Source organism: Petromyzon marinus, chromosome 11 (assembly GCF_048934315.1).
Source record: "Petromyzon marinus isolate PM22_M1 ecotype Great Lakes invasive population chromosome 11, UKy_Petmar_22M1.pri1.0, whole genome shotgun sequence".
Taxonomy (NCBI): Eukaryota; Metazoa; Chordata; class Hyperoartia; order Petromyzontiformes; family Petromyzontidae; genus Petromyzon; species Petromyzon marinus.
The window spans coordinates 135,785-662,930 of NC_133677.1; the positions used below are offsets into that span (position 1 = coordinate 135,785).

Consider the following 527,146-nt stretch of genomic DNA (forward strand, 5'->3'; position numbering starts at 1 on the left):
TTTCAAAGAATTTTTTTTTTTCAAGACAATATATACAACATCACTCACGGTCACTGATCCATGAACTTTGCGATTGTGGAGAGCTGTATGTTGGAGGTTCCTTCGTAAATGGTGCCTAATAAGGAGGTGGAATGGGGAGAGACAAGTCGCAGGAGGCGAGACATTGTGTGCTTATTCCTGGATGATGGTGATGATAGTGCGGATGGTGATGATGATGATCCTGCTTTTGATGAGTAGATGATGTGGATGATGTAGATGATGTGTGGGACCGTACCGACTTTGCAGTCCCTGTAGTACTTCTCGATGGGGTAGCTGGTAGTGAACCCCACTCCTCCCATCCACTCCATGCACTTTGACGTCGTCAAAGATGCCACCTACGCGGAGACAAAGATCCCCCGTATAACCTTTGCTGTTAACGAGCACCTATAAAAGCCGACACACCATGCCCTACCGCCTTTATCTCCCCAATCTTGATGTTTACACACTGCATCGTGTACTGATTTAAGGCTGAGTCGACCTTGGGGAGGTCCTGGACCGGTTAAAATATTCACCATCGTTGGTCGTGAGCAGGATTCGACCTCGGGTCACCGGGCTCGTAGCACAGTGCGGTTACCATTTGTTGGCACCAGTTCTGCCATCAACGAGCAATTGAGGCGCCGTGTCGGCCTTCACGGTGCTCCCTAAACAGCACTGTCCCCCGTGCAGCCTGCGTGGGCCACATGGGGGACTCTCTTGCTTTGTGTGTACATGGTTCTTGTGTGTGCAAGTGTGTGTGTGGTGCTTGTATGTGCAAGTGTGTGTTTGTGTGTGCAAGTGTGTGTCCCAACAGGCAGTTAAAGGTTATATGGGGGACCACTGTATGTCTTTGTGTGCACCTCAGAGGTGAAGTACTTGGCCATGCAGGCCTGTGTGAGGAAGGGCAGGCCGGCCTCGCGCAACCGCGCCGCGTTGTACGTGAGCAGCCGTGCCGCCTCGATCTGTGTCGCCACGTGGGCGATCTGGTGCTGCATGCCCTGGGGGGGAGGGGGGACGGATACGTACTCATCACTCTCGTCCACTCAACCTCACGCACAAGAACAACAGCATGCACACAGAAACACACAATCACTTACACACGCACTCATATTTACACGTGGTAAAGACACAGAACCCCCGTACAGCCTGAACAGCCTGCTGGACCAAGTGCTGTTTGTGAGTAGCGCTATGAAGGTCGGCACGGCAGACGAGGGAGTGGGTGGCCAACACCACATCTGACCGCCGTTGTCTCCCCAGTGGTGATGTTTACACATCACACCAGGTACTCATTTGAGGCTGAGTCGACCTAAGGGAGGCCCATGACTAAACTCAGGATGCCTTATTCGTAGTGCAGCGAGCTAACCGCACACTCACATACACACAACAACAACTGCCATTCGCCACTAATTGGTGGTGACGTCACCACGACGCTTGTGCGAGGCTATGTGTACCTTGAGGCCACGTGAAGTGTCGAACGCCCGCTGGCAGGAGGTCACGGGGCAGACCCAGGTGCCACGGGTCAACTGACTTGAGATGAGTGGCTGATGCACCACCTGTGCCCCCCTACTGTGCCAACTTGCTGTGCTTTAGCCACCCGGCGCTCCGCTCGTTGTTGTGAGCGTCGCTCCTCCGCTCTCCGTTGTTGTTGGAGGGCGACTGCCTCCAACTGCCCAGTAGCGTCCTTCACGAGCCTCCTCCACAGAGGCCGATCTTGACACCGCTGGTACCAGTTATCAGCAAGTCCACTCAGCTCCACATCTTCCTGTACCACATCACTCCATCTCTTCTCTAGCCCATGCCGCGCCCTTTTAGCCCCCTCGATCCGGCCGAATAAAAGCTGTTTAGGCATGCGGTGACTGGGCATGCAGGCTACATGGCCCAGCCAACGCAGCCTTGCCTGCCGGAGGAGCTCACCGATGGGACTTTGTCCAGATCTTTCAAATACACACATGCACTAGAGCACACGCGTGTACCACGCTCAGCCAGGGAGCGAACCTGGAAGTCGTAGATGCGCTGGCCGAACTGCTTGCGCTGCTTGGTGTAGGCGACGGCGTGGTCGAAGCAGCCCTGGGAGAGCCCCACCATCTGCGGGAAGGCACACCCGCATGTGTTAGTGTGCAGCGACACACGCGTGTCCACGCACGGCGTTCACGCGAGTTGGTGCCATGACCCCCTCACCTGCGCAGCGATGCCGATGCGGCCCTCATTAAGCATACCGATGGCGTACTTGTACCCGTGTCCCTCCTGGCCCAGCACGGCGCTCAGCGGAACCTGGGTCGCATCGCAACGGGCAGAGAGACGGACGGCGGGGTACAGGAGTTATCATCCTCTCGTACGTGTCATGGGATTTCTCCCATTTCCTCAAATAGGAAGCAGCGGTCAAAACAACAGTGCAGCAGTTGCCGGTGTGAAACACGTTCATCTTGCAGACACGCTCACCAACAAACACACACTCATTCACACACACACACAAAGACAACAACAAACACAGTTGCTGGCCACAGGCCCAAGGGTCCAAAACGCCAAACGGCCAGCAAAAAGCAGGAGCGGACCTTGACGTTTTCGAAGTGCACAGGGCAGGTGGAGGAGGCGCGGATGCCCAGCTTGTCCTCCTTCTTGCCGACCTGCAGGCCCGGCGTGTCACGCTCCACCACAAAGCACGTGATGCCCTTATAGCCCTAGTGGCGGTCATACAAACGTACAAACACAAACAACACCACACACATACACAACAACAACAACCGACGATGTTTAAATACACACATGAACACGCGCATACACAAATATACACGCAAATATGTGTAGGGCATTCACAAAAATACACGTCACCAGGGTAGCTGATGTATAAACATTGCCATTAGGGAGATAAACGTGGCCGGGTGTTGTGCTGGCCACCTACCTCCTCGCCGACACAAGCATTCACTTACAGCACTTGGCCCAAGTCTGTTAATTGTCATATGGGGGATCTTTGTCTTTGTTGTATGTGGGTGCGTGTGTGTGCGTGTGTGTGCGTGCGTGTTTGTGTGTGTGTCTTTGTTTTTGCATCGAACCCTCTCTGGCGCGGCGTTGGCCATGACGAGGAAGACCCCCGCGTGCTCCGCGTTGCTGATCCACATCTTGGTTCCGTTGAGGAGGAAGTGATCTCCGCGTTTCTCCGCCCGCATCTTCATCGCAAATGCATCGCTGCCCGAGCCCTCCTCTGACAGGCAGAAGCTCCCAACCTGCAAGCCGAGTTGAGGAGTTCTCACGCGCGCTCTCGCTGACCATGTCGCTCTCACTCACCGCGTCTCACAATCGCGCGCTCGCTCATAGCGTCACCCTCTCTCTCACCGTGTCGCTGGCGAGCCGGGGGAGGTAGTGTCCCTGCTGCTCGGCGGTCCCCAGCTTGCGCACCATGGTGTTGATGAGCGTGTTCTGGATGTCGCACAGCACGGCGACCGAGGGGTCGACCCTCGCCAGCTCCTCCACGGCCAGCACCGACGCAAAGAACGTTGAGCCCGCGCCACCCAGCGCCACGTCGATCTCAATACCCATCAGCTAAGAGCCACGCACACGCAAGAAACACGTGTGGGTAAGTGTGCATGGGGAGCAGTGTGAGGGAAGAAGCAGAAATAGAAGCGTTGTGACCTGCAGCGTGGTGGTTGAACACGGTATGGATGAGTGCGTATCCCGTTTGTGTACGTGTATTCCCCGTGTGTGTACCCCCGAGTGCGAATGTGTGAGCCATACCCCCTGCTCAAAGAGGCCGTCGATGACCCCCTGGTGCATGACAGACGCGCGATCCATCTCCGCCACGATGGGCGCCAACTTATCCCGAGCAAACTTGGCAACTGGGGAGACATGGGACATATGCGAGTGGGTGAGCGTGTGGGCGAGTGAGCCGGCGAGCAAGTGGTAGGATTGCCCTATCTCCAGGTAAAACCTGGACCGGTGGCAACCCTACCACAAAGGATCCCCACGATGGGTCCGTGAGCTCGGGAGGTGAAATAGAACCCTGGATGATGTCTGCGGGGTCTCACCGGCATCTCTCATCATGGCCTCCTCCTCGTTTAGGCTCTGCAGCGGGCCCTGCACAAGTGTGGCCGCGCCGTCATGGTGCGGGTGTGGTGCTCCAGACGATAGGGCCCTGCAGCAGTGGAGACCGGCGCCGCCACTCCGCCACACTGCTGCCCTGCCCATCCACCCCACGCACGCCTACACCACCGCGGGAGAGATTTACGATGGGTAGACACGTGTTCATTAATTGATTAAAAACACTTTCTGTGCGCAATTAACTAATTACACGTTAGTGTACAGATGAATTACGGCTCAGTCTATTTGAGTTTAACGATGCGTGCGATTCGATGGGTATCCGTATGAGTCGATGGGTTTCAAACGAGTCAAGTGACCGGGCTGATACCATCAACGTGCTACACTTGAGATCCTGGATTAATCCCAGTTCCGTGTGAGTCTATGGGTAGTTCGCCAGCATATGTTTAAGCAAATCTTACTATGCTGTCAAAACCCATCCAAAGTTGTCCTGTTGAACCAAAGCTGCTGAAATTATGCACTTCAATCGGATGTGTGGCTGATGGGGTGTACGAAATACTTTTGTGTCGAGCAACATTGGATGTTGGAGGTGGATTGTCTGCTTATGTATGGTGTCAGACTGAGATCGCAGCTTTGGGCCGGTTCACAAATGAGAGGTCGGGAGTGGAACCCGAAGGGGCCCGGGAGGGAAATACAAACTCAGTGCTGCTGGGATTCGTTCTGGACAAAGGCGCGATGGATCGCAGCCATTGGCGAGAAGTGCGATTCATCGTCGAGAATGTTTTTTGAGTTGCGACACAGAGGTCGTTGTTGCTGTTAGCTGTTGTGGTGTGAATCACAGTGTAGGAGGGAGCACGTTAGTGTGGCCCGCGGGGTTGATATTTTGGACAATTAAAATATTTCACCTGGAAAACCCCTTAAGATGCAAACATATAATGCAATACACTTTCATAATAATTAATAATGCAATACACTTTATTTTCGTTCATTACGCAGACCCTCCCGCTCACTTTTTACAACAGCACAGCCAAGAAAGGACCAGCGAAGCAGACAAAACAGCGGCAACACGGCGGAAGGTTGCAAGTTCTCAGCCCATCCCTCTAGGGCCTATAAAATTAGTACCACTTTGTGAAGTGGTACTATTGTCCTATGGATAGACTCGCCCCTGCCAGAGGAATGTGGAACTTCCACCGCTGGCTCTGGCTGCAAACATGACATGAGTACCGTAGCATCGCCCAGTTGAGCAAGAAATTCCACATTCCCATGGCAGTCAATATAGTAGCTAGCTACACAACCAGACCGCTAGCAAAGTGCTAAATTGCAGCCGTAGTCGATCCACTGCTGGATGATGGCCTCCTCTTCCGGCCGTCAGTCTCTCGCGCTCTCGCTCACGAAGTGTGGTAGCGACGTAACGAGAGCGCCGTACGGGGCGCTCCCGAACGTGACCTCACGGTCAGCTTCTATTAATTAAACTCTCACGGCTGCAATTAAACGCGTTCTGTGATCACACGCTCACGGAGGGAAACCTGAGAATCTTAACCGTCACCTCCGTGACGCGTATGACGTCAGCAAACAAACACAAATGTGTTTTTTTTATGTCACCTCCTTCAAATTAAAGGCAATGGTGAGATAAATAACTGTGCGTGTGTGAGTTTAATGGAAGCGAGAGAAACGCCGCGATGGGAGAGGTAGCAGACTCGCCTTGGCTATCAAACCCACTGCTGCAGCCGCCATGTCGGGGTCGTCACCGCCAGCTCGCTCCTGATTGGCCCAGACGGCAACACCCCCACGTCTCAATCACGTGACCGCTCTCAGCCAATAGCTAAATCACTGACTTCGTCCCGCACTGGATGACGAGCGTGCACCTAGCCTGGCACAATCGCTGCGGGGACGTCACCGCCACTTCTTCATTGAGCATAAACAGAGGCACAGTGGGTAATAAGATTTGGAAGCTGCAATCATTCACACTATGCGACCTTATTATAATCACATAAAAACGTGTTTTTTTGATGACTGGTTTCACGTCTGTGAAAAAGAACTTTATAGCTCATCGGATTCCAGTCGTAAATTTGAGGCACTTGGCCACCGTTCAGTTTTTATTCTCTCTTTAGCGACTCGTCCTGCCAAGCCCGATTATTTTTCAGAATGAATACATTAAACTCCGTGCTCGCGAACTCGACTCAGGGAGTTGTTGATAGCGTGACGTCAACCCGACATAAGTTTAGTTTAGTTTTTTTGTTTATTTATTTTGGTATAGCCCTGTGAGCCATTCGGCTCTTGAATCGGGTGCAACCGCAACAAACAAAAAACATGAACAAAAAAACATCTTAAAGTGACTATGTGACTGTGCAAACAGAAAATCCATGAAAAAAACAAAATATTCCTGAAAAAAGCACCGTACACCAACGCTGTGTGCAAAAAATCCCAGTGGGATTCAAGTCAAACAACAACCACAAGAAAACTTGGATTAAGGCCATCAGTCTAACTCCGTACTACAACAAACAAAAACATGGCCAAACCAAAAAACTTTTCGAAATAAAAAAATAAAGCCATAATTGCAACGTAACAGTGATCACAGGGACTGTGACCGAATTTTTACAATAAACTACATAAATAACATGTAACACCAAATCCTAGAGCCATAGCTGGCTGCATGAGTTACTCCACAACAACAGAAGCATCAGTTGGAGTATCACATTTTTCAATGAACCTTTAAGATCAGCACGCTAAATCAAAACACAGATAATACTTTGCAGCGTCATCTGGAGCGAAACATTTTATTTTACGCCAATGAATAGCAGTGGCAGCTAGGGGTGTACAACTCCTCTAGAGCAGTTTTGAGAGAATATCTCATTGGTAGCGTTTCAAGTTGCAGTTTATTGGCAATAGCATTCCAGACCCTGGGGGCATCAATAGCAAAGGCCCTTCCTCCAGTTTTTGTACGGCAATAGGGAATGTGAAGCTGGTAAATGAGCAAAGACCTGAGGTCAAATTTGTTCTTTGAAACAGAGAGGAGATCCAGCAGGTAGTCTGCGGATTTTTTTGTAAGTAGATCGTGAATAAATAAGATCTGGTGCACAAGCCGTCGAACATTAAGAGACGTTGAGTTTGACCCAATGTAGATATCACAGTGGTGAGTCCTATATGGGCAGTTCAATGTAAATCTTAAGGCCGAGTGATAGATGGAATCAAGCTTCTTCAGTACAGTACTTGGGGCTGGTTTATACACGATGTCACAGTAGTCAAGTAGAGGCAGTATGGTAGCTTTTATCAATTCCAAACGGAACATTGGGGGGAAGCAGTGCTTGTGTCGATACAGAAAACCAATTTTTATTTGTCTCTTTACCAATATAATCAATGTTATCTTCAAAAGTCAGTTTTGAATCCAGGATGACCCCAAGATACTTATAGATCTTGACTTGCTCTATTTGATAATTATTTAAGGAATGTAATTGGGGAAAAATAACTTCCTGCTTTAGTCCTGGTGAGAAGCATAGCACCTTGGTTTTGGAGGTATTCAGAACTAGTTTAAGAGCAACTAGCTGATGTTGTAGTTTGTTTAAATCACCCTGTACCTTAGCAATCACATCATCCGGAGAGCGGCCAGCAGTAATCAGTATCGTGTCATCTGCAAAAAAATACCCTGGAATGATCCAGGTCAGTGCCCAAGTCATTGACATAAAGAGAGAGGGGGCCGAGGATGGAACCCTGTGGAACCTCTTTTGTTATCTTAACACTGTTTGACATCCAACCATCTGTGAATACAGTTTGGGTGCGAGAAAAGAGGTAATTTTGTAACCATTTTACTGCGTTTTCGGAAAAACCGAGGCAACTCAGTTTACTAAGCAGAGTGTTGTGGTCTACTGTATCAAAAGCTTTGGACAGGTCTAGAAAAAGACAGGCAGAGTACTGCTTATTATCAAGGCTACTGTAAATGTGATTCAGAGAGTCTAATGCAGCAGATGTGGTGCTGTATTTTTTTCAGAACCCAGATTGTTTTAGATGTAGTAGATTGTTGGTGGACAGGAAACTAATTTGGTAGGTCAAAAATTTTCATCAACGGGGACAAAATTGAGATAGGTCGGTAGTTATTTGGATCATCTTTAGGGCCCCCTTTATGTTGTAGACGGACATAGGAATGTTTCCATTCTAGAGAAACTGATGCTTCTTTAATGGACAGGTTGAAAATATGGGCTATAGGTTTGTATATTAGGTGACCAACAGTTAGTAGTGCAAAGACAGGAATACAATCTGCTCCGGTAGAGGAGGACCCTTTGAGGTAGGACAGTTGTTTCAGAACATTACTTTCGTGGATTGGCTGGAAACTAAATTCGTTTAATGTTTGGACAGGGGTGTAGGAATTTGCATGAGCAGGGGTGACTCCCAATACATTATCAAAAAGATTACCAGCTTCAGAAAAATGAAGGTTAAAATTGTCAACTATTTTTTGGGGATCTGAAAAATATTCCCCATTTCGGTTAAGCTCAACGGGCAGATTGTCTGTTTTGGACGCCTTTTCGATAAATTTGATTGTTTTACATAAAATCCTGGCATTTCCATGTGATTCCAGGAGAGTGGAGGAAAAGTAGGCATTTTTTGCATGCCGCATTTTTTTGACGCATCTATTCCTTAAAATCCTGTATTCTTGCCAGTCATTGACCAAATTACTTTTCTGAGTGCATGCCCAAGCCTTGTCCCTAGTTTTCATGAGCTTTGTAATCAAAGGATCAAACCATGGTGGGCAGTTGCCTTTAGTTTTAAATCTAACCAACGGAGCATGTTTGTTAAGAATTTGGAGAAACGTGTACCTGAAGGTATCCCAAGCCGTAGTCAGGTTGGGGATATCACAGACCTTGTCAATATCCGAGTGAAGCACATAATTAGTAAATGCCTGAGTGCTGAAGTGCCTCATAGAGTGCTTCTCAACCAATTTAGGGGGGGCTTTGGGTCTGGCTGATGATCTCACCCCAAAAATGATCACTAAGGTTATTACCCAGAACACCAGTCAGTGTCAAATTGCGAGGAGCATTTGTCAATAGGACGTCAAGCAGAGATGACTGTCCCGGATTTTTTAGGTTGGGTCTTGTGGGGACATTTATTAATTGAAACATTAAATTCATCTGCAAAATTTGTGGCCACAGCTGGCGGGTTTAGCCAATTCCAATTTAGATCACCCACTAAAACTATTTCACCTTTAGGGAGGCCCCCAAAAACTCTCTCAGTGCAGATGCAGCTTCAACATCCTTCCCACTAAGTGTTCGATAGCAGCACACTACAAATATCTGTTGATTATTTGGGAGAGTTATTTTGAGAGCCAGACCTTCAAAGCAACATTTTTTAAACAAGGAGGGAGCTAGTGAACATGCAATCGTATTACGAACATAGATGGCAATTCCACCTCCTTTAGATCCTCGGTCAAGCCGAAAAAGGTTGTAGTTGTCAATCGCAATCTGCAAGTCATTGAGGGCAGGAGTGAGAAATGTTTCTGTTAGGCAAAAAATGTCCAGGTCAAGATTTGCCACTTCTAGATTTAGTTGACTTAATTTAATCACAAGCCCTCTGATGTTGACATGTAGAACACCAACATCTTTCCTGCCAGAAAAATCTACAGAATTATACGAGTTCTTTTCATTTGGGCCAGGATGAAGCTCAATACCACCCAGAAATAAGAAAAGTAGAATTAATAGTTTGCACAAGTATTTTCTGTGAAAGGATGAAGAGCGGTGAACCTTGGACGAATAGCAGTAGCTCGCAGATGGTGCTATTTTTAAGAGCAGAATGAAGTTTGGAAGGAGTGCTGGTGAAGTAATGGGACAAAGATTGGGTTTAAAAGGATACAATGATTGAGTGTAGAAGTGTCTATGAGCTGTTTCATTAGCAGGTGTAGTGGCAAATCGAGCAACAAGTATGGACGCAAAGTAACGAGGGTAGCTGTTTGTAGAGTTGAGTGTGGCACTAGACATGGCCGGGAGGGACAGCAGTAGGATACACAGCAGGAGAATTGCCATCTCTAAAATATCCGGGGTAAACACAGATCAACACACAAGCAGAAAAGAAAAAATATATACTTGTAGGCCGAGCGCGAGAAAACGTCTTGCCGCACTCGTCACACATGCACGGCTTCTCGCCCATGTGCTAGGGTTGAACAGCGCCCCCCCCCCCAGACAGGGACAGCAGATTTTTGGCTGTTGTGGGCTCGGCTGAACCGCTTGCACCACCTCCTTTCCCCGCCGCAGGATGGTGCTCGAGCTAGCCCTCCTTGAGCTCAGCCCATGACTGGAATGTCGTTTCTTGGCCTCTCGTGTCTCTGCTGCCCGACCAGACGGCCCCACTGAAGCCCACACAGGGGACTCTTCATTCACGACCCTTGGCCGTCTTGACGATCTTCATGAAGTTTCCAGGAACATAGCTTGGGGTCCGTCGCAATGTTGCCTTGGCAGGAACACAGCTTGGGGTCCGTCGCAATAGTGCCTTGGCAGGAACACAGCTATGGGGTCCGTGGCAATGTTGCCTTGGCGGGAACACAGCTTGGGGTCCGTAGCAATGTTGCGTTGGCAGGAACACAGCTTGGAGTCCGTGGAAATGTTGCCTTGGCAGGAACACAGCTTGGGGTCCGTGGCAATGCCGCCTTGACAGGAACACAGCTTGTGGTCCGTCGCACTATTAACTAGGCCTCACTCAGGCTGCGCCATGGGCGCGATCAACCAGGCCTCACTCAGGCTGCGCCAGGTGCACGATTTACTAGGCCTCACTCAGGCTGCGCCAGGTGCACGATCCACCAGGCCTCACCCAGGCAGTGTCATGTGCACAACCAGGCCTCACTCAGGCCGCGCCACGTGTATGACCAACTAAGCCTCACTCAGGATGCGCCTTGTGCATTATTTACTAGGCCTACTCAGGCTGCGCCAGGTGCACAATTAGCTAGACCTCACTCAGGCAGAGTCACGTGCACAATTTATTAGGCCTCACTCAGGCTGCGCCATGTGCGTGATTAACTAGGCCTCAGGCTGCACCAAATGTATGATTAACTAGGCCTCACTGAGGCTGCGCCAGGTGCGCGACCAACCAGGCCTCACTCAGGCTGCGCCGCATGCGCGACCAACCAGGCCTCACTCAGGCTGTGCCAGGTACACACACGAGCGCACATCACCACGCCATCACACACACACGAGTGTACACCATGACATCATCACACACACACAGAGTGCACATCACCACACCATCACACACAGAGTGCACATCAACAACAACCGCCATTCGCCACTAAGTGGCGGTGACGTCACCACGACGCTTGTGCCAGGCCATGTGCACCTTGAGGCCACGTGAAGTGTCGAACGCCCGCTGGCAGGTCACGGGGCAGACCCAGGTGCCACGGGTCGACTGACTGAGATGACTGGCTGATGTACCACCTGTGCCCCCTACTATGCCAACCTGCTGTGCTTTAGCCACCCGGCACTCCGCTCGTTGTTGTGAGCGTCGCTCCTCCGCCCTCCGTTGTTGTTGGAGGGCGACTGTCTCCAACTGCCCAGTAGCGTCCTTCACGAGCCTCCTCCACAGAGGCCGATCTTGACACCGCTGGTACCAGTCATCGGCAAGTCCACTCAGCTCCACGTCCTCCTGTACCACATCACTCCATCTCTTCTCTAGCCTGTGCTGCGCCCGTTTAGCCCCCTCGATCCGGTCGAACAAAAGCTGTTTCGGCATGCGGTGGCTGGGCATGCGGGCTACATGACCAAGCCAACGCAGCCTTGCCTGCCGGAGGAGCGCACCGATGGGACCTTGCCCAGATCTTTCAAAGATTTGTGAGCTCCTCACACAATCCAGCCTGGTTAAACCCAGGATGAATCGTAGGCAGGCCAGCCTAAATGTTGCTAACCGGCGAAGATGTTTCATTTGGGGGGTCCACGTTTCGCAAGCGTAGAGAAGGGAGAGAATGACCGTGGCCGAGAAGACCTGAAGCTTAGTGCGGAGTGACAGACCAGGTAGCTTCCACACAGCGTTACACAACCGATGAAAAGATATTGCCATTCGACTGATTCGGAGTGAGACCTCTGCTGTTAAACTGGAGCCGGTCATAAGCACACTTCCCAGGTATGGGAAACTCTCCACTCTCTCCACAACTGCCCCATCAGCGATTTGGAGTTGTGGGGGTGGAGTGTCCGATGGTACAAAATACCCAGGCAGGTGCTTAGTTTTGGTGGGGCTGATGGTAAGGCCCCATCTCTTAGTGGCACACTCCAGTCTCAGCAGCAGCGTCTCCAACTCCTCCTCTGAATGAGCAGCTATTACCAAATCATCGGCATACATAACGTGGTTGAGCAATAGGGAGCCATCCCTTGACCGCACCCGGGCATCGATCAGCCTCCCATTATAGCTGTACCAAATGGAGATTCCCCCAGTACAGCTATTGAAGGCTTCACGAACTACGTGGTCAAAATAGATGTTAAATAATGTGGGAGCCAGAGGACATCCCTGTCGCACCCCAAGGTGTACAGGGAATGGCTCTGACTCCCGGCCACGTAGTTTTACCCGGGCCCGTTCACCATCATGAAGGTCCTTAATGATCGTGAGCAGAGGGTCAGGGACTCCAAAAGCACGAAGAACAACCCAGAGCCCAGGCCTACTGATGGTATCATAGGCCTTGGCCAGGTCAATAAAGCAGAGATGTAGGTCTTGCTGGAATTCCCTATACCTCTGCTGTAGCAGACGGACAGAAAATATGGCATCTGTGCAGGACCGCCCTTTCCTGAAACCGCACTGGGGCTCCGCAAGCCTCTCCTTAGCGTGCCTGGCAAGGCGATGTTGAATAATCCTTGCCAGGACCTTTCCCTGTACACTAAGGAGTGAGATGCCCCTGTAGTTGTTACAGTCTGTGCGGTCCCCCTTCTTAAAGAGGGGGACCACCAGGCCATCCTTCCAATCCTGCGGAACCCGTCCAGTGGTCCAGACTGTTGTTATGGTGTCATTTAGGGCAGTCTGTGCACAAACGCCACCCTCCCTCAGCATTTCACTTGGGAGATCATCTCTGCCCGGTGCCTTTCCTGTTCTCAGACTCCGGATGGCCTTTAGTACTTCCTCAACAGATGGCACCTCAGCCAGCCACTCACAGGGGGTGACTTCTTCCAATATTTGAGGCACTGCAGCCTCAGCAGGGTCATCCCCACTTTGTGCCACGATGTTTTCCTGGCTGAGGGATTTCCCCTCCCCCAGGACCTCACAGAAATGCTCAGCAAATTTGCAAACCTGTTCCTGGGGGTCGGAGATTGGTTCACCGTTTTTTCCCATAATGATGGTAATAGGTGTGGCGCTGCAGGTTACTTTTTTGGAGTAAAATAGAGATTTGTGATCGCGGGCAACTGAGGCAGGCTCCATCTCTTCAGCAACCCGTGACCACCACCCATCCTTGCAGCGCCTCACGGCTCTCCGAACCTCTGAGCGAAGGCTGCGGTAAGCCTCCTCATTCTCTGACGTGGGATTCTGTAGCCGATGACAGTGGGCCTGTCGCTTTTTCTCAACCATCCTGAACACCTCCTCTGTCAGCCAGGGTCTCTGGGGAGTTCTGGACCGCGTACCAAAAGCAGCCATTGCAGCTGCATGAGTCACAGTCCTAAACCTCGCCATTTACCCTCGACATCAGGAGGAGTGGGGGACGATGCCAACCCCAGCCGCAAGCGATGATGAAATTCTCGCTTGCAACTTTCATCAGATAACTGAGACCAGGCCACTTTAGGTTGGAATGGGGTCCTGGGTGTACACCCACCACCGGAGTGGAAAAATGGCAGGCGCATCTTACAGATGACAAGTCGATGGTCAGTGGGCAGATCAGCTCCACGATAGGTCCTGGTGTCAAGGACATGGGCTCGCATCCGCTGGTCCGTCACTACGTAGTCCAGCAGATGTTCTTGCTTGGACCCGGCATGCATCCATGATTTTGTGTGGATGCGCCGATGCCGGAACAGCGTGTTGGTAAATACAAGCCCATGGGCTGCACAAAAATCTAGCAGCCTCCTACCGTTGTTATTGAGCTGATCTGGCCCATGCCCTCCAATCACTCCAAACCAGGTGCCAGCATCATGACCAACTCGGGCATTGAAGTCACCCAACAAGATGACTCTATCCCGAGGGGCCACTTTAGCCAGCACCTGTGACAGGAGGTCATAGAAGGCATCTGACTCATCGGCTTTGCCAAACATGCACATCACCACACCATCACACACGAACGCAGAAGTCCCTCTCGTCACGGCCACTCTCACACGGCTCACTCACACACACAGCTCACTCACACGCAGCTCACACACAGCTCATTCTCACTTCACAGTTTCACACTCACGCACAGTTTACACTCACGCAAAACAACTCACAAAAACAACTCACACGCTGCTACACACGCCGCCATCTCGTGGTGTTGCGATTGAAACGTCGTGCTACTTTGTATTGTTTTACTGTTTTTATTTCTTACACCTGCGTCACTTTACCGAAACACCCAAACAATGTGAACTCCTGCAGCTCACTCTGGACTGGTTTCGACATTCAGTGTCTCATCAGCAGAGCCAGGATTGCATTGGCCAGTGAACGACCCAAACTTGTATTGCTCATGTGGAGGAACAGTTAGGGGAAGGAAGTGTGTTGTCTGTTCATTAATTTGGCACTTACACTCTCCACGACGACGATAATTATTGTATCTTGATTTGAAGCTTTCGTGACTGCAGGAATCCATACTCTTTGGTTCTTTCGGTAAAGTCACGTAGGTATAAAATAAAATAAATCACGACGTTTCGGGCGCAACACAAGTATCTTGGGGTCATCCTGGATTCAAAACTTAGTTTTCAAGATCACATTGATTATATTGGTAAAAAGACAAAAATAAACATTGGTTTTCTGGATCGACACAAGCACTGCTTCCCCACAATGTTCCGTTTGGAATTGATAAAAGCTACCATACTGCCTCTACTTGACTACTGTGACATCGTTTATAAATCAGCCCCAAGTACTGTACTGAAGAAGCTTGATTCCATCTATCACTCGGCCTTAAGATTTGCATTGAACTGCCCATATAGGACTCACCACTGTGATCTCTACATTGGGTCAAATTTAACATCTCTTAATGTTCGACGGCTTGTGCACCAGATCTTATTTATTCACGATCTACTTACAAAAAATTCCGCAGACTACCTACTGGATCTCCTCTCTGTTTCAAAGAAGAAATTTGACCTCAGGTCTTCGCTCATTTACCAGCTTCACATTCCCTATTGCCGTACAAAAACTGGAGGAAGGGCCTTTGCTATTGATGCCCCCAGGGTCTGGAATGCTATTGCCAATAAACTGCAACTTGGATCACTACCTATGAGATCTTCACTCAAAACTGCTCTAGAGGAGTTGTACAACCCTAGCTGCCACTGCTATTCAGTGGCCTACAATATGGCTCTAGATTTTGGTGTTATAATTTATTTATGTAGTTTATTGTTAAAAATTCGGTCACAGTCCCAATGATCACTGTTACATTGGATTTATGGCTTTTATTTTGGTGATTTCGAAAAGTTTTTTTTTGTTTTGGCCATGTTTTTGTTTATTGTAGTACGGAGTTAGACTGATGGCCTTAATCTTAGTTGTCTTGTGGTTGTTGTTGTTATTTGACTCCCATCCCACTGGGATTTTTGCACACAGCGTTGGTGTACGGTGCTATTTCAGGAATATTTTGATATTTTTTCCTGTATTTTCTGTTTGCACAGTCACAAAATCACTTTAATATGTTTTTTTGTTCATGTTTTTTTGTTTGTTGCGGTTGCACCCGATTCAAGAGCCGAATGGCTCACAGGGCTATACCAAATAAATTAACTATGAACTATAAAATAGCAAACGGAAATAAAAGATTTGACGTCATCTGTGCTTACGTTTTACCTCACTACGGATGACGTCGTGTCACTACTCCGCGCGGTGACGTCATCACTCTCGCCCGACGTAATCGCCTTTTGGTGACATCACGATCTCCCTTTCGGCCGCCATCGCTGAGCGGTAAGTGACCGTGGTTCTTGGGCGCCGTGAGCAATCCGTGAACATCGACCCCATGAGGCATTCCCACTCTCGTTGGGGGCCCTTGGAGTGCGGGGGGATATAGCGCCGGTCTCATCGAGGGGATTTGGTGGCGCTGGGGCGGGAGGTTGAGGCTCCTGAGCGGGCGGCGGTCCATCGCGATGTTAGACTCGATGGCCGCTAAGCGCGGTGAAAGTGTTTCATGCTGCTGTTACTGTTGAAGGGGTTGTTTAGCGCGGGAAATCACCGTGGGGATGGAACCATGGAGGGATTTAGGTAGTTACGGGAGTGAGATGCGTGGTCGGAGAACGGGATGGCGACTGCATGGGTATGCCTTCATCCAGCAGTGGATCAAGCATGGGTGATGATGCTGTTATAATTGAGTAGTGGCAATAGGTTGCATTTAAATGCTGCGGTGGCGTAATTTTTATAGACCAGCACTATTGTGCGCGGATGGCATGACCCCATCATTAATGTGAAATGTCTCCCATCGGTAGCTGAGTGGGTGAACTAGGCCCCGTCTCAGAATGTGAAATTTCCACCACTTAGGCTGAACGTTTAAAAGACGAGTGCCGCCACATTTGTCCATCGTGTATAGAAGCATTGGCTCGTGTGTGTATGACCCGGTTCTTGGCATGGGAATGTGGACATGCATGATTATAGTGAGGACTTGAGTGAGGCCTTGCTACCGCCACTTACCATACATCGCGCGCTGCCTGATGATTGCTAAACTCGTCCCAGTTTTCTCATTGGAACGGCGCTTTCTCCTTAACGTGGGGCATGGTTATCCACCATCAGGCCCTTGCCGCGTGTAACCATGTGTATTCGTGCCGTCGTGTATATTTTATACACGTGGTAAGTTCAATTAAACACAAGTCGAATTTGACGACGCGGAGGTAAAAGTCCAAGGCACAGCCTTGCTCACCCCACTGCTGGCGGAAGGAGCGTCCAGAGAAGCCTTCCCCTCGAGGCTGTTTGGTCGACTCTTCCGACTCGCGGGTCAGATGTCTTGGAAGACCTAGTACCCACATTTGACTCCACACGCCACCTGCTGATTGACAAACTGTAGTGTACCCATTTATATACCGTGATGTTTTGCTTTGTGGTGGATGCATTCATCACATGCTTACTGGGTAGGTAACTTGTCCAGCACTTTGTCACTAAGCTGCTGGATGAGAGCGTCCCCATGCCTGGGAGGGGTATTTAACCATATTTCACGCTCGTTTGTGGGTTGGAGAAGCCTGAAATTGTAGAAATACAATCCTGCAGCAAATTGTTCTTAAAACCAACTAACAATGTGTTCTCCCTGTTTTCTCCTCTCCATCCTTTCTGCTCTCCACAACTACACCAAACAACGACGCTACAACCACCACCTCCCAATCGTATCTCTACCTCTCCCACAACCACCATCCCACCTGCCACTCCTTTCCCACGACAAACTACCACCTCCCTGCCTGACACTCGTCTCTCACCACTAACAACCACGCATCACCAACAACACAACCACCACCTCCCCACTCGCACCTCTCCCTTCTCCACAACGACCAACGGAACAACACTACGAACACAATCTCCAGCAGCACCAGCAGCCGCCATGAAGCTGAACAAGTTAGTGACGTCGTCGCGGCGCAAGAACCGCAAGCGGCACTTCAACGCGCCGTCGCACGTGCGCAGGAAGATCATGTCGTCCCCGCTCTCCAAGGAGCTGCGGCAGAAGTACAGCGTGCGCTCCATGCCCATCCGCAAGGATGACGAGGTCCAGGTGCGTGCGACCCCAACGCGACAATGACAATAGGTTGCGTGTATCAAGCTTTAAGGTATCGTCATGACCAACCCGATGATGATTCCACCACCTCCCTCTGCTTGTCACTCGTCTCCACTATGAGCATGGCAGATGCGATCGTTGTGGCTTTTGTCTGGAGGGGAGAAGAGTGGCAGGAGGGGTGATGGTGGTTGTGTTGGTGTAGTTGTTGAGGTGGGGAGGAGGTGGTTGTTGACGAAGAAGAGAGAAGTGGCCACCAAAGCCTTTCACCTCAGCCAAATCCAGCAGCTACTGCTGCTACACAGGAGAATGGCAGAGGCCCTGGCAGTCTCCAACCACTCTTCTTTGACTCGCATAGAGATCCATATATTCACAAATAGATCCATAGATCTGCCCTTACAATATCCCACCATCTGGCCATTAGTCGCCAGACTTGTGGAGATCACTTTAATGCCCATCTCTGTAACCGGCCATCTTCCGTCCCTCACACACGTCCTACCCAGCGCTGCCGTTTTTGCCAAATCACTTTTTAACACTTTGCTGGTATGTTTATCTTCTGGACTTAATGGATTGTAAAAGAGATCTATAACATGTTTATTGTAGGATGTTCAGGTGTCTGTTAACAGCCCTGAGCCAGTGGTGCAATTCCACATTCATTTGGTGTGGGCGAATCTTACCATAGGACAACCACTGTTGACTCCTCCATAAAGTGGCACTTTTTTTGTCGACCGATTTGAGGGATGATTGGCTGAGTGAACCCCAACGCAGGATTTGAACTCGCAACTCTGATTGCGAGCCACTCGCTCTGCAGCTGAGCCACCTGGTCTCATGTATAAGGTGCTTGAATGCTTCCGCATCTTAAAAAGTACCTTGTATCTCATCTCAAACATTCAAAGGAGACCCCCCCCCAATGGCAGCTGCCCCTGTGTGGCACAAGGTGGTCCAGTGTGCAAGTGGGTGTTAGTGTGCCAGTAGGGGGCAATTATTGTGATGTCTAATCCTGTGTAGCTGTTGCGATGTGTAAAAAAAATTCTGTGGAGGGACAGATATGTGGTGAGGCATATTGTCTTATTTGTCTTGTTGTCACAAAGACGAGAGGCCATAAGTGATCCCTGTCACGTGTGTGTGCACGGCTGTGGGCAGGTGGTGCGCGGTCACTACAAGGGCCAGCAGGTGGGTAAGGTGGTGCAGGTGTACAGGAAGAAGTACATCATCTTCATCGAGCGCATCCAGAGGGAGAAGGCCAACGGCGCCAGCGTGCACGTGGGAATCCATCCCAGCAAGGTGGGCGCGAGGGTGCAGGCGTTCTTGCTGAAACTGCCTTCATTGCCGAGTCGTCATCATCAGTCGTCACTTCCCACTTGTCATTATCATCACCATATTTTATAAGCTGCCACCACCACCATGGTTATTGTTATATCATCATCACTGTGACTGACATTTTCATCACGACTGGCATCCTTGTCATTGCTCCTGCCACCACCACAAGCATCGGTGACTTCTACTGCTGCATTACCCTTTTTTCATCGATGTGTTGGTCATCCTTAACTGCTGCCATCGTCATTGTCATCCCTAAAGCCACCACCATCAGAATCACTCCTATCATAACCAAAGACAAAGGTCCCCCGTATAGCCTTTACCACATTGTGTTGTTAGATATGAAGGTCGGCACGGCACACGAGGGCGTGGGTGGCCAGCACCACGCCGACTCCCTTTGAATCCCGAGAGACAATGTTAACATCACACTAGGTACTTAAATGAGACTCAATTGACATAGGGGCGGCCCAGGACTGGTTCAGATAATCGTCACTGGTGTTTGCTGTGAAGAGAATCAAACTTTGTGCCACTCGGTTCGTAGCAGAGTGCGCTAACTGCTTCGCTACTGCTCCACACATCAGCATGACCGCTACTGACACTGCCATTGTCACAGCTGCTACATCATTAACTCGATTTCCAACTTCACGACCTGACGAAGTAGCTGAAAGCGGTTTGATTGAAACATCCTACGTTGATGTTGAATTTGGCCACCATAAGTCTTAAGCCACTGGTGCGAGGAGGGTGCCTTATTAGTCAGAATTAGATCAATACATTTTCTACGTATGAATTGCATGTAAACGTGACCATGTTGTTGGATGGTAGAGAGTGAATGGCAATTTTTGCATAAAATTACCACCACCACATGACCCAACCCAACACTAATACAGATCGTTGTTGCAACCTTTGTCATTGCTACGGCCACCATAATCATCAATGGCATCTCTTCTGTCGTGGTGGTAACATCGTTATTGTCGATGTAATGAATGCCACGGTCATCCAGCATCGCTCGCGCAGGTTATTGTTGCCACGTGCTTTTAGTCGATTGGTCGACTAATCGTGCCGGTTGTGGTTGTCATGAGGACTAATATCATGGTGGTGACGCTTCCTCGGCTTGCAGGTGGTGATCACGAAGCTGAAGCTTGACAAAGACCGCAAGAAGATCCTGGAGAAGAAAGGCAAGTCCAGGCAGCAGGGCCAGGACAAGGGGAAGTACAAGGAGGAGACGATCGAGAAGATGCAGGAGTGAGGACAAACAACCTCGTCCACCTCTTCCTCCTCCCCCCACTTGCCCGCCTGCCCCGGCAATTACAATAAAAACATCGTTGTTTCACAAGAACGCTCTGTGTTGGTTGTGTGGATGTGTTGGGTGGTGGAGTGTTTGAACAACTCGACTGTTGGTTGCTGAGTATTTAGGCCAAAAACGTGAGGAGGCAGCAACAAACAGGACTGTTAAAACATTTTTATTACTAACAGGAATATTTAATTAATCAAGCTGAGTTATAAGAGCTTGGGAAAATAGACGATGGGAGAGAGTTCTAAAGTACGTAGAAGGAAGCAGAATTATTGTGACCTGCAATGTGTTGGTTGAACACTCAGCTAAGATGGTCTAGTAGACGCTAGTTACTCTTTGGTTCTTTCGGTAAAGTCAAGTAGGTATAAATTAAATCACGACGTTTTGGCCGCAACACAAGCGTCCGTCATCAGGTGGGACAACCACAGCAAGAAACAATTGCTGTGGTTGTCCCACCTGATGACGGCAAGAAACAATTTCTGTGGTTTTCCCACCTGATGATGGACGCTTGTGTTGTGCCCGAAACGTTATTTTCCCTACGTGACTTTACCGAAAGAACCATAGCGTATGGATCCCTGCAGTCACGAAAACTTCAAATATAGATTAGACGCTAGTTGTCAACGTGGGTGGACAAAGAGAAGTTTCCAGCAACAGTCACCATGGTGCTAACGATAGAAGAGTGATAGTCAATTAGCAAACACTGCTTCGTTATTTATCCAGGCTGCTTCACTTTGAAGTCGATCGGACGCAGTGAGAGAACTGGGTGCTCACCCCTTCGGGAAGTTTGTACTTTGGAGATTAATTTGGAATGTGGTGAGCATTTACATTATGTTCCTAAAGAGCGAAACAGCATCTGAGTAATTTACAAAACCAGCGATTTGGAGAGGATTGTTCGGCCACAAACGTCGGGTATTGAGCATTGCACTCCTGATCGCACACGAGGGCGTACCAGCCGTCGAGAACCCATGCACTGTATGCAGAACTCCTTTCACACCGTACGTAGCTAACCTTGCTAATCGGGGGTGTGGGGTGAGGCCAACAAACAACTCAAAGCAGTTCTAAAGAAATACGTTTTCAATTTAGACCAACGAGAGAGTTGAGTAACAAGGAACACGTCCACACAAGTGACATACAAAATAATCGGCGTCGTGTGGAATAGCAATTTGCCTTTCATTTGTCCCTGCAAAATGTGTACACATCCCAACGACCTGGGAGTGCATACTTGCATCAGAATTGCAAGCAAACCGGGCCGGTTTTAACTTCCAGCGTCTCATCAGCAGAGTAGCTTGCTGAAGATCTGCCACATGGCACACTCGTACGAAAACAGATCCGTCACATAGACTCGGAGCACGTGTTAGCGAGCAGCTATTAAGACCGATACGGCGCACGAGGGGGTTCTGTGGCTAGCACCACCGCGCAGTTCACGTCAGTCAATCGGCAAAACGAAATGTAGAGTAGACTCAGCACCCTCTAGAGCTGTCTATAGCGGAGCATTCTTCTGCCAGCAGTGGCGTGGGTAAGCAATTGCGGGGCTGCGCCTGTACATGACTTGAGATGCAGTACGACGATCAGCTGAGCAGGGGTGTTTAACGTGGCTCTAATTCCATATACTGGATAGGCAGCCACGCCCCCGTGCCAATCCACGCTGGGAAATGTAGAGCACGTGCGTGCATCACGTGACACGGAGCGATCTTTTCTCGCGGGTCGTTCTCGCTGCGCCGCGGTTCGCTTCTCCGTCGTCTCGCCAGCATGGGGTACCACGGCCTCACCATCCCCATCATCGTTATGACGGTCTTCTGGGGCATCATCGGCTTCGTCGTGCCCTGGTTCATCCCCAAGGGGCCCAACAGAGGGTGAGTTATCGGCAAACCCTTTGCGGGTCGTCACGTCGCTTCGGCCAGGAAGGAGGCGGAGTGGTTTCCGCCCCGGCCGCTTATAGGCAAGAGCGTAGGCTACGCATGGGACAGTTGAGGCCTATTGGGCAAATATGTTCTGTACATAAAATCTTAAATGTAAATACCAATTGTTTGATATACGTTAATAGTGAAAGCTTATACTAGTAGTCATTAGTACAAATGAAAACTATATTTTTAGTATCAGTATCGCACGTCTCATTCGAGTTGGGTATGTGGTGCGGTGTGAACATGAGCATTGGGGATACAAAGGCGGTCGGACGTTGGACTGGTCACCTTGCCGTAAACAGCTCTGCTCGCTAACAGCACCTTGTCCCGGCAGTCTGTAACCCTGCACGGGACATTAGCTACGGCATTCACCTCCTTCCCATATCACCTCCATAAAATTATGATTTACACATCTTAACAGCCTTCAAAGAGTCCATATTAGCAGCAGCCGCAGCATTGATTTAACGCAAGCAAAACGCTGGAACGGTTTCAATATTCATCCTTTCATCAGTAGAGAGTGTTTAATCAGCTCGCTTGCTCCAATACGTTGTGTTTTCGGCATTTGTATGGCGTATAATTCTTAGACCAGCAGTGGCGAAAATTATTCTAGCGATAACCTATTAAAACCGACTAGAATGTGTTGTCAAATACGATCAGCACGCCTGGCAACGTATAGTGCGCACGAAGTTTAACATATAATGCCGAGTGTTGGTCCGGGTCATGTTCAATTACCACTTGTAACTAATGTTACCCATGGCTGGGAGTCAAACTCAAGTGAATTGCGGTGGTTCTTGCATCAAATCCTGACTCCAAAATAATATTTATGGTCGTTGTGGAGAAGAATAACTAAATATATAAAAGTGTGTGTGTTTTTCATTTAGAAGGACAGATATGAGAGGCGGATTGCTTCATTATTTAGTTTCTTATATTCTCAACAACGAATCTGAGAGTTGTTGGTGTTGATTGTTATCGAGCTTTATGTTGAACTCACACCCATAACGAACAGAGGAGGGTCCTTGCATTTTAACATCTGGCGTTCAGCATTGGTTCAAGCAAAGCCACACTGCTGATGAGACAATTCATGTTAAAAGTGGTACAGTTTTCTTGCATTTAACCGATTGTGCTGAAATTCTATGCTGCCAGAACCCGGGTTGCTGATGGGATGTGTAAAAAACATAGGGTTTTTTTTATACATGGAGAGACAAATATACATTTGTGTGCTTATGATTATTCCTGACTCCGTTCTTCTTTCCAGAGTTATCAACACCATGCTGGTGACATGTGCCGTTTGCTGCTACCTCTTGTGAGTTCCACAGCACTCTACACTCACCACTCCACACAGATGGATTTACTAATCCATTGCTATACTGCCACCTCGTGGCCACCTTGCAGTCCGAGCCTACAACACCGATCTCCAGGCACTTGATAAGATCAGGCACGTTGAGCGTGGTGGTTGGTGTGTGTCATTGACTTGCATATTTACACGTAGATAGTGAAGGGTGTGTTCATTAAACACTGCTATCGTAAAGGGATGTATGCAAGTAATGGCTGTAAGTGGGTAATGGCCAGTGGACGAGACTTGTGGTGGAATAACGGCCAAGGGATTGAGCACGCATGAGAGCATGACCATTGCTAAACAACGCTATGAGGTCAGTAGCTATGCAGGACCGGGATGGATTGTGGCATCACATGGTCATGAGGAATGGCGATAGCATGGGCACGCCTTCATCCAGCAGTGGATAGTCCATAATTCATGATGGTGAAGAGGGCCTACTTAAAATCCAAAATCCACGTGTTATTTTCTGGTTGAGGGTCAATTCAGCCCATGATCCATTCGGGGTACTTACAATTACTACCAGGCACTGCAGAAGTACACAATAATTATATGGTAAGACTAGTCCACACTGTATGAATATGGAGTGGTTAGTAATAGTTTCCTGCTGCATGAGGTGCTACAGTATGATACATTTTTACACCGCATGCATAAATCATTTGCCAGCGCTGTGCTGGACTTTTAACACAATCTCCGCGGAGGTGTTTTGTGAACGCTGCAGTAAAAACGACGTGGTCACCGAGCGATGGAACATTCACAACGCGGGAAAGCAACTCGCGGTGATGTTGAGTTAGGGGCGGCAGAGCTCCTAAGTGGTGGATAGCGGTTCCTGGGTGACGAGCTGGGTGACTAGCTGAGAGGCTAAGTCGTTCATTGGATGTGTGTTTCTGGTTGTGTAACTTTGAGGCTGACTGGTTGACTAGATGGCTTACTTCTGGTTGGATACAGTTGGTGTCTTAGTGACTGGCCTTTAAGACCAGTAAGTATTGTGTGTTGTTGTGTGTAATGTTGGTAATGTTTGGCGTATTGCCGGCTGGCTGAGAGGCTGGCTGGGTGGGTGCGTTAGTTGTGTTCGCTAAACACCGCTCTCTAGCCGGACCTGTCCAGTCTCCCCTCGCCTGTGTCGCCAAACCTGGACCCCGCCGCTCTGGGGCGGCAGCAGAGGACAAAGAGACGGAGTCAGGAAACGATGGTGCTCGCTCAGCCGACCTCTGCAACACACAAATCACTCATTCATTCACTAGTTATATTTGGGTTAGGCCATGCATTGATCTGACCTGTTTCATTAATACCCTCCACCACCCGACACAGATAAAGTAAATTGCCTTGTGTTTGGCTCAAAGGTGAGCTGAAGAAGAATCTTCACAAGCACTTTTAGCCTCATTGATAGCTGAACACCTCCGATTAGTACGGTTGGCTACGTACAGTGCGAATAAAGTTAAATATACACACACAGATACGCACATCATCCTCGTAGACCAATCAAGTCCATACTGCACTTGAAGGAAGACGCCACATTATTTATGTTGTATTAGTTTCATTTGCAGCCTCGTTTACTCACTTGGTCTACGTATAATTGTGCAAATTGTGTAAATCACTAGTAATTATTATCCTTTTACTTCAAACTTTCCCGCCTGTCCTCTCTTCCTGATGACGACTGCTTGTGTTGCGATAGAAACGTAATTTTTTATTTTTTATTTTCTATCTACGTGACTTTACCGAAAGAACCAAAGAATATGAATTGTTATCATGCACGAATCAAAGGATGTATGGTAGTGATCATAATTAATTTAAATCTACGGGTCGTTCGAAGCCTGCCAATGTTTTGTGATCATTGAGCCGAGTTCTGTAGCAACAGCAGCCGGGCGGCTCACAGGCAGAGGGGAGCGAGTTCCAGTCCTGTTTGAGACCGACTCGGCCCATCATCGTTTCCTCCGGGGGCCAAATGAATGAGTACTACTGTGTGGGGAAGTCAAAGAGTGGTTGTATATACTTGCCCCCGCCATAGAAATGTTGGATTTGCACCACTGGCTCTGAAAAGCCTTATAAACAGAAGATGAGCAGAAATGCCCATTCGAACAGCAGGAAGTCACTTGTGTTGTACCGGAGTTTCGCCACCGGGTGGCGCCCAAAGGCCGGGAATCGGGGCATAGATTCACCCAGGAAACTCGCGGTCGGTCTGCAGGGCCTTCCCGAGTTTTGTGGTCGTGTTTTCGAGAATTGGCCAAATCTCTTTTCATGAGTATTTGGCTTAATGTGGGAGAACCGGAGAAAACCATGCGTACGGCTGCAGCAACCAGCAATATCGACATTCTTATCGCATTTGTTTATGCAGGAATGCTCCAAACTGATAACATTTATCTGAGTCTCAGCAGGGTGTGGCCTTCTTAAACCGCTGAGAGATTTGCTTGGTGTTATAGGCAGTTTTATACTAACGCTACGGAGTGCATTCAATGCAGTACAGCAACTTTGTGCAAGATTATTAAGTAACAACAGCACGAGCTGTGTCTCCACTAGGGTTGGTAACCGGTAACCATTTTCAGAATAAATCAGCGGTTCCAAAAGTCAGAGACTGGTAACGTATTCCAGTGGAGTGTAACAAACGCGCTGACTGGCATGCGTGGACGTACAAACCGCATGGCGGGAGGCTTGAGGGTAAATAATCTATGGGCAAGTAAAAGGTAAAGATGCAGCCCTGCAATTGCCAGAGCACATCACTGCTGAACGGAAAGCGCCTCCACTCGAGTCAGCTCTAGATTTGGCCTACTCTTCCATTGTCGACTCAACTGCTGTGCGGGGAGATGGAATCGAACCCGCAGCCTGTGTGTTCACCATTCCACCACACCTGGTGGCAGCTTCCTTCGTTCCTCAGTTCAGAAGCTCAACACGTCCGGTTTGTTGCTCTAGACGTTCCTACGTGTGGCAAACCGGTAACCGGGGTTTTACCGGTTAACTCATGCAGTTTACCAGTCGGTTTACATGCGTGCTCCCTGTCCTGTTGCGGTGCCGAGCACAAACATGGTTGATCGTGCTCGGGATTCTCCGCTGATAAACCCAAATATCTGGGTTAATGGCCTGGGGGTTGTTTAGTCTGGCGCGAGTCCCCTGCTCGTGGCCTGTCACCGTGATGCCCTCCGTCTTGTCCTCCTTCCTCTGTCCTCATCATCATGACCCCCGTGGCCCCGTGTCTCGCCCCTATCACCCTCCGCTAATGGAAGCAGAATTGAGACAAAAACATACAACCCCTGTATGAAAAACAACAACAGAGAGAGACGTTCCATCCTCCAGCGTTTGGGTGGTGGTGACATTCGTTTAGCAGGGAGTGGATTACAGTTGGAGGAAGAGAATGTGGGGAGTGGGTGTGTGAGAGAGAAACGGATTTCAGAGCAGTGTAGAGTTGCGGTGAGTAGATATTTGATGGTCTTTGCCTATAAACATTTGCCAATTCATCATGGTTTTGACTGCTGATGAGACTGTAAATATTGAAACTGAACCAATGCTGGTGAAATTATCCACTACCATGTAGGCCGTGCGGCTGATGGGATGTGTAAAAAAACCTTTTAAACCGGGTTCTCAAGTGTAGCGAATTGAGAACCCGGCATGATCACCTCTGGGCCGCCACGCCGCCCGGTACACGCCAGACCTGCCAGGCTTTGGCCGGTGGTTGGGTGTGGAGGATCGCTCACGGGGACGCTGTTTGTTTTGGGTCGTTAAAACAACAACAAACGGAGGCACCAGATCTACATCGCCACCGCCCGCTCCGCCCCCTACTACCGCCCCTGGGTACGAGAGGAGGACCAGGGAAGTGGAGACTCCATTGAGACCGCCACGGTTCAGTTTGGAGATTGTCGTTCTTTTTTATTTAATACGGGGGGGGGGCTCAGCGGAAGAGTGCACGGCCCGTAGTCGGAAGGTTGTGCGTTCTGACTTTGGCAGCGGTAGGGGGGGGGGGGGGAGTTTACCAGGTGACCCAGCTCATCATTCCTCCCCTCCGGGATGAATGAGAACCACTGTGGGGAAGATCAACAGTGAATGTCCTCTACATTTACTTAACCTCTGTGAGTCATAGGAATGTTCAATTAATACCACTGGTGCAGGGCTGTTAATGGGCGATGAAAACCAATGCCTCTGCTCATTTGATCTCAGAGAATGCCACTAAACGTCTCAAGCCAGGGTCATGTGCGGTTAATCTGTGTTGTATTGTTCGTGACGCCAATGCCACTCTTCCCCCCCCCTCTCCACTTCTTCCCCTATTTCTATCCACTCTCCCCCACTCTTTCCCCTCATCTCCACTTTGTCTCTCGCTCCTCCACTCTCTCCTATCTCCCCCCCCACCTCACTCCCTTATCTCTCTCCTTCCTTTCTCTCCCACCTTTTTTCCCCTCTCGGCCCACCCTCCCGTCTCCCCCTCTAGCTGGCTCATCGCTATCCTGGCTCAGTTGAACCCGCTGTTTGGGCCGCAGCTCTCCAATGAAACCATCTGGTACCTCAAGTACCAGTGGCCGTGAGGAGCGATAGCACCGGTACGTGGCTCCGTGGACACTCGCACGCGCGCGGGTACACGTGGGTTCAGGTGTGGCTGGGGTGGTGTAAACACCATAGACGCTCCATGCCGTCTGCTTCGGTGGACGTCAAGATCCCTTGCTCCAAAATGTGGAGTTCATTGTGTGCCAGAACCACGGTCCACATGTTTTAAAGTCAAATATTACAACACTCAATTGGGATTTCACATGGAACCAGTTATCGCCCCCGATCGGCAAACGGCCGCTCACTGCCAGGTGCTGAGTGGCCCTGTGCCATACAGGGACAGCAGGAGGATGGCTCTTTCAGAAAGATCACTGCTGCTCCTGCAACGACACAAAGCCCATCTCCACATAACTGTAAATGTCCTCACCCCCTGCGTTCTTGTTTCTCAGGAATCCAGTGACACCGCCTACTGAAGACGGGGTTCCACCAACGCCCTGGTTTCCCGGATCCGGTGAAAAATGTGAATTGAATCTTTGGTGTAATTTGAGATTTCGTCCTCCCATGCTCTCCTGCTGTCCAACCCCCACCCCCACGTGTGACTGGTGTACATTTTAATGCTGCCCCGCCCCCCCCCCCCCCTACTGTGCACCCATAATTGTGTGGACACGCATGTGGGCGCCCTCGCTCACTTCCGATCACCGTTGCGCAGAGTAACGAAGCAGACGCCGCCACCTCGCGTCCGTCCGTCTGCGTAAATGATGCGTTCTTTACGCGTCTCATCGACCACCACATGGCCTCGTGGGCATGCAGCCTTCTTAAAATAGCCGTGCATCGAACGAGCACCTCTAATTGAGAGGGCCCTTGCCTGTAAACATCAAGCAGTTCACTAGCATTGGTTTCAAGCAAGCCAGACTCCCTTGCTGCTGATGAGACACTGAATATCAAAACCCCTCTAGCTTTGCTCGTATGGAACCAATGCTATCACAATACGCACTCTCAGCAGGCTATTTGGCTGATGGGATGCGTAAATTTTGACAGTGTTTATGCGGAGAGACGAGGTGTATAAGCAGTCTGCCCAATTGTGTTCTACATGATGCTACTGGTGGGTCTGGTATGGGGTGGCCTGCGTCCATTCTGTCTCACCGCGTTGCATTTCTGCACCATTCCCAATGACGGTTCGATTTTTTTTAAATAATTTTTTCTGTGGAAATGCTTTTCTCATCTCGTTTGTCTCATCCCGTGCGGTCTGATTCAAACCATTGGCTGCAGAGCAACATTACCATAAACCTTAAAACACTCCGTTCCTGCGTGTTGGATCTTCCCAAGTCGTTGACCGATTCTGCCAGCCTGGCAAGTACTTGGTCGGATACCTGGGAACACCATGTGTAGCAGGATAAGTATTTCTGCATGTGGGAGGAAATTAGCAGTTCTCAAATACCATTCATCAATGTTAGGGCAGTCTTAAGAGCAGCTTGTGGCATGTCGTGGTTTGTTGCTGCACATCTCCTGTGAGGTGCAATGGAGGTGGAAGGAATTGGTGGCATCAACAACCGGGGCCATGGTCGATGTTTAAACGCACGCTGCTGCTAACTGGGCAGCAGCACAGTGGTTAATGCCCGTGCCTCGCTGCAAGCAGAGCCTGGGTTTGACTTTAGACTTCGGACACCTTTGAGTTTATTGTATGTTCTCCTTTTGTTATGCATGGGTTTCCTCCAAATTTTTAATTAAAAATACAGTAATTGATATTGGTCAAACATCCTAATGCTGACACTCCCTGAAAATCACTCAATTGGGGTAACACACAGCAGCATCACCCCCTACTCCAAAAACTTGGCAGGATCTTCCTAAAGTTATGAGACTCGGTGAGGCTTCCCCAGAGTGAACACGCTAAATCAAAATTGCCCAGCGCTGAACGTGAATAAGAAGCAGACTTGCCAACGCGTCCCAAGTTCTTCAGTGGTGTGGAATATTTGTTTGTGCTGTGCCTCGGCTAGCATCGTGTTTGAGTAGCTGCCACTTCATGGTGTAAATGTTGTTGGGTGTTGTGAACCACCCAGAGGGCACTGCTGGTTGGGAGGATGTGCGCTTTATTCCATCCACAAGATTCACGCTCGCACGCTCATTCACCACTCAGTAAACGTCAGGGAGCCAACCCCACACCACCCTGGTCGCTTCCACTTGTGTCTGTGCACGTGGGCGGAACGGTGGCGCAGCAGTTAGCACGCTGCACTGCGAACCCTGCTGTGTAAACATCACCACTAGGGAGACAAAGGCGGCCAGACGTGGTATTGTCCATCCACCCCCTTGTGCTGTGCCGACCTTCATAGGTACTACTCGCTCACAGCACTTGCCCCTACAGTCTAAGGCTATACGGGGGAACTGTGTCTGTGCACCTATCAAGACTTGTGCAACACATGAGGGGCACGAGTTACCAGCACTGATGAGACACTGAATGTCTTGGTGTTGAAATGAGTTGCCTGGCCGCCTTTGTTTCCAATGCTGTTTACACACTGCACCAGATATGTATTTGAGGCTGAGTCGACCTCGGGGAGGCAGATGGATTAAGATAATGTCACCGGTGTTGGCGTCGAGCTGGAAGCGAACTTGGGTTGCCGGGATAGTAGCACAATGCATTACCCGCTACGCACGCACACACACACACACAATGGGAAGTACGTACAATCAGACGTGCAGAAATTATCTGCAGCATTCATTTCACGCGAGCAAATATACACACACATCACCGTGATAAATTATACAAGCAGCACACTTCCAAGCATTGGGATGATTGCTTTCTATATATAGATCTTTCTCCAGCCATCTCTCGCTACCCCAACGGTACCACTAGAATGTACATCCAACGTTGCTGTTAATGAGTGCACAGGCGGTGCAACTGCACCAGCTCTGCAGTGGGTGCCAGATGCCTGGTTACAAGATTCTGAGGGGAGAAGTTAATTAGACAGGGTTGGTTGTGGGGGGCCCGTCCGTGGGAATAGTGGTCTGGGTCCTGCACCGCACACGGTGGTCAACGTCAATCGGCCGTCGGCGAACCAGCTTCGATGTCCTCACGACGGCGACCTCCAACGATACTCTACGATCCCGAACACCGGCTAACGTCGTGGCGAGCGTCGCGCTCGGCGCAACCGCCGCCACCTTCCTGCCGCCACAACTCCGACCTCCCGACCCCCTGGGGCTGGACACCCCGAGAAGCCCCCTCGCTCCTACTCAGGGGGCACCGCCCTCTTCCATCCACAGTAGCGCAGAGGAGGCGGACGAGGCAGGGGAGCTGGCCGCCAGGCGGCGGTGGATGCGACGCAGACGGAGGAGGTACAGCAAGATGGCGAGAGCGACGACGAGGAAGCAGGCAGAGAAGAGGTGGGGGTTGTAGAAGAAGGAGGAGTAGCGGCGCCATGGGGAGCGGGGCCCACGCGGACCCTCCCCCACTCCCTGCTGCTGATTCATGTCCCTGTGGGGTGGTGAGCAACGATGATGATTACGCGTTTATAAAAACCTTCAACGCACAGGCTCTGCACTGCACCCAGTTCCATGTGCCCCGTGCTCTCCGCGGGTCCGTACCGCACAGTCGGCTATGTACAGTGCGAAAAAAGTTCATACATACCTGAGTGGTAAGAAGCGTGTGCGGTAGAGGATGGCTCCCAGCGTCCACTGCACCTCCTTGTCGTACACGAGCTGTGCGGTGCGGAGCCCAGCGTAGCTCTCGGGGAAGCCCAGGCCGGAGTGCAGCATCTCATAAACCCACGCCGACTTGAAGCACTGGTACCTGCGTCGCGCCGGGGCGGTGATTACAACGCTCTGCCGATAGGAACGCCCGATTACTTTTATACTTTGCCATCGTAGCGCCCCTAGTGGACACGGCTGTCAACGCCAGTTAATTAGTCTACACATCACTGTTGTCGGTCATGACCAATCCACTGCTGGATCAAGGCCTCTCCAAGGCATAACCATCCCTCTGAATCCTGCGTCTCCACGGAGGCATCCGGCCCATGCCCACACGCCGTGTGTGACGGTCAATGTCACGGTGACGTCTCTAGCCTGCACGCGTTCCTGCGTCTAGCATGGGGGATTAATTCACAGCGTGCGTCTCTCCTTGTTCCTTTGTGCACTGTTGGTGTACCCTCGTGCGTGGGGAGCACAGCTCCCTGCGTGCGTGCGTCAGGAGCACAGCTCCCTGCGTGCGTGCGGAGCACAGCTCCCTGCGTGCGTACGTGGGGAGCACAGCTCCCTGCCACTCACTTGAGGCGGTGCGTGTCGGCGTGCGGCGAGTAGAGTTTGCGCTCAAAGCGCTCCACCAGCGTGCCCCAGCGCGTCGCACAGTATTCCTGCCAGCAGAGTACACGCACCACGCAGTTTTCAGCTTGCAGAGCACACAATGCGTAGCATTCGATCCGCAGGCTGCGGTGCGCAGGAAATAGCACAGCACGAAACACTCAGGTGTACAGCATAAAGCGTGCACAGTACATAGCGCGGAGAGCACAGTTATACATAGCACATGCATAGCATACAAGATTTGGCCATGAGGCAGCCCCACCAAAAAAATCAATGACGAATCAAAATACCGGTGACAAAAACCCATAGCTGACTCACGAATAGAATATATAACACAGGGCATAGCACAAGCATGAGACCAGACGATTGAATCATTACATCACCACAAGCCAAATGACTATCACTGACAAACTTGTGAGACCCGGCGAGCTGTCGCGGTGCGGGTCCTCACCGCCGCGGCCTTGGCGTATCTGCGGGCGTCGTAGGCCCCGCCGATCCTCAGTACGTCCTCGGTGCAGTAGTAGAACTCTGAGAAGCCGTAGAACTCCCCGGCGCCGGCGAGGGCCGGCAGGTCCAGGGGCGGCCGCAACGCACCGGTTAAGAAGGGCCGCACGGCCGCCCGGCACCCATCAAAGTCTCCGGCGCCACGCAGGAGCAGTCGGCGAGGGGGGGTGCCCCCCTCGGTGCCCCCCTCTGCACCGCCTCGCCGCTCCACCGTGTCCGCCGCCTCCGCCGGGAGGCAGGGGTCGTCCACGAGGGGGGGGGCCGGGGCGCCTCCCACCGCAGGGACGAGCGCCACGGACGGAGACGCCCGCGCAGCGGAGGCGCTGGGACGCCACACGGCACGACGGGTGGACGAGTTAATGAGTGGGTGGGTGGGTTGATGAGTGACGTAGTGAGTGGCGGGGCGTGTTGTGAGCTGCAGTATGGTTGTTGAACACAGTCCGGCAGACCAAATCTTTGCCACGGGCAGAGGAATCAATGAGTGGTGTTCATAGGAACGTTCACAATGGCAGTAGTCACTATAAAAGAGGCAAACTGACCGCCAGTGAGCGAGTGAATCGGTACCAGACCATTGATCACCCAGACTGCTGCCTCATTGAACGCTTCCCAGTGCAATGTGACAGCAACTGGGTGCTGCGCCACCCCACGCTCCCTGAAGGGGGGCCACACCTTCCCTTGACCAAGCCAAACCGGAATCCCTCACTTGGGATTCCGGTTTGGCCCTACGGGGAGGACGTGCTGTGCAAGACCGGTTCACTCAAGACAAAAAAGCCCGTGTTTAAACACCCGGTCACGCGTGTCAGGAATGAGCGCGAGCATCTTGCACACTCGTACACCTGCTGGTGCTCACTCGCTCAGACGCGCAGCGTAGACTTGATCACGTTTAGATCTACTCGGTCACACTCTGCACAATCACTTGCTCGGACACTCGCGACGCCACCTTGCTCACCGCGCGGTTCCGTTGTCGCCGTTCACTGCCGTGGCCGCGGCAGCGTCGGTCACGTTGAGCAGCGCCTGTTCGTAGCGCTGGCGCACGGCGTTGGCACCCGAGCCCAGGAAGGTGGTGACGAACACGCGGTAGATGTGCTGCGTGTGGTGTTCGTCGCAGCCCAGGTTGAACTCGGCCAGAGACGACTTCGCGATCTCCTCCTGAGACACGCGCAGACAAAGGTGCCCCCCCCACCCGTGTAGCCTTCACAATCCTGCAGGGGAAAGTGCCGTTGGGGGGCAGCGCCTACAACAACTGGCACGGCGCACCCACGAGGAGGAGGAGGGGGGGCGGTGGGGCCGACACCGCTCCTGGCCACCGTTGTCAAAGTACTCAATGTCGACATTCAGCCCAGGAACCACTTCGGATATTCGTCACCGCAGTTGGCCGTGAGCGGGAATCCAACTCGGGTGACCGAGTTGGCTGCAAGCACCACCGCTCCCTAATCGTAGGGCCATGCGCAGCAAGCAGGCGACTGTGCGGCCACGTGAGACCGGATGGTCGTGGCCGCGTGCAGTTGGGGTTACTCGCGAGCGAGTTGTTTGCGCAGCAATTTACGCAACGGGGGCAACTATAAGGAGGGAGGAGGAGGAAGAGGGAAGAGTGCTCGGTAGGCCTCCGCTAAACGCCGTGGCACGCAAGCGGAGAGGCAGCGCGTGCAAGTGGCCGGTAAGCGATGGGATGGGCGGGGGGTAGGGTCGCCACCTGCCCGGGTTTGACCAACTGGACACTCCAGGAATTGGCGTCTGTGTTGGGGTGGCGGCAGGAACCCATTTGTACCGAGATCCGGTGCCTGCGTTGCCGTGGACTTTATTCCAAAAGACCGCACGGTGTCGATGATAGCCCCAGGCCAAGAAACATGTCTGGGTTTGGTCATCGGAAAAGGTAGCGACCCTTAGGGTAGGTGAGTAAGTGGTTAGGGGAGGGTGGTAAGCAGTTAGGGGAGAGTGTGTTTGTGCAAGTGGTGATGCGTGGGTGCGTGTGTGCGGAGGGGAGAGGCGCACGTGTGAGCATGTGTGGTGGGGGAGAGAGAAGGAAAGGAAGAGGAGGGCTAGTGACCTGTGCGGCGCTGCTGCTGAAGCTTACGCTCTTGGGAACCTCGTACGCGATCTGCGTGGACGCTCCGCCCATGTCCAAGATCCCCACGGTGCGCTTCCTCCCCCCGCCCGCGTGGGGAGCCCCCCCGTCGGGTCCCACCGCCTCCTCCCCCTCGTCTGGGCCATTCGCAGGTCACAATGAGAGGAACGGAGGTGAGAGGACACAACAAGGCACAGAGACCTATAGACAGATTCCTAGAGACCCATAGACTAAAACGGAGACCCAAAGACAAGGATTTGCACATATAGGGCACTTGAAGGCTTTAGCATCTCAACGCTTCTTAGATCTCGTCTCAACCATTCCATTTCCCTGGAGCAGTCTAGTCTAGAGGACCCCCAGTGGCAGCTATCCCAACTTGACATAAATTGTACGCAGCACTGGCCTGCAAGTGGGAATCTGGCAGGCATTTAGCTCCCTAACACCTTGCCATACGCAAGAACAAAATAGTCTATTTGGGGGAAATGTTGTCGAGTGTTTTTATTCCAATTCAAATAATTTGCGGTGTAATTTTTAAAATGTGGTCAATTTTAACCAGGATGCCAGTGCACATCGTGGTTCGGATCACATAACGGGATCTGTAACATCTATTGTGAAGCAGACAGCGCACAGCAATTATACGGTTAATACTGCAGTGTTAACCAGGGCGGCTTGCCACAGCCTCACCGCAAACCTCCGCAACGAGCGGCGAGCACGCCACCACCGGGCCGCGTCACCTACGAAGAACTGACGATGATTCCGGTGTTGGTAAAGAATGTTAGGAATGACGACGATGGCCGATAGTGATGGCGCAAGGCAAATCCTCACCCTCCTCTTCCTCCACGTGATTGAAGCGATCCAGAACAAAGTTGATGCCAATCCACGCGTACACACCTGGGACGCACACGTGCACAGACATACCACAATAACTCACGCACATTCAACCAACTAGGTTGGCACCACTGCATGAGATGCGTGAGCCAGTGACCTCACCCTCCTGCTTGCCCGAGATGACCTCGACGTGCGAGTCGGAGAAGAGGAAGTCAAACTCGAGCGGGATGTCGGTGCGCAGGTCCTCCAGGATTGCCTCCTGCAGACTGCAGAGATGGACAGTGAGACAATGGTATGGTCCACCACACTATTCATGGCACAGTCCACTCCACTGGGAATGGTACGGTCCCCTCAACTCCAATAAAGGTACACTGCTATTCACTCATGGTACAGTCCACTCTTCTAGTAATGGAATAGTCTAATCTTGATTTGAAGCTTTCATGACTGCAGGAATCCATACTCTTTGGTTATTTCGGTAAAGTCACCTAGCCCGGTACAAGTGCTGTGGTGAATAGTCTACTTTGAATGGCATTGGAAACACCACTCACAATCCCGAAGACATGGTCGAGTGTGCATGTACAAGAGACACGTACACACATGTACACACAAACTAAAATAACAGCCGCCATTCACCACTAAGTGGTGGTGACGTCACCACAGCACTTGTACCGGGCTAGGTGCATTTTGAGGCCCTTGAGTGAAGCGTCAAAGGCTCGCTACTGCCAGTGAGTCGATGTTGGGCATGAATGGAACTCGGGTTCATCGCGCAGTTCGCGAACCACCTTGCCTCCCGCTCCCCACACACAAGACACAGACACGCAGACACGCACGCCGCAGTAGCAGCAGCAGGCATCACCTGTCGGGCAGCAACCTCATGCCGGCAGTGCACAGGATGTAGAGCGGCGTCTCCCTGTGCTTGCCCAGGGGGATGTGCGACGCCGCAAAGCTGAGCAGCGGCCGGATGTAGTCGCTCGCCTTCTCGGGGCTAGGAGCCAGCGTGGAGATCCCTACCACAGGACGGCACGACAGCACGACATAGCACACAGCAAGGCACAATGCAGCACAATACGAGTAGCCCACGCAGACCGGTGGGGCGAGCGCTGAATATGAAAGAGGACAATGAACGGACTGCGCCGATGCCGACAATGACCCAAACGCGGCCAACCCGGTGCTGCCGGGCGCTCACCGGGCTTGATCTTCTTCACCACGGGGTTGCGACTGCGGTCTCGCATCTGCCGGATGTCGAGGAGGTCGTGCGGGTTGCCATTGTGCGGCGGCCACACGTACACGAAGACACGCGTGCCGCTGCTACCGCAGTCCACCACCACGCCGTACGACAGCGCCGCATCCAGCGTGTCCGTGGCCTCCGCCTGCAGCATGTGCTCCAGGAACCTGCACGCACCACCGTGACCGTCACCACCGTGACCGTCACCACCGTGACCGTCACCACCGTGACCGTCACCACCGTGACCGTCACCACCGGTGACCGTCACCACCGGTGACCGTCACCACCGGTGACCGTCACCACCGGTGACCGTCACCACCGGTGACCGTCACCACCGGTGACCGTCACCACCGGTGACCGTCACCACCGGTGACCGTCACCACCGGTGACCGTCACCACCGGTGACCGTCACCACCGGTGACCGTCACCACCGGTGACCGTCACCACCGGTGACCGTCACCACCGGTGACCGTCACCACCGGTGACCGTCACCACCGGTGACCGTCACCACCGGTGACCGTCACCACCGGTGACCGTCACCACCGGTGACCGTCACCACCGGTGACCGTCACCACCGGTGACCGTCACCACCGGTGACCGTCACCACCGGTGACCGTCACCACCGGTGACCGTCACCACCGGTGACCGTCACCACCGGTGACCGTCACCACCGGTGACCGTCACCACCGGTGACCGTCACCACCGGTGACCGTCACCACCGGTGACCGTCACCACCGGTGACCGTCACCACCGGTGACCGTCACCACCGGTGACCGTCACCACCGGTGACCGTCACCACCGGTGACCGTCACCACCGGTGACCGTCACCACCGGTGACCGTCACCACCGGTGACCGTCACCACCGGTGACCGTCACCACCGGTGACCGTCACCACCGGTGACCGTCACCACCGGTGACCGTCACCACCGGTGACCGTCACCACCGGTGACCGTCACCACCGGTGACCGTCACCACCGGTGACCGTCACCACCGGTGACCGTCACCACCGGTGACCGTCACCACCGGTGACCGTCACCACCGGTGACCGTCACCACCGGTGACCGTCACCACCGGTGACCGTCACCACCGGTGACCGTCACCACCGGTGACCGTCACCACCGGTGACCGTCACCACCGGTGACCGTCACCACCGGTGACCGTCACCACCGGTGACCGTCACCACCGGTGACCGTCACCACCGGTGACCGTCACCACCGGTGACCGTCACCACCGGTGACCGTCACCACCGGTGACCGTCACCACCGGTGACCGTCACCACCGGTGACCGTCACCACCGGTGACCGTCACCACCGGTGACCGTCACCACCGGTGACCGTCACCACCGGTGACCGCCACCACCGGTGACCGCCACCACCGGTGACCGCCACCACCGGTGACCGCCACCACCGGTGACCGCCACCACCGGTGACCGCCACCACCGGTGACCGCCACCACCGGTGACCGCCACCACCGGTGACCGCCACCACCGGTGACCGCCACCACCGGTGACCGCCACCACCGGTGACCGCCACCACCGGTGACCGCCACCACCGGTGACCGCCACCACCGGTGACCGCCACCACCGTCATCACTTTCACCACCGGCGGCGTCTCCATAACCATAACCACTACCTCCAACATCACCACCACTGTCAACGTTACCACCACCACCACTGTCAACGTAACCACCACATCCCATCAGCCACATGGCGTCCCTTCTGGGAGTGCACCTTAGCAGCACTGGTTCAACACAACCAAATTCTGGACTGGTTTCCACATTGAGTACCTCATCAATGCTCGTGATCCTAATAGTTCATTTTCCATTACTTCACGGCACACACCCTCCCCAGACCCTCCAATAATTGTATTACCGCAATCTCCGCCGCTTCCTCTTTAATATTTCACAAACGCTTTTACTGCCCGGGCGGAGAGCCACTGCGAGCGCCGCGCCAAATTCCGCACGGCGACGTGGCACTGGCAGCAGCTGCCACGTCACACAACGGCAACTCCACTCGCCCAGCCACTCGCGAGACCGCTCAAGCAGCCACTCACCCACCACTCGTACCGCCAGCCACTCCAGCGAGCGCTCGAGTGGCCGGGTGCCGGTTGCCGTTAATACGACAGTGCGTGTGTCGCGGTGCTGTTCAGACAGCCGGCGGCCATTCAGCCGGCTACTCAAGCGCAGCACGCTCACAGCACGAACTCTGGTACCGCGTATGCCCGGTGATCCCTCCCCCCTCCCTCCCCACGGCTCCCACCTCTCAAGGGCACGACTCTCCGGGCGCCGCGCGCCGGCCGAGTGCGCCGCCCCCAGCACGTAGAGGCCGCACAGCAGCACCAAAGCGGCCAGCGCCAGCAGCAGCGCCAGCAGCCTGCGTGGTGCGGGGGGCGCCCCGCCTGCCCCCCCCGCTCCCAGGCAGCACGAGGAGGCGGCGGCGGTGGCGCCCGGGGGCGCGCGCGGAATGGCGGCGACGGCGGCGCACGCGGCGCAGCTGAAGTGCCACGAGGCCGGCAGCCGGCACCGTGAGAAGAGCCTGAGGGAGCGACAAGGTGGAGGAATGAGGAGTGGGAGCAGTGAAGAGAGGAGGGGGGATGAGTGTGGATGGCGTGAGGAGGGAGACGTGAGGAAGGAGGAGTGAGGTTGCGAGTTAAAATCCTGCTTCGGGGTGGGGGGGTGTGTATAATTAGTTGTGCACGTGACAGGTTTTGTATCATTTTGATGTGTGCATATATAATGAGTTGTGTGATGTGTTGTATGTATGTGTACACTGTGTTGTGTTCACTGTGTACAAGTGCGTGCGTCCACGCGTACCAGCACCTGGCCATAAGCATCAATCAGCTGCTCCCCAGCAACACTCGCCGTGTAGCCTGTGCCTCATCACTCCGCACCGCCTGGGCCTCCCCACGGCATCGCCACCGCGTCTGAGTACAGCCCAACATCATCACCATCAGCATTACTCACCCCGGGTGTTACCATCATCACCAGCAGCCTTATTCTTATCACCATGTTTTCTATCACTACCATCAGTACAATCCGGTCATCACTCGTCACATCATATCCATCTCCCAGATAACACCATTATCACTAAAGTCTTGCAGGAGCAGGCTATGGGGTGGATGTCGTGCAGGATATATGTAATCGCTGTTGTAATGTCTTTGACAGCATCATAATCATCATTACGAACAACATAGCCAACAAGATCAATTAACATAACTAGAACCATATTGAAAATATTACCACTACTAGCATCAATTAAAGTCATAACTGTCATGATTAACGTCACCCTCATGAATGACATCACAAAAACATCATCACAATATCAGCATTAATAACATCATCAGCATCCTCCCTAGCGTCACCAATATTGTGACACTAACTTCACCAATAAATCCACCAGCCAGCATCACACCTCTCGACAGCGTCACAACTCTAAAGACCACCACACCTTGAACAACATCACAGCCACGCGTCGCCGCGCGAACAGACTCCGCTCCTCCACCTGGCCGATTTCCCACCGCGTCACTCAATTACATCGCTGAGTAAACAGCACCGCACACAAGGGAAAGGTCCCCCGTGTAGGCTACGCGGACGATCGAGGGCAAGTGTTTTTTTAGCGAGCGCATATTAACGCACAAAGAGGTGGTATGGCCAGCACCAATATCCTGGCTGGCCGCCTTTGTCTCCCCAGTGCTGATGTTTGCTACATCGCGCGCTGGGTATTCATTTAAAGATACAGTACACGCACACATTGCATCGTACTGTACTTGGCTACACGTGTAACCAAGTACAGTGTGTACAGTGTACACACGAGTACAAATCACCGACTATACCACGCGTATAGTCGACCCATGATCGCCGATACCAGGACATGAACACCTCTCGCCCCGCGGCTGGGTCAGTACGGAAGAGGAGACCAAGCATCGCCAGAGCTCAGTCGAGCAGTGCGGGCCCGACCGCCAACAGTGGCGTCGAGCGGACTATTGCAGGGTTGCGCCGTTCACTTTCGAGCTGGTCTACTGTGCATACACACGCGATGTCCACATGGCACGGGGGCTACACACATCCGTAACACACGAGACGCGTTCGGAAAGTAACCCGAGTGTACGCACACAGGCGGTAACGTGCACACGCGAGTGCGTACAACTGCACACACACGCAGCCGCGTACAGTACGCGTACTGTATACATACTGCACAGACGCCTACAGTATATGTCCAGTACCGAAGTGCGCAGGCGAGCAACTCCGCTTATTTATCCTCTGCCTCCGAGGTGGTACTGACGGGCGGCCCGCCCGGTCACGAGCCGCTTAGGTGATTACCCCGGTTCGCCACGGCCCTCAGTCGACACTCACCACGGCCCTCAGTCGACACTCACCACGGCCCTCAGCCGACACTCACCACGCCAGCGGCGCAGCTCCACCGCCTCCTCGCCGCCGCTTGCCGCACGCACAGGCGACGGCCACTGACCAACACGACGCTGACCGGCGGCGTCGTTAAGGAGCAGGAAGAGGAGCAGGTGGAGGAAGAGGAGCAGCAGGAGGAAGAGGAGCAGGAGGAGGTCGAAGAAACGAGGAATCCGCCTCCTCCACCTCCTCTTAGCCGGGATGCCGTAAAGGAGCTCACAGTGCTCACGTACGACCACTTCGCGACACTTCACGACCGTGTGGACACGTGTCGCTGGGAACACTGGGAGGCGACCGGGCTGCAATGGGGAAACTCGCTTCCCTGCTGCACCAATGCCGTACTTAACATCTATTAAATAAAAAAAACTCCTTTAAAAAGTTGTTTTAACAACGGTTTTATTAAGTACGTCAATGATGCGGCGCCTGCTCCCACATCAACGCTGACTTGAATTCATTAATTACAGTACTTCCGGAAGTCGTTGACACGGAGCGTGCGCGCCTGAGACACGTGGCGCCGCCTGCTTCTTGGGCGAGGCGATTCGAGAGTTTAGGGACTGCGGCATTTTTGACCTACACAAATATATAATAAGGCGTCCATACAAAATGTTAATTGCTTTAAAAGAGCCAATTAATTGATTAATTGATGGCGATTTTAATACAGGCATGCATTGTCACCTGATCTGAGTACGAGTGCAAAATTTGGAATTCATTTGACAACAGGAAGTAGACAAAATTTTGATTGCAAGATTTGACCACGACACACATAGAAGTAAAGTTAATTAAAACCGTTGAAATAAGCCCGACGTTCCGTTTGTCTGCCAACAATTATTATTAGAGCCTTTCAGAAGGCCTGAACCAAAAAGTTATAGAAAGTGGATCCCCTCCCCTAGATGTGGGGGTAAAAATTTCATCCAACAGTTCCCCAAAAATTGTCGACCACTCCCGCAAAAATAAATGTATTTTGTAGGCAAATATACCTACACACCCTATATAATATATACATACACACCCTATATAATATAAACATACACACCCTATATAATATATACATACAACAAAGAAAACAGATCAAAGATCCCCCGTATAGCCTTAACAGACTGTAGGGGCAAGTGCTGTTAGCGAGCACCTATGAAGGCCAGAACGGTACACGAGGGGGTGGGTGGCCAGCACCACGCCCGACCGCCTTTGTCTCCCTAGTGGCAATGTTTACACACCGCACCAGGTACTCATTTGAGGCTGAGTCGACCTAGGGGAGGCCCGGGACCGGTTCAGATAATCGTCACTGGTGTTGGCCGTGAGCGAGAATCGAACCCGTGTCGCCGGGTTCATAGCGCAGCGCGCTAACCGCTACACTATCGCTCCCCACCATATACATACACACCCTATATGATATACACCTACACACCCTATATGATATATACATACACACCCTATATGATATATACCTACACACCCTATATGATATATACATACACACCCTATATGATATATACATACACACCCTATATAATATATACATACACACCCTATATAATATACACATACACACCCTATATAATATATACACCTACACACCCTATATAATATATACACCTACACACCCTATATAATATATACACCTACACACCCTATATAATATATACACCTACACACCCTCTATAATATATACCTACGCACCCTATATAATATATACCTACGCACCCTATATAATATATACCTACGCACCCTATATAATATATACCTACACACCCTATATAATATATACCTACACACCCTATATAATATATACCTACACACCCTATATAATATATACCTACACACCCTATATAATATACACATACACTCCCTATATAATATACACATACACACCCTATATAATATACACATACACACCCTATATAATATACACATACACACCCTATATAATATACACATACACACCCTATATAATATACACATACACACCCTATATAATATACACATACACACCCTATATAATATACACCTACAAACCCTATATAATATACACATACACACCCTATATAATATACACATACACACCCTATATAATATATACATACACCCCCTATATAATATATACATACACCCCCTATATAATATATACATACACACCCTATATAATACATACCTACACACCCTATATAATATACACCTACACACCCTATATAATATACACCTACACACCCTATATAATATACACATACACACCCTATATAATATACACATACACACCCTATATAATATACACATACACACCCTATATAATATACACATACACACCCTATATAATATACACATACACACCCTATATAATATACACATACACACCCTATATAATATACACATACACACCCTATATAATATACACATACACACCCTATATAATATATACCTACACACCCTATATAATATACACATACACACCCTATATAATATATACATACACACCCTATATAATATATACATACACACCCTATATAATATACACACCCTATATAATATATACATACACACCCTATATAATATATACATACACACCCTATATAATATACACCTACACACCCTATATAATATACACCTACACACCCTATATAATATATACATACACACCCTATATAATATACACCTACACACCCTATATAATATATACATACACCCCTATATAATATATACATACACACCCTATATAATATATACATACACACCCTATATAATATATACCTACACACCCTATATAATATATACCTACACACCCTATATAATATACACATACACACCCTATATAATATACACATACACACCCTATATAATATACACATACACACCCTATATAATATACACATACACACCCTATATAATATACACATACACACCCTATATAATATACACCTACACACCCTATATAATATACACATACACACCCTATATAATATATACATACACACCCTATATAATATATACATACACCCCCTATATAATATATACATACACACCCTATATAATACACACCTACACACCCTATATAATATACACCTACACACCCTATATAATATACACATACACACCCTATATAATATACACATACACACCCTATATAATATACACATACACACCCTATATAATATACACATACACACCCTATATAATATACACATACACACCCTATATAATATACACATACACACCCTATATAATATACACATACACACCCTATATAATATATACCTACACACCCTATATAATATACACATACACACCCTATATAATATATACATACACACCCTATATAATATATACATACACACCCTATATAATATATACATACACACCCTATATAATATACACACCCTATATAATATATACATACACACCCTATATAATATATACATACACACCCTATATAATATACACCTACACACCCTATATAATATATACATACACACCCTATATAATATATACATACACACCCTATATAAAATACACATACACACCCTATATAATATATACATACACACCCTATATAATATATACATACACACCCTATATTATATATACATACACACCCTATATAATATACACACCCTATATAATATATACATACACACCCTATATAATATATACATACACACCCTATATAATATACACCTACACACCCTATATAATATATACATACACACCCTATATAATATATACATACACACCCTATATAAAATACACATGCACACCCTATATAATATATACATACACACCCTATATAATATATACATACACACCCTATATAATATATACATACACACCCTATATAATATACACACCCTATATAATATATACATACACACCCTATATAATATATACAAACAACAACAACCGCCATTCGCCACTAAGTGGCGGTGACGTCACCACGACGCTTGTGCCAGGCTATGTGCACCGTGAGGCCACGTGAAGTGTCGAACGCCCGCTGGCAGGAGGTCACTGGGCAGACCCAGGTGCCACGGGTCGACTGACTGAGATGACTGGCTGATGCACCACCTGTGCCCCCTACTGTGCCAACCTGCTGTGCTTTAGCCACCCGGCGCTCCGCTCGTTGTTGTGAGCGTTGCTCCTCCGCCCTCCGTTGTTGTTGGAGGGCGACTGCCTCCAACTGCCCAGTAGCATCCTTCACGAGCCTCCTCCACAGAGGCCGATCTTGACACCGCTGGTACCAGTCATCGGCAAGTCCACTCAGCTCCACGTCCTCCTGTACCACATCACTCCATCTCTTCTCTAGCCCGTGCCGCGCCCGCTTAGCCCCCTCAATCCGGCCAAACAAAAGCTGTTTCGGCATGCGGTGGCTGGGCATGCGGGCTACATGACCCAGCCATCGCAGCCTTGCCTGCCAGAGGAGCTCAGCGATGGGACCCTGCCCAGATCTTTCAAGGATTTGTGAGCTCCTCACACAATCCAGTCTGGTTAAACCCAGGATGGATCGTAGGCAGGCCAGCCTAAATGTTTCTAACCGGCGAAGATGTTCCATTAGGGGGGTCCACGTTTCGCAAGCGTAGAGAAGGGAGGGAATGACCGTGGCCGAGAAGACCTGAAGCTTAGTGCGGAGCGACAGACCAGGTAGCTTCCACACAGCGTTACGCAACCGATGAAAAGATTTTGCCGCTCGACTGATTCGGAGTGAGACCTCTGCTGTTAAACTGGAGCCAGTCATAAGCACACTGCCCAGGTATGGGAAACTCTCCACTCTCTCCACAACTGCCCCATCACCGATTGGGAGTTGTGGGGGTGGAGTGTCCGATGGTACAAAATACCCAGGCAGGTGCTTAGTTTTGGTGGGGCTGATGGTAAGGCCCCACCTCTTAGTGGCACGCTCCAGTCTCAGCAGCAGCGTCTCCAACTCCTCCTCTGACTGAGCAGCTATTACCAAATCATCAGCATACATAACGTGGTTGAGCAATAGGGAGCCATCCCTTGACCGCACCCGGGCATCGATTAGCCTCCCATTATATCTATACCATATGGAGATTCCCCCGGTACAGCTATTGAAGGCTTCACGAACTACGTGGTCAAAATAGATGTTAAATAATGTGGGAGCCAGAGGACATCCCTGTCGCACCCCAAGGTGTACAGGGAATGGCTCTGACTCCCGGCCACGTAGTTTTACCCGGGCCCGCTCACCATCATGAAGGTCCTTAATGATCGTGAGCAGAGGGTCAGGTACTCCAAAAGCACGAAGAACGACCCAGAGCCCAGGCCTACTGATGGTATCATAGGCCTTGACCAGGTCAATAAAGCAGAGATGTAGGTCTTGTTGGAATTCCCTACACCTCTGCTGTAGCAGACGGACAGAAAATATGGCATCTGTGCAGGACCGCCCTTTCCTGAAACCGCATTGGGGCTCCGCAAGCCTCTCCTCAGCGTGCCTGGCAAGGCGATGCTGAATAATCCTTGCCAGGACCTTTCCCGGCACACTTAGGAGTGAGATGCCCCTGTAGTTGTTAGTCTGTGCGGTCCCCCTTCTTAAAAAGGGGGATCACCAGGGCATCCTTCCAATCCTTCGGAACCCGTCCAGTGGTCCAGACTGTTGTTATGATGTCATATAGGGCAGTCTGTGCACAAACGCCACCCTCCCTCAGCATTTCGCTTGGGAGATCATCTCTGCCCGCTGCCTTTCCTGGTCTCAGACTCCGGATCGCCTTCAATACTTCCTCAGCAGATGGCACCTCAGCCAGCCACTCACAGGGGGTGACTTCTTCCAATATTTGAGGCACCGCAGCCTCAGCAGGGTCATCCTCACTTTGTGCCACGATGTTTTCCTGGCTGAGGGATTTTCCCTCCCCCAGGACCTCACAGAAATGCTCAGCAAATCTGCGAACTTGTTCCTGGGGGTCGGAGATTGGATCACCGTTTTTTTTCCCCTAATGATGGTAATAGGTGTGGCGCTGCAGGTTACTTTTTTGATGGAGTTAAATAGAGATTTGTGATCACGGGCCACTGAGGCAGACTCCATCTCCTCAGCAACCCGCGACCACCACCCATCCTTGCAGCGCCTCACGGCTCTCCGAACCTCCGAGCGAAGGCTGCGGTAAGCCTCCTCATTCTCTGACGTGGAATTCTGTAGCCGATGACAGTGGGCCTGTCGCTTTTTCTCAACCATCCTGAACACCTCCTCTGTCAGCCAGGGTCTCTGGGGAGGTCTGGACCGCGTACCAAAAGCAGCCATTGCAGCTGCATGAGTCACAGTCCTAAACCTCGCCCATTTACCCTCGACATCAGGAGGAGTCGGGGACGATGCCAATCCCAGCCGCACGCGATGATGAAATTCTCGCTTGCAACTTTCATCAGATAACTGAGACCAGGCCACTTTATGTTGGAATAGGGTCCTGGGTGTACAATCACCACCGGAGTGGAAGAATGGCAGGCGCATCCTACAGATGACTAGTCGATGGTCAGAGGGCAGATCAGCTCCACGGTAGGTCCTGGTGTCAAGGACATGGGCTCGCATTCGCTGGTCCGTCACTATGTAGTCCAGCAGATGTTCTTGCTTGGACCCGGCATGCATCCATGATGTTGTGTGGATGCGCCGATGCCGGAACAGCGTGTTGGTAATTACAAGCCCATGGGCTGCACAAAAATCTAGCAGCCTCCTACCGTTGTTATTGAGCTGATCTGGCCCATGCCCTCCAATCACTCCAGACCAGGTGCCAGTATGATGACCAACTCGGGCATTGAAGTCACCCAACATGATGACTCTATCCCGAGGGGCCACTTTAGCCAGCACCTGTGACAGGAGGTCATAGAAGGCATCTGACTCATCGGCTTTGCCTGCATCCCTCCACGGATGTTCATCTTCGGTGGGGGCATAAGTAACCACGACCACCATTCCTCGCCTCCGGTTGATGGGAAGGCGAGCCCAAAGTAGCCTGGGGCTTACAGCTTCCCACACCTCACCGCCACGCTCCCACGCCCCCTTCATTCTTTTCTTCAAAAGAAGACCCACACCCTGTTGTTTGGCAGTCTGCTGCCCCGAGTAGAGGACTGTCCACCCCTCATGGTGGCAGGAGCCAGAGCCGGTCCACCGGACCTCCTGAATGCCGCATAGATCCAGGCGGTACCGGTCCAGCTCCCGACAGAGGAGTGGCAGCCTCTCCTCTGCAGTGAGCGTTCGAACATTCCACGTGGCCACCCGTAGTGGCTTTTCGTTGTTTCTGGAGTAGCCCCGAGGGTAGGTATTCAATCTCCTGGCTCCGCCAATTGGGGTTTGGCCAGGAGACGTCATAGACGCCTGGCCCCCCTGGGCCTCCGGCACAAGCTTATTAGTTACATATTTCAGTTTAATTCGTGGTTTCGTGGTAATTAATTGAAGGTGGAGGGGTTACCAGCCCCTCGCACCCGTCCAGAGCCCCCGTTTAGCCCCTGTGGTGGACATATATGCCATGAGGGGAGGAGCCAATCAAAATTGGATCTCCCCCCACAGCACTGTCCATGACAGAGTTGCCCGTCCGGCACCGCGAGGAGGTAGGGGGTTGTTTTGCCGGACTATATATATTATATAGGGTGTGTATATACATACACACCCTATATAATATACACATCCTATATTATATATACATACACACCCTATATAATGTACACACCCTATATAATATACACACCCTATATAATATAAATGTAGTGCCTTGGATTCACTCGGACGACAATCGCCTTTCTTCCACCGTCACTTTTATTTCCATCGTTCCACACACACACACTATATAATTTCACACACACACACTATATAATTTCACACACACACACACTATATAATTTCACACACACACACTATATAATTTCACACACACACACACTATATAATTTCACACACACACACACTATATAATTTCACACACACACACTATATAATTTCACACACACACACTATATAATTTCACACACACACACTATATAATTTCACACACACACACTATATAATTTCACACACACACACTATATAATTTCACACACACACACTATATAATTTCACACACACACACTATATAATTTCACACACACACACTATATAATTTCACACACACACACTATATAATTTCACACACACACACTATATAATTTCACACACACACTATATAATTTCACACACACACTATATAATTTCACACACACACTATATAATTTCACACACACACACTATATAATTTCACACACACACACTATATAATTTCACACACACACACTATATAATTTCACACACACACACTATATAATTTCACACACACACACTATATAATTTCACACACACACACTATATAATTTCACACACACACACTATATAATTTCACACACACACACTATATAATTTCACACACACACTATATAATTTCACACACACACTATATAATTTCACACACACACTCTATATAATGTCACACACACACTATATAATTTCACACACACACTATATAATTTCACACACACACACTATATAATTTCACACACACACACTATATAATTTCACACACACACACTATATAATTTCACACACACACACTATATAATTTCACACACACACACTATATAATTTCACACACACACTATATAATTTCACACACACACTATATAATTTCACACACACACTCTATATAATGTCACACACACACACTATATAATTTCACACACACACTATATAATTTCACAAACACACACTATATAATTTCACACACACACTATATATTATTTCACACACACACTATATATAATTTCACACACACACTATATAATTTCACACACACACACACTATATAATTTCACACACACTATATATAATTTCACACACACACACTATATATAATTTCACACACACACTATATATATATAATTTCTCCTCTCTGCGCTCCGCCAACTCGAACACTCGAATTCCCCTCAGCACCGTCCGCTCATACTCCTTGTCTCTCCACACAGTCTGTTCTTCTCTCCCCGCACACACAGTGGTTCTCTCTATATCTCTTCACACACAGTGACTCGTCTATCTCTTCACACAAAGTGGCTCTGTCTATCTCCTCACACACAGTGACTCGTCTATCTCTTCACACAAAGTGGCTCGTCTATCTCTTCACACACAGTGACTTGTCTATCTCTTCACACACAGTGACTTGTCTATCTCTTCACACACAGTGACTTGTCTATCTCTTCACACACAGTGACTTGTCTATCTCTTCACACACAGTGACTCTGTCTATCTCTTCACACACAGTGACTTGTCTATCTCTTCACACACAGTGACTTATCTGTCTATTCACACACAGTGACTTGTCTATCTCTTCACACACAGTCACTTGTCTATCTCTTCACACACAGTGACTTGTCTATCTCTTCACACACAGTGACTTGTCTATCTCTTCACACACAGTGACTTGTCTATCTCTTCACACACAGTGACTTGTCTATCTCTTCACACACAGTGACTTGTCTATCTCTTCACACACAGTGACTCTGTCTATCTCTTCACACACAGTGACTTGTCTATCTCTTCACACACAGTGACTTATCTGTCTATTCACACACAGTGACTTGTCTATCTCTTCACACACAGTCACTTGTCTATCTCTTCACACACAGTGACTTGTCTATCTCTTCACACACAGTGACTTGTCTATCTCTTCACACACAGTGACTTGTCTATCTCTTCACACACAGTGACTTGTCTATCTCTTCACACACAGTGACTCTGTCTATCTCTTCACACACAGTGACTCGTCTATCTCTTCACACAAAGTGGCTCTGTCTATCTCCTCACACACAGTGACTCGTCTATCTCTTCACACAAAGTGGCTTGTCTATCTCTTCACACACAGTGACTTGTCTATCTCTTCACACACAGTGACTTGTCTATCTCTTCACACACAGTGACTTGTCTATCTCTTCACACACAGTGACTCTGTCTATCTCTTCACACACAGTGACTTGTCTATCTCTTCACACACAGTGACTTATCTGTCTATTCACACACAGTGACTTGTCTATCTCTTCACACACAGTCACTTGTCTATCTCTTCACACACAGTGACTTGTCTATCTCTTCACACACAGTGACTTGTCTATCTCTTCACACACAGTGACTTGTCTATCTCTTCACACACAGTGACTTGTCTATCTCTTCACACACAGTGACTTGTCTATCTCTTCACACACAGTGACTTGTCTATCTCTTCACACACAGTGACTTGTCTATCTCTTCACACACAGTGACTCTGTCTATCTCTTCACACACAGTGACTTGTCTATCTCTTCACACACAGTGACTTATCTATCGCTAACTCTCCCTGTACCTACCTATACCGTAATCTCCACTCTGCTCACGCTAACTCTCGCTATCGCTATTTATTGTCCTCTGGGTTCGGCTCTCAATCTATTTCCCACTAACACTTGCCGGCTCCCCTCTTCGCATCTCTCTCTACCCGCTGCTGTCTCCACTTCTCGCTAACAACTCCCCTCGCCGTCCAAATCACCTAGCGTTTTTATCCCCTTTCCAATCAGCCTTAATTAATTGCCACGTGCCTCGCTGGCATTTTCCCGCCAGCTCCGCACCTGTCCAACGGCCCAGACTCCGTGACGCTGCCACTTAACGCTAACAGCCTCTCGACCAATCACAGCCCTCGTCCCTTGACTCCCTTAATTACTTTGGCTTGCTTATGCCACCCGTGACTTCATCACCTGCCTGACCTTACATGACCCACATTGTTTTTTATGTACTGTGTATGGCCAATTTACCCATGTGTATCTTCTACTCCACTACATATACATACACAACCTATATAATAGTATCTGCACACATGAGGGGGGCAGAAGAGGACATCTGTGGGGGCGAATAAAAGTTAGAATTTCGGCCTTAGTGCAGCTTGGAAGCGAATCATCAAATAAGACATTAATTAAATGCATGCCTACAAAGGGCAGCGTACTTCAATAGGGATTACCGTTGGTAGGGCTATTTTAACAAACACAATGGACAGGAAGGACAAGTTCAAAGGGCTCGCATAATGCACATGCATCATGTACGTTGCCTCAGTAATCCCCCCCCCCCCCCCCCACGTGGCGCAAGAGCGCAGAAGCGTGGTCACCACATCTACGCCTCTAAGGAACGAAACAGGTGGACTTACAAATCTGGCTGTTGCCTGATGAAGCAAGTTGTAATTATTGGCGAAACGTCGTACTCAGATTCTAAATGTTGTGGCTTGGCTCTCCAACACACCGGTTAGTGCTGTACTAGTGTAGAGGTGTTACGGGAGGGTGACACGTGGTTGTGTAACGGTGGCCACAAACACGTCCGCCACGGCCACCACCCTGGGGTCTGTGGGGGATGCGGTGATCCCTCCCAGCCCCGCCCCTCAGTGAGGGACAGTATAAAAGGTGGGACCCGGGGAGCTGAGAGGCAGTTCGACGCAAGCAAGATGAAGAGCCAGTGAAGAAAGAAGAGCGACTAGCTAGACCCTGGAACTCCTTTGGCTCGTTGTCCTTTTGAGGGCCGGGCAAAGCAAACCAGGGTGCGACACCAGAGCCGCGAGGCCCGATGTCCTTCTGAGGGCCGGACTCGTGTGGCTGGTGATCGGGACCTACGCCGAAGCTGGGCCAGGTCAGATAGCCTCCTGAGAGAGGACCAGGATAGAGGGAACCAGGGAGCTAGCGTGGGCTAAAGCTCGGGAAACGTTCCCTCTATAGAGTACGGGTGAAGAGGCCGTTACCTCTTCAATTATCAGATTCGCCACTGTAATTGAAGCGTCTGTAATAAATACGTGTTGCCTCAAATGAACAGTCTCTGACATCAATAAGGCCACTACACTAGTGACGAATTGGCACGTTCTGTTTACGTGACAACCCTTACTAGTTGGCTGTGTCGGGTGGTGGTGGGTTTTACCGACATATATTTACGCGATATAACCCAAAAAACCCTTTATTATGCACGAAATTATGATTTACACATCTCATCGACCGCACGGCTTTCCGTTTGGATGTGAACATTTTTTGTTAATCGGAGTTGAACCAATGATGGGGCCCTCCCAGATGTTTATAAAGGCGATGACCAACTGCCTTGTGTTGACGCAATGCTGCTGGGGGTAATGCACTCCCAGAAGGAAGGCCGTGGTGCTAATGGGATGTGTAAAACATACCATTATACATGTTTGTAGAGGGACAGCTGTGGAAAGGACGACGCGAGTTGTCTGCTTATTTGCGGTGTTATCCCACTGGCTTGCAACCTGACCGGTGCATTGTGTGGTTTGTTCAAGTCAGGGAAGTTGTCATTCGCCCCAAATGCGCCCAGTCTCGTCTGATCTGGGCAGCTCAGCTTGGATGGGAGGCTGTATGGAAATACCAGGTGTTTTAGGCTTGTGCTGTGAGATGGCCAGAGATTGTGGCGGTGCAGCAATGAATGTTAAATATATCTGTGTGGAGCTCTGAGTGCTGCGCGTGACCTCTGGGTTCTTCGGGTCTGCCCCTACATGCACATTAATGAATGAGTGTGCGTCTCACTGTGTACTATGCTTTGTGTATCTTTGTGTCGGTGTGTGTCTGTCAGTTTCTTTGTGTCTCTGTGTCTGTATACGTGTGGTGTGTTTGTCTCTTGTCTTTGTGTCTATGTGTGTATCTTTGTTTCCGTAATATGTATTTGTGTGCGCTTGTGTGTGTGTGTCTACCAGTCGCCTTATGCGTCTGTCGGTCACACCCGGTGGGGTGGGTAAATATCAGCGCTGGGGAGACAAAGACGGACGGCGTGGTGGTGTGTATTGTGTGCGTGCTCGCTCACGACACTTGCCTCAACGGATGTGTGAAGGCGACACCGAAAGACCCAGGAATATAAATTCCTGCAGTCACGAAAGCTTTAAGCCAAGACACAGGGAGTGTTTGTCTCTCTGTGAGCGTGTCCGTGTGCCTATGGCGTCGCTAGGCGGCGCAGTTGAGGAGCGCACCACGCGGTTTGTGAGCAGAGCTCAAGCGACGGGAAGCGGAGGGAGAACTCACATGGACGGGAGGACTCACGTGGACGGGGGGACTCACGTGGACGGGGGGACTCACGTGGACGGGGGGACTCACGTGGACGAGGGGACTCACGTGGACGAGGGGACTCACGTGGACGGGGGGACTCACGTGGACGGGGGGACTCACGTGGACGAGGGGACTCACGTGGACGAGGGGACTCACGTGGACGGGGGGACTCACGTGGACGGGGGGACTCACGTGGACGGGAGGACTCACGCAGCAGGGCAGTGTCACGATCATCCACCCCCACCCGCTGGGAGACGCGAGCGGGGCCCGGGCAGCAGCACTCGTCACGGCCACTAGGGACGACGATGGCTGGCGGGCGAAACGAACGACGGAGCGGCGGTGGAGGATCGGATCGCGTTCGAGATACGGAACGGCCACCCTGGTGGAGATGGAGCGATTCAAATGGAGAGGGGTTACTGGGTGGATTGTTACGTCGCAGGATCATGAGAGGTGGCAGCGGCTTGGGGAGGCCTTCATCCAGAAGTAAATAGACTATGGCTGATGACTATGATGCACCGCAGTGGCGCAAGAGAAAAGTCTCCTGGCATAGTGACCAATAATCGTTCCCTGATAACCGGTTTGTCCGGATAATTGGCGACCGATTATGCAAAATCACATTTAACAACCCTAGTTCTGTGCAGGTCCGATTTGGGGGGCTTAAGTCACGGGAGAGCCGATTGAGAACTAAGGGGCCGTCCATAAATGACGTCATGCACCTGGGGAGGGGGGGTTAGACATTTGTGACGATGTGTGACGAAGGGGGAGGGGTTAGAAATGTGACGTCACATCAAAATGTGCTACTTTAAATAAATATAGACAACACGTTCTACTTCATAATAATAGGGGTTTCCCCCTTTTTTATGGCAACAAAACTGAAACCTTTTTACAAGGATTCATGTCTGTAAAAAGGTTTAATGCAGACATGCATCCTTGTAAAAAGGTTTCAGTTTTGTTGCCAGAAAAAAGGGGGAAAACCCTATTATATTTTGGTACTGGCAAAGGAGGTCTAATGATGTAGACGTTCTACTTCATTAAATAGACTTTTTAATAAATGTTTTCTCCTACAACATCAGAGTGCAGCGCCACATTAAACACGCACTACAATGACAATAGTTTAAAGCGATTTGAAGCATGTTTTATTTTGGGGGGGGGGGGGGGCAGAGCTTTGTGACGTCATATTTGAGGGGGGTCTGACTTTTTGTGACGCCGTGATGACGGGGGGGGGTCAAAAATCGTCCAAAATCGCGTGACATCATTTATGGACGGCCCCTAAACCTGTACCCCCCCCCCCCACACACACACTTATGGAGAGCCCCCTAAAAAAGAGTGATTGTTTTATCCGTGTACGGTGTTTGTGTTTCTGTGTCCTGCATTGCGTCTTCTCTGTGTCTGTCTCTATCCGTCTCTCTCCACGTCTGCGTGTCCCGTCTCTCCATCTCTCTGTTCAAGTGGCTCTGTGTCTCCATGTCCGTGTGTCTGTGTGTCACTTCACTGACTCTCTCATTCCTGTGTCTCTGTCTCTCTCGCCAATGTCTCTGTCACCCTCTCGCTCGTGTCTCTTTGGCGGTCAAGAAAGAACCACGTGCCGCTGGTGTATGTATGTTGAACTTCTTTCGCACCGTACGTAGCCAACGACAACAAACTAAACACAAAAAGAAATTTAAAAAAAATGAGTTTTCAATCTAGGAAATTCGTTTTCAAACTGCTCTCTGCTCTGCTTATCGCGGATAAGGCATCGCCACCTTGCCCAATTGTGGCACCACTCTGCATCTCGGTTTCTTCATCACGAGAGAGAGGAGATCTGGGGGCACAAATCGCCGACACATCCAGTTCACGTCCTTGCACAATTCCTCCATCCCTCCGCGAGCCACCAACCCGGCAACTCTAAACACAACAGAGGGACAGATAAGGGAATCAGGGTGTTTATTGTGTGCTGTGTTATGTTGTTCATATGTTACACTTCCCATCGTTCTGGGAGAGCAGAATGTTAGCAGAGTTGGTTCAATATGGCAAGGAGTCGAATTGTCTGCTTCAATCTTGTTGCTCATTCTCGACAATCACGCGACTGATGATTCTGTGTTGTGTGTTGTATCGAGTTTCTCGTCAAACTCGACCAATATCTCGCAGAGAGGGTCCGTGCCAATGAACATCTGGAAACTTGATTTGGTGCTTTCGTGACTGCAAGAAATAATCTTTGGTTCTTTCGGTAAAGTCACGTAGAAATAGAAAATAATAATTATATAATATAATACGACGTTTCGACTGCAACGCAAGCAATCATCATCAGGTATAAATGAAAGAGAAACAAACCTAGCAAACTTAGAAATATAATGCCATAAGCTCAGATAGTCGGCTAACATAACAGTCAACATCTTACCTGGTTGATTACACTCTTCTAAAGATTGCTAAATTTAAGAGAGAGATAAAACACAGAACCGAAGACACATATATAGACACATAGCAGAGAGAGTTAACACAGACACAGAGAGAGACACAGAGAAACAACGCCTCTGTGTCGTGGCCTTAAATAGGTAGAGAGGGGGGAGAGAGAGGGGGGGGGTAGATAAATGAGCATGTCAATGAGAGATCTGGTGCCACTGCTGGAAGAACAAATCCTGGGGAGACAGAAAAAAGAAAAGGAAAAGCAAAATTCAGCAAAATTTTGAAATGCAATGCAACACAGAAAGTCGGTCAAAACACAATCAACACATGGTCTGGTTGATTACGCTATTCCAAAGATTGCTCAAACTAGAAGTTAAGTGTGAAATTTGAGAGAGAGACAAGACACAGACACGGAGACACAAAGACAGACACAAGTAGAGAGAGACAAAACAACCAGACGCAGAGAGAGGAAACAAACTTAAAACCTCCCCGTAGAGGTGGTTCAAACTTTGTTTGGTGCTTCCGTGACTGCAAGAAATAATCTTTGGTTCTTTCGGTAAAGTCACGTAGAAATAGAAAATAATAACTATATAATATATCTCTCTTTAATTTAGCAATCTTTAGAAGAGTGTAATCAACCAGGTAGGGTGTTGACTGTTATGTTAGCCGACTATCTGAGCTTATTGCATTATATTTCTAAGTTTGCTAGGTTTGTTTCTTTTTCATTTATACCTGATGATGATTGCTTGCGTTGCAGTCGAAACGTCGTATGATATTATAGAATTATTATTTTCTATGTCTACGTGACTTTACCGAAAGAACCAAAGATAACATCTGTAAGTTCACCAGCATTACTTCAGACAAGCCTGACTCTGCTGATGAGATACTGAATGTCGAGACCGGTCTGGAGTTTCGAACCAATACTGCTGATAAGATGCACTCGCAGAATAAAAGCCGTGTGGCTGATGAGATGTGTAAAAAAACATGCTCGTCTATATTTGACATGGAGGTCCAGAGGTGGAGAGACGGAGGCGTCTGGTTTGCCTGTTTAATTCGCATCCCTGTCATATTTTGACAGCGTTTCGTCACGACGTAAATTCCACTGACGCCACCGCTCCCGACCTCTCCATCGGCGAGTCTCGCCTCGACTCCCGGGGGGCCCCGTGCGAGGCGGCTCTGGAACGCGCGCGCCACCCCACGTGCGCGCATGGCCCTCCGTTCGCGGCCTGCGATGGTGTTTGAGAAACCCGAGCAGCAGCCAAGGCGCGCTGTCTGCCGAGCCCGGCCTTGCGGCAGTTCGCGTTCAATACAATAAACCTCTGGAGCAGTGTGAAGCAAAGCCGTACTCTGCCATTGAGGCACCGTATGTCGGAACAGGTCCAGAGCTTTGCTTGTGTTGAACCAATGCTGCGAATAACATGTATTCTCAGAAGGCCGTGTGGCCGATATGTGTGATAAAAGAGTTGTATTTTTATTTTAAGTGGAAAGATGGATATGCAAAGGAGGCTAATTATACACTACGTAACACAATTTGTGTTCCTGGGTCGTAAGTGTTATTTTGTAATTGCTTATGCCTAAAAAGTATAGAAAATGGCTATTATTCCCCATAAACTTTGCTTTTGTGACCAGGACAGTGATATTTGGAAATTGATCTATTTGCAATGGGAAAACTGGCGAATTTGTGCCTTTTCGTTCACATAAAGTCAGAAAAAACAACATATGAATAAAAAAATGACTACAAAAGATTTAGAAGTAAGTAGTTTTTCGAGATTTACGATTATACTGTAAATCACTTTCACAAATCAGCCCCCATCATATTCTCGTTATACTGTCCTTGGTAGCGGCGTTCAAAGTCCAGTATATCCTGGATGGAAGCACACGCCTTGCTCCTCCGAGTACGCTCCCATGTTCTCCTTGAATTGATCAAGATGAGCATCAAGAAAATGGACTTTGAGGGACATCCTACAGCCCATTGTGCCGTAGTTCTTCACCAGTCTCAACCAGCTCCACGTAGTTTTCGACCTTGTGATTGCCTAGGAAGCCACGAACCACTGCGACAAAGCTGCCCCAAGCCGCTTTCTTCTTACTAGTGATCTTCTTGGGGAATTCATTGCACTCCAGGATCTTCTTCATCTGTGGTCTGATGAAGACACCGGCTTTGACCTTTGCCTCAGACAGCTTCGGGAAGAAGTCTTGAAGGTACTTGAAGGCTGCCGACTCCTTAGCTACAGCTCTGACAAATGTTTCACAAGGCCCAATTGATGTGCAGTGCTGGCATCAGCACCTTCCAGGGGTCCACCAGTGGCTCCCACTTGACGTTGTTCATCCCCACGGAGAACTCGGTCCGCTGTGGCCAGTCCCGCACTGTGGTCATGCGCCTTGGTGTCCCTGCTGTCCCAAAGGCAAAGAGAGCAGGGAAACTTGTTAAAACCACCTTGCAGAAGCAGAGCCCAACTTGATGGGTGAAGAAGCTACAAAAAGGTTGGTGACGCTTCCTCTGATCTGCAACTTGCACACTTTCATCCAACAAGTTCCACTGCTTGAGCCTAAACGTCAAAAGCTCGGCATTGGACTTGGTGAGACCAAGATCTCTGATCAAGCCGTTGAGGTCTTTTTGGTTTTGGTAGTATGGGTTTCTCTCCTAGCTCCACCTCTGAAATTGTCATCTGGATCGACAACGTCTTCCTCGCTCTCTGACTTGCTGCTCTCTTCTAAAGATGGCGGCTCTCTCTCCGGAGGAGTGGGTACGGGGAGCTCATGGCGATGGATGAAGGAAGGTCCGGATACGTGATAGCAGGTGCATTCTTGCCAGCCCGACGTTTGGAAGGGTCCACCATGCAGAAGTAGCAGTTGCTTGAGTGGTCAGTGGGTTCCCGCCAAATTCTTTGGATAGCGAACTTCATGGCTCTTTTCCCTTCTGTACCATCCTACAAAAATACATTTATTTCACCCATGACTAATGTGTAAGCGATTTTCGCAACATTTTTCATATATGATATATATTTTTTCAATAACAATGAAAATTGTAAAAATTTCAAAATTAAAAACTTTACAATTTTTAACAAATTTTCCATCATACCTTCCAGAGTTGTTTTGCATTGCTCGCAGGTGAAATTAGGTGCCCAAGGTTTGTCTTGATCCCTAATAGGCATGCCGAAATATGCCCTGGAGGCTTCACACATCTTCGCAGATGCTTCCACAGAGTACTTATTCACTCTTGTCTTGATAAATTGGCCAGACATAGCAAAATGCGTCTGCCAGATGCTTGCAGCTTCTTGATGCCATCTCAGAGAAATGCAGATATGTATCCACTTAGGCAGCTGGAACTAAACTGAACTGGTGGGCTTAAAGGCCCCTGTATTTATACTATTTATATTACTGGAAAGTTCTGGAATGTTCTAGAAGTTACTCCAAGTCTACTCAGCACTGAATCTATCTGGAATGTTCTGGAAAATAGGTAAATTTCAAAATATCACTGTCCTGGACACATAAGCAAAGTTTGTGGGGAATAATAGCTATTTTCTGTACTTTTGAGGCATAAGCAATTAGTAAATAACACTTACTACCCAGGAAAAAAAAGTTACACAGATAATGATCTGCTTATTTTGCCTCTATCGGTTGGCCTTCTGGGAGTAAACAACATTTTCAGTAGTACTGTATTGGTTTAATACTAGCAAATGCTGGACTGGTTTTGACATCCAGTGTCTCATCAGCAGAAACCGGGTGGGATTTTTGTTTGTATCAATGCAATGCTGCATTAGGATGTGTAAAAGAATACGTTGCATTTTTTTACGTGGAGAGGCAGATGTGTAAAGGAGGTGGCATGTTGTCCGATTATTTATTAATGACAATGTCCACTGTTGACGCTAATGGTTGCCTTGTATTTTGTACGCTTTAGTAGTGTGGCCTTGTTGGAGCCCCGCAAGCAGATAACAGTTCCATAAATCAATCATTTTGAAGAAAACAGGACAAGGTGCTCGTGTATAAACCCGCCTCAACACGGCCCTGCTGACCAGATCAAACCCCACCACATGTCGTCTCGCACTTTGCCTGATGTAATCCCCACCGCAACGACCGGGGACGCCTCGAACACCTCTCCATCCCAGTAGGGCGGCTGCCTTCTCGCCGCACCAACACGAGATTGAGGAAATAAATCGCGCGCTCCTCCACCTCTGTCTTGTCCCCGCGCTGCGTGCCACCCCGCTCCTCCACTGCGTCCATCTCACGAGTCCTCCCGCACTCACCGGGCGGTTCAAATCTCCCGCTCACCTCGTGCTCTTACTCCCCTTTCCCCGTCGGTCGCGCCAAACTCCTCCGCCGCGTATCCCTCCCTGTCCCCTCCACCCCATCATTCTGCTTCACACCGCTCCCCCAGGACACCCTCCTTCACCTTCGGTCCCATCTCGTGCTATTCGGTCACCCCAGCCAGGGGTCGGCAAACCGCAGCTCTGGAGCCGCATGCGGCGCTTGAAGGACTGCTTCGTGGCGTTATTTATGAAGGACCGCCGTTTCGTATTCAAACGCATTGTGGCTCTTTATTTTTTTTTTATAAAAAAAATACTTTGTTATAGTGGTTTCCTAACTTGTGGCCTAGCCTCATGATACCACCAGCAGGGCACCATCGGTGATCACTGCAGTAGAAATAGTTTGACATACATCCTTTAAAATGTTGTTTACATAACAGTGCAATAATCACTCAAAATAAATTTTGATATTTCTCGAACTTAATGTTACCATGCTAAAAAAAAAAGTAATTTTACATTGCCAATTTGTTGCTGGAATTGTACTTTAGTATTAATGTCGGTTTCTGTCACGCGGTTGTTTTTACTTCAATTTCCATTTGCTACATTGTTGTACAGTCCTTGGTTTTTATTATTTTGCGTTTTTCATTTCGGTGACCCAGGTCAGTGTCAGTGCCGGATTATGCTAGTGCAGGGCCTGTAGCATGATGTTATAAAGGGGCCATAAATAAAACACACACCTAAAAATTAAAACACAAAATTTGTACTTGCATAGTAAAGTAATTGTATTTTTTCATTTGCTATACAGCCAGATAATACGACAAATCGCTAACCTTAAACACCCAGTCGTTAATAAAAGTTGAAGGCAGTATAGTACTATAGTAATAGAGCATGCAGAATCACTGAGCCAGAATTGATAGCTTGAAAGCATTTAGCATTTATGGCACCTGGGATGAGCAATTGGTCGCATTGCACGAGAGCCACGTAGCTCTCGCCACGCACCAGGAAGTGAGCGCACGGCCACGTCGCACTCGCCCCGCCCCTTGGGCTGCACGCGTGACGTGGTCACGCAGGTCAGCAACCACCCGCGTGACGTGGTCACGCAGGTGAACACCACCCGGGTGACGTGGTGAACACTACCTAGACAAGTGTTCTCCTGCATGCAAAACCACATACATGCCGGCCGAGTTGTTAACACAGAATGCAAACTTGGGCAAGGCAGAAAACAACAGTCCCAGACCACACCAATTCAACAACAACAGTCACAGACCACACCAAGACAACACATAGTCCCTCGATTACATTGCGCATTAAAATTGAACTATCGATACACGGGTAAGGTCAAAATTACAAATCACATTAAAAAATGTGGCTGCATCTGGCACTAATCTGCTTCAGAATATTTTTGAAGGAAGATTTACGATATTCTTAGTTTTTTCGGTAAAGTCACGTTGAAGAGAAACAACAAAATAACAAAATATATAAAACAATAAAAAATTCTCACGACGTTTCGACCATAACTCAAACGGTCGAAACGTCGTGAGAATTTTTTTATTGTTTTATATATTTTGTTATTTTGTTGTTTCTCTTCAACGTGACTTTACCGAAAAAACTAAGAATATGAATTACTGCAGTCACGAAAGCTTTAAATCAAAAAAAGATTTACGATGTTAAGGGAGGAAACAAGTTGTTTCAAAACTTGGTGCTGCAAAGGAAAATGCGTCGCCACCTATTCCAAATCTTGTTCTATGGATATTTAAAAGGAAATTAGTTGTACGCCTTAGGTTTCTTGGATTTGACAATGTGGTTAATCAGTGAGCTAAGTATAGGGAAGATTTGTCAAGATAATTTTATGGATGAACAGGGCCCAATGCCGATTTCTTCTTGATGTGAGATTGCATTTTAAGTAGAGGTCACAATAGTGCAGAATGATAAAGCGGGTTTAGTGATTCGTTGGTAGCTGATCTGGAAGCAGCATCACCGTAGTCAAACAGTTGTAGAATGGTTGCTTCAACAATTTGCAGGCGTAATAGAACATGAAAACAGTGTTTATTTATATATGATAATAATCTGCACTGCCCTTGAATTTGATTGGTCCACACCCGAGACAGCTTTTCTTAGAGTCTAGTCTCCACTGGTGTTGGACCAGAAGACGCCAAAAGTCGTGTTATCAGAGTTGTCTCTTTTGTTTGCATTTTGACTGCTTGTGTTGTGGTTATTGCAAACATGATGCCTTGAATAAAGGTGTCAGTTTTTGTGCCAGTTAAAAGGGTAAAACCTATTACTACATCTTGTTACTGGCAAAGGAGGTCTCATAATGTAAAAGATTCTGAGTGATTTAGGTGTAGTGTCTGCAACCATTACTGTCGGGTTTTTGACTTTATTCACGAATCGATTGTTTTATATCGGCAAACGCTATGATCAATCCACTGCCGGATGAAGGCCCACTCAAGCTGTCGCCATCTCTCACGAATTTGCGATACAACGATCCGCTCGGCTCCTGCACACGAGCTGATTCAATCGCTCCATCTCTGCGTGAACGTACCCTCAGTATCGTTCCTTGACGTAGCTGCTAGTCCGTTTTCAGCCTCGACCTCGTCCCATTCTGGACGTGCCCATGACGGGGTGGGTCATTCTGAAATCGAAGATTGAAAGGAGCTAAGCGTGGGTGACCACTCTCAAGTGGGCGAAACTAAGTAAACGTGACCACTAGGGGGGATTCTTTCAATGAAATACACCACAGTCGTATTACCAAACATTGTCTTCTTTGGTTCTTTCGGTAAAGTCACGTAGAATGAGAATAAAATAATAAATTGATAAAATAAAATAACACAATTATTATTTTTAAAATAATAAATTGATAAAATAAAAGAACACAATTATTTTATCAATTTATTATTTTATTATCATTCTACGTGACTTTACCGAAAGAACCAAAGAAGATGAATCCTTGCAGTCACGAAAGCTTTAAATCGATACCAAACATTGGTTGTGCAAAGCCAAGTTGGCGGGGGGTTTAAAGTTCGGACGTGAGCTAAAGCGGGCGTGGCCAGGGCGGTAGGCGTGGCCTGAGCCCCAGAGGAGGCGGGGCGAGTGGAAGTCGGCGCCGCGCGCAGGAGACGCGCGCGCATCCCGAGTGAGCGCCGCGCGGAGGGACAGCGGCACCGGGGGGAGGAAGGGAGGCGGGCAGAGGACGACGGCCAAGGAACGATGGAGGAAGAAAAGAACTCCGCCGCCGTCGCCGCCGCGGATGGCGAGATCGAGTACGAGGCGCTGCCGCCGAGCGTGTCTATGGGCACGCACATGGTGGCGGGCGCGCTGGCCGGGGTGATGGAGCACTGCGTGATGTACCCCGTGGACTGCGTCAAGGTGTGAGGCACTCACTCGGCGAACTCGCTAACTCCGGCTATCAACTCAAGAGTTACCCCGAGTTACCCCGAGTCATCGACAAAGAGATGTTGCTGATGACTCGAGTTACCCCGAGTTACCCCGAGTCACCCCGAGTCCGGGGTAACTCTGCAGGGAATTCGGGGAACTCGGAGGTTATGAATACTCGGGGGAAGTAAAGGGAGCCGGGGTAACTGCGAGTCCATGCGTCTCTGGGGACAACTCGGAGTTCACCTTGGGTCGCCTTGGGAGCCGCGGAGCCTTCTTACAATTCCAAGTTCAGATAAACAGGCGAGCTCCCCCTAGCGTGGTGTTGATTGGCGGAGCGTGTTCACGTGCTGTTGCGAGGCGGACACGCTATTGGCTGATAGCGCAACCGTGTTTGTAAATATAAAAGGTTCTGGGAGATAACTTATGTGTAAGGGGAGGGGGGTCGAGGTTGGTCAGGAGGGGTCACGTGGGATCGGATTGCCAGGGGTCACGGAGCGGAGGGGTCACGGAGCGAAGGGGCCACGTGCGCGACGTCTCCCACGTGGGTTCAGACAGTGAGTACAGTGTATCAGTACTGTACAGCTGTGTGTGCCTCTCACTGTGTGTATGTCACCTTGTATCTTTCACTGTGTATCTGTCACTGTGTGTATCTGTCACTGTGTGTATCTTGTCACTGTCTATATATGTCACTGTATGTCACTGTGTGTGTATGTGTGTATGTCACTGTGTGTATCTGTCACTGTGTGCATCTCTCACTGTGTGTATCTGTCACTGTGTGTATCTGTCACTGTGTGTATCTGTCACTGTGTGTATCTGTCACTGTGTGTATCTGTCACTGTGTGCATCTGTCACTGCGTGTATCTGTCACTGCGTGTATCTGTCACTGTGTTTATCTGTCACTGTGTGTATCTGTCACTGTGTGTATCTGTCACTGTGTGCATCTGTCACTGTGTGTATGTCACTGTGTGCATCTGTCACTGTGTATCTGTCACTGTGTGTATCTGTCACTGTGTGTATCTGTCACTGTGTGTATCTGTAACTGTGTGTATGTCACTGTGTGTATGTCACTGTGTGTATCTGTCACTGTGTGTATCTGTCACTGTGTGTCACTGTACAGTTACCACTGTGTGTAGCCGTCCTTGTGCGTGTGCCCCTGTGTGTGTTTATCTGTCCTTGTGTGATATCTTTTGCTGTGTGGAAAGATCTGTCTCTGTTCGTGTATACAGTGAGGGAAAAAAGTATTTGATCCCCAGCTGATTTTGTACGTTTGCCCACTGACAAAGAAATGATCAGTCTATAATTTTAATGGTAGGTTTATTTGAACAGTGAGAGAGAATAACAACAAAAAAATCCAGAAAAACGCATGTCAAAAATGTTATAAATTGATTTGCATTTTAATAAAGGAAATAAGTATTTGACCCCTCTGCAAAACATGACTTAGTACTTGGTGGCAAACCCTTGTTTTCAATCACAGAGGTCAGACGTTTCTTGTAGTTGGCCACCAGGTTTGCACACATCTCAGGAGGGATTTTGTCATTGAGGTTTCGAGGCTGACGTTTGGCAACTCGAACCTTCAGCTCCCTCCACAGATTTTCTATGGGATTAAGGTCTGGAGACTGGCTAGGCCACTCCAGGACCTTAATGTGCTTCTTCTTGAGCCACTCCTTTGTTGCCGTTGGCCGTGTGTTTTGGGTCATTGTAATGCTGGAACACCCATCCACGACCCATTTTCAATGCCCTGGCTGAAGGAAAGAGGTTCTCACCCAAGATTTGATGGTACATGGCCCCGTCCATCGTCCCTTTGATGCGGTGAAATTGTCCTGTCCCCTTAGCAGAAAAAAACACCCCCAAAGCATAATGTTTCCACCTCCATGTTTGACGGTGGGGATGGTGCTCTTGGGGTCATAGGCAGCATTCCTCCTCCTCCAAACACGGCGGGTTTAGTTGATGCCAAAGAACTCCATTTTGGTCTCATCTGACCACAACACTTTCACCCAGTTGTCCTCTGAATCATTCAGATGTTCATTGACAAACTTCAGACGGGCATATATATGTGCTTTCTTGAGTAGGGGGACCTTGTGGGCGCTGCGGGATTTCAGTACTTCACGGCGTCGTGTGTTACCAATTGTTTTCTTGGTGACTATGGTCCCAGCTGCCTTGAGATCATTTGCAAGATCCTCCCGTGTAGTTCTGGGCGGATTCCTCACCGTTTTCATGATCATTGCAACTCCACGAGGTGAGATCTTGCATGGAGCCCCAGGCCGAAGGAAATTGACAGTTATTTTGTGTTTCATCCATTTGCGAATAATCGCACCAACTGTTGTCACCTTCTCACCAAGCTGCTTGGCAATGGTCTTGTAGCCCATTCCAGCCTTGTGTATGTCTACAATCTTGTCCCTGACATCCTTGGAGAGCTCTTTGGTCTTGGCCATGGTGGAGAGTTTGGAATCTGATTGATTGATTGCTTCTGTGGACAGGTGTCTTTTAAACACGTAATAAGCTGAGATTAGGAGCACTCCCTTTAAGAGTGTGCTCCTAATTTCAGCTTGTTGCCTGTATAAAAGACACCTGGGAGCCAGAAATATTTCTGATTGAGAGGGGGTCAAATACGTATTTCCCTCATTAAAATGCAAATCAATTTATAACATTTTTGACATGCGTTTTTCTGGATTTTTTTGTTGTTATTCTGTCTCTCACTGTTCAAACAAACGTACCATTAAATTATAGACTGATCATTTCTTTGTCAGTGGGCAAACGTACAAAATCAGCAGGGGATCAAATACTTTTTTTCCCTCACTGTACATGTCTTTGTAAGTGGAGCGGTAGTGCCATGGTTAGCATGCTGCGCTACAGACCCAGTGGTCTGAGTTCGATTCCCGCTCTCTGTCCACACCAGTGGCAATTACCTGAACCGGTCCTGGGCCTCCTCAAGAGCGACTCGGCCTCAAATGAGTACCTGGAGCGATATGTAAACATCACCCACATGGAGGCAAAGGCTCCTGTGTGTGTCAGTGTAGCTGTGCTGCTGCTACTGTAGGCACTGTGTAGCTGTGCTGCTGCTACTGTAGGCACTGTGTAGCTGTGCTGCTGCTGCTGTAGGCACTGTGTAGCTGTGCTGCTGCTGTAGGCACTGTGTAGCTGTGCTGCTGCTACTGTAGGCACTGTGTAGCTGTGCTGCTGCTACTGTTCGGCTAGGGTGGTCAAAGGTGACGATCAGTGGACCTTGTCAACAGGGGTGTGCCTGTGGGGGGTAGGTGGGGAGTGGTGGTGGTTGCGATCGTTTTAGTGGTGGTTGCTGTGAAGGTGGTGGTTGTGGTGGTTGCACCCTCTCGCCGTATAGAAAAGCTAAACGATTATATCCTCAAATAAGCATTGCGGCCGTGATCATCTCCTCTTTACAGCCCTGAGCCAGTGGCAAAAATTCCACGTTTCTATGACGGGAGTGAGTCTATCCATAGGGCAAGAACCACCGTTGACAAAGTGATGCTCATTTACAGACCGCGAAGGGAGTGATTATGGGTTGAGTCAACCCCTCCAAGCTCTACCACACCTGGCCGGTTATTGTTGTTGTTAGTGGTGGTTATGAATATTACGCAAATACAAACCGTACAAGATCATCAAAGTTTATTTTTATTATTATTATCAAAGATAATTCTAACGTACGCACAATCCATGCATAACATCCAGACCGGCTGTTTTGTCTAACCCACACTGTATCCAACCACTGCACTGTAGGTCACAACAACTCAATCAATCTTTAATTTATGTGCCAATATCGCCCTCGATAAACTAGGCATCAGTGCACATTACAACGGAAAGGGAATGGTATCGGGGCATGGAGCAACAGGAATGAATAAAGAAACCCGTCATGACCTCAGCGGCTAACACCGACTGAGCAAAGTAAATTGCCACCACAGCGACTGTGACCATAAGTGGCGGTGACGTAATGACGGTGCTTGTGCCAGGCTAGGTGGACAAAGACATGTTCACCCAATCGCGAAGCCACTTGGTAAGTAAGCCACTCACCACACCACAGGTCTCTCTGCTTCGGCCCTCCACTCTGGAATCCAATCCCATCATCGTCTCTTTCCCCCAAGCTCGTACAATAATAACCCTGCTCAGTTCAAGAGACGCGTTACACTCTCATCCATTTTAACTTTAACAGTGCCATTTGTTGCTGGTCGCTTAACATTTCAGAATCCAAATCTTTCTGAATACTTGAAGAGGAATCCGATGAGCTATGAAGCCCTTTTTCACAGATGTCCAGTGGGGGCTGTACAACGAAATATGCCAACAAGCAATACAAAAGACAATACGACTGCATAATCGAGAAAATGTCACCAAGTCACAAAATAAGTCAATAAAAGAAAGTATAGAAGTACAAAGTGCATAACTACAAACATTCCTGCTAATTTGTTAACACCAAATGCAAACTTGGGGCAAGCCAGCAAAACAACAACAGTCCCAGATCATACAAAGACAGCAACGTGCCAGACGACACCTTCAATTACAGTGCACGTAATAATTTAACTATGGATACACGGGTAAGGTAAAAGTTATGCATCGAATTTTAAACTGAGGCTGTATCCCGCACTAATCTTCTGCTCCAGAATATTTTTAAGGAAGATTTACGATGTTTATTGAGGAAACAAGGTCGTTCCAAAACGTTTGTCTTGTTTGCAATGGCAAAGGCTTTGTCACCTTTTCCAGTTCTTGTTCTTAGGATAGTCAAAAGCCAAATAGATGGATGTCTTGGGTTAAATGGGATTGACAATAGGGTGAATGTATTAGATAAAAATAGGGAAGATTTGCCAATCAGGATGTTATGGACAAAAAGGGCCTTATGTAGATTTATTCTAGCATCAAATTACGTGATTTTTAGTGGATGTCAAAATTCTGGGTCTGGTATGGTATATCCAGTGCTGTAAGCAGCTTCACAATACTCAAAAAGTGGTAGAATGATAGTTTCAATAATTTGCAGGTGTAATCAAATCTGAAAACAGTGTTAGTTTCTGTATAAAAAAAAATTTGATTAGATTTTCTTTGAGATGCAATCAATGTGGAGTCGTAAGTTTTGAATCAATCAGTAATCCCAAGCATTTGAAGCACTTCATTTGTTCAATGATATTGTTTCTGATATCTGTAATAAGTGAAGGAAATGAAACTGGATTTTTTTTAAAGAAAAGAGTATGATCTTGGTTTTTGGGAGATTTAAGAGCAATTTTAGTGATGAAAATAGATTTTTGATTGATATTGAATCATTTTAGAGATTCTGTTTAACTTTGTAGATGTATCCGACACTAGCATGACAGTGTCATCAGCAAAGAGATTGGGGCCTTTGAGTCTGTGCTCAGCAAATGCGTTTAAAAACGCAAAACCTAACAATGATTTACCATGAGCGGGGGGATGCTATGCCAGTGCCACCTCTCTGTGGCTAAGCGAGCCAACCGGGCCACTGCTCGTGGGGAGACCCACGGGGACTGGCGATGGCGCCAGCTCGTGCAAGGCGCCTCTCGCTTGTCGGGGCTCGGCCTTCACGGCAGCTCCTAGGCTGCCAGTGGCAACACTCGCGCCTCACAGCAAGAAGAGCCTGAGTTCAGTTTACGACTTGGGCTCTGTTCTGTGTTGAGTTTTGTGAGCGAGCGAGTGTGTGGACTTGGTATGTTTTCCCCCTGTTTTGCATGAGTTTCCAACGGGAGATCTGAGCCATTTTGTTATGTAATAGAGTGCAATGCACAAGTTCTTACATTCTCCATCCATCTCTGATCTTTGCCCTCCTCTTAATGTCCACAAACACTCCTTCCTTCAGCTCCTCCACCACCCCAATCCTCGGCCTCCCTCACGTTCTCATCCCTTCCGTTCCTCCGTATCGTCCTCGTTCATCAACCTGTGTCCTCGCAGAGCGCGTCCAGTCCACTTTCTCGTCTTTTTCTGGTGACTTCGACTGCCGTTCTTTCTTTTGTTGATGTCATTCAAGATTCTTCATCGGTCTGCTCTGTCCAGCTTATGCTCCACCTCCTTCCATGTCCCCGTCCCGAGCGCTTCCAGCCATTTCCCTCTGTCCCTTCTGTTCGTGTCCGCGTCTCCGCCGCGTGCCGAGCTCCAACGTCCCGACTCTCCTCTTCGCCGCTGCTTCACTCACCGCTCTGGTCCACAGCTCACTCCCGTTGCTGAATCAAGGTCTCTTTTTCCATACACATTTGATTTTGCTCTGATTATTTTTTGCTTCATTGGTGAATTTTATGTTTTTGTTGTAATTTTGGTGACCCAGGTCACTCTTGCGAATGATGCTCCTCTATATTGTTCTCTCTATCGTCATTCTAAAGAAATAAATCTTAAAATATCGGAAAGAAGAGCGTTCCAGACGGCCACATAAGCGCATCTGAAAGTGCGCGATGCAGTGACCGTCTTTGTTCGATGTCCTACGCGTGTTCTCTAATCCACATATGACACTTTGTGTCTGTTAATGTAACTCAGCGCGTGCACCTCTCCATGCTTTCATCATCGCCATCATGGCCTATCCACTGCTGGATAAATATCAGCCTGACGATGTATCTCGCCTGCGTGTGTTCTCCACGTGCTACTCCCTCTCCTCGCGTGCGTCCCAGCACGCTTCTCTGCAACCCTCCAGACCATGTGTTTTCTGCGATTCCTCAACGAATAAGAACGACTGCGCCCGCGTGTTCGTGCGACACTGCGGTCGAATGCTCGTCGCCCAAATGCGCTCCCAGATCCGCGTTCCATCCCTGCGGCGGCGCCAACTTCACTCGGGCTGAGCCTCTAATTGCTTTTTGCGAGCGAGCGAACGAGCGAGGTGTTGAAGTGGGACTTGATGCCCGAGGCGTGAACTTTCATGGAAATATTAAACTTCTCGAGTGATGTATCTCTCAAGCAAGCATTGGGGGAGGTATTGTTGCCCACCCTTTTACGGCTTTGAGTCAGTGGTAGAAATGCCACATTCCTCTGGCACGCGGGTGGCAAGTCTATCCATAGAACGATGGCTGGGGACTTTACCGAGAAAGTGGCGGTTGTTTTATCGACCCTAGAAGGAGGAACGATGAGCAGAGTCGATCCCCACCCATGATCAGGATGTGAACTTGCAACCTTCCGATCGTGAGCCACTCGCTCTGCCGCTGAACCACCCGGGCGGGTGTGAGATTGTATCTCAGGGACACTGAGATACAATCTCCCATATGGCTGTTGGTGGCTAACCTTTACGTACGGACAGAAAGAGGCGCACGCGTGAGTTAGAGAACAAATGTAGGCCGTGCCATGATTGGGCTGCGGGGGGGAAGTCACGGCCGGAAGGGACGATGATGGGCGACGGGCTAGACTAATGACGGAGCGAGGAACAGAACGCGTCCGAGACCCGAGACGTCCATCGCAAAGGAGATAGAGCGATGAGATTGGCTCCTCGTGCGCAGGCACTGGTCATTTTGTTGTTGTACACCACGGCAGCATTCCGATGGAGCCAGAAGCCTCTTGAAAATCAGTCTCAAGTCTTCCTTGCAAAAATAATAAAAATAATTATTATTTACTTTTGAACTGCCCCTTTGGTGTGGTGGTCAGCAGCGCACTGGACTCCCCCCCCCCCCCACCACCACTGCCTTGTCCACCCAGCAGTCGCGTGAATACGTTCAGCACAGCCAGGACCGGCTCCGATATCGCTCGCCACTGATGACAGCCGTGCCCAGGAAGCGAACCTCGGAGTCACACGGTTAACAGCAATGGACTGCATTGGTGCGACCGCCGTGGATGGCGGTGCTCGCTCTGCCAAATGACGGCTCTAAACCCACCACCGCTTTGTTTGAAGTCGGTAGTTTTTAGTCGTACGGATGGGCTAGCCTCCGTACTGGGAATGTGAATTTTCCACCACTGGCTGAGGGTCAGTAGTGAAGATCGGTACCGCCCTTTACACGATTAACCATTGAGCTTTGTTGGGTCAACCCTTACTTTCATCATTATCATCAACGCCGTGATTCATGGTCAACAATGCTCCGAGCTCTTGCTCTACACGCCATGAGCATGATTTCCCCGTTGCGTCTCCGCGGTGGCCCGCCTCTCCTCTAGAGGCATCTTTCCACGCTTAACTGATTTTGTTCCACCGCCGCACGGCGAGTGTGGGCGTCCTGCCCGGTCAGCCTGCCCGAAGATTGGAGGATAAGCTTTGCGCAGAAGCACCCTGGTGTTTGCCCATCTTCCGGCATCTTTGCACAACGCATAGAGTCGCGATACGTGGGCTTCTCTTGAACTCTGGATGAAGGCCTCCTCCCTCCCCAATCCGTCATTCCTCGCGACCCTGCGACCTAACGATCGCCCCAGCGGCTTCCTCTCCGCGGTGGCCGTCATCGCACCGCACGGCTGCGTTCCCATTCCCTGGCCGCCGCTCCGCTGTGGGCCCCGCTTGCCGGGACGCGTCCTCGACCCGAGTGACGACGCGGCTCCACGCGCGTGAAGTCGTGCGGAGGCTCCGGAGTGCCGTGTGCGGCGTGGGGCGCGGGACGGGCGAGGAGCCGGGCAGCGAGGCGGTTGACGTAGAACGGCGACGGAGGGGCCCCGTTCACACGACGGGCCCATTCGCCGTGTTGGGTCGCTACATCGCGGCGCCGGCGTCGTCCGTGAAAATTACGTCTCTCGCAAGCGCGCGGAGGGGCCGCACGCAGGGGCCCTGCTGCCAGTAGTTTCTCAGCACTGGGGATCTTTGGCCAATACCGGTTAAATTGTATGGTGTCTTTTAGCTATGGGAGGCGACCGGAGAACCCGGAGACTACCCGAGCAGAAAAAGGGGAGAACACCCGAGTTGGGAATCGAATCCTAGCACTGCTTGCCATGAGGCGGCACGGGCGTGTCCACTACTCCGTCCTGCCGCCCTCATCATGGCTCTTGAGTGTGATTAGTGGTGAGTGTGATTGGGGGCGAGTGTGGTTAGTGGCGAGCGAGAGTGTCGAGGATTGGCGTCGCTCGTTAGCGAGACGCTACGGCGGCGCCGTTTCACCGCACGCGCTGCCAGAGCGCTCCACGCTCGCTCCGTCATCCCACGTGACGCGGTTAAAATCACTGCCAACACAAGCGCGGTCACGGCCGCTGCCTCGCGCAGAGTGGCGCCGCACTCCCGGTTGTTTTTGCTGCGAGCGTCGATTTGGTGAGAGGGCCCTCCGGCGCGCCGACGCGTTACCGTGCCACGGCCTCGCGCTCCCCCGTCCGCTCGGTGCGGCGGCTCGCAGTCGGGGTAGGGGGCAGAGCCCATCGTGGGTTTGCGCTGAGAGGCAAGAAGGAACCACGTGGACTAGAGGGACACACTCGTGGCAGAGACGTAACGATCGTCCTCCCCGCTGGGAGACGCGTGTCAGACTCGGGCAGCGGGATGCATCACGGCCACAAGGGGCGAGACTCAAGACGGAGTAGCAGCCGAGGAACGGGTCACGTTTAAAATACGGATCAACCACCGTGGTGGAGATGGAGCGATGAAATCAGTTGGTGTGCAAGAACTGGGTGGATTGTGACATCGCAGGATCGTGAGAGGTGGGGGAAGCCTTTATCCACCAGTGGATTGACCATGGCTGCTGATGATGATGACGGTGCGTTCTGCTGGCTGCGTGCGTGACGTGTTGCGCAATAACCTTCGATGCGCGCGCAACGCTGAACCGTTGGGGCCACCCTTACGACACGACACCGATGTGAAATTAAATTCCCACGAACGCACACGCACGCAATCCACGCAGCAGTTGCCCTACGCACGAGCTGATTTTGTTATCGCTCCATCTCCGCGGTATCCATTCTCATCTAGAGGCATCTTTCTGTCCTTCCCCCGCACCTCCGAATAGTACGATTGGCAATGTACGGTGCGAAAGAAGTTCAACACACATGTACATTATTCTCGCCCAGCGCCTATCGCTGTCCCTTGTGGCATTGAAGCGTCCTGCACCCCCAGCCGCACTCCTCGTCATGTGGATGATCTCATTCGCCCGCTTGTGCTCTGTCTTCAGTTTGTCGGTAAAATGAATGAGTGGGAAGTCAACAGCGGCTGTTTTATGGATAAACTTTCCCCCGTCATGGGAATGTGGCATTTCCAACACGAATGCCTCAATGCTCGTATGAGCCGCAGGAAACCACGGATTGTTGGCCAAGGGCTCCATGACCACTTTTATCTGTGGAGGCGATGCCTTCATCCTCGTTCCGCCATCGCACCCACATATGTTGAACTTCTTTCTCACCGTACGTAGCCAACCATGCTAATCGGAGGTGCATTGTGACACCCTGAGCAGTGGTGCAGCGGTTAGCACGCCGCGTCACGAACCCGGCGATCCACGTACGATTCTTGCTCATGGCCAACACAATTTTCTGAACCAACCACACACATACATGCATATACAAAGATCACACGTATAGCCTTTACAGAATGTTGGGGCAAGTGCTGTTAGCGACTAGCACATATGTAAGCTGGAACTGCACACCTAACGGGGGTGGTGTGGCCAGCGTGATGACGTCACACTCAGAACAAACACTGTGATACATGCACGGTTTGTGTTTATACAGTGACCAAAACCAGACAGTGTCTCAACATGAGGGACATTTCTACCTGCCGTTTATACTGACGAGTTAGCTGCTGGTTCCACTGACGAGGCAGCTGCTGGTTCCACCGACGAGTTAGCTGCTGGTTCCACCGACGAGTCAGCTGCTGGTTCCACCGACGAGTCAGCTGCTGGTTCCACCGACGAGTCAGCTGCTGGTTCCACCGACGAGTCAGCTGCTGGTTCCACTGACGAGTCAGCTGCTGGTTCCACTGACGAGCCAGCTGATGGTTCCACTGACGAGCCAGCTGCTCGTTCCACTGACGAGCCAGCTGCTGGTTCCAATGACGAGCCAGCTGCTCGTTCCACTGACGAGCTAGCTGCTGGTTCCACTGACGAGACAGCTGCTGGTTCCACTGACGAGCCAGCTGCAGGTTCCACTGACGAGCCAGCTGCTGGTTCCACTGACGAGCAAGCTGCTGGTTCCACTGACGAGCCAGCTGCAGGTTCCACTGACGAGCCAGCTGCTGGTTCCACTGATGAGCAAGCTGCTGGTTCCACTGACGAGCCAGCTACTCGTTAAACTCGCCTGTACCCCCCTCGCCCCCCCGTGTAAGTGGCTGTGTGGAGCAGAGTGGGGAGGCCGCTTCTCGTTGTGTACACTTTGCAGTGCCGAGTCACGCGGGGTGCGTGTGGGGAATGCGCCACGTCATGGATGATGATCGCTCCCCTGAGAACCTGCTCGGTGTGGGCCACTAAAGTCCAGAGATCCCCTCCACTATAGACCCGTTTCGTTGTAGATCCACTCCACTATAGACCCGTTCCGTTGTAGATCCACTCCGTTGTAGATCCACTCCACTATAGACCCGTTCCGCTGTAGATCCACTCCACTATAGACCCGTTCCGTTGCAGATCCACTCCACTATAGACCCGTTCCGCTGTAGATCCACTCCACTATAGACCCGTTCCGCTGTAGATCCACTCCACTATAGACCCGTTCGGCTGTAGATCCACTCCACTATAGACCCGTTCCACTGTAGATCCACTCCACTATAGACCCGTTCCGTTGTAGATCCACTCCACTATAGACCCGTTCAGCTGTAGATCCACTCCACTATAGACCCGTTCCACTGTAGATCCACACCACTATAGACCCGTTCCACTGTAGATCCACACCACTACAGACCCGTTCTGCTGTAGATCCACTCCACTATAGACCCGTTCCGTTGTAGATCCACTCCACTATACATCCGCTCCAATGTGGATCCGACAAACACCACTTTGTCAAAACCATGACTACATTTCAGGATAAATCGGTGAGGCCTGTTTATGGGCAATGGTAGCTCGACCTGTCGTGCCTGTGACTGGGGGGGCGTGCAATGGGAACTTCGAAAGTTTCCCCAGCACCCGGGACCCCTGAGAGATGAGTGGAGGAAGGAAGCTTCACACCCACCACCTCTTCCTCCTCGCTTATTTTCCCCTGCTCTGGCCTTCCTGCTCCCCACCGTTAAGCCGGCACCTCCTAGTCATGAGCGTCTGGGTTCGAATCCACCCCAGGGTCAAGTCCAGACGTCGTCCATCCACAGCGACGTGGCACAGCTGTGGCATGCTCGCCGCTCAGTTCACAGACTCACGGTTCAAATCTGCCTGTCCGTTTTTTGTAAGGATGCATGCTGAGGATTGGTTGCTTGGATTCAGGTGATCATAAATCCTGGAATTCCAGAAAAGAAGCCGCTGTAGATTTGTCCATAGTGAGACCGATGAACAGGCTACACGGGGAGGATCTTTGTGTGCGAGTGTGCGCGTAGCAGTTTGAGCACTGCGCTATGATTCCAGGAACCCGGGTCTCCCCATGCCTCACTTCTCCCCGTGTCGTCTCTGCGAGCGTGCAGACGCGCATGCAGTCCCTGTTCCCGGACCCGCGCGCCGCCTACCGGAACGTGTTCCACGCGCTGCGCACCATCGTGCGCACCGAGGGAGCGTGGCGCCCCGTGCGCGGCGTCAACGCCATGGCGGCGGGAGCGGGCCCGGCCCACGCCCTCTACTTCGCCTGCTACGAGCACGTCAAGGCCTCGCTCAGCGGGGGGCGCAACTCGCACCTCGCCAACGGTGAGGAGCACGAGGGGGAGGAGCGGGAGGAGGGGGAGGAGCGGGAGGAGGGGAAGGGGGAGGAGGGGAAGGAGGAGGGGGAGGAGGAGGAGGGGAAGGGGGAGCGGGAGAAGAAGCAGCAGGAGGGGGGAGGAGCGGGAGGAGGAGAGGGAGCAGGAGGAGGAGCGGGGGGAGGAAGAGCGGGGGGAGGAGGGGAAGGAGGAGCGGGAGGAGGGGGGAAGGAGCGGGAGGAGAGGGAGGAGGAGCGGGGGGAGGAGGGGAAGGAGGAGCGGGAGGGGGAGCGGGAGGAGGGGGGGGCAGGAGTGGGAGGAGCAGGAGGAGGAGAAGCAGGAGGAGGCCGCCCCATCGGGAGGTCGCGCGCCACCGTGCCCATTCCCGCCAAAAAGCAGTTGCATCTCCGTCCGCCAGGGCCACTAACCAGTGTCAATGGTTTACTGGTAAACCGGTAACCGCTCTAAACTACTAACCAGTGTATACCGCTAAACCGGTGTGAACCGGTGTGAAGCAGTTACGGTGTTGAGAATCGGTGGCCGGTTGTACTCTCTGGGTTGAAGTTCGCCGCTGCCCCGCATTGCTGCCCCGGGGTGCTGCCCACGGTGCGGTGCTTTCTATGGCTATGGAAAAACTCAAGACAAGCTACAACTGCGCTCCGTGTCAATATCAGCACCGCGTGCGTGGCCTTTAACGCAGTACAGTGATAGGCGACGTTTGTGGCAAGGGGCCTTGCCCACAACGTTGCCTTTTGATTTGTCTTGCTTATAAGTCCCCACACACACAGCGGTGTTGCTACTGACACGGATCGCGTTGAGTCGTTGGCTGTGCTCGTGCACCAACACTGCCAACTGCGGTACACTGCGGAGCGCTGGCGCAGTCGCAATGAGCCAGCGGACGAGTTGCAGGCACGAGAGCGGTGGGGGTGGCCACGAGGGGTCGCTGTGGCCCCGCGCTGCGGGCCGGGTCCCCACTCGGCCTTGAGCGGCGCGATCCTCGCCTCCCCGTGTCGGCGGCGCCTGTGTTGGGCTGCGGTGTTCACTCTCGAGGCGTGTGCTGTGTGCGATATACAACGTGCGTGGGCGGGTGCGTGGGCGGGTGCGTGGGCGGGTGCGTGGGCGGGTGCGTGGGCGGGTGCGTGGGCGGGTGCGTGGGCGGGTGCGTGGGCGTGGGCGGGTGCGTGGGCGGGTGCGTGGGCGGGTGCGTGGGCGGGTGCGTGGGCGGGTGCGTGGGCGGGTGCGTGGGCGGGTGCGTGGGCGGGTGCGTGGGCGGGTGCGTGGGCGGGTGCGTGGGCGGGTGCGTGGGCGGGTGCGTGGGCGGGTGCGTGGGCAGCGGTTAGCACGCCGCGCTATGAACTTGGCAAACCGAGTTCGATTCCCGCTCACGGTCGAGACCAGTGACAATTATCTGAACTGGTCCTGGGCCTTCCCTAGGTCGACTCGGCCTCAAATGAGTACCTGGTGCGGTGAGTAAACATCGCCACTAGGGAGACAAAGGCGGCCGGGCGTGGTGCTTGGCCACCCATCTCCTCGCGTTCCGTACCGGCCTTCATAGGTGCTACTCCGCTAACAGCACTTGCCCCAAAAGTCTGTTAAGGCTACACGGGGGATCTTTGTTGTTGTATTTGCGTGGCTGTATTTTGCCTATGAATGTTTCTCTTTGTGTGCGTGTGTGAGTGTGTCGATCCGCGTGTGTCTCTGCGTGTCTGTGCCTCTGTGTGTGTTTGTGTTCGTTTCTGCTGCACGCTGGCAATTAAACCTGGTGCCCTCTGCCCCTTGACCCTTGACCCTGGCAGGTCTGGCAGGCTGTGCCGCGACGCTGCTGCACGATGCCACCATGAACCCAGCCGAAGGTAACGCAGCCGCACAGAGATTTATTGACTTGCATAGAGACACATCGACTTGCATAGAGACCCACTGAGTTATCTCTGCCGGCACGCACCTCACCACTCCCGCACGTTGACGTGTCCATCGGCGGGCTTTGTTGGTTTTCTTGTCCGAGCGTCCGAGCTGTGCGATCGACAGGACCCCCGCGAGCCCTGCTATGGTCACCTTCACCACCGTCACCACCACCTTCACCGCCACCACCAACTCCAACATCACCACCACCGTCAACACCACCTTCACCGCCACCACCAACTCCAACATCACCACCACCGTCACCAAAACCATCACCATTACCATCACCACCACCACCTTCACCGCCACCACCAACTCCAACATCACCACCACCGTCACCAAAACCATTACCATCACCACCACCTTCACCGCCACCACCAACTCCAACATCACCACCACCGTTACCACCACCTTCACTGCCACCACCAACTCCAACATCACCACCACCGTCACCAAAACCATTACCATCACCACCACCACCACCGTCACCACCACCTTCACCGCCACCACCAACTCCAACATCACCACCACCGTCACCAAAACCATTACCATCACCACCGTCACGACCACCATTACCATCACCACCACCATCACCACCACCTTCACCGCCACCACCAACTCCAACATCACCATCACCAAAACCATTACCATCACCACCACCACCGTCACGACCACCATCACCACCACCACCACCACCGTCACCACCACCTTCACCGCCACCACCAACTCCAACATCACCACCACCGTCACCAAAACCATTACTATCACCATTACCATCACCACCATCACCACCACCTTCACCGCCACCACCAACTCCAACATCACCGTCACCAAAACCATTACCATCACCACCACCACCACCGTCACGACCACCATCACCACCACCACCGTCACCACCACCTTCACCGTCACCACCAACTCCAACATCACCACCACCGTCACCAAAACCATTACCATCACCACCACCACCGTCACCACCACCTTCACCGCCACCACCAACTCCAACATCACCACCACCGTCACCAAAACCATTACCATCACCATTACCATCACCACCATCACCACCACCTTCACCGCCACCACCAACTCCAACATCACCACCACCGTCACCAAAACCATTACCATCACCACCGTCACGACCACCATTACCATCACTACCACCATCACCACCACCTTCACCGCCACCACCAACTCCAACATCACCGTCACGACCACCATCACCACCACCACCGTCACCACCACCTTCACCGCCACCACCAACTCCAACATCACCACCACCGTCACCAAAACCATCACCATTACCATCACCACCACCACCGTCACGACCACCATTACCATCACCACCACCACCGTCACCACCACCATTACCATCAACACCACCGTCACCACCACCGTCACCACCACCGCCGTATTCACCACCCCCACCGCTACCGCCGCGGTGATTGAGTCATCACGTCTCACGCTGTCGCTCCGCTCTCGTTTCACAACACGGCCTCCCCAGCTTCCTCCTCCTCCCTCCCTCTCATCAGATTCCTTATTTATTTATTTAAGTAAACACGGTCGCCAGGCATTGGGCGACATGTCCACAACGGCAAATGGCCAGAAACAAACAGCACTGTCAAAGGTGTTGATGATATAATAGTCAATGCGTCAATTGCATTGAGCAAGGTTGTTGTTACAAAAGCTTGGAAGGAAAAGAGAAGGCGATGATGATGGGAGGGGGGAATTCCAGAGTGGAACAGTGTGAGGGAATAATCAGAGAGAGAAGTGAGGTGATCTGCAATGTGGTGAGTGAGCGGGTGAGTGAGCAGGTGAGTTGTTGTGCCCTGCAATGTGGTGGTGATGGTGGTGGCGCTGGTGGTGGTGCTGGTGGTTGATGAGCGTGATGAGTCCGGTCGGCCGAGTCGTCGGCTCAAGTGGAGGAGGAGTCCGTGAGTGAAGTTCTTGGGCTCCACGGCGTCGCCCGCCAGCATCGCGCTCGGTGCTGGCGGGCGACGTCGCGGAGAGATGGAACGTTTCCGCTCCTTCACCATTCTTTCATCTTCCCCATCGGCAGCGGAGACAGCTGGCCGGCGCGGCGGAGAGTTCATCAAACAACCGAGAAGAAAAATAGCGACGCGTTAAGTAGCGCTCGTGTCGTGGGGCGGGGGGGGGTCAGGCAGCTGAGTGGCGAGCTCGTTAGCGTGACCCGTTGGCAAGGTCAAGGCCGCGCCGGTCGTTAGGCTCCGTCTGGCCTCGTCATCTTTGAATCGTCGTCACCGCCGTCACTGCCGTCTGTCGTAATTTGGCTCCGTGCGGTGTCCTTGCGGAGTTGTGAGGAACGGCCTGCCGTTCGGCTGGGAAACCTTCGCTGCCGTTGCGCGTTGTGGAACGCGTTGTTGTTACGGTAGCGTGCCGGTTCATGCTGCCTGCGATTGGACGGAATCTGTCACGTGTGTCTTATTTGACAGTGACTTCCTAACTGTACACGTCGGTTTTGGTGGCCATTGTTACGATGCGTAATTGATTGTTGGGATTTGTGGATTCTCGTCGCTAATTCTGGCGGTGAGAATTGTTCCTCAACTCTACCGGTAAGTGAGCTGCAACAGTCGGCGTGATAACACCCCGTGACATCATCGTTTGCTTGGCTGTCGGGTGGTGGAGGGTTACATGACACAAATGTGGTCACATCATTATATGGCCAGACCCAAACATCAGTTATGAGTTGGTAACTTCCTGGTCACAGCCGTCTGTGATTGGATAGAATCTGGCACGTGTGGCTTATTTAAATTAAAGTCCACATATGCCTGCCCAGCTTGCGGGGAGGGGAGGACCCTCTCCATTTATGGAACCAATTATCTGCGAAACAATTACTCGTATGAAGAGACCTCATTTGAGGGAGCGATTGAAGAGATGGATAAAAGTAGTGAGGCGGGGGGGGAGCGAATGAGTTGGATGAGTTAGGGAGGGGGTGAGCTATTGAATGAGTCACTAAAAGGGTCGGTGGGTGAGGGAGTGGGAGGGTGGGTGAGTTTGTCATCCCTCGCTGGTGGAGTGAAGTGTTTGGCGTATGTTGTTGCGCGCGTGTTTGAGCGTGAATGCGTGCACACGTGCGTGGTGTGTGTGCGGGTATTTGTCTGAGTTCGTTGTTTGTGTTTGCGCTGCCCGTGTTTGTATCTTGTGTGGGTCTGGGGTTGCGCATGTGCATGTGTGTGAGCGTGTGTGTGCGCGTGTGGGTGTGTGTGCGCGTGATAATACGCACGTGTATGTGCATGTGTACGTATTTGTGCAACCGATCTGCCCACTCACCATCGGCTTGTCATCTGCAAGACGCGCTTGCCATTCTTCCCCTACGGTGATAAGCGTCCACCTAGGACCCCATTCAAGCCCAAAAACCGCCTGGTCTCTGTTAGCTAATAGAAGATGCAAGCGAGAATATCATCATAGTTTGCAGCTGGGGTTGGCATCGTCTCCCTCTCCTCCCGATTCCAAAGGGAAATGGGCCATGTTCATGACCGTGACTCATGCAGCTGCAAGGGCTGCTTTGGGTGCGCAGTCCAGACCTCCCCAGAGACCGTGGCTGATGGAGGAGGTGTTCCGGCGAGCTGAGAGAAAGTGACAGGTCCGCTCTCACCCTCTACAGCATCCCACGCCCGAGAATGAGGGAAGATTACTGTCGCCTTCGCTCAGAGGTTGAGATGGAAACTGCCTCAGTCGCACGCAATCACAAATTACTCTTTAATTCTATAAAAAAAACTTGCAGCACCACAGTTATCACTGTGCCTCCATATATTGAAGGAAGTAGCCGCTCCCAGTGAGTGGTTGGTTGATGTGCCATCTGTTTAGAAAGTGCAAAAGACGATGCGCCAGGCAGAGATGACCTCTCAAGCAAACTGCTGAAAGAGGATGGTGATTGTGTGCAGGCTGCCCTGCATGACAGAATTACAATTGGCTGCTCTACAGGATTGAAAGGATGCCATTGCGGTCCACATTTTTAAGAAGGGGGTCGTCTCTGATTGCAACAACTACTCCTCAGTCTAAGGCCGGGAAAGGTCCTGGTAAGGATTATTCAACATCTCCTTGCCAGGCACGCTGAGTGGAGGCTTGCAGAGCGCCCAATGTGGTTTTAGAATGAGACGAACGCCATATTCTCTGTCTGTCTGCGACACCTACATCTCTGCTTTATTGACCTGGTCAAGGCCTATCATACCATCAGGAGGCCAGGGCTCGGGGCTGTTCTTCATGTGTCTGTACGTACACACGTCTGTGGGCACAATCACAACTATGTGCGTGTGCGTGCGTCGGCGTATGCGTCTCTCGTCCGTTGTTTTGCTTCTCACTTCCTCCTCCTCTTCGCTCCTCTCTCCAGGTTTCATCGCGCGTCACAAAAACAATCATCTTTGTCGCCCCCCCCATCGCCCACCTCCTCCTCTCCCACCATCCCACAAATTCCCATCCTCTCCCTCTCTCCCCCACCCTCTCTCTCCCTCTCTCTCCCGTCTGTTTAACTCGCCCACAGCCGCACACATCTGCCCCCCGTCCCGCCCCCACCCCGATCACCCCCCCCCCCCGTGGCCCCCTCCTCGTCTCGGAGCGGTGATGGTGAATGCTCCGTGAGCGAGTGTTTTGAAACGCTCGGACGATGCCTCACAGTGTACCCGCTCGCTCGTTCTCTCTCTCTCGCTTGCCCAGCTCGTTAGCGTTAGCGGAGGGGGGGAGGGGACCAGGTGCCCGTGCCGAGGTGTGGGAGAGGGCACAGGGGTCACGTGGAGTGGCGGGGGCTGTGCCGGCATTGCCCATTGTGTGCCGGCTTTGTGTGGGGTGGCTGCTGCTGCCGTCCCCACCTCCTCCTCCTCACCCCCTTTGTGTCGTGGCCACGCCGCACGTTATTGTGCAGAGGTGCGCGAGTGTGCGTGTCATTGTGTCATAGGTCGACTCGGCCTCAAATGAGTACCTGGTGCAGTGTTTAAACATCCACACTGGGGAGACAAAGGCGGCTGGTTTGGTGCAGGCCACCCCCTCGCGCTTGCTAACAGCACCTGCCCCAATGTCTGTTGAGGCTTTTCGGGTGGTCTTCGTGTGTGAGTGTGGAAGCGTGTCATTGTGTTCCCATGTCAGAGAGATAATATATTAAAGCAACTGTTTGTGTGTCTTTGTGAGTGTGTACGCGTGCGTGCCTATCTGTGTGTCCACATCTCCGTGTGTGTCTGTGGGAGAATGTGTCAGTCGAGATTGGTGGCGCAGTGGTTAGTGCACCGCGCTATGAACCTAACGACCCGAGTTTGATTCCCGCTTATGGCCAATATCGCTGATGATTATCGAAACCGATCCTGGTGCGGTGTGTAAACATCGCCACTTGAGAGACAAAGGCGGCCGGGAATAATACTGGCCACCCATCCCCTCATGTGCCGTGCCGGCCTTCATAGGTTGCTCGCTAACAGCACTTGCCCCAACAGTCTGTTAAGGCTACACACTGGATCTTTGTCTTTGTGGGAGAATGTGTCACGGTGGCTGCCTCCGCTGCCTGGCAGGCCTGGCTTGACTCCTCTCCGTGCCCTCTGCACTCAATGAAATGTCGACTCGTGAATTCAATTCCATTTATTGTATTTATTATCAAGCCTGGGGTGGATGTAGTTTCAAAATGCGACTACGTAAACCACCTCGGCTCCCATAACGCTGCGTGCCAACCCCCCGTGCCTGTGCCCCCCCCCCCGCGGCCCCCCAGTGGTGAAGCAGCGCCTGCAGATGTACAACTCCCCCTACGGCGGCGCCCTGGAGTGCGCGCGCCGCGTACTGCGCTCCGAGGGCCTGGCGGCCTTCTACCGCAGCTACCCCACGCAGCTGGCGCTCAACCTCCCCTTCCAGAGCCTGCACTTCGTGGCCTACGAGGCATGCCAGGAGCGCCTGAACCCACGGCGCGACTACAGCCCCGGCTCGCACGTCGCGTCGGGGGCCGTGGCGGGCGGCCTGGCCGCGGCGCTCACCACGCCGCTCGACGTCTGCAAGACGCTGCTCAACACGCAGGAGATGGCGCTCGTGGAGATGGGCGTGGCCGGAGCCGGGGCCTGCGCCGGCCTCTCGTCGGCCGCCAGCGCCGCCGAGGGCTGCCGCGCCGCCGCGTATGGCGCGGCGGCCGCGGCCGGGAAGTGGCAGCTGCAGCAGTCGGCGGCCGCCGGGCCGAGCCGCCAGCCACTCGCGACGCTGGCGGCGAGGACTACGGCCGCCGCGGCCGCCGCGGCCGCCGCCCCGGCCGGAGGTCCGGCGCCGGCCGTCCCGGCGGCTCCGCCGGGAGGCGCCGGGCTGAGCGCCCTGCTGGGCGTAGGCGCTGGACACCTGCAGCAGCAGGCGACGCAAGCAGCGCCGCTCCGCGCCTACCGCTCTGGAGAGCGCCCGGCGCCACAGCCGGCGAGAGCTCCCGGTACCGGATCCGCGGGGGGTGCGACGTTGCGCGCCGGGAGCGCGGCGCGGCAGCAGCAGCAGCAGCAGCACTGCCGCCCGCCGCGCTACCTCACCGGGCTGGCCATGGCGTTTCGCACGGTGTACCGGCACGGGGGGCTGCCTGCGTTCTTCCGTGGCATGCAGGCGCGCGTGCTCTACCAGATGCCGTCCACCGCCATCGCGTGGTCAGTCTACGAGTTCTTCAAGCACTCCCTCAGCGAGCACTGAGCGGCGCAGGCGACGAAGAGTCGCCGGGCCAGACCGGTTCTCCGTGCCGCCTGCGGTCGGTGCCAGAGGCTGCGATCACCGCGTCGCGCGTGGCCCGGTCTGGGTGACTTTGCGGGCGGTTGTGGCTGTGGTAGCGGTGGTTCTGGTGGTTGTGACGGGTGTGCGATGTTTGTCACCGTCTCCTTGCTATTGTCTGTTCCGTCTTCGTTTGTAACAGCTGGGGGTGGTGGAGCGGTGGTACAGCGGTTAACATGTAGCACTACGAGCCCGTGGACCAGAGTTCGATTCCCAGCCCACTGCTCACGACAGTGGCGACTGGTTTATATGAACCTCCCTCCCGCTCCTTCACCAACCCACGCCGACCAACCTGGTGAAGTACGCTCACGGCGTCGGGAGGCCTTAGCCCGGCAGTGGATTGAGACGGAGGGGCCCTGTGGCTGTGCTCGTGGGGCTGCCGTGGGGCGCCTCCTGGGTGCGTCGCTGCAAGAGCTGGCTGCTTTCGGATCGTGCCTCCAAAACTTACAACTTTAAGACTGCATTTTATTATTTGTTTTGCGTAAGTTGAAAAAGCTCAAATATCTTAGCCAATGTTACGAATCGTAATTGAGTTTTGGCTGAGGCCACGCAACGATTTGGCCAGATTTGTGTGGTGAGACCCTTGATCGCCTGACACTGATTAGCAAAGTTGCTTGGTGCGCGAGCGCTCACGTCGCTGGCGTGCGAGCCGGTGACCGGCACGCCGTGACAGCGCTCGGGCACGCGACACTCCCATTTGTTTGGCTGTCGGGTGGTGGAGCGTCTTACGACACAAATGTGACCAGATAATTAAGTGGTGGCCTAACCCAACATCAATTATAACTCGTATGTTTATTCACAATGAAACACATGTACTACTACTACGTAACTACCACTACTATAACCCTGTAGTGATGATAGTCATGGAGCTGTACTCAAGGATGATGTCGTTATTGTTTGGGGTGATTTCCTAAACTCATTTAATGTGCGCACATGGTGAACACAACGTACACAACAACTTACATAACACATAACGTACAAGACTTACACAACGTACAAAAAGTACACAGCAACATACACAACAAGCAAAATATACTCAAACACAAAAACCACAACAATGTACACAACAAACACAACCACAACAATGTACACAACGTACACAGTAAACACAACAACCACAATGTACACAACAACGCACAAACTGAGCCTAACCTGAAATGTTATCCTAAATCCTGCTCAGACAGGAGCAGGCCTGACCCTAACCCCAACCCTCATCAAAACTTAACCCTCACCCCTAACTCTCGCCCAACTCCTAGAGTAACCCGAATGCTCACGCCAACTGTAGCCGACACATGAACTCTGATTACAGCCATGAGTCAAACCTGACCCTGACTCCACGCCCTAACCCCTGACTGATGCTGACCCATGCTTTAACCATGGCTCGACCCGTATCATGACTTTAACTCTGACCCCTAACCCTGGCCCCTAACCCTGGCCATGACTTCTAACCCTGCTGGGGTCGGGGACGCAGAACCACAAATGTGGAGGGAGGGAGGGAGGGGGGCACTCAGATTGCTGAACTGAGCTGTAACGCGCACAACCGCGAGGGCGTTTTAACGACGCACTCAGCGTTTTAAGTCGATGTTTTTGGAGCATTTTGTTTGAATATGTAAGATTTGACACCTTAGCCCCTGTGTGTGCCAGTGTATGTGTATCTGTGTGCGTCTCTGTGTACGTCCTTTGTGTAGGGAGTGGTAGTCTGGCGGTTAGCGCGCTGTGCTACGAACCCAACAACCCGAGTTCGAATCCTGCTCACGTCCAACACCAGTGACAATTATCTGAACTGGTTCTGGGCCTCCCCAGGTAGACTCGGCCATAAATTAGTAGTATTTGGTGCGGTGTGTCAACATCAGCACTGGAGAGACAAAGGCAGCCGGGCGTGGTGTTGGCCACCCACCCCCGAGTCCACCGTGCCATCCTTCATAGGCACTGCTCGCTAACAGCACTTGCCCCAACAGCCTGTTAAGGCTACAGGGTGGATCTTTGTATTGGTGTGAGCCTTCATGGTGGCCTTGTCTGGTGATTGCGTCTGGAGAGACGCGGGGTGCCACAGATGTTGCCGTGGCCACCGCTCGGCTCGGTGTGACCGCTGTCCTGAGCTGTGGCCGCTGTCCCGAGCTGTGACCGCTGTCCCGAGCTGTGGCCGCTGTCCCGAGCTGTGGCCGCTGTCCCGAGCTGTAGCGCCCCCTCCCCACTCTCCGACCGCCGCCCGCGACTTGAATTTTTTTTTTCGAAACCAAATATCCACAAGCAGACGTGACCCTCCTTATCAGGGGTCCTGAGACAACTTACAAAGGACTCCACACCTTCGTTTTGGCAGAGCGATGTTACTACGTTGCTCATTGTATTGACGAAGTGGTAATGGATTTTAGAGGGAGAGGCTGGTCGTGAGAATAGTTCGGGGATCCCCGCGCTGAGCGTCCTTGCGAGCGGTAGTTCGGTTCGTGTGGCCGTGCCAGGTTGGGGAGGGACCTGTGGCAGAGACGTGGCTCGGCCCAATAAATGGATTAAGACTCGGAGGGTGATCGTGTGAATGGCTGCGCGCTCATCGGAGAGAGGGAGGGAGGAAGGATCCGCGGTTCGTCTTGCGGCGTCGCCCGGCGGAGCACTTTGAGTTCGTGAAGTCCGCAGGGCGAGTTCCGCATTGCTCGGCTGTCACCAGCAAGGCGTGGAATTGGTGTTCACCGTGGGCTCGTGAGCGTTCGATGTCACTGGGACTCGTCAGCAGTGTCGGGCGCGTGTGCCGTGTTGCGTCGCGATGATGCTCAGGAGCGTGGCTCGCCGAGGGCGCGGTGGCCGCTGGACAAGCACGCGGCCTTGGTCTGCGATGAAGTCTCGGTGGGGGGTGGCGGCGACTTCGTCCAGCAGCGGATCGAGCGGGCGGCTGAATGCAGCAAGTTGGCACAGACAGGGACACAGGTGGTGCATCTGCCAGCCATCTCATTCAACCAATGGCACCTGGGTCTGTCCCGTGAACTGCCAGGGAGCCTTCGACGCTTCGCGTGGCCTCGGAGTGCACCTAGCATGGCACAACCGCCGTGGTGACGTCACCACCACTTGGCGGCTGCGGTGGTGTACTTGTGTTCACGTCTGTGTGTGTGTCTATACGTGAGTGTGTGGACGTGTCTGTGTATTTGGCTGATCGCCACGTGCTGATGCTGCTGCTGTTGTTGATGCAGGCCTCGTCACTCGCTCTCGTCTCGCGCTGACGCCTTCAGCCTAAACACTCGCATCACTCACTCACTCGCGCTCGAACAAACACAACGATCCCCACCCCCCGTGTCGCCTTTAACAAACAGTCCGGGCAAATGGTGGTGATGTGGCTGGTGGTGCTGATGACGGTGATGACGGCGATATTGATTATGCTGATGTGTTGATCGTGTTGGTAGTGATGTTGGTGATGGTAGTGATGTTGGTGATGGTAGTGATGTTGAGTCTGAAGGTATCCCGATGGATGAAGCCTCGCGCCACGCTCAGCCGCGAAGTCTGAAGATTGGGGCCCAATTTTGGGAGCAGCCCCTCCCCCACTTCCCAGGGGGTGGGGGCTTGAGGGATGAACGCAGCTCGATTCACCGCGCGCCTCGCCGGGTTGGTTCGTGACCGATTCCCATGGAGCCCAGCATCCCAAAGTGGCAGGACCCTCACGATAAAGAGTCTCCAGACTCGGTGAGGCTTTCCCGGGAAAATAAAACCATTATGATTATTCCCATTGTGGTGATAATATTTATCATCCAGCAGTCATGGTCAAACCGCAGCCAGATGAAGGCCGGCCTCCGCCCCCCAAAACCGCCGCCACCTCTCCCGATCTTGCGACGCTACGATGCGCTGACCCCGGGGTATGGCGAATCGGTACGGACGCCCTGGGCCCCGCTCCTTCGAGGCAGGGGGGGGCGCGCTTTGGCGTCACGGTGTTTGATATCAGGCGCTGGGGGGCCCCACACCCCCCTCCCCATGAAGGGTTCTGCCTCCTGGACGCGTTCCGTCCCTTGGCTGCCGCTCCGTGGCTGTGCTCGGCCATCGTCCCGGAGTCCGGTCAAGGTGATGTCATTAAGGCTGCGTGTGAACGCCGTCGTCGCAGGATTATACAACACGGTATGCTCACCATCTTGCCAATAAACACCTGGGATACAAATCTTGACTTAAAGCTTTCGTGACTGCAGGAATTCATATTCTTTGGGTCTTTCGGTAAAGCCACGTAGATAGAAACATAAGAAAACAAAAATACAAATCTACGTGGCTTTACCGAAAGGCCCAAATAATATCTGGGATACATAGGTTTTTGGGTTAGATAGCGTAAATATGAATGTCTCGTTATAACCCGCCACCACTTGACACGGCCAATTCGTAAGGTTTGTCACATAAACAAAACATACCAATTCGTTAATAATTCGGCACACTGGTATGTTGGATGGTAAACCCACATTTATAATTGAAAATTAAACAAACATCTGGTGTTTCCCCAGCATGGGTTCCAGCGAGCCTGACTTTTGATGAGACAATTGGACGCACACTGCGGATGAAGATGCACTCCCAGGAGGCCGCGTGGCTCGTTGTGTACGCGCATTGTTGCGAGTGGAGAGACAGCTGTGGTGGCGGCAGGGCGAAGATGAGGGTTGATCGCTGCGGTCACGTGGGGTGATCACGGCTCTCCGATTATCCGCCGCTTAAGTAAAGAACCTGGCTCTGAATTCGTCAAAGCAAACACCGCAAGACAAAGATCCCCCGTGTAGCCTTAACAGCCTGTTGGGACATGTGCTGTTAGCGAGCACCTATGATGGCCGGCACGGCACACGAGGGGGTGGGTGGCTAGTACCACGCCTGGTCGCCTTTGTCTCCCGCGTGGTGATGTTTACACACCGCACCAGGTACTCATTTGAGACTTAATCGACCTAGGGGAGGCCCAGGACCGATAATCGTCACTGGTGTTGGCCGTGGGCATCCAGCGAGCTCCTCGCTACACTACTGCTCACACGCAAATACAGAAACACAGACAAATACGGTCTCAGCGCCATTCTGGATAAACCCCTCGCCTCATTAGCCCGAGTGGATTTACCTGGGAGGGGACAGGTGTGACAAAGAGGGTGTGTGTATAGGTGCATGCGTGTGTGAGAGTGTGGGGAACGGTCGTGCAGTGGTTAATGAGAACTACGCTACCAACCCGGCAACTCAAGTTAGATTCCCGCTCACGGCCAATATTAGTGACCGGTCCTGGGCCTCCCCTAGGTCGACCTGGTGCGGTGTGTAATACTTCAGCACTCGGGAGTTAAAGGCGGCCCGGCCGTCGTTCTGGCAAATTCAGGTGCTATTCCCTAACAGCACTTGCCCCAATAGCCTGTGTCGGCTACATGGGGGATCTTTGTCTGTGTGTATATATCTCCAGCCGAGTGCGAATCCCATCGTCACCGCGAGGCTTTTAACGTCCGTCCACTCCATTCATCCGCATCACCATCATCACCATCCGCTGTGTAAGCGCCTTTCAAGTCCGCGTGGAGATTGAGACTCCAGCGAGGCAGTAACCCCCCACCCCCCCGCCACATCGACCCACGACCCCGCAGCATCACGAGAATCAACAACACTTATCCTCTATACTCTTGTATTGTATATTTGTCTGCGAGTGGAAATGTCCATAATACAGTGATTTTTGGGTTAGATCGCCCAAACCCCCCCCAAAAAAACCTGTATTATGGATGATGTTGGTCGCGAAAACCTACGTGTTAAACTGAGTGTAAATGTGTTCGCCTGTGTATGAACGCATGCTGTATGAATGTGTACGATGTATGCGTAAATGTGTGTGCATTTGTACGTTAATATATTCGTGTGTGCACGTGGTTGTAGTTGTAATGTTGTATGTGTGTGTAAATGTGTATGTGTGCAATTGTGTACATGTAATTGTGTACGTATGTGTAATTCAGTTTAACACGTCGGCTTTCGCGACCAATATCCATAAGAGGGGTTTTCTTGGGTTAGATCGCGTAAACATGTGTCGTTAAAACCCGCTGTACTAGTGACGAATTGGCATGTTCTGTTTACGTGCCAGCCTTTACTAGTTGGCTGTGTCGGGTGGTGGCGGGTTTTAACGACACATTTATATACTTACGCGATCTAACACAAAAAAACCTCTAATATGGGTGTGTAATTGTTTATGTAATTATATATCTGTGTAATTGTGTATCTGTGTAATTGTGCGAGTGGACATTAAATCCCTTGGGCATTTCGTTTCATGAATAAAACAAGTCCATTGTCTTTTATTATTTGAATGCGAAACTATAAGATATATACACATGTGTGTTAGCTGTTGACATAAACTCGAGTACGCAGACACACGTGTGTACACACACAGACACGCGCGTGTACACGCGACTCTGCCCAGTAAGCGATCCGATTCATCGCCGTTCCGTGGAGATTCTCACGCCCACCCACAACTCCCCCGTGGAACCGCGCGAGTTCCCATCGACTGCTCTCTCCTGGCACCCGCACACTGCGTGCCACGAGGGGCGCTAAGCGAACCCTACAGCCACTCGGGGCGCGACGATCGTGGTACCACGGTGTCGAACCAGAGGGGTCCGATATGCAATTCGGTTGCACGCAACCGAATCGTGCGCACTATACGTTGACGTCTATGCGACCAGTTGCACAACCGGTTGTTTAAGAGTACAGTCACCCGCAACTCGGGTGCAGGAAACCGAATTGCCCGTGTGTCGACGTTATTGCAAGCAGTTGCAGGCGACCTCGGAAGCGACGGGGTCCCTCGTGCGCTGCCAAGCTGCGTCCTCCCTGCCAACGCCCCACTCAGCCCATCATACTCGCTCAGGGTCTGTAAACCTCGTACTGCCTTGCCAGCGCTCCAGCGGTGACGGTCCCGTGGATTATACTGGTCCTTCCCATTGGAATGTGGAATTATGACCCCGGAGCTTCTAATTTTTGGTCCTAGCCCATGGACTGCGGCGACACGCCGGGAGGGAGGGGATCTGGGTGCCTGGCCCAGCCAGGCAGAGTGAGCGCTCGGTGGCATGACGAGGTGGGTGAGAGCACCGTGGGGAGGCCTTCATCCAGCAGTGGATAGACCGTGATTTTGCGTTATGTAATATAGAAATCTCTCGGCCAGGTTGTGTAGTTTATTTTATATACGTTCACTGCTGGTGCCGAGCGTTCAGCTGCCTCGCACGGTAAATCTCACGACCAGAAACCCGACACCCAACTCGGCGTGGTGACAGAATCAAGAACCCTGATCACATCCCTACAACGCGAGCATTACTAGAACACTATCAATGTGGAAAAATCATATTCATAACCACGGGCGATCAGAATCCCGAATGGTCACGGTGCCACCACCTTGAAGGCGCCGGCTGGGGGGTGCTGCGCTGCCGGCTGAGACCCCCACCAAATTTGTGCCCGGTGTCAATAAAGTTACACAGAGCTGGTTACAAAGACAAAGATCCTCCGTTTGGTTTTAACAGACTGTTGGGGCAAGTGCCTTTATCGAGCGCCTACGAAGGCTGGCACAGCACATGAGGGTGCGGGGTGTGGTCTGCACTACGCCCAGCCGCCTTTGTCTCCCCGATGCTGATGTGCACGCACGGCCCACCTACTGGGGTATAAGATGGACCTCCAACTTTTGAAGGACGAGGGGCGAATGTGAGATGTGTTACCATCCGGAGAATACGCTGCGGCTACGACTGAATCTCTCTCTCTTCACCCGCGGAGATTGGTGGGGGGAAGGGGCGGTGCTATGGCCGTGTCTTAGTCGCGGCTCAGGCTCAGCTCACGGGACAGAATCAAGAACCCTGATCACATCCCTACAACGCGAGCATTACTACGGGAATCGCGGTGCGAATCCGGCAGGCTGCCCCAGCTATTACTGCGGTGGTGGTGCGCTTTAACCATACAATACTACATGCCGTCTGCTTCACAGATGACATTTACAGATCCCGTGACGTCGTTGGTAAGAGTGGGCTATTGTTTGCCTGCGCCATGGACTACATTTACAAATTACTCAATCGGGATAACACAGCAGCAGCATCACCCCCCTGCTGTGGAACCAGCACAAGCTGTTCCTCGCGTGAAACACAGCGGCGCCTTCCTGTGCTATGATCGGTGCGTGCCATGAGAACGATAGCGCCCGTAGGAAATCAACTCAATTAACTGGCTCTAGCAATCTCAGTCACCCCAGCCACATGGCCAGCCAGCATGAGGGAGACTCATTGAGACAACTCTTGCTCAGGAAGGCCCTGCCAAATTTCGAAAGTAGGGGGGCGATGTTGCTACTGTGTGTCATCCCAATTGAGTAATTTGCCGGTAGTTCTTCAGCATTGGCCAATGCCGATTACACTGTATGGGTTTTATTCGTCATGGGATGAAGCTGGTCGTAACTCAACTCTACTCCCACCAATCCTACCGATGCACCCCCCCCCCCCGTTTGGCGTAGTGGTAGAGTCTAGTGGATGGCGCACACGGAGCTCTTGGGCTGGCTCACGGCCCGCACGGGGGAGTCCTGAGTGCTTTTGATGATGTCGGCTTTCACCACTCGCTGTGAACAAACAGAAAAACAGTGTTAAGAATTCTTCACCGTCATAATTGTCATTATTGTCACAATTATGAACATCGTCATGATCATTGCCATAAAATCATTATCATGACATCATCTTAATCACCAGTCTTCATCATTGTTGTCATAATCATTATCACAATCGTCACCCCCATCATCATCAATGTCATTGTCGCCTCATCTTCATAATAATCACGGACATTATCATTATCATCACAATCATCGTCACGACCACCATCACTGTCATCGTCACTACCACCACCATCATGCGATTAGCATGGTTGGCTACGTACGGTGCGAATGAAGTTCAACATACATACATACAGACACACATCATCGTTGCTGCAATAGCAGCAGTTGTAGTGTGCGCGTGTGGGTGTGTGGCCCCATACGTGAGCGAGTGAGCGAGCGAGTTAGTTCGTTTGTCACTGCACACTGCACACGGAGCTCTTGTCGCAGCGCGCCGCCGCCGCCGCCGCGCGGTACTCGCGCAGCCCCGACGCCTCCCGGTAGTCGACCAATTCGGCTTTCAGTACACCCTGGGGGGCCGGGGGGGGGCCGGGGGGGGCCGGGTAGGGGCCGGGGAGGACGATGGGATGTGGGGGGCGTGGGGCCGGGTGGTTAATGTGGTTGATGGTGACGAGCGGGTGAGGTGTGGTCGGGATGGGAGTGGCAGTTTTCAAGCCAGGCGCCATGCGTTTGGGTTGGGGTCACGGTAAGGAAGAGAGTGAGAGTTATAGTGAGGGACATGTTATGGCGCGGGTGAGATCGACAGACGCGGAATAGCGGTTATGTTGGCGAGGTGAGCAGCAGGCGGCTGCGTGTGAATGAGAGGAGCAGGTGGAGAAGTTTGGTGAAAGGTGGAGTGCAGTTTAGGTCGACCCGTTGCGGCTCGAGCGGTGGAATGGGGAATGGGTGCAGGATCCACGCAGCGAGGAGGGAAGCGCGTCGTCACGAGCAGCAAGCGTGTGTGGCAGAGAGCAGAGCGCAGCAGAGATGAAGGGTGGCAGGGTTGCAATGGAACGAGGAGAGAGAGGAGGTTGAAATGAAAGAGGGCAGCAGAGACAGATGGGGAGGGGCGGCCAGGAATGAGTTGAGAAATTTAATCTCAAGAACAAAACCGACGAGCATCACAGTGGGCGAACAAAACGGCTCGCAAAGCGGGCCGTTTAATGCGTGAGTGGGTAAAAGGGTTTGCGAGTGGGTGAGCGAGTGAGTGGGTAAGTGCGTGAGTGAGTGGGGAGTGCGTGAATGATTGGGCGCTTAAGTAAACGAGCGAGTGTGTGAGTGAGGAGTTGAGTGCGTGAGCCGGTAAGTGCATGAGTGGGTGAGTGATTGGGTGAGTGTGTGAGTGGGTGAGTGAGCGGGTGAGTGCGTGAGTGGGTGAGTGTGTGAGTGAGTGAGCGGGTGAGTGCATGAGCTAGTGCATGAGCGGGTGAGTGCTTGAGCGGGTGAGTGCGTGAGTGGGTAATGGTGAGTGTGTGAGTGCGTGAGCGGGTGAGTGCGTGAGTGCGTAAGCGAGTGTGGCAGTTCCGACTATGATGATCATGTGACTTCCCTTCCTCTTCTCTCAGTGGTGCGATGAACCATCGCGATTGAAGGTCATGATTCAATCCAGGATTTTATTTTACTTGCATTGTTTCTCATTTGCTGTCTAATTCGTACAGTTTCATTCAAACGCAATGTCGCATATAATTGTAACGTAATTTGCATAACTTGAAAAATAATGAGTGCGATTTTTACAATCGCTAGCAATGATTGGTCGCCACGCACACAGTAACGAGCGCGGAGCGATCGGTGACCGGCTCGATTAAGGTCGCGTGAGTTCACAAGGTGGTCTGAAGGTCGGGCTAAGTCAAATGGTCGGGGTCACACAGGGTCGTACGGGGTCACCTGAGATTGTTCCATCTCCGCTTTGTTGAGTTTGATGCCGAGAGTGTCGGCCGCTACTCTCTGGAAACACACGGCCACCTGCAACCACAACCACATCGACCACGATGCATCAACTGCACTGGCACAACCAAAATACCACAACCACTTACACTCGCACCACCACAACAGCACCGCCACAACCAGACCACCACAACCATGCCACCACAATCACAGCATCTTAACCACACCAGGCAACCGCTTCACACCACCAAAGCCGCCTCACTGCCCCACGGAACACAACAGCCACTGCCGTTCACCATTAAGCGGTGACGACATTACTGCTGCGCTTGTGCCAGGCTGGGTGCACCTTGAAGCCACGTGAAGTGTGGAAGGCTCACGGACAGGAGCTCATAGGACAGACCCAGGTGTCGTGGGCTGACTGAGATGTCTGGCAGATGCACCACCTGTGCTCACCACTGTGCTACCTCACTCTATTTTATCCGCCCGTCATGCCGCTCGTTGTTGTGAGCGTCGCTCCTCCGCTCTCCATTGTTGTTGGAGGGCGACTGTCTCCAGCTGCCCAGCAGCATCCTTCACGAGCCACCTCCCACGAAATGCACACACACACATGCGCGTATACGCACACACGCACGTACACACACACACACGAGCGAGCGAGCGAGACTCACCGAGTCCCCGGTTTTGGCCGACACGAAGTGACTGCTCAGGCCGTTCTCCTGGCAGAAGCGCGAGTGTTTGTCAGCCTTCACCGTGCGCATGTGTTCCAGGTCGACTGGGGGGGGGGGGCAGAGGGCACGGGGTGGGAGGACAGGGCATGAGACGGCGTTGCGTCATGATGTTAATCGTCGTCTGCGCTCTGCCGAGTTGTTAATTGATGAGTGCATCTCTCAATCGGCCAATCATGCGATGTTGACAGACGCTCCTTCGTGAGAATGAGGTGATCGTCTCAATGAAGGGGTCTACTGGGAGAAACACTTCTGGTTAAGTTGATTAAAACAAAGTCAGAGTGAGTTCCTGCTGCTCAAATGAGCATCGAGACATTGGTGCTCATCTCCTGTTTACAGCCCTTCAGAGCCAGAGGAGGAAATGTATGGATGTTTAACTTCTTTCACGCCATACGTAGCCAACCTATGGCCGGGGCAAGTCTATCCATAGGGTAACCACTTTTGATTTCTCCACAAAGTAGTACAAAGAACGTTTTGACGACGTTCCGGTCCATGGAGCGATGCCGGTGACGTGGGCTCACGTGCAGACGTCGAGCTGGGTCGTCGCATCGCATAATTGCGAGCGATGGCGGCGGTGTGGGGAGGCCTTCATCCAGCAGTGGATTGACCATGGCTGCTGATGACGATGAAGTTATAAGATGTTATTCCTATGGAAGGGTTCACATTGAGGATGGGATGAGAGGGTGGGTGCCACTGCCTGCCAAGCTTCCACTGGTTAGGCCTCTGCTCGTTCGTCGAGGTTGGCGTTAATAGCCCAGCGAGGGATGAGTATGGCAGCGATTATTCATCGGATGTCGCCCATGATGATGGTGATGATGACGATATTGATCACTTTGGTAAAACTTCTGCGGTTAGAAAGAAACATAATTGAACTGTTGTCCTTCCTTGGAGTGCCGAGTGGACGGGCCCAGGCTGGTCCCCATTAGAGACTCGCATGGAAACTCATGACGGCGGTTACAATGGTGGTGGTGATGATGATGAAAATGCGATGTGCCTGTGCATGTGTGTGCTTGTGCAGTGTATGTGTGTGCATGCGATCGTGTATTTGCCATTATGTCCACCAGCCTGCATGTGTCAGCCTGCATGTGTCTGCCTGTCATTTGTGTGTATGAATGTGAGTATTTGTCCATGTGTGCATGTGCCTCCGAGTGTTAATGTGGGTGCACACCCGTGTATGCGTGCGTGTTCTCTAAACCCTTGAGCTCAGGGTGGTGCTAAGTGGGTGACATAAATAAATAAGTGCGACTGTTTACGTGAACTCTGAACCCCGGCAAGTTTAAGGATAATCTCTCCGGGGCGGGGTAGGTGGGTGGGGGGGTTAGCGGGGAGGGGAGTGGGTGCCCTGACGGTCCTCGGGGGTTGAACGGGGGTCGTGGGGGTCCCCTCCAGACATCCGTCCCCCCTGCGTCCGATAAACCTTTCTCATCCCCACGGCTCACCGCTAACCCAAGCGCCGCCCACCGCCCGGACGCAGCTTAGCACCCTGCTCCGTGCCTACGCCGTGTCAGGGTGGCCCCGTGGCTTAGGGGTCAGAGACGCCGAGCCAGCACTGAGCCAGCACTGAGCCAGAACTGAGCCGGCAGCGCCAAGGTCGTGGGTTCAAGCCCTGGGTCGGCGCGTCTGTCTGTCTCTATCGGGGGGTTCATAATGGTCGTTTCAGAGACACTGAGCCGCCACCGCTGATATCCATGGGTGAGGATCTACCTGGGTTGTAGCTGATAAAACGGGGTTCACAGATGTGGCGAGTCGGTGGTCTCGGTGTACCGAGACGTGTATGCCTGTAGGCATCTTACTCGTACGAATCGCGTTAATAGGGGGTGTGGTTATGTTTCCCACGTTTCTGAGAGCGCATGGGCCACGTCGCGGAGTGGACGACAGAGTGTCTTTAGTAAAAGAGTTTCACTGTTACAGACCATCCCTTGCGTTATCACCTTCGACTATACAAGTTAGTAAGGTGTTGCGTAGGAAGATAGACAATGCTTCTGGTATCATTCTCAGTGTACACTACTGTCCTTTCTGTAACCCTCTTAGCGGGCAAGCCGGCACGGCGACACGAGGGGGTGGCGTGGTCAACAGAGCGGCCAGCCACTGTTGACTCCCCAGTGGCGAAGTGTACACACTCTACCGTGCCCTCAGTTTCGAGGCTGAATCAACCTCGGGGAGGCCGAGGATCAGTTCAGATAATCACCACTGCGCTGGTCACGAAGCGGAAGTCGAACTCAGGTCGACGGGTTCGTGGCTCGGCGCGTCGCTCCCACGGGCGCTCGGAGCCTCGGTGCGGGGCTGCGGGTAACGCTCCCCTCGCCCGTGGGCAAATTACGGGCGGCGCGCTGCAGAACAGAGCCCACACGTGCCGCCGCGCCGGCCAGGTGGCCCCGGCAAGAATTTTAATTTCTCCCTCGCCGCCAACGCCGCCGCCGCCTCCACCCCATGCGCACGGGGAATGCGTTTGGGGTAAAACAGGCGCAACGGCCAGGCTGTGTTGAGCCGCGCGATTTTCCTCTTTGGCACAAATCGTCAAATCGCCCTTGTTCTGGCAAATTGCTCAACAGCCGTTCCGAGACCGCCTGCCCGACAGACATGGACTGAATAGGCTGCACTATTCACCAGCACATACACCGTGGGGCCCTGGTAGCATACAGCGCTGTGTGTGCGGGACAGCATTCGTGATGGGGAAAAAGTTAGGCTCAATCCCTTTTAATTATCTCCAGCCCGGGCGGCAGACTCTTGCGAGGGAGGCCTGGGGCGCAAAGGGGATCTGTGCCAATGTGTTTGTAAATTATTATATTATAATCATAAAATGATGACCTCGACTGATAAAACGCCACCGCACAGCATTTGAAGAGGAACCACAGACGAGTGGGAAAGTCGGTGACCAAGCGGTGAGCCGGTACCAAATTCATATCTCCCTGAGCTCTGTGATCCTCTGTCTATTAAGGTGTTATCGACCAATTCATGAGAAGTGTTTTTTTATATTTTAAACGCATTTACTGAGCACAGGCCAAACACATCAAGCGGCCAGCAGCAAACAGCATGGTCAAAGTTGTAATCGAACAGAGTTAACACATTCCTTGAACAGAACGAGGTTATTATGAGAGCTCAGGAAAGGAGACGGTGGGAGGAGGGAACTGCAAAGTGGAGCGGTGCGAGGGAAGAAGCACAAAGAGAAGTGAGGTGACCTGCAGTGTGGTGAGTGGGTGGGTGTGGGTGAGCAGGCGGGTGGGTGAGAGGGTCTGTGGGTGGGTGAGTGTCAGAGTAAGTTAGTGAATGACTGAGTGAGTGAGTGGGGGGTTAGTGTGTTATTGTGACCTGCAGTGTGGTGGTTGGACACAGAGTGGATGAGGTTAAACAGTCAGTGTCTGGTAGACCGAGTCCTCAGCATGGGTGGAGGAATGGACGAGCAACGTTCACAGGAAGCAGTAAGCATGGTAGTAGTAGTAGCCACGATAGTAGAATGATAAGGGGGCGACTGACCGCGGAAGGTGAGCGAGTGACTCGAGTGAATTGGTGAGTGCTGGATCGTGAATCACCATGACCGCTGCTTCACTCCAAGTTCTATCCGGTGCAGAAGCGAGATCAGGACTAAGCGCTCCACCCTCGAGACGACGTGACAATAATACCGAATAAAAATGGAGTAAACCCGTGCAAAGTGCTCATGGACATGTTGCCAAATCCGTGCCGCGTCTGTTTTCTGTGGGCGTCTCTGCACGGGAGAGGCAGACCACTTGCGCATTTCATAAAACTGCCACGTGGGATATTTTTTGCGCAAAAAAATTACATTAAGGGATTACGTGGAGAGACGCGGTCCGTCGGGCAAGGGACAGCTGTAATAATGTCGCAAATGCCGGGAGAGAAGATTGCCATGGTTTACGCTTAACCGGGCCACCGTGTGCACAAAGACGCACACATGCACCGTGGGGCCAGGCAAACAAGGCACCTTAACGACGCTGCCTCCCAGGTGAACGCTCTTAAACTGACACTCGCTCCCAGCGATCCACGAGTAGAGGTTTAGAAACAGACAAGCCAATTCAAGAGTCAGAAACGTAAGTGCGTAATCTGGGGTGGGTGGGTGAGCTGTCGGTGAAGGTGAGTGACCTGTTGGAGAGGGTGGGTGAGAGTGGGTTATGGGGGGTGAGCTAATAGTGAGCGAGCAGGCAAGCGAACAAGTCACCCATCGCACACCCTGAAACAGCTTGTTACAATTTGGATCAGAACCTCTTTGCCAAAGTGGCGGCAGCGGCGTCGGAGGAGGAGGAGGCGGTGGAGGAAGCCGTGAGTGGCGGAGGAGGTGGGGGAAGCAGTGAAGACAGAGAAACTCCGGTTTCTTTCTCTCCTCGTCCGACGATCAAAGCCAAATGTTTCTTGTATATTTTTTTTCTCTCGTCTTATTAAAGTTATTTCATATCCACTCCAGCCACCCCCTCCCCCACAGCGGTCCCCCCGCCGCAGGTGATTAAAGACGCGGCTGCGTCTGTGGCATCGGCGATTGTTTGAAGGTGCTTTAAGGGATCACCCCAACAAGTACCCACACCTGTACTATTTGGGGCGCATGTCTGGACAGGGAGGAAGAGGAAGGTGGGGGGGGGGGGGGGTGAGGGTTGGTGGATCATGCACCGACGCGCCGCACATGAGGTGCGGTATGATGACGACGATGACGAGGTGGCACAGGGGTGGTGGGGCGTCCCGATGTCCCGGCGGGAGCGCGCTCGACGCTCGTGGCAAAGGTTTCGAGGTTCATATCCGGCAGGCCGCCCTAGTTATTACTGTGGTGGTGTGGTGTTAACTGTAAAATACTGTGCGCCGTCCACTGTGCTCAGAGTGGGTAACGCTCATTCTAATCGAGTTGGTCATTGTGCGCCGACTGCACGGTCCCATTTTTCAAATGTGAACAATTACACCGCACACTACCCAACTGGGATTGCTGACTCACCTTATGCCGCACAGGGACAGCTACCACTGGGGGTGCTCTTTGTGATGTTGGAGATTAGATGCGACGATGTAAGATGCTTATCACGTTTAAAGGTTTAAAGAGCGCTCCGAGTCACCGCGGCGTGAAGGAGGAGGGCGGCAGAAACAACTCCCTCTCGCTATCAGCAGATTTAGAATGAACGGAGCGATAAACCTTCTCATAATTTAATATTTTACTCTTGTTGCAAGGTCTCACGTTCGTATAAACGATATTGTTACTCTTTCTGCGATGATGATGATCATGATTAAGTCGTTAACGATTGAGGCGTTGAAATAAAACAAATATTTAAACTTGGCCCGCTACCAAATTAGCACGGCGGCAATTCAGATGGAAAGAGAGCGGGAGGGGGAATATAAATAAACGAGCTGGAGAGAGCGAGGGAGAGCAAGGGAGAGCTAGGGAGAGCGCGGTGGCGAGACGCTAAGTGGAGGTGACGGTAAACGGAGCTAAAGCCACGGCTCTGCGCGCCCTCTCGCTGTGACGATGAGCAGGGCGCCGGGCCTAAGTGGACGCGCTCTAAATCGGCAATCGTGCCACGAAACTCCGGCTCCCCAGGGCCACCCGTCTCTCACCGGCGGCGGCACACGAGCCAGGAACTCACCACCGCTGTCATCATCGTCATCGTCGTTGTCGTCTCTTTGATCGCGTCATCGCCCGATCCGTATTGCACAAACACAACCCACTTCCTCCTCCTGGCCCGACTCCACCAACAACCACTACCACAACCACCACCCACTCCTCTCCACCGCACTCCCTCTCCTCCTCCTGCTCCTTCACCACCAACCACTACCATTCCTACCAGCACCACCAAATTCCACACTATCAGCACCACCATAACCCCCATCACAATCACCAATATCCCGACACCACCACCACCGTAACACCCACCACCACCATCAGCACCACCACCACCATCCACCATTCAAACTCTCTCCTCCACCACCATTACTACCACTGGTTATTTCACCACCAGCACCGCAACGGCCGCTTTCCCAGAAAAGCTTCCAGGGAGAGTTAACGCCTCGGCGTGGTCGGTGGTGGGAGGACGGGAGGGAGTGGAGGAAGCAAACTCCCCCATCCCGACGTGACCCCGCGCGGCCCCCTTACAGCACCCCCCCTCCACCCCCTGGGGATGGGTGGGATTCTGGAGAGTGTCAGGGACTCGAAGGAGGGGAGGGGGTGGTAGGGAGAGAGGAGAGGACGGGAAATGATGGGTGGCGGCGGCGGCGCGAAGTTTACGGGAAAATGCCGCGTGCCGTCCCAATTAATCGTCTACAAACGCATGGCCATGGAGACGCCTGCCCGGGGTTGTAGCACAGGCGGTAGGATGCTGTTGCTATCCACCACAGGCAGTGTCCACCACGGGCAGTGTCTACCACGGTGTCGTTCACTGTGGGCAAAAAGCTTGTATTTTCCAAACCGATATTCTATATTAAACATACCACGATACCCTAATTAATTGACATGTTTATTTTATAAACAGCTATTACGCCGACTTTGCTATCGTACATATTCGTCATCTGGAGGTTAAATGCTTCAAGAAAATCACTGATGGCATTTGTCCCCCTGGGTGGTACCGAACAAGAACATTTTGGGACCAATGGCTTAAGGAATAATGGAGTTGGATGGTCCCAAAGTGGCCATAATGACACCTGGCCAGTACCACCGCCGGGGACACGACGGGACCTGGGAAACCAATGGGGGGCGGTGGCACAGAGGTTAGCGCACTGCGCTGTGCAACTGGCAACCCGAGTTTAATTCCCGTTCATGGCCAGCATTGGTGGAGAATATCTGAATCCGTCCAGAGCCTCCCCTAGGTCGACTCAGCCTAAAATGAGTACCAGGTGCGGGAGATGAAGTTAGCCGGGCGTGCTGCTGGCCACGCTGCACTGTTATAGGTGAGTCGTGCTGACCTTAATAGGTGATGGACAACAGCACTTGTCCCACCAGTCTGTACAGGCTATAGGGAGATCTTTGTCTTTCTTTTGTAGGAGTCATTGTGACCAGCATTGTCTTATTTGTCATGCCTGAGTGGCTCATTGACTCTCTCCTCGTCCTCTCAATTATTACTCTTGGTGCGAGTATTCACCGATGCGAGCCTCACTGAGTCTCAAAACTCTTGTTCAGGAGGGCCCTGCCAAATATTAGCGATCGAGTGTGTAATTTTCAGAGAATTTTTCATCATTAACAAGATGTGGCTTGGCCAATGCCGGCTACATTGCATGGTGATTGTTTAGTTATGGGAGGAGGACCCGGAGGAACCAAAGCAGAACAGGGGAGATCATACAAGCCGCACGCAGAGAGGCGCCCCAGTCGGGAATCGCTTCCGTGCGCTCGTGGGTCCCGTTGCGACCGCTCCCTCTCCTCGCCCCGGGGTGAGGGACACAACCACAGGAGAGGCGGCGGGGGCAGCACCTGTCTAAGTGTTACGGCGATCGCGTTCGTGCCGCGCACGCCCGCGCACGTAATTAAAGTTTACCCTCCATTGTTGGCGAGCCTCACTTGAGCCTCACTTGAGATCCTCCTAATTGCCGCGGCGGGCCGCTCGCCGTGTTTGCGCTGCGCACGCGGCACTCGGCGCGGCACGGAAGACGCGAACGCAAACCCGCTCCGCCATTGTCCCATTCTGGTGTCGTTTTTATTCGTTATTGTGATTATTTTGTCCACGCCGCCTCTCTCGTTTGTTTTTTTCGTCCGCGTGCGGCTCGACTTACACGCGTGATGCTAGAGGGGAGGGAGGATGGCGGTTATTGTGACCCGCACGGAGGTAACATTTTGCTGCAGGGGATTGGCAGTCGCGCCCCGCGGTGTCGGCGCGACAGTGACGCCCGGCGCTGCACTCTGCTGCGTTGTTAATTGATGAGTCCATCTCTCAATCGGCCAATCACGCGATGTTGACAAACGCTCACTTGGCTCGTGGGACCAAGGTGATCCTCTGAGAGAAACGCTTCTGGTTACGTTGATTAAAACAATGTCAGAGTGAATTCCTGATGCTCAAATGAGCATCGAGACATTGGTGCTCATCTCCTGTATAAAACTCTGCAGAGCCAGAGGTGGAAATTCCATGTTTATATGACAGGGACATCGAAGCATGGAATAGGACAGGCAATATTGGTTTTCCCACAAGGTGGTACTCAATTTATCGACCCCGAAAGGACAATCAGCTGAATTAAACTTCTCCCCCAACCAGGATATGAACTCGCAACCTTCCGATTGTGAGCCGCTCGCTCTACCGCTGAGGCGTCCATCTATATCCCGCGTACTGTGGTATAGTAGACGAGAGCGTGCGGGTGTTAGTTACAGTCAGTCACCATCATTATGGGGGGCGTGGGCCCCCCCCCTAAATGGCCACTGTTTACCGAAACCACCGTCTGACTGGTATTCCGTTGAGGCCTTCATTCGGCACGAAGCCTCGAGTGGCCAGGCTGCGCTTAATTGGGCCGCGATGACCACCGCTAAATTAGCTCAGCACTTTAGCGGAAAGCAAAAAATACGGTGCCGCAAACGTGTCTCGACATTGGCTCCCAGAGATTGTAAATGAGTGAGCGAGTGGCAGGCGGGTGGGCAAGTGAGCGGGTGGGTGAACGGGCACGCGAGTGAATGAGTGGGTGAGTGAATGAGCTGGCGAAGGCAAATGCGGGCGAGCGAACGAGCGATGGAACGGGCAGGTGGGCGAGTGGAGGGGTGAGTGGATGGGGGGGCGAGCGGGTGGGCGAGCAAACGGTCGACGCTGTCGGTCGCTTGCTAACAGCTGGGCGTGTGGAATTAGCGCGAGCGCGCGTGGGTTGGGTTACAGTGGCCGTCTTCACCGAGCAGTAGAGAATTCACACCCAACGCGCCGCCAGTCCTTACAGGAAATCCCTCTCATTAACTAATTACCAAAAGAAATAACTCCACAGCTCTTATCTTGTCACATATTCATGCATTGATACATACAGTAATGGAAAAAAGTATTTGATCCCCTGCTGATTTTGTACTTTTGCCCACTGACAAAGAAATTATCAGTCTATAATTTTAATGATATAGGTTTATTTGAACAGTGAGAGACAGAATAACAGCAACAAAATCCCGAAAAACGCATGCCAAAAATGTTATAAACTGATTTGCATTTTAATGAGGGAAATAAGTATATGACCCCTCTGCAAAACATGACTTAGTACTTGGTGGCAAAACCCTTGTTGGCAATCACAGAGGTCAGACGTTTCTTGTAGTTGGCCACCAGGTTTGCACACATCTCAGGAGGGATTTTGTCCCACTCCTCTTTGCAGATCTTCTCCAAGTCATTAAGGTTTCGAGGCTGACGTTTGACAACTCGAACCTTCAGCTCCCTCCACAGATTTTCTATGGGATTAAGGTCTGGAGACTGGCTAGGCCACTCCAGGACCTTAATGTGCTTCTTCTTGAGCCACTCCTTTGTTGCCTTGGCCGTGTGTTTTGGGTCATTGTCATGCTGGAATACCCATCCACGACCCATTTTCAATGCCCTGGCTGAGGGAAGGAGGTTCTCACCCAAGATTTGACAGTACATGGCCCCGTCCATCGTCCGTTTGATGCGGTGAAGTTGTCCTGTCCCCTTAGCAGAAAAACACCCCCAAAACATAATGTTTCCACCTCCATGTTTGACGGTGGGGATGGTGGTCTTGGGGTCATAGGCAGCATTCCTCCTCCTCCAAACACGGCGAGTTGAGTTGATGCCAAAGAGCTCCATTTTGGTCTCATCTGACCACAACACTTTCACCCAGTTGTCCTCTGAATCATTGAGATGTTCATTGGCAAACTTCAGACGGGCATGTATATGTGCTTTCTTGAGCAGGGGGACCTTGCGGGCGCTGCAGGATTTCAGTCCTTTACGGCGTAGTGTGTTACCAATTGTTTTCTTGGTGACTATGGTCCCAGCTGCCTTGAGATCATTGACAAGATCCTCCCGTGTAGTTCTGGGCTGATTCCTCACCGTTCTCATGAGCATTGCAACTCCACGAGGTGAGATCTTGCATGGAGCCCCAGGCCGAGGGAGATTGACAGTTCATTTGTGTTTCTTCCATTTGCGAATAATCGCACCAACTGTTGTCACCTTCTCACCAAGCTGCTTGGCAATGGTCTTGTAGCCCATTCCAGCCTTGTGTAGGTCTACAATCTTGTCCCTGACATCCTTGGAGAGCTCTTTGGTCTTGGCCATGGTTGAGAGTTTGGAATCTGATTGATTGATTGCTTCTGTGGACAGGTCTCCTTTATACAGGTAACAAGCTGAGATTAGGAGCACTCCCTTTAACAGTGTGCTCCTAATCTCAGCTCGTTACCTGTATAAAAGACACCTGGGAGCCAGAAATCTTTCTGATTGAGAGGGGGTCAAATACTTATTTCCCTCATTTTTGACATGCGTTTTTCTGGATTTTCTTGTTGTTATTCTGTCTCTCACTGTTTAAATAAACCTACCATTAAAATTATAGACTGATCATTTCTTTGTCAGTGGGCAAACATACAAAATCAGCAGGGGATCAAATACTTTTTTCCCTCACTGTACCTAGATACACATATCTAGATATACATACCGAGATACACATACCAAGCTCTGTCCAACACACGTTTGAAGTTTAGGCAAATAACTTTAAATGGACTTTTAAGAGCGTTCTAGTGACATCACTGTGGCATGCATGAATGCTGCACCTTTCAAAACATCATCACCTAATTACCCAAGAAAGCCTCACCGAGTCTCAAGACCCTTTTTGTCAGGAGGGTGCTGCTACACTGGGATGATAAGCTCCACTTTTAGAATGAGAGTTCAGCTTCGTGTGGGAGGAAACTGAAGAACCCTGAGAAAATGCAACATGCATACAAGGAACAATTCAATTCTCCGTACGGATGGATTCAATAATCTAGTGCTGTACTAATCTCTAGCCACCTCGGAGCTCAAGCCTACAACACCTGGTATTCCCAGGTGGTATTCCCAGGTGGTATTCCCAGGTAGTCTCCCATCCTAGTACTCACCACACTGAATCCTGCTGAGCTCCCAAAATCAGACATCTGGCAATATTCTTGGTGATTTTAATGTAGACAGTGAATATATTATGAACAGTGATGCACAGTCTTAATGTCCTCTTGTTGAACACTCACGCATTAAACAGATAACGAAACAAGCAGAAAATTCGCCCCCATATCAGTCTCTGCATATAAAACTTTAAGTATTTATTTACACATCCCATGAGCCACTCGGCCTACATTCTGGATGTGCATAATTTCAGCAGCATTGGTTCCACGCAAGCAAACCTGTGGACCTTTTTCGACATGAGTTAAACACGTAGGTTTACATTGTCTGATCAGCAGGCAGACTTGAACCAACGCTGGTGAACTGCTAGATGTTTGTAGGCAAGGACCCTCTCTCTGTTTGATACGGGTGCTTGGTTCACGCAAACCTCTTTACAATAAAACGCAAACTAATCAGCAGCGCGGTTGGCAAGAACATACGCAACAAGATAAATAAGCAGACAATGCGCCTCTTTGCCATGAACACAGGTGTGGGACCTACTTGCTGTTTTATAATGTCCACTGGATATGTCAATCTCTGCTGGCAATGATTTATCAGCCAGCCTCCAGCAGCAAAGGGCAGGCGCTGGCGACCACGCTGCACGTGACCTGAACCCGGAACTCTGGAGGCAGCGAGAGTGGGTAGATCACGCACACGACCGCAAGACTCCCTCCCCGCTCGTGGGCATCCAAGTCACAATCTTCTGGATTATGCTCAGAGTACGATAGAAGTACAGCAAGTGGGTTAATCTCCATTTATTTACTCAGCTGTTCTTCCACAAAGTTGCCCAAACATCCCAATATAGAACCAGCCTCCCGCGTGCCTGCGGTCTCCTTTGCACGAGTTAAGATGTCGACAGCGTTTTGATCGAAAATCTATAATCTGCTAGAATAATGCTGCCATATTAAAAATAAATAGAGAATTTCTGACTTCCTAGTGATTTAAATCCCGGCCAAAACAGCAATCGTTTCTCTTGAGACTACAAAGGAATCGACACTCCTGCTGCACGGGGGAAACAGCGTCCCTGCTGCAAAGGCAGGCGGGATGAGTCCCCGTGGCTCCAGGCCTCCACAGGTGCGCGCGTCTGTGTACGCGACACAAAACAGACATCCTCAACGCCCTCCTGGGCCGTCGCCAAGCGAGACGAGCCCCCCACCCCCAACAGGCCCCCCCCCCCTTGCCTGCCCCAGCTCAGAGGAGCCATAAGGCCCCGCCCCTCCCTCTCCTTGACTCGTTGTTGTCCTGACAGCTGGGTTGGGTGCACCGAGTCCTGTCCTCCGAGCCGCTCCTACGAGCAGTAACCCCTTGTGCAAAGTGCTGGCCTTAATAGGTGTTTGCTTATAGCACTTGCCCCAATCGTATGTTAAGGCTATAGGGGGTATTTTTATCTTCATGTTGAGTAGTGTATATAGTGGTTAGCGCACTGTATGAGGAAATCGGCAGCCTGAGTTCAATTCCTCCTCACGGCCAACATCAGTGGCGATTATTTTAACCGAAGCTGGTTTGGGAGTTTCGCAAATCTTTGTGCGATGCACCAACCCTCGCCTCCAACGCGTCAGATCACAGTGCATAGTGGGGACAGCGGTTGCGCAGTAGGTTATCTCACTGAGAAATGCACCTGGCCACGTGAGTTCAGTTCCCGGCCATGGCTAACATCAGTGGCCATTATTTAAACAGATCTCGGGAGGGTCCGGCCAGACAAATGTGTGACCAATCATAACCACACGTCTAATTTTCCATGTTTTCCATGCTCTCAAGTTTAATTTTTTTCCCTGATCTCCGATCCATATGGAACAGCTTGTGTGCATCACTCGCTCTCCCTCGCTGTCTGTCTGCCGTGGATTGGAGAAATCTCATTAAGGGATTTTGAGCCTGGCCCTTGGGCACGGTCTCACCACGCTCCGTCCGACGCGGCCCGCGATCAGCCCTGTCGGCCACGAGGCAACCTCCCCCGCTAACTGGGGCGGTGACACGGCCCAGCGGTAGTAAAGACGCTCGTGACGGTAACTAAGGTGTTCGCTCGGTGCAGGCACCATCGTGCTCATAGCGCGAGCCATCGACGTAGTCTGCAGGAGTTTCACAGTCGGGGCAATGTTGCTGCCTTGCGTGCGATCCCAATTGAGTGAATTGCGGTGTAAGTTTACAATCTGGCGAATTTGGACAGTGATGCTGGGACACAATGGCCTGCTCTTGCTCACGACATCACGGGACCTCTAATTGTCCACTGTAAAGTGTTGCACTGTAAAGTCAGTACACACTGCCAAAGTAACCAGGACGGCCTGCCGAACCTCTACGATAAGCGGCGCGCGCACCACCGTTGGACCGCATCGCCGCCCCAATTGCAGAGGTTCGCAGTTCGAATCTAGCAGGCTGCCTTAATTAATACTGCGGTGCCTATTGACCATAAAATACTATGGACGAGCCATCCACTTCTCTCACGGTGGCCAGTAAAGACCCCGTGACGTCAATTGAAATGAGTAGGCCGTCATGTGCCGGCGCCGCGGGCAAAAAAATTGCCAAATTATAAAAAATTAGCACCGCAAATGACTAAGCGGTGGCGTTGGGGGCAGGAGTGACCATGACGATGGAGGAGCAGGAGTGGAACATCCGAGAGCGTTGGGGGTGTTGCGACCGCCGCACGGCTTCCCACGCCCTCCCCACACGCGGCACGACCTCGGCGTGCGGGACAATGTAGCTGCTTGCTCACCCGCCAGCCTACACCTGGCAAGGCCAGCACGGCCACGCCGCGAGGCCGTTCCCCTGGGGAGGCGTGGGATTGTTGTGGTGACGGTGGCTATGCCGCACACCTGCAACCGGGCACTGTGTAGGTGAGGGTTGGTGGATCGCCAAGACGTTTGTGAAACTCCCAAAATGGGGTTGATCAAGATAATCGCTGCATGATGTTAGCCGTGGTTGGGTTCATAGCGCAGAGCTCTCACCACTACCAAACTGCTACGCACGATTCATGCTCGCACACAAATACAAAGCTCGCCTGTGTAGCCTACAAAGGATGTGAGGGTAAGTGCTGTTAGTGAGCAGCTGTTGAGGCCGGTACGAAGCGCGAGGAGCTGGTGTGGCCGGCACCGCACCTGGACACCTTTGTCTCTCTCCCCACCTGCGGGCATCGAGGTTGTCATCCCCTGGCTTGTGGCCCAAATAAGGCAGTAGAGCAAGTGGGCACATTTCCCTCTGTTTCCATCTGGACAGAGACTGAGCGTAACGCTCCTCTCTTGGACGCTTAGTATTGGGACCTCCCCTCGGTCAACTCAGCCTTAAATAAGTAGCTAGTGCGGTCTATAGACATCGGCACAGAGGAGACAAAGATTGGCTGGACGTGTTGGCCATGCCACACTCTCGTGTGCCGGCCTTCATAGGCGCTCGCTACAACACTCATCTCGTCAAGGCTGCAATGGGAATCTGCGTGTGTGTTGCGTGTGTATGCGTGTATGGACGTGGGAAGCAATGGTGCAGAGGTGATCTACACAGATAGGAGTAACTTGACCTTGGGCAGGATTAGAACTCATGTCACTACTGGGAGCTCTGCCATCCTCTTTATACACAAACACAACATACAAAGATTCCCCCTATTTCCTTAACAGACTGCAGGGGTCAGTGCTGTTAGCAAGCACCTATTAAAGCCGACATGGCACACAATGGGGTGCTGTGGCTATCATCACGTCAGCTCTGCTGCCTTTGTCTTCCAGGTGTTACTGTTTACACACCACGCCAGGTACTCATTCAAGGCTGAGTCGACCTACATGAAGCTCGGATGATTCGTCACCAATGTAGACCGCGAGCGGAAATCGAACTCTAGTCAGCGGGTTCCCAGTGCACTAACCACTGCGTCACCGCTCCCCACATGTGATCCACCAACCCTTGCCTACACACATCCGGTGTTCTTCACACACACACACGTGCATAGGAATTTAATTAAAACACAAGGCAACAGATACGAATGCTGTGAGTCTGGCATCCTGTGAGCCAATGTCACCATCGTGGTGCCACGTTCGTGGGGGGGGGGCGTTTGGAGCCAACGCAAGACCCACCCCCACCCCAGCTCCTCCTCCCCCTCTTCCCCCTCCCCTACCACGGGGCTCCCAGCTGTCCGCTCGGCTCCCCAACCCGAGCACCAAGTCAACGGCGGCAGCGTCACTCACGCCGTTCTAAGTCGGGACAAGAAGCCAACGGGGTGATCGGCCCAACGAGGCCCATCAGGCGGCACGGCTTCTGCCCAGGGGCCACACGGCCGGTGGCCACAGCGGGGCCTGGGAGACGGCCCAGGAATGGCACGCTCTGACAGGAGACACGCGGGTCAACCCACGCAACCCCACGCAACTCTCACATGACTCCACGCGACCCCACGCAATCCCGCGTAACCCCATGCAACCAACCCCAATGTGACCGACCCCAATGCAACCCTCTCTCAATCCCAATGCAACCTGCACAAAACCCTAACGCAAACCCAATGCAACTTCCACACAACCCCTCTATCTACATCCGCTCACCCTCTCCCGACTCCACATTCCCTCTCTCATCTCCATCTCCCTAATCTCCTCTCTCCACTCATCCTTCTGTCCCTCTATCCTCCACCAGCGTGGTCTTGATAACATACACGCGGCCATGGAGCCCAGGCTAGCCAGGTCCCTCCCCCCATCCCCCCCAACCTCCCACCTCCCGCCCCTCGCGGACAGGCGACCGCGTCCTCACTCTTGTTGGCGACCAGGGCGACGTTAGGCTGCCGCTCAGCCTCCTCGTTCACCTTGCGCACCATGCCCAGCCAGTCCTCCAGGTCCTCGAAGCTCTGGTAGTTGGTGATGTCGTACACGAGCAGCACGCCCTGTGACACAGTCATGTTGGCAGGTGACTGTTGTTATTATTATTGTTGCTGTTTTGTAGCGGTTTACCCTGGAAAGTCTCACCGAGTCTCAGGACTTTCAGGAGGGTCCTGCCAAGCTTCCGTAGTTAGGTGGTGATGTTAGTGCTGCTGTGTGCTGTGTGTGATCCCAATTTAGCAATTTTGAGCAGTTAACTTTTAGCAATGGGATGTTTTGGAAAATGCAAGTTACAATCTATGTGTATTTTTTGCGATGGGAGGAATCCAGAGAATCCAGAGGAAACCCATGCAGAACAAGGGGAGACCATACAAAATTCACACACTCACTCACGCATTCACACTCTGCAGAACAGGAGGAAAACATTCAAACTCCACTCAAAAAGCGGCACCCGGGTCAGGAATTGAATCCAGGCCCTTGTGCTGTGAAGCGCGAGTGTTACCAGTCCGCTGCCGCCCTGATGGCTGCAATGGTCAGCGAGGGAATGACGGGAACGCTGGCGTCACATCAAAATTCTGACATCGACACACTCCACCAACCCGCATTGACCAGCGTGGTGAAGTATATGGAAATATTTCTCGATTTAAAGCTTTCGTGACTGCAGGGATTCATCTTCTTGGTTCTTTCGGTCATGCATAATGGCAATAAAATAATAATTAAAAAAATAAAACAGAATTAAAAAAAATCTTACGACGTTTCGGCCACAACACAAGTAGCCTTCTTCAGGTGAAGGAACAGAACTGTCGGGACGACAGCGCTTCAATGACCACTGCTAAGCTTGGCAGCGTCTTTTAAGCTGGGTGGGAGGAGCAGAGCGCCTTTACAAAGGCGTTTACATATCAACAGAAGAATTTAGCATTGAAGTAGCTGTGTTAATGTGTTGGATTAGCAGGGTGTTAAAGTCAGAAATTAGCATGTAACTGGGAGATTAGCATGATGTTAGTGTGAGGGATTAGTATGTAACTGGTCATGGAAGTAGCTATGTTAAAGTCAGAGTTTACATATCAACAGAGGCATTTAGTATATTGACGCTAAAGAACTGCAACTACCCAACTATCATACAATAAGCCGATGTGAAAGAACTAAGTATAAACTACATCAATATAATAAATATACTCAATATATTCTTCAATAAGTTGGGCTATTAACATAAAGTAACTGGGTATACACTACACTATATAATGAATACCATATAGTAAACTGATAAAAAACTAAAATATAACCTACATCAGTGTTATCAATAAACTCAATATACTCTCCAATCAGCTGAGCTACTAACAATAAGTCGTTAAACATTACAATTCTACGTCGAAAAAAGTGGCGGTTTATATTTTTTTCAACGTTAGCACCACGGAAAGCGACGAGCTTTGTTCAGACGGACGAGTCCATCTATGCTCGGAACGGAGGAGGGGGGAGAGAGAGAAACAGCCACGATGCGCTGCACTGTCCTGTGTTGCGTTACAACTATGCTATAAACTAGACTACTATACATTACAATGTTATACCTTCCAATCTAATCTACATTGTAAAATATCGTATACACAGCCCAATGTAAGCTCTAACATTATGCATTATATTGATATGTCTCCAACTAAACTTTTTCTACATTACACGACTATACACCGTAATATACACTGCCATAGACAGACCCCACCCTTGAATTATACAATGCGTTACTATACACTACCCTCTACTTTACACTATTAAATATTAGACTTGTAATATTACACTATGTATTATTCTACCAACCCTATTATATACCACACTGCTGTATATTCACTATACAATTACGATAATATATTGCCTTATGAATTTTGGTAAACATTACACTATTATACTATTTATTATTATACAACATGCTATAAACCATACCATTGACCGTCGTGTGAAAGGTATTAAGAGGCAGTGCCAGCTAATGGACTGCGGTCTGAAAGTCACCGTAAAATACAATCAATCAAGAACCGAAATGGTTTATAACGTCTTTCCAATGGTTACTAAACCAGAATCCTCTTGAGGAGCCATTCAAAACCATCACCTTACCCTCCTACATTGCAGGGGTCACAAAAAAGATCTCCAAAATCCTGAATAAACACAAAATCCAGGTCCGATTCAACACAGTACATAAACTCCGTGATCTGGTTCCGTCTGTAAAAGATATGGTTCCAGACATACAGTACCCGGGCGTCTACAAACTAAGTTGCCTCTGTGGTAGCAGCCACATTGGAGAAACCAAACGACACATCTCGGACCGCATCCGTGAACATAAAGCAGACTTGAAACACGGTAGGACGAACACCTCAGCCGTGGCAGATCACTGTTATAAATTCAGTGGGCTCACATGACATTGACTTCTCCAAGACGGAGGTTCTCTGCAAGCCTTCCGGCTACCATGAGAGATTCGTTCATGAGGCCATCCACATATAGAAACACAGAGACAATTTCAACCGAGAAGATGGATTTTGTCTTAGTAACCATTGGAAAGACGTTATAAACCATTTCGGTTCTTGATTGATTGTATTTTATGGTGACTTTCAGACCGCAGTCCATTCGCAGGCACTGCCTCTTAATACCTTTCACACGACAATCAATGGTATGGTTAATAGCATGTTGTATGTATTGTATAATTCAAGGATGGGGTTTGTCTATGGCAGTGTATATTACGGTGTATAGTCGTGTAATGTAGAAAAAAGTTTAGTTGGAGACATATCAATATAATGCATAATGTTAGAGCTTACATTGGGCTGTGTATACGATATTATACAATGTAGTTTAGATTGGAAGGTATAACATTGTAATGTATAGTAGTCTAGTTTATAGCATAGTTGTAACGCAACACAGGACAGAGCAGCGCATCGTGGCAGTTTCTCTCTCTCCCCCCTCCTCCGTTCCGAGCATACATGGACTCGTCCGTCTGAACAAAGCTCGTCGCTTTCCGTGGTGCTAACGTTGAAAAGAAAAAATAAACCGCCACTTTTTTCGACATAGAATTGTAGTATTGTAATGTATAACGACGTATTGTTAGTAGCTCAGCTGATTGGAGAGTATATTGAGTTTATTGATAACACTGATGTAGTTTATATTTTAGTTTTTTTATCAGTTTACTATATGGTATTCATTATATAGTGTAGTGTATACCCAGTTACTTTATGTTAATAGCTCAACTTATTGAAGAATATATTAAGTATATTTATTATATTGATGTAATTTATGCTTAGTTCTTTCACACCGGCTTATTGTATGATAGTTGGGTTGTTGCAGTTCTTTAGCGTCAATATACTAAATAACATAGCTACTTCCGTGACCAGTTACATGCTAATCCCTCACACTACCATCATGCTAATCTCCAAGTTACATGCTAATTTCTGACTTTAACACCCTACTAATCCAACACATTAACACAGCTACTTCAATGCTAAATTATTCTGTTGATATGTAAACTCCTTTGTCAAGGTGTCTGCTCCTCCCACCCAGCTTAAAAGATGCTGCCAAGCTTAGCAGTGGTCATTGAAGCGCTGCCGTCCCGACAGTTCTGTTCCTTCACCTGAAGAAGGCTACTTGTGTTGTGGCCGAAACGTCGTGAGAATTTTATTTTATGTTTTATTTTTATTATTTTATTTCCATTCTACGTGACTTATGAGGAAATAATTACCGTGACTCACATGGCCTTAAGAGATAGACACATGTTACACTGTCAGTATTTAGGGCTGGGTTGGCCTAAGGGAGGCCCAGGGCAGGTTTGGATGTTAGCCAGGTTTGGGAATCTAACCCAGGTGGATGGATTCTTAGTGCAGAGCGGGAATAACTATGCCATTATGCACAGGCACACTCGTTTATGCACACACTCAGACACTCACACATTCGCATACACACTGGCACACGCTCACATGCGCGCACACTCTCAAACACACACCCTGTTACAAACTCACCTTTCATACGTGCACACACACACACACTCACTCGTATACACATTCTTGCACACACTCTCTCAAACACATACTCTTGCACACATAAACGCACGCACCCTCGCCTCCACACCTACTCACACACACCCACATGGGCCCCAGCCAGCATACAACAACCCGTTCTGGTCTGCCACCGCCAAACCCGGGTCGCTGCGCGGTTACCACTCACACAAAGACAAAGATCCCCCAATGTAGCCTTAACAGGCCGTTGGGACAAGTGCTGTTAATGAGCACCTCGGAAAGCTGGCGTGGCACACGAGATGGGGTGGGTGTCCGACACCACACCAGGGCGCCTTTGTCTTCCCAGTGTTGATGTTTACACACCACACCAAGTACTCATTTAAGGCTGTTGAACTACGGACGACCCAGGACCGATTTCAATACTGATCATGAATGTTGGCTGTGAGCAGGAATCGAACTCGGGCCGCTGGCTTTGTAGCACAATGTGCTTAACTACTTTTCCACCGATCTCCACCACACAAAAATGCTTACACACTCTTACACACTGATACTCTCACAACCCCTCCCTCACCCATTCTCACTTGCACATACACCTACTTACATTCACTCCTATTCACACAATCACAATCACAAACACCGACTCACATTCACTCTCAATCGCACACTCACACGCACTCACAAAGCTCCTTCTCACAATAACTCACATACAGAAACAAACACACACCCAATCAAACGCAAACCTACACACGCTCACACACACGCTCTCTCGCTCACATGCTCAAACAAAGACAAAGACACACTCTCTCGCTCGTGCACCTACACACTCCCTCGCACGCGCACCCACTCTGGCACACACTCTGGCACACACTCTGGCACACGCACGCCCCCTCCCTCACTGTGCTCTGCCCCCCTCTATGCCACGACACCGCTGCCAGCGGAGGTGTCGGGACGTTGACGCGTGGCGCGTCCCGTAGTCACACGCGCGATGACAACTACCAGCAGAGGACGATCACTCACCCCAGCGGCGGGGTTTCTTTGTCTTTGCACATCTAGGTGTTCGTGCGTAAATTTGTGTGTGTAGCTGTGTTTGCACGTGTATATGTGCGTATGTGTACCCACGCATGTGTACATGTGTACAACAGGGGTGCGGAAGTGGTGAGCATGCTGTGCTATGAACCCGGCCACCCGAGTTCGATTCCTGCTCACGACCAATAATAGTGGAGAATATTTGAATTGGTCCTGCGCCTCCCCTAGGTGGACTCAGTCTTAAATGAGTTCCTGGTGAAGTGTGTAAACATCAGCACTGGGGAGACAAAGACGGCCGGGCATGGTACAGCGTGGTGCTGTGCTGGCCTTCATAGGTGCTCGCTAACAGCCCTCGCTCCAACAGTGCGTTAAGGCTACACGGGCCATATTTGTCTCTGCTGTACGTACGTGCGCTCCATAGATGTACTTGTCGAGCATCTTGCCCCCCAGAGTCTGCCCCCCGATGTCCCACACCTGCAGCGTAACGCTCACGTTCCCTAGGGGAGCCCAGGGTGGTGCGGGGTTGGGGGGGGGGCAAGAAAGGGGTGAGAGACGAAGGGAAGACAAGTGTGAGCAAGGAGCGGTGCTTCCACGCATCACAGTGAAATCCTCCTGTACGCAACTCAAATTAAGCGCAACTTCTATTAAATCCACAACATCTCTGATGTCCATCACTTTTTCCGAGTTACAGGAGTCGTGTTGGGAATGTGGGAATATTTTCTGAATTCGACTGCAGAAAAAGTGGGTTTTTAATCCGTCTGTGTCGCTCGCTATGACGAACGGATCGGACACGTGAACAGCGACAAAGAGACGATGGAACAAAATCTGAAAAGTGTGCAAAGAAATTGGAGCAAAATTGGGCCTTCATCTAGCAGTGGATAGACCATGGCTGGTGATGACGATTCGTGGAAGTGGTCATCGCAGGAGCTAAATTGTCCGTGGTTTAGTGTTGATAATGAGATTAATTGTGCCGGAAAGGAGAATCATCCCATGATCTGTGTTGTCTGCAACTGGGAGCAGTTACCATGGGCATAAAATGAATCCTGTTATCCGCACGTGTTCATGGCTAGGAGGAAGTCGCCTAGCAGAACTGCGGCAAATTAATTTGATTATCCGAGTTTACCAGGGATGTATATTGGATTAAACATATTCCGATGTGTGATCTCTCAGGACAATTTCAAATATTTTTCAGATCTTCAAGTCATGAGCATCACGAAGTAGTGGAATGCGTCTCCGACCCAACGAGCGTGACGACACCGGGTGCCACGTAATGCCGCTCCCCACTGAGCCTCGCACTTTCCGAACGAACTCAAACAAATCAACTTTCTCAAATTATATTGCAGAGTACTCAATTGGGATTACACACTCAGTAGAAATCATTGTCCCCTGCTGGCAGACTAATGCCCGCTCGCAGGCTGGTGACCGACTCACATTATGCCATACTGGGACAGCTGCCACTGGGGGTGCCCTATCTGATTTAGGAGACGAGATGCGACGACGTGAGTCGCTTATCGTGCTTGAAGTGCCCCGAGACGCCCCGGCGTGAAGGAGGAGGGCGACTCTATCAGAGACAACTCCATCTCGCTAACGAAATTATCACGGAAATTCGCAGATAAAGGGATCTGCCGTTTTAGCGCCGCCAACTTGCCGGCGGATATGAGGAGCGCCCTCGCACTGGGACCTGTCGCCGCGGAATGCGTTTGAAGCGACACGGCAAGGCGCTGAGTTTACATTCCTGCCCGGCCGCTTCGCTGAGCATCTCCATCTGAGTGGAACCCGCTACAGATGAGCACGCGATTAAATTCATGGGAAATACATTCGGAGGTGTTCCTTTAGCAAACATGTTTACAGCACTGCCTCCTTCTGTACCTCCTCCCCTTCATCATCAACCTCCTCATCTTTCTACATCCTCATCTTCCTCCTTCCTGAGTCTCCCTCATCGTCTACCTCATTCTCCCTCTCCTCTACCTCCGCCTTCTTCTTCTCCTCTGCCACCACCTCCTTCTCCTCCATTGAGTTCCAACAAAAAGGCTTCTCTCAAATCTGCACTGTTGATTGAAGGTTACCATGTGTCTGTATATGTGTGGGGAGCGGTGGTGTGGTGGTTAGCACACTGCAATGGCAAATATCTGAACCAGTCCTGGGCCTTCCCCTAGGTAGACTCAGTCTAAAATAAGTGCCTGTTGTGGAATGCAAGCATCAGAATTGGGGAGACAAAGGCGACCGGGCGTGGCGCTGCCCAGGACACCCCTCTATAGGTGCTCGCTAATAGCACTTGCCCTCACAGCCTGTTAAGGCTATCGGAAGAATCTGTGTCGCCTAGTTACACGTGAGTTGCTGCTGAGGCCGGTGGGAAGGGTTAGGGACACTGCTGTCGAGGAACTTCCTCTGCTTCATAAATGTCGTTGATTTCTCTCCCACCTCAATCACAACTTGATGGTAGGCTGTCGATTATTTATAACTTCACTTGCAATTGCTGTAAACTTCATATATCCTTGTTTATTTACATGTTAGTACAAGTCACCCATATCTCTTTAATGTTTCTATGGCTTGGTTTTGTGATTTGCGCTGTGGACCTGATCTTCCTGAGTCGATTTGCACTGCAGGAAATGTCATATTTACTGTTGATTGACTTTGATTCATGTTTTGCAAAAGATTGTATTCCTCGTTTGACAGTGTTTTTGTTCCTATTGCTTTACTGCATTGCTGTACACTTTGTTTTTTATTCTGTCGTGTTGGTGACCCAGGTCACTCTTGCAAACGAGACTCTATGCCGGTCTCTTGAGTTCTCACCCTGATCACACAAAATAAACTTGAAACTTCCTACAACAACCTCCACACGCCTCGCTAACACTGACTCGGTGACCGTAAGATACTATGTGCTGTCTGATTCACTGCGGATATTAAACATCCCGTGACATCATAAGCAAGAGCAGGCCATTGTGTGGCTGGTTTTGCGGTCCAAATGTGAAAATGACCTGCAAATTACTGAATGGGAATTACACAGAGCAACATCTACCCCTACTGTGAAACTACTGGACACTAGGTCTGCAAAACACAGCGCCTTCCTCTTACAAACACAAAGACAAAAATCCCCTGTATAGCCTTAACAAGACTGTTGGGGTAAGTGCTGTTGGGGTAAGTGCTGTTGGCGAGCGCCTTTTAGAGGCTGACACGGCACACACATACACTCACTCGCACTTGCAGAAAAGGGGGAGAACATGCAAACTCCACAAAGAGAGGGGCATCCGAGTCGGGAGTCGAACCCTGGTTCTTCTTGCTGGGAGGCACGAGTGTCACCACTGCGCCGCCCCCTGCGGCCCTGCATAGTATTCTCAGACTGGCTTGTGCCCTCCAGGCAGCGTGCGTGTGCGCGTGTGAGTATCAGTTTCACGATTGCAATCGTAATCCACTTGCGATCGTAAGCATTGTTACAGACGGCACTCGAAGCACGGAATGCCCTGGTAAATATCGCGTTTTGTGCGTCTCTCTCCCTCTCTCGCGGCCGCATTGTGAAGCACCTGTCCACTTCAGGCACTAAAGAAATATTTTCTTACAATATTAAACAAACCAAAACAAACCTCCCCCCCCCCACCACCACCACCAAGCTCAACCCCTACTCCTACCGCCTCAACTCCCACCTCCTTCACTCAGCCCGCGCCAAGTGTTTGCTCAGTGTTTGGCTCTGTATCTTTCACGCTCACCCATTGTTGCGCGCGGTAAAACAGAACAGTGCTGCCATTGTGTGCTGTTACGTTCCAATTACAGCACCTCCTCCCCCGCCCCAGCCCTCCTCCCCCCCACCGAGACTACCGAGACCACCGGCCACGCACTGGCCGCACCTGGCAGGCCGCCACGGTGTGGGCGCCGTGTCCACGACGCGCGCGAGTTTAAACAGAAACGCCCAGCAAGAACGTCGAGGTGGCGTTGGCGGCGTGTGGTGCCGGGCAGGGTCCCGGCCTCACCAGGCAGGGTGATGCGCTTCAGGAAGAAGTCGAGCCCCACCGTCTGCTTGTACTGCTTGCCAAACGCCTCCTGGGCGAAGCGCGTCGCCAGAGACGTCTGCGAGTGCACGTGGAGGGGAGCGGTGGCGCAGTGGTTAGCGCACCGCACTGTGAACCCGGCGACCCGAAGTTCAATTTCGCCTCATGGTCAACATGAGTGATGCTCCAGGGCCTCCCCTAAGTCGACTCAGCCTTAAATCAGTAGCTGGCACAGTGTATAAACATCACCATTGGGGAGACAAAAGCGGCTGGGCGTGTGGTTGGCACTCCCCCCCCGCCCCCCGTGTGCCGTGGTGACCTGAATAGGTGGTCGCTAACAGCACTTACTAAAAATACAAATACCACAACACATTCCAATCTGATGCAGTTTTATTACACCTCATCCCTCCACCTCCCAGCGTGGCAATTGAACCAATGCGGGAAAATTCTTAAATCCCCCGCCTCTGTCCACCCAGTGGCACAAAGTCCAGGTACCACTGCAGTTAGTCTCTGCTCGGCAGGGCGCGCGGGGTGGGGCAAAGTGTGGGTACTCCCACCTTTTCCGAGACGTGTTGGCCAGCTTGGAAGCTGAGGATTAATAACCTCTTCTAAAGGGCGCTCTCTAGAGCTTCTACTAGTGGAGGCGCTACTGCCAGCAGTGACAAGAACAGGCAATTTCAGGGTTGCACCTTTACCTTTGTGTTTAATTCATGCGCAAAATTTACTCTGTCCGAGTTTTATTAAACACGTTTCCGTCTGCACCTGCCAGGGACACTGCAGCTCAATCCCAGAGCTCATCTTCAGTCAAATTCCACCCTTAATTCCAGTAACCGTCGTGCGCTTAAGTGAATTGCTCCCAATTTCATTTGATCGTACGCAAAGTGGATCAAGATCAATAACTGCGTCTCTTCACATGTGGTTTGGCACAGCTGGGCAGCAGGGTTCCCTACCGCCACCGCCGCCACTCATCGCCAGTGCCAATTAAGCCACAACCGAGAAACTACAAAGTCCCTCCTCGTTAGAGCTACTCACCCAGAACTCAATTAGGCTTTGCTGACGGGCGAACGGTGGCGGTGGAGGGGGTGCTAGTGGGTGGGGTGACTGATGGGAGATTTGGCTGTCTAATCAGCTGCACACTATTTGCTTCAGATAGTCAGCTTCATAACATCAACTTCACAGTGACATATTCACACTCAACTTCATGCCATCAACTTCAGACCATGAAATGAATACCATGAACATCACACACATCAACTTCATCAACTTCACCAACTTCACACCATCAACTCCACAGCTTTACTCGTGGTGTGCTATGAATCTGGCTACACACCCAAGGTGTTGTGTAACTCTGCAATGCTGCTTTCAATATCATTGGACCCCAAAGGCCTTGGACAGCTGTATAAAACAGCTTAAGTGAAAGATTGCCTTACTTTAGGGTACAGTGACTGAGATGGGACGCAAGGGGAAATTCACTTAAATTGTTTCACTCAACTTTGCACGTGGGACTTTTATTCTGACACAATATCTGCAGTGCTGAGGCAATGATCCCCAATGTCTCTATTCCAACTCCTTTGTGCCTCGGATTTCTATTATAAAGCGGCTCCTGTTTATATAACATTTCCTGAAACTTGTATCTGAGCCCAGAAGGGAACATTAGTGCTTTAGACTGTGAACAAATTATTATTGTATACATTTGACATTCGCAGTATTCTTATAGCACAATGCTATCACAAAGGCGCTGTGTTGCACAGGCACAGTCTGCAGTAGTTTCACAGTAGGGGGCGATGTTGCTGAGTGCAATCCCAATTCAGTTATTTGGGATGTCATTTTTTTCAAATTTGGACCATGGCGCCGGCACGTAACGGTCTCCTCTCTTCAAATGACTTCACAGGATCTTTAACGTCCACTGGGAAGCAGACGGTGCATATTATGTCATTGTTAATACACCACCACAGTGATAACCAGGGCTGCCTGTCGGATTCTAATTGCGAACCTCTGCAACAAGCAGTGAACGCACTACCGCTGGTCGTGTCACCATCAAGCACATTTATGCATATCACGTTCTGCTATGTTAAAGACAAACCACAGGAGTGCGATTGTGGCCATGCAAGCCAGACTATGGACCATATAGTAAACCACTTTCATCTGCGCTCCTTCAACGGAGGAGGAACAGCAAAGCGACACGAACCCTCTCTGCTGAATCCCTCTCGTCGTGGCACGCACACCTCCACATTGGCATTGAGCTTCTGGACACAGCCATCATGAACAAGAATAGACTAGTGTGTGCTATGATAAATTAATGTTTACTGCGATATTGCGCTGGCAGTGATGCATGCGCACAAGGCCAGTCATAAAAACTCAACACACGCGGGCAATGACCTTTCTTCGTTGCACGTGTCTGCACTCTGAAGGGCCGCGAGGTTCAAACAACACACAAACTGCACATTGCTTCTGTGCAAAATCTGCCTTACATATTTCTGTGTTGTTTTTGACTTCTGGTTTTGCGGCCTGCACAATTACTCTGTTATAATAGGTTTTCTCATCATTTTAATTTTAACCATGAAGGGCAATTGCCCGAAACGTCGCGTCCTGTGAATTTCCTGTTATTGACAAATGTGAGTTCTGCTACGATATGAGCACTTGATTATACTGTACTCTCATCCCGTATCTAACTGTAGTGAGCTACACCCACGAGACTTACATAACGTATACTTAAACACATGTATTGGTGATACCGCGTTGGCAGTGGCGCACAAGCAAACATTAAGTATTGTTGTTGACACATTGGTTGCTTAGGTGCATCGAGCATGGGGGAGGGGGCGGGAGTTGTTAACCATACTTCACCACGGTGTTAAATTCATTACGGTGGTCATTGCGAGGAGATGGAACGAAGAACTCAGATCGTGTGCAGCTGCTGGTTGGATTAAGTCGTAGGATCGTGAGAGGCAGCGGCTGTGGGAGGCCTTCATCCAGCAGTGGATTGACCATGGTTGATGATAATTTGGTGTTAAGTTTAATAAGAGTAATGATGAGCGTTAAAGTCCGCCTGTGAAGTGTTGCGAACGTACAGAATTAACCATACGTAGCACAGTATCGCTATTTTGTAATTGACTCCTGTGAAACGAATACAATCGTCGTATTTACCTCAAACTCTTCTATTACCACGATATCTGCAGTATATTAATTCGTCACAAAGCTAACATTAATGATACACCAAACATACATTTGACCACGCATAGGCCTGTAGCGCACTTGGGAGCGCTCGGCTAGATTATTCCCCGGGCTACTCGCACCCTCCCCGGGAAGCCTTCTATCCTAGCAGAGCCTATCCCGTAAGAGCCCGGGGGAAGGCGTTTCCTCGGTCAGGATCGAGTGGCGGGTGAGAGCCGGCGGAGCGGGGGGGGTCATACTTCACCTTTCCAGAGGCGCCGTCTCCCAAGATGACGATCTTGAGCTGCTTGTCCTGCGTCTCCTCCTCGGAGTCGGACATGTCTCGGTTCGAGTCGTCCCCCGGCGGCTTCGCGCGGCGCGGCCCCGACTTGCTAGAGCCGGGCCCTTAGCAACCGCAGCGCTGAGGCGACTCCGACCGCGAGCGGCCTCACGGACACAACGGGGACGCTTTACAAGTGTGCGGGGCTCGTGGATCTCTCTCTCGTCTATGTGTGGTTGTCGTTGCTGTTTGTTCCACGTTGTGTTTTGGTTGAGGGCGCGGGCCGCGAGCTCGGCGCGTGGCGCGGCTGTTGCCGGGGCGTTCGGCGCGAGGGGAGCCGCTGCCTCTGCCCGGGTCGCCATGGCAACATATCGTGATGGCGGTTGCCAGGCGACGGCGGCGCTCAGGAAGCCCGCGACGCACGGCCCTGGTCCGCAAGCAAAGCGACTCGGTCGGTTAGTCGACGAAGGGTCGACCCCTTCTTGCTGGGCGGGCCTCCTCTCCGGAGCCCCTCTCCCCTCGGGGTATCTTGGCCTACTCTTCCACGCCTTGTAAATGGTTGGGAGTGCCCACACTTTCCCCCACCACAAGGCGACCTGCCGATCGGCCGGCTGGCTGTCGTAGTGAGCCAGTGTAGAGACGAACTCCTCTTATCCGCGGTAGTGTGGGGGTCGCGGACTCCGTTATCCGCGGGGTAAACACGCAGAATGAACTTAACGCGCGATGTTCGGCTGCTGTTCCACGAGGACTCATGGGGAATGCGCCGATAATCGCGGGTAATTTCTTGAGAACTGCTTTATTTTGATTGGTTTGTTGTCCTTCCCCGCACGTACGATTATCACAGTTGGCGACGTACGGTGCGAAGGAAGTTCAACATACATATGCTACGTAATATGCAGGAGAGGGTCGCACATACGATGAGTTCTTATGTATGCTACTGCTGGGAGGACAGAGGTGGTAGTGGGGGGGAAGATAATAATCACGTGTATTGGGCTGCGAAGTTGTTAATGTTTTTACGAAGTGACAATAAAGAATGTTAGCTGTGGCCGTGGTTTAGGTGCCCTGTTGAACTTCTTTCGCACCGTACGTAGCCAACCGTGCTAATCGGAGGTGTGTTTCGGGTGGATGTTTGTGTTCCAGTTGGTGTATTTTGTATTGCAGTTTCTGTATGTTGTGCTAAAGTTGTGTTCAAGTTGTTGTGTTTGTGCTAAGTTTTGTGTTAACAACCAAGTTATGTGTTAACGCCGTCCTATAACTATGGTTACTTTTGAAAACACAACTAATTATCTTCACTGATATCAACACAATAATTTATGTATGTACTAGCTTTACTACCCGGCTTCGCCCGGGACTTGGATTCACGACGCCCGGCCGCCTTTGTCTCCCCAGTGGCGATGTTCACACACCACACCAGTTACTCGTTTGAGGCTGAGTTGACCTAGGGGAGGCCCAGAACCGGTTAAAATAATCGTCACCGGTGGTGGCCGTGAGCCGAACTCGGATCGCCGGGTTCGTAGCGCGGCGCGCTAACCACTACACAACAATGCGTTACGCTTCCACGTGCGCGGGTCACGTGACAGATTTGACGTCACAGTTCACTTGCCGTGCAAATATAATATGCATTATTGAGCTCCCCCCCCCCCCCCCAAAAGTGTATTTTAATAATGTTTGCATGGTGTACTGTCTGGAAAGTACCCACATGGCAAATTTAAAGTTTGTTGCATGTCGGGAAGTACGCTAAACATTTTGAACAGACGCACATAATCACAACATTGCCTTTTATATATATGGAGATCATGCGATTTCAGTCTTTAACATATTTTTCCCATGAAAACATTACGCAATTATATATCTGTACACTGCATTGCATACTCTATAAAGATCGATTGTAGGTCTGTGTGAGTCCATGGGTCTCTATGATTCTATGGAGCTCCACGTGAGTCTAAGAGCAGTTAATAATGTGAATAGTGATGCTGTCAACTCGTAACGCGCCGCCACCACCTGCGGTGTTCGCTTGCTCTTGTCGAGAGGCGGCAGGAGGAGGAACCACAGACGAGCGGGAAGGCAGCAGCAGCAGCCACGCTCTGCGATCCTCCCTTTATAAGGATGGTGGGAGACGGTCAGGGCAGCTCGTGAAGCCCGCTGTGTGTCTCCCGTGCAGCATTTGCCGGATCTGACCGAGGTGAAAGACGATGGTGGCGTGGATGAGTGGTGCTCGTGGTATAAGATGCTTTGGCTACAATTTTTCGGGGTTTTTTTGGACAATACTATTTTCATTGTGTGTGCGTTCATTTGTTTAGACCGGAGAACCTGGAAGAAACCCGTGCAGAACAGGGGCAGAACACAGACACTTCACACAGAGAGATTAACAGAGTCCCTCTTGGTTACACAGCGAGGCGCCGCGGGGCCGCGCGTCGCGTTGCAGGGTTCCGTCCGCGGGGTAATTACCTTGCACGCTCGTAACGACGTCGTTAACTGGTTTTGCTGGAAGATAAATAATCTCACCGAGTTGTTTATTTTCTTAGATAATGACTCCTTTGTGTGGACACGTGCCTGCGTGCGTGCTGCGGACGTGTGTGCGTGCTCCCTGCCTGCGAGCCCGCCAGCGTGTGTGCTTGCCTGCCTGTGCGTGCTGTGTGTGAGTGTCTGTCTGTATGTGTATGTGCGTGCTGTGTGTGTGTCTGTATGTGTATGTGCGTGCTGTGTGTGAGTGTGTGTCTGAATGTGTATGTGCGTGCTGTGTGTGAGTGTGTCTGTATGTGTATGTGCGTGCTGTGTGTGAGTGTGTGTCTGTATGTGTATGTGCGTGCTGTGTGTGAGTGTCTGTCTGAATGTGTATGTGCGTGCTGTGTGTGAGTGTGTCTGTATGTGTATGTGCGTGCTGTGTGTGAGTGTGTCTGTATGTGTATGTGCGTGCTGTGTGTGAGTGTGTGTCTGCCTGTATGTGTATGTGCGTGCTGTGTGTGTGAGTGTCTGCCTGCGTGTGTATGTGCGTGCTGTGTGTGTGAGTGTCTGCCTGCGTGTGTATGTGCGTGCTGTGTGTGAGTGTGTGTCTGTCTGAATGTGTATGTGCGTGCTGTGTGTGTGTGTCTGCCTGTATGTGTATGTGCGTGCTGTGTGTGTGTCTGCCTGTATGTGTATGTGCGTGCTGTGTGTGTGAGTGTGTGTGTGCCTGCATGTGTATGTGCGTGCTGTGTGTGAGTGTGTGTCTGTCTGAATGTGTATGTGCGTGCTGTGTGTGTGTCTGCCTGTATGTGTATGTGCGTGCTGTGTGTGAGTGTGTGTCTGCCTGCATGTGTATGTGCGTGCTGTGTGTGTGAGTGTGTGTCTGCCTGCATGTGTATGTGCGTGCTGTGTGTGAGTGTGTGTCTGCCTGCATGTGTATGTGCGTGCTGTGTGTGTGAGTGTGTCTGCCTGCATGTGTATGTGCGTGCTGTGTGTGAGTGTGTCTGCCTGCATGTGTATGTGCGTGCTGTGTGTGTGAGTGTGTGTCTGCCTGCATGTGTATGTGCGTGCTGTGTGTGAGTGTGTGTCTGCCTGCATGTGTATGTGCGTGCTGTGTGTGTGAGTGTGTCTGCCTGCATGTGTATGTGCGTGCTGTGTGTGTGAGTGTGTCTGCCTGCATGTGTATGTGCGTGCTGTGTGTGTGAGTGTGTGTCTGCCTGCATGTGTATGTGCGTGCTGTGTGTGTGAGTGTGTGTCTGCCTGAATGTGTATGTGCGTGCTGTGTGTGTGAGTGTGTCTGCCTGAATGTGTATGTGCGTGCTGTGTGTGTGAGTGTGTGTCTGCCTGCATGTGTATGTGCGTGCTGTGTGTGTGAGTGTGTGTCTGCCTGAATGTGTATGTGCGTGCTGTGTGTGTGAGTGTGTGTCTGTCTGCATTTGTATGTGCGTGCTGTGTGTGTGTCTGCCTGCATGTGTATGTGCATGCTGTGTGTGAGTGTGTGTCTGCCTGCATGTGTATGTGCATGCTGTGTGCGTGAGTGTATCTGCCTGCATGTGTATGTGCATGCTGTGTGCGTGAGTGTGTCTGCCTGCATGTGTATGTGCATGCTGTGTGTGTGTCTGCCTGAATGTGTATGTGCGTGCTGTGTGTGTGTGTGTGTCTGCCTGCATGTGTATGTGCGTGCTGTGTGTGAGTGTGTGTCTGCCTGCATGTGTATGTGCGTGCTGTGTGCGTGAGTGTGTCTGCCTGCATGTGTATGTGCATGCTGTGTGTGTGAGTGTGTGTCTGCCTGAATGTGTATGTGCATGCTGTGTGTGTGAGTGTGTGTCTGCCTGAACGTGTATGTGCGTGCTGTGTGCGTGAGTGTGTGTCTGCCTGCATGTGTATGTGCGTGCTGTGTGTGTGAGTGTGTCTGCCTGAATGTGTATGTGCATGCTGTGTGTGTGAGTGTGTCTGCCTGCATGTGTATGTGCATGCTGTGTGTGTGTGTGTGCCTGAATGTGTATGTGCGTGCTGTGTGTGTGAGTGTGTGTCTGCCTGAATGTGTATGTGCGTGCTGTGTGTGTGAGTGTGTGTCTGTCTGAATGTGTATGTGCGTGCTGCGTGTGTGAGTATGTGTCTGCCTGAATGTGTATGTGCCTGCCTGAATGTGTATGTGCGTGCTGTGTGTGTGAGTGTGTGTCTGCCTGCATGTGTATGTGCGTGCTGTGTGTGTGTGTCTGCCTGAATGTGTATGTGCGTGCTGTGTGCGTGAGTGTGTCTGCCTGCATGTGTATGTGCGTGCTGTGTGTGTGAGTGTGTCTGCCTGCATGTGTATGTGCGTGCTGTGTGCGTGAGTGTCTGCCTGCATGTGTATGTGCGTACTGTGTGTGCGTCTCCCTGCATGTGTATGTGGGTACTGTGTATGTCTCCCTGCATGTGTATGTGCATGCTGTGTGTGTGTGTCTCCTGCATGTGTATGTGCGTGTCTGCCTGCATGTGTATGTGCGTGCTGTGTGCGTGTACAGCTGCGTGATTGGGCGTTATGAATGAATCGACCATTGGCTCTTCTATCCCTGCGCTCAGCAATCTGGGTCACGAGCTCAGCACCAATGTCGGGGTCTGCTCGTGGCCACACGAGAGGCCTTCCGGAGAGAGTTCTTGTCGCTTCGTTGCTCCTCATCCTTCGTCGCAGGAGCGCAGTCCTCAGTGGTTTACAGTGTGGCCCATAGTCTGCCGTACATGGCTACAATCTGTGGATTGCTTTTAATGTTAATGTGAGATTTTATCTGCCTCTTGTGTCTTTAATTCTCCACTTAGGACGATGTGCGCATTGACCGGATTCTGTTGCGTTGCGGCTGATGGTTCCACACGAGTGTACCCATTCAACGGATCGAGTTCTATCAGTTAAGCACTAAATTATTGTTGACGATGAAAAATACATCCAGTGTTCAATTAGTGGTGTGGTTACAATTTTATCTTTTGCATTACCGGTATTCGCATGAAAAACCGGTTACCGATTTGCCGCGCACGTAGAAACATCGAGCGCAATAAACGCAACTCCGAAGCGCCGGCACGTTGTCTCGTTCCGATATGTGCGTTCGTTTCTCGCGTTGCGCTGGAAATGACTACCGGCTCCTGACTATCGATTCTGAAGACAGTTACCGGCTTACTGTCGATGGTTTAAAAATCATGTGTGCAGTACAGTATAATCCTTTGTATTTGCATCTCCTTTGCGAAGTAGAATCGGCTATCAATGGGATCACACCCGTGTCCTATCGCGATTGTTCATCCAGAAAAGCCTCACTGAGTCCCAAGACTCTGATTATTCGCGAGGGTTCTGCCACGTTCTCACAGTAGGGAGGCGATGTTGCTGCTGCGTCTGATCCAAATTGAGTGACGTTTTGCAGTTAAGTTTTCAGCATTGGGATGTGTTGGCGAACGCCCGTTACATTGCGTGTAGATTTGATGTTGTTATTGGGGGAGAAACCCCACGTAGATAAGGGGGAGAACATACAATCATAACAAATACAAAGATCCCCGTATATCCTTAACATACATCTGGGGCTAGTGCTGATAGCGAGTACCTATGAAGGCCGGTACGGCACACGAGGGAGGTGGGTGGCCAGTATCACGCCCTGCCGCCTTTGTCTCCCTAGTGGCAACGTTAACATACCACACCAGGTACTAATTTAAGTCTGAGTCGACCTAGGGGAGGCCCACGACTGGTCCAGATGTTCGTCACCGATGTTGGCCGTGAGCGGTCGCCGGGTTGGTAGCGCTTCGCACTCACCGCTCGTGTATCGGGCACCCACCCATTACACTCCTCTCGCTCACGCCAGGAAAGGAGACGGATCCCCCCGTACAGCCTGAACAGACCTTTGGGGCCAGTGCTGTTGGCGAGCACCTCTGAAGGGCGGTGTGTCTCTGTGTGTGTGTCTCTGTGTGTGCGTCTCTGTGTGTGTCTCTCTGTGTGTGTGTCTCTGTGTGTGTTTCTGAGCGGTAGTGTAGCGGTTAGCGCGCTGCGCTATGAACCTGGCGACCCGGGTTCGATTCCCGCGCACGGCCAACACCAGTGACGATTATCTGAACCGGTCCTGGGCCTCCCCTAGGTCGACTCAGCCTCAAATGAGTACCTGGTGCGGTGTGTAGTAAACATTGCCACTAGGGAGACAAAGGCGGTCGGGCGTGGTGCTGGCCACCCCACCCCCTCGTGTACCGTTCCGGCCTTCATAGGTGCTCGCTAACAGCACTTGCCCCTACAGTCTGTTAAGGCTATATGGGGGATCTTTGTTTTTTTTGTTTCTGTGTGTGTGTCTCTGTGTAGCGGTAGTGCAGCGGTTAGCGCACAGAGACACCGTGACAAGTATCTGGACCAGTTATGGGCCTCCCCTAGGTCGACTCAGCCTCAAATGAGTACCTGGCGCGATGTGTAAACATCGCCACTAGAGAGACAAAGGCGGTCGGTCGTGGTGTTGGCCACCCACCCCCTCGTGTGCCTCGCTATCAGCAATTGTCCCTCGAGTCTGGTAAGGCGATAATAGGGGGACCTTTGCCTTGGTATATAGAGATATATATAGCCGTGTGTGTATATGTGTGTGTGTCTGTGCTATTAACATGACGGAACGCCACACGGGTTTATGTAAAGCTGACAGTTTGTCACAATAACCTGCCTTATAGCGCGATCACACACCTACACACACATCCAGAGTATATTTGTGTGTGTACGTGCGCGTACACACCCACAAACACACGTGCGTGGAGTCGTCGGGCGTTACAGGCCCTCCTTCCTCAATCCACTGCTGCATGAAGGGCTACCCACGCCGTGTGGCTCGTGGCGGGGAGGGTTTGACGACCAAACTCCACCAGATGAGGGGCCAGGGCCGCCTCACATCGCACTCACCACGGATGTTGGCATGAGTGGCTAGGAATTGAAGTCGGTGCACCGGGTATGCAGCACAACACGAGCCCGCTCTACCGCACATTACATGTGTGTGTGTGTCTTTGTATATACACACACACGTGTGGTTTCGCTAGCTTTCTATCGGCTGTAGCCTCACACTCCACGGGAGGCGAATTACTCGGTTCACCAATGTGTGTGTTTGTGTTTAGCGCGAAGAGCAATGAAGCCACTCCGCGTCCTTGCGCTTCTCGAACACCACGAGACTTCGCATCACCCACGAGGCGCTCTCGCCCTTCGAGACTCAACATCACGCGTTCAGAGTATTTGGCTGCTATACATGTACATATTATAAACCTCTTCGTTGAGATATCATTTGTAGCTCAGTGGGCCTTACCCGGTAAAATGTTTTTAAAAATATTTAATTTAGAATATCACGAGAATTCACGCCGGTCACTCACGCAAGTCCTCTATGGTCATCTCCGTATGTCAGATCTCGTTACATCGACTCACACACATATATAAAGTATTTACAAAACCAGTAAATACACATTAGCTTTCACACTGTGTATATATGTAATTTTAGCACTCAAAATGCAACAATGTTTACAGAAATGACACACATGCATTTGAAACAAGCCTGAACTCTGCTGATGAGACACTGGATGTCGGAGCCGGTCCAGAGTTGTTGTTTGTGTTGAACCAATACTGCTGATGAGATGCACTTCCAGAAGGAAGGGCCATACGGCTGATGGGATGTATAAAATAATCACGTATATGTGCGGAGGAGGAGGCGTGGAGTCTGTTTGGTTATCTTTTAGATTGTTCACGATGGCACTTGCGATGTTGTGTTGCTGTATGGGTGATGTGTTGCTGTATGGTTGATGTTGTGTTGCTGTATTACTGATGTTGTGTTACTGTATGGTTGATGCTGTGTTGCTGTAAGGTTGATGTTGTGTTGCTGTAAGGTTGATGTTGTGTTGCTGTATTACTGATGTTGTGTTGCTGTAAGGTTGATGTTGTGTTGCTGTAAGGTTGATGTTGTGTTGCTGTAAGGCTGATGTTGTGTTGCTGTAAGGTTGATGTTGTGTTGCTGTAAGGTTGATGTTGTGTTGCTGTATGGTTGATGTTGTGTTGCTGTATGGTTGATGTTGTGTTGCTGTAAGGTTGATGTTGTGTTGCTGTATGACTGATGTTGTGTTGCTGTAAGGTTGATGTTGTGTAGCTGTATGGTTGATGTTGTGTTGCTGTAAGGTTGATGTTGTGTTGCTGTATGGTTGATGTTGTGTTGCTGTATGACTGATGTGTTGCTGTATTACTGATGCTGTGTAGCTGTAAGGTTGATGGTGTGTTGCTGTAAGGTTGATGTTGTGTTGCTGTATGGTTGATGATGTGTTGCTGTAAGGTTGATGATGTGTTGCTGTATGGTTGATGTTGTGTTGCTGTAAGGTTGATGTTGTGTTGCTGTAAGGTTGATGTTGTGTTGCTGTAAGGTTGATGTTGTGTTGCTGTAAGGTTGATATTGTGTTGCTGTAAGGTTGATATTGTGTTGCTGTAAGGTTGATGTTGTGTTGCTGTATGGTTGATGTTGTGTTGCTGCATGGTTGATGTGTTGCTGTAAGGTTGATGTTGTGTAGCTGTATGTGTTCATGTGTAATCACGCCCACAGGTATTGAGTGTAAATTAGAGTGGTTGTCTCAATGATCGCTGAGTTATAATGAGCAGCAGCAAGAGAATCGGCAGCCTTCACGAACGCGTGTACTGTATATACATATACCGTATTGTCATTGAACAGCGCACGCATTTTATGAGACGGATATAACTTATAAGACGAATATAACTTAGGGGTCAGACGTTCTACCGAAACGTAATGCGACTGAGATTAGTTTCCCTCGAGTTTACGCAGTTATTTACCGCATTCTCCTGATTATAAGACGCTCCGGAAAGTAAGACGCACTCCAAACTTGTTCCCGGCGTCACTAACGTTCACGAATCAGGTCACACCTACCGGAGTATAAGACGCATCCTTAATCGAATTATAAATCAGCTGGGGAACGAAGTGCATCTTATAATCCGGTATGATTGTAATAAATTAACCGCACAACCACGCCGAGTTTGGATGGACGAATATGCATGTAAAAGGACTGTACACAAAGACCCCCGTATAGCCTTGACAGACGTTTGGGGACAAGTGCTATTTGTGAGCACCTATTAAGGCCGGCACGAGTTCTTTCGTCAGAACCACTCTCCGCCGCCTTTGTCTCTCTAGCGCGTGATGATGCTTTACACACCACACCACAACACTCATTTAAGGCTGAGTTGACCTAGTTGGTGGGGAATCGAACCTAGTTCGCCGGGTTCGTAGTGCAATGCGCTAAAAGCTGCTCCACCGCTCCCACTCCGCCCACATAGGCATATACTACAGTACACACACTATATATACAGGGTGTACACACACACATAGACATATACTAGACATAGACACACCATATATACAGGGTGTACAAATAGACATAGTTACTAGGCACACATACACGTTCGTACATTGTATATATTATACAAGCGTTCGTTGTCCAATGATCATGTGGTTGGAGTAAGTGGCGTTCGTTCTGACTGACCGTGATGGGATGGATCAGGGGTATTCGTCCATCCTTAAAACGATTCCTTCTCTCGGACAGGACAAATCAAAATCAGCTCTTTAATCCTTGATGCACACGTGATTTTCGGGTAAGGCCACGTCATGATCTGGCCACGTTTGTGTCGTCAAGACCTTGCACCACCCGACACAGCACGCACGTGTGCGAGCAGTTTAACGACGGGCCGAGCATTCTCCGCTCACTCGAGTCGGGGAACAACGCTCACTGCCGAATTCAGAAATGAGATTTAAACAAAAAATCGTAAATAAAGTCGCTTTCGGGACGCAGCGATTGAGTTGTAAGTGGAATTTTCAAAGGGAAATTCACCCCCTTTGTAGGACGGGCTGTCCTCAAAAATATTAATCCACACGTGACCGATTTCATCCTATGACGAAATGTTATAATCGGGACGTTACGGTGAAAAATGTACGGGTTTTAAACAATAACCGGTTCGGAATGTGTATGAACCGTAGCGATTGGTAAGTTATTTTCCAACGTGCAACCCGCACGGCGGCCTGTGACAGTCACTCAGCTGATCCGAACACATCCGATCGACATGCGTGTCTAAGTACCGATACAAATCCCCCCCCGTACAACCTTCAACGGACTTGACACAGATATTCTGCTGTGACTATTCCACCTGAAGACGGAAGCTTGTGTTGCCTCCGAAACGTCGTGATTTAATTGAGTTGTTTTCTTTTCTTTTACCTACGTGACTTTACCGAAAAAAAAACAAAGAATATATACTTCAACGGACTGTTTGAGCAAGTGCTGTTAGCGAATCTATGAAGGCGGTAGGGTGCACACTCAGGGTTGATGTCGCCACGCCCGGCCGCCTTGCTGTCCCCAGTGCGAATGTTCACACCGCACCAGGTACTTTACTCATTTCAGGTTGAGTCGACCTAGCGGATCCCTCGGACCAATTACTGGTCGTGTGTGGGAATCGAACTCGGATCGCCGGGTTCGTAGTGCAGCGCGCTAATCACCGTGCCACCGCTCCGCCCTAGACACACACATATATAAATATATATGTAATATATATAAATATATAATAGACCCGACTCTTCTGACGAGCCCAGACAGCCGAAATCCAGAGTGTTGCGTGTGGAAGCCCGATAAGTTGATGTGCTAAATCTAAATATATTTTATTTATCTGTAAGAAAGCCCGAGGTGGAGTTATTTATTTGTTTGTTTTTTCAGATTTTTTCGCACAAACGCTCCACTACGGGTATCGGGCACTCGGGGTGAAATCACGCATCGACTAACAGCATCGACTAATAGCATCGTTTATTTAAAATCAAGATAAATAACATCAAATCATCAGCATCTGTGGTGTGGGCGCTATCCTTTATGTAGCTGTTGTGTGCTGATGTGTACTACTGTGTATGCTGCTGTATGTGCTGTGTGTACTGCTGCTGTGTGTACTGCTGCTGTGTGTACTGATACTGTGTGTACTGATACTGTGTGTATTGCTGTGTGTGCTGCTGTGTGTGCGGCTGTGTGCACTGCTTTGTGTACTAATGCTGTGTACTGATCCCGATTGAGTGATTAATTTACAGTGTCATGTTTCACTATTCGGACCGTGACGCCGTTTCGTCACTGGATCTTAAATGTTAAATTGTGAAGCCATCATCTTACGTGCGATGAAGAGGGTCTACTTTCCGAAACGTCGCCTATTGTATGTATATATGTGTGTTGAATTTCTGTACAGTTAAGCATATTTTATTGTTAATACATAGACCGCAGTATTAATCAGGGCGGCCTGATTAATACTGCTGCCCGGAGTCGAACCGCGAAGCTCTGCACCAAGCGGGCAGCGAACGCCCCCACGAAGCGTGCCGGGGAGACTGCGCGCGCGGTCAGAGTCCTCGTGGCGAGGGTCGCACGCCGCTCGTTCACGCCGCTCATTCACGGCCACTCGAGGCCGCTGTCCGCTCACCACAGCGGCGACTTCCTTCGCGCCCTTAGCAGGAATTGAACTCGACGATTGTAAAAGTGTGCATCACGGGTCGAGTCCCGATCATCCACCGGACCCCAGCGGGGAGCGTCATCGCACGCGTACTTGACAAAAGCACAAAAATACAAAGATCCTCCGTGTAGCCTCTACAGACTGTCGGGACAAGTGCCATGAGTAGTGAACGCCTATTAAGGCATAAAGCCACACGCACGTGTGCAGGGACCTCCCGTTTATTAGTGCGGTCCACGGGGACCGTGCTGTTAGCGAGCACCCATGAAGATAACCAACACTGCACAACCACACAATACAAATATCCCCCTGTGTAGCCATGCAGACTGCTAGGGCAAGTGCTGTTAGCGAGCACCTATTATGGCCGGCACTGCACACGTACACGCACGCCGGATTCACACTGGGGAGTCGACAACGCGGACTGAGTGTGTGCGTGGGACTCTTTCCAGGAGCGTCGAGGAATTCACCGGCCTACATTTAACATGGCCTGGTTCTGCTGATGAGAGCCAGAATGTCGAAACGGTTCAGCGTTTGCTCTCTTTAAAACACACAAAGCCAGAGTGATTCCATGCTGTTCAAATAAGCATCGAGACATTGGCGCTAATCTATTTAAAGCCCTGAAGAGCCAGTGGTGGGATTTCCACATTCATGTGATGGGGGCGAGTCATTCCATAGGACAACCACTGTTGACTTTCCCCACAAAGTGTAACTCATTTTATTGGCCCCCGGCGTGAAGGAGGGATGATGATGGGCTGAGTCAGCCTCCCACCCCGACCAGGTTGTGAACTCGCGACACCGCTTGCTGCTGGCCACGTGTCTTTTGGAGAGGCTGCTGCTGGTGGTGGTGGTGGTGCTGGTGGTGGTGGCCCGGCGTGGTGTCCGGTCTACCCGGAGGGGGAGACTCGGGGGTGCTGCGGACTCCTCATTAAGTCTACGACGAACGAGGGTGGACGATCTCCCCCCTCCGCGGTTTTTCACCTCCCACACCGCCGGGGCCGTCCTCACCGCTTCTGCTGGAAGGGAGCCGTGAACGCGTGGCTCGGCTGCTGGACCTGGAGAAGCGAGGGCCCCGCAGGCCCGGGCCTCCAATACGCGGGCAGCTGTAGCAGTGCTGCAGCCAGCGGAAAGGCTTGCTGATGATACTGCTGCTGATGATGGTGAATGGGTGCCAAGGAGGCGAGGTCGCGCTGCAGCGATCGCGCGGCTCCGGGTATCGGGAGCAGCGCGCGAAGGTCCCCGAGCCCCGGGGCTCCAGCGAGAGCTCCGCACAGGGGTCCGTATTGGGGTCCAGATGGGAGGCCAGCGAAGGCTCCGGCCGTGTTGGCCGGGCGGCCTTCGGGGGGGTCCCCACAGACCCCCTGCGTTTCCTGCACGAGGACGCGCACAGCCACCCTGCGCGCCGCGGGTACGGACAGCTGCTGCACCACCTGCTGCTGCTGATGATGATGATGATGACGTTGCTGCAATTGCTGCTGCAGCTGTAGCCGGTAGTGCTGCAGGGCGTGGAAGTGGTGGTTGCCGCTGCGGTTGAGATGTTGGTGGTGGTGTTGCTCCAGCGCGCACAGGGTCGCCTGTTGCTGCTGCTGCTGCTGGAGGTGGTGGTGGTGCTGGAGGTGGTGATGGTGCAGTGCACTCCCTGCCGCCGCCGCCGCTGCTGCTGCTGCCGCCGCTGCTGCCGCTGCCGCCACGTGTCGCCGCTTGGTCTTGTAGCGCCGGTTCTGGAACCAGATCTTGACCTGGGTCTCCGTGAGGCCGAGCGTGGCGGCCACGTCGGCGCGCTCGGGACCCGAGAGGTAGCGCTGCTGGCTGAAGCGACGCTCCAGCTCGAACACCTGGTGCGCCCACAGCGACAACCACAACAACGACAACAGTGAGAGTGGAGTGGTAGTGGGGGGCAGCTGAGCGTGAGTGGAGGGGTAGTGGGGGGCACCTGAGCGTGAGTGGAGGGGTAGTGGGGGGCACCTGAGCGTGAGTGGAGTGGTAGTGGGGAGCACCTGAGCGTGAGTGGAGTGGTAGTGGGGGGCACCTGAGCGTGAGTGGAGTGGTAGTGGGGGGCACCTGAGCGTGAGTGGAGGGGTAGTGGGGGGCACCTGAGCGTGAGTGGAGTGGTAGTGGGGGGCACCTGAGCGTGAGTGTAGTGGGGGGCACCTGAGCGTGAGTGGAAGGGTAGTGGGGGGCACCTGAGCGTGAGTGGAGGGGTAGTGGGGGGCACCTGAGCGTGAGTGGAGTGGTAGTGGGGGGCACCTGAGCGTGAGTGGAGGGGTAGTGGGGGGCACCTGAGCGTGAGTGGAGGGGTAGTGGGGGGCACCTGAGCGTGAGTGGAGTGGTAGTGGGGGGCACCTGAGCGTGAGTGAAGGCCGCTCGGGACCGCTTCTTCCGAGGGAGGGGGTCCCCCCCGCGCGGGGTCTCGACCACTCTCGATGGGCTGCTGCTGATGCTGCTGCTGCTGCTGATGCTGCTGCTGCTCCTGCTGTTGATGCTGTTGCTGCTGCTGCTGATGCTGCTGGTGTTGGCGATCCCACCGCTGTTCCTGATGCTGCTGCTGCTGCTGCTCCTGCTGTTGCTGCTGCTGCTGATGCTGCTGGTGTTGGCGATCCCACCGCTGTTCCTGATGCTGCTGATGATGCTGCTGCTGTTGCTGCTGATGACGCTGCCGATGATGCTGCTGATGCTGCTGGTGTTGATGCTGCTGCTGTTGACGCCGTTGCTGCTGATTATGCTATTTGTGATTTTGCTGTTGGTGATGCTGCTGATGATGATGCTGCTGATGCTGCTGCTGATGCTGGGTACTCGTGAATTCACGGTGGAGGAAGTCGCGTGTCCTGTACGCGCACACGCACGCAACCATTTTATGCAGGTGAGAGTCCAAGAGAGCAGAACAGAATCGCATTGCAAGAGTGAGTGGGTGAGTGAGGGGTGAGTTGGTGAGTGAGCGGGTGAGTGGGTTAGTGAGCGGGTGAGTGGGTGAGTGAGCGGGTGAGTGGATGAACGAGCCGGTGAGTGAGTGGATGAGTGAGATGATGGGTGAGATGGCGGGAAAGTGGGTAAATGATTGAGGGAGATGAAGAGTGAGTGACTGAGTGAGCGGGTGAGTGAACGGGTGAGTGGACGGGTGAGTGAACCGGTGAGTGAGCGGTGTGATGGTTGAGATGGTGCGTGAGGGAAGACGGTGAGTGAGTGAGTGAGTGTGTTGAGGTTTCAAGGTGACTCTGTGTGTATTCAGGGTGAGAACTCAGGAGACCAGGATACGGAGTGGCCTGGCTCACCACTGCCGCAAAATCACAAAGCGAAATCAGAACAAACCCAAAATCGACTACCACGTGGGAAACCACAAATAGCGCACAGACGAAATGAATCGTTGTGAAATCAAATCTGAGCGCGGCCACAATAATAACAACCACTAAGTGGCGGTGACATCACAACGGCGCTTGTGCCAGGCTCGGTGCAATATGAGGCCACGTGAAGTGTCGAAGGCCCACTGGCAGGTCACGGAACAGACCCAGGTGCCCAGAGTTGACTGACCGAGACGACTGGCAGATTCACCACCGGTGCTCCCCACTGTGCCAACTTTCTGCGTTTTAGCTGCCCGGCCCTCTGCTCGTTGTTGTGAGCGTCGCTCCTAGGGCCACTATCGATCCCCCGTATAGCCTGAACAGACTGTTGGAGCAAGTGCTGTTAGCGAGCACCTATGAAGGCCGGCACGGCACACGAGGGGGTGGATGTGCAGCATCACGCTCGGCCGCCTTTGTGTCCCTAGTAACGATGTTTACACACCGCACCTGGCACTCATTTAAGGCTGAGTCGACCTAGGGGAAGCCCAGGGCCGGTTCAGTTAATTGTCACCGGTGCTGACCGTGAGCGGGATTCGAACCCGGGTGATTGGGATTGTAGCGCGGCGAAGCGCTAACCACTAACCCACCGCTCTACTTTAATAAATTAAAATAACATCGCGAGTAACGTTCGTTGTTATTATGGTAATAGTAATATCCTCTATACCACTGGATTTTATCTTCGATCTCTGCTGTGTTCTCCCCCGCACCCATGCACGTGTTGTTTCGTCTCTCTCTTGTCTCTCTCTTGTCTCTTGTCTCTCTCTCTCCACCACCACCACGTGCCTTTTCCTTCGTGTTGTGCGCGGTGCTTTTAGCGCCACAGCGCGTGGATTTGTAGCGTTTATTTTCATTTGTTTGCTGGTGACTGTGTAATTCACATCGAAATCGCCACCAGTGCTGTTGCTGCTGGCGGTAATAAAGTTGTTTTAAAAGTCTCTGTCGTCTCTCTCTTGTGTCTCGTACCATTTGTGGCGTTGGTGTGGTTTGCGATGTTCAGCGGTTTATAATAAATGTTACATGAATGACGATGTGTATATGTATATATGTCAAAATGTGTGTGTGTGCGTATATGCGTGGTGAGAAGTTGTGCAGCGGAGAGTGCGCTGCACGAGGAACTCGGCAATCAGAGGACGAGTCCCGCTCACGGTCAACATCGGTTATAAATGATCTGAAACGGTCCTGGACCTCCCCTAGGTTGATTCAGCCTCAAATTCATTCCTGATGCGGTGTGTAAGCATCGTCATTATGAAGACAAAGGCGGCCAGGCGTGGTGGTGGTCACCCACCCCCTCGTGTGCCGTGCCGGTCTTCATCGGTGCTCGCTAACAGCGCTTTCCCCAAAGGTCTGTTAAGACTTTACGGGGGGTTTGTCTGTACGCGTATATATATACACAGTTCTTGTGATCGTGCTGTGTGTGTGGGCCTCACGCTGTGGTTCGGTTGCCGTGAGAGCTCCCTCGCGTCTGTTGGGAATGTCACTGAGCGACGCGGAGAGGAACGCGTGGATCAGGGAACGCACCGGGTCGGGATTCACAATCAATGTGTTTGGGTAAAATCGCCGCGTAAGTAAAATGTGTGTGGTAAACCCTCCTCCACCCGACAGCCAATCAACAATGTTGTCACGTGATGAATATTCGTGCCTACACATTACCGTGTCAGCACCACCACCGAAAGCCACCGCGTTCGTGAGTTATAATAATTATCAGTGGAGGAACGTGTCCTGTCCACCGCTGTGCGTGTGGTGCTGTGAACAGGACACGGGCACACGGAGACTCCTCGACGCACCATGCAGCAGCAACTCGCCGTGACGAGTGTCGCTCTCCGTGTGGATGGCTCTGTAGGTATTCGTGTATTTTAGGGAGTACTCTCGGTATCTGCTGTGTAATTTAGAGTGACCGGTTGTGCGTTTGGTAAGCGGGTACATTTGGTGAGGAACGGTGGCGCAGTGGTTAGCGCGGTGAGCTACGTACTTGGCGACCCGAGTTCGATTCCCGCGCAAGCGCAGCACCAGCAACGATTATCTAAATGAATGCCTGGTGCGGTGTGTGAACATCGCCACTCGGGAGACTAATGCGGCCGGTGGTGGTGCTGGTCACCCAGCCCCTCGTCACCCAGCCCCTCGTGTGCCATGCCGGGTGCTCGCTAACAGCAGTTGCCCCAACAGCCAGTTAAGGATTTGTGTGTGTATCTTATATACATACACAAGTGCCTGGTAGCGTGGGCTTTCACGCTTTCCATCGGCTGTAGCGTCTTTCTCCACGGGAGGCGAATTACTCGGTTCACAGATGATGATAATGGTGGTGATGCTGCTGGTGTTGAGTGGGGGGCTCTCTCAGCTGCCCCCCCCCCGGGCTGAACCCGCTCAGCTTCTGCGCACTCAGCGCGCTGCGGCCCAAACTCGGAGTGAAAACGGCGCTCGCAATTGTCACAACCACGACCATCACACACACACAAACACACACACAAACACACACGAGTCTACACACACATACACACAAACAAACACACACAAATACACACACACGAGTGTACACACACATACACATACATACACACATACACACAAACACACACACACGAGTGTACACACACATACACACAAACACACACACGAGTGTACACACACATACACACATACATACACACATACACACACACACGTGTGTACACACACATACACACAAACACACATACACACAAACACACACACAAGTGTACACACAAACACACACATACACACACAAACACACACACGAGTGTATACGCACACAAACACATACACGAGTGTATACACACACATACACACACGAGTGTATACACACACATACACACAAACGCACACACACATACACACACATACACACAAACACACACACACGAGTGTATACACACACACGTGTACACACACACAAACACACACACATACACACAAACACACACATACACACAAACACACACACACGAGTATACACACACACACAGACACACACAGACACTCACACAGACACACACACACAGGCACACACAGACACACACAGACACTCACACACACAGACACACACACACACGCGGGTGCGGGCAGCAGAGAAGCCACACAGTTACCGTGAAGCAGTTAAACTCTCTAGTTCCACTGGAACATCACCACAATACACATCACCAGCCAGTTACGACCACTACCCCTATACCGTGTGTGTGTGTGTGACGTGTACGTTTGACCTGTGTGTGTGACGAGTGTGTGCAATGTGTACATATAACGAGTGTGTGTGTAATGTGTACATATAACGAGTGTGTGTGTAATGTGTACATATAACGTGTGTGTGTAACGAGTGCGTGTAGTGTAACGAGTGTTTGTAACGAGTGTGTGTGTAATGTGTACATGTAACGAGTGTGTGTGTGTGTAACGAGTGTGTGTGTAACGAGTGTGTGTGTGTGTGTAACGAGTGTGTGTGTGTGTAACGAGTGTGTGTGTAACGAGTGTGTGTGCGTAATGTGTACATGAAAAGAGTGTGTGTGTGTAACGAGTGTGTGTGTGTGTAACGAGTGTGTGTGTGTGTAACGGGTGAGTGTGTGTGTAACGAGTGTGTGTGTAACGAGTGTGTTTGTGTAACGTGTATGTATGACGTGTGTGTGTAACTAGTGTGTATGTAAGGAGTGTGTGTGTGTGTCACGTTAGCACAATGTTCGTCTTTGTGTGTAACTGTGTCACGTTCGTGTGAGTGCTAAACGTGCGCCGTGTGCGCGTGCGCGATTCTTCACTGGAATCGTCTCTCGGCAGCGGGGTTCACGTCCCACTGTGGGAACCTGCATGTCAGATTTCGTTCCGATTTTCGGTCAGAATAGCGTCCGATTTTGGTAGAGTGTTGGTAAGTTTCGGGGAAAGTTTGTTGTCCGAGTGAGGTGAATAACAAATAAAATGATCAAGACACCGATGTCAGGTTAGCGTCGGACACGTCCAAAGTTTGCTCCGCTTTTCTCTCTCCTCGTCCGAATTCTCGCGCCACTTTCACCTCGGCAATGTCCGATTGCGTCCCAGTTTCGGTCGACGTCGGCGATGGAAGCCGTTCGGTGCTGTGTGGTGGATGTCAGCGTTGATGCAGCTGCGTTGGGAGTGTGTATCGCAGTCGGGTCCCAGTGATGGTCACATGGCATGTCTGGTGAGATGTTAGTCAGAGATGTCCGAATTTGGTCTCGTTCTGGTCAGAACAATGCCAGGCTCTTGTCCGATTACACAAATTGTGTTCACGCCGCCGCTGCTGCTGCGTTGACAGTCGCGCACAGTCAACAACAATAACCACCACCAACAACAAACACCACAACCACCACCAACTACAAACACCACAACCAACAACTAACACCACAACAACCACAACCAACAACAACCTCAACACCAGCAGCTCCACGCGTTTCGTGTCAACAACAACGACATCTTTGTGGGTGGCCTCCATACCCAACAGATACATGAATAATAGGCTATGTTTCGGGCAACAGCTCTTCTGCAAAGTAACCTTATTTATTTATTGCATGCTGATTTAACGTGGAATAAAGAAGGGCCATTTCCCGAAACGTCGACTATCATGTTTCCGTAACGGCCCCCAGACGACGCCGTGACAGCACAGAGCGCGTCCCAACTCCAGCCCTGGACAGCCCCGCTGCAGAATATAGTGATGGAAATTCCACGTTCCTATGTCGGGGCGAGTCTATCTATAGAACCAGTTTTGATTTTACCAACAAAGTAGTCGCTATTTTATCGACCGTAGGAGTATAATGGGTTGAGTAAACCCCCAGGTGTGCTTTTTAAACAGGTGTCATAGTAACACAGGTATGAGGGTAAGACACAGGTGAGCTAATAAGACACAGGTGAGATAGTTAACACAGGTGAGATAGTTACACACAGGTGAGATAGTAACACAGGTGAAACAGTTACACAGGTGAGATAGTAGCACAGGTGAGATAGTTACACACAGGTGAGATAGTTACACACAGGTGAGATAGTAACACAGGTGAGATAGTAACACAGGTAAGATAGTAATACACAGATGAAATAGAAACACAGGTGAGATAGTAATACACAGGTGAGATAGTTACAAACAGGTGATATAGTAACACAGGTGAGCTAGTTACACACAGGTCAGATCGTAACACAGGTGAGATAGTAACACAGGTGAGCTAGTTACACACAGGTGAGATAGTAACACAGGTGAGATAATTACACACAGGTGAGATAGTAACACAGGTGAGATATTTACACACAGGTGATATATTAACACACAGGTGAGATAGTAATACAGGTGAGATAGTAACACACAGGTGAGATAGTAACGCACAGGTGTGATAGTAACACAGGTGAGATAGTAACACAGGTGAACTAGTTACACACAGGTGAGATAGTAACACAGGTGAGATAGTAACACAGGTAAGATAGTAACACACAGGTGAGATAGTAACACAGGTGAACTAGTTACACACAGGTGAGATAGTAACACAGGTGAGCTAGTTACACACAGGTGAGATAGTAACACAGGTGAGATAGTAACACAAGTGAAACAGTTACACAGGTGAGATAGTAGCACAGGTGAGATAGTTACACACAGGTGAGATAGTTACACACAGGTGAGATAGTAACAGGTGAGATAGTAACACAGTTGAAACAGTTACACAGGTGAGATAGTAGCACAGGTGAGATAGTAACACACAGGTGAGATAGTTACACAGGTGAGATAGTAACACAGGTGAGCTAGTTACACACAGGTGAGATCGTAACACAGGTTAGATAGTAACACACAGGTGAGATAGTTACACAGGTGAGATAGTAACACAGGTGAGCTAGTTACACACAGGTGAGATCGTAACACAGGTTAGATAGTAACACAGGTGAGATAGTTACACACAGGTGAGATAGTAACACAGGTGAGCTAGTTACACACAGGTGAGATCGTAACACAGGTTAGATAGTAACACAGGTGAGATAGTTACACACAGGTGAGATAGTAACACAGGTGAGCTAGTTACACACAGGTGAGATAGTAACACAGGTGAGATAGTTACACATAGGTGAGATAGTAACACAGGTGAGATAGTACCGCACAGGTGAGATAGTAACGCACAGGTGTGATAGTAACACAGGTGAGATAGTAACACAGGTGAGCTAGTAAGACACAAGTGAGATAGTAACACAGGTGAGACGGTAACACATAGGTGTAATAGTAACCCACAGGTGAGATAGTAACACAGGTGAGCTAGTTACACACAGGTGTGATAGTAACACAGGTGAGATAGTAACACAGGTGAGATAGTTACATACAGGTGTGATAGTAACACAGGTGAGATAGTAACGCACAGGTGAGATAGTTACACACAGGTGAAATAGTAACACAGGTGAGCTAGTAAGACACAGGTGAGATAGTAACACAGGTGAGACGGTAACACATAGGTGTAATAGTAACCCACAGGTGAGATAGTTACACACAGGTGTAGCTAGCACCCATGTGTGGTGGTAATGATGATGGGGATTTGCAATCAATGATGCTGCCGATGCTGCTACTGATGATGGTGAGGCTGCAGTACGCACCATCACGCGATCTCGCCGAGTCCAATCCCACCGGCTCCTCCTCAAAATCCTCGTCTTCCTTTTTCTGAACCTCCTCCACCTCTTCATCATCATCGTCGTCATCATCCCCCTCGTCGCTGGGGTCACGGTGGCATTCGCAGAGGTCCTTCTCGGGGTCCCCGGCTAAAGGGAGCCCCCGAATTGAGTGACGTGGGGGGTAGAACGTATCGTCATCGTCATCATCATCTCCTCCTCCTCCTCCTCGATCTCTGTCCTCCTCTTCCTCCTCGTCGCTGGAGTCGTCCCCAGGCCCGCAGTGAGAGCCGTCCAAGATGTAGCGGATCGAGAAGGGAGTCAGCGTCACCCCCTCACGACCGGCCATCGCTCAGCGAAGCACACAGAGTCACGATGCCACCACCACCAACCACCACAACTGACCACAAACACCAACAACACAACTAACACCACAACCAAACACCACGACCAATCACCATCAACACAACCACGACCAACTACCACCACCAAAATCACCACCACCAGCACCACGTCCACAAACCTCGAACTTGACCCCAGCACCACCAACCACTAACCACCACTAACCACCACCACTAACAACCACCACTAACCACCACCACCAACCACTACCACTAACCACCACCACTAACAACCACCACTAACCACCACCAACCACTACCACTAACCACTACCACTAACCACTACCACTAACAACCACCACTAACCACTACCAACAACAACCACCATTAACCACCACCACTAACAACCACCACTAACCACCACCACTACCAACAACAACCACCATTAACCACCACCACTAACAACCACCACTAACCACCACCACTACCAACAACAACCACCATTAACCACCACCACTAACAACCACCACTAACCACCACTAACCACCACCACTACCAACAACAACCACCATTAACCACCACCACTAACAACCACCATTAACCACCACCAACAACAACCACCGCCAGCAGCGCCGAGTTTCCCGCTGTGGCGCTCCCTGCCTCGACTCTCTCACCCCTTACTCTCTCACCCTTACTCTCTCACCCTTACTCTCTCACTCCTTACCCTCTCACTCCTTATCTCTCACTCTCTCACTCCTTACCCTCTCACCCTTACTCTCTCACTCCTTACTATCACACTCTCTCACCCTTACTCTCTCACTCCTTACTCTCTCACTCCTTACCCTCTCACTCTCTCACCCCTTACTCTCTCACCCCTTACTCTCTCACCCCTTACTCTCTCACTCCTCACTCTCTCACCCCTTACTCTCTCACTCCTTACCCTCTCACTCTCTCACTCCTCACTCTCTCACTCTCTCACCCCTTACCCTCTCACTCCTTACTCTCTCACCCTTACTCTCTCACTCCTTACCCTCTCACCCCTTACTCTCTCACCCCTTACTCTCACACTCCTTACCCTCTCACTCTCTCACTCCTTACTATCACACTCTCAAACTCTCTCACCCCTTACTCTCTCACTCCTTACTCTCTCACCCCTTACTCTCTCACTCCTTACTCTCTCACCCTTACTCTCTCACTCCTTACCCTCTCACTCTCTCACCCCTTACTCTCTCACTCCTTACTCTCTCACCCTTACTATCACACTCTCAGTCTCTCACCCGTACTCTCTCACCCCTTACTCTCTCACTCCTTACACTCTCACTCCTTACCCTCTCACTATCTCACTCCTTACTATCACACTCTCTTACCCTTACTCTCTCACTCCTTACTCTCTCAGTCCTTACCCTCTCACTCTCTCACCCTTACTCTCTCACCGTTACTCGCTCACCTTTACTCGCTCACCCTTACTCTCTCACTCTCTCTCACTCTCTCACTATCTACCACCCACTCTCACTCTCTCTCTCTCTCTCACTCTCTCTCACTCTCTCCCACCCACTCTCTCACTCTCTCTCTCTTTCACTATCTCACTCTCTCACTCTCTCCCACCCACTCTCACTCTCTCTTTCACTATCTCACTCTCTCCCACCCACTCTCTCTCTCTCGATCTCCCGACCGCGCCAGATTTGAGCGCTGCTCTCCAGAGGAACTCTTCCCGTGCGATCTCTCCCCCGTCTCTCCCCGAGTGGCAGAGAGCGATGGAGACCCCGGACTCTCCCTCCACCGCTCCGCGCAGAGAGATGGACACAGGAGGAGAGGGGGAGGGAGCGTTACGGGGGGCGGGAAGAGAGGAGGGAGAGGGGGGATGAGCGAGACTCTCTCTCTGTCTCACTCCGCCCACACTCACCTTGCATAACGAGAGAGAGAGCGAGGAGAGAGTTCAAGGGTGAGAGAGTGTGAGCGAGATACGGAGCAGAGTGAAAGTGAAAGAGAGAGGGGGAGACGTGGAGTCAAGAGTTAGAAAGTGCGAGAGAGTGGGGATGAGCGAGAGAGGGTTTGAGAGAAGGGAGATGGAGACAGAGAGGGTGGGGAGAGCAGAAGGATAGAGAGAGGCGAGCTGGGCTGGGATAAATAGGGGAGATGGGGGAGAGAGAGGGGAGATGGAAAAGAGGGGAGATGGGGGAGAGAGAGGGGAGATGGGGGAGAGAGAGGGGAGATGGATAAGAGAGAGAAGGAGATGGGGGAGAGAGGGAGCGTGCTACGGGAGGGAGAGGTGGAGCTAATGGGGTGAGAAGTGGGGAGCGTGAGAGAGATGGGGGCTGCCCGGGTGTGAGGAATGGAGAGAGAGCGGGGAGAGAGGGAGCGCGCGGGGGATAGCTGAGAGAGAGAGAGGAGAGAGAGGGGAGAGGAGGGAGAGGAGAGAAGAGATCGCCACGAGGCGGCGGCGATTGGGGTAACGGGGTGGTGGTGGTGGTGGTGATTGTGGTGGTTGATGGTCGTGGTGATTGTGGTGGTGATTGTGGTGTGTGGGGTGGTATGTGGGGAGCGGCGGTGTAGCGGTTTGCGCTATGCTGCGCTACGAACCCGGCGACCTCTAGGTGGACTCAGCCTCAAATGAATACCTGGTGCAATTTGTAAACATCGCCACTAGGGAGACAAAGGCGGCCGGCCGTTGTGCTGGCCACCCACCCCCTCGTGTGCCGTGCCGGCCTTAATCGGTGATCGCTTACAGCACTTGTGCCAACAGTCTGTTCAGGCTAAACGGGTGATCTTTCTCTTTGGTGGTGATTGTGGTGGTGGTGATTGTGGTGGTGATTGTGGTGGTGGTGGTTGTGGTGATCCTGGTGGTGGTTGTAGTGGTGGTTGATGGTCCAGGTGGTTGTGGTGGTTGTGGATGGTCCTGGTGGGTGCCCACGCGTCACAACTCAAGCGAAGCACCTGGCCCAGGTGAGAGTCACGTGACGGCACTGACACCACCACCACCAGCACCACCGGAGCGGCCCTGGTGGTTGCTGCCGTTGTTGTACTCGTTTTATATGTGGTTGTAGTTTAGTGGTTGTAGTCGTGTGGTTTTTGTGTGGTTGTGGTTGTTGTAATGGTTGGAGTTGTGTGGATGTAGTTGTGGTTGCTGTATTGGTTGTATTATGATAGTTGTGTGTTTGTATTCTGGTGGTTGTGGTTGTTGTATTGGTTGTATTTGTGTGGTTGTATTTGTGTGGTTTTAATTGTTGTATTAGTTGTGGTTGTAGATGTGGTTGTAGTCGGGTGGTTGTGATTGTTGTATTGATTATAGTTGTGGTTGTAGTTGTGGTTGTTGTATTGCTTGTGGTTGTCGTTGTGGTTGTGACTGTTGTATTGGTTTCAGTTGTGGTTGTGATTGTTGTATTGGTTGTAGTAGTGGTTATAGTTGTGGCTGTTGTATTGGTTGTAGTTGTGGTTGTAGTCGGGTAGTTGTGGTTGTTGTATTGGTTGTGGTTGTAGTTGTGGTTGTGATTGTTGTATTCGTTGTAGTTGTGGTTATAGTTGTGGCTCTTGTATTGGTTGTAGTTGTGGTTGTTGTATTGGTTGTGGTTGTAGTTGTGCGCACGCCTGGTCTCGCACGTCGCTTCGCGTGAGGTCGCAGTGCACGGCTCGGCCAGACGCCCCGGGCGCTTCCCGCAGCAGCGCTGTGAACGAGCAGTCACGGGGCTGCGCCTTTACATTTTAACGCAGAAACGAGGGCGGATTATCAACCACGCGGTGACTTCGCCCGCTGTGCGGTTTGTACGCCCGCGCGTGCCGACCGGGGCGTTCGCTATCCCAGTGGAATGTTACCGGTTCGTGACTGTTGGAACACTATTGCCGATTTGTTGGTTACCGTTTAACAACCCAAGTCGTCACAATGCCGGCACTCGTTTACGTCTCACACTTCACCTGTGGGATGTGCGGAACGCACGCGCGAACGTACAAACCGCACGGCGGCAGGCCCGAGGGTAAATCATCTATTGGCACTGCTGGATGGATGTCAGTGTGATGATGATGAAGATGCCTGTCCCCTGCGTGAGTCCTCCAATCCATGCATTGCTCTCTCTGTCTCAGTGTAATTCCTATCATCATAGTCTATCCACTGCTGGATGGATGTCAGTGTGATGATGATGAAGATGTCTGTTCTCTGTGTGAGTTCTCCAATCCACGCGTTTCTCTCGTAGTGTCATTCCAAACACGCGTCTCTCCATGCTTCTGTGCACTCTTCGCATGCGTGTGTGCTATAGGGGTGAGTGTGTGTTATAGGGGTGAGTGTGTGTTATAGGGGTGAGTGTGTGTTATAGGGGTGAGTGTGTGCTATAGGGGTGAGTGTGTGTTATAGGGGTGAGTGTGTGCTATAGGGGTGAGTGTGTGCTATAGGGGTGTGTGTGTGTTACAGGGGTGTGTGCTATGGGGGTGAGTGTGTGTTATAGTGGTGTGTGCTATAGGGGTGAGTGTGTGCTAGAGGGGTGTGTGTGTGTGTTACAGGGGTGTGTGCTATGGGGGTGAGTGTGTGTTATAGGGGTGTGTGCTATTGGAGTGAGTGTGTGTTATAGGGGTGTGTGCTTTTGGAGTGAGTGTGTGCTATAGGAGTGAGTGTTAAAGTGGTGTGTGCTATAGGAGGGAGCGAGTGTTATAGGGGTGTGTGCTATAGGGGTGAGTGTGTGTTATAGGGGTGAGTGTGTGTTATAGGGGTGAGTGTGTGTTATAGGGGTGTGTGCTATCGGGGTGAGTGTCTGCTACAGGGGTGAGTGTGTGCTATAGGAGTGAGTGTGTGTTATAGGGGTGAGTGTGTGTTATAGGGGTGAGTGTGTGCTATAGGGGTGAGTGTGTGTTATAGGGGTGTGTGCTATGGGGGTGAGTGTGTGTTATAGTGGTGTGTGCTATAGGGGTTAGTGTGTGCTAGAGGGGTGTGTGTGTGTGTTACAGGGGTGTGTGCTATGGGGGTGAGTGTGTGTTATACGGGTGTGTGCTATAGGAGTGAGTGTGTGCTATAGGGGTGAGTGTGTGCTATAGGGGTGTGTGCTATGGGGGTGAGTGTGTGTTATAGGGGTGTGTGCTATGGGGGTGAGTGTGTGCTATAGGGGTGAGTGTGTGCTATAGGGGTGAGTGTGTGCTATAGGAGTGAGTGTGTGTTATAAGGGTGTGTGCTATAGGGGTGAGTGTGTGCTATAGGGGTGAGTGTGTGCTATAGGGGTGAGTGTGTGCTATAGCGGTGAGTGTGTGTTATAGGGGTGTGTGCTATAGGGGTGAGTGTGTGCTATAGGGGTGAATGTGTGTTATAGGGGTGAGTGTGTGCTATAGGAGTGAGTGTGTGCTATAGGGTGAGTGTGTGCTATAGGAGTGAGTGTGTATTAAAGGGGTGAGTGTGTGTTATAGGGGTGTGTGTGTGCTATAGGGGTGAGTGTGTGCTATAGGAGTGAGTGTGTGTTATAGGGGTGTGTGCTATTAGGGTGAGTGTGTGCTATAGGGGTGAGTGTGTGCTATAGGAGTGAGTGTGTGTTACAGGGGTGAGTGTGTGCTATAGGGGTGAGTGTGTGCTATAGGGGTGAGTGTGTCCTATAGGGTTGTGTGCTATAGGAGTGAGTGTGTGTTATCGGGGTGAGTGTGTGCTATAGCGGTGAGTGTGTGCTATAGGGGTGAGTGTGTGCTATAAGGTGAGTGTGTGCTATAGGAGTGAGTGTGTGTTATAGGGGTGAGTGTGTGCTATAGGGGTGAGTGTGTGCTATAGGGTGAGTGTGTGCTATAGGAGTGAGTGTGTATTAAAGGGGTGAGTGTGTGCTATAGGGGTGAGTGTGTGCTATAGGAGTGAGTGTGTCCTATAGGAGTGAGTGTGTGTTATAGGTGTGTGTTATATAGGGGTGAGTGTGTGCTATAGGGGTGAGTGTGTGCTATAGGGGTGAGTGTGTGCTATAGGAGTGAGTGTGCGTTATAGGGGTGTGTGTTATAGGGGTGAGTGTGTGCTATAGGGGTGAGTGTGTGTTATAGGGGTGTGTGCTATAGGGGTGTGTGCTATAGGGGTGAGTGTCTGCTATAGGAGTGAGTGTGTGCTCTAGGGGTGTGTGCTATAGGAGTGAGTGTGTGGTATAGGGGTGTGTGCTATTGGAGTGAGTGTGTGTTATAGGGGTGTGTGCTATTGGAGTGAGTGTGTGCTATAGGAGTGAGTGTTAAAGGGGTGTGTGCTATAGGAGGGAGCGAGTGTTATAGGGGTGTGTGCTATAGGGGTGAGTGTGTGCTATAGGGGTGAGTGTGTGTTATAGGGGTGAGTGTGTGTTATAGGGGTAAGTGTGTGCTATAGGGGTGAGTGTGTGCTATAGGGGTGAGTGTGTGTTATAGGGGTGTGTGTTATAGGGGGTGTGCTATAGGAGTGAGTGTGTGTTATAGGGGTGTGTGCTATAGGAGTGAGTGTGTGCTATAGGAGTGAGTGTGTGCTATAGGGGTGAGTGTGTGCTATAGGGGTGTGTGCTATAGGAGTGAGTGTGTGTTATAGGGGTGTGTGCTATAGGAGTGAGTGTGTGCTATAGGAGTGAGTGTGTGCTATCGGAGTGAGTGTGTGTTATCGGGGTGAGTGTGTGCTATAGGGGTGAGTGTGTTATAGGAGTGAGTGTTTTATTGCTATAGGGGTGAGTGTGTGCTATAGGAGTGAGTGTGTCCTATAGGGGTGAGTGTTTGCTATAGGGGTGAGTGTGTGCTATAGGAGTGAGTGTGTGTTATAGGGGTGAGTGTGTGCTATAGGAGTGAGTGTGTTCTATAGGAGTGAGTGTGTGTTATAGGGGTGTGTGCTATAGGGGCGTGTGCTATAGGGGTGAGTGTGTGTTATAGGGGTGAGTGTGTGCTATAGCGGTGAGTGTGTGCTATAAGAGTGAGTGTGTGTTATAGGCGTGTGTGCTATAGGGGTGAGTGTGTGCTATAGGAGTGAGTGTGTGCTATAGGGGTGAGTGTGTGCTATAAGGGTGAGTGTGTGTTATAGGGGTGAGTGTGTGCTATAGGGGTGAGTGTGTGCTATAGGGGTGAGTGTGTGTTATAAGGGTGTGTGCTATAGGGGTGAGTGTGTGCTATAGGGGTGAGTGTGTGCTATAGGAGTGAGTGTGTGTTATAGGGGTGTGTGCTATAGGGGTGAGTGTGTGCTATAAAGGGAGTGTGTGCTATAGGGGTGAGTGTGTGCTATAGGGGTGAGTGTGTGCTATAGGGGTGAGTGTGTGCTATAGGGGTGAGTGTGTGTTATAGGGGTGTGTGCTATAGGGGTGAGTGTGTGCTATAGGGGTGAGTGTGTGCTATAGGAGTGAGTGTGTCTTATAGGGGTGTGTGCTATAGGGGTGAGTGTGTGCTATAGGGGTGAGTGTGTGCTATAGGGGTGAGTGTGTGCTATAGGGGTGAGTGTGTGCTATAGGGGTGAGTGTGTGCTATAGGGGTGAGTGTGTGCTATAAGGGTGAGTGTGTGTTATAGGGGTGAGTGTGTGCTATAAGGGTGAGTGTGTGCTATAGGGGTGAGTGTGTGCTATAGGGGTGAGTGTGTGCTGTAGGGGTGAGTGTGTGCTATCGGAGTGAGTGTGTGCTATAGGGGTGAGTGTGTGCTATAGGGGTTAGTGTGTGTTATAGGGGTGAGTGTGTGCTATAGGAGTGAGTGTGTTCTATATGAGTGAGTGTGTGTTATAGAGGTGTGTGCTATAGGGGCGTGTGCTATAGGGGTGAGTGTGTGTTATAGGGGTGAGTGTGTGCTATAGGGGTGAGTGTGTGCTATAAGAGTGAGTGTGGGTTATAGGCGTGTGTGTTATAGGGGTGAGTGTGTGCTATAGGGGTGAGTGTGTGTTATAGGGGTGTGTGCTATAGGGGCGTGTGCTATAGGGGTGAGTGTGTGCTATAGGGGTGAGTGTGTGTTATAGGGGTGAGTGTGTGCTATAGGGGTGAGTGTGTGTTATAGGGGTGTGTGCTATAGGGGTGAGTGTGTGCTATAGGGGTGAGTGTGTGCTATAGAAGTGAGTGTGTGTTATAGGGGTGTGTGCTATAGGGGTGAGTGTGTGCTATAGGGGTGAGTGTGTGATATAGGGGTGAGTGTGTGCTATAGGGGTGAGTGTGTGCTATAGGGGTGAGTGTGTGCTATAGGGGTGAGTGTGTGCTATAGGGGTGAGTGTGTGCTGTAGGGGTGAGTGTGTGCTATAGGAGAAAGTGTGTGTTATAGGAGTAAGTGTGTGCTATAGGAGAGAGTGTGTGCTATAGGGGTGAGTTTGTGTTATAGGGGTGAGTGTGTGTTATAGGGGTGTGTGATATAGGGGTGAGTGTGTTATAGGGGGTGTGCTATATGAGTGAGTGTTTGTTATAGGGGTGTTTGTGTGCCATAGGGGTGAGTGTCTGCTATAGGGGTGTGTGCTTAGGAGTGAGTGTGTGCTATAGGGGTGTGTGCTATAGGGGTGTGTGTGTGCTCTAGGGGTGAGTGTGTGCTATAGGGGTGTGTGCTATAGGGGCGTGTGCTATAGGGGTGAGTGTGTGTTATAGGGGTATGTGTGTGCTATGGGGGTGATTGTGTGTTATAGGGGTGAGTGTGTGCTATAGGGGTGAGTGTGTGTTATAGGGGTGAGTGTGTGCTATAGGGGTGAGTGTGTGCAATAGAGGTGAGTGTGTGTTATAGGGGTGAGTGTGTGCTATAGGGGTGAGTGTGTGTTATAGGGGTGTGTGCTATAGGGGTGAGTGTGTGCTATAGGGCTGAGTGTGTGCTATAGGAGTGAGTGTGTGTTATAGGGGTGTGTGCTATAGGGGTGAGTGTGTGCTATAGGGGTGAGTGTGTGCTATATGAGAAAGTGTGTGTTATAGGAGTAAGTGTGTGCTATAGGAGAGAGTGTGTGCTATAGGGGTGAGTGTGTGTTATAGGGGTGAGTGCGTGTTATAGGGGTGTGTGATATAGGGGTGAGTGTGTTATAGGGGGTGTGCTATAGGAGTGAGTGTGTGTTATAGGGGTGTTTGTGTGCTATAGAGGTGAGTGTCTGCTATAGGGGTGTGTGCTTAGGAGTGAGTGTGTGCTATAGGGGTGTGTGCTATAGGGGTGTGTGCTATAGGGGTGTGTGTGTGCTCTAGGGGTGAGTGTGTGCTATAGGGGTTAGTGTGTGCTATAGAGGTGAGTGTGTGTTATAGGGGTGAGTGTGTGCTATAGGGGTGAGTGTGTGTTATAGGGGTGTGTGCTATAGGGGTGAGTGTGTGCTATAGGGCTGAGTGTGTGCTATAGGAGTGAGTGTGTGTTATAGGGGTGTGTGCTATAGGGGTGAGTGTGTGCTATAGGGGTGAGTGTGTGCTATAGGAGAAAGTGTGTGTTATAGGAGTAAGTGTGTGCTATAGGAGAGAGTGTGTGCTATAGGGGTGAGTGTGTGTTATAGGGGTGAGTGCGTGTTATAGGGGTGTGTGATATAGGGGTGAGTGTGTTATAGGGGGTGTGCTATAGGAGTGAGTGTGTGTTATAGGGGTGTTTGTGTGCTATAGAGGTGAGTGTCTGCTATAGGGGTGTGTGCTTAGGAGTGAGTGTGTGCTATAGGGGTGTGTGCTATAGGGGTGTGTGCTATAGGGGTGTGTGTGTGCTCTAGGGGTGAGTGTGTGCTATAGGGGTGTGTGCTATAGGGGTGAGTGTGTGTTATAGGGGTGTGTGCTATTGGAGTGAGTGTGTGCTATAGGAGTGAGTGTTAAAGGGGTGTGTGCTATAGGAGGGAGCGAGTGTTATAGGGGTGTGTGCTATAGGGGTGAGTGTGTGGTATAGGGGTGAGTGTGTGTTATAGGGGTGTGTGTTATAGGGGTGTGTGCTATAGGGGTGTGTGCTATCGGGGTGTGTCTGCTACAGGGGTGAGTGTGTGCTATAGGAGTGAGTGTGTGTTATCGGGGTGAGTGTGTGTTATAGGGGTGAGTGTGTGCTATAGGGGTGAGTGTGTGCTATAGGGGTGAGTGTGTGTTATAGGGGTGAGTGTGTGTTATAGGGGTGTGTGCTATAGGAGTGAGTGTGTGTTATAGGAGTGTGTGCTATAGTAGTGAGTGTGTGCTATAGGAGTGAGTGTGTGCTATAGGGGTGAGTGTGTGCTATAGGGGTGTGTGCTATAGGAGTGAGTGTGTGTTATAGGGGTGTGTGCTATAGGAGTGAGTGTGTGCTATAGGGGTGAGTGTGTGCTATCGGAGTGAGTGTGTGTTATCGGGGTGAGTGTGTGCTATAGGGGTGAGTGTGTTATAGGGGTGCGTGTTTTATTGCTATGGGGGTGAGTGTGTGCTGTAGGAGTGAGTGTGTGCTATAGGGGTGAGTGTGTGCTATAGGGGTGAGTGTGTGCTATAGGAGTGAGTGTGTGTTATAGGGGTGAGTGTGTGCTATAGGGGTGAGTGTGTGCTATAGAAGTGAGTGTGTGTTATAGGGGTGTGTGCTATAGGGGTGAGTGTGTGCTATAGGGGTGAGTGTGTGATATAGGGGTGAGTGTGTGCTATAGGGGTGAGTGTGTGCTATAGGGGTGAGTGTGTGCTATAGGGGTGAGTGTGTGCTATAGGGGTGAGTGTGTGCTATAGGGGTGAGTGTGTGCTGTAGGGGTGAGTGTGTGCTATAGGGGTGAGTGTGTGCTGTAGGGGTGAGTGTGTGCTATAGGAGTGAGTGTGTGTTATAGGGGTGAGTGTGTGCTATAGGAGTGAGTGTGTTCTATAGGAGTGAGTGTGTGTTATAGGGGTGTGTGCTATAGGGGCGTGTGCTATAGGGGTGAGTGTGTGTTATAGGGGTGAGTGTGTGCTATAGGGGTGAGTGTGTGCTATAAGAGTGAGTGTGTGTTATAGGGGTGTGTGCTATAGGGGCGTGTGCTATAGGGGTGAGTGTGTGTTATAGGGGTATGTGTGTGCTATGGGGGTGATTGTGTGTTATAGGGGGAGTGTGTGCTATAGAGGTGAGTGTGTGTTATAGGGGTGAGTGTGTGCTATAGGGGTGAGTGTGTGCTATAGAGGTGAGTGTGTGTTATAGGGGTGTGTGCTATAGGGATGTGTGTGCTATAGGGGTGTGTGTGTGCTATAGGGGTGAGTGTGTGCTATAGGGGTGAGTGTGTGCTATAGGGGTGAGTGTGTGCTATAAGGGTGAGTGTGTGTTATAGGGGTGAGTGTGTGCTATAGGGGTGAGTGTGTGCTATAGGGGTGAGTGTGTGCTATAAGGGTGAGTGTGTGTTATAGAGGTTAGTTTGCATTATAGGGGTGAGTGTGGGCTATAAGGGTGAGTGTGTGCTATAGGAGTGAGTGTGTGCTATAGGGGTGAGTGTGTGCTATAGGGGTAGTGTGTTTTATAGGGGTATGTGATTGCTATAGGGGTGAATGTGTGCTCTAGGAGTGAGTGTGTGCTATAGGGATGAGTGTGTGCTATAGGAGAGAGTGTGTGCTATAGGGGTGAGTGTGTGTTATAGGGGTGAGTGTGTGTTATAGGGGTGTGTGATATAGGGGTGAGTGTGTTATAGGGGGTGTGCTATAGGAGTGAGTGTGTGCTATAGGGGTGTTTGTGTGCTATAGGGGTGAGTGTCTGCTATAGGGGTGTGTGCTATCGGGGTGAGTGTGTGTCATAGGGGTGTGTGCTTAGGAGTGAGCGTGTGCTATAGGGGTGTGTGCTATAGGGGTGAGTGTGTGCTATAGGGGTGTGTGCTATAGGGGTGTGTGTGTGCTCTAGGGGTGAGTGTGTGCTATAGGGGTGTGTGCTATAGGGGTGAGTGTGTGCTATAGGGGTGTGTGTGTGTGCTATAGGGGTGAGTGTGTGCTATAGGGGTGACTGTGTGCTATAGGGGTGTGTGATGTAGGAGTGAGTGTGTGCTATAGGGGTGAGTGTGTGCTATAGGGGTGAGTGTGTGCTATAGGGGTGAGTGTGTGTTATAGGGGTGTGTGCTATAGGGGTGTGTGTGCTATAGGGGTGTGTGTGTGCTATAGGGGTGAGTGTGTGCTATAGGGGTGAGTGTGTGCTATAGGGGTGAGTGTGTGCTGTAGGGGTGAGTGTGTGTTATAGGGGTGTGTGCTGTAGGGGTGAGTGTGTGTTATAGGGGTGTGTGCTATAGGAGTGCATGTGTGCTATAGGGGTGAGTGTTTGTTATAGGGTGTGTGCTATAGGAGTGAGTGTGTGCTATAGGGGTGAGTTTGTGCTATAGGAGTGTGTGTTATAGGGGTGTTTGTGTGCTATAGGGGCGAGTGTCTGCTATAGGGGTGTGTGCTATAGGAGTGAGTGTGTGTTATAGGGGTGTGTGCTGTAGGGGTGAGTGTGTGCTATAGGAGTGAGTGTGTGCTATAGGAGTGAGTGTGTGCTATAGGGGTGAGTGTGTGCTCTAGGGGTGTGTCCTATAGGGGTGTGTGCTATAGGGGTGAGTGTGTCTTTTGGGGTGTGTGCTATAGGGGTGAGCGTGTGCTATAGGGGTGAGTGTGTGCTATAGGGGTGAGTGTGTGCTGTAGGGGTGATTGCGTGCTGTAGGGGAGAGTGGGTGCTATAGGGGAGAGTGTGTGCTATAGGAGTGAGTGCTTCCGGGGTGGGTGTGTGCTATTGTGGGGAGTGTGGTGTGTCTGCTATTGGGATGAGCATGGCACCTGGGTATGTCCCATGACCTCCTGCCAGCGAGTGGATGAGTTAGTGGGTGAGTGAGGGGATGGGTGGGTGGGTAGGTGAGTCACGTGAGTGAATGAGTAAGGATTGAATCGGTGATTGAATGCTTGTGTGAGTGAGTGATTGGGTGAGTTGGTGGGTGGTTGAGTGGGTGGGTGAGTGGGAGTGTGAACGTGCGAGTAAGTGGGTGAGCTTTTGTGAGTGGATGAGCGTGTGAGTGGGTGAGTGAGTGGGTGAGTGGTTGAGTGAGTGGGTGAGCGTGTGAGTGGGTGGGTGAGTGAGAGTGTGAACGTGCGAGTACGTGGGTGAGCTTGAGTGGGTGGGTGAGTGTGTGAGTGGGTGTAGCACTCAAACCCCATACAGATGGAAACAGATTAAGATTAACCCACTTGTTGCACTGCCATCATCCTCTTGGCATAAGCCAGGTGATGGCGACTCCCGGGTGGGGAGTCTCACGGATGTGTGCGTGATCCACCAACCCTTACTGCCTGCACAGTGCCGAGTAACAGACCCTCCGATCTGTCTCTCCAGATACAAACACAAGCAGTTTGTTTAACACATTCCATCAGCCGCACGACTGATATCAGCAGCATTAGCTCCACAGAGACACAACAGTGCATCGGTTTTGATATCCAGTGTCTCATCGGCAGTGCTGGAGAACTGCCAGGCAGTCATCCTCCCTTTCTGGTAGAAAGTAAGCGTCCTAGTCAGTCGCATTGCTCCCTTGTTAACTTAGTCAGCAGTGGATAGAGCATGGCTGATGATGGAATGCAAAAGAGAATGAGGGCTGACGCGTTCTGTCCTACTTTCTGCTTTAGCTCGCACCGCTGTGCACATTCATTAATTGTACGAATGTTGCATCATTAACGATTCGGAATGTGGGAGAGGGGCCCTGAGCCTTCGGTCGGGCAGGGCGGGGGGGGCTAGCCCCCTCCAGCCGTCACGGCTCACCAACCCTCAGTGACCTGCGTGGTGAAGTATGGGGAAACCCGAGATGTTGAGATATTTAAATCGACTCTGTACCTTCGCTGAAACCTCGCGATATCGACAGCCGCACATCTCTACGTCATGTCGATAGGGGGCGGTTAGTGCGATATGGTCTGGCCTCGGGGGCCCCCAGTGTCAGCTGTCCCTGTGCGGCGCAGGGCTGCTGCTGCTGCCCCAGATCTCTCTCGGACTCGCGAGTGGACGTCTGCAACCACAGTCGGCCGCACACGTGCGATCTAGTTGCATGCAACCGAGTGTGTGTGTGTACATAGGGGAGCGGTAGTGCAGTGGTTAGCGCGCTGCTCTACGAATCCGGCGACCCGAGTTGCGCTTCAGCCTTTAATGAGTCTCTGGAGCGGGGTTGTAAACATCAACACTGGGAAGACAAAGGCGGCCGGCCATGGTGCTGGCCACCCAGGCCTTCATAGGTGCTCGCGCTAACGGCACTTGTCCCAACAGCCTGCCAACCCCGCCAGGGGGACCTTTGTCTGTGTTTGTGTTTTTGCTCGTTTCGCCACAAACTGTCAAAGCGGCTTCCATCGCGCGGAACTGAAGTGGGGCGGGGGGAAGGGAGGGGTGGGAGGGGGTGGGGGGAAGGGAGGGATGGGAGGGAGTGGGGGGAAGGGAGGGGTGGGAGGGGGTGGGGGGAAGGGAGGGGTGGGAGGGGGTGGGGGAAGGGAGGGGTGGGAGGGAGTGGGGGGAAGGGAGGGGTGGGAGGGGGTGGGGGGAAGGGAGGGGTGGGAGGGGGTGGGGGAAGGGAGGGGTGGGAGTGGGTGGGGGGAAGGGAGGGGTGGGAGGGGGTGGGGGAAGGGAGGGTTGGGAGGGGGTGGGGGAAGGGAGGGGAGGGAGGGGGTGGGGGGAAGGGAGGGGGGATAGGGGGTGGGGGGAAGGGAGGGGTGGGAGGGGGGGAAGGGAGGGGTGGGAGGGGTTGGGGGGAAGGGAGGGATGGGAGGGGGGGAAGGGAGGGGTGGGAGGGGGGATAGGGGGTGGGGGCGAGGCGTCATCTCCCTCCTCGTGGGTGGTCCCCCCCCCCCCCGTGTTGTGATCCCGCGCGCTCCGCGGCGCTGCACGGCACCTGCTGCAGTGCAGCCCCACGGAGACGTGGGGGGTGGGGGGGGGGCGGTGCCTGCTCTGAGCATGATTATCGTGATTAGCTTGATTATCATGATTGTCATTGTTATCGTGATTATCATTGTTATCATGATTGTCATTGTTATCATTATTGTCATTGTTATCGTGATTATCATTGTTATCATTAATATCGTGATTGTCATTGTTATCGCTCGCGTTGTCCCCAGCCTCCCCCGCGACGCACGTGCTGATTCGGGGTTGTGCTGCAGACTTGGAGTCGAGCCCAGGTCCCACAACCTCACAGGGAAGGGCCCTTGCCCGTACACATCGAGGAGTTCACCTGCATCGGTTCAAGCAAAGCCTGGCTCTGCTGCTGATGAGACACTGAATGTCGACACCGGTCCAGATTTGTTGCTTGAGTTGAACCAATGCTGCTGATGCGATGATGTTGGGGTGAATCCCGTGTGGCTGATGGGGTGTGTGAAGCGAGGAGCTGCTGTGTGTGTGTGTGGAGGGAATGCTGAGGGTTGTGAAGGGTAACAGCGGCCCCTGGTGGCTGCAGCTGACTGCATCCCTTGACCCTCGAGGGCGGCTTCGAGTGATTGAATCGCCTCGCCTCCTGCTGCTTCACACACCCGTGCGTCCACACACAAAACATCACATTCATTTTCGACACATCCCGCCAGGCACACCCCATACTCGCCTATACAGTTCACGTGAATGCGCACTTTCAGCTGTAGTGCCTTAATACGAGCAAAGTTCTGTAAACGGTTTTGACTTTCTGGGTTTTATCAGCAGGGTCGGGACGGGTAAACTCGACTCGGGAAGCCTCGCGCGCGTCTCCGGACTATCTCTCTCTCGCGGGATGTTTGGCCTACTCTTCCACGCTGAGCAGACCTCTTGGAAGAGGGGGTCAAGTACCCAGAGGTGACCCCACCGCCACACGCGCCCTGCTGATCATAGACTCACTGTGGTGGAACCCGCGCGCGTCTTCTGCGTCTCTGGCCGCCGTGTTTCTGCAGAAGACGCGGCTCGTGATGAAGAGGAGGATGGAGGATGAAGAAGCAAAGGAGGAGGAGTGAAGGAGGAGCGAAGGAGGAGGATGGAGGAGGAAGAGGAGAGAGGAGGAGGAGGAGGTGGGGAGAGGAGCGCCTGGGATGTCGGTGAGTCGGAGATGAGAGCGCGAGTGGACATTGAGTCACGTGAGCGGCGCTCGTTGCGGACCGAGTGGTCGCTCGGTTTACGAAAGCTGAAGAGGGCGCAGGGAAGCGTGCGGAGAGACGCGCGTCGGGAATGACTGAACCGAGGAGCAGAGGGCGACCCCAACCACGCGGCCCCCCGCAGTTCCCGCTCGCTCGCTCTGCCGCGAGTTGCCGCAGGGCGTTGTGGGTGCGCGCCTTAGTCGCCACGTACACTCCACACGCTGCTGACGAGACACTGAATGTCGAAACCCTTTACACAGTTTGTGTTGGGCTAATGCTAACGATGAGATGCACTCCCAGGGGGCATTGTGACTTTGCAGACCAACTCCGTAATGATTTGATTCATCATTGGTTTTGTTGGTTGAGGCCGCGTCATGTGTCGCAAGACCCTCCACCACCGGACACAGCCAAACATTATCGCGGTTGGCTAGGTGCGGTGCGAAAGAAGTTCAACATACTGTACATACAAACACGTGGCAGTTAGAGCAGCGGTCCCCAACCTATTTTTCACCAGGGACCGGTTTCCAGCGACGTTTGTTTTTACTCATTGTGGCTACTCGGGGTCAGCTTGTGGGCTTACCAACACCACGTGACTGGGACAAGTGCGCAGTGCGGGAAAGAGGCGCGGACGGAAGTGGTCAATAATAAAGTAATGGGGGCGGGCCACGCGCGGACTCACCGCTCTCACCTCCTGCTGCTGCTGTGCGGCCCGGGGTTTGTGACCCCTGGTGTAGACGACATCTGGTGGGAGGTGGTCTCGATGGCCGTCTGTGTGCAGAGCCATGCACCAGCAGGGGGCGCCATTGCCCCCCGCTTGGACACTCGGGATGGTTTCGGCCGAGGCGACGAATATTTTAACCGCTCCTGGGCCTCCCTGAGGTCGACTCAGCCTTAAATGAGTACCTGGTGCGGTGTGTAAACTTCAGCACTGGGGATACAACGGCGGCCGGGGCTTGGTGTTGGCCACCCATCCCCTCGTGTATCGTGCTGATCTTTATAGGTGCTACTCGCGAACGGCACTTTCCCCAATAGTCTGTTCGAGGCTATATGGGGCATCTTTGTCTGTGTGTGTGGGTTTCCAACAAGCATCAGTAGATGCAATGGTTGTCGCAATGCGCCACGAACCTGGCGACCTAAATTTCGATTCCCGGCCACGGCTCACATCAGGGGCGAGTGATATGAGAACCGGCTTTCCCATCACCCTCCTTCCCCCGCCTCTACCTTCACCGACGTCCACTGATCATCGTGGTGAAGTATGGTCAAATCCCCCCTGGTCGGATATTGCGTGTGGAGGAGGCCTTCATCCAACCATGGATTTATTGATATACGAGCTCCCGGCATGGGAACGGCCTGCGGCACGTGGCGGGGAGTGGGGGCGGAGGGAGGGAATGTCGGCACGTGATTAATGACTTCCGTTTAGATTAACAACCCTCCGCCACCATCTCACTCCCCCCCACCTCTCCCATCTCTCTGCCGCTCTCCAAACGCTCACGTACAACACACACGGACACACAGACAAATATCCTCTGTATCGTCTTAACAGACTGTTGGGGTAAGCGCTGTTAGCGAGTAGCACCTATAAATGCCGGCACGGCACACGAGGGGGTGGAAGGCCAGCACCACGCCCGGCCGACTTTGTCTCCCTGGTGGCGATGTTTACACACCGCACCAGATACTAATTTGAGGCTGAGTCGACCTACACACTCTCACGACACACACACATGCAAGGCGCGCATTGGCGTGGTCGTGTTGGTGGGCACATGGAGACTTTACCGGACACCTGTCACATTGAGCTTCATAGCTCATCGGATTCCTCCAGGAGAAATAAAGATGCCGAGTTCCCTCTCCATCCCCTTCCTCCCCTCGACTCCCACCCCTCCCCCCGCCGCCCCTCCCCTCGCGCCGTTAAATCACCGCTCTAATCCGCGCCTTCCTGCCGCTGGTAAATAGAGGCGGCGGGGCGCTCTGACAAGTGACACTGACCACTGGGCCCCGCTGACAGCGGCAGGGGGTGAGGGGGGGGGGCTCTGTCCGCAGGGGTCGGAGGGCGGGGGGTGGGAGGGGGTCGGGGGCTTTCGCGGACCCCGGAAACGGGGGGCTCCTGGACTTTGTCTCCCGGCGGCGGCGGCGGCGGCGCCCGGGACTCAGGTGTCGGGGTGGTGTCTGTGTCTTTGTTTTGTCTCTGCGGTGCGTGGGGAGCGATGGCGCAGCGGTTGACGCGCTGCGCTACGACCCCCGAGTTCGATTCCCGCTTAGGGCCACCACCAACCCCGGTGACGAATGATTTGAGCCGGTTCTGGACCTCCCCTAGGTCGACTCAGCTTCACACGAACACCTGGAGTCGCGATGTGTGAGCGTCGCCGCGGGAGACGAACACGCGGGAGACGAACACGCGAGAGACGAACACGCGAGAGACGAACACACGGGAGACGAACACGCGGGAGACGAACACGCGAGAGACGAACACGCGAGAGACAAACACGCGAGAGACGAACACGTGGGTGACGAACACACGGGAGACGAACACGCGAGAGACGAACACGCGGGAGACGAACACGCGAGAGACGAACACGCGGGAGACGAACACGCGGGAGACGAACACGTGGGTGACGAACACACGGGAGACGAACACGTGGGTGACAAACACACGGGAGACGAACACGTGGGTGACGAACACGCGAGAGACGAACACGTGGGTGACGAACACACGGGAGACGAACACGTGGGTGACGAACACACGGGAGACGAACACGCGAGAGACGAACACGTGGGTGACGAACACGCGAGAGACGAACACGTGGGTGACAAACACGCGAGAGACGAACACGTGGGTGACGAACACACGGGAGACGAACACGTGGGAGACGAACACGTGGGTGACGAACACACGGGAGACGAACACGTGGGTGACGAACACACGGGAGACGAACACGCGGGTGACGAACACACGGGAGACGAACACGTGGGTGACGAACACACGGGAGACGAACACGTGGGTGACGAACACGTGGGTGACGAACACGTGGGTGACGAACACGTGGGTGACGAACACGTGGGTGACGAACACGTGGGTGACGAACACGTGGGTGACGAACACGTGGGTGACGAACACGTGGGTGACGAACACGCGAGAGACGAACACGTGGGTGACGAACACGCGAGAGACGAACACGTGGGTGACGAACACACGGGAGACGAACACGTGGGTGACGAACACGTGGGTGACGAACACGTGGGTGACGAACACGCGAGAGACGAACACGTGGGTGACGAACACGTGGGTGACGAACACGTGGGTGACGAACACGTGGGTGACGAACACGTGGGTGACGAACACGCGAGAGACGAACACGTGGGTGACGAACACGTGGGTGACGAACACGTGGGTGACGAACACGTGGGTGACGAACACGTGGGTGCTCGCGTGCCGGTCGGCGTAAGTCCCTGCTGCTGCTGCTCGCGACAAGCACTCGGCCCAGCAGCGCTCCCGTGAGCTGCACACGGCGAGGTCTCTCCGCGAGTCCGTGCACGGCCCGGCGTGAGTGCGCACGGGCGGGAGAGACAAACACGGCCGGGGTCGCCTGAAATTCCGCTCACCACTCGCCGCCCCTTGCCGCCACGCGTCCCGGGCTCTAATCAATAGGCGCTCGCTAACAGCTCCCGGTAAGCCGCATCCGTCATCGTGATTCCTGCCCTGGGGCTGCTGCTGTTTGTGTGAGGTTTGGTAGGGGGGGAGGGGCAGTTCACCTGCTCTGGTTCAAGCGAAGCCTGACTGCTGATGAGACACTGAATGGCGAAACCGCTCCAGTTTCGTTTGTGTTGAACCAATGCTGCTGGCATTGTGGCACTTTCGCAGTGGTGGCTGATGGGATATGTAAATAGTTTTATTTAATTTTGAAATGTCAAGGGAAGCATTTAGGGAGGAAGAGGAGCTGGCGCCAAATCCCTCCCCCAAGCTCTGCGAGCCTCTACATATGAAGGCGTTATCGGCCAATTCACGATGAGTGTTACACGAGTGGGAGGAAAATGCAGCGCTCGGGGATAATCCCATGGGTTTCTGCCGAAGCGCACCTGGGTGCAGGCCGCGCCAGTGACAGCCAAATTGAGTCGTCTCTGCGGGGCTTAGCGCGGTGAGCGGGGGTGGCGCAGATAGCAGGAGGAGGAGTGATTAGGAAGATTTGTGCAAACGTTTGATATGAGTGAGTGTGTTTAAGATCGTGGGGAGCGGTGGCGCAGTGGTTATCGCATTGAACTACGAATTCGGTGACCCGGGTTAGATTACTGCTCGCGACCAATAACAGTGTGGAATATCTTGCCCGGCCCTGTGACGTCCCTAGGTCGACTCAGCCTTAAATAATACATACCTGGTGCAGTGTGTAAACATCGCATCATCCCTGGACATCTGTGACAAAGAGCTGTACAGTTAATCGGATTTCTCCTGCAGTATAAATACAGATTCCGATTCTAATAAGCATTGGGTGAGTGAGGGGGTGTGTGAGAGTGAGTGTGTGTCTGAGTGTGAGAGTGAGTGTGTGTGAGAGTGAGTGTGTGTGTGAGAGAGAGAATGTGTGAATGTGTGTGAGTGAGTGTGTGTGTGTGAGAGTGAGAGTGTGTATGTGAGAGTGTGTGTGTGAGAGTGTGTGTGTGAGAGTGAGTGAGAGTGAGTGAGTGTGAGAGTGTGTGTGTGAGAGTGTGAGTGAGTGTGTGAGATGGAGTGAGTGAGAGTGAGTGAGTGTGTGTGTGTGTGTGAGTGTGTGTGTGAGAGTGAGTGAGTGTGTGTGAGAGTGAGTGAGTGAGAGTGAGTATGTGTGTGTGTGAGAGAGTGTGTGTGTGAGAGTGTGAGAGTGAGTGTGTGTGTGAGTGTGTATGTGAGAGTGAGTGTGTGTGAGTGTGTGTGTGAGAGTGTGTGTGTGAGAGTGAGTGAGTGTGTGTGAGAGTGTGCGTGTGAGCGTGAGTGTGTGTGTGAGAGTGAGTGTGTGTGAGAGTGAGTGTGTGTGTGTGAGAGTGTGTGTGTGAGAGTGTGTGTGTTTGTGTGAGAGTGAGTGTGTGTGTGAGAGTGTGAGAGTGAGTGTGTGTGTGAGTGTGTATGTAAGTGTGTGTGTGAGTGTGTGTGTGAGAGTGTGTGTGTGAGAGTGAGTGAGTGTGTGAGTCTGTGTGTGAGAGTGTGCGTGTGAGAGTGAGTGTGTGTGTGAGTGTGTGTGTGAGTGTGTGTGTGAGAGTGAGTGTGTGTGTGTGTGAGTGTGTGTGTGAGAGTGAGTGTGTGTGTGTGGGTGAGAGTGAGTGTGTGTGTGTGGGTGAGAGTGAGTGTGTGTGGGTGAGAGTGAGTGTGTGTGGGTGAGAGTGAGTGTGTGTGGGTGAGAGTGAATGTGTGTGTGTGAGTGAGTGTGAGAGTGAGTGAGTGTGTGTGTGTGAGAGTGTGTGTGTGTGTGGGTGAGAGTGAGTGTGTGTGGGTGAGAGTGAATGTGTGTGTGTGAGAGTGAGTGAGTGTGAGAGTGAGTGTGTGTGTGTGTGAGAGTGTGTGTGTGAGATTTAGTGTGTGTGTGGGTGAGAGTGTGTGTGTGTGAGAGTGAGTGAGTGAGTGTGTGAGGTGAGTGAGTATGTGTGTGAGGGTGAGTGTGTGTGTGAGAGTGTGTGTGTGAGAGTGTGTGTGTGTGTGAGAGTGTGTGTGTGTGTGAGAGTGAGTGTGTGTGTGAGAGTCAGTGGCGCGGCCTGCACCTAGGTGCGCTTCGGCAGAAACCCGTGGGAATACCCCCGGGCGCTCCGTTTTCCTCCCACACGTGTAACACTCATCGTGAATTGACCCGCTCACGGCCAACACGGGTGACGATTATCTGAACCGGTTATGGGCCTCCCCTATATCGACTCAGCCTCAATTGAGTACCTGGTGCAGTGTGGAAACATTGCCACTAAGGAGACAAATGGGGCCGGGCGTGGTGCTGGCCACCCACCCCCCATGTGCCGTGCCGACCTTCATAGGTGCTCGCTAACACCACTTGCCCCAACAGTCTGTTAAGGCTATATGGGGGATCTTTGTTTTTGTTTAGTGTGTAAGTGAGTGCGTGCTTTGCTACGTCACAATTGCTGTATCCGCGTGTTAGGGTGTGAGTGTGTTAGTGTGTAGTTGTGTCATTGTGTACGCGTGTTAGGGTGTGAGTGTGTTAGTGTGTAGTTGTGTCTTTGTGTACGCGTGTTAGGGTGTGAGTGTGTGTGTGTAGTTGTGTCTTTGTGTACACGTGTTAGGGTGTGTGTAGTTGTGTCTTTGTGTACACGTGTTAGGGTATGAGTGTGTTAGTGTGTAGTTGTGTCTTTGTGTACACGTGTTAGGGTGTGAGTGTGTTAGGGTGTAGTTGTGTCTTTGTGTACGCGTGTTAGGGTGTGAGTGTGTTAGTGTGTAGTTGTGTCTTTGTGTACGCGTGTTAGGGTGTGAGTATGTTAGTGTGTAGTTGTGTCTTTGTGTACGCGTGTCAGGGGTTGAGTGTGTTAGTGTGTAGTTGTGTCTTTGTGTACGCGTGTTAGGGTGTGAGTGTGTCAGCGTGAGTTGTGGCTGTGAAATCTCACGTCGACTCACTACGCGTGCAAAGATTACGGGAAATAAAATATTAAATAAAAATATAAACCCACCACCACCACGGGGACCTCTCCTCCCGGCACCCCGCGCGCAATAAGTTGAACATACAACACAGTACATGCGTGTCATACACCCCATCAGAACATCACCATCATCATCACCATCACCATGAACATCACCATGAACACCATCACCATGAACATCACCATCACCATGAACATCATCACCATGAACATCATCATCACCATGAACATCACCATGAACATCATCATCACCATGAACATCATCACCATGAACATCATCATGAACATCATCATCACCATGAACATCATCATGAACATCATCATCACCATGAACATCACCATGAACATCAACATCATCATGAACATCATCATCACCATGAGCATCACCATGAACATCAACATCACCATGAACATCATCATCACCATGAACATCATGAACATCATCACCATGAACATCATCATCACCATGAACATCACCATGAACATTATCATGAACATCATCACCATGAACATCATCATCACCATGAACATCATCATCACCATGAACATCATCACCATGAACATCAACATCACCATGAACATCATCATCACCATGAACATCATCACCATGAACATCATCATCACCATGAACATCATCATCACCATGAACATTATCATGAACATCATCACCATGAACATCACCATGAACATTATCATGAACATCATCACCATGAACATCAACATCGCCATGAACATCAACATCGCCATGAACATCATCATCACCATGAACATCAACATCACCATGAACATCATCACCATGAACATCATCACCATGAACATCATCATCACCATGAACATCATCATCACCATGAACATCATCATCACCATGAACATCATCATCACCATGAACATTATCATGAACATCATCACCATGAACATCATCATCACCATGAACATCATCATCACCATGAACATTATCATGAACATCATCATCACCATGAACATCATCATCACCATGAACATCATCATCACCATGAACATCATCATCACCATGAACATCATCATCACCATGAACATTATCATGAACATCATCACCATGAACATCATCATCACCATGAACATCACCATGAACATTATCATGAACATCATCACCATGAACATCATCATCACCATGAACATCACCATGAACATCAACATCACCATGAACATCATCATCACCATGAACATCATGAACATCATCAGCATGAACATCATCATCACCATGAACATCACCATGAACATTATCATGAACATCATCACCATGAACATCATCATCACCGTGAACATCATCATGAACATCATCACCATGAACATCATCATCACCATGAACATCATCATCACCATGAACATTATCATGAACATCATCACCATGAACATCATCATCACCATGAACATCATCATCACCATAAACATCATCATCACCATGAACATCATCATCACCATGAACATCATCATGAACATCATCATCACCATGAACATTATCATGAACATCATCACCATGAACATCATCATCACCATGAACATCATCACCATGAACATCATCACCATGAACATCATCATCACCATGAACATCATCATCACCATGAACATCATCATCACCATGAACATCATCAACATCATCACCATGATCATCATCATCATCACCATGAACATCAACATCACCATGAACATCATCATCACCATGAACATCATCATCACCATGAACATCATCATCACCATGAACATCATCATCACCATCAACATCACCATGAACATCATCATCACCATGAACATCATCATCACCATGAACATCATCATCACCATCAACATCACCATGAACATCAACATCACCATGAACATCATCATCACCATGAACATCACCATGAACATCATCATCACCATGAACATCACCATGAAAATCATCATCACCATGAACATCAACATCACCATGAACATCATCATCACCATGAACATCACCATGAACATTATCATGAACATCATCACCATGAACATCATCATCACCATGAACATCATCATCACCATGAACATCATCATCACCATGAACATCATCATCACCATGAACATCAACATCACCATGAACATCAACATCACCATGAACATCATCATCACCATGAACATCATGAACATCATCACCATGAACATCAACATCGCCATGAACATCAACATCACCATGAACATCACCATGAACATTATCATGAACATCATCACCATGAACATCATCATCACCATGAACATCATCATCACCATGAACATCATCACCATGAACATCATCATCACCATGAACATCATGAACATCATCACCATGAACATCATCATCACCATGAACATCATCATCACCATGAACATTATCATGAACATCATCACCATGAACATCATCATCACCATGAACATCATCATCACCATGAACATTATCATGAACATCATCACCATGAACATCATCATCACCATGAACATCAACATCGCCATGAACATCAACATCACCATGAACATCACCATGAACATTATCATGAACATCATCACCATGAACATCAACATCGCCATGAACATCAACATCGCCATGAACATCATCATCACCATGAACATCAACATCACCATGAACATCATCACCATGAACATCATCACCATGAACATCATCATCACCATGAACATCATCATCACCATGAACATCATCATCACCATGAACATCATCATCACCATGAACATTATCATGAACATCATCACCATGAACATCATCATCACCATGAACATCATCATCACCATGAACATTATCATGAACATCATCATCACCATGAACATCATCATCACCATGAACATCATCATCACCATGAACATCATCATCACCATGAACATCATCATCACCATGAACATTATCATGAACATCATCACCATGAACATCATCATCACCATGAACATCACCATGAACATTATCATGAACATCATCACCATGAACATCATCATCACCATGAACATCACCATGAACATCAACATCACCATGAACATCATCATCACCATGAACATCATGAACATCATCAGCATGAACATCATCATCACCATGAACATCACCATGAACATTATCATGAACATCATCACCATGAACATCATCATCACCGTGAACATCATCATGAACATCATCACCATGAACATCATCATCACCATGAACATCATCATCACCATGAACATTATCATGAACATCATCACCATGAACATCATCATCACCATGAACATCATCATCACCATAAACATCATCATCACCATGAACATCATCATCACCATGAACATCATCATGAACATCATCATCACCATGAACATTATCATGAACATCATCACCATGAACATCATCATCACCATGAACATCATCACCATGAACATCATCACCATGAACATCATCATCACCATGAACATCATCATCACCATGAACATCATCATCACCATGAACATCATCAACATCATCACCATGATCATCATCATCATCACCATGAACATCAACATCACCATGAACATCATCATCACCATGAACATCATCATCACCATGAACATCATCATCACCATGAACATCATCATCACCATCAACATCACCATGAACATCATCATCACCATGAACATCATCATCACCATGAACATCATCATCACCATCAACATCACCATGAACATCAACATCACCATGAACATCATCATCACCATGAACATCACCATGAACATCATCATCACCATGAACATCACCATGAAAATCATCATCACCATGAACATCAACATCACCATGAACATCATCATCACCATGAACATCACCATGAACATTATCATGAACATCATCACCATGAACATCATCATCACCATGAACATCATCATCACCATGAACATCATCATCACCATGAACATCATCATCACCATGAACATCAACATCACCATGAACATCAACATCACCATGAACATCATCATCACCATGAACATCATCATCACCATGAACATCAACATCGCCATGAACATCAACATCACCATGAACATCACCATGAACATTATCATGAACATCATCACCATGAACATCATCATCACCATGAACATCATCATCACCATGAACATCATCACCATGAACATCATCATCACCATGAACATCATGAACATCATCACCATGAACATCATCATCACCATGAACATCATCATCACCATGAACATTATCATGAACATCATCACCATGAACATCATCATCACCATGAACATCATCATCACCATGAACATTATCATGAACATCATCACCATGAACATCATCATCACCATGAACATCAACATCGCCATGAACATCAACATCACCATGAACATCACCATGAACATTATCATGAACATCATCACCATGAACATCATCATCACCATGAACATCATCATCACCATGAACATCATCATCACCATGAACATCATCATCACTATGAACATCATCATCACCATGAACATCACCATAAACATCATCACCATGAACATCATCATCACCATGAACATCATCATCACCATGAACATCATCATCACCATGAACATCATCACCATGAACATCATCACCATGAACATCATCATCACCATGAACATCATCACCATGAACATCACCATGAACATCATCACCATGAACATCAACATCGCCATGAACATCAACATCGCCATGAACATCATCATCACCATGAACATCAACATCACCATGAACATCATCACCATGAACATCATCACCATGAACATCATCATCACCATGAACATCATCATCACCATGAACATCATCATCACCATGAACATCATCATCACCATGAACATTATCATGAACATCATCACCATGAACATCATCATCACCATGAACATCATCATCACCATGAACATTATCATGAACATCATCACCATGAACATCATCATCACCATGAACATCATCATCACCATGAACATCATCATCACCATGAACATCATCATCACCATGAACATCATCATCACCATGAACATTATCATGAACATCATCACCATGAACATCATCATCACCATGAACATCACCATGAACATTATCATGAACATCATCACCATGAACATCATCATCACCATGAACATCACCATGAACATCAACATCACCATGAACATCATCATCACCATGAACATCATGAACATCATCACCATGAACATCATCATCACCATGAACATCACCATGAACATTATCATGAACATCATCACCATGAACATCATCATCACCATGAACATCATCATGAACATCATCACCATGAACATCATCATCACCATGAACATCATCATCACCATGAACATTATCATGAACATCATCACCATGAACATCATCATCACCATGAACATCATCATCACCATGAACATCATCATCACCATGAACATCATCATCACCATGAACATCATCATGAACATCATCATCACCATGAACATCATCATCACCATGAACATTATCATGAACATCATCACCATGAACATCATCATCACCATGAACATCATCACCATGAACATCATCACCATGAACATCATCATCACCATGAACATCATCATCACCATGAACATCATCATCACCATGAACATCATCATCACCATGAACATCATCAACATCATCACCATGATCATCATCATCATCACCATGAACATCAACATCACCATGAACATCATCATCACCATGAACATCATCATCACCATGAACATCATCATCACCATGAACATCATCATCACCATCAACATCACCATGAACATCATCATCACCATGAACATCATCATCACCATGAACATCATCATCACCATCAACATCACCATGAACATCACCATCACCATCAACATCACCATGAACATCATCATCACCATGAACATCACCATGAACATCATCATCACCATGAACATCAACATCACCATGAACATCATCATCACCATGAACATCACCATGAACATTATCATGAACATCATCACCATGAACATCATCATCACCATGAACATCATCATCACCATGAACATCATCATCACCATGAACATCATCATCACCATGAACATCATCATCACCATGAACATCAACATCACCATGAACATCAACATCACCATGAACATCATCATCACCATGAACATCATGAACATCATCACCATGAACATCAACATCGCCATGAACATCAACATCACCATGAACATCACCATGAACATTATCATGAACATCATCACCATGAACATCATCATCACCATGAACATCATCATCACCATGAACATCATCACCATGAACATCATCATCACCATGAACATCATCATCACCATGAACATCATGAACATCATCACCATGAACATCATCATCACCATGAACATCATCATCACCATGAACATTATCATGAACATCATCACCATGAACATCATCATCACCATGAACATCATCACCATGAACATTATCATGAACATCATCACCATGAACATCATCATCACCATGAACATCAACATCGCCATGAACATCAACATCACCATGAACATCACCATGAACATTATCATGAACATCATCACCATGAACATCATCATCACCATGAACATCATCATCACCATGAACATCATCATCACCATGAGCATCATCATCACCATGAACATCATCATCACCATGAACATCACCATGAACATCATCACCATGAACATCATCACCATGAACATCATCATCACCATGAACATCATCATCACCATGAACATCATCACCATGAACATCATCATCACCATGAACATCATCATCACCATGAACATCATCATCACCATGAACATCAACATCACCATGAACAACATCATCACCATGAACATCACCATGAACATTATCATGAACATCATCACCATGAACATCGTCATCACCATGAACATCATCACCATGAACATCATCATCACCATGAACATCATCATCACCATGAACATTATCATGAACATCATCACCATGAACATCATCATCACCATGAACATCATCACCATGAACATCATCATCACCATGAACATCATCATCACCATGAACATCATCATCACCATGAACATCATCATCACCATGAACATCACCATCACCATGAACATCATCCCCATGAACATCATCATCACCATGAACATCATCACCATGAACATCATCATCACCATGAACATCATCACCATGAACATCATCACCATGAACATCATCATCACCATGAACATCATCACCATGAACATCACCATGAACATCATCACCATGAACATCACCATGAACATCATCATCACCATGAACATCATCACCATGAACATCATCATGAACATCACCATGAACATCACCATGAACATCATCACCATGAACATCACCATGAACATCATCACCATGAACATCATCACCATGAACATCATCATCACCATGAACATCATCATCACCATGAACATCATCATCACCATGAACATTATCATGAACATCATCACCATGAACATCACCATGAACATCATCACCATGAACATCATCATCACCATGAACAACATCACCATGAACATCATCACCATGAACATCATCATCACCATGAACATTATCATGAACATCATCATGAACATCATCATCACCATGAACATTATCATGAACATCATCACCATGAACATCATCATCACCATGAACATCATCACCATGAATATCATCACCATGAACATCATCATCACCATGAACATCATCATCACCATGAACATCATCACCATGAACATCACCATGAACATCATCATCACCATGAACATCATCATCACCATGAACATCATCATCACCATGAACATCATCATCACCATGAACATCATCACCATGAACATCACCATGAACATCATCATCACCATGAACATCATCATCACCATGAACATCATCATCACCATGAACATCATCATCACCATGAACATCATCACCACCATGAACATCATCATCACCATGAACATCATCATCACCATGAACATCATCATCACCATGAACATCACCATGAACATCATCACCATGAACATCATCATCACCATGAACATCACCATGAACATCATCACCATGAACATCATCATCACCATGAACATCATCACCATGAACATCATCACCATGAACATCATCACCATGAACATCACCATGAACATCATCACCATGAACATCATCATCACCATGAACATCACCATGAACATCATCATCACCATGAACATCACCATGAACATCACCATGAACATCATCACCATGAACATCATCAATGCTCACGTGAGCATTGAGGCAACAGTGTCCACCCGCTGCTTGACAGCGCCCTGCTGCAGAGACAGTGGCGGACCATCCCACATGCCTATGACGGGGACGAGCACACCCATCGGACAACCACAGCTGACTTCGCCACAAAGCGATACGAATTGTATCTACCCCGCAGAGAGTCGGTGTTGATGATGGGCCGAGTTAACCCACGACACCGCGACGGGGATGTCAACTCGCGACGAGTCGCTGGCCCCGCCCCTCGGGGTCGTTGGCCCCGCCCCTCGGGGTCGCTCGCCCCGCCCTTCGGGGTTGCTCGCCCCGCCTCTCGGGGTTTGTGAATTCTCACCGCGCAGGGAGGAATGAGGAGGTCATTGCTGCACTGTTGAGGTCTGCGGTGGGCTGTGCCGCGATCTGGCCAGGTGTGTGTGTGTCGTGTGACCCTCCACCACCCGACCTAGCCATAGAAATGACATTTTGACGTGTGCAAGTTTGGCCAGATGATTGCTTACAAGTGACCTAACCCAGAAATGAATAACGAAATGTGATGGCCCAGGTTGCTAAACACGCACGTGATAATGATCGTCCTCTTCACCACCATCGCCATTACCATAGGGAAGAGACATCACGAGAGTGAACGTCGCGAACGTCGCGAACGTCGTGAACGTCGCGAGAGTTAACGTCGCGAGAGTGAACGTCACGAACGTCGCGAGAGTGAACGTCGCGAGAGTGAACGTCGCGAGAGTGGACGTCGCGAGAGTGAACGTCGCGAGAGTGAACGTCGCGAGAGTGAACGTCACGAACGTCGCGAGAGTGAACGTCGCGAGAGTGAACGTCGCGAGAGTGAACGTCGCGAGAGTGAACGTCGCGAGAGTGAACGTCGCGAGAGTGAACGTCGCGAGAGTGAACGTCACGAACGTCGCGAGAGTGAACGTCACGAACGTCGCGAGAGTGAACGTCACGAACGTCGCGAGAGTGAACGTCACGAACGTCGCGAGAGTGAACGTCACGAACGTCGCGAGAGTGAACGTCACGAACGTCGCGAGAGTGGACGTCACGAACGTCGCGAGAGTGGATGTCGCGAGAGTGAACGTCCGTCACGAACGTCGCGAACGTCGCGAACGTCGCGAACGTCGCGACAATCGGAGCGAGTGGAGAACCCACGGCTCTGCTTCGATGTTCGCTCTCCGCTCACGGCCCCTGCACTCGCAGCGCCAACAGCGATCTGCCTTCTTATTTAATTATAATAATAATACGATAGCAAGATAACATGCATTCTGAGATTAGTTTTTATATTGTCGAGGATTTTAAGAATATTCGGGCGAAAGAATCACATTGATAATGGGAGAACAATAAAAACTTGTAGCGATATTAAATGAGCCGTGGCCAGTCTTCTGTATTCGTTACTCCCACCTCTTCAAGGCCGTTGTTGTTTAACGTCTTCCGAACGTATTCTTCCGACGTTTCAACTCCACTCAATGTTTATTTGTTAGACACAAAATTCCGTGTAGCCACTTACCCAGCCAGCTTCAGAGGCAACGGCCCGCAGCAGCCACCACGAATGTAGTTACTGCTGGGGTGGGGAGGAGCCCAGCCAGCAGCCAGCCAGGAAAGCCGAGGCATAGATTATTTGTATTACTCGCAATTCCGTCATCATCACCCATGCGCTTCTGCGGTCGATACACTCTTCTCCGCCATCTAATTACAGCACTAGTTCGTGAAACGGTGTGAAGCGCTGGATGTCGCCCGGTGGAGAGAAGCGTGAGTGAAATCATTTTGGAAGTTGAGATCCCCCGGGCCCACGTTGCCCCCGCTCCCCCGAGTGAATATCCCATTCATGTGGTGCCGCATTAATCCACGCGTCGCCTCTTTCATCTCCGCGGACAAAAGCAGCGACTCACCCGCGCCGCGGAGTGAGAGTGACGCGCGTAATTGCCCCCTTTCTACCCCCCCGCCCCGTAGCTGTCAGATTACCACACACCTTGCCGACACCTGTACAGAGCCCCCAGCCCCCACCCCCTCGTGCCCCCAATAGCCCCTCCCCTGCCACCCCTCCTCCCCCACCAGAAAATGCCGATAGATGAAAGGTGGGCGGCTGTAGTAGGATGGGAGTTATAGGATCATCATTATTACAAATATAGCTGATACACACACACACTGAGTGACTGATCTCAATTCCAGCGATGTTCTAGAAGGGCTAAAGAGCTAAAACGTTTGGCGCCAAATATACAGGTGTCAAGTCCACGCTGGTCCATGCCAAGCAATGGAACGCATCCGGAATGAGAATTACCACCGAGGCGGAGATGGAACGGTGGAATTAGTTCCCGTGCGTGCGTGGGGTAGGTGCTGGGCGAACTGAGAGGTGGAATGTGTGTACTGTATGTATCATATATGTTGAACTTCTTTCGCACCGTACGTAGCCAACCGTGTTCATCGTAGGTACGCAGGTGGCGACGGCTTGGTGAGGCATTCATCCAGCAGTGGATTGACCATGGCTCACGTCTGTTATGCTTCTTCTGTTTCCTCCCACGGGTATAATAAACACTCGTTCATGGAGTTGGCCGAAACAGCCCAACAATATAGGTCGGTGGAGCTCGGGCAATTTTTGGCTCCGATTCCGGCTGACTTGCCGCTTGGCTGTGGATTTCTGCGGCAGGGAATCGTTCTCTCTCCCTCTCTCTGAGGGGCACCGCAAACCGGCAATGGGCATGGACGCTCGCTAATTATGAGCTGGCCAATATAGGACAGCAGAGCTTGGGAAATTATTGGTCGCGCCCGTTGTGGCTGCCCTCATTCCCTCTCGCGCCGTTCCAGATTGTATCTCCACCTTGCCCGGACGACGATGTTCTATGCAACGTTTGCACGTACTATGGCGTGCAACAACAACGACACTCACACTTCCATTCACAATAATCTATACCTCGAGTTTGCTGGCTGGCTGCTGGCTGGGCTCCGCTCAACCCCAACAGTAGCTCTGTTAGTGGCTGCGGGCTGTTGGCACCGAAGCTAGCTGGGTAACTGGCTACACGGGATTTTCCGTGTAACAAAAAACACCATTGAGTTGAGTTGAAACGGGGAAGAAGACGTTCGGAAGACGTTAGATAAAAATAAAAATACTGTCGATAGCGACACTGCAGAGGTGGGAGTAGCGAATACAGAAGACTGATGCTACTAATTTATATTACTCATCGATAACCACGTTAAATGATAACCACGCACATTGATAACCACGTCCATTGAGAGCGATTGGATTGCATGGGGGGGGGGGGGGGTCGTGTAGGGAGGGGGAGGAGGAGCGGGGTGCTAATTGAGAGAGAGCCCGGGAGAAATGGCCCCTCTTGTTCAATCGATGGTGTTTGGCCTCTCAGAGTCGCGCGATGCCCAACACCGACTCACAGCCCCGAACTCGCAGGGGAGATGCGTGTGGGAGAGAGAGACGGGGGGGGTGGGGAGATGGGGGAGAGAGAGGAGAGCACTGATTGATCGAATCATTGAATTTCTATTTTCATTCCTAAATTGCGTCTGGGATGGATGGTGTCGTATGGCTTCGCGTGTGTGTGTGTGTTGACGTGTGTGTGTGTGTTGACGTGTGTGTGTGTGTGTTGACACGTGTGTGTGACAGCCTCAACACGAGTATCTGGTGTGGTGTATAAACATCGCCACTTAGGGAGACAAAGGCGGTCGGGCGTGGTACTGGCCACGTACCCCCTCGTATGCCATTCCTGCCTTCAAAGGTGCTACTCGCTAACAGCACTTTCCTCAACAGTCTATTTAAGGCTATACGGGGGATCTTTGTCTTTTTGTTGACGTGCGTGTCGATGTCTGTGTGTGTGGGTTTCTCGTTTCTACTAAATATGTTACAATCGGTTGTTTTTTTTGCATTACGGGTAACCGCATGAATAAACCGGTTGAACCCCGGTGGTTACCGGTTTTGCCGCAAATACCGAGCAATAAACACAACGCGTCTCGGAACCGAACGGCAGCTGCCACTGCGGGGCAGCGGCGGCGCTGCTGCGTCTCGCAACCCAAAAGCCGTCGGTTCGATCCTATCACCCGGCGCGGCAGCTGGGATTGTGGAGCAAGTTCCCCCCCCCCCCCACCCCGGCCATGCCGTCTCTGTGCCACTCGGCATGGCACATGGGTCCACCAGCTGTCTCTAGTCGGCCGTGTGCGGTGGGGTGACGTGTGGGTGCGCCCGCCTCTCTTCCAGCGCGTCTGCCAAGCACCACTCGAGCGGGAGGCATCTTCCGCCAGCAGTGACGTGAGCGTGCAATTGTAGAGCTGCGCCTTTATCCCGTTCGACTGAGAGACCACGCGGTGACTTAGACCGCCGTGCCGTTCGTGCGTTCGTGCGCGCGCGCCAAATCGATGCATTCGTTCGTGACCTTTCGCTGCAATAAAAAAAACGGTTCTTGACTTTCAAAACCGGGAGTCGATTCTGGAAACCGGTTACCGTTTAACGCTGCCCCGTGCTCGCACAGACTCCGTGCAGCCCCGCGTTTTCCACGTCAACAACCCCGTGCGGGTGATGCCTTCAAAAGTAAACACACAATAGGCGACGTTTCAGGCAATTCACCTACTTCATAGCACATACAGAGCGCATGGGCGTTCACGATGGCCACTTGTCCCAACAATGTGTAAAGCCTTTGTGTACAAAGTGTCTGTGTGTGTTTGTTGTATGTATATCTAGGTCGACTCAGCCTCAAATGAGTACCAGGTGCGGTGTGTAAACATCGCCACTGGGGAGACAAAAGGCGGTCCGGCGTGGTACTGGCCACCCACCCCCTCGCGTACGGTTCCGGACTTCATAGGTGCTCGCTAACAGCACTTGCCCCAACAGTCTGGTAAGGCTATACGGGGGATCTTTTTGTCTTTGTGTACACGTGTTGGTGTGTATGTGTCTTTTCCTTTGTGTGGTGTTGTACGATGTATTAGTGCGTGCACACACACAACACACACGCTCCTTCAGCCACACTAACCACACCGCCACAACAATCATTATCATGACAATAATCACCGTACCAATTTCATATTAATATGAATCATCGTAACGATAACAATCATAACACACATCGTCACCATCATCATCATCACCGTCGCTATCGTCACCATCGTTAGCACCATCATTACCATCATCATCATTACCATCATCATCATCACCACCACCATCACCACCGTCACCCCGAGCGCCTCCTCCTCGTGGCGGCCCAGCGGTGGCGCGTTCGACGCTTTAGTATCGATACTCACGGATCGAATCCAGCAGCCGCCCTGGTTAATCCTGCAGTTGGTTGCGATCCTCGTGAACGCACGACTACGCGCCGTATGCTCCACTCGCGATGGACGGAAAAGATCCCCGTGACGTAATTCGCAAGAGTAGAGTAGCAGTCGTCTCTCCTGCGTCAGGGTCCAAATTCAACAATTACACAGCGAATGTCTCACCTGGACACACAGAACCACCTGGACACCTGGACACACAGAACCACCTGGACACACAGAACCACCTGGACACACAGAACCACCTGGACACCTGGACACAAAGAACCACCTGGACACACATAACCACCTTGACACCTGGACACATAGAACCACCTGGACACCTGGACACACAGAACCACCTGGACACCTGGACACACAGAACCACCTGGACACCTGGATACACAGAACCACCTGGACACCTGGACACACAGAACCACCTGGACACACAGAACCACCTTGACACCTGGACACACAGAACCACCTGAACACCTGGACACACAGAACCACCTGGACACCTGGACACACAGAACCACCTGGACACACAGAACCACCTGGACACCTGGACACACAGAACCACCTGGACACACAGAACCACCTGCACACCTGGACACACAGAACCACCTGGACACCTGGACACACAGAACCACCTGGACACACAGAACCACCTGGACACACAGAACCACCTGTACACCTGGACACACAGAACCACCTGGACACACAGAACCACCTGGACACACAGAACCACCTGGACACCTGGACACACAGAACCACCTGGACACCTGGACACACAGAACCACCTGGACACACAGAACCACCTGTACACCTGGACACACAGAACCACCTGGACACACAGAACCACCTGGATACACAGAACCACCTTGACACCTGGACACACAGAACTACCTGGACACACAGAACCACCTGGACACCTGGACACACAGAACCACCTGGACACCTGGACACACAGAACCACCTGGACACACAGAAACACCTGTACACCTGGACACACAGAACCACCTGGACACATAGAACCACCTGGACACACAGAACCACCTGGACACACAGAACCACCTGGACACACAGAACCACCTGGACACCTGGACACACAGAACCACCTGGACACACAGAACCACCTGGACACACAGAACCACTTGGACACCTGGACACACAGAACCACCTGGACACACAGAACCACCTGGACACCTGGACACACAGAACCACCTGGACACACAAAACCACCTGGACACCTGGACACATAGAACCACCTGGACACACAGAACCACCTGGACACCTGGACACATAGAACCACCTGGACACACAGAACCACCTGGACACACAGAACCACCTGGACACCTGGACACACAGAACCACCTGGACACACAGAACCACCTGGACACCTGGACACACAGAACCACCTGGACACCTGGATACACAGAACCACCTGGACACACAGAACCACCTGTACACCTGGACACACAGAACCACCTGGACACCTGGACACACAGAACCACCTGGACACCTGGACACACAGAACCACCTGGACACACAGAACCACCTGGACACACAGAACCACCTGGACACCTGGACACACAAAACCACCTGGACACACAGAACCACCTGGACACAGGCCACGCGACCACGGCGTCAACACCCCCAACGCTGCTTTCTGTAACGCAACTCGAGTGCCCCATGGCGGCCTCTGTGTGAAAGACATTAACTCAGCGGGTTCGACGTTTTGGATAATGGGCTTTCTACATAGCAGAAGAAGGACCATGGTATGTGTAACGATATTAGTGTGTGGTGCTGGTGGGGGGTTAGCGCAATGCGCTACGAACCCGGCGATCCAAGTTCGATTCCCGGCTCATAATGGCGAACATTTCTCTGAACCGGTCCTGGGCCTCCCCTAGGTCGACCCAGCATTAAATGAGAGGTACCTGTAAGCAGAACGTCAACACCATCTTCGGGTAGACAAATGCGGCCGGGCGTGCTGTGAGCCACACCACCACCCTTGTGCGCCATCCCGGCCTTCGTATAGGTGGCTCGCTAACAGCACTTGCCCCAACAATCTGGTGATGCATATACGGGGCATATTTGTCTCTGTACGTGCGGGAGGGGTGCGGGCTAATTCTGTCCGGAGTAAACAAAGGCTTTGTGGAAGGAGGGGCTGGGACTGGAACCGTGAAGTTTCACTGGCTCTATGCGCGCTGCAGAGACGGAATCACTCCGCACGCAGCTCGCGGATTCGACATTCAATGTCTCATCAGCGGAGGCCGGCTCGCTGGGGCCACCACTGGTTGAAGGGCCCCGCGTGTGGTGTTGGCGAGGGAGCTCCCCGTGACTCGAGGCTCCCCGTGACTCGAGGCTCCTCGTGACTCGAGGCTCCCCGTGACTCCCCGTGACCCGAGGCTCCCCGTGACCCGAGGCTCCCCGTGACTCGAGGCTCCCCGTGACACGAGGCTCCCCGTGACTCCCCGTGACTCGAGGCTCCCCGTGACCCGAGGCTCCCCGTGACCCGAGGCTCCCCGTGACCCGAGGCTCCCCGTGACCCGAGGCTCCCCGTGACCCGAGGCTCCCCGTGACTCGAGGCTCCCCGTGACTCGAGGCTCCCCGTGACTCCCCGTGACTCGAGGCTCCCCGTGACCCGAGGCTCCCCGTGACCCGAGGCTCCCCGTGACTCGAGGCTCCCCATGACTCGAGGCTCCCCGTGACTCCCCGTGACTCGAGGTTCCCCGTGACCCGAGGCTCCCCGTGACCCGAGGCTCCCCGTGAACCGAGGCTCCCCGTGACCCGAGGCTCCCCGTGACCCGAGGCTCCCGGTGACTCGAGGCTCCCCGTGACTCGAGGCTCCCCGTGACCCGAGGCTCCCCGTGACCCGAGGCTCCCTGTGACCCGAGGCTCCCCGTGACCCGAGGCTCCCCGTGACCCGAGGCTCCCCGTGACCCGAGGCTCCCCGTGACTCGAGGCTCCCCGTGACCCGAGGCTCCCCGTGACCCGAGGCTCCCCGTGACTCGAGGCTCCCCGTGACTCGAGGCTCCTCGTGACTCCCCGTGACTCGAGGCTCCCCGTGACTCGAGGCTCCCCGTGACTCGAGGCTCCCCGTGACTCGAGGCTCCCCGTGACTCCCCGTGACTCGAGGCTCCCCGTGACCCGAGGCTCCCCGTGACTCGAGGCTCCCCGTGACTCCCCGTGACTCGAGGCTCCCCGTGACTCGAGGCTCCCCGTGACTCGAGGCTCCCCGTGACCCGAGGCTCCCCGTGACTCGAGGCTCCCCGTGACTCGAGGCTCCCCGTGACTCCCCGTGACTCCCCGTGACTCGAGGCTCCCCGTGACTCGAGGCTCCCCGTGACTCCCCGTGACTCCCCGTGACTCGAGGCTCCCCGTGACCCGAGGCTCCCCGTGACCCGAGGCTCCCCGTGACTCCCCGTGACTCCCCGTGACCCGAGGCTCCCCGTGACCCGAGGCTCCCCGTGACCCGAGGCTCCCCGTGACCCGAGGCTCCCCGTGACTCGAGGCTCCCCGTGACTCGAGGCTCCCCGTGACTCCCCGTGACTCCCCGTGACTCGAGGCTCCAAGGGACTCGAGGCTCCCCGTGACTCCCCGTGACTCCCCGTGACTCGAGGCTCCCCGTGACCCGAGGCTCCCCGTGACCCGAGGCTCCCCGTGACCCGAGGTTCCCCGTGACTCCCCGTGACTCCCCGTGACCCGAGGCTCCCCGTGACCCGAGGCTCCCCGTGACCCGAGGCTCCCCGTGACCCGAGGCTCCCCGTGACTCGAGGCTCCCCGTGACTCGAGGCTCCCCGTGACTCCCCGTGACTCCCCGAGGCTCCCCGTGACCCGAGGCTCCCCGAGCCTCCTCCAAAAGCGTGTGGAACCCTCGCGCGTAAACATCGCGGCTACGCGATTCATGGGTCGCGACAACGTTCAGTAATTCACGACTGTTTACAGCGCGAATGCGTGCGTGAGTTTGTGAGTGTGTGAGTGAGTGTGTGAGAGTGAGTGTGAGTTTGTGAGTTTGTGAGTGTGTGAGAGTGAGTGTGTGTGTGAGATGGAGTGAGTGAGTGAGAGTGAGTGAGTGTGTGTGTGTGTGAGAGTGAGTGTGTGTGTGTGTGAGAGTGAGTGAGTGTGTGTGAGAGTGAGTGTGTGTGAGAGTGAGTGAGTGAGAGTGAGTATGTGTGTGTGTGAGAGTGAGAGAGTGTGTGTGTGAGAGTGAGTGAGTGTGTGAGAGTGTGTGAGAGTGAGAGAGTGTATGTGTGAGAGTGCGAAAGTGTGTGTGTGTGAGCGTGTGTGTGTGTGTGTTTGAGAGTGGGGAGTGGTCGTGTAGCGGTTAACGTGCTCCGCTATGACCTCTGCGACTCGAGTTCGATTCCCGCTCACGGCCAACACCAGTGACGATTATTTGAACCGGTCATGGGCCTCCCCTAGATCGACTCAGCCTCAATTGAGAACGTGGTGCGATATGTAAACATCGCCGCTAGAGAGACAAAGGCGGTCGGGCGTGGTGCTGGCCACCCACTACCCCCGTGTGCCGTGTCGGCCTTCATAGGTTCTCGCTAACAGCACTTGCCCCAACAGTCTGTTAAGGCTAGACGGGGTGTCTTTGTCTTTGTGTGTGTGTGGGAAATGAATTGTGGTAAATGTTGCTGGTTTAAGCACAAACCTCTGACGCCGGGAATAGTCAAGACGAATGTTTGTTATTGTGAGTGTCGTGCATTTTTATCGCCAATAAATAACATTCATTCTCAAATAGCAGTCTCTCGCCAAGTGTGCGTGTGGGTATTTCTGTGTGTCCGCTGGGGAGCGGTGGCGCAGTGGTTAGCGCGCTTCGCTACGAACCCAGCGACCCGAGATCGATTCTCGCTCACGGCCATTAACAGTGTCGAATATTTTATACCGGTGCTGGGCCTCCCCTAGGTCGACTCAGCATTAAGTGAGTATCAAATGCGGTGTGTAAACATCGCCACGAGGGAGACAAAGGCGGCCATGCGTGGTGCTGGCCACCCACCCCCGCGTCTGCCGTGGCGGCCCTCCTCGGTGCTGGCGAACAGCACTTGCCCCAACAGTCTGCTAAGGCTACACGGGGCATCTTTGTAGTTGTCTTTGTATACGTGTACACGCGTGTGTATGTTTTAGAGGAAAAATGTAAAATAAAATAAATAAAAGTCACATTTGACATTTCTGCTAATACGGACAGAAATCGTGTTTATTATGATTTACTTAACACGGGGAGCATGAATAGTTTAGGGCCCGGTGCGGAGGGGAGGGGTGGGGGGGGGTATGGGGGTGAGTGAAGGATGGAGGGGAGGGACAAGGTAAGTGTCGTTGTGGGAACCATCACCACGCTGAGAGATGCGCACTCATCTCAGACTTACCACTCAACCGCCACATCCACCAACCACAATTCAACAACCACCAACCGCTACGAACAAACAGCCACAACCCAATAATCATAACCCGCCAAGCACTCACCTCACACGACCACCCACACCACCACCTACCAACTGATCCACCCACAACCCCGCCCGCAAGCACAACCACGACCGCCACCAACCAACGCGCAACCTCTAAACCACCCACAATGCGACACCACCACCACCACCACCACGGACAACCACCACCCCATGACCAACCACTCCGCCACCGCTCCTCCCCTTCCTCTCCCGCTCCCTCCCTCTATTTTCATCCCTCTATCTCCCTCCCGCTATCTCCCTCCCACTCTCTCCCTCGACGCGTATCCCGAGTGATGTGTCCTGTCTCAGCCCCTGTGTATGTGTGTGTCTCTGTGTGTGTCTCTGTGTGTGTCTCTGTGTGTGTCTCTGTGTGTGTCTCTGTGTGTGTCTCTGTGTGTGTCTGTGTGTGTGTGTGTCTGTGTGTGTGTGTCTCTCTGGCGAGGGCCCCGGGCCTCGCGCTCGCCCCGCGGCCGCATTAAAGGCTTAGGGAGGCGCCCCCCGCGAGGTAACGCGACCCTAATCAGAGTCTGGGGCCTCCTCATCCCCCATCGCCCCTCCCTGCCGCATCCACGCACATCCCAGGCGTCCCTCTGCCCTCCATCCCCCCTCCTCCTCCTCCCCTGCCAACCCCTCCTCCCGCCCCTCCCCTCTCCATCGCCTCTCCCTCCATCTTCCTCCCCTGTCCCTCCCTACACAGCCACTCAGCACAGGTAAACACACACACACGCACACATGTAAACACACACACACAAAGACAAATATCCCCCTATAGCCTTTAACAGACGTTTGGCGCAAGGGCTGTTAGCGCTCGAGGGGGTGGGTGCCCAGCACCACGCTCCGCCTCTCTCGGCTCACCATTGCCGACGTTCACGCGCCGTACCAGGTACTCATCTAAGGCTGAGTCGATCGAGGGGAGGCCCAGGATCTGTTCTGTTGTCACTCGACACTGATGTTAGCCGTGGCTGGGAATTAAACCCAGGTGACCGGTAACATAATGCGCTCACCACTGCGCCACCACTCCTCTACACAGCTACACGAACGCTCACACATGCACACTTGTACACAAGTAGACAGCCATTACATCGAAAGGTACACGTACTCAGGTACACACACGGCGACAGACACCGATACGGGGACCCATACTTACACGTCGAACGCACCGACAAACACACAGGTATACACACACAGGTACAAAGACCCCAGCGTGTAGCCTCCTTAACAGACCTCTGGGGAAAATACTGTTAGCGAGCACCTATTAAGCCCGGCAAGGGGGTGGGTGGCCAGACGTTTTTGTCTCCCTAGTGGCGATGTTTACACACCGAACCAGGTACTCATTTGAGGCCGAGTCGACCTAGGGGAAGCCCAGAACCGGTTAAGATAATCGTGACTGGTGTTGGTCGTGAGTGGGAGTAGAACTCGGGTGGGCGAGTTCGTAGCGCAGCGCACTAACCACTATACTACCGCTCCCCACAGGGATACACACAGGCACACACACACAGGTACACACGCAGAAGCACACACAGCTACATCGATGGGCACACAAAGCACGCACGTATACACGCAAGTACAGACACATACACACACGTGTACACACGTACACACACGTACACGTGTCGACTACGTACACACAGCAGGGGTACACCCCACGTGTGTACGTGCTGTGTAAATAAACACGTGCACGTCTAAGAGCGGTGTATAACTTCTTAAACGTTTGTTTTTACCTGTTCGCATATAACCACAAGTTGACAAATAATATAAATGTTTGCGTTTATGTAATAACTGCTGTATGTATAACACATTATTTGGGTGATGTTACTGCTGCTGCTGTTGGCAGTGGTGGTGGTGCACAGCCAACAACACCGACTCAGCACCGCGTGGGTTCCAAGACCCTGGGCCGTGTGGCTTTACAGGAACGAAGACGTACTTGGCGACGTTTCGGACAATCGGCCATTATGTGTGCGCTATGATGTGTGGCAATTATTTGCCCGAAACGCCGCCTCTTACCGTAACTCTCGCTGTGTACGATCTCCTTTCAAGGCGCCACTCGCGGGGCGCTGCTCCTGCTGCTGCTGTTGTTGACAGGCAGCGTGCCGGGTTTGTTTGTTTGCGTTTGTGTGTTTGTTTGTTTGTGTCTACACACGCGGGGTCACCGACCGCGTCACCGACACTCGCGCCCCCAGTCGCGCGCTCTGTGCGCCCTGCCACCCGTGCGCCGTGAGTCCGGTCGTGAGTTCGTGGAGTTTATAAACTCCCAACTCGTATGACCTACATTGTGTCGCGAGTGGGCAGTACTCGTACATTGCAAGCTCTGTTATTATACAGTGCTCTCTTGCTTTGTCGACTGAACTTGTTCGATGTTTGCGAAGAGTATCGAACATCGTGCAGCGGGAGTGAGTTCCAGGCCAATGGGCCGCTGAGTGGGTGAGTGGGTAGGTGAGTGAGTCGGTGGGTGGGTAGGTAAGTAGGTGAGTGAGTGGGTGGGAAGTGGGTGTTTGAAGGAGTGTGGGAGTGGGTGGGTGAGTATGTGAGTGAGTCAGTAGGTGGATGGTTTGGTGTGTGGATGGTTGGGTGGGTGGGTGGATGGGTGAGTGGGTGGGTCGGTGGATGAGTGGGTGAGTCGGTGGATGAGTGGGTGAGTCGGTGGGTGGGTGGGTGAGTGGGTGGTTGAGTGGGTGGGTGAGTGAGTGGGTGGGTGGGTGGGTGAGTGAGTGGGTGGGTGAGTGAGAGTGGGTGGGTGGGTGAGTGAGAGTGGGTGGGTGGGTGAGTGAGAGTGGGTGGGTGGGTGAGTGAGTGGGTGGGTGGGTGAGTGGGTGGGTGGGTTGGTGAGTGGGTGGGTGGGTGGGTTGGTGAATGGGTGGGTGGGTGGGTTGGTGAGTGGGTGGGTTGGTGAGTGAGTGGGTGAGTGGGTGGGTGAGTGGGTGAGTGGGTGGGTGAGTGGGTGGGTGGGTGAGTGGGTGGGTGGGTTGGTGAGTGGGTGGCTGGGTGGGTTGGTGAGTGGGTGGGTGGGTTGGTGAGTGGGTGGGTGGGTTGGTGAGTGGGTGGGTGAGTGGGTGGGTGGGTGGGTAGGTAGATGGGTGGGTGGGTAGATGGGTGGGTGGGTGGATGGGTGGGTGGATGGGTGGGTGGGTGGGTGGGTGGGTGGATGGGTGGGTGGATGGGTGGGTGGGTGAGTGGGTGGGTGGGTGGATGGGTGGGTGAGTGGGTGGGTGGGTGGATGGGTGAGTGGGTGGGTGGGTGGTTGGGTGGGTGAGTGGTTGGGTGGGTGGGTGAGTGAGTGGGTGGGTGGGTGAATGGGTGGGTGGGTGAGTGAGTGAGTGGGTGGGTGGGTGAGTGAGTGAGTGGGTGGGTGGGTGGGTGAGTGGGTGGGTGAGTGAGTGGGTAGGAAAGTGAGTAAGTAAGTCGGTGAGTGAGTGGTAGGGTGGTTGGGTGGGTGAGTGGTTGGGTGAGTGGTTGGGTGAGTGGTTGGGTGAGTGGTTGGGTGAGTGGTTGGGTGAGTGGGTGGGTGAGTGAGTGGGTGAGTGGGTGGGTGGGTGAGTGGGTGAGTGAGTGGTAGGGTGGTTGGGTGAGTGAGTGGTTGGATTAGTGGGTGGTTGGGTGAGTGGTTGGGTGGGTGAGTGGTTGGGTGGGTGAGTGGGTGGGTGGGTGAGTGGGTGGGTGGGTGAGTGGGTGGGTGGGTGAGTGGGTGGGTGGGTGAGTGGGTGGGTGAGTGAGTGAGTGAGTGGGTGAGTGAGTGAGTGAGTGGGTGGGTGGGTGCGTGAGTGGGTGGGTGGGTGGGTGAGTGAGTGAGTGGGTGGGTGAGTGAGTGGGTGAGTGAGTGAGTGGGTGAGTGAGTGGGTGGGTGAGTGAGTGGGTGGGTGGGTGGGTGAGTGAGTGAGTGGGTGGGTGGGTGAGTGAGTGAGTGAGTGGGTGAGTGAGTGAGTGGGTGGGTGGGTGAGTGAGTGGGTGGGTGAGTGAGTGAGTGGGTGGGTGAGTGAGTGAGTGAGTGGGTGGGTGAGTGAGTGAGTGAGTGGGTGAGTGAGTGAGTGAGTGGGTGGGTGGGTGAATGGGTGGGTGAGTGAGTGAGTGAGTGGGTGGGTGGGTGAGTGAGTGAGTGAGTGGGTGGGTGGGTGAGTGGGTGGGTGGGTGAGTGAGTGGGTAGGAAAGTGAGTGAGTCGGTGAGTGAGTGGTAGGGTGGTTGGGTGGGTGAGTGGTTGGATTAGTGGGTGGGTGGGTGAGTGGGTGGGTGGGTGAGTGGTTGGGTGGGTGAGTGGTTGGGTGGGTGAGTGGGTGGGTGGGTGAGTGGGTGGGTGGATGAGTGGGTGGGTGGGTGAGTGGGTGGGTGGGTGAGTGGGTGGGTGGGTGGGAGGGTGAGTGGGTGGGTGGGTGAGTGGGTGGGTGGGTGGGTGAGTGGGTGGGTGGGTGGGTGAGTGGGTGGGTGGGTGAGTGGGTGGGTGGGTGAGTGGGTGGGTGGGTGAGTGGGTGGGTGGGTGGGTGAGTGGGTGGGTGGGTGAGTGGGTGGGTGGGTGAGTGGGTGGGTGGGTGAGTGAGTGGGTGGGTGGGTGAGTGAGTGGGTGGGTGAGTGAGTGGGTGGGTGAGTGAGTGGGTGGGTGAGTGAGTGGGTGGGTGAGTGAGTGGGTGGGTGAGTGAGTGGGTGGGTGAGTGAGTGGGTGGGTGAGTGAGTGAGTGGGTGAGTGAGTGAGTGGGTGAGTGAGTTCCGGGCCGATGGACCGCTGACCACGAAGCAGCGATATCCAAATCTCGCTTTCCGAGTGTCGGGTTGGTAGGGTCGGGTACAGAGTGCACGTGAAACAGAGGACTATCTCTCCACCGCCACCTCCTGCTCGTGGTGCCAGGGAGCATATCTCAACAGCACAAGCAACGCCACACACAATTACACAGGAGTGGCAGCTCGTATCGCGACAATCGTTACGTAGTCGTTATATTTGACAATTCGAGTGAATTTGCTCCGGGCGTGATCGTCCTCATAGCGCAGGAAGGCGCCGCTGAGTTTCACGCGAGGCGCGACCTGCGGTGGTGTGGGGGCGATGTTGCTGCTGCTGCTGCTGTGGCCTATCAGCCTAGGGGCACCCCCCCCCCCCCCCCACTGGAACGGTCCCTGTGGGCTCAAGGCGAGCATCACGCAGGACGGCTCCACTCGGTTTCACGCGAGGCACAGCCTGTGCTGCTGTATGTGTGTGCTGCTGCTGTGTGTGTGTGCTGTGTGTGTGTGTGCTGTGTGTGTGTGTGTGCTGTGTGTGTGTGCTGTGTGTGTGTGGTGCTGCTGCTGTGTGTGTGTTGTGTGTGCTGTGTGTGCGTGCTGTGTGTGCGTGCTGTGTGTGCGTGCTGTGTGTGCGTGCTGTGTGTGCGTGCTGTGTGTGCGTGCTGTGTGTGCGTGCTGTGTGTGCGTGCTGTGTGTGCGTGCTGTGTGTGCGTGCTGTGTGTGCGTGCTGTGTGTGCGTGCTGTGTGTGCGTGCTGTGTGTGCGTGCTGTGTGTGCGTGCTGTGTGTGCGTGCTGTGTGTGCGTGCTGTGTGTGCGTGCTGTGTGTGATATGTGTGTGTGCTGTGTGTGATATGTGTGTGCTGTGTGTGATATGTGTGTGCTGTGTGTGCGTGCTGTGTGTGCGTGCTATGTGTGCGTGCTGTGTGTGTGCCTGCTGTGTGTGCGTGATCCCGATTGCGTGGTTCAGTCGCGGTGTAATTTTTCGTTGTTCAAATCTTGTATAAATGTGGATCCGTGACGCGGACGCGCCGTGCCCGACTCCTGCGCAGTGGGGTCTCCTTGGTGGTGGGCGGAGTGGGACGGTGGTGACGGTGGTGGTGGTGGTGGCGATGGTGGTGGCGATGATGGTGGTGGTGGCGATGATGGTGGTGGTGGCGATGGTTGTGGTGGCGGCGATGGTTGTGGTGGCGATGGTTGTGGTGGCGGCGATGGTGGTGGTGGCGACGATGGTGGTGGTGGCGATAGTTGTGGTGGCGATGATGATGGTGGTGGCGATGGTTGTGGTGGCGATGGTTGTGGTGGTGGTGGCGATGGTGGTGGTGGCGGCGATGGTTGTGGTGGTGGCGATGGTGGTGGTGGTGGCGGCGATGATGGTGGTTGTGGTTGTGCCACCGGCACTGATCGTCAGCGCCTCTCGTATCACAACACGATCTGATCACAACACGAGCTGATCACAACACGAGCTGATCACAACACGAGCTGATCACAACGCCATCGCTCATTTGATGTACAACTCCTTGTCATTGGGAGGCATTGATCCAGCAGTGGATCGACAATGCTTAATGATGATTTCAGCTAGGATGATGTTGGTGGAGATAATGAAAGTGATAATATAGTTGTAAACACATAAGCATGAGAATTAGTACAATACAATATAATACTTTATATTACAATTGTTATACACAACGTTAGCATTTTGTGCAATTCATTAAATTATATTTCTGTAGAATACAAAATATTGCAATTGCATTCCACAACATTTTTTATAATATATAGTGCATGCCATCACAATTCTAATAGATAATGTTACAATTGTGTATAATACACATCTCATAATACAGCATCTATATATATAGTAACGAATAGTTCACTCCGTAGCGTGAGGGTAAGTTACACACAAAGACAAAGATCCCTCGTGTGGCCTTCACAAACTTTTCGGGCAAGTGCTGTTAGCGCGCAGCACCGATGAAGGCCGGAACGGCACACAGAGAGGGGGTGGGTGGCCAGCACCACGCCCGGCCAGCACCACGCCCGGCCGCCTTTGTCTCCAGAGTGACAATGCTTACAATTTGCACGGGGTACTGAAAGGTATGCATGTTGAACTTATTTCGCACCGTACGTAGCCAACCGCACTAATCGGAGGTGCGGGGGAAGGGCAACTAAACACAAAACGCAGTTCTAAATAAATTAGTTTTCATTTGAGGCGAAATCGACCTACGGGAGGCCCAGGACAGGTTTATTTAATCATCGTTACTGGTGTTGGCCGTGAGCGGGAATAGAACTCGGGTGCCTGGGTTCGTAAGGCAGGGCGCTAACCATTGCGCCACCGCTCCCCAAGACAGATCCCCGTGGAGCCTCTAACAGAGTGTTGCCGAGTCGCCCCCTGTGAAAAACGTCGCTGTGGCACACACGAGGGTAGGGGGTGAAACGTCGTCCTTCGTTTGTGGCCGAGGCCACCGCATCCGCAGGTCCTACAGAGCGACGACCCCAACACCGCCCCCCCATCTCCCTCTCTCCGCATCTCCCTCTCTCCGCATCTCCCTCTCTCCGCATCTCCCTCTCTCCGCATCTCCCTCTCTCCGCATCTCCCTCTCTCCGCATCTCCCTCTCTCCGCATCTCCCTCTCTCCGCATCTCCCTCTCTCCGCATCTCGCTCTCTCCGCATCTCCCTCTCTCCGCATATTCCCTCTCTCCGCATCTCCCTCTCTCCGCATCTCCCTCTCTCCGCATCTCCCCTCTCTCCGCATCTCCCCTCTCTCCGCATCTCCCTCTCTCCGCATCTCCCTCTCTCCGCATCTCCCTCTCTCCGCATCTCCCTCTCTCCGCATCTCCCTCTCTCCGCATCTCCCTCTCTCCGCATCTCCCCTCCGCATCTCCCCTCCGCATCTCCCTCTCTCCGCATCTCCCTCTCTCCGCATCTCCCTCTCTCCGCATCTCCCTCTCTCCGCATCTCCCTCTCTCCGCATCTCCCTCTCTCCGCATCTCCCTCTCTCCGCATCTCCCTCTCTCCGCATCTCCCCTCTCTCCGCATCTCCCTCTCTCCGCATCTCCCCTCTCTCCGCATCTCTCCATCGCCATCGTCGTCGTCACTTTTCTGCCAAACCTCTTCCAACAAACGACCTCGCTCAATCCTTTCTTTGACAACTTTTAACAGCGCTGCTTGTTGCTGACCGCTTGGCTTTAGAATTCGGGACTGCTTTTTGCGATGCTTGTCCTCGGCATCGGTGATTTATAAAAAAAAATAGTTCGCAAGAACAACTTATTGTCGGGGTTGTATTTAAAAGAGTGTGACGACAAAGCCGGTAAAGAGCGCCAGTAGGGTGATCCACGTGCAGATGCCCCACTCGCTCCGAGCGAAAGCCCCGCTCGGCGCCTCCACGTCCCCCCCACAGCAGCCGCGGCGCCTCCTCGTCCCACGTAGGAGCCCAGATTCGCTGCCGCATTCTCATGCGATCATAAACCACGCGCAATTGTCTCCTCTCCCCCTCCCCAGATGTTCACACCAAAAGTTTTGGGGGGGAGGGGGGGGGGGTACGTCTTATAATAAACGATTCAACACTAAACTACGTTTTATTTTAACAGGTGAGGCCCACCGAGCGATGTAGCTCTTTTCCAGAAGCGACCTGGTCGGAAATGACAGCCCAGCGAAGTGGCTCGTCGCGTGGACATTCACAGCTGCCAAATACCCTGAAGGAGTGACGTTGAGTTTACACGTGGAGGGAAGAAGCGTGGGACCCGGAGAACACTCCGCGTGACCACGGGGAGAGAGACACGCAAACTCCAAACATGCAGCAGGCGTCAGGGTGTACCAGGCGAGGTAGCAACATCTCGCCACCGCAGCATGAATCCGGCAGTTGAGCGTGCGTCGTATTATTCGGTAGATTCGCGCGCGTGTGTGTTTGTGTGTCAGCACTTGACCCAGCTGTATGTTAAGGCTATACGGGGGATCTCTATCTTTGTCTTTGTTCTGGGCTTTCTCTTGTTTCACCCAGTCTTAAATGAGGAGCTGGTGCGGTGTGTGGGAAGTGGGTGACAAAGGCGGCCCGGCGTGGTGCCAGCCACGCCACCCCTTCAAAGATGCGCCGTGCCGGTTTCCATTGTCGCTGCTCGCTAACAGCACTTGCCCCAAGGGTCTCTTGAAGCCTACTCAGGGGATCTTTGTTTTTGTAGCCAGATCTCGATACAACCGCATTGACACCGGGCACCAGTTTGGAGTGTGTCTCTGAGTCGATATGCCTCTATGTATGTTTAGGTGTCATGCACGTTAGCGTCATCAGCCGTGGTCAATCCACTGCTGGATGAAGGCTGATGGTGGTGGTGATGGTGGTGGTGATGATGGTGATGATGGTGGTGGTGGTGATGATGGTGGTAGTGGTGATGATGATGGTGCAGTGTCGGGCATTCGGCCGTTGCCGCCGCTACGATCGCCCCGGGCCATAATATCACCACAATTAAATTGTCTACAAATGTCATAGAATACCACCATTGAACAATTTGTAAAGAAATAGCAAAGTAAATATACGCTACGATATAGATCTACTTTGCGTATATACCCTAAAGAGTAGATCGGCCTCTACCCTCGAGGGATATTCGGCCAGGCGGCTCTGGCCGGGAGCAGCGATCGGGGATCTCGAGTTCGAGCCCCGGTTGGGGTGGAACGGTTAACTCGGCCCATCGCAATCATCATCCCCCCTTGCTTCCCTTGCGTGGTCGATAAAGTGACTGCCACTGGGCGTGTAGCTCCCTCTGTGATTTCCCGCCAATGGCGACCCGGCTCGGCGGATGCGCCCTTCTCGCTCAACTCCCGCTCTGCGGCTCTGCTAGCGAAGTTGATAGCCGTTGTTCTCTGGATAGATCCGCGTCCACTCGTCATAGGAACGTGGAATTTCCACGACTGGCTCTGCAGCAGGGCTGTGGACAGGAGGTGAGCATCGATGGCTCGACGCCGGTTCGAATGATTTGACCGCTGGGAATAAATCCTCCCGTTCAGACATTCACGGTAAATCAAATGGCCGCGTAAACTTAATAACGAGGAGGGAGAATGTCAACCAGCGGTGGATAGATCGTGGCTGTTTTCTGCTCCTGCGGCCGATGCTGCTGCTGATGGTGACATGAACCGAGTGTAGCAAGAGTCAGAGAGACATCGCGGAGCGCTGTCTGGACAGGTGTCTGGACAGGTGTCGGGACACGTGTCGGGACAGGTGTCTGGACAGGTGTCTGGACAGGTGTCGGGACACGTGTCGGGACAGGTGTCTGGACAGGTGTCTGGACAGGTATCTGGACAGGTGTCTGAACAGGTGACGGGACAGGTGTCTGGACAGCTGTCTGGACAGGTGTCTGGACAGGTGACGCGACAGGTATCTGGACAGGTGTCTGGACAGGTGTCTGGACAGGTGTCTGGACAGGTATCTGGACAGGTGTCTGGACAGGTGACGGGACAGGTGTCTGGACAGGTGTCTGGACAGGTATCTGGACACGTGTCGGGACAGGTGTCTGGACAGGTGACGGTACAGGTGTCTGGACAGATGTCTGGACAGGTGTCTGGACAGGTGTCTGGACAGGTGTCTGGACAGGTGACGGGACAGGTGTCTGGACAGGTGTCTGGACAGGTATCTGGACACGTGTCGGGACAGGTGTCTGGACAGGTGACGGTACAGGTGTCTGGACAGGTGTCTGGACAGGTGTCTGGACAGGTGTCTGGACAGGTGTCGGGACAGGTGTCTGGACAGGTGTCTGGACAGGTGACGGTACAGGTGTCTGGACAGGTGTCTGGACAGGTGTCTGGACAGGTGTTTGGACAGGTGTCTGGACAGGTGTCTGGACACGTGTCGGGCAGGTGTCTGGACAGGTCTCTGGACAGGTATCTGGACAGGTATCTGGACAGGTGTCGGGACAGGTATCTGGACAGGTGTCTGGACAGGTGACGGGACAGGTGTCTGGACAGGTGTCTGGACAGGTGTCTGGACAGGTGACGGGACAGGTGTCGGGACACGTGTCGGGACAGGTGTCTGGACACGTGTCGGGGCAGGTGTCTGGACAGGTGTCTGGACAGGTATCTGGACAGGTGTCGGGACAGGTATCTGGACAGGTGTCTGGACAGGTGAAGGGACAGGTGTCTGGACAGATGTCTGGACAGGTATCTGGACAGGTGTCTGGACAGGTGACGGGACAGGTGTCTGGACCGGTGTCTGGACCAGTGTCTGGACAGGTGTCTGGACAGGTATCTGGACAGGTGTCTGGACAGGTGACGGGACAGGTGTAAGGACACGTTTCGGGACAGGTGTCTGGACAGGTGTCTGGACAGGTGTCTGGACAGGTGTTATCAGGCGGGCGTTAGTACCGGCGTGACTCTACGGGTATCAGTACAGGTATCGCTACAGATGGCAAGTACAAGTATCAGGAAACTACTATTAGTACTCCACAGGTTATTCGTACAGAGTGCAGACAGGTGTTTGTATACATATCAGTACAGATCCCAGGTATCAGTACAGATCCCAGGTATCAGTGCAGGTATCAGGATGCGCGTCCCGAGGGTAACAGAAGGAACGAGCAGACACGGCGCCTCCTGCCAGTATTTATCTCTGCACGTACAGAACAAATATTGTTCTACACATCCCGTCAGCCACGCGCCCTTCCTGCTCGGAGAGTTTCGTTCACGCGCGCGTCGCCTTAATCCTCGCGATGAACAGCGGAACGAACACGACGCGATGCCAGTGAACCGAGTAATTCGCCTCGCGCGGAGTGTGACGCTCCAGCCGATAGAAAGCGAGTCCCCTGCTGGTCCCTGGTACTCAGTTCTCTGCGTACTGTCGACAGCACGCGCGTGCGGTGTGGAGCGGTGGGCCAGCGGTTAGCGCGCTGCGCTCAACCAGCCGGGATCCCGCTCACAGCCGCGACTTCGGTGACGAATATCTCTGTACGGTCCTGGGCGGGGTGTGTCTAAAGCAGCATTACTGGGGAGACAAAGGCGTCCGGGTTTAGTGGTGTTGGCCACTCCACTCCCTCGTGTGCCGTTGCCAACGTTCATACGATACTCGCTAACATGTCTTGCCGCAACAGTCTGTTAAAGACTACCTGGGGGGTCTTTGTGTGTGTGTGCAATTATACTTAGACGGGGCATGCGTGAATTATTAAAATATAAACCCAACACGCGTGGTTTTGTTTGAATGTTTAAGTTCAACGAGTCCTCAATAGAATTTTAACAATTGAATTTAAAAACGATCACATGTGCATTGAATTTAAAATGTAATATAGACCGTGCCGTGCCCTGAGGGAACGCCGTTCATTCGTGAAAATACCTGCGTAATTAATATTAATATTTACAGATCTTCATCAATCCACTGCTGGATGAGTGAAGGCCTGTCTCTATACTATACACATACTGTATATACCGTATTTATACTATACACATACTGTATATACCGTATATATACTCTACACATACTGTATATACCGTATTTATACTATACACATACTGTATATACCGTATTTATACTATACACATACTGTATATACCGTATATATACTATACACATACTGTATATACCGTATTTATACTATACACATACTGTATATACCGTATTCATACTATACACATACTGTATATACCGTATTTATACTATACACATACTGTATATACCGTATTTATACTATACACATACTGTATATACCGTATTTATACTATACACATACTGTATATACCGTATTTATACTATACGCATACTGTATATACCGTATTCATACTATACACATACCGTATATACCGTATTTATGCTATACGTATACCGTATATATACTCTACATATACTGCACAAATCTGGCTGTCGCCTGATTATGCTGTTTGTCATTAATTACTGGCGAAACGTCGTGCTCGGCATTGTAAATGTTGTCGATTCACTCTCCAACACTACCGGTGTGCTATGCTCGTAACGGATCGCCACGTTCTGTTTACTTGACAAACCTTGCTACTAATTGCCTGTGTCGGGTGGTGGCGGGTTTAACGACACATTACATTTACGCGATCTAACCCAAAAAACATTTTATGACTGTGTATACACTACATAATATATAGACCATATATAATAATAAATAGACCATATAAAGACCATATATAATATATGCACTGCGCCACGATTCGGCGGCCAGAGTTCCGCTCACGGTCACCAACAATTATCTGGGCCTCTCTTAAGTCGACTCAGCCTCAAATGAGTACCTGGTGCGATGTGTAAAAATCGCCACGAGGGAGACAAAGGCGGCCGTGCGCGGTGCTGGCCACCCACCCCCTCGTGTGTGCCGTGTTGAACTTCACAGGTGCCACTCGCTAACACCATTTGCCCCAACAGTCTATTAAGGCGATACGGGGGGGAACTTTGTGTGTATACTGTTTTGCTTAGCAGATAAACGCACGAATATTTTGTCGAGCAAGTATAATAATAATAATTTATAGTTGTATTTATAAAAACGAGAGACCAGCTCGTGGCGAGTAGAGAGGCCGGCAACGAGCGGATCGCTACGGCGCACGTTCGAGACTGGTGACGCAACGGCGGGTGGCCGAGGGACGCCTTCATCCAGCAGTGGATTGACCAAGGCTGCTGCTGAATACAAATAATTAATCGTATTTGTTTTGTAAACACCTACAATATATTTTTTTAAATCGCCGTTTCGCCCCCGCGGCCTTCTCTCTCTCTCGTCGCGAGCGTCGTTCTTTCTCGAGCCTCGTCTCGCACGACGATGACTCTAAAGTTGTACAGATCTGGCTAGACACACGCACACACGTTGCAGGGCCTAAGACGCACCACGACTGTTGCATTGAAATAGCAAGCAGGGGTGCGTCTTATAATACAGAAAATATTATACAATTCTGACTCCACTGAGAGTCATAATAATATAATAAAAGTATATTACATAAATATTAGGAGTGGCGATCGTTAGTCTCTTGCTGTGTTTTCCAAATACACCGAATCACAAATATACATCTCATTAACACCGTGTCGGTCAATTACTCTTGCAGACAAAACCAGTGGAAATGATAGTGATTACCACCATCACATCATCACCACCATCAATACCGTCGTCACCATCGCCATCATCACTACCATCATCATTACCATCATCATCACAACCATCACCGCCACAGCTTTCGTAATGATGACACGTGATTACGCTCACACTCCCCATTAACGATGATTGCTCCCCCCTCCATCGCCCCCCACTCCACCGCTCCCCCTCCACCGCCCCCCACTCCACCGTCTCCCACTCCACCGCTCCCCCTCCACCGCCCCCCACTCCACCGCCCCCCACTCCACCGCTCCCCCTCTACCGCCCCCCACTCCACCGCCCCCTACTCCCACCCTTCCATCTCTCCCTTTCCCTCCTACCCCTCCCCCACTCTCCCCCATGACCCCCTGCACGCACCAAATATATCGGTTAGACTCCTGGTCCTGCTCGGAAAATCTTGGCCCATGACGAGGCCGAGAGTGAAACAGTGGAACACGCGACCCGAGCCAGACCCGACCCAGATCCAGACCCGAGCCAGATTGGAACAGATCCGACCCAGACAGACCTAGATTGCAATACACCCGAGCCAGATTGGACCGGACCCGAATTCCAATCCAGGTCCGGATTCAGATCCGTTCCGGTTTGTAAGCGGCCTCGGCGGAAACGAGGATGAGCGAGGAGGTGAGAAGAGAGAGTGAAGAGAGAGAGCGAGGGGAGAGTGGAGAGTCTTGACGGCGTGCAGAGAGGTGAGTGGGTGGGTGAGGAGCTGAGTGATTGAGTTGCTGAGTGATTGAGTTGGTGAGTGAATGGTTGAGAAGAGCGAGTGAGAGAGAGAGTGGGTGAGTGAGTATAAATATGCGTGGTTGAATGATTAAATTCATACTCTTTGGTTCTTTCGGTAAAGTCACGTAGGTATAAAATAAATTAAATCACGACGTTTCGGGCGCAACACAAGCGCCCATCATCAAGTGGGACAACCACAGCAAGAAACACCGTTTTTTCTTGCTGTGGTTGCGCCCGAAACGTCGTGTTTGAATTTAATTTAAACCCACGTGATGACTTTACCGAAAGCACCAAAGAGTATGGATTCCTGCAGTCACGAAAACTTGGAGTCTATTCAGTTGTGCTCGTGTCATTGTTTGCGGGTGAGTGTGGGGGTGAGTGTGGGGGTGAGTGAGGGGGTGAGTGTGGGGGTGAGTGTGGGGGTGAGTGTGGGGGTGAGTGGGTGTGCTCGTAAGGGTGGGCCTGAGTTTATCGGGGTTGGTGTGAGTGAGTGAATGAACGAGTGAGTGGCCGTGCGAGTGAATGCGTGAATGGGAGTGCGAGTGAATGAGTTTACGAGGGCGGGTTTAGATTCGTGCGTGAGTGTGAACAATATCGTGGTCCTGTGCGCGTGTTCGCGCGCGTGAGTGCGCGTGAGTGTCTGTGAATGAGATCGTCAAGTTGAGTGCGAGTGTGAGTGCGTGTGTGTGCGCGCGTGTGTGCGCGTGTGTGTGCGCGCGTGTGTGCGCGTGTGTGTGCGCGTGTGTGTGCGTGTGTGTGCGCGCGTGTGTGCGCGTGTGTGCGCGTGTGTGTGTGTTCGCGTGTGTTCGCGCGTGTGTGTGAGAGTGCTCGACCCCCCTCGCCCGCTCCCCCTGCCCTCGTCCCTCCCTAACGGCTTTCTCGACACGCGCCGCGTGGCTTCCTGTGAGCTCCTCCAACGGAAAAAATCAAAACTCGGACAGCCACCCTCGCCCCCCACCCCGCACCCCCCAGCCCTCACCCCCCAGCCCCCCCCCCACCCCTCACCCCCCAGCCCTCACCCCCCAGCCCCCCCCACCCCTCACCCCCCCCAGCCCCCACCCCTCACTCCAACCCCTCACCCCCACCCCTCACTCCCACCCCTCACCCCCCCCCAGCCCTCACCCCCCCCCCCAGCCCTCACCCCCCACCCCTCACCCCCCCCAGCCCTCACCCCTCACCCCTCGCCCCCCAGCCCTCACCCCTCACCCCCACCCCTCACCCCCACCCCTCACCCCCCAGCCCTCACCCCCCCCCCCCCCAGCCCTCACCCCACAGCCCTCACCCCCCCCCCCAGCCCTCACCCCTCACCCCTCGCCCCCCAGCCCTCACCCCCACCCCTCACCCCCAGCCCTCACCCCCCAGCCCTCACCCCCCCAGCCCTCACCCCCACCCCCCACCCCTCTCTCCTCACCCCCCCAGCACTCACTCCCCACCCCTCACTCCCCCAGCCCTCGCCACCCCCACCCCGCACCCCCCAGCCCTCCCCATCCCTCACCCCTCCAGCACCCCCCCCCCCAGCCCTCACCCCCAGGCCTCACCCCCACCCCTCACCCTCCCACCCCTCACCCCACCCCGACTTCCAGCCCCGCCCCCTACATTCCCTCTGCCCCCATCTCCCCCTACACCCAACGTTGGGCTGCCCTCACCCCTCCACCCCGCCCCCCTCCACTCACCGCTCACTGCGGACCCCCCCCCCCGCCCGCGATCTTCTTACCGAGCACGCGCTCAGCCCCATTGGACCCCTCGCTGCGGGTAGGCGAGGGGGTAGCGATCGTGGGGACTCGGGATGGTTGGGATAGGGGCGAGGTTCAGAGTTGAGGGGTAGGGATTGGGGCTCGGGGTAGGAATGGGGTTGGGGATTGGGGCTCGGGGTAGGAATGGGGTTGGGGATTGGGGCTCAGGGTAGGAATGGGGTTGGGGAATGGGATTGGGGCTCGGGGTAGGAATGGGGTTGGGGATTGGGGCTCGGGGTAGGAATGGGGTTGGGGAATGGGATTGGTGCTCGGGGTAGGAATGGGGTTGGGGATTGGGGCTCGGGGTAGGAATGGGGTTGGGGAATGGGATTGGTGCTCGGGGTAGGAATGGGGTTGGGGAATGGGATTGGTGCTCGGGGTAGGAATGGGGTTGGGGAATGGGATTGGTGCTCGGGGTAGGAATGGGGTTGGGGATTGGGGCTCGGGGTAGGAATGGGGTTGGGGAATGGGATTGGTGCTCGGGGTAGGAATGGGGTTGGGGATTGGGGCTCAGGGTAGGAATGGGGTTGGAGAATGGGATTGGTGCTCGGGGTAGGAATGGGGTTGGGGATTGGGGCTCGGGGTAGGAATGGGGTTGGGGAATGGGATTGGTGCTCGGGGTAGGAATGGGGTTGGGGAATGGGATTGGTGCTCGGGGTAGGAATGGGGTTGGGGATTGGGGCTCGGGGTAGGAATGGGGTTGGGGAATGGGATTGGTGCTCGGGGTAGGAATGGGGTTGGGGAATGGGATTGGGGCTCGGGGTAGGGTGAGGGACAGAGGTTGGGGCTACGGTTAAGGGCTAAGGGTTAAGGGATCGAAGTATAGATTGAGATAGGGTTAGGGGCTTGGGATAGAGCTGTAGGGTTAGGGGCTAGAGATAGAGCTGTAGGGTTAGGGGCTTGGGATAGAGCTGTAGGGTTAGGGGCTTGGGATAGAGCTATAGGGTTAAGGGCTAGGGATAGAGCTATAGGGTTAGGGGCTTGGGATAGAGCTGTAGGGTTAGGAGCTAGAGATAGAGCTGTAGGGTTAGGGGCTTGGGATAGAGCTGTAGGGTTAGGGGCTTGGGATAGAGCTATAGGGTTAGGGGCTAGGGATAGAGCTATAGGGTTAGGGGCTTGGGATAGAGCTGTAGGGTTAGGAGCTAGAGATAGAGCTGTAGGGTTAGGGGCTTGGGATAGAGCTGTAGGGTTAGGGGCTTGGGATAGAGCTATAGGGTTAGGGGCTAGGGATAGAGCTATAGGGTTAGGGGCTAGCGATAGAGTTGTAGGGTTAGGGGCTTGGAATAGAGCTATAGGGTTAGGGGCTTGGGATAGAGCTATAGGGTTAGGGGCTTGGCATAGAGTTGTAGGGTTAGGGCCTTGGGAGAGAGATATAGGGTTTGGGGCTAGGGATACAGCTGTAGGGTTAGGGGCGTGGGATAGAGCTATAGGGTTAGGGGCTAGGGATAGAGCTATAGGGTTAGGGGCTTGGGATAGAGCTGTAGGGTTCGGGGTTAGGGATAGAGCTATAGGGTTAGGGGCTAGGGATAGAGCTATAAGGTTAATGGTTATGGATAGAGCTATAGGGGCTTGGGATATAGCTATAGGATTATAGGCGTGGGATGGAGCTGTAGGGTTCGGGGTTAGGGATAGAGCTATAGGGTTAGGGGCTTGGGATAGAGCTATAGGGTTAGGGGCTTGGGATAGAGCTGTAGGGTTAGGGGCTTGGGATAGAGCTGTAGGGTTAGGGGCTAGGGATAGAGCTATAGGGTTAGGGGTTAGGGATAGAGCTGTAGGGTTAGGGGCTAGGGATAGAGCTATAGGGTTAGGGGCTTGGGATAGAGCTGTAGGGTTAGGGGCTTGGGATAGAGCTGTAGGGTTAGGGGCTAGGGATAGAGCTATAGGGCTAGGGATAAAGCTATAGGATTAAGGGTTAGGGATAGAGCTGTAGGGTTAGGGGCTAGGGATAGGGCTGTAGGGTTAGGGGCTTGGGATAGAGCTGTAGGGTTAGGGGCTAGAGCTGTAGGGTTAGGGGCTAGAGCTATAGGGTTAGGGGCTTGGGATAGAACTATAGGGTTAGGGGCTAGAGCTATAGGGTTAGGGGCGAGAGCTATAGGGTTAGGGGCGAGAGTTGGAGTCAGCAGCTCGGGTCTGGCGACCCGGGTCTGAGCGCGGCTGGAGCAGCGCGAGGTCTCCGTGCCTGGGGCGAGGCTGACCGCGAGGGTGCGGAGCCTGAGTCGGGGTCAGGGCTGATTGGGGGGCGATGGAGGGAGTTGGGGGCGAGTGTTGTGGATGTGGGGTGCGAGGGGAGGGGGAGTGTAAGGTAACACTCTCCGCGCGGCTGCTACTGGATTTCTCTATCGCATTCCCCTCTCTCCTCCCGTCTCCCTCCATCTCCCCGTCTCCCCCCATCTCCCCGTCTCCCCCCATCTCCCCGTCTCCCCCCATCTCCCCGTCTCCCTCCATCTCCCCGTCTCCCTCCATCTCCCCGTCTCCCTCCATCTCCCCGTATCTCCCCGTCTCCCCCCATCTCCCCGTCTCCCTCCATTTCCCCGTCTCCCCCCCATCTCCCCGTCTCCCTCGCCTGTCTGAGCCCAGAGCGCCGCAAAGACTCTTGGCCCCTCCCCGCGTGTGTGTACGTGTGTGTGTGTGTACGTGTGTGTGTGTACGTGTGTGTGTAGCGGTTAGCGCGCTGCGCTATGAACCTGGCGACCCGGGTTCGATTCCCGCTCACGGGCAACACCAGTGACGATTATCTGAACCGGTCCCGGGCCTCCCCTAGGTCGACTCAGCCTCAAATGAGTACCTGGTGCGGTGTGTAAACATTGCCACTAGGGAGACAAAGGCGGTCGGGCGTGGTGCTGGCCACCCACCCCCTCGTGTACCGTTCCGGCCTTCATAGGTGCTCGCTAACAGCACTTGCCCCTACAGTCTGTTAAGGCTATACGGGGGATCTTTTTGTCTTTTGTGTACGTGTGTGTGTGTACGTGTGTGTGTGTGTACGCGTGTGTTTACGTGTGTGTGCGCGTGGGTGTGTGCGCGTGTATGTACGAGTATCATTGGCCTCCCCTAGCTCTACTCAGCCTTAAATGAGTATAGTGTGCCATGTGTTAAACGTCAGCACTGGAGATACAAAGGCGGTTGAGGCATGGTGCTAGCCACACCAACCCCTCGTGTGTCGTGTTGGCCTTTTTAGGTGCTCACTGAGAGCACTTTACCCCACCACCCACCGGCTTCAGGGGGATCTTTGTCTCTTGTGTGTTGGGGGGAGCGGTGGCGCAGTGGTTAGCGAGCTGCCGCTACCAACCCAGCGACCCCAGCTGGATTCTCGCTCTCGGCTACCAAGGTTGGGATATATTTGAACCGGTCCTGGGTCTCCTCTGGGTGCTCTGGTGCCCTCTGGTCTTAATAGGCGCTCGCTAACTACCGGTACTTGCTTCAACAGCAGGCGTAGGTTGGTTGTGTGTGTGGATAGTGCACGTGTACCACTGTGTGTGTGGATAGTGCACGTGTACCACTGTGTGTGTAGATAGTGCACGTGTACCACTGTGTGTGTGGATAGTGCACGTGTACCACTGTGTGTGCGTGTGTATGTGAGGAGCGGTGGCGCACTGGTTAGCGCGATTCACCACGGCTTTCAAATCCCATCCGCGATGCGCGACTGTCTCGTGGTTCATGATTGCCAGCTCGAGTAATCAAACAACATCAGACAAGACCTGTGTTGTTTATGTGGAGGGCCTGGTGCGTGAACGAGGAGACGCGTCGTCTGATCACCAAGCGCCTTGTTTGTAATCTCCCTCGCGACGCGCGCGGCGACTCGGAGTTGTGCTGGAGAGCTTGGCGTCGAACCCGGGTCCCACAGCTCACAGGGAGGGCCTTGCCCATACACATCGAGACGTTCTTGGTACAAGCAAAGCCTGGCTGTGCTGAATGTCTACACCGGTCCAGGATTTTGCTTGTGTCGAACCATTGGTTCTGAAATTACGCACCCCCATATAGGAAAGGCCGTGCGGCTGATGGAATGTGTAAAACATGCGCTTTAGATGCGTAGTGAGGGGCACGTGAAGGAGGAGTTGTGGGCTCATTCGCTGCCCCCCCCCCCCGTGTTAAACTTCGCCTGCTGCGTGGTTCACTTTGGCCAAGTCGCGTGGCCCTGCCCGTTGATTCACAATGGCGAACGAGGCGAGGCCTCGCGGAGCTCCGGTGTGGCGCCACGTGGGTTCGCATGGGCGGTGAACGGGGTCCCATAGTGAGTACGGAGTTCCCGGGGTCTCATAGTGAGTACGGAGTGCTCGGGGTCTCATAGTGAGTACGGAGTGCCCGGGGTCCCATAGTGAGTACGGAGTTCCCGGGGTCTCATAGTGAGTACGGAGTGCTCGGGGTCTCATAGTGAGTACGGAGTGCTCGGGGTCTCATAGTGAGTACGGAGTGCCCGGGGTCCCATAGTGAGTACGGAGTTCCCGGGGTCTCATAGTGAGTACGGAGTGCTCGGGGTCTCATAGTGAGTACGGAGTGCTCGGGGTCCCATAGTGAGTACGGAGTTCCCGGGGTCTCATAGTGAGTACGGAGTGCTCGGGGTCTCATAGTGAGTACGGAGTGCTCGGGGTCTCATAGTGAGTACGGAATGCCCGGGGTCTCATAGTGAGTACGGAGTTCCCGGGGTCCCATAGTGAGTACGGAGTTCCCGGGGTCTCATAGTGAGTACGGAGTGCTCGGGGTCCCATAGTGAGTACGGAGCCTCCTGTTCAATGTCATCGGCGGTAGTGAGCCAACAGCTTCCTCCATACTCTTTGGTTCTATTGGGTAAAGTCACGTAGGTAAAAAATAAAATAACAAAAATCACGACGTTTCGGCCACGACACAAGCGGCCTTCATCAGGTGAAGGGACGAGACTGTCTGGAGGACAGCGCTTCCTCCATCTCGCCTGGAGGAAGCTTCTCAGCCCGGGGTGGTTCCATCTCGGGACATTTCCACCCCCAAGCACGCCTGGCCCTGCCGATGAGACACCGAAGGGTGAAACTGGTCCAGAGTTTTGCTTGCTGCTACTGCTGGTCCGCAAAGACAAACATGGGCCGAGTGGACGCAGGCGATGCTACTAATATATTCGCGCAGAGACGTAAATGCGCCCTGCTTGCTTCTGGCTCCACTTGCACGGCAGTGTTCATCACGACCAGCGCCAGCTCCCACAGTGGCGGTGTAGCGGGCAGCAGGGCGCTGGACTGGCGATTCAGAACTCGCCGGTTCGATTCCATCTCCCTGCGCGGGGTAGTTGAAACTATGGTGGCAAAGAGTGGACGCAGAAGAGCCGAGCAAACACAATCCGCTTGCCTACGCGACTCTTCCCACAGCTGTCCCGCACCATAGAACAGCAATTAGATTTTTTACACATTCCATCAGCCATAAGACAGCCTTCCGAGAGAAAATTATTTCGTGCAGCCGCATTGGTTCAAATCAAGCAAAACTCTCTACCGGTTTCGCCCGTAAGCGTCTCATCATCAGTGACGCTTTCCCGGATGACCACCGATTGGCAAGGACCCTCCGTGTCGGATGACCAGCTCCCCGTGGTGGCGGAGGCCTCTTCCGCCAGCAGCGGCGGTGACCGAGCAGTTGCAGGGGCCGCCCCTCTTCCCGGTCCCGATCCGTGATGGCCAGGCCGTGGTGGTCGCGTCTCGTGTCGCCTCCCCCCCCCTCCGCCCCCGATCCCGCGGTGGCGCCAGCTCCGTGTCGTGGCCGCCGGGCCGCGTCTCTGCGCCGCTTTGTGCCGCCGTTGTTTGTCTCCCCATTAACGATCGCCGCTCCTCACCCCGACTCCAACCACAAACAAACAAACACGGCGGCAACCCGAGACCAGACACCCCCCCCCCCCTACTCTCACCCTCCCACGGTCGCTCCCGTCACTCCGAGTCTCACTCGTTCACTCGTTTAGAGAAGAACACCCCTGGGTTTGATCTGCCGCGAAGCTCACGGTCCACCCTGGAACGGCCATCCACTGCACAAACCATGGCAGCAGATGCAGATATACTTGTTGAAGCACAAATGAAACATTGAAAAACTCTCCAGTAGTGTGCGACTGTGGTCATCCAGAACAGACGGGTACACAGTGTCACGACGGGCCGATCCACAAATACGAAGGAGACATCACAGCGATGATACACTGCTCCGCTACTGCTCCTGACACGGAGTAATCGGGCTTGACCACCTCAATGTGAAATTGTAGCTGTTGCTCTGCATCTACATCAGCAGCCATACGAAAGAAAATGTATTAATGTGTTGATTCTCTCACTCCCTCAAGCTCCCCTGACTCCCCTCCTCGCTGACTCCCGTCTTCACTCCGGGTCTCACTCACTCGCTCATTCGTTCCCTTCGTCACCAGTTTACCTCCACCTCCTGTGACTCACCCATCTCACCCAATCACCCTCTCACTCATACCGGGGTCTCGCCTACTCATTCCCTCACTCACTCATTCACTCACCTTCTCACTCTCTCCCACTATCACTCCGGGTCTCACTCACTCCCGCGTCCTACAGACGTTGTTTTAACGAACGTGAGTCTCGGCCAGAGTAACGGCTAAAGTGCGAATCGAATGACTGCGGGGAAACCGCCGCTGGGCGGTCGCTCGCTCGCTCTGTGGGTCGGTCGGGAGATTGAGGCGAGGCGACAATAACGGGGATTGTCATGATTCAGGACAGTCGTACACAGTCGCAAACGCAGCTGTTTCATCTCGAGGGATTATCCAGGTTAAATAATTGAACACATGAATTATAACGTGTGTGTGTGTATATATACACACACTGTGCATACAACGTGTATCTCTATGTCGCCGTGGTGGTGTCTGTGAGCGAGTGCGCGTGAACAATGCTCGTTGTGGTGACGCTGATTTCCTGGAGGGATGCTGGAGCTCTGCAAGAACGCGCTCTCAAAATGCAGCGCTGCAGTTTGATATCAACAGTGATCCGTAAGGCCTCGAGCGTGCTGGCTGGCTGCTGGTTGGGTTCCTCTCCACCCCAACAGTCACGACATTGTTAATGGCGACACGCTAGCGAGATGTTAACTACGACGCCTGGTAAACAGGTGGTCGTGGGTTCCATCCCGACCGTGACGCCTGCTGTATATTTGGAGTTTGCGGTGTCTCTCTTTCCGTGGTCGCCTGGATTTTTCTCTTGTTCCTCCGAGTTTTTCTCTCCACATTTAGAAACGTGCGTTTAGAGTATTTGGCTGCTATACATTTCCACGTGATAGGCCACTTCGTTGAGTTGTCATTTGTGGCCAGGTCGCTTCTGAAAAATAGCTATATAGCTCAGGGGGCCTTACCTGATAAAATAAAAATAGTTAATCGTTAAATAGGGGCTGCGGGCCGTTGCCACATAAACTCTGGCTGGGTAATTGGCTACACGGGATTTGTTTGTCTAACAAATAAACATTGAGTGGAGTTGAAACGGCGGAAGAAGACGTTCGGAATACGTTTAACATCAACAATAAGAATATTGTCGATAGCGACACTGAAGAGGTGGTAGTAGCGAATACAGAAGACTGGCCACGGCTCATTTAACATCGCTACAATTTTTTAAAATGTATATGATTATCAATGTGATTCTTTCGCTAGAACATTCTTTAAATCTGAGATAATATATCGATCTAGACATGTGTATAAAACAAATCTCAGAATGCATATTATCTTGCTATAGTATTACGAGTATAATAATGATTAAATAATAAGGTAGATCGCTGTTGGCACGGCCGCGGCTTCTCTACTCGCTCCGATCATCGTTTTAGTCGTTGATGAATATGACGATTATTAAAATTATTAATATCTAAATGAAGTGATTTTGAAGATGCAATTTCCGACAAATTACATTTGGTGTCGGTGTAGAAGTTGCAGATTCCACGCGCTCCTGGTGAGCTGAGTAATTCGCCTCCACGTGTTTTAGTATGTGGCCTGGTGTTGATTACATGCCGCACGAGATATTCATTTAGAACGGCTGAGTCGGCACAGACGAGGCCCAGGGAGCGGTTCAGATTTCGATATTCGTCACCGATGTTGGCCGTAAGCGGGAATCGAACTTTTATTGCATCCCCCGCCGGGTTGGTAGGAAGCGCGGTTCGCTACCAAGCACCGCTCCACAGAGTGTCAATACCGAGGACGCAGAGGTGGCACAACGGCCGTGTCGCGTCGACAGACACGGGTGGCGTTACCACCACCACCGGCACCACCCGCTGAGCGGTGCCAGCGTTGGCGCCTCCCGCGTGAGTGCTGCTGCCGCTGCTGCTGCCGGTGCCGCTGCTGCCGGTGCCGCTGCTGCCGGTGCTGCTGGTGCCGGTGCTGCTGCCGGTGCTGGTGCTGCTGCCGGTGCTGGTGCCGCGTTGGCAGTGGTGGAGGTGCACAGGCACAGTCAACAACAAGAACAACGGCACACTCGTCAACAACACCATCACCGCGTGTGGCCTTAACAACTAATTATCTCGTCGGCGAAGTTTCGGGCAATGGCCCTTGATTTGCTATGAAGAAGGTCCATAGCCCGAAACATCGCATATTGTATATTTATTTTTAAGGCCACACACTGTTGTTGTTGTTGTTTAGTTTCATGTGCGTTACAAAACCTAAGTTCGATTCCCGCTCACGGCCAACACCAGCGACGATTATTTGAACCGGTTGTGGGCCTTCCCTAAGTCGACTTAGCCCCAAATTAGTACCTGGCATGATGTGTAAACATCGCCACTGGACAGTCGGGCGTGATGCTGGGCCACCCCACCCCTCGTGTCGCACACCGGCCTTCATAGGTGTTCGCTTAACAGCACTTGCCCCAACAGTCTGTTAAGGCTATTCGGGGGATCTGTGTCTTTACTTGATTTTAGAGCGCACAGAAACCCGACGTGGACGAATGACCGCGCTCTGTTCACGCTGAGTCTCAAGAGCCGTTGCCAAGAGGAAAGGAACTCCGCAGAATGTTGTACAAGTCGTCACCTGTACATCTATCTTCATTTATTTGTGTCTATTTGATAAATTTAGATTTGAAGCTTTCGTGACTGCAAGGATTCATCTACTTTGGTTCTTTCGGTAAAGTCACGTAGAATGAGAATAAAATAATACATTGATAAAATAAAATAACACAATAATATTCTCACGACGTTTCGGCCACAACACAAGCGGCCTTCATCAGGTGAAGGGACGAGACTGTCTGGTAGGACAGCGCTGTCTGGTAGGACAGCGCTGAAGGTCGCTTGTGTTGTGGCCGAAACGTCGTGAGAATATTATTGTGTTATTTTATTTTTTCAATCTATTTGATAAGTTTGGGCCATTACGCCGGCACACAAAGGCGTTATCTTTTGAATGGTACCGTGGAGTATTTTGTTAAATGACTTGTAAAGCGATCTCGTGATGGGTTTAACTGCGAGTTGACATTCGTCTGTGTTCAGCTCGGCCTCCAACCTGGCGCGACGCGTAAGCATCGCCAATGGGGAGACAAAGGCGGGTGGGCGAGGTGCCGGACACCTACCCCCTCGTGTGCCGTGCCAGTCTTGAATGTATGTTGAACTTCTTTCGCACCGTACGTGCTAAACAGAGGTGCGGGGGAAGGACAACAAACTAAACACAAAAATCAGTTCTAAAGGAATGAGTGTTCAAGCCAGAGTCTATCTACTGCTGGATGAAGCTCCCGCCCCTCCCGCGACGCCATCATCATCTATCGCGCTCCCGCAAAGCAACAAACCGATTTCGCTCCTGAATCCGTCGTTCCGTTTCCGCACGGGTGACCGTGCTCTGGTACGCGTCCCCTCCTTTGGATGTAATCCTGTCAACAGTTGGGTAAAATATCTATATCAAGCACGTGGAAATAATGATGATCATCGTGAAACACAAACTAATCCCACAATTCGCTTCCTTCCCATCCACATCGGTCTCCTGGGAGCAGCCGAGGTGCGACACGAGCAAAACTCTCGATCGGTTTCAACATTCAGTGTCTCATCAGCAGAGTGAGGCTCGCGTGAACCGAAGAGGGTGGAGGCGCCGGCATGCCCACTGCTCTCTCGAGACGAATATCCACCTGGGGATAAATCCACGTCGGATCTTCCACAAGTAAATTAATAATAATTAAATCACTACGAATCCATTTAAATAAATACCTTCATCTGTATGTATATATTTTGCATGGATGTCTAAACACCTCGAGGGTACTTCCCGACGAGGTAGAAAGGTGACATTCGGTACGTAGGTAGCTTTTAGGACACAAAAAAACATGAAACATCTGAAAATCCGAGCTTTGTCATTTTAAGGCCCCCAAATCTCGATTATTAGTGCCCTGTGAAGATGTTTGTGCGTGGTGTCATTCAGAAACCGTTCAAGACTGTGTTTTTTATTTGGATGGAGCGTTTAACGGCAAATAAAATTAAAGCGATAACCATTCAGTCTTTTTATTGTTTTTAAGACACTTCGGATTCAAGTGGTTTTGAACGAAAAAAATCCACATTTTATGATGTTCGAATCTGAATAATTCTAAAATGGTAAACGATAGGAGCTTGCCATCACGGAGTACAAAGTTCATTCATTGTTGTTCTTCCTAATAAACAAAAGAACGGAATTTTTGAAATGGAGCGTTTTCCGATGGGTACGTCTTTAAATATAAGAAGTTTAATCTAGTCGTACATTTTTGTGTTTTTTTGCGGAAAAATACTAAAATTTTGGGTAGTTGTTAACGTCTGGCAGTAGATAAAATGGTAATATATCATATCAGGTTAATTATTATATTTATTTAACACTTTTGCCTGGTGACGACAGGCTTCATGAACTAGTGCATTGTGGGGATCAATAATTACACACCGAGGTGTGCAGCATTGCGTGTTCAAAAGCTCTCGGCCTTATCCAGACCACCAGCTCACGAGGAACTGAACGTGTGGCCACGTTGTCGATTCGGAACACCGACTCCTAGAGTGGAAAACACGTGACCGTCCACAACAACGGGCGGCAGGGAGACGGAGACACAGCCGGAGATCGGTTTCACCCTCCCCAGGACTCATCAGCGTGGCTCTCAGGGCACCGTGGTGGGATTTTAATTTGAAGCCACGGGGCGTCGGCAGGGCCCGAGTGATGATACGAGGGGCCTAAGGCTCGTCAGAAGGAAGGGCCTCAACAATTAAATAAAGGAACATTTACTTATTTACCGATGTAAAATGTACTAATTGATTCTACTCAAGGTGAATTCATCAAACATAAATCACTCCCTACACTCATGTATTTGAACAAACAACATTTTGTGTTCCTAGCTTTAGCTGCTGTGGCAAAGTCGCAAAGATTAACACGTAGGCCAGATTTGATGTGGCTGTCGCCTGATGAAGCTAATTGTAATTACTGGCGAAACGTCGTACTCAGATTGTTAATCTTGTGGATTTGCTCTCCAACATACCGGTGTGCTGTACTAGTGACGAACTGTTATGTTCTGTTTACGTGACAAACCTTACTAATTGGCTGTGACAGGTGGTGGCGAGTTTAACGACACATTGATATTTACGCGATTTAAACAAACAAAAAAACTATCTTATGGATTCTGGCATCGTCGTTCAAAGAAGAAAAATAAAAAGTTCCGATGTCCGCGCTCGCGTCGCTCAGCGGTCACCCCAACGTTGACCGGAGGGGCCGGAAGGAGCGCCCACAACTCACGAGGGCCTCGGGGTGAAGCCCGCCCGTGCGTCGGTGGGCTCGGGCAGGACACGCGACGAGACCGGTCACGGAGTGGCAGCTCAAGGAGGGAACTCGCCCCAGAGACAACGTCGCCCCGTGGAGATGGAGCGATGATGACATCGGCTCCTCGTGTGCACGGGCGAGCAGTGGATAGATCTCGGCTCTTGATGAGGAGTCGAGTGCAGACTGTGACGTGTTACGCAACGGATCGTGCGAGTCAGAACGGAGTTTGTCACCGATGTGAATCTCCCCAATGCAGTGCAGGAGACGGACAACACAGACGAGTCGGAGGGAGTCGACGATTGCGGCGCCATCGTGACCGACGGAATCCGATTCTGCTCGACCCGTACCGAGTGCGACCCGAAACGTTGCGGTGCCTCTGTAGAGGACACGGGAGTGGCTCGCGTGGACTCAGCCCGTGGGCTCACGCGGTGGGGAGGGGCGGGGGGAGTTTGGGGGACCTGCCCCCCCCCCTCCCTGCCACTCCCCACTCTGACCTACACATCCCTCACTCTAATTGAGATTAAACCCCTAATATTTCTCGAGTGTGCATGTATACACAATGTTGTTAAACCGGTAACCGATTCGTATTATCGTTTACCGGTTCCAAACATTGGGAACCGCTGACTGCGTCCCGTGCGATGTTCCGAACGGCTGCACCACCCGTGCGGGACGCCCGCCGCTCTGATGGGTCCCGTGCGCAGAGCCTCCCCGAGCGCGAGGTTACCAGACACAGGCGCAGCCCTGCAACTGCTCCCTCGTGCCACTGCTACTCAAGTGATGTTTGGGCTACTCGCGCTGATCAGACGTGTTGGAAGAGATGGGAGTTATACCCACATTTTACCCCAGAAAACGCGACTTGCCGATCATAGGCCAACTTTAGTGTGCACACGTGTGTAAACGTACACACGTGTGCACATAAGGGTGTGCAGGTCGAACCTGCCGCTGATGGGAGGGAGATGTGGGCAGCGTTCGTGCAATGGTTGGCGCGCTATGCTACGAACCCGGCGGGCAAAGTTCGATTCCCGCTCACGGCCACCAACACCAGCGACGAATATCTGAACCCGTCCTGGGCCTCCCCTGGGTTGGCTCGGCCTGAAATGACTACCTGGTACGGTGTGTAGTAAACATCAGCACTAGGGAGACAAAAGCGATCCGACGTGGTGCTGCTGGCAACCCACCCACTTGTGTGCCGTGCGACTGGCAAACAGCGCTCGCCCCAACAGTCTGTTCAAGGTTCTACGGGAGATCTTTGTGTCGTGTGTTTGTGTCTTTGTCGTACACACGAGGTAATGGGGTCGCGGGATTGAGATCTTCAAATCCCCCCCCACCTCTCCCGAAGTCTCCATTTGGAGACCACGGATGAATCTCCATGTCGACGGATGTGGCTGCGCGAGTGAGCTCAGAGAGAGAGCTGAGAGAGAGAGAGCTGTGAGAGAGAGCTGTGAGAGGGGGGAGAGAGGGGAAGGGAGAGTGGAGTGAAAGAAGAGTGGAGAGAGAGAGGGCCTGGAGAGTGACGATAGTGGAAAGAGGGGCATAGGGGAGAGTGGAGAGGAGCGAGTGAATAGAGGAAGGGAGAGAGAGGGAGCACGACCACCATCTCCTCGTGTCTACGTCACAGTCACCGCGTGTATTTGTTACTGGAGAGAGAGACGGGAGAGAGACGGGAGAGAGACGGGAGAGATAAAGAGGAGAGATAAAGAGGAGAGATAAAGAGGAGAGATAAAGAGGAGAGATCGGAGATAACAGACAGAGCAGAGCGAGTGGAGAGTGCAGGGAGAGGAAAGTGGATAGAGAGGAGATTTAAAATAGGGAAAACAGAGAGGGAGGGAGAAGGGGAGAGACGCCGAAAATAGAAATAGGAGACGTGGAGAATAAAGAGCAGAGCAAAGCAGAGCGGGGAGGGAGGGAGGGGAGATCGGGGGGGGGATTTCAGAGACGAGAGTTAAACAGTGGAGAGATAGGGGCCGCGGGAGAGTGAGGACAGATATTGGAGGGAGAGTTGTGAGAGAGGGCGGAGAAGGGAGACAGAGTTGGGAGAGAGTGAGAGTTAAGAGAGAGAGACGGAAGAGAGAGCGAGGAGAGAGTGAACCTCGTCTCGTCCCGACTGTGAGTAATACCTCGTCCGCTCCCCGTCACCCCCTTCACCTACCTCATCGCCAGCCATGATCAATCCACTGCTGGATGTGGATAGAGCATCGTTGCGATGTAAAATTACAGGAATGACGAGGTTAGCATTGATCACGTGTGGCACAAACCGGCAAATCGAGAACAGTCGAAAGAGTCGCGCTCCCGTCACGTGTCTCCTGCCTCCCTACCACCACCGGCCGTGATCAGTCCACTGCTGGATGGAGGCCTCTCTCCATCCCCAAGCCGCCACCGTCACCGCCACCATCAGCACCATCATCATCACCATCACACCATCATCATCATCACAATCACACCATCATCATGATCACCACCATCACCATCACACTATCATCATCACCATCACCATCACACCATCATCATGATCACCACCATCACCATCACACTATCATCATCACCATCACACCATCATCACGATCACCATCACACCATCATCATGATCACCACCATCACACTATCATCATCACCATCACACCATCATCACGATCACCATCACACCATCACACTATCATCATCACCATCATCACGATCACCACCATCACCGCGAGGAGGGCGCGCGAGTTTGCCCCGCTCTGAGTTGGTTCCACGCGGACTCCGCAGCCGTCGTCCCAGAGAGTCCGAGACTCCGCGAATCCACATTAATTATTTATCTTCTCCGTCGCGAAAACGTGGCGGAGAATCCCCTCCGCCTGCCGCCTGATGCCCGCGTGGGGACGCGCGGTGGTGAGAGCGGCGACGTTTGGCCAGCCCGAGCAGTCGAGCGCGCCGCCTCTCCGCCACACCGCCACTCCGCCACCCCGCCACTCCACCACACCGCCACCAGCCACACCGCCTCTCCGTCACACCGCCTCTCCGCCACACCGCCTCTCCGCAACACCGCCTCTCCGCCACACCGCCTCTCCGCCACACCGCCTCTCCGCCACACCGCAACCCAGCCACACCGCCACTACGCCACTCCGCCACACCGGCAATCCCGCCACACCGCTACACCGGCACTACGCCACACCGCAACTCCGCCACACCGCCACACCGGCACCACGCCACACCGCCACTCCACCACACCGCCACACCGGCACGACGCCACACCGCTACACCGCCACTCCACCGCCACTCCACCGCCACTCCACCGCCACACCGCTACACCGCCACTCCACCGCCACACCGCTACACCGCCACTCCACCACACCGGCACCACCGCGACGACATCGCGGGCTCACGCTCAGCATGGGGCACAACTCGTACCATGGGCCGCGACGGTTCCGTGGATTGCAACAACAGCAACAACGAAATCTCAACACACTCGTCAACAACACTGTGCCCTTAAAATGAATGTGTGTGTGTCTAATCAGCGACGTTTCGACCAATGACCCTTCTTCATTGCACTATTGCAAACGCAGCATCACCAAATACATCGTGAATTATTTAGTGACATTTGTCATTATTATTATTTTTGACCGATTACTTTGGCGATAAACCGGTTCCATATAATTATCGGATAAATATATAGGGTCCAATAATATTATAGGATTATTATGATAGACAGGCGTACATTGTACTCTTCGTATGTATGGTTGAACATCTTTCACACCGTACGTATCCAACCGTGCTTATCGGAAGTGCGGAGGAAGGACAACAAACTAAGCGAAAGAGATTGTAGATAAATGAGTTTAGTGGCAGTGTCTGACGCCTATAGTCCCTGACACAAGCCCGACAAGCTCGCTCGCAGCGCTGCGGTGGACATCGCGTGAAGACCACGTGGGGTGGACGGTTCTTGCATCTCGGTCGTCGTGAGAGGTGGTGGCTGTGACTGGGGTTAGGGAGGCAGGGAGGCCTTCATCCAGCAGTGGGTAGACCACGGCTGATTATACTGATGGGGCGTGTGTTCGTCTCATACCACTCATAGCCGTTCTGTCAGCGGCCCTGAAAATCAGTGGTGGGAAAAAATCCACATTGGCATGGCAGGAAGGAAAAACATGAATCTGGTGCATTCGATGCTGACGGCCTGATTTGTATGGGCCACTGAAGAAGAAAGGAGCTGAGCCGATCGTCGACGGTTCGGACTGTGCCCCTGGAGCGAGCGAGAGACATCGAGGTCCGATCGGTTGAATCGTTTGCTCAACTTTGATCGGCAGCGATGATTTGAATGCAACACCCAGTTGCACCGTATCGCGCACGCACGCACGCACGGAGCCACAGAGATCCCGGACTACCAGGCCATCAGCATCGTCAGCAGCCGTGCTCAGTCGACTGCTGGATGACCACATCCCTCCCCGAGCTTGCGATGTTAACGTGACGAGGTGTCGGCGCTTACGGCGACCTGTACTTCGCCCAGCTCCATCTCTCCACAGGCGCTGATCTCATCGCTTCGTCTCCCCGCGGGTGGCGTTCCGCTTCTCTCGCGGAATGTTGATCCCGGAGAGCCACGCTCGGAACATCGCCACGCGGTGGCAGGACCCTCCTGACAATCCGGTCTTGAGACTCGGACAGGCACCGCTGGGAGGAAACGTTTATCTACATAACGATCCGTAGAGGAATAATATTTACGATATCATTGTGCAACATGACGCAACAAGGCTGGTGGGATGTGTAAAAATAATATCACGTGCGTGCATTTGTATATAGCACGCGCAGGGACATTTATGCGAGCAAGACGTTTTGTCGGATTATTAGGGGATATGTAGTCGTGGAAAGTTCTCACGGTATATGTAACATAGGCAACGTGCAGTGTGCTCTTTGTGTAAATACGGTGTACATATACGTATCTAAGTATGTTGAACTTCTTTCGCACCGTACGTAGCCAACCGTGCTAATCGGAGGTGTTACGTGTGTGTTCTTGTGTATGTCGAGAGGGTGGAACAGTGGTTTGCGCGCTCTGCTACGACCCCGGCGATCCTAGTTCCATTCTCGCTCACTAGTACCGGGTGTGGTGTTTAAACATCAGCATTGGGGAGACAAAGGCGGCCGGACGTGGTTTCTGCCACACCACCACCTCGTATACCATGCCGGCCTTCATACTTACTCGCTAACAGCACTTGCCTCAACAGTCTGTTAAAGCCTATACAGGGGATCTTTGTGTGCACGGTATTCCTATCTATATGCTAAGTATACGCTTGTATACACTTACGTGTGTAAACTATACCTTTCGAATATTATTGTGTTATTTTATTTGATCAATTTATTATTTTATTCTCATTCTACGTGACTTTACCGAAAGAACCAAAGAAGATAAACTATACCTTGTGTATGTGTGTGTGTACGGCTGGGGAGCGGTAGTGTAGCGGTTAACGAGCTGCTCTAAGAACCCCAGCGACCCGAGGTTCCGATTCCCGCTCACGGCCAACACGAGTGACGATCATCTGAACTGGTCCTGGGCCTCACCTATGTTGACTCAGCCTCAAATGAGTACCTGGTGATGTGTGTACACATCGCCACTGGGGAGACAAAGGCGGACGAGCGTGGTGCTGGCCACCCACCCCCTCGTGTGCCGTGCCGGCCTCCATAGGTGCTCGCTAACAGCACTTTCCCCAACAGTCTGTTCAGGCTCTACGGGGGATCTCTGTCTTTGTATACGGGTGTGTACGTGTGTGTGTATACGGGTGTGTACGTGTGTGTGTATACGGGTGTGTACGTGTGTGTATATATACGGGTGCTATTCAGGAATCCCGTGACTAACTCCGATTACAACTTTGAGCAAACTTGCTTGTTACTGGCCGCTTTGTGTTTCTGCTCTTTTGGGCTGTGCTAACTCAGCCCTTCTAATTAAAGATAAAATAAAATTAGATCCACGCGACTATTAAACAGTGACCTCTGATGCCGCGAGTTTCCTGGCTGGCTACTGGCTGGGCTCCTCTCCACCCCAACAATAACTACATTGGTAGTTGTGGCTGCATTTAGTTGCCACAGACATTATAGCTGAGTAACTGGCTACACGAGATTTTCGGTGTGAACAAATAAACATGAAGTAGAGTTGAAACGGCAGAAGAAGACGTTCGGAAGCCGTTTAACAACAACACAAATAATAATACTCTCGATGGCGACGGTGAAGAGGTGGGAGGAGCGAATACAGAAGGTTGAGCACGGCTCATTTAATATCGCTACAATTTTTATATTTTTCCTGTTATCAATGCGATTATTTCGCTAGAATATTCTTTAAATCCGAGAGAATATATCGAAATAGACATGTGTATAAAACAAATCTCAGAATGCATATTATCTTGCTATAGTATTATAATAATAATTAAATAAGAAGGCATATCGCTGCGGGTGCAGGGGCCGTGAGCGGAGAGCGAACCACACGAAGCAGGGCCGCGGGTTCTCCACTCGCTCCGATCGTCGCTGATTTGTGGCCGTTGACCTCTAATCGGCGAATGTGGAGGTGGCTCTCGCGAGCTGCTGGGCCTGGGGACATCCGTGCGCGAGTCGCTCTCTCGCTGCCTCTCTCCAATCCGGAATTTCCGAACGACTTCTCGAAGCGGTGTGTGTGGTCACAGTCGGTGGGATTCACGCCCAACACGAGTGACGATTTTATGAACCGGGCCTGGGCTTCCCTTCGGTCGACTCAGCCTCAAATGAGCACCTTGTGCGGTGAGTAAAACATCGCCACTAGGGAGACAAAGGCGGCCGGACATGGTGCTGACCACCCAGCCACTCGTGTCCCGTGCCGGCCTACATAGATGCTACTCGATACGAGCACTTGCTGATACAGTCTGTTCAGGCTATACGGGGAATCTTGTCCTGAGAAGAGACCATCTGTAACACAGGGTAGGCTTGAAAGGAAAACAACAAAGTACATCTTGAGAGGCGACGTTTCTGGCCGTGGCCCTTCTTCATGGCGTATAAATAGAGACTGACAGCACTTCCCCCAACAGTCTGGTAAGGCTATACGGGTGATCTCTGTCTTTGTTGCACGATCTACTTTCTCTGTGTATATTTATTTTGATCGTAATGTGGGGAATGTAAACGCTCTCTTGTCAGGGCACACACACACACACACGCGTGCGCGCAGCGCGTTAATTGCCCAGCGCGTCACGATGGGACGCGCTGAGCAATCAGCAGGCGCGTGCAGCGCGTGCAGCGCGTGCGGCGACTCCGGCTGAGCACGCGGACGAAGTCGCGGGCAGGCGGCGTGGAGTGACGGTGGTGGCTGGCGACGTCTCGGACGGCTGAGAGTTATCGCGTGCTGTGAGCGTCTTTGTGTCTGTACGCGTGTGTGTTTGTGTCTGTACGCGTGTGTGTGTGTGTTTGTGTGTGTGTTTGTGTCTGTATGCGTGTGTGTATATTTGTGTTTGTGTGTGTCTGTACGCGTGTGTGTGTTTGTACGTGTGTGTGTTTGTTTGTGTCTGTACGTGTGTGTCTGTACGTGTGTGTACGCGTGTGTGTGTTTGTTTGTGTCTGTATGCGTGTGTGTATTTGTTTGTGTGTCTGTACGCGTGTGTGTGTATATTTGTGTCTGTATGCGTGTGTGTGTATATATTTTTGTCTGTGTGTCTGTACGCGTGTGTATTTTTGTGTCTGTGTGTCTGTACGCGTGTGTGTGTGTTTGTGTATATTCGTGTTTGTGTCTGTACGCGTGTGTGTGTATATTTGTGTGTGTGTATGCGTGTGTGTGTATATATTTCTGTTTGTGTCTATACGCGTGTGTATTTGTGTTTGTGTGTGTCTGTACGCGTGTGTGTATATTTGTGTGTGTGTCTGTATGCGTGTGTGTATATTTGTGTGTGTCTGTACGCGTGTGTGTGTATATTTGTGTGTGTGTCTGTATGCGTGTGTGTGTATATATTTTTGTCTGTGTGTGTCTGTACGCGTGTGTATATTCGTGTCTGTGTGTCTGTACGCGTGTGTGTGTATTTGTGTTTGTGTATGTACGCGTGTGTGTGTATATTTGTGTGTCTGTCTGTATGCGTGTGTGTATATATTTGTGTTTGTGTGTCTATACACGTGTGTATATTTGTGTTTGTGTGTCTGTACGCTTGTGTGTATATATTTGTGTGTGTCTGTATGCGTGTTTGTGTATATTTGTGTGTGTATGTCTGTACGCGTGTGTATATTTGTGTTTGTATGTCTGTATGTATGCGTGTGTGTATATGTGTGTGTCTGTGCGTGTGTGTGTCTGTATGTGTGTGTATATTTGTGTCTGTACGCGTGTGTGTGTGTATATTTGTGTTTGTGTGTATTTGTACGCGTGTGTGTATATGTGTCTGTATGCGTGTGTATATTTGTGTTTGTGTGTGTCTGTACGCGTGTGTGTGTGTATTTGTGTTTGTGGGTCTGTACGTGTGTGTATATTTCTGTGTCTGTACGTTTGTGTACATTTGTGTCTGTGTGTGTCTGTACGCGTGTGTGTATGTCTTTGTGTGTGCGTATTTGTGCGCGTGTATATTTGTGTTTGTCTGTACGCGTGTGTGTGTGTATTTGTGTGTGCGTATTTGTGCGTGTGTATTTGTGTGTGTATTTGTGTGTATTTGTACGCGCGTGTGTGTATTTGTGTGTGTATTTGTGCGTGTGTGTATTTGTGCGTGTGTGTATTTGTGTGTGTATTTGTGCGCGTGTGTGTATTTGCGTGTGTATTTGTGCGCGTGTGTGTATTTATGTGTGTGTATTTGTGCGCTTGTGTGTGTGTATTTGTGCGCGTGTGTATTTTTTGCGCGTGTGTATTTGTGCGCGTGTGTGTATGTGCGTGTATTTGTGGGCGCGTGTGTGTATTTGTGTGTATTTGTGCACGTGTGTTTATTTGTGTATGTAGTGATGGCTCGCTAACAGCACGTGTCGTGTGTATGCACTATTGTGTGTATGCGTACGCGTATGTATTGTGTATATTTGTACGGCTGTGTAGCGTGTGCGTGTATTTGTGTGTGTATATGTAGGTTTGTGTCTGTGTAGTATATGTATGTTTGCGTATTTGTGCGTGCTTTTGTAGTGTGGATGTATTTGTGTAGTATGTGAATGTGTGTGCGCGTATATGTGTGTATTGGTGTAGGCTGCAAATGTGTGTACTGTTTTCAGTTTTCAGTTTGTTTGTGTGTAGGCTGTGTATATGGGTATCTGTGCGTATTTGCACGTGTGGTATGTATGTCTGTCCGCTGTATGTGTAGACTTCAGCATGCGCGTAATTGTCTCTGTGTGTAGCCTGCATTTAATCTGCGGGTTGCGAGTGAAGACTATTTATGCGTGTAGGCTGCATGTATGTTTGTGTACGTCTGAACTGGTTCTGGGTCTCCCCTGGGTCGACTCGGACTAAAATAAGTACCTGGTGCGGTGTGTAAACATCGCCACTAGGGAGACAAAGGCGGGCGGGCGTGCTGGTGCTTGCCACCCCCTCGTGTGCCACAGTGCCGGCCTTCAGAGGTGCCCGCTGGCAGCAGCAGCAGCAGCACGTGCCCCGAAAGTCAGTTAAGGCTATGCGGGGGCTGTACGTGTGATGTATGTATGCTGTGTGTGGGCTATCTATGTACACGTGTGTGTATGGGCTGTCTATGTACACGTGTGTGTGTCATCTATGTACACGTGTGTGTGTGTGATCTATGTACACGTGTGTGTGGGCTATGTACACGTGCGTGTGTGTGATCTGTCTATGTACACGTGTGTGTGTGATCTATGTACACGTGTGTGTGTGGGCTATGTACACGTGTGTGTGTGTGATCTGTCTTTGTACACGTGTGTGTGTGTATGGGTGTGTATGTACACGTGTGTGTGATCTGTCTATGTACACGTGTGTGTGTGTGGGCTATGTACACGTGTGTGTGTGTGATCTATGTACACGTGTGTGTGCATGGGTGTGTATGTGGGAGCGGTAGTGTAGCGATTAGCGCGCTGCGCTACGAACCCAGTTTCCTGAGTTCGATTCCCGCTCACGGCCAACACCGGTGACGAATATCCGACCCGTTCCTGGGCCTCTCATAGGTCAACTCAGACTTAAATGAGTGCCTGGCACGGTGTGTCCTCCTTGAGGAGACAAAGGCGGTCGGGCGTGGTTGCTGTCCACAAAACCGACCCCCCTCTTCGATGCGTGCCGTGCCGCCGTTCGTCGGTGCTGCTGGCGAACAGCAGCAGAAGTGTGCGGGGTGGGGGATTGCATCATTGGTGGTGATGATGGTGGTGATGATGGTGGTGATGGTGGATTTAACTGAGCTCTATCGTGAAGGAGTTTCACCGGGGTCATCTCGAGGGATGGATGGTCTCGTTTGCAAGGGTGTCCAGGCGAGATCGAGTTCACGCGTCAAGTTGATGTTGCGTGTCCCGCCGAGAACCCTCGAGACCACGAGTCTCATCTGCACGAGTGAGCTGGGTCAGTAACATGATTGTGGTCGTGATCATGATTGGGGTGATTGTGCTGGTGATGGTGTCGGTGATGATGATCGTAGTGATGAATAAGTATGTGGGGGGAGGGGCTGCCGGAGGGTTGGCGGCGCACCCGCTGATGGGCGCCTGTGATAAGGAGGAGGGGGTGGGTAGGGGGGGATAAGGGGCGGGGCTCGCGATGTTTTAACGAAAATCCCCGAAAGCTCCTGGCCACACAAACTCACTCGCTCCCCTTCATCCTCCCCACCCCCCATCCACCACCACCACTAAACACAACAACCGCAGACGATTGCCACTAAGTGGCGGTGACATCACCGCAACACTTGTGCCAGACTAGGTGCACGTTGAGGCCACGTGGGGCCGCGTGGAACTCGACCCGTGTCGTTCACGCACAGTTGCCACCACCGCCATCAGCCATGGCCAATCCACTGCTGGATGAAGGCCTCCCTCCACTGGTTGTGGCAATCGCTCACACCCCTAACAGGAGAGCTGTTGCTGCTGCTGGTGGTTTTGGTGGTGGTGTTGGTGGTGTCCCCTCGTGCACGGCGTGGGGTTGTCCTCCGGGTGCTCCACTGTCCTTCTCCCACGTGGATAATCGTCAACACAACTCGTAATCGTTAATTGTCTGAAAACATCTTACAAATAAACACCCAATGTAGCAGCAGCAGCAGGACCCTTCTGCGTGGCTCTCCGGTATACATAACTAAATAATACAAAATTATTTGTATTATTATCCTGCGTGTATGTCCAACTTCTTTCGCAGCGTACGTAGCCAACCGTGCTAATCCGAAGTGCGTGATGTATAACCATCTGCCCGACTGATTTCACCATCGCTCCATCTCCGTCGGCGGACGTTTCCCCTCGGGCGCGTTCCCCGTCGGCGCCTTGCCGCTCCCTCCTGAGGCTCCACCATCGCCGCCACGACGCTGTCTCGAGGTCGGCCCCACGGAGGCCCTCGTTGCTTAGCGCGTGGCCTCCGGTCCGTGTCTCCCTCTCACTGCTTCTCAGTGTCGCCAACGTCAATCATCAATTTGTCATCTCTCTTAAGTGTTTCAAAAATAAATCCCAGCGTTTCCCATCAGTGTTAGTACCTGCGGTCTATCATTAACATAATCGCAACCATAATCATAATCGTCATCACAACAACCATCATCATCACCACCACCACCACCATGGTGACATTAACGCCGTGTGGCTGATGGGATGTGTAATTATAATTATGTAAATTGTCTCGTGCAAGGACAGCGATGGGAAGGAGAGGAGGCGCTCTGTCTGGTCTATCTGTCGCGTTGTTTATAATCTCCCCCGCGAGGCGCGTGGTGACTCGGAGTGGTGTGGTCAAGATTGGTGTCGAACCCAGCGACCACAACCTCACAGAGAGGGCCTCGCCCATACACATCCGGCAAGTTCATCAGGATTGGGTCAGGCAAAGCCTGGCTCTGCTGCTGCTGCTGCCGATGAGACACTGAATGTGGAAACTGATCTAGAATTTTGCTTGAATTGGACCAATACTCCTGACAAGATGCACTCCCAGAAGGAAGGCCGTGCGGCTGATGTGATGAGTAAAACACACTTTGATGCTGTGTACATATTGCTCAGGGTGCAGAGAGAGGCGTTCGGGAAGGGGCCGATTTGTTAATCAGTGTCCCGAGCGCGCCAAGGCCTCTGTAGCTCCCCGTTGTGCACCTCACGTCGGACCGCCGCGCGTTGTCCAGCAGGATGTCCGACGTTTCGCTCCACGTGCCGGGAACTTCTCCATGTGTTCTGGGGGAACCAGGTTCTTGAGGAGATAATTGTTGTTTTGTGATTTGATCACGTTTCTCGAAACGTCGCCGATTATACATACGTCATATGGATGTATAACTTCTTTCACACCGTACATAGCCAACCGTGTTAATCGGAGGTGCGGACATTTCATGTTAAGATCACACAAAAAGTCAAAGATCCCCCGTATAGCCTTAACAGACGTTTAGGGCAGGTCCTGTTAGCGAGCGCTTATGAAGGCCGGCACGACACACGAGGGGGTGGGTGGCCAGCACCACGCCCGGCCGCCTTTGTCTCCCCAGTGACGATATTTACACACCGCACCAGGTACTCATTTGAAGCCGAGTCGACCTAGGGGAGGTCTAGGACCGGTTCACATAATCATCATTGGTGATTCCCGTGAGCGAAAATCGAACTCGAGTCGCCGGCTTTGTACACAATGCGCTAACCACTGCGCCACCACTCCCCATCTACAAAGACAAAGATGTCCCTACAGCTCTGAGCAGACTTTTGCGGCAAGTGCTGGTAGCTTCACGCAGAGACAATATCCCGCGTGCCTTGCCGGTGACATCCCTCATATCAGATCGTGGCCACGTGACCGCCGGCCCCACGGCGCATTCTGGGTAGTGCATTCCATCAGCAAGCATTGGTTCAACACAAGCGGCGACTCTTGACCGGGTTTGACACTCGGGGTCTCATCAGCAGTATGGGAGCCAGGCTCGCGTGGAAGCCATTGCTGTTGGAGCTGTCCGATGTCGTCCGCGCGTCCCGTGTTCGTGTCGCGCGGATCGGGTGTCACGCGCCTGCACGCCGCGTTGCACCACGAGGCGCCGCGTGCAGTGCGCGTGAACGTCTCCCGCGCCGCTCCTTTCATCTGCAGCCAGAATTTACCCTCGCCCAGATTCTCTCGGCTCCCTCCACTTCCACAGATCCACATCTCGACCGAAACGGCCCAAACCAACACACACGCTGCTCTCCTCTCTCTCTCTTCCTCTCTCGAATCTTCTGTCCCGATGGCTCTCTCGCTCCCTCTTCTCTCTCGTGTCTACATCATCACAACACAGCCTCAGCGTCGTAACGATGGGAGGAGGGCGTACCAAAGTGGGTCAGTGCGAGGGAAGAATCAAGAAGTGAAGTGACGTGATCTGCAGTGTGGTGAGTGGGTGGGTGAGTGAGTGAACACGTTCATTGTAACCTGCCTCAGGTGGTTGGAACAGAGCGTGGTGGATGAGGCCACGCGGTCGGTGTCTGGAAGATCCGAATCCTCGGCACGGGTGGAGGAATCGACCCGGTTGGCCACCCGCGGTATTAACTGGGGCGGCCGGCTGGACGGAAACCGCGAAGCTCTGCAACAAGCACGCTGGGCCGCGTCACAGCCCCCGCCCTGTGGTTGTTTACGGAGGGGGGGGGGCAGATGGGGGAAGATGGGGGGGGGGGAGATGGGGGGAGATGGGGGGGAGATGAGATGATGACGATGTTCATAGTAACGAGAAACGTGGTTTTTAATGAGTCCCGCGGGGTTCATTGGCCCGTGATTGGTCTAGAATGGTCCCGTGAGGAGGGGAGGGGAGTTCATTGGGAATTCTGGGAAACTTAAAATCTTGACACTTCGTCGTGACGTCACTTGCTGATGAGGTTGAGCGTCGGTGGTGATCACGATCACAGATCACCACCAACATCACCACCAACATCACCATCACACCACGACCACATACAGTGAGGGAAAAAAGTATTTGATCCCCTGATGATTTTGTACATTTGCCCACTGACAATGAAATGATCAGTCTATAATTTTAGTGGTAGGTTTATTTGAACAGTGAGAGACAGAATAACAATTGAAAAAATCCAGAAAAACGCATGTCAAAAATGTTATAAATTGATTTGCTTTTTAACGAGGGAAATAAGTATTTGACCCCCTCTCAATCAGAAAGATTTCTGGCTCCCAGGTGTCTTTTATACAGGTCACGAGCTGAGATTAGGAGCACACTCTTAAAGGGAGTGCTCCTAATCTCAGCTTGTTACCTGTATAAAAGACACCTGTCCACAGAAGCAATCAATCAGATTACAAACTCTCCACCATGGCCAAGACCAAAGAGCTCCCCAAGGATGTCAGGGACAAGATTGTAGACCTACACAAGGCTGGAATGGGCTACAAGACCATTGCCAAGCAGCTTGGTGAGAAGGTGACAACAGTTGGTGCGAGTATTCGCAAATGGAAGAAACACAAAAGAACTGTCAATCTCCCTCGGCCTGGGGCTCCATGCAAGATCTCACCTCGTGGAGTTGCAATGATCATGAGAACGGTGAGGAATCAGCACAGAACTACACGGGAGGACCTTGTCAATGATCTCAAGGCAGCTGGGACCATAGTCACCAAGAAAACAATTGGTAACACACTACGCCGTGAAGGACTGAAATCCTGCAGCGCCCGCAAGGTCCCCCTGCTCAAGAAAGCACATATGCATGCCCGTCTGAAGTTTGCCAATGAACATCTGAATAATTCACATGACAACTGGGTGAAAGTGTTGTGGTCAGATGAGACCAAAATGGAGCTCTTTGGCATCAACTCAACTCGCCGTGTTTGGAGGAGGAGGAATGCTGCCTATGACCCCAAGAACACCATCCCCACCGTCAAACATGGAGGTGGAAACATTATGCTTTGGGGCTGTTTTTCTAAGGGGACAGGACAACTTCACCGTATCAAAGGGACGATGGACGGGGCCATGTACCATCAAATCTTGAGTGAGAACCTCCTTCCCTCAGCCAAGGCATTGAAAATGGGTCGTGGATGGGTATTCCAGCATGACAATGACCCAAAACACACGGCCAAGGCAACAAAGGAGTGGCTCAAGAAGAAGCACATTAAGGTCCTAGTGTGGCCTAGCCAGTCTCCAGACCTTAATCCCATAGAACATCTGTGGAGGGAGCTGAAGTTTCGAGTTGCCAAACGTCAGCCTAGAAACCTTAATGACTTGGAGAAGATCTGCAAAGAGGAGTGGGACAAACTCCCTCCTGAGATGTGTGCAAACCTGGTGGCCAACTACAAGAAACGTCTGACCTCTGTGATTGCCAACAAGGGTTTTGCCACCAAGTACTAAGTCATGTTTTGCAGAGGGGTCAAATACTTATTTCCTTCATTAAAATGCAAATCAATTTATGACATTTTTGACATGCGTTTTTCTAGATTTTGTTGTTATTCTCTCACTGTTCAAATAAACCTACCATTAAAATTATAGACTGATCATTTCTTTGTCAGTGGGCAAACGTACAAAATCAGCAGGGGATCAAATACTTTTTTCCCTCACTGTAATCGCAACTGATCGCTGGCAGCATTGGTTCAACACAAGCAAAACTCTTTGAACGAGGTTTCGACATTTAGTTTCTCATCAGCAGTCAGGCGTATATATACACACACTGTACGTGTATAGTTGGCGAGACGGAATTGAGTTCTGCTAATAAGCCAATTGACTTTACCCTTAGTGCTCTACACGGAACCACAGTGCGCGTGTAGAGTGAATCCTGTATAGAGTGAATCCTCTGTAGAGTGAATCGTGTGTGAATGTGTATAGTGAATTGTGATTGTGTATATTGAATCTCGTGTGAGTGTGTAGAGTGAATCGTGTGTGAGTATGTAGAGTGAATCGTGTGTGTGAGTATGTAGAGTGAATCGTGTGTGTGAGTGTGCAGAGTGACTCGTGTGTGAGTGTGCAGAGTGAATCATGTGTCAGTGTGCAGAGTGAATCTTGTGTGAGTGTGCAGAGTGAATCGTGTGTGAGTATGTAGAGTGAATCTTGTGTGTGAGTGTGCAGAGTGAATCGTGTGTGAGTGTAGAGTGAATCTTGTGTCAGTGTGCAGAGTGAATCGTGTGTGTGAGTGTGTAGAGTGAATCGTGTGTGAGTATGTAGAGTGAATCGTGTGTGAGTATGTAGAGCGAATCTTGTGTGTAGAGTGAATCTTGTGTGTGAGTGTGGAGAGTGAATCGTGTGTGTGAGTGTGTAGAGTGAATCTTGTGTGTGAGTGTGCAGAGTGAATCTTGTGTGTGAGTGTGCAGAGTGAATCTTGTGCGTGTATAGTGAATCGTGTGTGTGTAGAGTGAATCTTGTGTGTGAGTGTGCAGCGTGAATCGTGTGTGTGAGTGTGCAGAGTGAATCGTGTGTGTGTGAGTGAGAACAGTGAATTGACTGTTGGGGCAGTGCTGTTCGCGAGTTGTGATTGGAGCCGGCATGGCCACCACTCAGGCCACAACAACAACAACAGCCGCCATTTGCCAGAGAGCGATGGTGAGGTCACCGCATTGCTTGTACCAGCCTAGGTGCACTTCGCGGCCGTCGCACGTGCAGTGTCGAATCGATCACTCCCACGACGAATTCGTGATCGTCTCCCGATGACGCACGGGAGGAGGGGGCGAGGAGCTGAGCGGGCCCCGGGGGCGGTAGTGGCTCTCTGCGTCTCTTATCTTAATGGAAGGCGTCCTCGTGACGCCACGAGGCCTCGGCGTGACGGGGAGGTGATGAGGTGTGGGGACGTGCGAGGCAAGCGCGGTATGTGTGTGTGTGATTCTATGTGTCTGTGTGTGTGATTCTATGTGTCTGTGTGTGTGTGATTCTATGTGTCTGTGTGTGTGATTCTATGTGTCTGTGTGTGTGATTCTATGTGTCTGTGTGTGTGTGATTCTATGTGTCTGTGTGTGTGTGATTCTATGTGTCTGTGTGTGTGATTCTATGTGTCTGTGTGTGTGTGATTCTATGTGTCTGTGTGTGTGATTCTTTGTGTCTGTGTGTGTGATTCTATGTGTGTGTGTGATTCTATGTGTCTGTGATTCGATGTGTGTGTGATTCTATGTGTCTGTGTGTGTGTGATTCTATGTGTCTGTGTGTGTGATTCTATGTCTCTGTGTGATTCTATGTGTCTGTGTGTGATTCTATGTGTCTGTGTGTGTGTGATTCTATGTGTCTGTGTGTGATTCTATGTGTCTGTGTGTGTGTAATTCTATGTGTCTGTGTGTGTGATTCTATGTGTCTGTGTGTGTGTGATTCTATGTGTCTGTGTGTGTGTGTGATTCTATGTGTCTGTGTGATTCTATGTGTGTGTGTGATTCCATGTGTCTGTGATTCTATGTGTGTGTGATTCTATGTGTCTGTGTGTGTGATTCTATGTGTCTGTGTGTGTGATTCTATGTCTCTGTGTGTGTTTTTCTATGTGTCTGTGTGTGATTCTATGTCTGTGTGTGATTCTATGTGTCTGTGTGATTCTATGTGTCTGTGTGTGTGTGATTCTATGTGTCTGTGTGTGTGATTCTATGTGTCTGTGTGATTCTATGTGTCTGTGTGTGTGATTCTATGTGTCTGTGTGTGATTCTATGTGTCTGTGTGATTCTATGTGTCTGTGTGTGTGATTCTATGTGTGTGTGTGATTCTATGTGTCTGTGTGTGTGTAATTCTATGTGTCTGTGTGTGATTCTATGTGTCTGTGTGTGTGATTCTATGTCTGTGTCTGTGATTCTATGTGTCTGTGTGAGAGAATGGCAGTGTGTGCGTGATGTGTCTGTGTGAGAGAATGGCAGTGGGTGTGTGTGAGTATAACAGCGAGAGAGGACGTGTCTGTGAGAGAAGGCAGTCTGTGGGGCTATCGGTCTGTGTGTGCGTGTGGAGGAGGAGGCTCGTGAAGGACGCGCCTGAGCAGTTGGAGGCAGTCGCCCTCCAACGAACGCGGAGGGCGGAGGAGCGACGCTCAAAACAACGAGCGGGGCGCAGGGCGGATAAACACAACAAGTTGGCACAGTTGGGAGCACAGGTGGTGGTGCATCTGCCAGTCATTTGAGTAAGTCAGCCCATGCCACCTGAGTCTGGCCCGTGACCTCCTGCTATCAGCCAGCCTTAGACACTTCACGAGGCCACAAGGTGCACCTTGCCTGGTACAAGCGCTGTGGTGACGTCACCGTCACTTTGTGACGAACAGCGACTGTTGTTTCCGCGTTTTATCCACCCGGCGCTTCGCTCGTTGTTGTGAGCGCAAGATGTGTACACATCTTACGCTGTTCGTGATTCTGGCCTCCCACCCTCGCGTTCCGTGCCTGCATTCATAGGCGCCACTCGCGAACAGCACTTGCCCCAACAGTCTGTTCAAGGCTATAGGGGTATCTTTGTCTTTGGCGTGAGTTTTGTCTGAAGGTGTGTGCGTGTGTGTGAATGTGTGTATTATACGATGATGTGTGTCGTGTGTGTGGTGTGTGCGTTAGGTGGAGCGGTGGCGCAGTGGTTAGCGCGGCGCCGCGCATATTTGTAACCGCGTCTCGGGTCATTAGCGGGCGGAATTCATTGCAGAGAGCACGCGGTTTCTCTCGTTTCTTGTCAGAAGGCTCTCGGCTCTGGTTTCCGCCAGATCCATCGCCTGTCGAGTCACGTGAAGCGACACAAACACACACCGCGCGCTGTGGACTCTTTATGTACCAATTCTGTAGGCGAAATGCCAAATGTGGACCTGTGCAGTCCATCTCCAGGAGCGGCAGTCGAGGAGGTGGGGGTCCTGACCGCACCCCCTGACTCGCCCTTGGCACCGCCGCCTCTGTCCACCCAGAACTTCCAGATGGGGGCAACCGCAGTGCACATGCAGGTGGTTACGTGTGGCGGTGGCGGTGGTGGTGTAAAATGTGGCGGGTACCCCCACCACCTTCCAAGCCGCGTGGCGAGCCCCTCTGCTTGCGCCAGCAGTGGCGGCAGTGCGAGCGAGCGAGCCGTTGCAGGGCTGCGCTTCGAGCGCACTCTGATAGGGACATTGCATGAGGATCTTACAACTCGGGAGAAAGAACGAGTCGGATCAACACGAACGAGACGAACAACACGAACGAAACGAAACAACACGGACAAGACGAACAACACGAACCAGACGGAACAACACGAACGAGACGAACAACACGAACGGGACGAACAACACGAACGAGACGGAACAAACGAACGAGATGAACAACACGAACCAGACGGAACAACACGAACGAGATTAACGAAACGAACAACACGAACGAGACGAACAACACGAACCAGACGGAACAAGACGAACGAGACGAACAACACCAACTCGACGGACAACACGAACGAAACGAAACAACACGAACGAAACGAAACGAAACAACACGAACGAAACGAAACAACACGAACGAGATGGAACAACACGAACCGGACGAAACAACCCGAACGAGATGAAACAACACGAACCAGACGAACAACACGAACCGGACGGAACAACACGAACGAGAGAACAACACGAACGGGACGGAACAACACGAACCGGACGGAACAACACGAACGAGACGAACATCACAAACCAGACGAATAACCCGAACGAGATGAAACAACACGAACCAGACGAACAACACGAACCAGACAGAACAACACGAACGAGAGAACAACACGAACCGGACGGAACAACACGAACCGGACGGAACAACACGAACGAGACGGACAACACGAACCAGACGGAACAACACGAACGAGAGAACAACACGAACCGGACGGAACAACACGAACGAAACAATACGAACGGAACAACACGAACGAGACGGAACAACATGAACGAGACAGCCGCAAGGGACGACAATATCCGACGGTCGAGACTCGCGACGGAGCGGCAGCCAAGGGACGGATCGCTTCCAGGGCACGGGAGGAGCACGCGGAGGAGATGGAGCGGCGGCGGCGGCGGCGACGGCGCCAGCTGGTGGGGAAGTAGAGCAGCAGCTGCTGCGTGGATCGTCGCCGTGAGCGGCGGGGGCTGCGGCTCGGGGGAGGGAGGCCTTCATCCAGCAGTCGATTGACCATGTCCAGGGACCAGTAACCAGAGTAAGAAGGGGAGCCATCATTTTCGAAATCCGAAAATAAATACCCCAGCAACGTCACGACGTAGGGCCTCGAGGAGCCGCAGGTTGCTGCCGGCCCCTGCCCATGGCTCACGTGACGACGAGGACGCCTCGGGCTGCCCGCCCGGGGCGCGGGGCGGGGGAGCGACGTCAGCGCGACGTCACCGCCGCCGTGCACTTGCCCTCCCGCCTGCCAGCCAGCCAGCAAAACTTGGATTTACAATCGAGTGAGATGGGCCACCCACCCCGTGTTCTACAGCGTCATTGCGCACAGCTCCCTCGGGGTGGGGGGGGGGGTCGACGACTCCGCCTATCGTTACCGTCATCACTCTCTCGCATCGGGGTCGATAAAATAGGTACCGCCACAAATACGATTGTAGTTTTATTGATGCCCTCGCCCCCGCGCGCCACAGGAATGAGGAATTTCCACCGCTGGCTCAGCAGGGCTGTGAACGGGAGATCAGCACGGATACCCTCGATGCTCGTTTGAGTTTTTCGCTGACGGACTGCGGTGCGCTCAGTGACACCACCACCATCATCATCACCCTAGATCGTCAGCCATGTGCCGATTGCGATTCCAGCTGCCTTCAACCAGCCGTGGATTGCCGCATTGCTGGGTGGCCCTGCATGGTGAACACGCGATCTGCCGCAGTGCCTCGGGGACCCCGAGTGGAAACTTCGCCCATCTGTGCTACCAACGCCGCTGTGACTGTCCCGCACGAGGAGGTCCACCAGCTCCACTGTTGTTCGTGGGGGGCTCGGGTGTTCTACCCCCCCCCCACTCCCGGTTATGTGAGGGGTATAGCCCCCCCCCTCCAATACCCCTCCCCCCATGCCCCCGCCCCCCCCACTGTGGCGCCGCCCAGGGCGGGGCCGCGTCTCGCCCTGGGGGGTTTTGTTTGAGGGGGTGGAGAGAGGGGGGGAGAGGGGGGGTGTTGGAGGGGGGGGGTAATGCGCGCCCTCTTTGTCTCTCCGCTTGTTTGTTTTCTAGGAGTCCTCGCCACAGCGCGCAGGGCGCGGCGCACGAGTGCATGAGTGTGTGTGAGTGTGTGTATGTGAGTGTATGTGTGAGTGTGTGTATGTGAGTGTATGTGTGAGTGTGTGTGAGTGTGTGTATGTGAGTGTGTGTGAGTGTGTGTATGTGTGAGTGTGTGTATGTGTGAGTGTGTGTGAGAGAGAGCGTGTGAGTGTGTGTGAGTGTGTGTATGTGTATGTGAGTGTGTGTGAGTGTGTGTATGTGTGAGTGTGTGTATGTGAGTGTATGTGTGAGTGTGTGTGAGTGTGTGTATGTGAGTGTGTGTATGTGAGTGTATGTGTGAGTGTGTGTATGTGAGTGTATGTGTATGTGAGTGTGTGTGAGTGTGTGTATGTGTGAGTGTGTGTATGTGAGTGTATGTGTGAGTGTGTGTGAGTGTGTGTATGTGAGTGTATTTGAGTGTATGTGAGTGTATGTGTGAGTGTGTGTATGTGAGTGTATGTGTGAGTGTGTGTGAGTGTATGTGTGAGCGTGTGTATGTGAGTGTATGTGTGAGTGTGTGTCTGAGTGTGTGTGTGAGTGTGTGTGAGAGAGAGCGTGTGAGTGTGTGTATGTGTAAGTGTGTGCGAGTGTATGTGAGTGTATGTGTGAGTGTGTGTGAGTGTGTGTATGTGAGTGTATGTGTGTGAGTGTATGTGAGTGTGTGTGAGTGTGTGTATGTGAGTGTATGTGTGAGCGTGTGTGAGTGTGTGTATGTGTGTGTGAGTGTGTGTATGTGAGTGTATGTGTGTGTGAGTGTGTGTGAGAGAGAGCGTGTGAGTGTGTGTGAGTGTGTGTGAGTGTGTGTATGTGAGTGTATGTGTGAGTGTGTGTGAGTGTATGTGTGAGTGTGTGTGAGTGTGTGTATGTGAGTGTATGTGTGAGTGTGTGTGAGTGTGTGTGAGTGTGTGTATGTGAGTGTGTGTGAGAGTGTGTGTGAGTGTGTGTGAGTGTGTGTGAAAGAGAGCGTGTGTGTGAGTGTGTGTGTGAGTGTGTGTGTGAGAGTGTGTGTGAATGTGTGTGTGAATGTGTGTGAGTGTGTGTGTGAGAGTGTGTGTGAATGTGTGTGTGAATGTGTGTGAGTGTGTGTGTGAGAGTGTGTGTGAGTGTGTGTGAGAGAGAGTGTGAGTGTGTGTGAGAGAGAGTGTGAGTGTGTGTGAGTGTGTGAGTGTGTGTGAGTGTGTGTGAGTGTGTGAGTGTGTGTGTTAGAGAGTGTATGTGAGTGTGTGTGAGTGTGTGTGAGTGTGTGTGTGAGTGTGTGTGAGTGTGTGTGGGAGAGAGTGTGAGTGAGTGTGTGAGTGTGTGTGAGTGTGTGAGTGTGTGTGTTAGAGAGTGTGTGTGTGTGTGAGTGTGTGTGAGTGTGTGAGTGTGCGAGTGTGTGTGTGAGAGAGAGCGTGTGTGAGTGTGTGTGTGGGAGCGATAGTGTAGCGGTTAGCGCGCTGCGCTATGAACCTGGCGACCCGGGTTCGATTCCCGCTCACGGCCAACACCAGTGACGATTATCTGAACCGGTCCCGGGCCTCCCCTAGGTCGACTCGGCCTCAAATGAGTACTAGGGAGACAAAGGCGGTCGGGCGTGGTGCTGGCCACCCACCCCCTCGTGTACCGTTCCGGCCTTCATAGGTGCTCGCTAACAGCACTTTCCCCTACAGTCTGTTAAGGCTATATGGGGGATCTTTCTGTGTGTGTGTGTGTGGGAGTGTGTGTGTTGAAGTGTGTGTTATAGAGAGTGTGTGTTAGACTGTTAAGACTATGCGGGGGACCTTGTTCTTTGTGTGGGAGAGAGTGAGAATGTGTGTTGGCTTTTATAGTTGCTCGCTAACAGCACTTGCCCCAACAGCCTGTCAAGGCTACATGGGGGATATTTATTTATACACGATATGTGTATCTATGTGTGTTGTGTACGTGTGTGTCTGGCCGTGTATGCGCGCGTCTCTGTATCGGGGCCTCGCTTATTATTGTGGCTTGGTGGCGGGGTGGTAAGCCCCCACCCTTACCCCCCTATTTTAACCCCCCCCCCCCACATTATCCCCCCTCCTTTACCCCCCCTTACTCCCCCCTCCTTTACCCCCCACCATTATCCCCCCCTCCTTTAACCCCCCCACTCTTACCCACCTGCTTTACCCCCCCCACCCTTACCCCCCTCCTTTACCCCCCCACTCTTACCCCCCCTCCTTTACCCCTCCACCCTTACCCCCCCTCCCCCGCGCCGTCGCCCGTGATAGCGCGGAATGTTAATTGAGGCGAGTGTCGCGAAGCGAGCGCGATAAGAGTCGCGATTGCCTCGTCCGCGAGACGAGGCGCTCAGACACCGGGGGGGTGCTGGGGGACGTGGCGGCGGGGGGGGGGCACCGCTACCCCTTTCACCAGCCCCCACCCCTGCCTCCCACTCGTCTGTCTCCCTTCCTCGTCTGATGCTGGCACACAGCATGCGCGGCCATCGCGTTGTGTACGATAATAGATTTGAGATCATACACTTCCCAGGAGGCTTCATGGTTGATGGGATGTGTCAAAACAGTCGCCTTGTATATCGATGCAAAGTGCCAGGTGCGTGAACGAGGAGACGCGTCGTCTGATCAAAAGGCGCCCTGTTTGTAATCTCTCTCGCGACGCGCGCGGCGACTCGGAGTTGTGCTGCAGAGCTTGGCGTCGAACCCGGGTCCCACAGCTCACAGGGAGGGCCTTGCCCATACACATCGAGACGTTCACCGGCCTTGGTACAAGCAAAGCCTGGCTGTGCTGAATGTCTACACCGGTCCAGGATTTTTTTGCTTTTTTTGAACCAAGCTGTTGGCATTCTCCATTCCCAATGGGATGTGTACTACATGCTTTAATAGTGTTTGTATGTGGATGTACATCTCGATATATAAGTTTATTCATGATGCGTGAAAGAGACGAGTGGTGTGTGCACGCTACCACCCAGGGTGCGAGTGGCCGGGTGGTGGCGCGCGTGATTCTGTGCCAAGTATCGCCATTCGTGAGTGACGCTCAAACCATAACCCTCTAACCATAACCCTCTAACCATAACCCTCTAACCATAACCCTTTAACCCTAACCCTCTAACCATAACCCTCTAACCCTAGCCCTCTAACCATAACCCTCTAACCATAGCCCTCTAACCATAACCCTCTAACCATAACCCTCTAACCATAACCCTATAACCATAACCCTCTAACCCTAACCCTTTAACCATAACCCTCTAACCATAACCCTCTAACCATAACCCTCTAACCCTAGCCCTCTAACCATAACCCTCTAACCATAACCCTCTAACCCTAGCCCTCTAACCATGACCCTCTAACCATAACCCTCTAACCCTAGCCCTCTAACCATAACCCTCTAACCCTAGCCCTCTAACCATAACTCTCTAACCATAACCCTCTAACCCTAGCCCTCTAACCCTAGCCCTCTAACCCTAACCCTCTAACCCTAGCCCTCTAACCATAACCCTCTAACCCTAGCCCTCTAACCCTAGCCCTCTAACCATAACCCTCTAACCCTAACCCTCTAACCATAACCCTCTAACCATAACCCTCTAACCATAACCCTCTAACCCTAGCCCTCTAACCATAACCCTCTAACCATAACCCTCTAACCCTAGCCCTCTAACCATAGCCCTCTAACCATAACCCTCTAACCATAACCCTCTAACCCTAGCCCTCTAACCATAACCCTCTAACCCTAGCCCTCTAACCCTAGCCCTCTAACCCTAGACCTCTAACCATAACCCTCTAACCCTAACACTCTAACCATAACCCTCTAACCATAACCCTCTAACCCTAACCCTCTAACCATAACCCTCTAACCATAACCCTCTAACCCTAGTCCTCTAACCATAACCCTCTAACCATAACCCTCTAACCATAACCCTCTAATCCTCAAGCCCTAAACCGCGGCGAAGTGAAATGAGACAATCACCATCGGCACGTCGCCAAACGCGTGCACACCACGTGACAATCGCTTCGACTGCGTCGGGGTGGTGGAGGGTCTCACGACGCAGGTCTGGGCCGCGTCATCACAGCATCCTCACGCCGCGCGTGCCGGCTGCGAGCCGGGCGAGCACGTAACGCGTTCGTCTGTCGCGACAGGTTCGCGACGTTTGGTTCGCGATAATAATTAGTGTCGCGATACTAATTGACGCAATATATACACATCATTTTCGCGATAATAATTATCGCGACACTAATCGGAAGGTGAGCATAAGAAGGGGACGTTACATCGCAGGCTGCAGTTCTAAACGAGAGACGCGACGATTCGAATCACAACGGAGATAATGGCATTTAAACAAAGTTAAATTGGCCAAACATCCGAATGTAGCAGGACCCTCCTGTAGGGAGTCGTTCGTGAGAGGACACTGAGTGATTTTTCCCGACACGTGTGCGGTCTGGGGTTTGTGGTAGCCTGGCGCTAAGTAAATTGCGCGGATGCAAAACGCGCTAATGGTTTGATAATTAGATGTGTACACGATATGTCTTCGTCTTTGTGTGTATATGTGTGTGCATGCATATACGGGGAGCGGTGGCGCAGCGGTTAGCGCACTTCGCTACGAACCCGGCGATCCGAGTTCGATTCCCTCTCACGGCCAGTGACGATTATTTGAACCGGTCCTCGACCTCCCCTAGGTCGATTCAGCCTGAAATGAGTACCCAGTGCGGTGTGTAAACATCGCCATCGGGGAGACAAAGGCGGCCGACTCGTGTGCCGTGCCGGCCTTCTTAGGTGTTCGTTAACAGCACTTTCCCCAACAGTCTGTCAAGGCTACACGGGGGATCTTTGTCTGCGTGTGTGTGCCACCAACGCAATCAACCATCCACACGCGGGGACATCCCCTTCTTCCTCCCTCCTCCCCCCGTCCGCCCCCTCGCCTTATCTCGCTCGTATCGCTGATAAGGGTAATCGGCCGGTAATGGGTCCAAATGGTCTCGACAGAAATCCCTCTCGGGGCTGAGAGGCGTCACAGAGGAGACCCCCAGACCCCGTCTCGCGCCGCTCCTTCATCGCTCAGTCCGAAGGGGCGGGCGGGGGGGGGGCCGGCTCGATTGAGTTAAAGTGGCAGAGGGAGAGGGTGAATGTTGTAATCGATTAAGCGATGTCGCCAATAACCACGTAAGTTATATAATCGGAGGCGACCTTTTGGGAAATGACCCTACTTCTGAAAAATGAATGAATGCCTCAGTGGGCTTTGCCTGCTAGGATGGGGATGGTTTAGTGTTGTGTTTGTATGTCCAAACGTCGTGTTTTAAAAACATAATAATTTTGAACCTATCTACGTGACTTTACCGAATGTATTCGTGTGTGTTTGGGTGATTGTTTACCTTTCTTGTACTTGGCACTACTATCGTATTTTCATTATATTGCGTTGTTGTTGTTGCAACCTTCTTACCCGCCCCTACTGGACAAATGTGTAAAAGATTAAGATTTTGATTGTCACATCGAGAGAGAGAGAGAAAGAGGCCTTCAGAGAGGTCGTCCGTGGAGGAAGTCGCTCCATGGGCCACGTGACGCTCCACGTGACGCTCCACGGGTCTTGGGTGTACTGGCGAAACGTCGTAGCGTGGCTCTCCAACACACAACCGGTGACGAATTGGCACGTTCTGTTTATGTGACAACCCTTACTAGTTAGCTGTGTCGGGTGGTGGCGGGGTTTAACGACACATATTTACGCGATCTAACCCAGAAAACCTCTCTCTGGGCCTCGTCAACAGTGAGGGAATTGAACCAGCCCCCCACTTTAGTAGGACTCCTGCAAACGAGCCTTGCGATTCAGTGAGAATGGGCCTGTTGGTGGTGGTTGTGATGATTGTGGGTTGTGATTGTTATGATGGATGTGTTGATGGTGATACTGATGATGATGAGTGCGCTGAAGCTGATGGTGGCGGTGATGGTGAGAGTAGCGGACACGCGCGCGTTTCACTGTCACAGGTGCTCATCAGCGAGCCACGCCTGTATCTGCTGACACCCCTGAGCGGTCATCATCTCGATGTCGTTTCCGATTTAAATTTTTAAAAATCAACATCCGCGGCTCCTGCACGGCGCCTCTCGATGTCCCCTCTCTCTCTCGATGTCCCCTCTCTCTCTCGATGTCCCCTCTCTCTCGATGTCCCCTCTCTCGATGTCCCCTCTCTCTCGATGTCCCCTCTCTCTCGTCTCTCCCGTCTCCGCGTCTCTCTCAGCACCGATCCATCGTCTCCACGTCTCCGTCTCCCTCCACTTGACGCGCTTCCCCTGCTCCCTCTGTCCCGTGTCTGCCTCTCCGCTCCTCTCCCACCTCTCCTCTGCATCAGCCCGACGCGTCTCCCTTATCTCTCTCGTCTCTCCGCCCTCCTGCATCTCTCCTCTTCTTTAACTCTCCTGTCTCTCCTTCTCCTCCCCACGTGTCTCAATCTCTCCTGTCTCTCCAATTTATTTGACCAGGTAAGGTCCACTGAGCTGTATAGCTCGCTTTGAGAAGCGACCTGGCCATCACAATTGATAGCTCAACGAAGCAGCCAAAGACTCTAAGCGCGTGGTGATGTTGATTCTAAATGTGGAGGGAAAGCCCGGAGGACCCACAAAAAATCCATGTGACCACGGGGAGAGACAGAGACACGCAAACTCCAAATATACAGCAGCAGCAAGCGACAGGGTCGGGATCGAACCCACGACCTCCAGGCGAGGCAATTAACATCTCGCCACATCTCTCATTGTCTCCCCCTTCTCTGCCGTCTCTCAACATTTCGTTTCTCTCCGCCCTCTCGATCTCTCCGTCCGACATCAGTGACGACTCTCAGAATTTAGACAACGTGCGAACACAACCACACACAGACGTTATCACACACACTAACAACCGCCATTCGCCACTAAGTGACGGTGACGTCACCACGGCGCTTGTGCCATGCTAGGTGCACTTTGAGGTCACGTGAAGTGTTGAAGGCCCGCTTGGAAGGAGGTCACAGAACAGACCCAGGTGCCATGGGTTGACTGACCGAGATGACTGGCAGACGCACCAACCGTCCTCTCCTCTGTGCCAACTTTTTGCGTTTTAGCCGCCCGGCGCTCCGTTCGTTATTGTGAGCGTCGCTCCTCTGCCTCCCACTGCCCTACAGCGTCCTTCACGAACTTCCTCAAGAGAGGCCGATCTGGGCACCGCTGGTGCTTGCCATCTGCAAGTCCAATGAGCTCCACATCCTTTTATACCACATCACTCCATCCCGTGCAGCGCCTAATTATTCCCCTCTCTCTGACCGGTGGCTAGGGCCATTCGGACTACGTGACTCAGCCAACGCAGCCTCGGCTGCCGGATAAGCTCACTGATGGGACTGCGTCCAGATCTTGCAGGGATCCGTGAGCTCCTCACACACTGAAGTTCGCCGTGACAGGGAATCGGAACTCGTATTCGCTTGCTTCACAGCACAGTACCCTAACCACTGCGCCACCACTCGGCTCGTGATTAATTGATGATTTCTAGAATTACTCTTTAAATATAAATCCTAACGACAATACCTTACATGAATACAGAGTCGGTCTACACACAACGACAAAGATACACCATGTAGCCTGTATGGGCTCGTTGGGCACGTGCGGGTCTTGTCCACTGATGGATGATGACCCCCCCTCCTCCGTCCTTCACGACGTCTCGATCATGGTTCTTTGACCATACTTCACCACGCTGGTCAATGGGGGTTAGTGAAATGGGGGAAGGCGGTGGACTAAGTCCGGATGTCACTGATGTTGGCCGTGAGTTGAGGGAATCGAACTCATTCAGCCAGGGTCCGTAGTGCAGTGCGCTAACCACTGCGCCACCACTCACCTCCCGTACAGTACATAACTCACACACACGTGCAAGGTGTCTCTAAGTAATGCGGGTAAAATGTTCTTAAAAATCATTATCGGCTCTCTCTCTAAACCCAAACACTGCAATACTGACTAGAGAGAGACCAGGAGTTGTGTGTCTGTGTGTGTGCCTGTATGTGTGCCTGTGTGTGTGTCTGTATCTGTGTGTGTCTGTGTGTATGTTTGTGCCTGTGTGTGTGCCTGTGTGTGTGCCTGTATCTCTGTGGGTGTCTGTGTGTGTTTGTGTCTGTGTGTGTGCCTGTGTGTGTGCCTGTATCTCTGTGTGTGTTTGTGTCTGTGTGTGTGTCTGTGTGTATGTTTGTGTCTGTGTGTGTGCCTGTGTGTGTGTCTGTGTGTGCCTGTATCTGTGTGTGTGTTCCTGTGTGTGTTTGTGTCTGTATGTGTGCCTGTGTGTGTGCCTGTATCTCTGTGTGTGTCTGCGTGTGTGTTTGTGTCTATGTGTGTGTCTATGTATGTCTGTGTGGGGAGCGGTGGCGCAGCCGTTAGCAATGCACCGTGCTACGAACCTGGCAGCCCAATTTCGAATCCTGCTCACGAACCAACATCGGTGACGAATATGTGAACAGGTCCTGGGCCTCCCTTAGGTCGACTCAACCTTAAATAAGTACCTGGTGCGGTATGTGAATGTCAGCACTGGGGAGACAAAGACGGCCGATCGTGATGCTGGCCACACCACCTACTCGTGCGCGGCGTTGTCGTTAACAGGTGTTCGCTCACAGCACTTGCCCTCAGTCGTGCGGTAAGGCTACACGGGGGTCTTTGCGGTAGCGTGAGTGGAGAGAGATGATGCCGCCTCTGGGGTAACGGGGCTTGCGAGGTCTTCCGCAGATTAAACTGGCAGGGTTAATGACTGCCGTCGTTAGTTCAATTACATTTATTCGAGTTCGAGTTGCTATTTTTGTTGCAGTGATTTTTATTTTTAATAATAGATGTGTGGGTGAGGCTGCGTGAATGATCTGGCCCAATTGTTGCCGTGTAACCCTCTACCACCCGACAAAGCCGGACGATGACATTAACCCAGCACGCGACGTGCACGTGGCGCCACCGCCGACTGTGATTGTTGGAGCTCGCTCCGTGGCGAGTGTGTCATGCGGCCCGCCACCACCCAACAATCCTCAGCCGAATTCAGCAGCGATCGGACAACGCGACGCTTCGCGTGCAGCTGCCTCGAGCGTCTTCAGGACGAGATCCGGGAGTGGGAATCAAATCCAGGAAGTCTTCGTGTCGAGTCTTCGTGTCGAGTCTTTGTGTCGAGTCCTCGTGTCGAGTCCACGTGTCGAGACTTCGTGTCGAGTCTTTGTGTCGAGTCCACGTGTGGAGACTTCGTGTCGAGTCCTCGTGTCGAGTCTACTGTTATTGTGATCACCGCTGCACGTTGTATGTATGATGTGTCACGTATGGTTTTTGTCTTTCGTGCGTGTTAGCGGTGGCGCAGTGGGTCGCACACTGAGGTGAGCGCACTGGGGTGAGTAGACTGGGGTGAGTAGACTGCGGTGAGTGTACTGGGGTGAGTAGACTGGGGTGAGTGCACTGGGGTGAGTGTACTGGGGTGAGTGTACTGGGGTGAGTAGACTGGGGTGAGTAGACTGGGGTGAGTAGACTGGGGTGAGTAGACTGGGGTGAGTAGACTGGGGTGAGTGTACTGGGGTGAGTAGGCTGGGGTGAGTAGACTAGGGTGAGTAGACTGGGGTGAGTAGACTGGGGTGAGTGTACTGGGGTGAGTGCACTGGGGTGAGTAGACTGGGGTGAGTGTACTGGGGTGAGTAGACTGGGGTGAGCGCACTGGGGTGAGTAGGCTGGGGTGAGTAGACTGGGGTGAGTAGACTGGGGTGAGCGCACTGGGGTGAGTAGGCTGGGGTGAGTAGACTAGGGTGAGTAGACTGGGGTGAGTAGACTGGGGTGAGTAGACTGGGGTGAGTAGACTGGGGTGAGTGTACTGGGGTGAGTAGACTGGGGTGAGTAGACTGGGGTGAGTAGACTGGGGTGAGTAGACTGGGGTGAGCGCACTGGGGTGAGTGTACTGGGGTGAGTAGACTGGGGTGAGTAGACTGGGGTGAGTAGACTGGGGTGAGTAGACTGGGGTGAGCGCACTGGGGTGAGTAGACTGGGGTGAGTGTACTGGGGTGAGTGCACTGGGGTGAGTGTACTGGGGTGAGTAGACTGGGGTGAGTGTACTGGGGTGAGTGTACTGGGGTGAGTGTACTGGGGTGAGTAGACTGGGGTGAGTGTACTGGGGTGAGTGCACTGGGGTGAGTGTACTGGGGTGAGTGTACTGGGGTGAGTGCACTGGGGTGAGTGTACTGGGGTGAGTAGACTGGGGTGAGTGTACTGGGGTGAGTAGACTGGGGTGAGTGTACTGGGGTGAGTGCACTGGGGTGAGTGCACTGGGGTGAGTAGACTGGGGTGAGTGTACTGGGGTGAGTAGACTGGGGTGAGTAGACTGGGGTGAGTGTACTGGGGTGAGTAGACTGGGGTGAGTAGACTGGGGTGAGTGTACTGAGGTGAGTGTACTGGGGTGAGTAGACTGGGGTGAGTGTACTGGGGTGAGTAGGCTGGGGTGAGTAGACTGGGGTGAGTAGACTGGGGTGAGTGTACTGAGGTGAGTGTACTGGGGTGAGTGTACTGGGGTGAGTAGACTGGGGTGAGTAGACTGGGGTGAGTGCACTGGGGTGAGTGTACTGGGGTGAGTGCACTGGGGTGAGTGTACTGGGGTGAGTAGACTGGGGTGAGTGTACTGGGGTGAGTGTACTGGGGTCAGTAGACTGGGGTGAGTAGACTGGGGTGAGTAGACTGCGGTGAGTGTACTGGGGTGAGTGTACTGGGGTGAGTGTACTGGGGTGAGTAGACTGGGGTGAGTGCACTGGGGTGAGTGTACTGGGGTGAGTGTACTGGGGTGAGTGTACTGCGTTGAGTGCACTGCGCTACGAACCGGTTTAGAATCCCGTTCACGGCACAAGATCGGTAATGAATATCTGAACCGGTCCTGGGCCTCTTCTAGGTCAACGCAGCATTAAATGAGTACCTGGTGCGGTGTGTAAAAACATCAGCAATGGGGGAGACAAAGGCGGCTCGGCGTGGTGCTGGCCACCCATCCCCTCGTGTGCCGTTCCCGCCTTCATAGGCGCTCGCTAACAGCACTTTCCCCAGCAGTCCGTTGCGGCTACACGGGGGATCTTATTTATGAGTGTTAGTAAATGTGTCACGTGTTGGGGGTATTGTGTATCCGGCGTGTGATTCTCGTCGTATGCGTGCCTCGGTATATGTAGGCGCGATGCGTGCGTTTGTCCTGTGTCAAATGTGTCTCTGTGTATGTGAATATGTATCAGTGTGTATGTCTCCGTGTATATGTGTGTTAGTGTGCCTCCGTGTATATGTACTCGTGTATATGTACTCGTGTGTATGTACACGTGTCTCTGTGTATGGGTATGTGTGTTCGTGTGTAACTGTGTATATATGTGTATGTACACGTCTCTGTGTATGTATATATGTGTATGTACACATGTCTCTGTGTATGTGTATATGTGTGTGTTCGTGTGTATCTGTGTATATATGTGTATGTACACGTGTCTCTGTGTATGTGTATATGTGTATGTATACGTGTCTCTGTGTATGTGTTTACGTGTTTATATTTACGTGTTTGTTTTGCTCGCTAACATTTTTCCCAACAGTCTGTTCAAGGCTGAACATGTATGTGTTTTTATATACGTATGGGTATGTATTTGTATGTATGTATGTGTGTATGTGTATGTTTACAAATGTGTTTGTGTATATATGTGTTTGTACGTTTGTGCATTTATATGGATGCGTGAGTATGTGTATTCGTTTGTGTATGTGTTGTGTGTATGTTGTGTATGTGCTGTGTATATGTTGTGTATGTGTTGTGTATGTGCTGTGTGGATGTTGTGTATGTGATGTGTGTATGTTGTGTATGTGCTGTGTATATGTTGTGTATGTTGTGTATGTGCTGTGTGTATGTTGTGTATGTGTTGTGTATGTGCTGTGTGTATGTTGTGTATGTGTTGTGTGTATGTTGTGTATGTGCTGTGTATGTGTTGTGTGTATGGTGTGTATGTGTGTGTGTGCTGTGTATGTGTTGTGTGTATGTTGTGTATGGGCTGTGCATGTGTTGTGTGTATGTTGTGTATGTGTTGTGATGTGTTGTGTATGTTGTGTATGTGTTGTGTGTATGTTGTGTATGTGCTGTGTGTATGTTGTGTATGTGATGTGTGTATGTTGTGTATGTGATGTGTGCATTTTGTGTATGTGCTGTGTATGTGTTGTGTGTATGTTGTGTATGTGTTGTGTGTGTGCTGTGTATGTGTTGTGTGTATGTTGTGTATGGGCTGTGCATGTGTTGTGTGTATGTTGTGTATGTGTTGTGTATGTGTTGTGTATGTTGTGTATGTGTTGTGTGTATGTTGTGTATGTGCTGTGTGTATGTTGTGTATGTGATGTGTGCATTTTGTGTATGTGCTGTGTGTATGTTGTGTGTATGTTGTGTATGTGTTGTGTATGTATTGTGTATGCTGTGTGCATGTGTTGTGTTATGTGTATGTTGTGTATGTGTTGTGTATGTGTTGTGTGTATGTTGTGTGTATGTTGTGTGTGTGTTGTGTATGTTGTCTATGTGTTGTGTGTATGTTGTGTATGTGTTGTGTGTATGTGCTGTGTATGTGTTGTGTGTATGTTGTGTATGTGTTGTGTGTATGTTGTGTATGTGTTGTGTATGTGTTATGTGTGTGGTGTATGTGTGTCTGTGCCAGCCTTAATATGTGCTCCCATACAGCACTTGCCCCAACAGTTTGTGAAGGCTACACGGGGGTCTTTGTCTATATGTGTATCTTTATGTGTGTGTTCGTTTATGTACCTGTGTGTATATGGGTTATGCGCGTGTGTGTGTGTTTTGTAGACATCTCCGATCAGCACGGTTGGCTACGTACGGTGCGAAAGAAGTTCAATATACGTGTGTGCATGTGTGTGTGCACGTGTGTGCGTGCGTGTGTGTGTGCATGCGTGTGTTCGCGTGTCTGGGTGCGTGCGTGCGCGTGCGTGTGTGTGCGGGCGTGTGCGCGTGTGTGCGCGTGCGTGTGTGTGTGCGTGTGTGTCTGTGTGCATGTGTGTGCGTGCATGCGCGTGTGTGCGTGTCTGTGCGTGTGTGCATGCGTGCGTGTGTGCGTGTGTGCGCGTGCGTGTGCGTGCGTGTACGTGCGTGTGTGTGCGTGTGTGTGTGCGTGTGTGTGTGCGTGCGTGTGTGTGTGTGCGTGCGTGTGCGTGCGTGTGTGTGTGTGCGTGCGTGTGCGCGTGTGTGTGCGTGCGTGCGTGTGTGTGCGTGTGTGTCTGTGTGCATGTGTGTGCGTGCGTGCGCGTGTGTGCGTGCGTGTGTGTGTGCGTGCGTGTGCGTGCGTGTGTGTGCGTGTGTATGTGCGTGCGTGTGTTTGTGCGTGTGCGTGCGTGTGTGTACATGTGTGTGTGTGCGCGTGTGCGTGTATGTGTGTATGTGTGCGTGTATGTTTGTGTGTATGTGTGTGTATGTGTGTTTGCGTGTGTGTGTGTGCGTGTGTCGGTGGCGAGCGCACTGAGCTCCGAACACGACTCGGCCTCCAGTGAGTGGCTGTCGCGAACTGTGAACAAACGTCAGCAATGGGGAAACAAAGGCGGCCGGGCGTGGTTGTAGCCACATCATTCCGCCGTGTGTCGTGTTGACCCTCATAGGTGCTCGCTAACAGCACTTGCCCCAACAGTCTGTGTAGACTATCCGGAGTGGGTGTCTTTATAAATGCTTGAGAGTGTGTATCTATGTGTGTATGCTATTGTGTATATGTGTGTGTAGGTAAATGTCCTAGTGTATGTGTGTTGTATGTACAAATGTATGAGTTGGTACGTATGTGGTAGGTGTGAGCTTGGTATCTATGTGTATGAGTCTACCGTGAATGTGCTATCTAAGTGTGTGTGTGTGGTATCTATGTGTGAGTCTACCGTTAATGTGGTATCTAAGTGTGTGTGTGTGGTATCTATGTGTGTGTGTGTGCGTGGTATCTATGTGTGTGAGTCTACCGTGAATGTGGTATCTAAGTGTGTGTGTGACATCTAAGTGTGTGTGTGTGGTATCTATGTGTGTGTGTGTGTGCGTGGTATCTAAGTGTGTGAGTCCACCGTGAATGTGGTATCTAAGTGTGTGTGTGTGTGGTATCTATGTGTGTGAGTCTACCGTGAATGTGGTATGTTAAGTGTGTGTGTGCGTGGTATCTATGTGTGTGAGTGTTGGTGTGAATGTAGCAGCTATGTGCGTGAGTGGCATTCAATGTGAGCCTGTGCGTGGTGTGTATGTGCGTGTGTGTCTGTGTGTGTCTTTGTGTGTCTGTGTGTGGCTTTGTGTGTGTGGTGAGCGGTGGTTAGCGGCGCTGCTCAACGATTCCGGTGACCCGAGTTCGATTCCCGCTCACGACCAATACCGGTGACGATTATCTGACCGCACCTGGGCCTCCCCTAGGTCGACTCAGCCTCAAATTAATTCCTGGTTGCGGTGTGTAAACATCGCTACTAAAAAGACAAAGGCGGCCGGGCGTGGTGCTGGCCACCCGCATGTGTACCGTGTCGGTCTTCATAGGTGCTCGCTAACCGCACTTGCCCCAACAGTTTGTTAAGGCTATAGGGGGAATTTTTGTCTTTGTGTGTATATCCTTTAAGAGCGTGTTTGTTGTTTTAAAGTTGTTTTCAAGAACTTGTTTGCTTCGTGAGTTCCTACCGAACCCGCTTCTGGGGAGAGAGGGGAGAGAGAGGAGAGAGGGGAGAGAGAGGGGAGAGCGAGGGGAGAGAGAGGGGAGAGCGAGGGGTTCGCGTGTTGAGGTGCAGGCCCCTCTCTTCATTGACGCCTCCCCCCGCCCCCATCCCCCTATCCCCCTCCCCTCTGCCCCCATCCCCCTATCCCCCCCCTCTGCCCCCTCTCTCTGCCCCCTCTATCTCTCCCTATCCTATCTCACCCCTCATTCTCTCCACCATTATCCCAGTTTCCTCTCTCTCGCTCCTATCTCCTCCCTCTCCCTCCACCCTCTCTCTCCCCGCCTCCCCACCCCTCCCCTGAGAGGGAGCGTCCCTCGCTATCCTGGGGGGAGGGGGAGGAGGAGGGGGTGGAGGAGGAGGGGCCGAGCGTGCCCAGCCCAGCCCAGGGATGCGAGGGGTGGAGAGGGGGGAGGGAGACGCCAACCCCAGCGCCTCCCTCCCCTCGCCCCCCGACGCGAGGCGGTGACAGGCGAGAGCGAGCAAAGGGGTCGGAGAGCGAGGGAGAGAGAGAGAGGGACAGGGGGAGAGCGAGGGACAGAGAGGGGGAGTGAGAGATCAACACAGACGGGGAGAGGGAGAGAGAGAGAGGGACACGGGGAGAACGAGTGAGAGAGAGGGGGAGTGAGAGATCAACACAGACGGGGAGGGTAAGGGAGAGGGACACGGGGAGAGAGAGGGAGAGAGAGGAGAGGCACGGAGAGAGGGAGAGGGACACGGGGAGAGGCACGGGGAGAGAGAGAGAGGGACACGGGGAGGGAGAGGGAGAGAGAGGAGGAGAGGCACGGGGAGGCGATCGGAGGCGCGCGTCGCGCCTGGCGGCTCCGCGTCCTCTCTGCCCTCCGAGTTGCGCTCGGACTCACGCCGCGCTCGTGTCACGCGTGTAACGCGCACACACACGTGTACACACGTACACACACACGTACACACACACGTACACACACGTACACACACACGTGTACACACACACGTGTACACACACACGTGTACACACACACGTGTACACACACACGTACACACACACACGTACACACACGTACACACACACACGTACACACACACACACACGTACACACACACACGTACACACACACGTGTACACACACACGTACACACACACGTACACACACACGTACACACACACACACGTATACACACACACGTACACACATACGTACACACACACACGTACACACACGTGTACACACACACGTACACACACACGTACACACACGTACACACATACATACGTACACACATACGTACACACATACATACGTACACACACGTACACACACACGTACACACACGTACACACATACATACGTACACACACGTACACACACACGTACACACACACGTGTACACACGTGTACACACACACGTACACACACACGTGAGTGTCACACGCACCTACAGCGAGAGAGACACCGCTGCGAGCATGAGCTGGGACTCGCACGCGGCCGCAGTCGGCGGGGACCCGGGGCCCCATCCCGGAGTAGAACCCTCGAATCGCTAAGCAGGACGAGAGAGACTCAGTCGAGAGAGACTCAGACGAGAGAGACTCAGTCGAGAGAGACGCAGTCGAGACGCAGACGAGCTTAGCGAAGCACCACGGACATTGTTTCCCGCGACAGCGGCGCGGAGCCAGGGAGCTGCATGGGCGACGCGGAGCGGGATCGGTAACCCGGGTCGCGCTGTCTGACCAGGTCAGAACTCGTCTCTGATTTTATTTTATTTGGTAAACAAACATGTACGCACTGTATGTAACACATAGACATGTACGCACTGTATGTAACACATAGACATGTACGCACTGTCTGTAACACATAGACATGTACGCACTGTATGTAACACATAGACATGTACGCACTGTCTGTAACACATAGACATGGAGTGTAGCTCTGTATCGTAGTGTTCTACTAAGAATGTGTTCGATGTTTGCGCTCTGCTTCGAGAGGAGAGTGGAACACAGTGGAGATGTAACGTGGAGTGGCGGTGTTGGTGGTGTTAGTGGGGTTGGTGGTGGTGATGTTGGTGGTGGTGGTGATTGTGTTAGTGGTTATTAGTTGTGTTAGTGTTGGTGGTTGTGTTGGTTGTGTTGGTGATATTTAGTTGTGTTGGTGGTGGTGTTGGTGGTGGTTGTTGGTTGTGTTGGTGGTTATTAGTTGTGTTGGTGGTTGTGTTGGTGGTTATTAGTTGTGTTAGTGTTGGTGGTTATTAGTTGTGTTAGTGTTGGTGGTTATTAGTTGTGTTAGTGTTGGTGGTTATTTGGTTGTGTTAGTGTTGGTGGTGGTGTTGGTGGTTATTGGTTGTGTTAGTGGTGGTGGTTGCGTTTCCCGATGTCCGAGTGAGGAGCTGGTCTTCCCACAGACCGCCGATGATGATGCTGCCCTGCCCGGCAACTTCCACCCCGTTCTCGGTGAAAGACATCCTCAACCTCGAACATCAACATCAGCAACATCACCATCAGCAGCAACAACAACAACATCACCATCAGCAGCCGTTCAACCTCGCTCCATCATCGTGCATGATGATGCTCCACCATCAGCAACAACAACAACAGCAGCAGCAGCAGCATCATCAACATCATCATCAGCAACAGCCAAGGTCCATTCACGTTCTGCACCCAGACGATGAGGTGGAGGATGAGGAGGAGCAGGAAGACGAGGACGACGATGAGGACGATGAGGACGATGATGACGATGACGCCGCTGCCGCGGTGCTGATGATGACGGCGGCGGCGGCGGCGCGGGGCCGCGGCGAGGAGGCGGCCGCGCTGCCCCCGGCCCGGCGCGCGGCCTGCGGCGGCCTCAACGCGGCCGCTGCCTCGGCCGGGGGGGCCGGGGGGGTCGCCGGGTTCGAGTCCGGGTCGCGGTGCGGCGCGGAGAGCGCGGCGGAGGCGACCGAAGGTGAGCGACGCAGCCTTGCCCCGTCTCGTCACGTGTCGGCCCTGTCGTGTTTGACCCTGCCGTGCCCTTGTCTGACCTGCCGTGCCCAGCCTTGCTCCGACTCGCCATGACCACTACTGCTATCGCCCTGCTCTGCGGTGCCCGTCTTGCTCCGTCTTGCTCCGTCTCGCCCTTCTTGTGGTCCAAGGCGGCGCACGCTGCGCCCCGTGTCTCGTTCTGCGTTCGTTCTCCAGTGTGGTTCTCTACACGGCCTTGCCCCTTTTGTATGAAACCTCCCTGCCCGTGTCTTGTCCTTGCGATGCCGTGACCTGTCTCACGGCACCTGCCCTAACTGTGTTCCACCTTGCTCCGTCTTCAGTGGTGCCCTTGCCTTGCCCTTCCCTCTCCCCTGCCTGCCTTGCCCTTCGCTCGCCCGTCTCGGGAGGTCCCCGCGCGGTGTTTGACGCGGTCCGGATGCATGCACGGACGTGAGTTGAACTTCGGTCGCGCCGTACGTAGCCAGCCGTGCTCACCGGATGTGGTGGGGGAAGCCTCCGAGATGACTCAGGGATAGAGACGTCACGTGTGTGCGTGTACACACACACACGTGTACTACACACACACACGTGTACTACACACACGTGTACTACACACACACGTGTGTACTAATACTACACACGTGTGTGTGTGCACTACCCGGGTGTGTGTGTACCACTACCTGTGTGTGTACCACTACCTGTGTGTGTACCACTACCTGTGTGTGTACCACTACCTGTGTGTGTACCACTGCCTGTGTGTGTACCACTGCCTGTGTGTGTACCACTACCTGTGTGTGTGTGTACCACTAGCTGTGTGTGTACTGCCCAGGTGTGTGTGTACCACTACCTGTGTGTGTCCATTCACTGAATGTGGGGAGCGGTGGTGTCGTGATGAGCGTGCTGCGAGTTCGATTCCCGCTCATCACCAACTCCGGTAACGGATATCTGAACCTGGGTCTCCCCTATGTCGGCTCAGCCTCAAATGAGTGCCCGCTGTGCAAACATCGGCATCTAGGAGACGAAGCGAGCGGGCGGGCGTAGCACTGGCGACCCGTTCCCTCGTGTGCCGCGTCGGCTTTACAGCACTTGCCTCAACATGACGGCAGGCTATACGGGAGATCTATGTCTTTGTATCTATCATACTCCATGCGTGTGTGTGGACATGTGTATGCACGCGTGTGTATACTGTTTATACTCATGTATACATATATGAGCATATTACATCAAGTGCCTTACATTGTAGTTCTGTATATTGCGCGTATTTTACTTTCGTGCTGTATGTACCCCATACAATGGCTTAAATCGTCGCGTGTATGTGTACAGAATATTAATACCTGTGTGTGTGTGTACACACGTGCATGCGTTCAATGCACAACGCGTATTGCATTATATACCGCACCTCCGATTAGCACGGTTGGCTACGTACGGTGCGAAAGAAGTTCATACATATAAAGTCACATAGAGGTATATATGTGTGTGTATATATACATCGTCATTAGGGAGACAAAGGCGGCCGGGCGAGGTGCTGACCACCCACCCCGGCCGTGTGCCCGTGCCGACCTTCATAGGCGCTACTTGTTGACAGCACTTGCCCCAACAGTCTGTCCCGGCTATATGGGGGATCTTTGCCTTTGTGTGTTTATACTTTCCCTCGCACTGTTACGCTTTGGAATTCCCTCCCTTAATCATCATCACCACCACCATCATTATCGTCGTCTCTACCCCCAGGCTTTTGGAATTAAATAACCTCGCTCGATCCAAGACACGCCTCAATACCTGCTGTTACATCTTACAATACCTACTGTTACATCTTACAATACCTGCTGTTACATCTTACAATACCTGCTGTTACATCTTACAATGCCTGTTACATCTTACAATACCTGCTGTTACATCTTACAATACCTGCTGTTACATCTTACAATGCCTGCTGCTACATCTTACAATGCCTGTTACATCTTACAATACTTGTTACATCTTAACGTTTACATCTTACAACGGTGGTGGAGGTGCTGCCTATTGCTGGCCGTTTGGCGTTTCGAGACCGCTTGGGTCCGTGATGCAGCAACTGAGTTCAACTCATCTTTGTGCGTGTGTCCCTACCCACGTGTTCAATACATACACATTCATACGATTACACTACATTGCGTTAGTGTGTAACTATGTCTATATGTTTGTGTGCACGCACGCGTACATCTCTTATGTATTATCCCACTTTGATAGTGCTGTCAGTTGCTGGCCGCTTTTACGTGTTGGGCCTGTGTTACAAACCCCGTTATTCAAATAGGGTTTGTGTGTGTGGATCGGTGAGTTCGCGTCATCGATGTGACGTATCCTCCGCACACGTTGAAAATGTCTACACAGGATATTGAAGCACGGGCGGGATTCGTAATGTACAGCTTCTGTACACTGCACAGTCTTTACAAACGTGGCCACGTTCGCTGGGCGCATCGTCCACTTGCCCGTCTCGGAGCGGTGGTGCAGTGGTTAGCGCACTGCGATTCGACACACGGCGACCCGAGCTCGATTTCCGCTCACGCCCAACGTCGGTGACGATTGTCTGAACCGGTTATGGGCTACCATTACGTCAACTCAGCCTTAAATAGTACCTGGTACAGTGGGTAAACATAAGTATTGAGGAGACAAAGGCGACCCACCCCCTCGTGTGCCGTGCCGGCCTTCATAGGCGCAGCTCGCTAACAGCACTTGCCCCAACAGTCTGTTGAAGGCTATACGGGGGGCTTTTGTCTTTGTATGCACACACACATTATTGAGTATATCTATATTTATTGAGTATATCTATGTTTATTGAGTATATCAATGTTTGTTGAGTATATATCTATATTTTTTTAGTATATCTATGTTTATTGAGTATATATCTATATTTATTGAGTATATATCTATATTTATTGAGTATATATCTATATTTATTGAGTATATATATTTATAACTCAGTGACTTCGCTAGCTGTGCTGTGTACCTTGTCTCCGTGTGGTGGCGGCCGGTCGCCCTTCTGGTTACACAACTCGACACGCCCGTCCACTGACACTGTGTGTGGCCTTCTATATGCATGTTGGGCGACGTTTCGGGAAATAGCCCTTCTTCAAATCAGGTAGGTTGAGACCAGAGAGGCAAGCTTAGCTGAGTTGTAGAATAAATAGTGACGTGTTTTTGCGCACACACACATATATATAATTGTGTATAATTGTGTATATATATTCACTCCTATACCACTGCACACAAATCCCCCGCGTTGCATCGAGTTCACGTATAAATGTGTTAACACACACTGTGTGTGTTAACACTTTAACACACTGTGTGTTAAACATCATAAATTACAGATCCCCTTTCTCAATCCCCTGCTGGATGAAGGCCTCCCCCATTCCGGCTCGCTCATTAGGGGGTAGTTTGACCATACTTCACCACGCTGGTCAGTTGAAGGGAGGAGGATCGATGCGGATATTGATCACTGCCGCCACTGATGTGAGCCGCGGCCGCGGGGATTGGAACTCGCCGTAGCGCGCAGTGCGCTGACCACGAGGCCCGTGTGAGCGTGCACGTGGCGTGTGAGCGTGCACGTGTTTGTGTGCATCGTGTACTGTGTTGTGGACTGCAGTGTGTCCTGTATTGTGTACTCTTATGTGTACTGTACGTATGGAGATGGAGTAAATATTAGTTTAACAAGTAGTATTTCGCGACAATATTTATGCGATCTGACCCAGGAAACCTCTATCATGGATTAAATGTTACCGCCTCTGCCCCAGTCAGAATTCACCCACAAATCCATGACACGCGCGCAAAACGGTATATCTATTTATATATTTAATAAGTGATCTTTTGTAAATAATTTATAAATATCAAATATAAATTATTTACGCAAATGTATCACATTACACATTTCAGTGCCTTTTAAGATACAAGATTGTTTTAATGTATTTGCTAAGTGCTATATCGCACATGGATGATGATGGTGGTGATGAGTGTGTTCGTTCAGTTGTTAGTCTCTGCCTGCCCTGTGCACTCATCACAACCCACTCCAGAATAACAACACTTTCTTAAAATATATATTTATAAAACCATATATAAAGTGGCGACGTTTCGGGCAGTGGCCCTTCACAGACTCTTGGTGGTAACACAGCGGCACCGCGAGCATCTTAATAGAGACCCAGACAACACAAATCTCACACAACTATCGCTCGACATTAGAAAATGATTCAAGTACCTGTCGGTATGTTTTTTGTGCTACACATCCCATCAGACTCGCTTGAACCGCTATTGGTGAACTGCTGCCGCATGTGTGTAGGCAATGGCATTATAATACACACCTCACAGAGGAGATATTGCTTATCTATTTAGCTATTTAGTTTCTCCACAAAGCCCCCTAATGTGTATCGCTGGGTCACTATATACAGTAATAAAGTATACGAGTTTGTAAATGTATGTATGTCGTTTTAAAGTCTGAGTCTATATGTATAAAAGTCTATGGGTGTCTGTATAATTATATTACTGTCTGTGGAAGTCTGTGCCTGGCTGTGTAAGTCTGTGGGTCTTCATATCAATATTTATATATGGATGTTTATGCTAATCTATGGGTCTCTGTGTAAATCCGTAAGTCTATATGCAAGTCTGTATGGATGGCTGTGTCAGGGTATTTATCAGTTTCTCTGTAAAATCTTTGACACGCGTACACACGCACACACGCACAAAGACAAAAAACCCTCAGTATAGCCTTTACAGACTGTCGGGGCAAGTGCTGTTAGCGAGCACCTATGACGGCCGGCACGCAGGGGGGTCGGTAGCCAACACCACACCCGGCTGCCTTTGTCTCCCTATTGGTGAAGTTTACACATCACACAAGGTACTCATTTGAGGCTGAGTCGACCTATGGGAAGCCCAGGACCGGTTCTGATAATTGTCACTGGTGTGGGCCGTGATCGGGAATCGAAATCGCATCGACGGGTTCATCAAACAGCGGGCTAACAGCTACACTTCCGCTCCCCACACGCACATGCACGCACGCACACACACACGCACGCACACGCACACACACGCACACGCACGCACGCTGCTCTTGGTGCACAATTATAATTAGCAATAACACTGCGTGTCAACAACACTGCCAGGCCTTCAGCTGACCTAATAAAATCCGCGACGTTTCGGGCAATGGCCCTTCAGAGCACATACGCCACTTAACTTGGCATACAATTCCCCTCCTCATATCTGTTCCTCTCACATAGGATATTCAAAGTGTTTGTTAACACAACCCATCAGCCGAACAGCCTTCCTGCTGGGAACGCATCATTTCAACAACATTGATTCTACAACACAAACGAAACTCGAGACCGGTTTCGACATTCAGTGTCTCATCAGCAGAGTCGGGATCGCTTGAACACGACTTGTTACCACCAGCACCACCACCAGCACTACCACCACTAGCACCACCAGCACCACCAGCAGCACCACCACCACCAGCACCACCACCACCAGCACCACCACCAGCACCACCACCACCACCAGCACCACCACCACCAGCACCACCAAAGCCTCGCGTTGGCCCCGGGACGCGGACTCCGCAGCACCTGATGCATGTCCGTGTGTGCGGTGCATCAGTGTATGGTACATCAGTGTATGGTACATCAGTGTATGGTACATCAGTGTGCGGTGCATCAGTGTATGGTACATCAGTGTGCGGTGCATCAGTGTATGGTACATCAGTGTATGGTACATCAGTGTATGGTACATCAGTGTGCGGTGCATCAGTGTGCGGTGCATCAGTGTGCGGTGCATCAGTGTGCGGTGCATCAGTGTGCGGTGCATTAGTGTATGGTACATCAGTGTATGGTACATCAGTGTACGGTGCATCAGTGTGCGGTGCATCAGTGTATGGTACATCAGTGTGCGGTACATCAGTGTATGGTACATCAGTGTGCGGTACATCAGTGTGCGGTGCATCAGTGTATGGTACATCAGTGTGCGGTGCATCAGTGTATGGTACATCAGTGTACGGTACATTACCGTATGGTACATCAGTGTACGGTACATCAGTGTACGGTACATTACCGTACAGTACATTACCGTATCGTACATTAGTGTACGGTACATTACTGTAACAGAAATGGATCAGCACAAGCAAAATCTGCATGAACCACTATCACAGCATTGAGAGTGTCTCATGATGTGTGTGTATTGTGTGTATTGTATATATTGTGTATATTGTGTGTTGTGTGTATTGTGTATATTGTGTGTATTGTGTGTGTTGTACGTATTGCGCATATTATGTGTACTGTGTGTATTGTGTGTAGTATGTATATTGTGTGTATTGTGTATATTGTGTATCGTGTGTATTGTGTGTACTGTGTATATTGCGCATATTATATATTGTGCGTATTGTGTATATTATATGTATTCTGTGTATTGTGTATATTGTATGTGTTGTGTGTATTATGTGTATTATGTATATTGCACATTGTGTGTTTGTGTATAGTGTGTGTATTGTGTATACTGTGTCTATTGCGTATATTGTGTATATATTGTGTGTATTGTGTATATTGTGTGTATGTGTATGCAGGGTGGGCCATAAGTAACTACCTTATTTGTTTTGCCTATAACTTTTGAAAACTAAATAAAAAAACACACAAACTCTAAATGATATAATATTATTTAATTCATGGAGATTCGATATAATTGCGTACGAAAAATAATATCCTGCAAATGACCGCCTGCATTGGTGAATCCGTGATCTTTTTACGTCATGTTCCATCACTCTCCGTGCCAATGAGAGCGCACGAGTACTCGAGGCGGCTCTGATGGTCTCTGGGCTGCAGTTCTTGTGCCGGCTGAATCTTGCGTGGAAAAAGTTGCAAGTCCTGAACCAAAGATTCTCCGCAGCCACCGTCGTGTGCTCCCCAATCGAGCGGTGCAGCGTCTCCTCCTCCTCTTCCTCCTCGTCGTCGTCGATGTTTCGGGGTTCTCAATGAAACTCTCCCTTACCTTGCTCAATAAAAGTCGGAGATCGACCGCTTCGAGGTCTGCCAACACGACGCTGTGTGACTACTCCCGTTGTTCCTGATGCCCCAAATCGGGAAATGAACGCCCGAATGCGGCGCGGGGTCGGAGCCGTCCGCACGCTGCTGCGGTGTCGACTGGTGGTGGTTCATCGGCAACTCCCAGGCTTCGACTTTATTAGTTCTGCCAAAAAATGTTTTTTACACAAAATACCGCTAGTTAAAAATCAGGTAGTTACTTATGGCCCACCCTGTATATAAAATGTAAACATATGTATAAGACAAGAAAAATATCCCTCGTAAAACCTTGAACATACTGTTTGGGAAAGTGCTGTTAGCGAGCACCTATTAAGGCCGGCACGGCACACAAGAGGGTGAGTGGGTGGCCAACAGGCACGCCCGACCGTCTTTGTCTCCCCAATGCTGATGTTTAAATATCGCACCAGGTACTCGTCTAAGGCTGAGTCGACCTGGGGAGTCCAATGATCGGTTCAGACATTCGTAATCGGTGTTGTTAGCCATAAGCGGGAATTGAACTCGGGAAACCGGGTTTGTAGCGCAGTGCGCTAACCGCTGCGCCACCACTCCCACAACATACGCACACACACAAATACATATTAAACAAATACACATACCCCATATATTTAGTATATATACGCACACAAAGTATATGGAGTGTGTGTATGTGCTTGTTGTGTGTATATGTTTACATGTGCGTGAATATTTTGACACTGTAATGAGACACTGAATGTCGAAACTGGTCCATGTGTACACACACACACTGATGAAACACTGAATGTCGAAACTGGTTCATGTACACACACACTGATGAAACACTGAATATCGAAACCGAACGTGTGTTACCGCTCCTGTGTACGTTTGTGTTGTATCGACACAAGAACTCTTACACACAACGTGAGGTTTGGATAAACGGTATACACAACACGTGTTCAGATCATATATATACTCTATACATGGGCACAGACACATGTGCACGTACACAGACACGTATATACATAATGTATAATATATTAGCATACATATACAGACTAAAATACACAGATACCGCTATACATACATAATTAGCGTACAGATACACGCAGACCCAACTCTCCATTCGCATACACACGTACACACGTGCAGACATCCGTAACTTTCATAAATACACACGCACACACATATACGTAAATACACACGCACACATACATAATGGTACTCACACACACATACCATACATGTACACAAAGATAGACATATATAACAAAGACAAATGTCCTCCGCATAGCCTTTAATAAACGACTTTGGGGCAAGTGCTGTTAGCGAGTAGCACCCATGTAGGCCGGCACACGAAGGAGTGGGTGCCCAACACCATTCCCGGCTGCCTTTGTCTCTCCAGTGCTCATGTTTTACACACACCACACCTACTACTCATTTGAGGCTGAGTCGACCTAGCGGAGACCGGTTCAGATAATTGTTGGCCGTGAGTGGGAATCGAACGCAGGTGGCCGAGTTTTGTAGCGCGCTTTGCTCACCACTGCACCACCGCTCCTTATCATACATTTAAACATGAACACACACACGTACACACACGCGCACAAACGCTGGTAAAATAATTACATCTTTAGTCAAATGTATATGAAGCGGATTAAGTTCGGTGTTTGTGTGATCGCTCACGGCCGTGGTGCTGGCCACCCACCCCCTCGTGTGTCGTGTCGACCTTCATCGGTGCTGCTACTCGCCAACAGCACTTGCCCCTACAGTCTAAGGCTGCACGGGGGATCTTTGTCTTTGGTGTATTCCTGAGCCGCAAGTCAAGTCGCCATCGAGCTGTGAGTGCGACGCTGCCATCTAGACACGCTCAGGGCCAACACCTGTGACACGTACCTGGGTCTCCGTTAGGCCGACTCAGCCTTACATGGGTAGGTACTTAAATGAGCGCCTGATGTGGTGTGTAAACATCAGCAGCGGGGAGAGACGAAGACGGTCTGGCGTGCCGGCCTTCGTTGGTGCGGCTCGCTCACAGCGCAGGCCCCAACAAGTCTCTAAGAGACGTCACGGCGGGGTGAGTCGGTAACCCGTGAATTATTCTAACTCTATGTACTGTATCTATTATTACACCTTTGTCGTGCTGTTTGTTGCTAGCCGCTTTGGCGGTCTGGGCCTTTTGAGGCTGTGCTCAAATAACCATTATTTAACACACATATATAAATAATAATAGTATTAAACAACCCGGTTATATCACGAGAGGAGGGTGGCGGTGGTCGGCGGCTCTGCCTGCCGCCTCGCGTGACGCCAGTTTGTCGTCTCCACGTGGAGTCCGTAGATATCCGAACGTCAGGACGACGTTGCGTCTGTATTGTGTCGCCTGCGCTGAGTTATTGTGTCGAGGGAGATGTTGTACACGTGTGTGTGTATACTGCTGTGTGCCGTGCCGGTCTTCGTAGGTGCTCGCTAACAACACTTGCCCCAACAGTCTGTTAAGGCTCTACGGGGGATCTTGGTCTTTGTTGTTGTTGGTGGTGGTGGTTGACCACGGCGTGGTGCATGAGGTGCCACAGTCACTCCCGGAAGGACGCCCTGTGACTGATTGGGGGTGGCTGTAGACATGAACCAGCCATGCATTACGCGTGCAGCTGAACACGCGTGATTAATCAATCACATGCGCCTGTTAAGTAAATGTTGACAGACGTTATTAGCAAGAAAACAGTCCGCAAGCATCTGTCTATCATTATTATTATAAATTAATGTTGTGCAAGAATAAGCTGACGTCAGTCCACTCAGATGATTATTAAAGGTATCGGCCATCTGTCGTCGAGGTCGTTATTTAGGTCTGAATAGTGACGCACACGCGTGTGCGTGTGTGCGCGCGTCTGCACACACGTGTGTGGGGAGCGGTGGCGCAGCGGTTAGCGCGCCGCGCTACGAACCCAGCGACCCGAGTCTGATTCCCGCTTACGGCTACCAGTGACTATTATCTGACCTGCTCCTGCCCCCCCCCCCCCCCTTAGATCGACTCGGCCTCAAGTGAGTACCTGGTGTAGTGAGTAAACATCGCCGCTGGCATTCACAGGTGCTCCTCGTGAACAGAACTTGCCCGGACAGTCTGTTGAAGGCGACAGAGGATTCTTCGTCTCTGGGATTGTGTCCGCGCGTCGATATTGTGCGATGCGTGTGTGAGTGCCTCTATGTGGGGAGCGGTGGTGTAGTGGTTAGCGCACTGCCCTGGACTACGAAACCGGCGACCCTACGTTCGATTACCGTCCACGGTCAACATCAGTGGCTCGTGATATCTAAACCGGTCCTGGGTCTCCTCTATGTCGACTCAGCCTTAAGAATGTAATTAGAGGGCCGTGTAATACATCAGCGTCAGGGAGACAATGGCGGCCGGGCGTGTGGGCCTTAATAGGCGCTCGCTAACAGCACTTGCGTCACCAGTCCGGGTGGCACCCCCCCCCCCCCCCAGGGTGTGGGATTGGATTTCTTGAATCCTTGGCTTTGGAGTTGGATTCTATCGGTGTGAGTCTGCGCGACACAAGAGGCTCTGCGTTCGGTGCAGCGCCTTGTGACCTCCGGCTGAGAGGCGCTCTCGAAGTGTAAATCATCATCATCATGATCATTGTGATTGTTTTATTATTATAGAGGTGGCCGGGCGTGGGGGAGCTGGTGACACCTCCCCCTCTTGCTCACTAACGCCACTTGCGTTGACTACACGAGGGCGGGGGGGTCGTGGTGGTGGTGGTTGTTGTTGTTGTGGTTGTTACTATAGTATTGAATCTCGGTGAAGCTTTCCCGAGTTGACACGGTCCGTCTGTGAGGCGCGTCTCACGTGACGGTGCTGCCGGAGTGCACGCGGTTCACGCGGACACTCGCGGGGCAGTGGCACCTCGTCACCATCATCACCATCATCACCATCATCATCACCATCATCATCACCACCAATCATCGTCACCATAATCATCACCATCATCACCACCAATCACCATCATCACCACCAATCATCGTTACCATCATCACCACCAATCATCGTCACCATCATCACCACCAATCACCATCATCACCACCAATCACCATAGTCACCATCATCACCACCAATCATCACCATCATCACCACCAATCACCATCATCACCATCATCACCACCAATCATCGTCACCATCATCACCACCAATCATCACCATCATCACCACCAATCATCGTTACCATCATCACCACCAATCATCATCATCACCATCATCACCATCATCATCACCACCAATCACCATTATCACCACCAATCATCACTACCAATCATCATCATCACCATCATCACCACCAATCATCGTTACCATCATCACCACCAATCATCATCACCATCATCATCACCATCATCACCACCAATCACCATCATCACCAATCATCACCACCAATCATCATCATCACCACCAATCACCATCATCACCACCAATCACCATCATCACAATCATCACAATCATCACCACCAATCATCACCATCATCACCAACCATCATCACCATCATCACCAACCATCATCACCAACCATCATCACCATCATCACCAACCATCATCACCATCATCACCACCAATCATCGTCACCATCATCACCACCAATCATCGTCACCATCATCGTCGTCATCGTCACCATCATCGTCGTCTCCGCCATTAATCGCCCACTTGCTGCGCCATTGCGGGCAACTGAAGCTATGACAACGGAGAACCCGTCTGGTGGTGACTACCTGGTGGTGTGTAGTGAACGTCTGGTGGTGACTACCTGGTGGTGTGTAGTGAACGTCTGGTGGTGACTACCTGGTGGTGTGTAGTGAACGTCTGGTGGTGACTACCTGGCGGTGTGTAGTGAACGTCTGGTGGTGACTACCTGGTGGTGTGTAGTGAACGTCTGGTGGTGACTACCTGGTGGTGTGTAGTGAACGTCTGGTGGTGACTACCTGGTGGTGTGTAGTGAACGTCTGGTGGTGACTACCTGGTGGTGTGTAGTGAACGTCTGGTGGTGACTACCTGGTGGTGACTACCTGGTAGTGTGTAGTGAACGTCTGGTGGTGACTACCTGGTGGTGTGTAGTGAACGTCTGGTGGTGACTACCTGGTGGTGTGTAGTGAACGTCTGGTGGTGACTACCTGGTGTGGTGTGTAGTGAACGTCTGGTGGTGACTACCTGGTGGTGTGTAGTGAACGTCGCCACTGGGGAGACAAAGGCGGCCGTGGGCCACCCACCCCCTCGTGTGCCACAGTAGCGGCCTTCATAGGTGCCGCTCGCTAATAGCACTGTCCCAAACCGTCTGTAGGAGTCGATAAGGGGGATCTTTGTCTTTATCTGTGTTTGCGCTCCCTCTCCTCTACAGTGTGTGTGTGCTCCCCCTCCTCTAGAGAGTGTGTGTGTGCTCCCCCTGTTCTACAGTGTGTGTGTGTGCTCCCCCTGTTCTACAGAGTGTGTGTGTGTGCTCCCTCTCCTCTACAGAGTGTGTGTGTGTGCTCCCCCTGCTCTACAGAGTGTGTGTGTGCTCCCCCTGCTCTAGAGAGTGAGTGTGTGTGTGCACCCCCTGTTCTACAGAGTACGTGTGTGTATCGTCACTTCTTTCGCGACATACGTAGCCACCCGCGCTCATGGGAGGTGCAGGATTAGAATCGCCGGATAAGAGTGGCAGCAAGAAGCGCGTCCACTCGCTCGCGTGGAGCGACTCTCTCCTCCGTCCCGCGAGCGCGACACGAAGCCGTGCAGAACGCCGCTTTGAGATGATCGTCGCCTGGTGTGTGTGTCGTCACATCGCGAGTATCATTGCCTGGTGTGTGTCGTCACATCGCGAGTATCATTGCCTGGTGTGTGTAGTCACATCGCGAGTAGCATTGCCTGGGGTGTGTAGTCACATCGCGAGCATCATTGCCTGGTGTGTGTCGACACATCGCGAGCATCATTGCCTGGTGTGTGTGTCGTCACATCGCGAGTGTCATTGCCTGGTGTGTGTCGTCACATCGCGAGTGTCATTGCCTGGTGTGTGTCGTCACATCGCGAGTGTCATTGCCTGGGGTGTGTCGTCACATCGCGAGTGTCATTGCCTGGTGTGTGTCGACACATCGCGAGTATCATTGCCTGGGGTGTGTCGTCACATCGCGAGTATCATCGCCTGGGGTGTGTATCGTCACATCGCGAGTATCATCGCCTGGTGTGTGTGTAGTCACATCGCGAGTGTCATTGCCTGGTGTGTGTGTCGTCACATCGCGAGTGTCATTGCCTGGTGTGTGCGGTTGCATTCCCTTAGAGGATTCTCGGCACGTAACGCGCGCGGCCAGCAACAAACAGCACGAGCAATGGCTGTAATCGCCCGGAGCGAAACGCAGGGTACATGGTTATCATGTATCGACAGTAATTATCACTGCAGCTATTTACCCATTCAATTAGCACTCTGCTGAATGTGTTCCCGGAGTCGTGGTTGCGAGTACGGTATTTGACATTATTCTGATTCTGTGTTGGTAGGGCAAGGCAGTTTTTATTCAGCTAATGCTTATTAAGTCATTATCCCGCGATGCTATTGCTGTGTTGGCAGTGAAACACAAACAGCAACAACCACGACAACAACCTAACGCCTCTCTGTGTCAACAACAGAACACCGCGCAGTGGCTATAAATAAGGGCCACTGCCCGAAACGTCGACTGTTGTATTCCCCTGAAGGCCGCACGCAGTGGCGATGTAAGGGATGTTCAGTAAACCCTCGCTAGACGCCACAGGAGCCGTCGATGCGTTCATGAAAAGTGCCGCGTTAAGCGAGAACTCGTGAAGCGAGGCGTTGCCGGGCACTCTTAGCAGCTGCACCTGCACAATGCACCGTGCAGGTGCACTGTGCAGGTGCTCTCTGCAGCTGCACCTTGCAGGTGCACCGTGCAGGTGCACTCTGCAGCTGCACCTTGCAGGTGCACCGTGGAGGTGCACCGAGCAGCTGCACCTTGCAGGTGCACTGTGCAGCTGCACCGTGCAGGTGTACTGAGCAGCTGCACCCTGCAGGTGCACTTTGCAGCTGCACCTTGCAGGTGCACCGTGCAGCTGCACCGTGCAGGTGCACCGAGCAGCTGCACTGTGCAGGTGCACCGAACAGGTGCACTAAGCAAGTGCACTAAGCAGGTGCACCGAGCAGGTGTACCTGCTTAGTGCACCGAGCAGGTACACCTGCTTAGTGCACCGAGCAGGTACACCTGCTTAGTGCACCGAGCAGGTACACCTGCTTAGTGCACTGAGTAGGTACACCTGCTTAGTGCACCGAGCAGGTACACCTGCTTAGTGCACCGAGCAGGTACACCTGCTTAGTGCACTGAGTAGGTACACCTGCTTAGTGCACCGAGCAGGTACACCTGCTTAGTGCACCGAGCAGGTACACCTGCTTAGTGCACCGAGCAGGTACACCTGCTTAGTGCACCGAGCAGGTACACCTGCTTAGTGCACTGAGTAGGTACACCTGCTTAGTGCACCGTGCAGGTACACCTGCTTAGTGCACCGTGCAGGTACACCTGCTTAGTGCACCGTGCAGGTACACCTGCTTAGTGCACCGTGCAGGTACACCTGCTTAGTGCACTGAGTAGGTACACCTGCTTAGTGCACCGTGCTGTTGCTGCTGTTGCTACTGTCGCTGCGCTCGCCCTGTTTGGCCGCTGTGCCGTGAGTCGGGGGCTCGGGGTGGCCGTGTCGAGTGCGCTGCCAAGGTTGCAAGTACTGCCAAGGGACTGAGTCGGGGGAGTACAGCAAATCGCACAAATTATACAACAGCAAAACATTGACCAATACAGTACAACAACCACGAAGTGAAGGGGCAGCTGATATCGCGATAATCGTCTCATCGTGACATGCCATTATATCGAGGAATCCGTGCTGGTCTCCCGTGCACAGCCCTGCCTTGCCAGTGGTGGGAATTCCACATTCCTATGGTGAGGGCGGCGAGTCTATGCATAGGACAACAACCACTCTTGATCTGCCCCACAAAGTGGTTATTGTGTACAATACTCTTATACACACCCACGCGTGTACACACACACGTGTACACACACACACCCGTGTACACACACATACTCTTTTACACATACGTGTACACAAAGATCCCCCGTATAGCTTTTAGAGCCTTAACAGACTGTAGGGGCAAGTGCTGTTAGCGAGCACCTATGAAGGCCGGAACGGTACACGAGGGGGTGGGTGGCCAGCACCATGCCCGACCGCCTTTGTCTCCCCAGTGGCGATGTTTACACACCGCACCAGGTACTCATTTGAGGCTGAGTCGACCTAGGAGAGGCCCAGAACCGGTGTGGTGTGGAAATCGAACCCGGGTCGCCGGGTTCATAGCGCAGCGCGCTAACCGCTACACCACCGCACACACACACATAGACAGACACGCGCACTCTACACACACACATGCACAGACACGCGCACTCTACACACACACATGCACAGACACGCGCACACACACATACATGCACAGACATGCGCACTCTACACACACACATGCACAGACACGCGCACATGCACAGACACGCGCACTCTACAACAACAACCGCCATTCGCCACTAAGTGGCGGTGACGTCACCACGACGCTTGTGCCAGGCTATGTGCACCCTGAGGCCACGTGAAGTGTCGAACGCCCGCTGGCAGGAGGTCACGGGGCAGACCCAGGTGCCACGGGTCGACTGACTGAGATGACTGGCTGATGCACCACCTGTGCCCCCTACTGTGCCAACCTGCTGTGCTTTAGCCACCCGGCGCTCCGCTCGCTGTTGTGAGCGTCGCTCCTCCGCCCTCCGTTGTTGTTGGAGGGCGACTGCCTCCAACTGCCCAGTAGCATCATTCACGAGCCTCCTCCACAGAGGCCGATCTTGACACCGCTGGTACCAGTCATCGGCAAGTCCACTCAGCTCCACGTCCTCCTGTACCACATCACTCCATCTCTTCTCTAGCCCGTGCCGCGCCCGCTTAGCCCCCTCAATCCGGCCAAACAAAAGCTGTTTCGGCATGCGGTGGCTGGGCATGCGGGCTACATGACCCAGCCATCGCAGCCTTGCCTGCCGGAGGAGCTCACCGATGGGACCCTGCCCAGATCTTTCAAGGATTTGTGAGCTCCTCACACAATCCAGTCTGGTTAAACCCAGGATGGATCGTAGGCAGGTCAGCCTAAATGTTTCTAACCGGCGAAGATGTTCCATTAGGGGGGTCCACGTTTCGCAAGCGTAGAGAAGGGAGGGAATGACCGTGGCCGAGAAGACCTGAAGCTTAGTGCGGAGCGACAGACCAGGTAGCTTCCACACAGCGTTACGCAACTGATGAAAAGATATTGCCGCTCGACTGATTCGGAGTGAGACCTCTGCTGTTAAACTGGAGCCAGTCATAAGCACACTGCCCAGGTATGGGAAACTCTCCACTCTCTCCACAACTGCCCCATCACCGATTGGGAGTTGTGGGGGTGGAGTGTCCGATGGTACAAAATACCCAGGCAGGTGCTTAGTTTTGGTGGGGCTGATGGTAAGGCCCCACCTCTTAGTGGCACGCTCCAGTCTCAGCAGCAGCGTCTCCAACTCCTCCTCTGACTGAGCAGCTATTACCAAGTCATCAGCATACATAACGTGGTTGAGCAATAGGGAGCCATCCCTTGACCGCACCCGGGCATCGATTAGCCTCCCATTATATCTGTACCATATGGAGATTCCCCCGGTACAGCTATTGAAGGCTTCACGAACTACGTGGTCAAAATAGATGTAAAAAAATGTGGGAGCCAGAGGACATCCCTGTCGCACCCCAAGGTGTACAGGGAATGGCTCTGACTCCCGGCCACGTAGTTTTACCCAGGCCCGCTCACCATCATGAAGGTCCTTAATGATCGTGAGCAGAGGGTCAGGTACTCCAAAAGCACGAAGAACGACCCAGAGCCCAGGCCTACTGATGGTATCATAGGCCTTGACCAGGTCAATAAAGCAGAGATGTAGGTCTTGTTGGAATTCCCTACACCTCTGCTGTAGCAGACGGACAGAAAATATGGCATCTGTGCAGGACCGCCCTTTCCTGAAACCGCATTGGGGCTCCGCAAGCCTCTCCTCAGCGTGCCTGGCAAGGCGATGCTGAATAATCTTTGCCAGGACCTTTCCCGGCACACTGAGGAGTGAGATGCCCCTGTAGTTGTTACAGTCTGTGCGGTCCCCCTTCTTAAAAAGGGGGACCACCAGGGCATCCTTCCAATCCTGCGGAACCCGTCCAGTGGTCCAGACTGTTGTTATGATGTCATATAGGGCAGTCTGTGCACAAACGCCACCCTCCCTCAGCATTTCGCTTGGGAGATCATCTCTGCCCGCTGCCTTTCCTGGTCTCAGACTCCGGATCGCCTTCAATACTTCCTCAGCAGATGGCACCTCAGCCAGCCACTCACAGGGGGTGACTTCATCCAATATTTGAGGCACCGCAGCCTCAGCAGGGTGATCCTCACTTTGTGCCACGATGTTTTCCTGGCTGAGGGATTTTCCCTCCCCCAGGACCTCACAGAAATGCTCAGCAAATCTGCGAACCTGTTCCTGGGGGTCGGAAATTGGATCACCGTTTTTTCCCCTAATGATGGTAATAGGTGTGGCGCTGCAGGTTACTTTTTTGATGGAGTTAAATAGCGATTTGTGATCACGGGCCACTGAGGCAGACTCCATCTCCTCAGCAACCCGCGACCACCACCCATCCTTGCAGCGCCTCACGGCTCTCCGAACCTCCGAGCGAAGGCTGCGGTAAGCCTCCTCATTCTCTGACGTGGGATTCTGTAGCCGATGACAGTGGGCCTGTCGTTTTTTCTCAACCATCCTGAACAACTCCTCTGTCATCCAGGGTGTCTGGGGAGGTCTGGACCGCGTACCCAAAGCAGCCATTGCAGCTGCATGAGTCACAGTCCTAAACCTCGCCCATTTACCCTCGACATCAGGAGGAGTCGGGGACGATGCCAATCCCAGCCGCAAGCGATGATGAAATTCTCGCTTGCAACTTTCTTCAGATAACTGAGACCAGGCCACTTTAGGTTGGAATGGGGTCCTGGGTGTACACCCACCACCGGAGTGGAAGAATGGCAGGCGCATCTTACAGATGACTAGTCGATGGTCAGAGGGCAGATCAGCTCCACGGTAGGTCCTGGTGTCAAGGACATGGGCTCGCATTCGCTGGTCCGTCACTATGTAGTCCAGCAGATGTTCTTGCTTGGACCCGGCATGCATCCATGATGTTGTGTGGATGCGCCGATGCCGGAACAGCGTGTTGGTAATTACAAGCCCATGGGCTGCACAAAAATCTAGCAGCCTCCTACCGTTGTTATTGAGCTGATCTGGCCCATGCCCTCCAATCACTCCAGACCAGGTGCCAGTATCATGACCAACTCGGGCATTGAAGTCACCCAACATGATGACTCTATCCCGAGGGGCCACTTTAGCCAGCACCTGTGACAGGAGGTCATAGAAGGCATCTGACTCATCGGCTTTGCCTGCATCCCTCCACGGATGTTCATCTTCGGTGGGGGCATAAGTAACCACGACCACCATTCCTCGCCTCCGGTTGATGGGAAGGCGAGCCCAAAGTAGCCTGGGGCTTACAGCTTCCCACACCTCACCGCCACGCTCCCACGCCCCCTTCATTCTTTTGTTCAAAAGAAGACCCACATCCTGTTGTTTGGCAGTCTGCTGCCCCGAGTAGAGGACTGTCCACCCCTCATGGTGGCAGGAGCCAGAGCCGGTCCACCGGACCTCCTGAATGCCGCATAGATCCAGGCGGTACCGGTCCAGCTCCCGACAGAGGAGTGGCAGCCTCTCCTCTGCAGTGAGCGTTCGAACATTCCACGTGGCCACCCGTAGTGGCTTTTCGTTGTTTCTGGAGTAGCCCCGAGGGTAGGTATTCAATCTCCTGGCTCCGCCAATTGGGGTTTGGCCAAGAGACGTCATAGACGCCTGGCCCCCCGGGCCTCCGGCACAAGCTTAGTTGTTACATATTTCAGTTTAATTCGTGGTTTTGTGGTAATTAATTGAAGGTGGAGGGGTTACCAGCCCCTCGCACCCGTCCAGAGCCCCCGTTTAGCCCCTGTGGTGGACACATATGCCATGAGGGGAGGAGCCAATCAAAATTGGAACTCCCCCTACAGCACTGTCCACGACAGAGTTGCCCGTCCGGCACCGCGAGGAGGTAGTGGGTTGTTTTGCCGCACTCTACACACACACATGCACAGACACGCACTCTACACACACATGCACAGACACGCGCACACTACACACACACATGCACAGACACGCGCACTCTACACCCACACAGACACGCGCACTCTACACACATGCACAGACACGCGCACACACACACACATGCACAGACACGCGCACACACACACACATGCACAGACACGCGCACACACATGCACAGACACGCGCACTCTACACACATGCACAGACACGCGCACTCTACACACATGCACAGACACGCGCACTCTACACACACACATGCACAGACACGCGCACTCTACACACACACATGCACAGACACGCGCACACTACACACACACATGCACAGACACACACACATGCACAGACACGCGCACTCTACACACACACATGCACAGACACGCACACACACACACATGCACAGACACGCGCACTCTACACATGCACAGACACGCGCACACACACACACATGCACAGACACGCGCACTCTACACACATGCACAGACACGCGCACCCTAAACACACACATGCACAGACACGCGCACACTACACACACACATGCACAGACACGCGCACACTACACACACACGCACAGACACGCGCACACTACACACACACATGCACAGACACGCGCACACTACACACACACATGCACAGACACGCGCACACACACACATGCACAGACACGCGCACTCTACACACACACACATGCACAGACACGCGCACACTACACACACACATGCACAGACACGCGCACTCTACACACACACATGCACAGACACGCGCACACTACACACACACATGCACCGACACGCACACACTACACACACACACATGCACAGACACGCGCACACTACACACACACACATGCACAGACACGCGCACACTACACACACACACATGCACAGACACGCGCACACTACACACACACACATGCACAGACACGCGCACACTACACACACACACATGCACAGACACGCGCACTCTACACACACACATGCACAGACACGCGCACTCTAATGCCCTAAGCGATGTGCGGGGTCGCCCTTGTCACGACGCGAGATTTTCTCGTCTGCCCCCCCTCCCACCGGCACCCTGACCCCCCTCCCCGTGTTTATTTGACTTCACGTTCGCGCCTCACGAGGTCGGATCAACACGGAGCTACGTGTCCGTGTGTGAGTGTGTATGTTGAGTAACTGGTGTGGTGTATAAACATCGCCACTGGGGAGACAAAGGCGGTCGCGCGTGGTGCTGGCCACCCACCCCCTCGTGTGCCGTGCCGGCCTTCATAGGTGCTCGCTAACAGCACTTGCCCCAGCAGTCTGTTAAGGCTACACGGGGGATCTTTGTCTTTTGGAGCGGTAGTGCAGCAGTTAGTGCATCTCACTACGAGCCCGGCGACCCAAATTCGATTCCCACTCCCAGTGAACACCGGTGATGAACACCGGTGATGATTATCTGAACCGGTCCTGGGTTTCCCCTAGGTCGACTCAAATGTCTCCCCCCCGTGTGTGCCCAGTGACCCCCTGCGCGCTAGTGGACCCCGTCTCCGCCAGCCTCGCGAAGCCCCCCGCGGGGGGGGCGCGGAGTCCCTGCGCCGAGTCGGGGGTGGGGGCGCGTGAGCCGGCCACCGCCGCCACCCTCGGCACGACCGCGACCAACAACAACACCGCCACCGCAGCGGCCACCGCCACCTCGTCGTCCTCCTCCTCGTCATCCGCCTCGTCGCTGGGAGCGCGACCGCGTCAGCGCCGCAAGCCGCGGGTGCTCTTCTCGCAGGCGCAGGTGTTCGAGCTGGAGCGGCGCTTCAAGCAGCAGCGCTACCTCTCGGCGCCCGAGCGCGAGCACCTCGCCTCACTCCTCAAGCTCACCTCCACGCAGGTGAGCGGGGGGGGTAAGGGAGGGATTCACCTCCACGCAGGTGAGCGGGGGGGGTAAGGGAGGGATTCACCTCCACGCAGGTGAGCGGGGGGGGGGGGTAAGGGAGGGATTCACCTCCACGCAGGTGAGCGGGGGGGGGGGGGTGAGGGAGGGATTCACCTCCACGCAGGTGAGCGGGGGGGGTAAGGGAGGGATTCACCTCCACGCAGGTGAGCGGGGGGGGGGGGGGGTGAGGGAGGGATTCACCTCCACGCAGGTGAGCGGGGGGGGTAAGGGAGGGATTCACCTCCACGCAGGTGAGCGGGGGGGGGGGGGGGGTGAGGGAGGGATTCACCTCCACGCAGGTGAGCGGGGGGGGTAAGGGAGGGATTCACCTCCACGCAGGTGAGCGGGGGGGGGGTGAGGGAGGGATTCACCTCCACGCAGGTGAGGGGGGGGGGATTCACCTCCACGCAGGTGAGCGGGGCAAGGAGCGGGGCCTAAACAGGAAGAGGCGGGGTTTAATCAGGAAGGGGTGGGGCCTATAGAAGTTCAACTTCCGTGTTGAGTTAAGGTCATAGAAGCATAGAATGGACGCGTGCCACGGATGCAGCCACAGGAGTCCTCAGCGGTTCGCGATTGCGTCACCTCTCCACACACGGTGGTCGTACAATCCCCTTGGTCACCCAATTAACCCACCCACTCACCCACCCGTGTATGTCTCCCCCCCCCCCCCCCCCTCCAGGTGAAGATCTGGTTTCAGAATCGACGCTACAAGTGCAAGCGCCAGAGGCAGGACCGCAGCCTGGAGCTGCACCAGTGCGGGCCGTTGCCCCCGCGCCGCGTGGCCGTGCCTGTGCTTGTGAGGGACGGGAGGCCCTGCCTGCCCGCGGGGGGGTCTCAGCACGGGGGGGCGGCCGCCGCGGCCGCGGCCGCGGCGGCCGCCGCCGCCGCCGCGGCCGCCGCGTACAACGTGACCTCCGTGTCGTCCCCCCCCTACGGGGCCTACCACACCTCCTACAGCGGCTTCTCCTGTGGGGGCTTCTCCCCGGGGCCGGCCCCCCACCACGGGGGGTACGGGGGGGCCGGGGTCGCGGCGGCCTACGGGACCCCTTCCGCCATGAACACGGCCGCGTTCATGAACATGAACTTGCAGAGCCTCATGAACGGCGGCGGGGGGGCGGCCGCGGCGGCCGCGGGGGTCGCCGGGGCCACGGGGGTGGTCGGAGGGGTGGGGGGGGTGGGGGGGATGGGGGCGGGCGGGGGCGGGGCGGCGGTGGGGGCTCAGTCCCCCGGGCTGCAGGGCGCCCTGCACGGAATCCGCGCGTGGTGATGGTGACGATGATGGGAGCGGTGAATGAAGAACGAACTCGAGATCGATCGAACGATCGAGCGGACGGACGGACGGTCTTTACGGACTAACTTGCGGCGCAGGGGGGCGCTGGCGTCATCTCCACGCTCGATCCGCTGCTGGCTGGAGTGCGGGACCCCACTCGTGGAACCCGTGGTCTGCGGTCGATGAGTTCGGCGCGCGCGGTGGGCGGGAGACGAGGTGGTGAGAGGGAGACGAGGTGGTGAGAGGGAGACGAGGTGGTGAGAGGGAGACGAGGTGGTGAGAGGGAGACGAGGTGGGGAGGGGGAGACGAGGTGGTGAGCGGGAGACGAGGTGGTGAGAGGGAGACGAGGTGGTGAGGGGGAGACGAGGTGGTGAGGGGGAGACGAGGTGGTGAGAGGGAGACAAGGTGGTGAGCGGGAGACGAGGTGGTGAGAGGGAGACGAGGTGGTGAGGGGGAGACGAGGTGGTGAGCGGGAGACGAGGTGGTGAGCGGGAGACGAGGTGGTGAGCGGGAGACGAGGTGGGGAGCGGGAGACGAGGTGGTGAGAGGGAGACGAGGTGGTGAGCGGGAGACGAGGTGGTGAGCGGGAGACGAGGTGGGGAGCGGGAGACGAGGTGGGGAGCGGGAGACGAGGTGGTGAGCGAGTCCCCTGGAGCCAGGGACTGCACCCATCTACTTAGAACGGCACCTGTGTTGTTGTTGCTGTGTTGTTGTTGTTATAATTATTATATTAATATTGTTTGTTGTTGCTGTTGTTATCATATGATGGCGACATACACAGTCGCTATCATTTTATATATGCATTATATATACACAGTACATAAGCGCGTGTGGGTGTGTGTAGCCTTGACAGAAGGGCGACTCCTGTGTTCGTGTCGCCCGCTGTGGGGGTGGAGGGGCTCGCGTAGTCCACCTCACGACCTTTGGGGGGGGGGCTCGCGTAGTCCACCTCACGACCTTTGGGGGGGGGGGCGGGGCTGGCGTGGGGTGCATCGTATCAGAATGTATCAGTTCTCTTTATTTTAAAAATTAACAAACTTTCTTCCTGTTTATGTCGTTAATTCAATCAAAGTGTAGTGTATGTAACTGAGGCACACCATGCAAGAGTGGTGGCGATGTTGGTGGAGGTGATGTTGGTGGTGATGTTGGTGGTTGTGGTGGTGATGATCTTGGTGGAGGTGATGTTGGAGGTGATGTTGGTGGTGGTGGTGGTGATGGTGCAGGTGATGTTGGTCGTGATGTTGGTGGTGGTGATGTTGGTGGTGATGGTGCAGGTGATGTTGGTAGTGATGTTGGTGGTGATGGTGCAGGTGATGTTGGTAGTGGAGGTGATGTTGGTAGTGGTGGTGATGTTGGTGGTGGTGATGAGACGCTCTTTCCGCCACCTCAGCCCTCTGCTGAGCAGCAGCAACAACCCTGGCAAGCCACTGCGTTGAGGAAGCCTCTCTCCGCAACACTCGAACACGGAGCAGAGTTACTCCCATCAATCTCCCTTCACCAGGCTCCACCACAACCCCACCAGGGGTTGTGGTGGAGCCTGGTGTGTGGCGTGTGTCCTGTGTCCTGTGTGTACTGTGTACTTTTTGTGTGTACTCTGTGGTGTGTAGTCTATGTGTGTCCTGTGTGTGTGTTGTGTACTCTGTGTACTGCATGTGGTGTGTACTATATTTGTGTACTGTGCATGTGAACACAAAAGACAAAGATTCCCCATGTAGCCCACACAGGCTGTTTTGGGCAAGCACAGTGAACAAACAGCAACTGTGGCCAGCACCACGCTCAGCCGCCTTTGTCTCCCCATTGCTGATATTACTGTACATACAGTACACATACACACGGCACAAAGCTCGGTCCACGTGGGACCTGTTCAGATATTACTCGCCACTCATGTTGGCGGTGATTAGCGCATTGCTCTGCGTTTGTGTAGCGCAGTGCGATAACCACTACGCCACCGCTCCCCACATTAGAGAACAGAACGCACGTACAATAACGAGTGTGCAATCAATGTCCTCGGATGTTTAACGATTACGTGTTATCTTTAATTAACAGAGCGTCATTCCCTTGCAATGCAGTGCGTGGTGGAGTTCCTCCCACGCAGAGTCAAACTCTCATCCCTCATGGGGACTCACGGCCAAACATCCCAAAGTAGCAGCAGCGCCCTTCTCAATACGAGTACTATTAGATACCCATCACGACCGTCATCATCACCACCAAAGGTCCCCCGGGTAGCCCGAACAGACTGTAGGGGCAAGTGCTGTTAGCGAGCACCTCTGCAGGTCGGCACGGCGCCCGAAGTATGGGGGTAGGAGGGTGGGTGTGGGCTGGGTGTGGACAGGACTACACCCAGCCGTCTTTGTCTCACCACCACCATCATCACCACGACGATGGCGATGATGATGGTGGTGGTGCTGATGGCGATAGACGAGAGGCTGTAACGGGGCTCTCCGCGGCCTCCTCGCTCACCGGGGAGCGGCGCCGCCTTTGAAGCGCGCCCCGAGCCTCGCGTAAATCACCGGAGCCGGGGCGGATGTCATTAATTACTGGGGGGCGGGGGGGGGGCTGCTCCACTCGCAACGCAATAATTATCAGGGTCGTTAAAATCAGGGGTTAGAGGATTAAAAAAAAACGTTTTTTGCATTACCGGTAACCGCATGGAAAAACCGGTTCGCGGCTCAAGTCGAAATGTCTCTGGGCGCGCTGACGACGACCGGTTTGGTGCCGCGGCGAGGGAGGCGGCGATCGCGAAGTGTCCGCCGCTTCGATTCGACCTCCCGGCGCGGCAGACGAAGCGGCGACGCTCGTGCGAGTTTCCCTTCGCGACTCGCCGCAGGGGCCGCGCGCGGTGGGGTCACGTGTGGGCACGTGACCCGGCTTCTCGGCGTGGAGTAGCAGGCCAAGTACAACCTCGACAGCTCGCCTATATAGGGGGCTGTGTGATATACTGCACACAGACTTATGTACATAGCACAGCGCAGGGCAGACAAAGGCGGTGGGGCGAAGTGATAGACACATCACTCCATCGTGGATTGCTCGGTGACAGCACTTGCCCCAACAATCTGAGTAGGCTACCTGGGGGCGTTTGTGAATTCACGACCTCGTCTCCCGCGGGCTTTTCTGCCGCTCGGCTGGTAGACTGGAGTTGGTGACACGTGACTCGTAACCCACAGCCATAGAGAAATGTGGACTGGATGTGGTGTGCCGGGATCGCCGACCCGGAAAGGCCCTGCTGAAATGAAGTCCTGCACGCGTGTGTCTGTGTGTGTTTCTGTCTGTGTGTGTGTGTGTCTGTGTGTGTGTCATCTCAGTCAGTCGACCCGTGGCACCTGGGTCTGCCCCGTGACCTCCTGCCAGCGGGCGTTCGACACTTCACGTGGCCTCAGGGTGCACATAGCCTGGCACAAGCGTCGTGGTGACGTCACCGCCACTTAGTGGCGAATGGCGGTTGTTGTTGTTGTTATCTGTCTGTGTGTGTCTCTATGTGTTTCTGTGTGTTTCTGTCTGTGTGTGTGTCTGTGTGTGTATCTGTCTGTGTTTCTGTGTGTGTATCTGTCTGTGTGTGTCTGTCTGTGTGTGTCTGTATGTGTTTCTGTGTGTATCTGTGTGTTTCTGTCTGTATGTGTGTCTGTGTGTGTATCTGTCTGTGTGTTTCTGTCTGTGTGTGTTTGTGTGTTTCTGTGTGTGTTTCTGTGTGTGTGTCTGTGTGTGTATCTGTCTGTGTGTTTGTATCGTGACCCCGTATCGCTGACGAATGTTCACACGGGTCCTGGACCTCCCCTTCGTCGACTTAGCTTGTAATGAGTAGCTGGTGTAATAGAAAGGCTTGCCCCAAAAGTCGCTTACGGCTATACGGGGGATATTTGTATTATTCTATATATGACCGTATGTTTGAAGATACCACTGTGAATGAGTGTTTATATGAGTGTGTGTATCTGTGTGATTTGTGACTGTGAGTGTGTGAAAGCTGCCTACCCCTATTCACGCATTGACCCACATATGGAAATGTGGCGGTTAGCGCGTTGCGCTATTAACCCGGCGACCCGGGTTTGATTCCCGTTCACGGCCACGATCATGCAGTGACGACTATCTGAGCTGGTCCTCCCCTAGGCCGACTCAGCCTCAAATGAGTACCCGGTGCGGTGTGTAAACATCGCCACTGGGGAGACAAAGGCGGTCGGGCGTGGTGCTGGCCACCCACCCCCTCGTGTACCGTTCCGGCCTTCATAGGTGCTCTCTAACAGCACTTGCCCCTACAGTCTGTTAAGGCTACACGGAGGATATTTGTCACTGATAGAACCGCGTACACATCAACTTTTCCCGTGTGGTGGGATTAAGTTTGGCTACTCCCACCGCTTCCAAGACGCCTGGGCAGCGGGGAAGAGTCGGCCGAATATCTCTCCTCGAGGCGCTCTCTAGAGCCCCTCCCCAGAAGGGGCTCCCTCCAGTGGAGGTCCCTTCCGCTAGCAGTGTCGTGTGCTGGAAATTGCAGGGCTGCGCCTCTCGCAGTGCATCAATATTGACTCTCTTATGCGCAAGCGACGCAGGCGCGACCGTAGAGACGCGCTCAGTTCGCGACAACGCGCGCGCGTGTGTCCGTGTTTATATCCACGTGTGTGTCTGTATCTGTGTGTCCGTGTGCACACATCCACGTGTGTGTCTGTATCTGTGTGTCCGTGTGTATATATCCACGTGTGTGTCTGTATCTGTGTGTCCGTGTGTATATATCCACGTGTGTGTCTGTATCTGTGTGTCCGTGTGTATATATCCACGTGTGTGTCTGTATCTGTGTGTCCGTGTGTATATATCCACGTGTGTGTCTGTATCTGTGTGTCCGTGTGTACATATCCACGTGTGTCTGTGTATGTTTCTGTGTATGCCTATGTGTGTGTGTATATTTATGTATCTGTGTGTGCATCTATACATACGGGTGTGTGTACCTGCTTCGGGCACTGGCGGAGTCAGTGGGAGGTCGGGGGGTGGAGTGGCACGTGCCCCCCCCCCCCCAATGATCCGATCGAAATCCTTAATTTCGATCGGATCATTGGGGTTTATTAGTAATAAATCGCCATTTTGCGACCCCCACTGCCACTGTGTAGCATATTATTATGTGCCAGGGACTCTATGAGATGATAGGGTCCATAATTTGCAATCAGTAACGGCAAAGCAGTAATAAGTGACTCAGAATTGTGCGTAGTTGCGTATACAGGACACGACTTCCCTGAAGGCATCGACACCTTCAGCGAGCGCGATGCCGATCACACAACGCGGTTTGAATCCGATCCTCGATCGATGGCTGTGCCATCGCCGCACAAGCGTCGAATAAAAAGCAAGAGACAAGTCCTTACTAACAACTCCTTACCAACAACTCCTTGCTTACTAACAAGTCCTTACTTACCAACAACTCCTTCCTTACTGACAACTCCTTGCTTACTGAAAAGTCCTTGCTTGCTAACAACTCCTTGTTTACTAACAACTCCTTACTTACTAACAACTCCTTACTTACTAACAACTTCTTACTCGCTAACCCTTACTTACTAAGAACTCCTTACTCACTAACAACTCCTTGGTTACTGACAACTCCTTACTTACTAGCAACCCCTTACTAACGACTCCTTACTCGCTAGCAACTCCTTGCTCACTAACAACTCCTTACTAACAACTCCTTGCTTACTATCAACTCCTCACCCGCTGACAACTCCTTACTTACTAACAACTCCTTGCTTACTAACGGCTCCTTGCTCGCTAGCGGCTCCTTGCTCATTGGCAACTCCTTACTAACAACTCCTTACTTACTAACAACTCCTCACTCACTAACAACTTCTTACTTACTAGCAACTCCTTGCTTACTAACAACTCCTTACTTACTAACAACTCCTTACTCACTAACAACTTCTTACTTACTAACAACTCCTCTATCATTTTTAATTGCTGGAGGGGTTGCCCCCCTACCTGAAAATCCTGGCTCCGCCATTGGTTTCGGGGAGTGTTTGTGTGTATGTATATGAGTGTTTGTGTGTATGTTTGTGTGTGTGAGTGTTTGTGTGTATGTTTGTGAGTATGTATATGAGTGTTTGTGTGTATATTTGTGTGTGTATATGAGTGTTTGTGTGTATGTTTGTGTATGTATATGAGTGTTTGTGTGTATGTTTGTGTGTATGTATATGAGTGTTTGTGTGTATGTTTGTGTGTGTGTATATATGAGTGTTTGTGTGTATGTTTGTGTGTGTGTGTATATATGAGTGTTTGTGTGTATGTTTGTGTGTGTATGAGTGTTTGTGTGTATGTTTGTGTGTGTATGAGTGTTTGTGTGTATGTTTGTGTGTATGTATATGAGTGTTTGTGTGTATGTTTGTGTGTATGTATATGAGTGTTTGTGTGTATGTTTGTGTGTATGAGTGTTTGTGTGTATGTTTGTGTGTATGTATATGAGTGTTTGTGTGTATGTTTGTGTGTATGTATACGAGTGTTTGTGTGTATTTTGGGTGTATGTATATGAGTGTTTGTGTGTATGTTTGTGTGTATGTATATGTGTCTCTGTGTTGTTCTAGATTTGTGTTCTGTGTTCTTGTGTACTTTGTATGTGGGGAGCGGTTAGCGCGTTGCGCTACGAACCCGGCGACCCGAGTTCGATTCCCCCTCACGGCCCCCACTAGTGACGACTATCTGAACCAGTTATGGGCCTCTGCTAGGTCGACTCAGCCTTCAATGAGTACTTGGCGCGACGTGTAAACATCGCCACTGAGGAGACAAAGGCGGGCGGGCGTGGTGCTGGCCACCCACCCCCTCGTGTGCCGTGCCAGCCTTGTATGTTAATATGTATGTTGAACTTCTTTCGCACCGTACGTAGCTAACCGTTCTAATCGGAAATGCCTTCACATGTGCTCCCTAACAGCACTTGCCCCAACAGTCTGTTAAGGCTATTCGGGGGATCTTTGTCTTTATGTGTCTTGTGTCTTTGTCTATGTGTGTGTCTATGCGTGTCTCTGTGTGTGCTCGATACAATGGGGTTGCTAGTATACATACTTATATACTGTCTCTCTGTGTGTGTACTGTGGACTGTGCTGCGAGTATAAATATTTACACGGCGTCTCGGAGCGAACGCCGCCACCACCGCCGTGTAAACGCGCCGGCCCCCCCCCTCGCGTAAACCGCCCCCCCTCCCCGCCGAGTCCCCCGTGTAATGATAATTAATTAGTGTTGCCATTAAAGTGCTCTTCTACAATTACACGCGTGTCGCGCCTGTTTGAACGGCTGTGGCACTCACTCGCTCCTCACTCGCCCGCTCCTCACTCATCGCCCACTCCTCGCTCCTCACCCACTCCTCACTCGCTCCTCACTCGCTCGCTCCTCACTCGCTCGCTCCTCACTCGCCCGCTCCTCACTCGCCCGCTCCTCACTCCTCACTCGTCACTCGCTCACTCCTCACTCGCTCACTCCTCGCCCACTCCTCGCCCACTCCTCACTCACTCATTCGCCCACTCCTCACTCCTCACTCGCTCACTCCTCACTCCTCGCTCACTCCTCACTCGCCCACTCCTCACTCGCTCACTCGCCCACTCCTCACTTGCCCACTCCTCACTCGCCCACTCCTCCACTCGCTCACTCCTCCACTCGCCCACTCGCTCACTCTTCACTCGCTCACTCCTCACTCGCTCACTCCTCACTCGCCCACTCCTCACTCGCTCGCTCACTCGCTCGCTCGCTCCTCACTCCCCCGCTCCTCACTCGCTCGCTCCTCACTCGCTCGCTCCTCACTCGCCCGCCCGCTCCTCACTCGCTCACTCGCCCACTCGCTCACTCCTCACTCCTCGCTCACTCCTCACTCGCTCGCTCCTCACTCGCCCGCTCCACACTTGCCCACTCCTCACTCGCCCACTCCTCACTCCTCACTCCGCACTCGCTCACTCGTCACTCCTCGCCCACTCCTCACTCGCTCACTCCTCACTCGCTCGCTCCTCACTCGCTCGCTCCTCACTCGCTCGCTCCTCACTCGCTCGCTCACTCACTCACTCGCCCACTCCTCACTCGCTCACTCATCGCTCACTCCTCACTCCCCCGCTCCTCACTCGCTCGCTCCTCACTCGCTCACTCCTCACTCGCTCACTCCTCACTCGCTCGCCCCTCACTCGCTCGCTCTATCACTCGCCCGCTCCTCACTCGCCCACTCCTCCTCGCTCCTCGCCCACTCCTCGCTCGCTCACTCCTCACTCCTCGCTCCTCGCCCGCTCCTCACTCGCCCACTCCTCCTCGCTCCTCGCTCACTCCTCACTCGCCCACTCCTCACTCCTCGCTCCTCGCTCACTCCTCACTCGCCCGCTCCTCACTTGCTCACTCGTCGCCCACTCCTCACCCACTCCTCACTCGCTCACTCCTCACTCGCCCACTCCTCATTCGCTCACTCGCTCACTCCTCACTCCTCGCTCACTCCTCGCTCACGCCTCACTCGCTCGCTCACTCCTCACTCGCTCGCTCCTCACTCGCTCGCTCCTCACTCGCCCGCTCCACACTTGCCCACTCCTCACTCGCCCACTCCTCACTCGCTCACTCGTCACTCCTCGCCCACTCCTCACTCGCTCACTCCTCACTCGCTCACTCCTCACTCGCCCACTCCTCACTCGCCCACTCCTCACTCGTCACTCGCCCACTCGCTCACTCCTCGCCCACTCCTCGCCCACTCCTCGCCCACTCCTCGCTCGCCCACTCCTCGCTCGCTCACTCCTCACTCCTCGCTCCTCGCTCACTCCTCACTCGTCACTCGCTCACTCCTCACTCGCCCACTCCTCACTCCTCACTCGCCCACTCCTCACTCGCTCACTCCTCACTCGCTCACTCCTCACTCGCTCACTCGCCCACTCCTCACTCGCCCACTCCTCACTCGCCCACTCCTCACTCGCTCACTCCTCACTCGCCCACTCGCTCACTCGCCCACTCCTCCACTCCCCACTCCTCCACTCGCCCACTCGCTCACTCTTCACTCGCTCGCTCCTCACTCGCTCACTCCTCACTCCTCGCCGACTCCTCGCTCGCTCACTCCTCACTCGCCCACTCCTCACTCGCCCACTCCTCACTCGCTCACTCCTTACTCGCTCACTCCTCACTCGCTCACTCGCCCACTTCTCACTCGCCCACTCGCCCACTCCTCACTCGCCCACTCCTCACTCGCCCACTCCTCACTCGCCCACTCCTCACTCGCCCACTCGCTCACTCGCCCACTCCTCCACTCGCTCACTCCTCACTCGCCCACTCCTCACTCGCCCACTCCTCACTCGCCCACTCCTCACTCGCCCACTCGTCACTCGCCCACACCTCATTCGCCCACTCGTCACTCGCCCACTCGTCACTCGCCCACTCGTCACTCGCCCACTCGTCATTCGCCCACTCGTCACTCGCCCACTCGTCACTCCTCACTCCTCACTCGCCCACTCCTCACTCGCCCACTCCTCGCTCACTCCTCGCTCACTCGCCCACTCGCTCACTCCTCACTCCTCACTCGCCCACTCCTCACTCGCTCACTCCTCACTCGCCCACTCGCCCACTCGCTCACTCGCTCACTCGCTCACTCGCTCACTCGCCCACTCGCCACTCGCTCACCCAGCCGTGTGGTCACATCCGCACAGACTCATTCACTGCTCGGTTGAGCCACACTGACGCATTGGGTGCTCAGAGTCACACTCATGCTGAGCCAGTGGTGGAAATCCCACATTTCCATGGCGGGGGTCGAGTCTATCCATGGGGCTTCCACACAAAGTGGTTCTCGTTTTATCGACCCGCCACGTAATTCCTCTCCGATTGCTGCGAGTCGTTCGCCCCAATTTGGGACCTCCTCCGCGATCAACGCCTTCCCGCTCATCCCCAGTCGGCGCGCCGCGGTGACCCCACGCAGATCCCAGGTGGTGGACGAGACGCGAGACGGAGCCGTCGTCGGGACCCGAGGCCACCGCTCGCGTCCTGCGCCTATCGGGCTGCGTGTCTCAGCGCTCGAGCGGGGCGGGCGAGAAGGTCGCGAGTTCAAATCCCGGTCGACTCGGCTCATCATCCCCTCCTCCTCACACGCTGGGTGGTCGATAAAATTGAGTACATACTCCTTAATACTCCACGACGGTTGTCATCTGGGATAGCCTCGCCATAGCAATGTGGAATCTCCTTCACTGGCACTGCAGGGCTGTGAACAGAAACACAATCCCCGGTGTCTGAATGCTCATCTGAGCCGCAGGCCATCGCGCCGACTTCCCGACTGTAATTCTCGAGCTGCCAGCCACACGCGCGCCCCGTGCCGGACCCCAACCGGCGCCGCGATCTCTCGCGCAGCAGCGGCAGCGACGTCGCCCCTCCTGGGAGGCGAACAGCGCTCGGCAGGGCCCCGCGACTCGCAGAGGCGCCCCCTGCGCCAACGCGTGGAGTCGTGGCCACGACCACGACGCGCCTGTACGCAGGATAAATACAACCCATCATGGGGATGTTTCCTGTCACTCGAAGGAACGGGGCATCTCGACGTTTCGGCTGACTGGCCTTCTGCAGGGAATACTGGAGTTAACAGATGGAGGGAGAGAGTCTCAAGCAGTTTTACGAGATGGGTGGGTTTGGGTCACGATGTATGTATTGCTGAACTTCTTTCACACCGTACGTAGCCGAGCGTGCTAATCAGGGGTGCGGCGGAAGGACAACGAGAAATGATGTTCGTGACTCGGCCTCACCATTCCCACGGTGGGGCCCAGTCCACTCTGTGATGAAAGCGTGGCACGCCGCGTGATTTAGCGTGGGGCCGAGCGAGCCGAGGGAAGTGAGGAAATCGCTTCGCCTACAGCCCGGCGCGAGACGCTGAACAGGCGGAGGAGGCTGTCGGGGCGTGGGGGCGAGGTGGAGGGGGGAGGGGGCGAGGTGGAGTGGGGAGGGGGCGAGGTGGAGGGGGGAGGGGGCGAGGTGGAGTGGGGAGGGGGCGAGGTGGAGGGGGGAGGGGGCGAGGTGGAGGGGGCGAGGTGGAGGGGGCGAGGTGGAGGGGGGAGGGGGCGTGGTGGAGGGGGGAGGGGGCGAGGTGGAGGGGTCGAGGTGGAGGGGGGAGGGGGCGAGGTGGAGGGGGGAGGGGGCGAGGTGGAGGGGGGAGGGGGCGAGGTGGAGGGGGGAGGGGGCGAGGTGGAGGGGGCGAGGTGGAGGGGGGAGGGGGCGAGGTGGAGGGGGGAGGGGGCGTGGTGGAGGGGGGAGGGGGCGAGGTGGAGGGGGCGAGGTGGAGGGGGGAGGGGGCGAGGTGGAGGGGGGAGGGGGCGAGGTGGAGGGGGGAGGGGGCGAGGTGGAGGGGGGAGGGGGCGTGGTGGAGGGGGGAGGGGGCGAGGTGGAGGGGGCGTGGTGGAGGGGGGAGGGGGCGAGGTGGAGGGGGGAGGGGGCCAGGTGGAGGGGGGAGGGGGCGAGGTGGAGGGGGCGAGGTGGAGGGGGGAGGGGGCGAGGTGGAGGGGGGAGGGAGCGAGGTGGAGGGGGGAGGGGTGAGGTGGAGGGGGGAGGGGGCGAGGTGGAGGGGGGAGGGGGCGAGGTGGAGGGGGGAGGGAGCGAGGTGGAGGGGGGAGGGGGTGAGGTGGAGGGGGAGGGGGGAGGGGGCGAGGTGGAGGGGGGAGGGGGCGAGGTGGAGGGGAGCGGCGTCGCTCCGAGACCGACGCGCGAGGCGCCGCCCTTCCACAGCAGCGGCCCTCTCGCCCCCTCACTCGCGCGCGTCTCTTCTCTGATGTCGGCCGATCGGTTTCAAAGACGATGCATCGTACATTTTGATTTAAAGCTTTCGTGACTGCAGGGATTCATATTCTTGGTTCTTTCGGTAAAGTCACGTAGAAGGGAAACAATAAAATAATAAAATCTATTTTATTATTTTATTGTTTCACGTCGAAGGGAAACAAGAATACGATGCATCATATTATCATATTATCTTATTATCTTATTATTATCTTATTATCATATTATTATCTTATTATTATCATATTATTATCTTATTATCATAGTATTATATTATCATTTTATTATCATCATCATCAGAGAATTGTGTTTGCATGTTTTTCCACAAGTATGTGCGGTGAATGCAGACTTGACACCTTGCAAGAGCGTTGCCTATTTGCTGTTTGAACATCTTCACATAATTCCTGTTTTGTTGCCAGAAAGGATAACGCCTGTTCTTGTTTTTGTTTAACTTATGGGGTTTCTCTATGTAAGTCTATGGGGTCGCTATGTAAGTTTATGGATCTGTGTTCGGATTGTATATGGTTGTATGTGCGAGTCTCCAATTGTATATGTAAGCCGAAACGTCTTTGCATAATTCTCTGAGTCTCTAAATAACGTTAAAGTTCTCTACACGAGGCTATGTGTGTCTATACGAGTCTGCGGGTCTCTGTGTAAGTCTATGCGTCTCTTTGTGAGTCTATAGGTCTCTATGCACCTCGTATGGTTCTCTATAGTATACGAGTATATGAGTGTGCGTTTATGGCTCTCGATGTAAGTCTGTAGGACTCACTGTAAGTTTGTACATGCATCTCTGTGTCAATCTCCGTGTGTCTATGTAAGCCTTTGGCTCTCTATGCAAGTCCATGGCTCTGCGTGTGAGTCGATGAAAGTCGATGATATTCCACAGGACTCCCCTCTCGCCCCCCGCTAGACGAGAGGGGAGGAGGAGGAGGGGGCGAAGAGTTATGAAGCTGCTACCTTCCTTGTTTGGAAAGATCGCGTCCCACTTTTTTTAAACACACATTCTCTTCCTACGCGTTCCTGTTTGTCTCAGCTGTCGGCAATGACTGGGAGGAGGAGGAGGTGGAAGAGGGGGGGGGGTGAGAACACGAGGAGCTAAAAACCGGATGCGAGAAAATCCTGAAAGATGGAATAACCCAAGGAGTGAGCGAGAGAAAGAGGCGAAGGCGTGGGGATTAGAGGGCGATGCCCGCACGCCTCGCACGGACTGCGAATGAAGGGAGGGGGGGGCGCTGTGGGCACCTCGGATGCGTGGTGGAGAGCGGGTGACGGAATGGCAGCTAAAGAGGCGGAACACGCATGGGAAGACGAGGGCGGAGGGTTGGATGGCTCGCAACACTCCGGGCCGCATTTGTCTCCCTAGTGGCGATATTTACACACCGCCTGAGTCGACTTAAGGGAGACACAGAACCGGTTCAGATAATCGTTGCTGGTGTTGGTGGTCGCGAGCGGGAATCGAACCCTGGTCGCCAGGTTCGTATCGCAACGCGCTAACCGCTACACTACCGCTCCCCACTAACACACAGTCACCCATACATTGACACACACGCACAATGGCACACACAGAAGACAAAGACACAAGCACAGAGACACACGTCACTGTAGCTGTCAGTGGGAAGCGTGAAGGAGCATGAACTTGGGATTTGTGTTTCAAGTTTCCAGGGTTAATCCGCCCTGCCCCCCACCCCGCCCCCACCCCTCCTCACCCTCCCCACATGGAGTTTCTGTGAGCTTCAAGACGCAGAGGGGGGCGCGGGCAGAGCGAAGAGGAAGGGAGAGGAAGAAGATAGTTCTCTGTGTCACTGTGAGTTCAGCACTTCTGCAATTAACTCTCTGACCAACCCAGACCCCAGCACCATTCCTCACCTTGACGCTGGCCTAACCCTAACACGACTGGACATCTGTGAAGAAGAGCTTCATAGCTCATCGAATTCCTCCAGGATACATAAAGATTATTATACCGAGCAGCCTACCCTGACATTAGTTGAACTCTAACCCGAGGCTAACCCTAACGCTCTCCCGAAACACCAACCCCAACACGAGACGGAGCGCGCGCACGGCAGGGGAGTGCCGTGCGCGCGTTCGAGAATTGCTGCAGTGGAACGGGGCAGCCCCAGAGAGCCCTCCTCGTGGGTGCAGCTACGAGAGAAGAGCTGAGGGGTGGGGGGGGGGGTCGCCTCCTCTCACCCCCCGCGCCCCACTCACAACTCGCCCCCACCCCCCACCCCTCCCACCCCCGACCACGTGGTCCGCGCGCGCACGAGGCGAGATGAGAGCCACGATATCGACCCCGGCGCGCGCCGGGGACAACCAGGAGCGGTCACGTGCCTGTGTGAGTGTGTCTGTGTGTGAGCATCTATGTGTGTGTGTGTGAGTGTCTGTGTGTGAGCATCTATGTGTGTGTGTGAGTGTCTGTGTGTAAGTGTCTGCGTGTGTGAGTGTCTGTGTGTAAGTGTGTGTGAGTGTCTGTGTGTGTGTGTGAGGTGCTCGCTAACAGCACTTGCCCCTACAGTCTGTTAAGGCTATACGGGGGATCTTTGTTTATCTTTGTGAGTGTCTGTGTGTGCGCATCAGGCGTGGTGTTGGCCACCCACCCCCTAGCGTGCCGTGCCGGCCTTCATAGGTGCTCGCTAACAGCACTTGCCCCAACAGTCTGTAAAGGCGATACGGGGTCTGTATCTGTGTGTGAATGCGCCTGTGTGTGGGTGTCTGCGCTACAAACCCAGCGACCTGAGTTCAATCCTCGACCACGGCTAACATAATTGGCGAATATCTGGACCCGTCTTGTGCCTCCCCGAGATCGACTCATCCTCAAAGTAGTACCTGGTGCGGTTTGAACATCACCACTGGGAAGACAAAGGCGGCCGGTCGTGGTGCTGACCACCCATCCACCCCCTCGTGAGCCGTGCGCTCCTTCGTAGACGCCCGCTAACAGCACTTGTCCCTCCGCTCTCCAAGGTTATACGGGAGGGATATTTCACTATCTTTGTGTCTCCCTGTGTGAGGGGGGCGGGGGGGGCGGGGCTCGTCTATTGACTAAAGCCCAGCAGGAAGCCCTCGGGACCTAATGACGGGGGGGGGGGGGCTGTTGGGGGTGGGGTACGCGACTCGTTAAGGGAAATGTTAATTGCCCCGTAGAGTTGTCATTAAGTTCCGCGGTGTCGTCTCTCATCGCAGAAGAAGAAAAGCCTTTTGAGAGTTCGTGCCGGCGAGGTGCGGCGCTAGGACGGGGGGCTGAGGGGGGCATCACCCATCACCATCCCCCACTCACCCCCACCGCCTCCCCCCCTCTCTCTTTCCCCACTCCCTCTCTGCCTGTCTTTCAAAAATAAAGAGCCTCCTAATTAATGAGACGGGAGCGCTTGGCAGCTCGTGATGGGACGGGAGGGGAGCTGAGCGGGGGCTCGAGAGGGGTCCTTTGTCCGCGGTGATGGGCGATCAAGTGGGTCCCCTTCGCCTGCCCCCTCCACGTACCCCCTCATTTGCTCCCCGGCTATGAGTGATTGCTGACCCGAGAGGCGCCAATTAGCGAGGCCGCGAGGCTGCGGGGTCGTGGCGACGCGGCCTCCACCCCCCCCCCGCCTCCTCCTCGTGCCTGCTCGCACGTGGCCGTGCGGGGGGGGGGGGTTAGGGAGCGTTCGGGAGTGTGAGAGAGTGCGAGTGTGAGAGAGTGCGAGTGTGAGAGAGTGCGAGTGTGAGAGAGTGCGAGTGTGAGAGAGTGTAAGTGAGAGTGGTGCGGAGCGGTGGTGCAACTGTTAGCGCGCTGCGCTACCAACCCGGCGACTCGAGTTCGATTCCCGCTCACGTCCAACACCGGTGACGATTATCTGAACCGGTCCTGGGCCTATCCTAGGTCGACTCAGCCTTCAATGAGTACCTGGTGCGGGGTGTAAACATCGCCACTAGGGAGACAGAGGCGGCCGGGCGTGATGCCGTGCCCATCTTCATAGGTGCTCGCTAACAGCACTTGCCCCAAACGACTAAGGCTATAGAGGGGATGTTTGTCTTTGTTGGTGAGAGTGACTCCGCTTTAAGAGAGTGCCTGGTGCGGAGTGTGTAGACTGCGGCCGCGGTGTCCGTGTGACTCCAAGGTGCCCCGCGTGTCAACACGGGGCACCTTGGAGTGCGCCCGACACCCGAGCCGCTTTAAGCGATACAACTCTGGACTGGGTTTCGCCCGGATGGGTCTCATCAGCAGAGCCGGGCCTGTTAAACGAACGCTACCGGGGTTGCCACGCGCCACTGGTGAGAGCACTCGGTGTAGACGACACGTGTCTCTCGCTCAGCGCAGCGAGCACCGATGAGCTTGTATTGAATACCGGGGTCTGGGTGAATGTTGAGGAACGTCGCGAGTTCAAATCCCTATAGGAGTGTGGGGGTTGACTAAGTCCATCATCATCATCCCTCTGGCTTGGGGCCGATAAAACGAGTACCGCTTTGTAGGGAGAAGATCAACAGTGTTGTGCTATAGACGGATTGACTTTGTGAATGAATTGCTATATAAATGAATGATTGACTATATGGCTGAGTGACGACTGTACATGGGTGACTTTTGGTGTCGTCGCGGGGTCGATTCGCGACTCCGCTCTGAGAGTCTCTGCGCTTGGTGGGGCGATAAGGGGCGGGGGGCGACTCCCCGCCCCCTGCCCACCCCTCACCCCCTCCCCCCTGGTCACCCCTCCCCTCAGTGAAATTCTCGTGAGAAACTCCGCGCGTGGCACAATGAGTCCCGCGTGGAGTGAACATCTCGGGCTTGGAAGGGAGGGGCCCGGTGACGGATCACGTGGGACCTCCTGCTGCTGCTGCTGTCCGTGTGTCCTCCTGGGTAGCAGCGCCACGTACAGCGACACGGCCACGTACAGCGACACGGCCACGTACAGCGACACCGATAATGCCGTGAATACATCGACAGTCTCCTACCCGCCTCTCCACATCCCATCAGCCCCACGCACTGCCTCTTGGGAGTCCATCATTTCAAGCAGCATTGGTTCTGCGCAAGCAACATTGTGGACCGCATTTCGACACTAAGTGTTCCATCAGCACAGTAAAGCTGTGAAGAAGGTACATTTCCGAAACGTCGATCAATTACTTTTTTTTCATTTAAGGCCACAGTGTTGTTGGTGGGTCGGTTGCACAGAGGAGTCAAACTCTGCTGGGACCAATGCTGACGAACTGCCAGATGCTTCGAGGCAAGGACTGGTCTCAACATTCAGTGTCTCATCAGCAGAGTGAGACTTACGAAAACGTATATAATAGGCGACGTTTCTGGCAATGGTCCTTCTTCACAGCAATAAGGGAGGCAACTATATACCTTTCACAGCAAACAGAGAGGTCACTCCATCTCTCCGCCCCCCTCTATGTGCTGTGAAGAAGGACCGTTGCCTGAAACGTCGCCTATTGTTTAGAGTACTCGTTCCCTTGAAGGCGACGCTGTGCTGTTGACGAATGTCTCCGGGAGTGGAGGTCAGCGCCCCCACCCCACGTGAGTTAATTAGTTGTTTAACATTTCAGTTGTTAGCGCATCCAATGAACGCTGCCAGTGACCTTCCTGACCGATGGAGAGGCGAAGTCGCGCGATCATGGGACGGAGCCGTCCGTCTGGCGCGTCGTGCTGGTGTCGATGGTGGTGGTGGTGATAGTGGTGGTGACGATGATGATGGTGGTAGTGATGGTGACGACGGTGGTGGTAATGGTGGTGGTGGTGGTGGTGACGACGATGATGGTGGTGGTGACGATAGTAGTAAAGGTGGTGATGGTAGTGGCGGTGACGGTGGTGGTAGTGATGGTGGTGACCGTGATGGTGGTGGTGATGGTGCTGGTGACCGTGATGGTGGTGGTGACGATAGTAGTAAAGGTGGTGATGGTGGTGGTGACGATGATGATGGTGGTAGTGATGGTGGTGGTAATGGTGGTGGTGGTGGTGGTGACGACGATGATGGTGGTGGTGACGATGGTAGTAAAGGTGGTGATGGTAGTGGCGGTGATGGTGGTGGTAGTGATGGTGGTGGTGATGGTGCTGGTGTCGACGGTGATGGTGGTGGTGACGATGGTAGTAAAGGTGGTGATGGTAGTAATGGTGGTGGTTATGTTTGTTGTCCTTTCTCCGTACCTCCTATTTGCACGGTCGACCACGTACGGTGCGAAAGAAGTTCAACGCGCACGCGGGTTGGTGGCGTGGTCAGTGGCGGGGCGGTGGGGGCCTCCCTCGTGCGGGGCGGGGCAGGGGCGGCCTTTGAGAATCTGGGCTAGAGGGGGGGGGCTGTGAGGGGGATGGCGGGGGGGGGGGCTAGGGGGGTTGGGGGTGCGAGGGGGATGGCGGGGGGGGCTAGGGGGGTTGGGGTGCGAGGGGGATGGCGGGGGGGGTTAGGGGGGCTGGGAGGGGGATGGCGGGGGGGCTAGGGGGACTGGGGTGGGTGTGAGGGGTTGGCGGGGGGGGCTAGGGGGACTGGGGTGGGTGTGAGGGGTTGGCGGGGGGGGGGGGCTAGGAGGGGCTGGGGTGGGTGTGAGGGGTTGGCGGGGGGGGCTAGGAGGGGCTGGGGTGGGTGTGAGGGGTTGGCGGGGGGGGCTAGGGGGACTGGGGTGGGTGTGAGGGGTTGGCGGGGGGGGGCTAGGAGGGGCTGGGGTGGGTGTGAGTGGTTGGCGGGGGGGGGGGCTAGGAGGGGCTGGGGGGGTATTTTGGCGACGGGGAGTCGGGGTCCGAGCGATGCATCACCGCGGAGTCTGTTTCACATCAACCAGACGCGACCCCTCCCCCTGACCCCCCCCCCCTCGCGCCCTTAACTCCTCCTCCTCTGACCCCTCCCCCCCGGGCCCGAGACTCCTTTCCCCCCACCCGTCCCCGGATGTCTCTCGTCAGCACCATCATCAGCAGCATCATCAGCAGCATCCCTCCTCTCCGTCCGTCTTTGTCTCCCCCCCTCTCTGTGTATACGCGCCAGTAGCACGTGACCAAAGTGTTGCTTTTAGAGGTTTTTGTGGTGGCGGTGGTAGTGGTGGTGATGATGGTGGTGGTAGTGATGATGACGATAGTGGTAATAGTGATGATGGTGGTGATGGTGGTGATTGTGGTGATGGTGGTGATGGTGGTGGTAGTGGTGGTAGTGATTATGATGGTGATAATAACGATGGTGATGATGGTGGTGATTGTGGTGATGTTGGTGATGGTGGTGATGATGATGGTATAAATGATGGTGTTGATGATGGTAGTGATGTCATCTCTCCTCGTCTCAACTCGCTGACCCCTCTCGTCTCTGTTTGTCTCTCTTTCCTCTCGTTTCCCGTTATAAATAACACTAACTAATAATACTAACTAATAATACTAACTAATAAATAATACAAATAATACTAATAAATAAAACTAACTCATAAATAATACAAACTAATAAATATTACTAATAAATAATACAAACGAATACATAATACAAACTCATAATACTAACTAATACATAATACTAATTAATAATACTAACTAATAAATAATACAAACTAATAAATAATACTAAGTCATAATACTAACTAATAAATAATACTAACTAATAATGCTAACTAATAATACTAACTAATAAATAATACAAACTAAAAAATGCTAAGTCATAATACTAACTAATAAATAATACTAACTAATAGTACTAACGAATAATACTAACTAATAATACTAACGCATAATACTAACTAATAAATACTACCTAACCAATAATATTAACTAGTAATACGAACTAATAATACTAATAAATAATACTAACTAATAGTACTAACGAATAATACTAACTAATAATACTAACGAATAATACTAACTAATAAATAATACTACCTAACTAATAATACTAACTAGTAATACGAACTAATACTGCTAATAAATAATACTAACTCATAATATGAACACAAATCGTCCGTCTCACCCCCTCGCCGTCACCTTTCTCTCCTCTCTCTCGCCTCCACTCTCCCCACTCTCTCCCCTCCACTCTCCCCACTCTCTCCCCTCCACTCTCCCCACTCTCTCCTCTCTCTCCCCTCCACTCTCCCCACTCTCTCCTCTCTCTCCCCTCCACTCTCCCCACTCTCTCCCCTCCACTCTCTCCACTCTCCCTATATCCCTTTCCCTCTCTCTCTCTCTTTTACGATCACAGGAAACAAGAAGATGCTCGGTGTAGCCGGCACTTTGCTTCGTTCATCATTTAGTTTTTTTATGCTTTGCGTTATGTTAACCCCCCTCCCCCCCTTTTTAATGAAATATTTCTCTCTCTCATGACTCTCGACTCTCCCTCTCCTCTGCCTCTCTCTCTCTCTCCCTCTCTCTCTCATTACTCACATCAACCAGACACGACCCCTCCCCTGACCACCCCCCTCGCGCCCTTAACTCCTCCTCCTCTGACCCCTCCCCCCGGGCCCGAGACTCCTTCCCCCCCACCCGTCCCCGGATGTCTCTCGTCAGCACCATCACCATCATCAGCAGCATCCCTCCTCTCCGTCCGCCTTTGTCTTCCCCCCCCCCCCCCTCTCTGTGTATACGCGCCAGTAGCACGTGACCAAAGTGTTGCTTTTCGAGGTTTTTGTGGTGGCGGTGGTAGTGGTGGTGATGATGGTGGTGGTAGTGATGATGATGATAGTGGTAATCGTGATGATGGTGGTGATTGTGGTGATGGTGGTGATGGTGGTAGTGATGATGATGATGATAGTGGTAATCGTGGTGATGGTGGTGATGGTGGTGATGGTGGTAGTGATGATGATGGTATAAATGGTGTTAATGATGGTAGTGATGTCATCTCTCCTCGTCTCTTTTTGTTTACACGATCAGAGGAAACAAGAAGATGATCGGTGTAGTCGGAACTTTGCTCCGTTCATCATTTCGTTTTTATGCTTTGCGTTATGTTAACCCCCCCCCCCCCCCTTTTTAATGAAAGATTTCTCTCTCTCATGACTCTCGACCCTCCCTCTCCTCTGCCTCTCTCTCTCTCTCTCCCTCCCTACTCTCTCCTCTTTACTCTCCCTCCCCCCCTACTCTCTCCTCTTTACTCTCTCCTCTTTACTCTCTCCCTCCCTACTCTCTCCTCTTTACTCTCTCCTCTCTTTACTCACTCTCCCTCCCTACTCTCTCCTCTTTACTCTCTCCTATCTTTACTCTCTCCCTCCCTACTCTCTCCTCTTTACTCTCTCCTCTTTACTCTCTCTCCCTCCCTACTCTATCCTCTTTACTCTCTCTTTACTCTCTCCCTCCCTACTCTCTCCTCTTTACTCTCTCCTCTTTACTCTCTCTCCCTCCCTACTCTATCCTCTTTACTCTCTCTTTACTCTCTCCCTCCCTACTCTATCCTCTTTACTCTCTCTTTACTCTCTCCCTCCCTACTCTCTCCTCTTTACTCTCTCCTCTCTTTACTCTCTCTCCCTCCCTACTCGCTCCTCTTTACTCACTCTCCCCCCCCCTACTCTCTCCTCTTTACTGTCTCCTCTTTACTCACTCTCCCTCCCTACTCTCTCCTCTCTTTACTCTCTCTTTACTCTCTCCTCTCTCTCCTCTCTCTTTACTCTCTCCTCTCTTTACTCTCTCTTTACTCTCTCTACTCTCTTTACTCTCTCCTCTCTTTACTCTCTCTTTACTCTCTCCTCTCTTTACTCTCTCTTTACTCTCTCTCCTCTCTCTTTACTCTCTCCTCTCTCTTTACTCTCTCTCCTCTCTCTTTATTCTCTCTTTACTCTCCCCCCTCTCTTTACTCTCTCTTTACTCTCTCTTTACTCTCTCCTCTCTCTTTACTCTCTCCCCCTCCCTGCCCCCCCCCCCTCTCTCTCTCTCTGCACCTCTTCCCCCCAATCCTTCCCCCACTTTTCTATCCCATCGTGTTTCTGTTCCCGCTCTCAACCCCTCTCTCTGTCTCCTCCCTCCCGGGCGTGGTGTGCGCAAGAGAGAGAGAAAAACAGTGAGTGTGAGAGAGAGTGTGTGAGAGAGAGGGAGAGAGCGTGAGATAGTGTGAGAGAGAGTTTGTGAGAAAGAGAGTGTGAGAGAGAGAGAGTGTGTGTGAGTCCGGCAAAAACAACCCCCTACCTCCCCGTGGTGCCGGACGGCAACGCTGGGGTGGGCAGTACCTTTCCCTTCATGGCGTTTGTAACCACCACAGCGGCCAAATGGGGGCTCTGGACGGGTGCGAGGGGCTGGTAACCCCTCCACCTTCAATTAACTACCACTAAACTACGATGCAAAAAAACGTATTAAGCTTGTGCCAGAGGCCCCGGTGAGACAGGCGTCTATGACGTCTCCTGGCCAAACCCAATTTGGCGGAGCCAGAAGACTGAATCCTTACCCTCGGGGTTCCTCCAGAAACAACAAAAAGCCACTTTGGATGACCACGTGGAATATTCGAATGCTCACTGCGGAGGAGAGGCTGCTACTCATCTGTCGGGAGCTGGATCGGTACCGCCTGGGTCTCTGTGGCATTCAGGAGGTCCGGTGGACCGGCTCTGGCTCCTGCCACCATAAGGGGTGGACTGTCCTCTACTCGGGGAAGGAGACTGCCAAACAACAGGGAGTGGCTCTTCTTCTGAACAAAAGAATGAAGGGGGCATGGGAGCGTGGCGGTGAGGTGTGGGAAGCTGTAAGCCCCAGGCTACTTTGGGCTCCTTCCAATCAACCAGAGGCAAGGAGTGGTGGTCGTGGTTACTTATGCCCCCACCGAAGACGAACATCCGTGGAGGGATGCAGGCAAGGCCGATGAGTCAGATGCCTTCTATGACCTCCTATCACAGGTGCTGGCTAAAGTGGCCCCTCGGGATAGAGTCATCTTGTTGGGTGACTTCAATGCCCGAGTTGGTCATGACGCTAGCACCTGGTCTGGAGTGATTGGAAGACATGGGCCACATCAGCTCAATAACAACAGTAGGAGGCTGCTAGATTTGTGTGCAGCACATGGGCTTGTAATTACCAACACGCTGTTCCGGCATCGGCGCATCCACTCACCATCATGGATGCATGCCGGGTCCAAGCAAGAACATATGCTGGACTACATAGTGATGGAACAGCGGATACGGGCCCATGACCTTGACACCAGGACCTACCGTGGAGCTGATCTGCCCACACCATCGACTTGTAATCTGTAAGATACGCCTGCCTTCCTTCCACTCCAGTGGTGGGTGTACACCCAGGACCCCATTCAAACCCATAGCGGCATGGTCTCAGCTAGCTGATGAAAGTTGCAAGCGATAATTTCATCATCGCTTGCGGCTGGGGTTGGCATCGTCCCCCACGTCTCTTGATGTGGAGGGGAAATGGGCGAGGTTTAGGACTGTGGCTCATGCAGCTGCAATGGCTGCTTTGGGTACACGGTCCAGACCTCCTCAGAGACCCTGGTTGACGGAGGAGGTGTTCAGGCTGGCTGAGAAAATGCGACAGGCCCACTCTCATTGTCTACAGCATCCCACGTCAGAGAATGAGGAGGCTTACCGCAGCCTTCGCTCGGAACAGGTTTGCAGATTTGCTGAGCATTTCTGTGAAGTCCTGGGGGAGGGAACATCCCTCAGCCTGGAAAACATCGTGGGACAAAGTGGGGATGACCCTGCTGAGGCTGCGGTGCCTCAAATATTGGAAGAAGTCACCCCCTGTGAGTGGATGGCTGAGGTGCCAACTGTTGAGGAAGTACTGAAGGCGATCCAGAACCTGAGACCAAGAAAGGCACCGGGCAGAGATGATCTCCCAAGCGAAATGCTGAGGGAGGGTGGCGTTGGTGCACAGACTGCCCTACATGACATTATAACAACAGTCTGGACCACTGGACAGGTTCCGCAGGATTGGAAGGATGCCCTGGTGGTCCCCCTCTTTAAGAAGGGGGACCGCACAGACTGTAATAACTAAAGGGGCATCTCACTCCTCAGTGTGCCGGGAAAGGTCCTGGCAAAGATTATTTAACATCGCCTTGCTAGGCACGCTGAGGAGAGGCTTGCGGAGCCCCAATCTGGTTTCGGGAAAGGGCGGTCCTGCACAGATGCCACCCATCACTCACACCACACACATCACTCACTCACATCACTCACTCACATCACTCACACCACTCACATCACTCATACCACACACATCACTCACACCACACCCATCACTCACACCACACCCATCACTCACACCACACACACCACTCACACCACTCACACCACACACATCACTTACACACCACACACATCGCTCGCATCACTCACATCACTCACACTACACTCATCACTCACACCACTCACATCACTTACTCTCGACAACTGAAAGCAGACGTAATGGCGTCCCAGGTTCGTCAGAACTACAGCCAGGAGGTGGAGGCGGCCATCAACCGCCAGGTCAATCCTCATCACTCACCCCACACACATCACTCACACCACACACATCACTCACACCACAAGGCCATGAGACAGATAACGTTCCACTGCCAATGACGGGGAAATTAAGCGCAAAGCCGCTCGACTCAGTTGATAGTAGAGATGGTAAGAGCAGAGATGAGCCACTGAACACTCCACAACCGATCCATGGCCACTGCTTTGTCCTCATGCGAGCGAGCAGGGATCAGAGAGGCGGCGCGTTCAGGGTTCCTAGCGGCCTCTCGCAGCCGCCTGAGTGGCGTCACGTGTCGCGAAACGAGTCGCTGCAAATCTCCGAGCGGATCGCCGATCGCCAGTCCGCCTCAACCGAGAGCAGCGACCAGTTGCGTGCAACTCCGAGCAACTGGTTACGCCGATACGTCCGCGTGGAAGCGACGCAGTCGCGTGCAACCGAGCTGCGGGTACGCGGCCGCTGCAGTGAGAGGGGTCACCGTGCCCAGTGGAGAGTTACAGCCGCAAGAGTCCGCGGAAGGTGATCTCGCAGAACTAGTCCCGGTTAGCCAGCTCCGTGGTGCACGACAAAAGCAAAACGACAGCGCCCTTGAGGAGCATTGCACAGCGAACCAGCGAGGCGATTCAACAGCCGTGCAGGAGACACGCCAATCAAAACAGACCAGTGCAAATGTATCACAGAAGAGAAGGCCAATTGCCCGAAACGTCGCCTATTATGTGTACAGTGCATACACACATACACGTGTTGCCTTGTGCGGCCACAGTGTAATGGGTGACCGTGTCGAGGTTGTTGTTGTTGTCTCCATGCACGTCTCTGTGTAGAAGTAGTAAGTCTCTGTGTAGTAGTAGTAAGTCTCTGTGTAGTAGTAGTAAGTCTGTGTAGTAGTAGTAAGTCTGTGTAGTAGTAAGTCTCTGTGTAGTAGTAAGTCTGTGTAGTAGTAAGTCTCTGTGTAGTATTAAGTCTCTGTGTAGTAGTGAGTCTCTGTGTAGTAGTAAGTCTATGTGTAGTAGTAAGTCTCTGTGTAGTAGTGAGTCTCTGTGTAGTAGTAAGTCTCTATAGTAGTAGTAAGTCTCTGTGTAGTAGTAAGTCTCTATAGTAGTAGTAAGTCTCTGTGTAGTAGTAAGTCTCTGTGTAGTAGTAAGTCTGTGTAGTAGTAAGTCTTTGTGTAGTAGTAGTAAATCTCTGTGTAGTAGTAAGTCTCTGTGTAGAAGTAGTAAGTCTCTATAGTAGTAGTAAGTCTCTGTGTAGTAGTACATCTGTGTAGTAGTAAATCTGTGTAGTAGTAAGTCTCTATAGTAGTAAGTCTCTGTGTATTAGTAAGTCTCTGTGTAATAGTAGTAAGTCTCTGTGTAGTAGTAAGTCTCTATAGTAGTAAGTCTCTGTGTAGTAGTAAGTATCTATAGTAGTAGTAAGTCTCTGTGTGGTAGTAAGTCTCTGTAGTAGTAAGTCTCTGTAGTAGTAAGTCTCTGTGTAGTAGTAAGTCTCTGTGTAGTAGTAAGTCTCTGTGTAGAAGTAGTAAGTCTCTATAGTAGTAGTAAGTCTCTGTGTAATAGTAAGTCTCTATAGTAGTAGTAAGTCTCTGTGTAGTAGTAACTCTCTGTGTAGTAGTAGTAAGTCTGTGTAGTAGTAAGTCTCTGTGTAGTAGTAAGTCTGTGTAGTAGTAAGTCTCTGTGTAGTAGTAAGTCTCTGTGTAGTAGTAAGTCTCTATAGTAGTAAGTCTCTGTTTAGTAATAAGTATCTATGGTAGTAGTAAGTCTCTGTGTAGTAGTAAGTCTCTGTGTAGTAGTAAGTCTCTGTAGTAGTAAGTCTCTGTGTAGTAGTAGTAAGTCTCTGTGTAGAAGTAGTAAGTCTCTATAGTAGTAGTAAGTCTCTGTGTAATAGTAAGTCTCTATAGTAGTAAGTCTCTGTGTAGTAGTAACTCTCTGTGTAGTAGTAGTAAGTCTGTGTAGTAGTAAGTCTCTGTGTAGTAGTAAGTCTGTGTAGTAGTAAGTCTCTGTGTAGTAGTAAGTCTCTGTGTAGTAGTAAGTCTATGTGTAGTAGTAAGTCTCTGTGTAGTAGTGAGTCTCTGTGTAGTAGTAAGCCTCTGTGTAGTAGTAAGTCTATGTAGTAGTAAGTCTCTGTGTAGTAGTAAGTCTCTGTGTAGTAGTAAGTCTGTGTAGTAGTAAGTCTCTGTGTAGTAGTAGTAAATCTCTGTGTAGTAGTAAGTCTCTGTGTAGAAGTAGTAAGTCTCTATAGTAGTAGTAAGTCTCTGTGTAGTAGTAAATCTGTGTAGTAGTAAATCTGTGTAGTAGTAAGTCTCTGTGTATTAGTAAGTCTCTGTGTAATAGTAGTAAGTCTCTGTGTAGTAGTGAGTCTCTGTGTAGTAGTAAGTCTCTATAGTAGTAAGTCTCTGTGTAGTAGTAAGTATCTATAGTAGTAGTAAGTCTCTGTGTAGTAGTACGCCTATGTAGTAGTAAGTCTCTGTGTAGTAGTAGTAAGTCTCTGTGTAGTAGTAAGTCTCTGTGTAGAAGTAGTAAGTCTCTATAGTAGTAGTAAGTCTCTGTGTAGTAGTAAGTCTCTATAGTAGTAAGTCTCTGTGTAGTAGTAAGTCTCTGTGTAGTAGTAAGTCTCTATAGTAGTAAGTCTCTGTGTAGTAGTAAGTCTGTGTAGTAGTAGTAAGTCTCTGTGTAGTAGTAGTAAGTCTCTGTGTAGTGGTAGTAAATCTGTGTAGTAGTAAGTCTCTGTGTATTAGTAAGTCTCTGTGTAGTAGTAATAAGTCTCTGTGTAGTAGTAAGTCTCTGTGTAGTAGCGAGTCTCTGTGTAGTAGTAGTAAGTCTCTGTGTTGTAGTAAGTCTCTGTGTAGTAGTAAGTATCTGTGTAGTAGTAAGTCTCTGTGTAGTAGTGGTAAGTCTCTGTGTAGTAGTAAGTCTCTGTGTAGTGGTAGTAAGTCTCTGTGTAGTAGTAGGTCTCTGTGTAGTAGTAAGTCTCTGTGTAGTAGTAAGTATCTGTGTAGTAGTAAGTCTCTGTGCAGTAGTAAGTCTCTATAGTAGTAGTAAGTCTCTGTGTAGTAGCAAGTCTCTGTGTAGTAGTAAGTCTCTATAGTAGTAGTAAGTCTCTGTGTAGTAGTAAGTCTCTGTGTAGCGGTAGTAAGTCTGTGTAGTAGTAAGTCTCTGTGTAGTAGTAAGTCTCTGTGTAGTAGTAAGTCTCTGTGTAGTAGTGAGTCTCTGTGTAGTAGTAAGTCTCTGTGTAGAAGTAAGTCTTTGTGTAGTAGTAAGTCTCCATGTAGTAGTAAGTCTCTGTGTAGTGGTGGTAAGTCTGTGTAGTGGTAAGTCTCTGTGTAGTAGTAAGTCTCTGTGTAGTAGTAAGTCTCTGTGTAGAAGTAAGTCTTTGTGTAGTAGTAAGTCTCCATGTAGTAGTAAGTCTCTGTGTATTAGTAAGTCTCTGTGTAGTAGTAGTAAGTCTCTGTGTAGTAGTAAGTCTCTGTGTGGTAAGTCTCTGTGTTGTAGTAAGTCTGTGTCATGGTAGGAAATCTGTGTAGTAGTGAGTCTCTGTGTAGTAGTAAGTCTCTGTGTGGTAAGTCTCTGTGTATTAGTAAGTCTCTGTGTAGTGGTAGTAAATCTGTATAGTAGTAAGTCTCTGTGTAGTGGTAGTAAATCTGTGTAGTAGTGAGTCTCTGTGTAGTAGTAAGTCTGTGTTGTGGTAGTAAATATGTGTAGTAGTGAGTCTCTGTGTAGTAGTGAGTTTCTGTGTAGTAGTAGTAAGTCTCTGTGTAGTAGTGAGTCTCTGTGTAGTAGTGAGTCTGTGTAGTGGTAATAAATCTGTGTAGTAGTGAGTCTCTGTGTAGTAGTAAGTCTCTGTGTAGTAGTGAGTCTCTGTGTAGTAATAGTAAGTCTCTGTGTAGTAGTAAGTCTCTGTGTAGTAGTAAGTCTGTGTAGTGGTAGTAAATCTGTGTAGTAGTGAGTCTCTGTGTAGTAATGCGTCTCTGTGTAGTAGTAGTAAGTCCCTGTGTAGTAGTAAATCTGCGTAGTATTAAGTCTGTGTAGTAGTAAGTCTCCGTGTAGTGGTAGTAAATATGTGTAGTAGTGAGTCTGTGTAGTGGTAGTAAATCTGTGTAGTAGTGAGTCTCTGTGTAGTAGTGAGTCTCTGTGTAGTAGTAGTAAGTCTCTGTGTAGTAGTGAGTCTCTGTGTAGTAGTGAGTCTGTGTAGTGGTAAGTCTCTGTGTAGTAGTAAGTCTCTGTGTAGTAGTAAGTCTCTGTGTAGTAGTAAGTCTGTGTCGTGGTAGTAAATCTGTGTAGTAGTGAGTCTCTGTGTAGTAGTAAGTCTCTGTGTGGTAAGTCTCTGTGTATTAGTAAGTCTCTGTGTAGTGGTAGTAAATCTGTATAGTAGTAAGTCTCTGTGTAGTGGTAGTAAATCTGTGTAGTAGTGAGTCTCTGTGTAGTGGTAAGTCTGTGTCGTGGTAGTAAATCTGTGAAGTAGTGAGTCTCTGTGTAGTAGTGAGTCTCTGTGTAGTAGTAGTAAGTCTCTGTGTAGTAGTGAGTCTCTGTGTAGTAGTGAGTCTGTGTAGTGGTAGTAAATCTGTGTAGTAGTGAGTCTCTGTGTAGTAGTAAGTCTCTGTGTAGTAGTGAGTCTCTGTGTAGTAGTAGTAAGTCTCTGTGTAGTAGTAAGTCTCTGTGTAGTAGTAAGTCTGTGTAGTGGTAGTAAATCTGTGTAGTAGTGAGTCTCTGTGTAGTAATGCGTCTCTGTGTAGTAGTAAGTCCCTGTGTAGTAGTAAATCTGTGTAGTATTAAGTCTGTGTAGTAGTAAGTATCCGTGTAGTGGTAGTAAATATGTGTAGTAGTGAGTCTGTGTAGTGGTAGTAAATCTGTGTAGTAGTGAGTCTCTGTGTAGTAGTGAGTCTCTGTGTAGTAGTAGTAAGTCTCTGTGTAGTAGTGAGTCTCTGTGTAGTAGTGAGTCTGTGTAGTGGTAGTAAATCTGTGTAGTAGTGAGTCTCTGTGTAGTAGTAAGTCTCTGTGTAGTAGTAAGTCTCTGTGTAGTAGTGAGTCTCTGTGTGGTAAATCTCTGTGTAGTAGTAAGTCTGTGTAGTGGTAGTAAATCTGTGTAGTAGTAAGTCCCTGTGTAGTAGTAGTAAGTCTCTGTGTAGTAGTAAGTCTCTGTGTAGTAAGTCTCTGTGTGTTAAATCTCTGTGTAGTAGTATGTCTGTGTAGTGGTAGTAAATCTGTGTAGTAGTAAGTCCCTGGGTCTCACGATCATCGCGGTTGGCCATTGGCCGAGTGGACAAACTTGGAGTCGAATCCAGGGGGAGGTCAAAGCGCCTCTGACCTCTGGCCCAGCGCCCACCATTTATTTTTTTATTTATTAACTCTCGGCCTGGGACCGGTTAGGCAGGTGAGGCGGTGACGTCACCGCGGTGCCCAGGTGAGGCGGTGACGTCACCGCGGTGCCCAGGTGAGGCCTCGTGGCGGGGTGAGGCACGAGACGAGCAGCCGGAGAGCCGCGCAGGGCCCCAGCCGCTCTCCCCGCCTCGCCAGCTCGATGGTGATGATGGTGGTGTCGATGATGAAGGCGGTGATGGTGGTGGTGATGGTGGTGGTGTGTGCGAGAGGCGCAGGTGAGTCGGGGTGGCTTGCCTAGCCCACACAGGTACACACACACATACAGTACATACACAGGTACACACACATACAGTACATACACACATACACAGGTACACACATACAGTGCATACACACATACACAGGTACAAACACATACAGTACATACACAGGTACACACACATACAGTGCATACACACATACTTAGGTACACACACATAGAGTACATACACTGGTACAAACACATACAGTACATACACACATACACAGGTACACACACATACAGTGCATACACACACACTCAGGTACACACACATACAGTGCATACACGCACAGGTACACACACATACAACAACCGCCATTCGCCACTAAGTGGCGGTGACGTCACCACGACGCTTGTGCCAGGCTATGTGCACCTTGAGGCCACGTGGAGTGTCGAACGGCCGCTTGCAGGAGGTCACGGGGCAGACCCAGGTTCCACGGGTCGATTGACTGAGATGACTGGCTGATGCACCACCTGTGCCCCCTACTGTGCCAACCTGCTGTGCTTTAGCCACCCGGCGCTCCGCTCGTTGTTGTGAGCGTCGCTCCTCCACCCTCCGTTGTTGTTGGAGGGCGACTGCCTCCAACTGCCCAGTAGCATCCTTCACGAGCCTCCTCCACAGAGGCAGATCTTGACACCGCTGGTACCAGTCATCGGCAAGTCCACTCAGCTCCACGTCCTCCTGTACCACATCACTCCCTCTCTTCTCTAGCCCGTGCCGCGCCCGTTTAGCCCCCTCGATCTGGCCGAACAAAAGCTGTTTCGGCATGCGGTGGCTGGGCATGCGGGCTACATGACCCAGCCATCGCAGCCTTGCCCGCCGGAGGAGCTCACCGATGGGACCTTGCCCAGCTCTTTCAAGGATTTGTGAGCTCCTCACACAATCCAGTTAAACCCAGGATGGATCGTAGGCAGGCTAGCCTAAATGTTGCTAACCGGCGAAGATGTTTCATTTGGGGGGTCCAGGTTTCGCAAGCGTAGAGAAGGGAGGGAATGACCGTGGCCGAGAAGACCTGAAGCTTAGTGCGGAGCGACAGACCAGGTAGCTTCCACACAGCGTTACACAACCGATGAAAAGATATTTCCGCTCGATTGATTCGGAGTGAAACCTCTGCTGTTAAACAGGAGCCGGTCATAAGCACACTGCCCAGGTATGGGAAACTCTCCACTCTCTCCACACATACAGTACATACACACATACACAGGTACACACACACATACAGTACATACACACATACACAGGTACACACACATACAGTACATACACAGGTACACACACAGGTACACACACATACAGTACGTACACACAGGTACACATACAGTACATACACACACAGGTACACACATACAGTACATACACAGGTACACATACAGTACATACACACATACACAGGTACACATCAATACAGTACATACACATATACACAGGTACACATACACATACAGTACATACACACATACACAGGTACACACACATACGCGTACATTTAACACGGGTACATACACAAAGACAAAGAACCCCCCGTATAGGATTAACAGACTGTTGGGGCAAGTGCCATTCGCGAATATCACCTGTGGAGACCAACACGACACACGAGCGTCTAGTTGGCCAGCACCGCATCCGGCCGCCTTTGTCTCCTTTGTCACGATGATAACCCACCGCACGAGGTACTCATCTGAGGCTGAGTCTACCTAGGGGAAGCCCAAACCAGTTCGCGTACTTGCCACCGATGTTGCTCGTGAGCGGGAATGGGAATTGGATCGCAGGGTTTGCAGCACAGCGCGCTAACCACGACACTACCGCTATCCACAGGTACACACACACAGGTACACACACAGGTACACACACAGGTACACACACAGGTACACACACACAGGTACACACAGGCACACACACACAGGTACACACACAGGTACGCACAGTTACACACACACAGGTACACACACACAGGTACACACAGGTACACACACACAAGTACACACACACAGGTACACACAGGTACACACACACAGGTACACACACACACAGGTACACACAGGTACACACACACGCACACAGGTACACACACACAGGTACACACACACAAGTACACACACACACAGGTACACACACATAGGTACACACACAGGTACACAGGTACACACAGGTACACACATACACAGGTACACACATACACAGGTACACACAGGTACACATACACAGGTACACACAGGTACACACACACAGGTACATACACACAGGTATATAGGTATACAGGTACACAGGTATACAGGTACACAGCTATACAGGTACACAGGTATACAGGTATACAGATACACAGGTATACAGGTACACAGGTACACAGCTATACAGGTATACAGCTACACAGGTACACATCTATACAGGTACGCAGGTATACAGGTATACAGATACACAGCTATACAGCTACACAGATATACAGGTACACAGCTATACAGGTACGCAGGTGCACAGCTATACAGGTACACAGCTATAAAGGTACGCAGCTATACAGGTGCACAGATACACAGCTATACAGATACACAGCTATACAGGTACACAGCTATACAGGTACACAGGTACACAGCTGTACAGTGACAGGTACACAGGTACACAGCTATACAGGTACACAGCTATACAATGACAGGTACACAGGTACACAGCTATACAGGTACACAGGTATACAGCTATACAGGTACATAGCTATACAGGTACGCAGCTATACAGGTACGCATGTATATAGGTACACAGGTACACAGCTATACAGGTACACAGCTATACAGGTACGCAGCTATACAGGTACGCAGGTACACAAGTACACAGCTATACAGTGACACAGGTACACAGGTATACAGGCATGCATGTATATAGGTACACAGCTATACAGGTATACAGCTACACAGGTATACAGGTACACAGGTACACAGCTATACATATATACAGGTACACAGCTACACAGCTATACAGGTACACAGGTATACAGCTACACAGGTATACAGGTACACAGTTACACAGGTGCACAGCTATACAGTTACACAGGTATACAGCTACACAGGTACACAGGTATACAGGTACACAGCTACACAGGTATACAGCTACACAGGTACACAGGTATACAGGTACACAGCTACACAGGTACACAGCTATACAGGTACACAGCTACACAGGTACACAGGTACACAGCTATACAGGTACACAGGTATACAGGTACACAGCTACACAGGTACACAGGAATACAGCTACACAGGTACACAGGTATACAGGTACACTGCTACACAGGTACACAGCTATACAGGTACACAGCTATATAGGTACACAGGTACACAGCTATACAGGTATACAAGTACACAGCTACACAGGTACACAGGTATACAGCTACACAGGTACACAGCTATACAGGTACACAGCTATACAGGTACACAGCTATACAGGTATACAGGTACACAGCTACACAGGTACACAGGTATACAGCTACACAGGTACACAGGTACACAGGTACACAGCTACACAGGTACACAGCTATACAGGTACACAGCTACACAGGTACACAGCTACACAGGTACACAGCTATACAGGTACACAGGTACACAGCTACACAGGCACACAGGTATACAGGTATACAGCTACACAGGTACACAGGTATACAGCTACACAGGTACACAGCTACACAGGTACACAGCTATACAGGTACACAGCTACACAATTACACAGCTATACAGGTACACAGCTACACAGGTACACAGCTATACAGGTACACAGCTACACAGGTACACAGCTATACAGGTACACAGCTACACAGGTACACAGCTATACAGGTACACAGCTACACAGGTACACGCGGCACAATACGCGTGACGCGAGTCCCAGCGCTCACACCGCTGGCCAGGGGGGCGGTGTTCTGCCCCCCCCCCCCCCCCACCGTGTGGCTGATTAAACCTCTCAAACCACAAAGCAAACACAACGACATCTCATAAACAACGCGTTATCAAAATAATGTAGTGAACCAAAACGATTATCTCTGTCCAGAAACTCCGCTCCAGTCGGCCGGAGCTCGCTCCGCGTGTTAAATTAACAACACCGCGACCCCCCCCCCAACCCAGGCCGCCTGCCCCCCCCCCCGTGAGTGACCGAGAGAGTTCCTCTCCTCTCTCCCGGAGCTGTCGTACAGCTGCCCCCACCCCCAGACGCCCATGATTGATTGCTGTTTGTGCTGCACCATATTTGCTTCTCACTGCGATCGCGTGTTCTCTTAATTGTATCTGCCCCCTCCCCTCGTCTCCCTATTATCTCTTAGTGCCCCCCTCTCCTTCCGACTGAACTCTCTCTAGGCCCCACCTGCCCCCCCCCCCCCCGCAGGTGACGTTGTTTAATTGCGTGGCAGTGAGTGACTGCGTCACCCGCGCCTCATCCATCACTGCCGTCTCTGTGATGAGGGGCCCACGACCCGTGATGATGATGATGGTGGTGGTTTTATTCTTGCATATGGCAGCAGTTAGCGCTACGCTGCACTACGTACCCCGGACAGCCGGGTTCGATTCCCGCTCACGGCCAACACCGGTGACGATTCTCTGAACCGGTCCTAAATCTCCCCTAGGTCAACTCGGCCTCAAACGAGTACCTGGTGCGGTGTGTAATCGCCACCGTTGTTCGTTGTCGTGTTCGCTAACTGCACTTTCCCCAACAGTCTGTTAAGGCTATAATGGGAGGAGTGTCTTTGTAGTGTGTGTGATTGTGATGTCATCACACACATCACTCTTAGTTTCGTAACACCGCACCGCGCACGTCTCCGTTTACACGCCCCCCCGTGCCCCCCCAGGGTTTATAATCCCAGCAACATGATTCGTAACAATCGCCTCTGACCACCCCCACCCCCCCGGGAGTGCGGGCAGCTCCCCCGTGAGACTCAACCATGGCCTGCCGCCCCCTTCTCCTCGCGGTGCAGGAGCGAGCGGGGGAGACGCGGGGACAGCGAGGCCCAAGGGGGTCACGGGAGGAGGGGTCACGGGACGAGGGGTCACGGGGCCCGGAGGTGGAGGAGGGGTCACGGGAGGAGGGGTCACGGGAGGAGGGGTCACGGGGCCCCGAGGTGGAGGAGGGGTCACGGGAGGAGGGGTCACGGGCCCCGTGACTGCCGCCCGCCGCGTGAGGCTGGTGGGCGCAGGGGAGCCCTGCGAGGGTCTGGTGCAGATGCGGCACGGGGAGCGGTGGGACGCGGTGAGGCCCCGACACTGACCCCGACGTTGGACCAACCTTGATCCTAACACTGGCCCCGACCTTTACCCCAAACATCAACTTTGACCTCAATTTAATCCTAACACTGACCGCCATCTCTCACTTTTACCAAGATGTTGATCCCAGAATTGCCCCTGAACCTGACCTCAACAGCAAACAAAACGCCAGTCTGGATGCCAACCCAGATGTAAGTGTATACGAGTGAGTGTACAGGGGAGTGCAGAGGTGAGTGAGTGTACAGGTGAGTGAGTGTAGAGGTGAGTGAGTGTAGAGGTGAGTGAGTGTAGAGGTGAGTGAGTGTAGAGGTGAGTGAGTGTAGAGGTGAGTGTACAGGTGAGTGAGTGTAGAGGTGAGTGAGTGTAGAGGTGAGTGAGTGTAGAGGTGAGTGTACAGGTGAGTGAGTGTAGAGGTGAGTGTAGAGGTGAGTGAGTGTAGAGGTGAGTGAGTGTAGAGGTGAGTGAGTGTAGAGGTGAGTGAGTGTAGAGGTGAGTGAGTGTACAGGTGAGTGAGTGTAGAGGTGAGTGTACAGGTGAGTGAGTGTAGAGGTGAGTGTAGAAGTGAGTGAGTGTAGAGGTAAGTGAGTGTAGAGGTGAGTGAGTGTAGAGGTAAGTGAGTGTAGAGGTGAGTGTAGAGGTGAGTGTACAGGTGAGTGTAGAGGTGAGTGAGTGTAGAGGTGAGTGTACAGGTGAGTGAGTGTACAGGTGAGTGAGTGTAGAGGTGAGTATACAGGTGAGTGTACAGGTGAGTGAGTGTAGAGGTGAGTGAGTGTACAGGCGAGTGAGTCGCTGTAGAGGTGAGTGAGTTTACAGGCGAGTGAGTCGCTGTAGAGGTGAGTGAGTGTACAGGTAAATGAGTTGGCAGGTGAGTGAGTGTACAGGTGAGTGAGTGCAGAGGTGAGTCGGTGTAGAGGTGAGTAAGTGAGTGTACAAGTAAATGAGTGGACAGGTGATGAGCGTCAAGGTGAGTGTATAGGTGAGTGAGTGAGTGTACAGGTGAGTGCGTGTACAGGTGAGTGAGTGAGTGTACAGGTGAGTGAGTGTACAGGTGAGTGAGTGTACAGGTGAGTGAGTGAGTGTACAGGTGAGTGAGTGTACAGGTGAGTGAGTGTACAGGTGAGTGTATCAGTGTACAGGTGAGTGAGTGAGTGTACAGGTGAGTGAGTGAGTGTACAGGTGAGTGAGTGAGTGTACAGGTGAGTGAGTGAGTGTACAGGTGAGTGAGTGAGTGTACAGGTGAGTGAGTGAGTGTACAGGTGAGTGAGTGTACAGGTGAGTGAGTGTACAGGTGAGTGAGTGTACAGGTGAGTGAGTGAGTGTACAGGTGAGTGTGTATCTCCGCAGCTCTGTGTGAGTGGATGGAACGCGTCGGGGCGCCTTGCGGAGGAGCTGTGCCAAGGTGCGGGGTGCGGCCCCCCCAAGAGGGACGCGGGGTCCCTGAGCCCCCAGCTCTACGGGGGGGACCTCCTCTACCCCAGCGTGCGCTGTCTCGGTGGGGTCCCTCGCTCCACTCCCTCCCACCTCCCTCCTACTCCTCAATCTCCCATCGCTTCCTCCTGCCCCACATATCCACACACTCAGCTCTCTCTTTCCCCCTTACTCATGCGAAGACAAAGATCCCCCGTATCAACTTAACAGACTGTTGGGGCAAGTGCTGTTCGCGAGTAACACCAATGAACAACAACCGCTATTTACCACGTGAAGTGTGGAAGGCTCGCTGGCAGTTCACGGAACAGACCCAGGTGCCATGGGCTGACTGAGTTGACTCGCAGATCCAACACCTGTGCCAGCTTTCTGCACGTTAGCCACCTGGCACTCGACTCGTGAGCGGAGGGCTGGGCACACACACACGCTCGCCCTCACACACTCTCACTCTCTCTCTCTCACACACACTCTCACTCGCTCTCACACACCCGCTCTCACACCCTCACACTCACTCGGTCTTACACTCTCTCTCACTCCATCACACTCTCTCTCGCTCTCTCACACTCTCACACACTCTCACTCGCTCTCTCTCACACTCTCTCACACACTCTCACACTCACTCGGTCTTACACTCTCTCTCACACTCTCACTCCATCACACTCTCCCTCTCGCTCTCTCACACTCTCACTCGCTCTCTCTCACACTCGCTCTCACTCTCTCACACACTCTCACTCACTCACTCTCACTCGCTCTCACACACTCTCACTCACTCACACTCTCTCACACACTCTCTCTCACACACTCTCACTCACTCGCTCTCACACACTCTCTCTCTCACACTCACACAGTCTCATTTTCTCACACACTCACTCTCTCTCTCTCACAGTCTCACTCTCTCTCGGTCCTCACTCTTAGCCTCACTCACACTCTCTCTCTCACACACTCACACTCTCTCACTCACACAGTCTCGTTCTCACACTCTCTCTCACACTCACACAGTCTCGCTCTCACACTCTCTCTCTCTCACTCACACAGTCTCGCTCTCACACACTCACACTCTCTCTCGGTCCTCACTCTTAGCCTCACTCACACTCTCTCTGTGCTCCCCTCTACTCCACCCAGGGGAGTTCGTGTCCCGGTGCGCTGCGTGTCCCGTGCTGCGCTGCTCGTGGGAGAGCACGGCCACCCTGGCGTGCGAACCCGGCCCGGCCACTACCACCGGTAAACAACAACAACAACAACTCCACAACGGTCTCAGTATGACGTCCCGAACGTGTGTTGTCTAATCCACGTGGTGCGCTGTCTCTGAGCACGAGGGCACACCTCTCTGTGCTTCGTTGCACACTTTGCACATTTTGTTCCACATGTATAGCACGACGACAACAACAACAACCAGGATAGTCACAACGACTACTCGCTCACCTATCCAGCCAGCCACCCACCTACCTCGTCACTCACCTCACCCCATCAATCGCCCACCTGGTTGCTCTCTCACCCCATCACTCACTAATCCAACGACAGTGGTACTAATAACGACTCTAGTCACAACAACTACCACCATAACAACCACTCACCCACGCACACACTCATCACGAACTCTCTCCACCACTCACCACGTCACTCGCTCACCCATTCACTCCACAACTCGCTTATCTACCCACCTCGATTTGTCTGTGTGCGCGTGTGTCTGTGTGTGTGTCTGTGTGTGCGTCTGTGTGTGTGTGTCTGTGAGTGTGTTGTGGGGAGCGGTAGTGTAGCGGTTAGCGCCCTGCGCTATGAACCTAGCGACCCGGGTTCGATTCCCGCTCACAGCAAACACAAGTGACGATTATCTGAACCGGTCCTGGGCCTCCCCTAGGTCGACTCAGCCTGAAATGAGTACCTGGTGTGGTGTGTAAACATCGCCACTGGGGAGACAAAGGCGGTCGGGCGTGGTGTTGGCCACCCACCCCCTCGTGTACCGTTCCGGCCTTCATAGGTACTTGCTAGCAGCACTTGCCCCTACAGTCTGTTAAGGCTATACAGCAGATCTTTGTGTGTCTGTGTGTGTGTGTCTGTGTGTGTGTCTGTGTATGGGGAGCGATAGTGTAGTGGTTAGCGCGCTGCGCTATGAACCTGGCGACCCGGGTTCGATTCCCGCTCACGGCCAACACCAGTGACGATGATCTGAACCGGTCCCGGGCCTCCCCTAGGTCGACTCTGCCTCAAATGAGTACCTGGTGCGGTGTGTAAACATTGCCACTAGGGAGACAAAGGCGGTGGGGCGTGGTGCTGGCCACCCACCCCCTCGTGTACCGTTCCGGCCTTCATAGGTGCTCCTACAGTCTGTTAAGGCTATATGGGGGATCTTTGTGTGTCTGTGTGAGTGTGGGGAGTGGTAGCGCAGCGGTTAGCACGCTGTGCTATGAACCCGGCAACCCGAGTTCTATTCCTGCTCACGGCCAACATCAGTGGCGATTATTTGAACCGGTCCTGGGTCTCCCCTGGGTGCGGTGTGTAAACATCGCCACTGGTTTATGGTGCTGGCCTTGATAGGAGCTCGCTACCAGCACTTGCCCCACCAGCCTCTGTTGTCTTTGTGTGGTGTTAGTGGGAGGGGGGGTGTGTGAGGTGATTCCCATTATTTAAAAATGTAGTCATAATCATCAGTTCGTCTTTCATGATCTCAGCAATCACTATCGTCATCATGAAGATCATCATCACGTCAATCATCATCAGCTCATCTTGTTGTGTAGTCGGGTGTGGTAACGCACTGCCGTTCCCCGCACACATTATACATTCTCCTGCACAGTACCCATGCCGCAGCCTGTGTGCCCCGCTACAAGAGGCATGACCACCCCCCTTCCCCCCCCCCCCCAGATGAGGTCACGTGGCCGCGGGTGCGGGTGTTGGGGGGGTGGGGCCCGTGCCAGGGCCACTTGGAAGCGCTGCATGCTGGGAGCTGGAGGGGAGTGTGCGCCCAGGCACTGGACGCCTCGCTCGCCTGCGCACAGGTGAGGGAGGCACCCCCCTCCCCCCTCCCACAGGGAGGAGGCAGCTCCACCTACAGCGAGGAAGTCCCTGGGTTCGATTCCAGACTCGGGAGCACCTTTCTGCATTGTATATTTCTGTATGGTATTTGTACGAGTGTGAGTGAGTGAGAGTGGGTGAGCGAGTGAGGGAGTTTGAGAGTGAGCGAGTGAGAGAGTTTGAGAGTGAGGGAGTTTGAGAGTGAGCGAGTGAGGGAGTTTGAGAGTGAGTGAGTGTGAGGTGCGTGTATCTCTGGAGTCTGCATGATCTCCCCTGTTCTACATGGGGTTTTTCGGTTTACTCCTCCCATAGACACAACAAACCACACACACAGTGACTATGGTATTGATCGTAAGCATCCCAATGCTGGGCAATTACCTCGGAATCAATCGATGTGGATCACACAGCAGCGATATGTTAACTACCTCGCCTGGTATTCAGGATACGTGGGTTCGATCCCGACCCTGACGTCTATCGTATATTTACGCGATCCAACCCCAAAAAACTGTTTTATGGATGATATTGGTCCTGAAAGCCTACGTGTTAAACTGTATATTTGGATATTCTTAGGGTCTTTCGGTAAAGTCACGTAGATGGGTTCAAATTAATTTTAAAAATATACTGAAATACCCAAAGAATATCCAAATTAATAAAAATAAAATAAACATTTCATTTTTATTAATTTGAACCTATCTACGTGACTTTACCAAAAGACCCAAAGAATATGAATTCCTGCAGTCACGAAAGCTTTAAGTCAAGATATGTTGCTCGTGGTCACGTGGATTTTTCTCCAGGTCCTCCGGGTTTTCCCTACACATTTAGAAACACGTGTTTAGAATATTTGGCTGCAATACATTTCCACGTGATAAGCCACTTCGTTGAGCTATCATTTGTGGCCAGGTGGCTTCAGAAAAACAGCTATACAGTGGCTCAGCGTGCCTCACCTGGTAAAATAAAAAATAGTTTCATTAAAATAGTTTAGGACCCTCCCAAAATAACCTTCATTTTGAAATTCAGTGTCACAGTGAGGACCCACATTTCACACAGGGAAGGGGTCCTTGCCATTACTCTTCTAGAAGTTCATCAGCAATAGCTCAAGCAAAGCTCAACTGCTGATGAGACGTTGAAAGTTGAAACCAGTCCAGAGTTCTGATTGCGTTGAACCAATGCTGCTGTGAGCACTCATAGGAGGGAGGCCATTCGGCTGATGGGATGTGTAAAAATAAAAGAACTGCGTTGTGTGGAGAGCCAAAGACGGGCAGGAGGAGTTTGTGATTCCACGAATCGACCCCCTCCCTGCTGCTCGTGTGACCCTCGCCCCCCAGCTGCAGTGTCCCACGGACGAGGTGAAGGTCACGGAGAGGGAGATCGACCCCACGGGCCTTGACCTCGACCCCTACCACTGGGTGGCTCAGGCACCCTGCACGGGGGAGCGGGGGGAGCGGGGGGAGCGGGGAGAGCAGGCCACCCACAAATGCAGGGACCTCCTGACGTGGAGCGATGTCTCCACGTGTCCTGGGAACCGCAGCGCCTTCATCTCGTGCCGTGAGAGGAGGTGAGGGGGGTGGGGTGATGACGGTGTTGATGATGTGGGGAGCGGTAGTTCAGCTGTTAGCGTGCTGCGCTACGAACCCGGCAACCTTGGTTTGTTACTAATAGGGCTTTTCCTCTTTTTTTTGGCAACAAAACTGACACCTTTTGCAAGGAATCATGTTAACATTAACCACAATACTTGCAGTCAAATGCAAAAACAATACATGCATTGTCCTTAACTCATTGGTCCACACCAGAGACAGCTTTTCTTAGAGCCGAGTCTCATGCGGTGTTCGCCCAGATGACGCCAAAAGGCGAACAGTTCAAAGACAACGCACTGTCAGAGTAATGAGAGCTCGGGGTAAGCATCTACATCATGAGGCCTCCTTTGCCAGTACCAAAATATACTAATAGGGCTTTTTTGTATTTGACTGCAAGTATTGTGGTTAATGTTAACATGATTCCTTGCAAAAGGTGTCAGTTTTGTTTGCCAGAAAAAAGGGGCATAGCCCTATTAGTATATTTTGGTACTTGCAAAGGAGGCCTCATGATGTAGAACCTTGGTTTGCTTCCCGCTCACGGTCAACACCAATGACGATTAGTATCTTAGCCGTTCCTGGGCTTCCCCTAGGTAGACTCAGCCTCAGATGAGTACCTGGTGCGGTGGGTAATCATCGCCACAATGGAGGCAAAGGCGGCCGGGCATGGTGCTGGCCAACTACCACCTCGTGTGCCGTGTCGGCCTTCATAGGTGCTACTCGCGAACGGAACTTGTTCCTCCTACAGTTTGTGCAGGCTATACGGCTGATCTTTGGTGTCGATTATGATATTGAGATTGAAAATGATGATGGTACCGTTGATCTACTGATGATTATTAATCGATGAGGATGATGCTATTGTTGTGTTTCTGCTGCTGCTGTTGATGAGACTTGCTGATTGAGACATTTTTTTAATGCTGATGAGGATAATCATGCCAGTGCTGCTGCTACTTTTATTGTTGCTGATGGTGATGCTGCCGAGGGTGATTACTTCACTCTGTTTGACCCTCCTCCTCCTCACTCCCTCCCTCTCCTGCCAGTGGTCCCATGCTGGTAGTGAGCTGGCTCATCGTGAGCACAGCCATCGTGAGCCTGCTCGCCCTGCTCGCCCTGCGGCTCGTGGAGTGGCGCCCTGGCCTCCTCTCCTCCGTCAAGGGGGGCCTCTCCGCCACCCGCGACCGCCTTTGTCTCTCCCGTTCCCGGCCCAGAGACCGCTACTCGCACCCCAACCCCGCGAGGTGGCGCGGCTCGCTCGATTACGAGGCCCCTGGCGGAGCTCACAGCGAGGCTCATGGTGGAGCTCACAGCGGGGCCCACGGTGGAGCTCACAGCGAGGCCCATGGCAAGGCTCAATGGGAGGCCCACGGTGCAGCTGAGAGTGGGCCCCAAGGTGGAGCTCACAGCGGGACCCATGGTGGAGCTCACAGCGGGGCCCACGGTGGAGCTCACAGCGAGGCCCATGGCAAGGCTCAATGGGAGGCCCACGGTGCAGCTGAGAGAGGGCCCCAAGGTGGAGCTCACAGTGGGGTCCCTGGTGGAGCGGCTCCTGGTGGAGGGACCCCTGCAGGAACCCCGAGCCAAGTTGACCGCTACAGCGTGACCCCCGTGGAGGAGAAGGAGCGACTCGACTCCGGGTCCTCGATGCTGTGCGACCTCGCAGGTAGCGGCGATCTCCTTAACTAATTCATTCATTCATGTATTCATTCACCCTCTCCTGAATTATCCGTGCTCCTCCCTCGTTCTGTTACCTGTGCACCTGGCAGTGTTGTGCCGATCTCCTGGCCCAGGCCAGAGCGCAGTGACTCTGCCACAGCAGAGATCAGTGGGAAAGCTTCATTCACCCATTCACTCATTCACCAATTCACTCATTCACCCATTCACTCATTCACCCATTCACCCATTCACTCATTCACCCATTCACTCATTCACTTATTCACCAATTCACCCATTCACCCATTCATTCACCCGCAAGTAAATTCATTCGTACTCATTCACTTACTCTTTCACTCCCATTCGTTCAATCAATAATTTGTGAATTACATTCAACGTTTATTTATTGGCTAATGTCATTACATAAATACATCGCTCTACATCCGTGTTTTCGTTCGTTCAGTTTAAGATACTCTTTAGTTCGTTATTTCATTCACACGGTAAATTTCAACATTCAATCCATTTCTTCGTTTATTCATTCCTTAAACAATTGCTTCATTTATTAACTCATTCACAACTCCATTAAGTCACGTTTCACTATTTAATCCGTCCATGCAAGTCTCGCACAAATCAGTCATTCACTAATCGCTCCTCTACGCATTTTTTAGAGGAGAAGTTATATAGTGTGTGTAGTGTGTTACCGTGTGTGTGTAGTGTGTGTTACTGTGTGTGTAGTGTGCGTAGTGTGTGTTACCGTGTGTGTGTAGTGTGTGTTACTGTGTGTGTTAGTGTGTGTGTAGTGTGTGTCACTGTGTGTGTGTTACTGTGTGTGTGTTACTGTGTGTTACTGTGTGTGTAGTGTGTGTAGTGTGTGTGTTACTGTGTGTGTGTAGTCGAGCGGCAATATCTTTTCATCGGTTGCGTAACGCTGTGTGGAAGCTACCTGGTCTGTCGCTCCGCACTAAGCTCCAGGTCTTCTCGGCCACGGTCATTCCCTCCTCTACGCTTGCGAAACGTGGACCCCCTTAATGGAGCATCTTCGCCGGTTGGAAACATTTAGGCTGGCCTGCCTACGATCCATCCTGGGTTTAACCAGGCTGGATTGTGTGAGGAGCTCACAAATACTTTAAAGATCTGGGCAAGGTCCCATCGGTGAGCTCCTGCGGCAGGCAAGGCTGTGTTGGCTGGGTCATGTAGCCCGCATGCCCAGCCACCGCATGCCGAAACAGCTTTTGTTCGGCCGGATCGAGGGGGCTAAACGGGCGCAGCACGGGCTAGAGAAGAGAGATGGAGTGATGTGGTACAGGAGGACGTGGAGCTGAGTGCACTTGCCGATGACTGGTACCAGCGGTGTCAATATCGGCCTCTGTGGAGGAGGCTCGTGAAGGACGCTATTGGGCAGTTGGAGGCAGTCGCCCTCCAACAACAACGGAGGGCGTAGGAGCGACGCTCACAACAACGAGCGGAGCGCCGGGTGGCTAAAGCACAGCAGGTGGGCAAAGTAGGGGGCACAGGTGGTGCACCAGCCAGTCATCTCAGTCAATCGACCCGTGGCACCTGGGTCTGCCCCGTGACCTCCTGCCAGCGGGCGTTCGACACTTCACGTGGCCTCAGGGTGCACATAGCCTGGCACAAGCGTCGTGGTGACGTCACCGCCACTTAGCGGTGAATGGCGGTTGTTGTTGTTGTGTTACTGTGTGAGTGTGTAGTGTGTTACTGTGTGTTACTGTGTTGAACTGCTTTCTCACCATACCTCGCCAACCCAGCTCATCGGAGGTGCGGGGGAAGGAAGCTCTTTGATCACCCCCCGCTCCTCCCCCATCCTCCCTCCCCTATCCCCCTCCCTCCTCGAACTCCCTCCCTTAACCCCCTCCCTCCCCCGCCCCCTCTCCGCGCGTGCCCCCCAGAGCTGAACGGGCTTCTCTCGACCCACGGCTACCGGCTGGACAGCTCCCTCACCCCGCCCCCCGGCTACCTGCAGGCGCTGCGCACCCTCACCAGGCCTCACCCCCCGGGGCTCACCCCGCCGCCCTCCTATCTCCAGGTGAGGCAGCCGCACCTTCTCCCGATCAGCAGCTCGGATCGTTAGGCGAAAGCCGGTGAACGTGTCCACAAGGACAATGCATACATCATTATTGTTTTAATTCGTTTCGGTTTCAAGGCGGGTTTGTTTGCATGTTTTACCACGAGCATGGTGTGTGGTGAATGCAGGCGTGATGATGCCTTGTCGTGGTGATAATCGGTGTGTCTGTTTGGTGTTTGAACACCTTAACACATCCTGTAGTCTTGCCGGAAAGGGTATGAAGCCCATTATGCATGTTGTATCGTCATCTTGACAGGACCGGTCAGAGAGTGGCCGCGTGAACTCACCCGCGCGCCGTGCACGTGCTGGGGTGGTGCCCAGGCGTCGTTATACAGCCGGGAGAGTCTCGCAGAGTCTCCCTCTCTCCCTCTGTCCCCCTCTCCCTGGCCCAGGCGCTTCGCATCCTCTCTCGCCCCATGCTGGTCCCCCTCGCCACGCACGACCCCGACCAGCGGCAGGACGAGGAGGAGGAGGAGGCCGAGGGGGGCAACGACGAGGGGCAGGGGTTGCTGGCTCGCCCCGTGATCGTGCACTCCGCTCAGCCCGGCAGGGAGTCGCTCCTGTAGCCTCGCGCGGTCGCCCTCTGCCTTGTAACTCCAAATCACTCAATCTTCACTCGGTGACAACGACGTCACCACGGTGCTTATGCCAGGCTACGTGCACTCGCACTCACACACAACAGCAGCGGCATCGCCCCACCCTGCTGTGAAACCAGCGTAGGCTGTGCCTCGCGTGAAGCACAGCGACGCTTTGCTGCGCTATGATCGCCGCGTGCTTTGACAACGATAGATCCCGTAGGCAATAAACTCAATTGTTCATTTCTAACGGAACAGTCCGAAAAGGTGATGATGGTGGTGATGTGACTGGGGAGCAGTGGCACAGCGGTTAGCGCGCTGTGCTACGAACACGACGACCCGAGTTTGATTCCCGCTCCCTGTCGACGCCAATGACGAGTTATCTGAACCGGTCTTGGATCTCCCCTAGGTCGACTCAGCCTCAATTAAGTACCTGGTGCGGTGTGTAAACAGTCACCACTAGAGAGACAAATGCGGCCGGGCGTGGTGCTGCCCACCCACCTCCTCGTTTGTTTTCAATGGTGCTGCTCGCTAACAGCACTTGCCCCAACAGTCCGTTTAAGGTTACACGGGGGATCTTTGTCTTTGGCAAGATTGGCTTGAGTTGCTGCTTTCAAAGATGCATGAGCGGCGGCTCTGCTGTGGCTCGGGCTCGGCTCGGGCTGGCAGAAGGAAGGGAGCGATGGCGAGGCGGGGTGGCACCACTGGCATTGCCCGTGATGCCCTCTTGACTCTGTGTGTGTGTGCTTGCTACACAGCACTTGCCCCAACATTATATTAAAGGCTATACGGGGGGGGGGGGGGTCTTTGTATCTGAACCAAGGTCATCACGCTGCTTTGGTGTGTGCTGCATCAATGGGTGAATTAGGCGAGAGACATACAGGGACAGAGACGAACACTTAGGGGGAGACGGACTGACCCAAGACAGAGACTCGGAGACTAAGACACAGACATAGGGGAGAGACCGAGACCCACACATCGACGTCGGGGACACGGAGACAACGAGACAGAGAGACGAACGGTGTTCCAGGGAAGCACACAAACACGGTAGACGGGGAGACAGGAAGACCGGTAGACGCAGAGACAGACCGTATCCAGTGTGACAGGAGGACCGGTAGACGGGGAGACAAGTCGTGTGCAGGGAGACAGGGAGACAGGAAGACGGGGAGACCGGTAGACAGGGAGACAGGAAGACGGGTAGACGGGTAGATGGGGAGACAAGTCGTGTGCAGGGAGACAGGGAGACAGGAAGACGGGTAGATGGGGAGAAGTCGTGTGCAGGGAGACAGGGAGACAGGGAGACAGGAAGACGGGTGGACGGGTAGACGGGGAGACAAGTCGTGTGCAGGGAGACAGGAAGACGGGTAGACGGGGAGACGGGTAGACGGGGAGACAAGTCGTGTGCAGGGAGACAGGAAGACGGGTAGACAGGGAGACGGGGAGACCGGTAGACAGGGACACAGGTCGTGTCCAGGAGACGGGCCCCTGGGATGTTGTGTCTCTGGCCACGTGAAGACGGTGCCGCGAGGCCCCGGGCTCCGCGCGAGGAGGAGGAGGGGGGGGGGGAATTCCTGCTCCTCGCGACCGTGGTGTGTGGGGGGGGGGCTACTCGCAGAATCTCCACGCCACTCATGGAGGGGTCCTGCAAGGCGGGGATGACGACGTTTGTCTGATGATGTCAACGATGGTAATGAAAATGGTGGTTGGTGATGATGATGAAGAAGCAGCTGCTAGAGCTGATTCCACTGATAATGATGATGACCACAATGATTTTGTTCCGCCCTGCACGTGTCAGGCCGCCACGTGGCCCTGGGCTAGTCCTCACCTTTCCCCGTATGCAGCCGCCCCCGCGCTCTTAATGACATCTCCAGGCGCGGCAGCCACTGATGGAATAATTGTCTAAGGTAGGGAGGGAAGGGATGAGGAGTTGGCGATGATGATGATGGTGGTGGTGAAGGCGTTAATCGTAATTAAATCGGACCTATTCGCCAGTCCGCCATCTCTCACATTCCTCAACCACCTCCTCCCCAAAGTTTGTAGGGAGCCGCCTGTACGTGTCCGCGGGGTGGAGTGCGTGGTGGTGGGGGGGAGTGGGTGTTACCTGGTCGGCAACGGCGGACATACCTGATTGACCGATTGATTGATTGATTATGGGAGGGCGTCAAAACACTCGGCCAATTAAGGCGTCTCGCTGAGCCTTTGATGGTTGGAGTGAGCAATTTGAGGGTTTACTCTGCCTCGCTGCTTGTCGCGCCGGGGACCTCCCGTTGCTATGCTCGGGGTTTGTGTTTCTGGGTTTGTGGATTTGACTTTGGGGTTCTTTCTGCACGTGGGCGGCGTGGCGGCTCGCCTGCACCGCCCAAGCACGGACCTCGCGTTCGCAACTTGCGATCAAACTTAGGATGCATTTGTGTTTTAACTTGAGATCAATTTGTGTAGTGAATTCATTTTCATTGGTCAACACCTACATTTGGATATTAATTTCATTTTTAAACATGTATGGAGGAAATGTTTTAACCATCGGTTGTGAAAGCCGGCTACGTGCAGAGTGAATGTCATGGTGGTCACGCTTTAAGATGCATTCTAATTTGCAAAAAGTCCGTCAAGAGAATCGTTCATTTTAATCGTAAAACAATGAAACCGTGTAACCGTGAGGAATCCCCGCGTCGGTGTTCGCGGTTGTGCTGCTGCTGCTGCCTTGCTGTCCGCGATGGCGTCGTTCGGCACAATGTCCGACGTTTCGCTGCCTCGCGCCGGGAGCTCCTTCGGGAGTTGAAGTCGCTCTGAAATTGTTGGCAGGAGATTGCGGAAGCACGAGGCTCCGTGCGCGAGAGCCGCGTTCTACGTGCGCGAGAGTCGCGTTCTACGTGAGCGAGAGCCGCGTTCTACGTGCGCGAGAGCCGCGTTCTCCGTGCGCGAGGGCCGCGTTCTACGTGCGCGAGAGCCGCGTTCTCCGTGCGCGAGAGCCGCGTTCTCCGTGCGCGAGAGCCGCGTTCTACGTGCGCGAGAGCCGCGTTCTACGTGCGCGAGAGCCGCGTTCTCCGTGCGCACGACCACGCATTTTGGAACCCGTAGGCAGATCGTTCGTCACTCTTTGGTGTCACGTCTCTCGTCTAACAACACTTCTCTGTGTAACCTTGCGCCTAACACTTTGTAGAGATGTCTATAAGAAGCAAATAAAACTGGCGGATCGCCTATCCGAGAGTCGCAGCGGTGCTAAGGGAGCACAGCCCTGGGGTCAAACCCATTCCGAACACCGCGCGTGAATGGTGAGAGGCGAGTCCGCGTGGTGGTGGTGGTGTGTGTGCTTTGATGTAAGTTTGAGGTTGAACTCATTAATCAATCGGCCAGGATCTATCCACTGCTTGATGAAGGCTTTCCCATGTAGTCTGAATTTTGACTTACAACTTTCGTGACTGAGAGAAAACAATATATCTTAAATAGATTGAAATAAAAATACAAATTATTAATTCTTTCGATAAACTCGCGTAGAGAGAAAAAAATATATCCTAAGAAATAGATTGAAATAAAAATACAAATTATTAAAAGTATAAATAATACATTGAAAATAATCAAAGCAAAAACAATACAAATTGTAAAATAGAATTGAAAATATCATTTTCATTAAAATGTTATTTACATTTTTTTTATCAACGTGACTTTACCGAAAGAACCAGGAACATGTAGTCTGAATCTTTGTGGAGTCTCAGTCGCGATTCCCTCCGTTGGCTGCCACGCCGTCGTTCGTCTCGGCCATCTGCCCTCGTCCCTTGTCACCCTGACGCGTCCCGCCCTGGCCACGCTCACGTCCCTAAACAGTCAACGTGACCTGTAACTAACTTGCGTATCTTCTTTATCATGTCTCCTCAGTGCAATCATCATATATCCACTGCTAGATGGAGATCGATGTGATGTCTCTAACTTGCGTGTGTTCTCTCATCCACGTGTTCTCTTGTTCAGGTCTCTCGGCCTAACTGAACGCGTGCGCTTCTGCATGATTCTCTGCCAGTCGATTGCCCACTGCAGTGGGGCACCGCTCGTCTCCGTGTCTGGCTGTTGAGCCATTCGTGAGACTTTCTAATGGGAGGGGGTTCGGTGCATCCAGCTGCCGCCCGCTGTGACGATGGCATATCCTCGCAACACGGAGGACGCGTGTCACTATCATCAGGCGCGTGCAGCGTGTGCGCATTTAATCCGTATTTGAACGAATTCGGATTGGTAAACGTGCATATACGTGCTATGGTGGCTCGCGGTGGCATTATGTATATATATTTATATAAAACCCGTGTTCGTGGTGATGAAAGCGCTGCCCGTGCTGGAGGCGCCGCTGGGGTCTCGGTGAACTTCACAGACTCGAGTCCCCCCTCACTTCTCCCGATCGGGCGCGGAGTGCTGGAGGGCGGGCTGGTGTCTTGATCTCAGGTGCAACGACTTCACAAGAGGGGGAAACCTCTCAGTCGGTGGCCTCGGGGCGGCCGGGGACAGAACAAAAAAATGCAACGATGCCGTGACCTTGAGCCCTGAAAATGCTTCACGAAATCTCAGCTCCCAACCCCCACGGCGCCCAGGGCGGGTGGCCGCTGAGATGAGACGATGGGTTCGGAACGGGGTCGCGCGAAAGCGCCGCGGGGACGTGGCCGAGGCGGCGGCGCAGTCGGGGATCCGCCTCGTCATTTATCATCATTTACAGCCGCACTGTCAGTCCACTGCTGGATGAAGGCCTCCGTGTCAGTCACGGCCCTTTGAGCACGTGTGTGTGTGTGACGTAGGGCACACGCGCGCGGAAGAGTAGTTGTGGGGAGCGGTAGTGTAGTGGTTATCGCGCACCGTGCTAAGAACCCGGAGACCCGAGTTTGTTTCCCGCTCACGGCCAACATCGTTAACGACTATCTGAACCGGTCATGGGCCTCCCCTAAGTCGACTCAGCCTTAAAAACAAAGTACAGAAACGAAGTAAAGAGCAAACGGAACTAAAACACTATCAAGTTCAGTGAAGTTCGTTAAATTTGACAACATAAATCAACGTGAACTAGTGATCTGCGATTTGCAGGGCCACACGTTTCTCCGAACCTCTGAGCGAAGGCGACAGTAATCTTCCCTCATTTTCGGGCGTGGGATGCTGAAGAGGGTGAGAGCGGACCTGTCACTTTCAGCTCGCCGGAACACCTCCTCCATCAGCCACGGTCTCTGGGGAGGTCTGGACTGCGCACCCAAAGCAGCCCTTGCAGCTGCATGAGTCACGGTCATGAACATGGCCCATTTCCCTTCGGCATCGGGAGGAGAGGGAGAAGATTCTCGCTTGCAACTTCCATTAGCTAACAGAGACCAGGCGGTTTTTGGGTTTGAATGGGGTCCTAGGTGGAAGCTCATCATCGCAGGGGACGAATAGCAGGCGCGTCTTGCAGATTACAAGCCGATGGTGAGTGGGCAGATCGATTCCACGGTAGGTCCTGGTGTCAACGACACAGCCCGCATTCGCTGTTCGGTCGCTGTATAAGTCAGCAGATGTTCTCGCATGAATGCAGCATACATCCACCCACGGTGTTGTGTGGAAGTCCCTCTGATGGAACAGCGTGCATCGCAGCATTCACTTATTTTTCTTGAGCTGCTCTGGCCCATGCCTTTCAATCGTTCCACCAAACTGCTGACGACATAACTCAAGTGCCCAATAATATGACTCTCTGGAGGGGCTGCTTTAGCCAACACCTGGGAGAGGAGGTCATAAAAGGCGTCTGACTCATCAGCCTTTTTGCATCCATCAAAGGATGTTCATGTTCTCGTTTGCCACCATCACCATTCGTCCCCTGTTATTGCCTTAGACTCGTTGCCTCTCGCACCACGTGCTACCCTGTGGCCGACAACGGCTGTTGGGTTAAGTGCACTTAGCGAGCACCTAGGAAGGAAGGCACGGATCGCGAGGGGGTGGGTGACCATCCGCCTGTCTGCCGAGTGCTTAAACACTGCACCAGATACTCAATTAAGGCTGAAGCTGAATTGACCTAGGGGAGGCCCAGGACCGATTCCGATATTCGCCACTGGTGTTGGCCCAGGACTGTGAACGGGAATTGAATTCGGTCGCCGGGTTCGTAGCGCAGTGCGCTAACCACATTTCCGTGACACATTTTGACATGCTCTTATTCACCGACACTTGAACAAACACGCACACACACACACAATCCTAACCTTTACACGCACACACTGGGTTCCTTCAAACACTCCCTGCTCCTCACGCAGTCATTCACAAACGATCCCCAGTGGAGCCTGGAACAGAATGTCGGTGCGAGTTTTGTTAGCGAGCACTTATGAAGCCCGGCACGCCACACGGGGGGATGGGTAGCCAACACCACGCCCGGCCGCCTTTGTCTCTCCAATACTTATGTTTACACACCACACGAGGTATTTGAGGCTGAATCGACCTAGGAGGGGCCCATGACCGGTTGGCCGTGAGCGGGAATCGAACTTGGTTTTCTGGGTTCTTGACGCAGTGCGTTAACCACTGCGCCACCTGCTGTCATTCTCACACACATGCACATACTACAAAGACACGTGCATAACACACTGATACACCTTCTCACACACACACCCTCAACACCCACGCATAGACCACACCTTCAACACACAAGACACAAACACTGCATACAATGTAATGTGTATTGGTCAAACATCCCAAGGCTGACATTTTTACCCGCAAATTACTCAATTGGAGTAATACATAGCAACGTGAACCCCATACATTGATTTATCGAGATATACAGACTCGTAGACATACGTACAGACTCATAGATTAATAGACACCCATGGAGTCGAGATACATTAAAGACGGTGCTGCGATTGTGGCCACGATGGAGCGCAGAGTAAACCGCTGCAGCCTGTGCAGTACAGAAAGTAGGTTCGTGACATTCGCACCTAGCCGGCACAGGTAGCCGCCAAGACCAAGACGAGGTGAAAGCTACTCCGCAAAGTTGGCAAGCACCAGCTGTGGAGCATCATCAGTGGCACGGACGTCGACGATGGCTCCCGTGTCCTCTGCAAGCCGAGCACTGTGCACCAATGGTGCCCCAGAAGTGGGGACCACTCCACTTGTTGATGTGCAACTGAAGAGCGCAATGGAGGGAGGGGTGTTACCACTGGAGCCCGCATGGCGACCCCACCACCCTGGCTGCCCGTGCTGTCCCCACGTCTCTCCGCCCCACTGCTGCAACTCTCCGGGAAAGTCCCCCGCGGACCGAGGGAAAGGGTCGCCCTCAGATTCACCAGGACATCGATGACGGCCATCGCTCCGAATCACGCAGAGCCCTTCTAGACCCACACGATTCGCCTTCAGCAACCCCCGATGAAGCTTGGATAGCTGAATGGAGTTCAAAATAACTCACAAATAATCGCCGCCTTGTTGTGAAAGACCCAACGCAGAAGATCCCTGGGTTTGACTTTCCGCGAAGCTAACGGCCCACCCTAGAACCGCCATCCACTGCACAACCATGGCAGCAGAGGCACAAATGGAACATTAAAAACTCTCCAGTAGTGTGCGACTGTGGTCATCCAGAAGGGACCGAAGGAGACTTAACAGCGATACAGCCCGTGGCTTAACCACCTCAGTGTCACTTTGCAGTCGCTGTTGCTGCTCTGCGTTGGCATCAGACAGACACAGAGAGAGACAGAGAGAGAGAGGCAGAGAGAGAGAGAGACGGAGAGACACAGACACTTTTGACTTTTAAACAACCTTTATTGCTCCAGCAGCAGAAAAGCTCTGGGGCGATTTCAGTGTTTTGGTTGTGCAACTCACCGGCAAGAAACAGGGCCGTGCGCGTCATCGCGCGCACGACCAACGACACAAAAGAGACACACAAAAAAACCGCTTCATAACGCAGATAAAGCGGAAAAAACCCACCAGATCCTCCGCACGTCCCCGCGCGCACAAGCAACAACCGTTTCAAGTCTATGCATGCCGCACGTCGCCGAGAAAGAAAAAAAACACGAAGCGCACGCCGTGCAGGGGGGCACCACGAGCCCAGGGTCGGCCGCTCAAAATGTAAAAGTCAGCGTGCCGTCCGTGATGGTGCACAGGGCCTGGCCAGCCCCCCACCGCTCGAGGAAGCCGGCCTGCGTGTCCCCGGAGGAGGCGTGATGGTATTCGTACTCCAGCCGAATGCGCGCTTTGAGAAGGCCCCGCAGCATTGCCACCGCCGAGCAGTTCTCGTCGGCGTCACCCTGCAATTTCTTTTCCGGGTCTTGTAGATGGCCATTTTTGCTTGCGCGATGACAAAGTTCGCCAGGTGGTGCCGCCTGCTCGTCAGGTAGGGCACCCCGCAGACAAAGCGGCTCCTGTGGAAGGGAACCCCCAGTTTTCTGAAAACCGTCCGCAGCAGCTGAAACAGTGGGCCGAGTCGCGGGCACCCCAGATACTGGTGAGCCGGGTCCTCGACCGCGTCACTTAACTCGATGCCCCGGGGGCGATCTTGCTTAGCCACGCGGCAGAGGGCAGCGTCCAGTGCACGAGCCTCCATTGGAGATCCCCGCAGCGCTTCGCCACGGGGGACTTGTAAAAAGCACTCCCACTGGGGGTGGGCCTCGGTCAGGGTGGGGAAGAGGGCCCTCCATTTGGTGTCCGGGAGGTTCGCCAGCTCCGTGCGGTGGAGCACCTTCACACAGCGCTCGTACAGCACTTTCTTTGGGGCGCTCTCCAGAGCCACGTCCTTGCAATTGTCGAGCCGTAGCGGCTTCCCCGCGTCGCAGCACCCGGGGGGTTGCGCGCAGGAGTCGAGCAGCCACGGAAAGGGGGGGGGGCTGCGCGGCACCACCGTCTTCCGGCGCGTCCAGCGTCAAGCGCAGCTCCCGCATCGTCTCGAGCGCCTCCCGCAGCAGCTTTTCCCCCGTGAGCGCGGTGCGGAGCCCCGCGCTGACTTCCGCTGCGGATTTCCATGTAGGGCGGTGGTCGTGGCTCCTCACGAGGTCGCCGACCCTCCGCACCCCTGCCGCGGTGAAGCGGAGGGCCGGCGTCCTCTCCTCCCTGATCCCTTCGAGGAGTCTGTTAAAGAACATGGGCTCGCGCAGGAACTGCGCGAGGTCGCCTCACGCAGGAACTGCGCGAGGTCGCCTCGCGGGCTCGCTCTGTCCCACGCGAGACTCCGGCATGCGTCCAGTAGGCTCCGGTGGTACTCTGGCAGCCCCGTGTAGTCAATGAGGCTCAGGTCCAGCAGGAGTAGCTCGCTCCCATACCCCAGGTGCCCGCCCGCACCTCTCATCAGGCTGAGGGCCGGCGCCGTCCAGGGGAGCTCCCCCCGTTCGTATAACAGGCGCCTCGCGGCCTGGAGCCTAAAATACATGACCTTGGCGGTGACGTCAACCAGGCCCTGACCGCCCTCGCGCACTGGCAGGTGGAGGACCCCTGGCTTCATCCAGTGCTTGCCGCCTCAGACGAAGTGGACGAGCGAGCGGTTCGTCCCCCGGAGCAGCCAGTCGAGGGGCTGGAGGACCTTAGCCCTGTGCCATAAAATCGATGCCGCCAGGTTGTTACCCAGCAGCACTCGCCCCCTGAACGACATCGGCAGGGCTAGCCGCATCCACGCCGCCAATATGGCCTCGAACACGTCCCTCAGTTCCGTCCAGTTTGTCTGGATCGCTCGAGGCAATCCGAGGTGAACCCCCAGATATTTCACTCCCTCGTCCTGCCACGCGACTCCCCCCGGGAGGAGCACGGAGCACACGGCACCCCGCGACCCCAGGCAGAGGGCCTCGCACTTCTGCCAGTTGACTTTAGCGCCGGACGCTTGCTCGAAGGTCGCCACCGTCCGGCAGAGTGCTGAGAGGTCTTGTGCGTCGTTAACCGCGCCGCACACGTCGTCTGCATAAGCAGACACCTTGACGGCTACGTTTCCCGGGCCTGGGATCGCGAACCCGGGCAGAGCGTTCTTCAGCCGGCGTTTCAGCGGCTCAATGCTCAGAGCATAGAGGAGCCCCGAGAGAGGGCACCCCTGCCTGACTCCCCCCGTCACGGGGAAGGGGGAGCCAAGCCGCTGGTTAATTTTTACCAGGCCGGACATTCCCGTATACAGGAGCTTTATGTACGCCCGAAAGTTCTGTCCGAAACCTAGAGAGGCGAGCAGCCTCCCCAGGTACGCGCGGTTGACTCTATCAAAAGCCTTCTCCCAATCCATGAAGAGGAGGCCCGATTCTGCATCATGGGTTTCGGCGATGGAGATTGCATCCCTGAGCATGCCAATGTTGTCGTAAATGCACCGGCCAGGGATGCAATATGTCTGCTCGGGGCTAACTAGCTGCCCCACGACCGTCTTAAGCCGGTTTGCCACAACCTTGGCAAAGATTTTATAGTCTGCACACAAGAGGGAGACGGGCCGCCAGTTCTCGATTTGTCGCAAATCCCCCCTCTTGGGCAGCAGGGTGATTACTGCCCTCCTGCAGCTCTGTGGGAGCTCTCCCTCCCGCAGGCTCTCCGTTAGTACCTCGAGCAGGCGGGGGGCAATCTCGTCCCAAAAGGCCGTGTAGAATTCCGCTGGCAGGCCATCTAACCCAGGGGCCCTACCAGCTGCGAGGCCGCTCACAGCGGTGCGGAGTTCGGCCAGGGTGACGGAGCCGTCCAGGCGCTCGCCGTCGGAGTCCCCGAGGGTGGGGCCCCCGTCCAGCAGGTCCCGGACAGCCTCATCGTGTATCTCGACCGCCCTAAAGAGTTCAACGTAATAGCCCCTCGCGACCCTGGCGATCTCGTCCTCGTCCGTGGCTACCTCCCCCTTCGGGGTTCTTAGGCCCAGAATGCTCCTGCTAATCGGGACGATCGCGTTCCTCCTCGTCAACTTCTCCAGCCGGGCGTGCTGCGCCATGATGGCGGCCGGCGGCAGCACGCCTGTGCACGTGGTCGCTGTTGTTGCTGTTGTAAACCCACGAGCCGCTCGAGGTGGATCACGCTCGAGAGGCTCGGTGTGCGGAAAATAAAGAAAATAAAGTAAAGAAGGGAAATAAAATCGAATGAGGGAGGGGATGAGGGGAGTTACGATGTTTAAATCTTCTTTTGAAGCCTCTCTCGGGCTTGGCCTAATTGATGGGAAAGACTAGGCCTCTATTGCGCCAAGTCGGAACCCGGGAGCTCCACCTGGACGCAGCCACCTCCGCGCATGCGCAGAGAGAGAGAGACACACAGAGACAGAGAGAGACAGAGAGAGAGACACAGAGACAGAGAGACAGAGAGAGAGACAGAGAGACACAGAGACAGAGAGTCACAGAGACAGAGAGACAGACAGAGACAGAGAGACACAGAAAAACAGACAGACAGAGACAGAGAGACACAGAGACAGAGAGAGACAGAGAGACACAGACAGAGGCACAGAGAGACACAGAGAGACAGACAGAGACAGAGAGACACAGAGACAGAGAGAGACAGAGACAGAGAGACACAGAGAGACACAGAGAGACAGACAGAGACAGAGAGACACAGAGACAGAGACACAGCGAGACAGAGAGAGACAGAGAAAGAGACACAGAGACAGAGAGAGACAGAGACACAGAGAGACACAGAGATACAGACAGAGAGAGACACAGAGACAGAGAGACACAGAGACACAGAGACAGACAGAGAGACAGACAGAGACACAGAGAGACAGACAGAGAGACAGAGAGAGACAGAGAGAGACACAGAGACAGAGAGACACAGAGAGACAGACAGAGAGACACAGAGACAGAGAGACAGAGACAGAGAGACAGACACGCACAGAGAGACACAGACAGAGACAGAAACACAGAGAGACATAGAGAGACAGAGAGACACAGAGAGACACAGAGACAGAGAGACACAGACAGAGACGCAGAGACACAGAGACACAGAGACACAGAGACACAGAGACAGAGAGACACAGAGACACACAGAGACAGAGAGACAGAGAGACACACAGAGACACAGAGACACAGAGACAGAGAGACAGAGAGAGACAGAGAGACACAGAGACAGAGAGACACAGAGAGACAGAGACAGACAGAGAGACAGAGACAGACAGAGACAGAGAGACAGACACAGAGACAGACAGAGACACAGACAGAGACACAGAGACAGAGAGACACAGAGAGACACAGAGACACAGAGACAGAGAGACAGACACGCGAGACGAGTGGAGCGGAGTGTGGCCACAGGGCGGCGCGGTGTGGAGGGCGGGCAGAGGTTGCAAATGTTTCGAGTGTTTTTGCAAATAAATTTGCAATAACTTTGATTTTGCAATGTCAATTATAACTGCCCCCCTCCCCGTGACTGTTAGAGGTATATGCCTTGTAATGATCTTCCCTAATAGAGCGAGGTGGCTCAAAAACCCGCTCGTTTTCCACTCCAATGTGGAACATTTATTTCTTGGTATTGTGACCGGGAAATTTGGACAAAATGTTTTCATTTCATGAAGTAGTTACTCTGATTGTCGAGGCATTTATGCGACAAAAAGTTTGGAAATTGGCGCGTATTTTCTGAGGTAAATATCACGCGCGGTTTCCCTCAGACGTTGGTGAAGTCGCCAAATCCGAGGAGGAACTGAGGCGCGTTTACTCTAGAAATGTGACCGATTGTTCCCACTTTTTTTCGCGAAATCAAACAAAGTCATTATCATATTCTTAGTTTTTTCGGTAAAGTCACGTTGAAGAGAAACAACAAAATAACAAAATATATATAAAACAATAAAAATTCTCACGACGTTTCGACCATAACTCAAACGGTCATCATCAGTTGTGTCGGTTTGCATAAATTTATTTTGAAAACGGCATATTTATTTATTTATATAAAAATAACGTTTGCGTCACGCGCAACGATTGGCTGTTTGCCAGGACTAGTCCATCTATTTTTTGAAAAGAGGAGGGGGGAGACGAAATTTGTTTTTATGTATGCTGTCTGAAAGCCACTGTAAGCATGAACAATCAATCAAGAACTGAAATGATTTATCAAATCTTTCCAATGATTGCTAAGATAGAATCCATCTTCTCGGTTGAAATTGTCTCTGTGTTTGTATATGTGGATAGCCTCATGAACGAATCTCTCATGGAAGCCAGATGGCTTACAAAGAACCTCCGTCTTGGAAAAGTCAATGGCATGTGAGCCTACTGAATTAGAACAATGATCTGCTACGGCCGAGGTGTTGGTCCTACCGTGTTTAAGGTCTGCTTTATGTTCACGAATGCGGTCCGAGATATGGCGTTTGGTTTCTCCAATGTAACTACTACCACAGAGGCAACTTAGTTTGTAGACACCAGGGTATTGTATGTCCGGAATCACATCTTTTACAGACGGAACCAGATCACGGATTTTATGTAATGTGTTGAAACGGACCTGGATCTTGTGTTTATTCAAGATTTTGGAGATCTTTTTTGTGATCCCAGCAATGTAGGGTAAAGTGATGGTTTTGAAAGGCTCCTCAAGAGGGTTCTTCTTCATGGTTTGAGTAATAGCTTTGCGGATTGTATAGTCGGAGTAACCATTAGCCCTAAGAGCTTGGTGTACGTGCTTGAGTTCACTGCTTATGTGTTCCTGGTCGGATATGCATTGGGCTCTATGATACAGAGTCTTGATGAGAGAATTCTTCTGTGATGGATGGTGGTGGGAATCCGGTTTCAGATAAGCATCCGTATGGGTAGCTTTCCTGTAGACAGAGTGGCTCATTGAACCATCAGGTCTCTTTTTAATTAGGACATCCAAAAAAAGGTATCTTGCCATCTATTTCGACTTCCATGGTAAATCTGATGGCTGGGTGTATGGAATTGATGTGGTCGAAGAATTGGTCTAGAGCAGGCCGGCCATGTGGCCAGATGACAAAAGTGTCATCCACGTACCTCTTCCATAAGGTTGGGCGCAGAGTGGCAGTCTGGATGGCGTCAGTCTCAAATTTCTCCATGAAAATGTTAGCTATAACTGGAGAAAGGGGGGAGCCCATTGGGGTGCCCTCAGTTTGTTTGTAGAAAGTTCCATTCCAAGTGAAGTATGTATTGGTTAAACAGTGTCTCACCAGGGGGGGTACCTCAGTGTTTAGTCCTTGATGAACCAAGTCTTCAATGATTGCAATGGTGTCAGGTACAGGAACCTTGGTGAATAAGGAAACTACATCAAAACTGACAAGCAGGTCGTCTGGGGACAGGGAAATACCCTTGATTGTTGATACCAGGTGAGTAGAATTTTGTACCGCAGAGGTGGTCTTTCCAGTGAAAGGACGCAGGATTTCAGACAAAAAACGAGCTAGTTTGTAGGTGGGGGAGCTGATAGTAGAGACTATGGGACGAAGAGGTGTATCAACTTTATGTATTTTTGGTAAGCCGTATAATCTTGGTGGCCTGGCAGCAGAAGGTTTCAATAAAAACTGTTTAGATTGATCAATTAATGCGGTTGAATCAGAAATTATTTTGTTGGTTTGTGTGACGAGGCTGTTGGTGGGATCTCTTTTTATTTTTGTATAACTACCATCGTCGAGTAATTCTTTAATTTTGTTGTTGTATTCTATTTTATCCATGATAACAGTAGCATTGCCTTTGTCAGCTGAGAGAACTACAATATCATTCCTCTTTTTTAATTTATATAATTCAAAACGCTCATTTTTGCTGAGGTTGCTAGCTGGCATCTTAGCGTTTTTGAGGGTTGCAGCGATTTCAGATCTTGCTACGTCTGCAGCGATGTGACCCAGGCCCCTGAGAGCAACGTCTACTTGGGCAATTATATCATTAACTGGTATGTGTTTAGGTGTGACTGCAAAGTTTAGACCTTTAGCTAAAACGGATTTCAGACCATCGGAAATAGAACTGTTACTGCGATTAATTACGACTTTATTAACGTCTAACTTTTTGGTGTGTGGGTCCGGTCTTTTGTTGAATAGGAGGTTAAATTTGGAAATCAGGTTTTCCTTACATTTGGTCGACATAGTAGCAGCTGAAGAGGCAGTCATATTGTCTACATGTTCCCAATCCGATGTGGACATTATTGCCGTCAATGATAAGTGTGATTTGTAGAGTGTCTTGTCTAACTGATCTAGTTCTGTGCGTATAAGTCTGATTTTTTCTGAGATAAGAGCTAAGCTAGTTTTGAAAAGAATTCGTTTCGCATTAGAAGAAGTTACAGTAGCAGAGGTGAGTGTAAATGCGATTGGTATTACCCCAGAGTCGCGGCATCTCTTCAGGAAGGTGAGAGACTCGATCATCTGAGCTTTCTTATCCCGGAGTTTGTTGAAAGATCTTAAAGTTATGTGAAAACCCTCCCCGTAGAGGCGATTAAATTTTGATTTAAAGCTTTCGTGACTGCAGTAATTCATATTCTTAGTTTTTTCGGTAAAGTCACGTTGAAGAGAAACAACAAAATAACAAAATATATATAAAACAATAAAAATTCTCACGACGTTTCGACCATAACTCAAACGGTCATCATCAGGTGTGTCGGTTTGCATAAATTTATTTTGAAAACGGCATATTTATTTATTTATATAAAAATAACGTTTGCGTCACGCGCAACGATTGGCTGTTTGCCAGGACTAGTCCATCTATTTTTTGAAAAGAGGAGGGGGGAGACGAAATTTGTTTTTATGTATGCTGTCTGAAAGCCACTGTAAGCATGAACAATCAATCAAGAACTGAAATGATTTATCAAATCTTTCCAATGATTGCTAAGATAGAATCCATCTTCTCGGTTGAAATTGTCTCTGTGTTTGTATATGTGGATAGCCTCATGTCTACAAACTAAGTTGCCTCTGTGGTAGTAGTTACATTGGAGAATAATAGCCTCATGAACGAATCTCTCATGGAAGCCAGATGGCTTACAAAGAACCTCCGTCTTGGAAAAGTCAATGGCATGTGAGCCTACTGAATTAGAACAATGATCTGCTACGGCCGAGGTGTTGGTCCTACCGTGTTTAAGGTCTGCTTTATGTTCACGAATGCGGTCCGAGATATGGCGTTTGGTTTCTCCAATGTAACTACTACCACAGAGGCAACTTAGTTTGTAGACATGAGGCTATCCACATATACAAACACAGAGACAATTTCAACCGAGAAGATGGATTCTATCTTAGCAATCATTGGAAAGATTTGATAAATCATTTCAGTTCTTGATTGATTGTTCATGCTTACAGTGGCTTTCAGACAGCATACATAAAAACAAATTTCGTCTCCCCCCTCCTCTTTTCAAAAAATAGATGGACTAGTCCTGGCAAACAGCCAATCGTTGCGCGTGACGCAAACGTTATTTTTATATAAATAAATAAATATGCCGTTTTCAAAATAAATTTATGCAAACCGACACACCTGATGATGACCGTTTGAGTTATGGTCGAAACGTCGTGAGAATTTTTATTGTTTTATATATATTTTGTTATTTTGTTGTTTCTCTTCAACGTGACTTTACCGAAAAAACTAAGAATATGAATTACTGCAGTCACGAAAGCTTTAAATCAAAATTTAATCGCCTCTACGGGGAGGGTTTTCACATAACTTTAAGATCTTTCAACAAACTCCGGGATAAGAAAGCTCAGATGATCGAGTCTCTCACCTTCCTGAAGAGATGCCGCGACTCTGGGGTAATACCAATCGCATTTACACTCACCTCTGCTACTGTAACTTCTTCTAATGCGAAACGAATTCTTTTCAAAACTAGCTTAGCTCTTATCTCAGAAAAAATCAGACTTATACGCACAGAACTAGATCAGTTAGACAAGACACTCTACAAATCACACTTATCATTGACGGCAATAATGTCCACATCGGATTGGGAACATGTAGACAATATGACTGCCTCTTCAGCTGCTACTATGTCGACCAAATGTAAGGAAAACCTGATTTCCAAATTTAACCTCCTATTCAACAAAAGACCGGACCCACACACCAAAAAGTTAGACGTTAATAAAGTCGTAATTAATCGCAGTAACAGTTCTATTTCCGATGGTCTGAAATCCGTTTTAGCTAAAGGTCTAAACTTTGCAGTCACACCTAAACACATACCAGTTAATGATATAATTGCCCAAGTAGACGTTGCTCTCAGGGGCCTGGGTCACATCGCTGCAGACGTAGCAAGATCTGAAATCGCTGCAACCCTCAAAAACGCTAAGATGCCAGCTAGCAACCTCAGCAAAAATGAGCGTTTTGAATTATATAAATTAAAAAAGAGGAATGATATTGTAGTTCTCTCAGCTGACAAAGGCAATGCTACTGTTATCATGGATAAAATAGAATACAACAACAAAATTAAAGAATTACTCGACGATGGTAGTTATACAAAAATAAAAAGAGATCCCACCAACAGCCTCGTCACACAAACCAACAAAATAATTTCTGATTCAACCGCATTAATTGATCAATCTAAACAGTTTTTATTGAAACCTTCTGCTGCCAGGCCACCAAGATTATACGGCTTACCAAAAATACATAAAGTTGATACACCTCTTCGTCCCATAGTCTCTACTATCAGCTCCCCCACCTACAAACTAGCTCGTTTTTTGTCTGAAATCCTGCGTCCTTTCACTGGAAAGACCACCTCTGCGGTACAAAATTCTACTCACCTGGTATCAACAATCAAGGGTATTTCCCTGTCCCCAGACGACCTGCTTGTCAGTTTTGATGTAGTTTCCTTATTCACCAAGGTTCCTGTACCTGACACCATTGCAATCATTGAAGACTTGGTTCATCAAGGACTAAACACTGAGGTACCCCCCCTGGTGAGACACTGTTTAACCAATACATACTTCACTTGGAATGGAACTTTCTACAAACAAACTGAGGGCACCCCAATGGGCTCCCCCCTTTCTCCAGTTATAGCTAACATTTTCATGGAGAAATTTGAGACTGACGCCATCCAGACTGCCACTCTGCGCCCAACCTTATGGAAGAGGTACGTGGATGACACTTTTGTCATCTGGCCACATGGCCGGCCTGCTCTAGACCAATTCTTCGACCACATCAATTCCATACACCCAGCCATCAGATTTACCATGGAAGTCGAAATAGATGGCAAGATACCTTTTTTTGGATGTCCTAATTAAAAAGAGACCTGATGGTTCAATGAGCCACTCTGTCTACAGGAAAGCTACCCATACGGATGCTTATCTGAAACCGGATTCCCACCACCATCCATCACAGAAGAATTCTCTCATCAAGACTCTGTATCATAGAGCCCAATGCATATCCGACCAGGAACACATAAGCAGTGAACTCAAGCACGTACACCAAGCTCTTAGGGCTAATGGTTACTCCGACTATACAATCCGCAAAGCTATTACTCAAACCATGAAGAAGAACCCTCTTGAGGAGCCTTTCAAAACCATCACTTTACCCTACATTGCTGGGATCACAAAAAAGATCTCCAAAATCTTGAATAAACACAAGATCCAGGTCCGTTTCAACACATTACATAAAATCCGTGATCTGGTTCCGTCTGTAAAAGATGTGATTCCGGACATACAATACCCTGGTGTCTACAAACTAAGTTGCCTCTGTGGTAGTAGTTACATTGGAGAAACCAAACGCCATATCTCGGACCGCATTCGTGAACATAAAGCAGACCTTAAACACGGTAGGACCAACACCTCGGCCGTAGCAGATCATTGTTCTAATTCAGTAGGCTCACATGCCATTGACTTTTCCAAGACGGAGGTTCTTTGTAAGCCATCTGGCTTCCATGAGAGATTCGTTCATGAGGCTATCCACATATACAAACACAGAGACAATTTCAACCGAGAAGATGGATTCTATCTTAGCAATCATTGGAAAGATTTGATAAATCATTTCAGTTCTTGATTGATTGTTCATGCTTACAGTGGCTTTCAGACAGCATACATAAAAACAAATTTCGTCTCCCCCCTCCTCTTTTCAAAAAATAGATGGACTAGTCCTGGCAAACAGCCAATCGTTGCGCGTGACGCAAACGTTATTTTTATATAAATAAATAAATATGCCGTTTTCAAAATAAATTTATGCAAACCGACACACCTGATGATGACCGTTTGAGTTATGGTCGAAACGTCGTGAGAATTTTTATTGTTTTATATATATTTTGTTATTTTGTTGTTTCTCTTCAACGTGACTTTACCGAAAAAACTAAGAATATGAATTACTGCAGTCACGAAAGCTTTAAATCAAAATTTAACCACTAACCTGTTCTCCACAGCGACACTTAAGTCGTGGTTGTAAAATGTTATCATTATTTTGAGTTTGTATTTACGCCCCCCATCACGGTCGCGTTCCCGCCACCCGGCAGCCAATCAGCGGCGCCGTTGCTGCCGCGCGCGGCTCGCCTCAGGCAATCGCGGGCCGTGGCAGAGCGTCCCGTGTCCTGCTGCTACAGGGCGGGGGGTGACCGGCACCATTCCGTTCGGCCCTGTCGTCATCTCTGTAGAGAGAGAGAGACGAGGAGACGAGGTGGACGAGGAGGAGGTGGAGGTGGAAGACGACAGAAGAGCGAGGAGGTGGAAGACAAGAGCGAGGAGGAGGTGGACGAGGTGAGGAATTGCGGTAGCATCGGGGCGGGAGGCCGGGGCCTAGGTGAGGCCTTGCGTCTTAAACTCAAATATTAGTTTAGTTTAAACTAAAACTCAAATATAAAACCTGAGAGACCAAATAACAACAACAACGCATCTTGGTGCTGTTAGCGAGCACCTATGAAGGCTGGACGACCGACAGGGATGGATTGCCAACACACGCGCGGACACCTTTGTATCCCCAGTGCTGATGCCCACACCGTACCAGGTACTCATGCAGAGTCGACCTAGGGGAGACCCAGGACCGGTTCAAATATTCGCCACTGTTGGTGAGCGGGAATTGAACTCGAGTCGCTGGGTTTCATAACGCAGTGCTCTAATCACTACACTACCAACAACAACAACCGCCGTTCACTAAGTGGAGGTCACATCGCCACGGCGCTTGTGCCATGCTAGGTGCACTGAGGCCACGTGGATTGTCGAAGGCCCACTGGCAGGTCACGTTGACTCCCTGAGATGACCGGCAGATGCACCAACTGTGCTTCCTGCTGTGCCCATTCTGCGTTTTAGCCACCCAGCTCACCGCTCTTTGTTACGAGTGTCGCTCTTCTGCCCTCATTTGTTGCTGGAGGGCGACTGCCTCCCAACAGTCCAGTAGCGTCCTTCACGATCCTCCTCCATAGAGGCCGATCTTGAAACTGCTGGTACCAGCCGTCGGCAAGTCCACTCAGCTCCACATCTTTCTGCACCACATCAATCTCTTCTCTAGCTCGTGCCGCGCCTGTTTAGTCCCCTCTAACCTGCCGAACATAAAGAAGCTGCTCGGGCGTGCGGTGCCTGGGCATGCGGGCGACATGACCCAGTCAACTTAGCCTCGTTTGCCGGAAGAGTTCACTGATGAGACTGTCCAGATCTTTGTGAACTCCTCACAATCCAGTCTGGTTAAACCCAGGATGGATCGTAGGCAGACCAGCATGTTTCATGATAAAGTTTTTTTGGTCAGATCGCGTAAGTATAAATGTGTCGAAACCCTCCACCACCCGACAATTAGTTACTGCTTCAGCCTGCAGGTGTTTGAGAATAAATCCACAACATTTACAATTTGAATAAAACGTTTCGCTGGTAATTACATCCAACATAATCGGGGTATTTGCCAGAATAATGAAGCCATCCACCTGCTTCTGGTCTTAGAGCAAGAGGACGTCGTCACTGAACCCATCAGGTGCAGAAATCGTAGGCGGAGAAGGGGGGTTATTGTACTTGTATAATAGATTAGTATTAATTTAATTATTATGTGTTCCCTCTATAAGTTTAACATACATAGATGTAGAATCTAAAGTGCCGTGGATCTGTAGAATCTATAGCTATATGGGTTCTGTAGATTCTATAATTAATGAACTATAGTATCTACATGGTGCAAATGTAGAATCTATAGTGATGTAAATTTATAGAATCCATAGCATTATGAATTTTATAAATATATAGCGGCACAACAATAGACTATACATTGGTGTGAATGCACAATATAAAGTGTGATTATAGAATTTACAATTATGTAATGTTGTAGAATCTATATCAATATAAAACTATAGGCTATGATTTTTTATAAACATAAACTATTTTTATTCTTAGTCGTAGACGTTGATTCGTGTATTGTGCTCCATGCTGTGTCTTTTGGAAATCAGTCAGTCATTTTATTTAATCAGCTGGACTTTTATGAAGATGAACTGACAAAATTTCCACCAATTTGTCTCTCAAATATTGCCTATCACTGTGAGTATTTACAGCAAATTGAACATTGCTGGGGTTTTTTCGAAGAAAGAATAAAAAATATCCTGTTTGTGGATGACCAGTGCTGTTTTCATTTTGATGAATGGTTTTCGATGGACAAATGGAAGGTAAGCCTGACCGTTTCTCTGTTACCGTATTCCGTTCATACCATTGCTCGCTCTGTTCTGATTTGCAGCCTCTTAGCACCGCGCCCCGCAGTGGCACACAGGAGCCACTGCCCAAGGCACGAGTGGAAACGGCAGCACAGGTCCCGCCTAAGCCAAACCATTAATCTAAACACGTTGCCTGGCCCAGCGCTAAGACTCTAGGACTCGCTTTCTTCCCGATTCTGCGAATCGCTGTGACCAACCGTACCACCACCATGCACCGGCCACCAAAGCTAGCCACTTTTGGCAATGTGCGCCGCCCGCCGTCACATATGGCGCCGGGCGGACCATCATCGTGGGGCCACCCCTCTCAGCGGCCCTGCCCAGGTGGGTTCCGGCGCTCTGGGTCCCCACCGTGGAAGATGGCACGCGTGGAGGAAGAGCCACACGCGATGCACCGGCGTTACGAGCAGGGAGAGCCATACGGAGCACCGGACCCGTACGCGCGCCAGTCCCACCACCACGAGCACGAAAACTATGGCATCCACGAAGGTCAGTACCATACCGACGAGCTTTACCAGAGCGAGGAAGGCTACAGGGAGGAAGAAGAGGAGGAAGCCTATGAGATGGAGGCCCCCTATGTTAGGGAGCCGCTGGACAGGTTTCCAGGCCCGGATAAGGCTAGCACGCGGAATGAAGCATTCTCGGAGAGGTGGAGAATTGCGCCAAGGGACGACCCCCACTACGACGACCCCTACAAACACGATGGCTACCCCGACGTGCCCGAACCGCCACGCTTGTACGAGCGAGTGCTCGGCAGACGCCCACCCATGGAGGCCTGTGACCAGCATTCCCCAGTCCGGCCAGGTTTCTCCGAAGCAGACAGGCAGGAGCAGGACGACCGCGAGACGGCCACCGACCTGCTCGTTAACTTTGGCGGATACTCGGGCCCGCACCGGCGCCCATCCAGCGCGCCCAACCGTAAGCAACGACTGGCGGCGCTGCTCACCAGCCTGGGCCTCACGCTGGACGACCTCCAGGACCTGGACACGTTCGGCGAGGAGGAGCTGACGCCTGGCCGCTCGCTCGAGATCCTCAGAGACATCAGCAATCGCAAGCTGATGAACGTCGCGTGCACCGTGATGGGAAGCAGCGAGGCGGCGGCCGCCGTCTCCGCTATCACCGCCACCACCACCGCCACCTCCCCCAGGAAGTCAGCGACGACAGCGACGGCGATTGTGGAGGAAAAACGGCCGAAGGTGTGGGACTACACGCATGGAGGAAAGGACACGTACTCTGGCTGCCCCTCCCCTCAGCAAAAGAACGACTACTTTGGGCGCCGACCGCCAAAGTTCCCGCACACCTGCTGCATTTGCAACAAACCCCTGAGCGGGATCCGGGTAAGTGTTTTGCATGTCGAGCTAATCCCTTGAGCTGCGACGCAGCGTGTTTTGCCAAACTTTGCTGCCTCCCCCCGTTGCAATTTGTTTGGGTTAAGCTGGGGGATTTTTTTTTGTCTCCCAAGTTATATCCGTCTTGCGTTGTGCTCGGCATCATATGATCATTAGATGATGAAGTTTGTATTTTAAGCGCTTTCAGTAGAGCAATCCACTTGCCTTATGTCAGAAAATGGCTCCAGGAGATGACGTCGGAGCTGCTTCTGAAGTAATTTCAGTTGCCACTTCAACCGTGCGAGCTGGTGTGCCTCTTCTATGCCCTGCAAAGAACGTACGTCACGTTCCAATAGAACCAAGATACAGGCGGTCCCCACTTTTACGACAATGCATTTCTGGAAACCCCGTCATAAATTGGATCGTCGTAAATCGGGACCATATTTTTTCCCAACGACAGTCGAAAACATTAGAAACATAACTTTGCAATGTATTTTTCTTCAGCCCATTTTAACAGGGTTTAATAGGTAAAAATCCACAAAAATACTTGAGAATAACAAAAGCTCCACACCAAGTCATATCGGAAACTAGACTGACTCTTCAATTGTGTTCGGAGTCATGTCGGAAGATGATTCGTAAATCAAGTTTCTGTGTCGTAAAGCGATAAATGATGGCATATAAACGTTGTAAATGTGGATCTTAGTAAATTCGACCGTTGTAAGCCGGAGACCACCTGCATTTGGTAATTTAAGCAGGAATTTGTCGATTTAAGTGACAATACAAACTTAAACTAACGAAGCGCACAATATGCCCCTTCATTTATCTGTTCCGCCACAAAAAACTTTTTTTTATTCATCCCATCAGTCATACGGCCTTGTGGCAGTGCATAATTTCAGCACCATCAGTTCAACACAAGTATAACTCTGGACTGGTATTGGCATTCAGTCAGGGTTGCTTGAACAAATGCTGGCTAACTGCCAAAGATAACACAAAAAATTTTCTGCGTGCATTGGATAACACCATTAAGTCACTGCACTTGAAAACCCGTTATAATAATGGGTGAACGAAACCCTGTTATGAAGCCAGGCTCCCAACAGTATCAGGCTCCCAACAGTATCAGGCTCCAGAGTCATCTGGCCACCTCCTGGTTAAACATTTAGGATTGCCCTGTAGAGGATGAATGTTGAGCAGGGCAAAAGTAAGTCAGTCAGTATCATTTATTTAACCAAGAGATTAAATTAGCCCATTTACTTCACGTGTAGGTTTTTGTAGCCAATCTTATGATTATTTTATGGGTTAAATGTCCACATTATTATTAGACAAACTTTCTTTTGTTTAGACCCTGCACCACCTGAACAGCCAAACAAGTTATATTGTCACATGTGCAAGTGATTAATATGCCACTTATTGTTTCAACTCACTGGTAGGTTGAACAGTTCTCACAACCAAATTAGTCTATATTTAGCTCATGACTAAATTTGATTTTGAGAACCGTTTTTCAACAATAATTTTCGGATTAAACACGTGCACACATAACGCATTTTTTTGGTTCTGTCGGGTGGTGGAGAGTCTTAATGACACAAATTTGGTCAGATCATTTTGTGGCCAAACGCTAAAAATAATTATGAATCATAAACCCATTGAAACACTTTAAACATTTCCTTAAGAATAACCTTCTGAACACATGGAGTATGTGTGAGTGCTCCAAGAGGTAAGTGCATCAGGTAGGTGTAAAATTTATTTTTGTACAATTCAATGTACACATGTGTAAAACGCACAGGGATACACACCCGTGTCCATGTATACAAGAGGCCGCGTGCTGTTACAAAGTGCGCCTGCGGTGGCAAGTGTGCACGTGCACACCCGCCCACCCGCTTACACTTTCATACACAACATGAACAGACGCCATACGCACGCACCTGCTCAGCCGACAGCCCTCGCAAAACGCGCGCCAGAAATCCTAATCTGTGTTTATTTGCCGCGAAAAAATCCCCGAGGATGTAATATTCAACTCCGCAGGTAAGTGTCGGGATTTTAAAACGTTTTTTTCCTTTGTGATTCTGTACAATGGCTCTCTGGCTTGCTGCTTAGCACCTCTACGCGATTAAATCCCCGTGTGTTTAGGGGAGATTCTTAAGTCTCCACTTAGTGTGTGAGCCTCTCACCTGACACCTGCTTTACGTACACATGCTCCTCCACAATCACTTTGTTATTGTTTGTGTGAGCACTTGGACTTATTTTACGCCCACTTATTTAAAAACTCTTGTCTTTCATAAAGTTTTGCTTTTTCTCCGTACTTTGTCTTGACATTCAAAAACCTATATATGTATGAAATACTTTTTTAACCTGTTTATTTTAAACATTTCAAAAATGGAAAGATTATCAAGTTGTCATCAAAGGTAGGTGTTTTCTCTGAAGCAGTTTCAACATTTGGTAGCTTTCGTGACTAGTAAACTTGATGAGGTGGTTTTCCACTGGCTATTCACTGGGCCGAGCCAGAACCAAGCCATGCTAAGCTGACCAAACAACGCATCTGAATCTGACTCGCATCAAAGCGATGTTACGAGTGAGGCTAGTGAAGTGTATGTTGCGTGCGACATCGGTACATGGCGAGGACACAGCATTACCGCATCATCTACGTGCTTCTTGACGTCGAGAATTGCGTGTGGGAGCACGGTTCGGTTTGTGCAGTGGAAAAGGACCTGCGTCACACCGACTCGTGATGCGGCATGGCCCCAACACAGCTTGGATGTTCCAGTGGAAAAGAGGCATTGGATACAGTTGAACTTATCGCAGTTACTTGGCATGGAATATTTTTCCCTGTTGGCTTTTGGGGCCCTTTATAGGTGACCTTGGCTAACGACCGCCCCCCTCGCCATGTGCCTGCGCAGGACTGGACAAAGCACATTACTGGACGCATTCACCAGGCCTCTTGCGAGTTCATCAAGGAAAAGTGAGTGCACAAACTTGTTTGTCTCATCCAACAGTGGGTTCACCATCCAGCAGTGGATCACCAAATTTAACTCACCAATGTGGTGAAGTATGTTAAAACAAAAAAACATGATCGACATGGTGTGTTGGAGACTTTCAACCAGCAATGGATTGGCAAAGGGCTCATTTATTTTTCATTGATAATCGCCAACTCGTCTTTAGACTACAGTCTAGTCGTTGTGTTTGTGAGGATTATGACCTGCGGCACAATAACTGTGTGCAGTGTGAAGCCGTGTGATTTGTTGAATGACAGCCACACCCTCGCTCACAATGTGCACTAATACAACCACCCCACAACACTTGAGGCCTGCTTCCACCTTTTGAGTGCATCCATTTGCTTTAATTAGCAGCACATTATTTTATTTGCGTGAAGGGTTTTTTTCCCAAAACTTCACCTTGAAGCAGGCCATAAGACACACGGTCAAAGTCAAAAGTGGTTTTCTTCTCTATTGAAAATTGAGGCATCGGTACCCATTTCCCGTTTACAGTCCTGCATAGCCATTGTTGGAAATTCTTTATTCCTATGGTGGAGCTAAGTCTTTCCATAACATAACCACTGTTTGACTTCCCCCCCACAAAGTGGTATTAATTTTATCGACCCCAGAGAGGAGTGATGATGGGCAAGAGGGCAACCCCTTAAGCAAGATTTGAACACTCAACCTTCCAATTGCGAGCTTTACTGCTGAGCTACCCTGGCCGGTTAAAAGCCGCATGGATGCAGGGAGGGGAGGATTAATCAAAAAGTAAAAGCACGGAACTGTTATAGCTAAGACAAATTGGTGTTTGTGAAGAAGGATAATTGCCCACAATATCAACTCCTTATCTTTCCATTATAAGGCAGTGTAAATGACGAATGTGGCCAGCGTTTTATGATGGCATTGTGCTTATATTGAAGTATATGTGCAAAAAAGGAATTGCTGTACCGTTTTGAGTTATTTCTTTAACAACAGTGCCTAAGTTCGATTATTGCTATGTTTGTAATTTTTTTTTTAGATATCCATTGTGGAAGCCGGAGAACTGGTACGAAAAGAGGTGAGTGAAGAAATGGCGAGTTTTCCCATAGTTTCTCTTTGCAATGGACTTTCATAGCTCAGTAGACCCATACACAACCTCCTGCTGCTCACGATAGAAGCAGTAACACTTATGATGATGATGATGATAATAATGATGTTTAGTTTAATGTAGCGTCATCATTCAAACTGTATCTCAGAATCGCAAAGGAACCACAGACAATCTGGAGGGAAGCAGGCAGGTAATCGGCCGGCGCTATCAACAATTTCCCAAGTTCTGCAGTCCCTCAAGCAATTATATTTCATTCTTGTTTGTATATTAAGAACAATTCTAACAATTACATTTAGTATATTTTTATTATTAGTTTTATTATTACACTTGTATACCCAGGAAAGTCTCATAGGGTCTTAAGACTTTTTGAGGAAGGGTCATGCCAAGTGATCACAGTAGTGGGGCGATTTTGCTTTGTGTAATCCCAGTTGAGTCATTTTCAGATAATATTTTAGCACGAGGATGTTTTGTGACTTTCTGACTAGCCCCTACTGCACATCTGTGAAAAAAGAGCTTCATAGCTCATCGGATTCCTCGAGGATAAATAAAGATTATGATTTGCCCAATATCAGTTACATTGTGAGGGTTTGTAGAGCTTTGGGAGGAAACAGGAGAACCCAGAGGAAACCCATACAGAACAGGGGGAGAGCAAACAAACTCGACACAGAATGGCACCAGTGTCGGAAATCACACGCAGGCTAAATTTAGTTGTCAGGCACAAGTGTAACTGCTCTGTCACCCCTGTTTAATTTCTAAATTTGGTTGAGAAAATTGTTCTTCACCTTACCGGTGTGAACTGACGTAATAATACTTGTCACATTAAAGGCTTGTACACACGTGCCGATTTAATATGTTAGGCTTTATTGGGTGGTGGAGGGTTGTGCAGCAAAAATTGGTTTCGGTCGTTACGTGGCCTAAACCAAACATCGATTATGAATCATAGCATTGGCTGTGAAAACCCGCTATGTGTTGAAATAACCAAATTGTTTGATTATTTTATGGATCTCTTTACCTGGACTCCAATCCTAACTTTTGTTCACCTCCTCCTTCTGATGTATTTTTTAAAAAGCAAAAGCAGCGAACAGAAAAACAACAACAGCAAAGAGAAGGCAGAAAATGCTGACGGCACCAGTGAACCCGCGGTCAACACCGCCGTGGTGGAGATGGAGCTGGAAAGCGATACGGAAGAGGATAGCACCGCGACCTCTGCCAAAGTTGATGTCGGTGTGAGCGGTGTGGCCGGAATGTCCAGTGGGGCCAACATATCCGGTGGAGCCGTAACAGCTGATACGGACAAGATAGCTGGTGGGCCCAGGATGACCAGTGGGGCTGGGATGTCCAGTGGGCCCAGGATGACCAGTGGGGCCAGGATGTCAGGTGGGGCTGGGATGACCACTGGGGCTGGGGTGTCTGGTGGGGCCAGAATGTCAGGTGGGTCCGGGATGACCGGTGGGGCTGGGATGTCAGGTGGGTCCGGGATGACCGGTGGGGCTGGGATGTCAGGTGGGGCCAGGATGACCGGTGGGGCTGGGATGACCAGTGGGGCCAGGATTACCAGTGGGTCCGGGATGTTTGGTGGGGCCAGAATGTCTGGTGGGACCAGAATGTTAGGTGGGGCTGGGGTGACCCGTGGGGCTGGGATGTCCGATGGTTCTGGATTATCTGGTAGGGCCATCATGTCTGGTGGGCCTGACGGTTCTGATAGACCTATCATGTATGGTGGTAGTGATGACATGCCTGGTAGCGCCAGGATGTATGGTGGTACCGGGAACATCCCTGATAGGGCTGGATCATCTGGTCGTGGCGAAATGCACAGTGATGGCAGTATATCCGATAGAACCGGCAAGTCTGGTGGGACCGACGTTCATGATAGGTTCAGCATGTATGCCAGCGCCAGAATGTCTGGTGGTGGTGACACATCTGGTATGGTCAGGATGCCTGGTGGTACTGGTGTTAGTGACCGTTCCGGCATGTACGGTGGTTCCAGTGTGTCTGGTAGGTCTGGTATGTCACCTCGTGGTACTGACATATTTGGTCAGACTGGGATGTCCGGTAGGGCTGGGATGTCTGGTAGGGATGGAATGTCCGGTAGGGGTGACATGGTTGGTATGACCAGGGTGTCTGGTAGTGGTGCCAGAATGTATGGTGGTGGCAATGACATGCCCGGTAGTGACATGCATGGTGGTGGAGAAGCATACTGTGATGACACTGCATACAGCAGTGACCGTAGTGGAGCCGGTATCGGTGCGTACGGTGGATACGACAGAGGCCGAAATTACAGTGGATCCGAACCAGCCAGTAGCAGCAACGCCGATGAGTTTGGTAGCAGGGCCAGCAGGTACTCTGTAGCCAAGTCGTACCGCGGTGATAATGTGTACGAGTACAGCCAAACTGATGATTACGGTGGAGTCAGCGGCAAAGGTTATGTAGCCGACACATACGGTAAAAGTGACGGTGTGTACAGGAGAGCCGGTGGGGGCAGGGTGGATGGGTTCGGCAGTGAAACTGACCTGTATGGTGGTGGTGATGATGATTCTGGTGGTGGTACATACTTGGGGGAGAGAGTCTCTCTCAGCTCTTTCAGTGGATCGCAGACATCTGCCGGTGCCGACATTTCCGGTGTAGCACGACTGTCCTATGGATCAGACGGTGTGTCTGGTCCTCGAGGCATGTCTGGCTCTGCCAAGATGTCTGGCCTCGATAGTATGTCTGGTCCTTCTCGTACTTCTGGAGGAAACAGATTTGCTAGGGCCACCGATCATGCCAGCATTGGCGCCCCATTCCTGCCAAAATCTCACGACATGGTGAGCTGCACATCGCACGCTCCGTGGGAAACCGAGGAGCACGACGGTGGCGATGACGGCGGCGGCGGCAACGGCAGCAGCGCCAGAGCTGGTTTCGTTACCGGTGCTGAACCTGGTCCTGGCTACGAACGATGGTGCTTCTCTCCGCCGCAGCAGAGCCACAGGGTGGCGCTACCGCCACCCCCGGAGCGGCACGGCATGATGACGGGCAGGAAGCGCTGTCTTTTGGAGGAGAAGAGCGAAGACTGCGACAAGTGGGGCAGTGTAAGTCTCCTACCCCACTCTGGCCATTGTGGAAAGTGTCAATATCCATGTAGCGGTTAAGAAGCCGTGTCGCAATTAAGAAGCGATGTCAGGAGACGCGGTTATTCTGACTTCCTGGATTCCATCCCTAAGTTGGTTTGCGTAGTTGCAAAGGAAATGTCATGTATCTCATTGCTAACTTTGGTTCTGAGAAATTATTCTTCAACTTACTGGTGGGAGCTGAAACAATAATCAGTGCATTAAACTCTTGTACCCGTGAACATTTAACTTATTTGGCTGTGTTAGACTGTCTCCCAGACACTGTTTCCTTGTTTCCTCTCATCCACACTGCATTCAACAACTACACACTTAACCACACTGCAGGCCAAAACACTTTTCTTTCTGCTTCTTCCCTCGTGCTAGATTTTGGAATAATCAATTTTCCCAAGTTCTTGTAACCTTGCTCGATTCAGGAAACGTGTTAACTACTATATTTAAAGTTTGATGTGTTGTTTGCTGTTGGCTGTTTGACGTTTTGGGACATTGGACATGTGCTTAGCAATTGTGAGGGGTAAAAAAAATCACCATTTTCAAGATGTCGAGGGGTGCATTCCTCTACAAATATCTCAACCTTTTCCAGTCCTACCGTCTAGTGCAGTGGTTTCCAACCTGTAAACCACAGACCACAGGTGGTCTGCAAGGCCATGGGAAATTTTCTGCGGAACTGTCCCAGGTACACTTTTTTTCGTCTAATTTATATATATTTTTTAATATACTGCTTGGTGGAAATCTTGGATGGCATCAACAACAGGAGAATGAAGAAGTCATCAGAAGGTGAAAGAAGAACTGTTTTGGACACATTCTGTGACGATGTAGTTTGATGAAAGACATTACAGAAAGAGGAACGGAAGGAAAAATAATGAGAGAAAGGCCAAGAATGGGGAGGAAGAAAGGGGTCATTTGTGGAAATGAAGAAGATGGAGAGCAGAATAGGATTGAGAATAGGATGGAGAATATGGCAGCCAAGGACCTGCTGTTGAGACAGAGCACCAAATGATAAGGTTGTAAGTTAATCTTTTTATTTGAGGATCGACAGTGGACCGTGAGTCCGAAAGTATTTTGGAACCACCGCTCGAAAGTATCCCCCAGCAAGCCCTAACCTCTTACGATATTTCCTATCCAGTTCTGTTGCCTTCTTTGAACGGTTGCCATCGGGTTTCTACCCAGATGATACTCGAATGTAAACCCAGGATCTTGGCGATGCCGGTCTGTCAGACGTAACATGACACAGCTGTGCCGGGAGATTGCCGGCGAGGCGGTGAGCGTTTGAGCCGTGTTCTGATCCCTGTGTGTCCATCTTCTCTGTCCTCTTCGCTCTGACAGGACATCCCAGCGAGTGGCGACCGCCACAGTGGTGAGAGGGCGCGACTCGGCCCGTATCGCAGCACCATGCTCGCCTGGAAAGACGAATACAACAGCAGCGGTGGCGGTTGGCGCGCTGATGCACGCTAACTATTTGTGTAATGATTCGCCCGCACATAGGTGGCAGGGTGACGCGGTGGTAACCGCTCGTGCCTCGCAGCAAGAATGGCCTGGATTCGATTCCCGACTCGCACACCTTTCTGCGTGGAGTTTGTACGTTCTCTCACCCCCTGTTCTGCATGGGTTTTCTCTGGGTTCTCCAGTTTCCTCCCATTGCTAAAAACTGTACAATTTAACTGGTGTTGGCCAACCATCCCAGTATAAAATAAATACCTACACCTTACTCAATTGAGATCACACAGCACCAACATAACCCTCTCCTGCAAAAACTTGGCATGACCCTTCTGAATAAGTGTGTTGAGACTCAGTGAGGCTTTTCCTGGGTAGATAAGTGAACTCATATGTACACTCACCCACGATTAGTCATGATTGGGAGCCGCGATTCCATTCCAGGATCAAGTGATTTATTTCGGTTATTACTGCCTTGTTACCGTTGCTCATTTGTTCCACCATGTTTGTACAGTCTCATTCGTTTCAGTATACTGAATGTAACACAAACGTGTAATCTGCACAAATTGTAAATAAATAATTCCCCATGCATAATGTTATGCATGTATCAAATGCATAAACATTTTTCTGATAATTGTTTCCTATTTAACAACGACCATACCCACTGAGAGCTATGCTGGAAATGCATTCCCCAAACAGATTTGTACACCCCTCCCCTGCCAAGTACAGATTCACTTTTATAGTCTCTCTGTGATGCATTCAGTGCAGTAATATATGTGTTACAGAGATGTCAATAAATCAATTGGTGCTCTTGGCTGAATTGGGACATTGGTAAACCAGTAAATCAGCAGCCACTCCTGTCGGACCACTAGTGTCAACATTATTTCCAATGGCGAGCACATTTCATTGCTCACAGGTCACCCGCTGCAAGATCTCGCACAGTGCAGCAGCCTTTCTCCAGCAGTGGGCAGAGTACGAGGTGTCGCACGGCCCGCATCTCGCTACAGCAGTTGCAGCAGCTCTCTGGTTTTGTAGAGCACCACAACGTGGCCAGGTTGAACCTTGAGCTAATTACTTGTGTGCTAAATCAGTTTAGAGTTTTTCCACGCGGTCCGCCCCACGATTGCCCCGTGAGGAGTTGTCCCCTCGCCTCGATTTTCACGCTGATCTCGGCACCAACTGGTCCGAGTTGATCCCGCGACGTCTCCTCGCGGTAATGTCGTCCAGTGCCCGTGCTGTTGTGAGGAAGCTCCAGCGTGACTCCAGGCATTTGACTGCAGCGGCGCGGTTGTGTAGAGGGTGTCCGCTGTCTTCAATTTGCCGCCTCGCCGTTTGACTCGCCATAGTTCTCCAGATGTCTGCTGGTACTATTCCAGTGAACGTGTAAAAATTTTGGCGAGGATGTGTTTGACAGAGGAGAGGACCTCGACGTTGGTAGCTACAACTGTCAGTGCTGGCCCTAAGAGGGATCAGTCTTACAGTGAGGGAAAAAAGTATTTGATCCCCTGCTGATTTTGTACGTTTGCCGACTGACAAAGAAATGATGAGTCTATAATTTTAATGGTAGGTTTATTTGAACAGTGAGAGACAGAATAACAATAAAAAAATCCAGAAAAATGCATGTCAAAAATTGTATAAATTGATTTGCATTTTAATGAGGGAAATAAGTATTTGACCCCCTCTCAATCAGAAAGATTTCTGACTCCCAGGTGTCTTTTATACAGGTAACGAGCTGAGATTAGGAGCACACTCTTAAAGGGAGTGCTCCTCGTCTATGCTTGTTACCTGTATAAAAGACACCTGTCCACAGAAGCAATCAATCAGATTCCAAACTCTCCACCATGGCCAAGACCAAAGAGCTCTCCAAGGATGTCAGGGACAAGATTGTAGACCTACACAAGGCTGGAATGGGCTACAAGACCATTGCCAAGCAGCTTGGTGAGAAAGTGGTCCGATGAGACCAAAATGGAGCTCTTTGGCATCAACTCAACTCGCCGTGTTTGGAGGAGTAGGAATTCTGCCTATGACCCCAAGAACACCATCCCCACCGTCAAATATGGAGATGTAAACATGCTTTGGGGGTGTTTGTCTGCTAAGGGGACAGGACAACTTCACCGCATCAGAGGGACGATGGACGGGGCCATGTACCGTCAAATCTTGGGTGAGAACCTTCCCTCAGCCAGGGCATTGAAAATGGGTCGTGGATGGGTATTCCAGCATGACAATGACCCAAAACACGGCCAAGGCAACAAAGGAGTGGCTCAAGAAGAAGCACATTAAGGTCTTGGAGTGGCCTAGCCAGTCTCCAGACTTTAATCCCATAGAAAATCTGTGGAGGGAGCTTAAGGTTCGAGTTGCCAAACGTCAGCCTCGAAACCTAAATGACTTGGAGAAGATCTGCAAAGAGGAGTGGGACAAAATCCCTCCTGAGATGTGTGCAAACCTGGTGGCCAACTACAAGAGACGTCTGACCTCTGTGATTGCCAACAAGGGTTTTGCCACCAAGTACTAAGTCATGTTTTGCAGAGGTGTCAAATACTTATTTCCCTCATTAAAATGCAAATCAATTTATAACATTTTTGACATGCGTTTTTCTGGATTTTTTTGTTATTCTATCTCTCACTGTTCAAATAAACCTACCATTTAAATTATAGACTGATCATTTCTTTGTCAGTGGGCAAACGTACAAAATCAGCAGGGGATCAGATACTTTTTTCCCTCATTGTAGGTCATTGGTAGTTTTTTCTTGGTGACCAGTGTTGGTAGGACTAACTGCGACATGGACACTTGAACTGTGACCTCTATGGTTATATTCCAGTGATTCTATTCCATAAGCCCATTCATTCCAATCCTGATTTCAACATCAGCATGTTTGGTTTTATGCCCAACATGGTTAATTAACTTTGTTTTGCTATAAGTGTTTAATGTGCCAATTGTTGTTTCAGATCACTGGTAAGAATAATTCTCACAATCAAATTTAGTCAGAAAAAAATGTGATTTGTAATCTAATTTTGAAATGTGATTGTGAGAATTGTTATTCACCTTACTGGTCAGCTGAAACGATAATTCGCTCTGTCGGGTGGTGAAGGGTTTTAACGACACAAATGTGGCCAAATCATTAATTACACGATTACTTGGAAACAAAACTGAAAGCGTAAATACTGTCGTGTAAATAAATCGGTAAAATTATTGCTAAGACTTTGAAGGGAGATGAATGTGAGCAGCTGTGGCGAAAAGGGGAAACTGTGATTACAAGTAAACAATGCGACTTGAGAATAAAATGTTCCTCTTTGCAAATGGCAACAGGGCAAGCTGGCCAAAACAGAATATTCCTCACATCCCCTCCCAAAAGTCGTAGCCCAGCTCGAAAGTTTACTGTATCGATGGAACCGCATTCAAGAAGCCTGTACTGTGCAGGTGTGTCATTCTTCGCGTGTTATTCTGCATTCAGACGTTTGTTATATGGGTTATTTACAAATTCAAGTTATTGTTGCGTGTAACGAGTTGCGTTGTACAAGGTGTGTTGGGATATATGATTTTGTGTGGTGGGCATGTGAGCGCTGTGATTGGCTGTTCGTGCTCATGGCAAGGTTGCCCCTCCCCCGTGACGATCCGACACGACCACTCATCCCGTGGTCAGCGTTTTGTGAATTACGTACTTGCGAGTGCAGTGGCGGTGCAGTGGTTAGCACAGTGTACTACTGTTAACCCTTTTACCTAAGTTTCTAATCCCTAGCCACAACTCGTGTCAGCGATAAGACATATCTGAACCAGTCCTGTGAACATTGTGAAACTTGATAAATTGTGGTTTCATTGAATTGTTGGTGTGGAATTAAAAGTGTGTGTATATATTGTAATAGGTTTTTACCATTTTATCTGGCACCAAAACTGACACCTTTATACAAGGGATCATGTTTGCAATAACCACAACACAAGCCGTCAAAATGCAAACAAAAAGAGACAACTCTGATAATGATATGCATTGTCCTTGAAATTGATTGGTCCACACCCGAGACGGCTTTTCTTAGAGCCTAGTCTCCACTGGTGTTCGACTAGATGGACCAGATGGTCACCAGTGGAGACTCAGCTCTAAGAAAAGCCGTCTCGGGTGTGGACCAATCAATTTCAAGGACAGTGCATATCATCAGAGTTGTAAACTTTTTGTTTGCATTTTGACTGCTTGTGTTGTGGTTATTGCAAACATGATCCCTTGTATAAAGGTGTCAGTTTTGGTACCAGATAAAATGGTAAAAACCTATTACTATATCTTGCTACTGGCAAAGGAGGTCTCATAATGTGTGTATATTCCTTACATCGAGTTTTAGTAATTAATGTGCAGTGACTTTGATGCTGCATTCTATATCGAGCAGTGATCAAGTTCTTTATTTTTCGGTTGTCCCTGTAATCATCTGTCAAAATGTGTCGTAAGACCCTTCACCAAACATAGCGAAACAAATTAAATTGTCAAGTGTACAAGCGTTTAACTTGACACTGAGCCGTGCAGAAGTGGCTCACCCCTCCAATAAAGTACTGTGGAGGCAGCGAGGGTTTGTGGATCGCACAGATGTGAAACTCCCTTCACGTGGGCGTTGAGGGGGAGCCATACCCTTGCTCGCCAAGAGAATTCGGTACAGCAAATATCGACCCCACCAATTCCATCTGTATAGGATAGAGTGTTGCCCCTTGGGTTAGTGCTCGGTTCAGTGACAGGGCGAGTTCGGGTCGGTAACAGAGGGAGTGTCTGGTGGGGTTGGGGATGCTGCTCGCAGGCCTGGAGTGCCGTCCTTAAAGCCGCGTTTCCTTTTCGCGGCGCTAGGTGGCACGCACGTGTGTGAGCCAGTGCGTGGGAGGCAATTCATCCTAATACTGTACTCCTTCACATGCTGACCCTCCACATACAACTTTTTTTTACAGATCCCATCAGCGGCACGACCCTCTAGGCAGTACAGAACGTCGGCCGCATTGGTTCAACATAAGCAAAATTTAACCGATTTCGACATTCAGTATCTCATCAACAGAGTCGGACTTGCATGAACCTTTGGTTCAGCACTAGCAAACCTTCGGACGGGTTTTCACATTCAGGGCCTCATCAGCAGTCAGGCATTCTTGCACCAATACTGGTGAACTGCCAAATGTTTATGGGCAAGGACTCCCTCTCTGTGAGATATGAGCCCTAGTTTGACGCACAACTCTACAATACACAACAATAACCATTCGCGTCGTTGAGAATATAATCAACGAAACGACTTTGGTTTGTTTTGGATATTTTCCACAACAACGCGAAGGATGCATTAGGAGGCAAGTTTTGGTGAACGAGATGTGAAACTCGCACACGCTGGCTGTATGATGGAGGTGACCTGTAGATGGCAGTACAGCAAGTTGAGTCGCTTAACCCCCCCCCCATCTCATTCCCTGCGTGTTCTCCAGGCACTCAAGTATTTAATTCACATGCAAATTGCAAAACATTCGGATATACAAATTCAGGGTGGCAGCACAGTTGTAACACTCGTTCCTCAGCAATAAATTCCTAGGTTCAATTTCCGACCCGGACGCCACCATTCTGTAGAGAGGTTGATGTTCTCCACCCGTTCTGCATGGGTTTTCCTCCTGGTTCTTCGTTTTCTTCGCATAGCTAAACACACGAAATGCAATTGGCATTGACCGTAAACATCCAAATGCTGAAAATTACCTGCAAATTACTTAATTGGGATCACAGAGGTAGCAACATCGCTGTCGATAACAAAAAACTTGTAGAACCCTCCTGAGAGTCGTCTCAGTGAGGTTGCCTGGGTGAGCCAGAGTTATAATACGAATTGCAGGACCCTCCTGAAGGAGATTCTTGAGACTCTCCTGTAGACGTAATAAGTGACTCGATTCAGCTTTGAGCAGGGGAGGTGTCTGGCCGGGAAGTGTTCTCAGACTAAAGCACAGCTGTGCCTGGCGAGGTGGCCTTGGGTATGAATGAGGAGGGGGTGCTGCTGCTCGTGTTCTTTGTGGTCGTGGGGAGGGGTGGCACAGTGGTTAGCGCGCTGCGCTACGAACCCGGCCACCCGAGTTCGAAACCAACTCACGACCAATAGTGGCGAATATTAGAACCGGTCCTGAGCCTTCGCCAGATCGACTTCAATGAGTGCCTGGTGCAGTGTATAAAATCGCCACTCGGGAGACAAAACCGGCCGGCCGTGGTGTCGGCCACCCACTCCCCTGTGTGTAGTCCCGGCCTTCATCGATACTCGTTAACAGCATTTTCCCCTTTAAGAGTCTGTTAAAGGCTACACGGGGGATCTCTGTTGAGGTTATTGTGGTAGTGTTGCTGGTGGTGGTCATTGTCTTTACGGTGTTTTTTTATGGTGGTGGTGGTCGTAGTGATGGTTGTTGGTGGTTGAGGTTGCTGGCTGGGCTTGTGGTTGTTGTGGCTATGGCCACGTGTCGAAGCGGTTGCTGTCTGCACTTCCACGGTGGGAGGTGCGGAGTCCGCCTGAGACGACCCCTGGGGTTAAAACAACACGAGTAGAAATCCGCAGAATCTCTTGCCCAGCTGCAGCCCGACTGACGCAACTACTGCATCTGACAGTCAGGCCCTATCATGGCCGTAAGGGGCCGTCCATAAATGACGTCACGCACCTAGGGTGGGGGGGTCAGACATTTGTGACGAGGGGGGGTGATAAATGTGACGTCACATCAAAATGCGCAACTTTAAATACATATAAACACGTTCTACTTAATTAAATATACTTTTTATGTTTTCTCCTACAACATCAGAGTGCAGCGGCACATTAAATACGCACTACAATGACAATAGTTTAAAGCGATTTGGGGGGGGCAGAGCTTTGTGACGTAATATTTGAGGGGGGTCTGACTTTTTGTGGCGCCGTGTGACGAGGGGGGGGGTCAAAAATCGTCCAAAATCGCGTGACGTCATTTATGGATGGCCCCTAAACCCTAAAATCACGCCCCTTACAAACACCGCCTACGCGAAGCGAGAGCAAGATTGCATTTTGGCTTGGTTCTTTAAATATTATTACCTTCAAACATTGCTCTCATAGACCGTTGTTGGGGTAAAATGTGGGTACTCCTTACTCGCCATTTCTGAGATGTTGACTAACGTGGAAGAGTAGGCCAAATATTCTGTAGTCGAGAGGGGCTATCTAGAGCTTCCACAAGTGAAGGTCAGCCGTGATGTGCGCAGGCAGTTGCAGGGCTGCGCTTGTTTTACCTTTCCTCAACGCGCAATGCCGTCTGTTACTTTGAGGGCGGCTCTCGTAGATGTTGTAGCTTCCGCGGATTTCCACGGCACGTGTGAATCTCGGGCCGGTGTGGTGGTGGTGGTGAATGTGTCGCGGGACTGGCGAGACCACCGCGCGCCCACGTGGCGCGTAACCCGGGCGGCTGTCACGTGGCTTCTATGCACTCGTGGGTCTGGAGCTGCTGAGCCACACGCGCGTTTGCTTTTGAGTATTCTGAACGTGTTGGGTAACTTTGGCCACGCACCTGGCCGCGAGTCTCAAGTCGACAACCACTCCCTGCTCACATGCGAATATGTCAATTCCACATTCCGGTGGACGAGAGCGGTCCGTCCACGAGGAGCGCCATACAGGTGGATGGAGCGGCACCCCGGTGCACTCGAGCCTCGGGTATCTGCCACGCACTGTTGATCTGCTTGTGCAAACGTTTACTCAGCGATGGGGTCTTGCAAACTGCAAGCAGAGCAACTGTGACCGCCCGTGGTGGTAACCAGGGCTTAAGTTTTCACTGAATATTTGTCCAGAGTCGCTGCTGGACTTGAATAGCTACGTGGCGATGTATCCACACACCCGTGCTGAGAGGTATACTGGACGCAATGTGCCGGATGCGGAACGTGGTTTTTCCGGGTCACTGACCCGGACAGACCTGGCTGAAATTAATCCCTGGTTGTAATTAATCGTAACACTATAATACTATGTCTTTACCAGTTAAGGCCCACTGAGCGATATCGCTCTTTTTCATAAACGACCTGGCCACAAATGATGGCGGAACGAAGTGGCTTATCATGTGGGAATTTATAGCAGCCCCGAATACTCGAGAGACGCGTGTTTCTAAATGCGGAGGGGAAAACCGGAGGAGCACGGTGAGAACATGTAAATTCCAAATACACGGCAGGCGTCAGGGTCGGGATCGAACCCACGACCTTTGTACGAGGCGATGCAGTTAACATCTCGCAACCGTGGCGCGTTGACGATGTTTTATATCTGGTTGCATTGACTCCGGGCGTTATCGTTCTCATAGCGCGCGGCGCTCACAGTGCAGGGAGGCGACGTGTTTCACGCGAGCCACAGCCTGCGATGGTTTCACAGCAGGGGGGCGATGCTGCTGCTGCTGTGTGCGCTGTGTTGTTGCTGCTGCTGTGTGCGCTGTGTTGTTGCTGCTGCTGTGTTGCTGCTGCTGTGTGCGCTGTGTTGCTGCTGTGTGCGCTGTGTTGCTGCTGTGTGCGCTGTGTTGTTGCTGCTGCTGTGTGCGCTGTGTTGCTGCTGCTGTGTGCGCTGTGTTGCTGCTGCTGCTGTGTGCGCTGTGTTGCTGCTGCTGCTGTGTGCGCTGTGTTGCTGCTGCTGTGTGCGCTGTGTTGCTGCTGCTGCTGTGTGCGCTGTGTTGTTGCTGCTGTGTGCGCTGTGTTGCTGCTGCTGCTGCTGTGTGGTCCATCCTGGGGGCACCCCCCGTGCCACTGTGCCCCCAGTGCGGCACAAGGCGAGCATCACGCAGGAAGACGCCGCTGTGTTTCACGCGACGCACAGCCTGCGCTGCTGTGTTGCGTGCGGCTGTGTGGGCGTGCTTCCGATTTGGTGATTCATTTGCGGTGTCATTTTTATAATAGTAGTGGAGTCCCGAATTAATGCGGTTAATTATTGGTTACCAACTTCTTATTGGGTCAAAGTGATTTGTATACCACACCGTTGTTCCTAAACACAGTGTTCATTGAGTGTGAAAACAGAGATAGTTGCATGATTCAAATTACAATGACGGAGAGAAAGAAGAGGACGTGGATTAGAGATCATACGCAGGTTAATGACACCGTCACAGTGACTGCTAAGAGAAGCGAGAGGTCGCTTGCGCGGGACGCGTCACGGCCAGAAGGGACGGCGGTCGATGGGTTGAGACTCAGGACGGGGGTGTCAACCAAGGAATGGAAACGCGCCCCAGAGCGCCTCGCCACCTCGGAGATGGAGCGATGAAATGAGCTCGTGTGCAGGCGCCGGGTGGATTGTTACCGGGTTTGCTCTGCTGATAAACCCCAGATTAATCGATACCGGTCCAGAGTTTGGCCGATTAAACAAACACGTGCTGCAATAAAAACATGGGCCCCCGAGGCTGTAGATGTCTCGTTATTGTACTCCCACAATACACCAGGACAGCGCGTAACACGTTACCACGGCAAGGACAATCATGTGACAAGCCATACCTGCCCGTTGTCAAGGGAATTCTCGAGCGAGTCTCTAGACTCTCTTGATATTTGGCCAATTTCAATGCCCGGGTTTGGTCTACAGTGGAAAAGGTGGAACCCCTCAGGACTATTGCCCTACACGTCGCCTTCTATGTATTTTAAGGGCAGTAATTGGTGAATGTCTTGTGATTACACAGCATTCTCAACGCAGTACAGTATTACAGAATGTTATTCAATCGTCTGCCTTGATCAAGCCTCTGCTGAAGGCCTCCCATATCCGTGGCAACCCTCACGATCCTGCCACGCCATACTTCACCTCCCTGGCCACGTGGTCATGCGGTCGAACGTGCGACTCGCGAAACCAAATTCTGGTTGGGGTTGTATGTTTATTAAACTACTGTATGTTAAACTTCTTTCGCACCGTACGTAGCCAATCGTGCTCATCGGGGAGTGCGGGGGAAGGCCAACAAACTAAATACAATAAGTAATATTTTACAAAAATTGTTTTAATAACACGCTTTTATGAAATGTGCTAGTAATGGAAGAACTCCACGACTCTAGGAAGTGGCCCCGAAGCTTTCCATAACGTAAGGGACCGTGGCCAATTACAGCCAACGTGAGTTGAGCGTGGACAATTAGACTAAAGCCGAAACATAACATAAAAATGTTTAAAAATATTTTTTTGTTAGAATATGGTAGTCATCAGTATAACATAAGTATACCAAGTTTCCAGTCGATACCACAACCACATTGGGAAGTGGGTTAAAATTGAGTTACAAGATTTGAGGATACAACAACAGTGAGTTAAAGCGTGTAAAAAGAAGTTCGCCTTTTGGCGTTCTCTGGTCTAACACTGGTGAGACAAGGCCATCAAGAAGCCTGCCTGTGGTATAGGCCAGTTTCAAAGACAATGCGTCTACAGTATTATGTCAGAGCATGTTTATTGGCACGTTGTGCCACAACTGTGTGGCTCATGCCATGCTATAGCTTCATCTATTTGGTGTTTGAACATCTTCACACCTATACTCGTTGGTTCTTTCGGTAAAGTCACGTCGGTATAAAGTAAAACAAAACCTACTACGTCACGAAAGCTTCAAATCAAGATCTTCACACCTGCCTTATTGTTCTAAATGAATGCGTTTACAATCTAAAAGATGAATACAGCAGTTGGGTTGTCCTTTGGACGTACTCGCCCCCCACCATCGGAATGTGGAATTTCCACCAGAGTCTGGACTGCAGAGCTGAGCCACAAACCCCACGCTACCCTACAGCTGCTGCCGCTGTTGTTATGGGCGAGAGGTGACGTCAGCCTTCTGCCATTGGTTCCCCGCGGGACACGCCTCCCCCACCGCGGCTCCCGCTCAGCCAATAGCCGCGCGGTGTCTCCGATCACGTGGGCCCCCTTCAATGGGGTGTTTCATCGCGCGCTGTCGCTAGTCACGTGGTTAAGGTCGCAGGGAGGGGGGGTAGCGCCCAGGGTGGAGAAGGGGGGAGGGGTGCGGGGGATTTGAGTGGGCGCGCGCTGCCTCCGGTCACGTGGGGCAGGGGGGGAGGACAGACAAGAGCCCCCGTATATTCTAGATTTAAAGCTTTCGAGACTGCAAGGATCCATACTCTTTGTTTCTATTCGGTAAAGTCACGTAGGTAAAAAATAAAACAACAAAAATCACGACGTTTCGGCCACAACACAAGCGGCTGGTACCTTCACCTGATGAAGGCCGCTTGTGTTGTGGCCGAAACGTCGTGATTTTTGTTTTATTTTTTACCTACGTGACTTTACCGAATAGAACCAAAGAGTAAGCCCCCGTATAGCCTCAGTTTCAGTGTTCAATTTCATTTCTTTGGTATAGCCCTGTGAGCCATTCGGCTCTTGAATCGGGTGCAACCGCAACAAACAAAAAACATGAACCAAAAAAACATCTTAAAGTGACTATGTGACTGTGCAAACAGAAAATCCCAGAGAAAACAGCAAAATATTCCTGAAAAAGCACCGTACACCAACGCTGTGTGCAAAAAATCCCAGTGGGATTCAAGTCAAACAACAACCACAAGAAAACTTGGATTAAGGCCATCAGTCTAACTCCGTACTACAACAAACAAAAACATGGCCAAACCAAAAAACGTTTCGAAATCACCAAAATAAAGCCATAAAAGCAATGTAACAGTGATCATAGGGACTGTGACCGAATTTTTTACAATAAACTACATAAATAACATGTAACACCAAACCCTGCAGCCATAGTTGGCTTCATGAGTCACTCCACAAACAACAGGAGCATCAGTCGGAGTATCACATTTTGCAATGCACCTTTAAGATCAGCACGCTAAATCAAAATACAGATAATACTTTGCAGCGGTCATCCGGAGCGAAACATTTTATTTTAGCAGCTGACTGCAGGGGCAAGTGCTGTTAGCGAGTAGCAGCACCTAAGAAGGCCGGAAGGGCACACGAGGGGGTGGGTGGCCAGCACCACGCCCGGCCGCCTTTGTCTCCCCAGTGGCGACTTTTACAAATCGTACCAGGCGCTCGTTTTAGGCCGAGTCGTAGTAGGGGAGTCTCAGGACCGATTCAGATCATCGTCATTGGTGTTGGCCGTCCTGGTTCGCAGCCCGTTCAAGCCACGAACAAAAATGGATTCTAACGATTACAATTCAAACGATTTGTGAGTCGATTCCATTCTGCTGCGTCGCATGCAAAGTTTATTCACATCAATAACATCGCTCTGGTTTTTGTGAATCTCTGGTAAGTATTGAAGGCGGACCGGGATCTAAGTAATGAGTACAGGGACGAGCGAGCTGCGGGTGGAGTCATTTGGAAAACTGTAACGAAACATAGCCACGTGAGGGATATTTAACTCCGTGCGTATGACCTACTTGTGACACGTTAGATGAAGAGACATGGGCATTGACTATGCACATGAAGCACAATCTGAAAAGTACGCAAAGAATCACGGAGAGTGGCATAGCTTCCCATTACGCTGAGATGGAAAGAGGAACGCATGGATGAGAGAACGCACGCAGGTTTGCAGACGCGAGCGGTGGGCTCGGGCAGGGCACGTGGCGGCTATAAGGAACGATGGTCGAGACTGGTAACGGAGTGGCAGCTAAAGCAAGGCAATGCGACCGAGAAGGCGTCCATCGCAGAGATGGAGCCGGTAGAGTTCGCTCGTGTGCTGGGTGGATTATGACGTCGCTCGCAGGATCGTGAGAGATAGCGGCGGGGGATGGGGGTGGCTTCGTCCAGCAATGGATTAACCCTATGGCTGCTGATTCCAAAGTACATTGAATACAGCGCCATAAATCTTTATGTGCAAAACAATGGTAAACATCTACAGCGATCCATTGGTGGAATTCGTTATCGCGAATCGTTGCAATTGGATCGATTCTACGATCGTTTGGTATCCCTCTGCCCGGTAACTGTGACGCGAGGGGGCGGGGCTCACGTGCCAATCACGCCCCGCCTCCTCACCCACGCCCCGCCTCCTCACCCACGCCCCTCCCCCCCGCTATATAAAAGGCGCCCCCGCGTACGAGCCGCACAGTCCCTGGTTCCGCTTAGTTGTAGTTACTTTACCTCACAATCAACATTAAACTAACAAAACACAACATAACAAAACATCAAACTCACTATTTTTTTCGCTTTACGCTGTCGTTAATTGCAATCGAATCGTTGTAGATTCGAAATCTCGAACGTTTTTAAAAAATAATTATTTGTATTATCAACCTCTTCTTGCTGCTGCTATTGTTCCGAGGCGATTGAATAGGAAAAAAAAGAGGCGCTCGCCACTGTAAGTTACTGAGGAAAACTTGGGGGCAATTAAAGTGCAATTTATGCAATCACAATTAGTTGTGGTGGGGCCGTGGAGGAGTGGTGTTAATTGTGGTGGTGGCTGACGCTGCTGTGGTTTTGGTTTCCAGAAACTTCGTCTCCGTCGGTGCGAGGGGCATCGCCGCCAAGCCGAGCCATGGCCGCCGAGACCGTGGAGGCCCGGCCCGCGGGCAGACTCGCCCCGGGAGGTGGGGGTCAAACACAATAACACAACAACAACACAAAGTGTCATACACAATGAGCGACACGAGAATAAACAACCCGGACGCGTAGTGCATCATCGTCATAGAGGGGAGAGCCCGAGGGTGACTGGCACCCCAAAAACAATCGACATAAAGCAACACAAGATGTGACACAGTCGTATAACGACTGTGTCACATCTTGTGTTGCACTCGACCCACACAGTCGCCCCGGAAGATGGGCTGCTTTATGCATAAAAACACAACAATACATGAACAAAACAACAACGTACTTGTATAAACATAACGCCACACTGCCATGCTGTATATCGGTATACTATGGAGACGGACTCGCCCTAGGAATTGTGTACACAACAGTAACACGCCAAGTAGCGTAATAGCACAATTACAAAAAACACAACAAAGTAACAATGTGACGATATAGTGAACTTACCCGCGGACGTGCTCGCTTCGGGAGACGGAGGAGTGCGTTTTGCACGACACGAGAACACAATCGAGCAAGGATAGACTGAGCGAGTGCAGTACACAAGTCACACACAACACACACATTACAATAACAACAGAGTACACACGAGCAGTAGCGGTGACGTAAACACCAACACCACAGCGCCACACATCCTCAACACTGCGTAACAAACAACACTACAGCATGCACACAGCACTGCACAGTAAACAACACTACAGCATACAACAACAAACCACTTCAGCATGCACACAACAACACTACAGCATACATACAACGACACTGCACCATATACGCAACAATGCACACTCCATAGTAAACAACACAATAGCGTATACATAACGCCACGCCATTCCACTGCACAGTAAACAACACTACGCAGCACTGCACAACAATCGACACAACGCGAACCACCACAACCCCAAACCATACATCAGTGTATAGTAACACAGGCAAAGCACATCAAGGGAACGGTACGGAGGAGCCGCACGGACACAATGGGACTCTTTTGCGACGCAGTGATGTCATGCTACAGCATACGCGCTGGACACAACGAGGACACAACGGGGACACGCGGGGACACAACGAGGACACAACGGGGACACAACGGGGACACAAACGCCGCACGGGGTAACACAGTGCGGGCGGAGACTTGCCGAGGTGAACAGCTCGGCACAATAGCAGCCCTGTGACATAGCAAGCACGCAACAGCCTCACGTGAACGCGACTCGGTCACACCGTGCAATACGACGGCTTGAGACATATGCAGGGCGATCAGCCGTAGCACTGCGTTGACGCGAATCTGTGACGATAACGCAATGGGACACGGTAACAATGCACTGAGGCACCGGCAGACACAAAACCAATGCTGCAGAAACACTACGTCTCCGTAACCAAATGAGATGGAGTTGCAATGCAACAACAGCAACACGACGCCCGGATAGCACTGCATTATTATACGACTCGGTAGCACAATTAGACACGGTAACACAATGCACCTAAACGCCAATATAATATTAAAACTATCTGCTGTGAATTTGACGTTGCTTAACCGCCGTGACCCCCTTTGCAAGTGGGGAAAGAGAACCCCCTTGATAGTAATCTATTAAGAATCGTTAAAAATGGTAAAGTACCGTATGTACAGTATTCTCTTAATACGCATTTTAACGCAAATCCTTTTTTTAAGATGCATTAAAACTACATCAGGATTGTTTGGGTATAACTTTCGAAGGCAATTTAACATTTTAACCGAGTAGTTTAGCATTGGGGGTGAGTTGAATGCGGCTTGAGTCGTCACCACGACTGAGGGCCGCGTCTCGCGATGTGCGCACTTTGGTGTCATCACGGCTCGCTTCGTCCGAACTTGTGTTACGATTTCGCTCGTCTTTGTGATACGTTTGCATGCCTTTACAGTTGTTGCCTGTGTGTGTGTATATATTAGCTACTGTGTATTTGAGTTGCTTAGCCTGTGTGGATTGCTCGGACCGGTTCACCGAGGTCTCCCTTGTTATGCTGTACAAACGCAACGTCTCAACCTGGTCCCATAGTCCAGCTGTATTTTTGTCACGTACAAAGGCCGAGCAAGCTGCTTAGTCAACGCGTAATTACTGTACTGTATTTGTGAAGCATAATTCTGTTCACGGGTCCCTTTATTTAACCACAGGAGAGACACATTGATACCTTAAGACTTCACTTGTAGCTGAGTGCAACATTTCAGCCCGGTTCTGGAACTCAATGGGATCTGTTTGTTTGGCCAGGATGTGTGGAAACTAACTCATCAGTTTAAATTTCAAGCGAGTTCCTGCTCAAATAATAATCGAGGTGGTGCTCATTTCCTATTCCTAGCCCTATTCATAGCCCTGGTGAAAATGCCCTATTATGTGGGAGGGCGAGTCTATGCACAGGACAACCCACTGTTGACTCCGCACAAAGTGGTACTATTCTATCGACCCCGGAGGAAAGGATGATGGGCTGAGTCCAATCTCCTCACCCCAACCAGGATTTGACCTCGCAACCTTAGATGTCTGCGAGCTTTGTCGCAGGAGGCAGCAAGCCCCGGGGTAACCAACCTGAGAGTCAGAGGGTGCAGAGGACGTGTGGGGTGTGCAGTGCAACACAACAACAACAACAAAGGAGCCGTGCCTGACGCAAGGCCTGGCTCCCTCGCGGCCCAGTTTACGGGATACGTCACTCACCCGCCCCTCGGTGGGGGAGGGGAGGGGGTGCAGCTGCGTAGGCATGGGGCCCAGCGTGCCAGAGCGCGGGGTCTGTTGACAATGACACTTATTTACTTATACCCAGGATAGCCCGCCGCCCGAGCCTTCAGGCGCCTGTTGAGGAGCAGAGTCAATTGGGGGTGCTGCTGTACTGTGTGAGGCAGCAGTGTTTGCTTGGTGTGGGTAGGCGGAAACCGGGACACCAATCGGTGTACGAGTGGATAGCTCGCCAACGTCTGCACCGTGGGTTCGCCAACACTGGCGTGCAGTCGTGCAAAAATAGCGTTGCACTCAAATCAGTCGCCCAGAGCCTCACCCCCACCTCTAATCCTATCCCCGACTACACCCATAATATCCTGTAACCCCCTCACCTAGTATTTAACCCTCTAAATATGTTTATAACTCTATCCTCTAACTCTCTAACCTCGTCCCTTAACCCGATTTCTTACCTACTCTCTAACATTATCCCCTAACTCCCTAACCTTGTCCCGAAACTATCCCCAACCCTAACCACATATCCCAAACACAAACCCCATCCCCTTTTATCCACTAAATCTAACCCAGTCTGTCCCTTTGTGCCCTCACACGTGTTTATATCCACGCATGAACACACACGCACAGTCAGTTGAATCCGGTTTGAGTCGCTGTGCGTGAGTTGCTCGCTTCTAACGAGCACGGTGATTACATTGCCCTATTTACAAACAATGTGAATACCACCCTGAGGAGGGATAGTTGGTATGCTTTTGAGAAGAACAGTTTTAAATGTGGTTATATACGTGCAGAAGTTACTACTTAAATCATATTGACCTAACAACCGCTTCACCGTATCTCTATCAGCATAACAAAACATGTTTGTCGTTCTGCTTACAGCCCTGGAACCAAAAGCAGAACTTCGAGCAAATGACAATAAAATAGCTGTACACTCCCCCCCCCCCTCTCAGAAACTCGAGTTCGTTGTTTGTAAGGTGCATAACCTTGACCTCAAGATGGGGGTGATCTTGCCTGAGACAGCAGCTGACAGACGGCTTTTTTCACGTAAATTCTAACAACACGCTTATTGTTTTGTTGAAAGATGTTTGTCTTTGTCACTGTAATTGTCATCATAATTGTAAGATTGATGCATTTAGAGATGTATTTATTATCATACTACTGCTACGCCAGGTCACTTGCATAAACGTGAAACCCAGAATGCACCTGAGCTAGTTAGATCTCGACAGCTAATCAGAGTTGAGCCTGCACAGCGTTTAACTGAACAGCAACCATTCATTAAGAACACGCCACAGGCTGCTGTTGCTGCAGGACTAAATGTAAGCAACCAGATACATTGTTGCGCTGTACTTCTATGCTCTCGTGTCTCTGCTTCCTGCTTTCAACCCATGCTGACCAGCGTGGTGAAGTATGGCCATCCTCATGGCATGGGGTTTAGCCCCCAGGCAGCAGTTGATTTTCAATACAGCTCTTCATGGATACGTGCCACTGTTGTATATAAATATGTTTATCATACTCGATTATTGATACAATGAAAGGTGCATTATCATGCTATTGATCTGTCAAAGATGTTCATTATTAATTCCACTTGCAACTAGATAACTAAACGTAGTACTGTGACGTGTCCTTGTGCACACAGCGACCTTGCTGTGTGCACGGCGGTGGTCGCGAGACGGCACCACAGGCGACGCGGAGGCCGTTTCCTTTTGGAATAAGAAATGCCTGCAATGGTGATTGCCCGAATGTTGGACGTGTCGAGACGTCTCTCTGGTGCCATTGTTGGGTTTTGTGGGCTGCCCATGGCCCCCGCCACGCAAAGAACTTGAGATCACTGGGCCCTGCAGGAGCCCCTGTCGCTCGAGATAACAGGGATTGGTTTGAGCGTAACAGTTCTGAGTAGCTGGCAAATCGGCTGACGTGGGTGGGAGCGGGGCGCACGACGCCCGCTGCACCAATAGGATGGGCTCGTTGCCCTCGCGTGGAAGCTCCTTTGAGCGATGTTTACCAGCCCGCTGACGAGTCGAAGAGGAATCGATTCCCGAAGTCAAACAAGCTTGGATTCCTGAATCGATTCTTGTTTGTATTATTTTATTACTGTCTTACGTCAATTGTACTTTTTGTGTTGTTTTTTTTTTCCGCAATCGACCGTCTTGTGCTGTATGAATAGTCTTCACCGTTTGTCTTAAACGCTTAGTCTCATTTGTACTGTTTTTTTGTTTATACCCTCTGTACTGTTACATTTTATAAGGTCTTGTCTGAACTCTGTGCATTGCCCTGCTAGCCTCTTTACCTCGTTGGTGCTTTGTGACGTCTTAATACTTACACCTCTTGTGTGTAGTGTCATCTCCAGCACCTTGCCTGCAACGTCTTCCTCGTTTGTACCATCTGATTAAATCTTTGTGCCCATTAGCCTAAGGAAACATTTGAAAAACAGTCAAACCTCACACCAAATTTAATGCATGAGTCCAGACTCGCCCATTGTTTAAAATGCCCGTGTGGTGCCTGTACGGCCTCCGTGCTGCGTGGTGAGGGAAGGGTGTGGAGCCTGATGCTTGTGGAATCCTCCACAAAAAAACACTGCTTCGTCTAAGGGGGGTGGAGCAGTCGACAGGCTTTGTATCCCCTACCGTTCACGTTTTTACCAGAATTATTATTACCCATTGCGAGGTTCTGCGGTGAATAATGGTGTAATTGTCCCAATCCTGCAGTGGTTGGTTGTGACGAGTTTTACTACTTGCACAGGTTCGCTGTGTGGTTGCGCAATGTTGATGTAAACAATATTGGGCGTAGCATTGGCATGCACCATAGAAACCCAGCAATGCTGAAGTAGCCGTATTGGTAATTATCAACAACTACTTAATGGTACTCTCTGGTTCTTTCGGTAAAGTCACGTAGATAGAAAAATAATAAAAGAAAACACGACGTTTCGGTCGCAACACAAGCGGTCATCACCTGTTTCATATCGGTCATCACCTGAAGACGGCCGCTTGTTTTGCGACCGAAACGTCGCGTTTTCTTTTATTATTTTTTTTATCTACGTGACCTTACCGAAAGAACCAGAAAGTATGGATTCCTGCAGTCACGAAAGCTTCAAATCAAGATACTTAATGGTAGTTAGTAATGGTGTAGTTTGTTTACTCAGGAAATCCTAACTGAATCATTCAGACTTTTCTCAGGAGGGTACTGCTACATTATGATGTTTTGCCACTTCCATTAACGGTAACGTTTTGGCTTTCGAGTGTGAGTTATTGGTTTGACTTGGTTATCGACTGATTGATTATATCTTCTTTGGTTCTTTCGGTAAAGTCACGTAGAATGAGAATAAAATAATAAATTGATAAAATAAAATAACACAATAATATTCTCACGACGTTTCGGCCGCTTGTGTTGTGGCCGAAACGTCGTGAGAATATTGTGTTATTTTATTTTATCAATTTATTATTTTATTCTCATTCTACGTGACTTTACCGAAAGAACCAAAGAAGATGAATCCTTGCAGTCACGAAAGCTTTAAATCGAAATTTGATTGATTATATTTGATATCGCCATAGACAAAATCACATCCTGATTAAGAGTGTAGAAAACGTCAGTCATGTGGCTCGAGAGCTACAAAAGATGGCATGCTCACATCGGGTTTGAAGTTTACCTGAGCTGACCTGATCATAAGGGGACACATTTTTGTGATATTAAGCTGGCAGTGGTGCATATGCACAAACAACAACAAAAACTCAACATGTCTGTCAATACCACTTCCCTATATAGAAAATCAACGTGCCATATGCCCCGTTTCATATTGGAGGAAATTATCATAAGTGGTTTTGCTTCTTCGAGGCCAAAAGTTCCATTATTACTTGGGGTCAGCTGCTTGGATTTTCTTTCCACGTTCCTCTGTTCTTTGCTTTGTCTCTCGTCACATCTGCTCTGCTCATCTCCCACCACATCCTTAGCTGGATCTTCTTGAGCCAGTTAAAGATAAAGCCCTGCCAAAGTCCTGGGTCTGATGCCTCAGTGTCATGAATAGTGGAAAAAACAGCCTTGGGACAGCACCGAAGCGCAGGTCCATGTGTCCATTTCCACACACCATCTCCCTGCCTCCGCGTGCCCCCCCCAGGTTACTGAGACTACGATACATAAAAATAATATGTCCACACCTCCCTTCAACCACGATGTCAGGCATTTTTTTTCATGTTGGATATCAGTGTTTTGTGTGAGTCAGGTATGTGTTTCATGTGTATTTTATCAACGCAACGTGGCCGAACTGTAACCGTGTAGCAGCCTGCGGGCACCCCCCCCCCCCACCATTGTATTGAGAACCATTGCCCTAACCACTAATCCCATCTTCCCTTGCTCTTTGTAGTTGGTGGTGTTGGGGGTCAAAAAGTGATCTTTAAAAGTTACTTTTGAACATAGTTTAATATCTACATGAGTTAAGTTGACTAATCAAATTTAAGAGTGTTTTGTAGTTTTCCATCGTCTGTTTTAAACACTGATGGAGCGGTGGCGCAGTGGTTTGGCACACTGCGTTATGAACTCAGCCGCCTGAGTTTGATTACTAGCTATGCCGAACAACAGTGGCGAGTAATACGTTAATCTGTCCCTGCACCCTACCCCATATTTCTCTCCTCATGTTGATGTATGGCCAACGTAATCAAGAATACATTATTTTCTATTGAACTGTGGCCCAGAATTGTTATGAATTGTCAAAATAGTGACATGACAGACCGTTACTTGGCCTGCATGTACAATACAAATTAAATAAATGAGTAAATTCTTCCATCGAATTATGACCTTGAATTGTGATCATGTATCGAATCGGTAAAGTGAATTGTTACAAGTCTGCAAACGGTACAGGTGAAACAAATAGGAGTCGTTTATTTTTGGATTGAGTCCTAATTATAGGCACATCGTTATGTGGCCTGCAATAAATATAAATAAGACGAAAAGCAATTGTAAAATCAAATCTTGAATCATGATAAATGGGTGTGGTTTTCAATGTTCAGCTTTGTAAAATGCAATTTACATGAATGACTCTTACAGAAATTAAATAATAATTACCAAATTATGATGGCGGAGTGTGATTCTTCAGACTCTTCAGCTTCACCTCTTAGCTGCCGCTGCTGACTCTACCCCCACCCCTCGTTGCGCACAGCGGAGTTTGTGGATGCCTATGACTACGACGACGTGGATGACTCGGAGGGCTTCGGCGAGGAGATGAACGGGAACTGGTCACCGCAGGAGAAGGCTCTGCACGAGGCGAGGATCCGCGCACGTGAGAAGCGCCGCCTCCGCAAGAGCTCGTCGCGCGACTCGGGACGTGAGTCGCTGTCCGAGGAGTCACGGGGTGACGGAGTGCGCGGGCCCGGTGGGGCTGGCACGCTCTCAGTGAGCCCCACCAGTCCCCGTGGCAAGGCTCCACCGCTGCTCGACCGGCGCTCGCGCTCCAACAAGGGCCGAGGCCTACCCAAGAAAGGTGCGTTGTTGCTGGCACTGTTGTACAGCTTGCACTGCCCACCCGCCTCCCTTGGGTCACCGGTCCCATCTGTTAGGGGAGCTGTGTGCTGCGCATTGAGGTCTGCATGATGAATGGGTTTTTGGCGTCGTGTGTAAACGTTACCCTCCTGGTAATGAACTAAACCCCACCGTACGCCGTTTCCTGTCCATGGGGGGTAGTGGATTATGCCTGCTTCTTTTTAGCAGCCCCCTGTGGGTTACTGCAGCTGTGTACATTGTAGATGCTCATCCTGTTCCCCCTTTGGTGGATTTACTCAAGCAAGTGGTGGCGGTGTTATGATGTGTCCGTCTGGGAAATTATGAAATCAAAGACACAGTACGGGGGTATTGAGATCCTCATTAGGTTGTGCCATTGTTCAGCACGGGTTGTGCAGCCTCACACTTACACCACTTGAAATGCGAAAGAATGTTCAGCGATTCGGTCGATAATATATTCTCATGATAAAATTGGACCCTGCAAAGCCATTAAAAATGGCTCGGGGCGCACGGACATTAAATGGGGATATGGCGAGATGTGGACTGCGTTTTTTTATTCACTGCTTTATTTTTTGTGTCATTGTGGAACAACCACCCCAGGTATTACGTAACAGTGAGGCAGAGAACTTTGGTGTAGGGTATTGGCCAATGCTGTAATTTATCAAGGGAGGCGGCACCTCAGTGGACTCAATGCAGGGAATTGACGAAAAAGGAGCTTTGTTTTGTGGGTACACATGCTGGAATAAGACGCTAAGGATGTGATAAACGATCTGTGATGTTCCACAAAGCCATGCAATTATTAATTTTCGAATTTATTATTACGTAAATAATATACATGCATTGAACCGTGTGATGCTGCCCTAGTGTTAAATGGTTAGTACACTGGACTTGAAATCCAGATGTTGCCAGTTTGATCTCCCGGAACTGCAGTTGAAATAATGGTTTAAGTTTATTAAATGTTCCCCCAACCGCCTCTGTTCACCCCGCAGTATACACCACAGACAATCGACAGGTGGTGAATGGTGGGCTAAAGTACATAGCATGAAATCACAACAAACTTTTAAATCCATATTTAAAACAAGCCAAGGATACAGCATTGAAATTGCCTGCTCACAACACTGCTCTAGAGAGCAGCTGTGTAGAGCTCCCTATTGCATAGGCTCCTCCACCAGCAGTGGTGTGGTCGATCTTTGCAGGGCTCCACCTTTATTTAGAAACTAAAGTTCTTTAGCCTAATTAAACAAAACCATACAATACCAGATGGTCTAAAGGAGGAAAAAAAAGATTTAACTGTCAAGTCAGTGAATGGCCGGAGGGAAGAGGGGAGCCGGGAGGTTACATATCTATCTTCCATGACACAGAAATTCCCATTGCTGTAATGTTGTTGTTGTTGGTGTGTCATGATGCTGTTGTGGCAGGTGGGGCTGGAGGGAAAGGTGTCTGGGGCGTTCCCGGGCAAATTTACGACGACATCAATGTTGATGCTCGGGACCCGAACTACGACGACGCGCAGGTGCGGTGACAGCAGCTTGCGCCTCCTCAGCTTTAGCGGCTTTTTTTAAAGGGGCACATAGGATACTCATTACTTTGCCTGCTAGATATTATAACAACGACAACACTGCATTTATGTAGTATCTAATTGCAATCACATCTCCAGACTCCTTACAAAAAACATATGCTAGTGTAGACAGAGGCTGGGTTGGAGAGTCAGGATGGAATTATGGGCAACAGCAGGAGGTTAAGCAACCCCGTGTCACAGGCCAGGAAAAAGCAACAGGGGCCCAGCACCAACATCAACAACAACAATAGCAACAGCTAAAAACAATGAAAGTGGTATTGGCCAAACATCCGAATGCTGAAAATTTACCTTTAAACGACTCATTGGGGATCACACACAGCAGCAACATTGCCCCCTACTCTGAAGGCCAGGCAGGACCTTCCTGAAAAACAGTCTTCAGCCTCTGTACGGCGTGTGCAGGAGAACTGCGTGTACGAGACGGTGGTCCCGGAGCTGGAGGACGGCAACTTTGAGAAGACGGTGACCCCCATTGTACAGGAGTACTTTGAGCATGGAGACACCAACGAGGTCATGGTGAGTGCCGCCCCCGCCACAAGCATCTTAGTGGTTGGCAACACCGCACCAATTAGTTGGTGGGCGTTGCGCCTCCGTGCCGCATGTCGGCTAACCGTGAAGTTTCCAAAGACGAAACGTCAAGTACGCTTCCCAGTACAGTAAAACCTTGGATTGCGAGTAACTTGGTCTGCGAGTGTTTTGCAAGACGAGCAAAAGTTTTAAATAAATATTAATTTGATAAACGAGCGAGGTCTTGCAATACGAGTAGTACGTATACGCTTCGTCTGCCGAGCGTCACGTGATCACAACTGATATACGAGTACTTTGGATTACAAACACGTTTGCGGAACGAATTATTCTCGCAATCCAAGGTTTTGCATAAAAGTAAGACTGCTTGAACAGATCTCAGAAGTATTTGTACGCTATTTGTAACCCTAACACTTTTTACAACTCCATCCTACTCAAACCAAACCAGACAATTATGTTGCATCAATGAACCAACTATCTTTCAATCCAATCTCTGAAACATGGCATGTGGGAACGTGCAGCATGTTGATCTGAAGTAACGTGAAGATTTATCAGTAGTTCTGTGATATCTTCCATTAGCCGCTCTGGCACATGGCGTTGCATTAATCTGTGAGAGTTCTGAATGGACACCTCAACTCGTAATTTTATGCTGTTTGCACAATTAGAATTGCATTTGGATAAAATACAAAAGGATATTTAAAAAATATACCCACGTTTTTGACACTGCCTGTGTAGAATAAGCAAATGCATAGAATTCATTTGCTTATCCTAAAAAGAGTATATTGTATTTTTATTATTTGGGACTGCTTCATTAACTCTAAAATTGTTTAAACAAGTTTTCAGTAGGCTTTGCCTCTCCCTCCTCGTGCATACGGTTTGTACCCGCATAGACACATTGGTAATGAGAGGTTCTCTTGAGCAGTATACCTTGAACACCAATCAAGTCGATGCATTTTAACCTCATTCTCCCCTCTGCCATTACGCGGTCTGCACACATGTGCTCTCGTGCACACGCTTGTTAGCGCGTGTCCGCGAGTGTCGCATCGCCAGTTGGGCGTGCTGTCCTCACGACAAAGTAGGTTGCGGTGGATCGAGTGTGCGCGCGTGTGGGGAGCGGTAGTGTAACGGATAGCGCGCTGTGCTAAGAACCTGGCGACCCAGGTGCGATTCCCGCTCACGGCCAACACCAGTGACGATTATCTGAACCGATCCTGGGCCTCCCCTAGGTCGACTTAGCCTCAAATGAGTACCTTTTGCGATGTGTTAACATCACCACTAGGGAGACAACGGCGGCTGGGTGTGGTGTTGGCCACCCACCCCCTCGTGTGCCGTGCCGACCTTTATAGACACTACAGTCTGTTAAGGCTATACAGGGGATCTTTTTTTTATCTTTGAGCGCGCGTGTGTGTGCGTTTGCCACATTATTTGCAGGAAAACAGGCTTGGGCAAGTCGCCCCAATGAACCGTGCTACCATGCATCTCAAAGAGAACCCGACAGTGATAGACGTTACTGGCTTAAGTGCATGCAGGCTGTGCGCGTGGGGTGCTTGCGTAACCTGGTGAAGGTGCACCCAGCCTTGGCCTTGAGCTCACAAGCGCTGGCGCTGGGTAAACACGATGGCGCAGGCTGTAAAGCTCGCTCGGCTTGCGCGTGAGAGGAGAGCGCCACGGTGCATGGGACACGGGGCAGGTGCGCTGGGAAAAACAACGGCTGTGCGACCCCTATGTGTGTGTGTACGGGGAGCAGTGGCAAGTAATTAGCCCACTGTGCTACGAACTTAGTGACCCGAGTTAAGTTGCCACACACGGCCTATTTCAGTAACGAATATCTGAAACCTGTCCTGGGAATCCAATAGCTTGACTCGGCCTTAAATTAGCACCGGGTGCAATGTGTATTAAACATCGGCAAATAGGAGCCCGAGTTGGCCAGGTGTGGTACTGGCCACAGCCTACCTGTGCTTCATACCCCTCTTAATGTGCTCATTAACAGCACTTGCCCCAGCAGCTTTTGTAGGTTACACAGTCCAATAATAACACTTGGGTCTGTCGTATGACCTGCCAGTGAGCCTTCCACACATAACGTGGCCTGCACCCTAATCTGGCACGCCACTACGACGTCACCACCTTTTAGTGGCGAATGGCGGCTGTTGTGGTATAGAGCATAAGATGTGTGTCGGTTTACTCGGTTGTGCTGCGTAGCACTCCCAATTGTTTACAGGTTTCACCGGGTGATGGCAAGATGTCTTAACATTTCAATCCACATGCTGGGGGGACCTCCAGCATGTGGAATGGAGCGTATATAGTAAAACCCCGTGTAGCCAGACACTTACAGGATTTCACATTTAGCCTAAACCAGGTCGGCTAAATTATAAAGTAATCCTTACAGTCCTCACGCAGTCTCTTTCGCCCCCTGGAGTATATACAGTACTCACATTAGTGGTGGGGATTTGGTGTGGAGGGTAGGGCGTTGGGGGATAATGGGGTGCTGGTGGGAGATGGAGAGTGGCTGGTGGGAGGGGGAGCGACAACCTGCCCAACAGACCAGAGAACGTGTGCGCTACTCTACAATGTGTACAATGCAATTATGTTGGTGGTAAGGGAGGGGGAGTGGGAGGTGTGGAAGGGGAGGGACGATGGTTGGGGGTAAGATGGGGGCACGCACAGTACTGTAAGGTACAGGAGTTCACAACACAGTAAGCACACTTCACAAACTAATGCATGTATGTTAAACGTCTTTTGCACCGTACGTAGCCAACAGTGCTCCTCTGAGGTGTGGGGGAAGGACAACAAACGAAAAACAAAAACCATGCATTTAACGCCTATACGAACGTCTTTTTATGTAGGTATTCATTATTTTAGCAGCTGGCTGGACAACAAGTATTATTTTGGCTATTCAAGGTTTATGTTATAACATGCAACATCGCCTTCACGAAATGAGTACAACTCTGTGCAGAAGTCAATATTGTGGCCAAATAACATGCGGGAACAACCCGAATACACGGAGAGAGAGTATATAACTACACACGTCACAAGTTTTGAGTGCTATTGTTGTTGGTGAGTGTGGCTGGCTGGATTGGGGGGTGTGGCAGGGCGGGTATGGCTACGGTGGGAGGAGCTTGTGGGTGTTTGTGAGGTTTGCACGGTGGTGGGGAGACAGGCTGGGGGCGGGCGTTGGTTGGCGGTAAGCTGTGGAAGGCTGGGAAGCCCTCGTGTTAGGATGGGCTTGTGGGCTGCGTCTGCAGACCAGCGAGTAATAAACACGCCTGCCCGTACGTGACCCCATCATACACTTGCTGCTCGTCGAAAAGGCGTGCCGGCCCGCTCGACCTTTTGTTCCGCGAGAACCCCATCTGCCTATTGGCCGTTAGTTTAGAGGGTTTGAGGTGAGGTGACGAATGTGAGCTAGCCCCGTGGACGTTTATAGCCCAACTGGTTGAGCCAGGCCCCAGGCACGGAGCGGCGCCCTTAAGCTTGAGCTTGACCTGTGCTCCCAACATAAGGTCTCTCCACCCCCATTATGCTGCGCGGCATTGAGCGGCAGTTGCTGAGTGCTCGTGTTTCTTTGGCGTAGCGGGGGTTAGTATTTTCGTTCCTTTCTTAGAAGCCCACCCGACTGTAACATTTGGTGGCGTGACATTATTTTTGTCTCTTGTGCACGTCTTTTGCGTGACAAAGTTATTTTACCAATGCCAAAGTGCAGGCTTTGTGTTGTGTGTATTCAGCTGTAAGAGAGAGGTGGCTGTTGGGAGGGGGTCTTGACTTTAAGGTGCGAGGCAGCCTCCCACTTGCGTGGAGTTGCATTTTCCTTGAGAGGGTAACGAACACGACATTTTTTGTCACAATTGGCACTACATTAAGCAGCAGCCCGCTGCGGGTTTGCACATGCTACATTTTTCGTTGCTGATCAATGCCTACGCTAGTCTCCTTGGCAGTGGCAGACCTGCCATGTTTGCTACGATTACCTCCAGCAAGGATCCCTGCCTCCATTGGTAAATAACACGGTGGGCGGGCTATTTATAGGCGTCTTATCGGCATGCGTGGTGCTCACGTTACTGCTGTACGCTGGTGAACGCGCTGTAATCTCTCGCGACGCACAAAATGGTGAGGCATTAATCTGCCGGCCAGCCAAAAAGAGCCCATTGGCCAGTCCCCTGTTTTTCAATGCGCCCAGACGCACGCCACACAGTTTGCCTCACCAGTCAGAGCACTACGAGTCCTGTGGCTGATGGGATGTGTAAAAAATTGTATGCAGAGGAACAGATAGTGAAGGGAGACATCTCTACTGTATTTTTGTATATGTTGTGAATTTGTGAGTGTGCTTTCACAAACATTACTTTTATTTTCAAAATTCTGAATTTAAAAGATTCCCGCTCCTCTTCCAGTATATGTCCCCGACCTCCCATTTCCTGGAAACCTAATTCGTGAAGAGTTTCTTTCCTGCCGGATAAAAGTAGAGGAATGCGTGCAGTGATGAACGGCCTCTTGCCCGTCCATCTGTGCGTGTCCTATCTCGGGCCCCTTGTTGCTCCATCGTGAGGACGATGGGTTCTTTCCCCCTAGCCCCCCACCCTCCCGCCCCAGCACCTTGTTATTCCTGCGCCTTTCTTTAGGACTCAGTCTTCCAGAATTATGGTTTTGTCTCGTCCACACTTCAAATACCACACTCCAGGTCACAACACCTCTCATCCACCTACTCGCCACACTGCAGGTCACCAAGATTTTTATTTATATCACTCGCACTGCTCCACTGTCAAATTCTTTCCTATTGCGGTCTCTTTTCCCCAAAGCCCTGATTACAGTAACTTTGCTCAATTCAAGATATGTGTTACGCTCTTATCTATTGCGACTTGTTCGTGCTGTTTTATGCTGATCGCTTGACATTTTCAGCCTTTGAGCCCTGGCTCACGAACTGTTGAAAATAACATGTGCAAAGGCGGGAGGGGGTAGAGCAGGAGTGTTGAGATGCCTGCTGCAGATGCCCACGAGCATATTCAAAAGGGAAGCAGCTGCCCAAACGGAGCACCACACAAACTCGCGCGAGTCAGAATCTTCACCGGGGTTGCATCGAGTTGCGCCTGAAAAAAATAATGACACCAACGACTCAGTTGAGTTGTAAATTCTATTATTAAACTGATTGCGTCACAAGCTCAACGATGCGTGAACATTTAATAGTGTACCAGAACAGAAAAGGTGGTAGGAGCCCCAGGGTTACTTGTACTGTGCATTAGGACTTTACAATTTGGCCGCCTAGCGTTTCTCGGCGAATTGTCACAGTTGGGGTTTGCGGTTTGATTCAAGAATAGATTGGTTCTTACGTCTTGGTGCAGGGCATTGTCTCTAGTGGGTGCAGATCTCACGTGAGCCCTGCTACAACAAATATATCTACAGCTTTTTGCAGAATATGACACGTTATGAATCTTAGATTGATTGACTTAAATCAATCCAAGGCGAAATGAGGGCTTCCCCAGGGAGGGGTCACGATAACTCGTAAATTTGATCCAATATAAATAAAATATATATTATATTCTTTGGTTCTTTTGGTAAAGTCACGTAGATAGAAAAAGTAATAATAAAAAAGTGATCGTACTGGCAGTCTATAATGTAGACACAAGCGATGACCGCTTGTGTTGCGATCGAAACGTCGTGGTTTTTGTGTTTATTTTTTTACGGAATTCCTGCAGTCACGAAAGTTTTAAGTCAATGTTTAATATATTTTAGAGTTGTGTTGCTATTGGGGACCTACCATGTAAAGAACCAGCCGAACTGATCAAAGGGTTGGAGAGAACTTGGCGATTAAAAAAACAGCACTAAATTAGTTAGCACGATATGCTCGGACCTCCCCTCTGCTGATGGCATCATCATGCGTGACATCATCTCGCTATGCGGCTTCGGAGGGTAACGTTATCGTTAAGTAACTATTTTCGAGGACGACTGCACATTTGGAAGCGTTACAGAATCTCTAAAGCGTGTGCGTGGTTTTTCTTCCACTGCGATGACCCCTGACCGCCCCTCGTGCGCGCCCCCCCTCCTCTCCCAAAAGGTGCTGCTCAGCGACCTGAACCTGGGCTCGCGCAAGCCGCAGCTGCCGGTGCTGGCCGTGTCGCTGTCGCTGGAGGGCCGCGCTAGCCACCGCGAGTTCACGTCACGTCTGCTTGCCGAGCTGGCAGGGCGCGAGCTGAGCCCCGTCGAGATGAATCGCGCCTTCAACCGGCTCCTCAAAGAGCTCCCTGAGCTCATGCTCGACACGCCGGATGCCCCGCAGGTGCGTCCATGTGCTAGCCACCAACCCCCTCGTGTGCCGTGCCGGCCTTCGTAGGTGCTCGATAACAGCACTTGCCCCAATAGTCTGTTGAGGCGATATGGGAGATCTGTGTGTGTGTGTGCATCTGTGTTGGCACAGTGTGGAGCACAGGTGGTGGTGCATCTGTCGGTCGTGTTTAATGTTTAGTTTTATGTAGCGTGCTCGTTCTTGCAAATTAAATCTCACAGACAAGCTGGAAGGCAGCCAGACAGGTGAGCCAGTACTACCAACAATTGCCCAAACGCTGCAGTCATCGCTGTAGTTTTCAGCCAATTAATGTTTATACAATTGAGAGGAAACCAGAGGACGCGGAGAAAACCCTTGCCTTTGCAGTGCTGGATTACAGGTGTGCGCCACCACTGCTTAGGTGGTGTCATCTCACTCTGTTAGCCCAAAACTCCAAGGCCTTTACCCTGACCTGTCACCTAGGTAACGTCACCACCACTTAGTGTTGAACGGTGGTTGTTGTGTGTGCTTGTGTTTCCTTGTGTGTGCATATGAATAAAGGATATTCACGTACGTGTGAGTCTATACGATATCACGTCTGGCCATGGCCAGCCCAAGATCCTGGGGGTGTGCGAGGAAGATCCCCTTGGAGTGATGGGGTGGGAGCTTGCAAATGCTTAGCACAGACATTAAGGCCTCTTAATGCAAAGCAGCCAGCAACAAACAGCATTATAATTACACTTCAAGACAGAATTTGCACAGTTCTTGATTTGAGCACAGTTATTATAAGGTACTTGAGAGGCGAGATGATAGGAGAGAGTTCCAAAGTCGAGCTGTGCGAGGAAAGAAGGAGAAAGAGAAGTGATTCTTCCTACGCCATCGTAGCTGGATTTTTGTGGGAGGAGGCACTGTACCTGCTTTTATTAAATGCACCACAGCAGAAATAGCCAGAGACTTGCCAAAGCCTGTTGTCCTGAAGAAACGTTATGGAAGCGATGACAATGCTTTATCAGAGCAGATGGCTTATAAATACTTAACGTCATTCCAAATACACTGTTATTTGTCAACGTCGTTTCTCGTAAAGTTTGGAAGCTTTATCAGCGGAGTATTGCAGAGTACACAGCTGGTTCCTTCACCGTTTTTCCCTCGTTCGGCGAATTTTTGACACCAGAGAAAACAGTGGGGCTTTTGTTTTTTTATTACACACTTTTATTTAACTCACTCTGTCTGTTATGTTTAGGCTTGGGTCTAATTGTCTACGGTCAACTGACGTTGGCTGTAATTGCCCATGGTCCCTTACGTTATGGCAAGCTTCTGGGCCACTTCCTGGAGTCCTGGAGTTCTTCCATTACTACAGTACATTCATGTTTACCATTGTCGATCGATCTACTTCTGGATGGCTACTATGAATCTCTATGCGATGTAATGCAATGTACTTGAACATAAAACAATGTTTTTAACTTTTTTGTACATTTCATAAAAGTGTGCTTTTAAAAAAGTTTTTTTTAAATATATATTTGTAAATCTTGTTTTGTGACCTGTGCCACTGCTGCTGCTGGTGGCAGAGTGGTGGTGGTTTGTGCAATGCGCATCGCACAACTGCTGATATGCATCGGTGTGAGCCGTGGGCCTCTGCCTGATGTGTTTTTTATCAACTTAACGTTCTTCACAGTGCTGCTAGTGATTACGAGTGTGAAGATTGTACCAAAAACTGAAATAATTTATCAAATGATTAACATCATATCTGTGTTATTTCTGCCAAGGATTTAATCGTTTAAGCTAAATATTTGGTAATGGACGCTGAATGCAAACAGCCTGGGTCTGACAGTTGATTTGTACGTTTGTAAGGAAAATTAGGAAATAGATGTTGATGAAAGCTCCTTAAATATTTTTTTTATAATTAATATCCGCACTTGGGCCGAGAGGTGGGGTTGCTCATGTTAAGCACTGCTTCAAAGGTGCAAAAGTCCTGTCTAGGGTTTGTAGGGCTATGCGTGAGGCTTTTGTTATGTGTAGGGTCTGTGGGGTTGTCTAGTTTGTTATGTTATTCTAAAAGGGCATTCTCATATATTTAGCGTGAATTCCAAATGATCAAATTCTTAGGCACAAGATTCGATTTATGTAGAATGTAATCAATGCATGACTACATTCATGCTGCTTGCTGTGTCTCAGGGCTACATGAACGTGTGTTGACCACCATAATGTGGGAGGTTTGCACGGGAGAGAAAAAAAGTTAGACATTTACACTTGCCCGTTACCCTGGGGTAAAAACTAATTTTCACAACTCGTGAGTGTGAGAGATGGCCTGCGCTGTGAGAATTTGGACCCATTTCAAAGGTTGGCTCCTTTAGTTAAGAGCATAAAAAACAGCAACAATAAGTTTATTGCGGACCTTCTGGGCCCCTGCTTACGGCTGCTTCCCCTGCTTTTTCCCTTGCAATACCCAACTTTGGAATTCCCTCCCATCGTCTCTTTTCCCAAGCTCTTACAATCTTGCTCAATTCAAGAAATGTTTTACACTCTTTTATTTCTCACAACTTTGATAGTGCTGTTTATGTTGCTGGCCGTTTGACGTTTTGGGCCTTTGGGCCCGCGCTGTGGGCGCTGGCCGCGGCGGGCGCACCTGGCGTGTCGCATGCGGATGTTGACATCTAGGGAAAGAAAAAACACAGCAGAAAGAGTCGAGGGGCATCTATTTTTTTTTTCTCTTGGGAAAGAGGGGGCCATACGAGGCCCCTACGTGGTGATGTATGCGACGCATATGTGCAGCTTGCATCAAGCCATGTGGTGTGCCTGGCCCGTTGCCTGCCCTGCGTGTTTGCTGCCACGAGGCAGTGTGTGATGGGCAGGCCGTGTTACATAACTAACGGCTCACTCTGTTTACGGAACTGCCGTCAGTTCCCCCCACCCCCTCCACACCCCACCACCCCACGCTCCTCTCCCGTGTATGGTAGAAGGCCGAATATGCGACGTCAGCGCTAAAGGAGCGATAGTAGAATCCCGAGCAATGGGACCTCAGAATGTTGATGCCTGCTGCTGCTCACGTGGCCTGTGAATGTGGCATATGTGTGCGTGTCCTATACGTCTGTGTGTGGAATTTTTGTGCGTGTTGCCCCCATGTGCGTGTGTATTTGGTTGTTCATGTATGTGTGTTTGCAGGCGTCTTTATGTGCGTGTGGGGAGCAGGAGTGTAGTAGTTAGACCACTGCTATACTCACCTGGGTTCAATGCATAGCCTCCCTTTATGCCAGTAGCGAATGTCATCTGCACCTGTACTGGACCCCTTTGCATGGTGTGGTGTGTAAACATCAGCACTGTTGGCGAGACAAAGGTGGCCGGGTGTGCTGCCGACCACTAAACCTACTCGTGCCCTGCTGGCCTTTATAGGTGCTCGCTCAGTCTTTATGGCTATACGGGGATCTTTGTCTCAGCGTATGTGAGTGCATGTGTGTGTGCGGTAGTGTAGCAGTTAGCTCGTGCTGTTACGGACCCAGCGACCCGAGTTTGATTCCCGCTCACGGCCAACACCAGTGACGATTATTTGAACCGATCCTAAGCCTCCCGTGGGTCGATTCAGCCTAAAATGAGTATCTGGTGTTGTGTGTAAACATCACCACTGGGGAGACAAAGGCGGCCGGGCGTGATGCTTGGCCACCAATCCCCTCGTGCTGTACCGGCCTTCATAGGTGCTCGCTAACAACACTTTTCCAAAAGTCTCTAAAAGCTATACGGAGGATCTTTATCTTGTGTGCACAAAAAAAGTTCATGGGGAGGTGGACCCAGAGAATTAATTTGTTCAAAAGGGCATTGTTGTATCATGGGACCTCCTTTGCCAGTACCAAAATATATGCAGTATATGTTCCACTTGTTGCAAAGGGAGTAGAGGTGGACGTTGGTAATGAAACATCTACATTGTATTGAGTCTGTTAATGTAACAACAATAATAACACTTATATTGCACCCGTAACGTAAGGAAGCATCTCCGAGCACGGCTGTTTCGCCTATTCGCTAGGCTCCTACTGAAGCCGTCCACTGGCTGACTTGCCAACCTCAACACGGACTCAACATTGCTGATCAACTCCCCACCATACAAAATAAGACTGTCTTTTTAAATCTACGGATCTCGATGCAAGCCTTTGAGTATCTATGTAAGTCTATGGACCTCTGTGTGCATAAATGGATCCCTATGCGAGTGTGAAATCTCCACGTTATTCACCAGGATGCTCCTGAAGCTGACCACTGGCTTGCTTGCCAACCTCGGCATAAACATATAGATATTGATGATCCACTGCCCGCAGTACGAACCAAGAATGGCTCTGTTTTCGGGTCTATAATGTGGATTCTTGATGCCGAAATGCCTTGGCCTGACATAACAGAGCAGGCAGGAGTGTGGCTGCTTGAGAATGTTGGGTGGAGCGCAACCGTGAACTGGCAACAATGTTGTTGTGTAGCCACATTCAACCCCCGGCAAGGTCAAGCCACAGCAAACAGCGTTAAAAAAAACCAGGCCGCCCACGCACGGCAATTGCTCGGTGGCCGGGAGGACTGTTCACCGGCAACCACCTCCGCCTTCTCAAAGATGCAAGAAAACCACCGGGCCAGCAAATAGTAAATTCCCCCATCAGTGGAAAAACATAGGTCCTGTGACTCCTGATTTTTTGGTAGTTTTGTTTTTAGGATGGCATTCATGTATAGATTTATCCCCCCACCTTCCCCCTGCAGTGATTCGATGAATTGTAAATGACCACCAAAATATATTCTGATAACGAATTTGCTTTAAACAATAACAAGGTCGGCCCGGGTAATGTGCTGTTCACTTACGAGAGGGAGTGCTGGAAGCCCACTTACCGAGCCATCTTGGCGTTGGAGTGGCCCAGTAGTACTGCCTGTAGGAACATTTAATTTTAAATTATTATTCCTAAGCTTGTTTACCCAGGAAAGCCTCAGAGTTTCAGGATTCTTTCAGGAGGATCCTGAAAGTTTTTGGAGTCAGGGGCGATGGTGCTCAGTGTAATCTCAATTGAGTAATTTACAGGTATGTTTTTTTACATTGGGATGTTTGACCAATACCAATTATATTGTTATGGTTTATTTTTTTTCAACTCTGGGAGGAAACTAGAGGAACCCATGAAGAACGGGAGAGAACATAGAAACTGCACACAGGAAGGTGCCAGAGTCGGGAATTGATCCCAGGTCCTTTTTTCTGCGAGGCACAAGTGTTACTACTGTGCTGCCGCCATGGCACCAGATACTTTATTTCACAATATTATTTTCAGCAAGCCCCTTAATGCTCGGCAATACGGGAGTGAGCCCGGTTCCCACTTCGTGGAAACATGGCGCCCGTGTTTTTTTGTCGCCATTGATCTCAGTGCCAGACATCTAGCGTCAGCTTGGTTTAGTCGCCGCACGTGGGCACCGTGAGGTGGTTGAACCGTTGCATGAGCGAGGAGGAAGCCAGGGGAAATGAAAATTCAACCTCGGTTATGCGAGATTTCACCGCTGGGCCCCGTTTGATTTCACGAGCCAGGAATGCAGATGTGGGAATCGGCTGTGTGCGTGTCCGTAGCGGATCCAGGGGTTGGGCGACAGTGCCTTGAGACCCCAAAAATTTGTATTTTATTGATATTTACCAGAGAACATACATTGAATATTATTAATGTAGAGCCCTATTTAAAGAGCGTGAATGAAGATCGCATCGTAATCGAACACAGTCACGGGTACAGGCAAGTAATCGTGCAAGCTAAAGGATTTGTGGACAGGATTTGAAGAGTTTTCACAAACTCTCCTTTGATGTTCATCACTTAAATGAGGCTCTTATTCTACCGCCGCTATTTAGATCTCACTTCAAAGTATGGGGCACTTCAAAGTGAGTGACGTACGTAGGGCCACAGAGTTGCAGACACATCTCTGCTCTGTCGCAGTCCAGAAACTCTTCAGTTGAGGGCGCTTATCAGAGAGGACAGTTCGGCCCTCGAGAGAGCGACTTGACCAAACGTTTAAGCATGCCGAAAATATTTCCGTGAAAACAATATACCATACGAGTGTGTGGTATATTGTCTCTAGTAGTATATACGCTCAGTACAATTTGGATTTACTCATACGTATCTAAATGTGACTGCATCTCAAGATGTTGTACAGCAGGGATGGCCAACCTGTAACACACTGTGCCAAAAAGTAACCATGAGTTCGGAAAAGAGCCAACTGTATATATGTGTGTAAATATATTGAGTTTTTGTCACAGGACAGGAGACATTCTTTGTTATTTGCTACTGCGTACGTTCTACGTTATACCCCTTCGATAGAGCCACATGTGGTGGATTGAAGAGGCCAGTTGGCCACCGCTGCTGTATAGGAACCGTGGCTGTGTTTTGTTGATAGAGAGGCAGTCAGTCATAGGCAGAGGAGAAGAGGAAGGTCTTGAGGCTGGACTTGATTAGTAGCTGGGAATCCACAGCAAGGATGGTTGTTGGAAAGTACTTCTTGGGGTGGAGGTAGCAGAGCAGAATGAGTGACCTCCCACTGAGTGAAGGGTGATTGGAGGGGCTTGACCGCAAGCCTTGGTTGACATTGCCGAACCACACATCGCGCATATCAAACAATATTCAGGCCCCGTGTACAGCGGAAAGCCTTGGACACAGGACCTGGGGCTGCAGGGCTGCGCTAAGTGGTGGTCAGCAGAGCACAGTGCCGCAAAATACATCCGTGCTCCCCACCTTCACGTTAATTTTGTTTAACAGAGTGAGAACTCAAGAGACAAGGATAGTCTCGTTTGCGTAAGTGATCTGGGTTAGCGTCTTTCATCAGCCTGCATTGACCAAAGTGGTGAAGTATGGTCAAATATAACCCTTCAGACCCACATGACATGAGGAGTCCTTCATTCAGCAGTGAATTGACAGGCTATAATCTATAAGTGTGCGTGTTGGATTGAAGTGGGTGGGTGGGAGATGATGATGTATTAATTCGTGGCCACTGCACTAGGCCTGGATATCCGACAAACAGCGTGAATTGCCATGTCGTTCATTGTTATTGACCCTGCCTGTCGTGCACTGCCTAACATTTTGATCCTGCGTGCGTGTCTCTGCGTGCCTGTCGTGCAGATGGTCGGGCAGTTTGTCGCACGAGCGGTGGCCGACGAGGTCCTTCCTCCAAATTTTCTGGAGAGCCACAAGGGCAAGGTGGACTGCCCACATGCCAGGTGGGCAATGCCGGCGTGCCGCCGAGGCCGGGCTGCGACTGGCAGACAGCTGGTCACTAGTCCTAACAACTAATGCTAACCAAATAGCCAACGAGGCTCTAGCAAGAGCCTAACATTAACCAACTAGTCAGCCAGCTTACTAGTCTATCTCTTCCAATAATCTTGAACCAATTCGCCAGCTAGCCACTACCCCTATCCAAAACTCTAACCAATTAGCCAACCAGCAACTAGGACTAGCTCTACCCCTAACACTAACCAAATAGCCACCCTTGTCACTAGCTCATGCCCGAAAGCTAACGAACTATCTGCTTGTAGTTAAACCAGTCTCTTGGGAGTAGCGAGTTGATGGTCCCAGCTGGGTCACCGATGGCTGCGCTAAATAAACCATCGCAATAGTGTTGTGGGTGTTAATTTTTTTCAATAAAACTGGAAATGTTCAAGTTATATAGACATTCCACAAACGCCCTTTGCAGGGCATGTTAACAGTGAGCTCATCTGTATAAGAGGGGGGGGGGGGCTATCGAAAGGATATTCCAAAATGTTGTCATGTCATTTTCCAGCTCCTTTCTGAAACAAGGTGATACTGTCATCTTCCCAAATAAGATTTAACTAATGACATGACAGAAATTGAGCGACTGGAATTAAATAGAGCGTGTGTGTGTGTTGGTGAGAGCGCGCATTTGTGAGGTCGACTTAATAAGTGACCACTCGCAGCACTTGCCCCAACAGTTTATTTATGATATACGGGAGATCTTTGTGTGAGTGAGAGGACTCGTTTGTGTGTTTGTGATTGCCTGGGCAGACGTGAAGATCAGTTTGTCTGGTACTGTGAATCGGACGTTCGGCCAGAGTCGCTGAGCGCCCACACAGCCTTTAGTGCAAAGGCGGAAAGAAACCTGAGCTCGGCAAATTTATTAAAGCGGCGTTGACCGTATTGTGCTGAGAGTGCCCATGGCTTGGGAATGCACGCGCTTGCCACGTGTATCATGTGTTTTTGTCTTTCCGCAAATGTTATTACAATTGCGTGTTCTTTATCATGAGGCGAAGTGTCTGTTGGGAACTCTAGCAAAGCGGCGCGTCATCCTTTGGAAGCAGGATATCACAACTGCTGAAAGACCGTCACGTTACTTGCGGTCCACGCTGGGAGCGCTGCACTTTCCCATGTGCCCTGCGACACTTTTTTATCCAGTTTAGTGAAAAACTCAAATTGAATGTGATGGGTTTTTGTTGTTCAGTAATTGGGTGACCAGGTTGGAACCATCGACTCACTGCACTGGAGAACCATTTGCCACTCGTTTTGATGTCTAGCGGCAAAGCGCTATGCTTGCCGTCGAGTCGACCACACACGGGTTCATGGTGCAGGACATCACAATTACCCGGATGAATTTAACCCTTTAATATACTATAATCATGATTATAAACAATTTATTACGCACATTTCCCGAATGGAATGCAATCCAGGCGCAGGAACTAGGCACTTAAAGTATAAGGTACTAGCGCCATCTGTTGGTAGAAGTTATTATTGTAGTTATTTCTAAGGGATTTGCCATCAACATTAACGATAATTGTCTGCTTTTGATGTCTGTTTGTTCTGATTTGTCCTGAGATCCATAAACAAAATGTTTAGCAATCCACCCGTGGATCACGATCCACGTATTCCCCATCACCGATGCAGGAGTTTCTTACCAGAGGTCGCAGTATGCTGTACAGTCGACATTAAAGACCCCGTTACCTCATTCATAAAAAAATCGTTACTGTGTTCTTATGTCTTTACACCAGCCAAAATGTGGAATTATAACTGTGACGTAAAAATGTAGATATTAATATCGTCCAGGTCTTCCTTGCGAGGGAGAGTAAGCATCTCCTTGAGCTTCGCATGGTTCAGTCGACATTTCTGCGTGGTTGGAAATAGGCAAGGATAGTCTGCAAGCACGAGCACTGTAGGGAAATACACTGCTGCTACCAATCGCAATCGTTATTGGGTCCCAGGAGGTGCCATCGCGCGTGTCAATGGAAGCAATGAATAGGAATAAATTATCGGATGGGGTTGTGGTTGGGTTTTAGTATTAAGAGTTAGGGTTGGGGATAGGGTCAAGGCTTGCCATTCTCCTTCATATGAGTCTTGAGACTCGGTGGAGCTCTCCAGCTTAAATCTTGGTGTTGTTGTGCATCGTAGTGTTTGTCACTGGCGTGACTGGCCCCGCTCACCCCGCGTGCCGCCGGGCGTACAGGGCGGCGCTGGAGCGGGCTGCGGTGCTGCTGAGCATCAAGCGCGGCATCATGAGGCTCGACAACGTGTGGGGGGTGGGCGGGGGACAGCGACCCGTCAAGCACCTCGTTAAAGAGGTGCGCCTACCCTTCGTCGCGCTGTCTCACCCAGCTCGCTGCTCCGACTGGAGTTGTAAGAATTTGTCTTCGCGATGGGATGAGTCACCACGAGTAGAATCGTGATGTGATTCTTTTATGTAGAATCTATATGGTGCAGAGCACACAGAAAACATTACAAACGAGACGGAGGGGAAAAAGAGAATTCTAAAATAAAATAAAATTTATTGTGTATACGTAGGTGAGAAGTCGACAGACCAGGGTCGAGTCTGTTTTGCAAGAGTGACCCGGGTCACCAAGACGACAAAGCAATAACAAAAAACCAATACCACAATGAAGCACATGGAAATCGGAGCAAAAACAACCAAATAAAAATCGGAGCAATTTCTAATTTAAACAATTCGTCGCGGTTGCTCTGGGAGCGTGGTGAATTATTACAAGTGCTCACGCGTGTGCGTGCGTGCGTGTAGATGACGCTGCTCCTGAAAGAGTACCTGCTGGCTGGCGACGTGAAGGAAGCCGAGCGCTGCCTGCGCGAGCTGGAGGTCCCGCACTTCCACCACGAGCTCGTGTTCGAGGTCTGCGTCCCCACACACGCTCCCACACGCCACCCTGCCGCTTGTGCCGCCCGCCGCTTGTGCCATGCCCGCCGCTTGTGCCATGCCCGATATACCAACGATGTCAGTAAATTTGCAATTTATTTTTTGACGCCCAGGTCTTCACAGCCCATTGCGATCTGAGCACGGTGTTGAGAATTTATCTTCTGGAGCTTTGGCCGTGCACTGCTGAGAGCGTCGTCGTTTGAACTTCAATGCCCACAGTAGTGCGTGACAAAAGCTCGAGAAGAGAAATGAGGCAATGCGCAGCCCCAGCTGCACAATCGCGCATGGGAATTCCGCTGCTTTGTAACGAGTGGGGGGCGTTCCGGAGATGGCATCGGCGGCCGTGTTTCCCCGTGTGTGCCATCGTGTTCGTTTGCTCGGCTTACTGGCCCCGTGTCTCGTGTCCGAAATCTGGCGCCGTCTCTTGCAGGCGGTGGTGATGGTGCTGGAGTCGAATGGCGAGGCCGTGTCCTCCATGATGGTCAACCTGCTCAAGGCGTTCTGGGGGACTGGGGTCCTCACCCTGGACCAGATGAACCGAGTACGCGCACGCCGCCACCAGCACAGCGACCGTTATGAGGCGACACAACAACCATGTGCAACACGATCACAAACGCAGGGATCGTTACTAAGAAAATACAAGCACTAATTTAAAAACGCAACGATTACTACGGAAATCACATCCATTACTATGCAAATACAACCGTTACTTCGCACGGCCCAGCGGACCTGTGACGCACAGAGATGTTAGCACAGAAGGAAAATCATGCACACGCATGGATTCTGTCGCAATTTCCAATGTGCATTTGCACATGGCAGTATTAGTTAGCCATTATAACGTCGACCACCAATCCACACAGCAAGATGGCGTCATCACACTGCACGGGAACGTGTGACGTCGCGAGATGACGAGTCCATGACATTACGCCGCAGGGAAGCGAGATGCATGTCATGCGACGTTGGCCTTGGCCGAAAAGGCTTTCCCACCATCGCTGGGCTTTTATCAAGTTTTGGACTACCCCTTGACCAATTTGGCCGTTTTTTTTAAAGGGTAAGTTCCTAATAGCAACACAACCTTATATCACTTTGTATTGGAACTTGTTCACGAGGGTTGTCGTGATCTACCGCTGCAGACCAACAGTGAATGCAAACAACGAGCAAAGATGTGCTCACAAACAGCAGGAATCCCATCCTGCTTTTTAATGTTGTGATTGGCTTTCTCATAATTTAAAGAAAGTGGTGGAGTTGAATGTTGTTGGAAAGCATTGCAAATCGATGTGACTGTGAGTGGTGTGTTAACCGTGTTTGTGCGTGTGTCAGGGCTTTGAGCGCGTGTTTGGCGAGCTGCCCGACATCAGTCTGGACGTGCCACGTGCGTACGCGCTGCTCGAGAGGTTCGTGGAGAGCTGCTTCCAGGCCGGCGTCGTCACTAAGCTACTGCGCGACCGCTGCCCCATCAGGTACCATCACACCGGTCCCCCATGCCCCCCGCATTACCTCGAGGGATAAATGTTGTTTGGGAGCTCTCTGAAGTTCTTCATTATGATAAGGCGCCTCCTTTATGTTTGAGCATCTTGGAACCAATTACGTTGCGTTCCGTCTCAAACATTTGAAAAGGCATCCCCAAGCGGAAGCTATCATCTCTGTGCATACACAAGGTGACTCTGCTCTGGCCTGCAAGTGAGCATTCATCTGCTGCCAGTAGGGGCCGATGATTGCTACTGTGCGTGATAGTAACTGAGTAATTTTCAGTGTAGATTTTCACATTTGCCAAATTTAGTCCATGACGCACAGGCCTACTATTCTTTGAATGACGCCAGGGGATCTTTAACATCCACAGTGAAACAGACGACACGTAGTATTTTTATGGTTAATACACAGCAGTAATAATTATGCTTGTGAACATGTCTTGTGTGTGACACCTGTTCCTGAACGTGCGTGCACGAACGTGTCGCATGCAGGGGCCGCAAACGCTTTGTGAGCGAGGGAGACGGAGGAAGAGTGAAGCAGGAAGCCTTCTAGAGTACGGACTCCGAGCGGATCATCGGCACAGCCTCCCCCCCTCCCCTCCCTCGACCTACCCCCCCTCGACCTACCCCTCCCCCCAACCTCCCTCCCCTGCCACATCACCGGACCACACCGCCAGGGACTGCCCAGTTTCCAGTGCTCACTCAGCAACTCCCTAGAAACTGTTAAATATCTAAATATGAGCCCTCATCACATCGAGTTTGCCGCACGTGTTCATTTCTCCCATTGCCCCTTGGTTGAGCCGTGGGCAGTTGTGATTGTCAGCCAGGTGGCCCGGGTGGCTCGAAGGTCGGGCTACCGAGATGGCACTGTCGCTGGGTTTCTGACTCGGGATCTAAGGCAGCTGAGCTGCCTTGCAATGAAGCTGGGTTCTCAAATGTAGCGAGTTGACAGTCTCAGCCCGGTCACTGTTTACCCCACACAAAAAAAAACACTTACATGAAACTCGGTACATAAACTTAATTGGGATAAATTCCAGCTCTTGAGAATTACAATATTTGACATTGCTGTGTTTCCTAGGTTACCTCGTCCAACTGAAAAGGGAAAATGACGCCGAGAAGTGGGCTAACCCGTGGCAACGTCGCCACGGGCGCCACGGCCAACAAACGGTGCACAGGCGGCAAATTCCGAGTGAGAGTTGGGTCCGCTAAGTTTTTGTTAAAATCGTCGGAGAGACCGTGTCCGGCGTGGCTCTTGCACTTAATTTGAGATGAATCTGTATTTGTGTGGAAAGCAGGGCAGGCCTCGGGTTGGCGAGCCCTCTCTCTCGGGAGGGCCAGAGCTGTGCCCGGCTCCACGTGTGGGCTTGTTAATGCTTCCCTAGCAAATTGAAACGTTTTGTGCCTTTACCCCCCCCCCTCCCTAGCCACTTCTTGATGGAGGAGTTGTAAATCTTTATATTGAGCCCAATGTCCCTTTCACGACCCCACTGTGAACTCTCAAAAGTGAGAACGAACCGGAAGCCAACGAGGTATTGGGGGAGGATGAGATTGCCGAGTGAAGTGTCGGTAGAAGGAGTTCGAGTTAGGACCGTAGCTAAAGTTATAAGCTAATCGGTCTGGAACTCTTTCCCCCACCCAGCCTCCATACACGACCGCTTCCTTGTCCCCGTTGATGTTCACGGCACCGCGTGTTCGCAGGCCACCCTCCACGCCCATTCCAGCATGGTGAGTCGAGTCGGGCGATCTGTAAATTAAGGAACGCTCTGCCTGAGGCTCGCGTGGCCGGGGTCACGGCCACCACTGCTGTCGCCACCATTGCACGAGGGCATTTTTTTTATTTGTCTTTGGCAGAGATGTATTCGTAGTCTTGAATCTGCCAACTAAATTCTCGTCAATGTTATTGCCACCAATGGGGGGGGGGCCCTGTTTACCAAAATCGGAGCCGCCATTGCGAGGATAAGGTTCCTAGGTAGTCGTTGAAACGTTGGACTAGTGAGGTCTGCCGTTGCCTCTGTCCACCCAGGAGTGAAGCTGTACAACTCGTGGTTGCCAGCTGGTGGTGGAGTAAAGTGTGGGTAACTCCCACGTCTTCCAAATCCAGTCTGGAACAGGACATTTCTAAATTTGGTAGAGGGGAAGGTGTCTCCACGCACGCACACAGCGGTGTTCTGGGGCGGGCTTCCCCTCTACTCCTTCAAGGCCATGATTTGTTAAACACTGCCGGGAGGGGAAGTAAGGCAAGCACAGACTTGTGTGTAAACCCTCCCTCGACAATTGACGGTGGAGTTGAGACAACTGCCAGTCACTAGGCACGATGGGGCGTCTCGCTGTGTGGTGTGGACGCAGGCACACAGGCAGGAGGGCGGAATATGGGCCGACCCCCGAATCCCAGGCCCCCTCTCCCAGCAATCCCGTGTGTTACGCGCAACCCGAGGGCGTGGCTGCCAGGCCCTGCTGTACCCATTCACACTCGCAAACTGATTTTACCGTCGTACGACGATTTCGTGCGCATCAGCCCTTAAAACGGGGAAAAAATATTCACGCCGGGGCGTTTGTGAATGTACGTGTATAAAGTCGGGTGTAAAAAAAATAAGAAAAAATGAAAAAAGGTAAAAATGTAAAAAAAAGCTCCCTGAAGTTTATGTTTCCCTTCAGGCTATTTTTTTATGGTGTTAGTTTTGTACGTTGTCATCGCTTGCGCTTATCAAGGGAGGTGGGGGTGAAGCTCGCGGAGGGCGGTGGCGGTGGCGCTCGTGGTGGTGGCCGCCACCACCACGAGCGCCGTCGCTCCGCTCTGTTGGCCCACGTCGAGGGCCGCGGCAAGACTGACGGCTCCTTCGCGTCCGAGGCGGTCTCCGCGAGACTGCCGCGAAATCGCGGGGGGCCTGGCCCTTAACCCCCTCTCCTCGTCGGACGCCGCTCCTCACTGGAGGGGGAGGTGGTGGGAGCGCCCCTCGGTGGAGGCACGCCGGCGGAGAGAGACGGGGTAACGGTTGGTAGGCGGGTACGTTTTATTTTGTTTAAACATCTGTAGCACTAAAACAGAAAGCCCATCGCAGTTATTATCGACTGGTCCCCGCAGGGCTGAGGGGCCGAATTCTCTCGAGGCCGTGACTCTGCGTGTCTTGGAGGGCAGGGGCTCGGCGTCAGCTCTGGGGGGCCCAGGTTGCAGCTGCAGAAGAGAGTTGGGGGGGGGGGGGGGGTGGGGGGCGCTGGCAAGGCAGAATTTGGCTTGCGGATCGGACACCATTTACGTGAGACTGTCCAAGTGGGTGGGCAGAGACTCATCGATCCGGGTATTACAATGGATTGTTATGCTCATGCATGCGTCGGATCGTGTGTAATCAACTTAAAATTTTTGAAAATGATAAGCTGCTGTGACAATTGGGATGGAAATTAACAAAACAAGTGGGACTGGAAACGGGGAAATGACACAAACAAGTCGGTGAAAACACGGCTGCAGTTTGATGGTTTGTGACCTCACAATCTCGATTTGTGAAATTTGGGGGGTGAATCATTACTGCCAACCAAACGACCTTGTCAAGTCTGTCACCAAGCGTTACGGCCAAGACCGGGTTGAGCCAATACTCAACCTTGTGGTTTGGCTTGGGCAAGGTTGAGCAATGGCCCAATAGTCAAAAGGACCAGCAACAAACAGCACTGTCAATTTGGGCCAAAGAGGAAGTAGCCAAGCATTGCCAATTTGACTGTTCATGAACAGAAACCTCCGCTGCAGCTGCACCCAGTCGGCAGTTCTTGGGTTGTGTCTGTCCTTGGGCTATCTGTAATAAGCTTGTGTTTGTGTTGCACAGTTTCCGAAGGCAAAAATGTGAATGAGTCCAGTCCATGTTGGGCAGGCGACGGCGCTGACGCATAGCGGCGAGTGGGAGAGTCCTTCGACCCTCTCCACGGCTCACGGTGGCTTCCAGATCTCATCGTCCCTCAAGCCCGGTCGTCACTCCGGGCGGGCAGGGCGATCATTCCGGAGTTAACGTCCAGCGCTCGTGGTTGGGATGCGTTTGTAGAAATTGTCGGTGGGAAAAAACGTTAAAGTTTCGATGGCGTGGGTGCAGTACAACAGGCTTCAGCTGTCGGGTAAAACTTTATCAACACCTACATCTCTACCTCCTCTCCACTAAATTGACCCGCAATAATTTTGCTTGTAAGTTCGAGTCGTCGTCGTTGTGACCAGAGCCACTGATGCCGCCACACCTCGCTGTACCAACGCGCGCTCCTCTCCGCCAGATCCCGCGGCTGTACATCTACAGTCGCTAACAGTAACAGCCCACGCTCTGTGGTACGGTTAGAGCCATGATTCTAAACACAAAGAAGACTTTCTGTCAGTGACTTGTAATCGTCATTGATACACTGATTGTAATGGACATGAATTCGAAGGGTGTGGGGGGGGGGTAACGTTTCCACCACTCGTGCAAAGTCCGCAATGAGTGGTCGGTCTGTTCCTGTGGCGCTTTCGCAGAATTTCACCTCGGCTCCACGCCAGCGCCGAGTCTGCAGCTGGCTCCCCGCACTGTTAGCCCCGGACTCCGAGCACGGGTGGCGTGCATGGCCCCACGTGTATGTGAGCGTGCGTGTCCATCCGTGCATGGCGGTGGACGGGAGGTGCGGGGAGCGATGCTCTTTGTTCCGGTCAAGCATCGGCACACCAACAGCGACACGGTGACATGGCTACCATTGGAAATGACCAAACCTGCTGTCCATCCAGCTCCCGACAATAGCGCTACCCCCAACCCTACCTCTGGCCCTGAGCGCAGCCCACGTTGTGTTCACTGTTGGTGTTGACGGCACAGCCGCCGTGTTGAACTTCTGAGTTTTCCCTTGGAGGGTGGGGGGTGGATTGACGTGAACCGTGGTTATTGTCGTCGTGGTGGTGGTGTGGCTCGTGGAGGAGCGAGGCGCGATGCCGATAACGACGCTTCTGTCCGTGCGATGATGACCGCGTCGTGACCCTGACCAAACCGAAGCGAACCCTCCCGGCTCTGTCCCGGAGTGAGAAACTCAAATAAACGCGTTGAAGTAAAAACGGACGCATCCGCTGCTTTTTCATGCGTGCGCTCAGTCTCTCGGTGACCGTTGAGTTAAACCTGGTGGGAAACTTCTGGTCTTGTGCGCCAAACGCGGCTCACAGCTACATTTCATAACGCCCCCGGCCCCCCTGCATTTTTCACGACCCACAGCCATAAAGCCTACAATTGCAAAGCGGCCACAAATATTTACCGTCGCTACCAGCCTCTTAGCTGCACTAATCGGGTAAATACAACTAAAGAGGAAAATATTTTTGCCCTAACAACACTTGGTTTTAAGCAGTTGCGATTACTGCCAGGGGCCCCTTTGGGTGACCAAGGTGGGTCCGTGTTTCACATGTGGCCCGCTAAAGGAGGCCACGTTAAATAATAAGTTAAATGAAGACACGTGACTCAACAGCTTTGGCCTAATAGCTGCACACCCAGTGAGGCTCTGAACAGCTCATTCAAAGCTACGTTACACAGCGCACGAACGCTCCCGTACGTTCCAATTACCGTAATCACTGCCGTGATAGGCGTTCTTCTGGAATGTTAATACGTTTCAATAAGGTGGTTGCATCTTATCAAATAACTTGTGGCCGACACCCAACCCAAGTGTGTAATTACAAGAGCTGATCTCATGCTCCTTTAAACTTTAGAGTGAAAACCCTGCTCGCAAAAAGGTATTCTCACCACAAACACCACGATGGTTTTATTTTCCCTCAGCAAAAACCGGTTTGACCATGACCTCCACAAGACTCGGGCTCTCCTCGTGAGCTATTAACAGGACTTTCACCTTTTGATTTAAAGCTTTCGTGACTGCAGGGATTCATTTTCTTGGTTCTTTCGGTAAAGTCACGTATAAGGGAAACCAAAATATAAAACACAAATTCTCACGACGTTTCGACTGCAACACAAGCAATCATCATCAGGTGTGAAAACCACAGCAATAAATGTTTTATTTATTATTTTATTGTTTCCCTTCTACGTGACTACCGAAAGAACCAAGAATAGGACTTTCACCCTCTGGTGGTCAACACAAGCATTGCAGTAGTCCATTGTCTTTAAACGCACGTTTAACTTAAGAGACGATGTTAATAAACATCCTTCAGGAGACTACTGTCCTCCTCTGCACACGAACACCCGGACGGGTACATCGATCTTTCCGAACATCCTTGTGTGTTTGGACACATCGACGGGACAAGGCGCAAAAGGAGGCCCAAGGAAAACACGAATTGGCATCATCATGAGAGCATTCCACAGAGATGGAGCACACAGACCGCAGTGGAGGAGGGGACACACACGGCCGGAAATTCGCCACGAGATTCTGCAGCCACCACGGGCCAATCTGTCGGCATCACCAAGCCAATAACGTCAGGTGGTGCAGTCAAAAATAGTTTATATGTTCTCCCCCTGTTCCGCATTGGTTTACTCCCATAGCTAAACACCCACACGCAGTATAACTGGTATTGGCCAAACATCCCAGTGCTTAAAACAATACCTGCAAATTATTCAACTGGGATTTCGATAATCGGTCGCTACTGCAAACACTTGGCCGGATCCTCCTGAAAAAGTGTTGAGACCCAGTGAGGCTTTCCTGGGTAAATGTGTGAGAATAGTAAGAAGTCGATGTTTACATACGGGTTTATTAATATAGACTTGAAGTCGCCAATCAACCCCTGAACATGGCCAGTGCTGACCGGCCAATGCAGTGAGCTGCGAACCATCACCACCCCCACCCCAATTAAATCCCCATCAGCCAGGGCAACCGCGACTGGACGCCTGCAAGCGAGGACCGGTAACCCCACACCGGCCACGGTGACCCAACACCTCCGCCCCAAATCCTCGCAAGATTCAGGCGCTGCCATGCAGCACCATGGCGTCGTGCAGCCAGCTGGGCAAGCGGGCTTTGCTCACTGACTGCCGGATGCAAGTGCAGCCTCATGTTCCCAACACCTTCCGGAAAACTCGGCCCAAGTAGCTGCGTGGTAGATGCATTAGCCAGGCTGTGTGTGCTCGGCTGCCCAACACGAGTTGTAACCTCAGTTAAGGAGAACAGATTTGAATGTCGCTGTCGAGCGTGCCATCATTGCATCCCTGGCTCGGCAGTGCAGTGGCAACACCAGAGTGCTAACGCACTGCCCTTGATTACTGTAAAGGCTTTGACTCTCATAAATACGTTTCAAACGTGTTGGTCCAGCTCATGACAAACAGCCTGGGTGTGTTTGTGTTAACCTTCAATACGAGTCGGTCACTGGGTTCATCATCATCCTTTTACCGTACAGTAACGACGTCACCTGATGAAGATCGCTTGCGTTGTGATTGAAACGTCGTGATTGTTTTTTTGTTTTAATATAATTTTATTGTATTTCTACATACGTGACTTTACCGAAAAAAAGCAATGAGTAACGACGTCGTTATGCTCGAGCAAACGCCAATCGTGTAAAGGTTGGGAACTCTGTGATAGCATCACGAGAGGGAGCTCTCGGTCGGGGTTACAGACTCGGTCTGCTCTGTCAAACGCTTGCTGCTCATCCTCCTGCTGCCCCTCTTGCTCCTTCATCACGCTCCTGCTGTTGATACTACTGCTCGCTCTGCTCTTCCTGCTGCTGCTCCTCTTGCTGCTGCTGCTCTTCCTGCTGCTCCTCTTGCTGCTGCTGCTCTTCCTGCTGCTCCTCTTGCTGCTGCTGCTCTTCCTGCTGCTCCTCTTGCTGCTGCTGCTGCTCGTGTTGCTGAGCGATGCGCACCTCCTGCTGCGCGTCGCGCTGCAGCTGCTCCATGCGCTCGAGCGTCAGCGACTTGAGGGGCAGCAGCTTGGGCTTGCACATGGCGAGACTCGGGGAGCCCTCCACGGACAGCTGGCCTGCTCCGGCACAGCAAGACAGCGCCACACGCACGGTGCCACACCACGACACGGACACGAAACCGCGGATAACTCTCGGCACCGGATGACACGGGGGGATTAAGCCACGAGGGTTCCAAACCGGTACTGTGCCAGCAAATCGGATGATCGTGCAGGAGGCGGATAAATCCCTCTCTAGCAATGGCTTCCACTATCTATGGCAAGCAGAGTGAGGTGCTGTGAATGGACGCGATGCGCCGTAGAGCCCCCACACACCGCTGGCCCGACTGCAGACACGACTAGAGGGGGGGAGTGGGGTCCCTCTGCCCAGGGGGATGAGCGGCTGAGCGCTCCCCCGCGGGCCTCTCCTCACCTTGCTTGGGCAGCACCTCCTTGAACATCCCCCTGCGAAACGCGCCTCCGTCTCCTCCGCTGCTGCACCGCCAAGCGATAGCACTGCGTGGTGTGAGAGTGCCTGGTGAAGTGTTGATGGCTCTCCTTCTGCAGCACTGGTCCCTGTGGTGGTGGTTGTTGTTGTATCGCTGTGGTATTGGTGGTGTGGTTGTGTTGGTGTTGTGGTATTGGTGGTGGTTGTGTGGTTGTGGTGTTGTTGTTGTGGTATTGGTGGTGTGGTTGTGGTGTTGTTGTTGTGGTATTGGTGGTGTGGTTGTGTTGGTGTTGTGGTTGTGGTATTGGTGGTGGTTCTTACCGTTGTCTCGCGGCTACCAACGTCTCTCGCGCGCGCGCACGGATTGGCCAACACCCACCACGTGACGGGGAGGGTACGTGGCGGCTTCGCCGCGTGATTAGTGGAGATGATCCGGAACTCCCCCCCCCTCCCGCCTGGCGCGCCCCGTTGCCGTGGAGACGGTGGCGCGCGCCGTCCCCGAGGGAACAGCGGCCACGTGACGCGGCCAAAGCGCGGGAAATGGATTCGGATGATGGTGACGTCACCGAGCGACAAGTTTCGTGGGCGGCAAAAGAGCTCCCTATTTATTACCTCCCCCTCGCAATGTTAAAGTAAAAATATGTAATCGGTGACGTTTCGGGCAATTGCCCTTCTTCATGGCATGTAGAGAGGCCAGTAGATAGACAGAGTGGACGATAAAAGTTGAAAACTGCATTTGGGGCCTGAGGAGAATGACATTTAAAACATGTTTCCTGATTAACAGTTTTTAAATTGGCGTATGAATTACCGGTAGCTACGGGCAGTAGGCAGTGATGAATATAGAGTTACGTGGCTTGTCAAAGTTGATCTTTCCGAGTGAGTTTCCCCAAGTCACCCCCTGGGTTCACGTCGCACAAACGACGCCAACTCCCCTGAGCGCAAGCGAGTGGAGTTGGCGATGTCCGCCCACGTCTCGCGTTTATTATTAGATTAGCGTCGTCCCCTTACAGACGGAGCGGGGGCGAGGAGCAGGGGTGGGGGGCACGTGGAGACAGCTCGACATGGTGGACGCGATCCACACGGCGACTCGGGCTGAGGGGCGCCAGCGAGACCGAGAACCGCTTTGTCGGAAGAAGTCAACGCTGATCGCCTGGTGCCTCCTCCATGGGAATGTGGAATTGCCTCCATTGGCCCAGGCTTCTCAGTGGAGACTGCTACTATTTATACTCTTTGGTTTTTTCGGTAAAGTCACGTAGATAAAATAAAAGAAAACAACTAAATTAAATCACGACGTTCCGGATGCAACACAAGCTTCCGTCTTCAGGTGGAAGAGTCACAGCAGAATAGCTGTACCTGTTCCACCTGAAGACGGAAGCTTGTGTTGCATCCGAAACGTCGTGATTTTATTTAGATGTTTTGTTTTATTTTACCTACGTGACTTTACCGAAAAAACCAAAGAGTATGAATCCTTGCAGTCACGAAAGCTTCACATCTAGAATTACTACTATTTATTTAACCAGGTAAGGCCCACTGAACTACATAGCTATTAAATTTTGATTTAAAGCTTTCGTGACTGCAGGGATTCATATTCTTGGTTCTTTCGGTAAAGTCACGTAGAAGGGAAACAATAAAATAATAAAAATATAAACCAATAAAATTCTCACGACTTTTCGACTGCAACACAAGAAATCATTATCAGGTGTGAAAACCACAGCAAGAAAATTTGAAAAAAAATAATCGCCACTTTTGGCACAGAATGACCTGGCACAGAGTGACCTGGCACAGAGTGACCTGGCACAGAGTGACCTGGCACAGAGTGACCTGGCACACGGTGACCTGGCACAGAGTGACCTGGCACAGAGTGACCTGGCACAGAGTGACCTGGCACAGAGTGACCTGGCACACGGTGACCTGGCACAGAGTGACCTGGCACAGAGTGACCTGGCACACGGTGACCTGGCACAGAGTGACCTGGCACATGGTGACTTGGTACAGAGTGACGTGGCACAGGGTTATGGACACACACACACACACTGGAATCGCTCCCCACCCTGCATCATGTCGTCGCTCAGTCTCAAGATTTGTCGATTTGACAAAATGTGATTGGGGAACCCAAAAAAGTAACTAAAATCTACAGCAACAATCACCGAGTTGGCAACACTGACCCCCTTTGTCTCTTCCCGTGCCCCCCACCCCACACCTCCCAGCCTGACCCCGTAACTCCGATTTGGGCTTCCTCTAGGTCGGCTTCGTGTTGCTGAGCCTCTCAATCTTCTGAAGCCGAGGACGATGACGACTTCTCACGTGGTGGAAGAGGCTGCAGATAGAAATCAACCTGAGCAGAAGGAGCACACACATGTGTACACACATCGTGTTAGGTGTATGGACACAACTGCACGCACACAATAGTGACAACCGCCGTTCACCACCTAGTGGCAGTGCCGTCACCACAGTGCTTGTGCCATGCACTTTGAGGCCATGTGAAGTGTCGAAAGCACATTGTGTGAAGTTGCTGTGTTTTATCTGCCTGGCGCTCTGCTCATTGTTGTGAGCGTCACAACTCTCCCCTCCGTTATTGCTGGAGTTCGACTGCCTCGAACTGCCCAGTCACCCAGTCGCGTGCTTCACGAGCCTCCTCCATAGAGGCCAATCTTGACACTGCTTTGGTCGATCTTCGGCAAGTCCACTCAGCTCTACACCCGCCTCTTCTCGAGCCAACTCCCGGCCACGCAGCTTTACCCCGGCCTGCCCACCATCATGAAGGTCCTTAATGATTGTGAGCAGAGGGTAAGGGACCAATATCCCTGGCATACTGATGGTATGATAGGGCTTGACCAGGTCAATAAAGCATTTATGTAATTCCTGTTGAAATTCCCTACACCTCTGCTGTAGCAGATGGACAGAAAATATTGTCCGTCCAGAACCAACCCATTCTGAAACCACATTGCGGCCCCGCAAGCTTCCTCTCGGCGTGCCTGGTAAGGGCAGTGGCGGTCACCGTGATTTCGTTATCTCCGTGAATGATTTAACTCATGTCTCAGCACTGCGATCTGCGGAATGCGTCCGTGTTCCTACCCAGGCGTATAGGCACTCACGTGTTAGCGTGCATGTGTAGGAAGCAGTGGTGCAGTGATTAGTGCACTGCACTATGAACCAGGTTACCCGGGTTCGATTCCCACTCACAGCTAACACCGCTGATGAATATCTAAAATGGTCCAGGGCCTCCTCTAGGTCGAATCACTTTAAAAATTAGTCCATACTATGGTGTGTAAACATCAGCACTGGGAAAGCAAAGACGGCCGGGCGTGGTGCTGGCCACCCGCCCCCTTCAGCATCAATGCCGGCCTTCGTAGGTGATACCCACTCGCAGCACTTGCCCCAACAGCCTGTGCGGGCTCCCTGAGGGACTGTGTGTGCGTGTGCATGCCTCGCTGGGCTCGCTGTCCGTGACGATGGCATCCGTGGTGGCCGTGAGGTGGCCCGCGGCCGACGCGCTCAGCGTGTAAACGCCGGGCAGCAGCAGTCGGAAGTAGTCCCCGTCCGTTCCTGTGGGGACACACGACATCGTGACCACCCCGGGGAGAACTCCCACACCATGGGTCTGTGTCCCTGTGTGGGGGTCCATGTCCCGCTCCCTATATCCCTGTGTCTGTCTCGTTATCCTAGCGATGGTTATTGTGATTACAATACTTCGTATTCATGTATGTTGAACTTTTTTCGCGCCGTAGGTAGCCAAAAGTTGCAGTGAATGTAGTGATGATGTTGTGGTGGTTGTCGTTTTATCTGTGACTAGCTTTTGCCCATCCAAGGACGGGTGTATTGCGGTAAATCTGAAACTTGCAAGCGAAAAGCAGACCGCGACGTGATGTTAATTGCATCAACCCGTGTGCAATTTGTAAGGGCGCGGTGGCACAGACCTATTTCATTTTAAGGTTATAATCCCTTGTTCATCATGACGTTCTTTTAACTTTGATGTCTCAACAGCGTTACGGAGATCACGTGACGTGATGAGGGTTCTGCCTTTGTTAGTGAGAGTTGTGAGTTGACACCGAGGAGGGGGGAGGAGGCGCCTCGCCCCCCCATGTGGAGTGACGTCACCCGCTAATTATTCATGAGGGGAAGGTCCATGTGGAGGACGTCACCTGTTCATGATTATTAATGAGGGGGGCTGGTCGACGTGGAGTGACGTCACGCGCGTTACACACTGACATTCTGAAGCGGTGGTTGTGGTGTTTGTGTGTCTCACCTGCTGTGATGTCATGAGCGATCCCGGCCACGGAGATTTGGGCCCCGGGCAGCGCGACCCCCCCCACCCCCCGCACCACCCCCTTCACTCCGCGGTGGACCTGCACCGCCACCAACGCCAAAGCGTCCAGTCAGCGACCATCAGGGATCATCATTGATCATTCGTGATCATCGTCGATCATTGTTAATCATCGTCGACGGTAGCCTCGCGGCCCACCTGTGTTCATGTCTGAGCGATGATGGTGGGGTGGGGGTGCGAGTCGTGCAGGTAGTGCGGGTGGTGTGGGAGGTGTGGATAGAGCAGGTGGTGCGGGTGGTGCAGGTGGTGTGGGTGTTGCAGGTAACGCGAGCGGTGTGAGTGCTACCAATAGTGGTACCAGTCGTGGTACCAGTGGTGTGGGTGGTACCAGTCGTGGTACCAGTGGTGTGGGTGGTACCAGTAGTGGTACAAGTCGTGGTACCAGTGGTGTGGGTGGTGCCAGTCGTGGTACCAGTGGTGTGGGTGGTACCAGTCGTGGTACCAGTGGTGTGGGTGGTACCAGTAGTGGTACAAGTCGTGGTACCAGTGGTGTGGGTGGTACCAGTCGTGGTACCAGTGGTGTGGGTGGTACCAGTAGTGGTACCAGTCGTGGTACCAGTGGTGTGGGTGGTACCAGTCGTGGTACCAGTGGTGTGGGCGGTGCGGGTGGTGGTGCCCACCTGCTCGATGAAGGAGAGCAGCGCCTCGCGGTTGGCCTGCCACTCGCGTGCCAACTCCTGCGCTTGGGGGAACTTCTCACAGCTCAGCTCCAGTGTCACCTCAAAGCAGTTCGAGTGGAGGTAGTTAAAGTCCTGCATACCTGGCACAGGTGAGTGAGTACCCCCTAAGTACCTGGCACAGGTGAGTACCCCCTAAGTACCTGGCACAGGTGAGTACCTCCTGCGTACCTGGCACAGGTGAGTACCCCCTAAGTACCTGGCACAGGTGAGTACCTCCTGAGTACCTGGCACAGGTGAGTACCTCCTGAGTACCTGGCACAGGTGAGTGAGTACCCCCTAAGTACCTGGCACAGGTGAGTACCTCCTGAGTACCTGGCACAGGTGAGTACCTCCTGAGTACCTGGCACAGGTGAGTACCTCCTGAGTACCTGGCACAGGTGATATGTGCTTCATGGTATAGTGATGATTAAGATAGTGATGGTGTTGATAATGTGTCGGTTTCTTGATAACGTGTATGTGATGTGGTTGAAGATGATAATGGTGATGTTCATCATCAAGTTTTGTTGATGGTAATGATGACGATGTTAATGATGTTGATGTTGATTGTGATGCTGATGTTGGTGATGTGGTTGATGTCGTTCATCATAATGGTGGTGATGTTGATGGTGGTGGTGATAGCGATCCTTACCCCCGCTTAGCGAGTACCAGCTGGCGCCGTTGGTGATGCCGTCAGGAAAGTAATCCCCGCAGTTGGTCCCCGTGTGCATCCACCCGTGCGCGTAGGAATACGTGATGGCGAGCTGCGTGAAACGGCACGGCCTCAAACGTGTGGACACGGAGCTGTGCAGTTGCATGTGCGGCTGTGTGTGAGCTTGTGGGGAGCGGTGGCGTAGTGGTTAGCGCACCATGCTACAAAAAACGGCGACCAATGATAGTGAGGAATATTTGAACTGGTTTTGAGCCTCCATTAGGTTGACTCAGCCTTAAATTGGTACCTAGTGTGTAAACATCAACTTTGGGAAGACAAAGGCGGCCGGACGTGTGTGGCGCTGACCACCCCCACCACCTAGTAGGTGCCACGCCGTGATGGCCTTCACAGGGGTGCTGCTGCTGCTGCTCGCTAACAGCACTTGCCCCACAGCCCATGAAGGCTATCGGGGGGGATTTTTGTCTCTGCGCTCACGTGTCGGAAGAGCGGGTCGTCGGGGGTGCCCGCGTAGTGGTGGAGCCGTGAGGGCAGCGGCTGGCGCCCGCGCCGCGACTTGTCGAACGGGTAGTTGGCCACCACGGCGCCGCCGTGCAGGTTCGCCGACAGCACGAAGTTGTGCTGTCGCAACCAGCGGATGACGGCGCGCGTCTCCGGCTGCACCTGGACGGAAAGCGGACGGGGGGTGAGGGGGGAGCGGGAACCACGCGGTCAGCCCCCTCCGTGCCCGCCTGCCGACGTTCAGTAAAACGTGTGTGTGGACGGCGAGAGAGATTGTTGTCAGAACTCGACCGGGAAGCCAATGGGGGTCCTCAGGGTAAAAGGGCGTGAGGCCTCCCCACGCACGCGGATCCCGGAGGCTCGTGGCCGCAGCAAACGCCACCACGCTGATGAGTCCTGATGAGGGTGAATACACGCCTGCACATCCGTGCACCTGCTTCCCTGGACATCTCCACACTTGTCCATACTGCACACCTGTGGACCCAATTACTTATCGACCTTGACCCAAAAGGTCATCTCGACCTCACAGTCCAAAGTCACAACTCACGTGACCGGGTCATGCCCCCCCCCCCCACCCTCCCGTGACTGCAACCTCTCGACCTCGTGACCTCCCGACGAGGCGCCCTCGCCACGGTCCCGTGATCTCTTGAGCCCGGAGCCCCTCGGAGGCGCGCACCTGGGCGTGCCAGCCGCTGGGGAGTGCGAGGTGGTGGTTGGGCCCCCCCCCGCGCTCGTGCTGGTAGAAGACGGCCGTGAGGTCGGGGAAGTCGCGGTTGAGGTCCACGCCGCGTGCGTTCCCTCGCCCGTCCGTGTACCAGTGGGCCTCGGCGCCCTGGTTCTGTGGGGTCGCACGCGGTAACGGGGGAGCGTGGATGTTTTAACGGCGATGGAGCCTCGCGTGCCACGGGTCAGGCACGACGTTCGATCCTCACGCCAGCATGAAGTACGCGAGGCAGGAGCGCGCTGCGCTACGAACCCGGAAACCCCCGAGTTCGATTCCTGCTCACGGCCAATGCCAGTGACGATTATCTGAATTGGCAACTCCACCCCCTGCTCCCTCCCCCATTCACCTGTGCGGCCGCCACCTCGTATCCGTCGGGGTTCATGCTGGGCAGCACGTGGATGCGCGTGGAGCGCAACAGGCGCTCGACGCGCGCCGCGCCCCGCCGGTGCTCGCTGCACAGGTGGTGCAGCAGGTGCAGCAGCAGCTCGCGGCCCAGCGCCTCATTGCCATGCATGTTGCCCACGTACTTGAACTCCGGCTCGCCTGAGGCGGGGGGGGGGGGCACAGACGGAGGTAATTAAATGGCGCGTTGATGGAGGTGAAGAGTCGAGCGTCACCGACGTAGCAGTCAGGGTGTCCAGAGGAGAGCTTGGGTCAGGGCGAGGAAGACATCCATCGTCGTGGGAGGAGTGACGGGAGGCCGTGAGGAGATGTTTGGGCAAAGCGTGAGGGATGCCTCGGCGATGGCTGCGGCGATGGCTGCGGCGAGCCTCGTGGTGAGATGCGTGCCGCAGGAGGTGCCGAGCTTCAGTGACGCCCGGGGGTCGCTGTGACCGGAGGCCACTGCCGCTGCCGGGATGGCGGAGGAGGACTTCCAAAGGTGGCGAAGGCTTCCTGCGCCGGTTTGGACGCGACGTCTGACGTAGGAGGAGGCGTGCGGCGCTAGAACGGGGCCCTGCGTGCCGCTCCCCCCGGTGGCTCCGCGGGAGGAAGTTCCCAGCGCCTCCCGGGTGGCTCGGCGTGGATGGCACCGGCGGGGAGCCGGCGTGAGTCGCGAGCCAGGCGGCGGCGGCGGTGGTGGGGAGCGGTGGTGTAGCGAGTAGCGCGCTGCGCTATGAACCCAGCGACCCGAGTTCGATCTCCCGCTCATGGCCAACACCTAAGTCGACTCAGTCTCAAATGAGTACCTGGTGCGGTGTGTAAACATCTCTACTGGGGAGACAAAGGCGGCCGGGCGTGGTTCTGGCCACCCACGCCCTCGTGTGCCGTACCGGCCTTCATAGGTGCTACTCGCTAATATCACTTGATCCAACAGTCTGTTAAGGCCACACGGAGGTGGTTGTGGTGGTGGCTGTGGTGGTGGTGGTGGCTGTGCTGCACGTGGGTGCCTGTAACCAGGGCCGGGTTGAGGCTATGAGGGGCCCAAGGCGAATAGGAGAGCCTAGTATGTATGACATATTGGGGAAAAAAGTATGAAATCATCAAACACATTTACTTATTTATCGACGTAAAATTAACAAATGTATTTGACTCAAGGTAAATTCATAAAACACTAATCGCTCATTAGCTTTCGCTGTGACAAAGTCATGAATGATGTCACCATAATGCAAAGACAAAAAACACAAAACTCGAGCCCTTTCAAAATGTCACGAGAATGACCAGCAGTCAGTCAAACCGGTCTGCCTGTGTGTTTGGAACGAATATGCTGTCTCCTTTTAGTGCTACGGTGTTAGGATGAAGGCGTTGGACTTTTTTGATCGTCCGTACGGGAATACTTCTCTTTAAAAGGCCTCTATTGATTGAAATGTTTTTACGTAAAGTCAATATTATGGCTAAACAAAAAGTTATGAAAACCAAACACGAGGGAAGATGGAGGGGTGGGGGTGGGGGGTTTGGCAATAATCCAGATGCGGTTCAACACTCACACATTCAACACTCACATTCACCACTCACACATTCAACACTCACATTCACCACTCACACATTCATCACTCACACATTCAACACTCACACATTCAACACTCACACATTCAACACTCACATTCATCACTCACATTCATCACTCACACATTCATCACTCACACATTCAACACTCACACATTCAACACTCACATTCATCACTCACACATTCATCACTCACATTAAACACTCACACATTCAACACACACATATTAAACACTCACACATTCACCACACACACATTCAACACTCACACATTCACCACACACACATTCAACACTCACAATCAACACTCACACACATTCATCACTCACACATTCATCATTCACATTAAACACTCACACATTCACCACACACACATTCACCACACACATTCAAAACTCACACATTCACCACTCACATTCAACACTCACACACATTCATCACTCACACATTCATCACTCACATTAAACACACACACATTCAACACTCACACATTCAACACTCACACACATTCAACACTCACATTCACCACTCACACATTCAACACACACATTCATCACTCACACATTCAACACTCACATTCATCACTCACACATTCAACACTCACATTAATCACTCACACATTCAACACTCACATTCAACACTCACACATTCAACACTCACATTCACCACTCACCCATTCACCACTCACACATTCATCACTCACACATTCAACACTCACATTAATCACTCACACATTCAACACTCACATTAACCACTCACACAATCAACACTCACATTCACCACTCACACATTCATCACTCACACATTCAACACTCACACATTCAACACTCACATTCATCACTCACATATTCATCACTCACACATTCAACACTCACACATTCAACACTCACATTCATCACTCACACATTCATCACTCACATTAAACACTCACACATTCAACACACACACATTAAACACTCACACATTCACCACACACACATTCAACACTCACACATTCACCACACACACATTCAACACTCACACATTCACCACACACACATTCATCACTCACACATTCATCATTCACATTAAACACTCACACATTCACCACACACACATTCACCACACACATTCAACACTCACACATTCACCACTCACATTCAACACTCACACACATTCATCACTCACACATTCATCACTCACATTAAACACTCATACATTCAACACACACACATTCAACACTCACACATTCAACACTCACATTCACCACTCACACATTCAACACACACATTCATCACTCACACATTCAACACTCACATTCATCACTCACACATTCAACACTCACACATTCAACACTCACACATTCATCACTCACACATTCAACACTCACATTCATCACTCACATATTCAACACTCACACATTCAACACTCACACATTCAACACTCACACACATTCAACACTCACAATCAACACTCACATTCAACACTCACACATTCAACACTCACACATTCAACACTCACACATTCAACACACACACATTAAACACTCACATTCAACACTCACACATTCAACACTCACACACATTCAACATTCACACACATTCAACACTCACAATCAACACACACATTCAACACTCACACATTCAACACTCACATTCAACACACACATTCACCACTCACATTCAACACACACATTCAACACATACACACATTCAACACTCACATTCAACACTCCCATATTGAACACACTTTTTAAACACACACACATTCAACACTCACAATCAACACTCACACACATTCAACACTCACACATTCAACACACACATTCACCACACACACATTCAACACTCACACACATTCAACACTCACACATTCAACACTCACATATTCAAAACACATGAAATACAAAGACCCCCCGTATAGCCTTAATAGACTGTAGGGGCAAGTGCTGTTAGCGAGCACCTGTGAAGGCCGGCACGGCACACTAGGGGGTGTGTGACCAGCACCACGCCCGGCCGCCTTTGTCTCTCTTATCCACTCACACTCCGACCGGGACGCGCATGCCCACCGCAGCACGGAGCCACATCAGCAGCCGCAATATCAACAACGTAAACACCAACAACGTCGCTACGACATCAAAACAACCAAAGTCAACAACTACAAAATATCCACAACAACACCAACCACTCTATGAGCAACAACTTAATCGTCCAGAGCTCTGCGTCTCGCGGTGAGGGAGGTCGGGGGTCGGTATTGGGGTCACCGGTCAGTGGTAGGATTCGGGATTCAGGGTTCGGTTTACGGGGTCAGGGTTTCGCGTTCAGGGTCAGGGGACTAGGTTACTGTTCGGGGGTCAGGGATTGTCCGAGTTCGGGTCAGGTCATGCGTTGGAAATCCCAGTTCAGGCTTCAGGGTCAAAGGGTCAAGGTCCGTGATCTGCTGTGTCGGTGCAGTCGGGACCCCCCCCCAACTCCCGTCACCCACCGACTTCGTGGCTGCCCGGATTGTCGCTCAACTCCATCACGTAGAGGTGGCGGCCCTGCGCGCTCTGCCCGATGGAGTAGAGGCGCGAAACGTCGGGACAGCGCGAGGCCACGGCCCTGAGCGCCCGCACCATCGCCTCGTAGTCGTGGTGGACGAACGACGGAGACCACGACGACGCCGAGTTGGAGAGGTTGTGGTGGTTGTTGTGGTTGTGGTGGTGGTTGTGGTGGTCGCCCGCGTCCTCGGACAATGGCACCGCGCGCACGGAGCTGAGCCACGCGACAAGCAGCAGCAGGTGCAGCAGGTGCAGCAGGTGCAGGGGTCGCGCCGCGGAGGCGATGAGGCTCTGGGCAGCGGCACGTGGAGCCATCTCCTGCCGAGCTTCCACGCGGCGGCCGCAGGAAGAGGGCCGACTGGGCACGGAGGACCACGCAGAGGAGGATTCTGGCCGGGGTCGAGCTACTCGCTCCTCGTGTTTCAGTGATGGAGAAGAGGTCGCTTGTGGTGACGGTGGTGGTGACGATGGAGGTGGTGGTAGTGGTTGTGAACGTTGATGGTAATTGATGATGATTGCGGTTACTATTTGATTATTATAACCGTGCGTTTTACTTAACGATGAGTGGAGTAACTAAATATAATGATGACGGTTGTAGTTTGTGATGATGTCTGCTGACGCTGAGGACGGTGATGTGACGCTGACGGCGGTGATGTGACGCTGGCTCCGTGATCTCTCCCCCCCCTCGCGTCAGCTCGGACCCCGCTCCTCCCCCTCCACACGCGCCCGACAATCATTGACTAAGCCCGGGAGATTCATTAACGAGCGACAGGGGTCGACACAGGGGGCCCCAGTGGGGTCCACACAGGGGGCCCCAGTGGGGTCCCCTCGGGGCTCCGAGGCGGCGGGGCTGGGTTGGGCTCCGGGCGAGGCAGGATGGGGAGCGGTGGCGCAGAGCGCAGCGCTGCCCTTCGAGCCCGGCGACCTGGGTTCGATTGCTGTGCCACGGCTGACGTCAGTGGCGATTGACATCTCAGGGTGACTCCGCCTCGAAATGCAGCGCACCCGGTGGGTGCAGTTGTGAGTGCAGGCATCAGCGCAGCGGCCTGCAGAGTACACAGAAGAGGGGGAAGGGTTAAGGTGCCTGGCGGGATAGGGGGCTCTGTGAATGGGTAGGGGTGCTGGGGTCTGGAGTTCCTGGAGCCCCACACTGCAGGGGGTCTCTGCAGGGGTCCCGGGTCCCCGAACCGGTCGTGGCCTCATTCCTGTGGCGACCTCGACCCGCGCCGCCTCACGGGGGCCGCAGCCCCCACCTCACCACTCACTCACCTCGTTATTTATTTATTCGTCATCGTCGAATTGTTTCCGTCATCATCGCCGCGAAGTTTGGCTCTCGGCGCTGCGAGCGTGAGACCGGTTGAGCCGGCACGGCCGCTGAGCCACCGACCCCGCGGTTCGCGTCCGTGCGCTGCGCCTCGCTGCCCCGAGTGCGGGCAGCTCTGTGGCTCCGTGCAAACATCGCTTCTCTCTCCCTCTCTCTCTGCCTTTCACGGGGTGTGGTCGTCTCCGTCCACAACAACGCTCACAGCAACAAGCGGGGCGCCGGGCGGCTAAAGTGCAGAGTTGGCACAGTGGGGACACACGGCCGGTGGCATCCGCCAGTCGCCTGAGTCGACCCGCGGCACCTGCTGGGCCTGTCCCGTGACCTCCAGCCAGCGAGCCTTCGACACTTCGCGTCGCCTCAAAGTGCACCTAGCATGGCACGAGCGCCGTAGTGACGTCACCGCCACTATCAGAATTATAATCTTTAGTCATCCTGGAGAAATCCGATGAGCTATGAAGCTTTTTTTCAGATATATCCAGTAGGGGCGGGTTCGAAAGTAGCAATGCAAACAACACGAAAGGAGTGAGACGCCAGCAGCGTGCTCTGTACACGAGGGGGTGACGCCTCAAAAGCTTCGCACAAATGGATTCACGAATCCATCGATGCGTTGCCATCTGCTGGCCACCTCACAGAGCAGTCTCAACAGCGAGGTACGAACCGGGCCTCGACGCTGCTTCGCTTCTGAGACTTCACACGGCGGGGGGGTTGGGCGCATTCAGGGCGAATTGGAGATGAACAGAGGTCCACCGTGGCTCCTCGTCAACGTTTCATGATGTAACACAATATCGCCACAGTGCACGTGCTCTACAGTGAAGTTGGCATCGATCAAAACCCCTGGAATGTGCCCGACCTCGGAGGCTAAGCAGGGCGTGAGCCTGGACGGTGCTCGGACGGGCGAACGTCGTGGGTGACAGGCGCTGTGCCGCCTGCCGCTCCTGCCTGCACCACCGTCGTCACCAAGGCACGCACGAGCCAAATCATTCACCCTCTCAGCCTGCCACTCAGTGGCGCAGCACGGCGAGATCCCTGGGAGGCCGTGATCCCCTTCTCACAGCCCGGCGTCCGGGCTGGAGGTGCAGTCGTACCGCCTGCACTCCGGATAGCTACGCCACTGCACTCACTCACCAGACCACTCAGCGAACACAACGTGAACTGCTTTGCATGAAAACATTTTAATGAAAATCGATGGGTTTGGTCCATTGACGACCCACCTGTTCCTTCTGCACGGGATAGGATGTTGTTTTTTTCGCACACGTGGGGTTTCTCAGGGTGCTCCGGTTTTCTCTCAAACATACAAACAACTTATTCAATGGCCGAAAATTTTCTTAATATATCGAGGGGACCGCAGAGCTGGGGCATTCGTTGTAAGCGAATTATTCCTCGCCGCCTGGTTCCTGCCTTCGCCTGGTTCCTGCCTTCGCCTGGTCCCTTCCTTCGCCTGGTTCCCGCCTTCGCCTGGTTCCCGTCTTCGCCTGGTCCCCGCCTTCGCCTGGTCCCTGCCTTCGCCGCTCGCCTGTGGCTCCTCGTCGACAATCGCGAGTGACGCGGATTGCACAAACGACGCCGCCGTAGCAGCTCGGTGCACAACATCCACATTGTTGTTGTTGACGATGTGAAGACGTGAAATCCGCAGTGACGATCCATATCGGAAACAATGCGACTGACATCGGGGATGGATTCGCGGCACGATTTCGGGACGATGTCGGCATGAAGGCGACATCGCCCGCGGCGCTCGGAACCAACCAGAGGAGCGCGGGAGCCCGGGGCCCCTGACGAACCGAGGCGTTGCGCCTCGCGGAATGTTTGACAGTGTTTAATGCAAATAAATAAACTGTACAAAGTGGCGAAAAACTCACTCCCCGCGTTCGTCGCTAACGCTGCCTTCTAACACACACCATATACAACGGGCTGACGTTTCGGGCAATGGCCCTTCTTCAGAGTAGAAAGGGCAGAGAGGTCAACCGACTGACTCGCGGTTGAAGGTGGCACTTGCCACTGTCCGTGGGACCGCCCAGAAAACTGGGAGCGTTTTAGGAAGACGACCAAACTTGAGGGTCGAGGGGACTCGGGGAAGGACCTCGATCCCTCGAGCAGCGCAACCAAAACTCGAGCGTGGAGCTCACAGGCGACTTCAAGGTGGCGTCGCAGGCTAGGCAGCTACGCCGGCAGGTACCAGGGACTAGGCACGAGGTACCAGAGGCAAGGTTCCAGAGGTGAGGTACCACCGCAAATTGGTACCCCGAGTGTGGCTGCCCTGTCCAGCCCCGCCACTCCAGGACCCACCGAGTACCTCGAGTTGGGGCGGGCCCTGCACAGTGGTCAGGCTGCAGCTGCAGGGGATTCGTGGTGCAGCAGTTGGCACAGCGGCGCTCGAGGAGAAAGCCCGGAACAAACCCGAGTTCGACTCCCGGCCACGGCCCGCATGGACGGCGAGCGACATCTGAACCGGTGACATCTACGAAGCCTCATCGGCTAGCCGCTAGCGTGACGAAGTTTGTTCAAACAACCGCTGCTGCCCCATGACGGTGGACAGAACTTTCATCCAGCAGTGAAGTGCGTGACGATGATCGCACGCCCCCGGCTCGCGCAGCCGAGACGCCCGCCGCATGCGAGGAATGCGAGGCGGAGACATTCGCGGGGAGCTGCGTCATCGCTGCCAGCGCGGCCCCCAGTGGTCCGAGGGGGGAGGCAGGTGTCGGCAGGGTGGCGGCGGGGGGGGCTCGCGGAGCCCACAGATGAACCCCCCATAGAGAACACTCACAAGTGCCCCCCCCCCACTAGTAATATTTATCCAGGCGGCTCAGCTCCTCGCAGCAGCAGTCGGAAGGTCGTGAGTTCAACTCAAGGTTTGGTGTGGGTGGGTTGACTCGGCCCATCATCATCATCATTCTTCTCTCCCTCCGCGGTAAATAGTAACACTTTGTGGGGATATCAACGGTGGTTGTCCTATGGATAGACTCGCCCCCACCATAGGATTGTGGAATTCTTACAACTGGCTCTGCAGGCCTGTAAAGCAGATGTACTCCACTTACTGCCTCAATGCTCAATGCAGGGAAGTTTGGCTTCCCGTGGCAGCACAGAACCCGGAGACAGCGCCGCTGGATAGATACGAGAGGGGGTAGCACTCACAGGTCCGCAGACTGGTTTGCAAACCCACTGGGGCTCCACTGTCGTTAGCCTGACCACCTTGCAGCCTTAGGAGGGTTTGGGAGTTTCACAAATCTTTCCGTGATCCACCATCACCTCCACAGTGCTGAATCACAGGTGTGCACTACCACACCTGTCTAAACACCAGTGTACACTGAGTAAGAAGTAGGTGGGTAGGGGTGGGTGAGTAGGTGAGTAGGCAAGTGAGTGTGTGTGTGAGTAGGCGAGTTGGTAACTGGGTGAGTGGGTGTCTGAGTTGGTGAGTGGGTGTATGTGTGTCGGCGAGTGGGCGAGTGTGTCACTGGATGAGTGAATGGATGAGTGTGTGCGCGAGTCGGCGAGTTGGTCAGTGGGTGAGTGGCTGTGTGACCGGGTGAGTGGGTGACTGGTTAAGTGGATGAGTGGGCGAGTAGGTGAGTGGGTGTGCGAGTAGGTGAGTGGGTGAGTGGGTGTGTGTAGGTGAGTGAGTGGGTGCGTGAGTCGACGAGTTGATCACTGGGTGAGTGGCTGTGTGACTGGGTGAGTGGGTGTGTGACTGGTTAAGTGGTTGAGTGGGCGAGTAGGTGAGTGGGTGTGCGAGTAGGTGAGTGGGTGTGTGTGTAGGTGAGTGGGTGTGTGAGTCGACGAGTTGGTCACTGGGTGAGTGGATGTCCGAGTTTATGAGTGGCTGTGTGACTGGGTGTGTGACTCGGTGTGTGACTGGATGTGTGACTGGGTGTGTGACTGGGTGTGTATGGGTTGCAGAAGGGAGCCACTGGAAAATCTCGCGCCGTGCGTCCACGCAGACCCTGCAGCGCCACCACCGCCGCCGCCACCACCGCCGCCTCCAACCCCCACTCTCGCCAAATTCCACAGCACGGCCAAGCAGCTGCCACCATTCATCTGAGGTCACAGACACCAGGACACTTATTTTTCCTGTTGCTGGCACCACATTTTTATTCGTATCGTCATCACCACGATCATCGTTTACGCTCCGATTCGCAAAAAAAGGGGAACAGAAACAGTGGTAACCGCGTGGTCGCTGTCGTTATTATTATTACTACACAGAACGTATGTACAGGTAATGTACACGGGACGAGTCCCCCAGATCCCACACGCCACGCCGCCCTGCACCTTGGGGTCACAACGCTGCACCCCAGGCCACACCGCTTTGCACTGATGGAAAGTCAACCTCCGAGGCCTGCCCAGGGCAGGGCATGAGCACTGTGGATGAGGGGCATCAGGGGCAGCAGAGGGGCATCAGGGGCAGCAGAGGGGCATCAGGGGCAGCAGAGGGGCATCAGGGGCAGCAGTGGGGATCAGGGGCAGCCTGAGACAACCTTGGCAGCAATGGGCAGTGGAGTGAGATCTGGGTCAACAGCACCAACAACCTGTACATCATCGTAGCCAACATCGCCATCATCGTCACGAACGCCATCGTCGTCAGAGCTGTTGTTGTAGTCATCGCCAAAATCGTCAACGTCATCAGTGAACGTTTATATTTCCGTCAAAACAACGGAACCCACACGTTCATAAATCAGGATGGGAGATCCGTAAAAAGGTTTAGCGAACAATTAATTCAAGGAATGCTAAACAAAAAACAATCATCATCATCGTCGTCATCCGGGATGAAGAGGATAGTGAACGCTTAGAACGAGTATAAAAACAAAAATCAGAGTTTGGTTGTGAACATCGCACGAGGGGTGAACGGAGACACGGTAGGGGGAGACGCAGGGGGGAGACTCTGGGAGACATTAGGAGCTGGGGGGAGACTCGGAGAGGCACGGAGGGTGAGCAAAGACACGGGGAGACACTGACGTGGAAGATCCAGACTCGGTACTTCGGCCCATCAAAAGCTCCGGGTCCAGGTTTTGTAAATTCCCCACGATGGCAGCTGCCCAAGGGAAGTACGCGAGGCACCACACGTCACTCACAGCGCACCACACACGCACAACGCACGTCACTCACAGCGCACCACACACGCACAACGCACGTCACTCACAGCGCACCACACACGCACAACGCACGTCACTCACAGCGCACCACACACGCACAACGCACGTCACTCACAGCGCACCACACACGCACAATGCCGTCACTCACAGTGCACCATACACGCACAACGCACGTCACTCACAACGCACGTCACTCACAGCGCACCACACACGCACAATGCCGTCACTCACAGTGCACCATACACGCACAACGCACGTCACTCACAGTGCACCATACACGCACAACGCACGTCACTCACAAAATTCATACTGCTTGGCACACACCACCCACCTCACCACCGACCACATACACCACTCACCATATGCCTCACACCCCACCCAGTCACCCACCACACAGAGCGCCACACGCACCACACATCAAAGCTCACACAATCCACAGCATCGCATACAACTCACACCACCGCCCACACACACACGGACGTTGCAAGAATATTACACCTCCATAGCTTAAATTCGACCCAGTCCATCTTGGTTGGCGACACAGAACATATTCCCGCACAAGGCACACCACATCCATTATACCTCTGGCTATGGATGTGTTGTCTACTCGCCACACGCCACCTACTCCAGTCCGTGAGTGACACGAAAAATATTGGGCAAGAAATTACTCCCCGCTTACACCCAATAGACATTCACGCACGCACACACTCGCAATCGTTTGTCTCGGCCTAACCCCGGCAGCTGCTGACAGGAGGAGGAGGGCAGCACACCGTGCCACACACACCCACTCGCACACCGCCATGGAACGCGCACGTCGCCATGGAACACACACGCCACCATGCAACACATACGCACACCTCCACACCGCCCCTACTCGCCAAACCGAGTGGGAGATCCCAGCTCCACCAGCCAGCTGCAATGCCACCGCCGCCGCCGCCGCCGCCGCCACCACGGCCGCCCGTCGCGTGAGCCAGTCCGGCACGGGGGGCAGGGGACGGCGCGGAGGGGTCAGATGGGGCGGCCCAGGAGGACGGCGTCTTTGCAGAAGCCCTCGGCCATTGGGACCTCGAAGAATCCGAGTTTGGTGTAGAACTCCGTGTTGCCCTTGTCGCTCGCCTTTACTTCGCAAAACGCACCCTGCGATCCTGCGCACGTGTACGCGTGCGTGTGAGAGTGTGTGTGTGTACGTGTGTGCCAGAGCGTGTGTGTGAGAGTGTGTGTGCGTGTGAGAGTGTGTGTGTGTACGTGTGTGCCAGAGCGTGTGTGTAAGAGTGTGCGTGCGTGTGAGAGTGTGTGTGTGTACGTGTGTGCCAGAGCGTGTGTGTAAGGGTGTGTGTGCGTGTGAGAGTGTGTGTGTGTACGTGTGTGCCAGAGCGTGTGTGTAAGAGTGTGCGTGCGTGTGAGAGTGTGTGTGTGTACGTGTGTGCCAGAGCGTGTGTGTAAGGGTGTGTGTGCGTGTGAGAGTGTGAGAGTGTGTGTGCGAGAGTGAGAATGTACGTGTTTGAGAGCATGTGTGTGCATGAGAGTGTGCGCATGTGAGCGTGTGTGTGAGCGTGTGTGTGTGAACAATTGTATTATTAATGTTTTAGTCCAGATCTTGCCATGGCAGACGTAGCACACGATCCGAGATGGCGATGCCCTGGCACAACTGCACATGAGAAACGGTGGTGCTTCGAGCCTTTCATGAGCACAAGTGCCAAGTCTAACCTTGGGGTGTGGGGTGGTCAATTACAACAAATACAGCAGCAGCATTGTCTGAGATTACAAGAATGATAATAATTACGCTCGTTAACCCAGGAGAGCCTCGCCGAGTCTCAAGACTCACTTTCAGGAGGGTCCTGCCAATTTCTCGCAGCAGTAGGGGGGGGGGGGCAATGTCGCTGCTGCGTGTGATCCCCAATGAGTGACGTGGAGGTGTTTTGTCAGCACTGCAATGTTCGCAGCGAACGCCGCCTGGGCTCGCGTGCTGCCCGGCAGCAGTGGTAGCGAGCGAGCGAGCGGTACCGTTGGCCTTGAGGGACGAGAGCAGGCAGCCCATCATGCTCTTGGCGACGCTGGGGTCGGTGACCCGGCTGTGGATGTCCACGCGCACCAGCGACGGGAAGCGCGAAACCAGCGTCTCCGGGGGCACCCGCGCTTCCTCGTGGAAGCTTAGCATCACCTCCTGGGCGGGAGGGGGGTGGGGGGCGGGGTGGTGGGGGCAGGGGGTGGGGTGGAGATGAAGTGGGAGGCGAGTTGGAGGGAGCACGGCAAGTCGGGAGGGCGACAGGGATGGAGCACGATCAGCGATGCCACCGTGGCCAATGCCGCTGATGCCACCTCCGGCACCGCCACCGTGGTCGCCAGCGCCTCGCTACCAAAGCTTTCGACCATCCCCCCGTCATATCCAGCAGCTGCTGCTGCACAACAGAAGATGTGGGAGCACTCACACTTTACCCCAGCACACGCGAGGAGATTGACAGATAGCAGGTCCGGCGTGCTGCTGACCGTTACACGGCTGTGGTGGCAGCGTCCCAACAGGGCGACACGCGAGCGGCGTCATCATCGTCGTGCTCGTACCAGCGAGAGGGAGAGCGCGTCGTCCCCGGTGGCGGCGGGCCGCGTGTACTTGTCCTGCATGGCCGGCAGCCAGGCCACCTCGCAGCGGCTGAAGAAGGACTTGGCGTCGACGGAGCCCAGCGCGTAGCCGCACACGCCCTCCTCGTCCTCCAGCACGAAGCAATACTCGGGGCTCAGCGACAGCAGGCTGCCCACCAGCCTGCTCGCGACACACAGGACACGCGCGCGAAGTCACGTGCGGCACGGGCGACTTGTAACGCGTCAGGTTCGTCTCTTCGAACCGCGCGACACGCACGGCGCACGCTACGCAACACACACGCACGCCACGTTTCACACAACGCACGCGAAGCACGGGAAGTTACGCACGGCCGACACGACGCGTTACAGAAATCTAAAACGGCGGTTTTCAAAGCCAAGACGAGCGTTCACGTTTGACTGTTGGCTGGAGTGCCGGCGGGAGCGCCACGCGAAGCTCACCGGTCTCCGATGAGGTCGGGGTTGTCCGGGAAGAGCTGCGTGCCGTCCAAGCCGTCGGCGTACGTCTCCCGGCACACCTTGTAGGCGGCAGCCTGGCGAAGACGCGACAGGAACGCTCACGTCTCTCTGCCCGCCCCCCACCCCCGTCTACACGGCCAAGCCTCGCCAAGTTTCAAGATGCTCTTACAGAGGGTCCTGCCATATTGGGCAAATTTCCTTGTAAAATAACTGCAGCGTGGCTAAACACGAGAGGAAGCCGCAGAACCCGGAGCAACCCACCACGTACATCAAGGGGACAACACCGAGTTACAATTCCGCAGCCCCGTGAGGCCAGCAAGTCCCACGCAACTTCCTGCGATCCACCAACCCTCTTCGTTGGTAGTCACATGACCACTCGCATCCGGTCCACTGCCCGGATCTACGCCGAGCACCGAGGAAAAGGCGATTCCTGCACAAACACCGGCACCGGTCAGACGGCACCGCTGAGGTGGGGGTGGGGAAGAAGAGAAGGGGGGGGGCTCACCTCGTCCTGCGGGAGGTACGGCCGAATCGTGTACACCTTGGCCGTGGGGGGCAGTGGCGGCGGCTGGAAGAAGAGGTCGTTGGCGCCGTCGATGGGCAGCATGCGCTGGGCGGGCGACGCGACACGAAGGGAAATCAGTGCGACCCTACAGCGCGGGAACTTCCGCCGCGACTTGACGCGCCGTGCTGACCGGTGACCCACCCTGCCCCGGTCTGGCAGGGGCAAGGTGGGTCACCTGCCATTAAGACGTGGGGGGCGTGGGGGGCGTGGGGGGCATGGCGGGCATGGAGAAGTGGGGATGTGGGGGGCGTGGGGAGGTGGGGGGGGGGGGTGGGGGGGTGGGGAGGTGGGGGTTGGGGGTCGTGGTGGGAGGCCATAGAGGAGAGAGGTGCCGTAGTTGAGGCTGGATGAGGCAGCAGGGGTAAGGAAATGGAGGGCAAGGGAAGTGAATATTGAAGGCTGGACACCGGCACGCAGTGGCCAACTCCCCTTCGAATGACATCACCGGATCTTGAACGCACAGCGTGAAGCGGACAGTGCGGAGCATTGTACGCTGAACACACCCGGCGATATCAACCAGTACGACGAAGGTGAACGAGAGATGATTATGTTGATTACGAGGATGTAGCGAGACGAGCGTTGGCAATGTGTTGCGCCGCTCACCTGCAGCTCGCCGGCGAGACCACCGCGGAACACCCACGGCTCCTGGTCTCCGCTCAGGAACTGCGAGTGGGTCTGGCTGCGGCACCCTGTCACGGCACACGGCACACGGCACGCGCAGTCACAACCACGAGACGGCGTGCACCGCCGGTCCATAGGCGCGACGCGCGAGCAATCGTGGCGAAGGGCGAAACCAAAAAATGTTCGTACACACGCTCACACACACACGCTCACACACACACGCTCACACACACACGCTCACACACACGCACGCTCACACACACGCACGCTCACACACGCGCACGCTCACACACACGCACGCTCACACACACACGCTCACACACACACGCTCACACACACACGCTCACACACACACGCTCACACACACGCTCACATACACACACACACACGCTCACACACACGCTCACACACATACGCTCACACACACGTTCACAAGCTCACACAACACAAAATAAGAATATGTTTGACCCTTTCTGGCAATAAAGCAGGTGTTAAGATGTTAAAACACCAAACTGAAACCTTTTGCAAAGAATCATATCTGCCTTAACCACACATACTTGTAGTGAACATGCAATCAAAAGGTATGCTCTGATAGTATCTGCATATACTATCAGAGGAGGTCGTCCCATGATGTAGCTGCTCACCGCATGCTCTCAATGTCCTGATAGTGGCATTCTCCTCTATGTGCTGTTCACCTTTTGAAGTCCTCTGGTCTAACACTGTTTGAGACTAGGCTCTAAAGAAAGCTGTCTTTAAATTTCGATTTAAAGCTTTCGTGACTGCAAGCATTCATCTTCTTTGGTGCTTTCGGTAAGGTCACGTAGAATGAGAATAAAATAATAAAATAACACTAAAATTCTCACGACATTTCGGCCACAACGCAGGTGAAAGGTACAGAGCTGTCGTCCCGACAGGTCTGTACCTTTCACCTGAAGACGGCCGCTTGCGTTGTGGCCGAAACGTCGTGAGAATTTTATTGTGTTATTTTATTATTTTATTCTCATTCTATGTGACCTTACCGAAAGAAACAAATTAGGAAAAAGCTGTCTTTGTATACATATACTATCAGAGCATGTTTTTTTTCATGTTCACCACAAGTATATGTGCTTAATGCAGATGTGATTCCTTGCAAAAGGTGTCAGTTTGGTGTTTTAACATCTTAACACCTGTTTAACTTCCAGAAAGGGTAAAACCTAATTTCATATTTTGATACTGGCAAGAGCGGTCCCATGATATCACACACGTTCACACACACACTCACACCCACAAAGACACACTCACACGCTCACAGACAAAGGCATCCCACACTGCACTACCCCACACTGTGCTGGGTCACGCTGTGTTTGCAGATTTCCCGTGGGATTTTGCGGAAGCCTCTTTCACTTTCATTGCTCTTTGTGAGTGGAAACCGGGCGTCTGTTCTTCAAACGCACCGAGAAGAAGAGGCCGGTTCGGGGTCGAGGGACCGAACCGGGTCACCGGCTCACAGGCCTCGACAGCCGCCCCCTTACCAACTCTCCTACCTTCGTCCGACCCCTGAACTCTGGCCCACAACCCCGGGAAAGCTGCCTGCGCGAGTGAGCTCGTGCCCGCCGCCTCCTCGCCGGGCACCTGGGGAGAGACAGGGAGGGAGCGCACCACCGCAAGAACCCCCCCCCCCCACCAACCCCGCCGCCCACACGGGTCGCCACCCGAGCCCCACCGGTGCCCAACGTGCCGCCACTCTACCCACAAACCACTCTCTCGCTCGCAACGCCTCTCTAAAGCCAAGTCCTGGTGAACTTCGCTTGGCCAGGAATGGAGAGCACCGGGCCGCACTGGCGGGCCGGGTGAGAGCGTGGCGAGAGGGATCGGTGCGAGCTGGGTGGCCGTGCCCGCGGGGGAGATGCGCCCATGTAGTTTGACCTCTGCACATCACTGGCACGTTGCGCAATCTGAAAAGCACGCAGAGGAACGCCGCCCCCTACTGGCAGACCAATGCCCACTTGCAGGCGGGTGCCGCCCACATCCTGTGCCACACAAGGACCCGCGCAACTCTTTGAAAAACCTGGCTCCATGCCCCCTCTATCGATCACCTCTATAACTCCCTCTCCTCCAGGAGGCACCCCCCACACCCAAAGAGACAGCCCCCCCCCCACAGGTAGGACCCCACGTGGACGGCACACCGCCGCGTTGTGCCCACCCAGCCACTTGACGAACGACTTGACCATGGAGACGATGCCCTTGATGTCCCAGATGTAGGGGTAGAGGTCGTAGAGGACGCTGCGGTTGGCGATGCTGGAGAGGCGTGTGAACATCTGCGTCACGCGGTTACACAGCTCCTCGAAGGCGAGGGCGCGGGCTCGCCAGTCCTCCTCCTGTGAGAGCGAGGGAGAGAGGGGGGTGAGCGTGGGGAGAGAGGGGGGAGGGTGAAGGGGGGTGAGCGTGGGGAGAGAAGGGGGAGGGTGAGGAGAGGGGGAAGGGTGAGTGCAGGGAGAGAGAGGGGAAGTGAGCGCAGGGACAGCATGTGCACTGACATGGCAACACGACTATGGAGTCATCAACACAGCTGAAAATACAACACGACAGATGCACAAACAACAACACAGCCACACAGCACAGGCACTGCATCACAGCCATAACGTTACACGAACAGCAACGTAGCCGCACACAACTAAATGCACAGCAACGTGGACACGCGCACACAGCAACGCACAGAAACACGGAGACCCACGCACACAGCTGCACACAGCTACACGGATATACAGCCACACATACATAAACAGCACCACACACAGCACCAAAATCACAGATCCCCGTATTAACCTTAAGAGACTGTAATGGAACGCGTATTAAGGCCGGCCCGCCACACATGGCACAAGGTACTCATTTGAGGTTGAGTCGACCTAGTAGAGGCCCAAGACCGGTTCAGATAATCGTCACCGATATTGGCCGTGAGCAGGAATCGAACTCTGGGCACCGGGTTCGTAGCCCAGCGTGCTAAGCACTACACTACCACTCCCCACAGCACCTCCCATACTACAGTACACGGCACCGCACACGGCACCACGGACGGCTGTACTCACGCGCTCTTTGTTGGGCTCGGCGACGCTCCGGCTGCAGCCCACGGCGCTGCTGTTGACCTTGAGCCAGTGGAATTCGCGCAGCAGCTGAGCTGCGCGCGGCCCGTGCTCGTAAGGGAGGTAGAAGAGGTCGGCGAGGAGGTCCAGGTCGTCGGCCGTCACCGGATCTACGGCCGAGGACTTTCCCCCGCTCCCCGCCGCCGTGCCGGCGCCGCCGCACGGGATCACATCGTCCGTCTGCATGGGCCACGCCTCGGCCTGCATGCTCCTCCCATCCTCCTCCTCCTCGACAACGACGGCATCGATGTTGCCACGCAGGAAGGCCGGCGTTCCGACCTGGAGAGCGAGGAGAGAGGGACGCACGGGGAGCTTCGTGGGGTGAACGCTACGGACAGGATGCCAACGTTGCCAATGATGCGGCGAGCGAGCATGACTCCAACGAGAGGACAGGCTCGTTTATACTGCCCCCCTGCCACCACACCCTTCACTGTAGTCTGGAACTCCCTTCCCTCCATCCGTCCGTGCATTTGACTCAGGCTTAGGACCTTTGCCTCTGACTGCCTCTCTCTTTAAAAGCAAAATGGACAGCAACTTCAAATATGGCGACATTCGGATACTCACTCGCTCGCTTGCCCCTCGCTCCCTTTCTCGCCCGCTCATTCACCCAATCACCCGCTCGCTCGCTCGTCCACTCACCCCCTCACTCACCTCCTCACTCACCCCCTCGCTGACGCCATGCGTCGGGCTGCCCTCCACCACTCCCTCACGCTCCGTATCAATCGGGCGCATCTCCCGGTCGGGCGGCGTGGCGGGCGCGGTGCCGCCGGGCCCCTCCTCGGTGCCGCCGGACACCTCCACGGTGCCACCGGGCCCCCCGTCCGTGGCTACGGGGCCACCCGCGGCGCCGTCTAGGTCGGTGTCCATCGGCCGGGGCTCGCTGGCGGTCACGGTGTCCCCGCAGTCCGGCTTCTCGCACGCCGCCGTCTCCATGGGCTCCTCCACCACCGTTTTCGCGCCGGCGCTGTCGTCGACGGCACCGCCGCTGCCACCGCCATCATCGACATCGTCTCCCCCTTTAACGAGGTCTCCGCCTTCCTCTTCCACCTCCTCGTCAACGCCCAAGTGCGGCTTGGGGTCGATCGCGGAGTCCGGGGAAGCTGTTGGCGAGATACGGGTAGACACAGATCAAAGCGCAGAGATACACGGAGACACACAAAGGGAGGGAGACAAAGGGAGAGAAGGGACACGTGGGAAGTGAGTGATGGAGAGCGATGAGGAGACAAGGGGATGGTATTATAAAACTAGAACTATAATCGGAGGGAGGGCCCCCACCTGGCAGGGTGGTGGAGGATGAGGACATGATGGGCTGCTGGTAGATGGAGGTGCTAACGGTTGCCATGGAGGCAGCCGGGAGGGACACGGTGATGACGTTGCTGAGGCTGGTTTTGGGTCCACTCCCTGTCACCTGTCTCCCTGTGGGGGCAGGGGGGATGGAGGGAGAGGGAGGGAAGAGCAGAGGATGGGAGGGGGGTCACGACCATGGCTGTTACAGTAGTATTGCTTGCATAACTGGCAGCCGAGTGAAAACAAACGGCAAAAGGTGGTTAATGCCGGTTTGCCGCACATATAGAAACATCCAGACCAATAAATGCAGCGCATTTACCTTCGGAACAAATAAATGTGGGAGAATCAACCACGTGGTGCCTTAGGCCGCTGTGCTGTTTGTACGTCCACACAAGCCTCCGGCGTGCCATGGGAATCGGTCAGAAACCAGTAACCAATTCTGAAAGCGGTTGCCGGTTTAGCAGGTTACCATTTATCAACCATAGCCGCGACTCGGCCAGCACTCGCCAGGAGAGTCGGCTCTCGGGCAGGTGTAGCGAGTTGGTGAATCTCCCTTCCTTAACCGGCAGGCTACACGAGTCCGGTGAGACACGAGAAACGTCATCGCCTCTTTGGCAAGGGCGGCTTGGATTATATCCAATCCAGAGCTAACAATAATACAAACAAATGTTTGAATAAGGTTACTTGAGTGAAGGGGTTACCTGCCTGCTGGGTGGGCGGCGGTGTTGTGTGTGTCTGCCAGGTAAGGGTGTCACCTGGCTGATAGGTGAGCTGACAAATAAGTGGAGGGCTCAACTGGCTGAAAGGTGATTGGACAGGTTAGCTCTGACAGGTGAGTGGACAGGTGAGCTGAAAGGTGAGTGGACAGGTGAGCGGACAGGTGAGGGGAGGGCTCACTGGGCTGCTGGGCGGCGAAGTCGTGGAGCCACTCGACGAGAGCGAGCTTGAGCGCCGTGCGGGGGCTGTAGAGGACGTCGGTCTCCAGCTCCTCGTCGCTGCCCTCGTTCTCCAGCTTGATCTGCACCGACACCGTGCTGTCCTCGCTGCCTGCTACACACGCACACAAAGACACCACGTGTAACCCACGCAGGATGTTGGGCCAAGTCCTGTCAAATAAACATTTTTACGTGTTTAAGTTCCCTTTGGAGAGCGTTGAGATCAGACGCAAGGCGTAGGCCTCTTATCGTGTGAAGTGCTCCGAGACGGCGTGAAGGAGGGCGGCTTTCTCGCACAAATCACAGTCGTTAAATTGGAGTTTGTCGATTGGAATGAGCCAGCAGCAATTCTGATGTAACTTGGGAGGCAGCGAGCAGCCCAACTGAAGCTCCCTGGCACTTCCTAATGAGGCAACTTCTCAGATCCACCACAAGTTCAGGATCGACTGATTCTTGGCACGTCAACTAGGAGTGCAAGAGGTCAGCAATTCCTGTAAATATGAAGGCACGAGATGACGAACAGCTCCATAAGCAGCGATTAGAATTATTTTAAATCAATGCTGAATTTTGCAGGAACGTAGCCAGTAGCGCGATTTCATCACCTTAGATATCATAATCAGAATCTTTATTTATACTAGAGGAATCAAATGAGCGAGGTCTTTTGCACAGATGTCCAGTCGGGGCAGGTCAAAACATTACAACAATACAAATTCATAACAGGGGTGGCAAAGTATATAATGGGGAGCAAGATAGCACTCTGGCTACAGTGTGTGCCCACCACCACAACAACCGTCACTTCCAACTAGCACGGTTGGCTACGTACGGTGCGAAAGAAGTTCAACATGCGTACAACCGTCACAACCGCAACAACAACCACAACGCCAACCGCCAAAACTGACCCATGACGGCATCCTTGCGCACGCCGTGCATGTTCGAATGGTACCACGTGGCAAGCGTGTGCACCGCCACGAAGTTGGCCTCGAACTCGCAGTTGGGGTTGGTGAGGAGGCCGTTGAGCCGGGGGATGAGCTCCGAGGAGCGGCCCTTGAAGGGCCCCAGGAAGAGGCGCTTCTGGTCATAGTCGTTGGCGTGGATGTTGTCCCAGATGACGGGTCGGCGCTTCAGCACCTTGGACACTTCCTCCACCGACTCCAGGGAGATGTCCTTGGACACCACCTTGGGGCCTGCGGTGGCGGCACGTGAGTAAGAGGCGCACATCCGAACCGGTGTAAATTACATATTACTATGGTGGGGACCGGTCCATCCATCTGGTTTCCCTATTCACCTCAAAAGGATTATGGACGTTAGTGGGATGAATAATTCTAAACCACAAGGATCAGCCAATCTAGATCTCAACCAGTTCGTTGTTAATTTACTTTTGTTTTATTTCTGTGATTGTCCTTGTTAACCCAGGAAAGCCTCACTGAGTCTCAAAACATTTTTTTCAGGAGGGTCCTGCTAAGTTCTTGCAGTAGGGGATAATGGTAGAATGTAATGACAACTGAGAATTTTTTAATAGGTAATTATTCAGCATTGCGATGTTTGGTACAGTACTTTAACAGTTGCACTGTATGATCATTCTAGCCACGCGAGGAAACTGGAGAACCTGGAGAAAACCAACGGAGAAGAGGGGTGAACAGACAAACTCCAGGTGGAAAGGCACCCCCGAAAGAGTCGGCAATCGAACCCAGGCCCTTCTTGCCGCGAGGCCCAAGTGTTACCGCTGCACCACCGCGACCCTGCCACCAATGAAGCCCTCCGTTTAAAACCGTGTGCGAGGGTCTCGGGCGCGTACGCACCTGTCCACAGGACGTCGATGTTGGGTAGCAGCTTCTCGCCCACCGTCTGCAGGTACGGAGACTGCGCGGGATTGGGGTAGCACAGGGAGCCGCAGTATTCTGCACGCCGCACCAAGACAAAGAGCCACTCGCAATCAACAGGGAGGGCAGGAGGCCGCGTGGCTCGGGTCAGACACACCGAGAGCCTGGGTTCACATTTGGGTTCCAGCCACCCATCGTGTGCGACATCGTGAGATGACGTCAAGCGTGACGTCATGGGGAAGCAAGGCACGCCCGTGGCATATGACGTGTTCGCCTTGGCTAAAAGGACTCATGCATTAAGCACAGTTTTTTTGTTTTCAGTTACCTTTTCATCAAATTGGTCTGTTTTCTCTCGGTTAAAGTCCTTACAACCAACACAACCACAATATTTAATTGATATTGAACAATCTTTACGAGAGGTATTGCGACTACCCCGCCCCCCGCTACACACGGAAGACGGCTGGGGCTGGAGTCACGCCAAGGCGGGAGCGAGGGGCGGGCGCACGCACTCACCCGTCGGGCAAAACATGAAGGAGGCGGGCTCGCCGAGGTGCTGGTAGACCTCGTTAGTGACGGACACCTGCGCGTAGGCAAACGAGGTGAACACCTCCTTGTCGGCAGGGCACATGTTCTGGTCGATGTCATCGAAGAGAAGGGCGAATCCACGGCAGCCAAACTGAGAGACCTACGTGGAGGGGCAAGAGAAATACGGGGGGAGGGGGGGATGAATGAGAATGTCCCGTCTCATGGTTCAATGATGATTCTTAAGCCTGCAATACACGAACCAAATCGCACACGTGATAATTGATATTTTTATATGGATACAAATGATATGCAAATAATAAACTAAACAATTTTAAACGAGTAAACGTTTTTTTATTTTACCAGGTAAGGCCTACTAATGACGCTAGATGTTGGGCATCAAAGGGCAGTGAAGCAATACCCATGCTTCCAGGCACATGTCCCCCCCAGTCTTCACCGACCCACGTGGGCCAACGTGGAGAAGTACGGCAAAATAACCCCCGACCCCACGACCCGCGCGACCGTAGGGAGATCCTTGTCCAGCAACATGCTGACAAAAGGGGCCACACGTGGACATGAACAGTGAACAATTAATTGGGCACACGAGACGGTACGAGCGCACCTGCTCCAGCTTGCGCTTGAGTGTCACCACCTCCTTGGGGTTGGAGAAGGACATGTCGAGGCCCGGCGAGATGGCGTACACAAACTCCACGTCGTGCTCACGCGCTGCCGCGATCAGAGACATCAGCTGATCTGTGGGAGGGGAGGGGGGGGGGGGGTCGCACGGCCCGACCTCCGTTAGCCACTCATGGCTCACACCACCGGCGGCGCAAAAGAACCAGCGAAAACTAGCCAGCCTCTATGGAGAACCGCACGAGAGCCCTGCACGAGACTCGCTCTGTGGACTTCTCCGATGTACTTTCGGGTTGTACGATGTCCGACGTTTCGTTAAATGTGCTGGGAGCTCCTTAAGGAACTGAATGGAGCAGATCACTTCAGTCGATTACATGAGGAGTTTCCAGCTGCTGCTGGTGTTCCCAGTTGTTGACGCCGATTGGCTCAGCTCTGAGAAATGTATTCAGGTTCCTGAAAACGCCTCTCAGCACGTGGAGTGAAATGTCAGATATCGTGACAGTGTAGAGAAGAGTAGGGTGAAATAAGAGGGGAGAGGCATGAAAGTGTGTGGAGTGGAGTGGAGTGCAACGAGAGGGGAGAGGTAGGAGAGCACATTGAGGGTTGTTGCAGGAGGTTCATCTGGGCATTTTAATATATGCATATCTAACCAACACCATACTGCCAAATAAAAACAACTGCAATGTAATCCTCCTTTATTTATCTAGGACACCCTTTGATCTCAAATCCATTTTTCAACAGGGTCCCGAATTTGGATGCCGGACAAATTCCTTTTGTAAGTAATTTAAACGATTAAACCTCAGCTCTCCGGATGTCCACGTGCCCAGACCCCGCCCCATACCAATCATCTCTCCACCTGAACACACGCGCAAGCGTTAAGGACGAACCGCGGTCACGAGGAACAAGCGACCATTTCCAAACACCACAGCACCCGCCGGCAGCCGAGAGTCTCGGTGACTCTGACACCATAGCTGCCGCGGCCGCCACCACAACACCTACCGGCCTCCTCCACGGAGTACATCTCGCGCCAGAACATGCGGTGCTTGCTGTCATCCTTGGGCGCGTACATGTAGGTGTTGAGGCCCCAGCGCTGCATCCTGCCGGACGAAAGCACATCCGCTATGATGAGATGCGCCGCTCACTTGCCCTCAAAATAACGTGGGTGGAAATACCGTGTCCCGCGTGTAACGGGTGTCATCTTTGGGAGAGGCCTAAAATCTTTAAAATATTGGAAATGTTTTCAAAATCGCACTCATTAAGCTCAACATTTTACAAGGGTGCAAAGCGTTGCTGCCTTGTGATTATCTGCATCTCCATGGTGCGTTTCCATTCTCTCTCCATGCTGGAGGGGGCAGTCCCAGTTTAGTTCTGTACTGTAACTACTGTAGCATTGGATTGTACGTTCCAATGGCACCGCAACAGGCAACCAAACACCGGCAATCAATGCAAACCAAGGATCCAGAAACCAGGCACCAGCAAGTAAACACGAGCGATGTATACAAGAGAACAGGAAACTGAGCACCAGCAACTAGCAACGAATCACCAGCAACTAAGCATCAACAAAAAATGCAAATAACAGCATCAGTAATCTATGCAACCAGGAATTAGAAACCAGCAAAAAAAACAATTAGCACCTCAGCATCAGCAACCGAGCACCAGCATTCGAAGCAACCAGCAACTGACAACCAGACACCAGCAGCCAAGCGCTGGCAATGAATGCAGTGAGGCAATGTGCTCGGGGTGGCTCGGATGAGTGCATGGCGCCACGTTCCTCACCGCTTGAAGAGGTTCTTCCTCTGCTCCATGGTCCATGGTCTCCCGTAGAATCCTGATAGGGGAGACAGAGAGAAGGGGACCCCAGCCAGGGAGCCCAAAGGAGGGGTTCGTGAGAGGTTGCTCGCTACTTAGGGAAGAGGCAGGGGTCTGGAATGCTGCACCCCTGAAGTCGGTTCATCATGATGATGATGACGTGCTATGGAGGAACAGAGACAATGTGATGATGCGCGGTTTTGATATTTGGTACAGAGCTTCGGAAGATGTGGAATGAATGTATATGCCAGTAATTAATGATTGCTGGCTAATTGTCACAAAGGACTTACATTTGTAGGATTATGATTGCAATTGTTGTCACCGCATTATTGTTTTTCATGTTAGTATTAAAAAATAAATGTATTCTCCTCCAACAAGCTGACACAAATTACTTGGTGCTGCTGCTGCGTTGGTAGTGATGCACAAACACAACGAACACGAAACTCCACACATTCATCAGTTGCAGTAATAATGACGATGCCTTAAAAGGAACCCACATGTGCTCAGGTCATTGCCCGAAGCGCCGCCGAATATACACATCTCCTTTTGCGTTAACACGAGAGGCGGTTATTGTGAGTGCAAGTTCACGTCCACAACAACGAAAACATCGACAGGGAAGAACAAGAGCATCGACAACAAGAACCACAAAAACAGAACAAATACAGGAACAAACAACTACAAGTACTTTAACAACATCAACAGCCATGCCATGAGCATCAACAATAAACACAATCACAACAACTATGGCAACACAATTATCCACAAAGTCAAAAACATGAAATTAAAAAAAAGTGTCAGCACCCAAATCAACAACCACAGAATCCACAGCAACAACAACTCGCCATTCAACAACGGCACCACCAAAGACCGTGATTGCATTCACAACGCAATCAACACTGTAACGACGGCTTTACAATTCATAGTTTGACCCAAACAAGAAAAACAAGCACTATAGATTTAAAAACCACCACTAAATAAATAAATTATATTGCGAACAAAAGCAGCAACTACGACACCGCTGAGGCCTTGCCACAGCGGCGCTCGGCTAGTTGCCACGCCAAGACCGACGTGGGGGGAGCCCGCAGGCAGGGAAAGGCCGAAGGGGGTTTCGGCCAGGCGAGATATCAAGATACAATGCAAATATATAAACCGTAAACCCCAGCTAGGTTGATGCAGCGCGCAGCGTGTAAAGTTCGTGCGTTTATTGTTGTGCATTTCGCGTGTTATTGACGCAATGTAATAAGCAGCGGTTCGTCAGTCCTCGGAGTGCAGGCGTTGGAGAACCACACATTTGTTCAGTCTCTCGACTTGAGGTTAAGCGATCTCTTTAGAGTCATCACGAACAACATCATCCTCATCATCCTCACTCCCACCGCCATCATCACGATCGACATCACCATTATTGCCACCACCACCGAACACATGACAGTCATATATAAGTGCTTCTGCTGCCAGCACCAAACAACTCACCACATTCGGTCTTAAAAGAACATTAAATATATTAAATATAATCGGCGACGCTTCGGGCAATGGCCCTTCTACACATCACATCCCCACAAAACAATGTATCACTACCATCATCACGACCGTCACCGCTTTCATCACCCTTAGAATGATCATCATTATAACTCCATTCAACGTTTCATCATTGGCAGCAGCATCACCCACATCATCATTATCACAACAATTATCATCACTACGTTCATCAGAACGTACTCATCAGCACAATCATCATCGCCACCATCACCATCCTCCGCCTGCTCGGAGCAGATACATCAGATACCGCTTTTGTCGTAATTACACAGCGGGTTTCTCTCAACGCCACAGTAATGTGGAATTTTCAACACAATCCCATGACTTTTCGATCGGCCCTTCCCAATGAGTGGTGGCTTTAAATCACTGCACAGTGATTGATTATATTTTTCTCAGGCAATTAAGGCGATATTCATGTTCAGCGGAACACTTCCCAGAGATAATGAACATCGGCACGGAGATGGGTCGATCAATTCCGCTCGTTTCGCAGACGCCAGATGGATGTTGCCACCGCCAGGGGATGGCGACAGCTTGTTAGGGCCTTCATCTAGCAGTGGATCGGCCACGACTAGCGACGACTAACGACGACTATTGCCAATGCATCAATCGTGGGCGATAACGACGCGGATCGAACTAACGGCTACCGATGAACGAAGCTGACGGATGAATCGAGTTTCGGTGTTAACCGCGCCGATCGGTGCAGCAGTGGACAGAGCACGCCGTGTGTGTGTGTGCGCCTACCCTCCACCACCCCGCACGAGAATTTCCTCTTGGAGCCGCCGCCGACGCCGCCGCCGTGCGCCGCTCCTCCCTGCGCCATGGGGGGCCCGTGCGCCTCGTGGGGGGGGTCCCCCTCCTGCTGCACCATCTCCGCGCCGCCGGCCTGGGACGCGAGCTCCGAGTGGGGGGCTCCGAGTGGGGGGGGGGGGGCGCCGCGGGGATTCCGAGCGAGCGATGTGGAGCGGGCGCGCGCGGACTCACTCGCGATTCCCTTTCCTCGCGATCCACGCGGTCCCGTCGATTCCCGGCCTAATTGATCGTCGATTAGGGTCGCCGATTCGTAATTGCGTTGGTAAATCGGTTAAGTTTGTCGAGAACGGTCGCTTAATCGATTTCTTGCGATTAACGGGGTTTTTAAAGGTCGTCCATAGAGTAATAAGATTGCTCGATTCGCACTTGTAGAGGATCCAGGACTCAATTGTAGTAATCGATCACCATACGTAGCGATTAATAGCCAAATCGATTCCTATTTTTGCAAAGCGTACAGTTGGTCAATCAATGAGAGCGGAGCGAGTCAATAGCGGAGGAGGCTGATTGATCTGCATCGCTTCCTTCCCATTCTTCCAATCGTCGGTTCCAAGGGGCGCAGCGCAAGTCCGCACGACCCTTTACCGATTGCTCGATTCGCCTGCACACTCGGGGCCGGATCGCTGACTCGGCTTGGCGTCGGTCGTTGTCTCCTTCCTCCGAGTGCAATGGAGCACGGCAGACAAAGGTTCCCCAGGTAGCCTTCACCGGACTGCTGGGGCAACTGGGGCAAGTGCAGCTACCGAGTTGCAACCTATGAAGGGCGGAGCGATGCCAGCCCCACGCCCGGCTGCGTTCGTCTCCCCGGTGCTGATGTTTACCACACCGCCGCACCGGGTAACACGCGTTTGAGGCTGAGTCGACCTAGGGGAGGCCCGCGACTGGTTCAGATATTCGTCGCTGCCGTCGAGCTGGGATCGGGGATCGAGCTGGGATCGGCGGGTTCGTAGCGCAGCGCGCTAACCACTGCGCCACCGCTCCTCGCCGGCACCGCTCTGCACGCAGCCACACCGCGGCTCTGGGGGTGGTGGACGCCGCTCCGCACGTGTCCGAGTGGGGACTCGGACACAGCTGCGAAACGTCGGCGTCTCCTCACCACTGACGGCGTCTGGAGATCTTCATCCAGCAGTGCATAGAGCATGACGATGTTGATTACTCAAATTAAGTCAATGTCAGCGACTTTTCCATGCCATTGGAATGTGGAATTTCCACCACTGGCTCACGACCGGATCGAGGCACTTTGAGAGGATCACAGTTTATGGGAAATTCGACAAAAATACCCTCTAGAGGGGCTCTCTCTCCAGCAGGGGCGTTAGTGGGCGGTTGCAGGGCATCGCCTTTACCTTGGCAATGGTGTGGAACGGTGGCGTGGTGGCTAACGCGCATCCTGGGGGGGCCCTGCCCGCACGTTCACAGGGATGCCGCTGGAGCTACGCACTTTTAATATTAAAACTCATTTATTTAAATCAATTTTTTGTGTTTAGTTTGTTATCCTTCCCCCGCACCTCCGATTAGCACGGTTGGCTACGTACGGTGCGAAAGAAGTTCGACCTGTACATAGGTATGATGAAAACAACACCCATGAACGCGACACGGCGCGAGCAGGCCTTCGTCCAGCAGTGGAATGACAAGAGGCTAAACATTTACAAAATGTTACAACATATATTTGTTTATACTCTTTCATCTTCTTTGGTTCTTTCGGTAAAGTCACGTAGAATGAGAATAAAATAATAAATTGATAAAATAAAATAACACAATAATATTCTCACGACGTTTCGGCCACAACACAAGCGGCCTTCATCAGGTGAAGGGACGAGACTGTCTGGTAGGACAGCGCTGTGAAGGGACGAGACTGTCTGGTAGGACAGCGCTGTCCTACCAGACAGTCTCGTCCCTTCACCTGATGAAGGCCGCTTGTGTTGTGGCCGAAACGTCGTCCTACCAGACAGTCTCGTCCCTTCACCTGATGAAGGCCGCTTGTGTTGTGGCCGAAACGTCGTGAGAATATTATTGTGTTATTTTATTTTATCAATTTATTATTTTATTCTCATTCTACGTGACTTTACCGAAAGAACCAAAGAAGATGAATCATTGCAGTCACGAAAGCTTTAAATCGAAATTTATACTCTTTCAGTTTATTTATTTTGGTATAGCCCTGTGAGCCATTCGGCTCCTGAATCCGATGCAACCACAACAAACCAAAAAACAAAAAACACGAACAAGACGGTCGCTTGTGTTGCGATCTATAAATCTTCTACCTACGTGATGAATTTACCGAAAGAACCAAAGAGTATGGATTAGTGCAGTCACGAAAGCTTCAAAGCACTGCCACCCGCAGTGCGCCCCGCCAAGTCAGATGCCGGGAGCTCAGCAGGGCATTGCAACACCACCACCACCACCACACGTTGTACCATACTCAGATGTTCGCCCACATCTCTTGCGGTTCCTTCACAGCCATCTTCATTTAAACGAACCATCATCATCATCATCACACACTGGTCAATAACTCCCTTGTCATATTTGCAGTTCGCGTGCTCTCTCCGTAGTCGCGTGGATTTTTCTCCGGGTCCTCCGGAGTTTACCTCCACATTGAGAATAAACAACATCGTCACGCGTTTAGAGTGTTTGGCTGATGTCAATTTCCACACGATGGTAAGCCACCTCGTTGGTCTGACATTTGTGGCCAGATCGCTTCTGAAAAAGAGCTATACAGCTCAGTGGGCATTACCTGGTCAAATAAACATAGCTTAGTTTTAACTCCAGTGCAGTAAGTGCCACCCTGGAGGGGATATACCCTGGAGAGGGGTCCTATATAGAAGGGGACCCCATAGAAGGGGACCCCTACAGCGAGGACCATGGAGAAGGGGATGTTGAAGAGGGGAGACCTCCCAGAGGGGAGACCCCCCAGAGGGGAGACCCCCCAGAGGGGAGACCCCCCAGAGGGGAGACCCCCCAGAGGGGAGACCCCCCAGAGGGGAGACCCCCCAGAGGGGAGACCCCCCAGAGGGGAGACCCCCCAGAGGGGAGACCCCCCAGAGGGGAGACCCCCCAGAGGGGAGACCCCCCAGAGGGGAGACCCCCCAGAGGGGAGACCCCCCAGAGGGGAGACCCCCCAGAGGGGAGACCCCCCAGAGGGGAGACCCCCCAGAGGGGAGACCCCCCAGAGGGGAGACCCCCCAGAGGGGAGACCCCCCAGAGGGGAGACCCCCCAGAGGGGAGACCCCCCAGAGGGGAGACGTTGGACCGGGAGGGGGATGCAGCGAGCCCGCAGTGGTGGAGAGAATCACCCGCGCTTATCCGCTTTAGGAAATGTGAGGTGCATAACCCGCCTGGCCTTTCTCGTTATGCGGGGCGGCGATGTAGATTTCCCAGCCGGGATAAGCAAACCCCGTCGCGGGCGCCCCCTAGCGACCAGGCCGGGTCCCCTCGCACGTGTGCGGCGGTCGGCGGAGTCCAGCACCAGCGGCGGTAGCAGCAGCAACAACCCCATGTGCGTGGGCAGCAGAGGGCTGCCCTTCCCCTGCCCTTGCTACTGCCGGCCATGGGGGTCTTTCCAAGGGGGCAGAGACCCCGGCGAGGGGGTATCGAAGGGACCTGGTTGGCCGCGCTCCTCGCCCTGGCGCTGTGCGACTCCCTGTGGCCGGGGCTCGCCCACTGTGAGGTGAGGAAAGGGGATCCGGGAGAGGGGATGTAGTCGAAATGATTCCATAGAGGGGACCTAGAGAGGGGATCTTGTACATAGGACCCTATAGAGGGGATCCTAGAGAGGGGATAGTGTAGAGAGGGCCCCGTCAAAGGGACTATCGAGGGGAACGGAGAGGACATCTCTCGAAAGGGGGGTCCCTCGAGAGGGGGGGGGTCGCAAGATCATCGTAGAGAAGGTAACCCCGGGAGGGCATCCCACAGAGGGGACCTTGGAGAGAGGATACGAGGGGGTGTAACCTAGGGAAGGGATCCTCTAGAAGGGTCCCTAGAGAGGGAATCCTAGGGAGGGGGTCCCACAGAGGGGACCCGAGAGAGGGGATACTACAGATGGGATCCTAGGTCAGGGTAACGTCGAGGGATCCCTATAGAGGGGAGCCGAGAGACGGGATATTGAAAAGAGAACCCCTTTTAGGGAACCATAGAGGACCCTGCAGAGGGGATCCTAGAGAGGGTGACAAGGATCCTACAGAAAGGACCCCATAGAGGGGACCCTACAAAGGGGAGACCCCACAAAGGGGAGACCCCATATAGGAGACCCATCCCGGATTGCTGATGTTAACGCAACAGCAGCACCTCTGCCAATTCGTATACAGTACAGTGCTACTGTACATCCCACAGACTAAAGCCCTAATCCTAGACCTGGCCCTACACCTTAACCCTAGCCCCCAACCCAACTCAAACCTCAACCCTAGCCCCAACCCACACCTTGACCCTAGCCCCCGACCCACACCTTAACCCTAGCCCCAACCCACACCTTAACCCTAGCCCCAACCCACACCTTAACCCTAGCCCCCAACCCACACCTTAACCCTAGCCCCAACCCACACCTTGACCCTAGCCCCAACCCACACCTTGACCCTAGCCCCAACCTACACCTTAACCCTAGCCCTAACCTACACCTTGACCCTAGCCCCCAACCCACACCTTAACCCTAGCCCCCAACCCACACCTTGACCCTAGCCCCAACCCACACCTTGACCCTAGCCCCAACCCACACCTTAACCCCAACCTACACCTTAACCCTAGCCCCAACCTACACCTTAACCCTAGCCCCAACCCACACCTTAACCCTAGCCCCAACCTACACCTTAACCCTAGCCCCCAACCCATACCTTAACCCTAGCCCCCAACCTACACCTTAACCCTAGCCCCAACCTACACCTTAACCCTAGCCCCAACCTACACCTTAACCCTAGCCCCCAACCCAACTCAAACCTTAACCCTAACCCCAACCAACACCTTAACCCTAGCCCCAACCTACACCTTAACCCTAGCCCCAACCAACACCTTAACCCTAGCCCCAACCTACACCTTAACCCTAGCCCCCAACCCACACCTTAACCCTAGCCCCAACCTACACCTTAACCCTAGCCCCAACCAACACCTTAACCCTAGTGCCAACCTTCACCTTAACCCTAGCCCCAACTCAAACCTTAACCCTAGCCCCAACCCACACCTTAACCCTAGCCCCAACCAACACCTTAACCCTAGCCCCAACCCACACCTTAACCCTAGCCCCAACCTACACCTTAACCCTAGCCCCCAACCCACACCTTAACCCTAGCCCCCAACCTACACCTTAACCCTAGCCCCCAACCCACACCTTAACCCTAGCCCCAACCCACACCTTAACCCTAGCCCCAACCCACACCTTAATCCTAGCCCCAACCTACACCTTAACCCTAGCCCCCAACCCACACCTTAACCCTAGCCCCAACCTACGCCTTAACCCTAGCCCTAACCAACACCTTAACCCTAGCCCCAACCCACACCTTAACCTAGCCCCCAACCCACACCTTGACCCTAGCCCCAACCCACACCTTAACCCTAGCCCCAACCAACACCTTAACCCTAGCCCCAACCCACACCTTAACCCTAGCCCCAACCTACACCTTAACCATAGCCCCAACCCACACCTTAACCCTAGCCCCCAACCCACACCTTGACCCTAGCCCCCAACCCACACCTTAATCCTAGCCCCAACCTACACCTTAACCCTAGCCCCAACCCACACCTTAACCCTAACCCCAACCCACACCTTGACCCTAACTGCTAACCCTGACCTTGACCCTCAATGCTAACCCTGTGACCTTTACTGCTGATCAACAACCCGAGCTCTAGCCCCCACCCTCCGACTCCGACAAGGAGACCCAACCCTGCCACGAGCCCACGCCCTGGCAGGGTTGACCCCAATACCCTCACGCTCTCCCTGCACCCACGACCTGCTCCCACCCCTTGCACCCACCGCCTGCACCCACCCTCTACACCCACCCTCTACACCCACCCTCTGCATCCACCCCCTGCTCCCTCGCCGCCCTCCCATCCCCTGCTCCCACCCTCTGCTCCCACCGTCTCCACCCACCCCGTGCACCCCGCAGGCCAGGGACGTGTGTCTGGGTCTCAACGAGCAGCAGTACTACTGTGATAGTGGCCACTGCTGCGGAGACAACGGCTGCTGCACCTACTACTACGAGCTGTGGTGTGAGTACCTACTACTACTACGAGCTGTGGTGTGAGTACCTACTACTACTACGAGCTGTGGTGTGAGTACCTACTACTACTACGAGCTGTGGTGTGAGTACCTACTACTACGAGCTGTGGTGTGAGTACCTACTACTACTACGAGCTGTGGTGTGAGTACCTACTACTACTACGAGCTGTGGTGTGAGTACCTACTACTACTACGAGCTGTGGTGTGAGTACCTACTACTACGAGCTGTGGTGTGAGTACCTACTACTACTACGAGCTGTGGTGTGAGTACCTACTACTACTACGAGCTGTGGTGTGAGTACCTACTACTACGAGCTGTGGTGTGAGTACCTACTACTACTACGAGCTGTGGTGTGAGTACCTACTACTACTACGAGCTGTGGTGTGAGTACCTACTACTACGAGCTGTGGTGTGAGTACCTACTACTACGAGCTGTGGTGTGAGTACCTACTACTACTACGAGCTGTGGTGTGAGTACCTACTACTACTACGAGCTGTGGTGTGAGTACCTACTACTACGAGCTGTGGTGTGAGTACCTACTACTACTACGAGCTGTGTTGTGAGTACCTACTACTACTACGAGCTGTGGTGTGAGTACCTACTACTACGAGCTGTGGTGTGAGTACCTACTACTACGAGCTGTGGTGTGAGTACCTACTACTACTACGAGCTGTGGTGTGAGTACCTACTACTACTACGAGCTGTGGTGTGAGTACCTACTACTACGAGCTGTGGTGTGAGTACCTACTACTACGAGCTGTGGTGTGAGTACCTACTACTACTACTACGAGCTGTGGTGTGAGTACCTACTACTACTACGAGCTGTGGTGTGAGTACCTACTACTACGAGCTGTGGTGTGAGTACCTACTACTACTACGAGCTGTGTTGTGAGTACCTACTACTACTACGAGCTGTGGTGTGAGTACCTACTACTACTACGAGCTGTGGTGTGAGTACCTACTACTACGAGCTGTGGTGTGAGTACCTACTACTACTACGAGCTGTGGTGTGAGTATCTACTACTACTACGAGCTGTGGTGTGAGTACTTACTACTACGAGCTGTGGTGTGAGTACCTGCTACTACTACGAACTGTGGTGTGAGTACCTACTACTACGAGCTGTGGTGTGAGTACCTACTACTACGAGCTGTGGTGTGAGTACCTACTACTACGAGCTGTGGTGTGAGTACCTACTACTACGAGCTGTGGTGTGAGTACCTACTACTACCACGAGCTGTGGTGTGAGTACCTACTACTACTACGAGCTGTGGTGTGAGTACCTACTACTACGAGCTGTGGTGTGAGTACCTACTACTACTACTACGAGCTGTGGTGTGAGTACCTACTACTACTACGAGCTGTGGTGAGTACCTACTACTACTACGAGCTGTGGTGTGAGTACCTACTACTACGAGCTGCGTTGTGAGTACCTACTACTACTACTACGAGCTGTGGTGTGAGTACCTACTACTACTGAGCTGTGGTGTGAATACCTACTACTACTGAGCTGCGTTGTGAGTTCCTAATACTACTACGAGCTGTGGTATGAGTACCTACTACTACTACTGAGCTGCGTTGTACCTACTACCACTACTACTGAGCTGCGTTGTGAGTACCTACTACTACTACGAGCTGTGGTGTGAGTACCTACTACTACTACTGAGCTGTGGTGTGAGTACCTACTACTACTGAGCTGCGTTGTGAGTACCTACTACTACTGAGCTGCGTTGTGAGTACCTACTACTACTACTGAGCTGTGGTGTGAGTACCTACTACTACTGAGCTGTGGTGTGAGTACCTACTACTACTACTGAGCTGCGTTGTGAGTACCTACTACTACTGAGCTGTGGTGTGAGTACCTACTACTACTACTGAGCTGTGGTGTGAGTACCTACTACTACTACTGAGCTGCGTTGTGGGTACCTACTACTACTACTGAGCTGCGTTGTGAGTACCTACTACTACTGAGCTGTGGTGTGAGTACCTACTACTACTACTGAGCTGCGTTGTGAGTACCTACTACTACTGAGCTGCGTTGTGAGTACCTACTACTACTACTGAGCTGCGTTGTGAGTACCTACTACTACTACGAGCTGTGGTGTGAGTACCTACTACTACGAGCTGTGGTGTGAGTACCTACTACTACGAGCTGTGGTGTGAGTACCTACTACTACTACGAGCTGTGGTGTGAGTACCTGCTACTACTACGAGCTGTGGTGTGAGTACCTACTACTACTACGAGCTGTGGTGTGAGTACCTACTACTACTACTACAAGCTGTGGTGTGAGTACCTACTACTACTACTGAGCTGCGTTGTGAGTACCTACTACTACTGAGCTGCGTTGTGAGTACCTACTACTACTTAGCTGCGTTGTAAGTACCTACTACTACTACGAGCTGTGGTGTGAGTACCTACTACTACGAGCTGTGGTGTGAGTACCTACTACTACTACGAGCTGTGGTGTGAGTACCTGCTACTACTACGAGCTGTGGTGTGAGTACCTACTACTACTACGAGCTGTGGTGTGAGTACCTACTATTACTACAAGCTGTGGTGTGAGTACCTACTACTACTACTGAGCTGCGTTGTGAGTACCTACTACTACTGAGCTGCGTTGTGAGTACCTACTACTACTGAGCTGCGTTGTACCTACTACTACTACTACTACTGAGCTGCGTTGTGAGTACCTACTACTACTGAGCTGCGTTGTGAGTACCTACTACTACTACTACTGAGCTGCGTTGTGAGTACCTACTACTACTGAGCTGCGTTGTAAGTACCTACTACTACTGAGCTGCGTAGTGAGTACCTACTACTACTGAGCTGCGTTGTACCTACTACTACTACGAGCTGCGTTGTACCTACTACTACTACGAGCTTACACAGGGAACCCTAGAGGGGATGTTATAGAAAGGATCCTCTAGAGCGGACCCTAGAGAGAGTGTTGAGAGAATACCCGAGAGAGGAGACCATAGAGAATATGCATTGCATGTGAAAATAATAATTGTGTACAATGCAGAATAGATTTTTGAGATAATTAGAAAACAGATTCAGCAGTGGTCGGATAACGCGATGTCTCGCTTGAGATTGCTTCGAGCGTCTTGAGGGCGAGATCCGGGAAGGCGTTGGGCTCTCTTCACCGCCGTGCCCCCAGGGTTCTGGCTGCTGTGGACGCTGGTCGTGGTGCTGAGCTGCTGCTGCGCTTACCGGCACCGGCGCTCGAAGCTGCGCTCGCACCAGCGTGCCAGGCAACGTCGCATCGACATGCTCGCCTACCGGGGCGCCTGCAACTACCCGGGCCCCCCACTCGACATACGTGAGTAGCGCAGAGGAGGGGGCGGGTGGCACGGGCATGGTCACACACAGACACACAGACAAAGATCCCCCGTATAGCCTGAACAAACTGTTGGGCCAAGGGCTGTTAGCGAGTAGCACTTATGAAGGCCGGCACGGAACATGAGGGGGTGGGTGGCCAGCACTACGCCCGGCAGCCTTTGTCTCCAAAGTGGTGATGTCCACTAAACATCGCTCCAGGTACTCATTTTAGGCGACACACACGGACACACACAAATGGGGGTACGTGCAAGAATACAACAGCCACCATTCGACATGGTGACGTCACAACGGCACCTGTGCCAGACTAGGTGCACCGTGAGGCTACGCGAAGTGTCAAGGCCCGCTTGTAGGAGGTGACAGAACAGACCCAGGTGCCATGGGTTGACTTAAATGACTGGCAAATGCACCGGCTGTGCTCCCCACTGTGCCAGTAGTGACACAGACACAGGGGCACACGCATGCGTACACATAGGCTCAATCAGAAACGTGCGCACACATGCGCTATCACCCCCACGCATGTCTGCATTTTAACCAGATGAGAGCCTTAAACAGGTTAAGTTATTCGAGAACCCCTCCAGAGGGTATTTGGCCTACTCTTGCATGCTGACCAAGTACGCCTTGGTAGAATAGGCGGGAGTGGTGAATGTTGTTGTTGATGATGTTATTGGGTGACATTGTTGATGTGGTTGTGATGTTGATTATGTTGCTGTTCATGTTGTTGTTGTTGATGTTGTTGTTGATGTTGTTGATGTTTCATCTGTCCAGGCCTCATGGCCGTATGCAAGCTGCCACCCTACGAGGAGGCCATCCTGACCCAGGCCGACACGTCACCGCCGCCCCCCTACAGCGAACTGGGCCCCCAGCGGGGGGGGGGGCTCGATGTGGGCCCCCCCCGCACGGCCAGCTCCGACTCCAGCCTGGGGGGGGCCATTGTCATACTTCACCGTGCAGACAGCTCTCCCGAACCCCACACGGACCCCAGCGACTACCGCCCCTCTGCTTCCCCTCCTCCCGCTCCTCCGCCTCCTTCTCCTCCTTCTCCGGCCGCCACCACCGCCACTTGGAGCGCGACCTCCGAGGATGAGGGGGGCTGTCAACCCCCGGTGATGAGGGGTCCAGAAGAGGAGCACGGCGAGCAGGGTGCAGGACAAGGTGCTGGCGGAGAAGTGTGCGGTGTGGAGCCGAGCCGTGATAAGGAAGTAGCAGTGACCCTGACCTCGACCCCGACCCCAGCCTCAACCCCAAACCCGAGCGTGACCCCGAACGTGACCCCGAACGTGACCCCGAACGTGACCCCGAGCGTGACCCAAAGCGTGGCCCCAAGGCCCGGTTCCGGCAAGAAGCGAGCGCGCTTCTGTCCTCGTCTCGACGTCACCGTGGAGATCGCCGATGGAGAGGAGAGCAGGACCACGACACACCAGGAGGAACTGCCTGATAACCATGGCAACGACGATGATCGTGATGACGGAGGAGGGGGAGAGTTTGGGTGTGGCGACGACGATGATGACGATGGTGAAGAAACGGATCATTTTCGTCACCGCCGATTGACCGGAGATTCTGGGATCGACGTGCGACCTCCTGACCCTGTGTGTGACGATGATGATGATGGTGATGACGAGGTCATGGAGAAGGATGAAGAGGTGGCACTCACGCATGGGAGACTCGCCACAGACCTGGGCGCCAAGGCCCACAATGAGGGGCAGGCGAGCGCCCCCCAAAGCAGCCAGCTGGCGAGGACCCCTTGACAGCCCCCTACCAATGATAAGCCGGTCCTGCGCCAACTCTTGGACTGCAGGGCCCCCCACAAAACCTGATCTGGGCCTCACAATCGGAAGGTTGCGAGTTCAAACCCTGGCTGGAATTCTAATCTGGGGCCCCCCACAACCACCCCACCATCATTATCTCAAAGGGGGTCGGTAAATTTAATAGCGGCACTCGTGCAGTGGCTGTGGTACAGAGGCTCCCATCATATGAATGTGGAATGCGCTGGCTCGAGGCCACTATCCGTTCTCGTGCGGGGGCCGTGCCGCCGCGTGTTGTTTGGCGCGATGTCCGACGTTTCGCTCTGCGTGCCGAATTAATGAGCACTCGCATTCTCCCTAGAGCATTTGCCGTAGTGAGTTCTCGACCCCGATCGCTCTGTCTGGACCACGGAACGTCAACGCTCGGGGCTCCCGAAGCTGCTCCCGGCATGTGGAGCGGAACGTCAGACGACGCGCCCGACAACGCGTAGCGGCACGATCCTTGGAAACGCGGAGAGGAGTGGGGGGTGAACTGCGGGCCGCGGTCACCCACTCCTGCCTCCCGACCCCCCCACACTCGCAGCCCCTCCCTATGAGATGCGGCTGATAAACTCGGCAGCTGGAGATGCGGTCGCCGTGGAAATGAAAAGTGTTCTGTCATTGCATGTTAACGCTTCATAAGGTGTGGTGGGCAAGTATCTCAAGAGGAGGGTGGCCCATAAAAATAGAAGGGACACTATATAACAACAATAACAATAATATTATTACTATAGTCATTTATTTATCTACGCACTTTGATCCTTGGCAATCCAGGAGAGGCTCGCTGTGCATCAGGAGGGTCCTGCCCCTGGGGATGTTGGGCCTCTTCCTCTGTCTGGAGCACACCCCCCCCTCCCACGCCCCGTGTCTACGTACGAGGGGGCAACGTTCCCACGGTCCGCACGGATGGGTTCCACGTGCCCACTTGCTATACTGCCATATCGTGGTCACCTTGCCCACGGTTTCCAGTGAGGGTGCCATCCTCTCCCTTTTGGGTTTTTTTTAATGGGTCCCTATTAAAAAATAATTCAGGACGGCCCTCCCCCCGCCCACTCCCCTCTAAAGTTTATAAATCTGCCTCTTCCTGCATCCCACGTTCACATTGTTGTACAACACCATCAACTCCTAGGGCCTCCTCCCCTGTGGCCCACTACTTGGGGGGGGGGGCCTCGGAACGGCGTGCAGCAGGTAGGGCCGTGGGTGCAGCACCACCCCGCACTCGCCGGCCAGGTCCGGGAGCAGGAGGGCGCCCCCCACCCCGGATCGGGGGGCCTCAAAGCGGAACCTCTGCAGCAGAGCGGCAGACATGAGCAGCAGCTGCAGGCGTGCGAGGGGTTCCCCCAGGCACACGCGGGGCCCCCCCCCGAACGGCAGGAAGGAGGAACCCTCGGGGGCCCCCGCTTGCAGCCGCCCCCCCTCCCAGCGCAGGAAGCGGCCTAGTGGGGAGCGGCGGAGGGCGACATGGGGAGAGGAGAGAGAGGATTAGCAGGGTTTGGGGTTCGGGGGGGGGGGGCACTGAAATTTGGGTCACGTGACCCAATGGGAGGGGGCGGCAGTCGAGTTTGGATCATGTGACCCATATTGGGGGGGGGGAGGTCCTGGGAAATCTTGGTAGGCCACGCGGTCAGTTTATGGCTTCCTCGCGAGGGACATGAGTCTGCGTGGGGTTGAGTTGAGAGTTGTGCAGTGACTGGGGGCCCGCCCGCCCGAGAGACATCCCAGGCACACCGATCCGAAGGATGCCCACTCCCGGGTTGCTGGCTCGGTGGCACGTGACGAGTAGCCACGGCGTGAGGTATGCCGGATGTGATGTGCCTTGGTTACACACCCATGGGTGGTGGCGATATAACGATGGCGATGCTGATGGTACAATAAAGCGGTGGATTTATATTTTCACGGTGATACATTGAGGGGGAGGAGGCAGTTGCCACAGCACAGCAACGGTTCGCACGCTGGACATGCGATCCAGAGGTCGCCGGTTGCTCGGCAGCTGAAACAATGAAGCAAGGTTCCTACTGCCTCTGTCTACCCAGCAGCAGCTGTAGACATGGGTTCACCACAGCCGATTGGCCAGGGTGGAGTGAGTGGACCAAAATTATTTATTTGGCTCCGCGCGGGGACTGGGCCGCCGTGCCGGCTGCCCGCCAGGGCCGCGGGCCACTGCATTCCTCACGGAGATCAAACGGCAGAGGGGCACCTGACGGCCCGGGCAATGGGACTGGGAGATAGGAAATGGGAGATGGGAAACTGGACCAGACAATGGGAGATGAGAGACGGAAGACAGCAATCGGAGATGGAAGGTAGGAGACGGGAGCAGGAGTGGAACCTGGGTCAAAGCGCTCCGGGTCGGGCCACGCCGTCTCGTCGTGGTGGATGGACCACATGTTCACGAGCACGCGCGTTCCCTTGGCAACCGCGAAATTCCCCACCCTGCGGGGAGTGGGGGTGCACAGAGTAGGGGCAAGGCGAGAGGAGGGGTGAGCAAGACATCGGGTCCCCATGCCCCCCATGTTCCCTGCCCCCCTAATTCCCAGTACCCCCCCCCCGCAATTAGCACCGTTGGCTACATACGGTGCGAAAGAAGTTCCAACGCACATACACACGTTGCGTGCCCTCCATCCCTACCCCCTCCATCACGGTCCTGTTTAGGTCGCACTCCTGTGTCCTCCACCCATACACCCTCGTGTCTACATCCCATATTACACGGTGACCCCTATGTGGTGACCCTGTGCCCCCTACGTGGTTTCCCAGTGGCCCCCTGTGACCCACGTGACCCTTTGCCCCATACCTCTTCGCTTGGCCCCTTGCCCACATTTCCTCTCCCCCCATACCCACATTAATCCCTTGACCTCGTGTCTTCCCACGCTCCCTCCCGCCGTAGCCACCCCCCCCCCCCCCCCGTACGAGGTGTCCTCCATGGCCACGTGCGGGATGAGGAGCGGCGCCACGGGCCGCACGCGCTGCGTCTCCAGGATGGTCGCCGCGAGCTGTGGGAGCGCGGTGCGGTCCGAGGCGCGGGGGGCGCGCTCCGTCCCGACCACCACGTCCAGCTCCGCGTGAACTCGCGCCTGCACCTGCTCGGGAGTGCGTGGCACGGGGGGGGGGGGGAGCGGTGGGACGAGTGGTTAGTGATGCGCTCGATTTCCCGCTAACGGCCTAAAACAGGGAGCAAACATTTGCACCGGTCTTGGGCCTCCCCGAGGTCGACTCAACCAAAGATAAGTACCTGCTGTAAATATCAGTGGGGAGACAACAAGTGGGCGGGCGTGGTGCTGGCCACCCAGCCCCCAGTATACGGAGACTCTTTGCCTTTGTATACAAATAAGTGTGCGGGTGTGCAGGTGAGTGTGCGTCACGGCACGCGCCTCGGGGTGGTGCACCAGGTAAGCGAGGAGCCATCGCAGTGACGTCACCGTGGTCTCCACGCCGGCACCGAAGACGTCGGCCACGGTCATCATCACGTGGTCGTCGGTGAGGCGGCGCGCGTGCTGCTGCAGCGCGCTCGGCTCGCCGCCTCCTGCACTCTCCCGTGCGCTCTCCCCTGCACTCTCCCCTGCACTCTCCTCGCCGCGCTCCGCCTCGCGCCGCGCTTCCAGCAGCAGCGAGAGCAGCGCGCGCGCTCCGTGCTCGGGTCCCGTGGCCTGGCACGAGCGCGCGCGATGATGAGCACGGTACACGTGGGCAAGGTGATGATGAAGATGACGGTGATGAAGTTGACGATGGTGAGGAAGTTGATGGTGATGAGAAGTTGATGATGGTGATGAATTTGACGGTGATGATGAATTTGACGGTAATGAAGCTGATGGTGATGAAGTTGACGATGGTGATGAAGTTGACGGTGATGATGAAGTTGACGATGGTGATGAAGTTGACGGTGATGATGAAGTTGACGGTGATGATGAAGTTAACGGTGATGATGAAGTTGACGGTGATGATGAAGTTGATGGTGATGAAGTTGATGGTGATGAAGTTGATGGTGATGAAGAAGTTGATGATGGTGATGAAGTTGATGGTGATGAAGTGGACGATGATGAAGTTGATGATGGTGATGAAGTTGACGGTGATGATGAAGTTGACGGTGACGATGAAGTTGACGGTGCTGGTGACGGTGATGATGAAGTTGACGGTGCTGGTGACGGTGATGATGGTGATGAAGTTGACGATGGTGATGAAGTTGATGGTGATGAAGTTGACGGTGACGGTGATGATGAAGTTGACGGTGCTGGTGACGGTCACCTTGTGCTCGCTGAGTTTCTGCTGCAGGAAGTTGTCTCGCACGGCCACACACGCGCGCAGTCGTCTCAGGTGCGCGATGGGGAACACCTGAGAGTAGCGCAGCACACAGGCAAGGATTCTCCGGGTAGCCTACACAGGCGAATGGGCCAAGTGCTGTTAGCGAGCGCCTATTAAGGCCGGCACGGCACGCGATGACAATGGTGGTCAACACCACGCCTAATCGCGTTTGACCCCCCAATACCAGAGTCATTATTTGAGGCCGAATCGACTTAGGGGAGGCCCAGGACTGGTTAAAATATTCGGCACTCTCATTGGTCGTGAACGGGAATGCAACTCGGGTCGCCGAGTTCGTAGCGCAGTGCGCGACCCACTGCGCCCTCGCTCCCCACAAACGCACGCGTGCATACACAGAGGTTCATCACATCCGCACGGTTCACAGCTCTTCCCTCCACACTCCTCCACACTCTCGACCTCTATCTCTCATTACCCCTCCCTTCTCTCTCCGGACCCCCCCCCCCCCTTGCTCTCCCGTCTCCACTCACCTGGAGCCAGGGGAAGAGGTCCACGGGGTGGTTTCGGGCTGCGGTCTCCACGATACCGCGGTTGAAGCGCAGCACGCGCTCCACCTCGGCCTCGGGGGCCCCAGGGGCCCCGGGGCCCGCGGCGCCGAACACGAGCGCGAGCATCGCGGCCGTGACCGCGCGCGCCACCCACGGCTCCGGGTCCACGGCGCGCGCCCCGCCACGCCCCGCAGCTTCCAGGGAGTCCACGAGGCCCCGCGCCTCCCGGCTCACTGCACCGCAACACACGCGGCCACGCTCTGTCCACTGCGTGACGGCTAGACGCCAGGCAGCCGGGGTACCGCAGCCTGCCCTGCCCCGAGCGAACGCACTGCCCCGCGGGGCTCGACGAAGGGAGCCGCAAGCCGGTGAGCCAGTCGCTTAAGGGAGCCTCCTTGTTAACAGGCTGGCGCTCTAAACCCCCCCCCCCCTCCCGGGAGCCCTAACACCTACTCTCTTGGCCCATGCATCAGAACAGACGTCGGTACCACCTAAAGTAGCTCACCGTTAGCGGCACACGGGGCCTGGCGCTAATTTTACCGCGCGCCCTGTAATGATCACGCCACGAAACTGGGGATCCACGGAAGCGATACCACCACCCTGCGGTGTTTCCCACACGCGAGGTGCCCGGCCTGGGCTCCTGGACTGTTCACGCCCAGAGGGCGCCCTAACGCACAGAGCGCGTTACGCAGTCGGCACGTGAGAGTTTATTTTTGGTGAGAATTTTGGAAAAACCAGGCGCACGCATGGATTCCGAGGCCGTGTGTGTGGTCCCGTGCCTCCTCCTCTCTTAGTCCGCTGTGTGCCGAGTGGAACTGCGGGCACTGGGACCGCATGGTCCACAGAATCACGGTGCGAATGTTTGCATCGTGAATGTGGGGTGGACGTGGCGAATGTGGTGAGCGTGGGATGGTGAGCGCGGCGTGGTGAGCGCGGCGCCCACCGATGTCGTGGAGGGAGTCCTCCCCGGGCGGCCTGGCCCCGTACAATGCCGAGTGCACCACCTTGCGGTGGAAGCGCCATGCGGGGCTCGCGTCCGCGAAGGCGATGTCGCGTCCCCCGTGACTCACCAGGTCCGTGCTTACCTGCGGCCCGGCACACAACATCGAGACATTGGAGCGGCGGTGATGGATTTAGCGAGGGTAGAGGATGGTAGTGATGGTGGAGTTGGTGACGGTGGTCTGGGAGTTAGTGAGGATGGTGGTATTGGAGGGAGTGGTGGTGGTGGCGAGGATAAATCTTGGTGGTGGTGGTGGTGGTCACATTCGTGACGCCGCCGTTGCCGCTGTCGGCCTCACCATGCGAGCTCGCCCCGCGAACGCGCGGCCCTTGCGCAGCAGCACCTCCCGCGCGGGGCCCAGCGCGCACACCGCCAGCGCGCGGTGCGCTCCCAGGCGCAGCGCGAACACGGGGCCGTGTCTGGGGGGAGGCGGGGCAGAACGCGGGTGAACGCAGAGCCCAGCGCTGCCGACCACCACTTCATTTTCATCCAGCAGGATTTGTTTGAGCAGGCAGTCTGTGAACCGGTTTAGACATTCTGGGTCTCATCAGCAGGGCCAGACTCGTTAAACAAATACTGCCGGTTTACCAGACGTCATTCGCAAGAGCGCACGACTGAAGACCACAGTGTTGCGATCATTAAATGATGTCAGCTTTCAGGGCCACACAGAGGGGAAGATTTCCCCCGGGGGCCTCACACAAAGGGCCCCAGAGCGACCTCCCTGTAGACGGTGGGATGAGGAGGCCGACCCCACGCGGCATTCTGCCCGGGCCTCCCCAGGCACCTCTGGGGGGCCCTGGCAGCCTTGGGTGACCGGGGGATCGAACCGAGGTGCGCTGGATCCGTGACTCCTACCGCTTGGCGAGCTCGTGCAGCGCCAGGTGTAGAGCGCCGTGCCCAGCAAGCACGTGCAGGCTGCCCAGCAAGGGCAGGCAGGCTAGGCAGGGCGGCGCCGTAAGGGCAGCAGCACCGGCAGGTCCTGCTGCCCTGTCACTGCCTCCAACTTCGCTGCCCTTCCCGGGGTCAGGGCGAGAGCGGGCGAAGAGGCGGGAAGATGCAACCAGAAGAGACACCACCACCACCACGAGCAGCAGCAGCAGCGGCATCATCGCGGGGTCTCCCACACCCCCCTCTGTAATGGTTACAGACCCACGCGGTGAAGTATGGTCAAACTACGCCCATGACCGACACGGCGTTGGGAGGTTTCCGCTTAAGAGTGGAGAACAAAGCTGAACGTTACTCTTGAAGAGATGATCACGACGACGATGATGAATAAATGATCATCAAAGATTGAGTTCTCATCTCGATGTTGTCTGGGACGCTGGCTGGCTTGGAGTAAGGATTCTCGGCGTAAGGCACTAACACTAGCACAAAAGTGAACAATACGCCGATCCATAATGCAAGTAATCCTATAGTACTGTACGCAATATTATACTGTACTCGGCCACGTGCCTCAGTGGCAGAACGAGCGGCTTTCAATCGCAAGGTTGCGAGTTCAAATCCTCGTCAGGGTGGGGGTTCACTCATTCCTATCATCCCTCCTCCGGGGTCGATAAAATAGCCACCATTTGTTCGGAAAGTCAGCAGCGGTTGTCCTATGCATAGACTCCACACCGCGCGTCATAGGAATGTGGAATTTACACCACTGGCTCAGCAAGGCATTTGAAAAGGAAATCACTCTGACTTTGTTACCTATTAAGGCGGGTACGGTACACGAGGAGGTGGGTGGCCAGCACAACGCCCGGCCGCCTTTGTCTTCCCAGTGGAGATGCTGACATCCCACCAGGAACCCATTTGTGGCTGAGTCGACCTAGGGGAGGCCCGGTACTTGTTCAAATATGTGTTGCTCGTGAGTGGGAATAGAATTTGGGTCGTCGGGTTCGTAGCGCAGCGCGCTAACCGCTACACTATCGCTCTCCGCAGTGGTACACACACAAGCACACACACAAGCACACACAGACACACGTGTACACAGTCACAACACACACACAGACACACGTGTATAGTCACAACACACACACAGACACACGTGTATAGTCACAACAACACAGACACAACTCAACAGCCCCACTTCACTCACCGCGCCTCCTCTCACCTGGACGCTCCGAATGACCGAGCCAACTTGGGATTGAGTGAGGATGTCGACTCGACACTCCACCCCAACGGGGGCCGCGCTGTGGCGCAAGAAGCCGGCGGTGAGTGAGGAGGGAGCTCCCGGCGCCGGCGATGCCGCAAGTGAGTGATGGTGGTGGTGATGGTGGTGGTGATGCAGCATTGGATTGGGGGGGGGTAATTGATAGCACGGGGGGGGCAGTCGCGTCACGGTCACGATTCACACGCGCACGGCGACCCCGCTCGCTGCCACCACTCCCAGCCCCTCACTCGCTCTCGTTGCTGCTGCGCTCTCGATGTCGTCCGTCTCGTTCCTCGCCTCAGTGTCGCGTTGGCGCCAGCTGCAGCCTCGCTCCATCTGCACGGGTGGTCGTCCTCTCGGGCACGTCCCACTCCTTTGGCTGCCATTCCGTCACCAGCCTCGTCCACCGCCAATGATCCCTTCTGCTCGCCACGACGAGTCCAATTCGCCGTCTCCGTTCTGAATGCGGAGCCTCTTTTCCGTGTGGTCTCCAATCCACGCATCCCTCCTCTTCCCTTCTCCCGGTGCTCGTCAGTGCTCCCCTCTGCTCCTCTCTACTCCTCTCTGCGCTTCTCTGCTCCTCTCTGCTTCTCTGCTCCTCTCTGCTTCTCTGCTCCTCTTTGCTCCTCTTTGCTCCTCTCTGCGCTTCTCTGCTCCTCTCCGCGCTTCTCTGCTCCTCTCTGCGCTTCTCTGCGCTTCTCTGCTCCCCTCTGCTCCCATCTGCTCCTCTCTGCTCCTCTCTGCGCTTCTCTGCGCTTCTCTGCTCCCATCTGCTCCTCTCTGCTCCTCTCTGCTCCCCTCTGCGGTTCTCTGCTCCTCTCTACGCTTATCTGCTCCCCTCTGCTCCCCTCTGCTCCTCTCTGCGGTTCTCTGCTCCTCTCTACGCTTATCTGCTCCTCTCTGCTCCCCTCTGCTCCTCTCTGCGCTTCTCTGCTCCTCTCTGCGCTTATCTGCTCCCCTCTGCTCCTCTATGCTCCCATCTGCTCCTCTCTGCGCTTCTTTGCTCCCATCTGCTCCTCTCTGCGCTTCTCTGCGCTTCTCTGCTCCTCTCTGCGTTTCTCTGCTCACTCACAGTCCGTGTTTCCCATCCATACTTCGCCGTTTACTACAACAACAAACTCCACATATCAATGTCCAAAACTCTTGTACCGGTTTCGACCTTCAAGGCCTCATCAGCAGTGCCAGACTTTACTGGCGGTGGTTTTTTTTTAGATAAATGCACACAGACTCAGAATAACGATTCGTACACCCAGAGTTGCTTTTTGTGTTTTTTGTTGTTGTGTAGTTTCTTGTTGTGTCGTTTGCTGTCCTTTCCTCGCATCTCCGATTAGCACGGTTGACTACGTACGATGCGAAATAAGTTCAACGTACACACAGAGCACACGGGATCTTCGCGTGTTCGAGTTATTGAGAATGTTTGATGACGAAACAACCAAGTCGGACTAAACTCTCGGCGAGAAAAGGCTTCACAGAGAAAGAGAGAGCTGAAGGCTGCGGAGTTGTGCTCGAGATGAATGAGCAGCGTGCGGCTCGGGTTACGAACTCGCCGCGTAAGACGTTCGTAAGTCGGGAATCTTCGCCGCCACGAGAGAGAAATCGGCGCCTCCGTCACGAATTACACCACACGTCACCTGAACGATAAGATGGTACAAGGTCTGTGTTTATGTGTGTGTGTCTGTCTGTGTGTGTGTCTGTGTGTGTCTGTGTGTGTGTCTGTGTGTCTGTGTGTGTTTGTCTGTGTGTGTCTGTGTGTGTTTGTCTGTGTGTGTGTCTGTGTGTGTGTCTGTCTGTGTCTGTCTGTGTGTGTCTGTGTGTATGTCTGTGTGTGTGTCTGTGTGTGTTTCTGTCTGTGTGTGTGTCTGTCTGTGTCTGTCTGTGTGTGTCTGTCTGTGTCTGTCTGTGTGTGTGTCTGTCTGTGTGTCTGTCTGTGTCTGTCTGTGTGTGTCTGTCTGTGTGTGTCTGTCTGTGTGTGTGTCTGTCTTTGTCTGTCTGTGTGTGTGTCGTTTTGGGGAGCGGTAGTGTAGCGGTTAGCGCGCTGCGCTACGAACATGGCGACCCGGGTTCGATTCCCGCTCACGGCCAACATCAGTGACGATTATTTGAACCGGTCCTGGGCCTCCCCTAGGTCGACTCAACCTCAAATGAGTACCTGGTGCGGTGTGTAAATATCGCCACTAGGGAGACAAAGGCAGCCGGGCGTGGTGCTGGCCACCCACCCCCTCGTGTACCGATCCGGCCTTCATAGGTGCTCGCTAACAGCACTTGCTCCTACAGTCTGTTAAGGCTATACGGGGGATCTTTGTTTTTTATAGTTAGGCGATGTTTCGGACAATGGCCCTAATTGTTCAGCACGCAGAGACTTTATATAATCGATGATCATGAACAAAAAAAACATCTTAAAGTGACTATGTGACTGTGCAAACAGAAAATCCAGGAAAAAACAGCAAAATATTCCTGAAAACGCACCGTACACCAACGCTGTGTGCAAAAATCCCAGTGGGATGCAAGTCAAACAACAACAACAACCACAAGAAAACTTGGATTAAGGCCATCAGTCTAACTCCGTACTACAATAAACAAAAAACATGGCCAAACCAGCGGCGGTGGGGGCGGTGGGCGGTGGGGGGGGGGCGGTGGGGGGGGGGGCGGTGGGGGGGGGGCGGTGGGGGGGGGGGCGGTGGGGGGGGGGCGGTGGGGGGGGGGCGGTGGGGGGGGGGCGGTGGGGGGGGGGCGGTGGGGGGGGGGCGGTGGGGGGGGGGCGGTGGGGGGGGACTCCTCTGGCGAGGCGAGGCTGTTTGACGCGCTCCCCGCCCGTGGCTTACGGCGCAAATGGCCGCGGTCCCCGCGGTGTAGGCGAAGGAAGAGGGAAGAAGAAGAGGAGGAGGGGGAGAAGAGGGGGGGAGGAGGAGGACGAGGAAGAGGACGAGGAGGGGGAGAGGAGGAGGACGAGGAGGAGGAGAGGATGGCGAGTGCGGCTCCCGGTCCGGGTCCCGGTCCGTTCGGCGTCACGGCCAAGGCGCTGCTGGGCGAGAAGGTCGCGTCCGGCACGTCGGACCTCGTCTCGCTCTCACGGCAGATCCTCAAGGGGTCCCGCAGCGCGGAGGTGACGGGTACACGGCACGGGGAGACACGGGGAGACGGGGAGACACAGGGAGACACGGCACGGGGAGACAGGGGGACACGGGGACACACGGCACGAGGAGACAGGGAGACACGGCACGGGGAGACACGGGGAGACAGGGGGACACGGCACGGGGAGACACAGGGAGATAGGGGGACACGGCACGGGGAGACAGGGGGACACGGCACGGGGAGACACGGGGAGTCATGTTCCTGTTGACATAGTCGGTGAACGTCATTGTACTGCAGTGAGATAGCGCGTCGCGTGAGTAGTGTTTGTGTTGTTTGTGCAGTATAACCAGTGTGGTGTTGTATTGTGTGGTGTGTGTGGTGTGTGTGATGTGTGGTGTGGTGTGTTGTATTGTGTGGTGTGTGTGATGTGTGGTGTTGTATTGTGTGGTGTGTGTGATGTGTGGTGTGTGTGATGTGTGGTGTTGTATTGTGTGGTGTGTGTGATGTGGTGTGTGTGTGATGTGTGGTGTTGTATCGTGTGGTGTGTATGTGATGTATGGTGTATTGTGTGGTGTGTGTGATGTGTAGTGTTGTTGTATTGTGTGGTGTGTGTGATGTGTGGTTTGTGTGATGTGTGGTGTGTGTGATGTGTGGTGTGTGTGATGTGTGGTGTGTGATGTGTGGTGTGTGTGATGTCTGGTGTGTAACCAGTGTGTGTGATGTTGTATTGTGTGGTGTGTATGTGATGTGTGTGTTGTATTGTGTGGTGTGTATGTGATGTGTGGGGTGTATTGTGTGGTGTGTATGTGATGTATGGTGTATTGTGTGGTGTGTGATGTGTGGTGTTGTATTGTGTGGTGTGTGTGATGTGTGGTGTATTGTGTGGTGTGTATGTGATGTGTGTGATGTGTGGTGTTGTATTGTGTGGTGTGTATGTGATGTATGGTGTATTGTGTGGTGTGTATGTGATGTGTGGTGTATTGTGTGGTGTGTATGTGATGTGTGGTGTATTGTGTGGTGTGTATGTGATGTGGTGTATTGTGTGGTGTGTATGTGATGAGTGGTGTATTGTGTGGTGTGTATGTGATGTGGTGTATTGTGTGGTGTGTATGTGATGAGTGGTGTATTGTGTGGTGTGTATGTGATGAGTGGTGTATTGTGTGGTGTGTATGTGATGTGTGGTGTATTGTGTGGTGTGTATGTGATGTGTGGTGTATTGTGTGGTGTGTATGTGATGTGTGGTGTATTGTGTGGTGTGTATGTGATGTGTGGTGTATTGTGTGGTGTGTATGTGATGTGGTGTATTGTGTGGTGTGTATGTGATGAGTGGTGTATTGTGTGGTGTGTATGTGATGAGTGGTGTATTGTGTGGTGTGTATGTGATGTGTGGTGTATTGTGTGGTGTGTATGTGATGTGTGGTGTATTGTGTGGTGTGTATGTGATGTGTGGTGTATTGTGTGGTGTGTATGTGATGTGTGGTGTATTGTGTGGTGTGTATGTGATGTGTGGTGTATTGTGTGGTGTGTATGTGATGAGTGGTGTATTGTGTGGTGTGTATGTGATGTGTGGTGTATTGTGTGGTGTGTGTCGCGTGTAGCTCCTGGGTCAGGCAGCACGCAACATGGCCGCCCAAGAGGATGCCCTCCTGAGATCTGAAGATGTGAGTCGGTGCTTCCCTCATCACTGCGTCCCTCATCACTGCTTCCCTCATCACTGTCTCGCCACAGCAACTCACCCCGCCACAACCACTCACTCGACCACAGCAACTCCACCCGGCCACAATAACTCAGTCGGCCAACTTCATTGGACGATGATACAATTTACAAATCCGCTCCGAGGTGGCCGAGTGTCTCAGTGGTCAGCGATGCTCAGCCGGCTGAGACGCTGGGTTCAAAGCCGGGTCTCAGCCGCTATCTGTGATTGAACCGGTTTCTCAAGTGTCGAGAGTCTCCGCTCTCAGGTGAGCCTATAATTCACAATTGATTTTCTGGTCAGGCCACGAAATTATCTGACCAAATGTATTGCCTGGTAACTCTCCACCACCTGACGTAGCCAAACAAATTAAGCACTCGCGTTGAATGGGCCAATTATGATTGTTCCAGCTCGCTTACCGGGTGAGTGGGAGAACAGTTCTCGATTTAAACACGACCTTGTACAAATTAATGTCAGTCGAGTAGCCATCCGAAAAGTCCACGACAAGTGGAGATGCGGCCCGCGGGTCCCTGCAACGTGCGTGGAGGTGAGGCGGTGTTTGTGGAGCGGGGGCCGGACACGCGACCTTGCGTCCGCTGCCCTTGGGCTGTCGACGGCCGCCGAGCGAAACCTTGGCGTCGATATTGACGAGCGGAGAGCTTCCACCTGTCACGTGGAGATGGAGATGGTGATGGTGGTGACGACGGTGACGATGTCGGTGAGAGTGCACTCTCCGTGAGCACGACTCGTGTGCGTGTGTTTTTTTTACAGAACATGAAAAAGATGCAGATAATAACGTCGCATCTCCAATACCAGTACGTGCTCGCGCGTGTGCTCGTGTCCATGCTTACATGTGCATGTTTACGCGCGTATACGTGAGTGTACGTCGCTTACCAATGCTGACACTGTGACGCATACACGTGCACTGCTCGTGATGAGCAGCATCGCTAACATCGAGTCTCGTGTGTGTGTGTGTACGCGCGCACGTGTGTGTGTGTGTACGCGCGTGTGTGTGTGCTTGTCCACAGGCAGGAGTCCATACAGAAAAAGTGAGTAGCGTCAGCCGTCTGTGCAGACACAAACGTCAAGGTGACAATTACCCGTGTAGCCGACACAGGCCGTGAGCGAGCAGCACCTCCTAAGGGCGCACAAGGGGGTGGTGTATAAAGCACCACGCCCGGCCACCTTTGTCTCTCCGGTGCTGATGTTTATACACACCATACCAGGTACTCATGTCAAGTTGAGTCGACCCCGGGAAGGCCCATGACGTGTTCAGGTATCACTGACCACGGATGTTAGACGTGGCTTGGATTAAAACTCAGTCTTAGGGTTTGTAATGCGGTGTGTGAACCACTGCCCACTGCTCCTGTGTACACCCACATGCACATTCACAAAACCACAGGGATTAATTTGAGGCTGAGTTGTTCTGGCATGCACACACACTAGTGGTGATGTGGCCCAGTGGTAGTACATTCACCACTTGTTGCAGAAGTTCATTGTTCGAATCCAGCAGCCGCCCTGATTAATACTGCAGAGAAAGAATAAATAATAATAACTACCACCCACCCACGCTCCAACTCACTCGCCGTGATGTCCCGTCTCTCCCCCCACCATCCCCCACCCCAGCGTTGAGATTTCCTCAAACGTCCTCGATCAACTCAACCACCTGCTCAAGTAGCAGCCGCCCCACCCAGACCACGGAACTATTCACCCTTCAGCGATTCCACGAATTGCCGGATTGGGGGCCGACAGGTTCCATTCTAAGAATTTATTAATTTCGTTTGGCTTCTCGAGTCCGTGTGTCTCGTGACCATCGGTGTCATACATTACCCTCTCTCTTGCACGGTCTCTCTCGTCCGCGCGGTTTGTTTGTATCGTTGTTTTCGTTCTAGCGACCTAAGAGAGGCGTTAATATTCTAGTTTCCTTAATTGTTTGTAAATACAGGCGTCACCTTGCTGTGACAAACCGCTCATTGGCCTGGGAGAGAGTTCGAGTATCATGACGATGTCAACTGGAATTGAAGACTCATGGGAACACGAAGGCGTCATCGCCACGCATCCGTGTAAACTTGTACGTGTAAAGCGTACGTGTAAAACTGTACATGTATATGCCACGCAGTCAGATGCAAAGTCAAAACACGTGCATGTACAGTACAACTATGCAGTACACTGTAAAAAATAACAAGCAAATTGTACATTTGGCGGTGCGCACGATCGTTCCACGTGAGGTCGGCTCTCACTCACCTCCCAAGTCTCATTGTACAGAAAAACGCGACGCAATTAACGGAGTAGAATCTCTGGTGGTCACGTGTGTAAACCTTCGACACTCGTGTGACACGAGTGTCGAACTTCATTTGTGACTTTAAACCCAGAGTCCCGAGGAGCGCTGTAGGGATGAGTGTTGCGCTCGTTTACCCTTGTGACGTTTTTTGAAGAGGGTCCTGCCAAGTCTTTGCAGGAAGGGGGGCAATCATTGCCACGTAGATTCCCATCGAGTAATTTGCGGTTTAATTATTCAAACGTGGTTAATGTGATCCTTGACGTCGGCACACAACGGCCTACTCTTGGGAATGACGCCATGGGATCTTTGACGTGCACTGTTGAGCGGACGAAGTCGTTTTGGCTGTGTGAGCGTTGGAATTTTTTTTAGCTGCTCGGCTCAATGGGCCTCAAAAAATAAACGGAATCGACAGACGCGTTGTATTTTCATGGTTTATACGCCCGCAGTATTAATCAGGGTGGGCGCTGCATTAGAACCGCGAACCTCTGCAACGAGCGGCCAACGCGCTACAGCGGGCGCCCGGTGTGACCCCCGTACGTTGCCTCGTGTCTCTGGGGGCTGTGGCCATCGTGGTCCGTGCCAAGCGGCTGCTCTGAGCCGCTTGTGATGCGAGCCTCCAGGTTTGTTCACAAACACCGTGATCCTCTCGGGCGTTCGTCAGCAACTGTCACGGGCAACTCGTTCACCGTGACTTGGTATGGCCATGGTAGAGTGACGGAGTGGAGTCTCCCCAGGGCCCACAGAGTTTACCTAAAAGATGAACTGTGATTGGTCAAGATTATACACGTCCTCGGGCAGTCATGTGATTTATGTGAGGGACAGCAGCTATGGGATTAGTTTTACAATGCAGAATAGTTCGGCAGCTTTTGTCAGTAATACTAATTGTCGGTAATAACTGCCATAAACTTTTACGAACCAGCTGGGCGACTTGGCGGTAGATTTAACCGCTCGCAATCGAAAGGTCGCGAGTTGGCTCAGCCCATTATCCCTTTCTCCGGGGTCATTAAAATAACTACCACTGTGAAGAAGTCAACAGTGGTTACCCTATGGGGATACTTGCCCCTGCCATTGGAATGTGGATTTACCACTGGCTGTGCAGGGCTCTAAACAGGAGCCGATCACCGATGCCACAATGCTCATTGACTCTGCTGCTCTTTAGCTGCTCTTTTCAAAGGACCGGAACAGCAGACGAGGAGCCAGCGTTGAGCGTCACTCCTCGTCCGTCCTTGGCGACACCGCCAGCGCTGGCGACACGGCGAGGCCTTGGCTCCGTGGGCCCAAGGAGACGCCCGGCAGCTCAATGTCACGCCGGCACGGTTGTTTACGTTGCCCGGACGGGGTGTCGCGCGCAGCCGATGATGAATCCAAGCAGAGGAGACGGTATATGGCACGGGGTACGTTTATTGAACTTTGAGAAAAACCAGAGCTGTGTAAACAGATCTCAAACGCCACCCAGAGATGGGTCACGTCCACCGGTGCACCCACGTACCTACCCAACCATATACGGACCTGTCCACCCACCTACCCACTCCTCTACCTACCTACCAGGTATAAATAGAATGCATATTTGATTGACATCGATTATTGCAATTGTGATTCGTGCATCGGGGCGTGCGTGCGAGGGCATGCGAATCGATGCATGTACAACGAACGTGATCAGACTCCACAAGCGCAATTATTGTCATTATGAAAAAGATTATCCATTAAAATCAAATCACTTACTTACACCCACCTTATCACTTCTCTACCCACATGAGCCAAGCTACCCCTCCCACCTACCATCCACCGACCTACCTTACCCACCTCTCCGACTCAACCACACAACTAGGCTACCCCCCCACCCTACTCACCCACCCCCTACCCTACCCACCCACCTACCCTACTCACCCACACGACTAGGCTACCCACCCACCTACCCTGCTCTCAAGATTTCCAGGCTACCCACCCACTTGCCCGTATATCAGATTTATACCAAAAATAGAATGTGACCGCTGCGTTTTGATTTTTTTGTTGCATTTCAAAACCGCCGCTCTCGTCGGCCTAGGACCCTCGCTCGCAGCGGCCCTCGGGGTGAGGCCACACGACCCTCGGACGCCCCCCTTCCTCGGCCGGGGCCTGAAGCCCCAATCGCAGGTCACGACGACCCAGGTCGCACCGGCCCCGCGCCAGCGAGCCCGAGCGTGAGGAGAGAGTAGCGGTGGCGGTGCAGGGAGCGCGTCGCGGCGTCGTGGAATTTTTGCGACAACGCGGAGTTAAGGCACATTGCGCTCCCCACAGGGGGCCGCAGCCGATTCGCAAAGTTCACATCCGTGAGGGTGGGGTGGGGGGAGATCAGTGCATTTGCAAATATTCACAGCAGTGGCAGCGATGGCGACGACAGCAGCAGCAGCGCGTCCTTCCGCGCGTGCGACTCGGGGACGGTTCCACCTGACAGAGGGGTTGGCTCCCCGCCCCACAGCTGTGACTGCGGCCACCCAAGGGTTCCAGGAATCTCCGGGGCAGGGTGCTCCGTCGTGGAGCCCCCTTGTGCGACGTCCAGGGTGGAACGGCCCCCTCTGCTGCCCCCCTGCGGGCGGCGCTGCCCGCGGCTACGAGTCCCGTGCCACCTACCCCAGTCACGCGGCGAGCCAGGAAATATTCGGTGAGATAGGAATCCCCCGGCTGCGAAATTAAACGGGCGGCTCGTGAGGAGGGGGCACGGGGCGATGCGGACGGCACGAGCTGCCGCGTTGAGGTGGCGCCCGCGATCGCCAGCAAGACACCTCCCCACCACCGTCAACTTTGACCTCGCATGGGATTCACCGTTCGGTTTGTCGTTGGAAACGGTGCGAGCGGATTTGACAAGTCATGAAGGTGATGCAGCATCGCGTTTGTGAAGCTTTCGGACGTATCCAGACCACTGGCTCAGAAGAGCTGAACTTGTGTGGCCATTGTCGTTTTGGAAGCGGCAGCCCGCAGAGTTGAGAGAACGTGGCCGTGCCGTGGTCTGAACAAAGTCGACGGTGTCTGGACACGCAAAGCAGCGCACCTCCATGTGCCATTAAATCTGTTTCCGGCTGCATCAATTGTTCTGTTGTGATGGGGTTTCCCATCATTTTACAGGTCTGAAAATGGACGGCGTCCGTGTTGTAGATGTGAACTCTGCAAAAACGGCAGCTCTGGGCGGGATGCGTGGACAGGCGGCCACCGAGACAGGCATGGGAGTGGTCTCCACGAGCCCGGCGAGCACGGGGGACGAGGAGACCTCAGGCTCGGTGGTGGGATGCTGTTCTGGCAGACCTATGGGTTTGTGTGCGAGTCAACGGTCTCTGTGTGAGTGTATAGGCCTCGATGTGAATCTCTGGGTCACTATGCCAGTCTATGGGTCTGTCTCTGAGAGTCTTAAGAGCAGAGAGTGGTGGACATGGTCTGGTCAGACCTTGGAGGTCGCAGTTTGCCATGCAGCAGCTGCGGGATCTGGAAGAGGACGGCACGGTGGGTGCACAGCGCACTATGCCACCACTCCACGTTACAACGACAAAACAAGAGGGGGGCCCAATGATTAACACGCAGACGCAGTCAGACTCGCTTCACGTCCACTTCAAGCGCCTCACCCCGACCATCGTGGCTTCCTAACCCTCCTCACCGCTCATTCGACAATATTTTTGCTCTGTGGAAACTTTTAAAGAAGTGAAAATAAATCAGTTAAACTGCCCCAACAGCTTAGGCCTAACCTCCCACAACAACCCACCTCACAGCCCCTCACAACACTCCCCCACTCAACCATCGCCCCCTCCCTCCACTCAATCGAACACTCGGCCAATCAGACGCAGCCAAAGTCATGGACCACTACGCTCTATCCCCCCCCCACCCCCAAGCCATATCCCTAAACCAGAACCCCGATCCAGATCCCCAATCCAGATCACCAAACCAAATCTCTAATCCAGATCCACAAATCAAATCAATGCAGTTCCCCAAACCATATCTTGGAAGCCAGATCCCATATCCAGGTCCCCAATTCAATGCAATTACTCACACCAGATCTCTAATCTAGATCCTAAATCCAGATCCTCAATCAGACCTCTAAAACCAGACCCGGAATCCAGATCCCCAATCCAAATAAATCGGAATCCAGAAACCAGAAGCCCACACCAGATCTTGGAGCCCTGCCCGGCGGTCTGGGGCAGTCGGCAGTATCGCTGCCAAGCGTGGTGATGAAGTCACCGAGCTGCCCTCCCCCCGCCGACCCCACGCTGACCCCCAACCCCCGGGGTCAGTAGAAGCGCTTGCGGCTCTGCTCCTGCCGCTTCTGCAGGACGATGACAGCGACGACGGCACAGATGACGATGCCGATGAGTCCGAAGAAGACAAGGAGGAACACCTTGATGCCGCTCAGCGGCTCGTTCCGGTAGCTGGGCTCGTCGGAGAGACCTGACGTGCACGCACAAAGACCTCTCATGTAGCCTTTTAACACTCTTAGGGTAAGTGCAGTTAGCAAGCACCTATTAAAGCCGGCACAGCGCACACCGCACCAAGTACTCATTTAAGGCTGGGTCGACCAAGCGAGGACCCAGGACCAGTTCAGATATTTGTCACCGATGTTTGCTTTGAGTGGGAATTAAACTCGGAATACCAAGCTCCTAGCCCAGAGCAAAAACCACTGCACCATCACCATCCGTGTACACATGTACGCAACGTACACACCACTGTACAATCGCAAACATATAAACACACGCACACACGTAATAGCCATCTAGTCTTTAACAGACTTTGTGTAAACAAAGACACAATCACGAGCCTCGTCTTCCCCGCCGCTACCCATCCCCACCGAGCCCCCCCTCCTCACGGGCGTGGTGCGGGAACTCGGCACTCGGCTCCACGGAGCTCCAGTCGAACTGCATCTCCTCGAGGGTGTGCTCCACACTCAACTCGTACACCTTCATCGACACGATGTCGTGGTTATCTGCGCGCGCGCACACACACACGCCATGCACAGGTAAGCGGGCAGGTGAGCGACCAGGTGAGCAAGCTGGTGATCAGGCAGGTGAATGAGATGGTAAGCAAGGTGGTGAGGAGGCAGGCAAGCAAGCATAAAGGTGAGGGAGGTGAGTAATCTTATCGAGTGAGCAAGATGAGCGATCAGTTTGGTGAGCTCGGGTGAGCCAGTGAGTGAGAACACAAGTGAGCGAGGCGGTGAGAAAGTGAGTGTGCGCACAGGTGAATGAACGATCGAGGGCGTGACCACAAGGATTAGCGAGTCGTGAGCGCGCGAGTGAGCGGGGACGCGGCCGAGCGAACAAGCGGGCGAGTGCGTGGCTGAGTGGAACTCACCTGAGAGGTCTCCGGTGGCGGAGGAGGCGCCGAAGTAATAGCCGGTGGGGAGGCGGACGCCTGGCACGTCCACACAGTCGCGCCACTCGCCCTTATCGTCCACGTCGACCTTAATCTGAGTGAGCGACAAGGGGAGAGGGGACCGGGGTTAGGTGCACCGCCCAAACCTTGGCCAGCCGTGTAGCAATTCACCTGATCCCCCCCATCCCACCCCAATCATGTCATTCCACAGGGGACGCGATTGCATTCACGGGACGATTATCTATCTCTCTTGTGTACCATGTATGTGCGTGCATGTGTGTACCGTGCGTGTGTGCTTCCGTGTATGGCGGTGCAGTGGTAAGCACCACCGTGCTATGAACCCGGCGACCTGAGTTCGATTCCTGCTCGGGACCAATAACAGTGGCAGCAAATATTTGGACCAGTCCTGGGCCATACCCGAAGTCAACGCAGCCTTAAGTACTTGGTGCCGTGTATAAACATCAGCACTGGGGAGACAAAGGCGGCGGCATGTTAACGGCTATACGAGGGATCTTTGTGATGTGTGCGTGCGTGTGTGTAGCGTGTGTGTAGCGTGTGTGTACCGTGAGTCGCTGGGCAGAGTAGCGCACGGAGAGGAAGGTGTCGTGGTTGACATTGCGCAGCGCGGCAGCGCACCCCGCCACCTCCGTGCTGCTGCCGTCCTTCTCGTGCTCGTAGCGCAAGGAGCCGTTATTCACCATCACCGAGATGTAGGGGAACACACGCTGCCACGGGCACACACACACGGGGACACACAACCGAGATTCCCCGTGTAGCCCACACGCGCCACTACAAACCAGAATGAGAACTAACAGACCAAGATACTGTAAGTCTCATTTGCAAGAGTGATCTGGGCCATTTGTCTGCCAGCAATAGGGGCAATGATTGCTATGTATAGTCGCAATTGCGTAAAAAAAGGTTGTGGGGCAAGTGCTGTTAGCGAGAAACTATTAAGACCAGCATGGCGAAAATGGTCTTGGGTGGCCAGCACCACACCCGGCTGCCTTTGTCTCCCCAATGCTGATGCTAGCACACCGCACGAGCCACTCATTTAAGGCCGAATCAACCTAGGGGAGGCCCAGGATGGTTCAGATTTTCGATACCGATGACGACCTTGAGCGCAAATCCAACTGTTTGCCCGTGTCTGTCACGCAGTGCGCGAATCACTGCACCAGCGCTCCCCATCGGGTATACGCGCACACGGTGCACACGCGCACACGGTGCACACGGTGCACACGCGCACACGGTGCACACGCGCACACACAAAAACTATGATTAAATGCAGCCTTGAGTGTTGAACTGGTATTAGTGTTATTATTATTACGCAGCTAACAATAACTAGGACTTTTAATGTCTGCAGCTGCCTCCTCACTCAACAAGAGGACGATCCTGGGGAAACCAAGGACAGGTGGCAACCCGAAAGAATGCACACGCGCACACGCGTACACACACACACGCGCACATGCGTACACACACGCGCGCACACATGCACACCGCCGGATAAAGGTTTCGCTCACCAAGTCATCAAGCCACCAACCAAGAGCATCACCCACACACCCAGTTACACTGTCGGCGCTCTGTTAGCGCAAGCAGCTCACGCGGCACGCTCGCGCAGGGGCGGTTAGGCAAGCCGAGCGTTTCGTTACGAGAAAAACCGAAGGAGAAATTGACACCTTCCAGAGCTGAGGATGTTTCACCGAACCAAGCAGCGGGCAGGGAAAGGTGGTGCCAAACGGACAGGGGGGGAGCGTTGACAACAGCCGCAGCGGGGAGTGGCGGAGGGGGGGGGCACTTACTGTGTCGTCCTTAAGGTTGTTGGCGTAGGTGTCAATAAAAATGCCTAACCCGCGAAAGAAATCTCGGCTGCCAAACACGCTGCCTGCGGTGGGGTGGGGGGGGGCAGAGGGGTCGAGGGGGGTTCGTGGGGGGGGGATGCGGAGGGTGTCGTGTGGGGGGAGGGGTGTGGAGAGGAGACAGGGCAACACGGACAGGAGCACGATGAGATGGGGGGAGGGAAGGGCACGAGGACAGCACTCACTTCGTGCTTCTTCCCCTCGTTATAGTACGTGTCCAAGAAAATCCCCAGCCCTCGGAAGTTCTCTTTGTTTCCAAACACGGATCCTGTGGGAAGCGCGGTCAGGTGGGAGATGGGTGAAGTGGTGGGCGGTGGGTTTTGTGGGCGATGGGCGAGGAGATGTCAGGAGGGTGATAGGTGGGTGGTGGGGTTTGAAGGGTGATGGTGTGGAAGAGGGATCAGGAAGGGCGATCAGGAAGGAGGATCCGGAAGGGGGATCAGGAAGGGGGATCAGAAAGGGGATCAGAAAGGGGATCAGGAAGGGGATCAGGTGATGCTTGAAATTTGGGGGGGGGGGGGGGGACATGGGTGAGGAGTGGAGTGTGGAGAAGGTGGAGGTTTCGTGTTCGGGATGGATGATGTGATTGGAGGGAGGGGAGGAATCACAGAGACCGGTGGGTGATGCAGCGTGGAGGACATCGCACACATCAGCTTGACGAGGCTGTAAACAACAATAGGAGCAATGACGGCAACACCACCAAATACTGGCGCGGCTGGCGACGACGTTGAAACGCCCGGTGCGCAACGAGCACAGCACCTACCCAGCTGCATGCGGTCCATCGTGTACCACAGCGCTAGGCCGTCTCCATGCAGGTTCTTCTTGCCGTGCCCGTGCACCTTGAACTGCACGTGCAGCTCCCAGTCCAGCAGGTAGCACGGCTGGGGGTCGGGCGGCCGGAGAGGGCGGGGAAGCACAGGGGCCATAGGTTAGAGAGGTCGTGTGATTGTCATGGGCCCTGGTGTAAGGAATGAGATAGCTGGGTGCAGCTGAGTGCAGCTGTGTGCTGGGTACCGCACCACGCGGTTCCACAGCGCGCCCTGCTTGCTCTGCTGGTCGGGCGTGAGCCGCACGTACTGGCTGGTCACCATCGTGCTCCCGGCCATGTCCCACAGGGCCATGCTGCCCGAGCCAGCACCTACATGAAGGGCATCAACATCATCAACATCACGAATCACGTCTCACAGAGCCATGCTGCCTTCGTTAGCACCGACATCAACAGACACATCAAGAGCATCATGAAGGGGACCCATGTCGAGTCGTCAAGGGGACCCGTGTGGAGTCAAGGGGACCCGTGTGGAGGCGTCAAGGGGACCCGTGTGGAGGCGTCAAGGGGACCCGTGTGGAGGCATCAAGGGGACCCGTGTGGAGGCGTCAAGGGGACCCGTGTGGAGGCGTCAAGGGGACCCGTGTGGAGGCGTCAAGGGGACCCGTGTGGAGGCGTCAAGGGGACCTGTGTGGAGTCGTCAAGGGGACCCGTCTGGAGGCGTCAAGGGGACCCGTATGGAGTCAAGGGGACCCGTGTGGAGGCGTCAAGGGGACCCGTGTGGAGTGGTCAAGGGGACCCGTGTGGAGTGGTCAAGGGGACCCGTGTGGAGTCGTCAAGGGGACCCGTGTGGAGTCGTCAAGGGGACCCGTGTGGAGGCGTCAAGGGGACCCGTGTGGAGTCGTCAAGGGGACCCGTGTGGAGGCGTCAAGGGGACCCGTGTGGAGTCGTCAAGGGGACCCGTGTGGAGTCGTCAAGGGGACCCGTGTGGAGGCGTCAAGGGGACCCGTGTGGAGGCGTCAAGGGGACCCGTGTGGAGTCGTCAAGGGGACCCGTGTGGAGGCGTCAAGGGGACCCGTGTGGAGGCGTCAAGGGGACCCGTGTGGAGGCGTCAAGGGGACCCGTGTGGAGTCAAGGGGTACCCGTGTGGAGTCAAGGGGACCCGTGTGGAGTCGTCAAGGGGACCCGTGTGGAGGCGTCAAGGGGACCCGTGTGGAGGCGTCAAGGGGACCCGTGTGGAGTCAAGGGGTACCCGTGTGGAGTCAAGGGGACCCGTGTGGAGGCGTCAAGGGGACCCATGTCGAGTCGTCAAGGGGACCCGTGTGGAGTCAAGGGGACCCGTGTGGAGGCGTCAAGGGGACCCGTGTGGAGGCGTCAAGGGGACCCGTGTGGAGGCGTCAAGGGGACCCGTGTGGAGGCGTCAAGGGGACCCGTGTGGAGGCGTCAAGGGGACCCGTGTGGAGGCGTCAAGGGGACCCGTGTGGAGGCGTCAAGGGGACCTGTGTGGAGTCGTCAAGGGGACCCGTCTGGAGGCGTCAAGGGGACCCGTATGGAGTCAAGGGGACCCGTGTGGAGGCGTCAAGGGGACCCGTGTGGAGTGGTCAAGGGGACCCGTGTGGAGTGGTCAAGGGGACCCGTGTGGAGTCGTCAAGGGGACCCGTGTGGAGTCGTCAAGGGGACCCGTGTGGAGGCGTCAAGGGGACCCGTGTGGAGTCGTCAAGGGGACCCGTGTGGAGTCGTCAAGGGGACCCGTGTGGAGGCGTCAAGGGGACCCGTGTGGAGGCGTCAAGGGGACCCGTGTGGAGTCGTCAAGGGGACCCGTGTGGAGGCGTCAAGGGGACCCGTGTGGAGGCGTCAAGGGGACCCGTGTGGAGGCGTCAAGGGGACCCGTGTGGAGTCAAGGGGTACCCGTGTGGAGTCAAGGGGACCCGTGTGGAGTCGTCAAGGGGACCCGTGTGGAGGCGTCAAGGGGACCCGTGTGGAGGCGTCAAGGGGACCCGTGTGGAGTCAAGGGGTACCCGTGTGGAGTCAAGGGGACCCGTGTGGAGGCGTCAAGGGGACCCATGTCGAGTCGCCAAGGGGACCCGTGTGGAGGCGTCACGGGGATCCGTGTGGAGGCGTCAAGGGGACGCGTGTGGAGGCGTCAAGGGGACCCGTGTGGAGGCGTCAAGGGGACCCGTGTGGAGGCGTCAAGGGGACCAGTGTGGAGTAGGCACGCACCCTGGTAGGGCTTGACAAGGCTGTGTTCCCGCTTGTAGTGCTCCCCCAGTTCGCCAGGGTCACCGGCGCACGGGCGGAGCAGAAGTAGCAGCAGCAGCTGCATGAGAGAGGGGCCCATGGCGAGACGAGGCTCAGGGATTGCAGGGATGCAGGGGTCCGGGGTTCAAGTCCTGGGGGTCCCTGCCGCCTCCTTCGCAGGGCCGCCTCGGAGAGGGAGGAGACGCGGGGGGACTCGAGGAGACGCGGGGAGACTCGAGGAGACGCGGGGGGACTCGAGGAGACGCGGGGGGACTCGAGGAGACGCGGGGGGACTCGAGGAGACGCGAGGAGAGTCGGGCTCCCTGCTCCGCCTTCCTCCCCACGGGGGACCCCTTGATCAGACCGGACCGCGTTCTCGCGCTGCCAACGCGGCCATCTTACGTGGGGGTCCGCGCCGCTTTGACGCCTCTGCGGGGTGACGTCGCGATGACGTCATGAACGACGTTACGCGCCGGTCCCGGGCACACGTCCCTGAATCAACATGGCGGCCGGAGAGCCCGCCTCGTGACGTCGAGGCCACTGCTCGTCGCTGAGGATCGCGATTGGGCCACGTACGTGACCACGTGCCCGTGATGAGCCAATCACGAGCGCACGAGTGCGAGTCGTTCTTAATTGGCATCGATCCCGACCGCAGGTAATGAAAGCAACAGGGGGGGGGACGAGGGGAGAGTTTGGGGGGAAGGGACGAGGGGAGGGTTTTGCCTCTGTCTCCCGCCACAGGAATGTGGAGTGGACACACCAACACAGTCGAATGAGCGCGCAGCACCTATTAAGGTTAACACGACGCACGAGGAGGGTGCTGTGGGTCGGAACCACCATCCTTCCCGTCCGCCTTTGTCTCCCCAGTGCCGAAGTTGTACACACCGCACCAGATTACTCATTTAAGGCTGAGTCGCCATAGGGCAGACCGGGCCGTGCGTGTTCGGGCACCACTCGCCACTGACGTTGGCCGTGGTCGGGAATCGAACTCGGCTTGTGGGGCTCGTACGCACAAGCATTGTACACACGCCAGTATTTGGGCGGTGGTGGTGGTGGCTGCGCGCATGGCTGCTGCCTGTGATCCAGCACTGGAGGTAGCAGCGAGGGTAGGTGGATCGCGCACGGACGTTGCGAATCTCCCTTCTCTCCGCGGGCGTCGAGGACGAGCCGTGCCCTGGCTCGCCAGGACAGGGCAGTACAGCAACAATGTGTAGTGAATCTAGTCGTAGGAGGCACTCTTGTTTATTGCAGCCATCACAGGCACAGGGGATAACTGTATACTTGGTCAGGACAGCCGGCACACTGCCTGACCAACAACGCCGAGGAGGTGAGAAGTACGACGGGTTCCATTCCAGACGACAGCCTCGACCCAGAGTCGGGGCCTCCCTTTTATCCCCCCAGCATGGCCTGGCTCCGCCCTCGGCCACGCCCCCTTCTGGAACCTACCAGAAGGTTCTGGGCTTCACCTCACGTGTCCCCTCCGTCACCTTTGCCCTACATCCCTTCGTCCGGCCTTTCACGTTCCCTGCGAGCAGACCGGGCTGCTTCACTCTCAGACCCCCCCCCCCTCTCTGCCAGCAACCAGCACTACGCGCCCCCTAGTGACCCATTCTATGTCACTACAAATGTATGGGATAGAGTGTTACCCCCTCGCACGCGTGAGTTTTCTCCCGCATGTAAACACTCATTAATTGGTCGCTAACACCTTCGTATATAGAGGACCGCAGAGCTTGGGAATTTGTTGGTGCTGCTGCGTTCACTCCTGGCGCCTCTGAGTCGCCCTCTCTGTGTCCCGACGAGAGCGTGGTGACGCTGCGGTAGCGCGTTACGAGTGAAGTTTTACTACTTTGATAAAGACAAAGATCAAAGTGCTGTTCACGAGTACCCATTAAGATCGGCACAGCACACGAGCAGGTGGGTGCCCAACACCAATGGCGGAGCCAGGATTTTCAGGTGGGGGGGGGGAAATCCCTCCAGCAATGAAAAATGATTGGAGTTGTTAGTAAGTAAGGAGTTCATATTCTTGGTTCTTTCGGTAAAGTTACGTAGAAGGGAAACAATAAAATAATAAAAATATAAAACAATAAAATTCCCTTCTACGTGACTTTACCGAAAGAACCAAGAATATGAATCCCTGCAGTCACGAAAGCTTTAAATCAAAATTTAACCGCCTCTACGGGGAGGGTTTCCACATAACTTTGAGATCCTTTAACAAACTCCGGGATAAGACGGCTCAGCTGATCGAGTCTCTTGCCTTTCTGAAGAGATGCCACGACTCTGGGGTAGTACCAATCGCATTTACACTGACCTCTGCTGCTGTAACTTCTTCTAATGCAAAACGAATTCTTTCCAGAACTAGCTTAGCTCTTATCTCAGGGAAAATCAGACTTATACGCACCGAACTAGATAATTTAGACAAGACACTCTACAAATCACACTTATCATTGACGGCAGCAATGTCCACATCGGATTGGGAACATGTAGACCATATGACTGCCTCTTCAGCTGCCACTATGTCGACCAAATGTAAGGACAACCTGATTTCCAAATTTAACCTCCTCTCCAACAAAAGACCGGACCCACACACCAAAAAGCTAGACGTTAACAAAGTCGTAATTAATCGCAGTAACAGTTCTATTTCCGATGGTCCAAAATCCGTTTTAGCTAAAGGGCTAAACTTTGCAGTCACACCTAAACACATACCAGTTAATGATATCATTGCCCAAGTAGACGTGGCTCTCAAGGGCCTGGGTCACATCGCTGCAGACGTAGCAAGATCTGAAATTGCTGCAACCCTCAAAAACGCTAAGATGCCAGCTAGCAACCTCAGCAAAGATGAGCGTTTTGAATTATATAAATTAAAAAAGAGGGATGACATTGTCATCCTCTCAGCCGACAAGGGCAATGCCACTGTCATCATTAATAAAATAGAATATAACAAGAAAATTCAAGAATTGCTCAACCATGGCAGCTATACAAAATAAAAAGGGATCCCACCAACAGCCTCGTCATACAAACCAACAATCATTTCTGATTCAACCGCATTAATTGATCAAACCAAACAGTTATTGAAACCTTCTGTTGCCAGGCCACCAAGATGATACGGCTTACCAAAAATACATAAAGTAGATACACCCCTTCGTCCCATCGTCTCTACTATGAACTCCCCCACCTACAAACTGGCTCGTTTTCTGTCTGAAATTCTGCGGCCTTTCACTGGAAAAAACACCTCTGCGGTACAAAATTCTACTCACCTGGTATCGACAATCACGGGTATTTCCCTGTCCCCAGACGACCTGCTTGTCAGTTTTGATGTAGTTTCCTTATTCACCAAAGTTCCTGTACCTGACACCATCGCAATCATTGAAGACTTGGTTCATCAAGGACTAAACACTGAGGTACCCCCCCTGGTGAGACACTGCTTAACCAATACATACTTCACTTGGAATGGAACTTTCTACAAACAAACTGAGGGCACCCCAATGGGCTCCCACCTATCTCCGGTTGTAGCCAACATTTTCATGGAGAAATTTGAGACTGACGCCATCCAGACTGCCACTCTGCGCCCAACCTTACGGAAGAGGTACGTGGATGACACTTTTGTCATCTGGCCACATGGCCGGCCTGCTCTAGACCAATTCCTCGACCACATCAATTCCATACACCCAGCCATCAGATTTGCCATGGAAGTCGAAAAAGATGGCAAGCTACCTTTTTTGGATGTCCTAATAAAAAAGAGACCTGATGGTTCAATGAGCCACTCTGTCTACAGGAAAGCTACCCATACGGATGCTTACCTGAAACCGGATTCCCACCACCATCCATCCCAGAAGAATTCCCTCATCAAGACTCTGCACCATAGAGCCCAATGCATATCCGACCAGGAACACATTGCCAGTGAACTCAAGCACGTACACCAAGCTCTTAAGGCTAATGGTTACTCCGACTACACAATCCGCAAAGCTATCACTCCAACCATGAAGAAGCACCCTCTTGAGGAGCCTTTCAAAACCATCACTTTACCCTACATTGCGGGGATCACAAAAAAAGATCTCCAAAATCTTGAATGAACACAAGATCCAGGTCCGATTCAACACATTACATAAAATCCGTGATCTGGTTCCGTCTGTAAAATATGTGATTCCGGACATACAGTACCCTGGCGTCTACAAACTAAGTTGCCTCTGTGGTAGTAGTTACATTGGAGAAACCAAATGACATGTCTCGGACCGCATTCGTGAACACAAAGCAGACCTTAAACACGGTAGGACCAACACCTCGGCCGTGACAGATCACTGTTATATTTCAGTAGGCTCACATGACATTGACTTCTCCAAGACAGAGGTTCTTTGCAAGCCATCTGGCTACCATGAGAGATTCGTTCATGAGGCTATCCACATATACAAACACAGAGACAATTTCAACCGAGAAGATGGATTCTGGCTTAGCAATCATTGGAAGGATTTGATAAACCATTTCGGGTATTAATTGATTGTTCACGCTTACGGTGGCTTTCAGACCGCATCCATTATTTTCGTCTCCCCCCTCTTTTCCGAACAAAGATGGACTCGTCCATCTGAATAACTGCCAAATCGCTCTCCGTGGTGCTAACGTTAAAAACCACCACTTTTTAAAAATTTTCTTGCTGTGGTTTTCACACCTGATGATGATTGCTTGTGTTGCAGTCGAAACGTCAAAAAGTGAGAATTGTATTGTTTTATATTTTTATTATTTAATTGTATCCCTTCAACGTGACTTTACCAAACGAACCAAGAATATGAATCCTTGCAGTCACGAAAGCTTTAAATCAAAAAGTAAGGAGTTGTTAGTAAGTAAGGAGTTGTTAGCAAGTAAGCACTTGTCCCTTGATTTTTATTCGACGCATGTGCGGCGATGGCACAGCCATCGATCGAGGGTCGAATTCGAACCGCGTTGTGTGATCGGCATCGCGCTCGCTGAAGGTGTCGATGCCTTCAGGGAAGTCGTGTGCTGTGTACGCAGCTGCGCTCAATTCTGTGAGTCACTTGTAACTGCTTTACCGTTACTGATTGCCAATTATGGACTCAGACTATTATCCTAGGGGCAGTCCATAAATGACGTCACGCGATTTTGGCCGATTTTTTTACCCCCCCTCCCCCCCTCGTCACACGGCGTCACAAAAAGTCACCGCCGCGTCCACTGTGCAGGAGCCCGCGCGATATGGCGACCCCCAGCGAGCCAGCCACGCTGGGAGATGTTCACGAGGACGTGAAGGTGAGAGGCAGCCTCCTCCTCCTCTACCACGTACCACCCCTCACCTACTTGCCCGCTCCGCCTGCCCACCCGCTCACCTACGCACAGAGTCACCTACCCACCCGCTCACCTACCCACATGCAGGCAGCTACTTACCTGCACGCCTACCCATTCACTTACCTACTCAGCCGCTCACCCGTCCGCTCGCCGTTCCACCTACCCAACTGTTCACCTTCCAACTCGCTCGTGCTTAACCATCTGCTCACATAGCTACCGGTCACCCATTCACCCCCTCACCTATGTATCAACCCACCTGCCTACTCACTCACCTACCCACCAACTAATCTACCCACCCGCATTTAACTGCACACCTGCACACTTACCCACATGCTCACCCACCGGCTCGCCTATTCACCCACTTAGCTGCCCACCTGCTGCTAACCTGGGGCCTGAGCGTACCGACCGACTCAATTACGGGAGGAACAATTGGACCTTTCAGTCGCAGGATTTTCTGTTTCCGAGGGGTGAATAATCGATGGATCGCTACTTCACAAGTTTATATTTGTTATTCTGTGCATGTTTTGTCTTGTAATCTGTCTCACTGTTTCTCCATGCCTCCACGTGTCTCTATCTCTGTCTCTCTGTATATCTCCATATCAATCTGTCTCCGCGTTTTTCCATATCTTACTGTGTCTCTCCACGTGTCTCCGCGTGCCTCACGTCTACTATGGGGAGTGGCTGTGTCTCTCCACGTGTCTCCGCGTGTCTCACCACTACTATGGGGAGTGGCTGTGTCTCACTGTGTCCACGCGTGTCTCACCACTACTATGGGGAGTGGCTGTGTCTCACTGTGTCCACGCGTGTCTCACCACTACTATGGGGAGTGGCCGTGTCTCACTGTGTCCACGCGTGTCTCACCACTACTATGGGGAGTGGCTGTGTCTCACTGTGTCCACGCGTGTCTCACCACTACTATGAGGAGTGGCTGTGTCTCACTGTGTCCCCGCGTGTCTCACCACTACTATGGGGAGTGGCTGTGTCTCACCACTACTATGGGGAGTGGCTGTGTCTCACTGTGTCCACGCGTGTCTCACCACTACTATGGGGAGTGGCTGTGTCTCACTGTGTCCACGCGTGTCCCACCACTACTATGGGGAGTGGCTGTGTCTCACTGTGTCCACGCGTGTCTCACCACTACTATGGGGAGTGGCTGTGTCTCACCACTACTATGGGGAGTGGCTGTGTCTCACTGTGTCTACGCGTGTCTCACCACTACTATGGGGAGTGGCTGTGTCTCACTGTGTCCACGCGTGTCCCACCACTACTATGGGGAGTGGCTGTGTCTCACTGTGTCCACGCGTGTCTCATCACTACTATGGGGAGTGGCTGTGTCTCACTGTGTCCACGCGTGTCTCACCACTACTATGGGGAGTGGCTGTGTCTCACTGTGTCCACACGTGTCTCACCACTACTATGGGGAGTGACTGTGTCTCACTGTGTCCACGCGTGTCTCACCACTACTATGGGGAGTGGCTGTGTCTCACTGTGTCCACGCGTGTCTCACCACTACTATGGGGAGTGGCTGTGTCTCACTGTGTCCACGCGTGTCTCACCACTACTATGGGGAGTGGCTGTGTCTCACTGTCTCCACGCGTGTCTCACCACTACTATGGGGAGTGGCTGTGTCTCACTGTGTCTGCGCGTGTCTCACCACTACTATGGGGAGTGGCTGTGTCTCACTGTGTCCACGCGTGTCTCACCACTACTATGGGGAGTGGCTGTGTCTCACTGTGTCCACGCGTGTCCCCGCGTGTCCCAGCACTACTACGGCAAGCGGCTGCAGAGCCAGGGCGACCTGCAGACGAAGGCGTGCGTCACGCCGGCCACGGCGCTGCCGCCCGCCGTGCGTGCCGCCTTGGCCAACGTTCACCACGAGGTCGTGTCCCGGTCAGCATCGCAAGCAGCAGCAGTGTCCAGCTGAAGTTTGTTTTGTGTAACCAGGGGGGATGAGATAAAATACTTCAATGAAGCAAACAACTTAAATTAAAAAAGAGCTGCATCATCACATGAGAACTCGAAAATATGTTAAATTAAATTCCCTGTCTCGCGAGTCGGCTCAGGCAGACCACTTTGAAACTTACACAGACGAGGGCGAGATGAGCGGGGAAAGGGAAGAGAAACCGGAACAGAAGTCCCCAAGACGGACAAAGAGGAGGGCAAGGCTCAAGATGAGGAGCAGAGAGTAAGGAGGAGGAGCGCCGGGAAGGAAGGGGAGGGAGAAGGAGATGGGATAACCGGGCCAAGATGTTGGGGGGGAGAGGGCGAGGGGAGGTAAGAGGAGGAGGAACGAGCAGAGGTGAGCTGCAGGGGGCGGCGGGGAGAGCGGAGGGGTTCAGAGCGGGAATGGCCACACAGAAGTCACGTGATTGACAGGAGGCTTGAGCTGGTTTAGATAAGAAGCCTCGTGTGAAGCAGCAGCTGTTGTTGGTGACTCTTTGTTGTTGTTGTTGAAGCTACTATGGCTGTGGCCTGGTGGTGCCTGAGGAGCTGTCCGGCTGCCGGGTGCTGGACCTGGGAAGCGGCAGCGGCAGGGATTGCTTCGCGCTGAGTCAGCTGGTCGGGGAGGATGGTCACGTGACCGGCATCGACATGACCCCCGAGCAGGTTCACCATTCGGCCACCTGACCCCCCCTCTCCAACCCCCGATCTACCCCGACACCTCCCCAGCGATTCCGTATAATTTTGAATAATAGTTTGATTTGTAATGCCGCTGGCTTCAATGCCTCAGCAACGCAAAGCGCCTTTGGTCGCATCTCATCCTAAACATTTTAAAGGCGTCCCCAGTGGCAGCTGTCCCTGCGCGTCACAAGGTGACTTAGCGCCCGGCCTGCAAGCGGGCATTAGTCTGCTGCCAGCAGGGTGGTGGTGCACGATTTTCTGTGTGGTCGCAATTGAGCGATCTGCGGTGTAACTTTTCAGATTTGTCCATTTTAGAATGGCGTCACGTGATCTTTAACGTCCACTTCACACGAAGCAGACGGCGCGTAGTATTTTTACGGTTAATACGCACGGCGGTATTAACCAGGGTAGGCCTGCTAGAGTCGAACCGCAAACCTTTGCAACGAGCAGCAAACGCGCTACTGCTAGGCCACGTCACCGCCCCCTCCCACCCCTCCCAAGCACCGTGCTGGCCTTAATAGGCCCTCGCTGACAGCGCTCGCTCCAACAGCCTGTTGGAGGCGATGCGGGGGATCTTTGTATTTGTAGTTGGAGGTGGCGCGGCGCCACGTGGAGTACCACACCAAGCTGTTTGGCTTCTCGCGGCCCAACGTGGAGTTCCTGGAGGGGTACATCGAGCGCCTCGGAGACGTGGGGCTGCAGGACCAGTCCTACGACGTCATCGTGTGAGCCTCCCACAAATACGAAGGTCCCCCGTGTAGCCTTCAAATGACTGTCTGGGCAAGTGCTGTTAGCGAGCAACCTATCGAGGCCGGAACAAGCTGGTGGGGTGGGCAGAACCACGACCGACCGCTTTTGTCTCCCTAATGGTGAAAAAAAGTATTCAATTAATGTTGAGTTGACCTAGGGAGGCCCAGGATCAGTACAGGATATTCATCACCAATGTTGGCTGTGAGTGCAGTGCACTCACCACTGCACCACTGCTCCCCATTACTTATGTACATACATTTACACCACCCCCTCGTGTGCCGTGCTGGACTTAATAGGTGCTCCCGAACAACACTGGGGGGTCTTTGTCTTTGCTGCCCGTGGTAGATCGAACTGCGTTGTGAACCTGGCTCCAGACAAGGGCCCAGTGCTGCGCGAAGCCTTCCGGGTTCTCAAGGTGCGATCGCTCACGCACACACTTGCCTACTCACTCACCCGGCCACTCACCCACCCACCCAGTCACTCACACTAACTCCACTTACAACTTTGATAAGAGTGCTGTTTGTTGCTGGCGGTTTATGTTTTGGGCTTTTGTGCTGGTACTCAGCAACTTAGAATGGTGATATGACCTTTGCAGGGGTTTGCAGTTCGAATCTAGCAGGCGGCCCTGGTATCACTGAAGCTGTTCTAACCACATGGCACTCGGACTGTGCGTCGTCTGGCAAGCGGTCAACGTCAAGGACCCCGTGGTGTGACGCGAAGAGTAGTCAGCGTCACGGGCTCCAAATTTTAATAATCACACCGTGGATTTACTCCGTCACTCCCGCCTGTGGAATTTTAGCAGAGCCCTTGTGAGAAAAGAATTTACCCAGACCTTCCTGGGTAAATAATCAGAACAATAATAATAAATAAATATCGATTTAAAGCTTTCGTGACTGCAAGGATTCATCTTCTTTGGTTCTTTCGGTAAAGTCACGTAGAATGAGAATAAAATAAGAAATTAATAAAATAAAATAACACAATAAAATTCTCACGATGTTTCGGCCACAACACAAGTGAGAATTTTAATTGTGTTATTTTATTATTTTATCCTCATTCTACGTGACTTTGCCGAAAGAACCAAATAAAATAAATAAATATGGCTATTTGTTACAAAACTGACGTAAATGCTTTGGCGGTGTCACCCACCGGCGTGCGTGGCCAGGACGGCGGGGAGCTCTACTTCAGCGACATCTACGCTGACCGAGCGCTGCCCGAGGACGTCCGCAGGGACAAGGAGCTGTGGGGTGAGACATCGGCCGAGACCCAGACGATGGCACGGACACAGGGACAGGCCGAAACGCCGACACGCACCGCCCCCTCGTGCGCCACGCCGGCCTTCACGGTGCGTGCTTGCGTGCAGGTGAGTGTCTGGGCGGCGCTCTCCACTGGCGCGACCTCCTGACCTTGGCGGCCGCCGCCGGGTTCCTGCGCCCACGGCTCGTGAGCGCCACCCTCACGGAGTTGTCCCCCGACCTGCAGGCGCACCTGGGTGAGCGTCCCACCCCCTCCCGACACCACCCCACCCAGCACCCCCTCTCGGTACCCCCTCCCGGAACTTGAGCGGATCGGTGGGCAGCTCACACGCAGCAAGATGGCACGGTGAGGAGCACAGGTCGTGCCTCTGCCAGCCATCCCCGTCTGTCAGCCCACGGCACCTGGGTCTCTCCCGTGACCTCCTGCCAGCAACGAGAGTCATCCACACTTCGCGTGACCTCAAAGTGTACCTGGCCTGGCACAAGCGCCATGGTTATGTTACCACCACTTAGTGACAAATGACGACTGTTGTTTGTTGTTATTATTGTTGTTGTTGTGCCCCGCCTGCCACCACGCTGCGCCTGGTTGCAGGCGGGGTGCGGTTCGTCTCGGCGACCTACCGGCTGTTCCGCGTGCCGCCGGGCGCGGTGGCGGCCGGGGGGGCGGAGGTCGTGTACAACGGCGGCATCGAGGGCAGCCTGCACGAGCTCACCTTCGATGCCCACACCACATTCCCCGTGAGTCCTCCTCTCCCTCCTCGCCCTCTTCTCCCACCACCTCCCCTTCCTAAATTCCTGCCTCTTTCCTCCCTCCCCACCCCCTCACGCCCCCTCCCTGCTCTCACCCTGTCCCACCCCCTGCCCCGGCTCCCACCGTGTTTATCCGGCGCAGTTCCCCGCGCGCCATCGGCAGGGAGTGAGATGGCACCGGTGGCACCGACGCCCGTGATGGCGGTGGTTGATGGTGGTTGATGGTGGTTGATTGTGGTTGATGGTAGGTGATGGTGGATCGTGGTTGATGGTGGTTGATGGTGGATCGTGATTGATGGTGGTTGATGGTGGATCGTGGTTGATGGTGGTTGATGGTGGTTGATGGTGGTTGATGGTGGATCGTGGTTGATGGAGGTTGATGGTGGATCGTGGTTGATGGTGGATCGTGGTTGATGGTGGATCGTGGTTGATGGTGGTTGATGGTGGAACATGGTTGATGGTGGATCGTGGTTGATGGTGGATCGTGGTTGATGGTGGATCGTGGTTGATGGTGGTTGATTGTGGTTGATGGTAGGTGATGGTGGATCGTGGTTGATGGTGGATCGTGGTTGATGGTGGATTGTGGTTGATGGTGGTTGATGGTGGATCGTGGTTGATTGTCGTTTGAGGGCGGGCGGCCCGTGACGGTGGACGCTGAGCTGGCCGCCATCCTGCGCTCGTCACGCCTCGCCGACGCGTTCATGATCCGCCCGGCGACGAAGCAGCAGGGAGGAGACCTCGTGCAGGTGCTCGCTCATCAATCGCTCATCACTCGCTTGCTCGCTCATCGCTCGCTCGCTGATCACTCGCTCGCTCGTCGCTCGCTCATCGCTCGTTCGCTGATCACTCGCTCATCACTCGCTTGCTTTTGTGTACCCCCCCCCCACCACCACCCTCTCCCGTCGCCCTGTCTCTGCAGGAGGAGACCGTGGACCCCTTCGCTCTGCTCCAGAGAGAGGGAGCAAAGGGGGCGGCTGCGCAGGGCTGCTGTGCGGGGGGAGGGGGAGGAGTGGCCAGGAGCTGCTGCTGAGCGGCACGGCCCCTGGCTCTGGGCCCCCACGACCCCCGAGCCTCCGCGTGCATCCCCGCGTGGTCCACCTGGGACTTCTCGTCACCGTCACGCTCTGCTGATGGTCGCGGCCCCAGCAGGGTTCACAGACGAGCTGCATGCACGCAGCAGCAGTCGCTCCCCTTGAGGGTTCGTCTAGCGGACAAACCTTGCAGCAGCCGCAGCAGCAGTGGCAGCGTTAACTCAACGTTATATCAACCACGATTGCAAATAACGCACTGCAATATTAATACATAAACTAAAAATTATGCGAATGATTCACTTGATATCTTATCGGCTAATCCAAAGAACTTACCGCAATTGGAGGGAAAACTACTGCGTTTTAGTGAAAAGAAATGGGAGAAACTGCGACACTTCCACATAACTGCTTCACCTGCTCAATCACCCTCTCACCCGTTCACTCACCGGCTCATCCACCTATCCTCTCATCCACTCACTCACCCACCCACGCACTCACCCGCTCGCTCACCCACCCATCCACTCACCCGCTCACTCACCCACCCATCCACTTACCTGTTCACTCACCCACCCATTCACTCACCCGCTCACTTACCCACCCATGCACTCACCCGCTCACTCACCCACCCATCACTCACCCGCTCACTCACCCACCCATCACTCACCCGCTCACTCACCCACCCATCCACTCACCCACTGACTCACCCACCCATCCACTCACCTGCTCACTCACCCACCCATTCACTCACCCGCTCACTCACCCACCCATCCACTCACCTGCTCACTCACCCATACGTTATGAGCCAGGCAAACACAGCTCCGCTGCGACGCAATTACTGTTACTCTGAGCACGCGTGAGCGGCTGTGTTTGTCGTTCAGTCGTAAATCTTGTTCCAGAGCAACGTGACCCCCCCCCCCCCACCAGCGGCCGAGTGGATCCTTCCACTGAGCCGCTTGTGGCTTACCCAGCGTGACCAGGAGCCGGGAGGCTGGGCGAGTCCACGTTCGCTTATTGTTGGAGGAGGGCGTTGGGGGGGTCGTGGACGTGACGGGCCACAGGTGGAGTCTGTGTGGCTGTGGGACCAGGGATGTAGCGGTGAAGTGGACACAGCCATAAATTAAACAACAACCGAGCAAACTCGAGCGATCTGAGTTTCATTTCCGACTCGCGTGGTGGCAGACGACGGCCCCCTCGCCCGACACCTGGCACAGAGGGGTCCCCCCTGGGTCCCCTTCGCCAAATGGGGGCGCTTTCACAGGGGTCCGCGGTGGACGCGGGTTGCTGCTCTTCCCTGGCCGCTGCCCTCGTACCCCCCCCCCCCCCACATCTCTGGACTCGTCTTCCCCACGTCCCTCGAGTCGTCCGCATCTCCCCACATCACCTCGTCCCCCCCCCCACTCCATGTCACTCCCCCCCTGCTCCCTTCTCTCTCCTCGTCTCAAATCCTCCCACCGTGCCTCCGTGTCTCCACCTCGTCTCCCCCACCTTAGGAATCCTCTCCCCTACCTCGTATCGCCTTCATCATCGCATCTAACCACCTCGTCCCCCCCCTCCGCCGCATCTCTCCCTCATCTCCACACCTCCTCCTCGTCGCCTCCTCCTCTTCACCTGCCGCCCGCTCTGTACGAGCGCTTCGTGTTTGCCCTCGCGCGTATGTGTACACGTGTATGTACGCGTGTGTGTGTACACGTGTATGTACACGTGTGTGTGTGTACACGTGTATGTACACGTGTGTGTGTACACGTGTATGTACACGTGTGTGTGTGTACACGTGAGTGAGTGCGTGTGTTTGAGGAGCGGTGGCGCAGCGCTTAGCGAGCCCAGCTCCATTCCCGCTCACAGCCACCAACAGCGGTGGCGAACATCTGAACCGTCCTCGGCCTCCTCCTAGGTCGGCTCAGACTTAAATGGGCACGTTGACGCGTTGTGTACGAATCGCCACTGGTGAGACAAAGGCGGCCGGGCGTGGTGCAGGTCACCCGTTCGTGCGCCCTTCCAGCCTTCATCGCTCGGGTCCCACTCGCTAACGGCACTTGCCCCAACAGCTGGTGTGGCCTACACGGGGGACTTTTGTCTTTGCGCGTGGCTATCGCGCGCGCTCTGAGCGAGGTGACTAACGAAAGCTCTTGGGGGAACGAATCGATTGATGACGTGGCAGATGAAGGATTGAAGGAACAATGGATTGAAGTAGCAGGAGAATGAACTCGGGAATGAAAGAGCTAGGGACCTTAGGGACAACGGCGAGCAAAGCAGCAGTAGAATCGAATGACTGATGACCGTGGTAAATGCAGAACATGCGTTATATAATGCATTCAGGAATGAAACAGCGAAGGAATTGGTGAACGAATAGATCCGATCCGTGAAGCAGTGAAGAACCTGAGAGTGAATTATCGAAGGACATCACCTTGGTAGTGAAGGAACGAACGGAGCAGCGAATGAGCTGGGTGATGAACGAGTGAAGGACCTGATACGCGAAGGCACGGCCGAGGTGGCCCTCGGCGCCGCGATGCCGCCGCCGCTGCCGCCGCTGCTGCTGCCAGACGAAGTGACCCTCAACCCGGGGTCGAGCCCAGACCCTGGGACCCCGAGCCCCCCCTCTGCTTCCTCCCCGGAGACGTCTTCAGCAGGGGGGGGCTCCCTGTTGCTGTACCCCGGCTTCCCCTGGGCCGGGCCGGGCGAGACGGCGGCCAAGGTGCTGGCTTACCTCGTCATCTTCATGCTGTCCCTGGGAGGGAACCTCCTCATTCTCCTCATCCTCAGCCGCGGCCCCGCGAACTTCGGAATGAGGTGAGGATGAATAACTTAGTCCGCGCGCTCGCTCATCCACTCACACACTCACCCACTCACTCACCCGCTCATCCACTCACTCACCCACTCACTCACCCACCCGCTCATCCACTCACTCACCCACTCACTCACCCACTTGCTCATCCATTCACTCACCCACTTGCTCATCGCTCACCCACTCACTCACCCACCCGCTCATCCACTCACTCACCCACTCACTCACCCACTTGCTCATCGCTCACCCACTCACCCACCCGCTCACCACACCACAGGTCACCTCACTTCTCTCTGCCTCTTCCCTCGCACTGCTCCACTCTGGCATTCCCTCCTCCCATCATCGTCGTCTCACTCCCCCCCCCCCCCCCGAGCTCTCATTCCAGTAACCTTGCTCAATGGGAGAGACGCGTTCGTTACTCGCACCCATTACAACGTCGACAATCGTGCTGTTTGTTGCTGGCCGCGTAACGCGTTGTGGCCTGAGCTCAGAAACTGTAAAATAAATTGAGCTGGAAATGAAAACTCCACCCCGCCCCCCCCCTCTTGATCCATTGTGCCCCCCCCCCACCCCGCCCCCTCGTCCCCTACTCGGACCCCCCCACGAGGCCTTACATCGCGAACCTGGCCGCCTCGGACCTGCTGAGCGCCGTGTTCGGGATGTGGTTCGCGTGCGTCAACCACCTGCTGCCCACGTGGGTGTTCGGCGACTTCTTGTGCCACCTCACCACGCTCGTGCAGGGTGCGTGCCACACCACCACGCCACGATAACAGCGGTGGTCTTGATGGTGGCGAGGGTGGTGGTGCTGCAGATGGTGGTGGTGGGGGTGGGGGTGATGACGAGGATTGTGGTGTTTGTGATGATTGCTGGTGGTGATTGTGATGACTGGCGATGGGGATTGTGGTGGTAATGATTGCCATTGTGATGATTATGATGAAGATGGTAATAGTCATTATGGTAGCGGTGGAGGTTGTGGTGATGATGGAGGTGTTTGTGATGGTTGTGGTCATGGTGATGGTGGTAATGATGGTCATAATGGTGATGGGGGTGGTGGTTGTGGTGGCACTGACAGCCACGACGGTGATTGTGGCCTTAATAGGTGCTCGCTAACTATCTCCCACAGGCGTGACGTTCATGAGCAGCGTGTTCACGCTGGTGGCCGTGGCCCTAGACCGGCTCCGCGCCGTCACGAGGCCCCTGAGCCCGCGGCCCCCGCGGCGTCTCATCGCGGGGGCCCTCGCCTCCATGTGGCTCCTGGCAGTGGCGCTCAACCTCCCCGCCGCCCTCTTCACCGACCAGGAGTGAGTGACATCCGGCGCTGGGGGGCAGGGGGCTGGTCGACCTGGTGGCGAGTGACAGGGAGAGAAGACACGTGGTGGTGGTGGTAGGGCTGGTGGCGAGTGACAGTGAGAGGAGACACGTGGTGGTGGTGGCGAGTGACAGGGAGAGAAGACACGTGGTGGTGGTAGTGCTGGTGGCGAGTGACAGGGAGAGAAGACACGTGGTGGTGGTGGTGGTGGTAGGGCTGGTGGCGAGTGACAGTGAGAGGAGACACGTGGTGGTGGTGGCGAGTGACAGTGAGAGAAGACACGTGGTGGTGGTGGTGGTAGGGCTGGTGGCGAGTGACAGTGAGAGGAGACACGTGGTGGTGGTGGTAGGGCTGGTGGCGAGTGACAGTGAGAGAAGACACGTGGTAGTGGTGGTGGTGGTAGTGCTGGTGGCGAGTGACAGGGAGAGAAGACACGTGGTGGTGGTAGTGCTGGTGGCGAGTGACAGTGAGAGAAGACACGTGGTGGTGGTGGTGGTAGGGCTGGTGGCGAGTGACAGTGAGAGGAGACACGTGGTGGTGGTGGCGAGTGACAGTGAGAGAAGACACGTGGTGGTGGTAGTGGTGGTAGTGCTGGTGGCGAGTGACAGGGAGAGAAGACACGTGGTAGTGCTGGTGGTAGTGCTGATGGCAAGTGACAGAGAAAGGAAACACGTGGTGGTGGTGGTGAGTGACAGTGAGAGAAGACACGTGGTGGTGGTGGTAGGGCTGGTGGCGAGTGACAGGGAGAGAAGACACGTAGTGGTGGTGGTGGTGGTAGTGCTGGTGGCGAGTGACAGTGAGAGGAGACACGTAGTGGTGGTGGTGGTGGCGAGTGACAGTGCGAGAAGACACGTGGTGGTGGTGGTGGTAGGGCTGGTGGCGAGTGACAGGGAGAGGAGACACGTGGTGGTGGTGGTGGTAGTGCTGGTGGCGAGTGACAGTGAGAGAAGACACGTGGTAGTGCTGGTGGTAGTGCTGGTGGCAAGTGACAGAGAAAGGAAACACGTGGTGGTTGATGGTGGTTGATGGTGGTGATGATTGAGGGAGAGGGGAACCATAATGGTGGTGGTGGCAGGGGGAGCGGTGGCGCCGTGAATATTTGAAGCCGGTCCTGGGCCTCCCCCTAGGTCGACTCAGCCTTATGTATGTTTGTATGTTGAACTTCTTTCGCACCGTACGTAGCCAACCGTGCTAATCGGAGGTGCGGGGATGAGTATGTTGGGGTGGTGTGTAAACAACATCGGAATCTGGGTAGACAAAGGCTGGCCACCCGCCCCATTTGTGCTCCGTGCAGGTCTTCATAGGTGTGGTCGCTAACAGAACTTGCTCCAACGGCATGTGCGGACTACACGGGGGAGCTTTGTCTTTGTGGTGATGGTTATAGTGGTAGAGATGATGCTGACGATGGGCACGAGCTGATGGCTGTGATTGCATTTCTACCAGTGACAGCAGTAGTGGTCGTAGTATTATTATTGTAATAATTTATTGATTTACCCAGGACAGCCACAGGAGCGTCCTGCCGCTACGTCGGCGTTTTGTTTGAAGAAGTTTGAAGCCGATTAACGCTGAAGGGGCGTCCTGTTTATTATTCACCTGGAGACAAACCACGCCTTGCGCGAGGTGGCAACAACACTCCATCCCCGTACAGATAGAAACAGATAGCGATTAGTCCCCACTCTGCTGTGCCGCCCTCTCCTGGCGAGTCAGGGTCACGGCTCTTGCTCGACGCCCACCCAAGGGTAGGAGGGAGTTTCACAACAACATCTGTCGAGGTGATCCACCAACCCCTCGCTGCTGCCTCCACAGCGCTGGGGCTACGGGCAGCAGCCACGTGCACAGCAACCACCGCCCCCTCCTATCTCCCCCTCCCCCCCGCCGTCCAGCCAGTTCGAGTGGGATGACTTCGTGGAGGTTTGGTGCGGAGAGCAGTGGCCGCAGCCCGACACGAAGCTGCATTACGACGCCTCGCTGCTGCTCCTCACCTACGTGGCGCCGCTCCTCGCCATGAGCCTCGCGTACGCGGCGATCGCGCGCGCCCTGTGGGGGGCGCGCCGCCCCGGGGAGCCCAGCGGACTGCACGGGCAAGCGCAGCAGCAGCAGCGCAGGACCAAGTGGAAGGCGCGTGGGGGGGGGGGCAGAGTGGAGGGGTGGGGTAGAGTGGGGGCAGGGGGTGGGGGGCAGAGTGGAGGGGTGGGGTAGAGTGGGGATGGACGGGCAGAGTGGGGGGCGCAGTGGGATGGAGGGGAGCTGGGGCATCACAGTTACACAGAGAGGGCGTTTGAAAAAGTGCAATTCCATCGCGGGACAATTCGATAGTGGGGGGGGGGGGGGGGGTATGCTACAGGGGCATTAAATAGGGGGGCATGTGATAGGTGCATTTAATAGGGGCATTTGACAAGGAGGGCATTTTAATAGAGGGTGATTCCATAGGGGATTTATCATCAAGGGTGTTTGATAAGAGATGACTCCACAGGGAGTTTGAGATAAGGGGCATTCATGAGGGGCATTTGTTCGAGGGCAGACCCCACAGGAGATGATCGTAGTAATGATGATGGTGATTATGGTGGTGAAGCCATGGCAATGGTGGCTGTGATGAAGATGCCCAATGACCATCATCGCCTGGCCACGGTGGTGACGCACAGCCTCATGAGGGCGCGATCACTGCTCGGTGTAGAGGTTCGCGGTTCGATTCCAGCGGCCGCCCCAATTAATACTGCGGGTGGGTTAGCCGCAGTGCAAGCACTCCGCGCCGTCTGCTTCATTCACGGTGGACGTTAAAGATCTCGTGACGTCATTCGCAAGAAGAGTTTGCCATTGCGTGCCAGCTTCACGGTCCCAAATGTGAAACATGACACCGCTGATGACTCATTGGGGATCAAGCACAGCAGCGATCATCGCCCTCCTACTGGGGAAACTTGCCAGGACCCTCCTGAAAAACTCTTGGGGCTCAGCGATTATCTCCCGGGTGTATACCCAAAGTGATAGTCACGCTGTGATGACGGAGACGTCGTTGATTATTGATCCTAAGAATGATGTTTAATGAAAGTGAATATCATGAATATGATTGTGGTGGTGGTGATGATGATAGCGATGGTGGTGACGGTGATGATCATGGTGGTGGTGGTGGCGGTGCAGGTGGTGCGCATGATGCTGTGCGTGGTGGCGGCGTTCCTCGTCTGCTGGACCCCGTACCAAGCGACGGTGCTACTCGCCGACGCACACGCCATTCCGGTGCGTCACACACACACACACACTCCTCACACACACACACACACACTCCTCACACACACACACTCCTCCACCCACACACTCCTCCACCCACACACTTCTCCACAAGCACACTCCTCCACCCACACACTCCTCCACCCACACACTCCTCTCACCCACACACCCCTCCACCCACACACTCCTCCACCCACACTCCTCCACCCACACACTCCTCTCACCCTCACACCCCTCCACCCACACACTCCTCTCACTCACACACCCCTCCACCCACACACTCCTCCACCCACACACTCCAACCACACACTCTTCCACCCACACACTCCTCCACCCACACACTCCACCCACACACTCCTCTAACCCACACACCCCACCACCCACACACTCCTCCACCCACACACTCCTCCACCCACACACCCCTCCACCCACACACTCCACCCACACACTCCACACACACACTCCTCCACCCACCCACACACTCCTCCACCCACACACTATTCCACCCACACACCCCTCCACCCACACACCCCTCCACCCACACACTCCTCCACCCACACACTATTCCACCCACACACTATTCCACCCACACACTCCACACACACACTCCTCCACCCACACACTCCTCCACCCACACACTCCTCCACCCACACACACCACACCCCCAACATTGGCCTAGCACTCTACCCCTGACACTGCCCCACATCGGCCTCCTGTGAGTGGTGAACTCTCAACCCTTGGAGCCCTACCCCGCCCTCCAGGGCCCCGTGTCGATGCAGAGGAACCTTCACTTCTCCACGCGCTTCCTGAGCTACGCCAACGGAGCCGTCAACCCCTTCATCTACAGCCTCATGCACGCGGGCATCCGCAAAGAGCTCCAGGCAGGGCCCCTCTCTCCAGCTCCCTCCTCATCTCCCCATCATCAAGTCTCTCCCTTATCTCTGTCTCTCATATCTCCCGACACTCCCTTTGACTGGAAACTCATCTCTCATACCAGACCAGAACTTTCCCATCTCGATCTGTCTCATCTGTCACGACTAAGTTAATTTCTATCGAATCTCTCCATAAACTCTCACTGAACACTCTCCACACCCTCCTTAAACGCTCCCCAACCTGCAGATATTGACGTGTGATGATGATGATGATGGCAATGATCGTCACGATGATTACGATTAATTTGTATTTAATTGTTTAAAATGAAGCTAATCAATTACGATGGTTAATTGGTGACGATGATGAAGATGATGAACACTCAAAGACGACGACGACGAATGAGCAGTCGCGATTGACGGTGACCTCTCTCTCCCCCAGGCTCTGTGGCGGCGATGCAGGGGGAGGGGGGGGGCGCGCGTCCACCCGGCCCCGCCCCCCACCGTCGTGTGCTGCTCCGACGGGACCCCATCGGGGCCACGGGGGTTCAGGGAGGCCGCTGCCTCGGTGGGACCCCAAGGGTCTGGAGGATCAATTGGCAATGTTGGGTCTGGAGGGTCAGTGGGGCCCAAAGGGCCATTTGGAGGGTCCTTGGAACCCGGGAGGTCATTGAGTCAAGGAGGATTCCTGGGACCCAGAGGAGCGGTTGGCCCTGGGGGGTCGTTGGGTCATGAACGGTCAGAGGGATCTGGAGGAGGGACGCGACAGTCATTGGGTCCCGGGGGGGCAGCGGAGTCCAGAGGATCCGAGTGCTTGGGGGGCCCCGGGAGACCCGAGGAGTCAGGTAGGTCACCGGGCCACGTGGGTCGCGTCACGTGGTGCCAGGAGCCGAGTGTGGATGTGTAGAGGTCAGAGGTGAATGTATACAATGAACAGGTCGATTAATGTATTATTTATCAGGTTTATTACCCAGTTTAATTTGCGCAAACATGAGTGTGGCGCTTCAATAATTTGAATCAGAAAAACAACCTCTAAAGTGAGTCAGTTGCACTGTGGTGACGTCGTTGGAGTGACTGTTTCAACCCACAGTGAATGACAGTGGCATCACTGAAGTCCCGTATCTCACGAGGCCTCTCTGCTCGTGTTTCTGAATCGGCTCCCAGTTCAAACCCGCATTGAGTTCAGATTCTCATTCTATGACAATCACTTATTCTCCATTCATTCATTCCATTCATAATTTACTGTCTTCAGTTTCGCTTTCACCGAATTTACGCATCACAAGTTTGGCCCAATTGCTTCCTCTCATCTATTTCATTCACTTCATCTCCACCATTACATTAATATATTGTATCGTTAATTGTTTGTAAAGCGCATTTATTAAGACGCCTATATACATTCCGTTAAGATAATATAATATTCTCCTACTTACATGGGCTTGGCTCAACCACCAGACATCCAGGAGTTTATCCACCCACACACTCCAATATCCACCCCCACGCTCCACTATCCACCCACTCACTCCACTATCCACCCACACACTCGACTATCCACCCACTCACTCCACTATCCACCCACACACTCCACTATCCACCCACTCATTCCACTATCCACCCACACACTCCACTATCCACCCACACGCTCCACTATCCACCCACACGCTCAACTATCCACCCACACACTCCACTATCCACCCACACGATCCACTATCCACCCACACGCTCCACTATCCACCCACACGCTCCACTATCCACCCACACACTCCACTATCCACCCACTCACTCCACTATCCACCCACACGATCCACTATCCACCCACACGCTCCACTATCCACCCACACACTCCACTATCCACCCACACACTCCACTATCCACCCACACGATCCACTATCCACCCACACACTCCACTATCTACCCACACACTCCACTATCCACCCACTCGCTCCACTATCCACCCACACACTCCACTATCCACACACTCCACTATCCACTCACTCCACTATCCACCCACATACTCCACTATCCACACACTCCACTATCCACACACTCCACTATCCACCCACACGCTCCACTATCCACCCACACGCTCAACTATCCACCCACACACTCCACTATCCACCCACACGATCCACTATCCACCCACACGCTCCACTATCCACCCACACGCTCCACTATCCACCCACACACTCCACTATCCACCCACTCACTCCACTATCCACCCACACGATCCACTATCCACCCACACGCTCCACTATCCACCCACACACTCCACTATCCACCCACACACTCCACTATCCACCCACACGATCCACTATCCACCCACACACTCCACTATCTACCCACACACTCCACTATCCACCCACTCGCTCCACTATCCACCCACACACTCCACTATCCACACACTCCACTATCCACTCACTCCACTATCCACCCACATACTCCACTATCCACACACTCCACTATCCACCCACTCCACTATCCACCCACTCACTCCACTATCCACCCACTCACTCCACTATCCACCCACTCACTCCACTATCCACCCACTCACTCCACTATCCACCCACACACTACACTATCCACTGTGTTGATTCTTCACTCTGTTGATTGATTGTTCACTCTGTGTTGATTGATTGTTCACTGTGTTGATTGATAGTTCACTCTGTGTTGATTGATTGTTCACTCTGTAATGATTGTTCAATCTGTAATGATAGCTCACTCTGTGTTGATTGATTGTTCACTCTGTATTGATTGATTGTTCACTCTGTAATGATTGTTCACTCTGTGTTGATTGATTGTTCACTATGTAATGAGTGATTGTTCACTCTGTGTTGATGGATTGTTCACTCTGTGTTGATTGATTGTTCACTCTGTGTTGATTGATTGTTCACTCTGTGTTGATTTATTGTTCACTCTGTAATGAGTGATTATTCACTCTGTGTTGATTTATTGTTCACTCTGTGTTGATTGATTGTTCACTCTGTGTTGATTGTTCACTCTGTGTTGATTGATTATTCACTCTGTGTTGATTGATTGTTCACTCTGTGTTGATTGATTGTTCACTGTGTTGATTGATTGTTCACTCTATGTTGATTGATTGTTCACTCTGTGTTGATTGATTGTTCACTCTGTAATGAGTGATTGTTCACTCTGTGTTGATTATTCACTCTATGTTGATTGATTGTTCACTCTGTGTTGATTGTTTACTCTGTGTTGATTTATTGTTCACTCTGTAATGAGTGATTATTCACTCTGTGTTGATTGATTGTTCGCTCTGTGTTGATTTATTGTTCACTCTGTAATGAGTGATTATTCACTCTGTGTTGATTGATTGTTCACTCTGTGTTGATTGATTGTTCACTCTGTATTTCCCGCAACGCTGCCAGCTGGGTGCATAGCGTGGAGTCGGGGATTATAATCGGCGTAAGGCACTACCACTACCACCATAATAAAATGCAGCTGTTGCATGGGCTTCTTTTTCTCGGTGGTTGTGTGAGCGAGAGGGGACAGACGAACACGAATGCCCATCAGGTTACGCGGGGGGGGGACGGAACTTCCCGTTTGGTTTCACAGAATGGGAGTCCGTATCTGGAATACCCTCGCCCTGACATAGAGCCCCCCGGTGCGACATCCCGCGAACCGATGCTTCATCCATCTGGAGAGCGGCGTGAGAAGGAACGACGTTCGTCTGCCTGTGTCGGCACCGCAGCGATGCCACTCGTGACGAGTGGCAGACACCCCCACGCATCCCCTTACAACCTTCACAGCTGAACACATGAACGCTCCCTGCTCACTCGTCTGCAGTTTCACGGAAGGAGTCCGGGACTCGATCGCCACGCGGGGCACGGCAGCGTGGTCAGCGGGGGCTGCCGGCAGTCCGGTGGTGCTGCGGGGAGCGGCGATGAACCCAACGATCCTCCTCCACCCCCACGGGGTCGAGGATGCTCCAACAACCTCCCTCCCTCCCTGCCTCCCTGCCGTGGCTGTCCAGGGGGAGCAGTACCCTGGCCCGCCACGAGACGGCGGTACAGGAACGGCGTGGACTCCGCCTGGTCCACCACTCTCACGCCGACTGTTCCGGATGGCTCTCCCACGTTGAAACGCTCATCATCAATTGGCCGATAATGCCTTCATATGTAGAGGTCCGCAGAGATTGGGCAGCTGCAGCTGCTGCTGCCGCCTTGCAGCTGGTCTGCGGTTCATCCTCCTGCCACCTCGAAGTCGCCCCCTCTCTCGCCGACTCCACGAGAGCCACCACCAACAGATGTACACGATCACCACGACTGTTAAGTGGTCACTTGATTTAACCTCAGGAGTGGTTCTGTGATATCATCTTCCGCGGGCCGCTCTCTAACGCATTGGGCGATGATGAAGATGATGATGTGCCACGCTCCTGGACACGCATTGGCAACTTGATACACTTTATGCCCCAGCATAGGTACATGATGGGCTAGGCTAGAGAATGGTGAATCACCCCGGTCTTGAACGTGCGCTTTGTAAAATATTACACAAAATAACACACACACATGCAAAGATCCCCCGTGTAGCCTGAACAGGCTGCTGGGGCAAGTGCTGTTAGCGAGCACCTGTGAAGGCACACGACGGGGTGGGTGGCCAGCACCACGCCCGGCCGCCTTTGTCTCTCTAGTGGCAATGTTCGCCACACACCGCTACACCAGGTGCTCATTTGAGGTTGAGTAGACCTAGGGGAGGCCCAGGACCGGTTCAGATATTCGTCTCTGGTGTTGGCCGTGAACGGGAATCGAACTCGGGTGGCGTGGATCCGTAGCGCGGCGCGATAACCACCACACACACTGTTGTTATATACTATATACATACACACTGGTATTATATACTATATACACACTGTTGTTATATACTATATACACACTGTTGTTATATACTATATACACACTGTTGTTATATACTATATACACACACTGTTGTTATATACTATATACATACACACTTGTTATATACTATATACATACATACTGTTATTATATACTATACACACACTGTTGTTATATACTATATACACACACTGTTATATACTATATACATACACACTGTTATTATATACTATATACACACTGTTATATACTATATACATACACACTGTTATTATATACTATATACACACACTGTTGTTATATACTACATACACACTGTTGTTATATACTATATACATACACACTTGTTATATACTATATACACACTGTTGTTATATACTATATACATACACACTTGTTATATACTACACACACACTGTTATATACTATATACACACACTGTTGTTATATACTACATACACACACTGTTGTTATATACTACACACACACTTGTTATATACTACACACACACACTGTTGTTATATACTACATACACACTGTTATATACTACACACACACTGTTATATACTACACACACACACTGTTGTTATATACTACACACACACACTGTTGTTATATACTACATACACATACACTGTTGTTATATGCTACATACACATACACTGTTGTTATATACTTTACACGCACTGTTGTTATATACTACATACACACACTTGTTATATACTACACACACACTGTTGTTATATACTACACACACACACTGTTGTTATATACTACATACACACACACTGTTGTTATATACTACATATACACACTGTTGTTATATACTACACACACTGTTGTTATATACTACACACACTGTTGTTATATACTACATACACACACTGTTGTTATATACTACACACACACTGTTGTTATATACTACATACACACACTGTTATATACTACATACACACTGTTGTTATATATTACATACACACACTGTTGTTATATACTACATACACACACTGTTGTTATATACTATATACACACACACTGTTGTTATATACTATATACATACACACTTGTTATATACTATATACATACATACTGTTATTATATACTATACACACACTGTTGTTATATACTATATACACACACTGTTATATACTATATACATACACACTGTTATTATATACTATATACACACTGTTATATACTATATACATACACACTGTTATTATATACTATATACACACACTGTTGTTATATACTACATACACACTGTTGTTATATACTATATACATACACACTTGTTATATACTATATACACACTGTTGTTATATACTATATACATACACACTTGTTATATACTACACACACACTGTTATATACTATATACACACACTGTTGTTATATACTACATACACACACTGTTGTTATATACTACACACACACTTGTTATATACTACACACACACACTGTTGTTATATACTACATACACACTGTTATATACTACACACACACTGTTATATACTACACACACACACTGTTGTTATATACTACACACACACACTGTTGTTATATACTACATACACATACACTGTTGTTATATGCTACATACACATACACTGTTGTTATATACTTTACACGCACTGTTGTTATATACTACATACACACACTTGTTATATACTACACACACACTGTTGTTATATACTACACACACACACTGTTGTTATATACTACATACACACACACTGTTGTTATATACTACATATACACACTGTTGTTATATACTACACACACTGTTGTTATATACTACACACACTGTTGTTATATACTACATACACACACTGTTGTTATATACTACACACACACTGTTGTTATATACTACATACACACACTGTTATATACTACATACACACTGTTGTTATATATTACATACACACACTGTTGTTATATACTACATACACACACTGTTGTTATATACTACATACACACACACTGTTGTTATATACTACACACACACTGTTGTTATATACTACACACACACTGTTGTTATATACTACATACACACACACTGTTGTTATATACTACATATACACACTGTTGTTATATACTACACACACTGTTGTTATATACTACACACACTGTTGTTATATACTACATACACACACTGTTGTTATATACTACACACACACTGTTGTTATATATTACATACACACACTGTTGTTATATACTACACACACACACTGTTGTTATATACTACATACACACACTGTTGTTATATACTACATACACACACTGTTATATACTACATACACACACTTGTTATATACTACATACACACACTGTTGTTATATACTACATACACACACTGTTGTTATATACTACATACACACACACTGTTGTTATATACTACACACACACTGTTGTTATATACTACATACACACACACTGTTGTTATATACTACATATACACACTGTTGTTATATACTACACACACTGTTGTTATATACTACACACACTGTTGTTATATACTACATACACACACTGTTGTTATATACTACACACACACTGTTGTTATATATTACATACACACACTGTTGTTATATACTACACACACACACTGTTGTTATATACTACATACACACACTGTTGTTATATACTACATACACACACTGTTATATACTACATACACACTGTTGTTATATATTACATACACACACTGTTGTTATATACTACATACACACACACTGTTGTTATATACTACATACACACACACTGTTGTTATATACTACATACACACACACTGTTGTTATATACTACATACACACACACTGTTGTTATATACTACATACACACACACACACTGTTGTTATATACTACATACACACACTGTTGTTATATACTACATACACACACTGTTGTTATATACTACATACACACACTGTTGTTATATACTACACACACACTGTTGTTATATATTACATACACACACACTGTTGTTATATACTACACACACACACTGTTGTTATATACTACATACACACACTGTTGTTATATACTACATACACACAGTTATATACTACACACACACACTGTTGTTATATACTACATACACACTGTTGTTATATATTACATACACACACACTGTTGTTATATACTACATACACACACACTGTTGTTATATACTACATACACACACTGTTGTTATATACTACACACACACTGTTGTTATATACTACATACACACACACTTGTTATATACTACATACACACACTGTTGTTATATACTACATACACACTGTTGTTATATACTACATACACACACTGTTGTTATATACTACATACACACTGTTGTTATATACTACATACACACACACTGTTGTTATAGACTACACACACACAGTTGTTATATACTACATACACACACTGTTGTTATATACTACATACACACACACTGTTGTTATATACTACATACACACACACTGTTGTTATATACTACACACACACACTGTTGTTATATACTACATACACACACTGTTGTTATATACTACACACACACAGTTGTTATATACTACATACACATACACTGTTGTTATATACTACATACACACACACTGTTGTTATATACTACACACACACACTGTTGTTATATACTACATACACACACTGTTGTTATATACTACATACACACACTGTTATATACTACACACACACTGTTGTTATATACTACATACACACACACTGTTGTTATAGACTACACACACACAGTTGTTATATACTACATACACACACTGTTGTTATATACTACATACACACACACTGTTGTTATATACTACATACACACACACTGTTGTTATATACTACATACACACACACTGTTGTTATATACTACACACACACACTGTTGTTATATACTACATACACACACTGTTGTTATATACTACACACACACAGTTGTTATATACTACATACACATACACTGTTGTTATATACTACATACACACACACTGTTGTTATATACTACACACACACACTGTTGTTATATACTACATACACACACTGTTGTTATATACTACATACACACACTGTTATATACTACACACACACTGTTGTTATATACTACATACACACACACTGTTGTTATATACTACATACACACACTGTTGTTATATACTACATACACACACACTGTTGTTATATACTATATACTACACATACACACACTTGTTATATACAGGTGAGTTCAGGGAAGAGGTGAGGGGCGGGCCTGCGACGTCATCACAGAGTCTTTAACGACGTCATCACAGAGTGTTTATCGACGTCATCACAGAGTCTTTATCGACGTCATCACAGAGTCTTTAACGACGTCATCACAGAGTTTTTAACGTCGTCATCACAGAGTCTTTAACGTCCGCCTCATAGCTACGGCAGACGATGTGCTTTGGTCAAGAGTGACGGCCCTGAATAGAGCCACCATCACTACCACCATCATCATCATCACTACCATCATCCCTACCATCATCATCACTGCAATCATTATCATCAATACCATCATCATCAAAACCACTGCCATCACCACCATCATCATTATCTCTTTGGGGTCGCTAAAACGAGTACCGCCCCTGAAGGCCGTATCACTCAGTGCAGGGACTTAACGAGTTAATTAATAAAAAATAAACCAAACATACTTGGTCCTGTCACAGTAACGTGGAGGGTCCACTACTGGTTGGGTACTGGCGACAAGAGACACAGGAAGAGGAGAAACGAGACTCACATACAGTCTATAGGTACAGTCTATAATTACAGTCTATATTAATTACAGTCTATGTACAGCACCGCATGTTACTCACAAGGAAGGGGGCCCCGGGGAGTATGGGGGGGGGTCTTGGATGGTTGGGGAGGGGGGGCTGGTGTGGAGCCGGGGGGAGGGGGGCATGGATGTGGGGGGCACTGAAGATTGTGGAGGACCCTAGAGAGTGGGGGGCCTTGGAGAGTGTTTGGGGTGGGGGGTGCTTGGATATTTGGGGACCCTGAGGTGTGGAGACTCTGAGAGAGTGGGGGGGGGGGGCCTGGAGAGTGGAGGGCTCTGGAGTGTGGGAGGTCGTGGAGAGTGGGGGGCCCTGCAGTGGGGGGCCCTGCAGTGGGGGGCCCTGCAGTGGGGGGCCCTGCAGTGGGGGGCCCTGCAGTGAGGGGTCGTGGCTAGTGGGGGGGGCTCTGGAGTGGGGGGCCGTGGCTAGTGGGGGGTGCTGATGCTGTCGATGTCGGCGTCCGGCAGCACGAGGAGGCGGAGCCTCCGATCAGGCCACGAGAACTCACGCGGCAGCTTCAGCTGCCACATCGAAATACAACAACATCAACAACATCATCAACAACATCAACATCATCAACAACATCAACAACATCAACAACAACATCAACATCATTAACATCAACAACATCATCAACAACATCAACAACATCAACAACATCATCAACATCATCATCATCGACATCATCAACAACATCAACAACATCAACAACATCATCAACATCAACAACATCATCAACAACATCAAGAACATCATCAACAACATCAACATCATCAACATCATAATTAGCAACAACATCAACAACATCATCAACAACATCAACATCATCAACAACATCAACAACATCAACATCATTAACATCAACAACATCAACAACATCATCAACATCATCATCAACATCATCAACAACATCAACATAACAACATCAACAACATCATCAACAACATAATCAACAACATCAAGAACATCATCAACAACATCAACAACATCATCAACAACATAATTAACAACATCATCAACAACATAATTAACAACATCATCAACAACATCATCAACATCAACAACATCATCATCATCAACATCATCATCAACATCATCATTAACATCAACAACATCATCAACAAACAACATCATCAACAACAACATCATCAACATCATCAACATCATCAACAACATCAACATCATTAACATCAACATCATCATCAACAACATCATCAACATCATCAACAACATCAACAACATCATCAACAACATCAACAACATCAACATCATCAACAACATCATCAACATCATCAACATCATCATCAACAACATCAACAACATCATCATCATCAACATCATCAACATCATCAACAACATCAACAACATCATCAACAACATCAACAACATCAACAACATCATCAACAACATCAACATCATTAACATCAACAACATCATCAACAACATCATCAACATGAACAACATCATCAACATCATCAACAACATCATCAACATCAAGAACATCATCAACAACATCATCATCAACAACATCAACAACATAATCAACAACATCAACAACATAATCAACAACATCAACATCATCAACAACATCAACAACATAATCAACAACATAATCATCAACAACAACATCAACATCATCAACATCATCATCAACATCATCAACAACATCATCATCAACATCATCAACAACATCAACAACATTATGAGACCTCCTTTGCCAGTAACAAGATATAGAAATAGGTTTTACCCTTTTAACTGGCACAAAAACTGACACCTTTATTCAAGGCATCATGTTTGCAATAACCACAACACAAGCAGTCAAAATGCAAACAAAAGAGACAACTCTGATAATAATATGTCTCTTTTGTTTGCATTTTGACTGCTTGTGTTGTGGTTATTGCAAACATGATGCCTTGAATAAATGTGTCAGTTTTTGTGCCAGTTAAAAGGGTAAAACCTATTTCAACATCAACATCATCAACAACAACATCAACAACATCATCAACATCAACAACATCATCAACAACATCATCAACAACATCAACATCATCAATAACATCAACAACATTATCAACATCAACAACATCATCAACATCATCAACATCAACAACATCAACAACAGCGGCAACATCAACGTCATTCACATCATCATAAACATCGACAATTACCAACATCATCACCACCACCATCATCACATCACCTTGTGGGGCTCGCTCACGAGGTCGCTCATGTCTCCCAGCATCCTCCGCGCAAACTCATCCGGGATGAGGATCTGGGGGAAGGGGCGGCGGGGACGGATGATTCAAAACTCTGCACGCGTGGCTTCACGATCCCCGTGCTGCCGCGTCCCTGGCCACGAGCTCCCGTCACTCGCGACCCCACGATAGTTGTCGGCGCGGTGCAGGTGTGTCGAGGATGATGCAGGCGTCGTCACATTGTGGTACAGGTGAGGCACAGGTGAGCGTGGATTAATAACAGGTAAGCTCACGGGCGTGGCAAAAGTGTACAGTCACGGCTGAGTGTGGCACAGGTGGGATTGTCGTGGCAAGTGAGACACAGGTGAGCGAGTCCCAGGTGAGCGTGCAAGGCGACCTGCAACCAGGGGCCGTGTGCGGCGTGGGGGCAGGAGGGGCGCACGAGGGCCCCGTGCACCGCGCTGGACACGAGCGTCAGCGCCACGAGGCCCGACACCGACTTGAACGTGAAGTGCCTCCCGTGCAGGATGCGGCCCCTGGGGGGGGGGGCGGGGGAAAAAGGGAGAGGGGTTAAACGATGGGGGAAAGAGAGGTGGGGAGGAGACCATTGTGGGGGGTGAGGAGGGACAAGGGGAGGAGCCAGGGGGAGGCGATGGGGGAGGGGCCAAAGGAAGAGGGGGGGGCAGAGGCACAGGTGAGGTGCCGAGGTGTGAAGTCGTGGCACAGGTGAGGTGCCGAGGTGTGAAGTCGTGGCACAGGTGAGGCGGAAATGGTCAGGAGTTGGTGAGGTAAAGCGGAGGGTTGCGTTACTGTTGTGAAGCGGTGGTGAGGTGGTGGTGAGGTGGTGGTGAGGCAGTGGTGAGGTGGTGGTGAAGTGGTGTTGAGGTGGTGGTGAAGTCGGTGGTGAGGTGGTGGTGAAGTGGTGGTGAGGTGGTGGTGAAGTGGTGGTGAGGTGGTGGTGAAGTGGTGGTGAGGTGGTGGTGAAGTCGTTGGTGAGTCGGTGGTGAAGTCGTTGGTGAGTCGGTGGTGAGGCGGTGGTGAGGCGGTGAGCGTTGCCACGGTTACCTCAGGGCAAGCGGCACCAGCAGTGCGGCCTCCATGTTGAGCTGGAGGCAGACGGCGCCCACCCTGCGGGCACGCACCAGCTCGTGGGGCACCAGGCCCGGGGATGCGGGGGGTCCGTGGGGTCCGTGGGGCCCGTGGGGCCCGGGGGGTCCGGGGGGCCCGGGGCACGCGAACCGCTCCTCCCCGCAGCCCCCCGCGCCCCCTGCACCGCGGCACAGCAGCAGGGCAGCAGCGTCAGCACGCCGCTGACGACTCGCAAGCAATGGGGGGCAGGGGGGGACATTCCACCCCCCTGGGTAAACGAGCACTAATGATGGTGAGGATGTGAGGTCGGTGAGGATGGTGATGGTGAGGATGGTGAGGATGGTGATGATGGTGAGGTTGCCACCAACCCTGGCTGACTCACCAACGCCGCACGTGTCTCCTCCGCCGCCCGGGAGGATGATGGAGTCGTCGTCCTCGTCCTCGTCGTGGTGGCGGTGGTGGCCATGGTGGTTGTAGTCGGGGTGGTGGTGGCCCTGGTGGTTGTAGTCGGGGTGGTGGTGGAGGTGAAGGTTGTGCCCCCCCCCGGCCACGCCCGCGCCACCCCCCTCCTCCTCCCATGCGCAGCGAGCGCTCACCCCGCTCAGGTTGGAGCCCTCCGCCTCCACGCCGCGCTCCACGCGCTCCGCCGAGCGCGGCTCCAACTCGAACACCGACTCCCCGCGCCGCATGTCCGTCACCAGCCAGGGGCCCCCCGCTCTGCACGGGGGAGGGACACGAGGGGGGGGGGGACACGGGGGGGGGGAGACACGGGGGGGGGAGACGGGGGGGGGGGTTCGTGCAGGGAAGAAGGGGGGAGGGGGCGTAGGGGATTACGGGGAGCAGATAAAGGGGTACGGAGGGTCACGGAGATTCAGAAGAGGTCGCGAGAGGTCAAGGTGACAGGGTTCATGGGCCATGACCTATCATGGGATGGGGACACTGGGGTCGTGGGGAGGGAGGGTGTCACGTGGGCATGGGTAGGAGGCACAGGGGAGACGCGGGAAAGGGGTCACTGGGTGGCATGCGGGCCCAGTTGAGCAGGCGGTGCCGCATTCCATATTCCTACGTCGGGGCCCCTGTTAGGGGGGCACGTACCCCGGCACAGACGACAGCAGCTCCAGGACCCCCAGGCCGTTCCACTGCTGTGCCGCCCGCATCTCCTCGGCGCAGACCCCCACCACCTGCGGGCCAAACGCCGCCCCGGCCGTCAGTCAGCCGCATACCCCGCACCGTGGGCCCCGTCGGGCCACCGGTCCCCGTGGTGTCTCCTCCTGTCCCAGTGTCTCCCCGCGTATCTCCCCGTCTCCCCATGTCTCGGAGTGTTCCCTTTGCGTCTGCCCATGTGCCCCGCCCCCCGGCCCCCATGCCTCTCTGCCTCCCCCTGCCTCCCCGTGTCTCCCCTTGCGTCTCAGTGTCTCCGTGAGGCCCCCGCATCCCTTCCACGTCTCCAAGTCGGTCCCCCTGCCACCGTGTCCCCACGTGCTCGATACCACCCCGGCCCAACAGTGTCTCCCCGTGTCTCCCTCACCCCCCCCCCCACTCCGTATATTACCAGACCCCCCCCTCCCCACGGGACCTGCAGGAAGGAGAGGGTCCCGAGGGGGCTGCGCAGGGGCTGCAGCTGCGGCTCAGGCGCCACCAGCATGTGCTGCAGGCGCGACTCGGAGCCGTCCAGCGGCACGTGCCACGACACGTGGTCCCCCGCGCACAGCGTGTTCTCTGGGGGGGTGGGGGGGTGAGGAAGGGGGGGGTGAGGAAGGGGGGCGCGCAGGAGTCGCGGTGGCCGCTATTGCTAAGCGTGCGCCTGCAATGCGGCGCTGCGGAGGCGGCAGCAGCAGCAGCGAGAGTTGGTGGATCGCGCACGGATGGGCTGTGAAGCTCCCTCCGGCCCGTGGGTGGGCGCCGAGGAGGAGGCGTTCCTCCGGCTGGCGCGGGGAAGGCAGTGCAGATCAAGTGTGGACTGATCCCCACCCGCTCCATCTATGGGGGATACAGCGTTTCCACCTCGCACGCCTGGGCTTTCTCTCGGTGCGCTGGTTTCACAGCCACGTGCAAACGCTCGTGATTAATTGAACGGAAACGCCTTCATATATAGAGGACCCTAGAGCGTGGACAACTTGGTGGTGCCAGCTCCTAGCCGCGTGGCTGCTGCTGCCCCCCCTCGCCTCCTCCTCCTCCTCCGAGTCTTCCTCCCGTCTCTACGAGAGCAGCGAGCGGCCGCTGCGTGGTGCCACGAGCCGAGAGACGACGGCGAGGGGGGCGGTGACCGCATTGTGGTGAGGACAGGCTCAGAGCGTCCAGCGGCCAGTGACAAACTCCACGTGTGATGATGAGTATAGTGGTGGTTGTGGATATTGTAGTGGTTGGTGTGCTTGTGGGAGTGGTTGTAGTGGTGATTGTGCTGGTTGTTATGGTTGTGGCGATTGCCGTGGTGGTTGTGGTGGTGGTGGCTGTGCTGGTCGTGGTTGTTGTGGTGGTTGTGATGGTGGTTGTGGTTCTGGTGGTTTTGGTGCTTGTGTTGGTTGTGGTTCTGGTGGTAGTAATGGTTGTGGTGGTGGTTGTGGTGGTTGTGCTGGTTGTGGTGGTTGTGGTGGTAGTGGTGGTGGTAGTGGTGGTTGTGGTGGTGGTAGTTGTGCTGGTTGTGGTGGTAGTGGTGGTTGTGCTGGTTGTGGTGGTTGTGGTGGTGGTAGTGCTGGTTGTGGTGGTGGTAGTTGTGCTGGTTGTGGTGGTAGTGGTGGTTGTGCTGGTTGTGGTGGTAGTGGTGGTTGTGGTGGTGGTAGTGCTGGTTGTGGTGGTGGTAGTGCTGGTTGTGGTGGTGGTTGTGCTGGTTGTGGTGGTGGTTGTAGTAGTGGTGGTGGTGGTTGTGCTGGTAGTGGTAGTTGTGCTGGTTGTGGTGGTTGTGGTGGTAGTTGTGCTGGTTGTGGTGTGGTTGTGGTGGTTGTGGTGGTGGTTGTGGTGGTTGTGGTGGTGGTTGTGCTGGTAGTGGTAGTTGTGCTGGTGGTGGTGGTTGTGGTGGTAGTTGTGCTGGTTGTGGTGGTGGTTGTGGTGGTTGTGGTGGTGGTTGTGCTGGTAGTGGTAGTTGTGCTGGTGGTGGTAGTGGTGGTTGTGGTGGTGGTTGTGCTGGTTGTGGTGGTGGTTGTTGTAGTAGTGGTGGTGGTGGTTGTGCTGGTAGTGGTAGTTGTGCTGGTTGTGGTGGTGGTAGTGGTAGTGGTGGTAGTGGTGGTTGTGCTGGTTGTGGTGGTTGTGGTGGTTGTGGTGGTAGTGGTGGTGGTAGTGGTGGTTGTGGTGGTGGTAGTTGTGCTGGTTGTGGTGGTAGTGGTGGTTGTGCTGGTTGTGGTGGTAGTGGTGGTTGTGGTGGTGGTAGTGCTGGTTGTGGTGGTGGTAGTTGTGCTGGTTGTGGTGGTAGTGGTGGTTGTGGTGGTAGTGGTGGTTGTGGTGGTGGTAGTGCTGGTTGTGGTGGTGGTAGTGCTGGTTGTGGTGGTGGTTGTGCTGGTTGTGGTGGTGGTTGTAGTAGTGGTGGTGGTGGTTGTGCTGGTAGTGGTAGTTGTGCTGGTTGTGGTGGTTGTGGTGGTAGTTGTGCTGGTTGTGGTGGTGGTTGTGGTGGTTGTGGTGGTGGTTGTGGTGGTTGTGGTGGTGGTTGTGCTGGTAGTGGTAGTTGTGCTGGTGGTGGTGGTTGTGGTGGTAGTTGTGCTGGTTGTGGTGGTGGTTGTGGTGGTGGTTGTGCTGGTAGTGGTAGTTGTGCTGGTGGTGGTAGTGGTGGTTGTGGTGGTGGTTGTGCTGGTTGTGGTGGTGGTGGTGGTTGTAGTAGTGGTGGTTGTGCTGGTAGTGGTAGTTGTGCTGGTTGTGGTGGTGGTAGTGGTGGTGGTAGTGGTGGTTGTGCTGGTTGTGGTGGTAGGAGTGGTAGTAGTGGTGGTTGTGCTGGTAGTGGTAGTAGTGGTAGTGGTGGTTGTGGTGGTGGTAGTGGTGGTTGTGCTGGTTGTGGTGGTGGTAATGGTGGTTGTGCTGGTTGTGGTGGTAGGAGTGGTAGTAGTGGTGGTTGTGCTGGTAGTGGTAGTAGTGGTGGTGGTGGTTGTGCTGGTTGTGGTGGTGGTGGTTGTGCTACCAGACTGGAAGACGTATCTCGCCAGGCCCTGCAGAAGCTCTGCGGGCCACGTGGGCGGGGCGCTCTCCCCCACCTCCCTCCTGACGCGGAACGTCAGCTCGAAGCCGAAGCCGCTCAGCTCCTCGGGGGCCCCCCTCCTGAGGGGCGGGGCGACGACGAGGAGGGGGAGGAAAAATAATGAGGAGAGAAAAAGAGGGCGAGAGGAGGAGGAGGAGAGAGAGGAAAGGGAGTGTCGATGAGTCGAGAGGCGCTGGGAGAGGGGGATAAGAGTGAAGGTAGCAAAGAGGGGAGGGAAGAGAGTGTGAGGAGGGGGGGAAGAGGAGGGAGGAGGAGGGGAGGGGGGAGGAGGAGGGGAGGGAAGAGAGTGTGAGGAGGGGGAGGGGGGAGGGGAGGGGGGAGGAGGGGGGAGGGGAGGGGAGGGGGGAGGAGGGGAGGGGGGAGGATGGAACTCGCCACTAATGGACGTCACGCCGGTGAGGGGAGCGGCGACTTCGTGTGTGGCCGCGTGGTGGGTGGTGAGAGGGGGGGGCAGGGTGAGTGGGGGGGGCAGGGTGAGGGTGGTGGTGGGTGTCTCGTGTGCGCCGCGCACTCGTGTACAATGACAAAGATCCCCCGTGTAGCCTACACGTGCCGTTGGGGAAAGTGCTGTCTAAACAAAGCTGGTTTTGTTAAAGTCGGCACGGCGCACGTAGGAAGGGGGTGGGTGGCCAGCACCACGCCCGGCAGCCTTTGTCTCTCCAGTGGCGATTTTACACATTTACACCAGGTACTCATTTGAGGCTGAGTCAACCTAGGGGATGACGAGGCCCGGTTCAGATATTCGTCACTGATATTGGCCGTAAGCGGGAATCGAACTTGGGTCACCAATGGGTTCGTGGAATAGTGCGCTCATCACAGCGCCACCTTTCCTTACACACGTGTACACACACACGTGTACACACAAAGACAAAGATCCCCCGTATAGCCTTAACAGACTGTTGGGGCAAGTGCTGCTAGCGAGCACCTATGAAGGCCGGCACGGCACACGAGGGGGTGGGTGGCCAACACCACGCCCGACCGCCTTTATCTCCCCAGTGGCAATGTTTACACATCGCACCAGGTACAAATTTGAGGCTGAGTCGACCTAGGGGAGACCCAGTGCCGGTTTAGATAATTGTCACTGGTGTTGGCCGTGAGCGGGAATCGAATTCGGGTCGCCAGTTTTGTAGCGCAGCGTAGCGCTAACCGCTACACTACCGCTCCCCACACACGTGGACACACACACACTCTTGTGTGAACACACACACACGTCTACACACACTCTTGTGTGAACACACACACACACGTCGACACACACACACTCTTGTGTGAACACACACACACACGTCGACACACACACGTCGACACACACACACGTCGACACACACACACATACTCTTGTGTGAACACACACACACGTTGACACACACACACACTCTTGTGTGAACACACACACACGTCGACACACACACACATACTCTTGTGTGAACACACACACACGTCGACACACACACATACTCTTGTGTGAACACACACACACGTCGACACACACACACACACTCTTGTGTGAACACACACACACACGTCGACACACACACACTCTTGTGTGAACACACACACACACGTCGACACACACACGTCGACACACACACACGTCGACACACACACACATACTCTTGTGTGAACACACACACACGTTGACACACACACACACACTCTTGTGTGAACACACACACACTCTTGTGTGAACACACACACACGTCGACACACACACACATACTCTTGTGTGAACACACACACACGTCGACACACACACATACTCTTGTGTGAACACACACACACGTCGACACACACACACACACTCTTGTGTGAACACACACACACACGTCGACACACACACACTCTTGTGTGAACACACACACACACGTCGACGCACACACACATACTCTTGTGTGAACACACACGCGTCGACACACGCACACACATACTCTTGTGCACACACACACACGTCGACACACACACACACACATACTCTTGTGCACACACACACACGTCGACACACACACACTCTTGTGTGCACACACACACGTCGACACACACACACGCGCGCGTGTACACTCACTCGTGTGCACGCCCGTCCCCGTACAGGTCGGACAGCCCCATGGTGACGTAGTGCCAGTGCTCGGGGACCCCCCTGGCGCGGTCCCCCGCGCTGCGGTACATGCTGACGTAGTCCAGGGGGTCCGGACCCCCGAGCCTGCACGCGCAACGCATCAACACCACCACCACCAACATCAACACCACCACCAACATCACCACCGTCATCAGCAGCACCAGTGGCATCAGCAGCACCAGTGGCATCAGCAGCAGCAGCAATGTCTCCATCAGAATAAGCAATAGAATCATCATCAGCACCAGTGGGAGCATCATCATCTACAAGAGAAGTATCCGTAGCATGCAGCAATAGTATCATCAGCGGCAGCATCATAATCATCAGCGGCAGCACCATCACGATCACCATCATAATCATTACCACCACCATCACCACCAATACCACCACCATCATAATCATTACCACCATCACCACCAATACCACCATCATAATCATTATCATCACCACCAATACCACCACCATCATAATCATTACTACCACCATCACCACCAATACCACCACCATCATAATCATTACCACCACCATCACCACCAACACCACCACCATCATAATCATTACCACCACCATCATAATCATTACCACCACTATCACCACCAATACCACCACCATCATAATCATTACCACCACCATCATTATCACCACCATAACCACCATCATTCTATTAATTAATACCATAACTATCATCACCACCATCATCGTGATTGTCAGACAAAGGTCACCCGTGTAGCATTAACAGACTTTTGGGGCAATTGCTGTTAGCGAGTAGCACCTATGAAGGCCGGCACGGCACACGCCCGGCCGCCTTTGTCTCCTATTAATGTTTACACACGGAACCAAGTACTAATTTTAATGCTGAGTCGACGTAGGGAAGGTGCAGGACCGGTTCAGGTAATCGGCATTGGTGTTGGTGGCCGTGAGTGGAAAAACGAACTCGGGACGCCGTGTTCGGTAGCGCAGCGCGCTAAGCACCACTGCACTACCGCTCCCCCACACCATCACGATCACCACCACCAGCACCGCCGTCATCAGTAACATCACCAGCACCAGCACCACCATCATCGTCGTCACGTCAGAGACGCTCAATCCACGGACCCCCGCCCTCTCCTCCCACGGCCACGCGCCACCTGGGCCGTTCACCTGCACGAATTTGTGTCTCCCTGCGCCGGATCTCGGAGGCTAAGCAACGTTGCGCCTGGTGCGTACGTGGATGGGAGTTGTGCCTGGGTAGTACGAGGCGTCCTGTAGGCGTGGGGCTTCGAGGTGGCCAGCAGATGACAACACGACAGCATAGAGAATTATTGAATACGTCTGTGCGGAGCTTTGAGCATCAAAGCCACTTCTCCTCGAGTTGTCGGGTCCCCTCTCCTCAGGTGCTGCTCGCTAACAGTTTGTTCAGGCGATACAGGGAGGGGTCTCTGTGGTTCCGAGTGTGAGCGGAGTTTGTGAGATTGCCCCCCTGTCCTGCGAAGGTCTCCTCCGCATTCTCCGGCTCCCTCCTCCCGTAGCTACAAAAAAAACTCCAATGCTGAAAAACGATTGGGGGGTCTTTGTGTTTGTATGTGCGACTAGAGAGAGTCTGGGGGGGAGTGAGCGCGTGAGTGTGGTGGACGGGACAGTAGGCAGGAGAGAGGAGAGTGGTGGGGAGAGGATTAAGAGGCGAGGGTTGACGGGCAGTCGTGAGTTTATGAGAAAGCAGAGGGGAGCGTGGAGGGGAGAGTGGCTGGGACAGTGCGTGAGACTCCGAGAGAGAGCGGTGAGGGTGAGAGGGGAAGGAGAGACTCAACAAGGTACGGGGGTCGAGAGAGAGAGTGGAGGGCCGAGTGAGCGAGTGTTCGGTGTGAGGCAGAGGAAGAGTCGAGAAGAGTGATGGGGAAAGGGTGCATGGGGGAGTACACAGAGGTAAGTGGGCGAGCGTACGGGACTGCACGAGAGAGTGAAGAGAGAGAGAGTGAAGAAGGTGAGAGTGGGAGAGAGTGAAGAAGGTGAGAGTGGGAGAGAGTGAAGAAGGTGAGAGTGGGAGAGAGTGAAGAAGGTGAGAGTGGGAGAGAGTGAAGAAGGTGAGAGTGGGAGAGAGTGAAGAAGGTGAGAGTGGGAGAGAGTGAAGAAGGTGAGAGTGGCAGAGAGTGAAGAAGGTGAGAGTGGGAGAGAGTGAAGAAGGTGAGAGTGGGAGAGAGTGAAGAAGGTGAGGGTGGGAGAGAGTGAAGAAGGTGAGAGTGGGACAGAGTGAAGAAGGTGAGAGTGGGAGAGAGTGAAGAAGGTGAGAGTGGGAGAGAGTGAAGAAGGTGAGAGTGGGAGAGAGTGAAGAAGGTGAGAGTGGAGAGAGTGAAGAAGGTGAGAGTGGGAGAGAGTGAAGAAGGTGAGCGTGGGAGAGAGTGAAGAAGGTGAGAGTGGGAGAGAGTGAAGAAGGTGAGAGTGGAGAGCGTGAAGAAGGTGAGAGTGGGAGAAAGTGAAGAAGGTGAGAGTGGGAGGGGGTGTAGGCAGCAGGAGGAGGGAGGAGAAGGGGAGAGTGGAGTGAGGGGGTGGTGGAGAGTGCCGCTAATGCCGACGTCAGCGCGACCACCCAGGCCGCTCTTGCTCCGCCCGCGTTTGTTCGTGTGGGGAGCGGTGGCGCACTGCTTGGCGCACCACGCCACGACCCAAGGCACCCGAGTTCCATTCCCGGCCAAGGCTACAATGGGTTGCGATTGATAAATGAACCCGTACCTGGGCCTAGGTTGACTTTTTAAAGAGTACCTGGGAGCGGAGTGTAAATGTCAGCAGTGGGGAGACAAAGAGGGCCAGGCCTCATGCGTCATGCTGCTCTTAATAGGAGCTCGCTAAAAGCACTTGCCCCAACAGTCTGTGTCGGCTACACGAGAGATCTTTGTCTTTGTGTGAGAATGTTTGCGTGCTCGTGTGTGAGAGTGTGAGTGCGTGGGTGTTGTGAATAGCTCGTGTGTGTACGTGTGAGTGTGTGTACGTGTACGTGTGTGTACGTGTGAGTGTATGTACGTGTGAGTGTATGTACGTGTGAGTGTGTGTACGTGTGAGTGTGAGGACGTGTGAGTACGTGTGAGTGTGTGTACGTGTGAGCGTGTACGTGTAAGTGTGAGTACGTGTGAGTGTGTGTACGTGTGAGTGTGAGTACGTGTGAGTGTGTGTACGTGTCTGTACGTGTGTGTGTACGTGTGAGTGTCTGTACGTGTGAGTGTGTGTACGTGTGAGTACGTGTGAGTGTGTGTACGTGTGTGTGTGTGTACGTGTGTGTGTACGTGTAAGTGTGAGTACGTGTAAGTGTGTGAATGTGTAAGTGTGAGTATGTGTGTGTACGTGTAAGTGTGAGTACGTGTGTGTACGTGTGAGTGTGTGTACGTGTGAGTGTGTGTACGTGTGAGTACGTGTACGTGTGAGTGTGAGTACGTGTGAGTACGTGTACGTGTGAGTACGTGTGTGTGTACGTGTGAGTATGTGTACTTGTGTGTACATGTGAGTGTGTGTACGTGTGAGTGAGTGTGAGTGAGTGTGTGTACGTGTGAGTACGTGTGAGTGTGTGTACGTGTGAGTGTGTGTACGTGTGAGTGTGAGTGAGTGTGTGTACGTGTGAGTACGTGTGAGTGTATGTACGTGTAAGTGTGAGTACGTGTGAGTGTGTGTACGTGTGAGTGTGTGTACGTGTGAGTACGTGTGAGTGTGTGTACGTGTGAGTGTGTGTGAGTGTGTGTACGTGTGAGTGTGTGTACGTGTGTGTACGTGTGAGTGTGAGTACGTGTGAGTGTGTGTACGTGTGAGTGTGAGTACGTGTGAGTGTGAGTACGTGTGAGTGTGTGTGAGCGTGTGTACGTGTGAGTGTGTGTACGTGTGAGTACGTGTACGTGTGAGTACGTGTGTGTGTACGTGTGAGTACGTGTACGTGTGAGTGTGAGTACGTGTGAGTGTGTGTGAGTGTGTGTACGTGTGAGTACGTGTACGTGTGAGTACGTGTGTGTGTACGTGTGAGTACGTGTGTGTGTACGTGTGAGTGTGTGTACGTGTGTGTACATGTGAGTGTGTGTACGTGTGAGTGAGTGTGTGTACGTGTGAGTACGTGTCAGTGTGTGTACGTGTGAGTGAGTGTGTGTACGTGTGAGTGTGTGTGTGAGTGTGTGTACGTGTGAGTGTGTGTGAGTGTATGTGAGTGTGTGTGAGTGTGTACGTGTGAGTACGTGTACGTGTGAGTACGTGTGAGTGTGTGTACGTGTGAGTGTGTGTGAGTGTGTGTACGTGTGAGTGTGTGTGAGTGTATGTGAGTGTGTGTGAGTGTGTGTAGGTGTAAGTGTGAGCTGCGTGAACCAGGCCACCCGCGTTCAATTCCCGCTCGCCACTAATCAACGTTGGCGAATATCCGAACCGGTCCTGTGACTTCCCCAGAGTGTAAACATCGCCACTGGGGAGACAAAGGCGGCCGTAGCGTGGTCCTGGCCACACCCTTCCCTCGTACGCATTGCCAGCCTTAATAGGCGCTCGCTAACAGCGCTCACAGCTTACACGTCAAACCAGGGACCTTTGAGTGAATGTCAGTCCACACCACCTGTACCGTCTCACGCCTCTCACCTCACCACATTCCTCACCTCCCCTCGCCCCTCCCCGCGCCCCTCACCGCGCCCCGCCCCTCCCCTCCCCGTGCCCCGCCCCTCACCGTGCCCCTCCCCGTGCCCCTCCCCGCGCCCCTCCCCGCGCCCCTCACCATCAGCGGAGAATGAAATGTGAACCAAGTCCTGAGCCTCTCCTTGGTCGCCTTAATGGAGTACCTCGTGCAGTGTGCGAACACTACAACTGGGGATACAAAGGCGGCCGGGGGTGGTGCTGGCTATACAACCAGTCCACCATGCGCTGTGCCGATCTTAATAGGTGCTCGTTAACAACACTTGCCCCCAATAGTAGGCGTAACCACACAGGGATCTTGGTATTTGTTACAGGCGTGCCCCTGTCACGGAGCGCCGTGGAGGCAGAAGCGAGCGTTGGTGGACCACGCGCAGATGTCGCGAAACTCCCGTCCGATGGGTGGACGCCGAGCAAGGTGGACGTCGTCGAGGAAGACAGCGAACGTGGACTAATCTCCATCTGTTTCATCTGTGCGTGAGAGCCTGCTGCCCGCTCGCAGTGTTTCTCCGGGCGCTCTGGTTTCCTCCCACTTGTAAACACTCATCATCGATGGCCCGAAACACCTCACTATACAGAGGGCCGCAGAGCTTGACCAACTCGTCGCTGCATGGCTGCTGCTGATACTGTTGATGCTGCTGCTGATGCCTTCCCTCCACCTGGCGCCTCCGAGTCGCCCTGCCTCTCTCAACGAGAGCGAGTGGTCAATCGTGTGGTGGCGGCGCGTTTTGATTGGAGGTTACTGTTATTGTTAAGGCGTGTGTGTGTGTGAAGATGTGTGTGTGTGAAAGTGTGAAGATGTGTGTGTGTGCACCAGTTCGAGGTCTCACTCCAAATCGGTCGAGCGGCATTGTATTTTCATCAGCTGCTACCTGGACTATCGCTCCACACAAATCTTCGAGTCGTCTCGGCTAAAGTTATGCCCTTCCATCTCTATGCTAGCGAAACATGGACCCCTCTAATAGAACATCTGCGCCGGTTTTAAACATTCAGGTTGTACTGCCTACGATCCATCCTGGGTTTAACCAGGCTTGCTTGTGTGAGCTCACAGATCGTTTAAAGATCTTGACACAGTCCCATCGGTGAGCTCCTCCGGCAGGCAAGGTTGCGTTGAGTCATGGAATCCGCATGCCCAGTCACCGCATGCCCAGTCACCGCATGCCCAGCCACCGCATGCCCAGCCACCGCATGCCCAGTCACCGGATGCCCAATCACCGCATGCCCAGTCACCGCATGCCCAGCCACCGCATGCCCAGTCACCGCATGCCCAGTCACCGCATGCCCAGCCACCGGATGCCCAGCCACCGCATGCCCAGTCACCGCATGCCCAGCCACCGCATGCCCAGCCACCGCATGCCCAGTCACGGCATGCCCAGCCACCGCATGCCCAGCCACCGCATGCCCAGTCACCGCATGCCCAGCCACCGCATGCCCAGTCACCGCATGCCCAGCCACCGCATGCCCAGCCACCGCATGCCCAGTCACCGCATGCCCAGTCACCGCATGCCCCAGCAGCTTCCGTTTGGCTGGATCGAGGGGTGTCACGGGCTATAGAAGAGATGGAGTGACGTGGTACAGGAGGATGTGGAGCTGAGTGGACTTGCTGATGACTGGTACAAGCGGTGTCAGGATCGGCCTCTGTGGCGGAGGCTCGTGAAAGGACGCTGCTGCTGGGCAGAGGGCAGAGGAGCGACGCTCACGGCAACGAGCGGAGCGCCGGGAAGATGAAACGCTGCGAGTAGGTAAAGTAGGAGCACAGTTGGTGCTCCCTACTTTAACCCATGTCACCCGAGTCTGGTTTCTGACCTCCTGTCGGCGAGCCTTGAACACTTCACATGGCCTCAAAGTGTATCTAACCTGGCACAAGTGCTGTTGTGACGTCACCGCCAGCTGTATATGCGTGAGGCTGGCATAACTTAGCACTCAATCGCGCCACAGACTCATCCACCTCGTCATTGTGTTTACCATCATCCCCTAGGTGATCATCATTCACCCAGGAGACGCATCACACTCACCACCCTCACCCGGGTTACTCCCCATCCTAATTTCTCTCACCACACTCACTCAGGTAACTCACCACACTTAGCCAGGTAACTTACCAATCTCACCCAGGTCATTCCCCACCCTTACCACCCTCGCCACCCTCATCCCCGTTCACTCACCAGTACTTGATGATGGCAGTCACCTGCAGGGGATTCGGTTGGTCGGGGTAGGCCCGCCGGCACTCCTGGTAGATCGCTCTGAGCCCCAGCGGGGCCGAGGGGGTCGCCGGGGTAGCAGGGGTCGGTGGGGCCCCCTCCATGGCCTCGGGCCCCGCTCTCCCCGGGCGAGTAGGGGGCCCAGGGCCCCGCGCGAACCCCAGTGGCGCCGGACCCCCCGGTACCCCCAGCCTGGCTTCACGGGGCAACGCCGGGGAGTTAGGGGGAGCACGGAACCCCCCCACTCCTCCCGAACCCCAACTTAGAACTCTCCCCTGACAGGGATCGTCACGTCACGTCCCTTCCGCGGGGGTCCGCGGAGCCCCTGATGATGATGATGTGTCGGGAACTCAAAGCGAATGGGTCCGGAGCTGCAGGAGAGAAGAGGGGGGATGAGGATGATGATGATGGGGAGTGAAGAGCGGCGACTTGGAGTAGGAGCAGGGGGACGGGAGGCGTGGACAGGAGCGGTCCAGCTGCGAGTGACGTCAGCGCTCAGTACGAACACATTGGAGTCAATTCTGCACAGCCTCCATCACAGCCAACATCACCCACATCACAGCCAGCATCACCCACATTACAGCCAGCATCATCCCCATCACAGCCAGCATCATCCCCATCACAGCCAGCATCATCCCCATCACAGCCAGCATCATCCCACATCACAGCCAGCATCATCCCCATCACAGCCAACATCACCCACATCACAGCCAACATCACCCACATCACAACCAGCATCACCCACATCACAGCCAACATCATCCCCATCACAGCCAGCATCATCCCCATCACAGCCAGCATCACCCATATCACAACCAGCATCAACCACATCACAGCCAGCATCACCCACATCACAGCCAGCATCACCCACATCACAGCCAGCATCACCCACATCACAGCCAGCATCACCCACATCACAGCCAACATCACCCACATCACAGCCAGCATCACCCACATCACAACCAGCATCACCCACATCACAACCAGCATCACCCACATCACAGCCAGCATCTCCCACATCACAGCCAGCATCACCCACATCACAGCCAGCATCACCCACATCACAGCCAGCATCACCCACATTACAGCCAGCATCATCCCCATCACAGCCAGCATCACCCACATCACAGCCAGCATCACCCACATCACAGCCAACATCACCCACATCACAGCCAGCATCACCCACATCACAGCCAGGATCACCCACATCACAGCCAACATCACCCACATCACAGCCAACATCTCCCACATCACAGCCAGCATCACCCACATCACAGCCAGCATCACCCACATCACAGCCAGCATCACCCACATCACAGCCCGCATCACCCACATCATAGCCAACATCACCCACATCACAGCCAGCATCATCCCCATCACAGCCAGCATCACCCACATCACAGCCAGCATCACCCACATCACAGCCAGCATCACCCACATCACAGCCAACATCACCCACATCACAGCCAACATCACCCACATCACAGCCAACATCACCCACATCACAGCCAGGATCACCCACATCACAGCCAACATCACCCACATCACAGCCAACATCATCCCCATCACAGCCAGCATCATCCCCATCACAGCCAGCATCACCCACATCACAGCCAACATCACCCACATCACAGCCAACATCACCCACATCACAGCCAGCATCACCCACATCACAGCCAACATCACCCACATGACAGCCAGCATCATCCCCATCACAGCCAGCATCACCCACATCACAGCCAGCATCACCCACATCACAGCCAGCATCATCCCCATCACAGTCAGCATCACCCACATCACAGCCAGCATCACCCACATCACAGCCAGCATCACCATTGTAACATCACCTTTGTAAGTGTTCGCAACACTGCGTGTGAGTGCGAGTGTGTTCCTGCGTCCTGTGTGTGGCTGTGTGAGTGTGCCTGGTGTGTGTCTGGTGTGACTGTGTGTCTGGTGTGAGTGTGTGTGTCTGTGTGAGTGTGTCTGTGTGAGTGTGTGTGCCTGTGTATGTGAGTGTGTGTGTTTGTGTGAATGTGTGTCTGTGTGAGTGTGTGTGTGTGTCTGTGTGAGTGTGTGTGTGAGTGTGTGTGCCTGGTGTGAGTGTGTGTGCCTGTGTGTGTGAGTGTGTTTGTGTGTGTCTGTATGTGTGTGTGTCTGTGTGAGTGTGTGTCTGTGTGAGAGTGTGTGTGTGAGTGTGTGTGTCTGTGTGAGTGTGTGTGTGTCTGGTGTGTGTCTGTGTGAGTGTGCCTGGTGTGAGTGTGTGTGCCTGTGTGTGTGAGTGTGTGTGTCTGTGTGAGTGTGTGTGTGTCTGTGTGCCTGGTGTGAGTGTGTGCCTGGTGTGAGTGTGTGCCTGGTGTGAGTGTGTGAGCCTGTGTGCGTCAGTGCGAGTATGTGAGTGGCTATGTGTGCGTGTGTGCCTGTATGAATGTCTGTGGCTGTGCGTGAACGACTGTGTGTACCGGTGTGTGTACCTGTGTGTGTAGATGCGTGCGAGTGTGCGTGTGTACCGGTGTGTGTGTGTGTACCGGTGTGTGTGTGTGTACCTGTGTGTGTGTAGCTGCGTGCGAGTGTGCGTGCACGCACCGCGGAACGTGCGTGGCGGTAGTGTAGCGCGGCTCCACGCAGAATCGCGAGCACAGGGAAGAGGAGTGGTGGAGGGAGATGAGGAGGAGAGGGGATACACGGGGGGGGGGGGGGATGCGGGCGCTGTGTGTGGCCGGGCTAGAGAGAGAGGCTGGCAGGGAGGGGGCACTGGGTGGATCTCGGTGTGTGTTGTCGTGAGGAGTGGTGGCGCAATGGTTAGCGCGCTGCGCGCCCCGAGTTCGATTGCCGCTCACGGCCAACATCAGTGACGACTATCTAAACCGGGCATGTGCCTCCCCTAGGTAGACTCAGCCTCAAATTGATACCTGGTGCGGAGTGTAAACATCGCCACGAGGGAGACAAAGGCGGTCGGGCGTGGTGCTGGCCACCCATCGCTTCGCATGCCGTGCCGGCAAAAAGGTGCTTGCTAACAGCACTTTACCCAAGAGTTTCTTGAAGACTATACGGGGGATCTTTGTCTGTGTACAGTGTGTATGTGTGTGGCCCCGGCCCGGACCACACAGCACGCCGCCGCCGCCACATCTGCGACCCTGATCCCTCCTCCCTCTCCCCAGACTCTCCCCTCCCTCGCTCCCGCTCGCTGCTCTCACTTCTCCGTGTCCCCCTCCCCTTCTAAGCAAGAGAGGGCGCCTCTCCCCACTCTCCCCGTCTCTCCTCTTCCATTTCTCCTCTCGGCTCCCATATCTCTCTACTCACCTCTCCCATTCATTCCTCACCTCCTGCCTCCCCAGTGCTCGCTCCTGATGCCATGTTCCCACTCTCTACTCACTTTCCTCTCCATTCTCCACTTTCCGCACTCTTCCCATTCTCCACTCTCTCCCCACGTTCGTCTCTCTCCGCCCCCTCTTGCTTCTCCCAGCTGCGCGCTCTCTCGCCCATCTCCCCATTGCGCTCACTCTCCTACCACACCATCCACTCTTCTCGACCCAACTCTTCTCCTTGATGCCGGTTCATTGTGAATTCCCACTCAGCCCCGACTCGTGCCGCCGTGTGAAGGAACGAAGCAGCCTCCTTGAAGGCACGCGAACACGATTTTTGACTTTGAGCGAGGTTATTCGACAATTGTATTGGTTTATTGTTTCCCTTTAACGTGACTTTACCGAAAGAACCAACAATATGAATCGTAGCGCAATTTACTCAGACTATACCTACTATAATCACCCAGGAATGTCTGTTCTTAACGCTCGTGACGTCACTCTGCATTGACCAGCCCCCCTAATTAATATTCATGAGCAGGTGACGTCATCCATATAGACCCCCCCACCCATCTTCATAATCATGAGCGAGTGACGTCACTCAATATGGAGTACTTCCCCCCCCTCACTAATAATCATGAGCAGGTGACGTAACTCCACAGCGAACAGCTTCCCTCATTAATAATCACGAGCAGGTGACGTCCTCTCAAATGGACACGCCCCCCATCATTAATAATAATTACCGGGTGACGTCACTCCACGTGGGGGGCGAGGCGCCTTCTCCCCCCTCCTCGGCGTCAACTCACAACCCTCACTACAAAGGCAGAACCCTCACATCACGTGATCTCCGTAACGCTGTTGAGACGTAGAAGTAAAAAGGACGTCGTGATGGACAAGGGATTATAACCTTAAAATTTAATAGGTCTGTGCCACCGCGCCCTTACAAATTGCACGCCAATTGATGCAATTAACATCACGTCGCGGTCTGCTTTTCGCTTGCAAGTTTCATATTTACTGCAATACACCCGTCCTTGGACGGGAAAAAGGCTAGTAAACTATGTTTAAACAATTCTAGATTTGAAGCTTTCGTGACTGCAAGGATCCATACTCTTTGGTTCTATTCGGTAAAGTCATGTAGGTAAAAAATAAAACAACAAACATCATTTGTGATTTTTGTTGTTTTATTTTTAACCTACGTGACTTTACCGAATAGAACCAAAAATCACAAATGATTTTTGTTGTTTTATTTTTTACCTACGTGACTTTACCGAATAGAACCAAAGAATATGTTTAAACAATTTTAATTTACCAGGTAAAGCTCAAGCTCTTTTTTAGAATCGACCTGGCCAAAAATAATAGCTCTACGAAGTGGCTCATCATGTGGAAATGTATAGCAGCCAAATACTCCAAAAGCATGTTCATTCTAAATGTGGAGGAACAACCAGACAGCCCGGAGAGAAATCCACGGGACCATGGGGAGAGAGACACGCAAACTCCAAATATACAGCAGCAGCAGGCGTGAGGATCGGGATCGAACTCACGGCCTCCTGTATACCAGGCGAGGTAGTTAACATTTCCTAGCCACCACATGGAGAGAAAAACGAAAACCGGTTTTGAAATTACTCATTGTTTTTTTCGGTAAAGTCACGTATGTAGAAATACAATAAAGTTATATTAAAACAAAAAACAATCACGACGTTTCAATCACAACGCAAGCGATCTTCATCAGGTGTCAAGAACAAATCACAGAGGTAAATACAACAAAAAGATGAGAGACGATAATTCAACAAACCTGAAAAAACATTATGTGAAGCACATCCAGTCAGGCCAACAACACAGTTAGACACTTCCTGGTGGACCACGAATTTCAGAAGAGTGTTAAATTTCGTGTTCAACCTTTGGATTGCACATACCAGCATAGATAGAATGAAAAATACGAGGTACACGGTCAGTAGAAATACATATACAAGTCCACCAAGAGGTAAGGAGGGAGGAAAGACGGACAGGGAGGCAGAGATAGATGGGGGGGGGGCCGGAGGGATGAACAGAAGCTTAAATAGGAAATAAGGTTGGAGGGGGGGAGGGGCCAGAGCGAGAGCGGCAGCTCAAACACGCACATCTTACACATACAAAACGGCAGCTCAAACACGCACATCTTACACATACAAAACGGCAGCTCAAAAAAGGACCACCTCTTGTAAATACAAAACGGCAGCTCAAAAAATGACCACCTCTTGTAAATACAAAACGGCAGCTCAAAAAAGGGCACATCTTACACATAATTACAACGGTAACTTCCCCGTAGAAGTGTGATAATTGCAGTCACGAAAGCTTTAATACGGTTTTGAAATGTCAAGAAACAAATATATGACACGTTCACCATCCAAACTGAGACTTGAAGGTGGTAGCCGCTGCATTACGCCGCAAGGCCGTGAGCTGCGTTCACACGCGCCAATCGGTGCATTCATTAACTGCGATTCCACGAGTGGCGATGTTTACACACCGCACCATGTACTAATTTGAGGCTGAGTCAACCTAGGCGAAGCCCAGGACCGGCTCATATTATCGTCACTGGTGTTGAACGTGAGCAGGGATCGAAACTCGGGACACCGGGGTCGTAGCACAGCGCGCTAGCCACTACATTACCGCTCCCCACACACACTCTCGCTCACTCTGACACAACTCCACACAGCAAGGCGGCACAGACGGGAATCGAACCCAGGCTCTTCTTGCCGTGAGGCGCAAGCATCGCCACTGCGTCACCGCCACCCTGCCAGCCGAACGTGCGCTCCGGCCGGGCTGGGGAGGCGGCCGAACGGGATGAGCCGTGAGCTGCGGTGCGGTGGCGGAAATCGGGGCGGATAAACCGTGAAGCTGTTACGGGGCGCCTTGAACTCAATCCACTGCTGGGCGTTGCGACGATCCTTCGACTTCTGCACGCTGGCGGCTTTCAGTGCTCCATCTCTTCCGTGGACGTCCTCTCGGACGCCGTCACATTCGCCGTCTGCCACACTCTGTCAATATTCTTGGCCGCTGGGGCTCTGCGTGGCTCCTGGCCACGTGTCCTCCCCGGGCAGCTGAGTGACAGCGCGCGGTGTCGTCTCAATCGCCCTGCTGGGTCACAGAGGCCGGGGATTTGAGGAAGGGGCCAAATCTCTTTCACTGCCGAGACGGACAATTGGAATCTAAGCGGCGACCTCGGGGTGACAGGTCTAGCGTGCTGACCATTAAACCGCCACGGATGTGTTGAATATGAAAATAAACCATTTTGATCCTGGTCCGACTTCAATCTTCTTCCTCAGTATCCACACGGGGAATGAAATCACGACGGACGCA

The 527,146-nt window shown here is 52.2% G+C and overlaps 23 protein-coding genes and 3 long non-coding RNA genes across 50 annotated transcripts in view; 14 read left to right on the forward strand and 12 right to left on the reverse strand.

Annotated features, from left to right (window-relative positions):
- LOC116941436 (short/branched chain specific acyl-CoA dehydrogenase, mitochondrial) overlaps positions 1 to 5,874 on the reverse strand; it is a 10,765-nt gene extending 4,891 nt beyond the window's left edge. For 3 of the 4 annotated variants that reach the window (XM_032952546.1, XM_032952544.1, XM_032952545.1), the window contains exons 1-11: positions 5,746 to 5,874; positions 4,035 to 4,209; positions 3,745 to 3,845; positions 3,346 to 3,552; positions 3,066 to 3,236; positions 2,568 to 2,693; positions 2,194 to 2,286; positions 2,011 to 2,100; positions 876 to 1,013; positions 275 to 374; positions 49 to 115 (exon numbers count right to left, since the gene is read on the reverse strand). In XM_032952546.1, the coding sequence (XP_032808437.1) occupies positions 51 to 115; positions 275 to 374; positions 876 to 1,013; positions 2,011 to 2,100; positions 2,194 to 2,286; positions 2,568 to 2,693; positions 3,066 to 3,236; positions 3,346 to 3,552; positions 3,745 to 3,845; positions 4,035 to 4,209; positions 5,746 to 5,778 (1,299 nt within the window). In that variant the 5' untranslated portion in view covers positions 5,779 to 5,874 and the 3' untranslated portion in view covers positions 49 to 50. Of the gene's footprint in view, positions 116 to 274; positions 375 to 875; positions 1,014 to 2,010; positions 2,101 to 2,193; positions 2,287 to 2,567; positions 2,694 to 3,065; positions 3,237 to 3,345; positions 3,553 to 3,744; positions 3,846 to 4,034; positions 4,210 to 5,745 lie in introns of all 4 variants that reach the window. The other variant, XM_032952543.2, reaches the window with a different exon arrangement.
- A 10,067-nt stretch (positions 5,875 to 15,941) lies between these two features.
- On the forward strand, positions 15,942 to 20,489 carry LOC116941435 (large ribosomal subunit protein uL24). 2 transcript variants are annotated; one of them, XM_032952542.2, is made up of 4 exons: positions 15,942 to 16,056; positions 17,655 to 17,836; positions 18,980 to 19,120; positions 20,271 to 20,489. In XM_032952542.2, exons 2-4 carry the CDS (start codon positions 17,669 to 17,671, stop codon positions 20,397 to 20,399), a joined length of 438 nt encoding a protein of 145 aa, XP_032808433.1. In that variant the 5' UTR covers positions 15,942 to 16,056; positions 17,655 to 17,668; the 3' UTR covers positions 20,400 to 20,489. The 2 variants fall into 2 exon arrangements, with proteins under 2 accessions (XP_032808433.1, XP_032808432.1); XM_032952541.1 differs by having other exon boundaries at positions 15,950 to 16,056; positions 17,652 to 17,836.
- A 1,593-nt stretch (positions 20,490 to 22,082) lies between these two features.
- ATP6V0E1 (ATPase H+ transporting V0 subunit e1) lies at positions 22,083 to 29,444 on the forward strand. Its single transcript, XM_032952540.2, has 4 exons — positions 22,083 to 22,297; positions 23,601 to 23,648; positions 28,093 to 28,201; positions 28,595 to 29,444. The coding sequence occupies exons 1-3, from the start codon at positions 22,194 to 22,196 to the stop codon at positions 28,184 to 28,186; spliced, it is 246 nt and encodes an 81-aa protein (XP_032808431.1). The 5' UTR covers positions 22,083 to 22,193; the 3' UTR covers positions 28,187 to 28,201; positions 28,595 to 29,444.
- A 681-nt stretch (positions 29,445 to 30,125) lies between these two features.
- On the reverse strand, positions 30,126 to 55,099 carry ENTPD4 (ectonucleoside triphosphate diphosphohydrolase 4). Of its 8 annotated transcripts, none has more exons than XM_076066251.1 (13): positions 54,707 to 55,099; positions 39,866 to 39,975; positions 39,312 to 39,587; positions 37,016 to 37,221; positions 36,686 to 36,836; positions 35,992 to 36,095; positions 35,827 to 35,892; positions 34,984 to 35,138; positions 33,886 to 34,085; positions 32,884 to 33,259; positions 32,400 to 32,485; positions 31,765 to 31,926; positions 30,126 to 31,611 (listed from the first exon to the last, which is right to left on the reverse strand). In XM_076066251.1, the coding sequence occupies exons 2-13, from the start codon at positions 39,883 to 39,885 to the stop codon at positions 31,371 to 31,373; spliced, it is 2,043 nt and encodes a 680-aa protein (XP_075922366.1). In that variant the 5' UTR covers positions 39,886 to 39,975; positions 54,707 to 55,099; the 3' UTR covers positions 30,126 to 31,370. The 8 variants fall into 8 exon arrangements, with proteins under 8 accessions (XP_075922366.1, XP_032808428.1, XP_075922365.1 ...); XM_032952537.2 differs by having other exon boundaries at positions 54,689 to 55,099; XM_076066250.1 differs by lacking the exon at positions 54,707 to 55,099 and adding an exon at positions 54,671 to 54,689.
- Positions 55,100 to 56,837: 1,738 nt separating this feature from the next.
- Positions 56,838 to 64,781, reverse strand: LOC116941432 (uncharacterized). The gene is made up of 3 exons (XR_004402671.2): positions 64,741 to 64,781; positions 63,665 to 63,754; positions 56,838 to 62,275 (listed from the first exon to the last, which is right to left on the reverse strand). It is a non-coding gene; the product is annotated as an uncharacterized LOC116941432 (long non-coding RNA).
- LOC116941431 (mitoferrin-1-like) lies at positions 64,158 to 88,243 on the forward strand. 2 transcript variants are annotated; one of them, XM_032952531.2, is made up of 4 exons: positions 64,158 to 64,488; positions 76,901 to 77,117; positions 78,904 to 78,960; positions 84,711 to 88,243. In XM_032952531.2, exons 1-4 carry the CDS (start codon positions 64,330 to 64,332, stop codon positions 85,649 to 85,651), a joined length of 1,374 nt encoding a protein of 457 aa, XP_032808422.1. In that variant the 5' UTR covers positions 64,158 to 64,329; the 3' UTR covers positions 85,652 to 88,243. The 2 variants fall into 2 exon arrangements, with proteins under 2 accessions (XP_032808422.1, XP_032808423.1); XM_032952532.2 differs by lacking the exon at positions 64,158 to 64,488 and adding an exon at positions 64,527 to 65,051.
- A 3,059-nt stretch (positions 88,244 to 91,302) lies between these two features.
- On the reverse strand, positions 91,303 to 125,473 carry RAB28 (RAB28, member RAS oncogene family). Of its 4 annotated transcripts, none has more exons than XM_032952527.2 (8): positions 125,060 to 125,465; positions 121,627 to 121,723; positions 118,070 to 118,158; positions 112,552 to 112,717; positions 96,833 to 96,936; positions 96,165 to 96,242; positions 94,664 to 94,810; positions 91,303 to 94,253 (listed from the first exon to the last, which is right to left on the reverse strand). In XM_032952527.2, exons 1-7 carry the CDS (start codon positions 125,132 to 125,134, stop codon positions 94,697 to 94,699), a joined length of 723 nt encoding a protein of 240 aa, XP_032808418.1. In that variant the 5' UTR covers positions 125,135 to 125,465; the 3' UTR covers positions 91,303 to 94,253; positions 94,664 to 94,696. The 4 variants fall into 4 exon arrangements, with proteins under 4 accessions (XP_032808418.1, XP_032808420.1, XP_032808419.1 ...); XM_032952529.2 differs by having other exon boundaries at positions 112,588 to 112,717; positions 125,060 to 125,453; XM_032952528.2 differs by lacking the exon at positions 94,664 to 94,810 and having other exon boundaries at positions 125,060 to 125,473.
- Positions 125,471 to 130,571, forward strand: LOC142924262 (uncharacterized). Of its 2 annotated transcripts, none has more exons than XR_012941445.1 (3): positions 125,471 to 125,850; positions 127,375 to 127,514; positions 130,319 to 130,571. It is a non-coding gene; the product is annotated as an uncharacterized LOC142924262 (long non-coding RNA). The 2 variants fall into 2 exon arrangements; XR_012941446.1 differs by lacking the exon at positions 125,471 to 125,850 and adding an exon at positions 126,721 to 127,256.
- A 5,732-nt stretch (positions 130,572 to 136,303) lies between these two features.
- Positions 136,304 to 149,543, reverse strand: LOC116941470 (uncharacterized). The gene is made up of 3 exons (XM_076066252.1): positions 146,900 to 149,543; positions 139,341 to 139,822; positions 136,304 to 138,832 (listed from the first exon to the last, which is right to left on the reverse strand). Exons 1-3 carry the CDS (start codon positions 147,258 to 147,260, stop codon positions 138,002 to 138,004), a joined length of 1,674 nt encoding a protein of 557 aa, XP_075922367.1. The 5' UTR covers positions 147,261 to 149,543; the 3' UTR covers positions 136,304 to 138,001.
- Positions 149,544 to 150,070: 527 nt separating this feature from the next.
- LOC116941469 (uncharacterized) lies at positions 150,071 to 277,330 on the forward strand (the record flags this gene model as incomplete). The annotated part of the gene is made up of 5 exons (XM_032952583.2): positions 150,071 to 150,195; positions 162,898 to 163,038; positions 254,485 to 255,023; positions 275,768 to 276,129; positions 276,854 to 277,330. Coding segments are annotated over exons 2-5 (1,485 nt in total), but the record flags the coding sequence as incomplete, so codon positions are not given.
- LOC142924261 (uncharacterized) lies at positions 165,153 to 166,713 on the reverse strand (the record flags this gene model as incomplete). The annotated part of the gene is made up of 1 exon (XM_076066247.1): positions 165,153 to 166,713. A coding segment is annotated over one exon (1,329 nt), but the record flags the coding sequence as incomplete, so codon positions are not given.
- Positions 277,331 to 277,359: 29 nt separating the features above from the next.
- Positions 277,360 to 284,664, forward strand: LOC142924263 (uncharacterized). The gene is made up of 2 exons (XR_012941447.1): positions 277,360 to 278,719; positions 278,774 to 284,664. It is a non-coding gene; the product is annotated as an uncharacterized LOC142924263 (long non-coding RNA).
- Positions 284,665 to 306,789: 22,125 nt separating this feature from the next.
- LOC116941428 (uncharacterized) lies at positions 306,790 to 325,806 on the forward strand. The gene is made up of 9 exons (XM_032952526.2): positions 306,790 to 307,039; positions 312,006 to 312,277; positions 313,636 to 313,783; positions 314,839 to 314,937; positions 316,576 to 316,709; positions 318,051 to 318,280; positions 319,337 to 319,956; positions 321,854 to 321,990; positions 322,422 to 325,806. The coding sequence occupies exons 1-9, from the start codon at positions 306,964 to 306,966 to the stop codon at positions 322,593 to 322,595; spliced, it is 1,890 nt and encodes a 629-aa protein (XP_032808417.2). The 5' UTR covers positions 306,790 to 306,963; the 3' UTR covers positions 322,596 to 325,806.
- Positions 325,807 to 341,492: 15,686 nt separating this feature from the next.
- Positions 341,493 to 363,223, forward strand: LOC116941427 (uncharacterized). Its single transcript, XM_032952524.2, has 6 exons — positions 341,493 to 342,045; positions 343,991 to 345,301; positions 348,184 to 348,245; positions 349,277 to 349,315; positions 350,415 to 352,413; positions 353,776 to 363,223. Exons 2-6 carry the CDS (start codon positions 344,177 to 344,179, stop codon positions 353,902 to 353,904), a joined length of 3,354 nt encoding a protein of 1,117 aa, XP_032808415.1. The 5' UTR covers positions 341,493 to 342,045; positions 343,991 to 344,176; the 3' UTR covers positions 353,905 to 363,223.
- Positions 363,224 to 366,817: 3,594 nt separating this feature from the next.
- Positions 366,818 to 400,461, forward strand: PDCD4 (programmed cell death 4). Its single transcript, XM_032952520.2, has 12 exons — positions 366,818 to 367,086; positions 367,217 to 367,315; positions 375,144 to 375,464; positions 376,900 to 376,994; positions 377,460 to 377,573; positions 383,623 to 383,844; positions 390,927 to 391,024; positions 393,256 to 393,370; positions 393,820 to 393,927; positions 394,382 to 394,492; positions 395,272 to 395,411; positions 395,913 to 400,461. Exons 2-12 carry the CDS (start codon positions 367,264 to 367,266, stop codon positions 395,971 to 395,973), a joined length of 1,437 nt encoding a protein of 478 aa, XP_032808411.1. The 5' UTR covers positions 366,818 to 367,086; positions 367,217 to 367,263; the 3' UTR covers positions 395,974 to 400,461.
- Positions 400,462 to 401,125: 664 nt separating this feature from the next.
- BBIP1 (BBSome interacting protein 1) lies at positions 401,126 to 404,101 on the reverse strand. 2 transcript variants are annotated; one of them, XM_032952523.2, is made up of 3 exons: positions 403,993 to 404,101; positions 403,657 to 403,739; positions 401,126 to 403,304 (listed from the first exon to the last, which is right to left on the reverse strand). In XM_032952523.2, the coding sequence occupies exons 2-3, from the start codon at positions 403,682 to 403,684 to the stop codon at positions 403,024 to 403,026; spliced, it is 309 nt and encodes a 102-aa protein (XP_032808414.2). In that variant the 5' UTR covers positions 403,685 to 403,739; positions 403,993 to 404,101; the 3' UTR covers positions 401,126 to 403,023. The 2 variants fall into 2 exon arrangements, with proteins under 2 accessions (XP_032808414.2, XP_032808413.2); XM_032952522.2 differs by lacking the exon at positions 403,993 to 404,101 and having other exon boundaries at positions 403,657 to 403,986.
- A 503-nt stretch (positions 404,102 to 404,604) lies between these two features.
- On the reverse strand, positions 404,605 to 416,769 carry LOC116941424 (carboxypeptidase N catalytic chain-like). The gene is made up of 10 exons (XM_032952519.2): positions 416,278 to 416,769; positions 414,954 to 416,054; positions 410,893 to 411,089; positions 410,499 to 410,660; positions 409,799 to 409,984; positions 409,304 to 409,415; positions 408,616 to 408,755; positions 407,918 to 408,017; positions 407,099 to 407,217; positions 404,605 to 406,006 (listed from the first exon to the last, which is right to left on the reverse strand). Exons 2-10 carry the CDS (start codon positions 415,321 to 415,323, stop codon positions 405,938 to 405,940), a joined length of 1,455 nt encoding a protein of 484 aa, XP_032808410.2. The 5' UTR covers positions 415,324 to 416,054; positions 416,278 to 416,769; the 3' UTR covers positions 404,605 to 405,937.
- A 719-nt stretch (positions 416,770 to 417,488) lies between these two features.
- On the reverse strand, positions 417,489 to 438,257 carry OGA (O-GlcNAcase). Of its 3 annotated transcripts, none has more exons than XM_032952517.2 (18): positions 438,053 to 438,257; positions 435,746 to 435,797; positions 434,969 to 435,066; positions 433,959 to 434,089; positions 433,328 to 433,499; positions 432,794 to 432,892; positions 431,894 to 432,178; positions 430,957 to 431,106; positions 430,048 to 430,188; positions 429,424 to 429,872; positions 428,719 to 429,051; positions 427,836 to 428,010; positions 425,636 to 425,721; positions 424,973 to 425,077; positions 424,450 to 424,541; positions 423,973 to 424,171; positions 423,418 to 423,577; positions 417,489 to 422,558 (listed from the first exon to the last, which is right to left on the reverse strand). In XM_032952517.2, exons 1-18 carry the CDS (start codon positions 438,177 to 438,179, stop codon positions 422,422 to 422,424), a joined length of 2,991 nt encoding a protein of 996 aa, XP_032808408.2. In that variant the 5' UTR covers positions 438,180 to 438,257; the 3' UTR covers positions 417,489 to 422,421. The 3 variants fall into 3 exon arrangements, with proteins under 3 accessions (XP_032808408.2, XP_032808409.2, XP_032808407.2); XM_032952518.2 differs by having other exon boundaries at positions 429,436 to 429,872; positions 430,957 to 431,109; XM_032952516.2 differs by having other exon boundaries at positions 430,957 to 431,109.
- A 3,230-nt stretch (positions 438,258 to 441,487) lies between these two features.
- On the forward strand, positions 441,488 to 451,323 carry WBP1L (WW domain binding protein 1 like). The gene is made up of 4 exons (XM_032952515.2): positions 441,488 to 441,779; positions 444,202 to 444,304; positions 447,473 to 447,634; positions 448,420 to 451,323. Exons 1-4 carry the CDS (start codon positions 441,660 to 441,662, stop codon positions 449,397 to 449,399), a joined length of 1,365 nt encoding a protein of 454 aa, XP_032808406.2. The 5' UTR covers positions 441,488 to 441,659; the 3' UTR covers positions 449,400 to 451,323.
- Positions 449,154 to 457,486, reverse strand: LOC116941468 (steroid 17-alpha-hydroxylase/17,20 lyase). The gene is made up of 10 exons (XM_076066253.1): positions 457,327 to 457,486; positions 456,087 to 456,363; positions 455,530 to 455,650; positions 455,175 to 455,316; positions 454,214 to 454,464; positions 453,672 to 453,758; positions 452,801 to 453,076; positions 452,340 to 452,509; positions 451,762 to 451,865; positions 449,154 to 450,871 (listed from the first exon to the last, which is right to left on the reverse strand). The coding sequence occupies exons 2-10, from the start codon at positions 456,338 to 456,340 to the stop codon at positions 450,561 to 450,563; spliced, it is 1,716 nt and encodes a 571-aa protein (XP_075922368.1). The 5' UTR covers positions 456,341 to 456,363; positions 457,327 to 457,486; the 3' UTR covers positions 449,154 to 450,560.
- A 2,727-nt stretch (positions 457,487 to 460,213) lies between these two features.
- BORCS7 (BLOC-1 related complex subunit 7) lies at positions 460,214 to 464,824 on the forward strand. The gene is made up of 5 exons (XM_032952514.2): positions 460,214 to 460,468; positions 462,036 to 462,098; positions 462,902 to 462,945; positions 463,159 to 463,179; positions 463,757 to 464,824. Exons 1-5 carry the CDS (start codon positions 460,328 to 460,330, stop codon positions 463,806 to 463,808), a joined length of 321 nt encoding a protein of 106 aa, XP_032808405.2. The 5' UTR covers positions 460,214 to 460,327; the 3' UTR covers positions 463,809 to 464,824.
- Positions 464,825 to 465,794: 970 nt separating this feature from the next.
- Positions 465,795 to 475,030, reverse strand: LOC116941419 (vesicular integral-membrane protein VIP36-like). 2 transcript variants are annotated; one of them, XM_032952513.2, is made up of 8 exons: positions 474,582 to 475,030; positions 472,615 to 472,733; positions 472,359 to 472,476; positions 471,781 to 471,863; positions 470,306 to 470,467; positions 469,722 to 469,836; positions 469,237 to 469,353; positions 465,795 to 468,821 (listed from the first exon to the last, which is right to left on the reverse strand). In XM_032952513.2, the coding sequence occupies exons 1-8, from the start codon at positions 474,697 to 474,699 to the stop codon at positions 468,664 to 468,666; spliced, it is 990 nt and encodes a 329-aa protein (XP_032808404.1). In that variant the 5' UTR covers positions 474,700 to 475,030; the 3' UTR covers positions 465,795 to 468,663. The 2 variants fall into 2 exon arrangements, with proteins under 2 accessions (XP_032808404.1, XP_032808403.1); XM_032952512.2 differs by lacking the exon at positions 471,781 to 471,863 and adding an exon at positions 471,539 to 471,621 and having other exon boundaries at positions 474,582 to 475,029.
- A 148-nt stretch (positions 475,031 to 475,178) lies between these two features.
- On the forward strand, positions 475,179 to 487,428 carry AS3MT (arsenite methyltransferase). 3 transcript variants are annotated; one of them, XM_032952510.2, is made up of 11 exons: positions 475,179 to 475,254; positions 479,786 to 479,852; positions 481,651 to 481,778; positions 482,345 to 482,495; positions 483,099 to 483,235; positions 483,606 to 483,675; positions 484,423 to 484,504; positions 484,621 to 484,749; positions 485,106 to 485,251; positions 485,893 to 486,009; positions 486,183 to 487,428. In XM_032952510.2, the coding sequence occupies exons 1-11, from the start codon at positions 475,193 to 475,195 to the stop codon at positions 486,291 to 486,293; spliced, it is 1,200 nt and encodes a 399-aa protein (XP_032808401.2). In that variant the 5' UTR covers positions 475,179 to 475,192; the 3' UTR covers positions 486,294 to 487,428. The 3 variants fall into 3 exon arrangements, with proteins under 3 accessions (XP_032808401.2, XP_032808402.2, XP_075922369.1); XM_032952511.2 differs by having other exon boundaries at positions 475,195 to 475,254; positions 479,763 to 479,852; XM_076066254.1 differs by lacking the exon at positions 475,179 to 475,254 and adding an exon at positions 475,725 to 476,513 and having other exon boundaries at positions 479,763 to 479,852.
- A 1,369-nt stretch (positions 487,429 to 488,797) lies between these two features.
- On the forward strand, positions 488,798 to 490,712 carry LOC116941449 (neuropeptide FF receptor 2-like). The gene is made up of 3 exons (XM_032952563.2): positions 488,798 to 489,078; positions 489,681 to 489,814; positions 490,197 to 490,712. Exons 1-3 carry the CDS (start codon positions 488,798 to 488,800, stop codon positions 490,376 to 490,378), a joined length of 597 nt encoding a protein of 198 aa, XP_032808454.2. The 3' UTR covers positions 490,379 to 490,712.
- Positions 490,713 to 493,499: 2,787 nt separating this feature from the next.
- LOC142924264 (uncharacterized) lies at positions 493,500 to 497,941 on the forward strand. Its single transcript, XM_076066257.1, has 2 exons — positions 493,500 to 493,613; positions 494,366 to 497,941. Exon 2 carries the CDS (start codon positions 495,904 to 495,906, stop codon positions 497,059 to 497,061), a length of 1,158 nt encoding a protein of 385 aa, XP_075922372.1. The 5' UTR covers positions 493,500 to 493,613; positions 494,366 to 495,903; the 3' UTR covers positions 497,062 to 497,941.
- A 5,714-nt stretch (positions 497,942 to 503,655) lies between these two features.
- Positions 503,656 to 523,218, reverse strand: SUFU (SUFU negative regulator of hedgehog signaling). 3 transcript variants are annotated; one of them, XM_032952508.2, is made up of 11 exons: positions 523,095 to 523,218; positions 520,476 to 520,882; positions 513,646 to 513,780; positions 511,506 to 511,642; positions 508,980 to 509,122; positions 508,499 to 508,584; positions 507,786 to 508,120; positions 507,380 to 507,581; positions 506,712 to 506,850; positions 506,320 to 506,391; positions 503,656 to 504,640 (listed from the first exon to the last, which is right to left on the reverse strand). In XM_032952508.2, the coding sequence occupies exons 2-11, from the start codon at positions 520,613 to 520,615 to the stop codon at positions 504,545 to 504,547; spliced, it is 1,485 nt and encodes a 494-aa protein (XP_032808399.2). In that variant the 5' UTR covers positions 520,616 to 520,882; positions 523,095 to 523,218; the 3' UTR covers positions 503,656 to 504,544. The 3 variants fall into 3 exon arrangements, with proteins under 3 accessions (XP_032808399.2, XP_075922370.1, XP_075922371.1); XM_076066255.1 differs by having other exon boundaries at positions 523,055 to 523,163; XM_076066256.1 differs by lacking the exon at positions 523,095 to 523,218 and adding an exon at positions 522,359 to 523,030.
- Positions 523,219 to 527,146: the final 3,928 nt, after the last annotated feature.

Coding starts and splice junctions, on each gene's coding strand:
- LOC116941435 (XM_032952542.2), top strand. CDS start 17,669: ATGAAGCTGAACAAGTTAGTGACGTCGTCGCGGCGCAAGAACCGCAAG. Junction 17,837..18,979: donor GCAAGGATGACGAGGTCCAG/GTGCGTGCGACC, acceptor GGCTGTGGGCAG/GTGGTGCGCGGTCACTACAA. Junction 19,121..20,270: donor TGGGAATCCATCCCAGCAAG/GTGGGCGCGAGG, acceptor CTCGGCTTGCAG/GTGGTGATCACGAAGCTGAA.
- ATP6V0E1 (XM_032952540.2), top strand. CDS start 22,194: ATGGGGTACCACGGCCTCACCATCCCCATCATCGTTATGACGGTCTTC. Junction 22,298..23,600: donor CCCAAGGGGCCCAACAGAGG/GTGAGTTATCGG, acceptor TCTTCTTTCCAG/AGTTATCAACACCATGCTGG. Junction 23,649..28,092: donor GCCGTTTGCTGCTACCTCTT/GTGAGTTCCACA, acceptor CTCCCCCTCTAG/CTGGCTCATCGCTATCCTGG.
- ENTPD4 (XM_076066251.1), bottom strand. CDS start 39,885: ATGCTTATGGCCAGGTGCTG. Junction 36,837..37,015: donor GGTGAAGAAGATCAAGCCCG/GTGAGCGCCCGG, acceptor GTCCTGTGGTAG/GGATCTCCACGCTGGCTCCT. Junction 35,139..35,826: donor TCACGTGGAGGAAGAGGAGG/GTGAGGATTTGC, acceptor CGAATGGCCCAG/ACGAGGGGGAGGAGGCGGTG.
- LOC116941431 (XM_032952531.2), top strand. CDS start 64,330: ATGGAGGAAGAAAAGAACTCCGCCGCCGTCGCCGCCGCGGATGGCGAG. Junction 77,118..78,903: donor CAACTCGCACCTCGCCAACG/GTGAGGAGCACG, acceptor TGACCCTGGCAG/GTCTGGCAGGCTGTGCCGCG. Junction 78,961..84,710: donor CACCATGAACCCAGCCGAAG/GTAACGCAGCCG, acceptor GCGGCCCCCCAG/TGGTGAAGCAGCGCCTGCAG.
- RAB28 (XM_032952527.2), bottom strand. CDS start 125,134: ATGTCCGACTCCGAGGAGGAGACGCAGGACAAGCAGCTCAAGATCGTC. Junction 121,724..125,059: donor GAGACGGCGCCTCTGGAAAG/GTGAAGTATGAC, acceptor GTGCACTCGCAG/ACGTCTCTGGCGACGCGCTT. Junction 94,811..96,164: donor CGGAGATGGAACAATCTCAG/GTGACCCCGTAC, acceptor CCGGCCCCCCAG/GGTGTACTGAAAGCCGAATT.
- LOC116941470 (XM_076066252.1), bottom strand. CDS start 147,260: ATGGCCGGTCGTGAGGGGGTGACGCTGACTCCCTTCTCGATCCGCTAC. Junction 139,823..146,899: donor CTCGGCGAGATCGCGTGATG/GTGCGTACTGCA, acceptor GTGCGCGTACAG/GACACGCGACTTCCTCCACC. Junction 138,833..139,340: donor CGGCCTTCACTCACGCTCAG/GTGCCCCCCACT, acceptor TGGGCGCACCAG/GTGTTCGAGCTGGAGCGTCG.
- LOC116941428 (XM_032952526.2), top strand. CDS start 306,964: ATGGTGATGATGGTGGTGTCGATGATGAAGGCGGTGATGGTGGTGGTG. Junction 307,040..312,005: donor GGTGTGTGCGAGAGGCGCAG/GTGAGTCGGGGT, acceptor CTCGCGGTGCAG/GAGCGAGCGGGGGAGACGCG. Junction 316,710..318,050: donor CCTCGCTCGCCTGCGCACAG/GTGAGGGAGGCA, acceptor CTCGCCCCCCAG/CTGCAGTGTCCCACGGACGA.
- LOC116941427 (XM_032952524.2), top strand. CDS start 344,177: ATGCACCGGCCACCAAAGCTAGCCACTTTTGGCAATGTGCGCCGCCCG. Junction 345,302..348,183: donor AACCCCTGAGCGGGATCCGG/GTAAGTGTTTTG, acceptor GTGCCTGCGCAG/GACTGGACAAAGCACATTAC. Junction 348,246..349,276: donor TGCGAGTTCATCAAGGAAAA/GTGAGTGCACAA, acceptor TTTTTTTTTTAG/ATATCCATTGTGGAAGCCGG.
- PDCD4 (XM_032952520.2), top strand. CDS start 367,264: ATGGCCGCCGAGACCGTGGAGGCCCGGCCCGCGGGCAGACTCGCCCCG. Junction 367,316..375,143: donor GGGCAGACTCGCCCCGGGAG/GTGGGGGTCAAA, acceptor CGTTGCGCACAG/CGGAGTTTGTGGATGCCTAT. Junction 395,412..395,912: donor CGCGACCGCTGCCCCATCAG/GTACCATCACAC, acceptor TGTCGCATGCAG/GGGCCGCAAACGCTTTGTGA.
- BBIP1 (XM_032952523.2), bottom strand. CDS start 403,684: ATGTTCAAGGAGGTGCTGCCCAAGCAAG. Junction 403,305..403,656: donor GGAGGTGCTGCCCAAGCAAG/GTGAGGAGAGGC, acceptor GTGCCGGAGCAG/GCCAGCTGTCCGTGGAGGGC.
- LOC116941424 (XM_032952519.2), bottom strand. CDS start 415,323: ATGGCTCCACGTGCCGCTGCCCAGAGCCTCATCGCCTCCGCGGCGCGA. Junction 408,018..408,615: donor TGCTCTCCTTCATCGAGCAG/GTGGGCACCACC, acceptor GTGGCGGTGCAG/GTCCACCGCGGAGTGAAGGG. Junction 406,007..407,098: donor CGGACAGCGAGCCCAGCGAG/GCATGCACACGC, acceptor CCTTCTGCTCAG/GTTGATTTCTATCTGCAGCC.
- OGA (XM_032952516.2), bottom strand. CDS start 438,179: ATGGTGCAGCAGGAGGGGGACCCCCCCCACGAGGCGCACGGGCCCCCC. Junction 430,189..430,956: donor CTTCGCCGCCCAGCAGCCCA/GTGAGCCCTCCC, acceptor CTGCCCCCACAG/GGAGACAGGTGACAGGGAGT. Junction 429,873..430,047: donor ATCCTCCACCACCCTGCCAG/GTGGGGGCCCTC, acceptor TCTCGCCAACAG/CTTCCCCGGACTCCGCGATC.
- WBP1L (XM_032952515.2), top strand. CDS start 441,660: ATGGGGGTCTTTCCAAGGGGGCAGAGACCCCGGCGAGGGGGTATCGAA. Junction 444,305..447,472: donor CTACTACTACGAGCTGTGGT/GTGAGTACCTAC, acceptor CCGTGCCCCCAG/GGTTCTGGCTGCTGTGGACG. Junction 447,635..448,419: donor GGGCCCCCCACTCGACATAC/GTGAGTAGCGCA, acceptor TCATCTGTCCAG/GCCTCATGGCCGTATGCAAG.
- LOC116941468 (XM_076066253.1), bottom strand. CDS start 456,340: ATGATGCCGCTGCTGCTGCTGCTCGTGGTGGTGGTGGTGTCTCTTCTG. Junction 453,759..454,213: donor ACCTCTTCCCCTGGCTCCAG/GTGAGTGGAGAC, acceptor CGCTACTCTCAG/GTGTTCCCCATCGCGCACCT. Junction 452,510..452,800: donor ACCTGGTGCACCACCCCGAG/GCGCGTGCCGTG, acceptor ACTCCCGAGCAG/GTGCAGGCGCGAGTTCACGC.
- BORCS7 (XM_032952514.2), top strand. CDS start 460,328: ATGGCGAGTGCGGCTCCCGGTCCGGGTCCCGGTCCGTTCGGCGTCACG. Junction 462,099..462,901: donor CCCTCCTGAGATCTGAAGAT/GTGAGTCGGTGC, acceptor TTTTTTTTACAG/AACATGAAAAAGATGCAGAT. Junction 462,946..463,158: donor ACGTCGCATCTCCAATACCA/GTACGTGCTCGC, acceptor GCTTGTCCACAG/GCAGGAGTCCATACAGAAAA.
- LOC116941419 (XM_032952513.2), bottom strand. CDS start 474,699: ATGGGCCCCTCTCTCATGCAGCTGCTGCTGCTACTTCTGCTCCGCCCG. Junction 469,354..469,721: donor CGCCACCGGAGACCTCTCAG/GTGAGTTCCACT, acceptor GCGCGCGCGCAG/ATAACCACGACATCGTGTCG. Junction 468,822..469,236: donor CGAGTTCCCGCACCACGCCC/GTGAGGAGGGGG, acceptor CGTGCACGTCAG/GTCTCTCCGACGAGCCCAGC.
- AS3MT (XM_032952510.2), top strand. CDS start 475,193: ATGAGCCAATCACGAGCGCACGAGTGCGAGTCGTTCTTAATTGGCATC. Junction 482,496..483,098: donor TCGACATGACCCCCGAGCAG/GTTCACCATTCG, acceptor TTGTATTTGTAG/TTGGAGGTGGCGCGGCGCCA. Junction 486,010..486,182: donor AGGGAGGAGACCTCGTGCAG/GTGCTCGCTCAT, acceptor CTGTCTCTGCAG/GAGGAGACCGTGGACCCCTT.
- LOC116941449 (XM_032952563.2), top strand. CDS start 488,798: ATGCCGCCGCCGCTGCCGCCGCTGCTGCTGCCAGACGAAGTGACCCTC. Junction 489,079..489,680: donor CCCGCGAACTTCGGAATGAG/GTGAGGATGAAT, acceptor CCCCCCCACGAG/GCCTTACATCGCGAACCTGG. Junction 489,815..490,196: donor CCTCACCACGCTCGTGCAGG/GTGCGTGCCACA, acceptor TATCTCCCACAG/GCGTGACGTTCATGAGCAGC.
- LOC142924264 (XM_076066257.1), top strand. CDS start 495,904: ATGGGCTTGGCTCAACCACCAGACATCCAGGAGTTTATCCACCCACAC.
- SUFU (XM_032952508.2), bottom strand. CDS start 520,615: ATGGAGGGGGCCCCACCGACCCCTGCTACCCCGGCGACCCCCTCGGCC. Junction 508,585..508,979: donor GGACCCTCTCCTTCCTGCAG/GTCCCGTGGGGA, acceptor TTTGGCCCGCAG/GTGGTGGGGGTCTGCGCCGA. Junction 508,121..508,498: donor CTGCTGTCGTCTGTGCCGGG/GTACGTGCCCCC, acceptor TCCCCCGTGCAG/AGCGGGGGGCCCCTGGCTGG.